Source organism: Calonectris borealis, chromosome 2 (genome assembly GCF_964195595.1).
Source record: "Calonectris borealis chromosome 2, bCalBor7.hap1.2, whole genome shotgun sequence".
NCBI classification, from domain to species: domain Eukaryota; kingdom Metazoa; phylum Chordata; class Aves; order Procellariiformes; family Procellariidae; genus Calonectris; species Calonectris borealis.
In genome coordinates, this window is record NC_134313.1 from 147418547 (window position 1) to 147827998 (window position 409452).

General features: G+C 40.4%; 7 protein-coding genes and 1 pseudogene across 12 annotated transcripts; 4 read left to right on the forward strand and 4 right to left on the reverse strand.

The window, feature by feature from the left end:
* Nucleotides 1-39564: 39564 nt before the first annotated feature.
* LOC142079511 (ATP-dependent translocase ABCB1-like) lies at nucleotides 39565-84596 on the forward strand. The gene is made up of 28 exons (XM_075143834.1): nucleotides 39565-39732; nucleotides 40540-40661; nucleotides 41452-41506; nucleotides 42810-42957; nucleotides 44299-44362; nucleotides 48337-48528; nucleotides 49278-49449; nucleotides 50464-50588; nucleotides 51360-51531; nucleotides 53196-53309; nucleotides 53896-54006; nucleotides 55458-55583; nucleotides 55762-55965; nucleotides 56370-56540; nucleotides 58936-59097; nucleotides 60641-60823; nucleotides 61622-61768; nucleotides 62091-62195; nucleotides 64150-64227; nucleotides 65669-65752; nucleotides 66728-66931; nucleotides 73070-73170; nucleotides 75015-75155; nucleotides 77680-77836; nucleotides 78291-78488; nucleotides 80705-80911; nucleotides 82462-82608; nucleotides 84015-84596. The coding sequence occupies exons 2-28, from the start codon at nucleotides 40564-40566 to the stop codon at nucleotides 84219-84221; spliced, it is 3873 nt and encodes a 1290-aa protein (XP_074999935.1). The 5' UTR covers nucleotides 39565-39732; nucleotides 40540-40563; the 3' UTR covers nucleotides 84222-84596.
* Nucleotides 84597-92932: 8336 nt separating this feature from the next.
* Nucleotides 92933-140096, forward strand: LOC142078401 (phosphatidylcholine translocator ABCB4-like; annotated as a pseudogene).
* A 2244-nt stretch (nucleotides 140097-142340) lies between these two features.
* Nucleotides 142341-165511, reverse strand: CROT (carnitine O-octanoyltransferase). Of its 2 annotated transcripts, none has more exons than XM_075143835.1 (17): nucleotides 165403-165511; nucleotides 164550-164673; nucleotides 157078-157202; nucleotides 156062-156243; nucleotides 155759-155883; nucleotides 152983-153091; nucleotides 151336-151429; nucleotides 151117-151242; nucleotides 150579-150680; nucleotides 149888-149971; nucleotides 149680-149787; nucleotides 149268-149398; nucleotides 147759-147882; nucleotides 145587-145665; nucleotides 144672-144765; nucleotides 144377-144496; nucleotides 142341-143290 (listed from the first exon to the last, which is right to left on the reverse strand). In XM_075143835.1, exons 2-17 carry the CDS (start codon nucleotides 164662-164664, stop codon nucleotides 143170-143172), a joined length of 1839 nt encoding a protein of 612 aa, XP_074999936.1. In that variant the 5' UTR covers nucleotides 164665-164673; nucleotides 165403-165511; the 3' UTR covers nucleotides 142341-143169. The 2 variants fall into 2 exon arrangements, with proteins under 2 accessions (XP_074999936.1, XP_074999937.1); XM_075143836.1 differs by lacking the exon at nucleotides 165403-165511 and adding an exon at nucleotides 164967-164985.
* A 5-nt stretch (nucleotides 165512-165516) lies between these two features.
* On the forward strand, nucleotides 165517-196428 carry OLAH (oleoyl-ACP hydrolase). Of its 3 annotated transcripts, XM_075143839.1 has the most exons (8): nucleotides 188120-188164; nucleotides 188745-188810; nucleotides 190891-191022; nucleotides 192636-192774; nucleotides 193391-193490; nucleotides 194509-194684; nucleotides 195607-195692; nucleotides 195942-196212. In XM_075143839.1, the coding sequence occupies exons 3-8, from the start codon at nucleotides 190893-190895 to the stop codon at nucleotides 196073-196075; spliced, it is 765 nt and encodes a 254-aa protein (XP_074999940.1). In that variant the 5' UTR covers nucleotides 188120-188164; nucleotides 188745-188810; nucleotides 190891-190892; the 3' UTR covers nucleotides 196076-196212. The 3 variants fall into 3 exon arrangements, with proteins under 3 accessions (XP_074999939.1, XP_074999938.1, XP_074999940.1); XM_075143838.1 differs by lacking the exons at nucleotides 188120-188164; nucleotides 188745-188810 and adding an exon at nucleotides 165517-165716 and having other exon boundaries at nucleotides 195942-196263; XM_075143837.1 differs by lacking the exons at nucleotides 188120-188164; nucleotides 188745-188810 and adding an exon at nucleotides 165566-165836 and having other exon boundaries at nucleotides 195942-196428.
* Nucleotides 187164-205140, reverse strand: ACBD7 (acyl-CoA binding domain containing 7). 3 transcript variants are annotated; one of them, XM_075143840.1, is made up of 6 exons: nucleotides 204600-205140; nucleotides 203497-203710; nucleotides 197003-197120; nucleotides 196835-196897; nucleotides 196695-196747; nucleotides 187164-187863 (listed from the first exon to the last, which is right to left on the reverse strand). In XM_075143840.1, the coding sequence occupies exons 2-6, from the start codon at nucleotides 203506-203508 to the stop codon at nucleotides 187819-187821; spliced, it is 291 nt and encodes a 96-aa protein (XP_074999941.1). In that variant the 5' UTR covers nucleotides 203509-203710; nucleotides 204600-205140; the 3' UTR covers nucleotides 187164-187818. The 3 variants fall into 3 exon arrangements, with proteins under 3 accessions (XP_074999941.1, XP_074999944.1, XP_074999942.1); XM_075143843.1 differs by lacking the exon at nucleotides 187164-187863 and adding an exon at nucleotides 203796-203986 and having other exon boundaries at nucleotides 196456-196747; nucleotides 203497-203722; nucleotides 204600-205114; XM_075143841.1 differs by lacking the exon at nucleotides 187164-187863 and having other exon boundaries at nucleotides 196456-196747.
* A 132-nt stretch (nucleotides 205141-205272) lies between these two features.
* RPP38 (ribonuclease P/MRP subunit p38) lies at nucleotides 205273-209101 on the forward strand. The gene is made up of 2 exons (XM_075143844.1): nucleotides 205273-205376; nucleotides 207676-209101. The coding sequence occupies exon 2, from the start codon at nucleotides 207707-207709 to the stop codon at nucleotides 208556-208558; it is 852 nt and encodes a 283-aa protein (XP_074999945.1). The 5' UTR covers nucleotides 205273-205376; nucleotides 207676-207706; the 3' UTR covers nucleotides 208559-209101.
* A 4089-nt stretch (nucleotides 209102-213190) lies between these two features.
* NMT2 (N-myristoyltransferase 2) lies at nucleotides 213191-244711 on the reverse strand. The gene is made up of 12 exons (XM_075143845.1): nucleotides 244441-244711; nucleotides 236331-236466; nucleotides 230668-230812; nucleotides 227053-227171; nucleotides 226863-226954; nucleotides 226640-226756; nucleotides 225800-225970; nucleotides 224532-224640; nucleotides 220679-220849; nucleotides 217862-218029; nucleotides 214050-214187; nucleotides 213191-213857 (listed from the first exon to the last, which is right to left on the reverse strand). Exons 1-12 carry the CDS (start codon nucleotides 244548-244550, stop codon nucleotides 213837-213839), a joined length of 1497 nt encoding a protein of 498 aa, XP_074999946.1. The 5' UTR covers nucleotides 244551-244711; the 3' UTR covers nucleotides 213191-213836.
* An 11710-nt stretch (nucleotides 244712-256421) lies between these two features.
* Nucleotides 256422-345326, reverse strand: FAM171A1 (family with sequence similarity 171 member A1). Its single transcript, XM_075143846.1, has 8 exons — nucleotides 344739-345326; nucleotides 292247-292474; nucleotides 286761-286853; nucleotides 281539-281697; nucleotides 276341-276517; nucleotides 262539-262655; nucleotides 259948-260062; nucleotides 256422-259295 (listed from the first exon to the last, which is right to left on the reverse strand). Exons 1-8 carry the CDS (start codon nucleotides 344830-344832, stop codon nucleotides 257594-257596), a joined length of 2685 nt encoding a protein of 894 aa, XP_074999947.1. The 5' UTR covers nucleotides 344833-345326; the 3' UTR covers nucleotides 256422-257593.
* Nucleotides 345327-409452: the final 64126 nt, after the last annotated feature.

Consider the following 409452-nt stretch of genomic DNA (forward strand, 5'->3'; position numbering starts at 1 on the left):
CCCTCTGAGCGTCTGTGAAATTGTGGGCTTCTTTCAATTGATACCAATTCTCTCTCAGCTCTCTCTGCTGTCTAGGATGCGGAACTTCTCTGGTTGTAGGCTGTGGTGGTGTTAGGCTTAGACTTAAAACTTCTCTGAACCATTAGACACTGCTTTATGGCATATATAGCCTTTAGAGGCCATACTTGTGGGAATATGTGAATGAAATGGTAATCTACTCTGCAACCGAAGTAGAGGCATTCACCCTTGCTCTAAACAGAGGTGTGATTTCTGAGCATGCTTAGAAGAGCTCTGGGTATAGGGCTTTGCCTTGGTGTTGAGTTGTACGAGAGACAAAGAATGAAATGAAGTTCAAGTCACTGGAAGATGGGATGATTCAACACTTCTGAAGAAAAGCTAACAGTAAATCAATTATGTTTTGTGGGCTGTGAAGGAGTGGATTTGGCTGGACAGTTGGGGAGATATGAAGCTGTATGGAATAACTTGTTTTCCTTCCTTTCTGGGAGGAAGTTCCCTTTCTGCTTAAGAAAATAACTTTATTTTTGTGCAACAAGGATGAATGATGATATAAATTGTGGCACAACTCTTTATTCTGTTGAGTTATGCATATGATATTCCTAAATGTGTCTGTTAAAGTCTAAGCTATTGATTCCTATTCATGAAATATAAAAATGTCTATTTATTGACATGCAAATCCCCACTGGACTATGGTTTCCTCAGCAAATATCACTTGTAGATATGAAGCTATTTCTTAGAGATGCTATCAAACAGGGAACTGTGTCCAGTTATTGACTGCCAAATATGTTACCTGAAGAGGAATTGTGTTGACATAGGAACTTTAAAAAGTAGATTTCCATATAGATGACCATGTTTTCATATGTAGAAAGATACAAAGGTACTTCTTTTTTCATCAGAAGATCTTTCATAAATTGTTTCAAGTGTTGTTACCACTTACCAAAATTCCAAGATCATAATATATTACTTGATATGCTGTATTCTCACTCCACTCAGCATGTAACTGAATAAGTTTGCACCAACCTTCATCTTCATTGAACTTCATATCAAAGGGTAAGTAAAGTGTTCTACCTTCCCTAGGGTAAAGCTTCATCTTTCTTGAGTGGATTTTTTCCCAGAAACATTATAATTCAAATTCACTATGAGGCAGTTCTTCATACTGTTTCCTGCCTCTCTTCCTTCCCTCTCCAGAAACAGCATAAAAGAAGTCGGGGAACAGGTAACCCTGAAGGAGGATATACTTTCTCTTTCTACTCTGAAAGCAAGTAATAAATTTTTCGGATGAAATGGCTCTACTAGAACAAGATTGAAGCAAGCTATTGTTCTTTACTTATTCTTTCAGACAATCAAAGGAAAATGTTGAATGCATTACTTGTTGACTCTCAGAAATAAAGAGTGTGCCTTCAGGTTTCTTTCTGCTTTTCAGAGTCTTTGTTGAGGCCCATTGTCTCTCTAGCTTCTATTAAGAGATTTATGCAGCTTGAGTAATCTTTCGATTAAGTTCAAGCTGAGGTTGAAGTAGAGTAAATCTCTGCAGATGAGCGATTTCAGCTGCAAGGTCTGTTGTTCCTGAACTTATGATACACATGCTGGATAATTGCTAATATTTTACAAAAAACGAACAGGCAAAACCAACCAACCAAACAAAAAAACCAAACAACAGGAGAACTTTTCTACATATATCAAAAGCAAAATTATCTTGCCTGTTCTTCTCCTCTGCATTGTTTCCAGAAACTGCAAACTGTTATTTTTATACTTGAAAGACATTTAAGATGAAATCAGGCTTATCTGTTGGACCAAGCTTTAGGTTCAATATTGATAGGTTTTAGTTCTCAAGTAAATAAATTTTCTCAAAGATCATTGCTTTCTTTCAGATGTAATTTATCTTCTACTACTGTCTTATCAAAGCAGGAACTGTAAAAAGTTTTGAAGACTTCAAAAGAATAATAAAAAAAAAAGGTTGAATATAATCATCTGCCTTAGACTTAAGAAAACTCAATAAATTTATCAGGAAATTTACTGTGGTAACTCTTGCATTTTTAATGCCTCTCTGTAAGAAAATAGGCTAAGGAAACATCTTATTGTCTTCACTTACCTAAGGGGAGAATAGAGGGAACAGGGGAACAGTCAGGCTCTTCTGAGGAGTGCACAGCAAATAGACAAGGGGCAATTTTCATAAGCTGCAACAAGGGATAGATACTAGGAAAAATTCTTGACAGCAAAGATGTTCAAACACTGGAACGGATTGCTCAGAGCAGCTGTAGAATGTTTGTCCCAGAGATACTGTCCTGATTTCGGCTGGGATAGAGTTAATTTTCTTCGTAGTAGCTCGGATAGTGCTGGGTTTTGGATTTAGGATGAGAATAATGTTGATAAGACACGGATGTTTTAGTTGTTGTTAAGCAGTGTTTACACTGAGTTAAGGACTTTTCAGCTTCCCATGCTTTTCCAGGTGCACAAGAAGCTGGGAGGGAGCATAGCCGGGACAGGTGACCCAAACTGGCCAAAGGAATATTCCATACCATATGATTTCATACTTAGTATATAAGGTGGGGGGAGTTGGCCAGGGGGCAGCAATTGCTGCTCAGGGACAGTCTGGGCATCAGTTGGCAGGTGGTGAGCATTGTGCATCACTTGTTTTGTTGGCAAGTTGGTTGCATTGTGCATCACTTGTTTTGTATATTCTTTTATCATCATTATTGTTATTACACCTGGAACTGACTGCCCCAGGGGTGGAAACACAGCCCTACCATTTGCCATGGACTGATTCAGACTGCACTGGAACAGGGTGAGGCTCCCGAACACCTGCAATACATTGATGACATCATCGTGTGGGGCAACACAGCAGAGGAAGTTTTTGAGAAAGGGAAGAGAATAGTCCAAATCCTTCTGAAGGCTGGTTTTGCCATAAAACAAAGTAAGGTGAAGGGACCTGCACAGGAGATCCAGTTTTTAGGAATAAAAATGGCAAGATGGACATCGTCAGATCCCAATGGATGTGATCAACAAAATAACAGCCATGTCCCCACCAACTAGCAAAAAGGAAACACAAGCTTTCTTAGGCATTGTGGGTTTTTGGAGAATGCATATTCCAAATTACAGCCTGATTGTAAGCCCTCTCTATCAAGTGACCCGGAGGAAGAACGATTTCAAATGGGGCCCTGAGCAACGACAAGCCTTTGAACAAATTAAACAGGAGATAGTCCATGCAGTAGCCCTTGGGCCAGTCCAGGCAAGACAAGATGTAAGGAATGTGCTCTACACCGCAGCCGGGGAGAATGGCCCTACCTGGAGCCTCTGACAGAAAGCACCACGGGAGACTCGAGGTCGACCCTTAGGGTTGTGGAGTCGGGGATACAGAGGATCCGAGGCCCGCTACACTCCAAGTGAGAAGGAGATATTGGCAGCCTATGAAGGGATTCGAGCTGCTTGGGAAGTGGTTGGTACTGAAGCTCAGCTCCTCCTGGCACCCCGACTGCCGGTGCTGGGCTGGATGTTCAAAGGGAGGGTTCCCTCTACACACCTTGCAACCAATGCTACGTGGAGTAAGTGGGTCGCGCTGATCACACAACGGGCTCGAATACAAAACCCCAGTCACCCAGGAATCTTGGAGGTGATCACGAACTGGCCAGAAGGCAAAGATTTTGGAATATCCCCAGAGGAGGAGGTGACGCATGCTGAGGAGGCCCCACTGTGTAACAAACTACCAGAAAATGAGAAGCAATATGCCCTGTTCACTGATAGGTCCTGTCATCTTGTGGGAAAGCATCAGAGGTGGAAAGCTGCTGCATGGAGTCCCGTACGACAAGTCGCAGGAACTGCTGAAGGAGAAGGTGAATCGAGTCAGTTTGCAGAGGTGAAAGCCATCCAGCTGCCCTTGGATGTTGCCAAATGAGAAAAATGGCCAGTACCTTATCTCTATACTGACTCATGGATGGTGGCAAATGCCCTGTGGGGGTGGTTGCAGCAATGGAAGCAGAACAACTGGCAGCGCAGAGGCAAACCCATCTGGGCTGCTGCATTGTGGCAAGATATTGCTGCCCGGGTAGAGAACCTGGTTGTAAAAGTACGTCACATAGATGCTCACGTACCCAAGAGTCGGGCCAGTGAAGAGCACCAAAACAACCAGCAGGTGGATCAGGCTGCCAAGATCGAAGTAGCTCAGGTAGATCTGGACTGGCAACATAAGGGTGAATTATTTATAGCTTGGTGGGCCCATGACACCTCAGGCCATCAAGGAAGAGACGCCACATATAGATGGGCTCGTGATCAAGGGGTGGACTTGACCATGGACACTATTGCACAGGTTATCCATGAACGTGAAACATGCGCTGCAATCAAGCAAGCCAAGCAAGTAAAGCCTCTCTGGTATGGAGGACGATGGCTGAAATATAAATATGGGGAGGCTTGGCAGAGTGTTTATATCACACTCCCACAAACCCATCAAGGCAAGCGCTATGTGCTCACCATGGTGGAAGCAACCACCGGGTGGCTGGAAACATATCCTGTGCCCCATGCCACCACCCGGAACACCATCCTGGGCCTTGAAAAGCAAGTCCTATGGCGACACGGCACCCCAGAAAGAATTGGGTCAGACAACGGGACTCATTCCCGAAACACCCTCATAGACACCTGGGCCAAAGAGCATGGCATTGAGTGGGTATATCCATCCTCTATCATGCACCAGCCTCCGGGAAAATCCAACGATACAATGGGCTGTTAAAGACTACGTTGAGAGCAATGGCTGGTGAGACATTCAAGCATTGGGACACACATTTAGCAAATGCCACCTGGTTAGTCAACACTAGGGGGATCTGCCAATCGAGCTGGCCCTGCCCTATCCAAAGCCTTACATGCTGTAGAGGGGGATAAAGTCTCTGTAGCGCACATTAAAAAAAAAAAAATACTGGAGAAGACAGTCTGGGTTATTCCTGCCTCAGGCAAAGTAAACCCATCCGTGGGATTGCTTTTGCTCAAGGACCTGAGTGCAGTTGGTTGGTGATGTGGCAGGATGGGGAATTCTGATGTGTACCCCAAGGGGATTTGATTTTGGGTGAAAATAGCCAATGAACTGAATTGTATGATGTTAATTGCTATATAATACTGTATGTCATCACTTCTATGGTTGCTATATGCCATATCAATGCTATTACAGTAAGAATCACCCAGATTAATAAAGAATTAACTTTGATGAGATCGAGCAAAGTGCAGTAGTGATGGAACCAGAACTGGCTTCAGCATGCAACAATCCAACACCATGCACCATCTCTCCTGTCCTGAAGGACTGTTATGACAGATGGAGCCCAAAGTCATGGACTAAATGAACTCAATGGACGTTTTAGAGGGATGCCCATAGACTAAGGGAATGATGTCTTTGTGTATATATCAAAAGACAGGAAAAGTGGTGGTGATTAATTGGAATGTATTGGAAAATGTGGCACCTGGGCATGATGTAGATGGTATAGAATAAGGGGTGGATACTGTCCTGGTTTTGGCTGGGCTAGAGTTAATTTTCTTCCTAGTAGCTCGGATCGTGCTGTATTTTGGATTTAGGATGAGAATAATGTTGATAAGACATTGATGTTTTAGTTGTTGTTAAGCAGTGTTTACACGAAGTTAAGGACTTTTCAGCTTCCCATGCTCTTCCAGGTGCACAAGAAGCTGGGAGGGAGCATAGCCAGGACAGGTGACCCAAACTGGCCAGAGAGGAATATTCTATACCATATGATGTCACGCTCAGTATATAGACTGGGGGGATCAGTCGGCAGGTGGCGATCGCTGCTCAGGGACAGTCTGGGCATCAGTCGGCAGGTGGCGAGCAATTGCATTGTGCATCACTTGTTTTGTATATTCTTTTATCATTTATCATTATTATTATTTTCTCTTTCTTTGCCATCCTATTAAACTGTCTTTATCTCAATCCATGAGTTTTACTTTTTTCCGATTCTCTCCCCCATCCCACCGGGCGTGTGGGGGAAGGGTGAGCAAGTGGCTGTGTGGTACTTAGTTGCCAACTGGCATTAAACCACGACAGATAGTAAAAACTTAATTGGATGAAGAATCAGAATGCCCTGATATAACTTTGAAGTTTGCCCTGCTTTGAGCAGGTAGAAAAATTACTTCTATCGGTCACTTGCAGCCTAAACTGTTTTGATTCATATCTGACAGTTGTATCATAGAATTATTCCTATAACTAATTTCATAAGAAAAAGTACTTCAGCTCTAAAGTTTCTGAATACAGAATGCATAATATGGATGCACCATATTAATGACAATGCTGTGTCTGTGTGAGTTGATGCACAGACTTCGACTGGTTCCCTCTGACAATGTTATTATCTTTAAAACATTAATAAGATGCCAATAGCTGTGTCTGTCAGAGTATACAGCTTCATTTAGAAGTCTCTGTAAAGCATGGCATGAGTCATGAGTGATTCTAAAAAAGTACACAAAAAAAACCCTCAAAACCCAAACCTACTGTGGACTAACTCCTGTTTGATTTCAACCATGTGAAGCTGGAATGCATTACTTGCAATATTCAGAAACAGTATTACTGAAGTAGGAATTTGAAGTGTCACTATATGGCCTCAAGTTGCGCCAAGGGAGGTTTAGATTGGACATTAGGAAAAATTTCTTTACTGAAAGAGTGGTCAGGCCTTGGAACAGGCTGCCCAGGGAAGTGGTTGAGTCACTATCCCTGGAAGTATTTAAAAGACGTGTAGATGTGGCGCTTAGGGATATGGTTTAGTGGACATGGTGGTGTTGAGTTGATGGTTGGACTCTATGATCTTAGAGGTCTTTTCCAACCTTAATGATTCTATTCTATGATTCTATGAATAAATACAGCAGCTGTGACTGGTATAGCAGCAATGAGGAATATTAATTAATTAAAATCAGTTTGGATTTACGGATAGCAATGCCTTATGAAAATCACTGCATCTCAAAGAAAAAAAGACTCAGAAGTGTTTCTCCAGATTTACTGGCTTTCAGTCAACAAGAAGATGCCTTTTAAACAGACTGTTTGCATAACTGCAGTGGCAAAAACTCCATTAAGGATATTCTTAATATAAAAAGCTGTAACGTGCTCCCCTTTCAAATTTGACAGAATTAATTCACTTGAATTATTTTCTGAAGGTATAAACACATTGGAAAATAAAATCTAAAAGTCAGGCTTTTTATTCCATTCTCAGTGATTTTGTGTCTCAGCACAGTTTGCAACTTTAAAACTTCACTTCTGAACAATTTAAATATTTACAGGGTTTAGTTCCGCTTGAACAAACTTACTATACAAGTTGTGTACTGAGTCTGGCAGGGATGGAGTTAATTTTCTTCATAGCAGCCAGTATGGTGCTGTTTTGGATTTCTTACCAAAACAGTGCTGGTAACACACCAATATTTTAACTATTGCTGAACAGTGTTTATACAGCGTCAAGGCTTTCTCTGTTTCTCACACTGCCCTACCAGCAAGTAGGCTGGGGGTGCACAAGAAGATGGGAGGAGACACAGCCGGGATAGCTGACCCACACTGACGAAAGGGGTATTCCACACCATATGACGTCATGCTCAGTGGTAAAAGCTCAGGGAGAGAAGCAGGAAGCGGGGACATTCGAGGTTACGGTGTTTGTCTTCCCAAGTAACTGTTATAAATGATGAAGCTCTGCTTTCCTGGAAATGGCAAAGCATCTGCCTGTCGATGTGAAGTAGTGAATGCATTCCTTATTTTGCTTTGCTTGCATGCACTGCTTTGCTTCAATTATTAAACTGTCTTTAAGTCAACCCACAATTTTTCTCACTTTTGCCCTTCCAATTTTCTCTCCCATGCCACTGGGCAGAAGTGAGTGAGTGGCTGTGTGGGGCTTAGCTGCTGGCCAGGGTTAACCCACAAGTTGACACTGTATTGTGATTTGCAGGGGAAAATGAACTTGATATCAAGATATCACATAAGACTTCCTCAGTTAGGAGCAAAATACAAACTGGTTATGGCGCATTTGGTATGAGATGTGATATATTTTACTATCGCGCTTTCAGATAGTTTTGAGTGTACTAATAGTTTGGTGCACATCTCATGGATTTCAGTCAGTTGCTTAGCTTTGTGTATATGTAGGAGGCATACATGCTTGCTGTTTTAGAAGTTTGTGTGTTGAAGGGGGTTTGGCTTTTTTGTTTTGTTGTGCTTTTTTTTTTTTTTTTTTTGGCAGCATCCTCTGCATATCTGTGTATATTTGATTTACCAATATCTTTGTACTGAAACCTGCTAGGTACCATTTGGAGTTCTAGTTGCACTTTTGCAAATCACTCTTTCCCATGTGAATTCTCAGAATCGGTAAATTTGTCAGATTATTTGTAGATCTTGCACTTCGGCATTATTGCTTATTCTTACATCTTACAGTAATTTGTACAGGATCCTTTAAAAGAAAGGTTTGAGGATGTTTTAGAAGATGGAACTCCACCTCCCTTCTTTTTTGGCATCCTGCTGATACTTAATTCTGTTGAAGGAGTGAAAGAAATTGAGGAAAGCAGAGTACCATATGCCTTTTTAGAGCATACTTGGGTGACAGTCATGAACAGAAGGAGAATAAGAACAAGACCTGAATTCTACAAAATTACATCATCATAGTAGAATTGGCCAAGAAAAAGTAGACCCTGAAATATGAAGCATGTTTGTGATTTAGGACAGGAAGGATGTAAATTTCAGCCTATGAGTTTTAAAACTTGTTGCAGCAAGGTTACTTGCCTGAAATGAGTAGGAAAGCAATATTTGAAAGCATTGTGACTTAAACACAGAAAGCTTTTGAAAGCTATGCTTGTGAACTATAAATGAGATTACTGCTTTATGTCAGGGCACATAAAATAAAGTTTAATCCGTGTTCATTTCTCCTGATTATTCTTTTTGCATATTCTAAAGTTGTTATGTTATTAAAAGGTATTACACTTTTCCTTTGTGACTTTAAATATTTACATTGCCACTTGGTGGCCTCATTTGATCAGATTATAAAAATATAAGTTAAGATCCTTTTTCTTCACAGGTGTGTAATTCAAACCTTAATATATAATCTTCCTATACACCCAGGAACAGCATATCTCCTTTTGCAACTGAATATGTGTATGCTGTGTGGATTGCTGCGGTTCTTGAGGGCCTGAATCGCTGATGTTGAGATGGTCAGACTTGAGAGCTCTTCAGTAAGGATACAACTGAAGTGGATGACTTTTCTCCCCATTCTTCCTTGCTCATCCAAGATGTTTTAATGTTCCTTGCCCCTTCCCAATCAAAACAAGCGGAGGATTTCGTCTGCTACCAACATAGTTTAACTTTTTTCTAGGACTAGAACTTGTTCTGATTTTGCCAGGCTTCTTTCTTGCTTATTCTGCAACCTTGGCTCGTATTTTCCAGATTTTATTACTTGCAGATATTTTTCTGTATCCCTTCTGTGAATCTATATCGCAAGTCTCTGTCCCTTTGTGGTTCCATATTATTCGTATAATTAGCTGTGTTACAAAATGCTTGTATGTTATTGCTGGATTTGCTGTTTTAGTGTGCTTATGTCTGAGTCCAAGGCAAGCAAATATTGATTATATTGTGCTTAGTATACTTCTACTAGTAGAAGTCATCATCCTTGGTATGCTTCCTGTCAATGATAGAAACTCAGTTCCCTATGCCTTGATTCTGAACCCACAGTGTCAAGCTCTGCTGGCTCAAGGCTAGGTACTGCCTCAGAGCAAGAAGGTAGAGTGTCACCCTACTCCAGTCTTGTCTCATGGTTTTATTACAAAATCCATGTAATCCAGGTCTTTTGTAGTTGTACAGATCCAGGTTCTTCTGTCATACACTACAAGGCATACTTCAAGCTGTAACAAAAAGACAACTGGTTAATACATAGGTAATGATTAATGGTTAAAATAACACATGATTCTTGTACCAGTACTTGACTGTCCTCTAAAAATGTCATGGTAGGATCAGGGTTTCTGCATCTGTTCCTGACCTTAGTAGCTGTTGATTCTCTAAAGTAATGTGTCTTTTCACTGCTTGGTGCCTATTCATGATTTTTTTAGCTACTTGTTCTATTTGCTGTGATTCCTTAACGTTTTTGTTATAAAGATTCTAAATTAGCCCCAGGTTGGTGGTGTCCTGGGTATTATAATTATGGTGATATGGGTGAGCATTGCAAATGTAAACCACGACAATTAGATAGTTGAGAAACATTGCACACTTATTTCTCTACACAGTGCACAGTTTTCTGGCAATTCCTACTAAAATAGATGCAGAGAAACAGTAACGTGTGTCCATATCTGGTGTCATAGATCCTAGAATCATTAACTGCTAATTGACTCCACATACAAGTAGTTACTGCTATTGTAGGAGCAATTTTCTGTTTCCATTCTGAGGGCTTCTTCAGACTGCCTGCTTCCAGCAGGACAGGCGCCAGTGGCTACAACCCATTTCTTACAGTGCCTTCCCAAATCTTTAATACACCATCAGTAATGCTATTTAGCTTCTGTGCAGTGACTGATAGATCTCTTCAGCCAATAGCAATGCAGGTTGTGCATGTGCTGTTTTACAATCATCTCTATGCATCCTGTATAGTATCCTGGTTTTCATTTCTACTAAAATCACAGTTCTATCCCATTTCAATGGCTGAACTTAGGCTATCCTATACACTGACTGTCCTATAACTTGTGTGTTGGTGATTATTGCTCACAGAATCTACTATGCTATTAGTAGTTTAACAATGTTAATACCACTTTCCACTTCCAGTACTTTTCTTTCTATAAAACTAATATTTTTGCTACTTCTATCCACATTTTGATTCCCATAACATTCAAAGATGTATTTATATATACATATATTTACTTCATGGGTTTTGAATGTTGCGTATAATATACCCCAATTTTGGTAACTTATTAGTCAAAGTTTCTATATCAATGGTGTCCAAAATTCCAGTTGCAACTTCCGCTCCCTCTAAAATGGTATCCCTAAACCCTCTTAGTATGTTGTACTTAATCATATGGAATCCATTTCAGGGTCAATGCTACAAATGTCCCTTTAATAAAAGGGGTATATCTTTTCTACCTTGGAAAAATCAAAGTAAATGCTTTGTTCACTCTATTAATTTGCTGCCACTGAGCAGCATCTTGTATTCCCAAAATTGTGAATTGTTTCTTAGCTGGAATCTTTGGTTTAAAAAGTTAAACAACAGCAACAACAAAACTCTGTGAACTAAACATGTTTGACCTTTTTTTGTTTTGTTTTGTTTCAGTTTCTATTTCGCTTCTGGCTTTCACACTTGGTTTAACCATCTCTGGTGCTTTCCACTTGTATTTCAGTTGGTGTGGTTGCTCAGGTTCTGTCACAATTGTTGTGGGTTATTTTGATTTTTATCCAAGTAAGTAGAAATAAAATAGAGTTACTCCAAGTTAGAGTTGTGTGCTGCTTCAAGCCCCTGTAATACATTCCCTTAAAATCAGAGACATTTGTTAAAATCATAAGATTATTTTTGGCATCATGGAACTGTCCTGGTTTCAGCTGGGATAGAGTTAATTTTCTTCCTAGTAGTTGATATAGTGCTATGTTTCGGATTTAGTATGAGAATAATGTTGATAACACACTGATGTTTTAGTTGTTGCTAAGTAGTGTTTACACTGGTCAAGGACTTTTCAGCTTCCCATGCTCTTCCAGGTGCACAAGAAGCTGGGAGGGAGCATAGCCAGGACAGCTGACCCAACTGACCAACAGGGTATTCCATACTATATGACGTCATGCTTAGCATATAAAGCTGGGGGAAGAAGAAGGAAGGGGGGGACATACAGAGTGATGGCGTTTGTCTTTCCAAGTAACTGTTACGTGTGATGGAGCCCTGCTTTCCTGGAGATGGCTGAACACCTGCCTGTCGATGGGAAGTAGTGAATGAATTCCTTGTTTTGCTTTGCTTGTGTGCGCGGCTTTTGCTTTACCTATTAAACTGTCTTTATCTCAACCCACGAGTTTTCTCACTTTTACTCTTCCAATTCTCTCCCCCATCACGGGCGGAGTGAGCGAGCGGCTGTGTGGTGCTTAGTTGCCAGCTGGGACTAAACTATGACAAGATGCTATTGTTTAGCCTTAACACTTGTCTCCCATAATTTTAAAGTAGTGGAGACATGTATTCAATGTTTTCATGCTCTTTGGCACAAAAGAGCTTTCCATTGCCACTAGAGGTAGGGTCTATTATCAATAAAAAGCAGGGTGCTTGCTACTCCCTTGTAACATTAACAAATATTCACAATTTTGAACCTAATGTAATTATTAGCATACAATTATTAATAAATACAATTATTAATAAAAATAAAAACATGCAAAGTTCACTCAGACAAAGCCTAACAATTAATTTATTCTTCTTCTTTTAATAGCTTTTCTGCTGACGATGATTCTGGTGAGACTTCCCATATGCCTTACTCACCGTTAAATTTTAATAGCAAAGACTATAACATAACATTCTTGCTTTTCATTAACTTATTTACCTTCCCATAATTAAAATTGAAGCTAGAACTACTTAGGCATTTTTCCATTCTGGAGTTTTACTTGAAATGCATAAGGTCCTGCTTTATTTATAATTGGAGCTAGTCCATCCCATTTACAGTTTAGACTGTAAACTTGCATGGAAAATATGAAACATTACTTTCCATCCTCCTTGCCATTCTGAAGAGTAGTGGTTTGTTCTTGTTTGTTTATCCATGCATTGAGCATTCCCTCCCAGTTGAGTTGCTTTAACAACATTAATCTGTTTCCAGTGTTTAGATAGAATCTGTATCCATTCTTTAGTTAAAACATTAGGCAGTCTTTTTTCTCCCAGACATAGCTCTAAATCACATGAACTTGTGAGAAGCTGTTGTTGCTCACAGGTCATTAAAATGACAAGGTGATGCGATATCCCAAACTTTTCTGTAATTTTTCACTGTTTTGCCTAGTGCTGTTTTTATAGTCCCACCGTGTCATTCAATTTACTTTGAACTGGGAGTTCCCAGCAATGTGGAATCTTCCTTTTCTTCCCAGGCCTCCACATACTTCCTTGATGATTTGCCCTGGAAAATATGTTCCTTGCTCCCAATCAATTTATTGGTTTAAATCCCATCTGGAAAATACAACGTTAAATGCCTGCACTATGGTAGACTTGGCTGTAGCTTTCTTTATTGGAACTACCTCAACCCGTTTTGTCAGTGGATCTAGTATTAGCAAACAATACTTAATCCCACTTTGTATGGTAGGTGGAATTAAGGTGGGACTACACATGGTCTAGTGTAGTCTGTTTGTATCCTAGCCTGTGGTTCATCAATTCTCTAATGTTTTAATGTTATTTTTCTCTTAGTGGAGGTATTCACCATAGCACAAGTTAAAGAAATTATGTACCCATCTGTCTTCATACTTGGCCAACTAGCTATCTTCTAATACTCCCTTTTGCATTCAAGCAACCCCTACATGATCTTGTTCATGCAGCTATTGAAACAAATCTACTTGAAGTGTATACAGTGCTCTCCATACAGTTTGTTACCTGGACACACTAAGCTCTCTATGCTTCACCTGTCTACTAGCTTCTACAGTAATTGCCCCTCAATTTCCTCGTTTCCATGTTGTAGAGTGGTTAGGTCTTTGATATCTTGCTTTGTATTATTTTCTTTGTTTTGTTTTCAAAATGGGTGTTTCTGCAAATGTTAAGTCTACTGGGACCACCACAACCTTGGCAAGGGCATCTGCTTGACTATTCCAATATTGCTGCTTCTGTATGTTTCCTTTTGGTGTGCTTTTACATGACCTGCATATTTTTTTCCTCTCTGCTTTTTTTAGATTATGTTCAGGATTTCCTTTCCATGATTGATAGGGTACCAGATTTCCATTCTGTGTTTGTAGGTCATCTTTCTTCCACATTGGTAGCCAAATAGTTAAAGCTTGATATATCCGGTCTGAAACTATGTAGAAAACCAGATCATTTCCTTCAGGTTCCTCTTTTAACATCGTTAACAGAGCTTGCAGCTCTGCTACTTGTGCAGAGCGAAGGCAGGCAGCTCTTTTTATTTTTCACAGGGGTTGCAGCATATCTTATTGAGGATTTTCCATCCTTTTGATAAAAACCGGACCCATCTGTGAACCACACTGAATATCCTGTGGCACCAAGTCAGCAACGGAGCTTTTATCTGGTGAGACACACATAAACAGGTAAAGGGCACTTATGTTCTGTTCCAGTGGTTAAAAGTCATATAGAACTGGTGATGAAATCTTGTTATCTTCTACAGAAAACTCTTAGTTTATAAAAGCCAATGTCCATCCAGCTAACCTAGGGTTTGATACATATCTAGTTTGTACTTTTCCACTGATTGTGTACTTTAGTGGAGTATGTGTGATCCGTACTACTGCAAAACAGCCTCTAGTGATGTATTCCCAAAGTTCATTGCTTATGCCAATGCTAAACCTGGTTTTTAATATGGGATGGAGTTCTTTCCCACTGATCTTAAGACTCTCAAAGCAAAGGCTCTAACTTGCATCTTATTTCTGTGTTCTTGAAATAGCACAGTCCCAAGGTCTAGATCAGTAGTGGCCAGCTGAACATGAAACAGCTTACAAGAATCTGGGCATCTGATGGCCAGGGTTTGAACTAGTGCAGTTTTGCTTCTTTCTGTTCTTTCTGTTCTTGTTTGTGAGATTTCTTCACTGATTTGATTAGTGGTTTGCTGATTTATGCAAATGTAAGGAAATGTAAGGATTTCTGCAATGTAAAATTTGCTCACAAAAATGTAAGCAATTCCAAATACAATTATTACTGTGGGGGCATGCACTCTCATAGTCAGTTCTACCCTTTGGTGATCCCAGCATCACCCTCCCTTCCTGACCTAAAACTTTTTCTAAATATTTCACTTCAGATTGTACCAACTGAATTTTGTCATGATTAGCTTTAAAGCTTGTGTTTTGAGTAATGCTGCTTACCTCTTGGATATATTCCTGGACTTTCAATTCAGTTTTTCCATGTACTAACACATCATCCATATATGATATGACATAACACGTTTTGATGGTAATTTCATCCACATCTGATACATTTGATCTGAAAGTCTTGAGGTACATGGATAAAACAATGTTGCTTTCCCTCATAGGTAAATGCATTTTTTTACCAGCTTTGCTCTGCTAGTGGAATTGCAAAGAAAGCATTGGCTAAGTCAATAACAAAAAATCAGTGAGATATTCTTCTTAGTGCTACAAGAATTTCAGGCCTCTTTCCACCACAAACAACCTGAGAGGTGGCTACCTTATTTAAGTGTTAAAAATCCTTTTAGGCTTTTTTCTTTGCTTTTAACCCTGGACAAAATAAGATGTTAAAATTATAGGTCTCTGTACTAGGAACTCTCTTTCCAGTAAACTTGTTGATGGTGGGTTGGAGTCTTTCCTCTGTTTCTTGTGGGTGTTGATATTGTTTTTTGGGAAGGAGGATCTGGACCTTCAATTAATACACAACTTCTATTTTTCCACATTTTAACTTACAGACATACAAAACCTGAGGAAATTCTGTTACCCAAATATCCACTGTTTTTACTTCCTCCGGATTCTTAATAACAAAGCATCAATGACTTGCAGGAATCACTCCACCCTCACCTCCCACTGGTCAGCCCCAATTCCACATCCGTAGCAAAATCTGTCAGCAAGTCTGTGCCAATAACTCCCTGCTGTTTATAACAGGGATCCTCCCATTCCTATACTCAGAAGGAACTCCTGAACTTGGCAGCTATTTAACTGCAGGCGGAGATCTTAATACAGGTGCTTGAACATCCTTTCATGCATGTAATACAAGTTTTATCATTTTTCCACTTTCTTGAGTTTCAGCTGGAACAAATGTTCATTGAAGAGTGTTTATGGACACTACGGTATCAATTAACATCATGGCACTAGTGGTAGTTAATGTTCTTTCCCTGACCATCCAGTACTAATATCATTATTGGCCATTTGCATTGGTAATTTTACCACTAGACCAGGGGTAGGTAGACAGCAGAGTGTCCCTAGTCTTTGCTATTGAGAGGCTTCACTGAGAGGGACCTGTTATGTTCTGTAGTTTTCGTTCCTCCTCCTCATCATTTTTCGTTAGCTTGACCAAACAAGCCAGCAAGGAATGTACGGATTCTATCCCATTTTCTCATCTCTTCGACTCTTTTTCTCAGATTTTACCATGTTGCTTTCCTGCAGTCCCATTGGTGTTCCCTAAAGGAAATTTTTATCATGTTCTCCAAGGGTCTTTTGCAGTTGCTGTTACCACCTCTTTTTACACACTGAGGACTCTTTTCCCTTCTCTGTTCCTTTCGATCTTTATTTTTAAATGGAGGCTGTGGGTCCTTTATGACCATATTTCTGAAAATTACAGTATGTGCAAACCTTTTGTCCGATCCACAGGACTGAGATTTCCTTGCATTCCTTCTTACCTTCATTACCATGCCCATTTGTTGAAGTGGAATTTGCAGCTCCTCCCATTGTATTTCTGCTTGATTTACAGGTCCCAGAATTACTCTTGCTGTCTTAACCCTTGTACCAATGCTACTTTAAAGGCACTATGGTTCTATTAACTCAAACAGATAATTCCCCAGATGCCAATCCCAACAATTTTTCCAGGATTCATATGATTTTACATTCTTATAGTGTTTTTCTAGGTGGAATAACCTGCTAGCCAAATCTCCTTTCAGAGCTCGGATAACTGTTCTGAGACATCTACCTACTAAATTTCTTACAGGAGATTCTTCCTGCAGTGTAGCTGATAATCATACTGCACTCTGAGGCAGTGTTTTTAAAAGCTGTGCAATCTTTACTAGTTAAGGAAAGCTAACCCTTAAGGCCCAAAAGCCCCATTTTACAAGTTTCTGAATTCTGAATACAAGCACCCTACCATGGCCTCAAGGTTTAAGCAATTACTCATGCTTGCTCTGCAGTCAGGTCAGTTGCTATTGTTATAATCTCCCAAGTTTTAGGAGTAACGTGACCAAGCAGGAGTAGCCAGTGCTGAGAGTTTTGTTTTTACTACTGTTTTTGTTTGTAACTGAGTAACTGGATCATAAAAGCCTATTTTGTTCTCACATTAACATGAATTTTCAGTATAGCTGTGGACTGAGTTTCCCATACACCCCTGTTTTATTCTGGATAGAGAAATGTCGTTATGTACAGTTGACAGTTGTGTCCTGGGTAACTGCTATTTGAAGTAAAAGGGCTCTCTGAGTGTGCAGAAATCCATCTGTACAGTATAACTTTCAGGATCTGTCTTCAAGTTCGTAAATGGTTCACTGCAAAAACTATAAGGTAAACCTAGCAATCAGAAACTGAGAACCTACTCTTAAACACAATAGACTAGTATTATATACCCAGATCAAGAGAGAGACAAAAATGTGACTGTTTTTATTATGATCTAGATCAAAGCTGATGCACAACAGAGGGTTTTGGTTATATTTGTCATTATTTCTACTCATATTTTGCTGGTATAGAAGATATATATACATATTTCTTTTTTCTGTTGTTCACCTCTTTCTTTTTCTGTATATTTATATAAATATATGTGAAGAAGAAAGGAGATTTTTGTAGGTGAACAAAGTCAATATTGCTTTCCTCTATTTCCTATCATGGTTTAACACTAATGTATGAGTCATCTGATATGGCATGACAATCAAGTCCTTATCTGTATCCATGTGATCCATTGGGAGATCAGTTTACTCAGTTTACCATTATCAGAATAAGCCACTACTATTAATATTGTGCTAGCACAAAGGATGTTTTGATCACTACCATAGTGGTGGCACAAAAAAAGGAACAGGATAATAACTTCTACCCATTCTTGGGGTTAAAATCTTTATGAGGAACATCTTACTATGAAATCTTGGAGTAAGTGTTATTCTGCCTGCCTCTCTTCACCTTCTTGTGAACCAGAGAAAATTGTCAGTGCCAGTGCCAGATTTCACTGGAACAAGGTGAACTCTGTAACAAATTAAGTGTGATCACCCAATCTAACCCCCAGTATATGAAAAGACCATATATGCACTCATGATGCTATAGACTTATCTTCATTTTTAGGCCTTACACAGGCATGTACATATACTTTCCCTGAGACACCTACCACTCTTAGATAGTTCAGTCTACTTGAAATATGAATATAGGTGGAAATCAATTAGGAAAGTAGGTGGTAATTCTGTCCTGTGAAGTGACCCATCACACCAGTATTCTGAAAGAGTATTTGTCACAGATATCCTTGGGACAAGATGAAGTACCACATTTCAAATAATTTTTGTTCTTGTAAACGTATGATTTCACATACACATTAGATTTGGACTATCCAATGGGTGTGTGAGAAATTCTTCCTGGTCCTGTCACATACAGTAATAGGCATCTTTCTTTGCTAATGTGTTGCTGAGATGTTCCATAAATAACCTAGGCAGATATGTTCTCCTCCCTCATGTGCACCGTACCATTAGTTATAGGACTTCGCCTTGTTCTGGTCGCACCTGCTTACAACTGCCAACTCAATGGACCTCTTCATGAGCTGATTGCCAACCATGTGTGATCACTGCAGAAATCATTTGTCTTCTTTAGGATGTGGGATAACCTAGGAATATATCTGTCCCCAGACACCATGGAAAATGCTATAATGTCATCTGTCCATGGAATTCCATCTGACATGGAATCACTACCAGATCATTTCCTCTAGTGGAAGAAGATAAAAGGCTTTGTTTGCATGCCACCAAGTCCCATAGATACTCACCAGAGGTAATTTAAAACAGATATTGATTTTCTAAATTCAGTTCTGCTTCATAGTATTGGCTATACAAGGAACCCCAGAGGATGTTCCCATCAAGGAATCCCTGTAGCATTTAACAAGCATACCTTGCCCACAGCAGGAACCTGTGGACCCTTAGGATATAGGCCTTAGGATGTCTAATTTCTACTGGAACAACATTCCTAGGGTGCTGGGTACAGACACCGAATACAAGGAATATAGGTCTTTTCTTACAGTAGCAGGTATCTCAGTTTGACTCAGTGCTCAAATGAGCTGATGAGAGTTGTTTCCTTGAACATTGTTCCATATTAACAAAATCACTTACTCTCAGTGAATGGTGATATGGAAAACAGGGCTGCTCTGAACACTTGATTCAGTCAGGATGAGCTGTTAATCATTCATTATTTGTTGCTCACTATAAAAAGAAATCAAGGAATTACATTTAGTGTCATGACCCTCACACAGGATCATATGTCATTGCATGCAAGCAGAATGTAAACCGGGCAGAGGTAGTGACTCAGAGTTGAGTCAGAAAGGAGGAAGTCTAGAGTGCAAAGTCTAGAGTGAGGAAATTGGAATATGAGAGATCACTGTGCTCCTTCAATTATCTCTGATGGTGCTGAAACACTGTCCTAAGCTTCGTGGGTCCCTGTGAACATTGACTTTTTGTGGAGCCACCCCTCAGTCTTTCTGGCTCTGACCTGCAGCCTTCATCTCCCATTCTGTCTGGGAAGTAGACAAGAAATCATGTTGTGATTTTACAGTCCATGCAGGGAAGGGGAGAAAGCATTGGGGAAGATCCCTGAGGCTTGCTGATTAGTTAAATACTTTGTATTGTTTCTTTCTGCTGTTTAGTGGGCAGGAAGGTCTCTGTTTACTAATATTACTCTATGAGTTTGGCCATGCTTAGCACTTCTTAAATCTCATTGATCGTATTGCTATTTAATACGGTATGTCACTTTTATACAAAGTTTATGCTTAGAAATGAGTAAGAAATAAATAAGAAAAAAAGATGAAATTTGGATTTGCAAGGCAGAAGCCTAATAAATTCAAGTTTCAGTGGGAAATATATGGGGAAATGTTGTTTTGCCCATCATATGGATAATATTTGAGAGTAGAGCAATAAACCTTGTTGGAATCAGAATACATTTTAATGATCTTATGATGTGCCAGCTTGTCAGAACTGGAGTGAGTTCTGACTGAAAAGAAAGAACAGAGAAAAATGTTATTTTTAACAGGTGAGAAATTAGTTTTAGTTTAGAATACTGGTATAAGTTTAAGTAAAATAATAATATTAATGTAGTATTTATTGTAGATATTAATGAAATTATATCAAGCACTATGATACTGTACCCTATGGTGGCTGCTTAATAAATATATAAAGTAGTTGCTGTGAAGATAAGACAGTTAAGAAATGTTTTTTAGGAGTTTTTCTAGGACTGGCACTCATTTAGGTTTTTACATAGCAGAGCTGTCAATGAAAGAATTTTTTACTGACTTGGAAAGACAACTTTTCTATCCTTTAAAAAGGATGAAATGTATAGGATAAAGTGGATCAGCAATCAAAAGCTGATATCTAAATGCTATGCAGCTGTTTGGCCAATGATGAGGCAACTTGAATTGTGCTCACTAGTGACTTGGGAGCCTGTGGCTTGTAAAAGAGTTGATCTGTTTGGTAGTGTGAGAATAGATTTATCATAATTCTTGCAGATTAGAGAACAGAGTAAGTTATGAGTTTTGGGCATTTCTGGGTCTCTGTGAAGAATACTTTTTTCTATATCAAATACAAGCCACACTCCATATTTTTTTTTTTTAAAAGAAATCAAACAAGGTATTCTAACAGAGGGAAAATTCCTTTATTCCTAAGAAACATAAGCTATTGTATATTTATCAGTAGCTGATTAACACTTTGTAAAAACATATCTTGTACCCAGGAACTGGAAGCAGAAAATGGAAAGGATACCTGGTAAACAACCAGTCCACAGGGAGACTAACAGTTGTAGTGAGTAAGCTTAGATAAATGTATCTTGCTTGGTATCAATGTAAATGTGCTTGCTTCTTCTTGATCTCTTTTTCCATCCTCTCTGCCACCAGCTTCAGCTGTTGACAGCCCCTGGACTAAAAAGGGCTTAGAACTGCAAGCAAACCAGGAGCTTGTACCTGGAAGTGTTAGGAAAGATAAGACGCTCTAATTAGCCATTGGACAGGACTTAGGAAATGAATTGTGGAAATTAAGATTAATGAACCCTTATGGAATGAGGGAAATTGGGAGTTAAGAGAAGATACAGATAAATTAACAAGACAGTAGAGCATCTAGTCTGGGTCAATAGAATGACTACAGGTAATTGCCTCTTCAGTAACTGTAGCCGTAATGTAGCTGTCCACAACAGAGAGAAATCTGATGTTCTAATCACTGAAGTCCTGCATGGTGAGAGAGTTAATTCCTCCAGTCTCTTTAGAACTATTTCTTGCAAAGTGATCACATGCAGGCACATCTTGATATCGTAACTGGAATCGTCCTGGTGGATCTACCCGGATTGTTGTCAGGGATGCATTGGCATTGTGGCATGTAAAGCAGGCAGAGCTGTGGCACGTGGCAGTATGTTTCTGGAAGCAGAAGTGGTTGGTAAGAGGAAGCATTACCCCTAGTGTCTATGGGTATGGCTATTTAAAAGGTTTGGAGGTTGTGAAGAAGTGTATATCTGCTCTGAATAGCATTGCCTGTAGAACCACATTTACCTTACAGTATACAATGATTTGTTTTACAGTAAACATTAAAAAAGAACAAACCAATTTTACTCTGGTCAAAGACTAACATGCAGAACATGGTCATAGTGCCATAATCAATCTCTTATGAGATGAACTGAATGAAGTGATTATTTTTAGTCATTTCACTACAGTAACAAAATTCAATATACAACATAAAGTAAAATAAGTAAGTATACTTCCATACTGCTACAGCACAAGAAAGTTAAATTAGTTATAGAAATTAAAAATATTTTCCTATTCTTGAAATAAACCCCAGTTTGGGGCTACTTGCCTCAAAAAAACCTGTGAAAGAGTTTGAGTTCAAAGGGTAGCAATGTCAAAGATCAATAGCACAAACTCTATGCAGAAAGGTTATAGGAACTGGGTGGGTTTTTTTTTTGTCTGGAGAGGAAAGACAACACTTCTGAAAGCAGCATTAACATTTCAAAAGTACTGCAAAGTGGAATAGAAGAAGTTGTTCTTCATATTTGCTATGGATAGGAAAGGGGTAACAGGTTGTCCTGGTTCCAGCTGGGACAGGGTTAACTTTCTTCCCAGTAGCTTGGGGGGTGTGCTGTGTTTTGGGTTCGGTGTGAAAGGAACGTTGATGGCCCATTGATGCTTTGGCTGTTGCTGGGTGATGCTTGCACCGGGAGGGGGGAGCACAGCCGGGGGGGTGGACCGAGCTGGCCAATGGGGTATTCTATACCATGTGACATCATGCTCAGTATAAAAACCAGGTGTGTGGGGGGGCTCGCCCCCCGTTCGTGACACGCGGTCGGCGGTCGGTGAGCGGTTGTGTTGTGCATTGCGTGTTTTGTGTATTCTGTTATTGTTGTTGTTCTCATTGTTATTATTACTGTTCTACTTAGTTTTATTTCAATTATTAAACTGTTTTTATCTCAACCCGGGAGCTTTCGTACTTGTGCCCTCCCGATTCTCTCCCCCATCCCACCAGGGCGGGGGGGTGATCGAGCGGCTGCGTGGTGTTTATTTTTGCTGGCTGGGGTTAAACCACGACAGTCCTTTTTTGGCGCCCAACGTGGGGCACGAAGGGTTGAGATAACGACAGATTATTTAGAGCATATTAAGGAATTTATATCTGTTAACATATTAATTTGTTCTGCACCATGCTCTTGTTTTTACTGTACCTGTTAAAAATTGGAGTTGGGTTTTGTAGTCTGTTGTGCTCTGCCGTGATTAATGATGTTTTGCCTGGGAGATTTGTTACTAAAACGCTGGCATTGGGGGTTATTTGGTATTTGGGATTCGTAATGAAGCCTTTTCTGCATTTCGGGTACCACCTCATGGAGACCATTAGCAATTATACCTTTTCCTCCGAGAGATTTTTTTATGGAGGAAATAGAGAATGGCACCCTCGCTACCTTCCTCTATGATGTCATCTCCTTTGTTAAAATAACTTGTCAGTACCTTGAACATCCCTGGGTAGTTAAGATACATCTATTGGTACTCCTTGGGAATATTGTTGCGGTTTTATCCAAGGTTAGTAAGCAATTTAAGGATGTCATCCAGAGATCTGCCCCAAGGCTGGATAGTTATGAGTGGCAGGGTGAGTGGGATAGCCTGGGCAAATGCCTAGGGCGATGGGCACCCCCAGTGTTCTGGAACTTTACCCCTGAACAAGTGCAGAACCCTGAAAAATTAGTAGAATATTTGGAAGAAGTATGCTGTCACCCTGGCCATTCTAGGGAGACGCGAATCACTACAATGTGCTGGGGCCTGGCCCACGCCTACCGAGCCCTGTTTAACACCACTCAGAACCCCCAAGGGGAAGGAAACGTCTCTGCAGCTGATGACAAAGCAACAGGCCCTGTGGCTACTCCACCCTCCAAGGCAAGCACAACGGCTCCCTCACACCCCACGCCCCCCAGGGCAGGCACGGCAGCTACTCTGCCCCCTGCGACAGAGAACCAACCCATGCCGTTATCAGTCGCCCCTATACAAAAAAGAAAATGCACAAGAAAATCAGCTCGTCTAGTAAGGGATGAAGATGAACCAGGGCCATCACGAGAACAGGAGGAGGAAGAGGCAGAACTCGTAAATGAGATGGTGACCACCCGATCCCTATCTCTGGGTGAGCTGCGAGATATGCGAAAAGACTTCAGCCGTCGTCCAGGCGAGCACATCGTCACCTGGCTGCTCCCATGCTGGGATAACGGGGCCAGTAGCCTGGAATTAGAGGGTAGGGAAGCCAAGCAGCTGGGATCCCTTTCTAGGGAAGGGGGCATTGACAAAGCAATTGGACAAGGGGCACAAGTCCTCAGCCTCTGGAGGCGACTCCTGTCAGGTGTGAAGGAAAGGTATCCCTTCAAGGAAGATGTTATATGCCACCCAGGCAAGTGGACCACCATGGAGAGAGGTATCCAATACCTGAGGGAATTAGCTGTGGTGGAAGTGATTTATGATGACCTGGACAACGAGCAGTTACCCAAAGACCCAGATGAAGTCAAATGCACCCGACTCATGTGGCGGAAGTTTGTACGGAGCGCACCAGGGTCACATGCAAACTCATTGGCAGTAATGACCTGGAGAGATGGAGAGGAACAAACAGTGGATGAATTGGCTGGCCAACTCCGGCAATATGAAGAAAGTCTCTCTTCCTCCCTACGGGCCTGTGTCTGTGCTGTGGAGAAACTGTCTCAGAAGGTCCAGCAACTCAAAGAGAATATGTCCTGCTCCCCACCTGTACGGGCCAGTGTCTCAGCCATTAGGAGCAAGCGTCCCTCTGTTCAAGAGAGGAGATATCGTGGGTACACACCCCGGGGCACCCTGTGGTTTTACCTGCGTGAGCACGGAGAGGACATGAGGAAGTGGGATGGAAAACCTACCTCAGTCCTACAGGCACGGGTACATGAGTTGCAAGGGAAAACAACCACAAAAGGGGGTTCTTCCAGGAAAACTGCTGCTCCAGTCTCCAGTGAGTTCCCCAGATAGAGTAGAAGGGCTGATTGCACTTCCGACCTTAACAAAGGGACTTCTGATTCATACTTACAAGAAGTGGATAGCGAATATGATGACCAGGACTAGAGGGGCCCTGCCTCCAGCCAGGTGGAGGAAAGGGACAACCGGGTTTACTGGACTGTGTGGATTCGATGGCCTGGCACATCAGATCCACAAGAATATAAGGCTCTCGTAGACACCGGTGCGCAGTGTGCCCTGATGCCATCAAGCTATAAAGGGGCAGAACCCATTTGTATTTCTGGAGTGACAGGGGGAGTTAACTCCCAAGAGTTAACTGCATTGGAGGCCGAAGTGAGCCTAACCGGGAATGAGTGGCAGAAGCACCCCATTGTGACTGGCCCAGGGGCTCCGTGCATCTTTGGCATAGACTACCTCAGGAGAGGGTATTTTAAGGACCCAAAAGGGTATCGGTGGGCTTTTGGTATAGCTGCCCTGGAGACGGAGGAAATTAAACAGCTGTCCACCTTGCCCGGTCTCTCAGAGAATCCTTCTGTTGTTGAAGGTCCAAGAACAACAGGTACCAATTGCTACCACAACAGTGCACCAGCGGCAATACCGCACCAACCGAGACTCCCTGATCCCCATCCATGAGCTGATTCGTCGACTGGAGAGCCAAGGAGTGATCAGTAAGACTCGCTCACCCTTTAACAGTCCCATATGGCCAGTGCGAAAGTCCAATGGAGAGTGGAGGCTAACAGTAGACTACCGTGGCCTGAACGAAGTCACGCCACCACTGAGTGCTGCCGTGCCGGACATGCTAGAACTTTAATACGAACTGGAGTCAAAGGCAGCCAAGTGGTACACCACAATTGACATTGCTAATGCCTTCTTCTCCATCCCTTTGGCGGCAGAGTGCAGGCCGCAGTTTGCTTTCACTTGGAGGGGCGTCCAGTACACCTGGAACCGACTGCCCCAGGGGTGGAAACACAGCCCTACCATTTGCCATGGACTGATCCACACCGCACTGGAACAGGGTGAGGCTCCAGAACACCTGCAATACATTGATGACATCATCGTGTGGGACAACACAGCAGAGGAAGTTTTTGAGAAAGGGGAGAGAATAGTCCAAATCCTTCTGAAGGCCGATTTTTCCATAAAATGAAGTAAGGTGAAGGGACCTGCACAGGAGATCCAGTTTTTAGGAATAAAATGGCAAGATGGACGTCGTCAGATCCCAACGGATGTGATCAATAAAATAACAGCCATGCCTCCACCAACTAACAAAAAGGAAACGCAAGCTTTCTTAGGCGTTGTGGGCTTTTGGAGAATGCATATTCCAAATTACAGTCAAATCATAAGCCCTCTCTATCACGTGACTAGGAAGAAGAACGACTTCAGATGCGGCCCTGAGCAACGACAAGCCTTTGAACAAATTAAACAGGAGATAGTTCAGGCAGTAGCCCTTGGGCCAGTCCGGGCAGGACAAGATGTGAAGAATGTGCTCTACACCGCAGCCGGGGAGAATGGCCCTACTGGAGCCTCTGGCAGAAAGCACCAGGGGAGACTCGAGGTCGACCCTTAGGGTTGTGGAGTCGGGGATACAGAGGATCCGAGGCCCGCTACACTCCAAGTGAGAAGGAGATATTGGCAGCATATGAAGGGGTTCAAGCTGCTTCGGAAGTGGTTGGCACTGAAGCACAGCTCCTCCTGGCACCCCGACTGCCGGTGCTGGGCTGGATGTTCAAAGGGAGGGTTCCCTCTACACACCTTGCAACCGATGCTACGTGGAGTAAGTGGGTCGCGCTGATCACACAACGGGCCCGAATAGGAAACCCCAGTCGCCCAGGAATCTTGGAGGTGATCACGAACTGGCCAGAAGGCAAAGATTTTGGAATATCCCCAGAGGAGGAGGTGACGCGTGCTGAAGAGGCCCCACCATATAACAAACTATGAGAAAACGAGAAGCAATATGCCCTGTTCACTGATGGGTCCTGTCGCCTTGTGGGAAAACATCGGAGATGGAAGGCTGCTGTATGGAGTCCTATATGCCAAGTTGCAGAAACTGCTGAAGGAGAAGGTGAATCGAGTCAGTTTGCAGAGGTGAAAGCCATCCAGCTGGCCTTGGACATTGCCGAACAAGAAAAATGGCCAGTACTTTATCTCTATACTGACTCATGGATGGTGGCAAATGCCCCGTGGGGGTGGCTGCAGCAGTGGAAGCAGAACAACTGGCAGCGCAGAGGCAAACCCATCTGGGCTGCCACGTTGTGGCAAGATATCGCTGCCCGAGTAGAGAACCTGACTGTAAGAGTACGTCACGTAGATGCTCACGTACCCAAGAGTCGGGCCAGTGAAGAGCACCAAAACAACCAGCAGGTGGATCAGGCTGCCAAGATCGAAGTAGCTCAGGTAGATCTGGACTGGCAACATAAGGGTGAATTATTTATAGCTTGGTGGGCCCATGACACCTCAGGCCATCAAGGAAGAGATGCAACATATGGATGGGCTCGTGATCGAGGGGTGGACTTGACCATGGACACTATTGCACAGGTTATCCACGAATGAGAAACATGCGCTGCAATCAAGCAAGCCAAGCGAGTAAAGCCTCTTTGGAATGGAGGACGATCGTTGAAGTATAAATATGGGGAGACTTGGCAGATTGATTATATCACGCTCCCACAAACCCGACAGGGCAAGCGCTATGTGCTCACCATGATAGAAGTAACTACAGGATGGCTGGAAACATATCCTGTGCCCCATGCCACCACCCGGAACACCATCCTGGGCCTTGAAAAGCAAGTCCTGTGGCGACATGGCACCCCAGAAAGAATTGAGTCAGACAACGGGACTCACTTCCAAAACGCCCTCATAGACACCTGGGCCAAAGAGCACGGCATTGAGTGGGTCTATCACATCCCCTACCACGCACCAGCCTCCGGAAAAATTGAACGATACAACGGGCTGTTAAAGACAACACTGAGAGCAATGGGTGGTGGGACATTCAAGCATTGGGACACACATTTAGCAAAGGCCACCTGGTTAGTCAACACTAGGGGATCTGTCACTCGAGCTGGCCCTGCCCAATCCAAACCCTTACGTGCTGTAGAGGGGGATAAAGTCCCTGTCGTGCATATGAGGAATATGCTGGGGAAGATGGTCTGGGTTGCTCCTGCCTCTGGCAAGGGAAAACCCATCCGTGGGGTTGCTTTTGCTCAGGGACCTGGGTGCACTTGGTGGGTGATGAGAAAGGATGGGGAAGTCCGGTGTGTACCTCAAGGGGATTTAATTTTGGGTGAAAATAGCCAATGAACTGAATTGTACGATGTTAGTTATTACATAGTACTGTATGTCATCACTTCTATGGTTACCATATGCCATATTAACAGTATTACAGTAAGAATCACTCAGATTAATGTAGGATGAACTCCGATGAAACTGAGCAAGGTGCAACAATGAACCGGATGAGCGCCCAGAACTGGCCTCCGCATGCAAGAGCCCGACACCACACACCATCTCTCCTGCCCTGCAAGACCGTTATGACAGGTGGAACCCAAAGTCATGGACTAAATAAACTCAACGGACGTTTTAGAGGGATGGCCCATGGACTAAGGGAATGATATCTCTGTGTGTGTGTATATCAAAAGGCAGGGAAAAGGAGCGGTGACTAATTGGAATGTATGGGAAAATGTGAGACCTGGGCATGATGTAGATGGTATAGAATAAGGGGTGGATATTGTCCTGGTTCCAGCTGGGACAGGGTTAACTTTCTTCCCAGTAGCTTGGGGGGTGTGCTGTGTTTTGGGTTCGGTGTGAAAGGAACGTTGATGGCCCATTGATGCTTTGGCTGTTGCTGGGTGATGCTTGCACCGGGAGGGGGGAGCACAGCCGGGGTGGTGGACTGAGCTGGCCAATGGGGTATTCTATACCATGTGACATCATGCTCAGTATAAAAACCAGGTGTGTGGGGGGGCTCACCCCCCGTTCGTGACACGCGGTCAGCCGTCGGTGAGCGGTTGTGTTGTGCATTGCGTGTTTTGTGTATTCTGTTATTGTTGTTGTTCTCACTGTTATTATTACTGTTCTACTTAGTTTTATTTCAATTATTAAACTGTTTTTGTCTCAACCCGGGAGCTTTCCTACTTGTGCCCTCCTGATTCTCTCCCCCATCCCACTGGGGGGGGGGTGATCAAGCGGCTGCGTGGTGTTTATTTTTGCTGGCTGGGGTTAAACCACGACACAGGTCTAACCCATCTCAAGGGCAATTTAGGTTAGACAGCAGAAAAACTTCCTAACAGTTCAGATAGTCTAAAAGTCTCCATCTTTGTCTTTGGAAACTACCAATGGGGTCACAGTACTCCAACGTCTGTCAAGAACAACAGATGGAATAGTTGATCTGATCTGGAGGAAGGAGGATGGGTGGGATGACATTCTGAGGTCTCTTCCACTCCTCATTTTTGTGATATGTAACGGATATGATTAACTGTAATTATAGAATAGAGAAATAAACAAAACTGTGGAACTCAGTATTAATAGGCAGAAGCTGAACAGGTTTTTTATTCTCATAATTTCCTGTTGTCCTTGTTCCGGCTGGGACAGAGTTCACTTTCTTCCCAGTAGCTTGGGGGGTGTGCTGTGTTTTGGGTTCGGTGTGAAAGGAGCGTTGATGGCCCATTGATGCTTTGGCTGTTGCTGGGTGGTGCTTGCACCGGGAGGGGGGAGCACAGCCGGGGTGGTGGACCCAGCTGGCCAATGGGGTATTCTATACCATGTGACATCATGCTCAGTATAAAAACCAGATGTGGGGGGGGACTTGCCTCCCCGGTTCGTGACATGCCTTTGGCAGTCGGCGAGCAGTTGCATTGTGCATCGCCTGCTTTGTATATTCTGTTATTGTTGTTGTTCTCATTGTTATTATTACTGTTCTACTTCGTTTTATCTCAACTATTAAACTGTTTTTATCTCAATCCGGGAGTTTTCCTACTTGTGCTCTCCCGATTCTCTCCCCCATCCCACCAGAGTGGGGGGGGGGTGTGTGTGAGCGAGCGGCTGCGTAGGGTTTATTTGCTGGCTGGGGTTAAACCACGGCAGTCCTTTTTTCTCCCCTGGTGCTTTCTGCCAGAGGCTCCAGTAGGGCCATTCTCCCCGGCTGCGGTGTAGAGCACATTCTTCACATCTTGTTCTGCCCGGACTGGCCCAAGGACTACTGCCTGGACTATCTCCTGTTTAATTTGTTCAAAGGCTTGTCGTTGCTCAGGGCCGCATCTGAAGTCGTTCTTCTTCCTGGTCACGTGATAGAGAGGGCTTATGATTTGACTGTAATTTGGAATATGCATTCTCCAAAAGCCCACAACGCCTAAGAAAGCTTGCGTTTCCTTTTTGCTAGTTGGTGGGGACATGGCTGTTATTTTATTGATCACATCCGTTGGGATCTGACGACGTCCATCTTGCCATTTTATTCCTAAAAACTGGATCTCCTGTGCAGGTCCCTTCACCTTACTTCATTTTATGGAAAAATCGGCCTTCAGAAGGATTTGGACTATTCTCTCCCCTTCTCAAAAACTTCCTCTGCTGTGTTGTCCCACACGATGATGTCATCAATGTATTGCAGGTGTTCCGGAGCCTCACCCTGTTCCAGTGCGGTGTGGATCAGTCCATGGCAAATGGTAGGGCTGTGTTTCCACCCCTGGGGCAGTCGGTTCCAGGTGTACTGGACGCCCCTCCAAGTGAAAGCAAACTGCGGCCTGCACTCTGCCGCCAAAGGGATGGAGAAGAAGGCATTAGCAATGTCAATTGTGGCGTACCACTTGGCTGCCTTTGACTCCAGTTCATATTGAAGTTCTAGCATGTCCGGCACGGCAGCACTCAGTGGCGGCGTGACTTCGTTCAGGCCACGGTAGTCTACTGTTAGCCTCCACTCTCCATTGGACTTTCGCACTGGCCATATGGGACTGTTAAAGGGTGAGCGAGTCTTGCTGATCACTCCTTGGCTCTCCAGTCGACGAATCAGCTCATGGATGGGGATCAGGGAGTCTCGGTTGGTGCGGTATTGCCGCTGGTGCACTGTTGTGGTAGCAATTGGTACCTGTTGTTCTTGGACCTTCAACAACCCCAGAACAGAAGGGTCCTCCGAGAGACCAGGCAAGGTGGACAGCTGTTTAATTTCCTCTCTCTCCAGGGCAGCTATACCAAAAGCCCACTGGTACCCTTTTGGGTCCTTAAAATACCCTCTCCTGAGGTAGTCTATGCCAAAGATGCACGGAGCCCCTGGGCCAGTCACAATGGGGTGCTTCTGCCACTCATTCCCGGTTAGGCTCACTTCGGCCTCCAATGCAGTTAACTCTTGGGAGTTAACTCCCCCTGTCACTCCAGAAATACAAATGGGTTCTGCCCCTTTATAGCTTGATGGCATCAGGGCACACTGCGCACCGGTGTCTACGAGAGCCTTATATTCTTGTGGATCTGATGTGCCAGGCCATCGAATCCACACAGTCCAGTAAACCCGGTTGTCCCTTTCCTCCACCTGGCTGGAGGCAGGGCCCCTCTAGTCCTGGTCATCATATTCGCTATCCACTTCTTGTAAGTATGAATCAGAAGTCCCTTTGTTAAGGTCGGAAGTGCAATCAGCCCTTCTACTCTATCTGGGGAACTGCTCACTGGAGACTGGAGCAGCAGTTTTCCTGGAAGAACCCCCTTTTGTGGTTGTTTTCCCTTGCAACTCATGTACCCGTGCCTGTAGGACTGAGGTAGGTTTTCCATCCCACTTCCTCATGTCCTCTCCGTGCTCACGCAGGTAAAACCACAGGGTGCCCCGGGGTGTGTACCCACGATGTCTCCTCTCTTGAACAGAGGGACGCTTGCTCCTAATGGCTGAGACACTGGCCCGTACAGGTGGGGAGCAGGACATATCCTCTTTGAGTTGCTGGACCTCCTGAGACAGTTTCTCCACAGCAGAGACACAGGCCCGTAGGGAGGAAGAGAGACTTTCTTCATATTGCCGGAGTTGGCCAGCCAATTCATCCACTGTTTGTTCCTCTCCATCTCTCCAGGTCATTACTGCCAATGAGTTTGCATGTGACCCTGGTGCGCTCCGTACAAACTTCCACCACATGGGTTGGGTGCATTTGACTTCATCTGGGTCTTTGGGTAACTGCTCGTTGTCCAGGTCATCATAAATCACTTCCACCACAGCTAATTCCCTCAGGTACTGGATACCTCTCTCCATGGTGGTCCACTTGCCTGGGTGGCATATAACATCTTCCTTGAAGGGATACCTTTCCTTCACACCTGACAGGAGTCGCCTCCAGAGGCTGAGGACTTGTGCCCCTTGTCCAATTGCTTTGTCAATGCCCCCTTCCCTAGAAAGGGATCCCAGCTGCTTGGCTTCCCTACCCTCTAATTCCAGGCTACTGGCCCCGTTATCCCAGCATGGGAGCAGCCAGGTGACGATGTGCTCGCCTGGACGACGGCTGAAGTCTTTTCGCATATCTCGCAGCTCACCCAGAGATAGGGATCGGGTGGTCACCATCTCATTTACGAGTTCTGCCTCTTCCTCCTCCTGTTCTCGTGATGGCCCTGGTTCATCTTCATCCCTTACTAGACGAGCTGATTTTCTTGTGCATTTTCTTTTTTGTATAGGGGCGACTGATAACGGCATGGGTTGGTTCTCTGTCGCAGGGGGCGGAGTAGCTGCCGTGCCTGCCCTGGGGGGCGTGGGGTGTGAGGGAGCCGTTGTGCTTGCCTTGGAGGGTGGAGTAGCCTTTGTTGCTTTGTCATCAGCTGCAGAGACGTTTCCTTCCCCTTGGGGGTTCTGAGTGGTGTTAAACAGGGCTCGGTAGGCGTGGGCCAGGCCCCAGCACATTGTAGTGATTCGCGTCTCCCTAGAATGGCCAGGGTGACAGCATACTTCTTCCAAATATTCTACTAATTTTTCAGGGTTCTGCACTTGTTCAGGGGTAAAGTTCCAGAACACTGGGGGTGCCCATCGCCCTAGGCATTTGCCCAGGCTATCCCACTCGCCCTGCCACTCATAACTACCCAGCCTTGGGGCAGATCTCTGGATGACATCCTTAAATTGCTTACTAACCTTGGATAAAACCACAACAATATTCCCAAGGAGTACCAATAGATGTATCTTAACTACCCAGGGATGTTCAAGGTACTGACAAGTTATTTTAACAAAGGAGATGACATCATAGAGGAAGGTAGCGAGGGTGCCATTCTCTATTTCCTCCATAAAAAATCTCTCGGAGGAAAAGGTATAATTGCTAATGGTTTCCATGAGGTGGTACCTGAAATGCAGAAACGGCTTCATTACAAATCCCAAATACCAAATAACCCCCAATGCCAGCATTTTAGTAACAAATCTCCCAGGCAAAACATCATTAATCACTGCAGAGCACCGCAGACTACAAAACCCAAATCCAATCTTTAACAGGTACAGTAATAACAGGAGCATGGTGCAGAACAAATTAATATGTTAACAGATATAAATTCCTTAATATGTTCTAATTAATCTGTTGTTATCTCAACCCTTTGCTGCCCCACGTTGGGCGCCAAAAAGGACCCCAGCCAGCAAATAAACCCTACGCAGCTGCTCGCTCACCCCCGCCTCCGGTGGGATGGGGAAGAGAATCGGGAGGGCACAAGTAGGAAAACTCCCGGATTGAGATAAAAACAGTTTAATAGTTGAGATAAAACGAAGTAGAACAGTAATAATAACAATGAGAACAACAACAATAACAGAATATACAAAGCAGGCGATGCACAATGCAACTGCTCGCCGACTGCCGACCGCGTGTCACAGACGGGGGGGTGACCCCCCCACCCCCACCTGGTTTTTATACTGAGCATGATGTCACATGGTATAGAATACCCCATTGGCCAGCTGGGTCCACCACCCCGGCTGTGCTCCCCCCTCCCGGTGCAAGCACCACCCAGCAACAGCCAAAGCATCAATGGGCCATCAACGCCCCTTTCATACTAAACCCAAAACAGAGCACACCCCCCAAGCTACTGGGAAGAAAGTGAACTCTGTCCCAGCTGGAACCAGGACACCTGGTGCTAGATTACTCTAGACATTTCACAAATTGTATAGAATAGAATGCAAGTATTTATAAAATCCAATTTTAAATAGTATTGTAGAAGGGAATAAGTCAATATGAATGGCTTTGGTTTCTGTATAGGATATAATATTAATACTGTTATATATTTCATATGTAATGACTTGAGTTTGTAAACTCCTTCCCCTCTTCCTCAGGAATTCAGCTGTCTGTGGTCCAAGATGCAGCTGTGTAACCCTCTCTCAGACTTGTGAGGTAATTACTAAATTCTGAGCAAGAACTGCAAAAAAGTTGATAGAGTAGACTTCCGCAAGTTAAGCAAGTTAAGAGAGGTAAAATTGCAGAGGTAAGACTCTTGAGATAGAGCTAGCCAGCAGTTCAAGGATACAAGAGGAAAAACATCATCATGAAAAGGAATATAATCCTAAGGGAAAAGCAGGGATTTGGAAGATGGCAATTCAGTCACACTGAGGATCCATTCCAGGGACAGTACAAACCAGCCTTACCCACCTCACTGAGAACTTCCTGGCCAGCAAAGACTTTTTCTGTTTCTTATTCAGGGCACTGAGCATAATAACACTCAGCTTAGTATTTCATTAGTTCAAGTTATCTTTTGTGTGTAATAACTAATCAGTAACTGCTGAATACTTTTAAGTTGTGTATATTCAGCTTACAAAGGCTCTTTGTGTATGGCAAAAGGTGTCCAATCAAAGCGATTCAGTGAAGGAAGGATAAAAGTTCATTCAAGTTCCTTGATTATTTGTGCTGTTACAATGTTACCAGGCATAACATTGCCTAGAAAAATTATCAAGAAAAAAACCTGGATGTGTCTGTAATAATATATGCTTTATTGAACTTCAATGGGGAAAAATGTTTTCCACCTGCACAAAAAGTCACTTTTAATATTGTTTTTCCATTATTTTTCATATAGCATATTAAATACAGTAAACTGTGAAATAAAGTTCTGAACACTTTTAAATCCCTAATGTTCTATATTGTATTTCTTTGAATGAATATATCTTGTTATTCCATATTCAAAAGGCATCTGTTTTTTCTAGATATGCTGAGGGTGAAAACATCTGCTCATGCTCTAGAAAGATGGTACTTTTTAACCCTGCTTTAAATAGTGTAAGAAATTTTACTAAATCTAAGACAAATGTAAATACCACATCAATTAAATACATTTTTCTGTTATAACTGTAGTAAGAATCTCATTTTAAATGCAACTATACTTCAAGCAATGATTATGAAAAATATTATCTCCTCGCACATTAATGCGTCATTCAGTCATATTTAATAACTTCAGTGATAAAAAAATACCAAGTTGTTTTCTATATATAGGAAATATCTCTCAAAGCAAGCTGTAGATTTGTCTGGATTTTCTGTTGTTGGTTAAGTATAAGCTAAAAAATTTTGAAGCTTTCAGAAACAAGCTGAAAACTGACACATCATTAATAGGAAGCTAGTGACATTACTTTAGTTTGTGGCAGTCCCCCTTACTAGAATAAACAACTAACTCCAAATCAAGTAACCAGACAATAAAAGTGAAACTTTGTAATATCATTAAAACATTCTTTTCAGAGTGGGCTTTCTTTTTAAACACAAATAGAAGCTTGATGCTTAGTCCAGGACAAATAAGATGTCTAGCAATTCCTATAGGCAGTATCTTGTGGCTGAGCATACAGCACAGTTCAAGGAACACAAAATTGTCATTTTCTATCTGTATGATAATTCTCTTCATATAGGACAATTCTCATTGATAGAACGGTGGCCAAGTTGGCAAAATTCCTGTACAAAGTAATATTATTTTCCAGCACTAATTAACAGCAAAGAGGCTGCTAAAATGGGAGAGGAGTTCCCTGAGTATCATAAATCAGAGCTTGTTCACAGTTGTTCTAACCTATGCTAGGGGTGAATGTCATTGTGGAATCATCACAGGATTCCTAGGACCCTCTCGATCATTTCGCCTACCTGGAGCTTATTGGAAAATCCAACTCTCCATCTTTAAAGGAAATAAAAGAAAAAAAAGGTTTGTGTCCTTTTCTCTGGTTATAATATATAAAGGCTTTGAAGTATTTGCTTCAGTTTCTTGTCTTGTTTGCTACTTTTATTGATAAGCATAAAAAATGGTTAGTTTTTCTTTATATTGTTCAAAAATTTTTGAAGGTATCATGCCATCATTTCACAATGTTTTGACTCTGATGTCAAAGTCGGATTAAAGTTTCTGTGTCAGTTATTTATTCTGATATCATGTGTCAACTGGTCATCCCCTTCGCTGGCCTGCATCCGATAAAAAAAATACATGGAACCAATGTGTGATTAGTGGGATGAGATTCTCTCAACACAAATTCTTTTCTGGAAACATAACTAGTTGAAACTTCATCTCAAAACATGAGAGCCCTATTTCTCAAATGCCTTTTTCTGCCATTCCAGAAGCTGACATATGATCGGTTTGTTCGTAAAATATTGAGACATTTTGACATATAGGAGAGGGTTGGATAAGTAAATTTAGATAAAAAAATGCATGGAAATGGTCTGCAATAATTAATAGTGAGTTACAATACAGAATGATCTGTGTTACCTAACTTAACTGCAGTCCAAAAATTATGTTATAATCATGCAAAATACAACTTAAACAATTTTGTGAAGAACAGAGCTGTAGTGACCAGGCTGGTGAATGGTCTGTAAGAGCAATGACTTAGAGAAGGATTTAAGTTGTCATAGTTTATTGTTACAGTACAATCTCTCATTGCAGTAGAGTGCAGAGAGATTATTCAAACCATGCATTTATATCAAGTAGGAGAAGGGAATTAATTGTGCCTCAGTCTACAGCATTACAATCTCTCCAGAATATTTCAAGGGACCTAATGGTCATCTTTCAAAAACGCAAGGAGTTCTTACGCTCAAAATTCTAAAAAAGGTGTGTGAATATAATCCAGGAGCTGTAAAACTATGTCAGGCAAAAGGAAGTTGGCTACTACCTTAATAAAGAGAGGATTGAGTAAACCTTGTGAATATTTATAAGTATTTTCACATAGAAAATATATCTGACAATGAAGGTCCTCATAGAAGTAATAATATCCAAGAGGTATCGTTCTGCCTTGAACTAAAGAATTTTCATGAAGGGAAATGGAGCATAGAAGCAGCTAGCCAATAGGTGCAATGAACTTATGAGCAATTGCAATTTTTTAAGTAAAACTAGATGTTTTTCTCATGTATAGGCTTTAATTTAGACAAGGTCAACTTTCCTGATCCTATGAGTCACTTTCCAGAAATTTCAACTGGCTAAAATCTCTTAAGACATTTACCACATAACTCAATAGAGGTAGCTCTTTAGAGCTGCAGTTGTCATTATCTTCATAGAGTCCTACTGATCCACTGTGGGATAGGGCTGAGATGGACGTGTACCAGAGTTTTGGACAATCCAGGTGCATGACCCTTATCAGCCATTTTTTACTTGCTTGTACAACAAGGGATTTGAATTGTCTAACAGTTCCCATATCAGCAGGACCCTGCTTCTTCTGATCATAGGATAAGTAAACTGGTTTGGGAATGAATTTTGAATAGTTTATGAGCCTTAAATAGCTCAAGGGTCATAGATTGGTCATCTCTGTTTAAATCATCTTCTGCGGGAAATTTTGTGACTAGTAAGTAGAAGGAGAAAAAGAAAGATTTTCTTTCTTCTTGGACTTTTGAGTGAACAGGACACTGCTTTCAAGATGTTCAGAACATCTTTACTTTGCATTAAGTAAATGTCCATTTGGTACAGACAATGTCTATAAGAGATTTCATGCTTCAGGGCTTCAGCCTACAGAATTAAAAAGAAATCTCCCTTGATGACATCAAAGATTGGTTAAAGCTGGGAAGTAAGCTATAGATTTAACCAAATAACTGATCTGAAGGAAGACAGAAAGTATTTTTCAAATACTGGTTTTATGAATCCTGCTTATATATTTAGGCAAAACTGGTTGCCAGACTTTGGATGAGAAAGTATTTCTCCTCAGATTAGACTGACAGGCAGCTATACTGTTTCTGGGTCTTTTCATACATCTTGGGTTGTGAATCAGCTAGTATGTTCACCTACATGTTTTTTATATACACTCAAGCGCAAGTAATGCGCAGTGGTGATACCTCAGATTCTTCTGTTGTTGGTTTATGACCCAAATTTAATCCCTTCAGACTGAAATTATACAATCTAACTCAAATTATCAGTTTTAACATGGAAATATCTGAATGATTTATAGCAAACGATGAGATACAAGAGATTAGAAGAAAGATTTAGTGATCTTTTTCTGGCCTCAAATTCTGTGCAACTGTGAAGTTATGTCACTGAAAAGTCAAAGTACAGAAGATATAGAGAAATAACAGAATTTTGTAGCTTAGTAAGTAAATGTAAAATACTGTACTTTCCCAATTTTCCCTCTTTTTTTAATATCAGTTTAGTTGGTTCAGCTTTCATTGTCATAAAACCAGTGTGTAAAACAGTCTTTCATTTTCTTTGCACTACTGTATGCAGGCAATAGAAACTCTGGTACAAACTGCTATTCTGATTTATTTCTATTTCACTTTCTTATCATGATTGTGCTGCAATAGCATTGAGACATTGCAATGAGATAACAGAACATTGTGACAGATCTTGTAGTTTTGTCCATTTTCCCTTTAAGGTGAAACAGTTGTGAAAGACCTGCATATACTCTTACATTTGTTTAAATTAATTGACTTTTATCTAGAGTCTCTCATTCAACTTTATTCAGTTCTCCCTGATATAATTGGACCAGTCCATCAAGATCAAGTCCAGCAAAGCATTTAGGCACACAAGTTAAAACCAGAAGTATTCCCATTAACTGCTGTGGATAAAAGTCTATACAAATATCTCAGGATTACTTTTCATAAACAGATAAGACTTATATTTACTAATCTTTTATATTTTGGTTAACTGACAATGGTAAACTACCCTTTCTATAGTAATCCTCATTCTGATAAGACTCTTTGTATTCCAAAACGTTGTAAAAATACTCAGTTTTATCAAAATTTTGAGATTACAGGCATGCGTGACTAAAAGGAACAATAATTATCTCTTCTGGTTAATTGTCAGATTAAGTAAGTTTTGTTTGAGTAAATTGGTAGGAGACCTACAGAGAAATTCATATAAATCTACTTGTCTTCTAGGACAAGGATTTTTATTTAACTTTTCATAAATTTTACTTCTGCAAAAATATTGAACATATCTAGTTTACTATATAGATTGAAATAACAGTTAAGAAGTGCAATTAATTTCTTTGAAATGTTTTAAATATTTGTTATTATTTTCATTTAAGTAATGCCTACAGATACCGATAAAAACAATGCATTCCACAATAAAATAAATGGTCATTTCAAACAGTTTAGAATCTGAACATACATTAAAAAATCAGAAGGATACTAATTGAGCAGATTTCTGCTGACCGTAGCTGTTTCCAAACCACTTCTGGACTGAGTCTAAAACTCAGCTTGCTGTTCTACAGTATCGTGATTTAACATGGCAGGCAGCCAAATATCACGCAGCCGCTCGCTCACTCACCCCCACCCGGTGGGACAGGGAGAGAATTGGAAGGGTAAGAGTGAGAAAAACTCGTGGGTTGAGATAAAGACAGTTTAATAGAACAGAAAGGGGAAAATAATAATAATAATAATAGAAAATGAGTGATGCACAATGCAAATGCTCACCACCCGCGCTGACCGATAACCAAGTAGCGATCGGTACTTCCTGGATCACGCCTACCATTCGTATACTGAGCATGACGTCACATGGTATGGAATACCCCGTTGGCTGGCTGGGCTAGCTGTCCTGGCTATGTTTCCTCCCACCTTGTGCACCTAGCTCAGTCGGTAGAGCATGGGAGCTGACTAGGAGGGCACTTAACAACAACTGAAAATATCAGTGTGTCATCAACATTCTCCTCATACTAAATCCAAAACACAGCACTAGGAAGAAATTTAACCCTATCCCAGACAAAACCAGGACATGCAGTTACTGAAATGAGAAACAATATGCACTGTAGTAAAATCCTGTTTTCTTTCAGGCTAGATGGGTCATGTTTTTCTGGATTAGACTTAGAAGAAGGGAGAAGAAGCAAAAGAGTAAAACACTCCTTTTGTGTTTTTTGGTTTCGTTCTCACTGTGTATTCAAGAATGGATTCATCCTTAAGAGTAACAGTTACTTGGAGCATTCAGCACCGTCTCTAATAAGGTAAAGAGGAATTCCTGGGAGTTTTAAGGGGCATAATTAAGCCAACAGTAGATAAGGGGAACTTTTCCTGGTGGAAGAATAGGCTATTCAGCTGGGTTTTCCCAAGTGACAATGAAATAAGCATGCGTTTAAGGACTTTGTTTGCTAAATATTCCCTTTAGGGAAAGGGAGGCAGAGTCCAAAGTGCATACTCTTTACTCTCCAAAGTAGGCAGGGCAAAGGGAGTGGGAAAAAAACAAGAGAAAGCTGTTCATCATCTCTGTTTTACGTAAGAAGAGCAAAGTCCAATCATGCTGTATGTCCTTAACCATATTAATTCTGCTCATTTCTGAACAATCTTTCAGAGGACTAGATGGAAACCAAGAACAACCTTCACAGTATGTCAATAATTTTTTTTTTTTAAATCAGAGATATTTTATAAAATTCACTGATAACTAAAATAGGGAAAATTCCAAATAATGGCATATTCTTTTAAATAAATATCTGTTTTCTCATTTATTTGGTATATCTGTGCTGAATTGCAGAAAATATAATGCTTATATCATTCAAATGAAATTAAATGAAAGACTCACAGTTATCAAACAGGTACAAATACAAAATGTAGATGTTTGTAAGCAAACTCGAAACATCTGGACTTGTTTCAACAGGTTTATACTTACCCGTTACAAGGATTCACTTGCAAAGTATGACGTTAATAACTTTTTGATTTTAATAAATATCTATATTTTTCTTTCAAACTAATTGTCATTGAGATTACTGTCCTTGGCTTAACTGTTGTGTATTTCTCGGTCAAATATTATTTTACAGAGAGCTATCTTAAATAAATTTAAAATGCGTTCTGAAGATGAAAAGAAGCAGAAACGTACTGCAGATGGAAATAGTCATGAGATCACTGCATCTAGCCAGGGTCATGAATCTGAAGACAAACAGTAAGTATTCTTAAACATTGTAAACATGTTCTATATTGAAGCTTATAAGATTACATTATCTTATTTTAGATTTCATTTTACATTTTATTTAATTTCATTTTTTATTTTATTTTACTTTATTTTATCAGGAAAGCCTAATAACAGGAAGCTTTATATCAGCTTGAGAATAGCATTGATTGACACATTCATTTGGTGCAGAAGGACCTTTTATCTCTTTCTTTTAAGGACTAAGAGTCCACAGTATTGCCTACAGTTTATTGAAAAACAATTCTAAAATATGACAGAAATGATGTTGGAATGGACATCTTGGATACAGTTATGTCATCAGCTAAAAATCTTAAAATTTTTAGTATGGCAGGGAATCAATATTTTACACATCTTGAACATTTTATTTATTCCCCATCCCCCATGTGCAAAAATTTGATTTTATAAGTAGGTTATCTTCCTCTTTCTCATTTTGAAAGCTATATACTGCTTCAGTTCACATCTTCCCTGATCAGACAGTGGAACCAGCAGCCCTTGTTGGTGTTGTTTTGCCCTTGAAAGGGGTGAACTGGGAAGAGCTTGACTTAAATTTACAGCAGTCAGGAACTGATGCTGTTTATATACCTGGAGGTTTAAATAAAAACATCTCAAGAATGCTCAATAAATCATATTAATTTCACACACAATTGTTTCCTGTAAAATTATTTCATAATTATATTTTAATTTAACTTTATTATTATTGCATTAGTATTTCTGTGAAATGTTGTCACTTTTTCAATGCACTAAAACTATCATACCTTTTAAGCAAGGAAAAGAAGAAGAAAGCAGAAAGCGCTGAGATGGTCAGCCCATTTACATTGGTAAGAATTATTCTCTCTATGTATGTGTACATATATATACATGCACGCACATTTCAAAGTGTTAAAAAATGGTTAAAATTATGTTAGAATACTGCATATATGGTTTTATCTCTAGCAAATACTTTGATATTACAGAATATTTGATATAGTATAGCAATCAAGCCGTTCTTTTTGTGGATGTAGTTTTATTAAAGAAGCTGTCTTATTACCGATATGGATTCTTAGGAGTCTTCCCTTAGTAAGTTATCATGCTAAACACACCCGTACTAGATTTTTGTTTGTGAAAGGTAGGGATTTCCATGTTCAGTCATTTCTTTCGACACGATGAAAATGGCATCCGTATACCTAAGATTATGTGTGGGTTTGTCTTCTAAATTACCTGAGTCAGGTCCTAATCACACTACTTAGCCCCATTAATCATTATTCAGTCACCTGAGCCAGCAGTAAAAGGCAACTCCATGGCACTGATAAAACTTAAAATTAAAAGTACTTTAAATTCCAGATTTTTTTTTTCTGTATATTTTTAAAAAGGCAATCTGTTAATATTTAATGAAAGTAAATCCTAGGTCCTTTTTTGGTAATATTGAAATGTTTTCTGTTTTGTAGGTTTAGTGTGCATAATGCACAGCAATGATATGGCAAATAACAGAAATAAAACTATAGCCCATGATGTTGGCCAATGCCCAATTTCTCTGCTTTCCTATACCAGCTTGCATTTGTACAATTCCATCATACCACTATAATTTACAACAGTAAACTTAGTATTTTACAATACAGAATAAAGCCAATGGTTTTGTAACAGATGAGCTCAAACTTTATTAAGTTCAACAGGAAGAGATATTTAGGATTTCAGTACATTTTGATAATGTCTACGGTACATTAGGAACAGTTTTTCTGACTGCATAATAATGAATTTACAGTAAAAGTAATTATTGCCTTATTATCACGATGCCATTAAAATTTCTTACAATTTGAACTTTAAATGGCAAAGTTAAAAAGGGCAAATTTCTTATGCCTTGATTTCATATGGCCTTTCTTACCCAGGTGCAGATATTGATGCATTAAAATAGTATACTTCTCTGGTTTTGAGAGTTTATAGTATAAAAGTGCATATATTAGAAGGATTTATTCCTGTACGTTCAAATAGTTTTGTAAACTTAATTTCTAATCAGATGAAGTTGTAGTTTTGTGATACTAGGTGTGCAATTGATAGCTTTTTCTTGACTTTCTTGACTTTGTAGACATAACATTGTGTTAGCATTCTAATACCACAGTTAGAATTCATTTCTTTTCTTACTCACAGTTTCGATATTCCAATTGGTCGGATAAATTACTAATGATACTAGGCACGCTCCTGGCAATAGCCCATGGAAGCAGTCTCCCTGTTGCTATGATAATTTTTGGTGATATGACTGATAGCTTTGTTGCTTCTGGAGGCTCAAATTTTCCAGGTAAGAATATATCTGCTATGAAGAGAACAATGGCTCATACTTGGAAAAGAGCCAGGGAGATTCAAGCATTTTGACAGGAGATATTGATGTCAGAAGCCCCAACTTGCTACTACACTATGATGCAGATTAGTAACTCTTGTGTTTGTTATAACAGAGATGCACTATGGAATTTTTTTGACTCCTAATTCTTAGTTTCTGCATTAGTAGATTTTATTTTTAATTTTTTCAAATCATCCACTACAGTGCACATTCAACAAATCATGTTTAACTGTGGCTGTGATAAATAGAAAGCAGCTGGTTTCCCATCTCCTCAGCATGAGTTCCTGTTGATTCTCTTGCACCAAATCTGACAATTATAGTTCACAAGGTGAATCAGATCAGTAAGTAGATCCAACAGAAAATTCACTACCAAAAATAAAAGTACTAATTTTCTTTTGGATTAATTTGTTGAATAGTCTCATTTGCTGAATCAGATGTACAAAACCAAACACAAAGGAGGGCAAGCATGCACTGCTGGATACTAGAGGAAGGAGTGATACTGTCACTTTGGTATCAACTCAGTTAGACTAGATTACGTTGTCCTTTGAACTCACACATTAGATGTTAAACTTGTGAACAGGTTTGTTGCCTGAAATATTATCTAATAAAATTTTATTAAACATTTTAATAAAAGTCTATGATGGTACAGAAAAAATAGAAGATGTGACTATCTTCTGTCTTGCATCCATTTTTGCTCTTATTGGGCTGCTATAAGACAGAAACATGGGCATACTGCCTTTATCAGAACAAGTAATTTATGATTTACTCCTTCCCAAGTACAATAAATTGATCAGATTTTTATGGTGCAAATGCAAAATGCTGCAGCTGTAGTCTTCTCAAAACATTTGTCACTAAGTTTTCATGTGGGGCAGTAAAATTTCAGGGCCAACACCGATATTATAGCCAATGTTTTCAAAGGGGTTGAGCTATCTACAGGTACTGATTTGATGTCAGTGTCTAGACCTGTACTTTTAATGGGTTTTGGCATTATACAAATGCCCTACGTTTTCAAAAAAGAAAAAAATCAAACTGAGCATTTAATGAATGCTCAGGAAAACCTTTTAATCTCAAGTTACACTGATGTAGTTTTGTAGTCAGTGGAGTTATGACTAACCTTATACTAGTATAATCATTGTTTCTGAACAGGTAGAAGCCTGAAATTGTCACACTCCTCTTTTCATTAAAATCAACTTCATTCAAAAGGAGATGTAGCAATTCAAAATTTGCTGAACAGCATGCAGGAAAACAAATTTGTTAAAACTTGCTCTATTAAAAGTATTTACTCTTTTCTTCCTTTCTAAGGAAACTTTTCTGCAGTGAATTCCTCTTTAGATTTTCTTGGCAAGCTGGAAGAAGATATGACAAGGTAATTAGAAATTGATATTTCCTCTTCTTTTTTTAATGTAGGTACACATTTCTAGTCAAGCCATTCTTCTCCCACAGATGTTTTGCATACTTTAAACAACATAAAAGCAATGGTTGCTTGAATAATGTTTATAACTAAAGATTTGCACGTGTTTATTGGAGACACTGGGAGGATTCTTGAACATCCCCACCCATTCCCAACAACTTCCCTGTAATCTCTTGCTCTCATCCATCCCATCCCCTTTTCAGGGGTGCTCTGTGTCCCAATGCCACCTACATTTCCTTCCTTCTTCCTTCTCTTCCTCTGAATTTATAAACAGTACTTGTTATGCTAAAAAATTGTATTGATTATCATCCATCGATTCCTTGAGATATTGTGATTAACTGATAAAAAGCAGAATTAAAATTGCCAGATAGTATCTACTTTGCTGCCAAAGCATCAAGTTCTACTAAATTATGTGGACTACAGAAAATACAGTTAGATTATATGCAACCTTAAACCTAGCATTCTATAGCTAGCAATAGCAGAAGACAATAGTCAGTAAGTGCTTCTACTATAAAGCTTCATAAAGAAAAGGTCAAATAAGCAGAAACATCAGGTGCCAATAGATGTATTTTGTTAAGGGGCTTTATTAACCACTGTCCATAGACTTGGTTTATGCAGAATGTACAATTTCTTGTACCACTTCAGCTTCTTTTCTTCAGGTTGAAGTCTGTTCCTCATTCAGTATTGAAAAATATCTGACATCTCAGGAATGCTGATGTGGTCTTTATGGTAATTGTCTTTTCTGAAGAGAAGGAGGAGATAAGGCATTCACTCTAGTACTCTTGCTGTTTCATATTGAAGTGCATTATCATTTCTGGTAACAGTGGACTGTAAACTTATAGATCATTTAGATTAAATAGCTAAGTTTCTAATTAAAAAAAACTATTTACACCAAAAAAAAAGTTATTTACCCTAAAATAAATGAGCAAGAACTAGTTAGGAAAAGGCTGTTACTTAGAAGTGAAGAACTCATATTGATGAGAATGAACTGGCAGGGAATTGGAAATTATGTTTTATAAGACAGTATGGACACACAGAGTTTCTTGCTCCTGCAACATTTCTGTCAGTCAGTCTCTGACATAAATGCAAGTAATGCATACACACTTTCAGTGCAATATACTTGTGCCCAGTGATTTGAAAGCAAATTTAAAGGCAAAATTGCAGAACAAAATAATTTGAGCATGGGTGAAGTTACCCTAACTGTTCTATGTATAGTAAATACCTGATGCCTAGTTGCACAATGTTTTTAAAGTCTATCTTACGTTTATTTTAAAGGAACTTTAAAAATAGTTGTTCTTACTACATCTGCAATTATAGAATTCCTTTTCTGAAACTCACTCTTCGTCTCCAGCATATATTTTAACAAGTCCAATAGTTTTATAATATGTCATATAAACAGCAATTCCTGTCAAAATGTAAAATTAGATCATCTGAATTTAATTGAGTGTTCTGTTATTCTTGCAAATGTAAAAAATACCCAGTTTATTTTCTCTACGGCAGTTAATTATTCTCTATATTTCTACCTGTTGAATTATCTTTTTCTAGTAACTGGTCTTATGGTTGGATTGCCTTTAAAACTGTATCAGTTGCTTATTAATTGTTATTAATTTCTCTTAATTTTGAAGATATTTGTGTTAGTGTTTCCATTTCCGCTTTGAAATGAAAGTAATGACACAGCTTTAAAATCAACATATTTTCTTTTTTTTCTATTCAAGCGTATCTAACCTATATTTTAAGAGAAGGATGTACTAGAATTACACAAGGTATTACTGACCCTTATAGCATAAAAGTAGTGTGTAAATCAATGTGTCATTTATAAGTCTTCTAGACCAACAACCAGTCAGAACTATTTTTGGTTGATGTTTTGGGGTTCTTTTAATTTCTGAACTCATATCACATCATCTCAACTAAAAACAATAGGAATTCTCCCATTGCCCTCAGTGGGCTATTGTCTAGGAGTCACTACTGCTTAAAGAACAAAGAGTAGAGGAAAAGAGACAAGCTGACACACAAAAAGCAAATGTGAATATAGATCTACAACAACATCTAAATGTTGAGAACTGTCTGTTCTCATGACCCTAGAGATTGTCTATTTGAGGGAGATCTTTTATCAACATCATGTATGCCACCTTGTCTTTTAGATGTTAACTCTGAAAGTACAAGTATGAATGAAAAGCAGCCCGAGTTTCTCTTTAGAAACCAATTGTTGAATGAGAAATGTATTACTTATTAGCAGCATAGGAATAGGTTCTCTTTTCTAAAGTTTCTAGATAGACCCTTGAGTTAGTGTGTTCACTGGTTTGAAGAAGCAGCTGTTTGTACCCACCCCTCGTTTCTCTAAGAAACCTGCATGCCAGCAGGTCAAATAATAATAAAAACTGTTTACAAGGACAAAGTTTTCACACGGGTGTGTTCAAGTACTGAACTATACATGTGGACTTGATTGTGTTTGTTACTCAAACAACAGTTTGCTTAAAACGCAACTATTTCTTAAAAGAAAAAGAACAGTTATTTTACAATGCAGTGAGCATTTACTCTCTGTTAAGTTTCAGCAGTGAATTTACAGAATGTATTTCATCAGCATGGAATCTGGCAAAGGTATCAATCCCTTTTGATACAATTTGTCATGAAACAAAGTCCAAGCATAATAAAATTCTTTGAAGTTGTAACATCATAAAGTAATTGTCTAAAGCAATTACTGCTGAATTTTGAAGCAGTGTTCTTGGTTTTAGCTGGTAGTTCCTGTGTAGAGTTTTAATGGAGCTGAAGATGATCAAGGTCAATATTCAACTAACCAGCATTCAGTTAGGCATTAACCCATTTTTATTAAACAATTTAGGTAAAGTTCATTTCATAATGAGTATACTTCCAAAGTCCCTGACTATCTTAGCCACAAAAAAGACTGGATTAGAATTTGAAAAGTTTCATCTATAAAACTATTGTCTCCTTTTTTTGAGCAGAGCATTTGCACACAGATTCCTGCTCTTGCCAAGTTTCATGCTAAAGAGTCAGTATGTATAATTTACTACGTGTCAGTGAAAGTCCTAAGAGTTTTAAAGCTTTTTGTTAATTATTTACTTTTATATAGATGGAGTAGTCTTACAATTACATGTTATGTACACGGCGAATATTTAGCCATTGGTTTTGGTCATATTTTACAAACAGGAATCAGTTCAGTTGCATTTTTCTTGTTTAGTTCTGGTTTAAGTTCACCTGTAACTGATTCTGATGTTAATTCTGAATCAAATAAAATCTGATTTGATTCTGTTTGAACAGTTTAAAACTGTGGCTCAAATTCAGTTCCAGTTTGTTCACACATGCCTTGGTTTTGATCTGACACTCTGCTCATAGCACAGAGCTGAATTCATTTAAAAGCAAAATAGCAGTTATGAATAAAGTAGAGAGCAAAAGAATTTTTGATGTAATGGCATTTGCTTGCAATAGATGTATATATAGTAATGCTGTATTCTCAAATTGGGAAATATTTACAGCATCCATGCATATATATATTTATATAGACAGGCATGTTTTAAGGTGTGTGTGAATATAGGTATATATGATTAGGTCTGTCTATGTGTTAAAACAAAAATGTTATGGAGTTTTTGGAAATGACGCATTTAAGTGAAAAGGGTATTGCATCTAAAATATAGCTCTAAAATAATCTTATGAGAAAATATATACTATATTGACAAAAAGAAAAAGTAATTCCTGTCTAATAATAGCTTCGTTTCATTTATTGCGTATCTGAAAACTGATATTAAATACTACTCATAGAAAACTTGGCAAGTTTCACAGAGAAGTGTAAACTCTCATATAAACATATAAAGTCTAATTCAGGTCTGAAACAAAAGAAGTAAGCATCAAGCTAAATACAGACTAGAGAGGTAATTAATTTCAGAGAATCTTGCCTTTTTTTTTTTTTCTTTCAGATATGCATACTACTATTCTGCAATAGCAGCTGGTGTTCTTATTGCTGCTTATACCCAAACATCATTTTGGACCCTAGCAGCAGGCCGGCAAATAAAAAAAATCAGAGAAAATTTTTTTCATGCAATTATGAGACAGGAAATTGGATGGTTTGATGTAAATGATGTGGGAGAACTTAACACTCGTCTTCTAGAGTAAGTATACTATACATTTCCCAATGTTACGTTACTTTATTTTATTAAGCATGTATGAGTTACAATTTTTTATTTTTATTTTTAAATTTAATTATTTCATTGTGAAATGGAATTTCATTGTGAAATTAAATTGAATTATTTCATTGTCAAATGAAGTTTTCAAGTTTTCTCATGGAGAGCCTCAGAGACTGAACTTCTAATACTTCTGGTACTGGACTGTCACAAGGATATCAGAAAAATTGATATTGATAAGTCCCTTGAACTCTGAGAATGACTAAAGCCCAGTCTATGAGATTACCCCCATGAAGAGAAAACATAGTTCATTTCTGTGCACGCTGAGGACTGAATAAAGTGCCGACTGACCCCAGCAGCGTGCACGGTTTTACCTGCATGACAAGCTATTCCTTTCTCTTTGCCTACATGAAAGGCTTTATCTTTTCTTTTCAGATAACCCACAGTTTCCAAATAGATCAAAAATTTGGAATTAAGAAAGTGAGAGTAACTTTGCACTGTAGGCAGAATTTCAACCTTTTCAGACAAAAACAGGTTTATAGCATTACATTTTCACAAGAAATATGAAATTTTCCTTGACCACACTATATAGTGCTTTATCTTGAAGCAAACTGTTGTTTGGAAGTAATTGAATAATAAAGTCTGTCCTTTACACAGATGCCCATGTAACAAAACTGAAAACGTTTTCTTGTGCTTTCTACATTTTCCTTCCTGTCTGGATGTAATTTGTTTTTCAGTGATGTCTCCAAGATTAATGAAGGAATAGGTGACAAAATTGGATTGCTTGTTCAAGCAGTAACAACATTTGTATCAGGATTTATTGTTGGTCTCATAAGAGGATGGAAATTAACCCTTGTAATACTAGCAGTCAGTCCTGTCCTGGGACTTTCAGCAGCTCTCTGGGCAAAGGTAGGTTAACATACCTTCAATATCAGGTTTTATATTAATGATGCATAATGAAAGAAATCTACATATCTGTAATTCTTACTGTTAGAATGTATTGCTTAGAACAATTATAGCTCTAGACAACATCTATGTGCATAAGCTCTTACTTGAACTGTATGTAAGTATCCTCATGTAGTTTGCATATTATAATTCCCATAGACTGGACAGACGTGTTTGATTTGAAGCTGTTTCTACCAATGTAGCATATCTTTATATAGAAAAGGAAGCAAGATATATGAGTAGAATCCACATCTGTAACTGTTAAACGTCATCCACATGAGTACTTGTTCTGTTGAAAGGAATAATTGCACTTCCTGAAAAAGAAGTGAATAAATTAGACCAAGCCTTGGTCTCAGACACAGAGTGTTTTTTCAGAGTTGTTAACAGCTTTGGTAAGAAATTTTAGACAAACTTAGGGGAGAGAAGTACTAAATTAACATGGGATTGGAGTGACTTCCATTTGTAGTTTGGAAACCTTCAGATTTTTGTAGTATTTTATTTCCCTTACATTTCAAAGATCATATAAAACTTCTCTGTCTTAAGTGAGTATATTGTGGAAAAGGTAAGAGTAGAGAAGCATGTGCTACATGTGTCTACTGGCTAAGAGTCTTCATGGACTGTGGCCAATTAATGTAAGCTGTAGAGCCCTCTGGCTAAGGTAGCCAGAGATGAGAATGAGGTGAGGAGATCTGCCTGGGGAGAACTGCACCAGATCAGTATGAGTAGTCATCTAATCTCCTGCACTGGGTGAAAGCAGAGTGGAAAATCCAGCCCTTAGGTGTTGAGAATGGGTAATGTTGATTTTTTTTTTATTTAATTCATAATGTACTTAAGGATTTTGATATTGAACATTCTGCACTCATAGATAATATAATCAAAAGGCTTCATATTGGAAGAAAGTAACTGTAATAAAAGCTATTACGAAGTGCTTGAGCTCATTCTGGTTTTCTTAAGTCAAAATATTTGATCCCGTATTAGGTTCTCTCTGCTTTCACTGACAAAGAACAAGCTGCATATGCAAAAGCAGGTGCTGTTGCAGAGGAAGTTCTGGCAGCAGTCCGTACTGTAATAGCTTTTGGAGGACAGGAAAAAGAAATTAAAAGGTAAGAGCAATGTTTGCTTTCATCAGCTGATTTTAAAGTACTCGTTTCAGATGGTTTGAAGTTTTCTGTATCTTTGCCATTGAAAGTCTGTCAAAACAAGTAAGTCTTGTGCTTCCTGCATTTTTAGGTAATGGGAAATTGCCTGTAACAGGCTATTTAAGTTTCACTATATGTTGAAACACAATTCTGTTTCTAGAAAATGACAAAATAAGTTGATACATTGTCTCTACTCTAGAAAGCGTACAAACTACTTTAACGTCACACTGTCAGAGCTTTAGACAAAAAAAAAAGTCCTGCCATGAGAAGAGATGATGGTATCCTTGGTAATCTGATTACTCAGTAGTTGTTGTGAAGGTACTAATAAACAGTATCTCTATTTCCCCTATACTGTAAAACATCATTCTTGTGATATATTTTAACCTTTTATCTTAAGCTAACAATTATAATCTCAAAACCTGTCATGAATGATTCAGGATCAAAGTTCACTGACCTACAGTTTATTTAAGGAACTTGAATGCCAGTCCCTGAACTGCAATGCCCTTTTTTTTCTATATACCAGGTTGACTGATGATGGCCTTTTTAGGAGTTACCTTAAAGTCTCTGTGCCTGACTACCAGGCTTACCTTTGTTCAGCCTTAGGGCTGATATATATATTTTATATATCTTGTTCTACTTTGTGAATGTTCTCTTTCTAATTCATCCACAGAGTTTTCGGTGCTGTGTGCCATGGTACAAGTCTGAGTCTATTTTGAACTTCTATCTTTCTTTCAGATACCATAAAAATTTAGAAGATGCTAAACGTATTGGAATAAAAAAGGCTATTACAGCTAATATTTCCATAGGTGCTGCTTTCTTACTGATATATGCATCATACGCACTGGCCTTCTGGTATGGAACTACCTTGGTCTTAACTGATGATTATACTATTGGCAAAGTTCTTACAGTAAGTATTAATAAGTAAATTCCCAGTAATAGTGAGAAATACTAAAGAAAATACATTAAAGTGCATATTGGGAACTTATTTGGGTTTAATAAGAATTATGTGCCAAAATTATGGCAAAATAGCATCCCTTCTTCTTAACAAAAAGATTCTCACCAAAAAAGTCTACGTGTTGTTTCTATAGTATCTCAAAATCTACATCAAGCCAAATAAAACATACATTATTTTCAACAGTTTCTACATCTTTTCTGACTTCCATAAGATCAGACTGATATAGAAACAAAAACCTGAAGTACAGTACCCCTCCTAGTTGCTATTTGTTTTCAGATTTGTGGGGCTGAATATATTTTCAGGATGCAGAAGCAAATACTTTTTTTTATTAGCTGTTGTGTGGTCTAAGTAGATAATTTTGTTGATACTTTTCTTATATTTTGCACCATAAGAGCTTGGAATCACTTCTCAGTGTTTTTAGAAATGGAGGGGGAGAAAAATATACTAGGAAATGTGTCATCACCATCTAACCAAAAGAAGAAAACCATAGCTCATAAGTCATAACTTAAATTCTTGTCTTGATGTGGCAACTATTCTAATTTTGTGTGAGATATCAAACAAATATGGGAAGAAGAATAGCTTTGTTAACCATGATGAAACCCAGCCAGGACACCATATATATGTATCTATATCTTTTTTAAAATAATGGGTTTGTTTTATTTATGAATCACTGAAGTTTGCAAAAAAATGTCTCTGATGTGTTACAGGCTCTTTTGAACCTGCCTATTTTTTTTTAAAGGCAGGCTGGCATACAGAACATCTCAGTGAGGTTCATGCCCTTGTGTGTAATTTTTTCAGTTCAAAGTATTTGCAATTTCTGTTGTCTATGTTGTAGTTCATTGGAATGGTGTTTTTATAACGTGATCGGGAGGGTATTGCTTAATTAGGTATCACATCTGTGAATGACCGCTGTTGGAGAAAAGGTGATGGTGTGATGGACCTTTGCTCTGATGTACTATGGCTGTTACTATGATCTCTGTTTCAGCAGTATGTCTTTATTAGTTTTGTTTTGATACTAGCTGAAAGCAATAAACTATGCTTTTCTGAGAAAATGATACATTTTTTTCTTTTTCTGTTTTTTTCTTGTTTGCTTGCACTCATTCTCTTTTATTCCAGCAGAGGGACCCTTTGTTACTTTGTGATGGAGAAGCTGGATTTGAATACTTCTATTTCACTGTCACTTTGAAAGCAGAATGATAGGGCTTGGCATATCTGTCTTTGTTCCATTGGAAGATATGCAATATACTTTCTGGTCTTTGGAACATCTTTTGGCAAAGAATGAATTAGTACAATAAATCCTGAGACATCAGGTGTCATTATACATTTTTTGGCATAGATTTTGCAGGTCTCAGTCACTTTTTCACTTCTTATCAATATGTTTGCAACAATCATGTTGTACAGGAACTCAGTTCTCAGGGGAATCATAAAAAGCCCTTTTCTTAATGTTATTCTCTATTTAAGAGAGACCCTTTTATTTTTTCTTTAATTCTAGATCCCTTAAACTTCTGTTAACAAGCATGGAGCCTCCTGACCCAAAGATATCTAATGTAAATAAATAAATGTAATTCTATGCTTAAATAAGAATTGATATATGTCACCATAAACATTTCTTTCAGGTCTTTTTCTCTGTATTGATTGGAGCTTTCAGTATTGGGCAGACTGCTCCAAGCATAGAGGCATTTGCTAGTGCAAGAGGAGCTGCCTATACAATCTTCAAGATCATAGACAATGTGAGTGTCTCTGTCCTCGCTCTCATTTCAAAACTGAGAGACCCTTCTTTTCAAAGTACAGGCACTATTTATGGATATGAAATTAGTAAGAATAAATAACTGTGTAAAATAAGCAGAAATATAAACATAAAAGCAGATAGAATGTGGTAATTAAGAACTCTGTTTCTGCTTAATGGTCGGTGGATTGGTTGTTTCTCACAGAAATTGATTCAGCAGAAAGCGCAAAGCTATAAATGAACCCCGTATGAAAAGCTCGTTAGAGATGATCTGTTCAGGTAAATAAACAGGCAGTAAAATGAATCTCAAATTATGGCTAGCTGTGGGTACAGTCTTAAAGACAATGTACTAAATTCACACAAAAGCTTAAATGGAGAAATTATAAATGTATTCTTGCATGAGCAGATCATCAATGTAGTAATGAGGCAGCAAAATATCATGCAATTCACATGTTTCAGAAATCTCACCTAAATTACTTTAAAATTACATTTAATATCTCTGCAGAGTAATGGTGCACTCTAGGACTTCTTTATGAAAAAAATCATTAGGAAATAAGTTGGGATTTTTTTTTTTATTTTATTTTGCACAGGAACCGCAAATTGACAGTTATTCAGAGGCAGGTTACAAACCAGACCACATTAAAGGGAACTTGGAATTCCAAAATGTTTACTTCAATTATCCATCCAGACCAGATGTTGAGGTACTGTAAATGAAACTTTATACATATGATAGTTAAACATGTGGATCATTGTTTAGGAAAAAACAGTCACATAAAATTTTGTTGAAAACATAACAATTCCAAGTTGATTCTCTAATTTATATAAAACTACCTTGCCATCACAGTGATTTTAGCTAGAATTATTTACACCTTAGCTAAACATGCTAAGTTTTCTGAAAAATTTTGTGTCTAAAGCTATAGGCAGTGTGGCTATGCAATAAAACTTAAAGATTTATTGCTATCAGAATCTGAATTTATGCATCTAACCCAAGTGTTTGTGTATAGTAATAATAATGAGATAATGGGTTTCAAAAGTACCTGCAACGCAGCTCTGTTAAGACTATATCTCAACCAGTTAAATAACGCAGATCCAGCAAGGTCTTGTTATATATGGAATAGAGATGAGAACCTGTATTTGTCTGTCTAGACAGAGAAAAAGTTTGCTTTTTAAAGCACTGTCATAAATCCAAAGTCTTAATGCAGTGGAGGTGGAAGACATTTGAATGATTTCTGAAAATATTTTCATGAAGAGTGTCTTTGCACTGTGTAACTATTTCCTTCCCTACCTTGAAGGAAAATCGCTGACCTTGATAAAGGGATCTTTCTTACTTTCAATAGGTAGAAAGGAAAGACACAGAGCTTTCTTTTTAAGCCATTTTTACTCATAAATATGTTAAATATTTCGGCTTTTTCTTCTATCAAGAAAGTGAATGAAGTGAATGTGTTTGATTTTTCTTCGTATAGAAATATAAATGAAAAGACAACTATTGATCTCAGTGGATTATTTTATAAGTTTATACAGGTATGATACAAATAGAGATTTCTCCCCCATGGTTTCAGAGGTAATAATTATGGGAAGTTAAGGCTACACCAAACATTTAGTAAGTATTTCATAAATTATGGTAAAGAGAAAAATGTTGTAAAGAAGCCCCACCAGCAATTCTAATCAAAAGGGGAAAAATTAAGGATGCTTCAAGGATACTAAAATGACTTTCCCTCCAAAACAATGTAGAGTATATTCTATCACTTTTAACTGTGACTTTTACTGCACAGTAGTTTTCCTGTAGTTTGCATGGCGCATTAAAGAAAAAGGCAAGGCAACATAATACAGAAATATTGCATCATATTGTTTTTATATTATATTTTAGTTATGGGTAGTATTCATATTATCATTATTTTGTTGTATGAACTGGTTCATGATATGGGTAATTGTGAAGTGTGTTGTATAATACATTGATATTGGACCAATTGTGACGTAAATATGAAAAAAAGTAAGCTGAAGTCATTAGTTATCCAAAATTTAAACTCACAAGTTTATAAATTTTATTTTGTACCAGATTCTGCTCTAAATATGAAACTTTAGAGTTTCTTTAAATTTACACTGACATTTTTACATACTGTTATGGTTTTGGTTACCTTTCTTACATGCACAGATACTGAAGGGCTTGAATCTCAAGGTTAGTTGTGGCCAGACAGTGGCCCTGGTTGGTGGCAGTGGCTGTGGGAAAAGTACAACTGTTCAGCTCATCCAGAGGTTCTACGATCCCAAGGAAGGCACGGTAAGATACCTCAAGTGAGATACCGGCTCTGTGTGTCACAGTTGCTGGAAGTCTAGCTCTGGTCTCACTGCCCTTGTTCCAATGACATGGTAAAGTCTCCCCTAAAAAGGCACCTGGGAGAGAGGTTCCTTGACCAAAACGCCTAGTAAACAATTTTTGTCTGCTTCCTTTTGTTTAGGTTACCATTGATGGGCAGGATATTAAGACCTTAAACATAAGATATCTGCGGGAAATTATTGGTGTGGTGAATCAGGAGCCCGTGCTCTTTGCTACTACTATTGCAGAAAATATTCGTTATGGCCGTGAGGATGTCACCATGGAAGAGATTGAAAAAGCTACCAAAGAAGCAAATGCTTATGACTTCATCATGAAGCTACCCAACGTAAGCAAACCAGCTGTCCTACTGAAATAATTTCTCCTAAACTTTCTTGTGCCAAATAGTTCCTTAGAAGGGATTCTTGTAAACAGAGGAAGCTATCCCTGGAGCTGTGAATAAGCAGAGCTGTGCAGAGCTTCCTCATAACTTTTGAGAATAATGTTAATTTTAAATCTTTAGGTCATGACTTGGTGGGCCTTTGAAGAACTATTAGAATTCCAGGGACACAAACAATTAGGCAGGTATATCCAAGTGGATCTTTATCGTGTAGTGTTTTAGAGGAAGCAGAAGGTGCTGCCAGGGGTTACTAACACTGAGGTGCCTTTTCTTTACACTGCCTTTCTTTGGTGAAAGTGTTTTGGACCGGTGTTCCAGTGTGTGTTTTGGAAACCTGTGTGGTTGTCTTGTAGAAGTTTGAAACCGTGGTTGGAGAAAGAGGGGCACAGCTGAGTGGAGGCCAGAAGCAAAGAATAGCAATTGCCCGAGCTCTGGTTCGCAATCCTAAAATTCTTCTGCTTGATGAGGCAACGTCAGCTTTGGATACTGAGAGCGAATCAGTTGTGCAGGCAGCACTGGACAAGGTCAGTAGTGTTAAAAAATGAAGCAGGTAAGCAGGAGCCTAATCTTTACTTTTTTTCCCAGACATTTTTTGAAAGAGCTGCAAGAAATAGAGATCCTTAAAACACAAATCTAAACTTGGATTTGGCAAATATTCTCTGTACGGAGAATGTTTGATATTCTGCAGGTATTACAGAGCGGAATCTTGTTTCAAGTGAGAAGATGGAATTCTATTTTCTACATTATTAAGCTTAAATCAACGTTTTCTTGGTGTAAATACCATCCCCTCAATTATCTGTCTTACTGACACGCATATGGTTGTCAGTCACCTACTTAATTAACTTGTGTTGAAGCCTGACAGACAAGATAAGCACTACCAGCATGTCATAAGTGATTGTAGCAGTGACTTGGCAGGAAGCACTCCAAGGAAACATTTGCTTCAGGAACATGAATACTTCTAGGTGCTTGTTTTTTCTTAGTGTAGAGCTGTCTCGCCAAGGGACAAGCTGATCCCTGGTGCAACTCAAGAGTCTCTATATTCATACTGGGGCTGTACCCCCAAATGGTATTCTGGATTTACTCAGTCGGATTCTGCTGGAGTGATTGTAATGCTTCTCGCTGCTGTTGGATAGAGAAAGACAGTTTGAGGAGAATTATTAATGGAAATACATTTAATAGAGAAGTTATTTATCTAGCTTTTCTTGGTCACATTATCTTATAAATTTGAATCCTCATAAACCTTTGCAGAAGACCTAGGGATTTATAGAATCATAGAATGATTTGGGTTGGAAGGGACCTTTAAAGATCATCATGTCAAACCCCTCTGCCGTGGCCAGGGACATCTTTCACTAGATCAGGTTGCTCAAAGCCCTGTCCAGCCTGACCTTGAACACTTCCAATGATGGACAATCCACAACTTCTCCGGGCAACCTGTTCCAGTGTCTCATCACCCTCATCATAAAAAATTTCTTCCTTATATCCAATCTAAATCTACCTTCTTTCAGTTTAAAACATTGTCCTGTCACTACACTTTTTACCCTGCTAAAAAGTCTCTCTCCACCTATGTTATAAGCCCCCTTTATACCATGAAAGGCCACAATAAGGTCTTCCTGGAGTCTTCTCTTCTCCAGGCTGAACAACCCCAACTCTCTCATGCTTTCTTCATAGGAGAGGTCTTTCAGCTGGCTGATAATTTTTGTGGCCCTCCTTAGGACCTGCTCTAACAGGTCCATGTCTTTCTTGTACTGGGGACTCCAGAGCTGGATGGATGCAGTACTCCACATGGGGTCTCACGAGAGCAGAGTAGAAGGGCAGAATCACCTCCCTCGATTCTTTCTATGCAGCCCAGGATACAGTTGGCTTTCCGGGCTGCAAGTAGACATTGCTGGCTCGTGTCCAATTTTTCATCCACCAGTATTCCCAACCTCTTTTCTGCAGGGTTGCTCTCAATCCATTCATCCCCAAGTCTGTATTGATACTGAGGATTGCCCTGACCCAGGTGCAGGGCCTTGCGCTTGGCCTTGTTGAACTTCGTGAGGTCCCACTCCTCAAGCTTTTCAAGGTCCTTCTGGACGCCATCCCTTCCCTCAAGCGAATGAACTGCACCACTCAGCTTGGTGTCATCCGCAAACTTGCTGAGTGTGCCCTCAATCCCATTTATCTATGGCAGCGATGAAGATATTAAACAGTATGTGTCCCAGTATGGACGCTTGGGGGACATCACTGAAGATGAACTCCATCCAGGTTCCAACAAAATTCCACTGCTTGGGATCATTACTTCAAATATTTAAACTAAAAGTTTCTTGATCATTTGAATACAGCCTGGTAATTAAAATGGCAAGCTGTGACATTTGATACATTATATGCAATAGGCTTATAAATATCCAAAGATAGGTAGTTAGTTGAAATGTATTTCACATGAAATTGTAGAGAATTTTATTTTCAGTGAAGCTACTGGAGTCGGCAATGACTTAGAGCTTAAAACACTGAAATTTTTAAATGTCAGTGTGAAATATTTTCTAATGCTTCTGAGCATAAACTCTCCTTCACAGATTTTAAATGAACAACTATGGGCTTAAATACAAAACTTCTGGCATTTTTTAAATTTTAAGGTTTGTAACAGTATAACATTCTAAAATTTTAAATATTGAGAATTTTGTTTAGATATTTGTGATCAAAATTTGATATTTTTATGATGCGCCACAGTGAAAGATTGTCTCTAATACTGATTTTCAACCTAAAGATAATATTTCTGTTTTAAGGTACTCATTGAAATCCATTTTTTAAATTTTTTTTGAAAGTTATATTTTTCTGTGAACAATTTTAATGTTTCCCTTAGGTCTTATTCAACTCTAATATGAAGATGAACAATTTTTGAATATACTTAGAAATACTCATATTAAATATTCTTATTTCTAGGCAAGGGAAGGACGCACCACAGTTGTAGTAGCTCATCGACTGTCAACAGTCCGAAATGCAGATCTTATAGCTGTGTTCGAAGGTGGAGTTATCACAGAACAAGGGAATCATTTTAAATTGCTTGAGAGAAAGGGAATCTACTACAAACTCGTTAACATGCAGGTACTTTTTTCTCACTAACTGTTGCCTCATTTTCTTTTTTGTATTCCATGCCCATAGTTATTGTATGTTATCAGAAGAAAGGGGAATTCTGCAGCATATTTTGTTAACAGCAAAAAAAAATGTACTTTGAAAGGAGAGCAGTAATTTGAGAGAGAACACCACTAGTTTTGATACCAGACCTATTTAAACCCAGGATAGTACATTTTTAATCCTCTAGGGATTTAAACTTAAAAGATTATTTTATGTTTTCCTTTTATGCAGTTAATGTAGAGCAGCTGATTACAGTAGTTTACTATTTCATTGCTTGTTCTTAGCCTATGATAAAAAGTAAAATACAGTAGCTGATACTGGAGGAATAGAGCATGCATATTTTAAGCTGTTTAGTTATAATCCTTCATACTGAATTTCTTTCTAAAGAAAAAAAATTGTGGAAGAATAGGAGAAAAAGAAAAATAATCCAGATATGCTGAGTGCAAAAATATGTACACTTTTAAAGTTATGTAGCCAGAAACAAAGACATTGGAAATTAATATAAATATCAGAATTGTATTAGTTATAGAACAAAATACTTTGGTACACCCCAATGTCCCATGCAATAGTTAGGTTATAGCTAAGCTTCACTGTAGCCTTCTGTGTCACTGGTGGTTTACTGCATAACCACCATGCCCATTAAAGAAACTGAAACTGCTATCTCAGTATGTCAGACTGAAAAGAGTAAACTAGGCCAATTAAAACATTTCTTCATAAAGTATCTATAAGAATATATTTGGTCACCTTAGATTCAAAGTAACTTTGTATTCAAGCAAATGTGGTAATGGGAAAAATTAGGAAATATAAAATGGAAAGAAGATAAAAAATAATGGAAAATAAAAAATAGAAAGAAAGCAAAAAAAGTTCTTTTTATTGGTAGCACAAAAAGCAGTAAGAAATAAAAACTTTCTGGAAAAAAAAAAACAAGTTGAAGGCAACTTTGAATCCAGGTACTATTAAATACCTCAGTGGTGGGTAGACATGTATTTATTCTGTCAGACCGGCAAAACTACCACCAAAAGTAGACTCTTTTCCAGACTGTTCAGATTTTTCAGTCAAAATCTCTTTTTGACCTGTTCCATCCTGAACTTCCTTATTAAGGAAGGATTTAAAGTCAAGGATTGTTAACTGTTCTGTACTGAAGAGTGTTCATGAATAAACGATGTATCCACTGAAAACTCTCTCAAAAAGATCCCAAGATGAGTACAAATGGTTTACAGTAAATTTAAAACTGTTAGGAGTTAATTCATAAAAAAAGAGCAGCTACTTCCACTCCCCTGCCCTCCACTTAGTATAAATATATTCTTGAGAGGTGGGATACTCTTATATATGAATCATTATTAAACATAATACAGATTTTCATATCTGCTTTATAAGATTATGTATTGTTTTCCCCATATCTCTTTTCACGGAAACAATCAAAGTTACTTTTACTTTGATCACCTCATAATTTTGAAAGTTCGAAGTAATATATGCATAGTTAATCTTAACATCATGTTCTTCCCTCTTTTAGGCAATAGAAGCTGAAGTTCCATCATCACAACAAGATGAGAATGCACTTAGTGTCAAAAAAAGTGAATCTGAACCAGAATTTGAAGAATCCTTAACAAAAGGATTGAGAAGACGATCAATTCGGAGAAGCATGAAAAAGCCAGGAGCACAAAATGATGATCCGGATGAAAAAACTAGTTCACCTGTAAGTATCTTTGCAGAGCTGTTAGTGAACTTTGATTCCTTTCAATGAAGTATGTTAATATTATAATCACTCTCCTGCTCTAGAAAGGTACAAGAAGAAGGAGGCATTGAATAGGGGTGAAAAAACCATGAGAACTTTCTGATTCTAAGTAACCTTTGCCTGATAATATTCACAACTTGTTTTGTTATACTCACCGTGAATGATTACACAAATAAAATGGGACTTTAAAAGTCTATAACAAGGATGAGTTTATTCTTGAAAATCAATTTGCTCTAAAAGAAATATACTTACATATATTTGCATACCATACCAACATATCTATACAGGTTAAACATTCATTTTTGGATCAGAAACAAAACATTTGGCCCAACATACAACCCTTACAAGAAATCTTACAACAAAACTATACAACAAATATCATTGCATTCATATTTGCAGCAAATACTTTGCCGTTATAAATTGCTTAATGAACAATTACTTGAATTAATCTAGTCATGGATTACACACAACAATATGCCCAGAATTAATAGTTCAGTCACCATTGACCAATACCAAGAGTACTGATCAATGAAAATTATATAGATAAATTAAAGTATGACAAGAGCTGTAGATATATTCTAACAGCTCTTTCTTCCTTGTATTAAAATAATAAAAAGAAATGTACAATCAGTTAATTATTCACGTTATTATAAAGTATACATTTTGACTTTCCCTTGGGTAGATTCTGGGAGTAGGAAATTGACTATTAATCTCTCTTCTTACATACATGTTTGTCCTAACAGAATTCCCATTTTTTAGGATGAAGAATTACCTCCAGCTTCATTTCTGAAAATTATGAAGCTGAACAAAACTGAATGGCCAAACTTTGTAGTTGGAACTTTATGTGCAGTTATCAATGGAGCTTTACAACCTGCATTTGCAATCATATTTTCAGAAATTATAGGGGTAAGTTTGAATAAAATATGCAAAAAACTATAAAGCCCACAAAATTGTTTTCTAATGAAACCAGGTTTTAAGAAATCACTGCATAATGAAGCTGAGGAGTGGATGAAGCACTATTACAAAAATCTAAAGAATTATATGAGATTTACAAAATCCTAAAAATCTTGCTACAACCTGAAATTTGCTTGTTATACCTATAATCATATGTAACATGATCAAATTTTATATGAATGCAAATGACTACCAAACATAGTTATTGAGAAATATGGGAGTATTTCAGATTATCAGTTGATTAAAAAATGTTTTTTTAAATATTATTTTATAGATTTTTTCAGAAACTGACGAGACCATTTTAAGAGAAAAGAGCAACTTGTATTCAGTGCTGTTTTTAGTACTTGGGATCATTTCCTTTTTTACTTTCTTTTTTCAGGTATGTTTTATTATTTTAGCTCCATTATAATTGTTCATCATGTTTTAGAAACCAGATCTGAAATATACTAAACATTTGTATCTTCTTAATACAGGTCTCCAACTCAAACCAGAACCTGCATTTGTGGCTCTAGATGTGCCTTGTACTGAATTGAATCTTTAGAGCTTCTCATGTGTTAGAGACCTTCCAACCTATTCTGACTTCTTAATTTCAGAACTTCCCCTCTTCTTCAGCAGTCAAACACATCTCAGCATGAAACTCTGGATTCTCTCTCTCTTTTTTCCATTGCCACCTAACGGCCAAACCCTCCAGCCTTTACCTTATACCACTCCCTTCTCACCCTCAAGCCCTCCTATTTGAATCTGTTAGTAATTGCAAATCCACTAATCTCCTGCCTTAGCTCTCCAATTTTTTACTCCCTAACCCTTTTCACTTCAAGTCTTGTCCTATGTGAGCCCCCCAAAGATTCCCAGGCCCAGTTCCTCAAGTAACATCCATCATGCTGATATTCAGCTCCTCCTGCTTAAATACTAATGGTTGAACAGTAATACCCCATCCCCTGCTCTCACTGATTTCTATAGCCATCTCAACTTTTAGCAAAAAATTATTTTAACTTTACCCTAATTCTTATATGTATCTTACTGCTACAACAGTGCCACAATAAAAAAAGAAAAAAGGTAGTAATCATACAGGTGCAAACTTCGGCATTTAAATATTATCATATATAGTCTGGTTTATAATTTCTGAATATGTTTGTATAGTTTTATCCATTAAATGAGCCTACACAGTGAAATAATAAAGTGCACGTGGGACAGCAGCATAAACAGTCTCTTGCAAAAACCTCCTTGTTTATTTACGGAATTGTCTTGTTGCACATGCAAGCAAGAAGGCCTTGAGTATAGAAGACTGAGTTGTAGATGGCTATGACAGGTTTGCTCAATTTATAAATGTTCAGAGAATGTTTTAAATATGAGTGGGAAGAGTTCATTGAGATGTAACACCCCCAAATTAGTGAGAATGAAAAAAATTTAAAACGTTCTTATAATCTCTTTATATAGTGCCCGTTCTCTGATGTTCTTTTGTGATTTTTTTCCCAAGTCACATATTTATGCAAATTTACTGACAGTACAGGAGCACAGCAAAGATAATGATCAAAGTTAACTGAGAAATATTTGCTGATTGGAATATGCCATAATAATTTTTCTTAGTATCACATAGTACAGTTTTATCTGTGGTTTGTATTTTAAGAGTATTCAGTTTCACAAACGTACATTCCAAACAATTAATATTTGTAATCACATAAAGGTGGTAGTGAGCTAAACAAAGCTAATTATAAACACTGATGTCATACTAAAATGCAGGAAGAGTGTATCTTCCCAAAATTTTAACCAGCATTTTCCTTTTTCTATCTTGTTAAATTGATTCATATATCTGGCTAAAAATATGTTCAATTCACTGTAAAACATCACTTATGTATAACTGCTGATAGCTATGTCAGTTTGTGTTAGGATCCCAGGGAAGAAATCTTAATTCCATTGGAGTCAATGGGAAATTTGCATTTGACTTCAATGAACCCAGATTGCCTTATGAAGTCTTTAACCTAAAACGATTGGCCTAAAAGCCACTTGTTTAGATCTGACTTAGGTCAACTCAGATAAAAATTAAGTCCAAGGGTTTATTAGCGATCTTTTCCATGAAGCATGCTGGTGAAGCAGTGCTGGGAAATATTGCTATGCTCTATATTTTTCTGAGAAACAATATTTGAATGTCTGTACTGTGAACCTACTAGAATTTATTAATATTAAAACTGTTTTTACATTTGCTTTGTGCAATCAGGACTGCAATATTTTGTACTTTGTACATTGACATTGTAGAGACAATGTATCTAAAATACTTACTGAATAAACATAAAAAGTGTAATAGTGTGCTAAGCATTGTACCTTTTCTCAAATAGGGTTTCACATTTGGCAAAGCAGGAGAAATTCTTACAATGAGGCTTCGACTCATGGCATTTAAAGCAATACTTAGACAGGTAAAGATAATAAATAATTTGATTTCCAGGGTTTTAAAAATAATCAATTGTATAGATATCATAAAATAACTGTATTCTACATTATTCTATCATACTATGGCTTGTCTACAGAGAAGATTCTTTAAATCAGTCTAGAAACAAATTTGGTTAGTTACATGTGGTTAAGCAAAGTATCCTTAGAGGGACAGTCTTAAATCAATACAAGTACAAGAGCTTTTTATGTACTCCTTGCAAGGACTTAGATTTACAGCCAAATTACTATGGCCTGACAAGTTGATGTGTGCCAGCGGTATCCCATTATGTGCTCATTTGCCTGCTTTGTTTTCTTCGTGCCCTTTCTCCCCTAAAAGAATGCAATGCAGCTTACATTGTAACTCTTACTTCAAACGTCTGATTTAAATTGTAGTATGTACAGATATGTTTTTATTTATTTATTGAAGCTCTGTTTCAAAGAGTTCCCAAATCTATAATTGTTGTTCGTTAATACAATAGTGAGATTGTAGAGTTAAATCTAAAGCCACTTTCAGAGAATTAAAATATAAATACTTCATAGGGGGTTAAGTAATTCATGTAGTTATCTAAATTGGCCTTAATCTTGCATGATTTCAGGATCAGTATTTTAGATTTTCAAATATACAATATAACATTTCTGGGGTTTTATGTCTTGCACATAAAGCTACACGTAGACACAGAATTTGATTAATGTGATCATGCCTATTTGCAATGGGGACAGAAAACTGGTGTAGTCTGAAAAACTATGATTTATAGATCAGCCTCACTAAAAACCTAATGAAAGAGCAATCTTACAATTGAGTCTTGAGGTCAAAAATGCCTGTACTACATCACCAGGTCTTCATTCATTGCATATTACACATGAAAGTTTAAATCAGATATTTGGTCATATGGTGAATAAATTATAAACAGTGTACCTGACCCCAACAGTTTACTTTGATCAGATAGTGCAGTTTGTTTTGGGGTATTTTTTGTCTCATAGCTTCCAAATAAGCCTTTTCAATCTGGGGAGAAACAAAGCAATGAATCGCGAGTTTTTACCTTGAAAATGCTTTACACTTAATTCGTCCCCAAACAGCCTTGCAATTGTGAAGGAGTGTGACTGAAGAGTCATCTCCTCCAAGGAGGTGCTGATTCAATAGTGATGAGGGACGGTAGATTTTGGTTTTGGGAATCCCCCAGGCTGCTCTCCTTCCTTCTCAGCAGTGACAGAGTACACCTCAGATCATCCACAAACATACACTTTTTTCTAAAAATATTCATTGTGCAATGAAGGAATTAGACTTAATTAAATATGCAGAACTGATGCGCTGCCACATACACAGTCTTCTGACGCTGAACTCAGTTATATAAGGTAGACCTCAGTTTCATTTTTGGGTAACATGAAATATCCAAAGACCAGCCCTAAGAAAAATGTTTCTTATTGTAGGACATGGGCTGGTTTGATAATTCTAAAAATAGCACTGGAGCATTAACTACAAGACTTGCTAATGATGCCTCACAAGTGAAAGGAGTAAGTAAAATTTTGTTTTGGAATTTTTCATATTTGGTTTAGTATGTAGTAAAGTTGCAGTTTGGATTTGACTGGTTGGATAGCAGTCTTGACTTTGACAACTAAAATTTACTATAAAACGATAGCTGGTATAGAATGCATTGATGTGTTTTGTAACAATGGTGGTAATATATGTTTACAAAATAATTTCCAAGTAAATATTTTTTAAAGTTTACTACTGTGCTGTATTGTGATCTTCATTATTAAACAAATTCATTGTGAATCTCTTTATCTAAGAAGTCTGTTTAGAGATATCTTATTTACCTAAAGATATGCATCTAAATTTGTTCAGTTTATGACCTCCTACTATTTTTTTGATCGTACAGATTCCTTATATGAAAAAAATTAGACATAGTAGCAATAGACTTCCTTTTCCTTGTTACTTTTTGGAGATTCTTTAGAAGTAATTTGTGGACTTTCAGGGGTCTGTAATATTAGGCTAAAGAGCACTGAATGAGATTATTCATGTATGCTTAAGTAAATTTTTACTGCTACATGAAGTTATGTGCTTTTTCTCTGAACTGAGGAATTCTGGAGTGTCTTTGGCTTTATAAGTTAAACATTTAATTTTCTTCTTCACTGGGCTCCGTGCAATGACTTATAAAGCTAGCTGCGTGATCTACAAAATGTGACAGATTTTAATGTTTAGCTGTAAATGTAAATATGTGATATGCTTAAAGTCTGTTCAGCTTCAAGAGCAGAATTTAGAAATTGCAGTGCAAATTTAAGTAATCAGAATATGGGGAGAGAAGTATTAAATGTGATCTAGATAATTTTTTACAAAATCATTTCAGAAACTCCCATTTTGAAAAATAGCAAAACTGAGTTAAGACTTTCTAAATAGTGTTTTGAGAATCAGGAATATTATAGGTGAAAATGCTTTCCTTATTTAAGATGCAGTTACTTTAGCAAGAAATGTCTTTTTTCTTCCTCCAGGCAACTGGTGTCAGACTGGCATTAATTGCCCAAAACATAGCTAACCTGGGGACTGGAATTATTATATCATTAATTTATGGCTGGCAGCTGACCTTGCTACTTTTAGCTGTTGTGCCAATCGTTGCACTGGCAGGAATGATTGAAATGAAGATGTTGGCTGGGCATGCAAAAAAAGATAAAGAAGAGCTGGAAGCTGCAGGAAAGGTGGGTCTAGAGAATTTTATCTATTTCTATGTAATACATAAAGTCATGTTTACCAAAGCATTATTGATGAATGTATTACTTCCAAATACAGAACATATCATAATATTTAACTTCCAGAGACAGCCGGACTTTATGTAGTTACACTAGTAGACCTACAGAGCACAACAGCTCTTCAATAATAATTGAAGACTTATGTTATTAACTGATATTTATTTTTATAATTGATAAACCCCAGCATGTGCTAAGCACTGTTCAGGCACATTCTTTTCTCTTTCCTGTTCTGATCATCTCTATTTTCCTTATTTGCAACTCTCTTCATTTTGACATTCGCTTTTTTTTCTGTCATCCCTTTTTGGCATGTCATGTCTTACGTATATTATACTGCTCTTTTTTTTTTTCTCTTTCATCTTATTAATGTTTGCAGGGATAATATGTATATATCCACTGGTTTCTGAGTCTGTTTGCCATTCCTTTATTTCTTGAGTGGAAGAGAAAGATGAGAACTGAAAAGCAAGAAGGCTAGACTCTTGTTTAAGAAATTAGATGAAGGCATTTAATGTCACTTCATTCCAAAAATCCTTTTGGGACAGAACAACTATTTCATCATTTCCCAGATACTGCTTTCTTCAAGGTAAAACTTTTCTAAAAGCCCTTCCTATGTCCTATGTTTTTAAAAGTTGTTGAGAAGAATATCATTTATCTAAGGCCATGCACATAAGGTATTAATCTTCAGATTTGGTGTTTAAATGCATGTGTCTGCATATGTGCTGGCAGTCTAATGTCCCCTTATAATTATTGGAGATGCCATAGTGTCTGGGTGGCCTCCAACTGCCATTTTAGAAGGGTGTGGGTCTACTCTATGTTCTGTGTCGTATCTGCCATGCCTTTCCTAAATGTTTTGAGTATCCTAGAGCACCTCCAATGGCGCAAGCCACCTGCATGTGGGCAACTGAATTAGAGTCCTTCCCACTCCAGTCAATGATCCTGGAGAAAGAGACTAGGCAGGCACATAGTGCCTAGGCAGCTGAATTCCCTTCTAGTTCTGTTGAATAGGTATCCATCGACTACTACACTAGTTGCTTAGACACCTAAATTCAGGTGTCTTAATCTGGATCTGAACCCTCCTTGAGTAACTCCTATTTACTAAATGGGTTTTATTTCCTTCCATCATGTCTGTAGATAAACTTGCTGAAAAACATTTTTGTCCCTCCAAGTCCACAGGAAATTCTGCGTAATGATCTTTCCATGGGCTTTTTCATACAAGCCAAAGGATGCATATCCTTTCTTTTCAACTGACTACATTTCTTCTGCTTCTTCTTTCTAATGGCTGAACATTTATTTCATATTGTTTTGTTGTAAGATACAACAGAAAAAAGATGACAATTCTTGGAATAGGCACTAGAGACTTTCTTAATGCAGCAGATTGTGAAGAATTAGCAAGGTATTACAAAAATTTATTATTTTTTTGCAAAGCTTGAGAAAATACTTCCTTTTCTTAGCAATGCCTCTCAAGGGCACCTAAGCAAACACTAGACTACAGGCATTTTATTCAATGACCAATTTTTTTAAAATCAGTTTTCTTCAGTGAAAATGGGGTTCTACCTGGAAAATGTGCTTTCTGCAGAGAGTTGCTGAACTTACATTACTAACGAAAAAAAAGACTTCCTTTGAGTATTGGTGAGACAATATAACTAAGAAGAATAAAATCTATTTCATTTCTTTTTTATCATTAACACTGTGTATTACATTCAAATCAATGAGTCAATTATGTGCAAATTTTCAAACAGTGGCACAAGCATTACTGAGGCTATAAGATAATTATATCCCTATATTTTAGAACAAAGAGAACAGTGCCACAGTTTAAAAATCTTTGGTAACAGTTCATGAAGAAAAATTCTTTCAGGTCTGTGGTTTAACTTAGATGAAAGTAGCGGGGTGTGGAGGTTATTTGCTTTTCTGTTTTAAACTGTAGACATTTGAACTGTATGGTGAATTGCCATAACTCTGGTGTCCTATAACACATAATATACAGGATCACTTTTCAGAATAGAATTTCATTCTGTTCATAGAATCAGAATCATAGAATATCTCGTGTTGGAAGGGACCCATAAGGATCATCGATTCCAACTCCCTGCTCTTCGCAGGACTACCTAAAACTAAACCATATAACTAAGACTGTCATCCAGATGCTCCTTGAACTCTGACAGGCCTGGTGTCGTGACCACTTCCCTGGGAAGCCTGTTCCAGTGACTGACCACCCTCTCAGTGAAGAACCTTTTCCTAATGTCCAATCTGAACTTCCCCTGACACAGCTTCATAATATTTCCTCATGTCCTATCACTGGTCACCAGAGAGAGGAGATCAGTATCTCCCCCTTCTGCTGCCCACCTTGAGGAAGGTATAGACTGCAATGAGGGCACCCCTCAGCCTTCTCTTCTCTGAGCTGAACAAGCCAAGTGACCTCAGCCACTCCTTTTAAGTCCTGCCCTTGAGACCATTCACCATCTTGGTCGCCCTCCTGTGGACACACTCTAATAGTTTGATGTCCTTATATTGAGGCGCCCAAAACTGCACTCAGTACTCAAGGTGGGGCCGCACCATTGCAGTGTAGAGTGGGACAATCACCTCCCTTGACCACCTAGCTATGCTGTGCTTGATGCACCCCAGGATGCCCTTTTGGCTGCCAGGTCACACTGTTGACTCATATTCAACTTGCCATCAACCCAAACCTCCAGATCTCTTTCTGTGGGGCTGCTCTCCAGCCTCTCATCCCCTGATTTGTGTGTATAACCAAGATTACCCTGTCCCAGGTGCAGAATCCGGCACTTGCTCTTGTTAAATTTCATATGGTTGGTAGTTGCCCAACTTTCTAGCCTATCCAGATCTCTTTCTAAGGCCTTTCTACCCTCGAGGGAGTTAACGCCAGCCGGCAACTAAGCACCACACAGCTGCTCGCTCACTCCGCTCCTGTGGGATGGGGGAGAGGATTGGAAGGGTAAAAGTGAGAAAACTTGTGGGTTGAGATAAAGACAGTTTCATAGGTAAAACAAAAGCTGCGCACGCAAGCAAAGCAAAATAAGGAATTCATTCACTACTTCCCATTGGCAGGCAGGTGTTCAGCCATCTCCAGGAAAGCAGGGCTCCATCATGCGTAACTTGGGAAAACAAAACACCATAACCCCGAACATCTCCCTTTCCTTCTTCTTCCCCCAGCTTTATATGCTGAGCATGACATCATATGGTGTGGAATATCCCTTTGGTCAGTTGGGGTCAGCTGTCCCAGCTGTGTCCCCTCCCAACTTCTTGTGCACCCCCACCCTACTCACTGGTGGGGTGGTGTGAGAAGCAGAAAAGGCCTTGACTCTGTGTAAGCACTGCTCAGCAGTAACAAAAACATCTCTGCATTATCAACACTGTTTTCAGCACAAATCCAAAACATAGCGCCATACTAGCTACTATGGAAAACTCTATCCCAGCCCAAACCAGCACAGTATCATCGCCAAACTTACTTAGTGTACATTCGACTCCTGCATTCAGATCATTTATAACAACATTAAAGAGCACTGGCCCTAAAATTGAGCCCTGCAGAACCTCACTAGTGACTGGTCACCAGCCTGATGTAACCCCATTTACTATAACTCTTTGAGCCTGACCCATCAGCCAGTTGTTATAGAACCATAGAATCATAGAATCATACAGGTTGGAAAAGACTTCTAAGATCATAGAGTCCAACCATCAACCCAACACCACCATGCCCACTAAACCATGTCCCTAAGCGCCACATCTACACATCTTTTAAATACTTTCAGGGATGGTGACTCAACCACTTCCCTGGGCAGCCTGTTCCAAGGCTTGACCACTCTTTCAGTAAAGAAATTTTTCCTAATGTCCAATCTAAACCTCCCTTGGCGCAACTAAATATAAAACTAAAAACTTAAACTAAAATTTGCTAAAATAAAAAAAACCGCACATCTACTGGCTTCCCTTGGTCAACTAGATGGGTCACCTTGTCATAAAAGGAAATTAAGTTAGTTAAACAGGACTCTCCTCTCGTGAACCCGTGCTGGCTATGACCGATGACTGCATTGTCTCTCAATGTTTTTCAAAAACTCCCAGAATAACCTTCTCCATAATTTTACCAGGCACTGAAGTGAGATTGACAAGCTGTAGTACAATAACTTACTAAAAGTGCTCATGCTTCTCCCTGAAGCTTCTCTCCTGCTTTTTGTGTAAGTGCTCAGTTCAGAAAGCTTTATGCAGAACAGGGGCTTTGCTGACTTCTAGGCATGAGCTGGAAACAGAGGGAGTTCAAAGAACTAGGTCCAGAGAAGCACAGTGTTCCAAAGCACTGGTTCTTAAAGAGCTTTATGGAAAATATAAGCCATGTAATACACCAAATGCGATAACAATATTATGTAAAATAAATGCATATCTATTCTATGCTTTCTAAAATTAAAACATAAAATAATGTTAAGATTGACCTTTTGTACGTTTTAGGATGTTAAAAAACATAGCCAGTCTCCTGGGAAAAAAAACCTCTCCCCAGCTTCAAATGTTTAGATGCAAAGAGTCGGGGGACTCACCACACCTGTGGGGAAAACCCAAGCATAAATAGGAATTCAGTGCTGAAAAAACACCATCACTATATAAAGCCGTCCTTTTACAACTAGATTTGCATGAATATAAATATGCAAGCAGATGCACCTGATTTTCACCTTTTTCTGGGCAGATGCCACCTAATGGTTAGCTTCAGATTTATACCTTGAATTATCTACAGCACTGTGATCTTGTACCCCATGGCCAGTTCTGTTATTAAGATGAAAAGTTCACTCATTCTTGAGTCTTTTGTCTAGATATACTTTCATTCGGTTATATTTTCCCTTGACCTTACTTTATGGTCTTTCTTAGACTAAAAGCGTAAAGTGTGAAATGTATATTTCAGCAAAATATCTTAAAGCCTTGAGGGTCTTTTGTAGACAAGGTCTACAAAAGTCTAGCTGCATTACTGTTGGCATTGTCCGTATTCATTTCCTGCTATGTATTTTCTGTACACACAGTTCTCTGAGTTATAAACAGACTTATTACTGTGCATTTGTACAGTATCTATGCTCGTAAGTGAGCTCTCCTGCTAAACACCCATCCTTAGAAATGAGACTGATTGGCAACTGAATAGAGCCTAGATATAGGTGTTTAATACTATTTGAGATGCATTAGCAAACTGAAAACATCCATCCTTATGGGATTGCCAGGTATAATACGGTACACATAGGAATCCCTGCCCTCCCAGAGCGACTGCAGTTGTGGCCAACTGGAATACCCAACATAAACCACATATTGCACCGGAGGCAATGTGTAGGTCATGGACTCAAGACCATTGTTTCAACCAGAGGTGGATAGAGGGATGCAGCACTAGTCCCGGTGTCTATAGAGATGTGATTGTTCCAGGTGTCTTCTGTTGGCCATTTCTAAACATCATCCTCTTCTACATACATATGGACTGAATTGACCATACAGGCTCCTAGCCTCACTGTGTGGTCATTGAGGAAGACTTTATGGGCACCTACATAGACTTAACAGACTACATAAAAGCCTTGAATCAGTTGCTCCCATGGAGACATGCATCTACTGCCTTCAAATGTTACTACGTACCTTTGTGTATGCAAATGACTCAAGATTAAAGAATCTGCAAGCTTAAAGAAGGCATTATTGATCACATCAAATACTTACTGCTGAGATCTAAGTTAGGTTCTAGGCACATAAGTAGCCTGGACATTCTCATTATAGCCCAAACTCAGTGGGCTGGAAGTTGAATCCTAAATTGCCATTTTTCTTATTGAATATCTTCTCCATAATTGTCACTGCTGTCTAATGGTTTTTCACTACTTATTTAGAGGACATTAAAGGGGTTTTATCAGAAAATTCTGAGCATCATCAGAAAATCTCACTGTCATAAAAAATAAAAATGTAAAATGCTTACTTTTGATATCAAAGGTCCATGATTTTAATAACAATTATAAAAAATATAAAATTATATTCCAGCAGACTCTTTTTATTAGTTTAGAATAAGGAATTTGTTTAGAATAAGGAATTGCAACATAATCTTAACTTTTGATTAAAACATTCGTGTTTCTATTGCAGATTGCCACAGAAGCCATAGAAAATATTAGAACTGTTGTTAGTTTGACCCGAGAAAGAAAATTTGAGTTGATGTATGAAGAACATTTGCATGTCCCATACAGGTATAATAAAAATAAATAAGCTAAAAAAATCTGTATTTAAATTATAGAATAAATTACAAACATTTACTTGGACTAACTGGGTTTTTTTGTTAGCATGTATGCTTTAATGTATAATTTAATTATCTCAGAATTAATGTGAATACTTTATTATTTATTAATAATACTTTATTATTTATTAATACTTTATTATTTATTAATTTTTTATTAACAAATGCAATCCCAGCCAACATTTTTTGTTTCTGATTTAATTAATTTTCTGTGATAATATTGGTATCTTCTATTGCAATGTCACTTGGTTTGGAAAAATGTTAGTTTTAAGTGAGCTTTGGAACTCATCTGATCTAACCCCCACCTGAAGTCTGTCAGATATTTATTTAAAAACTTTTTAATGTAAATTGAATATTGCATTAAGCCATTCTTGAAAGTATGAATAGGATTGAAAACATCTGAATAATTACTTATTGGTTTGTGACTGGTAAAAAAAAAAAAAGAAATATAAATCTGCCTGGACTAAATCAAAATTTAAAAGTCTTAAAGTGAAAAACTAAAAATATAGTGTTTATTAAAGTTTTATTTGTTCTAGAATTAAATGTTCCATTTGTAGACATCCATGAGAAAAGTAAAGGAAATGGCAGCATATGTACACAGATATGATGGGAGACAAGTAGGGGTGCTGCAAATACATCCACCATAATCATTGAGTGGTTAAAGCACAGTGCAGGACGAAAAAGATATTACTTTAGCTTTTTTCTCAGGCTGCTAGGTTCTGAGTCCATATCTCACAACTTGCAGGACAGTGCCTAACCATTCTCAGGATTGACATTGATGCGATTGCTCCAAGACTTTCATCTTGATGTTGTTCTAGTATAAATAAGAACTCACTGCCCTATGGGTCAATTTGTCTGGAAGAGATTGGACATGTGTTTTTCAGTTAATGTTTTAGTGCATGTTAAACCACTGATTAGGCAAAGAGTTTCTGTTTTATAAAAATTGAGTTTAGGCCTTCTGTTATACTGGATTAATGCACAAATCAGCTATGTAAAAGAAAAGTCACAACAGCCTCTTAATCAAAAAAAAGCACACTTGTGAATCTGGCTCCTGTTTGTTTTGATTTGGGTTTTTTCCAGAAGGAACCGTACAGTTGTGACTTAGTAATAGCATCAATAAAATTAAAATATTTTCTTTCTTTTTTCTGGTATCATTCATAGTTACAGAAAATCTTCTCTCTACCTTGCTTTTAGTTACAGGCATAGTTTTATCATTCAAAATCTAATTTCTGCATTATACATGCAGGCTTAATCTTATCTGAGACAAGAATTGTAACTGATTAAATTGAAAAGAAACAGATTCTCAAGTGTATTATATTGCACTGTTTAATATCTTTGTTATTTATTAACATAAAATTGCAAATAAAGAAAAAATGACACAAAAATTTGGCTCTGGCTGAAGGTGAGCTAATAGTTCTGTTCTTTTTTTTCCCTCTTATGTAATGCAGTAGTACAATTTCAAATGTGTTATTTACATCTTTCAAATGATAATCATGGACTGAACTGTGAAGTGTTTTAACACTCAAACTATGAGATGGTAAGACAATAATTGTACACAGCTAAGGTGTCACTTTTTTCTGCACCCATATTCCAAGCTGTTCTTGGAAGTAAATAAAATTCTGGAAACAAAACTTTCTCTTGGACACAGTCTAATAGGAGACAAGGGATTGTCTTGTTTAGTCATGAGTTCACTTCCCATTCATAACAGTATAATCTGAAGTCAATTAATTGGCTTTTGCATACTAGGACTTAAGTATGACTGCACATTTTTATGAAAATATGCATTCTTTCTTACAGAAATTCTGTGAAGAAGGCACATATATTTGGATTTTGTTTTGCCCTTTCACAAGCAATGATGTTCTTTACCTATGCTGGCTGTTTCCGGTTTGGTGCCTATTTAGTGGTAAATGGACACATGGAGTATAAAAATGTGTTTTTGTAAGTATCTCATTTGCAATCTTTTTCTCTCAGTCCAGACAAAGGTCTTTGTTTACTGCTAGAGATATCATGAATCCACTGGGTAAGCTATGAGAAAACAGGCAAATTCTTCTTCTGTACTTATAATGAAAGCATATTACAAAGTGGATACTCCAGGTGACTACGGAGCCTGAGCTGTTCAAATAGACCTGATTTTGGATTTCCTTTTCTGTATTTGCTTGGGACTATTATGTTTTCCAGAGGTTGAAACAGTATCCTACTTACGTTTATTCTCACCAATCTTATTGTTCATGTGAGGTCCTCTGCATATTCTACAAAAAACAGAGTTGTATCTGTTTATTGAAGAATAATAATATTGTAAAAATCTTTTTAAGAATAGGTCATCAGCGTCTTTATTATTTCTATGTCAGGTTTATTCATTGCAATTTGAAATCTGCTCTAAAATACATCTTAAATAATTGGAGAACAGGATTTCATAAGGTATATGCTGTTCACTATAAGGGAAGGATAACTAAATTATTTTAGATGACATTCTGATAAGAAGCCTTGTTCACTTAAATGAACCAATTTTTTGTGGGAAATGAAAATATGAACCATGAATGTAAGAACAATATGTAGAGTACTATACATACCCATAGTCACGTGGAGCATTTTATTTTTAATTTAGACAGGTACTGCAAATAAAATATGATTCTAATTTGCAGTATTCTAAGAAGGTAATTATACAATGAATAGTACAACTATTTGTCTCTAAGGGTACTCTATAGGTTTTTAAGGGCAGAAACTGTACAAAAACTGAAGGAATGATTTTGAAATTATAAATTATCCTTAGCTTCTTACTTTTATATTTTGGGTTTATAATCACTGTTTATCCAATCATTTGCCATAATACCTAAGAGCCCCTATCATAACCAAAGTCCCATTCTTCTAGATCAGAAGAAATAGAATTTATAATTTAAGAGGCAATAGCTCAATATAAGCCTATGGAAAAAAGTATGAAAAGAATGAGATTCTACCAGTATGGATATCAGTGACCTCAATACCTAAGAAAGGCCAATCATACCGATTTTTTGTTGGTAACCTGATTAAAGATAGTTAACACAGCTCATTTTGGCTGGAAGATGTTGGAAAGTGCCTGCATCCCACCTGCTAGCTGAACATCTCTAGCCAGCTGGGTGAGTGAACTTCCAGTGGCTCAGTTAGATTTGGAAGGGATTGTCTGACCTGAAGCTGTGTGAGCCCTTCTAGGCTGTTCAAATGCAGAACAAAACAGATTAGTTTATATAGCTCTGAAGATAAAAGAGAAAAATTAATATAAATTAATTTATTTTACTTTGCCTTAATGTCCTGGTTCCAGCTGGGACAGGGTTAACTTTCTTCCCAGTAGCTTGGGGCGTGTGCTGTGTTTTGGGTTCGGTGTGAAAGGAGCGTTGATGGCCCATTGATGCTTTGGCTGTTGCTGGGTGATGCTTGCACCGGGAGGGGGGAGCACAGCCGGGGTGGTGGACCGAGCTGGCCAATGGGGTATTCTATACCATGTGACATCATGCTCAGTATAAAAACCAGGTGTGTGGTCGGCGGTCGGCGAGCGGTTGTGTTGTGCATTGCCTGCTTTGTGTATTCTGTTATTGTTGTTGTTCTCAATGTTATTATTACTGTTCTACTTTGTTTTATTTCAATTATTAAACTGTTTTTATCTCAACCCGGGAGCTTTCGTACTTGTGCCCTCCCGATTCTCTCCCCCATCCCACCGGGGGGGGGGGGGGGTGATCGAGCGGCTGCGTGGCGTTTATTTTTGCTGGCTGGGGTTAAACCACGACACTTAAAACAGGCTAAAAGATCTCATATGTCAATTACCATCTCTCAGTGATGAGTAGTCCTATGTTGTGTGGCAGTAATTAATAGCTGAGGAAAACAGGTTCTTAAACCATTGTAATGTAGCCTGTAAAGGTACATCTACATTCACCATAAAACAATAACAACATAGTTTTCAACCTTTTTTGGTGTTGTGAACCCTTCAAATTTTTTCCAGCAAAACTGTGATAGCAAATTAAATCTTTATTGTCACCTTGTTACAGGCTTGATTTCTTATTTTCATTCATGCCTTAAAAATGAATCACTACCTCCCAGAGGTCATTGAACCGTGGAGAAGAAACCACAGCAATAGTAGAACAGGATTAGAGTAACAATTTTACCATCCATTGACCACTTTCCTTCTAGCCCCAGTTGAGACTTAATATAGTTAACCAGTATTAATAATTAAAGAAATTAGTGCTAATAAGTAATTAAAACATTGAACTTGGAATGGAGTCTTGTTTATCTCACTTCATTAAAAGAGGATAAAAACAAATTTCTGGAGCTAAATGAGTAATTAAAGCAATAATAGCTGGTTACTACTTCATTCTTTTTAAATTTAGTCCCCTTTTTTCTCCGAGTAAAAGAAAAAGTTGACTGCAGCCCTATTTCCATTGTCCGTTTCTTCATTGTCTATTTATTGATTTTTTTTCCCTGATTTCTTTTATAGAGTGTTTTCAGCTGTTGTATTTGGTGCAATGGCATTAGGACAAAGCAGCTCTTTTGCTCCAGACTATGCCAAAGCCAAGATATCAGCAGCCCACTTGTTTCTGATGTTTGAAAGAACACCCTCAATAGATAGTTACAGTGAGGAAGGAGAGAAGCCTGTAAGTAAACCATGTGCAACTGGCGATACTATTTATTGACAATGTGGACAGTACTCTTCTCACTTCCTTCAAACTGATTTTTCCTCTCTTTCTGATTACTTCCTCACCTCAATGCATTCTCGACACTTTATCCAAACACAACATGGACCAAGTTCTCTATTGTGAGTCCAGCTTTTGCCCACACTGTCTAAAGGTTATTTGTTTTGAAAATCTGGTTAAGGTACAACTTGTGTGGAATTCAACCAGCAGAATTATGAGCATTTTCAAAACAGTTCAGTGCTGCAGCTTGATTTTATAACTTCACAAAGATTCAGACCACAGAGTTAAAGTCAGCATTCCAGCAACTGCAAAACTCTATTGATTTCAGTGGGGAAAAAAAAAACTTCTGCAATTCTATTTGAATCATGTGTCAAATTGTCTTAAAGATGTAACAGTGATACCATTTCAATTATAGGAAACATTTGACGGAAGCATAACGATCAAAGATGTGGCATTTAACTACCCAAACCGACCAGAGGTCAAAATCCTCCAAGGTTTGAATCTAAAGGTAGAAAAGGGACAAACTCTGGCTCTTGTTGGTAGCAGTGGCTGTGGAAAGAGCACTGTTGTTCAGCTGCTTGAGAGATTTTATGATCCACTTGATGGAGAAATGGTAAGTATTTTTGTAAGAACATGTCAACATGTTAAGTGAGGGTGTGCTTATTTGGTTTTATGTGATGTGATAAAGTATAATAGATATTTCCAGTTTTATTTTTTAAATATTTTTAATGTTAAAGACAAGCAGTGGGTCATCAGGGTTCCTTATTTAAATGAGATGAATAATATAATGGGAAAAGTCCCATATTATAATGAATTAATCAAACAAGACCTGTGTGGTAAAAATATGCCTGATCCACAGCCTAATGATGGCTTTGAATTCAGAGCAAATTTCCTGAGGTTTTTACATTAAGAACACTTCAAAAGTTATTAAATATAAGTATCTACTTCTGTATAAGGTAGTAATAGAATTTGCCACCTGTGTTCTTTCCTAAAACAGTGAACATCATTGAAAAAAAAAAAAATTTGTCATAATTTCTACTTGTCAGAAACATCTTTCTAAGTATGCCCACTTACCAAGTGATAGATTGTAAATACTTTTAGTAATTTTGGTTTAAAAGACATCTATGGTTTCCCACACTACTTATTCAACAACTTTCCATATTTTTTTCACATAACTGTATTGTTTATTGCCATTTTCTCTTTGATGTAAGTGTGCTCAGAGATTTTGTTTGAAAAAGAACCCATACATTTTGGGTTGGATGAGGTGGATAAGAAGGATTTCAGAATTTGCCTCTGCAGAGGTACTCACAAAAGATAAAGCAATACTTAAATAAGGCCTAGATGCAACGGACAAGATTTTTCTGAGATTGGAAATGCCCATACAGGTCCAGTGTAGCAAACTGATGCGTAGAAAGAAGCAGCATAAAGTATGCTTAACCAAGTGTAACTTCATCACCAATGTTTTTGACCTTCTATCCATAAATAACCAACAATTGTTTACTGAAGGGAAAAGCACAGACCTCTGGCATAGAAACCACAAAAGCGGTGGACTGATTCATAAGCTTAGTTGCACTGTGAACTGAGTGAAAGGGGTGTATGTTCAAAAGCACTAGCCATCAGAAGAACAGCTGTTTACAACAAGTGAGCACTATGCTAGTCTGGTCAAGAGAGTAACTTTGCCTAAAAGTTGTGCTATTTGGTATGGTGGATCCAAAATACATAACTGAGTTCTCTAGCTTCATCAGTGGTTTTTCAAATCAAATAAGGAACAGGTAGCAGACCTTAGCAGCCTGCAAATCAATTGGAATTCTAAAGAAAAGAGATGGTAAATATCTATGTAGTTGAAAGCAGTTTCTCCTTTCCAGCTTTTTTTCTTTTTGCCTTTACATCTGCAGATGTAGAAATGCTGCCGCTGATTTCAGTGGATTTTGAATCAGGTGCATTATGATCTCTTTCCTTTGAAAAACAATTATATTGGCTGTGAACTGGCTGTTCTAGCACAAACTGTGGAATTAGTAGATTAAACACATCCAGTAGCCATGCTATGAAGGGGGCAGTTCTTCAATTACCCAGCTGATCATGTCACTCAACACACAGCCTGAGCACTGCACTAGGTGATTCTAGTGGAGATGTAACAGCCCTTTAAATGTCCTGGTATATTTGTGTCCAAGTTGATATGACTTGTATAATTATGAAACTGATCTATCCAGAAAAACATTTTCTGTTGTCATTTATTTAATAGACAATGAGAGCAACTCAGTAGCCAAATTTAGCAGAAGTGTGACAGAGCGGCCAATAAAGAAAACTGACTGCAAATGATATCTTAAGGAATCCAGAAGTAAATTTGTCCATTGTCAGGCATTACATCACAATTAAATTTAAGATTGGATGCTTGGTTTAGAAGTGTGTGAATGAATGAATCCAACCCTTCCTTTATTTTAATAAAATACTGCTGCCAATCTGTTTCTTCAGTGGGAATATATATGCAAAATAGAGGAAAGTTTTCCCACCGAAGAAAGAAATGAAAGAACATTACCCAAAGTTCTTTGAAGTTGCCTCAGCATATCCTATCTTCCACTGTCTTCAAAATCCTAATGAAATCTTGAAGCAAAGAAAAGGACTGAGGCAGCAAAAGGTACTAGCCTCACTCTTATATAATAGCCCTTGGAAAATTTTGGAACATAGAGGAGAAGGACATGAAGGGATTATGTGAGCTTTCAATACGGTAACTCCAAGGAAAGAGCTGCAATTGCACAACTTCTGTGTATGAATTTACAGTAAATCTCCAATACACATATAGACTGAAATTTAAAATGCTTGGTTTCTCAGCTTTTTGATGGCAAAAATGCAAAGACACTAAATATCCAGTGGCTGAGAGCTCAGATTGGTATCGTCTCACAAGAACCAATGCTGTTTGACTGCACTATTGCTGAAAACATTGCATATGGAGATAACAGTCGGGAGGTGTCACACGAGGAAATTGTTAATGCAGCAAAAGAAGCCAATATTCATTCCTTCATTGTCTCTCTGCCAGATGTAAGTTATTCCTTTTCTCTCTTACTCAGAACTGGAGGTGACCTACTGAGGCAGGGAAAAATTGTGTGCATTTATGATTCCCTGGGGTACAATAATTCCCTGAGATGCAAATAGATCTGAAACTGATTTTTAAATCTTATCTTTCTTAATTGTGTTTACCATACTTATTTTTACTCTGGGAGACGCCATTATCAGGTGGAGAGCTGAACATTTAAGATATCAGGGAAGAAAATCCACAATTATAACTAATCGAGAGCTGGAAGTGTGGGGTGGGCTTTTTTAAGTGAGTTAAACACTTCTTTTTAAGCTCCTATTTATCTCAAGCATATGTAAAAGACTCTGCTAGACTGACAAGTTTCTTATGCATTTCTTCCAGTTATACCTAGTCAAAATTTAAATTTCCAGTACTCCTACAGTTCAAGAATTACTAAGAAAGTTTTTCATATATATATATATCCAACCAACACATAATAACATAAGAATAAACATCTTGGGTCAGGTGAAAGGTCTGCCATGCACAAAATCTTGTCCCAGGCAGTAACCAGCAAGAGCTATTTACAAATAAGTATAATCACATTTCCCCTGACTTCTCATCTAACTTTGCATAATTTGTGACTCAGGAACTTCCTAAGATAGAAATCATGGCTCATTATTTAATAGTTCTGGAGGGATTTTTTTTCCTGTGGGTTTGACAAATCAATTTCTAATCTATGTCAACTTGTATCCAAAACTTCCTGAAGCAAGGAGGTTGCTAGCTTAGTTGTATGTATATATTCAGCTTAATTTCAGGCTGTTAAGCTGCTTTTTGCATTTCTTGAAAAAATACAAAGCCCAAAGCCCATGATTTTTCCAGATCATGTTTAGTTTCTAATGACTTATCAAGATCTGCTCTTTCCAAAACTTTGTAGAGAAATCTTGTGATATATAATGATGTCTCATAAAACTTTGGTGCTTTTTGCAACCAAATATATAATACTTCAAAGACTACTGTGACCTACACATGCGGAGACCTGACTGGTCTGCCTTAACTGACATAACTAAATTAAAAGCATAACTGTCCAAAACTGTAGTATAGATATAGATAAAGTGTATAAATGTCTATGTCTATATATAGTTATAGTATATAATTTGGCCTGAAACTGATACATCTTATACATTGCTTTTTTTTTTCTTCAGGATGAATAAATATGGATAGAATAACTGATTGGTTAGAATGGTAGCTTGAAGTGTTCAAGGTCAGGGTTTGATCCCCACTATTGTCATAGACTTTCACTGAGCTTTGGTATTCTATCTCCTGATTGAGAATAATGTTGCCTTCCAACCTTAGAGGAGTTTTTGCTTTGAATTTATGAAATGCTTGATGCTACAAAGAAGTTTCCTAGTGAAAGATCTACAGATACATGTCAGATAACAATTCTGGTCATCTGTTTTCGGAGAGCTCTTGGCATGGAATAGGCAGTTTATGGATGGCTGGTGTCAGGGTCAATATACTTAAATATACTTCAGAATCAATTTGCATTCATAATCTGAACTTAATATATTGTTTCTAGAAATACAATACCCGTGTAGGAGACAAGGGAACTCAGCTTTCTGGTGGTCAGAAACAACGTATTGCTATTGCCCGAGCTCTTGTACGTCAGCCCCAAATTCTGCTACTGGATGAAGCTACGTCTGCCTTAGATACAGAAAGTGAAAAGGTAACTTAGTTGTGAACCAGGAGTCTGGAATCTAAATCCATGTTTGTATTATGATTATCATTTTCACTCCCACAGATTAAAGTCCAAAGCTGGAAATACATATTTATGCTAATAATAGAAAAATATAAAGATCTTACTACTCCTCGCAAAAAAAATTTTTTTTTTTTTTTTTTTTTTTTTTTTTTACATCTGTATAGCTGTAGGCAGATTAAAGTAGCAATGAAGAAGGCATTTCTTTGCCTGGAATTCTTCAGGCTTCAATTGGAAAAGTGCTATCAAAATTGAATCAGGAGGCACAAACTCCAGAAACTGAAAAGACTGAGGATGGTGCCAGAGAGCTTTTTTCCTGGGAAATGGCCAAATCTTGCTTTCATAATTTTTCTTGCTTCTCTCATTGCTCTCCAGTCCGTGCTATATGTTCATGGCTAATATGCAAACTTTCAGTGAAAAAACTGCTAGAACACTTACTTCTTTTTTCAAGCCCAAAGCTGCAAATTCGGTATAACAGAAGTACAATCTAGCTGTATAAAATCAACAGAGATTCTACAAAAGTACTTGCTATTTATAAGGCAAATATTATAACAAATATTATAATCTGAAAAGCTCAAACCTTATGGACTAAGTTTTGATCAATTCTAGGCATAAAAGCATATGGTTTGAGGGGAAAATGCCATTAAATAATTACAGGATTCTTTGTTTTCTTAATTATGTGCCAGTTAGTTACAGAAATTTCATCTCTTATTTTATTCTGCATTAATAAACATAAGGAATAAAGAAAAGAAAGCAGAGATTCTTATTGGTATTTTTCTGCCAGTGCTAGCTTTAAGAAAAACATGAATCATGAGACTCCCTGCGAAATCATGAGAACTAGTGTGATAGTAGTTGACCCAAGATTACTGACTTAACTCCCATATATAAATAATTAGTCATGGAAGGGACCTCCGGAGGTCTCTAATCAAACCTCCTCTTCAAACAAGGGCCAATACTGAATTCAAACTAGGTTACTTAGTGCTGTGCCCAGTAGGGTCCTTGAAAATCTCCAAGAAGATTCAAACAAGCTCTTTTTTGTCCCTGTTCTAATGCTTAATTACCCTTGCAGTGAATAGTTTTCTTATATCCAGTCAGAACCTCCCCTGTTACAATTTATGAGCATTTCCTCTTGTTCTCTTAACATGCATCTCAGTAATGAGCCTGGTTCCATCTCATCCTCTTAGCTATCATGGCATCACCTGCTATGACAGTTTTGACTTCTTGCCAACACAGGCTAATTCTAAAACAGGAAACTAAAGCCACATATATTCCCTTTCTCTCACTGTCATATTACAGTTTACTTCACAGATGGCAGTTGAGGTATATCTCACGACAGCTGCCAGAATAGTTCACCTTTTGGTTTGTTCATTGCGCAGATTGTCCAGGAAGCGCTGGATAAAGCCAGAGAAGGTCGCACCTGCATCGTGATAGCTCACCGCCTCTCCACCATCCAAAATGCTGACAAGATTGCCGTGGTCCACAATGGCAAGGTTGTAGAGCAAGGGACGCATCAGCAGCTCCTGGCTGAAAAAGGCATCTACTACTCTCTGGTCAATGTTCAAAGTGGGTCATGCAACATGTAAATTAAAGGCAGTACATATCTCTGAATTGTCACTGCAGTTATTTCAATACTGCTATTTTTGTCACTGTGATTATTTCAGTGTCAATTGTCAGTCTTGATACTTTTGGTTTTCCTCCTTCCTTTCATAAGTCCTATGAAAATAAGAAATACTAAGCAAATATGTACCAGTTTCTCACTGCTATATTTCATTATTATGTGGCCAAAGCAGAGGCCTATTGCACTCATAAAAGTAGAAGCGTGCTAAGCCAAATGTAATTCATATTAGCTTGCCTTGAACTCTGTCAAAATCACACTAATCAGGCATGTCTGGTAAACAACCTGTAAACATTTTCATGCTCAATAAAAACAGTTTTTCTGGCTATTGCCAGAAACAAACCTCAAGCCTTATCCTCACTGTCGGTCCTGGCCTATTAGGCTTGTTATCAACTTGTTATGAGAACTTGCAGGTCAGCTGGAGCTTGATGCCAGATGCCTCTTGTTGTGATGTGGAGTTTTAGTCTGGGATGACGGCAAAGGTCTTGAAAATATGGGCGCAGGCTGAAAACAAATGTCCCAGAACTGTAAGTACCTCACTGATGGTCAGTTACTGATCATTCAAGAGGTGCAACGTAAAGAGCTGGGAAAAAGACTGCTTTAAATGTAACACAAAAAAGAAGCAGCAGGTAATAAAAAACCCACAACAGATGGGCAAGGCAAGGCACCTGCTGCAGCTTGGGAAAGTAGTATCTGCAAGTCTCCCAAAGTCCTAGGGGTCAGAGGTCAAGGGCTAAGAACTCTCTAAAGACTGCAATATTTTAAAAAAGGTGAAAATCTTGAATTTGGGCTTGGAGGAGGGGGAAGGAAGGACACCTTTTTCATGTTAGCTTCCTTCATTGAATAGCTCTTGAACATGATCACCCTGATGACTAAGACTCTCAAGGACTGTAACCATTGGTGCTAATTACATGGCATCAGCTCTGTGGTATTGTATATTAGTTGCTAATTTAGGATGACTGTTAAGGACTAACTGTTTTGAATATGTAGTAATAGTGATTAATAATTATTAAGAACTAACCATTAGCAATGTGTACTGTTAATGAATATCTATGCAGTAAAGTTTTGTTTTTAAGTTTAAAACTGGCCTGATTAATCAGTCTCCCACACTTCTGTCATAGCAATGCCTGATTCCCTGAGATTTATACATGTGATCTGTCCTATCTACATGTAGATATTTATACACACACAACCTAACTGATAGGCAGTTACGCTCATCAATGTACTAATAACACTTTCCAGAATGTTCATTGATGCAGTCTCATTGTATTCCTCTTGAATCACTTACCTGTTTTCTTCGGTTCCTGTCTTAGATGGAAAATTAATTTGACTAGCAAAATTGTTTCCTATTTATGTATTACTTGATACAATAAGGTTCTTGTCCATGAGTAAGGCTGTTAGTATGCACCATAGTATAAATAAATTATACTTGCAATTGTAAGAATGGAATAGATACTCTTTAACATTATACTCTGAAGATTCAAGTGAGAAAATATTTAGCTTGATTTTTTTTTTACTAAATTCTGGATTTCAGTTTTTAATTTTTAAAACTAGGCTTTTTAATTTTTGATGATACAATTTCTAATGATTGGATTAGTAATGATTGGATTGTTTCCTCAACTTATATAGTTTCAAAGATGCTTGATTTATCAGACAAATTTAGCTCTTCCTGAAAATCAGGCAAGCACTGTAAACATTTTACCACAGACATGAAAATCCGTTTTGAAAGTTTTGGTCATATAGTTTAAAATCTATTTCAGAAATTCATGTCAAATATAGAAACTTTCCAAAACAATCTATTTTTCCCTATTCTTTTCTTCCACATTTCTAAAGAAGTATTTCCCTTTGTTGAGATTTACACCTCACTTTTGGTTGAAAGGGGCTATAAGGAAAGTAAGCGCTTTCTTTTAAGGGTAATGGATCTTTGTTTCCAAATCCACCATAAGTGCTTAAATAACTATACTGCTGCTCATAATTTCTTTTTCTTTTTGGAAGACTACAACAATCTATTACTACTATTGTGCTACCGCCAGATGTCTCATCATGTAATTTTTAGTCACAAAGCCAAAAGGACAGACAGGAACACCTCCAAAAATGTGTTCTTCACCATATTCTATTCATACACTTTTACATTGTAATGCTTGACCCAAAGGAAGGATTGACTGATCTAGAACAATTCTGCTTTAAGGACCTTTATTCTACTGTGCCTTTCTATAGGGCATAAGAATCTTACTTTGTAGCTCTGCCTTTTCAGTTAGAAAAAAGAGACATGTCTGAGACATTTTGGTTCACCTTGATATCATAAGGTACATATGTGTTGTTATTCTGAAGTAATAGACCTTTTTTCCTGTCTTGTTCTTCTTTTGAAAGCCTGTAGCAGATTCAAGCAGAACTTACCTTTCTGGAGGAAATGTGTTTTTACACATTTCTTGTGCCTCTTGCCCCATTACCTTTGGAACAAGGCTTTAGCAAGATGTCAGCATTGATACCACCTTGACAATCCAAAACACTTTCCAAGCATATGTTACTGGCTGTGGGAAAAAGGAAAGAAGCACTTAAGTTCAACCGTCTGATAGCCCTCCTGCTGAAACAACTAATCAAAAGAGAGCTTTCAGAAGAAAAACAGGGTTTAGGTCTAGAAAGCCTTTCTTACTGCAGATTCTTATCAGGGTGTTGAATACTCCAGTGTCCTATTGCCCAGTATTCTCCCGCATACTTACTGTTACAAGGACAATTTACTGTTCCTTATACAACAAATACCTCACTACTAAGCCCTTTTATAATTTCTGACACAGAGCAAGAGCATAAATAAACTCCAGCATTCTCCCTCGCCTCAAAAGTTTCTGGAGTATTTCTCATCAGTGCCATAGACCATGTACCATCTCCAAAGGAAGACACTAAATCAGTTCTTGATCTCCACTAGTCTCTTCTTCAGTCATTCCCTCAAAGTTCTTCCTGAACTGTCCCACGTGTCAGAAGATGTTCAACAATCTTCCACCCTGACATTGACTCCCCATCAATCTAGCTTTAATGGAACCAGTTCTCCTTCCTTATGAATAAATCCCTTGAACCTGTTGTCTCTTTGTTGTGGTTTAACCCCAGCCGGCAGCTAAGCACCACACAGCCGCTCACTCACTACCCCTGGTGGGATGGGGGAGAGAATCAGAAGAGTAAAAGTGAAAAAACTCATGGGTTGAGGTAGAGACAGTTTAATAAGTAAAGCAGAGCTGCGCATGCAAGCAAAGCAAAACAAGGAATTCATTCACTACTTCCCATTGGCAGGCAGGTGTTCAGCCATCTCCAGGAAAGCTGGGCTCTGTCACGCATAGTGGTTACTTGGGAAGACAAAACACCATAACCCCAAATGTCCCGTCCCTCCCCCCCTTCTTCTTTCCCCAGCTTTATATGCTGAGCATGACATCATAGGGTGTGGAATTACCCATTGGTCAGTTGGGGTCAGCTGTCCCAGCTGTGTCCCCTCCCAACTTCTTGTGCACCCCCACCCTACTCACTGGTGGGTTAGGGTGAGAAGCAGAAAAGGCCTTGACTCTGTGTAAGCACTGCTCATCAGTAACAAAAACATCTCTGTATTATCTGTTTTCAGCAAAAATCCAAATGTAACCCCATACTAGCTACTATGGAAAAAATTTACTCTATCCCAGCCAAAACCAACACACTCTTTCTTGCTCCTATACTTGTTTATGAAAAAACCTTCCTGGTAACATTCATTTCTGCAAGACACTAAAGATCTCCTTGAAACATTTTTAATGAGTAATTCTTGCAATCATTCATAGTATGAATAGACACACAGTTAATCTCTTCCTCAAGATGTACTGTCTATTTGTACATTTATAACTCTTCCTGCTATTCCTCCCCCCCTCTACCTTGTAGACTTGGTCATTGAAAGGAAAGAAGAAGACAACTTGGAGAAGAGGAGAAACATGGCACACTGCCTACGAATACAGGGTAAAAACACTCAGCGATTCTTGTGCAGAAAAAGCCACACTGAAAATGTATTTATAGAGAGTCTAAATAACTGTTATCATCAAGTACCCAGTCTTTCTTCTAGAAAAATTATATAGAACAATGTAGTTTAGTCATACCTCTATTCTGTATTTCTAAGACAGGACAGTATCTTTTATTCTAGTTATTTTAATGTCGTGAACTGAAAGCAGAAAGTAAGAAACAGGACCAGCAGCCACTTAAAATCCTTTGCTGTGAATTCCATGGACTATAGAGATATCAAAAAGTAGAGAACAGGAAGGAAAAGAGCAGAACACACAAGGACAACTATCTTTAGCAATCCCTGTTATTGTAAGGTGAGTACATTTCCTTTTGTCTTTGTATGCTTATTCCTGTGTACATTTCATTCTAGCTGTATAACTAGGAGATAGTTAGCTATCTAACTAGATAGTTAACTCCAGCTCTTAACTAAGGAGATCAGTATACTACTGCTGTTGTTGTAGAGGTCTAGGACAGGACTGCATCTAACTGAAAGTGAACATTCATGCCTAAGCTCATTTCTCTAAGCAAGCCCATCTTCTGCATGGTTAACAAAGGTCTGGGCAATGAAATCTAGGGCACAGTTCATCCCATTCTAGAGTTGCTGTCACTGGCAGGCCAGATTAAAAACAACCTCGTATTGTATCTCTTCATAAAACGGTATAGACATGATTATCATAAATACCTACATTGTCAATGCCTTAGCGTAGAGAAAATGAGGTCACACCTTGAATGACTGCTGTATTAAAATAAGCATCTTAGATCCTGCATTACATAATGTTTCATAAAAGTAGACCTGTAAATACTAGCTGCAGTTCTGTATTCACCAAGACAGAGATATTTTTTACGGAAATACTAGAAATTGTATGGGTCCAGACATTTAAAGTAATTGGTATTTTAGATAACTTAAAAGTAAAGATTGTGTCTATGTATATAATGTGTTTATAACCTGCGTCTTAATAGATTCACTTTAAGTGTCCCTGGGTAGAAAGGATATCATTCATTTGCTTAGTAAAGGAAACAGATATGTTAACAAATTTTTTGAATACAGCAAACAATTGTTCTAAGATAAAAAAGCATGGTACTTACATCATCTAACAAACAGGAATAGTTTTATTTCCATGTTGCTTCTGATTTTGTTCTCAAATCACTTATGAAAATGGGATAAGTGAATAACTCCATTAATGTGGAATCTAAAAAAAAAAAATTAAGTTCAGGATATGTAAAATGTTAAAATGAAATAATTTGAGGGAGAAGGAATGCATATCTATCTGACATACCTACTTTTCAAGTGTCCTTAATTAGGTCAGCTTTGTTTAGAGCAATATATAAAAAAGAGTCAGAGCAGAACTTACTACAGGTGTAAGGTGATTAGCATTATCTACTCTCTATTTACTGCTGGGGCTCTGACAAGCTGTTTGGTTAACATTGGCTTCATACTTTTTTTTTCCTAGGCACTCTCAGCTTTCCCCAATATTAATTTCTTCTTAACTTCACTTGTACATATATCACATTTTGTACAGCTTTCATTTTGGATTAATCAATGTGTTTGTTGTACAAATTCTTCAGTCATTCCTTGACATGCACATATTTCATAGTGATGTAAAACAATACGTCATTTCCATGTTGTTCAAAAAACAAACAAACCAACAAAATTTATGCACACATTCCAAGGGGTGGGTAGAAGAAGGCAGTATGGAATTATGACATGTTTCTCCATCCACAAAGTGAATTCAGCATAGAAATTCCTAATCTAAATTAAGTTTTCCTGAGATTTTCTGTTGGGTAGCTCTACAGAAGTTTTATCTGCTAAATCAGAAACAACTCAGACATTACTGTTCATGCATGCTAGAGTTGAGAGTTACAGTTCAGGATGCTAATATTTCAAGGTTCGGCTTGTTAACAGAACATTCAATGAAGCATACAACAATCTAGTTTTATAATTTCATTTTCTGCAATTTCCTGAGGAGCTCGATAAATCATCAGAAACTCAGTTGCTCACTTGGCTCTCATCTGAAGACATTTGAAATCTTTCCTTTGAAGACATGGTTATTCCTTCTAACTCTCATTCTTCCATTATTACCTATGAGACTTTAAAGATAGAAAGAATGTATGTGCTTTCCATCTAAGAATCTTTCATCGATAAAGAATTTCTAAAATATCTTTCAAAATGTCTCTAGAATCCCTCACGAAAAAATGAAACCTAGGAGGAATTTCTGTGTCTGAACTTTCACACCAGTTTCCTTTGAGTTCATGATGCAAGGTGTGTATTTTCTTCGTTATCACCAATACTATTAATCAATGATTTTTCTTTCTGTGGCCATGTCTTTAATTTGCCACATGATGGCCTCATTTGTTCAGACAATAGCTAAGTTAATCTGCATTTTCTTTGAGAAATTTCTTTTTCTTTTCTTCCTCATGTATATCTTGTTCAATTCAATATATATACTGTTCTGTCTAAACCAAAGAGCAATATTCGTAGGAACTTTTTGTTACTTCCAGGATCCCCACTCTGTTTTCTGCCCAAGGGTATAGTATCAATTTACAGTCCTGACAGCATTGCTACCATGTCTACTAAAGTCAGAGTTCTTAAGACCTAGGCTAAGGCAGTAGACACTAACTGCTCTTCCCAGCTTGTACTACGTTAAGCAGTCCTAGTGGAGGCAATCGATGATGGTAGATAATGTTTATCTTAGCATTTAAATCAAAATGGTTTATTATTGTGAGGGTGATTGAACACTGGAACAGGTTGCTTAGGGAGTTTGTGGAGTCTACATTTAGATATTCAAAACTAGACTAGACACGGCCCTGAGTAACCTGCTCTACTTGACCCTCCTTGAGCTAGAGTTTGGACTAACATCTCCAGACATGCCTGCCAACCTCAGCCATTCTGTGATTCTGTGCAGGAAAAATCATGGCCAACCATGTGGATCCAACCAATTAAAGAGATCCACTTGTTATGGTGGCTTCCAGCATGTCAAAACCATTCAATACATCACAAGCTGTATTAGGAAGAAAATAGTCATAAAAATAATGCTTGAAAATCACTTTCTAAACTTTTGTCCAAAGAGTACGTAAAAGTATTCTGCACCTCAAAGATGACCGGAATACGACAAAAGGAATATTTAGAAATACTTCATGACTTCTGCTTTCACGCCCAGTTTTGGCTGACAGCCTGAGCCAAAGAATCAGCCTTAGGTTGTGTCTCCCCAAGGAGAGAGAAGAGTGTTTTGTCACTTTTATCAACAAGCCATCACATCTAACAGAACGTTATTTTGACAGTATGACAGCAAGCCATGCCTGGGACAGAAAGCCAGGCACTGGCAAACCTTTTGTTGTGGTTTATCCGGCAGGCAGGCAAACACCACACAGCCGCTTGCTCACTTTCCCCCCCCGGCCCCGCAGTGGGATGGGGGAGAGAATCAGGGGAAAAAAACCCAAAAAAGTAAAACTCGTGGATTGAGATAAAGACAGTTTAATAGAACAGAAAAGGAAGGGAAAATAATAGTAGTAGTAGTAGTAGTAGTAGTAGTAGTAGTAATGATGATGATGATGATGATGATGATGATGATGATGATGATAGAATATACAAAGTAAGTGATGCATAATGCAGCGGCTCACCACCCGCCAACCGATGCCCAGCCAGTTCCCGAGCAGCGGTCACTGCTCCCCGGCCAACTCCTGGCTTATATACTGAGCATGACATCTTATGGTATGGAATACTCCATTAGCCAGTTTGGGTCAGCTATCCTGGCTGTGCTCCCTCCCAGCTTCTTGTGTACCTGGCAGAAGCTGAAAAGTCCTTGACGAGTGTAAACACTGCTTAGCAACAACTAAAACATCCTTGTGTTATCATCAAAATTATTCTCAGCCTAAATCCAAAACCCAGCACTATCCCAGCTACTAGGAAGAAAATTAACTCTATCCCAGCCGAAACCAGGACACCCTTGTGTTAGGAATTGCAGATAGTTGTTTACAGGATGGACATAGGAAGCTGAAAAGTGGATGCTCAGGTACTGCCGTGGTTGCTTCTCTCTCCTCTCCCGCCTCTCCTGATGAGAGAGGGGGCTGCAGCAGCTCTCCCTTTCCCCTCTGCCACCTTCTCCTGCCACTGCATTGGTGTAAGGCCCTCAAAGGCCACCCTAAGAACTCACAATGGAAGGAAAACTTCAAGTTCCTCTAAGTTCCTAACAGCTCTCACATTGCCAAACCTCATTCTGACTGTTCAAACATTTTTTGATTTAATTTTTTTTTAAGCTTTCCATTCCTTCTCAACAAACACTGTCAAACTCTCAAAAGACAACACTGATTTTCCAGGTATGAACACAACCATCCATAAAACTTTGAGGTGAGCTAATCCAAGAAATAAGATATAGCATAGTTTAAATCCTATTATAAAACTTATGAGCATTATCTGTTACTTATTATAAGAGTAGGCCTAAAGAGTCTTTATGAGCATTTGTCATTAAGGAAAGTATATGACTTTCTGCAAATGAACTCCATCTTCTGGGCACAAGATATTCAAAAGGGACCACACTGACTCCCATTCAGTTTGATCATGGCTCATTTCAAACAGCACATCAGGGTATAGGTTTTCAGATTATTAGCTTTGCATTCTCTCAGTTAAATATTACTGGTAGTTTTTCCTGAGGTACTTTGTTTCTCAGTCAGATTAAAATGCATTCTGAGGATGAAACAAAGTCTTACAGAAATTGAAAGGATGATAATATTGCTGTATCATACCAGGATTATGGATCTGAAGGCAAATGGCAAGTATAGCAGTTGATTTCAAAATATTCCTGTGAAAGATTGGACCAGGTGATCTTTGGAGGTCCCTTCCAACCTGGGCTGTTCTATGATTGTATTCTACTAATATTTTATGTTTAACTGCATAGGCTTAAATTTTAGTGGTAAACAATACAAGAATAATCACAGTTTTCCTTTTTTGGAAAAGTCTTTGATATCCTTTATTCTCTTCAGACAATATAGACAAACACAGATACAAAAATGTATCAATATCTATATCTAAATATGGATAAATAAATATAAATATAGATAAATTGTTAACAGATAAATCCAGTTGAACCCCCCCAGGTCAGGGGAAGCCTGTCTGAGGAGCAGAAATCTTTGCTTGTACCTTGATGTTATGATTGAGAATACCTATGGGATTGTTGAAAATTTGGCTGCTTTACTCATTCTTTTGCAAAAAAGTAGTGACAGCTGTATCTATCCTCTTCTGTTAAAAGGCTGATCCAAAATACTGAGAGAACTGAAGTCAGAGTAGTTAAAGGACAGCTAAATTACATGCTTCCCCAAGTTCTCTGAAGGAAGTGTAACTTTTTTACTAGCATGGAGGACCAATTGGGGTCAGATGTCCTGCACACTCTCCTCTACCTTTTTCATGTTTCAAAAAAAGAAACGGATCATGGTGGAATATAGATTCCGTAATTTAAAGAACTGCATAATATTGTTTCCCGTGTTATGCAGTAAAAGACACCTAATCCCCATGTACCTTTATGGGGGAGAGTTTAGGATGGTTTGAATGGGATTTCCAGGCACCAGAAGCTGACCTGTGTGCACGGTAGAAGTGGAAACAGTGACTCATCCCAGTTAGGATTAATTAAGAGTTTATGAAACTATTGACTGGCACAGTGCTTTGTGTTCTTTAAAATAACTTGTGCTGATGACAGCAGGAGAAAGACGAGTATTTGATCCGACACTGAACATTTTAGAGCTGAGAGAAGCCCCATTGCAAAATAGTGGAAAGAGTTTGACATTTTACCTACACCTTTAAAACGTGCTGGATGGGCTTAGTTTTGACTGGGGAGCACGGACTCTTTGGAGGGAAAGCTCAGTTTATTCAGATAACAGCCTTCTCACACCGCCTTTCTGATGGTTTGTAGGTCAAGGACTCTTATTAAAGCTCATCTTCCTCCTTTTTCATGCTAAAAAGGAGATATTTAATTCTGATTTAGACAAAAAGTCTTAAAACTTTAACAAATTGTCCTGAATTTGTCCATGGAGGGAAGTATGGTAATTTATCATTTTAGTGTTCGTCAACTTGCAGTCTCTGGCATGTCAGAATAAAGCTTACTGCTATTACTGCTAGTTATACCGTATCAAAAAGCTGTGAAAATGTCAGGTAAAAATAAAATGTCTCATGTTTTCTCTTTGAATTTACAAAAAAAACCCCACCCACAACCAGAAACCCTATTTCCCTCTGCAAATGAGGTAGACTTTAATAACATTCTCAGAGCCTGGCATATTTTGGAAGAAGGCAAATAAATACAAAATTGTATCATATTTTAGTATCCAGTGAAAGTCTGATGCACTACTGATGCCTATTGTTATTGAAGATTACACTGCCCATTTTACTGAGCACGTTGCTTTCCAGTCATTGCTGGGAGTGTCCAAGCTAGAAAACTACGGTTTAATCCCAAAGTGGCAGCTATGAGCAGATAAGTTTATTTTATCTCTGTCTAGGCAAAGACTGATTATTGCCACTTTTCAATATAAACTGGTACCACTCATAATGGCAATGCAAGGAATACACTTTTAGTACCAAAAAACCCCAATCCCAAAACCCCAGGGTTTTCTCTATAATAGAGCCAGCTAAAGATTAGTGCTTTAACTTACATTTTTTCAAGTGGAAACCTTCAGTATGAACCTCCAAATTTTTCCAGCGGAAGCAAAACTCCTACAACATTTTAACACTGTCTGTTTGACACAGGTCATCTTCCGGCCCCGTAAGCCACATTAATAACCCAGAGGGTATCTTGTGATAGGACAGGGCACTGACCTGCAAACTCACAGTGATTTTTCTGAAATTCCACCTGTACATTCTTTCTTTCTAGTACAAGCCTTCTGACCATCACAAAGCATTGCATTCTTTCTGCCACCACCTCCACCTTCTCCAAGTTTGTTTCATTTTCCCCTCTTTGCAGACCACTTCTCATTTTAATAGCCTGGTTTCTTCCAAGTTTATTTCTGTAGGTTGAATCTTATGATGAGAAGGACTAGTCTGCCCGACTGCAGTCTAATGATCTGAAATCAAAGTACTTAGCTATGAGAGGTCTTTGACAGACAATTGGCAGTAATGTTAGATTAGCCCACACACACCTAGTTTTCCAAAGCTACTTAAAAATATGGCCAATAACTACCACTAGGCCCTAGCCTAGGCTAGAAAGGCTGGACAGACAGCTTTAATCGTCAAAGAACTTCCCACCCTCTTCTTTAAGAAAAAAAAGTGGAATGTAGATAACAGGACACTAGCAAAGTTTGCAAGAAGACTTTTGTTACATTATCAAAGTCCCACTGTAGATTTAGCTACAGCCATTCTTAATACTTTTTCATAGGAGCCGTAATTTTAAATGAGTCTTAGATCGGTAGTTCGTAACCTACAGCTAGACTTTATGGGTTTTTTCCCAAATACATTCTGTATTAACACAACACCAAACCAGAAGACTTCTTGAAAGTATTTTTGACAGTGTTCAGAGAAATGCACTGAGATTACATTAAAAGCAATTTTACATTCCTGTACTTCCTCCTTGCATGTGAACACAATTAAGAGACAGTAGTTGTATTAATAATGCATTAAGCTTGCTTTGATATTTTGAGTGCTTTTCCTACTTAAAATACGATCATAATGTTTATTATTTTTGCATATGTATCTCTACTCATGTTGCAGAGCTATACTAGAGGCACTTCACTGTTTACAGTATAGAGTACTCAGAGATCTGCAATGGGAAGGGAAAACGGAGGAGAAAGGAAAGAAAAGGCAGACACGGGAGATGGAGTAAGCTAGTTTAAAACGCTGGAGGTTTTTGCTGTCACAGCTACATCCAACAGATGCTGACATAGGTCTATTAACAGATGGGTAGGAAGGGGGCTGTAACATGGACCTGAAATGTGTTTGGAGACACAGAAAGAAAGAAAAGGAAAATCCCCAGCATAAGGGTAGCATATGCCAGAAAATTTATCTCCCACACTAGCTATACTTTCACTGCCTAACGGAATACTCTTTAAAAGGCATTGTCAGAAACAAGGAAATCTTAGTTTCCGTTTTCAAGTTATTCTTTTGCAATTGATTCTAACTTATCAGTAGCATACTAATTACCAACTAGTCTCTTCTTAGCCACTCTCCCACCCAAACTTGTATCCAGAAAACAACAGGAGAGACTCACAGCAGATTTTACAATACAATTGCATTCATTTTTAAACTGGTGATTTGGAAGCACACAGTTTTAGTTTTCTTCTTTTATACGCAGGCCACAATATTTTTGCATTTTACATAGTTAGAGCAATCATAGGTAAAGGGGACCTCAGGAGGTCATCTGGCCCAATGTCCTTCTCAAAGTCAAGCTAAACAACAAAGTTAGAGCAGGTTGCTCAGAGCCTTGTCCAGGCAAGTTTGGAAAATCTCCAGCATCTGCAGTTCTGCAGCCTCTCTAGGCACCTGCTCCAGGGCTTGACCACAATCATCTGAAGAAGTTTTCATAACATACTATAAGAATTTCTCTTGTTACGTCTTTAGTTACCTGCCCTCTTGAGGACTTCAAATGAAACTGCACATGAGCTATTTGAATTAGCTTGGAAAGGAAATAACAGGGCAACTGTTTCAGTCTCATTGATAACTGTATTAAGATTTAAGAGAGTAATTCAATTTCATGCTTAACTAGTAGCAGACTTGGGATTTATTCAGGTTTAAGTCAAGTCTGCGTCTAACAGAATCTGAGGTAGCTTTAGGGAAAGAATTTTTGTTTTGTAAGTGAAAAGTTTTCTCGAGTCTCCCAAATACCTATGGAAAACTAATGCCCCTTTACCTCCTGAAGGATAATACCAGCATTTGAAACAAAACTTCTTCCTACAGAGGAAGAAAGAGAAAACCACTATTGCACAATATAGGAGTGATGACAACTAGCATCACGCTTTCCGTATTCCCAGTGCTAGCACTGCACTCAGAGAGCTCCCATCTTCCTCCCCATTTTCTGAAAAACCTGTGGGAAACTAGTGGTGAAAATTCACATGTAGGAGAAAAGAAGAACACACATTGGTAATTCTGCTTCCCCACACAGAGGACAAGAAGCACTAAACTGCTCTGACTTACCTGAAAGACCAGGGCAACTCCATTCGGTTAACAGCAACAGCAAAACCCAAAGATGCACCCTGTGGACCCTACAGACACGCCAAAAAGCACAGCTTCCTTCATTTAAGGGATTATTTCACAGCCGTGCCTTTCAGACCATCACTATGGGCTGGGGGAGGAAAACCCATTGATCCTCTCTTATTCTTGGTTTGGGTGCCCCTGGAAACCACATCCCCAGACTGGTCTGAGCACTCGCGCCTATTTTCTGGCAGCGGGACCAGAAATGTCATGCTCAAACCGGCGTCTCCCAGGACAGCCCCAGGCTGGCACACTGACACGGGTGCCTTGTAGGAGCCAGAGGATGCTGAACCCATCCACTCCATTACGCATCCACAAATACATTTTTACTCAAGGATTCATACTTATTATGCAACAAGAAAGACATTTTTGCCCCTTTTTCTCTTTCTCTTCTTCCTCATTTGGAGCATGGGGACAGGACCAAGCTGCTCTGAGCTAACCATTCCTAGGCACTACCCTTCCAGGGCATGGGAGGTGATTTACCACCCCCCTACAAGGAGGATAAGGTATCTCACAGTTACTATGAACTGAGAGCCTGTTTAGAGGTCACTGTGGCGACATGACAGCCCATGGCATCTGCCTCCATGCAGGTCCAGTAACTGAATTTAAGAAAATTTTTGGCTTCAGCAAGCTGACTAAAACCCAGAGTGATTATTTCCCATTTGTATACTTGTGTACAATAAAATGTATGGCGAAACTCTTACTCCCCTTAGTACACAATCAAATTTAGGTTTTTTATGACCATTGTTTCATGAGAAGTATTAGTAAAGTTAAAATAGAAACAGTAGAGTAGACATCATTTTTACACAGCTTTAAATATATTGGCCTTGAAACTGCTTACAGTGGTAAAGACCCAGCAGTCCCAAGTGTGGACCTATCTAAGATACTGTAAAAGTAGAGAAACTATTATCAATATTATATTCTTAGATTTTATTTTTTTAATTTCAGTTATAGTCATAAATTTACATTCCGATTGGACGTAGTTTAAATTAAATGCAAAATTTGTTTAAACATACGTTTTTAATATTTTATTATTATTCATATTTTATGAAAGACATTATTTTATTTTTAAAACAATTGTTAAGAAGTTACTGGTTTATGTTACGATTTTACAATTTTACCAATTTTCTTATTTTACTTTTTACTGCCTCCTTCTGCACTGTTAACACTGCGTTGCCACTCAAATGCATTTTCTGTAATTAGAGAAGTTTTCAGCACAGCTCTCTTTCCACTTTCAGTTTTGATACTTCGACTGACAGGATAAACTCCTCATGGTGCTGGGCACTACCATGGCAATACTCCATGGAGCAGTTCTCCCCCTTATGATGATCATCTTTGGTGACATGACAGATAGCTTTATTACTTCAGAAAACTTTACTTATCCAGGTAAGAACTGTTGTAACTCCTAGTTGGTGTCATTGAAATATGGCTTTTATGCAATAAAAAATGAGTTTTATTTGGAAAAAATAAAGGGCAGAATAGCAGTTCACTTCAAGCTATTTATTCCCAGGGAAGCTGTTTGCTCATACGTTGTGGGCCAGATGTGTCACTGGTCCACTCGCTATGGTGAGAAGCGACAGGGCTTTAATTTGACCAGTTCTGTACTTCCTCGAACCAGTCTCCTGTGCTGTTACAAACAGTTCCCTAATTAACTGAAATGCCAGGTTTAAAGGAAACACTTTAAAGAATTATAATTGGGGTTAAGGAATTAAATAAATGGATGAATGAGAAATAATAAAAGAAACAGACAAAGGTAAAACGTGTCATGTTATGCCTTGAAATCAGAAGCTGTTCTTAAATAAAACTAAATATGTAAACTCAAATATATAATAAAGCCCCAGTTATTAAAAAAAATCAGGTGTAATAAATATATAACCCAGCACAAAATTTATTAGATATTTCAATATTTACTAACTGCCGTGTATTTTAGAAGGATATTAAAAGTGTCCCAAAGACTATGATTACAGGTCCATTTACTTGAACCAAAAAAAAAAAAAGAGGCTCCTAATACAAGTCTACTTCTGTCATTTGAACAAGAAGTCTTCTCATTTAAACATGAGTTTTCCTTCACTAAAGAAAGCTTTCTCTTCTTCCCCCTAGAGTAAAGGAGGTTCTTCCAAGGAATGCACATTTATTCCACTTGTGTGACTTAAATTCTGATCTTGAATTATAAAAAAATATAGGTCTTAGAGAAATATTTTAGGAGGTAAAAGAAGATGATCCTGTGTCACATGACTTTATTTCTCCTGAGATTAGCAAATGACTTTCAGACCAATAGAAGGATGAGCTTATCAGAAAAATTGCTTTTCTGCTGCTGAGTTTGAGCATATAAATGATCGGACTTCAAAGAGATGCACCAGAGAGTCCCTTTTGTCCAAATATCATCACCTTTCTCCTTTTCTTCTAAACCAGTGGGAGCCTTGCTTACATTACCTGAATGTGGAATTCCCTAAACTTCTCCAAAGATCTCCATGCTATTTCCCACAACTTCTCCAACACCACTCTGTTCCTTGACAGAGAGGTAGACAAGGTACAAAGGGCAAAGAGCCGAACACTACGTTCATATAGTTGCATGGTTCAGCCAAATGCTCTTCATTAAAGAGCATTATGCTTATTTTAATCACCTAAATTACCTGTCAAGCATTGATTTCAAAACGAGTTAATCGCTCCCTCTGAATATTTGGACAAGAATCACTGTTACTGGTGCACAGAGGTATAATGATATTCCTCAAAGCATCCCTAAAGGAGTCAAACTCTTAAGTGTTGCCACCTCTGTCTCATCATTTGATCTCTACTAAGCAGTATATGCACTGGAAAACTAATCTAGGTTTAAATCAAGTGTAAATATAAAGTGCAATATCTAATTCTGAAAAGTTGTTACGATCACTTCTTACTGCAGAGCCAAACCAGAACAAGGCAATTTATTCTGAAATTAAAGTGCAATATGCACAACATTCCAGAACTGCTCATTCCTGATTAGCTTCACATGTAGATGAATCCTTACACAATTTAATTACACCTTTAACTTCTGGCAACAAGAATTAAATAAAAGCGTGGCCCCTGGACAATTGGAAGGAAGCGCCTACTATCATATTCATTAATTTTCTGAACTTTACTTACTTATGAACCTACATTTGTAAAGTACTTCGGAGCACTATTAAATAAGGTGAGTTTTACAGCTCCAGTGTATTGTTTTTATAAATAGTCATAAAATCAGCACACATTCCAGAGAAAATATTGTATCTGAAATGTGGAATTCAGGCTAGTGATTTTAACTATTTTTTTAACTGTTTTTTTAACTATTTTTTTAACTGTTTATTATATTACAGGTAGAATGCTCACTTTTGGCTTCAGAAAATGCTTTGTAATGTGTTGCATAGCTCCAATTCCCTTAAACATGGTCAGAGGCTAGGTAGGGTTCTAGGTAGTTGACTGCTCTTAATCTTCATTCAGCATTGTTGGGATAGGAGTTTACAGAAGAAAATTATTATCACATGATTTAATAAAAATAATAAACAAGCTTTTCTCTAATTTTCTCTTCAGCAAATTTTTCTTTATTGAACCATATGTTAGTGAACTTTTCTATAGAATTTTTTTCTTACGCTCTGATGGGAGAGTTGGAAGAAGAAATGACCGTATCAGAACTGATGGTAATAAAGCAGCTCCAGTGCGACAGTGCTGAAAAGTTTCATTGCCTCTATTTCTTTGATGTGTGGCTGTCAACATTGTAGTAATAACCTGAGGAATAAAATGACATGCTGAATTCGGCATGCCAATGCATGAGGCACTGGATTAACTAGTAACCGTACCCACTTGGAGGATTTAATCCTTTTATCCACTTTTACTAAATAATGGTTCTGATAAGGTAATAAGAAAGTTGTTATTCACTTCATGGCTATTCTTTTCCTGTAATAGAGATCTCAAGCAATTGTCCTCTAAGGATTATTTTAATGTTTAGCCCAAGATTAATCTTGCTATAAATATTTAATGCAACTGAAGGAATTCAGGAATTTTTGTTGTGTCTTTAGGCTAACGCCATTGTATGAGTCAGGGGCACCTTGTATTTTCCCACTCTAATCCCAATCTGTGCCAGATGCCTCCAGCAAACCTACAACCTTTCTGCCAGAAGCTCAGAGGGAAGGTTACTCCTCCTTTTCTCGTGTGTCAGGATAGCTCGTTCTCCTTCCACGCCAGTTCTCATGCCTTTCTCTCAATATGTGCTCCTGCTCTTGCTCTTCCTCCTTGCCAACATCCTTCCCTCCTTGTCTTCCCCTTGCACTCTCCGGCTCCCATTTTGCCAGCAGCCCTGCCTGCCTGGCAAGCTGGCTTCTCCTTTTCCTGCCACAACCTTCCTGCTTACCGTTTTTCCTTTTCTCTACTGCTTTCCTTCCTCTCTCCGTAGGTAATCACCATAAGAGACTAAGGCACAGTCCAATGCATGAATGGCTGCCACTCATCTGGTCCTGAGGGAGGTCCTGGGAGCGGGATCTCTTGTGATTCTACAGAGATTCCCCATATCCTGCTCGTTGGCTTTCTCATTTTCATTAAAATCACAAATGTTTTGACTGATGCCTAACAAATTCCCTAAAATATTGGAACTGATCACATGCAAAACCCCAAAACTTCTTTGTGTTCTCCATAATTAAATGACACCGAATCAGTTAGCCAAGTCAACTAATTACTTACAATCTCTGAATCACATTTTTTCTATTAGTTTATAAACTTTTTAAAGGACAGTACCTAGGAGACCCTAGTAGCTGTATGAAAACTGTGGATACTGTTTTTTTCATAACTCCATCAGCTAGTGAAGTTTGGATCCAATTTTATGGAAGAAAGTGAAACGAAGATTCTTGTAACTCAGAGAACCTACTCCCTTTCTTCTTCCCCCTCAAAAGCTCATGATAACTGCTTAGACAAGCCATTTATTCACTCCATGTCCTTACTGCACAGGATCACACGTTAAAAATTTGTTGATAATAAGTGAAATTCTGAAAGACATCCCTTAAAGACAAACACCTCGTACTCTACCAGAAATAAACCAAAATGAGATGATTATGAAGTCATGCATGATGGAGTTTCCATTAAATTTCCAGGTTTTCAGTTTTCATTTAGTCTTTCCCACTACAAACACAGAGGAATAGCCACCTAAAGGTCACTCAAGCAATAATAATTATTGCCATTGGGAAGGTAAATCAAGTACTCTTTGGTACCCTTTTCTTCTATAAGGACAAAGAACAGACAGTGAAGTTGAAAGACACCAAATTTAAAACTGATAAAATAAATACTTTTTACATGCCTGACAAATCTGCAGACCTCATAGCTAAAAAATATAAATTAGGCCAAGAACTTACTATGGTCATGTATTTTTAACATTTTCTGATCGGATAAAATTGAAATAGGGCCTGAGATGCAACAATTGGTCTGATTACACTATCTCACTGACAACCTGTTTCATGTTAGTCTAATAATGTTTTTTCTAATAATGTTGTTCCTTTTTCTCTCTTTGTCTACCTATACCCTACCTCTTCTTTTGTCATCCTTTGCCCTTTTCAGGTTTTCCTTCTGTTTCCACTTTTTTAAAGTCCTAGCTCTTCTTTCTTCATGCCCCTTTCTGAAATGGAAAGAAAACCCTAGTCTTTTTGTTCAACCTCAGAGAAGGGTATTTGTTTTTTCAGTAAGTCAGTATGGCCTGCTCCTTGAAGGGAGTATGAAATCACAGGTGGCAAATTCTACTCTTGTTGCACAAACCCCACAGCGTAGGATTGTCCTGGTTTCGGCTGGGATAGGGTTAAATTTCTTCCTAGTGCTTTGTTTTGAATTTAGTATGAGGAGAATGTTGATAACACACTGATGTTTTCTGTTGTTGCTAAGTGCCCTCCTAGTCCAAGGACAGCTCCCGTGCCTACTGACTGAGCTAGGTACACGAGATGGGAGGGAACATAATCAGGACAGCCAGCCCAGCTGGCTAATGGGGTATTCCATACCATGTGACGTCATGCTCAGTATATGAAGGGTAGGCGTGATCCAGGAAGTACCGATCGCTACTTGGTTATCGGTCAGCGCGGGTGGTGAGCAATTGCATTGTGCATCACTCATTTTGTATATTTTATCATTATCATTATTATTTTCCCTTTTTTTTCCCTGTTCTATTAAACTGTCTTTATCTCAACCCACGAGTTTTTCTCACTCTTACCCTTCCGATTCTCTCCCCGTCCCGCTGGGGGTGGGGGGAGTGAGTGAGCGGCTGCGTGGTATTTGGCTGCCTGCCAGGTTAAACCACGACAAGGATAAAAATTGAGAATTATTGATACAAAAATTATGTGACTCAATTCTGGAACTGGAATTTAACATAAACATTGCGTATATTTGTCATGCAAAAAAGCTGGCAAAATCAGAGCTATATCTTTCTTAACAATTGTCATCAAACAAGTAATTCATATTGTCATATATTTTTATTTTCCAATTAATTGCTACTAACGATATTATAAAATAACCATAATTAATAGGGATTTTGAACCAAAATTAAATTCATTCCATTGTGTTTTAGTATAAACTAAATGTTTGAACAAATACATAAATTCTGCTTTTTCCCCAGTTTTGCTGCTTTTTTTAGCTTTTCTATTATGCTGGCGATGATTAAGAACAACATTCAGCTATTCATTTAATTTTAAGTTATTCATTAATGTACTAATATGTTCTCAGTTTAAATATGATATATTTTGATTAATTGCAGCCATGAATAAAACATTTTTGGCATTCATTTGTAACAAAAGTACTTAGAATAACTTTCCTTATTGCTTTTACTGTTTTTGTATGTGTGGAGCCTTATTTTATTGTAATTCCGTGAACAGTACCTAGACATTAATTTTTTTATTTTTCCCTAGGAATGTACATATTTTTTTAAAACCAAACTAACATTTCTCAAAGACAACTAAACAAAACAGTTAAATGATGATAGCATGCAATCAATTAAAATTCAATGTCTCTATCTTTACTTCGTTAAACTAAAATGGATATCTTGAAATATAACTGACTTTTGTTTTTACATCACTTAAGTATTTTTAAAATTTCTGTCTTAAATTCATTGTAGAAAGTATTTCTAAAAGTAAATATGTCATTATAAGCTTGGTTTTTTTAATCCATGCCTTCATGGATTTTGAGCCATCACTTTTTAAATTAAAAATTTTGTGTTACTTTGTGGAAGTTGTATAGTAACTTAGCAAAAGATAACAACTGAAATTTGATTCTGGAAGAACTTAAAAAATATTCATTATACTGAAGAAAGAGAAATGGCAGCTAGCCCTGTTTGGAGTAGAATTAATTCAGTTTCCAATCCTTTTGTTTCCTTTCAGATATGCATATTATTATTATTCTAGAATAGGAGCTGGTGTTCTTTTGTGCTGCCCACATTCAAGTTTCATTTTGGACACAGCAAATAAAAAGAATCAGACAAGAATTTTTTCGTGCTGTAATGAGACAGAAGATTGGATGGTTTGATGTAAATGATGTGAGCAAACTCCACACTAGACTTGTGGAGTAAATATTAAATATCAGTTAATTGCCAACTGAGTATTAATTCTAATTATTGAAAATAAGTTGTAATATTTCACTCAGAGCAATGTTATTTTATCTTATTAAACTTCTCTGCTATTATTTATCTGGATCCTGAGATGTGTATTGTAGCGAAGAGTGCACCTGTCTAAGCCATGAGCCGCCAGCTTCTCTAGGAGAATGCTGTGGGAAACAGTGTCAAAGACTTTACTGAAGTCCAGGTAGACCACATCCACAGCCTTTCCCTCATCCACTAAGCGGGTCACCTGGTCATAGAAGGAGATCAGGTTGGTCAAGCAGGACCTGCCTTCCATGAACCCTTGCTGGCTGGGCCTGATCCCATGGATGTCCCGCACCTGGCTTGTGAGCGCCCTCAAGACAAACCACTCCGTAATCTTCCCTGGTTCCAAGGTCAGGCTGGCCGGCCTGTAGTTCCCCGGATCCTCCTTCTGGCCCTTCTTGTAGATGGGTGTCACATTGGCAAGCCTCCAGTCGTCCGGGACCTCCCCTGTTAACCAGGACTGCTGGTAAATGATGGAGAGTGGCTCGGAAAGCTCTTCCGTCAGCTCCCTCAGTACCCTCGGGTGGATCCCACCCAGCCCCATAGACTTGTGAGCGTCCAGGTGGCACAGCAGGTTGTTAACTGCTTTCTCTTGGATTATGGGGGTTTATCCTGCTCGCTGACCCTGTTTTCCAGCTCAGAGTGCTGAAAACCCTGAGGATAACTGCTCTGACTATTAAAGACTGAGGCAAAGAAGGCATTAAGTACCTCTAGCCTTTTCCTCATCCTCAGTGGCAATGTTCCCCCCCGCATCCAATAAAGGATGGAGATTCTCCTTGGCTCTCCTTTTGTCATTAATATATTTGTAAAAACATTTTTTGTTGTCTCTCATGACGGTGGCCAGATTGTGTTCTAGCTGGGCTTTTGCCTTTCTAATTTTCTCTTTGCACGACCTAACGAGATCCCTGTACTCTTCTTAAGTTGCCTGCCCCTTCTTCCACAAGTGATAAACTCTCCTTTTTTCCCTGAGTCCCAGCCAGAGCTCCCCATTCAGCCAGGCCGGTCGTCTTCCCCGCCCGTTCTTCTTAGGGCACATGGGGACAGCCCGCTCCTGCGCCTTTAAGACTTCCTTCTTGAAGAACCTCCAGCCTTCCTGGACTCCTTTGCCCTTCAGGACTGTCTCCCAAGGGACTCTCTCAACCAGTGTCCTCAGCAGGCCAAAGTCTGCCCTCCAGAAGTCCATGGCAGCAGTTTTGCTGGCTCCCCTCCTTACTTTCACCAAGAATCAAGAATTCTATCATTTCATGGTCACTAAGCCCAAGCCGGCCTCCGACCACTACATCCCACCGGTCCTTCTCTGTTTGTGAACAGCAGGTCAAGCAAGACACCTCCCCTGATAGGCTCACTTACCAGCTGTGCCAGGAGGTTATCTTCCACACACTCCAGGAATCTCCTTGACTGTTTCCTCTCTGCCATGTTGTATTTCCAGCAGACGTCTGGAAAGTTGAAGTCTCCCACGAGAACAAGGGCTAGCAACTGTGAGACTTCTATCAGCCTCTTGTAGAATACTTCATCTGCCCATTCATCCTGGTTGGGTGGTCTATAACAGACTCCCAGCAGGATATCTGCCTTGTTGGCCTTCCCCCTCATCCTTACCCACAAGCACTCGACCTCATCATCACTACCATTGAGCTCTAGACAGTTGAAGCACTCCCTAACATACAGGGCTACCCCACCGCCTCTCCTTCCTCACCTGTCCCTTCTGAAGAGCTTATAGCCATCTATTGCAGCACTCCAGTCGTGAGACTCATCCAACCATGTTTCCGTGATGGTGACTAAGTCATAGCTACCCCGCTGCACAATGGCTTCCAGCTCCTCCTGTTTGCTGCCCATGCTGCGTGCATTGGTACAGATGCACTTGAGCTGGTCTATCCATTTCTGCCCCAACACTGGCGTGCCACCGCTAGGCTTTTCTCTAGTGAGCCTGGTTTTATCCCCTTCCCCCTTCAAACCTAGTTTAAAGCCCTCTCGATGAGCCCGGCCAACTCATACGCGAGAATCCTTTTCCCCCGTGAGACAGCTGAACTCCGTCCGTCGCCAGCAGGCCTGGTGCCGTGTAAACCTCCCCAAGATCAAAGAAGCCAAAATTCCATTGATGGCACCAGCCCCTGAGCCACGTGTTGATCCAATGAGTTTTCCTGTTCCGTTCAGTGTTCCTCCCTGCCACTGAGTAGTGGAAAACACCACCTGTGCTCCCGATCCTCCCACCAGTCGCCCCAGTGCCCTGAAGTCCCTTTTGATCCCTTCGGGACTTCTCTCTGCAACCTCCTCACTGCCAGCCTGTATAACCAGTAGTGGGTTGTAATCAGAGGGCCGGACCAGACCGGGGAGCTTCCTAGTAATGTCCTTAGCCCAGGCCCCAGGGAGGCAGCTGACTTCCCTGTGGGACGGGTCTGGTCGGCAAATTGGGCCCTCTGTCCCCCTCAGAAGGGAACCACCTACGACAATTACCCTCCTTTTTTTCTTAGCAGAGGCAAACATACAGCTGGTTTTACAAAAGGTTGGAAATTAATGCTTGTGATCCTGGCACCCAGTCCTGTTCTGGGATTCTCATCAGCTCTCTGGGCAAAGGTAGGCAAAAAGCATGAGTTTTCAATAAACTGGTAAGCTATGTCTTCTATAATTCCATTTGGTATTTGTAAGACCTGAAAATACAATCTGGCTATTAGTGAATTTGGACCTTGCTCACATGCATACTTGTACATGACCTCGGTTTGTGACCTTAGTGTTATACTTGTCTTTTTTTGCCACGTGCCTGTCTTCTTTACTTACAACTCTCACTAGGTTTATGAGGCCTGTAAAGATTATATTCTCTTTGGGAAAAGGACTGCACCTCTGCATGTTTTATGATGCTTTTTGAAGCTAATAAAAAAGTAGAGAAATAAAAATCAGCAGCAAAGATATAAAAAAATTCAAAATCTCTTTAGTCACTATTATAAAAACAGCCAACATATGGAAACTTTATTCTCACCTTTCAATTTCTTTTCTCTGTCCTCTTTGTCAGCTCCTGCTCTTGCTATGCAGTTAGCTCTTTGTCAGTGAATGCGGAAATTACCTGTGTAGAAGCAAAATATTTTAACTCTCCCATTCAAACAAAATCAGAACGAGCTCAAGTGTTGTTTTGATGCCTGAGAATTCTTGATTTATTTTACCAAATTTCCTATCATCTACTTCATTTTATTATAAAGAATCCACATTTGACTTCCAAGGCAGAAATTTGATGAAAGGCACCATGACAGTGTTTGCATTGCATAAAATATAATAACTAGAAAAATGCATGTTATCTGCTGCTAAAAAATGAGGTTGGATTTTCAGTTCTTCTGTACTTTCATCATTTTGGAAAACCAGAAGAGCTGACTATGATCCCTAACACTTAGAAATACTTGTACCACTGCCATCAGGCAGTTCTGGTTTGTGTCAGGACAATTAGTTGCCTGACATGCATGGGAACATTCATGCTCCCAACACATAGTAGGCTGCAGATGAAGTTATAGCAGAGTATTCATGTGCTATGAAGTATTAGGGACTGCACATTTTAAATAGGGTTGGGATTTTCATCTTAGCTGAAAAGGCAAGGCTGGCCAGTGTCACTGAAACTCAGTAGCCAGTTGGTACTCGATACCCTGATGCCCCTTTGAAAGTCCTAGCCAAAAGCAATTATATTTCTATGGGTGCAGTCTGTTTCTCTCTCAGTGGTCTGCATTCACTGCTCACATGCTGTTTTCAGTAAGTTATTGGGAGCTGAGCAAATGGCAAAGGGACAATCTGGAGCAGAGTTCACAGTGTGCCGGCTGCCCTGCTGTGTCTGCCCATGTCCTTGTGCTGTCCCCAAGGGTAATGCCCTCCTCGCCTTGGGGTCAGAGCCCACAGACGGGCCTTATCAGAGGAAACCTGATTCGCTGCAGCTTCATGCCAGAACTTACTGTCAGTTACCTGCGATGACCTCTGCTGTGCCGTTTTACTTCATTTCTGTATTTATTTATATTATTTATAGGCAAACCTATACTGTATGAGAAAACTAAAAGAACTTAATTTGGTTGTCCTAGCAAAATGCCACCTGAGAGAGTCTATGATTGATTTTTCTATAAACAGCATAGGAAAGTAAACCCATGGGAGGGAACTACTAAAACAAATGTTCAGTGATGGTACAGTAACAAATTAATATATAGGAACTATGCATACACTTTGTTGGAAAGAGATGTCCAGTCTTCAGACAGTCAAGCAGTAGAATAGCCTCCCTGCAGCAGTAGTTGAAAAGCCTACCTGGTTTTAGGATAGAGTTTTTACACTTGCTAGCAAGGGAATTAGATGACACATTTGCTTACTACAACAGCAGGACCTGATCCCAGTAACACAGGAGATCCTTCCCATTTCTGGGTCATGAGGAAAGACCTACATCACATTTAGCACGCTTATGGCAAGAAACAGCTGGCAAACAGTGCTTTAAGGATGAGTAGGAAAAAAGAGATGATGAGAGGTATGAGGGTGATGGGTAACCAAAGAAAGATGCTGGGACGAACTGGGAAGTGAGGTGTAGATACCCAAAGGACTTCTTTCAGCCACCTGAGACAGGCATGAGCGGCAGCTGGAGCATCAAGGGAGAAGCAGGTCAGGGGATGGTGTGTGTTTTCTGTGGATGACACAATTGTTATTGATATTTGAGTTTGAAAAACTCCTGCCAGTATTTGTGGTCATGCTGGTTATCTTTAGATAAAAGATCAAAAATATGGAAAGAATGATGTTCCATAGTATAATACAAATAAATACTTGTGCTTGGAGCTTTTAGTGTCGGACAGACTGCACCAAGTACAGAGGCATTTGCCAACGCAAGAGGAGCTGGTTATGCAATCTTTAGTATTATAGACAATGTGAATATCTTTGCCATGTCTGTCATCCAAAAGTGTTGAACATCTGACTTCTTTTCTGAATGAAATTAGCAACTGTGTGTACAATATCATAACATTTAAAAATTCTACCTAACACGATTTTGGATATGGGACAAGAATCTAAATAATGGAATGTGAGCCAATAAATGAGGAAGATGCAAATTTCTACCAGTTGTTGTTTTATCTGGTCGTTCAGAAGACCATGGTAAAGAAAAAGAAATTATTGCAAAGCTTGCCTGAATAAATATACTTCAATCTTCATTCTTAAAAAAAACCCAACCCAACAACTGACAGAGGATTCTAGATCTTCTGTAACTATGCTCACTTTATTGATAATATTTCTTTTCAGCTATCAATAATTTAAAGGACTGCCTTTACAGTGACTACATCTGTAGTGATTTCACAATATAACTTCTACTTTCAAGTCCTATATCAAACACTATTAAAATATTTGTACCATTTATAAATATTATATGAGTTATCTAAATACTATATATAAAATATAACTAAGCCTAGGATTGTGCTTCCAATTTTTACTGCATCAGATAACAGTTACGAAACTATGCTGAAGTGTCTGCTGACATTTTTACCTCTGAGACCACATCTACCTTGTAGTTTGGAAATGTGAGTGCAGCTGTTGTAATTATACCCATGCTAACTCAAGTAACTAGCTGAGATACCAGTAACAGCAGCACCATGCCTGACAAGGATTGGTTTGAGCTATAATATTTGCTTAGCAGACTTACGGTACATACTGGCTGGCTGGGGCTGTAAACTGGTACATACTGGATGGCTGGCAGGGGCTGTAACCTTGCTACTACAGTATCACAGTGACTACAATGTTGTTTTAAAACTAATCTTGGGTTGTCTTCACAAGCTATATTTCTGCCTTTGGATATTAGTGTATTATTCCCGATTCTAGACTGTTCTGGGAGGAATGAAACCAAGTGCATTAAAACCTAGTTCCCTGTCTGTGTTAATATGGCACAGCTGCTGTCTCCTACTGTATATTAAAGGAAGGAGTGTAATCATGAACACAATTACTGTTAGTATGCAATGGCTGGACGTGAATGTGTAGGTTACTCCTTCCTTTCGCTGATGTTTTAGATTATTTCCTCTATTCCTTAATTTACGCCATTGAAGACTTAACGCCCTGAGCATTTGTCTTGGTTACTCATCCCTGACGGCAGATCTGCCAGTGACCTGGACTGCCAGCTTCATGCATCTATGAGTAGTTGCAGCTACTTTGCAATGAGACCTGGTATGCCTCGTTATATGGTAACATTAACGTCTAAGATTTCACAGCCCTGTTTCATGCTAAAATGTCATTAGGAAACTAAACAATGTTTTTTTCCCTTTTCTTGACATGTTATTCTGCACAGGAACCTCAAATTGACAGTGCGTCCAATGCTGGCTATAAACCGAAACGTATTAAAGGAAATTTGGAATTCCAAAATGTTTACTTCAATTATCCTGCTAGGTCAAATACTAAAGTATTACACATGGAGGTGATGCAGATTCCATTTAAGATAACTTGATTGCCTTAGAGAAAAACAATTGCTGTAATTAAAAAAAAAAAGTCCTAGAAATAATGGAAAACTTTGTTTTTATCTACAACTGATAACACATTTTAGCTGGAACTGGGTAGTTAACTAAATTAAGAGCCAACCTTTTAAAATAAAATGTAACTACATGAAATTCCCACTAAAAGCTGAAAGGTTGGAGATCCTTATAAGTCACAAAAATAATGAAAAATGCTAATTGTAATAATACTCATTTTAAGCCAGTAAAAATATTATAGCAGTATATTGATCTGCCAAATTGTCCACACTGTAAGTCTGGTAAAAGTATTTCTCTGAGAAACTGGCAGCACATCTAACACCTAGTTTATTGCATTTACAATGCAAAACCTGCCCCTTTCAAGGACGAGATTGTTTTGTTTGAGAGCTCTCACTAAGGTAAGTCTTGATGCAATTAACTAGGGAAGAGGTCTGAATGATTTCTGAAAATATGTTTATTAAGGATGTCTTGGAAAATCATCTTCTTTTCCAATGTGAAGGAAGTCCACTTTCACTAATCTATAAAAGTGGATGTTTCCATTTTGTTCAGGTAGAACACGAAGACGGAGAAGAACAGGGCTTTCTTAGTCAACTTTTAAAGAAATAGACAAAGAAAATATTCCAGCTCTCCAGTTTCTAAAGAGATCAGTTGAAATCATTTAGCACTTATATTAGCTGCCATTAGAATCCATATGAAGACTATGAAGACTACTATTCTCAGTGAATTCTGCATCAGGTTTCTAAAATGTTTATCAGATTATCTAGTATTAGAGAAGATCTTTGTTTTTTTACTTCTTTCTCTATCTATTACAGAGGTCACAGTTTTAGCACTTAATCCTGGTGAGAAAGGGTGAAGGATGTTGCATAACAAAGGAAAATGAGAATGATGAGCAAGCCAGAGGATGCAAGGGAACATAATGTATTAATGGAAACACCATTGCATACTGCTAAGTTGTCTTTGCCTGACAACAGGCAGGTCTAAGAGGGTAGTGCATAACAGAAGACCTCTCTCTCCATGCCTAAACTTGTCCAGATATATGTGACACCAATGGCTGGGAATTCATCCCATGTGAAAGCTGCATGAACACTTCCCAGCAAGGGCTGCAAAACCTGCCCAAGACACAGAGCAGGTGCTTGTGTGCAATGACTGAGCCACGCTTGCTGTTGTCACAGCTATGTTTTAGCAGGGTTCAAACTACCTAGGCTTCTTCTTTAATATTAGCTTGTGGTAGGATGGAGATAAAAACCTAAATAACGCCCTCAGATAGGCCCATTCTACCTTTTAGTACTTTTTATCTTGCATGTTTATGTGTAAGAAAATACTGTGAACGTACTTTATACTTTTGCAGTAGGTGTGAAATGCCACATTTTGAAGGGATGAACAGACGGAAGAATCTCTTCATAGTGCAGTAAAACTCCATAAGCTACACATCAGCCCGTCCACAATTTCACATGTAGTTCTTCCCCTTTACTAGCTAGAGCTATTTTGCAAAATTTTATTGTAGTCTTTAGAGTTTCTTTAAATTTACACTGACATTTTTACATACTGTTATGGTTTTGGTTACCTTTCTTACATGCACAGATACTGAAGGGCTTGAATCTCAAGGTTAGTTGTGGCCAGACAGTGGCCCTGGTTGGTGGCAGTGGCTGTGGGAAAAGTACAACTGTTCAGCTCATCCAGAGGTTCTACGATCCCAAGGAAGGCACGGTAAGATACCTCAAGTGAGATACCGGCTCTGTGTGTCACAGTTGCTGGAAGTCTAGCTCTGGTCTCACTGCCCTTGTTCCAATGACATGGTAAAGTCTCCCCTAAAAAGGCACCTGGGAGAGAGGTTCCTTGACCAAAACGCCTAGTAAACAATTTTTGTCTGCTTCCTTTTGTTTAGGTTACCATTGATGGGCAGGATATTAAGACCTTAAACATAAGATATCTGCGGGAAATTATTGGTGTGGTGAATCAGGAGCCCGTGCTCTTTGCTACTACTATTGCAGAAAATATTCGTTATGGCCGTGAGGATGTCACCATGGAAGAGATTGAAAAAGCTACCAAAGAAGCAAATGCTTATGACTTCATCATGAAGCTACCCAACGTAAGCAAACCAGCTGTCCTACTGAAATAATTTCTCCTAAACTTTCTTGTGCCAAATAGTTCCTTAGAAGGGATTCTTGTAAACAGAGGAAGCTATCCCTGGAGCTGTGAATAAGCAGAGCTGTGCAGAGCTTCCTCATAACTTTTGAGAATAATGTTAATTTTAAATCTTTAGGTCATGACTTGGTGGGCCTTTGAAGAACTATTAGAATTCCAGGGACACAAACAATTAGGCAGGTATATCCAAGTGGATCTTTATCGTGTAGTGTTTTAGAGGAAGCAGAAGGTGCTGCCAGGGGTTACTAACACTGAGGTGCCTTTTCTTTACACTGCCTTTCTTTGGTGAAAGTGTTTTGGACCGGTGTTCCAGTGTGTGTTTTGGAAACCTGTGTGGTTGTCTTGTAGAAGTTTGAAACCGTGGTTGGAGAAAGAGGGGCACAGCTGAGTGGAGGCCAGAAGCAAAGAATAGCAATTGCCCGAGCTCTGGTTCGCAATCCTAAAATTCTTCTGCTTGATGAGGCAACGTCAGCTTTGGATACTGAGAGCGAATCAGTTGTGCAGGCAGCACTGGACAAGGTCAGTATTGCTTATTCGTTTAAAGAGCTGCAAGAAAGAGAGACCCCTAAAAAGTCTAAGATAAGCCTGAATTTGGCAAATACTCTCTGTTCATACAAAGATTGGGAACTCTAAATGTGGATGAATAATGAGATGCTTTAAAAAATAAATACATTAACAGTCTGTTTTGAAATTTCCCAGCACTAGCTCTATCAGGTCAAGCAGACTTCCCAGTGGTGAAGTGTTTTTGTACGTGTCCATGCAATTCGGTTAATGACATTATGGGAAGGACTGAACTGTAGCAGAGTTTCCCAAACAAGCTTTAGTCTTTGGAGCAGTGGAGAGCTTGACACGGGCTAAGAGCTAAATTTTCCCAAGCAGATTTGGGGATCTATGGCTGTGTTCTTATTAACACCCAGGAAAGTAATTCAAAACCAACTCGGGGGTGTCTTCAAGAGCAGCTGCTACAAGTTGACTGCCCTCCAGACATAACTTCTAAACCACCTAGACAATTGAAAAAAACAGCCAATCCTGTATTTCTTGTTGTCTTGTCTAAGCAAGCGTATGAACCGTTTACAAAATAGTTCCACCTATTCCTCAGGCTGAATCAATCATATTCTTTCAGTTTTCTCTTCCCTCTATTTCTCCCTCTCACTATGCATCTATGCTTATCCTCTGGGTGAACACAAATTACCTCCGTTGCATAAACATTTTCAGCAATGATCACAGTTTATCTATGGACAATATCTCCAGAAAGCATTTTGCCTTCATATGCTATTCTGTCTCAGGAGAAGCACTTTGCTCTACCCACTGTGCAGGAAGAATCAGGCAACAGAATCTATGTTCTCATCTTCAAAGATATTTTAGTCCCTAATTTTTACTTGGACGTCCAATTGCCATTAATTACAGTGAGAGTTAGAGTCTCTGTCCACTAGTCCTATTTCCTGATAATTCACATTACTCTGTGAAACTATGCTAGCTGGCACACTCAGGGATCTTTCTCCTAGCCCATGCCCTGTAAAGTGAATCCCAGAGACAGGAGGGCAGAGAACTGCTGATTGAGATACTTTTGGTGTGATTCCAACTAACTGCTGCAATATAAAACTTATACAGCTAGTTTAAACAAGTTAGTTACCCTCTCACCTCCCCCACCTATCTTTAAAATGTCATATGGTGAGATGAATCTCCCTGTTGACATTTCATGCCAGAAAGACTTGCTCAGACTAGACTAGCTCTGATTGCTGATGTTAAGCAAGACGAAGCTAAGCTGTTGTGTGCCAAGAATGCATTTATCTCCTCTTGCCTACTTTTTCTCTTCCTCGCTGTGCTGAGCATTTACCTCTACAGAAGGTTTACATCAGATCCAGAGTAGGCCACTTTTCCCTGCAGGCTTCACCAAACCTCTGCTGAATCTCTGTTTACTGTTTATGTGGATGAGGCATTCTGCTTTTTATAATGAAGGACCTTAACTTGATTTTTTTCTACATTTTGATGTGATTTTAACTTTTTAAGATCATCTCAGACATAGTGAAGCTTTCAAACAACCAAGAAAATGCATACCATTTTTTATAGAATGGTTTGAATGGCTGTCATTTCTAGTTCTCAAAATCATGTGACAATATTAAGATATCAGGTTTCACTGGAAATTCACTGAGAATATTCCACACATTACAGTTTTCTCTTTTATTTTCTAATTGTAAAACACTCATTAAGCCATTATTCTAGCAGTTCAAAATGTTAAGTGAAGATTTTTAAACTTAATTATATAAAGCTTGGATTCACTTTTTGGGTCATTAGATATTAATACCAATTTATCACAGCACATACTGTCACAATGTACCTGTAAAAACATCTTTGTTGTGTCAAACTACATACTTATAGGATTTATTTTATTATTCATGAGTAATTAAAAAGATGGAAAAACAACGTCAGTAATAGAAGTATGATTTTAAGTACAATTTTAGATACATATTTTCAGCTAAATCAAACAAGTAATTTAGAGCCAGTAAAATTGCTAAGTGATTAATTTTTAATAATTGTGAAATGCTCTGAAATAGAATTGTCACTGACATGCTTAATGGTAGATAGTCTTTTTTCAGTGGAAACTGGATACATACCCTGGGAGGATATTGAAAGGGCTGTTTCAAAAAAAGAATCTTTAGATATTTGTGTTTAGAAAGTAATGTTTGACACGAAAACAACAGAGTATCTTAATTTATGTTTTCAAATAAAATTTGTTTTGCAGTATTTGATTTCAGTTACATTTTTGCTTTATTTTACCTCAGAGGAACTGAAAAACATTGTGAATTTCAAAATTTCTCAGTTGGCAATTTTGATCTTTATTAGAACACTATTTCCAAGGAAAGTTTTTCAGTTAAAATATTTTGTTCAACTCTAATATGAAGATGGGAAATATTATATGTACCGGACAATGCTAACGTGGAGCCATCGTTACGCTGTTTCCAGGTCAGGAAAGGTTGCCCTGCACTTGTTACCGCTCACCGTTTCTCAACAGTTCAAAATGCGGATCTTATAGCTGCACTTGAAAATGGTGTCATTACAGAACACAAGACCCATAATGAATTAATAGAACAGAATGGAATTTACTACAAGCTTGTTAATATGCAGGTAGCTTTTTCACAAAGATTTTTTCATAGCTTTTATCATATTGTGTGCTATTGACCTAACTGGATTGAATTGCTCCCAAAGGTACCTCCAGCTTTGCAGTGTTTGCTCAGTAGAGAAAATTTAGCAGAAAACAAGCTTCCCTGAAGAGTGCTGAACTTCATATTAAGAAAACTTCACATAAAGTAAAATACGCAAGTGTAATTCAAAGTTGTGAATTACAGGAATTCTAAGCAAAAAAAAATTCTTTAAAAGTATGACATTAAAAATAAAGTTTGTGAGAAGGTAAAAATGAAGATTGTGGCAAAAAAGTAGTTCTGGAGCTGATCAATTCTCAGACTACTTTTCCAAATCATAGAATTATAAAATAGCTCAGGTTGGAGGGGACCTCGGTGGCTCATCTAGTCCAACCGCTGCTGAACACAAGGCAGACTCTGAGGTCATAGCAGGTTGCTCAGGACTGTGTCCTGTTGGCTTTGGAATACCTCCAAGGATGGAGACTCCACACCCTCCTCAAGTCACCTTGAGGAGGCTCCAGTGCCTCCCACCCTCATTGTGAAACTCTTTTACGCAAGTACTCTTTTACGCAAATCACCAACATCTTAGTGTCTCAGGCTCCTGAAGTTTTGTCTTTCAATATTTTTATTCACTCTCAAGCTGTCTCCTGAACTTCTCAAGCAGTTTCTCTCAGGCCTTAACTTTGAAGCAGCTGGAAGTCTTGCTCCCATTCTTCATGGCTTTTCCCTCATGTTGAAAGTCCCTCTTGTTGACTTTCTGATTCTCTTTTACTTTAAGGCCCTTTAATGTCATTTTTGCATTTTAAAGAGGCTTTCTGTGGGTCTCTTCAGTTAACTTAGTTAACTCTCCTGTACGTTTTCAGAACAGTTTAACATGACAAAAAATGAGAAAAAAAATCTCTGTGGCTAAAACTTCCCCCCCCCCCCCCATAAGCGTTAGTATATTGGCAAGCTTTTTGTTGAGTATAGAAAGGACTTAATGAAACTTCAATACTTGATTGGTCTTTGTAAAATTACTCTGTTCTTATCAATCTTCCATTTACTTAACAGGAACTGTTGTTTTTATTTAGAATTGATCATCATTTGAAAGTACAGGATAACATAGAATCATAGAATGCTTTGGGTTGGAAGGGACATTGAAGATCACCTAGTTCCAAGCGTCCTGCCATGGCAGGGACAACTTTCACTAGATCAGCTTTATCCAACTGGTCCATGAACACTTCCAGCGATGGGGCATCTACAGCTTCTCTGGGCAACCTGTTTCAGTGTCTCACCACCCTCACAGTAAAGAATTTCTTCCTAATATCTAAACTAAATCTACCCTCTTTCAGTTTAAAACCATTACCCCTCAACCTATCCCTACACTCCCTGACAAAGAGTCCTTCTTCATCTTTCCTTTAAGTACTGGAAGGCTGCTATAAGGTCTCCCCAGAGCCTTCTCTTCTCTAGGCTAAGCAACCCCAACTCTTTCAGCCTATCCTCACAGGGGAGGTGTTCCAGCCTCCTGATCATCTTCATGATCCTCCTCTGGACCCCCTTGAGCAGGTCCATGTCTTTCCTGTACTGAGGACTTCAGAGCTGAACACAGCACTCCAGGTGGGGTCTTACCATAGCAGAGCCGAGGGGGAGAATCACTTCCCTCAACCCGCTGGCCACACTCCTTTTGATGCAACTCAGGATGCAATTGGCTTTCTGGGCTGCTAGCGCACATTGCTGGCTCATATTCAGTTTTTCATCCACCAATACCCTCAAGTCCTTCTCCGCAGGGCTACTCTCAATCCACTCATCGCCCAGCCAGTATCCATGTTGGATTGCCCCAACCCAGGTGCAGGACCTTGCACTTGGCCTTGTTGAATTTCATGAGGTTCACACAGGCCCCCCTCTCTAGCCTGTCAAGGTCCTGCTGGATGGCCATAAACAATTTTTAGCATCATACTGTGTTTTATTTCAGGCATCAGGAACTGAGGATCTGTTACAGGAAGAAGGTAATGCACCAGCTGTCTCAGAGGAAGCACGGAAGGGATCAATACTGACTGGACAGAAAAGACAATCCACTCAGAAAAGCATAAAAAGGTTCAGAATACAGAATGAGGAACTTGATGTAAATGGTGTTCAGCTTGTGAGTGTCTCTGTATTCTTACTTGCATGTGTTTTCCATAACTGATGGGATGAGAAAGAAACATGATCCTACTCAAGAGGGAGAAACTTTTTAACAAAATGTGCAAAGGCAGCCTACGTGTCTGGTTAAAGACTCATAAATTGACAAAATCACACAAGAGTTCTATGGAAATAGTCTTTTCCCCTGAAGCTAAAATTAATTTTTTGTTGTGATACTTGAAATAGTTTATTTGAGTAATATTATGAAACAAAATTACTTGAGTATGGGAATAGCCTAAGTAGCAAGTTAATTCATTTAATTATAGATCAAAAACAAAACCAGGTAATTAGTCATATAACTCAAATAACACACCCTGAATAGTATTTTTGTCTAAATGTTTTGCTATCTATTGTCTAAAATGTCTGTGTTAGCAAATAAATTCCTGAAAATTAAGATATAATTATCGAGCTGGCTAATGACCTAAACTTGCAAGAGATCATGTTCAGCAATGAGTAAGGAGCAATTCTTTTAACATTCAACGCCATCAAGCTGAACCTTAGGTTCATGTTTTGACTGTTTTGGGAGGAGGAGCTCAGTCTTGTTTTCTCATGTTTTTCACAGTTTCACCACAAAACAAGAAAAAGGAAAAAATGAAAACACAGCAACACTTGCATTTACTGGAGCATTTTTTACAGCCAGTCAAGCTGTAGTATATAACATGAAAGAGAGATACTGAAAAGCCTATCTTAATTTTTTTTTAATAGTACATGAGGTGTTACCTTCCAAAGAACCGTTTGGAAAAAAATTATTATGTTGATGTTATACTTCAGCTTTTAATGCAAAGAGTAACAGGAAACATCTGTGAGGGAAGGGGAGCATGCTATGCAGTTGCAATCTTTCAGCAGTTGTCTCCAAATCAGTCCAACATGGAAAATAATCTGACAAAGGGCAGAAGATATATATTGGCAAAAAATGGAATTAAGGTCTTCCCTTCCTAAAACATTAATTTACACTAAAAACTTTAAAAAGTATTTTCAGGTGTGATAGCATTTATAACAAATCTATATTGGAAAATATAAATAATTGCATTGTAAATTTTATTACTGTGGACCAAGGTATAAAACAAGATAAACTGGAGTCACTCTGGGCAAACAATAAATAAATTTTTACTAAGGCAAATTAAATTTCGTTAAAAAAATTAAAAACACATAATGACAGTTACTCAACATCCAAAATATGCAAACACAATGCAACAACAAACAATATAAACATCCTCAAAGATCTATTTAAAAGACTTAGAGACCTTGAATACCTCAAACCTTATAAAACTTATTTGTATTATCCAAACTTAGGAGCATTATCTTTATTGCTCTACAAACTTGGTGAAACAAAAAATATATGATCTCCTTGCTTCATGAACTATGATTTTTTTACCATGTTTAAAAGTATGATGATGGCTTGAAGATACTACATCTTTAATATTCATTTATCCACTGTTGAGATAAATAATTGCATGGAGGCTTTAAATGGAAAATTATTTCCATAACAAAGCAAACTCTCCATACAACGTAAATGGTATTTTTTTTTGTTAACATATAGAAAACAAACAGTAGAAGTCTGTTTATCACTGAGTCTCAGCCTAAAAAAATAATGGGTCCGTAAAATATAACACATCATATTAAGAACAATTTCCATATTCCTCTCTCACTAACTAGTCATTGTTTAACATGCAATAATCTTCAGCCAGTGACTCCAGAAATGCTATTCTACAGTCCTAAGGCAAGCCTCAGCATTTTGCAGGTGTAAATAGCAATAATAATTTATGTAGGTTGTTCAATGACCTGTGTTACTGATTTTATCTTGCCAAAATACCAGTGAAGCCTTCATTCACAAGACGTGTAAAATCACTTCAGATCTATAAACTTCAGAGAAAAAAAAATCTTAGTTCAACAAGAAATGGACTTATCACTTTAACTGTATGTAATGCATATAGCATGCGTGTAACATTAAAAGGGGAAATTATTGCACTGTAACTTAAGTAAATTAATTTTCAAAATTTTCTCTTATAGTTTGTAGAAAAAGGAGAGGCTGTCATCAGGGAGACAAATAGCATGTATGCACTGCTGTTCTTAGGTTTTGGACTAATTTCTTCTGTCACTTTTTTTCTTCAGGTAAGTTTTTGTTACTGCAATTGTTCATGGTATTTGAGGCACTATATCTAACTGTGTTCTCAGTGCTTTAGTGTCAAGCAGTGGACAAGAAAAACGATGATGAACTTTCACTATCAGATAGGTTCAAGACATAGTAAGAGGTTTCAAATGTTCTCTGTGCCGTAAGCTGACCCCCATTTCCCCAGCAAAGGAAAGTTTTGGTGTAAGACCTACCCTACACCACAGCCTGTGTAGGAAAACCCAATACTGACAGCACTGATAGTACTGATAGTAACATTGGCAGCACAGGTTTAGATGAGGTTTTGAATCTTTTGTCTTGAGTAAATGGTTGCCTCAACGCCTGCTCTGAGCTCTGTGCAACAGTCCTGTCAGCATCTGATCTGGTTGGACTGAAACTACTCTGCATGTACTTACATGAACTCAACCCCTTGGATTTCTAAGAAAACATACCAAAAGTAACTGAGAAAGACCACATCATATGCTTAATTTAAGATTACTCACAGCTCCATACCATGAAAGTTAAATAATACTTCAAATCACCTCTTCAGTCTATGGGATGCATCCTTCTGTTTGTACAGGATCAAATAGTTTTGACCACAGTTTCTGAAACAGAGTCTAAATTCCCGTGTACACATAATTGTTTACACACAATTGTTTACCAATGCATGGAATTACGTATATTGTGGGAAAACTGCCAAGTTCATATATAAATCAGTTCACTTGTTATGTGACTTGATGCGCATCTCATTTAGAATCATAGAATCATAGAATGGTTTGGATTGGAAGGGACCTTTAAAGGTCACCTAGTCCAACCCCCCTGCCATGGGCAGGGACATCTTCAACTAGATCAGGTTGCTCAGAGCCCCACCCAGCCTGACCTTGAATGTTTCCAGGGATGGGGCATCTGCCACCTCTCTGGGCAACCTGTTCCAGTGTTTCACCACCTTCATTGTAAAAAATTTCTTCCTTATAGCTAGTCTAAATTTACCCTCTTTTAGTTTAAAACCATTCCCCCTTGTCCTGTTGCAACAGGCCCTGCTAAAAAGTTTGTCCTCATCTTTCTTATAAGCCCCCTTTAAGTACTGAAAGGCCACAATAAGATCTCCCCGAAGTTTTCTCTTCTCCAGGCTGAATAACTCCCACTCTCTCAGCCTTTCTTCATAGGAGAGGCGTTCCATCCCCCTCATCATTTTTGTGATCCTCCTCTTGACCCGCTCCAACAGGTCCATGTCTTTCTTGTGCTGAGGGCTCCAGAGCTGGACGCAGTGCTCCAGGTGGGGTCTCACCAGAGCAGAGTAGAGGGGCAGAATCACCTCCCTCGACCTGCTGGCCACGCTTCTTTTGATGCAGCCCAGGACACGATTGGCCTTCTGGACTGCAAGCGCACATTGTCGGCTCATGTCCAGCTTTTCATCCACCAGTACCCCCAAGTCCTTCTCGGCAGGGCTGCTCTCAATCCCTTCATCCCCCAGCCCGTATTGATACCAGGGGTTGCTCCGACCCAGGTGCAGGACCTTGCACTTGGCCTTGTTGAACCTCATGAGGTTCACACGGGCCCACTTCTAGAGCTTGTCTGGGTCCCTCTTTACATGCACAAATCCCTTTAGTTATTGCTCAGCTACTTGTGTTGGCCTTGCCCAATCATCTGTAGACTTCTGAAACCTTGCTACTTTTTGCCTTATGCCCCTGAGACAAGAGGGTGCCTTTTTTGAAATGACCTCCAGCCCTTGCCCTCTCTTCAGGCAGAACCAACCTCAAAATTCCTATTTCTGTGATGCCCTTGGAAAAGAAAAGAAATTGGTGGTATAGCTGTTATGGATATTTCTCCACCCAAATGTGTCTGCTTGTCTCCCTCATCTCATTCCTGCATAGTCTGACCCTTCATGGCCCTGGCCCAGGAGTGACAGATTCACCAGTAGGTCTTTGTGCACACAGAGTTGTGTTGTAGTCAGTGAGTATCTGTGCAGGTTCAGAGGCTTCCCCCAGAAAATAAGCAGTAGCACTACAATTTTTTCATTGAAAACTCTTAGAGAAATAGAGGGAAATCCCTGGTATTTGTACAGTGCCTAAAACAAGTATAGAGTCTTACTTGTGATACCACTGAGCCTGTCACTTCCAAGTGAATAGTTTCAGTTTGAGATCAGGTAATCCCCAAAAAAATACCTGCAATTAAATCATTGTTTAATGGGGCTTGAAGACTGTTATGTGGTATATACTTGTTTCGTAAAAAACAATGTCTCGTTCTGTGCTCTACCCTTATAGGTTCTAAATTTAGCTTTTAAAAACTTTGATTACCTCAGTTACAGCTAGAATATTTTTTACTTAATAATATTCTTTTTAGTTTTATATGCAGATGGTCCCTTAACTATTTATCTGAAAAAGACAAAAACTGTGATTAAGTAATAAAGAAGGTGATGTTTATTGTTTTTTTTTCTCAAACAGGGTTTCACATTTGGCAAAACTGGAGAAATTCTTACAATGAGGCTTCAATCCATGGCATTCAGAGCAATTTTGAGACAGGTAAAAGCATTATATATTTAAATTTTGGAGCTTTAGAAATGCTTGTTTGTTTACATGCCATAAATCCTCTCTGTGTTTCTTTAAGTAGTCACGCTGCAATCATATCCATAAAGATACCACACTGATTTTTTTAGCTCAGTTTAGAAACTGACTGGACTAAATCTTCATAACAGGTCCAAGGAGATATTTAAAATGGTTTTAAACCCTCTTTATTAACATAACTAATAGAGGTCATCTTAAAACCAGTGTAAGAAAGCTCAAAGGTGATGGTAGTGTTTATTTAGCTTATTTAATAAAATCAAAGCACCCATAAAATGTAGGCCGTACTCTAAGAGGCTGAATCTGAAATTCAGATCAGCCTTCATGGTCAGCTATCTCCATGTATAGGTTAGGATGCACAAATAATTACTAGTGAAGGTTATAGGACGTGGATATCTGACTAGCTGCACTCACTAAACTGGTGGCTGCTCCTGCGTAGCAGGCACAAAGCCAAAGACAGCCGTGGTACTGCTCAGGGGCAGGAACAGGGCTCTGCTGTCAGTAGAAGTACCTTCAGCAGCAGAGTTAAAACTTTTCAAAATAATCAGCCTGAAATCCAAGCACGGCAGTCTCTAGTTGCTAAGCAGTGAGGAGGATGGCAAGGATCCTATCTGTGTGCATAACCAGCCTTACCACCATCGTTTGATGGTTGGCATTAGCTTCTTCCTGGAGCTAGTGGCATGGCAAGCTGCTCAGCATCCCTACTCCGCTGCAGTGTGCATAATGTACCAGTGCAAACTGGTAAGCCCTGCCTGGGAGGCACAGCTTACACTGGTACCTGCCCTGCAGGCTTGCCAGCACTTCCAGTTCATATTTCAGCACAGCTACAACTAACTCAGGTATTTTTGCCCCTCTTTTGCTGCCATTTCTACCCTTACCAGTTGCTTTTCCTACCAAGTAATTTTTTTAAATTCACCAAGTATTTTAAGGAAATGTTGGTGTTTATAACCTTACTATCAATCCACAGCATAAATTCAAACCTCCCCTGAATTTTTATAAAATTTTACTTCTAGCTGACCCAGCGGTAGGTGTGCATGTGATCCCTGAGGTAGTAGAAAGCAGAGCAATGTGACACTAGACACATCACTCCCTTGCCTTTCACTCACTACAGACAGTGGCCTATCACAACCACGCTAGTTGATACGTCGGCAAGTCTGGGACCAAAAGGGAGGTTTCCAAACAGGCACAACCCCACCAGCCCATACAGCTGAGTGAAGTTTTCCTGGTCTCCACAGAGGGTCATTTACTCCTTGAAAAGTTCCTGGAGCCAACCTGAGCCCCATCAGCTTCCCTTTCGTTAACCACTTTCACTGGAGGCCCAGATGCCCCTTCCTTCTGGTTTATATGGGAAAGGATTATAGGTCACCTCCTTGGAAATTAAGTCCCATGAGACTGTTTTGACTAGCCCAGGAAGAGAGTGAGGTCTCTAAGACCATGCTGAATCTCAACAGATCCCTGGAGGAAGGGCTTGAAAGACCCTAAAGGTAACAGAGAGGTTTTCATGGTCTGAGGAGTCAGGTAATGTCATTATATTCACTTTTCTCACTCTGGTGTGAAAATAGTTTCCACCTGGCATAATGTTCAAGTATCAGGCACTAAGCAGCTGGACCTGGGAGGATTTTGTGTATTAGCACCAACACATGTGGTGCGTTCTCCATGTCATGTAACGCCGAAGCAGTCACCTGAGCCTACAGCCACATTGAAGCTGTTTGTTTTACATCTTTTTTTCTTACTGTATTTAAGAATACAGTACTTTACTGCACTTAAAAATAATCCCTCGTCCACAATAAAGCCCCAAGAAATGTAGCGTGTTTGTTGATGTCTAAAGGTTATGCATTTGTACACTAATGGTAGGAAATATAAAAGCTCTTACAGTAACCTTATGAACAGTTATTACACAAAAATACCATACCGTTGATAAGAATTATGTGTGTATAAAGTAATACAAATACTTAGATTGTTTCATGATAATGATCTTTTGGTTTTGATATTTGGCAAACCTGGAGGAGCGGGAGAGTGATTATTTTATTTTTACTTTCTGGGTTTAAATAAGACAAATGTTTTGCATTTAATTCAGACATTTTACTTTTCAAATAAGTGCTTTAGAGTCACTGCTCCCTCTGATCGATTAATCTGAATTGCTAAATGAGATACAAAAGTATGTGATTGACAAGATTTTTTTCCCTGAATATAGTGTCTTCCAGATGAGGAAGAGGTAGTCTTGAGTAATCTCCCAGCACTGCATATCATTTTACATATGTCTTCTCAGACACCACAGAGATTTTGCAGCAACACTCCGACTTTCTAAACAGCAGACTTACAGATTTCACAGTACTTGTAACTGATGGAGAATTAAGATGTATTTTTAGCTTTATAACAGGAGAAAGTATATTGTTTAGTTAGTAGTCTTTGCAGGTGCATGTTATACATCAGGTAATTGTCCCTAAATGGCAGATTCCTTGTAATTGCTATTTAGTGAGCATCTGATCATCAAAACCATGTTAAATTCACAAGAAAAAATTCTTGTAAAGCTACATTTAGTATGAAATAATGTGGTGGTGTTTGTGCTATTGCAAAAAAGATATACGGATCGTTAACACAACTTAGGTTTGAGTTTTGTGTTCCTGTATTTTTATTAAACTTTTTTATTAAACTTTTAGATCTATTGTATTTATGGTTATGTGTAGAAAACACCATAACATGTGTGTCATCTCGTTGTAATCTGAAGGGATTAAGTTCTCTTATGTAGCCTAATTAGGTGATATGCAGACTAAAGTTTTTAAGACTATAATAACTCTATTTCATGTTGTAGGCGATCAGCTGGTTTGATGATCCCAAAAATAGCACTGGAGCATTAATTACAAGACTTGTAATGATGCCTCACAAGTGAAAGGAGTAAGTAACAAGCACCGGCATTTTTCATATCTGGTTTAGCATGGAGTAAGTTACAGACTGGATTCGATAGGTAGAAATCCTGCACACAGAGTCATCTGGAAGCTGTTATTATTTAAGAAATTATATAATATTATTTATTAAATAATTAATTAAATAATCTTTATTTTGGTGTCACACAAAAATTTAATATCATAATAATAGATAAGATATTATATCTCTTTTCCTTTAGTTCATCCTAATGTTCAGTCCTGTTATCACTAGTATTAATGAGTCATCCAAGGAGCCGTTTATTTAAAGTTATTTATCCAACCTGATTAGACGTCTAGACAGCATTGTATTTCCATGCTCAATGTTACAAATATTAACAAAATGCTTAAATATATGCCTCAAAATGAGGATTGCTCTCATTGCAGCACCCTGTTTGTTCACATGCTTAAAATTAAAAGTGGTAAGAGAGAAAAAATGGTCATCTCGGACTCCAAGTTAGGAAATGTCATGTTTCAGGAGACCTGGCAAGTTTGAAGTCATGGTTCTGCTCATATAAAAAATATGAGATTTATGAAATGTCATTGTGTTTTCTTGGGCAAAACCTGCAAACAAGGACTATAAATCTGAGTGAATAGGTGGAAACGGAGGAGTAAGATCAGATAAGATACAGAAGACTTGAGGGAACGGTCTGTACAATATAATGTTTTTTCAGAAGATCAAACATCCAGTTCTGCAGAATATTTAGACCAAATTAAGCACTTTCAGATGTCCTCTGCTGAATGAATCTCAATTGTCTAGGTAACAAATATTTCCTGTCTAGTTTTCAAATAAAACAGAGTAATTAACAATTATTTCATTCTTTTTCCAGGCTACAGGTTCCAGACTGGTACTAACTGCCCAAAATGTAGCTAATCTTGGGACTGGGATTGTTTTGTCATTGATCCATGGCTGGCAGCTGACTTTTCTGCTTTTAGCCATTGTGCCAATTATTGCTGTAACAGGAATGATTCAAATGTAGATGCTTGCTGGACACGCAAAAAAAGATAAGAAGGAACTGGAAATCGCAGGAAAGTGGGTTCAGTGACATTTTTATCTGTTTTTATGTTGTACTACACAGTGTTGCTTAATAGGGACATTGGTGATGGATCAAGAATATACTCCTCAAAGAAGTCAAAGTCTGCATTGTTGTATTGTTCTGACAAAATGGTGATATAGCAAATACGAAGCTGAAAATTGAAAACATGAGTTATTAATTTATGTTCTCAAATAGTTTGTAGCATTCAGAGCATACTAAGCATTTTAAAAGTCTTGGGTCCCTCACACCTGTCCCGAGTCTGCGTTCGTGTTCCCTATCCTTTCCCAGCACTCTGCTTTTTTTCCTTTTCTTCATTTCTTTCCAGCTTGTTTCCTTTCAGAGCCCCTCCCTTCTACCTGTCACATATCTTCTCTTTCTCTCACCTTGCAGTTGTCTGTGGGCTTAGTATAAAAAGGCACAGTATAGAAATCACGAGTAACAAGGATGCATGAAAACATCACGGTGACAGTGTAGCTGGCAGTGCCCTGCAATCCCTTGCTCTGATTTTCATTCCTTCCCCTCTCAGCTGGGAAGGGAAGCAGGAGCCTGGGAATCTGCTTCAAAGGAAAATGTGAGTGTGGCAGCAAAGAGGGGGCGTGTCACTTCATTTCATAACTTTGAGGAGAACGGTTTTCTCATTTCCCAAGACGTGCTGTCTCAGGACAGACTGTGCTTTGTGGGGACTGGGTTTTTGACACACCCCAAGCAGCACAGCACCTGTGTGATCTTCCTTTCTGCCCTTTCCCTCTCTCCCATTACACCGTGGTCAGCTGTGCAGAGGAGTCTGGGCACAGCAAATCTGATTCTCTCTTTCCATGATCTATATTAGCAAAGTTTCTCAGAGGCGTTTCTGTGCCTCCAGGCTGATTAGAAAATGGTTTTGGGTGTTTACCCTAGCCCTTTTCACAGTAAAATAAAAACAAAGGAAATCCCTCTTGGTTTTGCCTGCCAGGCATTTTGGTGTAAATCTACATAGCAATGATTCATTGTAAGGTCAAATCACAAGGCATCCACAGAATGTTGTCCCCGACACACGTAAATGAGTATTCTCTAATAATATTTTTTCCCAGTAAAAATGTAACAAATATAGTCAAGAGAATTCAAGGGAATTAACTCATCTTTTATTTATCATGAGTTATACAACAGTTTTCAGCTGAGGCTTACAGTGCAACTTGAATTTAACAAACCAAGTCTCACAACGCTCTTTCAAAATAAGTATCCAGTGCAATCACTGTATGATCTGGCTAAAATTCTTATCTATGTCTCTTTCCAGATGATACAATGATTGCACAGGCTAGTTATCAGCCTTGGCTGATTACAGTGGCTGGGAAAAGGCAAGAGAGGGCAATGCAAGGACCAGAAGTGAAACTTGGAAACCTCTGTGAGCCCACAGGTTGGCTGTTAGAAAAACAAATAGTCCAAAACAATCTTGCTTCTAAGAAGAGCAAATTCATTAAAAGTTGTTAGTAAGACAACTGTAAAGCTTCTCAGCCTCAAAGCATATTTAAATTGGCTGTGCAGAGAAAAATCTCACTTTACCTGTCTGTAAAACTATTCTTATCAGTGATACAGACATAAAGAAAACATGATTTTTGTCTTTGTAGGGGAGCCGGTTAATATTTACATGCAGTTATGTTAGTTTTTCCATGTTATTTAACTATTTCAATATCTTATCCCTCATGTTACTTAGTCTGTTGTGTTTCTTGTTTGTAGATTGCCTAAGCATTTAGTCTATTTATTATATAGAAGTAATGATGCAGAAAGAAGCGTCTGCCAAATGCATGGGTTTAATTAACTTTTTGGAGGTTAGCTCTTATGTGTTTAGATAGGCTTTTCCTTTTTCTTACTGAGTTGAAGGCTGAGAGTCGTGTTTGCTTTCAAGCTGTTTTCTACACTTACTGTAAAGGCTGATGATTCACAAGCCTAGAGGTGTTTTGTTACACATTAAAATAAGAAGTTAAGAGAGATTTAATTTTAAAAGAATATATGTCTTGAAAAAAGAAACCTGTTCTTCTTTACATGATAGGGTAATCAAGAAAAAGTTCAAAATACTGTCACTAATTCTTCATAAAGTTTTGCCAAACAAGTAACCTTGTTGAGTGCATTTTTATGCATTGAAATATTTTAAAGTTATCTCATAGTCAAGTTGTTTACAGCTGATTATCATTATCTCATGCCAACTTCCCTGGAGACTATTTGAAAGAACAGTTACATGATTATTAGGTGGTGACCTGAATATCTGGTTTTGGCAGACTATATTAATCAAAACAATTTTTTGCAGATCCCCAGTTTCTGGCAAAATTTAAAACATATGTATTTCCATAGCAATTCAGCAAAATGTTTCACTCTCAACATATCAGGCCAACCTGAAGGAAAACAAGTCCCAGGCATCTATTTTTAGCTCCAGGTAAAAATCTACTCTTCTCTTTAAGAGGGGTTCTTCCTGGAAAACTGCCTATCGAGAAATGCCATCTTCACACATGAGAGATAAAAATGAACTACTCCCACTGAAAGGCAGTGCAAAAACAACATAGCTAAAAGAGAGTAAATGTATTTCATGAGCAACAGAATTCGTCATACACTGATATAATGGAGTTAATTGGTACAATCCATGAGCACACCATTTGGAGTGGTAGAGACACTACGGGGGGCTTCTCTGAAGGTAGTGGGATGCCACAGTGTACAAATCTTACATGGGTGACAATACGTGAAAAAGAATTGAGCTTGAGTCCCAGGTCCGAGGTGACTTTCTAGACAGTGGATAATTTTTAATTTTCTTTTCCATAAAATGAGTACATTGGAACTAAATTATGAGCTGGAATGAGTATAGTGCTCCATGAATACACTTTACAAAATCGCTTTCCAAAATGCTTTACATTTTGAGTTTTGATTTGCTGGATTCTTGACCAAGGCTAAATCAACTGTTGTTATCAAAAGATTTGCTGATGATATTAATGAACTACAAGTAAATCCCCTTAATATTTGTGGAGCATTAAGAAAATTAAGGCATGAGCTTCCACTAGTTTTCAATCAAGACTGGGTACCTAGCATCATTAATCATTTTGGAAAACTTCTACTATTTTTTCTTCTGTGGCAAAACAGGAAGATTTTCAAAGATATAAAATTAATAGGAATTAGATGCCAAGCTGCCATATGGGCCAGGAAAATCTGTCTCTACATTTTTAGGAATGGCCAGTGGCTTTGAATTTCTCCTTTAGGAGTTTTAAATGGCCAGGGGTTTTGAGTTTCTCCTTTAGGAGTTTTGAAAGACTCCTGATACTCCAAAAATGCTGAGAATGCACCCTGGGGAAGATAATCTCTTTATGGGTGAGCTCAGAATCACTAGTTGCTTTTGAAAGTGTGGACATATGTTTACCCTGCAGTTCCAAATGCATTTGCAGGTGATGTAGGCTTGTTCAGTTTATCCTGACTGGGTTCCCACAGTGACGACAGCTGCATGGCATCATCCTTGTGACAGGTTACACAAGCCCACTGGAAAATAAAATCCCATTGCTGGCCTGTGCTAAAATGTGTGCTGTCTCAACTTCACTGCTATAATCCATGCTAATTGGATATATTTAACAGCAGCATATCTACAAAAGTTGCAGACACGCTTTCAACAGTATTGTAGACATACTTCTCTTGCAGTTATTCTGTTTATCTGATTATGTTTAAAAATTCCCATATAATCTTGTTTTTCTGCTGATGAATATCTGCTCTCTGATACAGATTGCTTCACAAACCGTAGAAAATATTCAGACTGTTGTTGCTTTGACTCAGGAAAGAAAATTTGAGCTTATGTACGGACAAAGTTTGCAAGCATCATATAGGTAAAAGAATGCTTCTTTTAAAAGTTATTGAAATATTCCTTTTTAAAATAAATTAACACCAATGAACTGAATCACAATTTATCGCTGTCAGTGCATCATAGAATCTTTCATTCCAAACTCAGCTTTGACATAAAAAATATAGATTATCTTTCCATTCAAGCTAATGTTCTTGACATTTTAGGTGATGTTCTAAAGGTAATGTTCTAAATGACTTTTTTTTTTCCCAAGGTCTCCATTATGTTGTTCTTGACTGCTGTAATTCGGAAGCCTTTATTAATTCTTATAATCACAAGCCCTTTCTTCTGAGGGAATCTATTGTTTAACAAACCAAAAGTCAGTTTTTACCTGTATGTTTAGGTAAGATTCCTGTAAAAATCAGTGGGATTTTCCCAAGGAAGGAACCAGAAGGGTGGACCTGCATAGCAGTTTCTGTATTTGTTCATTCTGCTATTTTATCAAAGTACTATTGCAGATCATATGAAACCTCATGAATTGTCACTTGCTTTAGTTCAATGTAAGATAAAGCACAAAGTTTTGTTCTATTGAAGTCATTTCTGCTTTGTAGAAATTCTAAAGTTCTCAATGATTTTCCTCATGTGTCAGTTAGTTGAAACTTTGAATTGCAACTGTATTATAATTTTGAAAATAATTTTAATGAATGTATGAGGTGAAGACAATACAAATTGTATGTGCTCAAAATATTTAGAGTTAGAGCAATTTCTTCTTCTATCCCAATAATCTCATCGGGTTTTGCAGGCAGAGAGGAAACTGAAGCACACAGGAATTATGATGTCTTAGGTTAGGATTTTACAAAGAGCTAGAGATTATTTTCCTTTAAAATACTAAGGACTTGTGGATTCCTTTGAATTATAGGATACTCTTCACATTCTTCATTGCTACAAGTGAATGTACAATATGATCATGATTATATGTTTTTTCTTGTTACAGAAATTCTGTAAAGAAGGCACGTACCTTTGGATTTACTTTTGCCTTTACACAAGCTATTATGTACTTTACTTAGGCTGGGTGTTTTAGGTTTGGTACCTATCTAGTGAGAAATGCACATATGTGGTTTAAAGATGTGCTTTTGTAAGTATCTCTGTTAGGCTCTTTTTTGTCCATGTGGAAGAATATGTTTGATTTTTCTATAGGTATCACAGAGTATAGAACTGAAAAAATCAATAAATACTTCTGTCTTCCATTCTTCAGCCTTACATTCCCCTTCCTTCCTCACACTGTTACAAATCCAAAATAAGTGATGCTTTTAGACTGTGTTTAGCTACCTATGTACAATTTCCCTTGTAATCAGGGTAAAAGGAAGGCAGCAGGAAGACAGGCAAAGCAAAGCCATTCCTTGTTTTCATGGCCAACAAGGTTTCTTTAACAACAGAATCACACGGCTTAGCTGTAGGGAGCGTAGGTGGATAAGATTAAAAGGTAAGTGAAGCAAGTAATGAGTGAAACTGAGGTGAGGAAATTATGAGCCCTGTGACAAGAGTGGTGGAGAGCAGGAGAAAGGTTTGGCAAACACCTGATCTGGAAAATGCCCAGCCAGAGCTGAAAAAGCTTCTCCAAGTGTTTCCAGTGAATTATTCCCACTGACTGGCACCTTTCCAACCTTCTCTTTCCTCCCTCCCTATCTCCAGCACCTAACCAAGTCTTTTGCTTTTCTCCCTGCAGCTGAAATCCCTGTCCATATTTGTCAATAGGCACCTTGTCTCCTATGCACATCCCATGCTTGCTTTCAGCACTTGTCACACTCTTGCCTAGCAAAAAATGCTGCTGAAGCCAAAGCTGCTTCTTACCCTGATTACACCAACCCCTTCTCAAATACCAGCATTACCCTCCCTTCCCCTACGCATTCAAGTGAATCCCTTCTCCTCGTGTATCTCCTCTCCTGCTGCCCTTTGCTCATCTCAGATTTCATGCCTCTTTCTCATCTCCCATTTACCTTTTACCTTTTTCTCCTGAACTCAGGGATTTGATTGTGCCTGGAAGACTGGGCCATGCAAAGGAAATGTGGAATGGCAAATTTCTCCATAATCCTCAGACTTCTCCACAACTAATACCTTCAATTTTATAGATGAAGAAACTGAGCTGCAAGGAACTACCACATCCTACCACATCTCATACATTAAGAACAGAAACAGAAATCAACACATCCATTTCTAATAAATCCAGACAAGTGGGAAATAAAGGGAAGTTTAGAGTGCTACTCTCCTCCCTACAAACAAATTAGGGATTTTCTCAGTAAGGAAAAAAAGTCACAGAGTTTGCAGTAGACAGCTCTTACCCTACCTCAGCCTTATTAATGAGTATTTATCCAAAGCCCCTAATCTGCCCATAAAAAAGCTTTTCTTGCCTTTGCCACATCAATTTCAAGGTATTTTTCTCCTTTTTATCTTTACAGAGTTTTTCAGCTATTGTATTTAGTGCAATGGCATTAGGACAAAGCACTTCTTTCACTCCAGACTATGCCAAAGCCAAGATGTCAGTTGGCCACTTGTTCATGCTGTTTGAAAGAGTACCCTTCATAGATAGCTACTGGGAGGAAGGAAAGACACCTGTAAGTAAGCATGGTGTTATGCACAGCATACTCCTTTAATTTATTTCAAGCCTGTTTTTCTTTTTTTTCTCCCACCCACATCATATCTACTGAGAACAAGTACTGTGTGAGCCCATTCACATCTGACTCATCCAACCAAATTGGGGTTAAGCTTTGCTTTGTGTCTTCTCCTGCCAAAACCTCACCTGTCTCTTGGTGAAACATATTTAAGAGGCAGTGGAAATAGGGTTGATGCAGCAGAGATCATTTTTCAAGACTTTCTTGCATGAAGCTACCTGAGCATGGATCTTGAACATATAACTAGGCCTCTGATATTTAACCAGAAGTTTTTGAGGGGTAACTTATTTGCAAGTTGTCCGTAATAGATTGTCACTTACTTCAGTAACCAACAATGTATATGAACATATGGGTGCATGTGGCCTGTCATATAACAAAGAGGACAGAATGTTCCAGAAAACTATCACATATATATTATAAACCTTGTGTTCATTATGTGTATATATGCATATATATGCATATATATACACACACATAATAAAAGAAAATAGCTGTGAAGTCTTATGAAGTATCATACATTTAAGCTGTTATGTTGATTGGTCATTTGCATATGTCTATATTTACATTTTATATATACTCATTCATATGAACTACATTTCTTCTTATGTAGGCCTATATCCATATTACATTTTATAGTAAATTAATTAGAAAAGATCTTTAAGTAGAAGGATTGATTCTGTGCACAGATCAAAAATAGTAGATTATTTTCAGTATCTTTAAGGACAAAAATGAAAAAAAATCAGCAAAGAACATGCCAAGAATCTGAACGAGGTCCTTGCAAAGCAGACAGAAGTCAGCCACCTAGAGTTATTGTTACTTTTGAAAATGTAATCTTGTTTAACAGATGGTGTAAGAGAAGCTGTCAGAATTTGTGTTTATGGAACAGAATTTTAATTGAAATATTCCTGCAGAGTAGAACATTTAGGAGAGAATTTGTGTTTTCACAATAGCTTCTCAATACATATTAGTTCCTGGGAAAAAAAGAAGTCTGATTCTTTGGAAAAACTCCCACTGATTTCTTTTATGAATGCTCTTCATAGTCTTTTATGATCTATAATCATTAGCCTAAAAAATTGACCTAACTCTACTGTTTCAAATCAGAAAATATTTGGTGGAAACATAACATTCAACGATGTGGCATTTAACTACCCAACTCGACCAGAAGCCAAAGTGCTCCGAGGTTTGAACATGAACATAGAAAAGGGACAAACTCTGGCTCTTGTTGGTAGTAGTGGCTGCGGAAAGAGCACTGTTGTTCAGCTGCTTGAGAGATTTTATGATCCACGCACTGGAGCAAGTGTTCCACATCAAAGCGTAAGTTGCAGGTACATGATACACGCTTACTCTATTTTATTAATTAATTTATTTGCTTTTTTTCCCCCTCTTAAATAATCTCATTACGTTTGCTAGTGTAACTAACTACTCACTTTTGTAAATGTTTCTAATATAATTTTTTTGTAATATTTTTGAAAATTAAGGGCAGGAACATATGGATTTTCAATATTCTCTATGCAATCGTGGGAAAAGTAGAAGGGAAGTAAAATTTCTGAATTTCCCATGCCATTTCAAGTTACTAGAACCAGATCCAGCAGAGAGAAGTTGCTACACTGGCCTGACCAGAGCCTAATGGTATCACTGAGTTTTAGTTTAATTACAGTAAGGACGAATTTTTGGAAATTTAGCAGCAGCACTGCTTAGGGTAGCCACTGAACTTCATTGCGTCATCACCTAGCATGTAAAAACTAAGTAAAAGGAAGATGAAAAAAACCTGAAAAGCTCTTCTTGGATCTTGAAGCATCTGGAGGCTGCAGATACATGTCTCTGCATTCATAGGACAATTTTGTACTTGCCAAATAAAGTGATCTCATATTTCATCTGTTTCTTCACTTACATCTGTATTTCATCCATAGTCAGGGCTTCAATTCAGAGGATTTGGATCCTTCCTCTAAAAGTCAGAGAAAAATGTGACCACCGGACTTCCCAAACCCAGATATATGGCTCCCACTGTAGACCTGGCTTTCCGTGAAAGGCAAAACTGTCATCTGTTGCTCAAACTGAACTGCAGCCTGAAGTACAGATAGCCTCCTTGACAGATGGAGATGCTGGAGTGACCTTTTGACTTCTTCTCCCTGGAGTTTGTATTTAGTTCCTGATGCTTGTCAATGAGAGAGTGGCCTTGAACTGTGAGACACCTTTTTCTGAGACTGGAAAAAATACTTAGGCAGTGCTTAATCATTTAACTGCTTCTATTACATTCTGAGAAGACAGATTCATCTCATCAACCCACACAGAAAACAGCTGGCAAGTCAAGTTATTCCTTACAAAGGGGTCCCTAGTCTTAGATGCACACACATACAATTTTTCTTGTAAAGATAGAAACATTTAGCCTATTATTTTTTAGTTGATCATTGTACTGGGTTAGGGCTCTCTGCAATGCCAGGTGCTGTATAAACAGAACAAAAATATGATCTGGGCTCCGAGTCCAATGTCCCAGTGCACCCGCAGGCACGGGACGGTGAGTTAGAACACAGCTCATTAGTTCTGCTTTAGATAGAAGTCATGAGGATAAAGCATAAATATGGACTGATGTTTTATTTAGACAAAATAAGTCTCTGCGTAACAGAGACAGTTAAACTCGTAATTGTGGATGCTAATGTCCAGAGAAGGTACAGTGGGAGAAGAGGAGGAGTTCAAGTGCTGATATATAGAGTTTTACACATGCATCTCATCTTACATGAGCAAGTGGTGGTAGATGAATTTTTCTCACCAATGTACAAGGATGATATCCAGTTATGGGATTAGGGACTACTGTCCATTACTGTCCCCCATTACCGTCATTTGAGAGGTGAGGACATCTGACTCCCAGATCAGCATAATAGAGATGGGATAAAGCTGCTAATAAAGGAAGTGGCTGTGGAAACACTTTGTGGTATAGATCTTCTACTGGTTTCTGAAATAGGTCTTTCTGTCACCAGCATAGTACCAAATGCCTCTGGTACTGATAGCAAGATGGCAGAGAAAGTAGATCTGTATTGGCTCTTTAGTTAGGGTGATAAACAAGTGGGTGCAATACAGTGGCTTCATATGGTTGGAGTTTTTCAAGGTTCATAGAGATGTCTGGTGTTATTTTATTGATTGCAAACATAACTCATCTCCCCATCTCTTCTGCCATGCAAAAGTGCCTAAGTTAACAGACTCAGGGCATGAAATGGCCTGAGTGCTCTGTCTGCTAAAGGCCTTAATTTCGTTAAACTTAAAAAAAAAAAAAAAACACAAACAAAACCCAGCCATCTATAAAGTACTATGATTAAAATACATTATTTCTGACTTTTTAGCTCCTGGATGGCCAAAATGCAAAGACACTCAATATCCAGTGGCTGAGAGCTCAGACTAGTATTGTCTCACAAGAACCAATGCTGTCTGTCTGCACTATTGCTGAAAACATTGCATATGGAGATAACAGTCGGGAGGTGTCACGTGAGGAGATTGTCAGAGCAGCAAAAGAAGCCAATATTCATTTCTTCATTGAATCACTACCGAAGGTAATTAGGCCCTCATTTCCAACTTGCAACTGGGGGAAAAAAGTGCCTACTCATGCTTTCCTAAGTAAATATGGGTTAAAAGCATTTATACTTCCAGCAGAGAGCTAGGCGGTGACAGTAGCTGCAGACATTTGCTCAGTCCTGCTGCATCTCTGCAGGAGAAGTGTCTGTTAATAAAATAACCTGGGTGAGATGGGTACTCAGGCAAGTCATTCTAGATGGAAGAGCATGGAGAAAGGCATGCAGAAAGTGCCGAAAAAGAGGCACTTCCCTTCAGTCAAGTGAAAGTAACAGGAAAGTGCGAAGGCAGCCCAAGGAGCACTGGTCTCACCCTCCTTTTTTCGACATCTTATTAGCCAGGTATGTAAAGTCACACACACAGAGTTGGCTTGGAAAAACAGGCAGAAACCCACCATCTTGTTTCTGCTTCCTTCTCTCCCTTTCCCTATTTATACCTGTTGTTACCTCCTGGTTGCATCTGATGTGACAAGCTGAGTCTCCAGTATAGTGGATCTTTTTGCTGCAAAATAAATAGCACGTTGGGGGGGAAAAGCAGTTTCAGGTTTTCTACATTGGTTGTAAATAATTATTCTAGGAAAAGAAAATCCCAGAAGCTGACCTGCTTATGTCCCGCTGAGCAGCTGCTGGCAGGTGAATGCAAGCAAAGGCTCTTCCTACCTGCTGTCTGAACTGATCAGCTGAAGCTAACACCCGCCTGCCAGCTCGCTCTTGTGGAAAATATGGGCTAGGACAAATATTTCGCAGTCAATAAATTCCCACAGGCTTAGGAGGTTGGTGGGCTTTCCCTGCAAAGCCTCATCCCTTAGATGAGAGATGTACATTTGTTCACACAGCAGGTAACAAACGGGGGAAGCACAGAGCTGGAATCAAATTTCTTGAGTAAATTTGTGTCAGCTTTAAAATAGAGTGCGAGGCAGTTGAGATTTTGAATTTGACTGGCTTCTCATTCATCCTAAATCACTCTCAATGCCTGTCAGGCTGAGTTTTCTTCTTACAGAGAACCGGGGTGGTGAAAGAAGAGCTGGCTGCTTGATGCTAACCTGAGTCTTGGGTTCGCTCCCAGCAATGTCACAACTCTCCTCTCGCACCTGCACTCAGCTGCTCTGCACCTTGGTCCCCTACCTCAAAACAAATGACACTGCTCTTGCTCAGCACCATGGGGTTTGCTCTGCAGTTAAATACGCTCAGAAATGTGTTTCTCAGCTTGGCTACTGTATGTAGGCTCCTCTCCCACGCTTGCCCCAGTGACTGGGAAAGGGGCTGCCCCAGACTCACCACTCAGTGGAAATGCAGCTCAGATGTCACGCTCCACAGGTTTACACTAGTGCTCACTTTCTGTACCTAGAAAAACAGCACCCCTGGGAGACAAAGGAACCCAGTTCTTGTTGGTCAGAAACTACGCATTGCTATTGCCCGAGCTCTTGTACAGCAGCCCCGAATCCTGCTGTTAGGTGAAGCTACCTCTGCACTGGATACAGAAAGTGAAAAGGTACCTTGGCTTTGCAAATGGGAATGGGGGTTTGCAAGTTGGCTGGTCATGCCAACAGGAGGCTCTTTTTTTATAAAACAAACAAATAAACAAACAAACGAACCTTACCCAACCCCCGTCCCAAAAGCAATTCAGTATTATCAATTTTCAAAATAATTTTATTGCAATATTTGGCATCTTTGTGGCCATAGAGCCCAGAACATCAGGTGACATTAAAGAATTCATAACCTTCAGAGCATTAAAAAAAAAAAAGGGAGGGGGGAGGTTAAAAGTGTGTGTACTAAGTATACCATACTCAGTGCTTAGAAACTAGAATACAAAAATATCCAGCATGTTATTTGATTATACCATGATTTTATAATGAAACTATTTGGGGGATTAAGTTGTAATTTTTTAATGAGTGGGACTGAAATTTGGAGCCATTTTCCATGTTGCTGAAAGTGAGTGAGAAAGCGCATGGCTTGTCAAAGGAGCCAGACCAATCTGTTGGGGACAATTTCTAAAACTGACCAACTAAGACCTGCCTGCGCCAGTGAGGAAGGACCAGGCTGTGACCCTGGAGAAGTCTGCTTGACCTGACTTCTGGGGCAAGTGAAAATATGAACACATGCACACCAGTAAGCACTGTCTGTCCCCTGTACCCCACCCCAGATGTGCAAACAGGGATCTGAACTGGTCATCACGGGTAACAGTTTTTCACCTCCGAGGCCATAGAAACATCGCCTCTGCCATTGCTCTATCACAGATAACTTAACAGACTAGGGATGCCACAGGTGGAAACAGCTGCTCTACTTGTTTTTAATTCACCTTTTGGTTTGTTCATTGCGCAGATTGTCCAGGAAGCTTTATTCTCTGGATAAAGCCAGGGAAGGTCACACCTGCAATGCGATAGCTCACTGCCTCTCCACCATCCAAAATGCTGAGAAGATTGCCGTGGTCCAGAACAGCAAGGTCATAGAGCAAGGGACCCATCAGCAGCTCCTGGCTGAAAAAGACTTCTACTATTCTCTGGTCAATGTTCAAAGTGGGTCATGCAATGCATGATGGTGGGCAGTATCTGTTGCTGAAGTGCAGCTGTACAGTTCAGTCTTTTGTACGACACCATTAAGGATGTTTCACTACTTCTGGTTTTGCTAAAATTCTGTAAACAGTTTCCTTAAACCCCATAACTAATAAATAACTGAGGTACATTTGCTTTAAGAACCCAACCCTCTTCTTCCACCAGCACAAAAATTCATAGTTGCTCAAATTAAAGATTACACAGCAGTCATGAAAAAGCCCCATTGACTTGCCAAACTGCAAAGCGAAGGACTCTGGGTGCAGAGGGTCCCTTCTGAGGATCAGCTCTGCAGCGCCTAACATGGGTGCTCACAGTGAAGGGATGCATGTACAAAAATAGGACAGAGGCATTGGAGATGGAACAGGTTGGTCTTTTGGGGGTAGGGAAAAGCACAGTGTCCAGCCTAGGGACAGCAGCAGCAAGCTGTGACGTAGAGCACTAGTGAAAAAGGGACGAGAACTCATTCATCTGTTCAGGTTTTGGGGGTTGTGTTTGTACAGATTGATTGTAGCTACATGTTCTAACTTTGCATTCTCTCTAAACTCCAGTGAGTGATGAGGATTAAGGCAGAGAGATGTACACCAGCAAGAGGCCAAAAAGTTTTCAGAAATGCAGTCTCTGGAAAGAAAGAGAGTAGCTATTGCTTATGCATAAAGATGCCAGCACTCACAGGCAGAAGGAAGGTAGCAACGTGTTCCTCAACACAGATGGGCCCAAAGCAGCATTCCAGGTATGACTGTTTCTAAATAAACGCACATGCAACCCGGAGCAGGGGAAAAAGGAAGCCTGTTGGGACTGGCCACTGTCTCAGTCCTACCAATGCAGAAACCTGGCTCCTATTCTCAGCTTGCCAATGCACTAACGGGTGCAGCCAATTTCTGCAACCCCCTGCTTTAGTCTCAGTGTCTTCAAAGCAAATGGTGCCCGTCCTGTGACAACGGGACTGCACAGCTTAACCACCCTGACCTGAAATCAGAGCCCCTACTCTATTATGCTCCTTCTGCATTGATGACACATTTTCCCAAATCCACACAGACCAAAAAAAAAAATTTGTTTAACACTTTATGCTTTAGTCCCACATGGTCCACAGAGCATAAACTTAGAATAACTTTGAATCACAAATGCTTTACTCTTTACAACAAATTAACACCACGCTCATGAATTCATGCATCCACAGCACGTAACAAGTAGCTCTGACAATTTAATTTTGTTCTCTCTGGATACACTTGTGTCTTCAATTCCTCTAGGCAAGGCACAGACTGTCTCAGCTGAACAGGAAATTCTGCTTTTGCTGGTGATTGAATGACATTTTCTCAATGATCCACTTCCTGAAATAGTTTTCCTTTTTCCATATTTCTACAAGGATTTCTATGCTCCCAGAAATCCCCAGAGAGGCAGGGGTAGGTGTGTGGAAAATAGATGCAAATAAATGCAAAATTACATCCTTCATCAGATTTCAGGCTCTTTCAAATGAGTGTTCAAAGGAAACTGTCCTTGTCACTTGCAACCAGGTTTACTAACCCAATTCAGGGGTGAAACTGACAGTTGTAACTATCAGACAGAACTTATTAAAAAAAAAAAAATCATCAGGCAGAGCTTGATCCAAAATCCTAATCTATTTCACAGAAATCACAGCATCATAAAGACACATGCTTCACTAACCCAGAGACTTCAGAAAGTAATTTACCTCCGAGAAAGAGAGTGAGTTGTTATAATCACTCCAGAACAGGAATGGATTCTTACTCTGTATGAGTTTTGGAAGACCTCAAATCAACATTAAACAATGAATGGTTGTCAGATTTAATTGAGACAGGAGTACAAGTAGTCCAACAAAGGCAGGGACGACAAAGGCTGAAATAATGGGACTGTTTTCTGAGGCAACAAGACACAGTATAACACACCCTGGCCTGTTACTCAGAGAAGTGTCAGGCTTTGAGGAAGGAAATAAGAAGGGAACCTCTGTTCTTGCTACTATGGAAAAAAATATGCAACAGAGCTTCCAGAGGGCAAAGGGACTGGTTCAGTGTTAGCTGAGGATGCAGTTGTTTCTGTAAAACAAATAATAATCTCTGATCTCTCTCAAAACTCCAAAAACAAGAGAAAAAAGAAAAGAATGGGTATTTCAGAATCTCTATTTCAAGTCCATCTGTCCCCAAGATCATCTCTCTTTCACAAAGTTTAGTTGCTACACATTAAACAGTCCACCCATAAATCAATCAATACAAAGCTGATTTTTAGAAGCATTTTATTTCTATGACAGGAAAATACAAAGCTGCTCAAACAGAGGAATTAATCTTAAAATCCTGAGAATTGTACCAAACTGCATTCAGTGCTTACTTTTATTGTGTATCATTAGTGTAAAGCAGCAGACATTCACAGTTCACTAGAAGATGAAAACTGAGGAATTTGGAACTCATATGATGCTTTCTGTCTTTACTATTGAGAGCTCCTTTTTCAAGATACTTCAGAGTGTAGTGCTCTCATACTACAAATGTAGTGGGAACATCCCCATTCAAGGATACAACATTTATTTGGTATAATCCCGATAGCAAAAATGAAAGATAACTTATAAAGTAACATATAGGTTGATGGAGGCAGCCCTTCTATTTCATAAACCACTATGAATAGGAAGCATAATCACCTAAGAGGATAGTGTGGTTACTCCTAAGTACGCAGTTAAGTGCTCCACTGGTATAAACAATATCAGTAGACTACAAAGTATTCTACGTGTTACTACTAAGATCATAAATACAAATCTCCCATAAATTCTCCACTTCCAACACCCCATCTCTCAAATATGTTTGCATTGTTGAGGCATATTTTAATATTGCATAGTTCTACATAGATAAGGTACTACTGCTTGCATTGTTGTTGCAAAGAGCTACATTACTCTTAAATGGGTACTGTTAACCACTGTAAATCACATAAAAATAGGTAGACTTCACAGAGATCATTAAATGTCTTAACTTGAATATAACAGTAGTCTTGAGTAGCATTTCATTTATACGTACTACATATAACTCGTGAGTTTGCAAAGGCTTTTACATCATATCAACCTTACAGCTGAGCTGTAACTGTTAATTGTAGCATTTCCTGAAAACACTGGAACACAGTTCTACACAGCACTTCTGCATCAGTCTCTGGACATGATTTCCAAGAAGAACAGGTAACAACGATCCTATCAATATAGAAAACAATGAAGTTACCACCCTTAATTGTCATCGTCTAGGATAAAACTCACACAAATTGCCCTGAAATGTGAAATTATTGACATAAATTCTAAAGTGAAAATTGTCAAATAAACATACTGTCTCAACATTCAGAAAGGACTCAGATCCCTAGTGCCTTCAGTAAAATAATGTTGTCAAATCTTGAAACTAGATACTTCGATTTAAATACCCATTTCTACATACACAGTGACATAACTTTTCCACTTATATTTGAAAATACTGTGAATTATATTTCTTCTCTGCAACTAGTTTAAGGTTTAAAGTACTTTTTTTCTATTTACCTAATAAAAGGTAGATCTTTATCCAGTTCTATTTATCTTAACAGAGTCATAGATCAAAGTGTAAATGGTTTGTATTCTCAAACTGAATTAAATCTGCACACAAACCATATTTAGCTTTACGAAGTCATCCGAATTACACCTAAATCACAAAATAGCAAGTTCTCAACACATTATAATCAAAGTAGTTTATTAGATTTGACAAAGAAGCAGTAATTTTTGTCCATAAGACCAATAACCCAAAGTTGGATCTTTTCAAATCCTACCATTTTATGAGAAGCGAAGCCAAATGTTTTAGCTTCTCCTTGTTACTCAAAGCGGTCTGGTTTGTGTCAAGAGATGTGTGTGTCACTGCCAAGAATGATGGACAGTGTGCTCACCTGTACTGTCTGGTCTATCTCAGCCAATTGCTACTTTTTAAAAAACACCTTCGCATGTTACATTTAATGATTTCTAAAACAAAAGCTTATTTTAAAGTAAGTTAACTCCTTTCGTTCCTCCGTTCTTTCACCTTCCTGACTCTTTCTGCTTATTGTCAGTACCTTAGTGCTCACTTCACCTCCACCATTCATCCTTCCTCCCACACATGCTTTCCCAGAATGTTAATGCCTCTATTCTCACGTACCTCACTTCTCAACCTTTTCTGACATGTTCAGCCATGTTTCTTCTGTCTTTTCCTTTCCTCATTCTAGTTGTTAGCTGCCTTTCCCTTTGTGATAGAGAGAACCATGCCCAAAAATGAAATTACATCCTTACCTGTCATCTCTGATTGCATAAAAAAAGCCATAGCCATGATGCACCATAGGGAGTGCAGATCCACTAAACCTCGTGTAGCCAGTCAGACTAGTTGAAAGAATAAAATTCCCACCTCCTCCACTGTAAAACAACACAAAACAAAACCAGCACTTTTAAAGATAATTTAAAACAAAGTGAGTTTTACAAAAAAGTTGTTTTGTCTTAGAGATCAAGAAATCAGCACGCATAAGGCCAATGTAACAAAGTGCTCGGTATCAGGGGATACAACCTCCCCACAGCACAAGAATACGATTACCTAGCTGTGAAGGCATTGTCCACATAAAGTTCTGGCACTGGCAGTCCTTGCTCCTGTGCTATGAGTAGGAGACCCAGAAGATGACGATCAAATCCTGTCAAATAAATGCAAATACTGCATCATTAACAGCAGCATTTCCCGTTTTTCTGCTTCTTCTGGTCTGGATAGCTGGAAGCTCATATAGCAGCTGAAGGACAGATAAATGACAGAGTCTACTAAAAAACACGAATCATGTTGTAGCATACAAAAACATTTCCCAAATATTTGATCTAAGAGGCCTTCATCACTTTCAGCTTGCAACACTGAGCCCAAATGCAAATGAACTAAGTCATATAAACCCACCACAGTTCCCGTGGAAAACAAAAACCAAGAAAACTTCCACTTCAGCCAAGGAGGAGGAGTTCCACACAGTGAAACTGGCCCACTGGCAATTTCGTTGACAAGGTGAAAAGGCTTTCAGAGCCACAACTGCCTAGATAACTCACCAAGTAGGATGGAGAGAGTATGAAGGTTCATCAGGTGATTATTTCCCAGCTACTTTTTCTCATTCATAGAATAGCTTGCCCACTAACATAGGTGGGTTAGAATTTCACCCAAATCTCTCCTCTGCCTTAAAAGACCACATTTCCCACTTTCCAGCCAAGCATATATTTGATCAGAACGTATTCTGAAATAATGTTTAGCTGGGCAGAAAAAGTGCAGTAATATTCAAAGTGCATGTGTCTTTGGGGCACAAGGGAGGGTGCAAGGACTAGTTTTTAGTTCCTCTCCCCAAAATTGAAGTATAAAATGTTAAGGGGTAGTTTTTACTCAGGTTGAAAACAAGGAGACAGAGAAAATGTATTAGCATACAGCAATATTCCCTTTTCACCCACTAGAGAAAAGAAAACAAAAAATCTTTTGATCCCAGAGTACCTTTTCCATTCTCACATTCTTTCCTCATTTTATTGTGCTTTGCAAATGCCTTATGCATCAACTGTAGTCGTTGATAAGTCTGTATAAAGTAGGGGAGACAGGATTAAAAAAACAAACAAACAAACAAAAACCCCAAAAAACAATGCAGATGAGTAAGACATCAGGAATCACAGATCAGCAAGTTTTTCTCTTTCATAGTTTCTAGCAATTTTAGATAGAAGAAAATGGAGGAACTTGAAAGGTACATTAGAACCTCTCTCAAACTCTTTCTTCCAAATTCCTTTTTCAGGAGAACTTGCTCATTTGTTTCCTGTATCTCTGTTCTGTTACTTGGATCACTTTTGCACTGAACAACATTCTAAACCTCATGTTCTTTCCCAAACAAGCTGAAACAATGGAAAGTAGGCGCTGTGAAATACTCAAAACCAAAAACTTCCTAGAGTACCACTTATTTAGAAACACTCTGGCTTTTAGCAGGTGCAGCTGCATTTATATGATCACCACGCCCTGAGCTGGTCAGGCAGTTGGACTAGATGATCAATGTAGGTCCTTTCCAACTGAAATATAATATTCTATTCTATCATTTTTCATGTGGAAAAAAAAACAACAACAGATGAAAAAAAAAATCTGTGAAGCAAAAGCAGAAAACAAAACAAAAAAGACCCTAATTAAAATATACACAGATGCCAACTGCATTCCCAAGTTTTCTCTGCTGATTGAAATATTACTTCCCTGACAGTAGTTCTGCCCAACATTATGGTTTTTTTGATTTTATATTGAAACTTACACATTAAAACCAGAGACAACAGAATACAAATACATGTTTTGGTAAAGGAGGCCTAGAGAAACATCTCTAGACACCCAAGATCTTGGGTTCTAAGATCTTAGATCCTACTAGCTCTTTAACTACTTAAGAAACACCCTTTTATCCTTTTATTATTACACGAGAGGCTGCAGCAGAGAATGTGAAACAAGGGCAGTAGCCACTCAACTTTGATAAAAATCAAGCTACTAAGCTCACAAGGCACAAAAGAAAAGCTGAGACAAAAGGATTTTTTCCGAAGTACCTAACTTCAGGTATTTTCTAATACCTTAAAAGTAGACTTTTAAGCATCTTAATTTCAATACTATTGAACAGATTCAATGCTTTTTTAAGTCCCAAGAGTTCATCATAAAAAAACAGCAAAAGGAAGATATTTGGAGATGCTATTTAAAAGTACAAAGAGAAAAAGAAAAAGGCTACAGTTAGTGTTGGAAGTAACAAACCTCTGTGTGTTTTACCCATAGAAGCCTGCTAATTGGTTAGAAGATAACTGAAGAGCAGAAAAATAAAGGAATCCATATTTGCAATAGGAAAGCAGATCTGAATAATGGCCAGAAAATTGAGTTTTAAAGCACAGCACATGCCAAAAGAAGTAAGTGAAGACCAGGAAAATATGCTCTTGACTATAATTATCAATCACACATAATTCTGACAGACATATTCCTGTATGTTTCTCAGATGCATTAATAATATAGAACCTTTGAATTTCCTAAACATACGTAGCCCTTTGTCTCAAAAATCTTCTCCTTGCTTCATTTCTCAGGCTCTGAGAAATATGGAGTGAGAACAGAAAGAGCTTTCGTACAGCTCTCACTTGGCAAGAAAGGCATAAAACGCTCTGTCAGCCAAGCACCAGAGGGTAGTTGCTGGGAAAAGACAAGGTCACCAGTTCAGCTATTCAGAGACAAACTCTGGACTACATCCCCATTGCCACTAGGACACAAACAGATTTCAGTCTTGCTCTCAGACTCAGTTATTAGATTAACATTTCCTGATTTCACTTAAAAATTAAAACAACAACAGAACCACCCCACAGCAGAATACATTGGTTCCAACCCAGTTACTTTCTGAGGTGTGGGGGGGGAAAAAAAATCTCAGTGTGAATGTAACTCAAGACACATTCTTTAAACCAAAAGTAAATAGGATAGAAAACCAAAAAAGCCCATGCATGACAGCTCACCTCAGTCACAGTGACCTGAGCCAGACTGCAAGCAACCCAACATTTGAAACCTGTCTCACTGGAAACAGGCCAATTTCCATTAATGAGATAATAGAAAAATTAGTTTTAAGCAGTTCAAATGACAGGCCTTCTCAATACATTATGATTAGAGCAGGATTTCAGTATTTACACTGTCAGAAGGATCCAGCATGGACTTGCACCACTCCACTGCTTCCATAGTACACGGTCTTATGGTCTCTGTGCGGCCATGATAGAAACGCCTGGTCATGGCAGTTTCGTAACAGCAGCCTGGGCTAAAAAGAAGAATTAAGGAAGAGTATCTTATTAACTTAACAAGACTACATGCTCTCTCAACGAATAAAAAAGTCCTGCCAAGCATCTTACACATCTAACTCAGTTACAAGTATCAGTAAGCTACTAATTTTCTTTAAATTTTGTGTCTGAAAAAGAGCCACAAAGGAACTCTACAAGCTTTTATGAGACAGATGACTGAAAAAGTGCCAGTGCTATAATCATACCTTGAAAGACTGGGTTGTCACGGTTATTTTCTGCAGACTACAGACCTACCAGCCTCTAGTATAAATAAGGTGAAATTATGCAAGCGTCAGTTTCACTATGTATTTCCATTAAAGAAACCATCTACACCATCCAAAACCTCAAAAATTAAGAGACACACTTTAAATAAGCAGTGTGTCCCAATGCATTTATAAGGAAAAGGCTCAAATCCTTCTCTGTTGCATACTGATACCCATGCAGCTTTTATCTAGAGCATCCCCAGCCCTATGACAGTCTACCATTTAATATACAACTTACGTGAAACATACTTGTGTGTTTAGAACAGACTTAACAGGCTATTTTAGTCAGACAATTAATTTATTCCAATGTTCAGCAAACTGAGAACTACCGACCTTTCTTATGATGAGACAGGCATCTCCAGTGACTAAGCATCATGCTCATATGATGAAACCCTCCTTTTTCTGAAGCAAGCAATACTTGCCAGGTCAGAAATGACGTATACAAGCCATAATCAGTGCTAGTTAGCAAACAGAAATTTGGGAACACCAACACCAGGAAGAATGCTTGCCTTTTACCAATGATACAAAATGACACACCCAAAAATGTAGAGTCAGGCATTTGGAGGGTCTCTATCTATAGCTCTAATATTCTGCCCAAACCTTCACATCTAATGTTGCTAAAGAAAGTGAGACACTGAGGTTTGTGAGGTTTTTTACAGGCTTGGAAGACTAACCATTTTACTGATGGCTGTTACTTGCTACAGATAAAGCCGCCCTCTCCATCTGAGCAACTACATGACATTAAAGAATCCTGACCCATTGCGCATTTGGTGTTTGCCCAAATATTTACTTTGTACAGCCCAAATCCACGTTTTCATGGATTTTCTTCTGCCCTCCATTCCACAAAATGTACACACGTGATCCCTATGGGCACAAGGACACAATTCTGCTGAAGCCAACAGCACAAGCCCCGTGGAGTTCAACGGCACAAAATAAGGCCCTATGCAACTGTTAATTTAAAAAAACCTTACTTCTTCATTCTTATATCACCATAGCAAATTACACACTGGCACTGCAAGGCCACTGCATTATATCTCCAGATCCACCCCTTTACTCAAGAAACTAGTTTTTTATTCCTAATCTGGGTAATGAGATTTTCTTACTGTCCATGGCATTTGTAATAAGCCAGCTGAAGGGCAAGCTGCACAAATGTATCAGGATGAAGTTTCTTCTTTTTAATCAATGCTTTGCCAAAGGATGTGAAAGCATAATTCACTAGCTGCAAGTCAGATACCTGTCAAACCACAGGAGGGAAAAAAACAGAAGTCAAGAAACTGCAAATATCACAACTTGATTCACTTCGAGTAAAACACATTCAACATAAACCAACAATGTAACAAATTAAACCATGGTGTTAAGTCCCCTGATATGTCAATTCATCAATAACATATTCATCCCTGTTCTCCAGCATGGAGACAGGCCAGCTAAAAACATGCAAATAGAATGGGGCTGGGGGGTGGGGGGAGGTGGGGGGAATCATCAGTGACAATTAAGAGAAGCAGCAAGAAATTCCACCTTTTTGTAATACAATTCTTTAGCACATCCAATTTCATTTATAATTTTTTGATCCACTGTGAATACAAGTTCCTCTGGCCATGGAATATCCCTCACTTTATCTGATCCCTGGGAGGATGTGGACAGAAAGAAAGAGAGAAAACAGAAAATGTTATCCATAAGAAAAGACACACTAACTAATACACGTGAAAGTTTAAAGGATAGATACCTTCCATTTTCCCTCACTTTCAATAATCTTCTTTTCGGCATAAGATAACATGGTAATTAAAGCCATGGCATCAAAAGGAGAATGCTAGAATCATATAAGACAAGATATCACATTACTTGCATAACTGCAAGAGGATCAACTTGCTTTTTTCCCTACCCCACTCTTTTTCCTGCAGACCCACAGCTTTACTGCACAGTGTTGGACTTGTTTTTCTAATTCTAGATTACATATAGAACCACTGTAAGTCCACCCACTGTTTTGACTGCTCTGGAGCCAGACGGGGAGGCGCAATACACCACTGCTGTGGAAAAGCAGATTTCAGGCAAGATGTAGGTCCTCATGGCCATTCAATAACAAGTTTTAAAAAATCTGAGTTTAAAAAACACAGCTGTTCAAATGGCTACATAATACAAAGAGTTAATTTTAAGCCTTCTTGTGCAACGTATTTTTTGTCTTTGGAACTCCCTCATTAAATACTTTTAGAAATAAGATTATGATTTCAGATCTCACATTTCTAATTCAAGTATGGTATAATATCAAACACTGTGAAAGCAGACTGCTTTTGGAAACTTGCCAGACAAGGCTACACTAAAGACGAACACATTAAACATTTAAAATAATACTCTGAAAGAGAAAACTTAGTAAATAAATACTTGAAAGGTTTATAAGGGGGAAAAATTTTTCAACTTACATCACAGAATGCGCTACAGGTTCCATTGGAAAAGAATATGCTGTTGTAGGATTTATCTCCCCAGCGTACAGTCGGATCACCTGCAAGCCCCAGCCTTGTAATCTAAAGCAAAAGTTACACACTGTGGGTTTTAAAAAACACTGAGTACACTGTCAACCTCTGTCAGCTAAATCAAGCCTACTTAAAGATGGTGAGACCCCCCGAGAGATAGGACATTTTCACCAGTTGAAGACGAAACATGATTATAAGCCCAAGTTTTTTAACTGAAGAGTGATAACAAGTTGATTACTATATTTTTGAGGACCCTGAAGGATAGAGGGCTAAGAGATTATGAAGGTAGATTTCAGCCATTCCCACTTCCAATCTCCTAACAATTCAAACTATTTAAGTATTCCTATGGATCACAAGAAGCATTATCTGCATATTTATCTGCTTCATTTTCTCTGTTCTGAAAGAGCAAGAAGTGCTACTTCTGCATATATGCAATAGAAATTTTTATATAAAGACCAGACATGAATTATCAAAAATCCTTAGCTACCTCGGTGTAGTCCTCAGGAGTTGCATGGGGACTAGAATCATCGAGGCAGACCACAAACAAACTTCTCTGAATTTTTTCCAGAAGAGTTAAGTTCTTTGGATCAAGATCAATCAAATATTCACGTAACTAGAAAGCATAAAAAGACAAAGCTAAATGAAATGACGTATTTCCAGTGATCACAATGCTTTTCTCAGGAATCAACTGTTGAAGTACGCCCACCTCTGCCCATTTTGTCCTTTCGTTGCTTGTTAAGGCTGCCAGTCCTGGTCCATCTGGTTCACTATGGCATCTTTTCTGTATATAAGTAAGTTGCCTTTAAGAAGATTTCAAAAACTGAAGTTAACAAAAAACATATGGAGAGAAGATAAAAGCCACCCTTTTTATCTCTCTGTCTTTTGCCAAGCTGGAATTTTGGTTCCACATTCACAAGCTAATGTGAATTTTCAGGAAGCACGAATCAGCTCCCTCAGACTCTAAGGGCAGCTGAAGACCTGCTCTGTTTTCGGTCACTAATAGTTAATTCAAATTGCAGCTACTAGCCCAGTACAAACTTACATGTAAACAACCATGATCCTAAAGTGTTACTATGCACTTAATTTAAAATTAGATTTAAGACTTCAGCAGTGCAGATGAAACTTTCCCGAGCAGCAGACATCTGCAAAACTGCAGTTTTGAAGCTTTTATAGCAACCAACCAGATACAAGGGCAAAACTTCCACTCAGGATAACCCCTGAAATTTAAAGCAGAACAGTAGCTACAGTACTTCCTAAATGTAAAGACTGAACTACACAAGAATACTTCTCTTCTTACCTTTTCCTTGCATTTTCCCTTTGAAGAGCTATTAACAGAGAGCTAATTTTTAGTTTGCAAATTCAGTTTTTCACATACTGTTCTAGGTGTTAAAGCAACTTCACAAATTACAGGCATTTAATCTGGCTTGTCCTTTGTTCTGGCACTCTTGCCCATTAAACTTCACTACTGATCATTAGTTACACAGCTGTCAAAAGTGTAAGACACCCATGATGAAGTTATCAAAAAAAAGAAAAACCCACAACCAACAACCAAAGTTCAACCAACAGAGTAGAAAACCTTGTGGCCACAACTGTATTGCCAATTTGAAAAGCCAGCACCTCTGCACACTACTAGAAGATAGCAGATACAGCACGGAAAAGCTTTAAACACTGCCAATTGCACTAGCACAGAAATTTACTATTTAAAGAACCAAATTCTTTCTCTCCGTTCCTTTGCAGCAGCTCAGGAATACGAAAAGAACCACAAACGTGGCTGGTTGTCACAGGTCTGGTGCAGGGACAAGAAATGCAAGTGAAATGCTGCTGTATTGCTCTGTAGCTAGCAAACAGTCAATCAGTGTATACTGAGATTTTGGACTCTGCTGCACTCACCAACAGGAATTCCAGCCTCTCTATTCTTGAGAAAATTGACCACAAGTGTATTAGATTTGAATCAACACGACCATGGTGCTTTATCTTTGCTAATGATCAAGTAGCAAGGAGACAATTATCAATGTGGATTGGTCCTGAAAGGAATGATGTTACTTATAATCCTAATAATTCCATGTCAAGGAACTTCATACATAAATGATGTTTCCTACTGAAACACCTCCATTCAGCCCTTTTGCGTGATGTTCTATGGGTGTATTACAACAGTACATGATCATCATGCTTCATGGCACGAAGATGCCATCCACTAAACAAGAATTTACTCAAATCTGAACGCTCAGCTAAAGGAGAAGTTGTAGCCTCTCTCACACCTAATTCTTTGGGGTGAAGGGAATAGAAAAGGAAGACTCTCTTTGGTATGTAGCTTAAATAGGACAGCTCATTTGAAACAAGGTAGTTTGAAAACCTGAAAATCTCTGGAGGAGTCACCATATTGCCTTCATGTATACCATCAAAAGCAAACACTCGACCTCGACACAGGACTACTAAGTGAGATGGGCATTCACCTTCAGTCGCTGAAATGAAACAAAAAACAAAACATGAAAATCCAACCGTGGGGATAAGGTGAGTGACAAATACAGGAAAAACACTCAGCAAGTCTACAGACCCATTTTTTGTTCAAAATGAAGTAGACTTCATACAGCTAAAAACAGGAAAGAAGAAAAAAAGAGTAACTTTTGAAGTCCAATTGCATGATCTATTGCAAATTTGAAGACATTTTTAAAACTGTCAGAGAAAATATACAGAAGTACATAACTTTCACTGCTATTCAAGTCATTGCCATTACCTAGTAGCAAATGTTATTTATTTGTGTATCTTGTAGGCAGGAACTCCCTCTGCCGAAATGAGTGTTGGTTGCTGAAAGTTGATCCAGCAACATTTCTCTTTTACATGAGTTTTGTTTGAGTGTTTGCTTTTTTTTTTTAAAAGGGATGAATATAATGCAGCAAGTCTGCTGCTAAGGCAATTTGCAGATGATTGAGTCCTTCAGCTGTCAGAGTGTTTATGTGACCAGCTTCAGTTATGCAGCTAAAGATCCAAGATGCACTACCACGTCAATCAGACCTGATCTGTAAATCTGTAAAAAGGGAGCACTGACACACCAACTTGGCCACTATACAGAAACTCAGATGGTACTAGCTCACACCAGGCCAGGTACACTTGCATAGCATTGCCTTATTAAATCCGTCTATCTGGAAGTAAGATTAAATAAAGTTGGAAAAGATTCTGACAAAAAACAGATGTTAAAACCCCAAGAAACGTGGCTACATTTTTCTCCAACTGAGCCACTGTGCTACATCTCTTCTAGTCCAGTATTCCACCCTGGGAAAAAGAAGAAATGTATGCTACTTTACCCACAAGTATTTAACTGAATGGTCATCCACAGAAGTCTTAATCTTAACTATAAGACTTTTATGTCTATCTTTATGGTCCTACTTTCTAAATCAGATAATACAATTCAATACATACCTGATTACAGACATTCTAGAGTGGGGAATTTGCCATTTCATGTAAACCTCACCTTCATAGATCACAAAATTAATTTCTAATATAACAAAAATCAGAAGGGATGACATAAAATTGTTACTTTAGGTAGCATCCTCCTAATCCTAGCTGTCTAAAGCAAGGGGTAGAATTAAGTTTGGAGGTTAACATACCTCGAATTAAGTGTTTGAGATCTCACTACAATTTGTAGAGATCTACCCAATACACTCAATGACATCTGATGAGCTCTTCACCTGTTCTCATTAAGGTGTCTGCTGCAGGCTGAACCGAATAGTTCTCCAGGTTCCACTGATCAGGCTCTCTTGGCTTTTAGTGTGGTCTTTGACTCCAAGCTGACATTACCTGTCAAATTTTAGGTGCCCTACGCCCTACTCTGCAATCTGACTACTACTTCAAGTGTTCAGACCATGTCAGTTCCCTCTATAGCCAAAAGAGAGAAACATCCCTCTCCAGATGGCAATTCCTTCTGTCTATCTTAGATACCTGCATATTTTTATGGCCTAAATCCTTCTCTGGAGGTATTCATATTTCTCCATGAATCACAGAGAACCAAGACAACTAACTGGACTAAATATTTCATCCGGAGGCAGATGAATCTACGTGGAAATGGATATCATCTGCTGTGTATGACATGAAAAATGATATAAGCAAGATTGTTTAATAAAGTTCTTACAATACTTTAAGGCATAAAAGGATGACATAAATTGCATCTCCACAGGATAATAGCTTTGTTTATTAAATGTGATCAAAACAAAATATTGAATTTCCACCATTTGAATGTTTCTTCTATGTTTTGGTATTTAAACTGACTCTTCAACTGTAATGCTAAGATAAACCCCTTGAAACTGGCCTTCAACTTTGCATTTTCTCATCATATTGTGTGATATGGAGATTTCCTTATACATTTTCTATGGATCAAGGCAATACCTCCTTCTTCTTGAATTCCTGAGTCTTACAGGAATTCAAATCTCCCATGATTATCTAGAGTGACTCTGCTGAACAACTCTGGATGCATCAAAATGTGTGTGGGAGGGGTGTTATGATTTCAGTTAGTTGATTACTAATACTACAGTATTTGTTAGTGGAGGATGAATAAGAACATTACACTTTTACCCTAGCCTTTGATCCTGCACCCCAGAAAACTGAAGGGTGTTTAAGAGAATGGCTTCAAGAAGCACTGGGAGTACTTTCAAGACTGAAAATAGAAGAAGCTGACCAAGCCAAGAAACAGCACAACAATAGAAAATAAGTAAGAATTATCCCAACAGAATGTATGGGAACACACTCGAGAAACGCATTCTGTGGAAAAAGATGCAATTAGTAATGATGCTGAAATTCTGTCCGTATAATACACTGAATCCACCCACATTTATAACACATGGAATTTGTCTTTTTTCAATTCTTAATGCTGGCACACTTATTACAGGCATCAGGCTGGTAACATACAATCTGAAGCAGAGCTTTCTTTTAATCTTATTTAGAAAGGACTAAATGTTGGACCAAAAAGGGTATTTGTAGATTAGATATCTTCTTTGCTTCTTTATATAAGCACTCAACAACCAGTATCTGGTTTAGTGTTTGAGGAAGCAAGTATTTTGTTGTTAAAATGACCACTCCATTAGCCCATTACTACAAAACCATTTGCTTGTATTAACCCACAACTTGCATTTGTTTACCAGTTTTAAAATAACTGCCGATTGAGTCTCTGGTAACTCCTGGAATTTTGCAAGTGCAGAAGAGCATTCGAAATTGGTTCATGTCCAGAACAGCATTCCCAGATCTATCTATAGCCACCTTCTCTCTGTTGTAAACAAATACACCGAAATTAAACAAAAGAGATGATAATTATGCAAGTAAATCAAGGTAAGACAAACGCATCTTTTACTGCAAAGAATGCATGAACATAAACATATTTTTGCAACTAAAGTACATATAGATCATTAATATTTAGAATCAATTATTTTTTCTTAAAGTCTTACGCTCGTAATAGATCCCAGTATTTCAGGATGTGCCATATATTTACACATGCTCTTTCTATCTGAGTGCCCTCTTTGGGTGGCCAGCAGTGTTCAATATAGGGACCGGGGCCTCCGATATTAGTGTGTATTTGCGTTGATATGCGAAGATCAAGATAAGCCACATTCAGCCACCACTCCTCCAGCTGAAAATGAAAAATGTTTAGCGTCAGAATTAAGTTTTAGTCATTAATTCTTTAATAATTGCCTGATTGTTCAACTACCTGCTTTTTTTACTACTTTTTAAGTATTTTGAATAGTAGTTCCGGTATAACAGAAGGCAGGACAGTGATTCAAAACTAACTGCTGAGGGTAACGACACACCTAGCTCTTCTATTTTCAAGCTTGAAATAAAATTCAATGCTGCTTAAGACTATTAAACTGTATGATGAGGAGTTCTTCTCTGATATTCATCATCTAAAACTCTTGCAGATGTCAGTTGTGGCTGCTGCGAATATCGGACAGATTACTCCATGAAGAACGGAAGGAAAAGAGATTTGTGTGAGAGAGGATCTGGGACGGGCAGTTCATAATCTATTTTTCCTACCACCATCTGAAAATCCCAACTCCGAAGTGTGTCATGTTAAGATTTACAAAGTTCTTATGAATTCCACTTGGTAACGACCCCCCTTGTATCCCTTTCTCTGTTGAAAGACAACTTTAAAACAACTCTTCTTTTTTTTTTTTTTTTCTCTTGGCGTGGGGGGCAGTGTGGTGAGAGAGGTGATAGAAGAAGAGACTGATGGACAAGGTATTCAAAAGCTGGTAGGTAACTTAACATTTCAGTTAGTGAACTCTCTTAGCCACTCAACTTTGAAAAAAAAGATATATAAGTGAATGTGTTCATGTCCATAGGCCAAGCGGCAGATATAAGGAAGATCCTAAGATTAAAAAAAAACTAAATGGCTCTCTAAATTATATCCTGAACAACCAACTTTCCATAAGTTGAATTATGATTTCTTACATATCTAAATACATACCCAATTCCTTCTCGTTTTAGCTCTTTCCAGTAATTTCTGATGCAACTCTTTCCCAATTCCATTTTCAAACTTTTTAACTATATCCTCGGTTCTTTGATATTCTTCTTGATTTAGAAATGGCTTCACTGTAAAAAGGAAATGTTTTTACTTTAAAGACAACTGCATACTGAGATTTATATCAAGATTCAGATATCCACAGGCAAGGGAGTGGATGAAAATACTCAAAATTTATGTTTCTAAAACAAATATTTGAAGAGAAAACACCTTTTAAAAATCACAGAATCATAGAATCATACAGGTTGGAAAAGACCTCTAAGATCATCGTGTCCAACCGTCAACCCAACACACCATGTCCACTAAACCATGTCCCTTAGGGCCTCATCTACACGTCTTTTCAATACTTCCAGGGATGGTGACTCAACCACTTCCCTGGGCAGCCTGTTCCAAGGCCTGATCACTCTTTCAGTAAAGAAATTTCTCCTAATGTCCAATCTAAACCTCCCTTGGCACAACTTGAGGCCGTTTCCTCTCGTTCTATCACTGGTTACTTGGGAGAAAAGACCAATACCCATCTCGCTACAACCTCCTTTCAGGTAGTTGTAGAGCGCGATGAGGTCTCCCCTCAGCCTCCTCTTCTCCAGACTAAACAACCCCAGTTCCCTCAGGCGCTCCTCATAAGACTTGTGCTCCAGGCCCTTCACCAGCTTCGTTGCCCTCCTCTGGACACGCTCCAGCACCTCCATGTCCTTCTTGTAGTGAGGGGCCCAAAACTGAACACAGTATTCAAGGTGCGGCCTCACCAGTGCCAAGTACAGGGGCACGATCACCTCCCTACTCCTGCTGGCCACATTATTCCTAATACAGGCCAGGATGCCGTTGGCCTTCTTGGCCACCTGAGCACACTGCCGGCTCATGTTCAGCCGGCTGTCAGTCAGCACCCCCAGGTCCTTTTCCTCTGGGCAGCTTTCCAGCCACTCTTCCCCAAGCCTGTAGCGTTGCATGGGGTTGTTGTGGCCCAAGTGCAGGACCCGGCACTTGGCCTTGTTGAACCTCATACAGTTGGCCTCAGCCCATCGATCCAGCCTGTCCAGGTCCCTCTGCAGAGCCTTCCTACCCTCCAGCAGATCAACACTCCCGCCCAACTTGGTGTCATCTGCAGACTTACTGAGGGAGCACTCGATCCCCTCATCCAGATCATTGATAAAGATATTGAACAGGACCGGCCCCAGAACTGAGCCCTGGGGAACACCGCTCGTGACCGGCCGCCAACTGGATTTAACTCCGTTGACCACAACTCTCTGGGCTCGGCCGTCCAGCCAGTTTTTTACCCAGCGAAGAGTGTACCTGTCTAGGCCGTGAGCTGCCAGCTTCTCTAGGAGAATGCTGTGGGAGACAGTGTCAAAGGCTTTACTGAAGTCCAGGTAGACCACATCCACTGCCTTTCCCTCATCCACGAGGCGGGTCACCTGGTCATAGAAGGAGATCAGGTTGGTCAAACAGGACCTGCCTTCCATGAACCCATGCTGGCTGGGCCTGATCCCCTGGTTGTCCCGGACATGGCTCGTGAGCACCCTCAAAACCAACCGCTCCATGATCTTCCCCGGCACCGAGGTCAGGCTGACTGGCCTGTAGTTCCCCGGATCTTCCCTCCGGCCCTTCTTATAGATCGGCGTCACATTGGCGAGCCTCCAGTCGTCCAGGACTTCCCCAGTTAACCAGGACTGCTGGTAAATGATGGAGAGCGGCTCGGCAAGCTCCTCCGCCAGCTCCCTCAGTACCCTCGGGTGGATCCCATCTGGCCCCATAGACTTGTGAGTGTCCAGGTGGCGTAGCAGGTCATTAACTTCTTCCTCTTGAATTATGGGGGGTTTATCCTGCTCGTCGTCCCTGTCTTCCAGCTCAGGGGGCTGAGTACCCTGAGGATAACAACTCTGACTACTAAAGACTGAGGCAAAGAAGGCGTTGAGTACCTCAGCCTTATCCTCATCCTTGGTGGCAATGTACCCCCCCGCATCCAATAGAGGATGGAGATTCTCCTTGGCTCTCCTTTTGTCATTAACATACTTATAAAAGCATTTTTTGTTGTCTCTCACGACAGTGGCCAGGTTGAGTTCTGGCTGGGATTTTGCCTTTCTAATTTCCTCTCTGCACGACCTAACGAGATCCCTGTACTCTTCCTGAGTTGCCTGCCCCTTCTTCCACAAGTGATAAACTCTCCTTTTTTTCCTGAGTCCCAGCCAGAGCTCCCCGTTCAGCCAGGCCGGTCGCCTTCCCTGCCCGTACTTCTTGTGGCACATGGGGACAGCCCGCTCCTGCGCCTTTAAGACTTCCTTCTTGAAGAACGTCCAGCCTTCCTGGACCCCTTTGCCCTTCAGGACTGTCTCCCAAGGGACCCTCTCGACCAGTGTCCTGAGCAGGCCAAAGTCCGCCCTCCGGAAGTCCATGGTAGCGGTTTTGCTGGCCCCCCTCCTTACTTCACCAAGTATCGAGAATTCTACCATTTCATGGTCGCTAAGCCCAAGCCGGCCTCCGACCACCACATCTCCCACCAGCCCTTCTCTGTTCGTGAACAGCAGGTCAAGTGAGGCATCTCCCCTGGTGGGCTCGCTTACCAGCTGTGTCAGGAAGTTATCCTCCACACACTCCAGGAACCTCCTCGACTGTTTCCTCTCTGCCGTGTGGTATTTCCAGCAGACATCTGGAAAGTTGAAGTCCCCCCCGAGAACAAGGGCTAGCGACTGTGAGACTTCTGCCAGCCTCTTGTAGAATATTTCGTCTGCCTCCTCGTCCTGGCTAGGTGGTCTATAACAGACTCCCAGCAGGATATCTGCCTTGTTGGCCTTCCCCCTCATCCTTACCCACAAGCACTCGACCTCATCATCACTACCATTGAGCTCTAGACAGTCGAAGCACTCCCTAACATACAAGGCTACCCCACCGCCTCTCCTTCCTCGCCTGTCCCTTCTGAAGAGCTTAGAGCCATCCATTGCAGCACTCCAGTCGTGAGACTCATCCCACCAGGTTTCCATGATGGCGACTAAGTCATAGCTACCCCGCTGCACAATGGCTTCCAGCTCCTCCTGTTTGCCGCCCATGCTGCGTGCATTGGTACAGATGCACTTGAGCTGGGCTGCCGATTTCTCCCGCGACATTAGCGTGCAGTCCCTAGGCTCTTCTCTAGTGAGCCTGGTTTTATCCCCTTCCCCCTTCGAAACTAGTTTAAAGCCCTTTCGATGAGCCCGGCCAACTCACAAGCGAGAATCCTTTTCCCCCGGTAAATAAAATCTGTAAATAAATCACAGTGTGTTCTAATAAAACATAAATACATACTTTCAAATAAATACAGATGTTAGCAGAGGAAAGCAATTGCTGAAAACCTGAAATACCTAACAGATAACTAAATCCAATATATTTAAAACTGTAGTTCTGCAACTCCATCAGCTGCCACAGAACTCAATGAATAAATTTACAGGAACTTTGTTTGTAAATTAATACATTGAGCCATACATGTCTGCCATCCTACTGCACCAACCATAACCTACCTGCCTTTATTCTCAAAAGTCCATTCATGGTCTACAAGCACCTTTCCCATCAATTCTCATTCACCGTCCCCATGTTATGCCTACCTCTGAATGACGCTGATGGCAGTTACTACTACCCAATTTTTATATTTTAAAATACCTTTGGATTTCTCTCAGATCCCATGCCATACAGGCCAAAGTTCTCTGTACACATTTGCAAAACTAGTCATTATTTTAATCTAAAACCCTCCTTAAAGCCTTTTTACTGTGAAATCTATCATCAGTAACAGGCACTGCTGATGTCAGTTTCCATACAGGCACATCTCATTGTCTTCTTATATTCACCTTGTGTATAACGTATTTTCTGTTACCTTTATACTTAGATTGTGAAGTCAGTAGTAAACAGAAGGGCGGGGGGGGAAGTTTCTGCTCATTCAATGCCTACACAATGAGGTCTGATTCATTTTTGAGGCTGCTGGACTGAGTACTGACAGTTAATTTCTTGTCTGCCTTGCTAGTGCTAACCTTTCTCCTTACAGCTGTTAAGAAACAAGGAAGGATACTTGTTTAATTTTTAGTAATCATGTATCTGTATCATCTCTAATCTAGCATTTGTGAGTAACAAGGGAGTTTCAGCTGGGCAAGGTCTCAAATACGTACCTATCCTTGCAGAATTAAAATCTTACTTCCTCACAACTGTGTCTTGCTGCAATTACGACTGCTTGCCTGCAACCACTGCTTTTTTCTTCTTCACAGATCTAGAGATCATCTAGTCCAACACCTCATCTCAGCAGGGTCAGTTACAGCAGGCTGCTCAGGGCTGTGTTGGGTTTTGAATACCTCCAAGGATGGAGATTCTACAACCTCCCTCGTAGCAACCTGTTCCAGTGCTTAATAACCCTCACAATTTTTTTACGTTTAAAAAGAATTTCTTGTATTTCAATTTGTGCCCATCACCTCTTGTTCTGTCACTGGATACCACTGTGATGTCTGGCTCCGTCCTCTTTACTCCTCCCCATCAAGTATTTACATGCATTGCAAAGATCCCCCCTAGAGCCTTTTCTTCCCCAGGTTGAACAGTCCCAGCTCTCTCAATCTCTTCTCCTATGTCAGATAATCCAAGCCCTTAATAGCCCTCATGGCCCTTTGCCGGGCTCCCTTCAGTATGTCCATGTCTTGCTTGTACTGGGGAGCCCAGAAATGGACACAGCACTCCAGACGTGGTCTCCCCAGCACTGAACAGAGGGGAAGGATCACCTCTCTCTACCTGCTGGCAACGCTCCTTCTAACCGAGCCCTGAAGGCTGCTGGCCTGCCTTGCTGCAAGGGCATACTGCTGGCTCATGTTCAACTTCATGTCCACCAGGACCCCAGGGGCTTTTCTGCAAAGCTGCTTTCCAGCCAGTCGGCCCCAGCTTCTGCTGGTGTGTGTGGGGGTTATTCCTCCCTGGGTGCATGACTTGGCATTTCCCTTTGTTTGCTGAACTTCATAAGGCTCCTGTCAGCCTGTTCCTCCAAGCCTGTCAAGCTTCCTCTGATGGCAGTACAACCATCTGGAGCATCAGCTTTGTATCCAGCTTTGTATCATTTGCAAAAGGGTGCACTCTGTTCCATCATCCAGGTCATTAATGAAGATGTTAAACAATAGTGGACCCCTGGGGTACACCATCAGACACTGGCCTACATCTGGAATATGTGCTACTGATCACAAACCTTTGAGCCCCACAGCTGAGACAGTTTTCAGTCCACCTGACTGTCCACTACCTAGTCCATACTTCATCAGTTCATCCAGGAGGAAGTTTAAAAGAAAAAAAAAGCTTCTGATGTGCCAAAAGCCTTGTTAAAGTCAATGTAAACAATATCTAGATGCAGTCCAACACTCAGGTTTCCCAGAGTGACCTTACTACCATGCAATATTGTAAGAGAGAGTGATTATCCTCTGTTATTCAAGTTACAACATCATTACAGAGCAATATGCGCACGCACACAAGAAAGAAAATAAGCTAAATTACTGGGTTCTGGTCCCTGTTCAAGGGGTGACCAAGACTGCTAGGGGACTGGAGCACATGATGGTGAGACAAGGCTGAGAACTAAGTTTGTTCAGCTTAAGAAGAGAATGCAAAAGGAAGACCTTGCTACACTTTAGTCATCCTGAATCCAAAGCAGAGGCAGCTACTGTAAAGCCCTAAATAAGCCACCTTCTGAGACATACTCTGTCCAGCTTTTCCAGTTGACTGGCTTTAAACAGACAAGTGCTTTACCAACAGGCACACTAACTAACGTTAAGTGCCTGGGATCCTCCTCCAACTAATAACAGACAGGAGTTCCCAAGGAATGATTCACAGCATCTATGAAGGGTCATTTGGAGCTTCTGAATTGTTCTTCAGAAGCACCTCCCCTCCTTCACTCACCTTCACAGACTAAACAAATTAAGAGCTTAAGCAATGAGTATCACCGAGCTAGTGTCTAGAATTATGCCCTGCATGTTCTGGCTTTAAGTGATCTAAACAAGGGAAGACTGTGGCAGAGCAAAAGATACTGGACTAACTTTCCTCCAACCTCTAGTGAGACTAAAGGAGATCAACAATGATGATCAAAGTTATAGAATGACTTAGGCACAAGGAACAGTAAGTAGGAAGTAACTTCAGCATAGAAAGAAAAGGGACATGTGATAAGTTATTTATGAAAACACAGATCAGAATCAGAAAACAAGAGCAAACAAATTCACTGTCAGATTTTATCACTCCATGAGAGAGTTATTTATTAACTTAGAGAGCCAGCTGGGTTTAGAACTAAGTTCTAAAGGACAATTCTGTTATTGCAGGTTCACTACTATTGCAGCACAACTTGCACAAACCATGACATTTAGTTAATCTGCATTACAAAAAAAGAAAATGTTTTTTTGACACACATACCCACACAACATTTTTTCTCTAAAACCACCATTTCAACATTCTGCATCAAAATGTGATGACGTAAGGAACAACGAAGAAAACCTATTACCATCTACTGGGCCATTTCCACTACACTCAGAATAAAAGGAAACTCAGAGTGAACTTAAGGAATTCTATTTTGGGAAAGGGAAATTTTGGTGTAATATGTTTCTCCTAAGGTCAGAACTCTAGGTCTTACTCTGTTAGCATTGCTGTATTACAGGTAAGATGGTAAGACACAGAGCAGATGTTCCAGAAAAAAGCTCAATGTCTCCGAGTTCTGAAAATTATTAAAGAAACATAGGAAAGTAATCTCAAGATACCAGGTAATGTATCTTTGTCGTCCCGGACATATCAAAGCCTGATATGATAATAAAGAACTAGCCAGTTGTCTCTGCTTTATAAACAAAGCTAGACACATGTGCATTGATGTTACTTTCAAAACTTTTCTCTTATGTGATCTTCTTTAGAGAGCAAACATTTCAGGGCAGAAATTATCCAAAAATGCCCACCACTATCTTCTCCTACTATATAGTATAGTTAATAGTATTGGTGAGAAAGAAGAACATTTAAGTATGAAAAAGCTTGAAATAACTTTTTTTTTTTTTAAACAAAGATCCTAGGCAAACACAGTCATAAACAAGCAAAGTAGTCATTACGCAAAACAAAATTTGTAGATGGAGAAACATCTTTCATTAGACCACCTGATATAGCTGAAAAACAAAAACAAAACCTGAGGGGGAAAAAACCTCAAATCAAAAAGTTAACCCTCCCACATGCGCAACTCCCTTCCATACTGAAGAAAGGCAAACAGGGATAAAATGGTAACTTTTACTCAGGTTGCTCTGGGCACTTAGTTTAAGACTTAAAAAGACCTTTTGCACTCTAAACTTGTCTGGATCCCCCCTCCCAATTTTATCAGCTGATACAAGCTGTCTCTACAAATCACTTCGCAAACATCTTCAGATTAAGCTGGTTACACCAGCACACACCACGCTATTACAATATTAAGTCATTACCTGAATCAAGATATTTTCTTAAAGATTCATCAAGAGGAGGTACAGGCAGCGAAGGCAGAGAATCTTGGTACTGAAACGTTCGCTCCTCAGAGGATTCAAGCACTTGCTTTTCCATGATGCAGATCTGCAGCACAACGTTAACAGTCTATTAATGAAGTCTAAGTTTGGGACAGATGATGTACCTTCCCATACTGATTGCTTTTTTCCCCAACCATTTACACAGTAAAAGACACATATCAGGGAAGTGCCCCCTTACAAAGCCAGCACCGAGATTTCTTGTTGGCCTGAAGCCGAAAGAGGCATACACACAACAGGGAGAAACCATGACCAGGCGGCTACTGACGCCTTCTCCGGATATGCTGCGGTTAACAAACTCGAGGCCTGTTGCTTTCTTGCAGCCAGCCGACGGACACCCACCAAGCTGACGCCGGAGAATCGGGGAAGGGGAAAATCACTCGCACGGCGATCCCCGCCCGGCCCGGCTGGCCGCCGCCATCACGCTGCTCGCCGCGCCACGGGCCCCCGCAACCGCAGTAACGCCGAAAGGGAGCGGCCCCACCAACGACGGCCCGAGCCCCCGGCCGTGCCCCCCCTACCCCAGCGCTCCCCGCTTTACGGAACGGCAGCCCAGGGCGGGACAGGGCCGAGCAGGGCCCGGGGCCGCCGCCGCACCACAGCGGTGTTTACGGCCTGCGCCGGGGAGCTGCCCCGGAGAGGCCCGGGTGGACGGGGCTGGGGCCGGGCCTGGGGATACGGAGACAGTCGAGTAGAGCTAAGCCGTCCGCATGACCCTCTGCCCCACCGCCGCGCACCCCCCAGCCGAGGAAGGAGGCTGGCGGAGGTCACCGCTTACCCTGGCCTAGACGGGCCTGCAGCCGCCTCAGCCAGCTCCCTGCCTGCCTGCCTGGCTCGCTGCCTGCCTACCTTCACCTCTGCCCCACTTCCAAGCGAGCCCGGAAGCCGAGCGGGGCGGGGCGGCCGTTGGGAGGCGGCGGCCGGAGGGACCGTGTTTCTGCGGGGCGGGAGCAGAAAGAGGCCTCGCAACCCCCGGGCTCTGGACGGGCCGCGGGCCGTGGGAAGCGGTGTGAATAAAAGGACAAGGGGAGAAAGCGCGGCTAGAGCTGTGCTGAGGGCTTCCGTCAGCGTGTGTCCTCGGGCCCTGCGAGGGTAAGGGTCCTCTCCAGCTGATGTCCTGTGTGGGCTGTGCTTGTAACCTCGGCGGCATCCCCAGCAGGCCTGAGCCCAGCTGCGAGCCCTGGCTGGCCCTAGGGGGCTCCTGGCCCAGGGGTAAGTGGCCCTACTGCTTTGCGGGTGGGAAAGAGCTCAGGAGTGTCCAAGGATGTTTCTGTAGCCAGACCAGGTTTCTGTGCCACCTGTTAAAATGGTGTGTGGGAGAGAGGCTTGTGGGGTGTGACTTCCAGCTCCACAGGAGCGGGGTTAAGCACCAGCAGTGAGACTGAGTGGGATTGGGAGCAGTCCTCAAGTCCCAGAGCAAACGCTTCACCACGTGGTGAAGCACCACTTGTATTGGGAAAGACACGCGAGGCCAACCCAGTCCCACTTGCCGTGGTTAATGAGGTCTCTACCTTTGAGAGGTACCTGCCAGTACTGCCCTTTGGCACGCTGAAGGGGTGTCTCCCACCTGTGTGTATACGTGGGTGATATGCGATGGAGAGCTGTGGTGCAGCCCAGAGATTTCCCTCTCTCCCACTGTCGCAGGGGGACCTGGCTGCTCTGAAGAGCTCCCAAGCCCTGAGGAGTTCCTGCTGAAAGACTGGCAGCTCAGATAGGTCTTGAAGTAGTAATAGAAGCAGTTTGATGTCACATAGCCATCAGGGCAGGAGAGGGAGGTGTGTGTCAGGTATCTGCATCATGCAAGAGCCTCTACACAAGGTAGAAGGTTTGGACCAGGCCGAGGATGTAGCCTGATGCCTGCCATCATGGCCTCCAGGCAGAGACTCAGGACCTCTGCAGAAACCCTATTACTTGATTCCATCCCTATGAGGCTCCAGATGTCTTTGCTACTATAGGCCATATGAAGACTGCAGCCTCCTATGGCTCCCTCTTCCCTTGTGGGGGATGGTAGACTTCAGATCCCTGTGGTACTGCCTTTCGTCAAAGGTTCCCGTCACACATTGCTTTTTAATAGTAAACATTTGCTTGATCCTTCTCACTGATTCCCAGGTAGGTCCAAAGGCAGCTCAGAGATTAAAATCAAGGGCAATCACATCTTCATCTAAAAATCTAATTAATAGCCTGTGCAAAGGAACAAAGGTATAATACAATTCTTCAAGAAAAAAATGCAGTTTAACAAGGAGTTTGTAGGAATAGTTGCTATTTCTAAGTGGATTTAAAGTTTAGTCCGGGTTTCAGTTCAGCTGTAAGTCTAGCTTTGAATGAGTGGAGTAAAGTTAGCATGTGATAGAAAACACTATCAAACTTGCAATCCTACAATCTCTCGATTATTCTTGCCACTGAATATTCTTGCCACACATTTTAGATAACACCAAGACATTCTAATTCTCTGTTCAGACTGTAGAGATGGAAATAGGAAGTTTTGGTTGTGTGGGGTTTTTTGGTTTGGTTTGGTTTTTTTTTTTTGCATCATTCTTCACTATTGTACTTGCATAGGAGCACACCTAGCATAGGTGCCTTGAAAGCAAAGTAGATAAAATAAACTGCTCATCTGCTGAATTGCTATTTAATCCTACTCTTCTGCTGTTCCTAAAAAGAAAGATTATTATCTAAATCTGTACATTTTTAGAGCAGGAAGATCAAGGACAGAAGATGGCATAAAAGGGATCACCTTGTCTCCTTTCTTCACTTTCTTCATGGCCTTGGCATCAATTTTAAAATATTTTCAGTGACATAACCTGCCATGCTCAGAGCAAAATGTCAGCGTTGTTATACTGCATCACTCACAGCTTATGTGAACAGGTTCCTTGACTTCTTTCCTCTTTCCATCTGCAGGAGTGGCACCTTCTGGTTGCTTCCCTGTTGCTACATGCCTTTGCTGCCAAAATGGCTTCCCATCACCTACCTCACTATCTCTCCTTCTCTGGGCCACTTTGTTTAGTCACATTTTGCTATGTGCAGTTATATGTAAAGCAGTTACTTTGTGGTTAACACACACAAAAGATAGCCAGAATTAATGACCTACTAAATTGGTATTAGTATGTTAACCACCTAGTAGAGTCTTTGCTAGTCAGATAGAAAAGGGTCAGCTTTCCTTGCTCCCTGTGACAGGGATGCTTGATGTTGCAATCTTCCACCTCTTTTTTTCCCTTGAGATGTTATTATCTTTCCATGTTGATGTCCTCCCTCTTGATTCTTGAGCTGCTGCCTGGCCCCGTCTCAGCAGTCTTTACTTTTATCTCCAATTTTACTTTACATTTCACAGCTCTACTCTTCCTCATAGCTCTTTCTCTCAATTTAACGATTTCCTCAAAAATCTGAGCAAAGATTATGCAGCTGTGCCATAACAGAACTAGGCTGACAGCAGAAACAGTAGGAAAGGAAGGGGAGGTTATGTTGCTCCTTTTCATGTTCACCTTTGAAGCATCTACATGGCCTTTATATTTCCAGTTTTGTTGCGGTTTAACCCCAGCCGGCAACTAAGCCCCACGCAGCCGCTCGCTCACTCTGCCCGTGATGGGGGAGAGAATCGGAAGAGTAAAAGTGAGAAAACTCGTGGGTTGAGATAAAGACAGTTTAATAGGTAAAGCAAAAGCCGCACACACAAGCAAAGCAAAACAAGGAATTCATTCACTAATTCCCATCGGCAGGCAGGTGTTCAGCCATCTCCAGGAAAGCAGGGCTCTGTCATGCAAAATGGTTACTTGGGAAGACAAACGCCATCACTCAGAACGTCCCCCCCTTCCTTCTTCTTTCCCCAGCTCTATATGCTGAGCATGTTGTCATATGGTATGGAATACCCCGTTGGTCAGTTGGGGTCAGCTGTCCCAGCTGTGTCCCCTCCCAACTTCTTGTGCACCCCCAGCCTGCTTGTTGGCAGGGTGGTGTGCGAAGCAGAAAAGGCCTTGACTCTGTGTAAGCACTGCTCAGCAGTAACAAAAACATCTCTGTACTATCAACACTGTTTCCAGCTCAAATCCAAAACATAGCCCCTTACTAGCTATTGTGAAGAAAATTAACTCTATCCCAGGTAAACCAGCACATTCTCCACCCCTTATTCCATTTATGTCATGCTCAGGTACCACACCATCCCATACAACCTCATTAACCACCCCCCCTTCCCATCCTTTGGTATAATACACAGATACCATTCCCTTAGTCTATGGACCACCCCTGTAAAATGTCTGTAAAATGTCCACAAATATCCAAAAACGTCCATTGAGTTCATTTAGTCCGTGACTTTGGGCTCTGTCTGTTATGGTGGTCACTTGGGTCAGGAGGGGTGGTGTATTGCATGGAGTTATTGGGCACCAAAGCCAGCTCAGGTCAGGTCACTGCTGCACTTGCACTGCTTCTTGTAAGGCTTCTCCTCCATTGATTCAGGTGGTTCCTGCTATAGTAATTCCCATAACATTCAACTCAAGTCCTGGGTTACAACAATTTAAAGGTATTTCCATTCCAGTCTCCACCCCTGGTCCCTTTGGATCAGACCATTGGGTTTAACATTGCAATGAACTCCTCCACTTGCTCCTAGCCTGGCTAGCAACAAGAGGTTCCTGCTATAGTAATTCCCATAACATGCAACCGAAACACCGGGTTACAACAATTTAAAGGTATTTCCACTACAATCTCCACCCCTGGTCCCTTTGGACCAGACCGTCAGGTTTAACATTGCAATGAACTCCTCCTCTTGCCCCTGCTCCGGCTTGGACTTATCCAAAGACTGCAGTCCCTGAGGGCTGTACCTGCACCATCGGGAGCCTTATCTATGAGCCACAGTCTCTCCAGGCGTATACCTGCTGCGGCATAGACTCATCCACAGCCACAGTCCCTTCAAAAGTAAACCTGCTCCAACATGGCCTTACCCATGGCTGCAGTCCCTTCAGGGGTGTACATGCTCTGTCGAGGGCTTATCCATGGCCATACGCTTTGAGGTGCTCCAGCATGACCTCATCCACAGCCACTGATGCTTCAGGGTGTACCTGCTGCAGCATGGACTTATCCACAGCCACAGATGCTCTGAGGTGTACCTCCTCCAGCGTGGACTTGTCCTTGGGCCACAGTCCCTTCAGAGGTATACCTGTTGCGGCACAGACATAACCACGGCCACCGATGCTTAGAGATGTACCTGCTGTGGTGTGGACTTATTAACAGCCACAGACACTTCAGGGTGTCCTGCTGCCATGTGGACTCATCCACAGGTCACAGTTCCTTCAACTTGAGTTCACACTGGAGTTCCAGCCTGTCCGGTACAGCAGCACAGGAACAGCAGCGATGCCCTGGCCACCCGCCAGCCCAGGAGCATGGCCACAGCTGTTACCAAAATGTTCCCAGGCACAGCACAGTAAGATCATCAGCAGTACAGCAGTACAGCAAGCAGCGAAAGCAAAAAGCAGCCACTAACGAGCACTAGACTCTAATATACAGTAAGGCAAGCAAGCCCCATGGCAAGCACAGGAGCCTGCCCGTTAACAGCTAAACAGCAGTAATAGCTATAAATTTGAACTAATACATTCCAATCAAACCTGTCATTATCTCGAACCCTTCGAGCCCCATGTTGGGCACCAAAAAGGACTGTCGTGGCTTAACCCCAGCCAGCAATTGAGCACCACACAGCTGCTCGCTCACTCCCCCGGTGGCATGGGAGAGAGAGCGGAAGAGTAAAAGTGAGAAAACTCGTGGGTTGAGATAAAGACAGTTTAATACGCAAAGCAAAAGCTGCGCACGCAAGCAAAGCAAAGCAAGGAATTCATTCACTACTTCCCATCGGCAGGCAGGTGTTCAGCCATCTCCAGGAAAGCAGGGCTCCATCACGCATAATGGTTACTTGGGAAGACAAAACACCATAAACCCGAACGTCCGCCCTCTTCCTTCTTCTTTCCCCAGCTTTATATGCTGAGCATGACATCCAAAACACAGCCCCATACTAGCTACTATGAAGAAAATTAACTCCCTCCCAGCCAAAACCAGCACAAGTTTCAACACCCTGGAAGGCCCAGGTAGTAAAACTGGGAGTGTGTGTTGTGTGACTTTAATATTTATTTCAGTAACTTTGCATTAGTGATGCTGCGAGCACATCAGCTGCAAGTCTTCCACAAATAAGCTTCTCTATATATAATTTCCTAAATTTTTTTCAAGTCTAAGTAAAGGGATGGGTAGACAGCTTTCTGGAGAACAGAATTTCAGTTGGTAAAGACATATATATGTATTTTTCATCAGCAGCTTTTCAATGTTAGCAATGACATTAACCTATTCGGAGTATAGTCTGCTAAAAAGGTAGCCATGAGTGATACATTGCTGGGAAAAATATGACCAATGGAGAAAAAAGTTGAGTATACTCCATACTTTTCTCCATGACTTTATAGTGTCTAGGTATAATGACAGAAGATTACCGTAGTCTTTATTTTGCAAGAAGCAAAGACCAGTAGTTTCCTGAGCTAAGGAGCTACTGAGACATGGTTTCCTACAGAGTTTTTCCTGTGGTTTATTCATTTTGCTGTCTCCTAAATGCAAGATCACAAATGCTTTTCCCTGAGTAGGAAAACTTTTAGGGGTATGAGTCCATAGTCCTAAAAAACCTGTAATGAATATTACAATGCATGTTACAGATGTGCTTTCTCTATAACTGGACACTTCTTTTTATGACCCTGTTATTTTCCAAAAAGCCTAAGTACCTACCCTGGAAAATACATATTTTTTCACTTTTATTAATGTTGATGTGAATGATGAATGTGAATAAGCATGTGTGTGATGTAGTAATGTGTAAGGTACTGATACAGCTGCAGAAATACGAAATTCCAACTGGATCACAATGTTTAGGACACTGAGACGTGCTGGTGTCCATAGGCTGCACAAACCGCATTTCTGTTGTGAAGATAAAATCAGTAGAGAATGACATTGCCTAACTGTCCTACAGCCTGCCAGCTCTGTTATTATAGGTTTGCAGATATCAAGTTGTCGATGCCGTGACTCATTAAGGCTTCCATGTTCCCAGTCTGGTGACTCCGATGCCTGCCTGGCTGTAAGCAATCCAGCGGCTTTAATAGACTCTGGACCTACCAGTGAAGTGAATCGTTTGACTCCCAGGCTCCCTAGTACATTTCTGCATGTACTGGTGGGCTGGTGAATGGACTACCTTAAATCTAAATTCAGTGAGTAGACAGCCATCTGGTGATAGGGTTGCTTTTTGCCTGGCTTCCAGAATCTGCAGGCAAGGGGTTAACCCATGGATGCATGAATGGGATGTGCCTAGTATGTAAGATTTACAAGTGCCTAGATATCTGAGAAGCCTCTCTGGTCCTGGACTGCCCAACCGGCAAATCCCACGCCCCTGCAGTTCACAGAGACTCATTTCATATATTTCTAGACTGTGCGCTATAGAGTATTTTAGATTAGTCCTTTTTAGATTCCGCTGTACTAGAAGGATGTTGAAATACTGAAGTGAGTGTGGCAGGGGCCCCTGTGATTGTGACTGGAGTGGGTGGTGCACAAGGAGACGCTGAGAGAAATGGTTTTGTCTTAAGAGGAGAGTGCTAAATGAAGATTTTATCAATGTCTTCACCTACCTAATGGAAGAGTATGAAGAGGACAGAGCCAGACTCTTCCTGGATGTACTCAGCAAAAAGGTAGAAGACTTGCAGATACAAGGTGCAACAAGGGATTAGATAGTAGGAAAAAATCCTCACTGTGAGCATGGTCAAACACGAACAAGGTTACGGTCACCTAGGGAGGTTGTGGAGTCTCCATCTGTGGAGATACTCAAAACTCAATGAGGCAGGGCTTGGACTGTATTATTTCTAGAGGTCCCTTTCAACCTAAATTATTTTGTGATTTATCTGATTTCTCTTTTAATCTTTTATACAGCTCTTTATAGAACTAGAATTTTATTTTCAGCTTATTCTAAATGTGAGGAGAATAAAAGAATATGCACTCCCCCAGGGAATACTTTCTTAAAATTCAGTGGTTTGTTTTTTCTCACAGTGAGCCATTTCTTTGCCAATAGTTCAACAGAGAAACATTCTTCTTGACTGTGAACACTCTCAAGCAGATTTTGTCTGCCATTAATTCATCAGATCACATATATAACTTAAAATGTGTAGGTAATAAAATAAAAGCTTGTTTCTCTTGAAAACTTTACAATCCAAGAAAATCTTGATGATGCAGAGGAATTCTTATGTATCCTTTCTTCATTGTAATAGGGTCTAAGTCAGATCTTAGGTATAAGGCAAATAGATGGAAGTAGTGGAAAGATAAAGACAATTTAGAAATAATCTATTTTTTCTTAGAACTGCTGTCTTGTAAAAAAGATTAAAAAAAAAGACATTTCCCTAACCAGATATGCTTAGATTTCAAACAAATCCAGATTCAGCTGAATGTATGCCAAAGATGATTAATCATTCATGCAATAATTCTTTCTTGTGTATGGCTTATATATTTTTTTTTCTGAATTAAAATTGGATCAGCTGAATGTGTCTTTCAAACCAGTAAGACAGACTCCGCAGCTTTTTTGTTTCAGTAGGAGTTGTAAAATAATTCTTAAGGGCAAATTACTCCATTAGGTTAGCACAGATGTGTCTTTTACATCCAAACCTTGGGGCTGTATATGTAATCTCAGCATGCACCTTTCCAGCTGGTTTAAGTGGGTCAAAGCTTGCAAAAAGGTCGTGAAAGGACCCTTTCCATATCAACAGGAGCATGGTGAGACTGTATGGGATCAGCTGACTGATGTAGGTGAAAACTAACCTACAGGATAAGTATTAGTTGCCAGCTTCATAAACAATGTGCTCTTACTACATAGCTATGTAGTTGCTAGTGTTGACAAAAAGATTGGGGTAGAAATTTATGCTCTGACAAGCTGGGAAGGGCAGGATTGTCCCTTTCATCACCAGCAAGATCAAACAAAGTTGACGACAGATCTGCATCTCAGTTACAGCTTTGTCTTAGGTTACTGTCTGAACCGTACAGTTTCTCTGCTCTCATACTTGCCTTCCCCACAGATTTTGCAACAAAGTTAGATTTGACTTGTGACCACTATTGTAGCAATTGTTGCCTTACTACTTCTGTTAGCTTTGGACTTCATAAGCATCCTAACCACTGTGATTGCCAACTGGAAGTCTCTCTGGACACTGTGTGCTGAGCCTTGATACCCTCTCCAGTGCCACCTTCTGTAGATTATCCTCTGTTCAGCAAAAGAAAGTTGTATCGGACTCCCCAGCTCTGTAGGAAGAAATGCAGACTTCCTTGCCTTTATTCATACAAAGGCATTAAACATTTTGATGAGAACTTTGCAGCAAAGACAACATCAATTTTGAATACTGTTATACTCCTATTGTCATCAAATACTACTGTAGGTCATCCTGTGACTAACAAATGTGGCCCCATTACTGATTTTTGACAGGAATCTTGTATTTGTTTCCGTACCTTATTAGCATATTTCTGCTTGTATGAATGACTTGTGTTGGTCACAGTTTGAGGCCTGCTTTAGCAAATGCTTGAGCAGAGGGTCTGTATGAACAATTTGTGGACCTACCAGTACATCAGCAAAGTTTACAATCCCTCTGGTTTTGCCTTTTTAAGGAGGAGGTGTCTCCCCATTGTTCCAAGAAAGTATCAAGTATGGGCCAAAGGTGACATCAAGGATCAGACTCTGCTTTATGGCAATCTTGTTATATCTGTCCCTCACCAAATTCATGCCTACAGCATGGGCTGCTCATTAACTTGTGTAAATGCGTGTTACCAAACTCTCCTTTGGTCCTATGGGTTTGCTCTAGGAGTATGAGAGCTGGAAGGGAAGTGGGAAGTTGAGGCCTATTTGGGATGCTGGGAAAGCTGTAAGTGGTGCCATGGACCAATAACTGCTAAGGGCAACTGGTAATGATGATAACACCTGAATGAACTCAACCCTTTTACAAAGAGAAAGATATCAGATACCAAAGAAAAATATCCACAGGTCTCAGCACAAGGCCCCTCAGCATATTTGCTCTCATGATCTAGTTGTGGGTGACAATCAACTCAATCTCCTCCTGATTACAGCATCTCAAGCAAAAGCCTCTGTGTTAAGGATTCTGGTGCTAAACTACTCCACACTGAATTATTTTACCAGTATGTTGGCAAGAATATTCCTAACATTTCTTTCTGTTTTGCAAAATGACTGTTCTAGAGAAGAAACTACTTTGTTCCTCATTTCATCATATTGTCATGGTTTAACCCCAGCCAGCAACTAAACCCCAGGCAGCCGCTCGCTCACACGCCCCGCTCCGGTAGGATGGGGGAGAGAATCGAGAGGGCACAAGTAGGAAAACTCGCGGGTTGAGATAAAAACGGTTTAATAATGGAAATAAAACAAAGTAGAACAGTAATAATAACAATGATAACAACAAAAATAATAGAATATGCAAAGCAGGTGATGCACAATGCAACTGCTCACCGACCGCTGACCATGTGTCACGAACGGGGGGCGAGGTGTCATGTGTCCCCCCCAGTTTTTATACTAAGCATGACGTCACATGGTATAGAATACCCCATTGGCCAGTTGGGTCAACCGCCCCGGCTATGCTCCCCCCCCCGGCTTCCAAAGTTCCCAGTGCAAGCACCACCCAGCAACAACCAAAGCATCAATGGGCCATCAACGCTCCTCTCATGCCAAACCCAAAACACAGCACCCCCCTCAGCTGCTGGGAAGAAAGTTAACTCTGTCCCAGCTGGAACCAGGACACATATACCTATCAAAATTTCAATGCTGCGATCTGATTTGCCAATATTTAATAAACAACAGTGTATGATCAGTTAATACTTATGCAATTGTGTTCATTTAGCTGTTTGCAGAATTGCTTGTGCCTTGCTTGGTCAGTGACCTAGTAGAGGTGAGACACTTTATCTGCTTTCTGGCGGCAGCAGGGACTAAAGGATGCATCCTCGTTAACATCATTGCCTATAAAACAAAAATATTTTCTCTACAAATATTCTATATACATATACATGTTACCTAATATGCTATAGATTTGAACTCTTGCTGGTGAAGTAAAGCAGCATACAGTTACAGGCTCTTCTTCCTATTCTACTTTTCTTGGATTCCTCCTATTTCCACACGTAAGCACCTGTGCTTCTTCGGTCCCACATTTCACTTCGCTTCTGCTTTGGTGGGCTCTTGTCACTAGTCTGCCATTCCTTCCTTGAGCTCTCCTTTCCCGTTATCAGCCTTGAGGTCTACCACCCTGGGCCCTTTGTTGTCCATACAATGTTCCTAGCTTACTGAGAAGAGTTTCTTCATGCTTTTCAATAGCTATTTCTCTCTTTTCTGTGATTCAGTCTCTGGCAATTTTTTACTTGGCTCACATCAAGTATTCATGATTTCTGAAAGATTAAACAGCAGAGCTGTTAATGCAGGTTTTTTTCAGCAATTTCTGATCAATATCATTTGTTTCACCTGTTGCACAGAAATCACTCACTTTTCAGCCAACAGTGCTAAGAGTTTCTCCCTAGAAGGTCTAGCAATTGTCCATAGGTTACTTATGTGTGATGATGATGTAAAATATTCTGGGATACCTGCTTAATCACTTGGGAAACACTGTCATCAAATCCCATGGTATGGGTTTATTCCAAAGAGTGATTGCTTCTCAGCAATAATACTTGCTGCTTCCAGCAGGTATGCATGTTTTTGTATGCAGGCAAAAAAAATCATTACAGATATTCAGTGTATCACTTGTTAATTTTTGGTACTTCAGAGCTGGATGCAAGGAGCTCAATCTATCCTTGTGAGATTTGTTCCTATTCCTCAGAACTGGTGTGAGCTAATAAAAATGGATTTCTTTTTTTAGGATGAGTGTAGAATGAATACATGCTCATATTCATTTCAGCTTATGCATCTGAGGCATCTCACTGAATCATATATGTTGTATCTACATTACCAAGTACTTTTGCAAAGTAAGAACAGGTTAGTATATTGAAGGAGCCTGTTCTTAGGCTACTTACATCTCCAGTATATCCAAGTGAGATTTTTTGTTGTTTTTTTTTTTTTTACTAGTTTATTCTGGCTTCTTGGATTGGACACTCCCTCTATACATGTAGTTCAAAGTTGTGCAAAAGAAAGCCATCTCACAATCTTTCCTTCCTTGACTGCAGGTCAAGCATTGCATTCTCTTACATATTTTTGTCCATCCCACACTGTCCACTGCAACGCTCTGTAATGGATGGAATAGTAGACTTAATCTCGCAGCTGCAACTGGAGCAGCTATTCTGGAGCTCTGGAAGCTCTGCTTCCATGAAAAGATGCTCACCTTTCTGATCCAGCTGGGAGGAAAAAAGCACTGGGAATGGTTTTCCTGGAGTCCTTGCTACTGAATCTGCTCTTCCCATGGGGAGCCAATGGAGTTGAACTCAAACCGATGGGACAACATCACCCGTAGGATGCTGGATGGCCAGTAGCGAATGCAGAACTTTCAGTTTGAAAGAGACAGAGTTGAGGCTCTTGGTTGTGAGCAGGCATGGGGATTTGGTTGTGAGCAGGCATGGGGATTTCACTATCATCACACAAAAATACTTGTGTTTAAAAAAGTGGACTGTGGAGTCTTGCACCTACTGCTTGTCACTGGGTAATCAATTTGGAATGGTCAAGCCCACTGAGGCAAAGTGATGACTGAGATCTCCAAGACCATCTTCCAAACCGTCTTTCTTTGAATGGCTGGAGACTGGAGTTATTGGCAGAATCTTCCAGGCCTTTGCTCTCTATGAGATTCTGAGCTGTCCCAAGGCTTTCAATGGGATCCACATTCCAATCCAGTGACCAGCTCAGGACAAATATAACTATCATAAACTGCAAGGACTATGAGCCCCTTTATATGGAGGTTTTGATGGACAACAAGGTAGAATTTTTAACAACTTGGTAGGCTTCAGCATGTGGTCATGAAAGATGCCTGTGTCTTCTACAAGCTTCAGAAAGAGGAAGGTGATATTTTTCTTTCTGTACAGGGACAAGCTCATTCATGGCATTTGGTTAACTCTCTGCATTGTGGGGTATACTGAATATTTTCTGTACCACTGAACTATGAGGCAGTGGTGAACTGCCAATTGGCAGTGGTGAACTGCCAATTTTAACCATGTCCTTATTTCTCGTAGGGTGGAAGTGGAGTGTGCATGTGGTCATCCCACTGTAAGATCTGGATTGCTGTGGGACAAGTGTAGTGCCAGTGTTCTCTGTACTATGTGTACCTTCTGTGCAAAGGTTAGAAAGGAGCAGTTTCCCGTTATCTATGACATTTATGCTTCTCCGCCTAAGTAAGGTCTCTCTGTACTCTACTAGGTTTCCTAACATTTGCATGCTTTATTCTTGCCAGTCCTGATGCTACTTCTTCCACCATTACTTTTGGGCAAGCAAAACTCTCTCTTCCTTAACCTGCTATGTCCTTTCACGTTTCCTGCATATCTTTCGGTTTTGACTGGTGCTTCCAATGCCCACCACTTGCTGTCCAAGAGCCGAGAGCAGCAGTGGTGGGAGATAGAGGAACCTCCTGCAGAAGCTGCTGCTTCTCCAGAGTAGCAGTTCTCCAAAGTACTAGTTCTCCAAACTGCTGTCAGTTTGGCATGAAGAATTGCTGACAGATACATCATCAGCATCTGTGGAGGAAAGAAAAACAAGCCTTGTCTGGTTTTGAGCATCTGAAGATACACTGTTCTGTTGCTTATGGTCATCTTCCCACTTTTTTCCAGGACATAGTTTTGTGCATGGTAGTGGAAGTACTGGGATAAACCCTTTTTTGCCACAATTTCTGTGGCAAATAGAGTAGGTCAAGCTCTGAATGGCTGTGGTGGGTTGACCCTGGCTGGATGCCAGGGCCCCACCAAAGCCGCTCTATCACTCCTCCTCCTCAGCTGGACAGGGGAGAGAAAATATAATGAAAGGCTTGTGGGTTGAGATAAGGACAGGAAGAGATCACTCACCAATTACCATCACAGGCAAAACAGACTTGACTTGGGGAAATTAGTTTAATTTATTACCAATCAAATCAGAGTAAGGTAATGGGAAATAAAACCAAATCTTAAAACACCTTCTCCCACCCCTCCCTTCTTCCCGGGCTCCACTTCACTCCCGATTTTCTCTATCTCCTCCCCACCAGCAGCGCCGGGGACGGGGAATGGGGGTTGGGATCAGTTCATCACACATTGTCTCTGCGGCTCCTTCCTCCTCAGGGGGAGGACTCCTCACACTCTTCCCCTGCTCCAGCGTGGGGTCCCTCCCACAGGAGACAGTCCTCCACAAACTTCTCCAACATGAGTCCTTCCCACGGGCTGCAGTTATTCACAAACTGCTCCAGCGTGGGTCCCTTCCACAGGGTGCAGTCCTTCAGGAACAGACTGCTCCAGTGTGGGTCCCCCATGGGGTCACAAGTCCTGCCAGCAAACCTGCTCCAGTGTGCCCACAGGTCCTGCTGGGACCCTGCTCCAGCGCAGGCTTCCCGTGGGGTCACAGCCTCCTTCAGGTGCATCCACCTGCTCCAGCATGGGATCCTCCACAGGCTGCAGGTGGATATCTGCTCCACCGTTAACGTCCAGGGGCTGCAGGGGGACAGCCTGCCTCACCATGGTCTTCACCACGGGCTGCAGGGGAATCTCTGCTCTGGCACCTGGAGCACCTCCTCCCCCTCCTTCTTCACTGACCTGGGTGTCTGCAGAGTTGTCTCTCCCACATATTCTCACTCCTTTCTTCAGCTGCAGTTCTGCAGTTTGGTTTTTTTCCCCTTCTTAACTATGTTATCCCAGAGGCGTTACCACCATTGCTGATGGGCTCGGCCTTGGCCAGCAGCAGGTCCGTCTTGGAGCTGGCTGGCATTGGCTCTATCTGACATAGGGGAAGCTTCTAGCAGCTTCGCACAGAAGCCACCCCTGTAGCCCCCCTCCGCTACCAAAACCTTGCCATGCAAAGCCAATACAATGACATACAAGTTAACATCAAATTAGCACCACTGTTCACTCTCAGTGGCTGACTGAGTGTTGGCAGCAATGTGACTCTTCATGCTTTACAGAAATGCAGAGGCAGAAGGGAAGTGTTCGTACAACTGACTACTGTCTCATGCTATCGCTCTTTCTGTTGGCCAAGAGTGTATGGTTTCTGCAAGTTAGCTGATGTGTGATAATTTGTTATCCTGCAGAATTTGTTGATGTAGCTATGCACAAAGGGTCCAGATACTCCTACTTCCAGAAGCTGGAGTTGTAATCTGCTATGATGAGGTAGCTGCTCTATAGAAAGTGAACATGTATCTAGTGAACTTTTTTCCAAGCTCTGGGCTGTGATTTTTGTTGCCAGTAATTGTACTCTGATATCTTCTCAATCTGTGCTCGCAGCTCTGCATCTATTCCTGGTCATTTGATATATGGCACCTATTCCCCTAAGTGTGAAGCATGTATCTATTGATTTAGGCTTGTTCTTTTATCTACTGCTATCACTGCTTTGTCCCCTTAAACAAAATTCTGCCTTTAACAAGCAGTTTATCTCTTACTTCTTAGGAAAGAGCAATAGACTGTTCCTTGACATTTGGCTATCCTTGCAATACTAGTAGTTTTACTGCTATAGTGCTATGGAGTTTGCTGGCTTCTTGGAGCCTCCAAAAGCAAATGTGAGTATGTTGGTATGTTTGTTGATTAACTCCTATTCTACAGACCCAGTTGTGCTGCATAGCGGAGGGTTTGCAGCCTGCACATGTACAATTTGTAAAGGCAAGGGTAGGGTCCTGCTCAGTGCATCTATATCAGGAAATTTTATCCTCCCATAGAAGCACTTCCATGCTATTAACATGCCCAAGAACATTGAGCAATAGTTTCCTCATGCTGTTTCCTAATGATTTGTCATCAGATTGCATATTTGCTCCATACACTGATGGAATTTACTACCTTCTGGGAATACAGTCAGTTTCTTTTCTGTATGAGCTCACCTTTTTATGTCTAGAAGGGCTGTCTTAGCCAAGGCTTTGTATGATGCTACTCCTGGGCATCTTTTGAAAGCCTCTCTCTGTAACTTTAGTTGCTTCATATGTTTATTGTATATTAGACCTAATCCTTTGCTCAGATCAGGTCTGCATTCTTTTTCTCTGGCAGTCACCGTACATCATTCGTATGCTCTGCTCTTGGCTTTTCTTTAATTGCCTTCAGTTTTTCAGGGTCCAGTTGTAATCCCTCAGTGCTCAGTACATGCCTGGCATAAATGTTCATAGGCTTCTTGTGCTTTAGCTTCATTATGTCCATCCTGAAATTTTGTCCTTGACAGTTTTTAGGAGTTTCTGGATTGCTGGATTCATGGTTGTTGATTGCCTTTATCTTTCAATCTCCTCCTGCTGTAAACTTCAACTTTGAGCCTGAAAGCCTCTCCAAAATATGATTCGGTTTACTGTGGAGCACTTCAGCACCCAAACGATGTGCAGATCATTCAAACACAGTGGTATCTACTGATGGATTTGACAGAGATTTTCAGGAGTGTCACAGGTTATACCTAAAGGAAATACAAAAGGCATGTTTATTTCTGACTTCAGGTTGGTGTCTGGTTCTTGAAACATGTCATCATCTTCTCTTACTATCTGGATGGGGTCCACAGTGGCAATTCTGCCTCTCTTTTGTGCTGAGAATACCTGTGGTGGTTGTTGAACGGAAAAAATCCCTATGGTTCCTTTTATTTACAGGGAGCAGAGCACCTAAGGACCAACAAATTCATTTTCTTATTCCATAGCTTTCTCACTGACAGTTTGCATTGTCTCACTAGCTTATTATAGCACCTGATAACTTTCCTCTTATCTGGTATTGCTACCTGGAAGTGTTGCAGTCTGGTTTTGCCTCTTGTTCTACAGTAGTAGGCATTGACACTTGGATCCCTGCCTTCAACATTTTACGTGTCTTTGCTGATTGAAAGCATTTCTGTAGAGTGAGCTTTGTCCCAAAGCTGTTAATGAGTCTCCAAAACTAGAGACCAACATTGGGTTTCTAAGCTGTATGATGCATCTGAGACAATAGTATACGGAGTTTTTTGTTGTTTATCATTTCGTATGCCTCACCGTCTTCCAGTAGGAGGTTGTGGTTGGCCAGCAGTTTGCATTGCTAAGGCTGCTGCACTCTAGATCGGATGGAGACTTCTGTGGAGTGCCATAAGGTTGTGCCTAGGCAGGCAGCATCCGAGCACCCTTAGGTAGAAGTCTCAAGACTGCAATGTGGGCTGAGAGATTGAGAGTGCGAGAGAGTCTCTTTCCTGCCCAGATTTCTTTATTTGAAGGTTCATTGTTCTAATTTTGGTTCTTATAAAACCTGGCTTTTGGAACTCAGACACCATTTGGTGTTTGCTGCAAGGAGAAAGTGCAGGCACGTCTCCTCTAGGCAGCTGGGATCTTGCCACGGTACATTTCTGGGTCTGCAACTGACCACAGGGCAGGGACAGGGGGAAATTGGTATTTGTGAAGTTTTATTCTTTTTCAGAAGCACTTTTTTTGTTTGTACCAGTGAAGCAATTCTATCAGTTACTGTGATGCTTCAGATAATGATAGGTCAACACATGTTCATCTCCTCCTGAGACAGAATATCCATTTCGTTTTCTTTTATTTCGCATGGCCAGCCCTGTATACAGACTGACCATTTTTATGTAACTTCCATGCTTTATTGCTCTTTGCAAGACTGGAAAATCAGCTTTTCTACTGGATCCTAGTCCCTCCAGGCTTTCTATTTTCTCTGAGTACTTTTAAATTTTATTTTCTTTCTTGCTCAGCAGACTTTAGCAGACTGACCTCAGGGCATGTACTGTGTATTAAGTACAATAATGAAAAGGACTCTGTATTTGTTAAACCAAACTGATTCTCTATTAACAGAACTATCTTACGGCATTGCAGCTAGCTGGCTTTCTTCACACACGTACAGAGTCATTCCTGCATCAAGGTAATAGGAGCATGGTGCTGAAAGTATTCACCAAGCCATCATCACATACATGTTCTATAACCACTTTAATAACCTGAATTTCCATCTTAAAGCAGGTAGCTTTTCTGGAAAGCTGTTCCAGGATCTGATGGGTCCAGTAGTTTAAAATCTTATTCATCTTATTTATTCATGGACAATCTGTAACCATTACTTGGAATGTCCTCACTTCCCCCACCCTCGTCTTCCAGTGTATTTATTTGTAGAAAGTGATGTATTCTCTTTCATAAACTCTCTTTTCTACCCATGGCCTGCATCAGATCTGGTTTGAACTCACCTTTCCTGAAGAGGCTGACCATCAAATTCCAGGCAAGTGGACCACCATGGAGAGAGGTATCCAGTACCTGAAGGAATTAGCTGTGCTGAAGGTGATTTATGATGACCTGGACAACGAGCAGTTATCCAAAGATCCAGATGAAATCAAGCGCATGCGACCCATGTGGCGGAAGTTTGTACGGAGCGCACCAGCGTCATGTGCAAACTCATTGGCAGTAATGACCTGGAAAGACGGAGAGGAACAAACGGTGGATGAATTGACTGGCCAGCTCCGACAATACAAAGAAAGTCTCTCTTCCTCCCTACCGGCCTGTGTCTGGGCTGTGGAGAAACTGTCTGAAAAACTTGTCCTGGGAGTTCCAGCAACTCAAAGAGGATATGTCCTACTCCCCACCTGTATGGACCAGTATCTCAGCCATTAGGAGTAAGTGTCCCTCTGCTCAAGAGAGAGGATATAGTGAATACACACCACGGGCCACCCCATGGTTTTATCTGCATGACCACAGAGAGGACATGAGGAAGTGGGATGGAAAATCTACCTCGACCCTACCTCAAGGCACAGGTACGTGAATTGCAAAGAAAAACAATCACACAAGGGGGTTCTTCCAGGAAAACTGCTGCTCCAGTTTCCAGTGAGCAGTTCCCCAGACAGAGTAGAAGGGCTGATTTTACTTAATCTTAATAAAGGGACTTTTGACTCGCATTTGCAAGAAGTGAGTAGTGAATACTATGACCGGCCAGGTGGAGGAAAGGGACAACTGGGTTTACTGGACTGTGTGGATTCCATGGCCTGGCACATCAGACCCACAGGAGCATAAGGCTCTAGCGGACACCGGTGCACAGTGTACCCTAATGCCATCAAGCTATAAAGGGGTGTCCAGTACACCTGGAACCACCTGCCCCAGGGGTGGAAACACAGCCCTACCATTTGCCATGGACTGATCCAGACTGCACTGGAACAGGGTGAGGCTCCCAAACACCTGCAATATGTTGATGACATCATTGTGTGGGGTAGCACAGCAGAAGAAGATTTTGAGAAAGGGAAGAGAATAGTCCAAATCCTTTTGAAGGCCGGCTTTGCCGTAAAACAAAGTAAGGTCAAGGGACCTGCACAGGAGATCCAGTTTTTAGGAATAAAATGGCAAGATGGACGTCAGATTCCAATGGATGTGATCAACAAAATAACAGCCATGTCTCCACCAGCTAGCGAAAAGGAAACACAAGCTTTCTTGGGCACTGTGGGCTTTTGGAGAATGCATATTCCAAATTACAGCCTAATTGTAAGCCCTCTCAATCAAGTGACCCGGAGGAAGAACGATTTCAAATGGGGCCCTGAGCAACAGCAAGCCTTTGAACAAATTAAACAGGAGATAGTCCATGCAGTAGCCCTTGGGCCAGTCCGGGCAGGACAAGATGTGAAGAATGTGCTCTACACCGCAGCCGGGGAGAATGGCCCTACTGGAGCCTCTGGCAGAAAGCACCAGGGGAGACTCGAGGTCGACCCTTAGGGTTGTGGAGTCAGGGATACAGAGGATCCGAGGCCCGCTACACTCCAACTGAGAAGGAGATATTGGCAGCATATGAAGGGGTTCAAGCTGCTTTGGAAGTGGTTGGTACTGAAGCACAGCTCCTCCTGGCACCCCGACTGCCGGTGCTGGGCTGGATGTTCAAAGGGAGGGTCCCCTCTACACACCTTGCAACCGATGCTACGTGGAGTAAGTGGGTCGCGCTGATCACACAACGGGCTCGAATACAAAACCCCAGTCACCCAGGAATCTTGGAGGTGATCACGATCTGACTAGAAGGCAAAGATTTTGGAATATCCCCAGAGGAGGAGGTGACGCGTGCTGAGGAGGCCCCACCATATAACAAACTACCAGAAAACGAGAAGCAATATGCCCTGTTCACTGATGGGTCCTGTCGCCTTGTGGGAAAGCATCGGGGGTGGAAAGCTGCTGCATGGAGTCCCATACGCCAAGTTGCATAAACTGCTGAAGGAGAAGGTCAATCGAGCCAGTTTACAGAAGTGAAAGCCATCCAGCTGGCTTTGGATGTTGCCGAACGAGAAAAATGACCAGTACCTTATCTCTACACTGACTCATGGATGGTGGCAAATGCCCTGTGGGGGTGGTTGCAGCAATGGAAGCAGAACAACTGGCAGCGCAGAGGCAAACCCATCTGGGCTGCTGCATTGTGGCGAGACATTGCTGCCCGGGTAGAGAACCTGGCTGTAAAAGTACGTCATGTAGATGCTCACGTGCCCAAGAGTCAGGCCACTGAGGAACACCAAAACAACCAGCAGGTGGATCAGGCTGCTAAGATCGAAGTAGCTCAGGTAGATCTGGACTGGCAACATAAGGGTGAATTATTTATAGCTTGGTGACACTTCAGGCCATCAAGGAAGGGACGAAACATATAGGTGGGCTCATGATCAAGGGGTGGACTTGACCATGGACGCTATTGCACAGGTAATCCATGAATGTGAAACATGCGCTGCAATCAAGCAAGCCAAGCGGTTAAAGCCTCTCTGGTGTGGAGGACGATGGTTGAAATATAAATATGGGGAGGCCTGGCAGATTGATTGTATCACGCTCCCACAAACCCGACAACACAAGTGCTATGTGCTCACCATGGTGGAAGCAACCACCGAGTGGCTGGAAACATACCCTGTGCCCCATGCCACTGCCCGGAACACCATCCTGGGCCTTGAAAAGCAAGTCCTATGGCACCCCAGAAAGAACTGAGTCAGGCAACGGGACTCATTCCCGAAACACCCTCATAGACACCTGGGCCAAAGAGCATGGCATTGAGTGGGTATATCCATCCCCTATCATGCACCAGCCTCCGGGAAAATCAAATGATACAACGGGCTGCTAAAGACTACGCTGAGAGCAATGGGTGGTGGGACATTCAAACATTGGGACACACATTTAGCAAAGGCCACCTGGTTAGTCAACACCAGGGGATCTGCCAATTGAGCTGGCCCTGCCCAATCAAAATTCTTACGTACTATAGAGGGGGATAAAGACTCTGTAGTGCACATAAAAAATATGCTGGGGAAGACAGTCTGGGTTATTCCTGCCTCCTGCCTCCCCCATTCATGGGATTGCTTTTGCTCAAGGACCTGAGTGCAGTTGGTTGGTGATGTGGCAGGATGGGGAATTCTGATGTGTACCTCAAGGGGATTTGATTTTGGGTGAAAATAGCCAATGAACTGAATTGTATGATGTTAATTGCTATATAATACTGTATGCCATCACTTCTATGGTTGCTATATGCCATATCAATGCTATTACAGTAAGAATCACCCAGATTAATAAAGAATTAACTTTGATGAGATCGAGCAAAGTGCAGTAGTGATGGAACCAGAACTGGCTTCAGCATGCAACAATCCAACACCATGCACCATCTCTCCTGTCCTGAAGGACTGTTATGACAGATGGAGCCCAAAGTCATGGACTAAATGAACTCAATGGACGTTTTAGAGGGATGCCCATAGACTAAGGGAATGATGTCTTTGTGTATATATCAAAAGACAGGAAAAGTGGTGGTGATTAATTGGAATGTATTGGAAAAGACTTGGGCATGGCGTAGATGGTATAGAATAAGGGGTGGATACTGTCCTGGTTTTGGCTGGGCTAGAGTTAATTTTCTTCCTAATAGCTGGTATAGGGCTGTATTTTGGATTTAGGATGAGAATAATATTGATAAGACACTGATGTTTTAGTTGTCGTTAAGCAGTGTTTACACGAAGTTAAGGACTTTTCAGCTTCCCATGCTCTTCCAGGTGCACAAGAAGCTGGGAGGGAGCATAGCCGGGACAGGTGACCCAAACTGGCCAACGGGGTAGTCCATACCATATGACGTCATGCTCAGTATACAAGCTGGGGGGAGTTGGCTGGGAGGCAGGGATCGCTGCTTGGGGACTGGCTGGGCATCAGCCGGTGGGTGGTGAGCAATTGCATAGTGCATCACTTGCTTTGTATATTCTTTTATTATTATTACTACTATTTTACTTTACTTTATTTTGATTATTAAACTGTTCTTATCTCAACCCACGAGTTTTCTCGCTTTTACCCTTCTGATCCTCTCCCCATCCCACTGGAGCGGGGGGAGTGAGTGAGCAGCTGTGTGGTGCTTAGTTGCTGGCTGGGGTTAAACCATGACATTTGTGAAAATATTAATTTTTCATACAAAAACCAATAAATTTCTAGTCCTTTGATACCGAGAAAAAATTTAGAAGGCAAACAAAAACAATCAACACATACAATTTATAATTTTATTATTTTTAAGGAAATATCATGCTATTTGATTAATACATACCTTTAAAATTGTATTCTTAACATGTTTTATTTTCAGCCTTAGTTAGGAAATAATTGTTTCCGGTAGTATTTATTACTTTTAGGAACATTATTAGTGGGCCTGATGTTTATAACAGCTGGCTTTCATAACATAAACATCGGGTGTCAGATTTTACAGTTGACACAATTTGAGGTAGGAATAAAAAAAGCGTATTAGGTACTTATTATAAATTGTACCTTATAATCAAATACATCTGATAGCAGATACATCATGTGGAGAAGCAGTATTGGGCATAACAGTACAGGTCAGGACTAGCCAATATAATCTGCTTTAAATTGTGCACCTTCCAAACATAGGTGTGCCTCATCTTACTTCATAATAATTACAGCAGAAAAGTACTGTGAAAGAAGCCTTAGCAACAGTTTCCACTTCTGCCACCGTATGAAAGTGGCAGGTTCAGGGCGCGGGACCAGCCTTCACCGTGGAGCCCACGCCTTCCCACAGAAGTGCTGCCGACAGAAGGGTTGATTTAGGGTTCCCCAGCAAAGCAGAAATCAGAAGTGAGTAGAAGACTGCAGACCTCGTCTGGGAAAGGAGCAGTGCTTACTGACTGGCTAGGTCAACAGGCAGGCTTTTCTCTTAATACCACAGATTTTTCAGTTTCCTAGAAATGATGAAGAGGAATGTAGAAGAATGAAGAATAATGCGAAAACCACAAAGTAATCCAGCTAATGTGTCTCAAGTTAAGCATCAGAACCCATTTTGGCACTCAGGTTCCTTAGTTTTGGTCACTGTTTTTGCGTATTTTTACTTCATTTACTGCTACTGCTACTTTTGGTAGAGTAACACTAAAAAAAACAGCCAAAAAAGCGCCAATATTCCTAGTACTACAAATGCAGTTACAAAATATACTGGTGTTTTTAGGTTGCTGATAGCATCTGGTCCCCAGGAGCACAACATAGCAGGTAATACAAAATCATTGTATGTAACCACAGTGTGGTGTTCATTCACTGCTGTGTTTTCTGACTTGTAGAAATTACAACTGGCCTACTAACCAAATGCAGTGTTTTATTCAAATCGGGTGATGGTCTCCTACGTTAACATTTTCAGACCCCTACAAAACTGTCTCGCAGAGGTGTGAGCACTGTACTTTTGCATATAGTTCTTACAAAAGGCTGGCTTTTCTTGGTTACTTTATGCAGGCTTTTTCTTCAGTGAGGTTGTGGTCCTCCATATATTAGAAGTGCTACAACTTCTATACCTGTACTTTTTAAATTGCTGGGCTTGATGTGGCGCACCTTCCTTCTGTGGCTGCCAAATGCTGCATGTCATGCCTAACACATGATGCTCTGCCTCCCTTTTGGGCTGTGTGCCTCAGTCCCTGCCTTTTTTCTGGGGTATCGGCTCCTCCCCTTAAGCCTGGAAAGGACTTAAAGCAGGCGGCTGTGCCACCTGGATGCGCATCGCCTCCTCTCCTGCAAGGCTGGCTTTGCTCCCGTATCTGCTGATACCTGCAAATTCTGATTCCTGCTTCTTGCTGTGCAGCTCCGAGAAGTGGATCCACCCTCGGGCTGTCATTCCCTGGCACTGGTGGTCTTCCCGACTCTTCAGGTATTTGCATCTAAAGTAAGCTGGGTGGTGATGGAATAAACCGGTATGAATAGAAAGTGTGAAAAATTCTCAGTGACTGGTAATGTATCTTTAAATTGTTGAAGGACTTCGACTAAATGTGCTTCTTTATCGTGCTTGCCATTTTTGTATCACTTTTGGAATCAGTTTGAGAAGAGATTTTTCTTTTCTTACTTGACTGTTAAGTTAAAACACCAGCTTCACAAATGTTTGAGTTTCTGTGTCTTTTTGTGGAAGAAGTGACTGTGTAAATGGGACTAACGGTACTGATGCTAAATGAATCTACTAGAGGAATTATGTCTTCTGCAGCACTGGTTCCACTATCCTTCAGCTATCTTTAAGCTCACATCATCTGCCCATTGATTTTTGATACAAGTTTGTTTGGCTTGCAGTTCTTATAGTTTCTTCAAACTGATTCTTAACAAATGTTGACAAACTTTCTAGTTTAAACATACATGAAAATCAAGAAAATTTTAGCCACAGCAACCTCTGAGTAGATTTTCTTCTGTGTTGCTTGCATTACATAGCTTTAAAATAGGTATGAATTGCTGCCTATTCTGATCTGGTTGCATTTCTCAAACTTTTTGCGCAGGTAGAAAAGACTGCATGTAGGCATATAGGGGTAATTTATGATGAATCAGCCCTTGCATATACTGAGCTATATTCACGCCAAGAAATAATACCTGTAACAATTTTAAGCATTTTGGAAATGGAATTTTGCTGCTTGTTGTCTCCTAGTTACTAGTTTTTCAGTCTTTTTAACAAGAACATCTGAGTTTATTCTAATGGTTGCAGAAAATATTTTTTAAAATTCAGTATCACTATTGCTTCTAATTACTTTATCTTTACCAGGTATTTCTGTTGCACATGGTGCTCCCAGGTTCTTTTGACAGAACACAGCCTGATAAGCTCTAAGTTGTAGGATGTCACCTCAGCGCTTATGTCCACAAATCTAATCAGCAAGAAAAAAGGACAATAAAATTGGGAAAGAAGAATAAAAATGGTTGAGAATTGCTTTTTTCTTCAGATAGTAAGGACAGTATCTGATGCTAGAGACAATGCAGTTGGCATCTTCGATGCTATTTTTCCTTTTCAGCAAGAAGGAAGGAGTAGTCATAAATCTTGCCTCAGCTGTTACTTCTGTCAGTCAATAAAAAAAATACTAAAGCTGCTGTGATAAAGCTGAATGTGGCTCTGGTTACTCCACCATCTCAAAAAGGATATAACAAAATTAGAAAAAGTCCAGAGATGGGCAGCGATGACGGTCCTGAGTATGGAAGCGCTGCCATATGAGGGATACCTAAGCAAACCAAGCGCTTTCATTCAGGAAAAAGAGCTGACTGAGGGCAGAGAGAATATGAGAGAAGATCTCAGAAATGCTCAGTGGCAAATCCAGAGAGATGCACCATTCACTTTCTTTACCGTACTACCCTGTGGCCATCAAATGAAGTTGCAGGAGTTGGATTAAAAACGAAAAAGATCATTCTTTATGCAACAGATAGTAAAGCTGTGCAACTCATTGCAAGAGAATGTCGTAGATGCTAACCCTTCATAGGAATTTAAGGGGAGACTGGATAAATACATGAAAGAGAAATTCATAGATGTTTCCTATATATAAAGAAAACTGCATCCCTAGACATCCATTTTACCACTGCAGTAGAGACAATGTCGAAGTAGGTGGTCCTTATGTTTTCTAGGTCTTTAGACGAACCTTATATTTTTGTGCATGTTCTAAAAGCCTGTGTTTTTAAATGGTCATCCTGAAATCCGTATCAATTTATTTTGCTGCTTGTTCTTTTTGGTGAGTGACTCAAATAGGAGAAAATACTAACCGAGGGTGTTGCCCAATACTATTCCATCACCATTTATAAAAGCAGAACTGGTTTCCACTGTTGCATGAAGATTATCTCATATCTAACAGGTTGCTGTTGTAGCACAAGCAGTTCTGATGACAGAAAATATTGCAGCCCATTGTTTCAAATTAGACTTAATTCACTCTAATTTTCCTATACCTGAGGAGTCTTGTTCTAGAATGATGTGTTGTTTTCTTGGGTTTTTTTAGGAATGGAGAAGGTGGTTGCTTGTCCATACAAAAGGCCAAACGCTCTCTGTAAGCTGATTTGCTTTCCGTGGGCTGGAGGTGGAACTTCTCATCTTGCTCAATGGGGCAAACTCTTCAGCAGCTCAATTGAAGGTTAGTCATTTGTGTAGTTAAAGCAGAAGTTAAGCAAGTCTGAAACACACGGTAGCCAAATTTTTTGAATGGAATATAACGTTCTTGAGAGCACTGCAATCTTTTTCCAATGGATCTTATCCAGAAAGGAATTCCATTACGAATTACCATTTCCATTAGGGTGCTGAGTTTACTAAGTTTCTGTACCACCTTGGATCAAACTATATTTGACTAGGTTAAAAAGTTAATCCTCAGAGCTAAATTTCACAAGACTATAGTATGCTTGACTGCTTCAGAAACTATTGGTATGGTTCAGAAACAGTAATACACTGGCATATTGTTAATACGTTAAAAAAAGGCATCAGCAAGGTTAACAGTGAAGATATGAGAACTATTTTTAATGTTGAGAGACTGCACAGAATGAATTTCCATTATCCAGAGTGTTTGCATGGTTTTGCACTCCTTGTATCAAAACTGAAGTTTAAACTATGGATTTATAACAGTGAAATGATAGTTGCAGTGCGAAGTAATTCTCATTGCTCTGTCAGGCTCTATCAGCACTAAAAAGATCCATTGCTGAACTATTTGAAGAGGAACCAAGGCTGTTTTCCAGACCTTCCACAAAGAAAAAAAGATTTAGCATTTATAGAGAGCGTTGCCATTGCAATTGTACCAGTCCTCTGAATGCTTGCATGCTTTCTGTAAACAGTTGCACAAGTCACATCAAATTTTCCTTGAAATTTAAACAAAAAAGAAAAAAAAAAGCTTTTGTCCACTGGAACTACTTTCAAATTTACTACGGAGGTGGCCTAGGAGCAACTGCAGACACAGATGAATAAAATCAGGGTGCAGCATGCTCTTTCAGAGATGTTTTGTGCAGAAAGGAAGTATGGAAGATGCAAACATTTCTGTGCTGCTATCTATGGTATTAGGGAGTGGTTTATTCCATTTCTTCTAAAATACTTTGCGTCTGACCCATTACTTCCATATGAGTTTGGCAGTATGTGTATGTCAAGGAGGTATTAGAAAATGAACATTTTTTTCTGTTTTATTCATTCCTTCCTTTCTCTAAACAGTGAAAGGAAAATCCCCAATTTTGAAAGAAATATAATAAAAGCATGTAATATGTCCTTCCACATAAATATAAACTGCCATCAATTTATACTATGATTCAACATTTTACTATGTGCAGTGTTGAAGAGCCTGCAAAGAAGAAAACAGGGACTGTACAATTCTAACATAGTTTAACTTTCTAATGCTGCCCTTGAAAGGATATATTGTACACAACCCTCAAACTTACTATTATTGAAATTCATGAATTTGTGGTTGTTATTAATACTAACAGTAACAAAGTTGCTTTGAAACCTCAGCTGAGATCAGGACCTTGAGGATTTCTGACCCAAGGCATTTATCAATCAATCAGATCAATTGGAGAGGCAACATTTGTGAGTAAAGGAAAGGATGGAAACTTAATCTCTCACAGGATTAAAAGACGGTAGTAGCAATAGCAAATACACTGTATCAACTGTAAGAAGGATTAATTTAAATAATCTATATATTCTGAAGAATAGATTAAAAAACTTAATTAAAATAACTATAATTCTTTTCCCTCCTTTCCTCCACCTCTTCTGCAGTGTCCTCTGTAAGGCTTCCTGGAAGAGAATCTCGTCTTAAGGAGCCTTTTGCAAAAGACATGACAACTGTAGTTAATGAAATTACAAGTGTTTTGTTAGAAGAATTGCAAGAAAAACCATTTGCATTTTTTGGTCACAGGTAAAAATATATACATTTTTAGATACCCTGGTGAAGGAGCTTTATCTTTGAACTTAGGAGTAGATAGTTACTTGCCTTTATTTGCAAAAACTTTAGGAAAATACACTTCTGCAAAGGTCTTTTGTCAAGTCATCATAAAACATGCTGTTGATCTCAGAGACTCTGGTTATTTATTTACTACTTCAGGCACAATGTCTTCTAAAAATGGCAGTCTTGCGTTTCTTTTTTTTTTTTTAACACTAATAAATTGTAATTGTGTTTACTGTTAATATTTGTGTCAGTGCTTCCTCTATGTGAATGCAGGGGGTGAACCATTCATAAAACACATAGATTTTGAAAATCAGTTAGTCCCAAGTATTCAAAATAACTGTTCTTACTGCAAATTAAGGAGACTACTAAAAGAAAGAGATTAAAAAAAGGTCTGATTTGTAAAACTAGACTGCATAGGAATACACTTCATGTCAATTAGCTAATATCACTCTAATTTACATGTCATATATGGTTTCAGTAACTGTTCAAGATAGCCAGTTAGCACTGAAATTCAAATTATGTTTAAATTTTCCAGTTTTTACTTATGTTTTTGCTTACTTTGCTTTAATTTCTCTTTTTGCTGCAGTTTTGGATCTTATGTTTGTTTTGCAGTTGCGCTACACTTGAAAGAAAAGTATGGACTAGAGCCGATCCATCTTTTTGTATCAGGGGCACATGCCCCAAACGTAAGTTACAGAAACATTAATAATACGAAACAAAACAGTGTATTAGCTACCAAGAGTAAAAATAACATTTTACAGTATGGTATGCAGAGAGGCTTTAATACAAAGCAAGCATTGCTTCTGAATGCATGCAGAAAAATGTTTTGTTTTCTTAGAGGAAATTAATTCTGAGGCGGACAGAGAATTTCACGTTACAGAATATTCACTGCTGCTAACCTTAGCCTAGGGAGAACAGTCTCCTTAAGCTAATGCTACCTTTTTTGAATACTGTATTATTTACTATGGCCTTTGGCTTAATACTAAAAAGTAATCAAAACAAAATATAAAGTGCCACTCCCTACTCTGTAACATGTGAAGTAACTGTCTTAACCGAGGCTTTCATAGACCTCCTGCACCAGCTCTCAGTACATTTGTCCATTTCTTTCTTTCCCTCCTCATTCTTTGTTGGCTTTTTAATCTTCTGAGGTTCTGGTGGTTCTGCTAGTCTTTCTCAGGAAAACAACAGTGAAGTGGCTTTTTCCCAGTCCTCCTCTCCTCAGTCAGCATTTGCTATTTCCATTCTTCTGTTACTGGGGCTTCTTAGCAATCCTGAGTACGAGCTAGTACTTCATGGAAGCAATTATTATTCCTGCAAATTTCCATAATCGGTTGGTCTCTCCAGTCCTACATTAGTCAGATTTGTGTCCACTGCTAGGCTTTTCTTTCTCTTAAATAGATTATTTTATTAGTTGTATTTCAATAGTGAGAGTCAAAGTTTGAACAAAATTAAATTAATGGTTATTTGTCTGTGGAAGTTTCAGACCTTGAGGGTACTTGGCTCACTCATAAACTCACTTATTTTCAGCAAAGACAGTCTACTAACCCTTTCCAAGAAGCAGTGTCTGTGGATGCTAAACTAATCAGCCATTGTATTTTGGAGATAGAGAATCATTGCACTTTTTAACGAAAACAATTCTTAGTGAAAATATTATTTAAAGTATATTATATACAACACCTGATCTGTTTTGTCTGGTGCTGACAGTCTGAAGCACTTCTTCCCATCAAAAGCATACCCGCAAATGATACAGAAGATGAAGACATTCTTACACATATACAAATTCTAGGAGGAACTCCTTCTGAGCTTCTGCAAAATGAAGACTTTAAGAAACATCTGATACGTACTGTCAGAGAAGACCTTAGAGTTCTTCAGACATTTTCGTAAGTTTTACAATTCTGTATTACAGTTATATTTGTATTTTACAGTTACTTCTGTCCTATCATTTCAGGTTTTCTTTTTTCTTTCTAATTTGTTCTCATTTCTGTTATAAAAAGAATATGAAAAGTAAACATAGTTTTCTCCTTCGTGTACTTTTCCATTTATATTCTAGTATTTAACCCTAAACTTAGGGCTCAAATACATTGGTTCAACACTGCTTACTCTAGCAAGCACTACTGTTATTACAGTAGTGAACATCTCATGGTAGAATTACAGTTCTACTTAGGATCCAAAGTTAGTAGCCACTAAAAGGAATCTTCTTGCATCTTTTATTGTTTTCTGAGGTTAATAAGCTCAACTGATCATGCTTCAGGATCACTGCATTCAGCCTCCTGATCCAAGGCCCCCTAGCCTAACCAGAAGCAAAGAGTCCCTGTGTTCTAGGCACCTAGAGATCAACCGGCTTCTTCTGTCCTAACTGCTGTCCCCACTGGATGTTACTCAACAGCTCACGTAGCTGAGTGGTTAAGGTTTCTTACCCTGGCAAAGACAAGGACACTCATGGATGGGACCCATTTTGGCCATAGGAACCTGACGCTGATAAGGCCCTGAAACTTTAGAACTTGAATATAAACAGACAACACAGTCGTTTATTGTAGGTGAGAATTTTTATTGCAGGTTGAAGCTCTTTTTTTCCTAACTACTGGGTCATTCTTTCTTTAAAACTTCAGACCTAATTGCAGGAGGGTAAGGAGCTAAGAATCTTACAGATACAGTATTTCCTTCTCCTGATGTTCTGCACAATCTAATTCCTGAAGTTTGTTACGTTTTGGAGGAGAAAGAAAAAGCTATTTTGTATGTGGAAGCAAACCCCAAATATAGGTATCTTATGGAAAGTTTTATTACTACTTTTTATGTTCACAGTTTCGAGAAGGCAGAAAGGAATATCCCCTTCTCTTGTGATATTACCTGCTTTAATGGGTCTGAAGATAAACCACATGATTTAGAAGGTACTTTGCTTAAATGGTTTTCCTCTTATACTTACGCATTTTCCTATTGTATCAAATCAGTTAATGAAGAGTTTTCTGGAGTCTTTTATCTCGTTCTTAAATGAAACAAATCAACAGAGCAGTCTCAATGTATGAACCAAAACAGTTGATACGGGATTTAAAATAATTATTAAATAATAACTTTGAAATAGTTATGTAAAATGACCGCAATAGTTGACATTTCTCTGACACTTTAAATATCTTTTTCAGCCTGGCACGATCTAACAAGTGGAGATATTTCCTTTTACAAGCTTCCTGGAGGTCACTTTTATCTGCTGGAACCCTCTAATGAAATTTTCTTGACAAAACACATAACAAGATGTATAGAAAATGCTGGTCTATGAGTATTTCCCTCTATTTTAATGGCAGAAGGTGTAGATTAGTCCACAGCACTTCATAAGTCGTCATTCCTTCCGTAAAATTGCATGCAGTTATGTCTAAGAGTTGTTCTGTTCCTCCAGATCTTTATTGTAATCCTTTAAAAGGGGCAGTTTTTCTAATTTTTTGAAAATAAACATTGACTTTGGGTCTTAAAAAAGTTTTCATCTTTTCCCTCTTCTCATCTTGCATGTGCACAAACCCTTCACTTCATTCATTCACTTTGTTTGCAAAAAATGACAGCTATATTATTCTACTTTTAGAGCTCCCCTGTTTGTGTGCTCCTGTAAAAATGCTAAATATAATTTAATATTATATTAAAAATATACAAAAATCCAAAATTCTTACAGAAAGCTTAATTTATTAGGTTCAAATTTATTTAAAATAAGATACAATCTAAAAATAGAGTATGTATGTAAATATTCTCCTTTATAGTCAAACAGCTTATACCTAAAAGATTTTACTGTCAGACTACACAATAAGGAGTTAGTATTGCATTCTTCTCAACAGTTAGTTCATTAGCTACTGAAGAGTTAGTTATTAGTGGGAATTATTTTGAGTATTCTAGATCCCATATTTTTCTACCATTGCTTTTGCTTTAGAGATATAGGCATTCATGGCGTCCTCCTTTGATAAACCTGCAAAGGAAAGCAGGAGTCATTATCTTTCCTCATTTGTCACCCTATAAACATGACTACATGATGTAAATTTAATTGGTGTAACACCTTTTTTCAGGTTCCATGCCTCCCATTTGGCTTTGCCTTTCAAATCTAGCATTCCTGGACATTCTGCCAAAATAAACGCATACCTTTGATTATCATGCAGATTTAACATTTGCTTGATTTCATCAAGATATGGGAGTAAATATGAAGTATGTATAGGAATAGGAATACCAATATTAATATCTCCAACAGTAGCCTGTTTGTAGAATCCATATAGTTCCTTCAGTTCTTCATCAGTTGGTCTTGTTTTTAATTTTTTCACATCTTCTGCAGCACCATCAAAGTCAGCCTGATGAAAGAAAAGAAAGTCTTAGTTTTCCTCTCAAGGGGTGTGCTTAAAACATTAGTATCATTAGATAGTCTCAGTTACTCACTTGGGTTTAGTGGTAAGTCTAGGCATTTTGCCATGACAGAAGCTTAATAAAACTGTAAGTTATTAGAAAGGGAACTAGCCCTACTTAGCTGATAGGGTCAGCAGTGCTAAAATAAGTAAAACACTTTTTTCCAACAGTTTTACATCTAAACCACTTGGAACGATTACAGACTGTCTAGTGTCAGGATATCTACAGATGTATACAGCAGCCTATACAATGAATGTAGTGTATACGTCTTTCACAGTCACACCGGGCGTATGAAGGCATTCATTGAACTTTACATCCCAGCAGTAATCTCTAAATCCTTTTGGTCCTGACTGCATGGTGTTGACTCAAGCGGTGGAGCTTGAACATCCTGTGAGGGGTACTGCCCACTTCCCCCTTCATTTCCACTTCTCTGCTGACAGTGCAGCAGGTGACCAACAGTTGGCACAGACGTACCTCTGGGAGATGAGCAGTGCTACTGCCAGGACCACCTTCAACAGCCAACTCTCAAACACAGTGGAGCACAAGAGTGAAGTATAAATTTACTCCTTTTATCATCGTGCATCCCACATTCATATCAGCCCAAGGCTGTAGCTGTTATTCTCTCTCTATACTAGGTCTCAGGCTAGACTTTAGCATAGAGCTTGGAGCCCAGAACATTTCAGAGAGAGCTAGATTTTGTACAGTGACCACAGACCCACCAGGTCACTGCACGACTATAATACAAAACAGATACAGGCACTTTAATATGCTATATGCTGGTTTCAATAATTATTTTAGCTTTTGAGTTGGATCTGGATTTGCAGAAGCACAGTATATCCTGCAAGATGTGCTATTACACATATATTTAATAGGCACAAAACCAGCCTACAACTTTGTGCTAAAATCAGTGATGTATTCAACAGAGGTTTTAGCATGAGTGCTATGGCTCTGTTTAAATAACTGAGACCCTGGCATTACCTCAGCAGTCTGTACTGTGCTTCTGTAGACCACTTTTTCCTTTCTCTAGTTACAGGAAAGATTTTTATTTTTCTTAAATAAGAAAACCTAATGCACATTTGTCTCCTTAATTGATGCCTTTCTCCTTGGCAAGCGACTGTGCTGGGTGGACCAGGTGACAGAAATAAGCAAGTACGCATGAGAGCTGGGTTCACTACAGCATTCTGTATTTAAACAGAAAGAAATTACGAGAGAAAGGTTATTTCCGTATTTAAATTTAAGAAGGAAATCTGAAAAATAATTTAATTACAGACTGATGCTCAAGTATCTTTCTTCAAAGAAAGGCCCCTTCATGGAATCACGAAGCTACACATTCATTGATGTAAGGACACATCAGCTGGTGGCTGCGATAAGGCGGCAGTAGCAGGTGAGAGAGGGTAAGGACAGGTAGCTGAGTGCACTGCAGCACTTCTGCACAGAAACCTGGCCACCCTCCCACCAAATGAGTCACCTCTGCCTCCTGAGATGGAATTAACTTTTTTTTTTTTGGCCTGGAAATTTAGTTTGGCTAGTGAGTAAAGTTCCCAGATACAAACTTCTGAGGAATTTCTAAATTTTTGCAAAATTATCAATTGCTATTTGAAACCCACAAAGAGAAAGCACAAGTCTTCTAAGAACAAAAAGGATCACCACAGGAGGATATACATCTGTAACACCAGAGCTGAAACAAGGAGCAGCAGGCAGACAGGTGTATTTAAAAGGGATGTTTTAAAAAAAATCACGATGTATGATTAAAAGGGTGTTCTAGCAAAGGAATGCTTCCTGCAAAACAACAATTAAAAATAAATCTTGAATCTTCTTTAAACCGCAGCTATAATTTCACAGAACATTAGATGAGAAGGGCTCATGATGTTAATCCACATCTCTAGTTCTGTCAGTTTATAGCACCCTTAAAAATGCAATGGAAGGAAAGCTCTTTAGACAAAAATCCTGCAGCAATGCAGACGCTTATTAACAAATAATCTTCCAACTCGGCAAGAACCTCAGTGTTTGCATAACTGACAAGCAGAAGTTTCCAGGAGATTCCCACCAAGGCCTCCCAGAACCAAATGCCCAGTAGTGGACAGAATCATAGACTTGTTTAGGCTGGAAAAGACCTTTAAGATCATCAAGACCGACCGTTAGAGTATAGACTGTTAAAACAGTCTTTATCAGTTTTAAGTTTGAGAAATGCTGTGGTTATGTGGAGATATTTCGAATATAACAATCCTTCATTCTTTACTCAGTACAATACTGAGAATTAGCCAGATTCCAAGTGCCATTTGTCCGCTTAAAGCTCTGAAACTTGGCCATCTGATAAAGTATACAATTTGGCAGTTACCGCATTAAATTCTAAATCAAATTACTTCCAAATTACATTCTTAATATAGACTGAAAACATGTAACTATGCTTATGAAGTTTGTTCCTGTTTTAATAAAAATAATTTTCAATATTAATATAATGCAACTATACCATAAAATCGCAGAAAAAAATGAAGCTTTAAGTCTAACTTTCGGGATTTCTTTTAAGAACAACTAAACACTCTGGATTTTTTTTTTTTTTAACCAACCAAATATTTGGGAGTGCTGCAAGACAAATACAGGATTTTTCTAGAATTAAAAACCAAAAGGCCCAGAATGTGTTATACATAATTTAGATAACCAAAATCATGTGCTCCAGACTACATATAAAAGCTGAATCAATAATGCTGGAATGACCTTACAGCATCTCTTCTCAGCACTTTTTTTTGTTTCCATGTACTCTATTGTTTACTTAAAAAAAAAAACAACACAGCATTCTAGAAGGAATTAAACTGATCATGAAAACTATTTTAATTGAAGTAACTGGACTTAGTCGGCTTGGATCAGAATTAAAAATGGATTATATGGATAACAAAAGCTCTTTTGCTTCTTTGTTCTGGATAAAGAAAATGTAAGAATCTTCTTTTATAGAATTTAATGTCAGAAATATGAAACCTGATTATTTGTTTTCCTGAAAGGCTAGAAAACTGGAGTACAAGCATTCTCACCTCAGTTGGAGTAAATTGTTAAACATTTCAGTGTTTTCTGTCCCAATTCATCAAAGAGTTTAAGTAACATTTGAGGGGCTTGTTTGGCTCTGTTTTAAATACAAATTACAATCTTCACTCTGAGTTACAGCTCAACCGCGTTTAAAAAAGAAAAAGTGGTCTAGGTGATAATAAGTCCTTGAACTTTCAGGCAGAAGTTGCAGTAATACACAATTACTGCACAAATTACATACATACTGTATGAGCAGAACCTGTTCTTTGCACCGGAGTCAAATTCAGCTTTTCTGACGGCTGCAAGCTCTCAGAGTCAATACCACCTCGAGTGCTCTTGACTAGGGCTCCCAAATACAGATACAGACAGTAATAGTTGCCCACTGTTCCCCTTAGAAGCCTGACAAAGTACAAATTCCACAGGTGGTACCCTACAAACAGTCACACTGCTATAAGTAAATAAATCTTGGAAAGTCTATGGAGGGTCCCTTTTAAAAAGTAGCCATATTAGCAGCTTAATGATTTAAATTAAATAATAATAAAAGCCAACATTTCCCTAAAACCACTTCAAGCATCATTAAAGCATCTAGTTGTTACCAACTAACAAAGCCTAAGGATTTCCTCTGTTCTTTCCATAACTGTATCTTACCTCTGATCATCTTTTGCTTATTAATGGGAGGGACCCCTACCACAGGAAAAACTGGTGTGCAGTGTTTCAGACACTGTTGCATTAAAATACGAAAGAGTTTTGTACTCAGGTACCAAAACTGTAGTCTAATTACGCAAAAACACATGTCTGCATACGCACTGGCGAAAGTGTTTTTAATAGATGTATAGCATTTATCGTGGAGATGCACTCAATGAGGGGAAACAAAATCAGCAATGCAACTAACTTATCACTAATTAAAAATAGCGTCTGAAAGAAACTGGAACTGTACATCTTTGACACTTCTAAGAGCAAAGCATTTACACTCACACTGTTGGTATAGATGTATAAAAGGGATGTACATTTGCTTTCGAAAATAAGTGTGATGGCCCGCCACACTTAAGATTTCTTTTTAGGTAAAATTTTATTAAAATAAATATTTCGTTCTTAATCCAAACACCAGTAGATGTGGCATACTTGACTATACCTATCACTGACTCCTACATCACAGACATCTCTTGATATTATCCATACATGTACAAACAAAAGCAGCATTCATGCTCTGTTAACAGTAAGATTACAAAGCAGTATCAATAACAAAACATAACTGAGTTGCCACAATTGATTAAATTTCAAGAAAGTTTTATCTTCATCTTTATACTGTGGCCGCTACCACATGTGAGCCTCTGCCAGCATTGACGTACAAGGACTATTCAAGTTAGTGGAAATCCTCCATGCGCCTTGAATTGCTTTCTGATCTGAACTGCACAATAAGAATGAACTAGAAGCTTTGTTAGACTTGTACAGACAAAAGACAACTCAAAAAAAAAATTAAGAAAGAAAACCATTAAGTTAATAAGGTTCTTATCTTCATATACTTTTATTCTATTTAGATCTACAGGAAAATATCACAAGATACTGTTTTGAAAACATGCAAAGGCATATCTTACACAGCAAGAAATGTGCAGAAATGAAATTTAAATAGTCAGCACTTCTTTCTTCATCTCCCTCTAGCCAATCACTGTGCACAGACTGTTGCTTACACAACTGCTGATTAGGAGCAGCCTACAAAAATATAATTTCCTTTTCATCATGTGCCGATTCTATTCCCTTTAACTCCTCAAATTAAAAGCATAAGTATATATACAGACATAAACATACACATACACAGATGCATTAAAAATAAATGCACAAATTATCAGACTATTATCGCATACTCCCTTTTTGCAAAGAAAAAAAGCTTGAATTAATTCATTTACAGCAGAATATATTATCAGTTTGCAAAACTTATAAATCTTTTAGAGCCTCCCTGATGAAAACATTATTTTATTCATTTTGTCCTCGTTCCCATGTATGGGATTCATTGATTCAATGAATTTTTATGGATATGGATGGTAGCTGTCAACCAAAGCGACAGTCGGTAGAAAACCTCTATAATGCCTAATGCAGAATGTGTAGGACACCGTAATATTTCAACCACTGATTTTTGTGTGAAATTGTAACTGTATACAGCAATGGCATATCATACTGCACTCAGCTCTTTCTAATAGTGATTTATGGCTCATTGCTTAAACATCAGGCTAATAAATTTATTTTCTAGAGTGAATTCAAGGCAGAACAAAACAAACTGTAATTTCAGTGATCACTAATTAAACAAAGGTGGTGTTATGTTTGGGATTTGGCAATTCTGACTCACTTGAAGAAATTATTTCTCCTCTTAGCTGTAAAAGGCCACAATGAAACCTCTGTGCCATTCGACATAATTGCAGCTCAGAAGAAAATTGCTGAGCTACTGGCAATACACTCCCTGCATCTAGGTCACAGCATTGTGTTGCTCACTCTTTGCAAAACACGCACACTAACCAAGCTGAGGCAGACATTATAATGAGACTGGGATAAAAGGGCTTGCAAATCTTGAAATGAAAGGGATAATAGAAAGCCGAACGAAGAAAAACAGCCTAATCCTTCACCGTATGGGCAAGGCAAGGGAAGTATGCATAGTCTGCTACAAAGGTAGGAGGCTAAAAGCCAGCAATGAAGATAATTTCCTCAAGAACTATTTAACTCTATAGTCAGAGGGAAGCTCTCTCTAGCCAGAAGGTAGAAAGTAGAAGCTTTCCTACCAAAACAAAAGCCCATCAAAATGTACCACTCCACAGATGCACACACCCTAAAAAAATATACACAACTCCCTTAAAAATTATTCATGCTTCCCAAACGCACATATACCACTGCTTCAGCATTAGAAGTTTCTCTCCTCCTTTTATAGCTCCAAGTAACTAGCTATATCCTAAAAAAATACATATGTACCTACCTTTCAATGCATAATCCAGTCCTAGCAAACTCAGATGCACACGTAAAGAAAAATAAAAAAATTCATGCATGCTCTAATCAGGTAAGGCTCCAAAAAATTACATGACCTATGAATAGTTCAAAATAAGCAGCCTGTCTCTCACCCTCCACTTGCGAAAAGTAATGCATTATTTAACCTCCAAAGGCTTAGGCAAATTTCCCGTGCTGCAAGGTAACCTTGATTTTGAAGTAATAATCCTTATGCTGAAGAAATACCACTGTCTCCAACATGGCATTGCACAGATGGACAGTGCACCCCTCCCTCTCCTCTCCTTGCGTCTCTGTCTCACCAGATGCAGGATTGCTTACCTGGAGAGTCATGATGCTGCAAGGATGCCCAGCAAACGGCCTCGCTCCTTCTCTGGCGGGGACGCAGCACTTCTGCCTCTTGGCTCCTGTGGCGGCGGGGGCCGTGCTCCACGGAGGGCGTTGGGCTGCGTACGAGTGACCTCAGCTCACCCGCCGCAGCAAAGCCACGCCGGACCAGGACACGGGGGCTCGCTCCCGCTGCGCCTCTCGGGACCTGCAGGGACAACTGAGCAGCTACCAATGCCGGGGGCATTAAGCCCACACTAGTTTCTTCAGAAAGCCTGAGCTCGTTTCCATACCCCTGAGGATTAGGCCACCAGCCTGAGAGCAGAGATACAGCAAGATTTCCAAGCCATTTGTTTGAAAAAGGAATTTCTTGAGTGATTTGAACTGCAACCAGCCCAGTTATTGCAACTGTTCCCTCCGCAGTAGCCCCTGCCCATGCCCATGCCCATCTCTGCCTGGGACCTCGCATCCTCCAGCTCCAGCTCTGAAAAACACGCAGGTCATCCCGAGGATACCACACACGAGCAGTTATACACAAAAATACCTTGAGAATTCTGTTTTTTTCTTTGTTCTACCAAATACAGAATAAAAAAATTAATATTAAATGAATTGATACAACTAGCCTACAACTGTAACCATTAAAGGAAAAAAAAAATCCATCCCTGCTTATCTATTATATCAATTAATAAATTATTTATATTCACACCTCTATACATTTATATTCATCATTCCTTGAGCATGGTTTAATCACAATACTATATGCTTCAGCATTTTTAAATCCACTAACTTCCACAAACCCACGTAAAAAGAGCGTTTCCCCTCAACTTAAGTCCAGGTTGAATGAAGCCGGAACTTTACAAGAAAACAAACCAAGTAAATTTCAGTAAATAAAAGGAGATTTAAAAAAATTTGAAGACAACTCCCATCAACTCTCATCTCCAACACCATGAAGCGACGATGCTCTGCTCTTTCAGGTACAAGAGGCTGCGTGCAGCCATGTTGCGCACCAAGGTGAATATAGAAACTGAATGCGTTTGTAAAGATTTGCTAATGGCTCACGGCAGATGTGGGAAACACTGAACGTAACCAGTTCTTACCTGTCACCTTACTGTTAGTTACAGACTACGATGTATGCGCACAATACGTCGCATATAAACGGCAGCGAGAGCTGCCCCTATTGCTGTCAAGTCCCTACGAAGCACCTGTTGACTTGGCCATGATTTCATGAGGCGACGTACGACAAAGCAGATCTGCTACCGCCTATAAAGCAATTCATGGTAGCATTCAACATGGGGAAACGCCAGTGCTACCCCTGCGGCGGGACGCGCCAAGTGCACGCTTCTAGCATCAGCATTTTAACGCTGCCTTTAATCAGACGGCAGCGCGCCATTTCTCCATACGGTACCGACGGCAGCCCAGCGACCGGCCGCGGGAGGCCTCCCGGGGAGCCTGGCCCGCCTCGCACCGCACCCACCGGCCGGCGAGCCACCCCAGCCGGGACTCGGGAATCGGAGGCTCCGCGCTGCACCCACCGCCCGCCACTAGCCGGGCATTTCTCGGCCCGGCCGACCGAGCTATGCGCTTCGCCCCCCCACCCCCGCTCCCCTCCATCTCCGTCTTCCGCCGGGCCGCTCCCGCGCTGCTCCTCCTCAGCCCGCCCCGGACACGGCCCACAGCGCGGCGGGACCCGCCCCGCCCCGCCGCGCGGCGGCGGCTGAGGGCGGCCAGAGGCGGGCAGCGGCGCCAGGGAGAGCCCGGCGCGCCGGCGCAGAGGCGGGCTGAGGGGCGGAGCGGGGCCGCGCTGGGCGTCGACGTGCTGCGGGCGACGGCGTGTGCTGGGGGAGCGGGGCGGCTGGCGGTAGGCCGCGGCGGAGGTAGGGCTCGCTTGCCGCCGGCGGGAGTGGGGCGGTCGCGGCCCGGGCCCTGCTGCGGCCCAGCGGTCGGGCGGGGGAGGCCGGCCCGCTCCCCCAGCGGGAGGCGGGCGGGTAGAGGTGCGGCGGCCCCGGGGGGGAGGCTCCTGCGGGCCAGGCGGTGTGGCGGCGGGGCCGAGGGAGGCGGGTGGAGCCCCCTGCCTCAGGGACGTTCGGCTGGAGCCGTGTTCCAGCCGGCGTTTCCTTGTCAGGAGCGAGCTAAAGGCGTCCGCAGAGCGTTCTGGAGAGGAAGCCCTTGGAGAGGGGTTTCTGGCCGAGGGAAGCGTGGCGGCGTTTCCCCGTTTCTCCCTTTCGCAGGAAGCGAGGGGGTCGCGGCAGTGGTGCGATATGGAGGAGCTTAGTGTTTCTTTTTTTTGCCTCGTTGCTTTATTTCCTATTCCTGCATGCTTGTTTTTCTCAGTACTGCCCATTTTGAAAAGAAAAATGTAATCTTTCAATTCTGAAATCTCTCATGTTTTGCTCCTTTCCCATATACAAGTCTGTTGCTGACTTTGCTTGATACCCCTTGTAAAAGGTCATCAGGGCATCCCTAGTTGAAAGCTTTTAAAAACGATAACCTAGAGCTTTTCTTTTTTTTTTAAACCTAATCATAAGCTTCCATTTCTAACTCGGTCACATGTAAGATTTCTAGTGGTAATTTCCATTCTTTAGTTGTTTCCACTTTTTGGTTGTTGCTGCTGTGATGGTAAGCAAAAGGGATTAGATAACTGCATGGACGATAGCTCCATAAAGGACTAATAAAACAAGTCGGCAGATCTTCCATCTTACATCCCTGATGCAACCATTCTGGGGGCTTGGGAGCAGAGGGGAATGGCGGCCCTGCCCTCCTCAAACAGTTTCTCCAGTTCCCAGTGTTGGAGGCAGACAACTGAGCTGGATTGACCATCGCCTGGGTGGCCCTACAGGGCATTTCATAAGTTCTTCTGAGAGTACTGAGGGAGGGACACAGTGCTTTGTTGTATTTTGAAATACTTGCTCAGTTTTACTGTTCCCTGAAAACGACTTCTGTGGTTTTGACTTCTGTGACTCTCATTGTGGACAACAGCGTCACAGTTCGCATTGCATTGATACAACTGCGTTCGGTGCACTTCCCCTACTGGCTTCCAGATGAGGATTTAACCGAGGGAGAATCCCTCCGGATAGATGTTGCTTTATGGCAGTACATACTGTTGTGGGAATTTCAGTGAAGATGTGGTTTGTCCTTTTTTTTTATATCAAGGTAGCTTACCACCAGTACACAGAGAACTGATACGACTAGCAAAATGGTATCTTATGAATATCTAAAGGCTGCCACTCAAGACATGTACATAAATGCTATCCTGCTTGGGTAACTAGGAAATCTAGGAGAGAGTCATGTCATATTTCTTCTGATTTCAAACCTGAGCTGCTCTTATTCTGTAAGCTTGGCTGTGCAACAGTGAAGGTATTACTAGTTTAGGAAGGAGATGGTGAATAGTAAGCCAAGCAGGGGTACAGGGACTTACTGAGTTACCAGGGCCTGTAGTCAGGCCTGCCTTCATGTCTTCACTGTTACTCTGACTAGATCTATCAGAGCTAGAACAATTATACTTTCTCTGCTCCTGTTTCATTTTTCTCATCCCTGGGGGCATGATCTAGGTGACACAAGAGTAAAAGACCCCTTCTGAACTTTCTGGAGGCCTGTAGAGGATTGCGTTTCTTCACTGAAATCATAAATAGAGTCTGCAGATTTCTCTCATACTTTCTAAATGCAGACAAACACAAGACATGGATTAAAGAATGAAAGGGCAAATTAAAGTTTTAAAAATCCTAAATAAATTCAGGAACGTGGAGCTTTTTTTTTTTTTTCTCCTGTCATAATACTGCTACAATGCAGCTGCGCAATGATGAAAATTGTGTGGTCCTTCAACTTGTGGTTCTGTTTTTTTTGTTTGATTTATTTATTTATTTATTTTAATTTGTAATACATCTATCTGCTTTTGTTCAGCTTCAGAAGGGTCTCTTGTCACTGGTGTTGCCTTGCTGTCCAGGCTGCTGGCTTTTTTTATTTATTTAAAAAAAAAAAAAGGCAGCACAGCATGTGCCTTGTGGAAGATTTGTTAAGGATTAGCACTGAGCCAATGTGAGGAAGGTGATAGTTGCCAGTATCACTTTGAGATGTGATGTTTCTCTTCTGCATTCCCAAGAGAAGCTTCTGGTAATGAGGTCCACAGGAAACAGTACAGTATTTGAACTAATGTTTACCTCTTTCTTCCCTTGACAGCTAGGGTGGCAAAACACAAAAGAACCTCAGGATGTCTGTAATTCAGCGAGGGACAGCAACACTTCGTAAAGCAAAGAAAATCACTGTAAAAACGTGTCTAGATAACCCCTTTGTTTTTCAATGGAAAACCATAGATGGAGAAGATATGCATTTTATACTACAGACCTTAGAAGAAAGGATTAAACATATTGGACTTAAAAAGATTGAGACTCCAAGGAAGAAAAAACATTCCCTTACAAAAAAACGAATGGAAAGAAAGTGCGATGCTAGCACCAACAAACTCCCTAAAGAAGAGGAAATAGAAGGCCATCAACAAAAACCAGGATGGACTGACATAAGTATCAGAAGACAGCTCGCTATTGGAATTAATGAAGTCACAAAAGCATTGGAAAAAAATGAACTTCTTCTCTTGCTAGTGTGCAAGTCTGCAAAGCCTGCCATGATCACATCGCATCTTATTCAGCTGAGTGCAAGTCGAGCCACACCAGCAGGCCAGGTTCCCCGTCTCAGTGAAACAGTTGCACCACTTCTTGGCCTAACATCCATTTTAGCACTAGGCTTTAAAAAGCAGTCTGATAAATTTACCGAAGCAATAGAAGCAATAATTCCAAAGATACCAGCTTTGGAAGTGCCATGGTTTCAGTACAGAACTGAAGAATCTGTGGCTTATGCATGTACGGATTCTTCAGAAAATCAGGAACCCGAGCAGCTTGCAGAGGTGCCGGGGGATGAGCTCACAAGCAAGAAGCGGAAGCGTACAGAAAGCAATCAGCTTGATCTTTCAAATGTAATTTTGCAGCCTTTGAAAATCAAGAAACTTGTTCCAAATCCAAATAAGATAAAGAAACCACCTCGCAAAAAGAAAAAAGCATTTTCAGCATAACTGATTTTAGTTTGGTTCTTCATATTAAACTGATTTTTTTAATGCAGTATGGAGTACAGCTCTAACTGGACTATTTTGATAGGCTTCACAGTGTAAAGCACTTGAATACAAGATGAACTTTATGTTGCACTCAGTTGAGGTACTTTCTGCTTTAATAAAGAATATTGCTCAAACTTGTGTGTGAGTCCTTGGGGGTAAATATTTCATTTGCAGCTGGAGATCAGAGAGTTAAAATCACTAATGAATATGCTGAAGTAATTTAAGACATAGTAAGTACATCTTTGGAATTAATGCAAAGCATTAAACAAACTTTCTATTTTTATACAGACGAACATGCTTCAAGCAAAATGGATTTGAGTTAAGTATAATTATTCAAACAAATCAATACCAAAAGTGAAAGTTTATTTAAACAAAGGTTCGTGCTGGTATAACTCTTTTAAAGCTAGTTCAATGTTTCAAGTAAATGGCTGTAACAGCACAGGCAGACTTCCCTTTTGAACTTTGATAGTTTGCTCTGCTGAACAATAAACTTGTTTTGGTCAAGAATGTATGCAGACTTGGGTTCCATCTAATACCTGGTGTCCGATATGCTGAAGGAAAAACTATTTTCAAATACAGAACAAAACCAAATTACTGCTGCTGCATTTTGAAAAAAAAGACTTCTGTATGCAAACTATTAACACACACATCCTGTGAGAAAATGTAAACTAACCTGAACTCAATTTGGTTTCTAAATAGAGTTTAAAACTATTTCCCAGGAAGTTGAGATAAGCCGTGTACTGCTGTATGTAAAGTAGATGACAGCTATAACCACGGCAAGACTGAAAACACACCACATATAACTTTTGAGTTTCCTTTAGTTTTACTGGGGACTACGAACGGGGAATAGAATCATAGGCTCATTTAGGTTGGAAAGGACCTTTTAGGTCATCGAGTCCAACTGTTAACCTAACAGTGCCAGGTCCACCACTAAACCATGTCCCTAGGCACCATAGCTACACATCGTAAATACCTCCAGGAATGGTGACTCAACCTCTTCCCTGGGCAGCCTGTTCCAATACTTGACAGCCCTTTCGGTGGAGAAATCTTTCCTAATACCCGATATAAACCTCCCCTGGTGCAACTTGAGGCCATTGCCTCTTGTCCTAGAGGCCATTCCCTCTTGTCCCATTGCTTGTCACTTGGGAGAAGAGACCAACACCTGCCTCACTACAATCTTCTTTCAGGTAGTTGTAGAGCACGATAAGGTCTCCCCTCAGCCTCCTTTTCTAAGGCTAAACAACTCCAGTTCCCTCAGCCGCTCCTCATAGTTCTCTAGACCCTTCACCAGCTTCGTTGCCCTTCTCTGGACAAGCTCCAACACCTCCACGTCTTTCTTGTAGTGAGGGGCTCAAAACTGAACACAGTATTCGAGGTGCGGCCTCACCAGTGCCGAGTACAGGGGCACGATCACCTCTCTAGTCCTGCTGGCGACACTGTTTCTGATACAAATAGTGCTGCAATTCAGACAAAATCAACAGTCTAGGAATTTACTTGGCGCTCTATATTTTAAGCAATAGAAAGCTGTAGAAGGAAGTGTAAAATACCTTAACTGAGTTACTCTGTCATTCCTTAAAGATGGAATTTACAGGTTGTAGTTTTCAGAGATTTGCTAATCCAGCCTTTTAGTGCTATCAGCTAGCTAATCTGTGTTTTGGATTTATTTAAAAGTGACTTTAGTTCATGATACCAACTACAAAGGGAGGCAGTAGCAGTGATTCTGTAGTCATGATGCTCCCTGAAGTTTAAACAAAACAAAGACATTTAATGCTAAAATTTTTCCCCTCTCTGGCTGAGGGTGGCAAGAAGGGAGATGAAAGTTTTTTGTCTCGCTTCGCAGTCCTTCATACACGTCATATGCTTTGGCTTTTTGGATGCATAAAATTTTGAAGGCATGCTAGAACTAGTTCTCACGCTGGCTAACTGTAACATTTAAATCTTTAAACAGAGCATGAGGATTAGCTTTGGTAAAGAACAAAAGCGCAGCAATCATCTTTCAAGCACTTTGCTGTCTGCCCAGGTCTATAGCTGTCTTCAGGGACTTGTGTCCCCTCTGCAGATAGAAAGTTATTCTAGGAAAGAAATTATAGAAGATGTTTCAGAAGACTGGTGGGAAAGATGGTGGAATGAGCCTCAAGTGTGCCAAGCTTTGTGAAAACATCTACTAGGTTTTGAGGAGTCTTACCTGGTAGCTGTTCATAGCAGCTAATGCACACACAGGTTCAACTTTGGAAACAACAGAAGAGCCTCTCCTGTTGAGCTGCTGACAGTGGCACTCTCACCGATAATACCCTTTCGTTAAGTACTTGCTTAGGAAGCGCAAGTGAGTTGCCACCTTTCCACCTCCTGAGCAACTGTCCTATTGCGTGAGTGCAGGCTGGGACACCTTCAAGATTCATATCCCCTTGATGCTTAATACTTCAGCAAAGGACTTGAGGTGAAGAGCACGGCCAGCCAAAAGGTTTGAGCACTCAATAGCGACAGAGGAGACCATGCTGGATTACACAGCTGTTGGGTAACACACACAAGTTCATGAACAGGACTCTCTAGGAACTGCCCCAACACTTAGGCTCAGATGCCCGCTTCCCTTGTGCTCTCTGGCCCTAGAAGTTTTCTCTCTCAGCTACAGCGCTGCACAGCTTCCGCAGGAGCACGACTCTGCCCTCCTTCCCCTCAGTTAACATGCAGCATGAGCCAGAAAACGAGACAGAGAAGTTTACCCCTCAGATTCAGAAGACAGCACAAGAGTGGCCATGCTCCTACCTTCATGTGCAGTTACCCCAAGATTAGGGCAGAAAGCCAGGCTGCAGGAAGCCCAGGTTCAAGTCTGTCTTCTACCTGGACATTGTTGGCCTCAACACTTTTCCAAACGATAAATCCTTCCCAGTACTGGGGAGGATTTGCATTCTGATTTCAGAGAAGAGAGGAGAACAGAAAATGTCTGCCTACCATTTCTTCCACTTGCATTATTTTGAGGGGAAGGAAGGCAGAGAATATGAGCATATCTTTCACCTGGCATTCAAGACCACCCATCCGGATTAGGGAGAGCTGGGCCGTGACCATTTCTTAGCAAGGAAGTACCTTAGCCATGAGGACAGAGCTCTGCCCTGCTGTCCCACCTCACATTAGGCAGCAGCTGAGCGAGGATTGCCAAGGCTTTGCCTTTAGAGCCGAAGCAGAACGCATTGAGTCCCTTGGTGAACCTCCTCCGCATCCCAGCGGGCTCCAATGCGAATGCCCAGCCAGGAAGGCACCTTCCTGCCTTTTGGGAGTTAAGAACTTAAGTCTTCAATGGAGTTGAGATTAAATCCTTCTTGTTACCTCAGATATCACTACCATCGATTACATTTTCAGGCACTTAATTCTGCTCAGGCCTCACACAGGGAGTCCAAGCTCCCTCTGCACCATCCGTTATGACTGCTACTAGCAGACAGGTATCAGAGTGGCCAAAGTTGTAAAGCCCAACTGCACCATTAGATGTCTGAAAGATCTCCTCTGAAGCCCTTTTAAATTCGTGAGGTCCCGAGCTGGTGCACACCCAGGGGTCAGACAAACCACGTTCAATCCCTTCCTTTGTTTGAAGGAGGTCGAATGCTTTAATCACAGAGCTGTAACGCAATAAGGGAAAGTATTTATCACTGTCTCTAGGGCAGAATCCTCTCACCACAATTCAACAAGAAAAAGAAACCAAACCACAAACCATTCACACATTGGAAAAGGAGGGGGAAGAAAAACAGCACTGCTCTAAGGAGCTGGGTAGGGCTAGCAGTTGTGAAGAACAGACAAATTTATCTTCGTCTAAATTGATGTTTTCAGGTACAGAATTCAACTTTCAGCAAAATCTGCTGTCAGAATTACAGGCATGTTTAAAAGGAAAGTTTAGACATTTGCATTTCATGAGATATTCAAGACACATTCAAAAGATGCTCACGGCACAGAGGCTCCGCTACCACAATTTGGCACTTTCAGCTAGAACAGTTTCTTACTGCAGATTTTCTCGGTGCTCACGTTACTGCAGCATCCGTGAGCTAAAAGAACTGCTATCATATCTAGCTATGACACTACGCTGGAATGCATATAAAGTGCTTCAGAAGCCGCTCTGGTTGCTGAACATTCATGAGGGAATTAAAACAGTTCCCCCAGCAACAAAGATCAGCCCTCCTACAATTCAGGAAGCGCAGTACACAGACTTCCAAGGACTGAGGGTAGAGCATTTATCTTCTGCTTACCAGCCACATATATAGCAAAACTTCTTGTTCCAAAGTCAGGATAAAAACACTACCAGGAACAATCTATGAATACGTATTTACACAAGATACTTTTCATTAGAATTACAGACTTCATAGGAAATCAAAGTAGACAAAGGAATATGTGCAATTTCGCAGAAGCGTCGAAAACATTCAAACTATAAATATCCTGATAGCACTACTAAAAGTCTTAGTTTTACACACAGGCTGATGTTAGTCTACTGAGGAAAAACTAAGGTTTTGTGCCACAACTGTAAATTAAGTACAGTAATGTATTATCATTCTGGCAACATAGATAACACCTGCACTGAACAGTGCGATACTGTTAAATCAATCCACTGATCTATTGAAGATCAAAGTACAAATCTGTATTTTTATTGATTTGGCAGCGTTAACTTATGGAGAAAGAAATGCACTAGTTAAACCAGTACATTGTCATACTGCTCCAGTTACAAAAACATCCAGGACTTTCATAGAGCTACAAACGTATCGTACTTCATGATTTTCCCCCAAACGATGATATCCACGTGAAGTAAATAAGCAAAGATACTCAAGTTTGTATCCTTCATTCTGTTACACTGACAAACATACACCACCACTTAATAAATAGAAATGCAGCAGTTCATCCACATAATAGCAAATATTTTTGTACCCTAATCCACCACTGAAGTTCAGTTTGTACAAAACAGTCTTTTCTACAGAGTGGAAAAAAAATACCTTCTTCTCATCAAGGTGCAAGCTAAGCTTTGAAACTTAAATGAATGTGCTTTTATTCTTTTCATGGACAATAAAAGAGTTTCATGGACCTTCTGATCTATCTGAAAATGCACAAATTTGGTCATATATGGATGTCTTCATTGTTCAGGTTTAATGGACTATTTCAGTATCACTGACGTTGTGCTTTTACTCCTCTTGAACAATATCGTTCCAAGAGTTATGGAGATCAAATTAACCCAAACGATGACCTCAGAGTTCTAGAAACATAAGTGTCCTCATTGTAATACAAGACCAACCTAAAGGAAGAAGAAAAATACAGTATTTTAGTTCAAGTATGGCAATACATCTAAACATCATTAGTTTTCTGCACCTCAATTATAGATCTTAAATATGACCAATTAAAAAAGTTATTTTGGCCATTTTGGCCAGCGTAGATTGATGTACCATTATACTTAACAGAATTCAGAAGCTCTTTTTTTCTCTCTTACCTTTTCGGATTCCATGCCAGGACACCTCCAGTTGTACAAATAATACTGCAAATTTCCATCTCCAATCCCAAACTTGAGTTTTTCCAGGAATGTTTTGTTTTCCATTAAGTCTAGTGCATTGAACACATCAAATCCTTTCTGGCAATAGCAAAACATTTTTTAAATTTTACTTTTTAAAGTTTCAAATGACACACAAATGATACTTTGCACAGTGGCATACAATACCCAAGAGACTAGGCTAATTACATGGAAAAAAAGACAAGGGAATAATTCTTGCCTTTTAATTAGGTACACACACAAAGAAATTTTCACAATAAAAAGTGAAGTATAAGGCACAACTTTGCTTGAAGATTATCTCCAAAAGGATAGGAATTTTAAAGCCACTTTCAGGGCTGAAGGTCTGAAGAGTCCCTAAAACATTATCCATTATTTCATCCCTACAGATACGCATTTTTTACAGTCACATAGAGTGTTTTGACACACATGGCCTATTCCAGCTAAAGCTGCATAAATACAGCTTATGGTGTTTTTCAGCCATTTATCATTCTGTTAATGATAAACATTATATTTTTGTGATTTGGTCCTTTTCTGAAAAGGACAATGCCATTGTCTTTAGAGATCCAATCTTTCACATGTTACTCTCCCTCCCCTACTCATGCACCCTCTACCAACTCCACTTTTCATCAGCCTCCCAAATTCACCACTCAAAGAGCCATTTTGGTCTCAGAACAGCCACGTAGCCGAATTAGTCTCAGGATTTTGTGCAGCAACACAAACATACTCAAATCCCAACTCTTAACAAGCAACATAAAAACAAGGTCAGTTAAGCCATCGCAGTGACAATCATGTATAAATAGCTGAATTTGCTTGGGGGTCTGGATATAAAAGTCCATTTATTTGCAATTAACTGCAAGGGAGTCTGACCTAAGATCTTGGAGTCTTAACAGCACAAAGGCAGTGTGCCAGCAGGACTTTCTATACTCTGAGATAAAAATAAGTTACAAAACAATAATGCTAAGTTACTTAAGCACAAGAAGATGGTAAGGAACATTCTTTACTCAGTATAAAAACTAAATGTATTTTTTTTTCTTTTAAATAAGCACCCCATATTAGGAAAAAAGGAGGTTGAAGAAAAAGAGCATTTTAAGCTCTCCATCGGTGTAGGACTATTTAAAAGAAAGTCACAAAGCACAGACAGTGAGTTTAGTAAGGTTCCCCACTACCTTACACAAAGATCATACTGTGTGCAGATGAAGCTATGTTAAGTTAAACGTGCCATGAAAACCACACAAAAAAAGACAAATAAGGTGGCAAGGATTTGACACTTGGCATCTAAAGAAGTAAATTTTGAAATATTCCAAGTTAGTAATAGACAGTAACAGAAGTCTCAGAAGGCAGGAAGGGAAGTAGGGGAGAATAGAGACACACTGTAGGTACAGACACACTAATGAAACTCTGCAATTAAGCACTCAAAATTCAAATAAATGATAAAGTCTATAGATGTAGTTTTAATTCAGTATCTAAACATCAGCAGACTAGGTTCAGGTTAATATCTTCTGAGAGGTATAAAAAAGTTCGTGTTCAAACATACTTGCTCCATAGCTCCGCCAGACCATTAGACTCAGAAGTGAACTTCTTTCCTGTTTATAAGCTCTCTCCTGTTCTAGATCTAGAAACTTAGCGTCAACTTCAACAATAAAATACGCAAGGTTTTGGGGGAATTATCCTGCTGCAAAATCCCACTTTCTCCATGTAGAATACATGCAACCTAAGAGCATAACTCCAAATTTTGGGTTTTGCTTTGGCAGTCAGGCATTTTGTCCTATAACTGCCAAGATTTTACTAGACTTAGTTCTAAGCTAATCTTATATAGTGTAATATGAAGATAAAAATCAACATTAAACTGACATGCAAACCCTGAAAGCAATTTACTGAGTTGAACTTGTACCTCCAAAATGCATTCTTTGGGAGTAAAAGTACAGAAAGGACTGCGGTGGGTTGTCCCCAGCCAAGAGCCAAACACCCAGTCAGCGTTTCACTCCCTCCTCTCCAAACAAAAAACTGAATAGAAGTGCATTTATCATTTCTCTTCTCTTGCCTCACATCTCCTCATCTAAAAGTCCAAGTGCCAGATCTGCAAATGTAATTAGGCATCTAATGATGCAGGCAGGCCCAGCAAATACTTTGGAAATCCACAGGCGTCTAAATCCCAGTATTCTAACTATATGATGATCCATTTAAAAGAAAAGAAAAGAATCGCACGTCACATTCAGAAAGAAATGGAGACAGAGGAAGGTGCAAAGCCTTGTGGTTAGACCACATAACTGCTTCCTGATCTGTTCCATCCAGGTAAGTGAATAGTGAATGGCGAGCCACTCAGCTCCCTATGCCGCACTTCAAATGGAGACCAACGTTCATTCCTTTTTCCACTTTAAGAGTAAGTCATACTAGTATTTTTAGCCGCCTCTGAAAATTATACTAGCCACCTTCCTGTATCTTCATATATCTTAACATCTTTCGAAGTCTGTCTCTGAACTTCCTTTGGTATTATTCTGGAGCCTGAATAATGGGGTTCTATATTCCCCATGACTATCCAGGAGTTTTCCTTGCCAAATAATTATTCAACTCAATACTGTTTATCGGTCAACAAGCCTCAGCAAGCAGTTCACTTCACAGATATTAGCTCAGCTGCAATGCTGCGTGAACATGGTTGAGACAGACGAGTTGAAGACTATGTGGCTGCTTTCATACAGCCTGAAGTCTGAACAGATACAGCCTTTGCGGACCGTCACTGGTTTCATACAGGATCAACACAGAAATCCCTGCGCCACATGCAGTGCAGACGGCTCCGAACATGGTTGGCTGGAGCACAGCTAGCATTGGCTTGCGTTGAGGTAGGTATAATGCCACAAGCAGTGCAGCAGCAACACTTCAGCTGCCACTGGCAAGCTTCAAGCATGGGGAGCAGAAAACATGCCTATGCTCTGCAGCGCATTGGGAATGGTTGCTAGAATGGATACCATGGACTGGATGAAGCCTGTGCAGTGCCGTGAATTGCCAGGGCTAAACAGGTCTCTGAGAATTCATTCAGAGTGCTGGGATGTGCATCACCTGCACAGCTCCGTATCACAGATTACACTGCCATTGGTGTTTGCACTGCATTCCCATGAAATCCCCTGACGATTAAGGGCTGAGCATTAGGTTTTCATCAGACAGCACTAAACTCTTACAATTCTTATAAACTTCGTTTATAGTCTCTTCCCTTCCATTCAACTAAACCATCAGTGTAATTCCATGCATGAAAGTGTGCCTAAAAGCTACAACATGACATCATCTACAGAGCTTTACAGGCAGCAATCAGTAACAAGATAAATGATAAAGCTTGCACAAATAAACTTTTACATTTTGTAGAAATAAAAAATAGTTTAAACAAACAAAATGTATTTAAAATGTATTAACTCATCTCCAAGAGAAACTATTTTAGTGATACTTTCCATTCTTCTGGTACTTAGTGAATATGGTCATCATTGCGCTCTTGGATGTTTACACTATTCAAGCTATTGCAAACACTTGATCTTCATGCACTTGTCATTCGCTAGCATCACTCAAAGTAAAAAGGAAAAACAAGCATAGTGTTTCATATTTTAATGTATATATATTGTATATGTCTCCTCAACTGCACTCTGTGCTGTAGACAGTAAAAAAAAAAACAGAATGCAATGGTATGGATAAATTGCTGCCAGTTCTTACCTTGCCACCACTCCTAAGAATATCTTTGTGAAAGAAGCAGAAAAAAAAAAAACACAACTTACCAATTTAGCTATAATGAGTGCATCATTCATTAAGTCCAAGAGAGGGGTCTCTGTATGAATATTGTAAAAGGAATAGGCAGCTTTGAGGCTTTTATGAACAGGATGGTGCATCACTGTTGAAGGTAATGTATAGAAACTCAGGAAGTCTGTTAAAATACCATTTGAGCCCTACAAAAAAAAAAAAGTCAATTAATAAGGAGTAACCGCTTAGTTATTGGTTAGGCTAACATGGTAGTTCTACAGAAAGTAATAAATGCAGCACAGTTTTGCACATTGTAAGTATTATGGTATAACAGGTAATCTTGGCTAAGATTTGAAGAAATTGAATTCTTGCCAAGCATGAATCTATACATCAAAGTGAGACTGAAGCCTGAAATGGTCACTTCAGAAAAGGAAACAAACATTTCGATTTTTCCAGTCTATTACACCAATAACATTTTAACAACCAATTGCCAAAGCATTTCAGCTTGTTTCCCAAGCTTAGCCTGCTATAAACAAAGCTAACAAAGCACTCTTCCAAAAAAGTATAGAAATTTTTTTCCAATTGAACTTATCTTTAAAAGAATATTTTGTAAATCTGATGAAGTTCACATTGAGCAAATAATTTTCTCAACTTTCTAAAAACAGAAAAAAAAATATACTGTGCTGGTATACAAAGCGTATTTAAATCAGCTCTAGTGATTATTAATCAACAAGCACAATCCATTTGCTAGACAACAGTGCTAAATCACATTGAAATTCTAATAAGACCAATAGTCATCAAAAAAGGTACTTACACAGAAATCTAAAGTATCCTACATAAACTTTCTTAATATTTCATGCACCTAATGAAGTTTAACTATCTTCAAGAGTGTAGATTAGTAGGAAGTGGGAAATAATTATTACCTGGGTTATGACTGACATGCTGAGCACAAAAAACTACCCAGATTTTCAATCCTCCTATTCTGATTGGGTCTCCTGATATATCCAAGATGATAAGGCAAAGGAGACACACAAATGCTTGTTCTCGCTTGTTTGCTTTAGTTTTGAACAACTGGTGCCCACTGTTTTGAGCTCAATGAAGGAAGGACCTCACATGGATCCTTAAATTGATAGTACTTCTACAGTAAAAAGTAAGAGAGTTGAACCCATCACATGCAAAAAACCTATTGTCTTGGAGCAGGTACAGATTCTGTAGTAGAGATAAACTAACAACAAATAACAGAAAAGTTACTAAGTCACTCACTAAATTCAGTAAGGACAATGAAAATATTAATTCATGAATTATACAGAGTATTTTAAGGTTTGTAATGTGCACATTACAAAGATGACTTAAAAATCTGACACTAACTTCTCCAGGTCACACAAGTCTTAAAAAGATTTTAACCACTAACAAACCTACATTTTGTATAGTGAAAAACTAGTTCAAGAGACAGTGTAAAACAAGCAAGTGAAAACTGCGCTGTTAAGTTAAAATGGCACTGTCAACGGCACACTCATGCTGGTCCTGGTGCTTGTGGACTCTTCTGTAGGCTCCAACTCACCAACAAAGCCAAAAACCAACCCAGGGAGCCGGGAGGGGGTAGAGAAAGAAGGAGGGACAATACATTAAATTAGACCATGGAAGAGTCCAATGAGCACTAGACCCACTACAAAGTAAGTAGAAAGCTAAGTTTGGACAATGGCAACTGATGAACAGGACCTCTCATCTCCAGCAGCAGTAAGTTTCTGAATTCATCTGAGACTCCTGCACAAATTCAGGTTGCAGTGTGGGAACACTGAGCTTCACAACCTGCAGCTTCTGTGAGGGGCTAGTAGGTTTAAGGATGTTAGTGGTGATCATTTTCAAATAACCTTATCACTTTAAGCAAAGTAAACACTATCTAAATACAATGTCTACAACTGATTCAGCATGGACTCAAAGGGAAGAGAATATCTTTCTCCACCAGCTTTATCCCAGCTACTCCAACCATGCCTTGGAGATTTCCAATCCAAAAGCTAATCTATTCCTGCACTGCCTATTTTGCGAGAAGCATTGTGACCACAGCTTGGGGGGTGGTAGGGTGGGGACAGAAGAGTAAGTGGTAGGAACAGATGATGCTCTCCATCTCATTAGCGGACAAAGATTATAATTTTCAAGATAATTGAACACCTAGCTGACAGCAACTCATGACAGCACCAAGGGATGTTAACTTCTACTTCTCCGTTTTACATAAACTCATGCATATACATGTGTGTATCTATATATACACACACAGAGGTATAAAAATTCACACACACACACTCTTTTACTGGAAAAAAAAATATTTTACTGAAGCAGACGATCAAAAAACATAATTCCCCCAGCAGATGCCCCTAAAACTGGTTTTAAAAATAAAGAATTTTGAACTGGTGTATGGCAGAAACTTAGACACCTGAGAGAATGATACTGAATTCAAACCAAATCATTATCTAAGTCATTGTATCATTTTTCCTTTTTTTCTAGAAAAGGAAATTTGAAGACACTGCTTACTATCATGTCATATCTCTATGGAAAAAAATGGAGGAATGCAGGTGGAAGTGTTGTTTTTAAAATATGTAATGTTCTTTGCTATGATATTTCCAAGACAGTGATATTTTCAGATTTTAAAATTCCTCTTTAAAATATCCTATTATAAAAGCACTGCAGTTTATCACAACCAAACGTTTTCTCATTAACAGAATGCAATACAAAGACAAAGCTTGGAATCATGATATCAAATTCTACCTATAGCACACATTTTTCATACTGTCTGCATTTCAAAAACTTGATGGTGACATTCACATATACATTCATGAAGTAGTTAGGGCACGTTTTACCTCTACTACGTAAGTGTCAATAATATGATCCCGAGGCAGGAACCAGTGGGCTACCTCTTCCTCATCCATCACAGGAGCAAGATTAAACTGTTTCAAGTAAGTGTTGATTAATTCTTGTACTGCTTTAGTATCTTTTTGTTCCATTGGTCTCAAACCTGAAGTCTTTGTGGCCTTATTGAAAGAAAAGAAAAATAAATATTAAGACGTTGAAAGGAAAACTGCACACACAGCAAAGGCTGAAAGTAGGTTGCAGAGTCACTCCACTTGCTATAATGCATTCATTATTAGCCTACTTTACTCCAGCCACCTAATTCGTTATGCTATTTTACAAACAGCTTTCAATCAGAATTCCCTCTCTTCTAATTATTGAGACAGTCTGGGGCACTTCAATCTTTATATTTCATTATTGAAACAACTTCATTTCTCCAGAGAAAGAGATACCATTGCCAACAGGCTAGACTTCACGCATTTTGTATTATTTTTTTTTTTTTTAGGTCAATCTTTATTTCTTATCTTCTTCTAAACTACCTAGGGCCCAGACACAGAAACAAAACATAAAGCAATTTCCATATCAAAAGTTAATCTGAAGACAAGAACACTTGCGATTCAAAAACTCATGAAAATTACAGTCAAGGTATAAACCAAAGTCAGCTGATAAAGTTTAATCAGAAATTATTTAACAAAAAATTCCACCTGTTCTTAACACTTGCAAACTCCCTTGCTGACTCAACTTTCTATAGAGGCACAGCTGCTATTCTGTTAACAAGAAAGCTTCTCATAACTTACAGCTGCCTGAAATTAAAAACCTACAGTATTTTAACAAATAAAGTCATTGACTATAAACATCAGAAGAGGAAAAAATTGCTTTACAGTACTATGCAATTAATGTTTAAACAAGCAAAGGTGATTAAAGTCTTCTCCCCAGCTTTTTCTAGCTTTCCTGAATATTTCCTTTTAGGGAGGCTAAGACTTGTTCTCTTCAGAGCTCATTTATCCTGCTTCATCTGTCTGAGCTACATACTTGGGCACGTATCACATTAATCATAGCAAAGTCAATTGCAAGAGCAGCCAGGTAGAGACTTGATTACTGGAAGACTGAAATTAGTGTAGCTGATTATGCTCTGATCAAAAGGCATTATTCTGGGGGAGGTATTTATTCACATACTCTGGGAGTCAGCAGTCATGAAAAACCAAGGCACGTTTTGCCACAGCTCTGGCCTGTGTATTACATTTTAGTCTTCCTGCTTTCCGGAGCAGCCTGGGACTATGGTTTGCCTCCACAACAGCACATCATCTAGATTTTTAAATGCCCTGAATCCGTAAGGGTATTCACCTGACTCATCAACATGATGCTTCCTACGCCATATTTCATTCATAACCTCCTTATGAACGACAATATGAAAGGTTAATTTCGGCTCCCTCCAAGCCTTCATCTCTCTTCTAAAGCCATACTCTGGAGCAGGATGGGAGGAAAAGCAGCTGGGCTGGAATATCTTTATCCCCCAGCAACGCTCAGAATGGCCACCAGTAAATGATTATTTGCAGTCCCAGAAGTGAGGGAAAGTGTACAGAACTGGGCTAAAATTTGTTTCTCTGCTCCACATATCAAGCTGCACTGGGCATATATTCACGCAAGTATCCTGGCTCAGGATCTCAGTCAGTCAGGAAAAGACATACAGAGACAAACATGCTCCTGTCCTTATTCTAAACACAGCCAAAATTTACCTCTTTCAGAAAACTACTTGCTCAAGAGATTAAACACGTAGAAAAAAATCTTTTTTTTTTATGTCTATAGGTACATGCACAAACACAGCCTTCAGTGAGGGTGGTATTTATTAGTTACAGTATTCATTATTTCTGAAAACCTTTTTAATTCAGATATTATTTCTGAAAACCTTTTTAATTCAGACTGTTCAAGTGATTAGGAATGATTAATTCCTCTTAAAGGGAGATGAGCTCCCAGTAGCAATGATATTCCAAGGACGCTAAGAAAAGAGGTTAAAATGCAAGAAACAGTGTTTGGTGCTGAGGGACAGGACAGTGTGGCCTGAATGAACAGATTTGTGTGACAGTATTGTTTATGGTAACAGCCTGAAACTGAGGATAAAGATCCTCAACAGCACTTAAACCCTTTCTTAGGAAAAAAGCTAAAAAAAAACCCCAAAGCATAAGACCTAAAGAGAAAATATTAGCACAAAGATTAAGTCTTTATTTTCCATGGGAGAAGCTCCCAAGTCAAATATAAAAATAAACAAACAGCTGAGGCATATGGACTCCTACATCACTTAGTTTTAAAAGTTGATTTTCAAAGCACCTATTTTCTATTTGCACATGTCTGTACAGCATGTTTGCCTTAGCTATATTTTATGAATGAGATACGATGTATTCTTTGTTTTCCATAACTTATTTTTCTGTTGAAATCTGGGTTTTATGATAAAGAAAGATGATCAGGGTACAACTGCTGTTGTTTCTAATGATTCTCTGTAGTCACACTTTTTGTACTGTAAGTAAGATCCTCATTCTTTAAACTATTATTTTCGTGTATTGTTTCCATGAGAAACAGTACTAGAGTTGCCACCAAAACCTATACTTGAAATTGCCTACTGCACTTTTTTAAACTATTAAAAATGTCTTCAAGATTTGATGGAAGCTATATTTAGCTCTCCAAGATTAAAACCTAATTAATTTGGTTATTAATTCTCAAGCTCTGAAAACCGCTGCCCTGCACGCAAGGGAGATCCTGCATGTGCAGGCACAGGTAGCATGCAGGCAGCACAGGAAACAAGTCTCTCTGACAGCAGCAGGAGTTCAGATCAAGCCGTGGCACGTGCTTTATACAGAGGAGTGCTTAGTGTATTACTCAAATATGTAAGTAGTAAAAGAACCTGCAGCATCAAGCTAAATATAACCAACAGACACAATTCTCCAAAGTCAAATAAATCATTACAAAGTACTATGAGTGAGGAAAAAAGTATTTTTTTTTATCCAAAAGGGAGGGTTGTTTAAATAAAAAAAGATTTACTGATATGGTATAGGTAAAGGATATTCTGCAATCCCTCCAAACAGAAAGGTAGCTTTCACAAGCAAAGAAATTGTTTTCAATTGTAAAGCTTAGCCTAGCTTCTATAGGTTATTAATCAAAGCAATGAGATTTTTTAATAGTACATCTCAGACTACTTACAGTGACTTGCCCTGTCATGGAAATGCATCCTAAGACTTTTTGCCAGCCTAACTATTAGTTGCAAACATGAGAAAAAACATTTTTAACTAACCTAGCTATGCCAGAACACTTTTTTGTTTGTTTGTTTTTGCTAGACCATGCAAATAAACAGCACACAACATACTGAGGTGGCTTTTGCTGAGCCTGCTCTTTGCAGAACAACAACATTTTCTGACAGAACAGAAAAAAGCTGTGAATCAGAGAGGAATCAACAATCCCACTGTACTCAGCCAACTTTCTGATGGACTTCTCTGAAAATTTTAAGACATGAACTGTTAATTTTCTGTTCCAGTAATGTTTTATCAGATTAATCATACCGAGAATAGTCTTATGCAGCTTCAACTCAATCCCACATGTTTATGAAGTCAAGGCTTCTGTTTTTTCTTTGTTTGTTTAAGGCTTCTAGGTCAAAATTTATATTTTCTCCATATACAGATTTACATTTCCAGCAATAGTTTCTTCTGTTCAGTATAGCCCTTAAGGTCTTTTTCATCAACCAGAGATTTTTTTTTTTTTTTAATTTGCTGCACACACTGTCTTTCCACAGAAAAGCCTGTGCTGTCAGAGACAGATGGAAGGTTATTTTGGGCCTCACAATAACCGTGGGGATTCTCTAGAAGTCATACTGCTTACATCAGGAAGTCTGTAGAGCTTCATTGTTCTTTGTAGAGTCATGTTTCTACTCAAATGTGAAAATTTCACCTCCACCAGTTTTCTGGGATTCAGTGATCGATGCCAATACCTGGAAATAAAATTAATAATGAGATTAAACAGTATTTTAAGTGTCAGCTTTACTTGCATCCATTTCCCTACTTTCTCACGTTGCTCCTTCTCCTCTCCAAATTTGTTTCTAAGCAAGCCTGTACTATGTCTGTAAGAAGCTTGAGCAACAAAAGGTAAGGAAAAACTATACCCAAGCAATAGCTTTTAAAAAGGCCTGCTATCACCATATTTTGAATCTAAGCAAATGCTTTTTATTACAGAATGAGTAATGACAGGGCTAAACATTTTAGTCCTTGCCATAGCCCTGACAATCTCACCATACTTACATGGTAACATTTATCTTCTTGCACAGACAGGACCCTCTGCTCATGTCTAAGTAGTTTGTTGAAGGAGATCTCCTCTTCCCAGGAGATCACTGTGCAACAGAACATCCCTGGTTACTCTAACACAGCATGGCTTTTTTTTTTTCCATCCTTCCTTACAGAACCTTACAGGATCTTTGGTGTTGATAGGTACAAACACAATTTCAAATCAAAAAGTACCCTGTCCTCCAGAAGGATAGACAGCTGAACTAATACTGCTGGAACTGAACTTTTCCCAGTAGAAATATAATCCATTCCAAGCAAATGAAATTATACTTGATTACATACAACTCTTCTCATGTAATAGTTTTCCCATCTTTATCAAATGCTGATCAAGTCCTCTCTTCTCCAGGAAAGATGAAAGTATTTCAAAAAAGCAAATCATACAATTCCCAGAAATGCTCTGCCATCTTTGGCAAGTAACCAGGTCAACTGGGAAGTGTCCCAGCAGGGAAACAGGCCACTTGAAAAACACAGGTATACAATGTTGTCATTGCTAGCATGGCTTCCACCAGAAGGTCAACAGAAACATCTATTAGCCTATTTAAGGTAGGATAAACAAACCCAAAATTAGATTTTAGTCTGATAAGCTGTTTTATCCAAGGCACTGGGAGGGAAGACAGAAAGACAGACAGACAGACAGACACACACCAAAAAACCCACCCTGACAAACACTCAGGCCTTCAGGTTTGTCAAGGCCACAAAATTTAATTTCTTTGAATTTTACGCTTTTATTGTTTCTAGCCAATTACATAAAATGTTCTTTAAAATGACTGCTATAGGAACCGATATTATTATGAAGATCACCTAAGTTACCTGCAAGTGGCCACGGGTTTGGGGAGTACCACTCCAGCAGTGTAAACAGCCTGAAAAATTCCTTCCAGGTTTACTCTTCTGGTTATTTCCCGAATCAGTACAGGTGCTACCCGTTTAGATCTCAGTTTCTTATGGACACACAGAAAATTGATTTCTACCATTTTCTTCACACTAAAAGGATATTAAATAGCGGAAAAGTTAAGAAGAGTTCCACATTGCATATTTTCATTTGCATAATTGTAGTTTTCCATGTTGTGACAGAATAATTTGAGGTAAAAATAAAGTGACAAAGTACATCTGCAACAAACACTAATCTATGATATTGCAACTGCAATGGCAAATTGTGCAATATTCAAGCTGTGTTTGCAACACTCCTTTTTCAGAGCTCTACTGAGACTTAACCAATTGCCTTACTTTAAGATGCAGAATGGCATCCAAGCACATGCTACTCGGTATCATAATACTTTATGATTGTCAGTGTATGAAGACCTGGCCAAGGAAGTCCAGCTGACTGACTATCCTTTAAATACTTTCCGGTAGGGCCAGAAAATTCTATGTCATTATCTGTATCAACCATCAATACGAAAATTCCTTAAATATGTATTACTGGTCTTCATTGTAAGGAGCCCACAAGCTTTTTTTTTGGTGGGGGGGAGGAGGGGAGAGAGTAAAAAAAAAAAAAGAGTCTCTGCTACATACATAGGATTCTTCTGACTCTTTATGGTCAGTGAGCCTCCTCCTCTCTTTTTAAGTTCTCTATGGCAATGGATACCAGTTTAAGATTTGTTTCATGGTGTTATTCTTTTACAAATACAATACAAAAGTAATGGTGCATTTTACCTGTCATAAATACGAATACTTGCAGGGATGGCACTTATGAATCCTACCAGTTTTTTGTTTGAAGACACTCTAACCCCACAGTGCCACTGGGGTAACCAGCCCGGAGGACGTAGTGCCCTAGAATTGATGACAGAAATAATTACAAATTACTGCCTAAGAAGATGTAATAAAAACACCCTTCTTTGCACTCCAGCCAGAACAGAATGTGGAACTTGCTACTCACCACAGAAGAAATTCAGGTGAATAATCAAACCTAAACATGTTATCATCATCTTCTACGTAATTCTCATTTAACAGCGTGTATAACTCCTTCAGCTGAAAACACACACAAAAAAATCCAAAGATTTATCCACACACATCAGTCAGAATAAACTTCAATGATTTTAGATACATACAAAAATTGTTTTACTTACAACTTCAGCATTGCTAAGATCCAATGTGTCCCACATAAAACCTTGTGGCAAAGAATATGGCTCTAGGCGGACATTGTCCTTATCTGGTTCAATTGCACCATGTGAAGTTATAACTTCATCTTTTGAGGGAGAAGGAAGGGAAAAAAAAAAGAAAAAAAATAACAGTTACATTGCTAGCTTTCCTGATAGTTCCCAAAACTGCATTTAACTCACATCATATATTTTCTCATAATTATGTGATAGGAAGATGAAGCTTTTAAACAATGCTGAAAAAAAAATAGTATTATTAGCTTATAGTACTTCTCATTCTCACAGATCGCATTCAGACTAATGACTATCTTATCAGAATATCTATAGATATGCACAGAACTACTCTACCTCGACTGATACCCAATATTTCATAACACAGGACAGCAATTTATCAGCACATGCACAGCATTTAGCCAGCCATGAGATCAACGGTCTCATCATGAGAAACGTGTACTCACAGCTAATAAGCTATGGCTCGGATCCTGTTTACCACTGACTTGAACAGACCTGAACTCAACAGGATTACTCGGGAGCAGTGGCATGGCAAAGCCAGGGCATTTAAAGGATGCTGGTGAAATGTGAAACTTGTTCCTAAAATCCTACATGAAAGCATGCTTTCTTCTCCTCCCTTACTTTACAACTCCAGTCCCTAGGTATATAGCAATAAACAGAAGCTGTTCCTCTTCTATGGAGCAGCACCTGCCAAATCATAGAATCATTTAGGTTGGAAAGGACCGTTAAGATTGACTCCAGCCGTAAACCTAACACTGCCAAGTCCACCACTAAACCATGTCCCTAAGCACCGCATCTACACATCTTTGAAATACCTCCAGGGATGGTGACTCAACCTCTTCCCTGGGCAGCCTGCTCCAATGCTTGACAACCCTTTTGGTGAAGAAATTTTTCCTAATATCCAATATAAACCTCCCCTGGCGCAACATGAGGCCATTTCCTCTTGTCCTATTGCTTGTTACTTGGGAGAAGAGACCAACACCCACCTGGCTACAACCTCCTTTCAGGTAGTTGTAGAGCGCGATAAAGTCTCCCCTCAGCCTCCTTTTCTCCAGACTAAACAACCCCAGTTCCCTCAGCCACTCCTCATAGTTCTCTAGACCCTTCACCAGCTTCATTGCTCTTCTTTGGCCACACCCCAGCACCTCAAAGTCCTTCTTGTAGCGAGGGGCCCAAAACTGAACACAGTATTTGAGGTGCGGCCTCACCAGTGCCGAGTACAGGGGCACGATCACTTCCCTAGTCCTGCTGGCCACACTATTTCTGATACAGGCCAGGATGCCACTGGCCTTCTTGGCCACCTGGCCACACTGCCGGCTCATGTTCAGCCGGCTGTCAACCAGCACCCCCAGGTCCTTTTCCTCTGGGCAGCTTTCCAGCCACTCTTCCCCAAGCCTGTAGCGTTGCATGGGGTTGTTGTGGCCCAAGTGCAGGACCCGGCACTTGGCCTTGTTGAACCTCATACAGTTGGCCTCAGCCCATCGATCCAGCCTGTCCAGGTCCCTCTGCAGAGCCTTCCTACCTTCCAGCAGATCAACACTCCCGCCCAACTTGGTGTCGTCTGCAAACTTACTGAGGGAGCACTCGATCCCCTCGTCCAGATCGTTGATAAAGACATTAAACAGAACTGGCCCCAAAACTGAGCCTTGGGGAACACCACTTGTGACCGGCCACCAACTGGATTTAACTCCATTCACCACAACTCTTTGGGCCCGGCCACCCAGCCAGTTTTTTACCCAGCAAAGAGTACACCCGTCCAAGCCATGAGCAGCCAGTTTCTCCAGATGAATGCTGTGGGAAACGGTGTCAAAGGCTTTACTAAAATCTAGGTAAGACAATATCCACAGCTCTTCCCTCATCCACTAAGCGGGTCACTTTGTCATAGAAGGAGATCAGGTTAGTTAAGCAGGACCTGCCTTTCATAAACCCATGCTGACTGGGCCTGATCACCTGGTTGCCCTGTACGAGTCGCGTGATGGCACTCAAGGTGATCTGCTCCGTAACCTTCCCCAGCACCGAGGTCAGACTGACACGCCTGTAGTTCCCCGGATTCTTCTTCCGGTCCTTCTTGTAGATGGGCATCACATTTGCTAACTTCCAGTCAACTGGGACCTCCCCGGCTAGCCAGGACTGGTGATAAATGATGGAAAGCGGCTTGGTGAGCACTTCTGCCAGCTCCCTCAGTACCCTTGGGTGGATCCCATCTGGCCCCATAGGCTTATGTGTGTCTAAGTGGTGTAGCAGGTCACTAATAATTTCCCCTTGGATTATGGGGGCTTTATTCTGCTCCCCGTCCCTGTCTTCCAGCTCAGCAGACTGGGTACCCAGAGAACAACTGGTCTTACTATTAAAGACTGAGGCAAAGAAAGCATTACATAACTCAGCCTTTTCCTCATCCTTTGTCACTATGTTTCCCCCCCCATCCAATAAAGGATGGAGATTCTCCTTAGCCCTCCTTTTGTTGCTAATGTATCTATAGAAACATTTTTAATTGTCTTTTACGGCAGTAGCCAGATTAAGTTCTAGTTGGGCTTTGGCCCTTTTAATTTTCTCCCTGCATAACCTCACAACATCCTTGTAGTCCTCCTGAGTTGCCTGCCCCTTCTTCCAAAGATCATAAACTCTCCTTTTTTTCCTGAGTTCCAGCCAAAGCTCTCTGTTCAGCCAGGCCAGTATTCTTCCCCACCAGCTTGTCTTTTGGCAGATGGGGACGGCCTGCTCCTGCGCCTTTAAGATTTACTTCTTGAAGAATGTCCAGCCTTCCTTTGTCCTTCAGGACTGCCTCCCAAGGGGGAAAAGAAGTTTCAGAAAGCAATTCAGAAAAAGCAAGAGAGTCAGCAACCATCTTCTCCAACAAAGACTAGGATTGACCAACTGTGTTATCAGGGATCAGATCAGTATAAAAAGTAATCTGCCAAATTCCTTACAAAGTTAAAGGCAAGGAGAGGTCACCTCACCATCTCAATTGGTACCAAGAGCAGAGAATGGACTCTGAGAAAGCATGTCTTCAAGGTAGTGTACATTGTGGAGGAAGCACGTGAACACACAGCAGTAAAAGTATTCACACATGAGAGAAGTACCATTATCCACTTAAAGCTGCATGAAAACAGTGTAACCTGCAGCAGGAGAGTCATTATCTCTGTGATAGCAAATCTATCTAATGAACAAAAAAATTAAGAGAAAATAAATAAATAAATAAAATCAAAGTTTACTCTTTGTCACCACTTAGAGTTCTTATTTTCCCTGAAGTGGAAAAGACTTCCTACGTTCTGTTGTTCAAGAGTTCAGACCTAAAATATACAAAAGAATGCTATTTCAATAGCATTTCCCATTTTTACAGAGAACATCAGAATGAGGTTTATTAACACCGTGTTTTGTCCCTATCATTTGGGAGGGGGCAAGCACTTTCCTAGAGAATATCAAGACTTCCACATAAACTACACAAAAGATTAAGGATCTGTACTGCACACAGTCCAACTTCATACCCATTTTAGAGAACAGGCCACGCAGCTGGCACACATTCTTTTAGTGGTCAGTAAGACAGATCTTATGCCCAGGTCCAGTTAAACTTACTAAGTTTAGGTACAGGTTGTGTATCCCAAAACTGGTATTTACGTTTGGTAGCCTCATCAATATTCTTTGCTGGGCCTTGGCATGCAGAGAGCAGCTCCATCGCTCTCTGGATATCTTGAAGCTTCTGCATTGGAATGGCTGGATTCTGCACACAGAGACAAATGGAAGAGGAAGCTTATTGAGTACGTTTACTTTGAACAAGTTGTACAAACATGTTCGTTTACTTTACCGTTACATATTCTTTCATGTACTTTTCACATCATGGTTAGTATAGGTATAACCTTTGGAGGCAGGAGGGTGGAAAGTTAGGCGGGCAACAGAGAAGCAACTTCACAAAATTCTTTATAGTTTTGAGTAGCTCTTGCATTTAACCATGAAACTTCAGCGTTTTTAACACAAATACTGCAGCATTAAGGCAGGATACCAGTATCACAATAAAAAGCTTCTTATATTCCCTGCCCCCCTTCTCCCCCCCAGTAAAATACAAAGTAGATCAGCTTAGATATCTAACAATCTAAAGATACCATTGGTACACACAGAGACGTTTGAAGTTGTACTTTACATATACAATATAAAATAATATTTAAATTCACTATAGTTCAGTATTTCAGGTACACTGTATTGTTACAAATATCCACTTTTTAACCTTAGTTCTATTGTATCTGCCTTCTAGTAGCTTGCAATTATTATAGTAGGTACCTTTCTCCATTGTATCATGCAGGAGTAACCATCTTGCCACTAATGCCAACTGTGCCAACACTCACAACTAAAGATAATTTTAACTGATAGAAGCAGGCAGACATAAAACAAACCAACTTTCCACTTAAAAGTTGAAAAATCTTTATAGAAAAGTTATTTGAAAAGCATAAAACCTAAGGCTAAGCATTTCTAAACTGAGCTCTTAGACCCTGACTTTTGATCACTCTGAGTAAGTGTAACTGGAATGAGAATTTTACCTGCACAGGAAAGTACAGAGGAATAACCAGAAGTTACAGACTTCTGGTCTGTAACCAGAAGTCTGGTTACAGACTTCTAAATCTAAAGGGATTTTTCTCTCTTTCTTTTTTAATCTATTTATTTGTTTTGTTTTGTTATCTCCCAAGTGATAAGTCCTGTTCTGAGGCATATTAACAGCATGCTTGTGCTCAGGTCTTCCCAGTCTGCAGTGCAATAAATACATTTGAAGGAACAGTCTCAAATGCATTGGAAAATTTAAAGCAATTCTGCATAGAGATTTCAAGCCAGATTTTTTTTTTACTGAATATCAATGATCACTATTTCCGTATTTCACTTTCTTTCTAGGATTCATGTGTTGAAAAACCACTATAAATTACATGTAATAATGATGTAAAGCTTCATTTGGATGGCCATCTGCCTCTGGTATCCTCAGTCACAAAAGGAGTAAAACTCCCTGCCTGTAGCTCAAGCAGGCCATCATTTTCTATTTATAGTAAAAACTTGTACTCTCTAACCATTATGCAATTTCTTTCTTTAATTTAAGTATTGCAAAATTTTACTTGTGAGCATGCTTTAAACACCTGTCATCTGAGTAGTTGTGAATTAACATATTTACATGCTTTAGAGCAACACTACTGCAGCATAAAAAACCTACCCTATTTCTAGATCCGGATTACAGTGACATAAGTTATTTTTCTTAACGAAAAATCAATTTGTCTACTACACACTGGCCTGATACAAATACTTCTAATGCCACTAGATAAATTCTGAAATCTTATCAGTACATTATGATATCATACATAAATATTGACATACTGTAATTTATTTAATATGTTTATTTTCAGTCTCTCATGTTTCTTCTACATTAAGAAAAAGAAAACAGAAAATCTAAAAAAAAGATATCAGGTTCTAAAAAGATCTTACTAGCATATGTAAAGTAAAAAGTGCATGTTCTGGTACCAAATACAACATGGCTAGGGACATCAGGAGGAATCTCCTTTCCTTTCAAAACGTTCAGAGATCAGCCTGGCTAAGTAGTTTACTTTCAACCCTTTTTGTTTTCCTTTAATGGAAAGCAAGAAAAACCTACACAGAACTTCACATGAATTACAAAGAAGAGTGATTTTGTTTAATTTCAGTTTAGGGGAAATATCTCCTCACAGCACAAGACGACACTGTTGTGCAACAGGGCTGAGGTACACAATGCTTTTTTTGCCTCAATTTTGGTGACAAGATCTGACCTCAGACCTTTGATGTCCCTGAGCCCTGTAGCATAGTCTGTGAGACTCCCATTAACCACAGCAGGAGAGAAAGTTAGGGACCACTTAGCAAACTAATCATGCGCAGGTCCATAAGAACAGACCGGATGCATCTGAGGATGTGAGGGAGCTGGCTGATGTTACTGCAACTAGCATCTATCAAGTTTAGAAGGTTGTAGCAATTGGTGGAGGTTTCTTACGACTGGCAAAAGGGAAATGTCACACCCATCTTCAAGAAGGCAAGGGGGAAGATTTTGAGAACTCAGGGGTCAATACTGTTTACCGATCTGGACGTGACAAAGCGTGCTTTCTCTGCAAGTTCATAGATGATACCTAGTTGGGAAGAATGGTTGATACACTGGACCACAGAGCTGCTATTCAAAGCTACTTTGACAGGCTGGAAACAGAAACTTCATGAAGTTTGACAAAGGCAAACGCAAAGTCCTGCATTTGGGACAGAAAAAGCCCATACAATGGCAGAGGCCAGCATGGACTGGCTAGGAAGCAGCTTTGAAGAAAAGAACTTGGAGGTCCTGGTGGGCAGAGAGCTGAACATGAGCCAGCAGTCTGGTGGCCAACAAAGAAGAACAGCTGCATACTGGTTGTACCACTAAGACTGGCCGGCAAGTCTTCCCCTTTATCTGGCACCCCTGAGATCACATCTCACAGTCTTGGGTTCCCCATTACAAGGCAAACATTGACATAGTGGAGTGAGTTCAATGGCGGGCCACCAAGATGACCAGGAGGCTGAAGCATGTGACATACAAGGAGAAGATGAGAGACCTTGGTTTGTTCAGCCTTAAGAAGAAAAAGGTTAAGGGAGTAGGAGAAATCTTGTTGCTGCCTAATGTTAAGATGTAAAGAAAATTGAGCTAAGTCTTTTCAGAGGAGCACAATGATAGGACAAGAAACAATGGACACAAGTTGCAAACCAGCACAATCCATTTAGATATAAGGAATTACTATATTTTTAACCACAAGCGTTGTCACTGGAATAGGTTGCCCACAGAGGTTGTGGAGTCTCCATCCTTGGAGACCAAACAACCTGATCCAGGCCTGAGCAACCTGATCCAGTTGGATCTGCTCTAAGCAGGAGGTTGGGCAAAAGACCTCCAGACATCCTTTTCAATCTAAGTTATTCTGTGAATATGTTGTATAGGCCATTGGTGACTACAATAATGACTGATAATATTGCAGATCTCGCAAGCTTCATTTGTGTCAGTGTGGACAGCCTACATCATTGGGACTTGTAATGGGGAAAGACCAAAGTCTTGTGAGATGGGCAGTGAAGTGTCCTAAAGGTCATCGTAAGCATACAATGCTAACAAGCATTTATTGCTATGGTTACACTCATGCCAGTGTTCAAAAAGTCACAAATGAGAGAGGGAGAAGCCAAAGAGACTCACGATTCTGTTTTTCTCATCTCCAGACTGGTACACCTGTTTACAAACTCACCTGACCTCAAAATCTTTTTTGAAAATCATTTTCAATGAGTTCAGAAGCCCCACTGAGTATTACCTGATGATCCTGCATATGTCTCTTACAGGTAAGGTCTACAATGTCACTTTCCTGAAATATTTTGTAAACCTCTCTTCTTTCAATAATATATTTCACATAGCACAAGGAATACCAAATCTAAATATCACTTGAGTAGCAGAGAAAATAAATATATTTCTTCACACTGATCCAGATCAGCAGTCTAAGAATGCTTTCAAAAAATCTAAAACAGGGAAGTTGTCCAAGACAGAGAAACTCGTCTACTTATTAGTGTGTACACCCAGAACCCAGCAGAGAAGGCGAAAAAAACCAGCAAACACTGATGCATTTGCAAGTAGAGAAAAGTGGAAGCCATATAAGAATAGTGAAATGGTTTAGCTGCCTAGAGCTTGAGAGAAAGACTTAAGTAAGAGCGCTTTTTTTATGCCAATAAGAGAGAAAATTTTCTAACATTGCTAACAAACTGGCTAAACTTCTTGGGACAGTAAAATAAACATGAAGAGTGCCACCCTAAATACACAACTTAGAGCAAGGATAGGCTTCCACATTTGCAAAACACATCATGCCAGAGAAATGGTGTGCAAGACTGCAAGGTGCTGAGGACTAAAATCTTGCACGTGAAAACAAAAAAAATGAAGCATCTTCCTTTTAACACAATTAGAAACAACATATGGAACAATAAGTTTGGTCAGCAGGGAACCAAGGAACTCCCAGGATACCACAGCAATGAACTATGTCTTTGCATTAACATTAAAATTGACCTCACTCCAATTGTAAAAGAGTTTGAAGTTACTTGGTTATCGCTTGCAAATAGTCTTGTATTAGCAATTCATGCCACGTGCTTTATAGAAACACAGTATCAAAACATGTGGTGAGATCAGAAAGTACTTAAGATCTCTCTACATATTTTGAAGTGTCCCCTGTGCCAAATGTGCCCATTCAAAGCAATGGGGGTGACAAAGAGAAGATCTAAAGGGACAACACAAAATCTATCAGTATGTTAATGAGCCAGAACACAACTTTTTTCCCTAAAATTAGCTGGTAGCCCCAATGTACTTGACAAATCTTACAGGATGAATAGTACTACTGGTACAACGGTGCAACTTTCTCCACATTAATCTGATAAAGCAAATATAACTACTTCAATATGCTCGATGGTCCATAAACTTTCTTATCATCATGTTATAAACTTCAGTTCTCAGGCGCAGATTTCTCTTGAGATAAAAGCTGTATGTTAAAAAGCCACCACGTCATATTATTCACTGTTCATTCAGAACACGGTAGTCAAAAGCACATAGACAATGCTATTTTATCACAAAGCCCACAAAGATTGTACACCTCCTCACGTAATTTTGCATTCTTATTTACTGCAGCGGCCTTTCAGATAGCAAAAAGTTTCCTCAGTCTGTATCTCCATGTTAGAGATTACCACATTTTATGTAAGATGACATGCTGTTTATTTGTCCAAATGAGACTCTGGTTAGTACAGCAGGTACACCTTCCCTCCTGCTGCTCATGCTCGCCATAAGGTAGCATTATACTGTACAAGTTACTGAAACTGCACTAAGCCAAGTTAGATGGTGGCTAAACTAAAGGCAATTAATCAAACACAAAATCTATTTAAAAGCATTACCGCTGCGGATTAAGATACCCTGTGATGAAGCTGTCACTAGCCGGAGTTCTAACTGCTGGAAAAGAAAGGCAAAACACCTCCTCCTCTGCTTTTCTCACAGTGCACCACCGTGGTGGTGACAACGACTCTCCAGCTAACTTCATACAGTCTGCAAACGCCAGGTCTTACCTTGCTTCTCTCTCTATTCAGGACAGTAACCATTTGCTTAATTCGGACTTCTTAAGGCAGAACTACCAACTCGCTTTTACAAAAAGCGACACACAAATTAAAATTAAATTAGAAAGCAAGCACAAATTAAAACAGAACCAGGCTCTCACCTTTGAAGGCTGTTGAATTTTAATCTCCTGGGAGTCAGACGCAGAATCTGATTTGGTGCCTCCAGAATTTGGTTTCTCCTTTTTTCTCTTCTGCTTCTTCTTCTTCTTCTTCGCTCCCAAATCCCCTCCAGGACTTCTGCCAGAGATTCAGAGAATGTGCAATGAGAAAAATCAGTACCACCGAGCTTAAAATTAAAAAAAAAAAGTTAAATATGGAAAAAACAGCATTTTAATATGAAAAATCTAACAGCAGTTTGAATGTGAAGAAAAGGCAGGGGAAAGGAAGGAAGGGGGGAACTGAGAGCATTGATGAAAAACTTCCTGCAAGTGCTTTCTAATTTGTTTTATACCCCAGCACAACCAGGCGTTTTGACACACTAGCGTCAAATTGTGACACTATATAATAGCCAGTGCTCTTTGCCAGGCTATTACCTGGCACAAACATGAAACGACCAAATTTCAGCAGAGTTTGGAGGAACTCAGGGAAGTGCAGGAACTGAGGAAAGTAACCTCCTTGGCAATTCAGTAATTATTAGCAGCCCGCTATTTTTTTCTCCTTCATGCTCAACCATCAGGCACACGTGAATTTGAGAAGAATCCAAACCAAAACATTCTGTTTTCAGGGAATTTTGTTTCTAACTTAAGCAGTGACGAAAGCCTTGCTGAAATCTCAGTAAGAAATAACACAAAACTAACCAAATATTTGTGCTTTAAAACAGTAAGTGCAATGGGGTCAACTTTAATTTAAAAAACAAAACAAAACAAAAACAAAACAAAACCAACAAAGCATACATTGCACTTGCAGATTCTGACATATTTTGATTATTGGTAATACAACTCCTTTCTTCTTTAAGGAGATTCTAATTTGACAAATAATCAAGATATAGAATCAAGATTAATTAGAACTTGCAAAGCGTGGGAGGTGTTGGCAACTCTCAGACGGAAGGCAAATAAGGAGGCAATGAGTCAGTTAACACCGAATCCTCTTCAAGAGGTTAATCCCCCAGCAAAACCACACGTACATAATGGAGCTCAAGACAGATATTGGGTTTTGGAGGGCTTGGGTGTTTTTCACTGGAAAAGAAAAAAGTCAATGCAACGAACAATTGTTTATTTTAATTCTGAAGGGAAAAAAAATCAGATATGATACTGGCAAACTAAAAGAAAGAAAACTCAGAAGAACATAACTAGTTATTAAGATCAACATGTTTGCAAGGGCCACGTTATTCACTGTAACACGCTCCCTTTCAAGGTTACAATGCCCAGTCTTTGCATCTATACCTTGTCAGAGCTGAAGTTGGCAAGAAAACACCAAATGTCCAATTGGGAGGCCAAAAGCCTGCAATTAATCAAACATGCAACTAAACAAAGACTCATTTTTGTGAGATCATTACCGTTCTCTAGAACAGCCTGTAGCGAAAGATCAACCCCGAGAAGTCCTTAACATTCACAGTTACATTGCGTTAAGTTATGCTCCCAGAAAGAGGGGAGAGTTTTATAAATGCAGCACCCTCTGGGATCGGACCAAGGAGTTACTCAATGGCCACAGTGTAGCAGACCAAACACTCACACAGGAGAGAGTAGAGAATTTGTAGTATTTACTAGAAGTCTGCAGAAACAAAAGATGGAGTTGTAGAAGCGAGGCAGGGAGAAAATTTTCTGTTGCAGAATGAAGATACTGCCCGATCACCTAGACGATTCTGTTAACCATTTTTATACTCTCAGTTTAAAATAATTAAATTTAAGTCTATTTGAAGGCCTGCACACCAAGCTGACATTTTGTACAGAATTTAAACATAGAACAGACCCAGAGGCCTGGCAAGAGGTTATAAATATGAGAGAGTAAAAAACAAAACAAGACTAGGACCTCACCACCTCTGGCAAAACTGAGCTAAAAATACTAGGGAAAGCAATTTCACCTTTGCTAAGGTTCATTTAATGAAGCACTCTTCTACTTTCTTGAACTGTCCACAAACTTTTGCCTTTTCCTCTAACGTCTCACATAGAGCAAACAAATGATGCCACTGTGTCCTTGAGCTGGCTCCCAAGGGCTTGTGTGTTGAACAGAAGTCTACTAGGAGTTTCAGCAAACACCGTTCTTGAACAGATGCCCTCAGCAAGCACTGAGCCCCGAGTCGCACCGGTGCAGCTCACTTGCCTTCTTGCCTTTCAGCAGGAGTCGGCCCCAATTTCACCACAGGGGGATTCTGCTCACTGGGATTACCTGAGGGTCAATGTTTTATTTCGTTTGGTGAAATAATGAACGACTGTACTCAAAAAAAAAGTTTGGCAGCTATGGAGAAAAAGCAGCTTTGCCAAGCTTTACTGATGTTATCCCCAGTTAAACTGTACTTTTACCAGGATAATCTTTGTTTGTTCTTTGACCAGCTCAAGGTCTTTTTCATATAGAAATGCATACTTTTTAGCTGGGAAAGAAGGAAGACAGGACTACGTTGCTGTAAAACATACCTGGCGTTTAAAACTACTCATTTTTTTTTAAAGTCTTCCAAAATCCCAGTCCTCGGCTTATGACTTTCAGGTTTAGAGCTTTCACACTGCCTCTTGCTGATGGTATCTTTGTCTGATAGGTTATCCAGGGACCGTTCAGGGCAGTTATTCATGCACAGTCTCCTGCTTGGCTCAGTCTTCTTTTACTGTTACAGTCCACAGAACGTAAAAATAGCTTTTAAAGAGAGATCCACTCGTCGTTCAACTATTTAGGCACGCCTGCAACCCAGAGGTTTGGCAGCACACAGAAACTTCTACTGAGTAAACAGGTTTGTCCAACACAAGTTACAACCAGAGATACCAAGCAAATTAGGGCAAAAGCAAAATGAAAACATCTCAGGATTTTTAGTCCTTCTCATACTCTGCCTTGAAAAGAACCGAAAGGCTCTAAAACTGGGAGTGAGAATGGCTGGGAAGAGAGGAACTTTGTAGATCAACTTGTAGCAATTATGCTGGACAGGACAGCACAAAGGATAGGCAAAGGTAACAAGATTAAAAGCAAAGACTCCTATTAAAAGCTTTTCTCTTAATTAAACATTCTTGTGTGCTGACTGAGTTCTCCTTTGTCTGGTCAGATACACCGATATGATGACACCACGAAATGTAGCTCACTCTTAGAGGTTTGGGGGGGGGAAAAGTTTCCTACTTCCATGAAAGCTGACCTTTAAGCGTGAATCTCTTTTGCTGAACTACCCTGCTGCCGTTGAAGTGACACAACTCAAAGCGCAGATCCCACGCGGGAAGCAGGAAAAGGATATGCAACTCAGGTTGATGCTACGGCTAGCTGTCAGGTCAGGAAACATAACCTTTTCACACATCAGATCAACACATCTGCCCCAGTCCAGCCCACCACACAGGCAAAAGCTGGGTATACTAAGAAAAATTCAACGTTAAGACTTAGGGAAGATTTTGATTGTGTCAGTCTAGTAGAGACATGCTTATACCAGGAGCACTTTACTGACAGGAGGGCGAGCCTACGCGCTGAGGGTGAGGCGTACCTAAGCGTGGACGTGGTCCAAGATATTTTTAACTGCATCCACGATGATGGTTTTGTCAGTCTGATGAATAAGAAAGAAGTGAGGCTAGCACAAAAATGATATGCAAATCAAAATTCAGCTGAGGCAAAAGAAGAGTCAAAAGACCTCGTTCTGCCCCAAAAAGACTTAAGCTTGCCACAGAAACAGGCTGTGGATATGACTTTGAGACAATCACTTAGGCCCACAGTTTTATGATTTTGTCTGCAAGTTACAAATGCAAGCCCATGATCCCACCCACATACCTTTCCACTTATGTACACACATCTGGTGTTTTGCATAAATGTGAAAAAAGACTTTTGCTTCTCCCTGCATGTGTTGTTTGTTCTTTTTTTTTTTAAACTGAAAAATGGGGATACTTACTGCATTTGGGGAGGAGTGCGGCAAAGGCAGAGAAACTTACTTTGTGGAACTCTGAGCAAAACCATGAAAAGCTGAGATGGAAAAATCAGGAAGAGCATGACAGTTACCCTACTCAGGTGATCAAACTGTTTTGGCTTCCTTGGTTTTGATTTAAGATTATCTTTCCCACTGAATATTCATCAGTGTTATTTTAATTACCTTTTTGGACACTAAATTCTGCTTTAGCCGAAACAGCTTTTTGGAATATCAACATCTGTTTTAAATTACATGGAACGTTAATTTTAAGTTAGCAATTTCTCAAATTTAAAACCAAACATGTACTTTAGAGGTTTATTTTTAAGCTGCAAAGGCCTAGGCCTGTGTGGGGTTTTTGCCTTCACAGTATTTTTTCTCTCTCTGTGAGCAAGTGAGGTTGCAAAACTACATTTCTGAAGGTGTTATATAGATCTTTTTGATCACAAAAATCAGTTCTCATGTATATGGGCAAGACTCCAAAAAATTTCAAAGTAGTATTATTTATACTAGGGTTGTCCTTGGTTCATAAAGAAAATGGAGGCTTAGATGCAAAGGGCTTTCCCATTGCTCTATTAGACTACCACCACTTCAAGAGAATAAAAAGGTCCTGACCAGAAGGGCTTATGTCCTTCAAACTCCACTTACTAACAAACTACCATTACTAACAACCTCTCTGGACGAAGATTTCATTTGCATACATTTCAGTAGTTGGAAATGCAAGTTTTTTGAGATGAAAACCTAGTAGCAATGCCTTAAAACCTAATCCAACAGATAATCCTCAAAGCTCTGCGTGTTTCCTCTGCCTCCCCCTTCAAGTCTGTAAGGCTGTACTCCAAGACGTAAATCTCGCCTGCTAAAACTGAGCACTGTCTCCAGTACCTTAATTTTTTTTTTTTTTAATCTAAAAGCAGTGCTGGTTATAAAGTTGTCATTTAACAATAATCAAAGGGGCATACTACTAAAATATTCAAAGTAAATCATTTGTGAGGGTTGGAGGGAGTTGTTTAAAGGTCATACTTTTTCCTCATCTGTTTACTAAATGTTCTGTGCCCAAAGCCTTTCTGCCACTGAGCATAAGGAGCTATTTAGAATGAACTGAGAGACCTTACAAAGCCAGGCTCAGCAGGGTGGATTCAGGTGCAATAAATACATTTTTTCTACTTACACACTAACAAAGCTATTTTGTAAACAACACTTTATTATGAAACAGAACAAGTACAGCATAATGCATCTAGCAGGAGCAAGCTGCAGACACAGAATAGGAGAACAGCAATGAGTCACACAACATACATAACCCTGCATCTCAAAAACAGGAGCAGAAACAGAGGACAAAGATGTTTGCACACTTGAAAGCTATAAAATAGTATTTTCTGCTGCACTCATTCAGTGCTCAAGCACATAAAAAATAGTAAATTTAAAAAAAAAATTCAAAGTCATACATACTCACACAAACCATGTTTTTTTGTGGTCAGTATTATAAGGACCTATTTTCAAATGTCAAGAAACAGCTTGAAAGTAACTTCACTTACAAAGCAATCCAACTACAGACTGACACACAACATACTCTACCTCCTTCTAAAAAAGTGAGGGTTAAAATAGCATGAGATTAAATACTGATTGGCAGCAATGGAGACCATTCAGAATTTAGCAAGTCAGTTGACACAGTGATAGTCTCAAGTAGTAAGACTGCTCATAAATTGCTTAGGTATATAAAACCTAATCTAAAAGCTCAAAACAAACTTTAAAGCTACCTCAAAAATTAATATACTATGATAGGGAGAGAACAGGGAATAATTAGGTTCCTATTACCATGGATTAATCTCCCAGATCAAGAGTAAATCTTTGTGTTTGCTGTAATGTAAGATTTTTCTTTTCATTTGATAGAATTTGTTTGAATACTTCAGCCTGCAGACAAATAGTAGCAAATAAGATTCTCAAAGATTACAGGAAAATAAAGTAATTCAAAAGTCAATATTAGACTTCGTGCATCAGAAACGTGATAGAAAACTGATACTAATACTTAGAGGCTTCTTCTACTGGAATGATCTACCACTAATTTAATTAAACTTCACATTACTCGGAAGCATTCACTTTCTCATTCAAGGATGAATAAAGCAGCTTCTCTGAAATACTCGTTAAAATACATTTGGGATATTCAACAAAAACAAGTTTTTGGGCATACAGCTCGCAGCCACAGCAGCTGTCCCTCAGAGCTCAGCGAGACCCAAGTTGGAGTAGAGCAGCAAGCTGCGATTCAGAACACACCAAAGTGCAATTCTTTGTTCCCCGGCTGCTTCTCGCACACTGCTTCTGCACTCGCTGGCACAGCAGCCCGAGCGTGTGGCTGCAAGCTAGCCACACCGCAGAGGGCAGCTACAGCTCGGTCACGCACACAAACAGAGGAGGAAACTGGAGTAGGAATAAGGTACGAATGAATTCTAGACAGGCATCACCCAGCTATCAAACAATCTCTCCTGGAAGGTCAGGTTGGCTCCTTCGAAGAGCAATAAATAACCATTCTCTGCTCTTAGCGGTGTTACTTTTACATATTTGGGAATCATCAACTGTGGCATGTTTACACAAACAAACATAACAAAAGCCCCAAGATAATTAAACACTATTTTGTCCCTTTTAATATCCCAGATTCATATTACTATAATTATTTTAGCGTGCATGCCATGAATTCACCGACAGAGCAGCAAGCATCAAAGTTTTCCCCTTTCCTGCCTTTGAGACAAGTCAGTCCAAAGTCTCTTAGATTTCTCTTGCCACATTTAAGATGCAGAGCTGCTTGTTGCCAAGCAAATCCTAGGGGCAGGAGATGACAAATAGTGTACATCCTCAAACATCAATCACCTACAGAAATGCTCTCAACCAGATGAATCAGAACCTCATGAGGAAGATATTTGTGTAGCGGTGTATAGATTAACCTATTTCTATTTTAGGTTACTCCAGCCACTCCTAGTTGCGACAACAAAGTGTTTTCTCTGCAATCACATTTTCTAACCCCTCAAAAAAGCAAAAAAGTAAATTTAAATGAAGTCGATTTTTAAAACACGTTCCTCCCACTCCCCTGCCCTAAAAGGCCCCAGCTGCAGAACAAGCCAAACCCTTGGCACCTTGTGCTCGGACGGAGCCACGCAGCCGAACACTAGTCGGATGCAAGGGGCCGCATTTATGCCGGCTGCCTCTCCCATCAGCTCCCCAAGCAACTGGAGACAGCGCCTGATCCGCGGCGTGGGAAGACTTAAGACGCAAGATTAGAGGAGAAGGAACTACAACCAGAACAACAGCGTCTGCTCCGGCGAGCGCCTTGGTAAAACACGCGCTCTACTCTCCGCAGCCTGTGGATTTAGAGGTAATGTTTCCTTTTCGGACAATAGGTGACGTTGAGGAGGAGTGTCTGCAGGACAGACTGACACAGACGACGCCCGGACAGGTCCCCGGGCCGGGGAGGGGAGCGTGTGAGGGGGTGTGCGAGAGGGCGCCCGCCGCGAGGGCTGACCCGAGGAGCCGCTCCGCTGGAACCAACCGAAACAAGTAAGGGAGCCCGGGGGCTCTTCCCCAGAGCGCCGTGACCCACTACGGGGGGGCCTCCTCACGGCCGAAGAACCCAAGGAAAGCCCCCAAATCCTGAAAAAGCACAGACAACAAAACAGGATTTACCCTCCCTTCTAAGGCCCGCCTTTAAGGCCGGTGTCCGGCGGGGAAGCGCCAGCCCCGCCGCCACCCTCACCTCAGGCCAGGGGCCCGGCTCCCCACCTCTCCCCCTTCGCCGGAGGCCGCCCCCGGAGGAGCGAAGGGAGCCGAGCCGGGCGGCACAGCGGGGCCCTCCCACGCCCGCACGCTTGCCAACTGCGGCGGGAGGCAGCCCGGGAAGAGGGCGCGGGGTGCCGCCGGCGGGGCCCCCTCGGCCGCGGGCGGCACACGCGCAGGCGCCGCGGAGGAGCGGCGGGCCGGGCCGGGCAGCGCCATGCAGGCCGCCCGCCGACTGACAGGAGTGCGCCTCGCACACCCCTCACCTCCCCTGCCCACCCCGCCGCGGGGCCCGCTCCCGGGGGCGCAGGGAGCTCGGCCCAACCCGCCCCGCACGGCGGCCGCGGCTGCACCTCCAGCCCTACCGCGGCGGCGGACACGGGGGCTGCCTCCCCGAGCTGTGTCCGCCCGCCTGGCCCGCAGCGCGCCCCTACCCCTTGGCGTGCTCGGCCTCCTCCTCATTGTCGCCGTCTATGCCGCAGGTGTCCTGGTCATCCAGCTCCAGGCTCTGCTGGCTGGCCGCAGACTCGCTGTCCTCCGCCATCACGGGGGAAGGAGGGAGGGGAGGGGGCGGGGGAGCCTATGAAAGGAACCGGGGCGCACGGGCAGATGCAGTCCGGAGGAGCTCCCTCTAGCTGCTGTCCTCCCCCGTGCTGGTGGAGGAGGCGGAGGCCGCCGGGGCTGCTCGGCCGCTCCCCGCCGCCCCGCGGGGGACCGGGGCGGGGCCGCGCCGCGCCGCGCCGCGCCCGCGCCGCGCCGCGGGGGGCTCGGTCGCCCTGCCCTGCCTCGCCCTGCCCCTCACACCCGGCGGCGCCGCCCCCGCGCCCAACAGCGCTCTGACCCCCTCGTAGCCGGTATCCAGCCCGCGCCCTCTGCCTTGCCCGGGCCTCAGGTCCCCGCACCGGGTCGGCGCGGCCCCCGCCGCCGGGGCGCTGGCCCCCGCCGCCGGGGGAGGCCCGAGGGGGAGGCCCGAGGCGCAGGCCCCGCGGTGGCCGTCCCCGGGCCGTGGGGTCGGGGCTTGCAGGCAGGCGGGGGCCCGCCCGCTCGGTGCGGCGGCAGCTGCTGGGAGCGCGTTTTGCCAGCTCCCTGTGTTTCCTTCTCACACCATAAATACTGCGACGCCAAAGTTGCCGCTGGCAGACGCTGCCGAGGCCGCCGTGGTGATCCCCCTGCACGTCCGTGGCCACCGGCTCTCACAGGACTTGGTGTTTTGCCGAAGCCTTTTGTATTTCTAACTGGAGTCGAATGATAATGATTTGAACCGAGGTAAACAAATAAAGAGAAACTTGTATTAATTATTTGAACTCTCGTGATTTCCAGGGTCATATCAAGATTTCTGGATGAGATTCAGAATTTCTGAGTGCTTGATTAGTGCAGAACGATGTGCCAACAATGTTGGCAGTGCTGCCGAACATCACATTAAAACATAAGAATAGGATGCATCAGTTGTAATTTCTCCTTATCCCTACTGCCCTCTTGAAAGTCATTTAAGGTGAGGAAGATATTGCTTCCTCCCATTTTGATTTAAGGTGGTGTAATGTTTTGCTCTATCAGATATTGCAGGTGACATGTCAAGTAAAAGATCTTACTGGCCAAGCAGAAGACAGCTGCCCCTCCAGCTCTGCCCTCGCAGTCAAACTGTGAACCTATGTGTATTGAGCACCAGCCCTGGGCCACTCTGTGTCCTGCTACACTTGGTCCTTTACAACATGCGAGTTGCCACAGGAACTTGTAATTCAAACACGTAAGATTCTTGAAGAGTCAAAGGCAGACAATGTAATGATAAAAAATCCAAGGCCCGGGTCACCCTGTCAGCTGTACTTCGTCTATAACAATTCTCCTGAATTACCTCCCAACTTCTCTTGGTCTAACCAAGTAGTCAGTTGTATCATACAGAAAGTGCTGCCCTCGTGCTGTCAGATAATTACTGAATATTTGTTTCCTGCTGCAGGTGGACTTCTGGAAGCCTCTCCTGCTTTGTTGTGAAAGGACAGAGGGAAAGACAATTCTGAATGCATAATGGAGTATGGGTTTATCAGCTGTGTGATCTATCATGGTACACTCTGATGTCTCATGACTATGTTCAAACCTTCAGTGATTACAATCCATGCTGGACTTCCATCATCTGACAGGTATTTTCTGTCTTGACAGTTTTGAAACACTAGCTGCGGTGACTGGAAAATTCAAGGGTACTAAATCAATAAGGCTAGAAAATATTAAACCAGCACATTCTAAATAAAATAAACTGTGACATAGCACATGTATCTTTAAAAACGGCAGTTGTTCCTGAATATGGCTAAATTGTTAATTGTGGTGTTGATCTCCCACAAATGGATGAAGGGAGAGAGAAAAAAATTGTAGACAGGTGGCCTACCCTCAACTATTGCAAAACTGATGGAGTCTGTAATTAACACTTGGCCAAACATGACCTCCCAATGTCAAGCCGTCGCTGTAGTTCAGAGGGGAAATGTGCCTACCATGTTACCACAGTTTGAAATGACCTTTAGAAGTAAACCTTCAGTCAGTTGTAATGTATGGGAGAGAAATGAAATCTCAAAACAAAGGCACAATACCCAATAGTTTTCAATAACAAAAAACAATTGTGAACAGCTGCCCCATAGCCTGGAGAGAAGTTAATCCAGTGATTACCAATGATTTTTTTCCCACTTATAATAACGTGTAGGAGAAAGTGAGGAATAGTATGTCAATGACTAAACAGCTATATTGAATCACTGTGTTGGAGAAACTGTGGGTTTAACCATCTTCTGTCCTTTACCACAATTCTCCTCACTTCATTGAGACAAATGAGCATAGGAAGCCTGGATCCTGACTCTTCTTGCAGTTCACAGTGACGATAAAAGAGGCAATACGAATCTTTCCCAGCAAGCTACCACTTGCTGTCCCCTGCTAGAAGGTCTCCCTGGAAGGGGGATCAGGAGGAGTATAGCTGTGGAATGGCTGTTACTCTAGACTTCATAGCATGTGTGAAGAATATCCTTATGGATATTACAGTTTATCTCCTGAGAGGCACAACTGAGATTATACTCCAGATTCGACTGTTACAAGGCCAAATGACAACACTGAATTGTGCTTTGCGTTTCATGAATATGCGACTTTTGCTTATACCACAAGTAGAGAAGTTGACCAGAAGCGGGAGGTATGCATCTGTCCTGCACTGAGGATTTCTAATGTAGCTTTGTGTATCTGAAGTTACCAGATAGATTCCCAGAGGGTTTAAATTCACTTTACAGACACTGCTCAGCAGTTGCACTACTTCATAGATGTTGGCTATCACATGCATAGATGTTTTCCCGAAATAGAGCAGCAAGGTGAAAAAATGTACCCCTGAATTTCAGGACCCCACATGCTCAACCACAGTGAGTTAATGGAGTATGTACTATTAGGACAGTAAACAGCATGAATGGCACCTGATGTGCCCAAAAAGGCTGACTGTGGGCATCTGTACTTCCAAGACCTCTGTTGTCACAGGGAGGTATGTCCGGGAACTCCCCAAACTGCCGCATATTGAGTGATGCAGATACAGCCCACACACTCACGCTGGTCTAAGCAGGCCATCAAAAACTATCCATCAGAAATGTTTCATTTTAAACTTACCACGTAAAGAGCCTGTGTTTGTGAAGGTGTGAATTTTCTGGTTTTAATTGATTAAAAAGACCTCTTCCTAGATGTACCGGGAAGATAAAAGCCTTTTATTTTATGAAGATTAAAAAGAAGAAAGCACAGTCATTTTACACAAAAGCTAAAAAATGAATAATAAGGGAAAATAGACTTCCTAATCAGGAGATACACTTAACTTAATACTAAACAGCATATCATGAAATCAATTAAAATAATTCCAACATTTGATGAATTACTCATTGGTTGGTTGGTTATTTTCATAGGTCTCCTTAGAGCTTTAGTAGTGAGTCTAGGTTTGCTGCTAGATGTAGCCAAAATATCCAGTTGCTTACGGCAACAAATTGGAAGAAAGGAAGAAAGGTCAATAGAACACTACAGATGTAGCTCTGCCTAGCTGCTCCCACCACTGTCAGCCACCGAGTAACAGACCAGTGTACAGGGGACCCTCTACACCGCCACGAATCCCAGCTTTCTGGATCTTTCTTCATCTTAACTTCTTTTTCCAGGTTCTGTCTCTGCTTTGCGTAACAAATGCAGTCATGGGCCTGTTGTGGCTACACAAAATTAACCTACAATTCTGAGAGGCTTTGAGCCAGCTTGAGCCTAAGCATATGAGTATAGGCCTAGATCCACAAATGGACTTTGGCATTGCCACGTTTAACTTTTTCCTAGTTGGCTCCCACAGCAAAATCCAGGACTCAAAACGAAGCCCTACAAATGCTCAAATACTGTGGGCATTTCAGTGGCCAACATGAGTTCAAAAGAACCCTAGGCTACCGAGGGAGGTAACAAATACTGAGGGCTGGGAAGCCTTCACACCCATGTCTGTATGGGGGTTTGTCAGATCTTGCCTGATGGATTAGCCGCCATCAAGTGAGACTGTCTAGTACGTAGTCAAGGTTGTATCCTTCTCTTTGCTTTTCTGTGACTGAATAAAGCCAGCCAGTCACAGATACAATTTCCCTCAAGCAGCCAGGCATAATCCAGACTTGTTTACCTGCCTAGTGATACGTATTAATTACATCCCAGTGAGCTACTGATACATAGTAGCTCATACAGCATTCAGACTATTGGCATCATCTGATTAGTCTACATGTTCTGAGTATTAAACACTGCAGAAAAAAACTGCCTGAAATTTTCATGCTCCTACCTTTACACATCACATTGAAATATTCATGGCATTTATAATTTAAAATGGATTTGATATTGCAAGTAATAATAATAAACAACTTGCTCTGAGCTTTTTGTAATCATGTAAATTGGAAGCAAAACTGATCCAATTTGAAAATTAGCTAATAGTTTAGTGTTTTCTCTATTTTCCTAATAAATATTAAAAAAAGAGTTATGGAGCAAACGAATATGTTTAGACTTTGCTTCGTACAAGTGCCTACTAGTACTACCTCACAACAATTTTTTTTATTGGCTGCTCTTTATGCTGAGAACTTGAATATTGCCTTCTTCAATCCTGAATGAGATGCAAGGGTAAGAGAATACAGATTCAAAATACACTGAACAAATGCACCAAAACACATCTATATAGTTGTCACAGCTAACATCAGAATAGGTAGAAACGGTTAGGGAATGAAATGAGCTTGTGATCCCATATGTTGCGCACTTGTATCCATGTGAGATCACGTCTCTGATCTTTATGGTTTGTCCCACCCACTTTACTTCTTTTTAGCCTCCTGCTGCATACCACACTTGGTGAGCTGCAGCCTTGCCTGTCTCCCACAGCCCACTTGCTGCTGGCCTGTGTTGGCTGCAGCATTCAAACTGGGGGACAAGCACTCTCAAAACAGCCCACTCTTTCTGCTGCACTCTGACATTCAACTTTTTTTGTTGAATTCTGTTTTAAAATGCAGCTCCTATCATACCTCTTCTATGTACATCTTACCGTTTGCACTGAAGCATCTACTTCTCAATGCTGGTGCCTGCATCGGCAAGGGCCATGGGCTATACAACATTAAAAAAGGGTTAGACATTTACATGCAAAATGAAAACATACCGTAGCATTAAAAAAATGTGTATGATAAATACAAACCCTCGTGCTTAAGCGTATAAGTAATAAGGATAGGAAGACTTTTATCTTGTGGTGTTATTATCACTAGTAGAGATTTCTTCCCCAGTTTTCTGAAGCATCTGTTTTTGATGATTGTTAGAAGCAGGATACAAGACTTAGATCAAACACAGGTTCAAACTGGTTCCAGCATTGCAATTCCTCTGTTCTTAGGGTCTCTAGCCCCAAAAGGTAAAAAATAAGTAAATCATGTTTTACATTAAAAGATATTTAATAATCAGAACTGACTCTTAAATAATGATTATTACAAACACATACATATTTTGCATTTCTATGTCTAATTTTTTCTCCTTCAGACCCTTCTCAAACTATATATGTGAATGAGAATTAGCTGTGACAGATTTATTGACAAAGGTGGTGTTGACACTCATGCTGCAGGAACTCTGACCAATACTCAGCAATTACTTCTGCACATCCAATCTCCAAATCAATCCAATTTACTCCTGTCAGGTCCTAAATCAGTTCTTCCATCAGCCTTTTACAGTTCCCCTGTATCGATGTGCCTGCTGATTCCTCCTCTTTGCAGGGAGGCTGCAGGTACAGCCAAGATGCTTTCTTTCACTGATTCTGGATGGAGGAAGCGATAGATACATGAATTATTTTTCATCTCTTGACCACTTCAGTATTTTTCCAAAATGAAAGTTTTCAGAATTTTCTTTTTGTTCGTTTCTGATAGTTCTTTATCCCCAAACAAAAAGGGACTCTTTCCTGTGAGAGACGTACATCTTCTTCTGCTAGAGTGAAGAGGCTACAGCCTGACTACAACTCTCGGAGCATTTGTAACAGACTAGAACTATCGGGGTGCTCCTGCATGTCCTGTTTGCCCTAGGGTATTTAACACTGTTAGACACCCTGAAACGGTCTGGAAACCTTGAGAATATGAGTAGGATAGTTCTCAAAGTTCAGGTCCAGAGAAGGAAACCCAGAAGTCTTGCTATCCCCAAACAAATGGTCTATCAAATACTTTCGTATTCATTTAGCATAAACCACTTTTATTTGGAAAGGTGCTCTTCCAGTCTTGGGAGAGTGCAGTCTGAAGACCGGCAGACCTTGGATGAGAATAGTATTTTACGACGAACAGAATGCTCCTTGTGGTGACAACCTGCTCAGGGACAGTATATTGTTACTTTTGGGTAGATGCTGTATTTCCCACATTTCCATGACGGCCAATAGAAAATAATTTCCAATGTTCTGTAGGTTGCCCCAACTAGAAGTATTCCATTAACTTACAGATCAGATAAATGGATAATGCCAATAAAGCTTCTGCATACCTTATGGGTGATTAGAAGCAGATTAACAGCATTGTTCAGGATACACACCTACTGCATGGAGAACTACATTGAATTAAGAAGTGTCTCATGGACACAATGTCTTCCCTATGAAGAAAATGGGAAATCAGACTCTATTATAACTCTTCCATTTCTATGCAAAATTTTTGGAGATTTTACCGTTCAGAATTTTACAACTTTCTGCAAAAGAAAAGGCTCTGTCAAATATTGCAACAATTGCAGAGTAAATTAGTTAAAATATAGACATTGGACAAGTTTTAATCACAAAATTTAGACATCAAGTCTAGGCCAGTAGGCAAGTGTGAATAAATCTCATGGAAGTCAGGGGCATAGGCACAGCAGAAACTCAGCATCAAGCATGGCTTTGACCCTGCAATGTCAGACCACAAGGACAATTAAGTTAATTAATACAAGCCTTTATGAGCTCTTATGCTGGCTCTTCCAGTCAGCCTAGGTGAACGACCTTTACTTTAGCATTGCTTGGTGTTGAAATGCTGAAACTAGCATTTAAGCCAGCTTTTATATTAAATGCATTTATATACATACATGTGCACATGCCTGCATGCACATGCACACACACATACATTTATGTAGGTACACTTTGCTGATTTCAAGGAATGAAAGACCAATCCAACTCTCAAAAGAAAAATGCTCCTCATATAGGGGAACTTGGCTGTCGTGTTCTGCTTCCCTCATTGTGTTGTTTGATATAGGTTTACGAGGTGTTTAATTCAAGGTAGAGCTAATGACATAGACACAAAGAGGCAGATAGCTTGAGAAAGCTCGCTCTTACCAACACCTAAAAATAGCTTCACTGAAGTGTCATTGGAGTGTCACATTGTATGTCCCATCAATGTTGGCCTCACGGCACGGCACAAGACTGAAGGTGGAATCAGGGAGTTGGGTTTATAGATGGGGCATTCCCTGAAGACACGGGAGAGGGAAGCCAAGACCCGTAGCCTCTCTCATCTCCAGAGGTAGGGGACACCGGGAGAAAGGCCCTGCCCTAAGCATGTAGGTAAGGGTAGTACGTGGGCTGTGTTACTTTCTTTTCATGCAGATTTTCCTGAGTTTGAGATGTGGTTCCAGCCTCTTCCTTTATTGATGGAAAACTTCCAGAAGAAATGTGTAGGGAACAGAATCTACCTGAAGTGTCTTGTGGCACGTACGCCACAGCCAGAGCTGTAAACTCCAGCTTAAGAGTAGGACAATAATGGGTTTCTACCTAGGGAGAGGAGAAGCTCAGGGGCCAACACTGCTGGGAGCATGCTTGTGAAAATCTGGTGAGAGCTGGAGAGAAGACAGTCCTGAGGCTTTTTTAAACTCCCTACAACCACTACATCACCAAAACCCTTTAAAACCAATGCTTGTAACAGGAGCCCTTTGAAATAATTTCTTCCAGCTTTGATGCCCACCATCTCTTGCAGCAGGACCAGCCACTCTCATCCCACAGCAGTATTTCAAGCACCATTTCCTACCTTTATAATACAAAACTGGCAGGACCATTCTTCAGTTGGGTTTATTCAGGAGTCTGTATCTCCAGCCGTGTGAACACAAAGTCCTTCTCTCCAGAAGTACAAAAATAATAAACTGTAAACAAGTATTTCATTTGTACCTCCCTGTTGTCATCACATTTGCCTTCCCTGCGGCTGTAAGTTTCCAAGGCAGAAGAGAGATTTAATGATCAAACATACTAACTGGTACTGTTTATTCCTAAGAAAAGCACATTAATAAAACAAGTAGTACTTCAGTTAAGTGATAATAGACCAGGCGCCACATTTTGCAAGCTAATAATCTGTGGATACCAGAGGACTGCTGCTAAAAAGAACTAGATACTCTTTCTGTTATTACTGTCAAATAGAAGACAGTACCTGGTGTCAGTTTATCAGTTGGAATTACATGAGTAACATAAAAAAATGCTCCTCTAGTCTGAAAATGGCACTTGGCTGCTGCCTGCTTGTCTACCCGAAGCTCCAATTCCAAATGATTTACAGCCTGGAAATGAAAATATCAGACATGTATCATGAAAATATCATGATATCATGAAAATATCGTGCGGGTGTATATATATATCTCATGATATAGGATACATAATCATATTATATATTCTGTAAGGTTAGCACTGAACCTGCCAGCTTACATTTGTCTGTAAGAAGAGGAACAGGAAAAGAATAATAATTGAGTTGCTGTTATTTTTCTCAACTTTTGAAACAATTAGTAGTTAAAATTGTTTTAACCTTATTTTAATCTAAAAACAAGGTGCTATTCACAAGGTGAGAGAAAACAGGCACGTTTACACTTGAACACACCACACTGCCATCAGTGATGATGCATTTTGATTTGAATGGAGATGTTCTAAGCTGAATACTGCCCCAGCTAAGACGCTGGGCAAGATCTCTCAAGCTGACAGGATCTCTGCAGGCCCATGAAACAACTGATGATCTTGTGCCAGCTGCCTGCTGGTGTTATTGAAGTTATAAACTGGGCTTATATTGAAATTATAAACTGTGTTTTATACACAGTATATATGGAGAAACAGTTCACCACCAGGTGGCAGATATTCCAACTTTAAGAATTTCAAATGCTAAAGAGACCGAAATTGCCGCACTGATTAAAAAAAATTTACCTGTTACCCATACATTTTAGAAAAGCAAACTGACATTCTTCTTCTCGTTTGACCAAGTCCAAGGATGTACTGGATGGATACTACCATGCCCCATGCCCCAGGTTACAGCCTATTGATAGTTTAAGAGGTATTCTGTTATAACAAGCTTTAATCCTCCGATGAATTCTCCTTGGTTAAGAAAAAAATAATGCATTTTTTGGTTCACTAGGGACCTTCCTAGAGAAAGAGTAAATATCTAATCCAACGCTTGCTCATTTATACCTCATAGGCTAAACCCTACATGGGACATGTAATTTCTTACTAATTTCAACCATGTTGGTTTAGAATATTGACGTAAAATTGGTCCTCCAGAGCATTCACGGACAGAATGAAGGGCAGAAAAGGAAAATACTGCCAAGGTATTTCAAGAGTGCTTAATTCACTCTACTAAAGCTACTCAGTCCTTCCTGTAAGAGAGAAAAGCATCACGAGCAATTTCTAAATGGTGAGGTTTCTTTATAAGCTGTTCATCTAAGCTCAGTACCACAATTTTGTATATTTGTGTAACATGTTAAATTGCAAATGCTCTGAGGCAGGAACCATTTTTTTCCTCTATTTGTAGAGGTTTTAGCATGCTGGTACCCTGACAAAGCACTTAATTAAATAATGAAGGGTCATTATCACAATAAGTCAAGGTGCTTTACAGACAGTTTAATAAGCTTTGAGAAGCAAGTATTTCAGCAGGAACAAAGTGGGAGCTGGGGGAAAACCATGAAGTGAATGGACTCTTAATGAGTGTATCAACTCCCAACAGGCCCTATGATATAAATGGACTTCGGATAATATTAAAACCTAAGATTTAAAAGTTATCTTTACTCTTTCACTCATTATCCATTTGAAAATCCTGATTGCTGATAGATTAATTGAAGACCTGTTCCTAGTATTTTTTTTAAGTCCAATATATTTTCATTACTTTCATAAGCTTTGTCGTTACCATCTTTTGCATTTTTTCCGCATTAATACTTGCCATCAAAAAATAAACAACTGCTTTTCTAGGTTATCTTCTACATGGACTAAGATCATTGGAGCTGCTAATGCCAAGACCTATTCAAGTTATACTTTGTTCTCTATGTTTTACAACCTTTATTGGTACTTGCTTCACTGTGCAACTGCAAAACATAAACAACAACATTTCTTCATATTTTACCAAAGTATCTTCCTCAGTATGTTTTTGAAAATTAAAACACAGAACTTGTCACTGGACTGAGATTAGACAAAGTATGTACAATGGACACACTCCAATCTCAACCCATAACCTGATCTGTGTTACTCTCTTCCAATTTCATTTAACATGTGACTCAGATGTGTTGGATATACTGGATATTACATTTCATAAACTGTATATTCTGCAAAATCAAACTACTATATGGCTGGTGATATCACAGCAATTTAAAAAATGCTATTTTAAAGAAGATTTGCAAAATATCCACATTGCGTTTGTTCAAATATATTTGCTGTATTAGGACCACAAATCATCAAACCATCAAACTATGTGTTTTGAACATAAAACCAACACAATTAAAGAAACAAAACACTGCAATTTAATAGCAACAATCCCACTTTACAAGATAATAACGATGGAAACTTTGCAAAGGAATCTGAAAAAGAATGTCGTTGAAAATGACAGATTTAAGACAACAGAAAGTTGAAAATTAAGTAGCATAATAATTCTAGTATGTGGAAATTTTAACCAGAATTCTGCAGCATTCTGATTAATAAGTGACACTGTATTACCAGCACTTACTGACATCTGATAAATACTATTCCTTCAAAGTAATATTTTTCTGTTCAGTGACCTTGCACAGACTGAAAAGTAACCCAGACCCCAAAGCCAGTTCACATGTGGTCAGTAGCAAAATTCCTAAACAGAACAGGAAAGGACCTGGAACGCATGTGATGACTAAAACATAACTTTCTGCTAATATGGTGATTTCAATATTCAATGCAATCCACAAATAATATTTTAGATTTCTTTTACGACATATACCACTTCCAAACATGAATTAAAGCAAAACAGAGGCGATGTGGCTTTGTGGATGGAGAGGAGCACTGGACTGGGAACTAGGAAATCGGGATTCAGTTCCTGGCTCGAGCCCAGATTCCCAGGTAAGACATTCAGTAAGACGGAAATTACAACACTGGCCTCCTAAGAAAACCTTGAAATCTACTGACAAAAAAAGCAATGAATCTGAGTCAGGGCTTATTATTAAAAATTAAATAGGAACTATATAACACTTTCTCTAATCACTTTAGAGATTACATAATAATTAACTTTATTAAGCATGACTGCTGCTAATGCTGCGTAAAAATAATTGAATGAAACATGATAAACTGAATGTATACGAAGGATTCCACAAGAGTGGAAGTCACATACTTTCCCTTCTTTGAACCCAATTCATGAAGAAGTGAGAAGTGTGCAATAAGTGTGAGTAACCGCAGAAATGTCACAAAGGAAACCGATCCCACAGGAAGTGTGACTCTATAGAGAATTTTGGTGACACCAGGATTTCATTTCCAAAGTCTTCAGTGATACTTAGGCAAATAGTTACGTATTTATCAAGATAGGGAGGATGCTTTTCTGAAAAGGGGTCTAAATTTCAGTATTGATTGAAGTTCATGAGAACTGTTTAAGAAAGTGTTAGTAAGTCACACAAGCATAAATATGCACGGCAAAAGTGAAACCAAAGTATTTTTCTTATTAAATATTGTAAAATAATGTGATGACCACCAACGGAGGAAAAAATCCACAGAGATATTTTTTGCAGTTTATTTTCAATTATAATTTTTGGATAACCAAGCAGCTCTGTATGGAGAAAGCACAGAAGAGTCATTCTGGCACTTTTGGATAGTACATTATTTTTTTCTTTTTTCCCAAAATTTTTCTAGACACATTCAGTCCACTTGCTCGGTCTATAGTCCATTTTATATGAGCATGATTAGCTCATATGATTCCAGAGGAAACTAACAATATATACAGTCAATGAAACTATCTTCTTGGCTACTCTGGGCCCTTTAAAATGTCTTCTAAATCTATCCTGGCTAAACAGAATCCACAATATACATGATAGCTACAGAATACACTGTATTGAAATGAGAAATGCTCAGCACAAAATGGGACTCTTGGCATGCAGCTTAAAATAAAAGGTAGAAGTCCAGAAGTTTATAAAATCCCAAATGGGGTCAATTAAAAGGAGTTAGCAAAAGAAGGGACTGTTCATTGTTACTGTAAAAAAGGCACTTTGAGTAAATGGGACCAGAATTGGAGGAATCTTAGTCGACACAAAGTTCAGTTTGGTTTCATAAAAAGGCTTCAATGCTAAGGGATGCTACTCAAGTTTCCTGCAGTTTTACATTAAAATAAATTGCTGAGTAGTTTATAATAAAGGACATAAAATGTTTACAACCAACTTGTAAAATTAAGAAAAGCATAGTATAAGCAAAATATTACTAAAAGCAGCAATGCATAGCCTTTCATTGAGATAATGCACAATTTTGGACACCATGTGTCAAACTCTTGTTTTTAAGATACTTTCAGTAGCATTATCAACATAAAATTGGCCTACAAAACAAAAGCTTTACCAGCTCCCATTCATAAGGAGTTTGAGGTCATAAACCAACCAAAAAAATCTGTCAGTATTTTCAACATCCTGGATGACCAATATCAAGTATATGGAATAACAATCACACTCTTTGTTCAGCTATCTCACTGGAGGCAGCCGTTAAATCAGAGGAATGATTTTAATTCTTTTCTAACATTTACACAGTAATGCATTTAAGTTCTTTCAAATGTTGCTCACCACAGTTTGTTTTTCTCTTCTCTCTCCACAACAAAAAAATGAAAAAAAAAATCAAGCACTTCCACAGAAAGAATATTTGGCAATTTCATACTCCACTGAATGGTGGATTTTCACAATAGCTCACTTTAGATTGAAAGTCATTAGTGGTCTTTCCTCTCGTTTCTGCCAAGGACTCTTCTTATCTTCACCTTGGTCATCTTCCTCATCCTCCTCATCCTCCTCCTCATCTTGAACTGATGTTCCATGTTCAGGACTAGTTAATGGCTCTGGTTTGGTATCCACAGTTCTTGTTTCCTCCTGCAGGCTGGGCAGCTGCACACCACTTCTCTTACTAGTGCCTTCAAGTAGGCATCGTAGAGCATTGTCCTCAGGGCTACAAACTGCTGTTCCACACTCGCTGCCACTTTGGTCCATATCATCCAAATACACAAGTTGTGTGTAAGCTGTGCTATCTGAAACCTTCCGCTCTCTCTGCTGGTGCTCTTGCACTGGTGGGTGACTCTGTGGTGCAGACAGATGATCTCCTCTTCCCTTTCGGGCAGATTTTGGTTCATTCATGTCAACACCAGAGTCCAAACTGGCATCGTTACTCCCATTCCTACCAGCTCTTTGGAGATCGATGTATGAATGTCTAACATGAGCATTTGAACGTCCATCTAGAGAAACAAACCATGCTCGAGGATGAGGCAATGGCTTTCCACCTCCTAGTTCCATCAAAGCCTTTTCTGTAAGAAGTTGCACTTCGCTATTCATTTGAGCCAGGGATGCATCATTAAGTGAGGCAGGGATGGAAATAGATTCAGACATGGAAGCATTTTGTTGACTCCACTCAGCTGCACCTGCATCTTGCAAATGTTGCTGAGATATTGCTTGGGATGCTAACTGTTGGGGTTGCAGCTGTTGTGGGGGGTGTGGAAAAAGCCGTGCATGAGGGTTAGGAAGCTCAGCCTGAAGTCTTTCTATATCAATTTGCTGGTCACCTGGGACAACCAGTGGCTGGCTAACAAAAGGGTGTTCTCCTGGCAATTTCATGTAATGACCTGGGATGACCAATGCAGGCAAAACTTTTCTGTAAACACTGTCATTGACTTGGTCAACAGAGTTGCAGCAGATTAACTGACCTGGTCGAGGAAAAGATGTAGGTCTTTCAAGGTGATCAACTGAACGAGACATCATACAATCAGTAGGTCTGCAGTCCAGCAGCTCTTTTTCAGGGGCTGAAGGTGTGGGGTATATTTGTTCCTGAATATTATATTTACTTCCAGTAGCAATATGGTTCATAGATACTTGAATTTCTCTCTCTTGCTTTTCAAATAAAGGCTGAGACAGCATAGCATTGTAACTTCTCCTATACTCATCTTTGATAGGGGACTCATAGCCTTCAGCTGTTTCTGTAGATTTTCTTGGCTTTAAAGGAAAACTATCTGCTGATTTGTGGTAGTCTTTTCTTAGAGACCCGCTGGGAGTCAGGTCATCCAAGGAAATTCTGCTCTTGTCTTTCTCCTTGTCAGAGAGCAGTTCCTCTCGGGAGCTGAACTCCTGGGAAGTACTGAATGAGTGTTTGAGCATAGGTGTATGCATATCTGCTTCTCCACTAGGTGATACCATCTCCATGTGGACAGCACTGATTAATTCCTTTGCACCTGAGTTTTCAGTGTGTCCATTGCTAGCAACGGACAGCCCGCCAGGAAATTCTGACTCGCGACGTGAAAATATTAAATTTATATGGGACATAGAGGTTGCTTGATCCTTCTTAGAAGCGTCCAGTGCTGTGGAAAGTTGCAGTTTCTTATGATGCTGACGTGGTCTTAGACATTTTCTTCTATAAAAGCCGGTAACAAAAGAAGTTACACATTTATGACTGTTGTACACAGAAACAAGAACAGCAAGTGTGTCTTAATGGGAGATTTTTAAGCAGTGATTAATATTAGGGGAATTGAGCTTTTATTACATAACCTAACAATTAAAAGCTTATCCCAGCAGTGAAGCTAAAATTAAAGAATAACTTATGTCAATGGGGAAATATCTCAAGCACCAATTACAAATTGGAGCAAATGTCCGGAGGAGGCAAACAGAAAATCACTCATTAATATACACTTGCTGATAAAAGTTTAACATTCATTTTAATATACGACTAATAAAAAGATCACTTGCAAGTGCAGAACAGGTACAATGACAGAGGCCTTGGACCTACGCCTATAACCAACAGGAGGTTTTAGAACATCTTACAAGGAAAACACAGGTACAGGTGTGTGCGATTCATTCAACTACCATCCTACCAAAAGCAGGGACTGTATATGCTTCATGTAACCAGGAACACGTGAAATTTAATCTGTTTCTTTCTTCTGTAAATGCTTGCTTGCTTTTTTTCTCCCCCAGGTAAAAATTTTTCAATACAAAATCTTTTAATTTCATGAGCACAAAAAAGCTTACATTTCCAATATGAACTAAGTAACCAGGATGGTGAATCTTACCTGCAATAATACAAAAGCAGACACAGCAAGACTAGAAGTATGAGAGCCATCCCTCCTAAAATTGCCAAAAGAAACATTGTGTGATAGCTGGTAATGTCGTGTGTTACAACGGGACCTGGAAGGCCAGAAAAGAGAATTTAGACCTGTAACAACCTGCAAACAGGAAGAGGAACAGCACTTTAAACACAGAGAGGGACATCTTCCCCTGTTATCAGGGTGCTAAGTGAGCAACTCTGCCGCTCATAGCCCTGGTGCCTATTGAGCAGACCACCTCTGGTGAAGGGAGCAAGTTGTGGAGAAAGCATGTGCTGGTTTTCATGACTGCAAGTCCAAATAGATCATTCTGTGGAAAAGCAGTTAGTTTCAATGGGAGCATGCATCAGCAAATGCTGCCTTCCAGGTCCTGATGCTGACACAGTGCGCCAAAGCTCTCATCACTGGAGAAAAGCCATCACAGCATCTTCCAGCACCATACTGCATGTACCAGCACTGTGGCCAACAACTTCTCTTTAACAACATTTGTGGTGCTTTGCACTAAACAGTACATACAGTGCAGTACAGGATTCATTGGAAGATGTGTTGGTGCTCTTAAGTCTACATCAAGCCAAGCCAAGCACATTTTCAGTAGCTTTAAAAAACAGGCCACTACTGAAAGTGTTGTAACTCCAGGTTTCACTAATGCTTAGTAGATGTCCTAACACAGAAAGGAATGCACACATATGGACAGGATCTGTTCACAATTATGCATGTGTAACCCTGTTGGTTTGTAAAATCCTTACCATGATTTTGAAATAAAGGCCCAAATTTTCACCTGCAGGCAAGAAGGTACAGCACCAGCTGACAGAGTAACGTGCATGTGCTGTGAAGGACAGCAAACTTGGCCAGCATTAAGGTTCTAGATCATGAGGTTTGTAAAACCTCATCTGTGGATCTTGAGTGGTCTGTAGAGCCTCTGCTAGGAATACAAAGCTCATTTTTGTCCATTTTTTTAGATAAGAAATCAAATAGATTCAATGAGGAGATAAGATAAGCAAAAAGACATTAACCTGATTAAAAATAACATCTAGTGTATGGCATTTGGGAAATCTAAATATTTATACATTCTGTCCCACCACTACCTTTACATAATTGATTGATACTGTTGCTTCAGGACATTAAGCAAAAAGAAGAAGAGATAAATCACTTGAATTTTTCATTAAAATGTTGTTTCCATTGCAACAAAGTTTTAGGAACCCAGATCTAGCCCTCAGAAAGAAGGAGAAATAAAATACAAGTAGAAATTCTGCCATACAAGTTAAACTGCAAAGACAAATAAGCCTTCTGTTAGAGTTACAGGCACAATTTTATGACTAGTGTTAACTTCCTTGCAGTTTGGGACAGAGCTGTGCTGGGAAATGTTTGGCTCAGAGCAGTTGCTTTTTCTTAAAGTACAATTATTTTGTAAAATTCCACTAAATTCAATACAATAGTTTATTCAGATCTGCACCTGCCTCTAAACTCTGTTCAGCAATGAATCAGCTGAATATTCCAGCAGTTTCATTTAACATAACCCCAAATAAAAAGCCTGCATAAGGTATAAGACAGCAAAAACCTTCAAATGCTCTGCATATCATTAAACAACTTCATGGCATGTACAAGCAGACTTTAAAAAGTCCTCATGTTGGGGTTTGTTTTGTTGGTTAGATACAGTTTATTTAGCTTGCCCAGCCAAAGCAAGAATGTTTTCATTCCTACTGTATTTGGTTTTCATCCAGAAAACTTAATAAAGAAAATCTGTAAGAGGAGGAGTTTTTTGTTTGATTGATTGGCTCTTTTATACACAGAGGTATCTCTGATTATTGGTGGCTGAAGAACTAATACTAAGAAATCTGAGGCAGCCACAGACAGAAAAAAGGAAGAGCAAGCTGCAACATTAATAATCTCCACAGGCACAGAAGTACTTATAATGCCTAGTTCAAAGTGATTTTCTACAATTATGCCAAGAGGCTTGCAGATGGCAACCAGTCAGCTCATCTACTAATGCCACTCTGCTAATACACGTCCTAGAACTTCTACGCCAAGTTATTCGCAGTGTAAATTAATCAGTCGCCAAGATGATGCAAAGCATAAGTCAGGGCAAAACGGGCATCTTCACCGTAAAAGAAAAAAAAGTTACAATCAATCAATCCATTAGTAAACGTCTAACCCAGGATGATGTTGGTCTTAGGTGAATCCTTTTCTTTGGGAGTTTCTGTACAGAAACTTCACAGCACATATTTTTCTACCTGCTGGAAGACCAATACATTGATGTTATAACTCCCCTCATTTTCTAGCAATGGCTCTATCAGACAGTGGTGACATAAATGCATCAAAGCAGGAACACTTTAAAAAATTTCCCACTGAAAGGGCTCAGAGATTTTGAGCACAAGGCTTGCCCCTCACAATCCCCAAAAGATTTTAGCCTTTTACTTTCAGATTTCTGTTTTCTAATAATCCATTATTGATCAAGCTGTGGCATCTCAGATGAGGTCATTCTGAAAAATATAAACATTATATATGAATAGATAATTACTCAATGCTGCGAATATCAATAAAATTCAATTCCATCTTACCTGGGATAGCAGGTGACATAGCTGCAACCCAGTAGCCCAGCTGAGGTGCAATGTAAGTCCAAGTCAACTGATTTCCTTCTTGTTGTACAAGACCCAAACTACTCTTCAGCCATGTCCCTGTAAATGCAAAGGTTGTAGGAAGGTGTTACAGATATTCTCACACCTTCCTCTGCAACCAAGTGGAAAAGCAAGCAGTAACAAAAGCTATCAAGGTGCTGTAGGGGTTGTGTGCACTGCTGTGAAGTGGCAGATCGCGCCTTTTTGTCACTGGCATTTGAGAGCTCCCGCAAGCAGTCATCCCCATGGCCTTCTCGGAAGCTTTGTACACAAAAAACGTTTAAGATTAAATCAAACTAATAAATCTTCAAAAACGGTTAAAAGAAAATAATTATTGTCATATTAGATTCCCCTTTTTTGAAGAAGGATATTCCTGAAGCTGACTACATGTAGACAGCCCACTTAAAAACTGTATTTCAAGAGACATCACATCTCCCAGACCACACGTGAGTTCTGCACACCACCCTTCCATCAGCTCTGGCTGTCAACTTCTAGAAGACTGAAGAAAATACTTCCTCAAAATATTGGTTTTCCTATACAGAAAACAAGCTTATGAATGTTACTGCCAATAAACGTAGAATTAAATTGCACCATCACTTTGATTCAGCAACGTTAGTCATTCAGAATGTGTATACATCCAGGAATACTGTTTGGTAACGGATGATGAGTTTTTTAAAACATGTTTCTCAAAGGAAATGTAATAGATTTTTTAGAATTATCAAATGATCACTTCAAAATAAATAGTATTGACAATTTTAAAGCAATGTTTAAGTACACATAACTCTTAAGCAGTCCAGATTGACAATCTGCACTAGTTGAGAGCTGTTCTACTTTCAGAAGTTAAATTTTGTTGCAAGAATTTGGCTATGAAAAACTTTTACAACTGAATCAGCTGTATGCCTTTTTGTAATTCATTTAAGACCCCTGATTCTGGGGCTGTAGGAGAAAAAACTCACCTTAGTTTCTGATATATTAAATGTCCAGTATGGCTCGTAGACTGCTCCCATATTTATTCTCTTTGAAAGCAGGACAGAATTGCTGGCCTGGACACTGGGAGCAGTCGCTGGGAAGCCACCCCTGGTGCCATGCAGCATTTCCTGAAGCTGCAGCCCTGGCTCGGCATCTCCATGGGTGCTGAAACAGAGGGCATTAAGCCACCAGGGAGGTTCTTCACACGCTTTGGTGGCCACTACCAGTACAGCTGATCTGTGTACAGAGAAGGGATAAATTCCTCTGCAGTTCTTCAGCGCAGCTCTGTATTTCCGTGCAAAGAGGGGACAGAATGCTGCATTTACCTTACTCAGCTTCAAATGCTCACTTTAAAGGCAAGCTGCATCTTGTACTTGTGAGTCCCTTTCCTTTAAATAGTCTCCTGCATGTAATTCCCGAAACAGTGCTTTTCATCAGATGTCACTCAGGACTAAGCGCGAGCGTTTCTGGATGACGGTCATCTGAACACTTAGCAGCGAGTGCAGAACACACAGAAGAGATGCTGCTGTTGTTTTGGTTTTTTAATACCACTGAGATCCTGATGATTTCCTCTGTGTTCCTTAGACTATCCATCTGTGCAAATCCTGTACATATGAGAATGGCTTTTCTGAGTATTTATTTCCTCTCTACTACTGATTTTTCCTATGTAAGTACACCCATAAAGTCCACCATCTTTGGCTAATAATAAACCCATCTGAATATAGTGAAAGGTTTAGAAAAATACACGTTTGAGAGGATTTCTAGATCTAGGTGACTATTATTGCCAGATAGTGACTCTGTATTTGCAACCAAACTCAATTTGTGGGCAACAGGGGAAAGGAACTACTGACGTAATTTTCAGTTTTCCAAGTATCATTTCCAGTCTGTATAGGGTAGCACGAATCTGTTATTTCATAAAGAAAGTCACACAAGACAAGTAATTTTGATTCACAGTACCAAAAGGACCAAAATCTGTGTACCCAGATTTGCACATATGGCATCCATAACCATCGTATCAGAACACCCTGATGTAGCTATTAGTTTACCTCTTTTAGGGAAACATCACCAGGAAGAATAGAATCGAATTGTCCACAGTTATGTGTAAAGTTTCTGGAAAAACTAGCAAAAGTAGGTTCATTTTCTCCACTAAGACGGCCACTATCCCTTCAGATTTTCTACCCATGCAATTTTGGGGAAGATGTCATACTAATAGCCCTGAACCACAAAATGAAAAATAGCCCATAGGGTCAAAACCCGCTTCTACCTTGTGCCTAAAATGCCATTTGGTAAGAAAACTCCTGTAAGCTTAAACTTTGTCATTTTTTTTCTGCAGGGTTCGGACAATGAGAATATGCACCAACTATTCAAATACGCAACTATGTGAAACAAAACTTCAAGACTAAAAGAGATATAAAAGTGCTGATTAAAAAAAAAAGAACGGAAGGACCTGGGTGATGAATTCATCGTGCTTCCCATACTTCTCTTACTGTCTCTAAGCCCTTTAAATTCACACACAAGCAGAACACATACGTATATAATTTAGCAAAGTTCGTTACCTTCGTAGTCTATTTTTATAGTTACCTCCTTGAGCAGAAGCTATTATTGATTCCCTCACTAGGGGGAACTTGTGTCCAGTTTGCCTTACTCACATTACACTGCATTCTAATGAACACAATCCTCCTAATGCCTCTTTAAAAGCCTTTTGCTCAGTAATACTCTGCATGCATAATGCAGCGATCAAGAAGCTAACAGAGGCTGCACTCTTATCGCTGCGAGCAGAGCTCAGCTGTCATCCTGCCAAACAAGCAGCAGCTCAGATTGCTCATATTTTAGCAACGAAAGGAATCCCTGTATTTGCAATGGAAGCAAACAATAGAGTCTACTGCATAAGGTCAGTCAGGTTTCATGCTTGTCTTCTGCTCATTTAGGTCACCTGTTTTTGGTAACCAATGGATATACACGAGGAAATGTCTTGGTCTGTATAAACCTAGGGAAAAATGTAATTCCCTCTCTCTGTTATGGACAGTTAAGAATTTCAAAAGTGTAACAGACATATCCAATATTGGTCATCTTAAAACAAGAGTGATGAAGCTTTTGTTGACCGTACCCTACGCATTAGTATGTGATGACAGCTAGAAAAGAATTACTTTTTAAATGGCACTGTCCCAAGTTCTTTCATCAGGACACCACCAAGCGCGGGTTCCTGGGTACCAGGGACACACAATCGCATCAGCTGCCTTTTTTAATACTTCCCTGGTCCAACACTTTGGTGATAAACTCGCCTCTTATACTTCTACCATGTCTCACCAATAGTCCACTAATAAAACAGAGCATCCTTCTGCATGGTGTGATGAAGAGAATACAGAACTCCATCCTTCACAATAGCAGTGGCAAAACAGGTTTGAGTGGAAACAGTTGAAACACAAAGTCCTGTATTGTTTCTTGTGTGTCCAAATAGCTGAAAGCCAACATAGTATTACTGGAGGGAACTGATGTGCCTCCAGTACTCTGCAAGTCCATCGGGGCGTTTCCAGGTCTCTTTCCTATTTCATCCTTTATAGGTTCTAATATCCTGGTTGCTTTTCAACTATCATTAAACACCAAGCAGTGTTCTTGTAGCTCCTACATGCAATGCCTTGCTGTAATGACTAATGTCGGACCTTCTACTGAGCAAAACCCAACTGCATTGTACTTACTGGCTATGCTCCTAGCATTTCAAGCTGCCTTAAGTAAGCAAGAGTTCATTGCTGTGCAGGCTCCCGAATGAATTCCCTATCCCATCCCAGATTCTTCCTTACAGTGGGAAACAAGATGTTTTCCTGTTCTAAAAATGCAGCTAATTACCTTCTGTGTCCTCACATACTTGCTCTTGTAAGCAAGGGCAGAGACTGAGGGGCAGTGAGTAAAGAACTTCCATTTTTCTATCCTTTCCTATCCACCAACCTGCAAATGGAGTAAATGCAAGCAGCGTTCTGTGCAGGCAGGATTACAACTGCAGGAGAACTAAGCAGAAGGATTTAGGAGGGAAGAGAGATCTTACCTCCCTGCATGGCTAAGTGTTATGAAAATTTAATTCATTATTCTCCAAATATCCTGTAACATCTACTTCCTCCCCCTGCCCAAGTCCGCACAATCAACTAGCTTCACTGCTTATTAAGTTTTATACATGATGTGCAATAATTGTTAAGTAACAAGCAATACAGGATTATAAATAAAAAGCAGTACAAATAACTGGATGTAATGCAGCTGATCATTTTTGTTCAAGACTGATTGTGCAGTTCCAAAGAAAACATGTCAATGTACCTCTGGAGCAGAAACAGCAAGTTCAGTATAGTTTGTAAGCACTGCATGACTTGGGCCAATTTGCCATTAATTCTTAAAGAGTGTCTGGTGCTTCACGGAAAACTTCTATATATAGAGACATTCTTGCTTATAGATCATTTTTACATTTCTCTTCCTCTTTTTCCTCTATTACTGCTCAGTGGAGCCAACATGCTGATCCAGGATTCAAGTCAGGGGAGCTGTCTCCTGGCTCAAACTAATGGCAGGGGGAGAACTAAGAAATTTCTTAACTCTTTCCTCACCAAAATTATATTTATTGTTACTGACTTTTTGGAATAAATTTAGTGTGAATTAACAAATTCCTTCTTAAAAAGCTTATAAAGCAGCTACCCAGCACTCCTTCGGATATGTAACTTAAAAGCAAGGTAAGAGAACTACCATCATTAACACTACGAAGAATATAAAAATGAGAGTACTTTAAAAGAAATACAAATGAAAACACAATCAAATAAAGAAAGCTGAGCTCCATCTGGCTGCAAAAATACCCAAATATCAGAGACAAATTGAAGATTTCAGCAGAGCAGGAGAAATAAATTCCGTTGGAGAAGCATCTTAATACTTTGCAGTAACTTTGATTCTGATGAACACGCTTACTTATCCCAGGCAGATTTTAGGACTTGCCTATGGGGGCAAGAGGGGGTTATGATGAGTAAATTTAACAGCAAAAGGTTTGCACATTAAATCTCTGTTTCAACACACATTCTGCACTAAAAAAAGCTTTTTGTAATTTAATTTAGTTTACTTCTAAGTCAGATTAAAAAATGGCACTTTCAGCAAGGAGAGTGTCCAGATGGGCAGCTATTGCAGAAAAGCCATTGCAGAACAGCTATTCTAGACTATTTCCCTGCACAATCAGGTCACTGCACGTACAGCCAGTCTGCCCAGAAAAGAGACGTCCTATTGTCTTCAAAGACACTAACTATTCAATGTGACAGCTTGCTGGATCCAGGCAGCACGAACGGATCTGCTTTCGTAGTCTAGATGCACGATGCCTCTGAATAAGACATTACTTCCGTATTTTAAATCTAGACCTTATTATTTTAAATTAATCTGTAGTGAAATCCAGGGAATCGTACGCCTCTCCGCCTTCCACGTGTGTGACCGTGCATGCTGACAATCCCGCGCTGCTCCAGCTCACGCAAATGGCAAACTTCCTACTGGCCTAGGTGAGGGAGGACCGCGCTTGGCCCCGGCAGGACTGCCGCACCAGGCCACCTGCCCTGGAGAGACCCGTGTGGCTCCTATTAAAGTCAAGAAGAGAGGAGACAAATTCCCCCCTTAGCCCTGGGTGCTGGCTGCGAGGGGAGTTTGCACGCTGGCAGCCCAGCGCAGAACTCGGCTCTGGGGGAGGATGTATAATAATGCTCACTTCAGGTTTAACTTTCCAAGCTGACCATTTCAGAGCCTCCCTGATCATTACTGCTGCAGTGACTTCTGCTGGCTTTGATTGTGTATTCTTCCTATCACCGATCAAAACAGTTCTGGTAAATGACTGTCAGAGGAGTGTGCAGTAGCCAGCAGCTTCCCCTAAGGACAGTCATAAAGTCTAAATATTGCTAGTGTTTAAATATATGGTAGCTATGGTGGGTTTTTTCCATAAATTACTTTTACATGTGAGCTTTTGGTAGGAAACTCTTCCATTGATCAAATACTGTTTGCTTTTTATTTTGTTTCTTTCAACTGGCGATAGGATCATCCAATCCCACTCAACCAGGGAACCAAAATTGTGCTATTTACAGCGTGAATTATTTCCATCCAATAGGTTTGACAAATAAGCGGATTTAATTAGCCAGAGAGCAAATTAAGCATAATCCCATTATATGAATTTATTTTTATTCACAAGATTATCTTCCCTGGACAAAAGTGTTTTGGAAAGAAAAGAAAGATACTTTTAACTGTACTACTTAATAGCATAGATGTTTTAAATAAATACTCCTTAATGAGAAGTGCTTTTCCTTCAGGATAGATCTCTTCTGTGATGTCTGTGATGTCTTGTAAGATTGCCCTGCTTAGGCAGAGATTCACAGTTAAATGGATATACGTGTCAAAAGGAATGAGGCAGGTTATCAGACAGAGTGTGGGACAGCAAAGGATATTCAAAACATACTAACAGTGTTTCTAGAAGTAATTGATTTAGACATTTCAAATGGCAATGTTATTATGGAGAGTTAATCAAGGGCAAGTTTGTGAAAATAACTTCCTAAAGCATGTTCTGACATACATAAACTGTAGCTTTTCATTCTACCAGCTGAAAGCTGCTTATCAGATTTCTTCTTCCAACCGAAAATGACCTCTGATCTGTATCAGCATGGGAAGTTTTACGACAAAAGGATGGGTTTTTTGGTTTTACTTGTGTTCACTTTCTAAAAAGCTAAAAGCCACTGAAATTGGAAGTTGAAAAATTCTTTCTTGAATATTGGTAGAGATTACTCTCCTCCTCCCCTCCCCCCAATACACACAGGTTTAAAAATTCACAGTATTTAAGTTAATATTACAATTTTGGTTTTGGAGTTGCTAGGCAACATCAAAAAATAAACGTCCCTGCTCTGAGCTCATTATTCTTCCACTCTTACAGAATTTGTTGCACAAGCCTTCCAGGGCTAAATCCTGCTGCTGTTTTAGCAGCACCACCATTATTTGGTGTAGCGTAAGGGAAACGTTTTTAACACCATACCTCGAAGATTTTTGCAAGGAAGTCTAACGGTTCCATTTATTACAGTGTCTGAGAAGCTCTGAAGTTTTTGCCATCTCTACTCATTTTTCCCCTTAAATCACCTGCCAAGTGTTTAACAAAAGAACATGCCAGTTTTCATTATTTAATAATTTTAATTACATCTGGGCAGAAGGCAGGGCACATTGTACAGAGAACTGCTTGCATTGCTCTACTCCCCTCAGCATTTCCTTCCAGAATGCCAGAACAGAAGAGACTTATTAAAGAAAATTACTTCCATACATAATTACTGGTTAATAATTATATCTCAAAAGGAAAAGCTTAGTTATGCTTGCTGGACCACCATCCCTAGTTACCGGTGTATGTGAAAGATAATGACTTTAATATTCACTTTATCACATTATTAATCACATTCAGTCAGTTATTGACAAAATTATTAGAACAAGTAATAAATAGAAGCACAAGGCAATTCAAAACACTTTTCCTTCATTCAGCCTCACATCACGCTCATGGTTCGGTTTCTATTTTTCAAGCTGGAAGCGGAAGCAGACGCATGTTGGGATTCGATCTACCATCCCAAGGCTGCAGAGGAAGGCTGTCCCAGGTCCTCCTCAGCTTCTTCCAGCCCCACCCAGGCACTTCACACTCCTGCTCTACGCGCTCCTGCCTGTATTTCCACCAATCTCCATGTCCCCTCCAACTCAAGCACAAGCACAATAGTCTTTTCTCCACTTCCTGAATTTTGGTGGCCACCTCTTGCCACCTTCTACTGCACGGCTTCTATAGGCGGAGCTCCAGGGCCATCTACATGATACAATGTATAGTCTGTTATTAAAACCTGCTCCCAGAAGCCATACTATTTGTTTCCAGTTTTATTTCCTTGACTACAAAATAGTAGATTATTTGCATAATCACTACACCTTGGCACTAACCTGATTCCTCCAACATCCTCTTAAGTTCCACCATCATGCCAGACCATGTCTGCTTTGCCACAAATGCAACTCAGATGATATGTAAGGTGGGAGAGGATCAAACAATCCATTCACATCACTTTCACATGTGTAAGCCACAACATCCATTTTAAAAACAATATACATATTGATAAACCAGCACAACTGCCTCCTGTGATCCACTACACCTCTCCAGAGCAATCATGACAGTGAGAACATACCTCGGTGGGCTACACTGTGAAGCACTGGAGGAAGAGTTTCTTTTCCTTTCCATGCTGAGGTCTGTCTACTACTCTGCAATTATATCTGCACCTATTATGTAGACACCGTACATGGTAAAAAGCTGGGTTTGGTAGCTGCCATTTCTATGGCAACACACAAAATATGAAATTCTTTGAGAGCAGTTACTTAAAAATCTGTATTCCTCAGTGTATTTAGTCTTTAAGAATCATTTTTACCTCAGCTGTGAAGGTTAAAAGGAAGTCAAAATCAAACTGTCAAGGAACTTGTAAACTACAGAAATAAGTCTAACCATGAACTTTGTGGAGGCTTGGTTTTCTCCTTGCAAATTGCAAATAAATCTCCATATTACCAGTGAATCTGATCTACAACCAAATGTTCTGGATCTGATTATATTAAATTCAAACTTCTGGGGGCAGGGAATGTGTTTTCTGAACATGTCCATTTCTAGAAAACCCAGTAAAACCCATGGAGAAGTGCATGAAGTCCCAGGCCATGTGCGCAGTAGTCCAAATGCAGGCCATCTATCCAAGTTCAGAGGCACATACTCATACCCAGTGTCAGACCAAGCAACCGACTGCAAATGTTTTTGTTAAATGATTATTTTCTGTCTGTCATGCAGTGTATGAATGTGGTGGCAATCAGAAGTTAACCAAATTCACAACAAAAAGGAATACGTTTTATTTTTAAACTATGAAAACGTAAGTCAATCTTTTCTTTGGGCGGATAATCGTTGCTACCACTGGGAAGCTTAAATCAGAGACTTTTACAAATCATCTTATTTGCAAATAACGTGGAGTGAACAAGACAGGTAGATGTACAGTAACCTGCTTACATTTTCTGCCTGACAGTAGCTGTCGCTCTCTCCCTATAAACATTATGAAAAAAACCAAGCATCATTTTACCTCCATGAAATACAGCAAAACCATACTGCAGTCAAGTTTAAGTAGGCACCCATACCGTTTATACATAAGTATATCCTCATGACTTCTTTTGAACACAGAAAACATTATCTTCATTTTGCTGAGGAAGGAACATCAGGAAATTCTGACTCTACAAAAATCAATGGAAATTTTACCACTGAAGGCAGGACATCACCCAGAAAAAGTAAGTACCAGACTTTCAAATGTCTTTAGAAATCTATTATGGCATTAAATGCAGTCAGAAAGCTGACCAAGCACAGCAGAGTACATAAAGTATCGTGATTTATAAAGCTATAAAAAGAGTTCCCCAAGATACTCTTCTCCATATTCTGCCATTGCTTTACATTAATACATGGTTGAGATTTCAGGCACTGGGAAAACATCCTCCTCTGCGAGGAAGCCAGTAATTTAAGGACAACAAGGTCACGTCAAAGATGTACACCAAGTGTTCAGGGAGGAGGAAGAACAGAGAAACAGTACTCTGAACTTCATTTACACATAGTGCACAAGAAATAACACATTTTAAGGAGGAGGAGCAAAAGGGTGGAGGTTTAACCCCTTCACTCCAGAGTCCTTTGCCATGCAAGGTTGAAAACAGTGTTGAAAAATATTTTCTTGTTATTTGGTGGGATTAACAAACTAGCAGATGCATCGATATTGTCACTGAAGAATAAATCCCATTTCCATATTATGCACTCTGGAATACTTGGTAATATTTTGAAGTCCTTCATACAACTCTAGATGTGCATCTAGAGGTCTAGGTGCAACATAATGCCTCCATATCACACGGGATGAAAGTGAGGACTTCAAAGGAGAATGCTGGTTTTACAGTTTTGCTCATTGAATCCAATGAAAAATAGACACCTTAACATAAAGCATAAGCCATTTAAATGGGGGCTGAGGAGAATACAGCTGAGCAAGTGCTGTGTTATTCAGTCCAGCTGGCGGGAGCTGGAAATGATACAGGAGGTACAAAGTTTCATTTCTACTGGGATCTGTAGTATTCATTTCTGACTGAAGAGGACAAGGCTAGAAAGAAGTCTTGGACAGAAATTCGGTGTCCAAGAATAGAGAGATTAATTATATTGCTGTAAATCCTACTGACATCAAGGCAAATATACAGGGAGGAAGTCATGATCCCAACCATCTGTTTACGGATAAAGAAAAAAAAAGTTTTTCAGCCCCTTCAGATTTTGAGAAAAACAAGACAGCGCTTGGGGGAAAAAAAAGCCAACAACACAGAAAACCCCACTGAGCAATCCTGATTATAAAAATGAGAATCTGTATCTCTCATGTTCAAATCTTCAAGTGTGTACTATGAAATAAAACCACTCTCCCACAGCTGTGCGAAACACAAGAGAGACGGGTGTGTCAACAGCACGGAATGATTAAGTTGCATTTTAGTGTATACGTCTCCATAACATCAATGCATCTGTGCTTATTATGACCAACACTAAGAAATGCTGCAGAGAAAGGTGGTGGAGTGCATCTCCAACACCAGAACAAGGTTGGACGTATTTGTTTACCCTAAAACTTCTCCAGGGCATAGATAGTTGCTCTTCATTTTATTAATTATTCAAAAAGGTATTACTGCTTTAATTTGCTTGCCATGCATGCAAGGCAGCAAGTTTGTTTTTTAACGAAATATCTCATTTGGAACAGTGTAAAATAGATGCACCAGATTGTCTTATTTTGATGTCAGCCTGCTTCTTCTGGCTGCCTGTTTCATCAGTGTCAATGGAGCCACCCTCAGCCTTAAGCAGACTATGCTGCTTCTCCCCCTTCTCTCCCCAGTTCTCTCTCAAGGACAGAAACTGTGGTAATGAAAATACAGATTGTTTATGGTAAACATCCTAAAAAGCCATTAATTGTTTTTGGCTGCCGTAATATGCAAATAAGCATAATTTCTGTAGAAACTATGAAAATCTCTGCACCTCCCCGTCAGATGCCACTGGGTTTGTATTAGTACACCATGAGCTCAGCAAAATGTATGAGACACTAAGGATTAAAACATATTTCTAGTATTTCTGTCCCTTCTCCATTCCTTTCCCTAAAAGTGAAAAGTACTTCTGCTTTTTAGAGCAGAAACTATACTTCATGCAGCAATGATGACAACCACATGGATTCTAAACAAAAACAATGGCTTGCACGAACAAGCACCCACTGTACTGCTAATACGCTAGAGAGAAGCTCCGCATTATTGCCTGGTAATACAGTCATAGTTTTCCATCTCTGGCATTTACCCAATTTTCAGATAAAAGTGTGAAAATTTAAGCCACTGAAAATCTATTAAGGAGAGACCGCAACATAACTAGCACTGAAAAAAGCGGCTCCTGAAATGGAAGACAAAATCAGAATAATGAGGTTAGAGGACTTATCCTGACAAGGCACAGATCTAGCAGTGCAAATGGGTTACAACAACTTATTTGCCAGTTAAGGATTTCTCCAGCATGGAGCCATCCCAGTTATCATTCATCCTCCTCCCTCCACAGTCCAAGCACAACAGGGATGGGGAATGACAGGGTACCACCATGTTTGCGCTACATATGGCTAGTTTGACAGCCCTTAGGGTGCTATGTAGCCCACACAAGATAGAGTGGCTGCTCTACTTATTAAATTAGACTACTCTAATTTAAATTGGTTGGGATGTGGCCAAAATTCTGCTAGAACTGGCATGCTGCAGTCAGATCTTAAATGCATCTTTGTTCAACATTTTTGGCTGCACAGAAAGATGCTTACTTCAGCTGAAGTGTGAGCTGGAACCTAAGCGTAACGTCTTCAATACCTTCCTCTCCATAGCCTGGTGAAGCTAAGTGGTCTGACAAAAACCCTTTTTGTTTAATGGTCCTCATGCCTTTCCCTCCCAACAGCACAAGCGCTCCAGCAGTTTGTCATGAAGCAAACAAGGTAGAACTTGTCTCAAGACTGGGAGCCTCAAGCCTGCAGCACTAATTAACTAATCCGTATTGATCTATACTAATATGTACTGCACACAATAGCTTAACTAGCTCTTTATATGCAACAGTAAAAACCATATTCCACAGTAAGAGAGAGCTTTTGTGGCCCCACTGCAGGGGCATGGAAATTTGGCCATAAATGAGAAAGCTCCATAATCAAAATCAGAACCATTTACTAGCAGCAAGTAACCAGCAATGAGGCGGGCTGCAGCTATTACATAGCTGACAGGAAGGGTTGGGGATGGACTGCTTCTTGTGGGGAAAGTAAACATGAGTCAGTCTTCCACATCTTTGTTTGAACGAGGGGAAACAAAATAGTTTCTAGAATCACAAATCAAAATCAGTTTCAGGAAGAATGTAGTGAAACTTACTGCCAGGGCACCACAAGAAAACGTGACGTTTCCACAGTTAAGGGAAACTCCGAATCCATTCATCGCACTCTTATTCTACTATTCAATTTTATATCATATTCAAATTTATTCTTTATTAAATCCTACTGCTTTACTCTCTAATACAGCCAACTTCTGACAAAAGATTTAGCAGGCATGCTCTTTGAAAATACATCACCTTTTTCAGCAAACAGAGGCAGGAAGGAAGCAAAAACGTTATTTGCCCCTTCACCTCTCTCTTCCCCCTTCCCCTCCCCTTCCTCCAATATGCTGGTTTCATGCTCGTTATTCTACTTCTGGATGTGATCATAAACTGTCTCAAAATGTTTGCCTTGCAGGGACAAAACCCCACCGACCATCTACACAGATCCACACTTCTGGCTCCTTTTTCTTCCTCTCTTCCTTGCAGTCTTGGCCTTTCTCACCTTCCATTCTTCTTTTTTGACTTTTTTTTCTTAACAACCATCTAGTACATACGTCAGAGGGCACAGTGGAATAACTGAAGGGGAATCACCAGGACAAGACTTAAGCATCCCTTCATCCTTTACACTTTGAAGGTGTAAAGGTGGCCAGCACGGTATACCAACTAGCAATGAAAAAACCAAGCCAAAACAAAAATAGAGAGCCTAAACCACACATTTCTGGAAAAATTCCTATTCACAACAGCAAAAGTTGTCCTGCAACGTAAAAAAACTGAGTGCATTTTACAGCTTATGTGGATTAGTCATTCTGTCCTTTCAAAGTATTTCATGAATTTTGCTTGTTGCTTCTTTTTTTTTTTTAATCATTTACATGTACTTTCCTTCTTGATAGTATTAGTCAATCTCAAAGTGATTTACAAAAAAAGTCAGTATTATGTTTCCTATCTGACAGGCAGGAAACTGAGCTAGAGACAAGAGACAGACCAAAGGTCAGATAGCTGGCTGCTGGCAAAGATAAGGCTAGTTTTCATTTCTCCAGACTTCCAATTCAATGCCACAGCAAATACGTCGCTCTGCTTCTCAGTCTCCCGGTGAAATCAAGTTCTCTCAAGATAGTTTTTACATAAAATATTTAATAATTGCAAAATGTTACATTTACAAAAAAATTCTGTCTAGAAGTGGCACACAATGCTACTCAAGTATATTTGCAAATACCCTGTATATTACTTGATCAATAAAACTCAGGCGTCTTTCCTTTTAGACAGAAAACAGATTTCTGTACACTCCAGTGAAGACCTTACTATATTAACATGATAAATGCAGTGAGACATTAATCTCAGACAAACGAAGCCATCTAGTGAATCACAATTAGGTGTTACCTACCAAATTTTTGGTCAAACCTCCATGCTGGAACGTGTGCATTGTGCTTCAAGTTGCTGTTTGTTGGCAGAGGCACTGTTACATAGATGGGGCCATTCACGGGGATCGGAGTCCCATCGCTGTTGAGGAGATGAACACTGACTGCAGTGACAGGGGTGAGGTCGTACCTAGTGCTGTTTCCTACCGAGAGAATGAACGAACATTGTGACTGCAGAATTTCCCAGAATTTAAGATATACCCATGTGGTTCAACACTGCAGTACTGCACCAACATATTTCTCAAGGGATGGTAGTAGGAATACTCCCTGCCTTACAAAATTCACACAAGCAAGATGTATATGCTTCTCTATTTTTCATTTAATTTTGGAAAATTCTGAAGACAAGAAAACTACAGTGCAAAAATCTCCTGCATATATTTTCTCATCTTAATTCATCTTAAATAAGTATGTATGAGTACCACAGCCATAATCATGGCAAAAAAAAAATATTTCACAAGCCTTTATTACAGCCTCACATGCCCATATTATAACTAACAAACACCCAAACACGCAGTGACACTGCAAGGATGTTTAAGAATGTCAGGATATATTTCCTTTGGCCTTCCACTGAAATAAACCAAGCTAAATGGATTATTAGAATACACAGCGTTATCTTCTTATCTATGTAAGATAATAATTATTCTTTATGTTTAAACTGCGTGACAACGGACGTTACTTCATGACAACACGATTTAAAAAAGCGTTATAACCCTTCAACCATTTAACCAAATAAATCAATGACAGGGAAAAATACCATAGAGAGATATATATGTATGCATTCAGGGCAAAAAAAACCTTGGAGATCTGGAGCTCAAAGCAATAGCAGTTTAAACCAGAAGAGATGGAGCTTCCAGTTTTGCAAGGGGCTTGAGCCACCCGGGCGCACGCTGCTGCTAAGAGCGGCAGCCCTGCCGCCTCCTTGGGGCTGCTCCGGGGTCGTGCAGCCGCTCGTCCTGATTCGGGGCTCATCTGAGAGCAGGAACAGGGGTGCCTGGCTGGCGGAGAGCGAGGCGCTGCCCCCCTCTAATCCTGGTGCCTCACATCAGCACAAGCTGCCCGTAAAAGCACATTCGCACCCAAGAGCGGTGTGCCACCTGCCACGCTAGGGCACGGCGAGGGGTCCTGCAGTATCTCGGCACCAGTGTTCATCAGGATGAGTACTTTCAAGGGAACAGTGGGAAAGCATTAAGACCTTTATGATTTCCCTTAACAGTGAGCCTCAAGGAATGGCCTTTATTAAATTTGTTGTCTCTGAGTAACAGCTCACCAAAGTTAAGACATCACCAGGAAAGGGGCGGGGGGAGAGGCAAAGGGAAGGGAAAAAAGAGACAAAACTCCTCAGAATTTTAAATTCTTTGGATTTTGCAAGAGGTGCCAAACTGAAGACATGGAAAATAACCAGAAGAATTTTGCATGTGGCTTATTTAGTATAGCATCTACTCTGACGCACATTTTCCCCAGATTTCAAGGCGAGTGTCGCTGCTGCACAGCTGACAGGCCAAGGATGGATGAAAGCACACGCAAGGGGCACACGCTCTGCTTTGATCTGCTGTGAACTGAGGGGCAGAAGCATGTCTTCCAGAGGGATTAAAGTGCTGAGAAAACAGGCACTCTGAAGATGGCCATATAAAAGAGCCACAGAGCTAACTGACAGAAAAAACGGAAAAATAAGGTTTGGAAATTCAGCTGGGGTGTAGGGGAAGGTTGCCAGCCTACCCAAGCATTTGTATTACAGGCTCCAATGGTGCACAATATCATCCCCTTACAGCCTTAGAATATAAAATAGAGAGAGAGAGGAGGGAATTGGTGGGGGAAAAGTTGTTCCTGTATTCCTGATCATTCAATCCACTGCCTCTGCCATGCACCTATAACTTCCATCAGATTGATGCTTGTCCCCAAGTCACCGAACTTGGGCCACTGTTTCTCAGGCTGGGATCAGAGAAATAAATTCCTATTGCTAAGTATCATAACCTGACCTGATAACATTCTGGCATATACAAATTCCTAATGACAAAAGGTATAACTTCAGATTTTAGAAACATTTAGATTAATATCTAAGATTAAACTATGTTTCATATTTTACTTATTTTTAGATATTGAAAGTTTTTAATTTTTCTTTCATTACTGTCTTGATAAAGCATATCTGCCTAATATCTGTAAAAATGAGTTTTCAGTCCCAGAAATAGCATTCTGATGGTGAAACACTTTTTTTGCATCTTTCTTACTTAAGATGCACTGATGCTTTGCTCAGTGCTGGGCTGAACAAGATATATTAGAAGATGAATAAATTTCTGAAATCCACTGACCTCTGGCAAGAAGAAATAATCCTTCAGTTTGCCATCTTGCACAGTATGTAAATGCTCATTAAAAAGACAAATTTTTCTCTTTTCTGTTGTGAAGGTAAATTAAAATCAATGCTTATGGAACTCTCCCATGCTATAAAACTGATAAGCACATGCACAGATTAAATGGGAATGGACTTCAATAAATGTCAGCTTTCATTTATTTCTTGTCATTTTTGACATCTGGTGACCTGTGAAGAGCTCTAACAATAATCAGAGGAAAATGCACTGTGCCTTAGACTTGACTCTTCATAAAGAAACAACCAACCTACAAAACCAGCCGGAGTAATAGTTATTAGCCAGCTTGGCCCATTACTGCAGACGAAGGAAAGTTTTGCTTAGTTTGGTTAAAAGGACAAGATTTTGTGAAACCATCCTACTGCTCTCCAACTGGTGATTAATACAAACAATAAGCTAACACTATATAGGCTTGTCACTACTTGCAGCTAAATCCTTTGAATTTTTATATTTGGAACGTGCCGATTCATGTAATGAATTTTCACTGCTCCATATTACTACTTCAACACTCAGTTAGTATTTTGTGAAAACTGTTGAACTCACATAGAACAGGTTTTAGTTAAAACAACTGTAAAGTCACTCTGGATAAATACTAGCCAGAGAACTGAGCTGATTGAAACAAATAGCAGGACTCTCCAAAACTCTACAGACATGTAAATAAACTATGAAAGAACAGAAGAGTAATTGGTGAGGGAGAGAAGTGGGAGAGAGGGGCGAAGGGGTAGTGTTCAGGAACACTCCAAAATTCCCATGCAAATTAATGCTAAGTTTTTTCAGAATTCTAAAATTTGTACATATTTCTCTTTTTCTCTTGAGAACAGAAATATTCAGAAATCCCCAGCAGGTGGTGATGTCATTTTTTATTCCTTCAAAAGTTTTTCAGGTGAAATCTTCACCAAGCCGCTTGGAGATGAAGAAAGGAAGTCAATCCAAGTCTAGGATTTTAAAGTTTAATGTTTCCACAGCAGGAGAAACTTCTACTAAAAATAGAGGACATTTCAACTATACTACCGTGCATATACAGATATATTGTATTTGTAGTCTGTATTACATCATACTCAATACTACAGTGTTCAGAAAACAAGGCTCTTCTCAGTCTCTTAAACCCCATTTCTTTGCTGTCATTTTGGTCTTTTGTGACATACTTTTACTTGAAGGCTAATAAAAGTCAAATCCAGGGCCCCCATGCTCAAGTAGAAAAGTTCCCGTCATGCAAGCATATAGAAGATGAAAAAATCAAGGGATGCGTTCATCTGTTTTGTAGGAGGCTAGGAGGTAAAACAGGAGAAAGATGATGTCCTGGTTGTGTAGTTCCCATGACAGGTGATCATCTGAAATCTTGGCAAGACCTGTTTTCACTAAATAAATGCAAGGGTGGGAAAGGTGGGTTGCAGAGTATTAAGGAAAGATTTGGGAGAGGAATCCCACACACATTGTCAATAGTTTGTTCAGTCGGTTTAGAGATAAAAAGAAAGGAGATGAGGAAGTAGACAGACGAATGAGATCAAGTGCATTCCTTCGTTTTAAAAAAGATAAGAGATATTTGATCATGTCTGAGTATGAAGAGCCAGAGAAAACTTAAGGTTGAAGATGAGAATAGGGAAATGACAGAGATATAGAATGAGATAGGATGAGATGTACTCACTGGAGCAGACAGAAGGATTGGAGTAAGGTAGTAGACACATTTCTAATTGTAATAGAAAAGGAGACACTCAGATTTGTACAAAGGGAAGAGGCAGTTTATTCGGCCTTTTTTTTTTTTTTTTTTTAATGGAAAAGCTAGCAAGCTCAGTACATACCGTGTATACACATGACCCAGCATTCAAAGTCACCTAGATCAACATATCACAAGTAAATGCATCCTGAGAGACAGCAGGGAGGGACCTCCAGGGGTTATTTAGCCTGCTTCAAAGCAGGCTCAGCTATGCCTACGCCATCCTCAGAGGTGATTGTCTAATTCTGTCCAACACCCTCAAGCAATTGATTCTACAGCTTAAACTATCCTCACCATAGCAAGGTTTTCCTAATCACTAGTCTGAATCTCTCTTGCTGCAGTGCAAAGTCCACTGCTTGCTTTCTAACCCAATATGGACACAGAGAAAACATTACTCTCCTTTTCACAGCAGCATTGTGAAGATTTCTGTGCCCAACTCTTCTATTTTTCTGCAGCCTACACACCACCAATTATTTCAGTCAAGACTAATGAGAAGTGGAAGAAGAGTAACAGGCAGTTGCAGTCATAAAAATGTATTACAGCTTTGAATTTAACAGTGGTTGTGTTTCTACTATGAATTTTCACTGTTTTCCCTTTGGTGCTAAATGAATTTGCGTATTTTTGGCTGAAGCTAGATTCAAAGGTATTAACAAAGTCATTGAAACAACTCTTAGCTGAAACAACAGAGTATTAAATCCGTGACGTATAAGCATTTTATTTATTTTTAGAAAAAAATTGAACAAGAATTTACAATTCTCCAGTTAAATTTTCTTTTGTCCGTTCACATTAATCTCCATCTTTGTATGTGCACATGCAACATGTTTGGGGACTTAACTCTAAACTACAAGTGTAACAAACTTTTCTGATCTCCCAAGGCCAAGGAGTCTTCATCTTTGCTATTCAGTGGCCCCATTTAAGGGATAGCGGACCTTGGTCTCTTGCTTATTGGAACATCATTGTGGTAGGGCAGTTGAACCTATCATGTCATCCAAATTTTAAAGAATGTTTGCTGGAACAAGAAATGGAAAAAATGATAAAGTTGATCCCTGGACCAAAATGAAATCAGAGCAAAACCAAAGTAGTGGGTTACCTGTTCCATTTCCATCTAATCCCTGCAAATAAGGAAAGCTGTCCACTTCCCAGGGTGAACTGGCTGCAGTTAGATATGCTGTCAAATCACTGTAGCTAGTGTTCTCTGGTAATTTCACAGATCTTCTCTGAAAGTGAACTTGTGGCTGAGTCCGTGCACCTAAAAAAATTAAAAGTGACTTTATATCCAAGGCGGGCAGAATATTTAGATGTTCATATTTATGGAAGCACATTTACAGTTTTTTTCATTATAGCTTGAGAAGGACAGAGACATCAGAAGGCTATTACAAAAGAGGAGGAAAACCAGTATTTTTACATTTATTTTGCAGTTGCCATTATTTTTCCACAAGTACCACTGAGCAAAATTGTGAAAGCATCTAACGTCAGAAGCTTTTCTGACCACGTAATTTCCCAGGATCACCTCAAATTTCATTACATACTTCTTACAGTGAATATAACTGAAACGAAAACTGAGTTCAGAGCTAAGGCATGTGACAGCTTAGAAAAGCATCCATTTCACCATTTTTGTTTAAATTCTGTTTTTCTTGAAATAGTAAGATAAATTAAGCTTACACTCTTTAAAGTGATTTTCTAAGGGACTACAATTCTACCTGTAGTCCCAATTAACTTGTGTAATTTCCATGTTTCATTTTTACAAAGCTTTGGCCACGTTAACTATCACTAGTACTGAGATAATAGTAACTTTTTATTTAAACCACTGGATAAAAAGATTCACTTGACAAAGCCTGGGTGAGAAGAGTTTCCATATTTTCCCACGCAAAGAACGCATCTAAACAGAACCAGATTACTTGGCATGTAAGACTTCTCTCTTTTCCTCTGTCTTGTACAGTTTTAGTTGGTTTTTTCAAGATCACTAGGTGTTAATTGAAGGGTCTTTGCTGCAACATGATTTAAGACTGTGTCACGTACTATTGCATTTCATGTCTCATTTAAATCCCAGTTTATAAAGTCAATAGTCTTTTTCAGTGGATGCTCGCCATTAATACTGTTTAGCAACACACAGCAAGACTCCATCTGCAAGTTTGTGAGTGCAACATGCAAATTAATTTTTAAATCAAAAGCTATTGTATTCTCCAGAGCTCATTTTGAATACTCACAGAACACTCCCCACGCAGCACAAAATCAAGAGGCAAGCAGTTTTTTTTCTTAATTCACATTTGATTATGCAGTTCAAAGATGTCAACTCAAACCAATTTTGCTCCTTTTCCTCTGTTAGTCTCTGGCAGCGCTTTTAGATTACATGTTAACTTCACTGCGAGAAAGATTAAAGAGCTTGACTCACAACTCCTAACTTTATAACTGCCAATGTCATTAACCAGGAGACTCTCCTTGCATTATTTTCTAGCTCATAGGAGCTCTAGCTATGTGAAAACATAAAATTCCACAGAACAAACTTTGTATTGGCCAACAAAAATTGCTATGTAGGCGGGCAAGTATCTCCAAAGAGCTGATCATTGTTTAGCTGTCATTTCTTTGGTAATTCTGCAAGAAAAAGCTATAAAACCACTTTTCTTTTTTAATTTCTGAAACATTTAAGTATTTACAGCAGGCTCTCAAGACTGGCAGTATCCTTAAGTGTTTAAGACAGTCATTAAACAACACCCGTGTGAAACGGGAAGAAATCTCCCTTACCCAATTTCTAGGCTTAAATGGGAAACAACATAAAAGACTAAATAAATTGACTGCAATGAACTCGGAGAAGACCTATCTCCCGAGTGCTCTGCAATACCGTAGTAGTTTGCTGTACCTCAGGGACAGATCTGCTCAAGCACTCGGGAGCTCTGACTGCACTGCTGAGCAGGCTCCTATGGCCCGTCGGGATAAGCATCCACAGTAACAAAACAGAAAAAAACCCACAACAAAGAAACCGGTATTAGGATTATCACTAACAGTTCAATGTAGAACTGCAGGATTTTCTGCTGTCTAAATCTCCGGTTAAGATGAATTATTCAAGTTGCCAAGAACCAGTATTACATTTCTGAAGATGCGAACTAATGAGGAATTAAAAACAAAGTAACTGTTGTTGAGTCTGTAACACAGTAGTTTACGCGGAGGCTCTGGGGTTTTCTATAAAAAAATGGTTGTTTTGTAGCACTGGGAGAGCCATGAGCTGCCAAATTTCAACCAGAGAGTGAGGACTCAGAAAGCCAACCTCAGTTTCTTGAATCCTACAGGCAACACAAAGCGTTCCTACGGCTGAGCCCCAAACCTGGCAGAAAACCTGCGGATGCAAGGTTTAAGGTGGAAGAAACAGCTTCCACTGCAGATAGTGCATATACGTACAATAAATCAGTGCAGAGTAGTTAATTCACATCCTAGATTAACAAACTCCTTAATATTGATATTCACCCAAAACCTGCCACTCACCCAGAGTCTCCCCTCAGCTCCTCAGCTGGGTGTCCCAAAACCCAGCAAGAGACTTCAAAGGGGCAGAAGACCAGGAGCTACCAGCCAAAGGCTTATGAGGGAAGCAGCTACCAAGGCTTTCGCCTTCTCTCACCACCTGCTAAAAGATAATCCAATGTACTCCTTTAGCAGAGGTCATAGAGGATTTTGGGGCATATAAATATCTGGGAATAGACTTATTGAGGGAATTGGAAATGGTAAAATGGAGAGAAAAACTTGTGCTGACTAGACTCTTAAGAGTATTTTTCAACAAATCAACACTTATCACTGGGAGTGGATTATTATTATTGCTTCTATTACTGAAGATACCTAGTTTTGACCTACAAAACCCAAAGAAAACCCAAACACATTCAAGTATAAAATTGGCACGTGAGCTCCCTCCACTTGGCGAGTGCCATGAGGTAAAGGACTGCTGAGCACTGATCTTATCTTTAAACATCCTCTTGTCAACACACCGGCCATGATTCAAATGCTGTCAGCTCCAGTTTGCCAGCGCACACCTGAAGATGTAGCCACCACAAGGAGTCCCTGTGAGGCACCTCTTGTCAGGCTGAACGTGTGACATGCGGCACCACACCGGCATTTGAGCTTCAATCTATGTGAAGTAACATCCGAAGTATCATCAATTCATGCTCTGATTGCTCATATGTCAGAGGCAATAGAGGGAACCCACACAGCTCCCATTCACTGAATGCTGAAGTTCAGCTTGTCACTGTGCTGGTATTAAATAACTTAAATGACCCAGTGGCTGGCAAGCTCCATCCCTCGCAATTACTGACAGAGCACAGCAGCGGATTGTAATGCCATCATGAAAATGAAGCTGGCTGCATCAACTCAGACAAACTTTTCAACTGCATAATAAGTCGCTTGATTAATTATTCAAAAGCAAGTGGTAACTTATTGTACTAGACAGGCCTTTCTCTCCCTTTGACTAGTGCTTCAAACACCAGTGTCCCCAGTCTGTTCCTGGTATAATGAGTTCTGTTTTGTGCTCGTTTTTGCACTAAGGTAACTCCTGATCGGCTCTTTTGAAGGAGTGCGAAGTTACTGGGAAATAAATTGGAGAAGTAACAGAGAAAAACTAGGTCACAAGGATTTTGCATAGAGACTGGAGAGACCATTCAAATGCTGGTACAATGTCTAGGCCATCTTTCATTTAGGTTTCATCACAAGAGAATTCCCAAGAAAAGGAGCATGGGCTGGTCCTATAAAATAGTTTTTACTGGGCATGACTGAGAGTTCAAATCCCAACCCTTAGAATACTCCGGGTACCACTTTCTTCCTTTGTCCTCTTTCTCTGCTGAACTAGCAGAACCAGTTATCTTAATCTAATTTAAATATATTGGGAACACCCAGATCAATTCACTGAAGGGAGCAATATTATGTGGAAAATATTTTTGAGTATCACTGGGCTGTTAAATGTCCCTCTAGCCCTTTAACATCCCCCGTTTTTTTGAAGAAAGGAAGCTGTAAACATGAAAAGCGTGTTCTTTTTAAATTAATTGCATAATATCAGCACATTTGCATAAGAATAAGAGTATTTAATACACCATGCTAGTAGAATACTGTTGGTAAACAACGTTTCATGTTTTGTCTAATGGAATCCCTTGTGGTTTAACACAGTTCACCGTCCATCTAATTTACCCCATTAGATAATGTCAGCTCTCAAACTGCAGAATATACGTACGGCAGCTGTGCTGTTCTACATCTCCTTCTGAGCGTTCTATCAGCTACCTAATTTGTTTAGTGCTTTTTCAGCTCCAGTTGTACCTAGTGCTATCATTAATGAAAAGCCTATTGTGTCTAGATGGTTTCTAACCATAAAAAAAGATGTCAGGAAGGCATAATTGTATTATATTCCCTCAGATAAAACAAGGTTATCTTGGATGTTATTGAAGGTAGTATTCCCCTGTTTATTAACTATCTGGTAGACTTTAAAATAATGGTAATCATAATACATGGGAATAAGACATAGTTTATGCACAATAAGAGTGCTCACAGGAAGGACATCCCCTTGTTTTGGCTCATCAAGGTATCTTTAAAAACTTCTGTTCTTTTCTTAATAGACTTACCTCAGCTATCACATCAATTGGGCTAAGCTAGGTCAGATCCCCAGGTCAGATGAACATTTTATTCTTTACTGTGCAATTTAGAAAACACAGTGTTCATCTGACTGATACTACAGTTGCTTTAACTTCTGTGTTTGGCCTTATGAAAAGGTGATTTGAACTTTATTCTTCTAATACAGTGGGTTTCATCCTGCAGTATGTGGGATTGCAGGCAGTCTGATAAGGGGTCCACAGGAAGTACTTCAGAAAAGCAAGTTTATATAGGGTATACAACAATGCAGACATGAAAAATTTTCAATTTTTCTATGCCCTAAATTTCTAAGGAATTACAGTAGGGAGCAAGAGAAAAAAAACCAGAAAATTCTTAGACAATAAGAACACATCACAAAATGTTTACTGCAAGGATGGTTAAATGAGGCTAGATGAAAAAACATCCAACAGATAGCGAAAGAAATTTGATCTCTAGCTCTCAAATGGCACACTAAAGTCCAAACTTGTTTATTACCAAGTAACTCGAATTCCCTAGTCACAGCAGTTAGGGATGAATTTAGCTATTAATCAATTTGGTAAAACTATCCCACAGAGGAGCATTCCTTGGGGAACTCAGAAGAACTCCCCACGAGATACCAGTCTCACCCACGGGACAGAGTTCAGAAAGTATTGGGCTGTCAGGCTTTTTGTTTAGTGTCACTCGAATTTCCATTCCCACTTCCAAAACCCAGCATACCTTGAAATCCTGAGACTATCTGGACTACATCGTCATAGACCATTAGAGTAGCTGAGCGTTCAGGAAGAAGGCCGAGACTCAGTGAAGAGAACACTGTGGGAGAGAAGTGATTTAAGTGGGATATAGTTGAATTCTTGTAAACATAACCCAACAACAGCAGCACTTACTTTCTTCTACATTTTTGCAAAAGCAGGCCACCCAAACTATTAAAATCATATTGTATACGTGACAGAAACCACATGCATTTTCTAAACCAAATAATTAAATTGCGAGTAATTATTACTGAACTAAACAACATGTTCTACGCTTTGACTCCTGCAAGTCATGCATGGTAGCTCAAAGTACAGAAGAGTGCAGTGTAAAGCAGGGTTTCAGGTTATAATTCCCAGCTCCATAGAAAGACTTGTCATTACATAAAGAGGAGTGAAACACTAACTCAGTCTGACTGAATTATTTTTCTGTGAAACGGCTATATTTCTTACCTTAGGAAGATTTTAATGAAACTTAACTTTTAAATACTTTGAGATGCTTACATAAAAAGTCATACAGAAAGGCAAAGTATGATGAATAAGTCTGAGTAATTTGCTTTAAAATACAGCACGTCCTTACTGAGTCACCACCTACACTACAGAAGTGCTATATATAGCAGAACTACTGTCATTCTACCAGTGGTGCGAAAAGGGACAGATAAATGCTGTTTGCTGCAAGAAATCTGCCTGCAAGGACCTCCTTTGCCACTGGGTACTGACATTCCTTATAGGGGGCTGTGTCTGCATGCACACAGATCTTTGGAGAATGAAGAACACGATACAATTTCATGCCAAGTTCTTCAGACCCAGAAGACCCAGAAATATGTATGGAATTAGCCACCGAGCACACCTGACTCCCACACCCACGAAAACAGTAAGAAGTAGACCTGCCTGCAGTCCATGCATGGCTTTCAAAGATAGAAGGAGAGGAGGAGATTAATGCAGACTAGTAATTTTTGGTAACTGGGCAGCATCCCACATTTGCACCTGGAAAGTACTCATCCCATTCTGAAGTGAGCACAAGCTGAGGAAGACATTTCCAGAACCGATTAATAAAAGAACAGCGCAAGCTCTTCTGATTTTCTGGAGCTTCATAAATTTCCTCTAAATTAATATGTATTACTTAATCCAAGAGACCAGATAGATGTTAGTTACAAATGGGGAGACTGTACACTATTTCTGTTTTAAGAAATATATTCTCTTTCTAAAGATCAGAAATTTTAGTGTTTGGGAGAAAGACAGGAGAAAGGAGAAACTAGGAAAAACACACTGATAAGAACCACCACCTAAAAGATGGTCTTAACAACATATATGAACATTAAAAAAAAAAAAACACCCATGTTATTGCAAGTACAGCTGAGAATTTCCTTTCCAATGCTCTACATGTGAAACAGATCTACAACATAAGTAAGAAAGCCTGGTGTAAGTAGCATTAAGGCCACACAATTACAAAATTTGTTTGTCTTTACTCCAATAACTTAATTTATATGAAGAAAGCTAATATAATTTAGACACCCTGGGGAGCTCAATACAATAAACCATGCCAACATCTTCTTCCATATATGACAGACTATAATGCATATATAACCTCTAAACTTCCCTTGGGCTTTTCTGCACAATCTTTTCTCAGCATGACAAAGACAGAAAGTCATAGTTTTTAAGGCCAGAAGGATGATTGTAATGATCCAGTCTTACTCCTGTATAACTACAGCCTTCCCTGAATTAATTACTGCTTCAGATCCAATAGCTGTGCTTAAACTAGAAAACATGTTGTAGAAAAACTATCCAATTTTCTTTTAAAGGTGTCCAGTGGTAAAGAACACACCGCAACATCAATGTTCTCATAAATAATTATGAGGTTACTTAAACTATGTGCCTTTTTTACCCATCAAAATTTATTGAGGTTAGACTTTCAGCCATTTGATCTTCTTTTTATACAAGCCCACTAGACAGAAGAATTCTCTCTTACCGGTTTCCTGTTCTCTATGCGGGTACTGATGGACTATGATCAAATTACCCCATGAACTTTCTCTCTGGTGAACAAAATAAATGAAGCACTTCCAAGTCTTTCCCTGTAAGCTGTATTTTCCAATCTTTTAATCACTCCTGATATAACCCTGCAGTTTTAAACATTTTTCTTGAAGCGTGGATCCAGGACTGGACACACATTTCCCTGAGCGGCTGCACCAAGGACAAGTTCTGAAACACTACTCCGCCTTCTCAGTCTTTACCTTATTTTACAGCTAAGGATCAGATTATTCTGCTTTCTTGCAGTGCTGCACTGGGAGGTTATTTTCAACCATTCATCTACCATCACTCACATGTCTTCTGCAGAGTCACTGCTTTCCAGATGAGCTCTCCTCTCCCAGAAATACCACGAGCATCCTCTGCTCCTAGAACTACATTTCACCACAGTGAATACCATGGTTTCCTTTGACTGACCCGACCAGCTAGTCTGAACTGTGCTGCCTCAGCAACTTCCCTCTCTTCATTGCACACACTCCAAAAATGTCCTCTTAACTATGGACTACCAGTCACAAATTTTCTTCTTCCAAATTATTTACAAAGAAAAATCTATGCGTAGCTAAGAGCAGATAGATGAGCACATCTTCCATCATGAACACTTCAACAACTCAAGTGATGTTAAATTAATGAACTGTGAATAAGTGGAGTCATGGCTCTGCTGATAAATAGTTTAATGGAAAAAGAGATCTTAATCTTTTCCTCCTACCATTTATCACTATGTAAATAAATAATCCTCCTGCTTAAGTGGTAAAGAGCTAGTAATTATTTTGGTTAATACAAGAAAAGTTCATTTCTGCCAAATTATGAGAACAGAAAACCCTCGATGCTTACTCCTCAAAGCTATTAAAATAATATCACGAGTTCAGTGGCTGCACAGCTTTTCAGCATAAGATTATAACTACTGCATATTGACTGCGATGGAATAATCATGACCCTTCGGCAAGGTCCTGTTACAGTACTTTAAACATTACCACCCTATAGCTCTCAAACCTACTCCCTGCTCATGGTTATCATTTCCACATTTGAAGTAAACGTGTCCATAGTTCATTCACCACAGCACACAGGTCGGCACATTAGCTTAAACCACTGCCATGGGTGGGACGCTGCTCAGAATGGCCTATCTGCTCTGTGGGGTGACAACTACTAGTACTGTTAAAAGGCATTTTTGGGAAATGAGGATCCCGCTGTATGCGTGTGCCCAGACTGCACACTGCAGAATCAAGATTTAAATATGCTGCCTGTTCCCCATCATTCATCCCAGATTACAAAAATACAACAACAACAAAACTTCCACGGTTTTCAAAACTTCTAGACTGTGCTGGTTACAAGCATGATAGGCATTTAAATACAGAACATTTAAATACAAACAGTTCTTGGAAAGTTTTTTAAAGACTACAGGCATTTTAGTCAATACAAAAAATAACAGCCTACGTATCTTGGGCCTGAACTTTTATGTCATGTCCCTTTTAAGGAGTAATTCAAAGAACAACCCTATTAAATCTACACGGGGCGTATCAAGTTGTAACTTGTTGTTTCTTTAATCAAAGAAAGGATTAAGTTCAAGGTACAGAAAGCAAAAGAAAGTATTCAACTCCCAATTAAATCAATGGCAAACTATCTACTAGTTTCAATGGGGGAAGAGCAGAGGTGAAAGGAATCTATTTTCTGAGTTAAGCTCACATTTCAGCCGTGGAAAGAAGGATTTTGTGGAAACTGTATACGATTACTGCTCTTTAAACTTCAATGATTTACCAAAACAATAATGCCATGTTTGATTCCCTTCCCTTAAAACCAATATTTAAGAAAAAGCAACAAGCAAAAAACCTAATCAAACAAACTCCAGTCCATGGAAGAGTAGGTCGCATTCGAAAGATTTGGGTATGAGTCAGAAAGATATGAGACACAAGGCAAGAAAAGGTTATTGCATGCTTTAATCATATATGATTGTGTCCTAAGGAAGTACATGAAGTATGCCCAGGAAGTTGCATCTCATCTTATTTAAACAGAAAAAACATCAAGGAAATTTCTAAACAGAGTCACAGAACAATTACGGTTGGTAGGAACCTCTGGAGGTCACCTGCTTCAGCCAAGCCGGGGGGTGTCCAGGTGAGTTTTGAATACCTTTAAAGATGGAGATTTCACAACCCTTCTGGGCAACCTGTTCCAATCTTTGACTACTGCTGCTGTAAAGATTTATTCCCTTTTATTTATTTGAAACTCTCCCTGCTGCAACTCATTTCAGTTATTCTTTCACTATGCACCTAAGAGCCTGGCTTAGTCTTCACTATAGCTCCATTAAGTAGCTAGAAAATGTGACAGAATACGGTGGAGGAAATGTGGAAGAAGTCAGTCTATCTTACCTGAAGCAAGCGAATGCAGGTAAGTAAATGGCATGTTGAAATGCCTAAAGCATAATTCTGGGTTTGAAGAGATTCAAGTTCCTTTCCCCATCTGAAAATACATTTGCTGCTTGACCTTGTGGCAAGTCACACAGTCCCTCTGGCTACGCTGATATTAATAAATAAAATGGAGCCAAGGCATGGGATTGAACACTGCCCAGTGATCATTTATACTAGTTAAATATCAGTGCACTTAAAACCTGGCATGGCTTTGGCCTGGGCCAATTATCAAATCTGAGGTGATTTGGGTATAATACAAGCCTGGGACCATTCCCAAACTACTTGGGCCCTAATTGTGGCTGGGGATTAGAGGAAAGGCAGATGAAAACTGGGGATGTGACCTTCATCTAGATGTTACGTCTCAAGGTCTGAAAGCCACCCTCAATCTGTTCTATTTAGCAGTACAGAAATAGTCTTCACGACTCAGTTTCCCGCCCTGTACAACTAATGTAAAGTCTCCCACTTCCCATAAAATTTTGAGGCATTCTGATAAAAACTAGTATGCAAATATTATTCTTATATTTGTTTGCCTGCAGAAGAAACAAACTGTGCTAATTAAGTTAGAAAAAACCCTTACATCTGGATAACATAACTGCAGATTAAAACTGTCCTATGGACACAGCCAAGAACTGAAAGGCCAGGACGTTTTTTGTACACTACAGCCTACAGTGCAACAGTTGTTGGGAGAAAAACGAGTAAGTACATTACAGCTGCTGAAACAAAGCACTTGGAAACAGAGTTCCCATAAAGAAAAAGATCTGGAATAGAGCTGTATTTTCTGTGAAGCTGTAAGAGCACCAACAGTTGTTTGAAAACTGATGTAGCACTGTATCAACGACAGCCAGGAGGAAAGCGAATCTCTGCACAGCCCTGATGCCACAGTTTAACTGAGGAAGAAACCTTGCTTTTTTTGAAATGCACAGATGTTCTTCCTCCCACCCAGGATCGCAAGCATTAAAACACATCATACAAAACTGTGTAACTTCCTTTAGATGCAAAATCTTACCTCAGAACAAAAATAAAGATCTCTTACCAGGCAATCTTACAGGTTTCCATGGTGCAGAATTTGGCACATATGCATGTTTACTAGCAGTCACTATCAGCTGATTGCCCAACTTATACTGAAACTTGAGGAAGGCAGTGCCATCTGCTCCTGAGGTTCCAGATGCAATGGAGATCTGGTTGGTAAAAATCTCAATGAAGGCTTCAGTTACTGGCTGATGTGTGCTGGCATCGCTTACATGGACCTTCAGCGTTACTTCTGTAATGACAAACAACCACAGCAATTATCGTCCGAAAAGCTTCTGCAGGAGGCAGCAGTTAGAACACGCTAGCACACCAACGACCAAAAAGACACGGGGCTCAATGCTAACCTCTGACACTTCGGTGCCAAGTACGGCCTCCTGTCCTGGCCTGCAGTTCTCCATTTCGGGCAGTCGCTTTTTAGAGACACCACAGATTCTGCCACAAGCCAGACCGGGTCCTGAATTATTGCCCTACTGCTAACTCCAGCTGTGGAGGCATCTATATTCCACCTATGACCCACATGCGGCTGGACAGCACGTCACCAGGGGCAGGCAATATTCCTGTGATGGGCAACAAGTTAATCTCACATAATTCTAAATGTGTGTGCTATTGAACATCATGTATTAGTCACGGAGAGCACGGCATCATAACTCTCTGTAAGGTCCCTGCCTTGCTGTGCCTCTGCTCCAGCCAGCTTTCTCCACCAGCAGTGGGGAGAGGGAAAGGCTGGAAGTGGGCTGTGCTCCCTCACCCTTTCCCCAAAACATTTATCTCTTTGTGTAGCAAAGGAACAGAGGAAATCTGCTGTGACGGAAGCCCAGGAAGAAAGTAGGCATCGGAGCGGGCTGTGTAACAGTCGGAGATTCTGAAGCCCGATGGGAGAGGTTGCCCAGCTGGCACAGGACTTCCCTGGTGATGTCTAACCAAGATGGTGAAATCCCACAGGAACAGGTCCTTGTCCTCAAAGCACAGGATGACAGGTGGGGTGCAGAGTGCTAGCAGTGAGGAAGAGAGGAACGCTTCCCCCCTTGCCTCCCTGTCCACTGGCCCTTTTTCCAAAGGGGCAAAAATGTCACAGCCCCTAGTGCTATCTGCTTGTCAGCTGACACTACCGTATCACCTGTCCCCACATACAGCTGGTGGGGGTGAGGAGCAAAGATGGTTAAGGCAGTCAGGAGAATCATACATCTTGTAGACATGCAGTCAGAAGCTAACACAATGGACTACATTTTCCTTGAGTAATTTGCCATTTTTCCAGAAACTAATTACTTGTTTAAATGTTTCCAGATGTACAATATTTGTCCACTCCGGGGCACTCCTATGACTAAACCATGCATTGTGTCACCAGGCTTTTGTTACATAAAGTGGAGCGGCTTGTGCAAGACAGTCCCTCTGGAAGGCATTCCTCTATATCTACGATTATTTTTCTGCCCCTCCAATAGTTCCTCTGCCTCATACTCTACAGTAGCAGCTCTTGCCTTTCTTCAGTAACTATGACTTAAATGCAATGCTGTGTTGACAAGACCCAGCAACGGTCCAACGCCTCCACCAAGCCACTCCTTCGATTTCTTTGTTTACAGTCACCTTATTCTCCTAAATGAGTACCTACCTGCCTCCCTTCTCTTCTCTTCTCCCCCACTCTCCCCTTTCTCTCCTTCTCACCCTCACCTTTAGAAATTCTGCTGTTCTTGCATGAAGTCCTCTACCTCAGCTTACTCCATTCCCCAAAGTAATAGACGGTATTTTGCAAACTCCCTTTTTGTGTCAGGGGAACTCAGCTGCTAACAAGCAAGAGGCTCAAACTCCACATGCAACTAATTTCTTCATGTGCTGCGCAGAAAAGAGAGCATGACCTCCTTTTCATATATATTTAAAAAACAATACAATGATTTCTACATAACAGTATTGGTGATACCGTTCTGTTGCATTACTACTGTGCGTTAGGATTTTAAAAACTTATTTTGGTGTAAGTCCTGAGCCAGCAAGACATAACACCAAGAAGAACCACAAAAAATATTAACAAAATCTCTGTTATGAATTTCAATAGTGAAATGACACAACTGAGTATGCTGAGAAACATACTGTAACAGTATAAAATTTTAAAAGGCTGTCAGGATCTAATACAAAAATATCAGCACCTCTGTCCTAAGGGCATTTCAGCCAGAAAGATATCGGGCCTTTTTATAAGTGGAGACCTTCTGTCTGAATCCTACAGTACAGAAAATATAGGTATCAGGCAGCCCTGAACAAAAACCCCAGTAGAGAAATTCATCATCATCACAGCCCTCACTTTAGAACTTAGCAATGGAGGATGCCAATTTAGAGGGGATCAGCATGAAATACATTCTAGTTATTAAAGATTCTGGACTTGTTCCCAGTTTTGCATTTAGTATTCAAAGAAAGCAACGTATATTGAAAAACAGTGTCCATACGTTCTGGTGTGCATATACAGAATGCCGCCTTAGAAACCTTGCCTTGACCACCAAGCAACTTGTGAAATCTTGTGCATGTGAAAGGCAGCCACATTAATCAAAGGAGGAAGGCGTATGTATTTATGTATTTACAAACTGTACATGTATTTACAAACGTGAGGGCAAAAAGCAATATAAGTTTTTATTTTCAAAATGTGCAGGAACAATACGCTTAGATCCAAAGCCAGATAGCTGTGCTGTTAATGTTTCCCACTTTGAATTGCCTCGCAAAGAATGCTGAAGAACAGATGCGGTTAAGAATAATGGGTCATGCATTAAAGAAAAAGCAAGGAAACAGGACAAGCTGAACATTGTGGTTAGCAATTTCAGTAACATGAAAGTTTAGCCTTTTCTAAAACAACCACATGTAAGAAGGAACCAAGGAGCTCTGGAATATTAAATACTAATCAAGGAAGAGGATAAGAAAACAATAGAAGTATCAAATCTATTTAATTCCTTATAGACATCCAAAATTCTAGAATAGCAACTACTACTAAAATTGATCATGAGAAAAAGACTGATAAACAAAAATTTTCCTGTATACACAAATCCAGCTTTCTCTTCCGAAACAAGAGAGCTAGCCACGGGTATGTCCGGTAGGAAATTCCTTTACCCTTCACTCTATTGCTATATAAGGGCTTCTGTCTGCATCCTTCTCTCTTTCTGATAAGGAAGGATAAGGGTTTACCAAAATCCTGTTTCCAAATGGAAACAACAAAGGCCATCACCCAAGATGGAAGACTGATGTCCTGAAAGGCAACAGACTGGAACTGCTGTTCCAAACCACAGCTCTAGATCAGACTTGGGCTTTTTTTCTCCTCCTTTTTAATATTTAGACTTCTTTTTTCCTGAGAAGATAGAGAAAATCCTAGCAGTCTGAACAACTCTAATTCCTTTTCATGTGTTATCTTCCCTGACATACGTGTGAAATGTATACAACTTGCTTAATTCAGGGCTTTCTCCCACACAACAGCTCTTTTTTCTTCTTATCTAATGCAGCAGTGAAGTCATGAACACTAAACCTGCATTATCACAATAATTTCCACAGCAACAGAATCATTACAAGCTTTTAACTGGAGAGAACTTGTTGAAGAAAACCTCCTCTCAAACAGTGAGACTGATGAGAATAATCTATAAAGAGAGACTTCTATGAAAACTTAAAGCTATAGAGTAAGTTTCAGAATTGTTAGGAGATATTCAGGTACATCTTGAAGAACAGGAGGACTGAAGAAGGGAAAGAAGAGAACAGAGTAAGGAACAGCAAGTGATCCAAGATCAGTCTGACCTCAAATTAATAGGGAGGTCTTAGACCAAAGCATTAGGTATACTAACTGAAGCATTTAATTACAAAAAGCTGCTTAGAAGACTCATTATTAGCTAAGGAATAGAGTCTTTAAAATATCTGGCAAACTTTTTAGTTGGTACTCTCAGCAAAACAGTGGGGATAAAGCAGATACATTATTCTTGAGTTTTACAGCCTACCACAGCAAGGAGCTCGTACAGAATTAAAGACACATGGACTCAGAGAAGGAAGGACATCTGCAGTAAGTGGGGAACACGATGGAGGCAGGGAACCGAAAGCACTGCAGAAGATGAACTCCAGGAACGTGAACTGCTAAAGAGAAGCGTGCTTCATTCTTCCACAGATCTGTGATACTGTTGTGCTTTCTATTATTTACTACAGCGGGAATATTCAATTACTAAGTTCTGAAAGAGCTTTGCTCTGTGCTACTAGTGAGGTCCTGGAGGAGGGAAGGGGACATAAAGGTGCACAGTGCTGATGTTTCCTCACCGCAGAGCAAAGCGGAGATGGCTGAGGTGACAGACCCTGATGAATTCACCCAGGGCAGCTGTGATCTCTCTCACCTCCCCAGACAGGCCAGCCACATTCAGGACAGGCTATGCCTGAGCCGACAGCCCTGTCTAATGCACCTGGCTCCCAACCAGCGTGGTGTGAACGTGACTCTTTCAGACCTGGGCTGGCTGGCACGTGGTTCCCTGTCGGCTTACAGCGCAATGCAGGTGGGCACAGGCAGAGCCAGAGTAATTTGCCTGCACCACTAGCGCATGCTCTGCCATTATCTTCCTACAGGAATGTTTCACGTCCAAAGCAAGAGCTACTTATGATAACTGTTCATTTCCAGGTAAACCAGGGGCAAAGATATCCTGTCTGGATGGGCAAAAAGACTGTGTGTCCCTGTCTAAAAGTGCAGCTAGGAATGGGCCACTAGCAGACGTTAAATCGTGCAAGCCATCTGGGAAACCCTGCAACTCTGCTTCAAGAATCCCAAAGCAAAGTGGGAAAAGGAAGTTAATGGAAAGTGGGAAAACAGCAAATACAGGGTTACATTCCTCAAAGAGATCAGGATTGCTGTTTGTGTATGCTCAAGCCTAAATGTCTTTTCTTATAGTTATATTCCTTTGTCTTCTTTCAGCAATCACATCTTACTTGTTTTTCAAACAAGCACAAACCAAACTACTAGTTACAGTGAAAACAGCTGCTGAAGTGTAACTCCCTCCCAGTTTTCTAGCACTAAATTTATTGTCAGTTACATAAAAAAACCCCAGCATCTCCAAGGTTATAATTCCGGAAAGTGAAATAAAAAAAGCAAAAAAAAAAACCCCTTACATGTTAGCATTCCAATCCAGAATCCCATCTGTCTTCTTAATCTGATTTTTGAGATTTTACTAAGTCTAAACTTTCTCTGAGCAATCCTTCCTGTGCCATCTGCTTTATGACCCATACTGCCTCCTCTGAAATACAAGTAACCTTAAGACAACTATTTCTGCAGTTGCAACCCCTCTTACGACTCAAAACTGTTCTTTATATTGCTGTGAACTCCCAGTTTGGGAATGGTTCCTTCAGAACTGGTATCATCAGCGCTGCCTTCTATAACCAAACTCCTGAAAAGTGAAAAGCACTGGGTTTTTTGTTGTTGGTTTTTTTTGTTTGTGTTTTTTTTTTTGTTTTTTGGGGTTTTTTTTGGTTGTGTGTTTTTTTGTTTTTTTTTTTTCTAAATGCCAGTACTGTTACATAGAAAGAAAAATCCTGAGCGATCTGAGTGATGGCACACTGTCAGATCTCAAATACTGAAATAAACAGAGAAAAGTTATGACACAGATTGGAAGTCAAAGATCACAATCTTATTTAGATCCCAATCCTGCAATTTGGTTTCTGTGCCCACACCTCTCTGTCAGGCAGACTCCCACTGACGTCTGCTGGACAGATGATCTTTTTTGGGAACAAGCTGACACAGGCAGCCGTTATCACTTATCTTTTCCTCTGGGGGTCCCCTATCCATGGACAATGTCAGGATATTACCAAAGAAAGAGATATTTAAATTATCTAGGTTTTGATTAGAGAAAGGAAACTTCCTGCTCATTTAAAAAATGCCATTACGAACTTTATTTAAAATCATATCCTCCGCTCTGATTGAGCTTACTGGCAACATGCCTGGTTTGGAATCCTACATGCCAAATGGATAAGCCTTTCTGCCTCTTAACCTTTTGCCCATGTGCGAGGTCACTCCTCAGCCAAACAATAGGATTTTCATTTATCTAAAGGAAAACATTTTCCTAGAAAAAGGAGTGTTTCCCATTCCCTAGCCACAGATGCCAACTCAAGTATTTACATATCGTCATATCTTTCTAATGTACTGCATCGAGAAGGCTCTACTGACAGCCATGCTTCAAAACAGTAGCAGAATAAGTTCATACAAAGAAAAAGGAAACCTGTACGTAAAACCCCTCCAGAAGCACACAGACTCTGATCCTCATTGATGTCGTCACCTGAAAAGTAAGTTCGCAAGTACCACCTCAAATGGCAAACTAGGCGTGCTTGCAGAAGATTCACAGCAAAGACAATGACATCTTCTGTTCAGAACAGGCTCTCGTCCACATTACAGGTGCTACACAGCCTTCCCCTCCACCAAGGGTGACCAAGGTTGGGGTGAGCGTCTGCCGCTGATTTCCAGGCAACCCGACCACGCAGAGAGTGGGATGCGGGAGGTCTACTTCTGCTCATTGCCTGTTCAGCTATTTTCGAGATTATACCAGGGCTGCTGCAGTCCCTAGCATCAAGCAGAAAGATCCTTACTTCTGTCCACAGCACCGGTCAGAGCTCTAGTAAGGACCACACAACAGGGTTTGTGGCCCAGACTTCAAGGATTTAAAAGCAGAGGAGTTCAGAGAAGAGCCACATAAAAAATCGAGGAGACAGGGAAGCGACCTTGGGACTGGCCATCTGAAGAACCCGACCTCTCCAGTTATTGCAAGAGAAGGCTGGATCACTGTGCATAATGGGGAAACCGCAAAAACCAAGTCAGCTGAGGACCTTTAGTCTTGCTGACAGAGATACAGTATGACCCAACAGCTGTACACTGAACTTAAGCAAATTCAGGTGTCATTTCTTAGCAACAAGAGAACAGCTTATTAGATGGCAGATTCACTCATGCTGACAGACCATGGGAAGATTTCTTTTCTTTTCTTTTTTTTTTTTTTTAAATAGCTTTAATTTTAGTTCTAGGTGTTTAATTAAGGCTTACAATTAATGTGTAATTCTGGAGTTAAGAGAATCAATGTTTGATTCTAGAACATTTATGAAGCCAGCCCAAATGGTTGTCTGCGGTGCTTCTTTTTAGCACTGCAATCTGAATTTGCTAAACACTTCTGCTTTACAGGTCATGTGGAAGACTATCAGCATGGTCCTCTGCACACTCTGAGCACTTGTAGTGTGATAACTATAATTAACTCTCACACCTCTGAAGTCAAGATGGAACTTTCTCCCCCAAATGCACAACTGACTGCGATTTCTGAGTTTTTCTTTTATTCCTCTCCCTTGCTCTTCCTCAGAAACAGTAGGGATCTGATGCAACAGGACCCATATAGTCCAGTCTCTTAGCTGGTGCAGAGAAGCCCCTCTGTGATGCCCGATCAATGCATCTTGCTCACCTCATCTCAGCGGACAAGCAGGATCCAGGGTTGTGGAAAAGGCTGCTCTCGGGTGGCACATGAGGCTTTTTTGCCCTTCTCTGCAGCACAGTTTGATTCATCTGCATTTCTCATCTAATACTCCTTGCCACTGCAAGTGCCTCAGGCATTGCTGGCACTGTGTCTGGTTCCTCTAGTGCACAAGAATTTAATTTCCAGGGGACTGAAACTAAAATAATTAGACTCAATCCTCAATATTCAAATAAAGCACAGTAGTCTGTGATATGAAGGTCAGACAGGTGCCCTACTTGCCTCTTCAGGTTTAAAATCTATTAAACAAAGCATTTGGAAACTAAAATGATAAATACATTAGTTTATCCCAAAATACATTATCTTCTAGTGATAACGCACACAAGTTTTAATAAAATGTCACAAAAGGAACTCTAGTATAAGAACTAGAGCAATTTATGCCATCTCCAGTGACAACCAGGCTCCTACACAACCATGTACTCAAGGGAGAGGGAGGGGCAGTTAAAGGATAATAAAATAAAGACATTCATCACACAACTGTCCAACATCTAAAAGAGGATTTGTATATCCTGACCTGCTAGAGCCTAGAGCATTACTACCAAAATTAATTTCTTGGGAAAAAAGGTAGGAATTTGCTTTAATTAAAAAAAGTGAGAGCTGTATGCATAATGCCCAGATGAGACACTGATACCCTATTGTTAAGTGATTAAACAAGCATTTATAATTAACCTGAAACTCACACGGCTACAAAACTCATGAATAGCAATAGTTGCATTAACAGGTCTGCCTTTGATCTCTACAGGAACTGTGCATGACACAAACTAATTTCATTTCCAAACCGTGTCTTTTAGACACGGAATTATATAAAGATACTGTCATGGAGCGCAGATGGAAGTTGAGTTTCAAAGCTTCATCTTGCCACACGCATAATGCATTCTTTACAAGACATGAAAAAGTAATCCCTGCTTAAAACCCTCTTTTTTTCCTAATAGAGTCCTTTGAAACTCTCTTTGGAGATCAATATGGAATGAAAAGTTAATGCACCGATATTTTTCAGCTGCTGAGCATTAGAGTTCTCCACTGACTCAAACAAGACCACAGCTGATTTTGCAACATCAGCTCTGAGGATAACAACACATTGAGCTCAGCCGCTGCACAGCTCGCAGGGATTTTAAGCCAACTTTATACCTACTGCATCACCAGTCTAGTTTGGGGGAGGGCAGAAAGAGAAAGCTTGGATTTGCTTAGCCATGAATGGATATGTTACATTTTCTTGGAACAACTTTTTGCTAACTCTATTAATAACAGTACGCATCTGATGAAAACAATTTAAAGCAGATGTATTCTACATTTAAGTGAACCAGTGTATGTGCAATGGGCGAGGGAGGAGACAAGCGTTTGTTTTTTTTTTTTTTTTGCTTATTTCCAAGTAATTTTAATCTTAGGTTTAATGTCTACTTATTTCCAAAACCTGTTGTGAAAGCAAAGCTATACGTCACTTTGGAAGAGTGCATTTTCACTTGTTTGTCTTTTTTTTTTTTTTAAACAAACCACTGTAGCAATTCAAACAAACCCAACTCAAGTGACTCTTTACATTCCTATTGCAGTCTGCAGCGCAGACTTCCACTTTCATCTCTGTACACCAACTGACGAAAGTTAATACAGGTACAGAGGCAAATTCTTGCATTAAAATTTTATCTAGGCACTTGCACGTTCTCTTTTTTCAAATAACTAAATAGTCAATTTATATTCACTTCATTCCTTGAAGAGGTTATCCCCAGCTGGCAGACAGGAAAATTAAGCATAGGTGAAGCTACTCATGGTAACAACCTCACTCCTCTAGCCCAGCCAGCCCGAGCAGAGAGCTCTGCAGGGTGAGGAGGAGCTCAGCACTGCTGCTCAGCTACTCCAGGGCAAAACCAGAAGCATCCCTTCCCCACCCACCTCTGTGGCCCGGCTGCGGACTCCTGTCCCTTCTCTTGTGCTGCTCTGCTGCTCATCGGACCTGTCACCGTGTCGGTTCCGTTTACTAACCCAGCACAGCACCAGCCTAACAAAACAAATGGCTTGTTGCCAGGTTATCAGGTTGAACTGCTGAAGCAATGCAGCCCGCAGTGCCAAAATCAGCAGAACGGGCAGGTGTGGGGGCCAAGAGGCATGAAGTCTTCTGGCCAAGTGCAACACCGGCGGAGGAAAAGAAGGGAATTGGGACCACCCCTGCCAGTCCACAGGCAATTAGGCCAGCTCAGCTGACCACCGAACCACACCCCGAGAGTCCTCCTCAAGCAACTGCACCCCTACAGTCACTTTGGAAGGCCGCCTGTCCCTCTCCTGACTTAGACAAACTTTAGGTCAGTATTTGACAGTATGAACAGTTGCAGTAGACCTTTATTCTGCATTAGTCCCAAATCCCAAACTGAATCCCAAAACTTCCTGACTACGGTATCTCTACCACTGCATACCGGCACCGCAGCAGTAAAATCTCCTGGCTCCGTCAGGATAGGATGCTTGTGACGATGCCAGGGAAGAGCTTGATTTGGAGCAGCGAGGACTTCTGCACGGGCACTATGCAGGGTTTACAACAGCTCTTGAACACCCCAAAACCTCTACAGCCACAGCTGGCATTTCTGTCAGGGTGGAGGTTACTGTGGGTTCCTCCCGACCCTGGAAAGCATGCTTTCATTAACATCTCTACATGCCAGTTGCTGTGACTTCCGTTTCCTCCTCACTATAGCATTAGGATTAATCGCCCCTCCAACTTGTCTATATTGGAACTTTCTTATCTCCAAAAATACTTATTATATTTCCAAATTTTTGAGATTTTCCTCTATAATATAAACAATGTTTATATTTCCTCATTTGGAATAGCTAAAAAAAATTAATTAACCTGTGATCTAGGTCTTCTTCTAGATAATGAATAAAGACTTTAAATAAAGTAGGACCCACTACAGTTCCCTTCATCCTAACACTGTAAAGTATCCCAGCTTGACACACGGCCATTTGTCATTACCCTTTGTTTACTCCTTCATCCAATCTCAGTCACACAGAAGCTTTCTCATCCAAGTCAATTAATTTTTCAATTAATATTTTTGAACCAGGCTGCTGTACTGTCTATATTTCAGCTGTGATGACTGCATATATATGCAGAGCATAACAACTGACTCAGCGACCAAAACTTGCTTCAGTTTGAATTATTATAACAGCCATGGTGATCTTAATTCTTGACAGGGGATTAATTTTAGGGCTGTTAAGATTTCGTAAGAAAAAAATTTCTAATCAGACTAAAATTGTGAATTTTAGAAAATTCTTTCTATTCCCCTACCCTGGAAGTCAATTATGTAAATCAGAAGTTATTGGCTCTTCCACAAATTCACAATCATAATTGGAAAGTACAGTTACAGTTACTCTTGCAACATTCATCTTTCTTACAGACTCATTTTATATGAAAACCACAAAGTGACAATAAGCAGGGTTTTGATAGGCTGCTCATCCAACTTATATTGCTTTCCATGATTGGGAAGAGCCCTGGAGCATACCTGTGTATTTCTCGGTCACCTCGCAGCTCCCAGTGGTGCTTATCACAGTCCCACGACTACCACTGTAGCGAGGAGACAAAGGTTTTCAACCTGGAGGTCCTTGGTCCAGGCTTTGGGAATGTGCGAAAGCGACCTGGAGAAGCAAGTTTGTTTAGGTGGTATAATTGCTGCCTAGGGGGGGCCTGAAGGGGATCGCACTCCGCTAAAGGACGCCTGGGGTTCACAAATCAGAATGTTGAAAACCAACGAACCACAGCAGAAATGGCTGATCAAACAAATCGGTGAATTATCTGTTCTCTTTAGAGATAAATCTCAATGTAAAATGCTGTGACTGGCCAATAAAGGATGGAGGAAGTCTGAGGAGATGAGCAAGGGCAACGTGCCCTGAAGCTCAGGGAATAATGCAGGGTGTGACTGACGCAGCTGCTGCAAACAGGGCTGACTTCATCTCAACACAAATGGGACCCGAGGGTGGCCTCTGTTTTAGATGAACAGCTCTATCAGTTGAGTGGATCAACTGACTACATCACAGTTGAGTGGATCAAACCTTTCTCCCTCGAGTTCATTAAAAGAGAGAGAATGCCTACCAGACCAGCATGGGGAAGGGGTGTATACATGGCTCAGCAATGGGCTTGAGCTGGTTTCAACACGCATATTCCTTCCCGGTGGCTGGTGTTGCCCAGTGTCACGATGCTGAGCATATTACAGAGATCAGCAACAGGGATCACACTGGTGTTGCAATTTCACTGTTACTGCCACTGCTATATTTCCTATTTGATAAGTGCAAGTTACATTGGTATTGTGATTATGTGTCACTGTGCTGAATCAAAAATCCCATGTAAAATCCCATTAAATATCTTCAAATAAGTACATTTGATATTAAACATTATACCCTGCACGTGTGACCTACCTGAAAGAGCCCAGTCAGAAATGTTCGTATTATTTACTCGTTTGTCCATTTGACAACAGAAAGGGGTTATTGCTTACACTCTGGCTAAACCCATTTTAGATATTTATAGCTGTAAACATCACTCTGCTTAAGCTCTCTCCAACAGCACAGAATCCCTCAGATTCTTTCATTTTACCTCTTCTGTTTCTTATACTCGTGCTGCAAAACACACATCTGGTTAGAAGTAACACTATCAAGAAGGGCTGCTGGCATTCTTAGTCTGACAAATACGTCCACTTTCCCATTAACACGCAGATACGTAGAACTGAAAACATTCCAGCGGCACTCTCTGCTTCCTTGGCGCAGACATCAACATGAATATTTTGTAGGCCATTTAGTCTATACATTAAGCAAGCATTTTAAAGTATTATACGGGTTTAAACAAATAGCTGTATGTTTGGAAAGTGATCTACTGCGTACAAGCAATGCTTAAAGGGGAAGCAGGAGGAAGGAATTTCTAAATAACCAAATCATACAGACGCTAAACTTCTATACAGAAGCTGCATTAAGAGGATGTGCTGGGGAAATTTTCTGGGAAGCAAATGAAAAAGGCCAATAATCAACTTTTGGAAGGGCAAAACATGCTCTATTATGTTGTGCCTAAGAGGAATATATGGTTAGCAGATGAAGGGTTCATGTATGTTATACATACATGTACACATATATGTATGCTAAATTAAATGGAAAAGACAAGGTACAGCTAATCACACTAAAAATGACAGCATTTACTTAAAAGTTTCCTCAACACTATCAGTCCATATCACACCCATTCTAAAAAGAAGTTTACAGATACCTTCTTGAAGTTAAGATAATATGTATTTCATGCAGGGATATAATATCTTTTTTTTTTGTTTGTTTGCAATTAATTCTGTTCTCACTTACAAAGGAACTGCTAAGAAAAATATCAGTATGCAACAACAGTTAACCAATATTTTAAAGGAACCAGCCAAATAAATTTAAAACCTGTTCTACCATATTTAGTCATAAATACAATTCCAGTGAGTACTACAGAAGTCCTAACCACCTTGTAATTTGTAAAACAGAGATACCAGAATCCTCATCTTTCCTTCCGAAATCTAACAGCTTTAGGAAATCTATAAATACCAATTTTTAGCAGTATCATGCTACATATTATTTTATTTGACATCCACTTCTCTGAACTACTATACACTCAATTTTCAAGTTCAGATAATTTCAACATGTCCTGGGATATGGGAAATTAACATTCTGCAATAGAAAAATAAGGTATTCTTCCTGCTTTGCTGAGCACATGTTCTAAATCAAAATTGCTCCCCACTTTTTTTTCCCTCTTCACATTAGGCCCTGGGGAAAAAAAACCTAAACACATAACCCAACATACGTGTGTGTGCACACACACACACTCACAACCCACAGCAAGCAGTTTTACTGCTTTTCAACAACTGGTCTAATAACGCAAGTGGCCAGTTTTCCTCTTGAGGTTACAAAATTACTTAAGGGAAGAGTTGAAGGACAGGAGATTGCTATTATTGCTCAAAGCCAGCCCAATTTCCCAGGCAGCCCCGTGCTACCGTACTAGCACTACAGAGACTTCTATCCATCAGCGGGCAGAGCACAATATGCATCGTTTTAAAGAGCTTTCAAAGTAGAAAGGTTCGGAAATCTAGCAGCACTCAGCCAGTAGGAACTGGATGTCTATTCCAAGGATGCTGATGATCAGCTGAGCTGCCTTAGATGTTTACAAAGAGAAAAGGACTTTGGGTCCACTACTCTAGTAGAGTATCAGCCAATGCAATGCAGCAGAACAGTGACAGTTCCGATTCTACGTAGTTACAACAAAATTATACAGGCACATTAACATCCTCTACCCACATACATGTGGATGCAGTATAGGAGAGACAAAATAATTAAAACTAAATTTCACATTGTCTTAAATGGCAATGTAAAACAGCATATCTGCAGATTCAAGTTTCTCCCAGAAATGGCTGAGTTATGCTAATGCCAAGATGTTCAATGTGAGCAAGAAGGATTTTAACTTTAGTTTTGGACCATTCAATCAGATACTCCCATCTGAGTGGGTAGTTAACTAAAGAAAAAGGGTGGCACGTAACAATCATTAACAGTCAATGTGAATGAAACAACCTTTAATATTTGAACTTCAAGTTCATCTTTCTGGCCATTAAATGAATATTAAAATTGGGCTGAAATTATTTTGTGGTTATACTCACATGGACCACAAAAAACTTGGGATCATAAGTAGCACGCAATATGCAAGATAGTAACTCAGTTAGGTGATTCTTATGTTACCTGCAGTACCAAAGAAAGCCAAATACATTTCATATTCTTTAAACGGATATGCTTACATATAAAACATAGCTGTCTACTTTGAAGGCTACTTGTGAAATGCATTTTTGTTACTGCCATGTTAAGACTGAAGTGAGGTGGGTGGAATTTCTTAAAATCTCAGCAAATGTATTTTCTAGAGCCACTGCTCCAATTCCCTTGGTAGAAAGGACTTTCAGAAAATCAAATTCAAACCTGTGAAGCATAATGGGTGAAATTTCATGATTCACTTAGGGATACAGTGCTAAACTTGCTATCAACCCAGACAGCGGTAGGAGCAGATGGCTTTGCGGGCCATAAGCTACTTTTGCACCGTGCCTATCCTTTTCCACATTAGAGGGGTTTCCTGGCAAAACGCCCTGGGGACTGCCTGTTACACCAGCCGTAACAAAGCCTGGACTCTGAAGACATGCAGTCTTGGCCTTGATGGTTCTCTCATTCTGCTGCCCAGGCTACGTCAGAGGGCATGGGGAAAGGGTCTGCGAAAGGCAGCTGTACTCCAAGCCAGGAAGCCCCTCTGGCAGAGCAGTTGCAGAGCATCTTCCCCAGCCCAGGTTCCTGGCGCAGCATAAGAAGGTGCATGAGGCTGATGGCCTCACTCAGGAATCCCGGTCTGCGGATCCACTCTTGTGCTGAAGTCTTAAAACAATCTTGGCTTAAAACAACCACCTCTTTGGCCTGATGAGCTACTGCTGAAATAACTTGGACAAGATGACAAGACGTGTTTAATACCTTAGCTATGAATTTTCAGAGCTGTTTGTCAAACACCTTGCTTCATATTTAGGTACCTTTGCCCTGCTATCCTTCCACTCCAAAACTCCATCACTTACTGATATACATGTTTTTAAAAGGAAAAAGAGAAAGCTCTGCTAGAGGTGAATTCAATCAAGCGATTCAAATTAAAAACCTGGAAAAAAAATGCATTTACACTAGAGCAATACATCTTGTTTAAGCTTAGTTTTATTTAAATAGCAGTTATAGCCAATTATAGCAAGTATGTTTAAATAGCAGTCCTGCCACAGTTAAAAAACAAAACTAACAAAACACATATATTTTACTTTTATACTTTTACTTTTATGCTTTTTATATTTCACTCTTTGCAAAAGTTTGAGACAACCGATCTCTAATTTCACATGAGATTGTACCAACCTGCAGAGAAAAATAGGTTTCAGAAGTTCATCCTACAAAGTGCACAGAAATTTGAAATTGTTTTTTAAATTAAGACTACTCATTTTTCAGCAGCTTAACTGCAACCCTTCCTAACTCTGCTCCCAAAAGAGTCCTCTTGAAAATATGCATCCTTTTTAAATCACAGTGACAGCAGGCACGCTGGTTCCAGCAAGTGTGGCAGCTCAGTTCTGAAGTTAATAAACGTTTCTCCCATATCAATGAAATCCAGAGTTAAAAGAAGCCCACAAACTCATGTAGCACAATACTTCGAATATTTGGAACATGGTATGACCATGAAGTTCAGAGCAGCAGGAAAGCCACTTGATACACTACAGTCCTGGAGCTCCCACATCTAGGGTGAGGAAAACACAGGCTCCAGCAGACTCACAACAAAACCAGCATCTTCCTCTCATTTTGTGTGGGCAGCCCTAATTACTCTTGTATATCACTCATTTGCAATAGTTAACAGATGGGTACTTGACCTACTCCCTTTCAAGGAAAGCAATCACCTACCGGTCTATTTTGTTTCTCACTGCAGTATTTTTCAGGCTCCATACAAAGGCCCTTAAACCTACAGGTTACATCAAGAGATTCACAAATGACACCTGAAAAAGAGCAAGTCTTAAAAAAGCAAGCCACGAGGCTTACTCGAGTTATACTGGCATTTTTACAGTTACTGGAATTTTTAATGTTTTTAATAGGATCCATAAAAGCACAAAGGCTGAAAACTATTGCTGAATCATATAGGAAGTCTATTCAGATGACAGTGGGGTTGCTTCTTGGTTTGAGGTTCTTAAGAACGCAGATACTCACAGACTCATTTAGGAAAAGGAGCTCCAAACTAGGAAAATGAAAAATTGTGCAATACCAGAAGGTGAAAATGTAATGAAGATAGGGCAGCATCTAGCTTTCGCATGAGTTAAATTAAAGCCTATGGATAGATTTACTCTAACAATTTGTTAGCTTGCAGAGGATCTACACAAGGTTTCATGTTCAGTGGGACTTTCACCTCCTATTAGATAAAAAAGGATGAGTGAATGTATCCTTGTGAAGGGAAAGGCCTTTGGGCTGAGTTGGTGTGAGCAGTAAATGGACTTGAACACCACAGGCAGAGACAGCTAACACAGCTGGGAGCCCGCTTGGTTACCTGCCATGTCTGTCAGCTTGGACAGGATGGGAGGGGAGAAGACATGGGAAGAGGTGGACATTCTCCATCCACTGCAAAAAGGAAATGAGAATGAGGAGCGATGCTTATGGGAAAGTCATAGGTCTGCAGATGCTGTCCTTCCATCTCGCTGGAGTATTTTTTTTTTTTTTTTAAAAAAAAAAGGGGATTTTCTCCCTGAATATTGGAGCCTCCTTCTTTTGTAAGTCTTTATCATATTGCAGTAATTCCCATCAGTTCTAGATTTGACTGTTGCAATTTGCTCTTACTTGGACCTGCCTTAAAATTGATCCAAGAGTATGAAGAGAAGCAAGATGCAGAGAAATTTTTTCTCCTTGGTGTGGTAATGAAAGAGTAGCACCTACACAGTGCCACAGGCCTTGCTCACTGATACACCCATCGCTCCGGTTTCCTTGCCTGCCAAGTTCTTCAGGACCGAGGTGTAAGGCAGCAGAGGCAGCGCACAGCCATGTTCCCCACAGACAGCAAAGAGCAGCTGGGCTTCCTCAGCGCTCTGCTGGGGGCGTTGCCCCACCCCCATCGTTGGGCCTACACACTCCATTGACATCATCCAAAACTCACTCCTCTTCCAGAACATCCACCCCGGATACTGCCAACATCTGTTTTAGGCCAGAACACCTTGGCCTTTTGACTCCCATTTCCCCTTTCTCTTCGGGATCATTTGCTACGTTTTAGTTATTACAGCAGCTGGCTATTCAAGTTCAAGATCCTCCTACACACGTGGGGTTTGTATATGCAAAGTATCATCTCCCCCTGGATGTGGGAGTGTTGGAACAAAAAAAAAAAAAAAAAAAAAAAAGAAAAAAAAGAAAAGTTGAGTATTTCAGGCTGCTCCTTTGATTTGCACAGGACTACATTACTGCTGCATCCCCCGAGGCTTTGGTCCAAGGGCCGTACGCAGCCGAGCTGTCGCGGAGCCGGGCCGCAGAACAGGGCAGCTCAGCTCAGCAGCCGGCATACTCTCCTGCAGGCCCACCAGGTTGTTTTGGCCTCTCACCTCCCACAGATACCACCCTCACCCCGCCATCTCAGGGCTGTCAGCTAGCTGGTAGAGAAGTGAGGCGGAGAGGGGAGGAAAAACAATCCAAGGCTCTGCCTTCTCCCTCCGCAGCAGTCAAGACAGGCTGTAAGAGATAGAAACACTTTTCTACCCACACATCGTGCTCTGATGCTGCTCAGGGACCGCAGGAATATTACACCCCTCTCCCCATCCCTCCCTCCCTCCCTCCTTCCCCCCAGAGGCACAGCGTGACTCATACAAGCACTGACTTCACATCATGCAAGCATCAAAACCAGCAGTACGGTATCAGGGGTGCGGGGCAGTATATGGAACAGCGTGCCCTGAAACCACCCGAGTTGTGCAAAAACACCAACTCCAGTCTTCTGCTATGGGACCTAGGGAAATTTCTTGGCTCTTGGGTCTACATGCACTGCTTCAGCTGATCCCAGTCCTGTGCTGGGAGGAGACCTAGGAGTATTGCCATCCCCTCTGATTCCTACAACTTGCTTTCCACAAGATGACATTTTGGAATAGCTGTAAACCATCTGGGTCCCGCCCTGGCCAGAACTGCAAGGCACATGATGGACCCCTCTTTCCCCCTAAAGCTTTGGCATAGCTTGTGTGACAGCACTCAGCATCTGAGTCACTTGCTGCAGCTTGCAAGATAAAACCAGAGCAAGTTGCAATGAGAAAGGCATCTCACATGGCTCTTGCAAACACTTAAGTGAACCATAGGTTAAGCAGCTAAGTAAGTGCTAGAAGATGATCTGCACATTGCTTTATGGGGGGGGTGGGGGGGTGGTGTCAAATGGAACAGATTTGTCACTTGCAGCGATGAACAGTGGTGGAGGACACCTATATATCTTTGAAACACATCAGCAATCAGATATGAATACCTAAAGTGAAAACTAGTAAAAATAGTATGCTTAAATGCAAAATATGTGTCATAGCTGCTTTTTCTATCCCCCCTTAACTCCAAAAATCTTTGTGGTTTTTTGGATGTTAAATGCCTACAGCTGATGATTTTTAAATTTATTTTATTTTAATTTTACAATTTATTTATAAATGATTTTTTAATTTATTTTATTTTAATTTAATAATTTATTTTAGTTTAATTTTAGTTTAATTATGTCCCTCATGGCCAGTAAAATTTTTGCTACCTTTTACACAGAAATTTTCCACTAGAGTTTTATTTGAAATGCTCATTGGTGCTGCAAAGGACAACTGCAGGGCTCTTTTCACTTCCAGGTTAAGCTACTTCAGAAACCGCAAGCTTTGGCAAGTCTGGAAAATGAAGTTTTCTGAGTACTCTGTATGCACCTCCATGATTCCATATTCACACTCCTGTATCACCAGCATACCTTTGGGAAGAAGTCAAGAAACATTTGGAGTGTAAGGTTAGGCCTGTATACATCTAACAAACTAGTTCTGAATTGTTCAAATGGTTAGTACATTAAGCAAATAATTAGTTCTTAACACTAATCCAATTTTACTTTGAAGTGCCAGAGACCATACAGAATATAGAACGTGTTTACCAGGCAGTTGTTTGGTTCTACACCCTACTCACATCCAGCTGCCTGATAGCCAAAAATGAGCACCCAGAAAAGCAAACTTTTAAGGTGCAAGCACATGGACAACACCACCAAGGCCAATGGCATTAGAAGTGTGAGTAGCATTGCCTATCATACCTACGTTCTACAGACTCATAGGCTTCATTTGCAGTATTTTGGCTTTTGCTATACTGGGATTTTTGAGAGATTCAAAAGCACCACTAGTGAGGACAGCTTATTAATAAAGAGAGATGTAATTCAAGCCTTATATGCTACAATCTGAAGATTTAATCAACCCATATTTTTAAATAGAACACACACAATAAATTCATAGTTTACAAAAGAGCTTCAAAAAAACCACACAAAATAGAGTATTTAAAATTATTCTTACTTATATCTGGTCTGAAAAATCCTACATTCATCTTTACAATTCTCATCTAGTAAAAAAAGTGTCCTTTCTTCACAGAACTCATTTTTAAAAAAAATAATAAAAACCCTAAATCATCTGATGTGTCTGGAACTTAATTCCAAGAATACCACTTTAATAGTAGTTTTAATGTAGGAAAACCAGCTGTGAAGTTCACCGAGTGACCAGACCCCTCTAGTTTCCAGCCTGGGTTCTGCCCAGACTTGGAGACAGTCAGGTAGGAAGGTGACTGGCTAAGGTTTTATAAGGAATAAAGGATGACAAGCACTCCTGGGGTTTGAGGGAATAGACCACGGGCAGGCATGGGAGAAGTTTCTCAGTTCTAGGCACTCCTCATGCCAAGAAGCCTGGCTGTATTGCACATCTAGCCAACATGCTCTTTCCCACATTGCTGCTCCAGGGAAGTGTGACAGAGATGCTCAGTACGACACACAGGACCAACAGAGAACCAGGTGACTGCAGGGGAACGCATGTTTCTACTAACCTCCTTTTTTTTCAGTTTTTAATAAAAGAGATTGATAGGGGCTTGGTATTTTGTGAACTGCGTGGTGAACACATGGAAGTATTTCTTCATTATGCTGAAGGGGAGACTGCCTCCCTGGCAAGTATGTTCACAATGTCTCTTTTATTCAAAGCTAGCTCGCGAGGGCTCGCAATGGGGTGAGTGGGCTGAGGATGACAACCTCCTTGCGAGAACAAGCAGGACTCTGGTGACGCACTAATCGCTGCCTTGTTTTTTCACTGCCTCACGTGCCTGTTTCGGAAGCCAACTCTCACCCTGCTTTGCTGCCACAGCAACACGGGAACCATCATGTGGGAGTGCTGAAGACGGATTTCCTTGCATTACTGGAACCAAGAGACCCAGCAGCAGACGGTGAACCAAGAACCACTCTTCTACCACCTTGTGGGCTCACCACACTCAAGTCCTAAAGACACAGTTTGAGGCTCTTCTCCTTATTCAGCCTTAAAACAAACACACACACACACCCCTGCCCACCCTCCACTGCCACCAATGTGAAAAATCTACTAAGTTGATTTCTACATGGTAATGTTTTAGACTGGGTTCATTTTGATCAATGGTTATTGTCTGATTTGTCGGCAAGGATGCGTTGCTGACTATCTCTCTTTTTTTAATTTAATTAGGCAACAACATCAAGAGAATAATAAAGGAGTTATTCTGGGTTTATCAAAAATAGAAACAAACATTTCTTTATGCAAATCTTCTCACTGAATCAGCCTCCGCAGCACATGGAGCCCCCGGTTACACTACGGAACCAGTCAAAAGGAAACAGCATCCTGAAACCAAGGCCATACTAGACAAGAAAAATATTCTTGACTTTTATTCTCCTTTGAGGAGATTATGGCTTTCTCAGCAGAGCCTCAGGCTGACTGGAAGACCTATAAACTTACACAGCACCTCAATGGAAAACAAAGGTTGCTATTGGGGTTTGGGCTAGGAGATGCTACTGCCTCTTTTCATTCTACCAAAAAAAAAAAAAAAAAAAAAAAAGGTGGAGAGCAAAGAAAGGCCGTGCAGATCACCGAGATATCTAATTATGCTTTGCTTTTTTTACTTGTAATACATTTGCAGCTTTTTGACAAGTCTACAAGGATACAGAGTTTTTAATTTTGCATTATAAACTTTCACAGTCAATACCTTGACAGCTAGTGAAACAGATAATAGGTTGCTGAGATTTTGCAATGTAGAAAATTCAATCTGTGGGTGGTGTTTTAAAAGCAGCAGTTTCCCTTCTGAGAAGGTTACTATGGCATCTGTGGTTATAGGGAGGAGAAGGCAGCAGTTCACCACAGCAGGACACGCACTGACAGCCCACTGCTGCACACCAAGTGCTTTTGTCATGCTCTATGCCAGAGGCAGAGTAAGACTTGGCCACCACAGGAATTCAACCTATTTTATTAGCATACATCCTCATATAGTTTACAGCTATTAGTGATACTACCACATTGCCTATCTTAAAATCATATTTTCATGCAGGAGAAGGAAAGAATGTTTAAGATGAGTCATTTAATAGAAAGGAAACAATTAAATGGGAAGTTTATAATTTCCTTCAGCCTAGACAAGGTAGAATTGAAACATCTGAAAATCAGAACATCACTTAATTTCACTGCCTCAGTGTATTCTCTTAATCAGGAGATTATTTTCCTACAAAACTTTGTGGGTTTTATGCATTACACTCCTTATGCATTACATCTTTAATAGAAGTATTGGCTCAGATGCATAAAGGAGAGTGGGGACTAACTTCCTTGCAGTTAAATGAAGAAACCACAGTTTCCACTTCACATAGGCTTTGTTTCAGGGCTAGAACACTTCTTCATATGGTATTAATATAGAGCCAAGAAACCTGACCAGAAAGGCCTTAATAATACTACAATTTTAGACAAACCTTCGTTCAGCACCATTCAGTCTGGCGGTTGTTTAATTGTAAGTGGCAAGCAAAAACTTACTGTAGCTGACACTCTGAGGACTGGAAGGTGCTCAGTATTGTAGCTCAAAACCAGGAATATTTATTCACTACCATAAGAACACAGTATGTTTAAGAATTGAAATATGTCACACCTCAGAATGGACCCAGCAATGTGGTGTGCTGCTTGAATCACACCATCCATGCACAGCATGCCCACTGATAAAAAATGACCTCAGTGTAAAATCCTACAGCACCAGAGCCAGAAGCAGAACTCTGTGAAGATCCACCTCTCCCCCTTGTCAACCAGACACCATGTACCGGCAGGACGACTGTACCACAATGGTCTTCAGCTACCCTCCAGGTCTACTGAGGTTGTTCCCCATGTCTACAGCTCCTCAGGGGCTGTGGAGGTTTCATCAGAAGAAGAAAGCAACAGGACTGTTCAATGCAGGACTGCCACTTCCTGGCATTTGACTTGCCTTTCAGCTCTTTTATCTTATTCTGACTTCTTTTCTTTGCAGTGCTGCAATTATCAGATAAAGCTCTAAGAGTGTAAAAATCTTGCACTGGAGACATAATGAGGCGTTTTTATATCATCTGTTTTAGGCTGCCAGAAGCATTCAAATCCAACACCTCCAGGGAAGGTCACCATTTCCCAGTGACAATGCAAAGAATACAGCATGCTTATTTTGGTACTTCGATTTGCAAGCAAGTTAAATGCCCATACTAGCTTAAAATTGATATGGAAAAACATTCCATGTATCTACATGAAGATTTATGCAGCAAAATCACGTGGCAATTGGGAAAAAAAAAGTTTGTAGTCAAACTGTCTCTCCAAGAAGTACTTGGTAAACAAAGGGGAAAGGGAGACTGATTAACAGAGCAGTGTTCCCTTTAGCTGACTTAAATTCAGCTGCATTCATTTATTCAACAGATGTCAAAGACAGCAAACCATTATTTGTCAGTTTAGAGCAATTTCACAAAGCAATCTTTAACCCTCAGTGGTATTATCTCCCTTTGCTTTCTGACCACTACAAAGTCGCTAAAAATGTAGTTAATCAGCCTGTTATCAATACTGATACCACTATGAGGGTGAAAGCAATGCATAAAACCCACATAGTTTTCTAGGAGAATCATCTCCTAATTAAGACAATATATACTGAGGGAATGAAATTAAGTGATATTCTAGTTTTCAGATGGTCCAATCCCAGCTTTCCTAGAATCTTCATTAAGTCAATCCACAAAGATATTGATACCAAACAAGCCTGCCTACAAAATTAGGACTCCTGCATTTTATATGTGCCCCTCTTCTTTTAGTTACACCTAGAAAAGAATAGTGTTGAGATTTAGTTTAGATGTCCCATATCTTGCGACCATATGTTTTTTATCTGCTGTCCACCGTGTTTAAAAGAGAAAGCAAAGTGGATGCTGTACGATTTTATAAAAATTGTGCTGCAATAAACTATCTTATTCTAAACCATCTTGAAAGAGTGATCTTGCTGAAAGATGTCCTTTGAGAAAAAACAGTGAAAGAGTAGTATGGAAAAGACATAACACTAAAGCAGCCTGGAAACTGGTTTAAAAAGCAATCTGTTTTTCCTTCATGCTTAACAGAGAACATTATCATCATCAAGCCACTTTTTAAAATCAATTGGATTCTATTTCTCCTTGGAGTGCTTTCATTCCTGATGCCTCCTCAAGATCTTTTCAATAATGACTGCATTTGCACCTCAATTTCATTTGACATTTGAGTTAACATACACATTAAATGTTGGTTGAAAGTAGAAGTATCTTACTTAACAGTTCCTATATGTGAATATAATGGATATATCCCCTTAATTACAGCCAATTCCCCCCCTCCCAAACAAAAAAACAGCCCAACCACAAGCAGAAGCCAGAGCTGTAACACTGCATTAGTTTACCATAGTGTTGGAAACAAAGGACAGTAGTGGGCAAGCTTTCAAAATACAAATTCTTCTACTGGAGAGTCCTCCTGTTTTCAATCTGTTACAGTTAAATGCGCGTGCTCATTAAAAGCATGTTTTGCACAAACAGGGCTTAAAGAGCAATGAAATGTTCACTTTCAAGTAAAGTTAATATGGTTGCTCACAAGTCAACATGATACAAGCAAGCTAAAAGGCAATATGGTGATGCAAAAGCAACACCACTTACCTGCCAAGAATAACATAAATCAAACCCATATTGCTTAATTGTATTTTTTCCAAACACTGCATATAATCTTTCACATTTAGCCTACTTAAATTGGCTTACATCACTACCTTGTTTTTTGTGGGCCTTTTAAAAAGTTTCTTTTTTAAGGCTGTTAGCTGATTTAAGCATTATGGTAAACGACCAAAACTTCCACAATTTTGGTAAATATTTAGGAAAGTTTTTGGATGGATGCCTTCAATTAGACTTTCTTGCTGAATGTAGAAAAGGCTCACTAACCAGATTAGCCTGCGTTTATAAGCTACACAGTACATGTGACTTCAGACAGTCTACTTTTGTAGGAGGAGGGAAAAAAAAAAGCTACATGAGTGAAGAAAGAACAAATCTAAATCTTCAGAAAATGTCTTCAATGATCTGCATGAACATTTGACTGAAGGGATGTTTTTTCCTGGGTATACCACATACAAGAATACTGCAGCTCTCAACCCCTTATCCCTCGGTCTGCCTTTGTGCATTGGGTTGGGGAAAAGGACAAAAGGAAAGAATGTGCACAGTTTCCTTCTCCCGAGGACAGAAACCTCCTCTTGGCATGCACCACTGGAAAACAGCATTGATGGAATTATCACATGGAAGCAAAGCATACAGGATTTGGAGGTATAATTCAATTATTTTCCCATTTTTTAAACTGGTCACATTTTTTCTCTAAGATATTGATGACAGGTAAGTACAAACCCAATTGGCATTTTAAGCAAGTTAACTTGCAATGGACAGAACCCCATATTTGGCTGTATCAGAACTATTCTGAGTTCCTTCTGCAATAGCACACAGATGCCATCCAGGATTCCAGATCAGGCAACACACACCAGAGAAAGGAAGAACATCAAGAAAACGAACGATTAAGGCAGTCCTTTTCCCTAAAGGAAGTTTGGTTGGAAAGATCTAGAGGGTCTGCAGGTCTGTCCATTCAGCACCTGTCTTGCTCTGTAACTTTATCAATGCTATCTGAGTATGGCTATACTGTCTGGACAGGAGGAGAAAAAATCCACTAAGAATGTTAATATTCATGGGTACTTGAAGTAAAGACATTTACCCTTTTAGTAGCGTCATGATCCTATGAAGTGATTCTCCAACTTTACAGGAAGTAACACTACAAGGAGAGCTCTACATCTTGGATTCAGGAATGCCAGTTACTACTTTTTCCAAGCCCTGGCTTGCTACTGGAGGGTGAGTGAGTGTAAGTGTGTGTAGGGGTTCCCCCTGTTACAAGGGGGGAGGGAAAAGAAGGAAGGAAACCTGCTATGAATACTGATGGCATCATGACCTTCATGACGTTCCAGATGAGATTCCGACTCGGTCTAAAGATCCTTCATTTTTTCCAGATAGAAAGCTCTATTTCTCTCTCTTCTTACGTCCAACTCTAAGCTTTTTTTCCCCCCCTACTTCTTAGCAATCATTTACATTAAAACGCAGCAGAGAGTCAAGCTCTTCCTTGGTTTTACTCAAATTGTTGCTTGCCTTGTGTTGATTCTACAAAGAAAGTCTAATTTCTGTACTTTAGGCACATGTACATTACCAAGAGACGCGATGGCGCTCAGTATCACTGCAATATCTACAGCCTATCCACCAGAGCTACAAAAGAGCCAAAGACAGTTGCATGGATGGGCAGATGAACAGTCATTACAATTCACTTCAGTAACTTTCAGCTCGCAGCTTTGTCTGGTTATCAGACAGAGAAGAGTCTGAAAAAGTATCTGATGGGCTGCACCTTTGCTGAGTTACACAGATAAAAATGTATCAATAGTCCTCACATGTCTACTCTGTAGATTCATGTCCCTGTTATGAGTCATTATAGTTGTTTTAGTGACTTTAAATATCAACTTTTCCATATTCTACACGTCCTAATCATCTTGCCAGTGAATATATCTTCAGCAGGTGAGAAAGAGCAAAAAATGAACACATTTGCTGGTGTAAGGAGAAAACTGGACAACCCAGTTCCAGTCACTGAACCAGAGGAAGGTTGTAGCCGCTTGAGCCGTAAGATGTTTGAAAAGGGCTTTTTCTCAAGATAAGCAAACTATCTAATAAGAAAACTATCCCCCAGGCAGTTCTAGGAGTGTATGAAGTCAAGTTCGATGTAAGTCATTGTCAAGCGTGGTAAGTTATATCTTGACAGCAAAAGCAACATCTGCAACGGAGCATGAATTATCATAAACCTCCTCAACTAACCACTTAAAAGCAGATATCCTCTTAACTGGTCAGTCGTTCAATATTTGTCAAAATATTACCAAAAATGATGCAAAATATTAAAAGTAAACCAACTCCACTATTGAATAAACTTCTTGAAAAATAGGACTGTATTGTCCTCAACCAAACACACACTTGCCAATTATTCCCCTACTACAACGCAGGGTACAGTGTCCTTTAACTGACAACAAGCCAGGCAGAGAATTGACTAATCTATTGATTTCTGTTTGTGTGTTTGAGATGGGTTTTAGCCATACAAATTTAGGGTTATCCAGAGCCAGAGGGTAGCTACAGTCCACCTGACAGATCCTCTGTGACAGAAGTCAGTCACTGCTTTGACTAAAACCAAGCATCAAAGCTGGGAGATGCTGAACCACTAGAATGTGCCTTTGGGCAGTTTGGGTGGTTTTTTATGGTAGCAGCAAATATTACTTTACAGGGACTCCTGAATGATGTATACGGGCTGAACCTGAACCAGTGATCCTATAAACTGCATTATCTTTTGTTGGGTTCTGCAATTTACTAGAGTGACTACTGAAATAATTAAACCTATCCACCTGATTAAACCATTATATTGACACTTCCAAAGGCCATACACTCCTTTATGCTTTTAGACACAGCTTAATCTACATTCAGCCTCAAAATACACAATTATTACAATATAATTAGCAATATTTCACTGTGGTTTGGATTTAGGTAAATCAGGCTTTATGCTGACAGATACATTTTTAAAAAAAAAATTCATTGAAGAATGGAAATAGGATTTGCCACCCCAGATCAGGCCACTACTGTATCTAACGTGGTATTTGTCTTTGGCATTGGCTCGATACCGCAGATTGGCAAGGAAGTGACAAAGTCAGCCTAATTAAAAAATAATTTTAAAAAAGTTGCATAACGTACATATATGAAAGCGAAAGAGTAAAGGATAGGGGAAAGTGTATTGTCTTACATAAAATCATGTAATAAATTATGCAGTTTCCCAAGAGTTAATTCACTGTTCAAGGTTATAACTCTGCAAGCAGCCCAAGAAACAATTAAGAACAATGCCAAAGTATTCTCACAAGCACTACAAGTGAGAGCAAATTTAGAAATACAACAGATAATGGTATCATGACAGATGGGGCTCCGTCTGCCAAGAGCTTATATTTGATAAAGGAATTTTAAAAGAACTGATGGGGGGAAAAAGTTTTCCAGTGGGTGCAAGAAGAGACCTTCTTCAGATGTGGTTCCAGAAGGGACTTACCAGGGTACAGTTCCACTTAAGAGTTTTGTAGGGAAAAACTCTGTAGGCCTTCGATTCCCTGCACTTCCCCACATATATGGGCTGGTTAACAGACCCTAGTTAAAAAACTTAACTAAGAAGGGGAGGATTTGTTTTTAACCCAGATCAAGTCACTGATCTGGTGTAGTGGGTGGTGATGGTGCCAGTACAGCCGAAAGGTGGTAGGAAGACAGATGAGTGATTGGGGTCAGGAACAGTGGAGTTATACCCCGATTTTCACGTATGCAGGAATATCATTTTTCTTACTCAGTTTTACATTTTGGGAGATGAGAAGAGTTGCTCACAACATATATCCTTTAAGATGTTTCATAGTTATCAAGAACTCCCCATGAGGAAGTTATTTGAATAATCAGGAAATAATTCCCACATCCATTTTATTAGGATTAAAAAAAAAAAAAAGAAAAAAATCCTTTCCCAGGCAAAAAACTGCTCAGTTCAGACTGACTAAAAATCTACCTTTCTTGTAAATAGACATAGCAGCCACGGGATGACATTGTATGGTCTGTTGAGATCCAACAAAATTCTGAAGCAAAGGAAAAAGAGAGAACAAGAAGAAACCAGAAAAAACCAACCCATCCCCCTCAAAAAATCTAGGAAACTACTTGAGAGAACCATCCAGGAAAAGATCAACTTGCAGGCAAGCCATAGTGGACTGGAGCAGTAAGCAAGGCACAAGACAAGGTCACATAGCAGAAAAAGGACTTGTTCCTGGTATCTAGTTTTATTGCAATTTCACTTGGGATCAATTTTCAACTAACAACCAATTTTGTCAAACCAAATGTAGAAACAGAACACTCTTTGGCTGAAAAATAGTTAACACATTAAATATTATTAAAAATAGTTAAATAGTTATCTGCTTGGGCAGACTTAGCTGTGTGGGGGACTTTATGAAGAACAGTATTCCATAACCCAAAACATTCTTGCAAAATACCAGAAGTACAATTCCCACAAAGAACCACGCAGAAAAGGTGAGCTAAAATAAAATATGATTAAATTTTAAATGTGGATGTGAAATAAAGGCAAAGGAGCACGGAGAGTAGACTGAATTTCCCAGGACAAAGTACAGCATTTCAGAGGGAAAGACTGACATTAGCTATTTCTGAGATCATGGTTTTCCATAGACAGAAACTAGAGACTTCTGTTGCTCTCCTGTGAAACTCAGCAACACAATGTTCCCAAGTCAATACCTGTCCCAGAGTCCCATCTTTGGCAGTATGAATGGCAAAAAACAAATTACCATTGGAAGCTTCTTGAAACAAATCAGACCACGTCCTCTCAAAAGCAATTTGATTTGTATACTGAATGAGCTCAGCTTTATTAAAACCTTATGCATTTTGCATCAAAAACTCTAATATTTCTAAAATTCTGAATTACCTCGGTTGCTGGTTATAACATCAAACTATAGCTAAATACTGCATCAATTAGCTCTCTACACTTAGAGTAGCTCTCTGTTCTTAATCAAGTGCTGAGAATACTTGGATGGTCTATTTAAAGCTTCAACCTTTGCCACTTTATCACCCAAGTCTTTTACACTACAAATGAGCACACAAAGAAACTCACAGACTGATGTTCTGCAAGCAGGTTTGCTGAAGAAGACAGCCACCATTATATAAATTTCATTCCATCAACTCATTAAGACAACATCCGCAGTAGTTACACCTTTGCGTGATCATGGAATAGGTTTCACAGCCATTTAACTTTTCCCAAAATTAGGAGCTGCATTTACAAGTTTGGTTTGTTTTTCATATTCCTCTTGCTATCCAGTGGTGGTTTTGTATTAGTGATTAACAACCACCAAACCCACCACAAACAAGAAAGCGAATTCTTCCATATTCAACAGTCATTCAAATCAGCACTGAAATGCAGTTACAATATTTTTCCTTTCAGTCCCTTATCCACACATTAATGACTTTCCATGTGCACTGAGAATAAAACTATAATTATTTTCAACATTGTACGAGTTCTCTTGCAGTAAGAAGGGACAAAAATTACTTATGCTTTAAAAAAAAGTAATCTGTACAGAAATTATCAAGAAATACTAACACACAATCCCTAATAAACTGCAATACAAGTACAAAAGGAAGTGTAAATGTCAAGAAATTAGACAGTCACTTTTTCAACTTCCTGCATTGGTTTCAGTTTTTTTACTTAAACACTAAGTCACCTCAGGCCATTTTTAGAAAAGGATTTTTTTTGGTATTCCACCAAAAAACAAGAACGAAAAACAAAGGAAAAATATTTTAGCTGGATGTTCATTCTACTATTACATCTTTTCTGTGTTTCTATTCTTTTCACTTGTTCTTAGTAGGAATGTTTTAAATTAGAATAAAGGACATAAAGGAATCTTGTGGGTAGTCAAATCTAGGCCCCTGTCACCACAAGAATCACACATAATAAAAAAAGCTCAAGCTTTTCAAGTTTCATCTTAAAAAGGTAATTACACATCTTCCACCCCTACACAGCTGGCTGCTGTGCCAGAACCCCATTCCTCAATGGCTACTTCTTTTACCTGCATACTTTTCTCATGGCCAAACTGCCAAGTGTTACTCTTTCCTTAAACAGGTCCTTCCTATATCTGCAGAGAGCAATCATATTTCACTCTTCATTTTGCTAAATCCCTTCTTTTTTTTGTTCTTCACTAATTGACATATATCCTCTTTTGCTTTCTCAACTTAAAAGGTATTTTCAAATGTCTGAACTGATCTTTTTCAAATAAGAAACAGAACGGAAGCCAGAATTTCAGAGCAGGTGCTGCCAACGTCTTTACAACAGCACTAATATCGCCCTTTCTGCTGAGAAGAACTTGCCCAACACATTCTGCAATCACATTTGCTTTTTCCACAGCAGAATCACTTTGGCGGCTCATAAAACACTCTGTGATTGACCAATACTCTTGTATCTGTTTCCTCTTCTGTAACTAACAACTGATGAGCCTCGAACTTAGAAATTCTTGTTATTGGTCCCAAAATAACACAAATTCGTACTGTAATATAGTCGCCTCATATTGTAAAGAATGTTATAAAATTAAAGCTTTATAAATGTTATTATTAGAAGCGTGAATAAAAAACCACTGGTAAAAATATTCAGTATCTATTCACAGGTCAGTGTGTTTGGTCACACAGAAATACTTTTGCAATGCCAAATGGAAAGCAAATTCCTAACAGCTTTGTTGCTGTAGGTACAGTAAGGTTTGGGCTCCATAAGCTTAAGAGGAAGAGCACTATTATTGCATTCAATATTAACAGAAGCTTATGTGCAATGTCAACATGTTAGAAAGAAAGATCCAAAATAGCTTTTACAAGAGTCTATCTATCAAAGTTTCAGCTTTGTAGAAAACAACTGGAAAATAGTCATGAATGTTCTTTGTCACAGCCATTTTCTGACTCTTACAAATAGAAGAGCAAAAGTAGTATAAAATGACAGACAATTTCCCTAACAAAAAAAAAAACCAAACAAACCCCAAGGCATCAATTATGGAAGTCTAAACACAAATGCAATCTGGAGACATGTCGAAGCCTTTAGCAAGTTAAAAGTTAGATAGAAGACTACAAGTAAAAATTTAAGATTCAAACTTAGCTAAAAAGTGATCCTGATAAATATTATGCTTTCTCATGTTAGTGGGTTACTGCACGCACCATGAAACCATTTATTTCAAGACGATTAATGTATATGCTAAGTGGAGGACAGGAGTATGACTGGATGTGTTTATGCTGTTTAATATTAATATTATGAGGTTCATTTTGTGATTGCCATTAACAAATCAACAGCATAAAGCAAGCACATAATTTCCTCGCAATCAACTTTGCATAGAGCATTTCAACTCCATAAGAAAAGCAGAACTGTGTAACTAAGACCACAGAATGTGAAGGACAGCAAGGTAAGCAAAAGAATACCAAGATCTTGGGATAAAAAGGTTTAGGGAAGTTTATATGAGAATTAGCTTCCTATTTGTAACAACTGAAAGCAGAGCGTTGCAGTTATAAATACTGTAAATAGGTCGAACTGTGATGTTTCCATGAATACAAGTCTTAGGGATTTACAACTGACAGCAAAAGAAAGAAGTGCTGTGAAAGGTTGGTGCGGTCCCAAGAACCGCAAAGGCAGGGCGTAACCCTGAGAGAAGCCCCCTGTGCAGGCCATCCAGCAGCCAGGACACCGACCGCAGAAGTCCCAGCACCATGCCAGCACCTGAGATGGGGAGTTTCCAGCTACACCTCCTACTCTTGTGCAGAGGCAGTGACAATAATGCCTATTACGCTCAAGAGCTCAAGCACCTGCTATTATCCAAAATCTTTTCCAAAATTCTTGAAGAAAGGCAGCAGGTCATATAGATTAACCTGGGGATGGCAGGGTCTGGCCTTCAGACAACCAGCTCAATTAAGAAATCTTTTTTATCCCTCCCCCACTCCATTTCTTTGTTTTTTAGGGATAGACAGCTAAGAGTTTTGCAAGTACTGGGATGCAGTGTTAGGTCACAGAAAGCTGAAAGTCAAAAAAGAACGCAGTGATATACTCTGAAATGCTGATGCAATCTATCATATAAAGTTAATTATGCCATGAGAAAAAAAAAAGAAGTGTGATTGAGCAAGTTCATCTGTAGTTCAAAAGCTAGGTAGCAACAAACATTATACAAACAAGAAATAAAGTTTAATAATTTGTTTATTATCTCAAATCATCACACACTGATGTTTAGATGATTATTCAGGGCCTGAAGCGCCTGTTTCCTCCTTTCTGGGAAAGGATTAAAAATTGAATGTAATGGAGCTGTGCCAGGCGGCACAAACTGACATCAAGAGAATAAACACAGTCCCACGTGGCTTCACAAAGCTTGAGCTCAGGCTAGCAACAGCAACCTTTTCTGTATAGATAAATAACATTCACTTCTGATTAGCCAAAAGAAAAAGACTGCTTTTTGAATGGGATCAAATACTGTTGTAACAGCTACTCGCCATGGATACCGAAGGTGTATGAAAAGGTGTAATCACAAACATCAGTAGCAGATGAAGATGCTTACACCCAACCTGCCTAGCACCATCCCTCATCTGCATATTATTACTCCTACAGCTGAAGGCTTGCAGAGCATTACTTGAGCACACCTCATCTGTATCAGTGCAAAAGCAGCCAGGCAGTGACTCCATCCACCAATACTGCTGACAGGTTTTTGGTGAAAATCAACTGAAGTTATCCAAACAGTAGAATAGCAATCTCTCACTAACTGCTGCAACATCCAAAGCTGATTCTGCTAGATCTGGAAGGATAATACGATGATATCTTAACTGTAAAGAGGAAACAGTATAAGGAGTATGTTATAAAATTGCTTATCAAATAAGATATAGATGCCAACACATATGGCACTAAAAAACATACACGCAGGGTACTACCACAACTCCCTGTATATTAAATTCTACACAGCCAGAGCTCTGGATAGACAGATGCAGTGTGAAAACATTGTCCTTGAGACATTTTAGATCACAGGCAACTGTTAAACATCCAAAATTTCTGGCAGTCCACCTTGTATCTTTACTGTTCATGTTTTAACAACAAATGCTATGCAAGCAATACAACTCCACTCAAAATAACCTGGCATACTGGTAACTTCTTGGCTCTGGTATGGAATTAATAATTTTGAGGAAACATGCAAGGCTTGATTTCTAAGACAGATATCTTCTACTGAATGAATAATTAGTAAAAGTTTGATAATCTTTCAAACACAAAAGTCTTTCCACCCTTTATGGTCTTATCAGTAGCAGCACCTTCCAGCCAAGTTCAACTTTGAAAAAACAGCTTTGAATGTGGCATAATTATGTTAATACCATAGGTCACAGTTTGTCCTCACTTCCTGCTTTATTATAAAGATGACAGAGCCAGGCTCTTCTCAGTGGTGCCCAGTGACAGGACCAGAGGCAATGGGCACAAACTGAAACACAGAAGGTTCCCTCCGAACATCAGGAAACACTTTTTCATTGTGAGGGTGACCAAGCACTGGCACAGGTTACCCAAAGAGGTTGTGGAGTCTCCATCCATGGAGATACTCAAAAGCCATCTGGACACAATCCTGGGCCACTGGCTCTAGGTGGCCCTGCCTGAGCAGGGGGATGGACCAGATGACCTCCAGAGGTTCCTGCCAACCTCAACCATTCTGTGATTCTGTGATCCTAGCCCCACCCATTTCAACGCCTTCCTTTCCCCAATTTGATGGATGTTAACCATCCTTCCCCCCGCCCTTCAACTTGTCTCGATATTAACTTAACCAAATTAAAGTCAGAGCAATTGTACTGAGGTATGTACAAGTTGGAAAGCCAACTTTGTCTGAGACATGGATAAAATCTTTATGCCTGCAAGTTTGTCTACTGTTTTTCTATTTCACAAGCTGATCTAAAATATTATCATTCTAAGAAACAGGACCATGTGCAAGCTACATTCATTTGGATAAGACTGGAGAAGGAAAGTATGAGGGATTATCAGTTTCAGACCACCTTACCACTACAGTTCAGTTACCTAAGTTCCTGTGAACACCAACTGGATAGGAATTAATTGCTTTCTTTTCTGAACACTTGTGGCTCTGTACTGCTAACGGTTTTCAGCACCTCTGTCGGCAGTGACCCCATGTGCCCAATCTTTAGCTTGTAAAATTTCTTTTTTTTACCTTTTTTAAAAAAACAAAAACATGAGGGCATTTGTACAACCGCGACTTTCACTGAACTCAACCAGATGGATCAAGCTGTTGGGTCACTCATGAGCTATGACTTAACTATTTCAGTTGCTGTTGCAGATAAAAAGTATTGAAAAATTTGCACTGGCTAGTACAATATTACTAGTAACAGTGAAATGCTTTGAAACACCCCTCTGCCACAAATGTTGGCATCAAGCAGAACTCAGTTTTAAGATGAGGTCAATCAGATTCAAGAAGAGCTCACATGGCACCTGCTATAGAGATGACAATCCAGTCTGTTCCAGTCCCATACTCCTACACTTTCATCGGGCTCACAATTCATATCCAAAACTGCGTTCCAAACATATTTAGGTCAAACACGGAAGTTAACATATCACTGCACTTCGTTACCTCTCCCCGTCCACAAAGCGAGTTGTGGTCACATCTTGCACACCACCTGTAATTTCTGCAGTAATACGTTCGCAGATCGGATGGCAGAAGGGCCGTTTGGTATGATCCACAATATAACACTAAGGAATTTCACCTAGTCCCCACTTCTGTTCTGCATACAAGCACCAACTGCAACCATGCAGACCAAGCTACGCACTCTGAAAACAACATGCAATCATTTTGCACACCAAAAAGGAGAAATGAGACAGCCTCCCTTTACTTTCAGCTAGCAAATATTTGCCTTCCATGTTCTGCAGTTAACAATCATCCCGCTCCAGGTTGAAAGCAAAGATGACAAGGTAGACCTATTAGACCAAAGAAGTGGGGGAAAAAAAGTTAAAAAAAAACAAAAAAAATCAGTAATCCAAAAACCAAGTACAGGCTATTGCTGGTGCTTATAATAGCTTTCAGAAAGTCAAATAAACACAGATTACTAGCAAGGAAATCTGAAGTTTATGTAATACACAAAATCTTGAGACTATTACCGAAAGTTATGAAGTGCTCCAAAGACTACAAATAGCCCCCAAGGAAATAATTCTAAAATAATAATAATAAAAAATTAACCAGAAATCACAAATTGCATTTATTCTGGCATAAGACCTGTATATTTCTTGGAATTAAGTATCTGTCTTTTTATTAAAAACATCCATGTCTGTTCATGCTGGGTTTAAAACATGAACAGAAGACATTTGCTAGATTAACACCCTTGCTATCATGTTTTAACTCTTTAAAGAATCACACAATAAAAAGTTAGCATCTGATTCTCATCAGTTCACAATGCAGTCCAAATTTTTTTTCATAAAAAAATATTAACTTTATTCCTCACTCATAATATAAACCAAGACGGAAAGTAAAGAGTTAAAGCTGTTTGGCAGCTGTTACTTTAAACTCCTTTGGGTTTTATAATTTGCAGAGCATGTCAGTTCCTCCACCCTGGAACTTTTTTAAAACACCCAAGCAGAGGAATGTCACAGCACGATCATCTGCCCTCAGTACAATAGTCAGAGATACAACACAGCAGAGGACCTCCTCCTCCAAATCTGTCACTTGTAATAAATTATGGTGTAGCCAGGAGCTGACTGAGACCAGACAGAGAAATCAAAATTAAAAGAGTATGCAGAATCGGACATGACCTATATAGAAGTGATGGGTAAGGCTGAAGAGAGCTGTATGATTTTTTAGAGGGAGAAGATATGCAGAGAGGAGGGACAAGGACAGAGCCAAATGGCACTCTACAGTGAAGGGGACAAACAAGAGCACAAAACCTTGAGCACTGTTATTAAAAGGGAGCAGTTTGAGGGAGTATTCAAGCATACAACACACCAGTTTCTTGTTAAAGGTGCTCAGAAAGTAAAGACCAATGTATAGCACTAAAACCCAGCCACAGTGAAATCAGATCAGAGACGAGGTCAGCATTGCAAGACCTCAAGGGCAAGTGCCACATTGCAATCAGAGACTGTCTTTGAAGAAAATACTGAGGACAGAAGCTTTTGCACAATTGAGTAAGAAAAAGAAATGCTTATGTTTATAATTCTTCAAATAAATGCCTTTTTTCCCATTAGCTCCTCTTTTCTGCACCTATGGAGAAGGGCTATTCCGTCATACAAACATCACATATCACTATATCAAGCCCCTATATCTGGGCAATACAAACCCCCTTAAAGCAGAGAAACCCAACATGGATAAAAAAAGCTAACATTTAAAGATAGATAAACTGCTACCCCATCATTTCATAACCTTGCACTAAATGTACTTCCTCTAAAAGTATCCACTTCCATCAGCCCAAAGCTGTCAGCAAGAACTAGTGAACAGTAAACTACTCTCCGGCTCCTACTCAGTACTGCGGAACAGTAGCTCTGAAGCAGTCCTGAGCATGTCAGCCTTTGGCAAGCAAGGGCGGACGCGTTCTTCTCTTACTGGTTTAGAACAAGCAGCCAAAGTCAGTAAGATACAGATGGGCACCTTTCATGTATCCTCTTCTAATTTGTTTACCTCTTCCAACTACTTGCATTTTCATATGAACGTTTTTCCTCTGTTTCTACCTTATTTGCCTTTCCTTACTGCACAGCTTACAGCGTTAGAAGGGGTCACAAAGCAGAACTGCTATTTAGCTCACTGGCAATGGAAAAAGGAAAAAAATGCAACAACTTGACAGGTGACAGCCCAGCAGAACTCCAGCCACAAGCTGGGGCCCTCATGCACTACTGCTATTTACAGATATACAATAGCCAAGCAAGAAGTTACAGCGGTGGTAGGCAGTGCAAACCCAGCGTCTGCCTCCTGCAAGTACTGAGAGCAAAACAATGAGATACTTGTTCCAAGCTCACGCAGCAAGGCAAAAAGAACTGCACAGCAGCCACCGTTCTTCTGAACAGAAGCCAGTAAGATGATTTTGTTTTTTTCATTTCCCCCAATGAGTTCACAAAATGTTCATAAGAATCATCCTTTTATTTTAATTATTGCACAGATCCATCCGATCTGGATGCAGAGTTACTCAAAAAGCAGCAGCAGTGGGGCTGGAATGAGTGTGAAGAACAGGAGCACAGCTTGCTCACTGCTGTATGTTCTGCTACACCAACCCACACTGAAGAAGCTGCAGTTTAGGATCCTCAGTTGGCAGAAAGCCAACAGGACAGACCTCCTAAGTCTGGATGCAACGTGTCAAAAAGAATACAAAGAACTGGCCAACACCACAACAGTTAGTAGCCATGAGATACTGCCATGGCTGTCAAGCTAACCAAGCCTCCCTCAAGTAGGAAAAAAAGACACAGAAACACGCTGCTCTAGCTACAGCCCCATCTATGCACATCCCTGCGTGGTAGTAAAGGCCAGCAAAATGCCTTATTCCACCTACACATTCAGCATCTCTCTCCAGGAACCACTGTGCAACCAAATCCTTCTCAATCACTTCTGATGGAGATTAAGAATCTGGAAGAAGAACAAGACAATGGATGAGAGTATTTCAGAACGTGAAATGCAGCTGCATGTCAAGCAACTGGAAGAACAGGCTGAAACATTGCCAAGTTGTCAGGGACAACTAACCTGTGAGTAAACACCCAGGTAATACAACTTTATAATCCACAGTTGAAAACACTGGTCAGAGGCAAGTTCAAGTGAATCTGACAAAGCATGAAATGTCTCCAGAATTGCCATGAGGATGGACAGCCTTCAGAAACAAGAACCAGGAAGCAACTAAGTAAGTCCTGGCACAACTCCCTGATGAACTATTCACCTCCTTCATACCTTGGCCTGAGTGTGCTCCTTGCTCTAAGGGAACCATAGGAGCACACTGAGGAGGACACGCGTTCGTCTCTTCTGAAAGTCAAGGTGGTCATGACTGTGTGAAGAAGTTACTGGCCACTCCACCAAGGCCAATTTCTACACCACAGCTGCTGGCAACAGAAGTCCTCTTGTCAAAAATGACAAGTGTGGCAGAAGATTCAGCCACCAGACATATTCTGAAGACATGGCTCAGAGTGTTTACAAACTGTACAAAAAGACCAATGTAGAAGACACATTATGTTACCTAAATATGCATAATTTTATTTGATACTTTATGTTTCTGATAAAGAAAAACACCACTATATCAGTTCCAAACAGGCATACCGAGAGTACATCAGTAGTTAGAAACCAAGGACCTACTATGACTACCAAAGAGAAGAACCTACTAGAATTGATTTTTACTTACATAGCTTGCAGAATAAGACATTATTCTGTCACTTTTACCTGTATTAAGAATATCCACAAAATTCCCATTCTCTTGTTACAAGGTATTGTGGCTTTAATTGAATGTCTTACCTTACATTGGGGTAATATTATCTTGGAAGTATGTTTTTTTTTTCCTTTGGTCACAAAGCACCAATACAGAATCACATGGGCTCTAGCGCAAAGCACCACTGAGTTGGGAAAAAGAAATAGAAATACACAGAATTCACCGGTTCTGGGTAAATACATCTGATTCAACATCTGGTCAGTTTTTAGGGTATCTTAACTACCTCTGGAACCCTACTTATCTTAATACAGATAAGATATAAAGTAGGTCAGCTCTCCATTTTAATGCTAAGCATATTTGTGTTTTTAGAAGGGATAATTTTTAATAGTATCAAAGGCACTATCACAGCCTAAAGGCTGAATTGTCTTGAGCTACTGGAATGAGAGGAAGAATTTCTAAGTGATACAGGTTTACATAACAGATTTAAAAGTCTAATATTAAAATCCACTTTTTCTGAGAAGGTTGGAAATATGTAAGAACTCCTGATAATACTATGCAAATATCATGAAAACTGCAGGAAAAAAAAAGACCAGAAGCCAGTGATGCTTAATTAGAGGCCTCAACAGATTGTTCTAAAATCTTGAACAAGGAAGTACACCTACTCATACACTCAATTAATTCACATGCCTTCTATCTGCTAGCAAGGGTTTATTTCAAATCTATTGTCATGAACAAGAAAGAACAAACACATCTGTATACGTTTGCAAGCCAAAGCTTTGAACAAAGCAAGCAAGCAGAAAAGAAGACGCAACTTCTGGTGTTATTGAAATAGCCACAGCAATCCAAGGACAAAATTGAAGCCAAGTATCCTGGATAACACATTAATTTCATAGAATAATGACCATTTACAAAGGACAATCACTGTAAGTTGTTCAAAGTACAGAATATCATGCCATGAACACATAACTGAAAATGGTGGAAAATGCATTACAGTTTTACTACTGCGAGGTAAACTTTGATTCATACCATATGGCCTTACAAGACAAGCATGTGTGCCCGTCTGCACATGTGTGCATGAACGCTGAGGTCTCCAACCTGCAATTGTATCCATACCAGTTTTCTAGCAGAAGTAAGGAGAAGGTGGGAGGATTCCAGTAAACATTAAATTCATAGTTTTTCAGAGTCATTCAGGAAAGCTAATCATACTGACTCACTATTTTTGTCTCAGAAATCTGGTAATTAACACAAACTGAGATAAAGTGTGACGATAATACCTAGCATCAATATAATACCTAGTTATGTTTGTATTTGTTCTCCTCTTCACAAGGCTTAAAAAAAACCCTAAAACCTAACAAAAGCAATCATACTAGTATCTGAATAATTCATGACAAGGAAAGGGATCAATGCACATATCATTAAGTTCTCTTCTTCTCCTCTATTCTGTTTACTGTGGTATAAAACATACAATATTTTTATTTCCACCTCAGGCAAAGAGGTCCAGTGAATGCAATACATGGCTACCTCATAAAATCATGGGTCATCAGTCTGGGTTTAAGATAAAAAAGAAAAGCTAAACCAAATGTTATACTAGGTGCACAGAGAACTTTATTTACAAGTTCAATTAGTTACCAGCAAACTTCTCCGAAATCAACATTATCTGCGTTGCCTCACTCTTTGAAGTAAAATAATTGCTTCTTATGGTATTTTCTGCATTGTAACTACAGACAAGTACTGACTTTTTAACAGCACCTTGGATTTGAGGTGTTTTATCCTCCTGCTGCTTAAGAACATGAAATGAGATTCTCATGTTACTAGCAATATCAAGCTTGCAAGTATGTTTGAAATACAGATTTGTTTACATGACTACTTTTGAAACTGTAGGTTGTCTTCTGGCAGACTGAAATAAGTTAAAAATTAAGCTCAAGTCAATAGGGAAGGGAAGGTGAGGGAAGGAGCAAGAGGAAAAGGAAGAACCTTCTTAGTACTTGTAGCTGGAAGCCATTCAAACTTCGTTTCCTATATAGGGACTTTAACATGCCATCCTATCATCTTTGTGCTTTTTCTTTTTGCCCTTTTTTTTTTTCCTCTCCTTACTTTCATTACATATATATATTCAGAAACCAAGCTTGCCATCCATTTAGGGGACAAGTGGCTGTGTGTCCACTTACAAAAAAATACCCTCAAACTTGAACATCAGCATGGCAGGTGGGGGCTGCCTGCCTTCCCAGGAGGCCGAAAGCAAGCCAGGCTGCTGATGCACCGCGCGCCGCCCGCTGCCAGGCAGCTTTCCGGCTTTACCCTTTACGCTCATGCAAGCGTGACAGGGAAAAGCATAGAATGGCAAGAAAAGGGTGACTAAATCTGAAGATTATTTCACAAGGGTCCAGGAAGAAACTGCCATGACTGAGTATCAGTAAATTTGTTAAAAGCTCCCTAATCATTAAAGTAAAAATAGCACAAATTAAGACCCGACTCTTGTGTGGCCTTGGTTTACTTCCCAGCCCTGACTTAGGCAGAGTGCCATCTCGGTCACTGCACTTTCTCTTTACTCCTGACCTGATCTTCTGCACAATAGAAGTATCTTCCCCATCCTGTGACTAGAGAGTAAGCAACAAGTGTTTCTTCTCCAAGGAAGATACACCCTTTTATCAATACTAACTTTTATTATACACTTAAGATGCTGTAAGAATAACTTAGAGATGCAACTCAGCAAGAGAAAGCACTATTCCTTTTGGCAAACTTATGCATGTCCTTCAAAGCCTTTCGCTGTTAAAAGCTCTTCTGAATTTTAACAAGATTTGGAGTAATGAAAGCTGTACTTTACCATCTCCACAAAGACACACCAGCAAGTAACCAATGATCCGCCCTGCAACCCCCTACTCTCAGATACTATTTGTTTATAGCGAGCCCCCAGATGTGCCAAAGCTCTTTCATGATGGATTATTTAGAGTATATCCTCACTAGCTGTTAATCTGTATAACAGTAGACAGAACGGCATAAAGTAATAGTGAGGAAGTGAAATTTCTGCCCCACGTCAGCATCGTGGTCAGGAAACACGGCTGTGCATTTGCTCTTCCTCCAATTCAATATATACCTTCTTGGAAATGCTAAAATCACCGCAGTTTTGTAAGGCACAGGCATGCAGATTAAATAATACCTGGATTGAAGAAGCACCTGAGAGAGTTTGGCCATAAGAATTTCAGCTTTAGTATTTTCCACCATGCAATTAGGCTAGGGGTAAGGGAAGATGACACTTGATCATTCTGAGTGGCTAACTGATGCAAGACTTAATACTTGAATGCATCAGATATTAAAAAGCATCTTTGTTTATGTGCAATCATCCACAGTAAACAAAGATTCTCCACAGCTCTGAAGGAATCTACAGGACTATCACTTATTTATAAGAGTTTGATCTTGAGAGGCTACCTATACTCTTTTTTGATTTTTCTTCACCACAGAAGAATTTATGAAAGTATGGAGTATTCACTTAAAAGCATGCAGTAACTTGCACATGGGAATAACCACTACCTTTCTAGGACACGACCACAAAAACTGCTCTACTCTCTGTTACCTAGCCCCTCACTCCTCAAAACCCAAGGATTTTTTCTGTGCAGAAAGTTAGTTTGTGACATGACACTGCTTTGATTCCCTTTCTAATGACATCACCTGCTCAGAGGGCTCACTCAGCTCTCTCAGCAGCAATAGTAAACCATGCTTTAAAAAAAAAAAAAAAAAAAAAAAAAAGGATAATGTTACTGAAAGATTAAGTACATACTCACAGGTAAAATTATTAATTAAAACAAGATCTCCAGCAAGATTTTGAACACAGCTAAAGAGTGCCAAGTAGTTTTCACTGAGGTAGAGCTTCACAGAGCAGATAGCTACTCATATCCGATCTAAAGAAGGAAGTCCTTATCTAATCAAATGTCTGGAAAAACTAATAGTTTTCAACAAGAATTTTAGTACATCTCTTCCTTCTCTTCCTTCAACAACTGATTTTTAAAGTATTTTTACTAGTTTAATATTCCAAAGCCTGCTACAGTTATCACTCAATAGCTTGCAGCAATAAGTAAACTTGAAATTAATCCCATTAGAAACTCTCGCTCCTACTGCTTCAGGCTGCTTGAAGCAAGTGTATTTTTAACTTTCATGTAGACTGCTAACTAGAATATTTACACTAAGTTTAATGCCGTATTTCCCTCTAAAAAGTTTTAACTAGCTGTATACTAAAGAATGAAATAACTATCCTGTAAGAACAAAGGAAATTTTAACTTTTGAAGAAAACAAGCTTCTTCATATTAAAGTTTTAATAGTGGGGGAAAAAAGTAACAGTCCCCACACATAGGCAGTCTGCAAAACAACAAAAATACAGCTCTCATTTCAAACATCTGTGTTCCTGGCTCCTGTGAATCATACATCATGAACCTAGAGACTGGCCCAAACTTAAGTTATTTGCCAGGACCTTGACTACAGCACCACACGCTGAAATAAGCTGAGTTGCAAGAACACTCTGGGTACTAGCAGTAAAGCTAAAAGAGCAAGTATATTACTGTGCTTCGCTGTGTCTGTCAACATTATTACCACAAGTAGCTTTTTAAACTACTGTAATATTTGTCCAGGTCAGCATGCTACTCAGCAGGTTTCAGAACTTGCCAGGAGCACAATTCAGAAGGAAGCAAAGAGCAACTGTTGCTCCCATCTTGAGCTGATGCCACCCATTCTGCAAACACAATGCGGCGCCTGGACAAGTCTATCGCCCTGCTGCCCAGCGGCGTGTTCTCCCCCTCGTCCGCCTCACGCCCTGCAGGCCATCAGTCCTGTCTCCAGAGCTCCTGGACCCATTTATTTCCCTAGCAATGCTTGCCCAACTCAAACAGAAACAAGAATCGGCCATGAACATTCCCTAGCACTTTCCTGCTGCTCTGCAGCAAAAGCACTCCAAGCCTTTCATGATAGGAGAGGGCCAACACAGGGACAGAAGGAGGAAGGGTAGGATAAGGAGTGAAAACTTCTTCTCTCTCAGCAGACACCCTAATCTAGGAGACATCAATGCAGAAGTGCAGTAACTAATGAAAGCAAAGGCAATTATCTGGAGGAAAGTGGGAATCGCTCTGGCTGACAGACAGTTCAGAGAGGAATGACCAGACACTATCAGGTGTCATACACTAATTACGCCAAATTGTACATTCACAGCTAGCTGACAAAAGTTACCAGAATGCTATGCTAAGTGCCCAGTACTGCCCTCCACATTTCTTCAGCGTTTAGATGAGCCAAAGTGCCTCATTTTGTCTCGAGCCATTTGGGACATCCAGAGAGCAGAGAAAAAATGACTCAGGTACTAACCCACCCGTTACCCTACAACTGGGAGAAACACTCACGAGCACTACATCTCACAGTTCACTTGAGCTGAAACTGTGGATGAAGCTCTGTTTAAACTACCATGCAGGGTACAAATTGGAGTATCCGAGGCAGGGACAAAAACCTGTCCTGATGGAGACAGAGACGGTTGCAGCTGAAAGCGTCCCAAATCATCTGCCAGTACCTAGGTCCAGGTCTGCCAGTATTCACTGCTCTAGTGCAGGTTTTTTCATCTACTGTAGGCAAATTAGTTTTCAAGAAATTCTTTATGCTTTTTCTTTGAGCAATGGGGTGGTACCACATTTTCAGACATTAGCCGTCGTCTTTGAGCAGTAACTTTTAAAACAGTTAACTTGCTAAATGTTGTGCCCTACATCTTATGTTATAGTTCTACAAACAATTTAATCCTGCATCAACTGGCAGTGCTGCCATGAAGTCCTTGTTTTCCCTTATCAGCTCCTCTCAGCCCTTTCCTCTGCACCAGCAACAGCATTTGTGTAATTCCCGATGAATCCAACTGGGGAAGTCATCCAGGTGAAGACTGAACTGGTGCATACAGGAGTTTTCAGTTGGATAACTTCCTCGATCTGGTTTACCACAACGCTGCACAAATGCCAGTAAGAGAAAACAGACAAAGGTGAGAGTAACAATGCAACTTAATCCAGAATAAATCAACTCTTGGGAATACAAAGCTAATTAAAAACATGGAAAAAAAATGTAGACAAGCCCAAACAACTCTGCAAGCCTCCTTACTTGTTTCTAAACCTTTCTTTTTGTTTATTTACTCTTGGGAGTGAAACACTTAGACTCATAAGCATAATGCTACAAAGACAAATGGCTTAGAAATGTAAATAGGCAATAACTCTTGTTTGAGTCTTGAGAAATGCAAGATAACCCAGCCCAGGTAATCCAAGAGTGTGTGTTCCTTCACATGGCTTATTACATGGTATATATTCAGTAGCTCGAAGGCCAAGCCAGAGGGCAACACCACACTTACGAAATTTCCAGTTACAGTATATGAGGGAGGATTCATCTGACTAAATGGGAGTACAAACAGCATTGTCTAGGCTGCCATGCTAGTCAGTGGAGATCCACACAGCACGATTCATCTGACCAAATGTGCTTACTCCAGGTGACAGGAATGACACTCGGCTCCATTAGCTGAAAAGATTAGATCTTCATGTCTGTAAAAGGACCATGGATGACTAGCTAAGATGTAGACACTTGCAGACTGCAGACACCTGAGTTAGGTGAGATGCCTCCTACCCTGGATGACAATTGCATATCCCTCGCATGAGAAGTCTTACATTCAGATATCAAGTACAGACTGAGAGATGAGATGTTTGGATCTTAACCTTTCACTTTGCACAACTGTTCATGGTATGGTGGAGAGCAAGAGGGCTGGACAAAACTGCTGATACACTAATTTCCTCCCAGCAGCAGTCCAAATACAGCATTTGCCTTAATTTGTTGTTGCTTTATTATCAAACAAGTCTCACAACATCATTTGAGAAATACTTGTTGCTGTATTAGTATACGCCCTTGCTTATGAAGGATGAAAGACACCGTTTTTTCAGTAATGACAATCACAAAGGTGGGATGAAACAGGAGGGAGCTCCCAACACTGCTATCACCTCTGTTAATTACTGCACAAAGAAGAAAGGCCTCTTTGTTTTCTTTAACAAAGTACCTTATGCCTCTACCTATTATTTATATCAGCATTTACTGACTGTCAAGGTAAGCTCTCCTTTACTGTTAAACATTGCTATTGTATTACTCACACCTACCGCACAGTACAGTAGTTCTCAGCACTTTTTCATCTAGAGCTTAAGAAAACTGGAAGCATTTTGCACCTTATTGGATTCAGCTCCTTTGTTGTCCCCAAGCCAAAAGGATGCTGCTACTTCCTTCCCCCTGCCTTCCCCCCGCGCTCCGTCTCCTCCTTGCTAACTGCAGTTGCTGCTGTGCCTCCTCAAAGCCTGGTTCCCACAGGGCAGAGAGGCTGAGGGTGGCCCCTACAAGAGTCACCCCAAGTCCAGCAAGGCTTATGTGGGGTCCCCTCTACCGCTATGTGCTCTTGCCTCCCCCCCTGAGAAACAACCATTATAGCAGCATAGCAGAGTTTTCCGTGGTGCAGGTTCCTACCCCCAGTGACACGAGGCTTCACCTCCTGCTGCACGAGGTGTGCAGATAACGGATAACGACAGGATTTCACTCCCTAGTACGCCTCCACAGCTCACAGAACTGCAAAAACTAAGGGTAGGTACAATCAAGAGATAGCTTCGGTGTTGGATTTCCAGGGACTTTCGTGCCCTGCCTGCAGAGACTGCTTCTATTCAAAACATACTTTATATCCACAGCAGTTCTGTTTAAATACACCCAATCTCCCAAGTAGCTAGCGAGGGAGCCAAATTTACAGACTATACTATACACAAATGAATTTCCCCTTCAGATCGTCTCAAGATCTGTTCTTCAAGCTAGCAAAAAAGTGACATGGGTATATCTGAACCAGAACGTTGGCATTTTACATGAAATGAAAATGTAGCTCTATGTTGAAATATACTTAAATACTACTTTCAAGGGCTCAGACTTGCCATTGTGTCAAATATGATTCTGTCTTAATATTGTAAAGTGAAAGATTCAATGCACTTATTAAAAGCAACAAGAAATTACAGTATGTTCACATTCTTATGGCTCTGTATTAACGAATATATACGCATTTTTCCAGTTTCCAATAAAACTAAAGATGGTGTTTGTAAAAATCATGTGTATAATGCTTATTACCCATGCACAACAAGCCAGATATTACGTTAACTGAAAACTTAATGTAAACCAGCTTACAGGAAAATGTTTCTGGAATTTCTGAAGGGAAGGGGGAAAAAAAAAAGCAGCACTCGTTTCTCTTTGGTATTTCTCAAAACAAAATGTTTCAGTGTATATTATTAGCGTGTATTATATTAGTATTATTAAACTTATTTGTTCTAGTAAATACAACCCTTTACACAGGCTTCTTGCCTCCCTTATTTGTGCTCCCCGACAGATAAATGGTAAAACCACTGAGACCTGTGGGAGAGGCAGAATACCGACAGCGCGGTTCTCTCAGAGGCTGCCTTTCTTCCTATCTAAAGGCAGAACTGATACATCCTGGAGCAAAGGGAAACTAATCCTCCAAAAAATGCAGCTTGCATAAAGTAATCAGTGTATAAGGTAACAGAAATACTGAAAGTGCACACACTGATTTCAAGTTGCAGGTATCTTGGAGACATCATTTAGCCTTTGGCTGACTGGAAAAATAACTATCTCCCTAAATTATAAGCTCAAGGTACATGACACAATTGCATAGGTCAAATGTACTAGAGTAATTCCACGTAGAGATGTGTGGAAAAGAAGCATCATTCCCAACCATACTGCTATCCATCAGCCAAACTTCAAGCATGGTTGTCAAGAAATGCCATTAAAGCTGAATCAGCAAGCCGCCAGGTACTGTGCATACCTATACGGACATGACCTATGCATCGAGTTTCCTTGCCATGCATTTTCCTCTCCATTTTCTTCACACACCAAGACTGTGGAGTCATCGCCCACAGAAGACAAGAGTAAAAAACTAATTTGAAGTTTGTACTGGCAGGAGGCAGAGTGACAATTCTGCTCCTCCATGCACCAAAAGCATTGGAGATTTCTTAAGTTTTCCAACAAACTTAAAAGCACAATCCTTCTCCTTTCCCAGCACACAAATACATATACCCAGGCCTCTGTTAAATTAACAAGCATATGGTAAAATTGCATTTCATTGCTACCAGAAACCTCTCCTGTAGAGAGGGGACTGCTATTTGAAACCATCCACTTGGCCAGAAGTTGGCACAGAAAGCAGGCGTCCCTAAAAATGTCATGAACCACGTTCCAGTCTCAAGCAGTAAGAGGTGTCAGTGTGAGGTTTAAACAAAAAAAGACAAAAGAGAGGGGGGAGGGAGAAGGTTAGGTAACACATGGCAATTAACACCGTCTCAAGACACAAACAGACAAATGACCACTGGGAAAGCCAGCATGTGAATTTGCTGTCACTTGACAAGTGCATACACACATCATTTAAAGTAAGTTGAATCAGAATCACTTACTGCAAGGTATTACAAGCCAAAAGGGTGAACACAAATGTTTAGCAGAAAAAGACTGCAGTTTAAAACCCTCAGCTCATCAAGGTAACTTGTTCATCTGACCAAGAGAAATCAGTTACTAGGCATTTGCAGGCATTAGTAGTTCAAGGTAAACATGAAAAAAAAAAAAATCTAGAGCTTACCTCGATCTGATAACCGATAAAAACCAACAAATACCTCATCCTCAGTAAGATTTTTGCAGTATTATCTAGTGCTAAGCAAACAATTTGCTCCTCCACTAAAATAAAACAACATCTTTTGTACTGCTTTAGAGCAATTTAGCTTCTACTCTTATGAGTCCATTTGTGGTCTCAGTGAAATAAATGTTTGCATTTGAAGGTCATTAGTAATTTGCAGCTGATTGAGAAGAGATAGTACGGCAGTGCAAGATGAAAAAGAGAAAGACTTTATTTCTGCATCATCTAAACTTTATCATCATAGTGAAAACTGCAAGCTTGGGATAACTGGCTTAAAAAAAAAAAAGCCAGGAACTTGAGGGTCTCCTCACAGCTGTTATGCTGTCCAGAAAAGAAGCCTTGACAAAACGTGCAGCTGAAATGGTTGTGAAATTGGCTTTCACGATGTCAAGTAATGTAATGGCTGTTTGCAGGCAGGCAGGGCAATTCCAAACAGCAGCACTCAAGCATCACCCCTCCTGTCCCCCACGCACACAGAGGGAGAAGATACTGCGGATTCTGACTAAGCAGCAACAGCTAGCTGAACTTTTATTCACCATCATACTGGGGGGGGGGGGGGGGGAATCTATCTGCCTGATCTCATTCTGGTATTAAGAAGGGGGGATATCCTGAGCATATTCATCTACTAGTAGACTAGTCCTTGAACTCGGTGCTATTTATTAATAAGATGTTATTTTATTATGAATAACTTCTCTGTTTTGAACAACTATTGAACTATGAAGACCAACGAAGACACGAATTAAACCAATACCCACTGCAGCACACAAAAGTCACACTGGACTTATGCACTACAACACAGTATTTTAGGATTTCTCTTAAAAGAGCCTCCCTAGCATCTACAAATGAATCAACCTCATCATCCGCTGCAAAGCAAAGTTTACAGGTGACAAAGAAATTTAAACCCTTCTCAAATTACACTAATTTTGCTTACGTTCTCCCTGGGTTAGTGTTACCTCTTCATATAACTCTTAAATTCCTATTTGCCAAAGCTCCCTAAGTTTAAAAGGTATCTGTTCATATGAAGAAAACTCACTGTGTATTTTGTCTGTACTCATCAGACAAATCACCAATTCCCAACAGGAATGCAGCTTAAGGATTAGTTTGTTTTTTCATTTTAACTAAAATTTCTACACATTCATTCCAGCATTCAAACCAATTTAAGTTCTGGAATACTTGATAGAACAATTAAAAAACAAACAAACAAGCAAAACCACCAAAAAACCTCAAAACCATAATTTAGTCCTCACCTAAAACACTTGTCAGGTTTTAAGTATTTGAAAGAAGTTAAAGAGGTAAAGCCTTACCAATCCTAAAGTGTACCTTCATGGACTTCTAACAGCGTCACTGATGGGGCTCTAAGCATCAACACCGACAAAAATGAACAACTAATCTGTGTGGATTTTAACATTAAAGAAAATAAGTTACTGAAACTTAGAGGGTACCTCTGTGACCTTCAGAGGCCGCAACAAATCTGCATGATGAATCAAATAAGGTAACAGCATGCCAAAGTCATCCAATTTTCTAAATAGGGTGCTAAATGCAGAGCCTAATTACCAGTACTTTCCATATTCACAAATTAAATAATCAGTCTGGCCAAGCAGAATTTGAAGCTGGGTCTGTCTGAACATATGGCTGAGAGCAGCAAAAGAGAGAAGTGCTCGATGCAAAGCATCACTCCTCATCCCTTCCTTAACCAGAACACTGACTACAAATCCCACCATCAAATAGCTCCAAATCCAAGACCTATTTATTTGGTCTCTTAACACAGGCACAGAACATCTTAACTGAGTCTCATCTAATCTGTCCCACCACGAGGAGGGTTCTCCGCCCTAGTCTCTTGTAACCTGTCCAATAATAAATATTGCAGCTGAAGCAATTATTCCCTGATGGCATCCTCTGGCTTTCTCACTTCCAGCTTTATTCCAATCCCTTGGTTTTTCCCCTTGTGGCTGGGAAGAGACTAGTGAAAGTCAGTCATCTGCAAACATCCCTGAACTTTGGCAATGGCCCTTCACCTGTAGCTACAACTATCACCACAGTGCTAAAAGGGCAGGAGGGAAAAACAGTTGGTTTAGGTTTTACAACCATTTAGCACTTACTGTGCTCAGTCTACAAACAAGGAATGTGCCTAGTACTAAAACTCATGTTCACACCTGATGATTAGGAACTTATTCAAGGCTACAAGCTGGCATTGCATAAACTTTCAAAAAAAGACTCATGGTAAATAGCTGGTAACTAGTGAGCAGAATACACTTCAATATGAGATTAGCTCTACATAACCACTTACCAATGTACACGTCCAAAGAGTAAAGATTGGGCTCGTAATTAGACTTTGGAAAATGATGTTATCTATGAAAACTCAGATGCTCTTACATGGAAGATAAAATTAGACCATTCTGTTGAGACAGAAATGTTCTCTACTCACTGACATAACTGCTATTACTTAAATAATCAGCTATCAGGTCTGATGTGGATGTAGCAGCTATAGAGACAAGCCTTTCCACATAACATAAATTGAGCTTGACAATAGATGAGATCGACAGGGGAGTTGAAGGGCACTGATTTTGCCAATACCTCACCACTTTGATCGCATATATGAAAGATCTTTTCCATGTGATGCAGAAATTACAATAGATTTTGATATTACCTTGGTATCTGAAGTGGTAGCTTCAAGGGATGAACACAGTTCTGTTTTTCTGCCATGCTTATCAATAAACTTAGTATAGTCCTGAGTTTACTGGCCTTTGAGTTATTGTTATTGTTTTGTCCTTAAGAAAAGGCAGAATCTGACATTACATTTGATGTCAGATTGCCTAGCATGGTAGGTTTTGCCACAAGATACCAAAACCTTTTGAATACTCTGTATGAGAACACAGGCCCACCTAGATCTTCCTTAGTATGCCGCAAATACAATCACGAAAGAAAGAGTTCAAAAAGATTAATTTTAACGTTTTCCTGCTTGTGGCAAGCATCGCTTACTGATTCTTACCGACATGCGAGACAGGAAAGCTTAGAGGAAACAGGACATAAGCGTGGTGTACTTCCACCCCACCGCAGCGGGAAGGGTGCTGCCAGTCCACCGCCGGGAAGGCTAAGCCGGCATACGATCTCTCATCCCAGGTGACACATTTAGCCCCCTGACAACGCACGCCACGAGGCTAACACTGACCACGGGGGAGGGCGCATCTCCTCCTAGCACGCTTCCTACCCTTAGGTAGACAAGTTTTCTGCTTCCTCACGTAGCCGTAGTCCCGGCAGGCGCGATGCTGCCGCGGCATCCCTGTCGGAGCCCGGCGGGAGGAGGCCGACGGAGGGGCTGCCCTGCTGCCACCAAACGCAAGGCCGAGGGCAAGCGGGGCACGGGGGAGTGTCTCCCCCCGCCGAGGTTCCACACGGGGTTGGAGGGCAGGTGCACCTCGCCGCCGAGGGGACGCCTCACCACGGCACCTGTGAGGATCAGGGCAGAGCAGCCCACGGCAGGACCCGGCCCGGCCCAGGAGGACCAGGAGCTGCTCCAGGTGCCGGGGGGCTCGGGCCGCGGCCTCCCGGGGGGCTCGGGCACTGACCCGCTGCGGCTTCTCCTCTCGCCCGGGCAGGGCGGAGGGGGAAGACGACCCTGCCCGGCCGGGGAAGTGTCTCTCCCCGGCTGCCGAGGGGCGCAGGGGCCGCCCGGCGCCGTGACAGGCCCCCGCCCGGCCGGCGGGCAGCCCACCGCGCCGAACAAAAGGCCCAACCGAGGCCCGGAAACGTCCCGGGGCGGCGGGCCGAGCCGCGCCGCCAGCCCGGGGGGCGAACCCGCAGCCCGACGGCCCCGCACGGCCGGGGGCAGGGCCTGCGGCCGCCGGTGCCCCTCAGCCCGCCTCTCACCGCCGCGTCGGGCCCTGCAGCGGGCAGGGCGGGAGAGGAGGGAACCGGGGGAGAAGGACGCAATGCAACGGCTCCGGCGGCGCTCAGGGAGGGAGGGGGCAGCACAATGAGGCCAGCGGCAGCCCCTGCCCCTTCCGTTAACAAAAGCTCCCCAGCCGCGGGGCTTGCACCCGCCTCCGGGCTGCCTTCACCACCTCGGGCCCGGGGGGCTCTGCAGCGGGCGGCGCCCCCGCTGCGTCCCCCAGCCGGCGGGCGGGGGGAGCCAGGAGAGGTCTCGCATCACCGCCCCCCCGCCCTACCCCCCCGCCAAGCCCCCGGCCCGACCCCCCCAAGTTCGCCGCCGCCCGCACAATGCAGCCCCCCGCCGCCCCGGGGGGCACCGCACAAAGCGGGCCAGTCCCGCCGCCCTTCCCGCACCGACCTTGAGCCGCCTCGGGCGCCCCTAAGGTTTTGGTCACCGCCTTCCACACGTTGCAGCCCAGCAGGCAGAGGAGAAGCGCCGCCGACCTGCTCATTTCCACCCGCCGCCGCCAGCCGCCGCCAGGGAGGGAATCGCCGCCGGAGCCGCTGCCCGGAGGAGGAGGAGGAGGAGAAAGAGCCGCATCAGGGGCTGGCCCGCTCCGCGCCTCCCTCCATGTTGCCGTGCGCTGCCCCTCCTGCTTTCTCCGCCTGCTGCATTGTCGTCCCGCCGCTGCGCCCCGGCCTCCGCGTCCCGCGCTGTCCCTCCCGGGCGGCGGAGGCGGGGGGAAGGAGAGGCGGGAGCGCTCCGCGGCCCCGGCTGCCTGTCTAGGTTTATTTTTTAATTTGTTTCCCCCGTTTATTTTTTCCCCGGTCTCCCGGCAGGGGCAGCCCGGCTCCGCCGCCCGCTCGTTAACCCTTTGCGGCACCGCCTGCCCCGGGCGGCGGGCCCGGCGGCACAGCGCCCCCTGCCGGCCGCGCCCCGCCGCGCCCAGCCCTGCCCTCCCGGACCGCCGCGGGGCGAGGGGCCGCGGCTCCCCGGCGAGCAGCGGGGCCTGCCGGGCGGCCTTGCCGGCCCCCGCCGAGCCTCGTCACCCCGCAAGACCGGCTGCCGCCCGGGGGCCGGCGCGCGGCCCCGGCGGGCAGCCCGCCTTCCACCCCCCGCCAGGTGCTGCGGCGCTTACCTGCCGCGGGGGGCCGGGTCCCGCCCGGCCGCGCCCGCCGCCCTTTCTGCCTCTCCCTCAACAGCTGCAAAATGGCCTCCTCGGTGGTACTGTCCCCCGCCGCGGCGGCTCGCTCGCCTTCATCCGCAGCCCAGCGGGAGGGACGAGGGGGAAGACGGACGTGGTGGCTTATAATGGCACGGCTGAGACGTGTCGAGTCACAGGGTCCCCCGCGGCCCAGCTGCCGCGCACGGCCCCCCGGCCTGGTCCCCTGCTGCTGATGTATTTAAAGCGTTTTTTTTTTTAAAAAAAAAAAAAAGACAACCAAAGAACAACAGAAAATGCATCCATCTACCGGGTTTTATACAAAATTGTTTAAAAAATGCTATTGCAAACTGCACAAGAAAGGCAAAGTTTGGGGTGAAAACGCTGGCATTGAAGGCCACGAGGTCAGCCACGGCTCTGCCACGGGCTCGCAGTATCCCCGGGGACATGGCAGTGTGGTGGCCTCCCACCGCTGCACCGTACAGGGCATGACAGAAGCAGCACTGTGGGAATCGTAGCAAGGCCAGGGACGGTCTCCCTGGGGGCTTTCTCACTGGTATATTTTGCAGCATCCGTAAGAGCATCTCTTGGTGTACTTTTCTCCAGGCCAGCGGAGACAGAATACAATGCCACGGCACTCACTCCTCCCTTCCCGGGCTCTGCTGAGCATTATGCTTCCTAGGGGAGGGAGAACAGGCGCTCCTCATGTTTCCTCCAGCGCAGAGGTTGCTGCTACAGACAGCTATTATGGCAAGTCTTTACACAGCTGTGCAAAGCAAAGCCTCTGCCCCACCGGCTCACGGATTTCCCACGATCTGCTCCCGAACACTGCCAATGCTTCAGTTTGCCTGTAAGACTGAAGTTTGTGTACCTACAAATTTAATATCTCACAGAGGTGTCTTAAAGCTTCAGGTTTTATTTGTAACATCTATTTTTAAATAAAATCTGCCATAAAAATGCCACACATTATACATTTATTTTTAGAAAGCAGTACACTAGTTTACTTTGTCACTTCAGTATTTGACCAGAGTAGCTATACCACAAGCTACAGGTATGAATTTTATGAAATTCTTCTGCCCCAGAAGTGTTAAAACTAATTTTCCAGTTCCTTTTTAGAGACACTCCAATTGATTACAATACATTTCACTCTGGTTTTACCGTTAAGTTGTTCAAATACATTTTCTGAGAGTTGATAAATACGGTATACACACTGCAACTTTATTTTTTTATCCTGAGAATTTGGAGGATTTATTTGTAAAGCTTGGTCCTATAAGAAAAGTAGGTACAAAAAGGCTATTCAGTTCACAGAGGAGACCAAATAAGCAAATACAGATCATCTGATCTTACTCCTGCTTACCATAAACAAAGATTTCAATATTGTAAACTCATGTCCTGTCTAAACAGTTATCACGTACCAAGCATGGTCTGAAGAGCCCAGTGAATTTATAACAAAACTGATCAAAGTATAGGGGCTGTTAGTGACTGTGAGGCAACTCCTTCCTAAAGAAAGAAGGTTGGCCACCTGGTAAATAATCACACATTTTATAGCATCTTTTTTGAGATCCCATTTCCCTTTCTCTGGATGTCCATGGATTGAAATTAGCATAAATAAGATAAGCTTATAGCTAGAAACTTATACAAAACCTATTTCTGTCCATAAGGAAAGCTAGAGCCATCTTAGAAAGAGGAATATGCATTTTCCTGAATATCGTTGTATTATTTTCACAGAAAATACCATGGTCCTTGCAACATCAGTGGATAACACATAATAATTGGGGCTGGAAAAGAAATGAGATATTGCACTGAGAAATAGGATATTGTGCTGAATTTTGTCTAGAATTTACATTTAAGAAAGCAGAAAGCCATTTACACAGGCCCTTCCCTTAATCATCTTTTACAAAAATAGAAAATTTTGCTTTATCACTAGTAAACAAATGGTCTGTTTCAAGACTCGGTTTAGGCTGCATTTGCTCACTTGACCCACTATGCAATGGATTTACAGTTCAAGCAAAGGATGTTTCCTAATTCATTCTACAAGCTACAGGCATGTGAAAGGTTAACTTTTCGTCACTGCCTTCTTCCCTCACAGACTAAAGAATACTACTTGGAGCCACTCACTGTAGCACTTTCCCCTCTCCTGTGGCTGTGCATTGGGAACTACCACAACTCATTGGAATTACAGACTGCTTTGGTCTTCCTATGTTGTTTTGCTACCTAACTTGAGTAAGCTACTTTAAAGTTAGGAAATTCAGCTTTATTAGGTTGGTGGTTTCATAGCTTTTGGGTTTTATTTAGCCTGGGAAATATAGCTCACCTATATGGATTCCATGACTAAGAGATGTCATCATATGACATCTACCACTTCACAAAAGCCGATTAGGAATGAAGAAAGGGTAAAAGCTTTTCCAGAAGTTGTTGTTCACAAATCTCTTATTTTCAAATTGTGTATAAGTTAATATCTAGATCTTGATATTACAATATTCCATCTAACAATAACATGGCAGAGGATGAAAAGAAAACCCATATTTTTTCATCATATTCCCATAAATATTTTGACGTACCAAAGTGAGATGTGAATACCTGATCCTAAACAGGCTATGCAGATTTTAAAAACACAAGCTATATATAATATCACACACTCCCTGCATTAGCCTTCTTTATTGCAGCCCAGATATACTTATAGACTATGCCGGCCATACAGGGCTTGTCTCCTTCCTAAATAAGCTAAATTTATATATATAATTATATGATAGCATTCTTATAAATGCACCCAAGGGGGATCTTATTAATGTATATAAATACCTGAAGGGAGGGTGCAAAGAGGACAGAGCCAGGCTTTTGTCACTTGTGCCCAGTGACAGGACCAGAGGCAATGGGCACAAACTGAAACACAGGAGGTTCCCTCTGAACATCAGGAAGCACTTTTTTACTGTGAGGGTGACTGAGCACTGGCACAGGCTGCCCAGGGAGGTAGTGGGGTCTCCATCCATGGAGATACTTAAAAGCCATCTGGACACAACCCTGGGCCACTGGCTCTAGGTGGCCCTGCTTGAGCAGGGGGTTGGACCAGATGACCTCCAGAGGTGCCTTCTACCCTCAACCCTTCTGTGATTCTGTGATTTCTATTCAGAAAGAATACTTGAGCCCTAGCACTCATGGGAGTGGTGCAGTGGGAACTAGATGGCTCGACCTATTCCTACCCCAAGGCGGGAAAGGAAATTTTTCCTTTCTACAGCATTTCCTATTTGTCCAGTCCAGTCCATGCTGAGGCTACACATTGTACATTTTTACGTTGTACAAACAATGTAAATTACATTTTAAATTGTACAAAAAAACAAATTTCCAAATAGTTGACCATTCAAGTCATGCATACTAATGTACTTACAAAATGATTAGCTATTAGTGAGGCTCTCTGTACCAATCATTAGTAGTTAGACATGTTCAAAGAGTGCCTTGAAGAGTATATGGATTACTTTGAAGTTAGGCTTATAGTGAAAATTTTCAATTTTCTATGATGAGTAGTTTCGCAGACACTTTTGAATGGTATGCTGAATATGCTTAAGCAAAAATTTGGCCTAATTAGTTCTTTTCTATTCTCTCTCACAACTTCTAGTACAGTTTCTCTTGTGTTATTATTTACATGTACACAAATGTAAATTATGAAAGCAGTGCTCAGACAGCCAATGACAAATTATATAATGGATTAACAGTTAAATAGTTTCTATACAGCAAGTGAATTCAGTGAACCAAGAGGTGCAAATATTTGTAATAAAGACATCTCTAGCAAGCTGTTATCTAGCCTTCCTGGTTGGTAGTACCAGTCTGTACGTTTGAGAATGGCTTTGAAGTACTTTTACTATTTCTAGCAGAGTCCTTTTTTACCAGTCCACAAGTTACTTTACATATGGAAGATCACACCAAACTAAATCTTAAAAAAAAAAAAGTGAATGTAAAGAGTACAAAGCCCTGAAGATTATTTTGCAATGCTCCTGGTAAGCTGAGCCAGCTACTGATTATGTGGTACTCAACATTTCACATGAAAACTATAGAAGCTATTTAGTCCTGGATCTTTCAAAGAGAAAAGCAAAGTTTTATGGCCAGAACAATAATAACTTCCCATCCTTAGCAGAGATCTAGCAGTGTTTGAGTATGACTGTTGTTTTAGTTGTAGCCATGCTGAGTGTGGATACCAAAACATAATGCTATCTTTGGCATAAATATCTTTTACCCTGAAGATCTCAGATGATTTCAATATTGACATACACATGCTGTGCTATTAATATGAAAGTCAACTAGTGCCTATATGTGCTCATAAGGTAAAAAAAAGTTTGCCTAAGCAAGACCTAAGTACTTGTTTACATAGGGAAGTCAGTGTGGAACAGTTATGTGTGAAATACATCCTCATACCTGACTGCACACTAAATCCCTTGGTAGACAACTGGATGTGGACCAGCTCAAGGCTACAATAAATATGAGAGCTAAAAGTAGGTTTCACTGCCCTATTTGTATATTTAAAAAAAAAAAAATTGTGTTGTGGGAGCTACCAGAATAGGACTAGGCTGAGATTAAAAAAAAAGATCTGTAAGCATTGCCTAAAGGTAGCAGAGGAGAGGCTAGTCTTGAACTCAAAATGAAGGTTTTAGAGGCTGCGCTCCAGCAGCTGAGAAAGGACTGGGAGACAGCAGTAGATCTGAAACAGGGATGAAATGATGACTGAGGAGTCAGTGGGCTTTGGAACAGGAGAAGGAAGGATGAAGGAAGGGCTGCGTGGGGTCTGTGGAGCTTTTGGGAGCTATGGGAGATATCAGCATCTGTGAGCTTGTGCCTCTCCCTCCAGCATGATCTGCTCAGAAGATGAGTAGATCCCTGCTGTCTTCCTCGCCAGATACCTTCTCCTTCTTAGCTGAAAGAGCAGCCTCTGCTTCTGCCAAGGGAGACAACACATGAAGGTGAAGAGCAGGCTCAGGGCCGAGAGCAATGGAAGGGGAGAGCAGCACCAGGGAAGAAGCGAGAGAGTAGTGGCTGTCGCTACCAGACTCCCCTTCAAAGTGGCTACTGTCCCTCCCACCCCAGCCCTTCCCTTAGCAGGAACAGCAGCAAGTCCGGCCCTGTGCATAGCTACAAAAACCAAAGTCCACTTCTGGGAGCAGTGAGCTCTGGTTAACTCCATTGGCAGGTGAGCTGTGAGGAAACATCTGTCCCTTACTGGGGTGAATGGCAGCTCCTGTAGATTGCTGCCCTGGGAAGCTGCCTACATCAAAAACTAGTTTTCTCTGTCAACACTGTTTGTGCAAAGCCTCTTCAGAATAGCTGAGGCACAGTGTTTGTATTTCCCTGAAGACTGAAACAACTAGCTGAATGATACTCAATCTATCTTGGAAGAAAAAAAGGTCTGGACTGACCCCAAGAATTCTAGGGCAGAGGTTTAAAAAAAAAAGCTCCATATACTGCTGTTCAGCATTTGCCAGAGGGGAAAATGCAAGTTCAGAAATACTGTACAATAACCTATCACTTTTTTGAAGCAATCCATACATCTGCTGGAAAAACATTTGGTGGAAGCATATGATGAAAAAGGCTTCCAGACATTAGTCTGCCAGTCCGATGTAAAAATGCCAGTCCTGGTACCTAGATATTTCCCAGTGATAATACATGTCTTAGCAAGCCAGACATGGATACTTCAGTTTGCAGCCACTGAGTTAGGGCAGAATATATTCAAGTGTGCAGCAGCTGGAAGTCTCTGTAAAACATGGGGAGATGCTAAAATCCACACATGGGGATACGATCAAATCATTATTTTACAAACTAAGAAGTTTTATAAGAGCAGAGGACAGGCCAGAGGGGGCATATAGCTTTGTGGACAGCTTACTAACAACAAACAAGTGAGAATCCACTAGCGCTAGGCTGAAGGGCTTTCATTTAATTGAAAGACAAAACATTACGATAATCCAAAATTAGAACACTGACAAGCAAATCAAGGTCTTAGTATCTGACCACAGATGCTCTAAAACAGAACTGTAGTTATGATTCTTTTTAACCTCTGCCAGTTCCTGCTCCAGTTCTCATACAAACATACAAAACTTGCTTAATGCTGAGAGGCTAAGCATGTCCTGGTCTTAAGATTCAGCTCTTGTATACCCGAAAACGTAGCACCATGTATAATGCATCAAGTGCACACACACAGAGAGTTGTTTTCCTTACTTTTTACTGCATTAATTTCAGATTTTCAGTATTACTAATCCTAAATGTCCAATTATAAACCAGGCACCTCACCTCCTCCCATCCCCAAATAGAATTATTTTGCACATTTTGTAACTGGCAAGGGTTTTTTTTTTAACCTCCAGAGTAGTTATGTTTTCCAGCTTTTTCCTGCATTTCTGAAAGCTGAATTTAAAACAAACAACAGATATCTGAAAGTCCCAGATGAGCCCCTGACTCTGAGAGCTAAGGATTTAGTAAGAACACCAACATAACAAAATCCTCAATAAAATAAGAAAAGGTGATAACATTCATACTAACGATTGCTGTAAGGTTATCACAGACCATAATTAAGAGGAAGTTGTTATTCAGCTCAAAAATTCTTCTTTTTCCTTTTCTGTTATTTACGGCTCCAGGTAGCTGAAGGGATGACTCTATCATTCGGATATGAGCTAGGAGAACTTAAAACTTTCTCTGGAGAAGGCTTGATTTAAACTCTGCTGGACACTGCTTATGTGATTGAACTGCCACAAAGCTCTTACGATACAACAAAAAGTATGTCAGATTTACATAAACCAAGCTATCTTTGTGCTACATCAAAGGATGCAAAATAGAAGCTTTCTGAAGTATCATTTTGGTGTAATGCCTTACTAAAACCACTGTCTTCCCTAAAGCTCTTAATGGCTTTTGGCTGAATTTAAGAGCCTCCACTCTCTATTTAATCGCCTTGATGAGATACACTCAAAGCAGTTTAGATCTGAGTTCCTCACCACTGAGTCACACCGTTGCTCTCAGTTGTCTCCTCCCGTGCCACCACAGCAGTACAGCTCTTCTGGGAGTTGATGGAGATAGAAACACCCATCCAGGCACCGCTCTGTTCGGGGAGTTTGTGAGTGCCTGTGCTTCCCTGTGCCTCCTAATGACAGCTCCTTCTGTTCTCTCCCTTTGAGTCAGCGAAAATAAAATGCAAGAGAGTCTTGCTTAATGGCCTTGAGCTGTCATTAGGAAGTTTTGTACAGATTTTAGTCTTTTTGGAAAAAAAAAAAAAGAAACCACTTTATAAATCAATACAAAACTGGCAAACATGGTTCTCAGAAGCCATAATCGTAGCAAGATTTTAAAAACTGAATTTCACTAAAGTTCTCCAGTCAGTTGTGTCAATCATCTTCTTTCTGTGGCTCTGCTTCCTCCCATCTGCCTGTTACCTCTGCTCTCAGACTTCCTCTCACCCAGGACACTTCACTTATTCTCATGGTTTCAGCTACTGCCTACATTACCAAAATCTCATTTATCTTTCTATTCCAACTTTTTTGTTACTTCAACCTTTTAGTTTCAAGCACATCAGCTTTATAATTGGAAATTATAACCTTCTCCTCAAAAACCTTGTCCTTTCTTTTCTCTTATTATTTAAAACCTGCTTACTGTTACCTCCCACCCATACTTCTAAACAGCACTTCCATTTTTTCTTCTTTCTCTTTCTTCCCATCTGTTTTATCTCATACATTTATCCCAGTTTATTTTTCTAAACTTTAGTTTATCCTGAACATGCCTACTGCCACAGTCTTGTTCAAGCAGTTTTGCCTATATCTCGATTACTGCCAGTCCCTCCCCATCCGCTCCCACCTTCCTACTTCAACCCCTTTCCTTCTTTAATCTAAATTGAGGAATGGTTGTTTTAGACTGATCAGAATTCACGCCTTATCTTTCTTTGGTGTCAATACACCTGCTGATTCAAACAGACGATGCTGCATCGGTTAATTCATTGTTTCTTCATAAGAACAGGAGACTTACCATTTTTAAAGTTAAAGCTCAGGTTTTTTTCAAATGCAATTATGCAGCAGCTTAAAAATAATTCACGGTTATTGGTAATTTACAAAGACAGAGAATTATATTGTAATCCTGGAACCTCTGTAAAGTATAACCTTTCAGGGTCTACCTAAGCTTGAGTTTTAAAATATTTCAGGTATTCATTTCACCATATTATGCCACCAGTTCTTAATGGAGATAATTTTTGGAATATTTTAATTTTATCTACCTAGTTAAAAACAAAATATCGAGGCAATTATTGATATAATTTTTCTCAAATGACTGGTCTGCTGCATCTGATTGCCACACACTTCCCATCACAGTTTAGTAATCTCTTAGACAGCTACAGCTGTGCCAGCAAATGCAACTAGTTTCTTAGTTCCCAAGGGCCCAGCTTTGAATTAGCTGGTGCTAAACAGTGTCCCTCCCACCACAATTAACGTGATGCACATTGCAACGTGGTGTTTTTTTTCCTTCTGTCACTAAACTCAAGCTCATTATTGTCTTCAAGCTCACATACAGTTTGCTACCAAGTTGTTTCATGTGACACATAAGTATTAAAATCTACAATATTAATATGTGGAAACTGCTTGCTTTTTCACATATATTTATGGTTATAAATGGTTCTGATGGTTTACTTGCTATTATTCTGAGTCTTATAATTTCCAGAGCTCATTGTCTCAGGAAGCATCTTGGTCGACTTGTGCCTTTTCCTTGTCCTGCCACCTCCCATTATTTTAGAAGTAACCAAAAGCCAAACCCATCACCCTTAAGATTTTGCCATTCCCTGCAATCTTAATGCATGGAAGTAAAGATAGTCACAGTGCTGGTTTCAGGTTGCCCCTGAAAACCCTAAGCGCACCCGTTCTCTGTGCATAGCACAGAGGGAGGAAGCGATGGAAATGAGAGAGTACGTGTGAAGCAAAGGGTCAAAGGTGCAGCTGGCAGGGAAGAAAGGCAATGTCAGAAACCTGTTGGAGGAAGGTGACCAAAGGACTGATGAACAATTAAGTGTGTTTGTCAGCTAGGGGAAGAAGAGATGACACTGTTCTCTATGCCAGAGTTTAGGAGACAATTAACTTAGTCCCCGCTTTAATGCAAAGGAGATAGCAGCTCTTTCACTATGTGTTTAAAATACAAATGATAGAATTGAAAATGAAGGGTGTTCACCTGAAGACTAAACAATTAAAAGGCAATTCATTATTATATTTAAATACTCTTCCTTTTTTTGTGGTCCACTGCTTTTCTTTTCTGATTGCCCTGAGACTGAACATTTTATGTAATCTATATTCAGCCAAGAAGTTAATTACCATGCTGGCAAATATTTATACACTTGTGCCAGGACTTTTCCGGGTCAGGTTTTGCATATCTTCCCTTGTATATCCCTTACTTATTAGAAATGCACAGAACTCTGTCTGCACTGTTCTCTCCTTTTCATTTTATCTCTATATTTGTCCAGAGCATGTAGATATGGCTGAATAGTCTGTTCATTTGAACTGTGATGCTTTTCACTGTAAGTTTGCATTATATTTGATATACAGTAGATCATATCGACTGAAGCACAGATACCTGTCACTGAAGCACAAGAACCCTTCACTGACTGCTAATTAAACCTGACATCTGTGCTGTTGATTACAAATGTACCATAATTGAACATTTGCTGAAATTTTTATTAAATGACATTAAAAATATAGGATAGCGGTTATTGTCTCAGTTGCTATCTGAGAATCAGCTCTTCCCATTCTTTTGGAGGACTGTCTGTCTGAAACAGATGCCGCCACAGATTTCCAAGGGAGGGGAGCGTGAATGAGAGAAGGGAGCATCTGCAGGTGGTTTTGCCTGAATTACTCATCATCTGGAAAAGACAGAGCTTAAGTAGCGTGCAAGATAAACACAGTGAAATGTGAAATACTGAAATGATGGGCAGGACTGTATTATTTGTCTCATGAGTGAAGAAGACCAGGCATCGTAATTCATCATAAACGTAACTGGCTGGGAGGGACTCGTTTCATGATTACTTAGGAAAACATTGAGGCTCCTCAAGAGGCACAACCCTCAGGAGATGGGGGCTGAAGCGTTGTGAAATTGCTTTTGTGTCTGGCATTCTGAACCCTTTGAAGACTGATGTGGGCAGGACTGGCTCTGAGAAAGGCAAAGTGGATAGTTGCCTATGGGAGCACTCTCCTGGGAGCAACAAAACGCTGCTGTCACTGAAGCAGGGATCAGCTGCTTCTAGGAAAGGCAGCAAACTTCTGGCTTTCCCAGGCCCCTCCCCTTAGCTCTGCTCACAGCCTCTGCCTGATCTGTTGGTGTTTCCCACCATGCTGACACACCATATGCCTGCTCTGGTTATGGATTACCCAGTTTAATCTTTAATCCTGCTTCCTGAGGAATATTCACAGCCCCTCACTGAGCACTCCTACACCCCATGCTGCTCCAGTAACAGTCCTCCAGCTGAACGTATGCCTTCTGTAAAGGGAAAAAAAAAAAGTGTTATTATCAGCCCCTGCGTCCAACACAGAGAAAACTACTGAAGGCAAGACAGTTTGTGGCCATATGTTGGGAAGACAGGGTAGAGACTAATAAGAAATCTAAAAATCTGTTTTTTTCTTCCCCAGGAGGGAAAAAAACTTAGGAGACTGCTGAGCATGGGATTGTGGAATAACGTCCATAGATAAGACATCTAAGGCTATCCCCATAGTGCAGGGCTCAAGGACACAAGGACTACTCAGCTTCTCTTACGACCCCTGTACACTGCAAAAGAACAAAATGGGAGACAGGAACTGGTAAAATATATTGAGCTCGCTCATTGACAGAGATGGTATGGCCATCAAACAGAGTACAGAACCAGTGTGTCACAACAACTGAGATGCAGGCTGTTTCTGCTTTCAACTGAAAATATTATGTCAACTAAAAGACATCCATTGCAACCATTTCCAGAGCACGATGAATGTAACTTTTCTGGGGAAACCCAGAAAATGAGATGTGAACTCATTACATGTTATCTTATGATGCTGTGATTTTATCTAGCTTGAGAAAATGAAGATAAAAATGAGTGGGTTTGGCCCAAGAAAAGTAGACAGGCCCAAAACTGGATCACATACTTGCGCAGAGTGAGAGGTGCTCTGGAAGCCCTGTACTTGGCCTGGATGCGGGGACTTTATTTCAGTGTGAGAGTCACTCAGACTAGTCCCAAAAGCTATGCTGTCCAAATGTGCACTGAATTTGTCTGCCTCTGTTTCAGACTGGCTTAGCACATGCCAGCTTGCTTGTGAGATGTGCTGGCTTTGGGTTGAAGGACTCCAGTACCTCTGACTGTCAGGCACAGTGTTCTCAGGAATGATTAGACACACAAGTCCCATTAAAATTAAGGACTCAGGATGGTCAGAACCTACATAAACATTACTGGAATGTTGACTGTAGGAAACAGGAACTCTTCAAATATTAGGCTTGTGTTGGTTGTGCGTATGTGGATACACACAAACTATTGAAAATGGAAATCCAGTAGTACCAATATGGAAGTTGTACAATTCAAGCATGCTTTTCTTGTGTTTCCCCTCCAGGGGAAACACTTGTTTATGTGTTTGCAATGTCACTGTGGAATACTGTCCTTTTTCAATCTTTATGTATATATTGTTAATGTATACATAGATATATACCCTGAGACATAAATACATATATGTATGCATACAACTGGTAGGCCTATATATATATATAAGAAAAGTATTAACTGAGTAAAAGGCTTTCATTCCTTGCTCACTTTAAAGTCTGTGGAGTTAGTATAATTCTTTAAAAATTACTGTACTGTGTAAAGGCACACAAATCTTATGCATTCAGCAAAAACATCTTGACAAAAAAAAAAGCACATTGGTAAAATCTTACAGCTCATGTTCTTACTTTCCAGTCACTAAGGTGTGCTTCAGAATGGAGTCATGACATTTAGACGCAAAGCATGGCAGTGATTGGAGTCCAGGCTAATAAACCCTACTGGGATAATTAGCATGATCTCCCTGCTATTGCCATTATGAGACGTTAAACCAAGGGAGAGCACAAGGAGGAAAACAGAAGAGGAAAGGACCAGACAGACAAAGATGAAATCTAGGGACTGAGAAAGTGGAGAAGGTTGCTGCAGGGAGTTCTGGCTACAAAAATGTTGGGAACAACAGATTCATATTCTGTAACATGATCTAATGGTCCCAGCTGGCCTTAACCCTGATGGAAAGGCTTTGTTTAAGAACTATAAAAAACTTAATTTTTCATAAGGCATAAGTGTAATCTAGGAAAGAGAGAATTTGTCTGATCTGAATTATGTGGTCTTTGTTCACATTGTATTCCTTACTGAATCTAGGGAACAATATGAGAGCCCTCCTGTGGCCAGCTGAACACCTGTAAATTCCCTTGGTTGCAATCAAAGACAAGACAGCCCACTAGGTCATGTGTCTGCTTGTTCAATGGGAGTAAGTTGTTATTATCACACTATGTATTGTGTCTACAGTGACAGACGTGTGCATGGCACTCTCAACAGTAAATCAAAGGTGACTGGCCTCAAACACCTATCATCTAAGTTACTGCACAGACACAGCAAAGTGAAACACAGAGGTAACACTTGTACACAACGTAAGGCATTATTATCTATTGCTGTAAGTTGGCACAACTCCATCAACACAGACAAAAGAAGATAAGTGGATTGAAGAGGTAGCCATATGAAGTACTTTAACAAAAGGCAGTGTACCTGAAGTGGAAAGGATGGCTCTGAGCACCAGTCTGTGTCTTCATACACAATGCACAGACATTTACTCCAACACAGAACAGATGTGAAGTTCTGTGCTCTGACTGGGTATTTTTGATGGATCTCTTTGCAGAGGTGTAGATACTGCACAAACTACCCAGCAGGATTCTTTTTAGTAGTCTCCCACTTCTACACAACTTTGACTCCACCAGGCTAACCCTCATTCACATCGACTTGGTTTACAGCAGTATCAGACCAAAAGGGTTCAATAACATAAGAAAAGCTGAGAGATCACACTTTCAATATCAGTAACCTTTCCAGTAAAAATCTTCCTTCTGCTACAGAGGCAGACAAAGATTCTAGGCAGCCTCTTAAAAAAGGGAATAGCTGGTCTAAGTACATAGAGACCTTGAAAGGTTATAAAAAGAACAGCTGCTATTATAAAGAATATGAACCAAAATAATCCTTTTTAAGCTAAGAAATTTGACATCAATTTAGCCCTTTCATAACTATGAAAATGCTTTGCCATGAAATAATTTTTGATTTATATAGTCAAATTCAAGAAGACAAGTGACAGCTTAGCTCCTCCTAACAAATGTGCTCCGAGCTTAGCACAAAGAACCAAGTGTGTGTGTCTTTGCAACGTAATGCATTACATTCCTGAACTTTTTAAATGGATGTAGATGGCTGAATACCTTGGAAGAGTTGTCAAAGATCATTTATACAATATTTCTGATTATTTTTATTAGCATGAGTGAAAGTGCAGGAAAAGAAAGCAGTTTTTAATCCTTTCAGTGCAATGTTAATCAGTGTTGCCTACCCTACTGGCACCAGTTTTTCATGATTTGTATGTCAAAGGAAAATGCTGTTCAAATAACCTGTATCTATAGTTTTTCCAGCAGTAGCTCAACATTATCCAAAAAACCTAAATAGTTGCTGCCTGAAATTTTTCAGTTTCATGATTCTTTTAGACTCTTGCATTTAGCTGTCCTTGTTCTCCGTTTCAGGCATATGCAACATGTGACAAACTCTGGCTCAGTACAAGAATTTTGATGTGTGAAGTAGTTGGTAGTACAGCCAGTTGATCAGTAGATGGTGGTGGTGCACTGTCACCTGATGCAGTTGGCCAAAGACAGTACCTAGCTGTTAAACCATTTTTATTTTAGAGCAGACCAGTAACAGCTTTGGAGATGGCTGGGTTTTAATATATCAGAACATTAAGAAATGAGAAATGCTAAATATCTGCCTCTTGAATGATGGAAAAGTTGTATTTTCTTTTTATTTTTTTTTTTTCCTAGAGTTTCAGGAAACTTCTAAACTTTCTTTTCCAGCATCCTGTATTTTTATTTTGTGGGAAGAGAGTTCTTTAGCTTTTGCTGTTTTCATATACTAATCAAAATGAAGAAAGCAAGGAGAAATATTATAAAGAGTGGGGAGATACCTAATGCAATTGTCAAACTGCAGAAATCCTGCCAACATGATTATTTGCCACTTCCCCTCCCACATTGACCTCATCACAGTGGCATCTATCTGGAGATGAAGAAGGGAGTGAAGGAGCTGGTTTCAGTCTCCTCCTCCCAGGCAGGTAGGATGGAGAGGAGGAGCACTGGAGACATCCTTCACCTGTTTTATAGCAGCTGGTTCATGTGCGGGATTCTGGCGTGCCTTTTTCTCAGAGGCTTGATCTGTTTTCACTGCTGCAGGTATTTTAGAGCTTCCTCCTAGGGACATGTATGGCATTATGCATCTGGAGCCAGTGTGTTTGTCGTGATGATGGACGGTGTTGATCTTGGGGCCTCTACTGAGAGTGGAAGAAGTGACGTCTTGGTCCAGGACCACAAATGAGTGGAGTAGAGCTGCCTTTCTGAGCAGTACAGGCGCTGAAGCTTTATAGCAGGACCTCTGATGAGAGTGGCGTGCTGAAAGTGATATCTAAAATATTGTAGACTAGGGGACACACAGCAGGGGCAGATCAGATTTCCAGTTAAACATGTTTGCCACCCACTGGCCAGGCTGCAGATTTGCTTGTTGCTGCAATGGGAATCTGCAGCTTGTAGTTACAGGTATTACATAGGACGGATGATTAGGATGTAGAAAGCATAGTTTAACAGTAGAGTATATTTGAATATTTCTAGGCTTTTGTTTACAATTTTAAATGTAATGTCTCCAGAGCTGGGCAGTGACAGGACCATATTAATACCTTTAATTTGGGGTTCACATATGCCATCAAAAGCAATACTTTTTCAGTTCCTAGGTCACACTGACTAAGAAGAGGGGGAGAGAGAGGCTGCCTAAATGACAGATTACGTGCACGAACAATCAATCAAAGCTAAAAGAGCAATTTCATTTGGGCTGTGCATAAAAGCTGTTATGGCGGTAAAACCAGGCGTAAGTCAAAGTTGAACTGGTAGTTGAGAACAGGGTGAGGAAGCTGATCCAAACTATTCCTTTTCCTGAAGCATTTGGTGTCAGAAGAAGAATCTGGTGTTGGAAAAGAGAATTGAAGGGGCAAGTCCAGAGGACTTGGCTGAAAGCGTCTTCCCACGGTATTTGTTCCTATTCAGTTTTGGTTTTGGTCCAATCTTCACCCAGAAACAGAACTGCATCGTGAGGGTGGATGAGTCTTTGCCTCATCTCAAAAGCACTAGTAAAAGTTGAGCAGTGAAACAGAGAAAAATGTGCCCCAAGGCTAGCAGGCCAGAAACAAGAAATGACCTTTTCAAATTTTCCCACCATGAGTCAGATTTTTTTTTTTCCCCTTTCATCCCTCCCTACTTCACTGTAATTTTTCTATCACCTAGAAAATGTAAGAAATGCTTCTTTAAAGATGTAATATAAAGAGTCATTCCCACGCTGCCCCTATTGGATTTGAAAGCTGGTAAGAATTTATTGCTCAGCAAGTTAAACTTGATAATATGACATTTCTGAGAGCGATGACTATGTAAATGCATCCTTACACTGTCTCTGGGGTGCCACTGCAAACAAAAAACACAATCCCCACAGGGTAATGATATCACCTTTATATGACTGAATACAGAAAATGGAAAACCATAAAAATAATCTTTTACGAACAGTTTCTCCTTTATTAGGTCCTGGAAAAATGTGTATTGCTTCAAAAGGAAACAAAGCAGTGAAAGAGTGAGAAATTTAAATAATTTTTCATGGTACCTTCAAATATTAAAAAGGGAATACAATAAAATACAAAGGAATTCAGAAACTGAACTCTAATTGCCCAGACATAATTAATTTTGCACTATGAAGATGTCAGTGCAGAAACATTATCCATGTCAGAAAAAAATCAAGTCTTAAAATAAAATTAATATCTTAAAGAAAAATCATACCACAGCTTGTACTGTAAGGCTTAGTCATTAGTGAAGTTATTTAATATAGCTGCTTCATCATGCAGTATAATTAAAATGATAAGTTAACCATAGTCATGACAGTTCTTCCTTGATTAATGTATATTATTCTTATAGTCTGGTGGTTTTCAATCTTAGAGTCATGAACTCTTGGTAAATTGGGCCTAGAACCTCTGTATGGAGTCACAAGGTTTTTCATGCAAATGGAAGTTCTAATCCTACGAAGACTGAAGAAAATTTACCTGTCTAAATTTAAATATCTCCAATAACTGGATGGAGCAAATAGTCCTTTGAGGAATATGAAAGTCATGAATATTGCAGAAGGAGAATAAATACATATTTGATGTGTGTATATATATGTTTTATGTAGTCTGAATGTTAGTTATCACACCTATCCATTTAACATGAAATATATTTTTGTTGGGCAGATGCACAACAAAGGATTCAGGGACAAGCACTACCTAAAGAAAAATATAATTGTCAACACTACAATAAAAAATACCAAGCTCCCTCTGTTCCTTACCTTACCAGTACTGCACTCCCTGTTCCTGTAGATGACGACTATCTGTAAAGAAGGGCAGACAATAAAAGCCAAAATTTGGTCTTTAACTTTGACTTGAATTTAGTAATTTATTTTGTGTGGACTATTCCCTAACTAAGAATGTTTCAAAGAAAGCAACGTTGAGTATTAAAGGTAAGTTTTGTACTTTCCAAGACACGCTATGGGAACTTTCCTGTTGCCTGAAGAGCTAATGAATTTTTCAAGACAATACTTCAAAATGACCACTCAGCTGATTACCTATTTCTGCTGCTGTTGATAGACTTATAAACAGTACTGGGAAGACTTCCAGTACTGGGAAGGACTCTGTGAGGTTGCTCTTGCCATTCTTCTGCCTTAGGCTACGCTCAGTCTCTGCAGCCCATTCTCAGCCATCCTGGATGATCAGGACCGTATGTCCCAATTCACTCCCCAGGCAATCTGATTTCAATGCTTCACTGCCCTGCCTGTTCAGAAACACTTTCTAACATCTAACCTAAATCTCCCTCAGTGACATATAAGCCTCTTATTTTTTTTCCTATCCAACATGAACATGGCAAACGGATTACTTCCTTCCTCTTTGCAGCAACAACTTTTTACATGTTTGAAGCTTATTGCTGTCTCCCTCCTTAGTCGTCTCTTCTTTTGGCTGTCAGTCTTTCCAGACAGCTAATCATTCTTGCTACCCTCCTTTGGACCCCTTCCAGATCATCCACATTTTTCTCAAAGTAACTGGAGTTGCCAGACATCGCTTATAAAGTAGGATTTCCCATGTTTAAGCCTCAAATCTCACATGCCTTATTAAAAACACGTGATATATTGCCTGCTCTTGTATTTCCTCTTTATTTTAATAGGGGACATGGGTTTTGAGGTTGAAACACAGAAAAACCTGCAGATGCTTTCCGGCCCCATTCTTCAGAGCTGCCTTTGGCAGCATAGAGCCATGACTTGGATGTGGCTGTGATAGAAGTGAAAGCCAGAGTATCCCTAAAGGAGCTGGGGAGGTCTGAAGGGCAATGCACACCTGAAGCACCAGGAAGGTGTATCGGTGTTTTAAAATTCAGAACTCAGCAAATCTCATGCTGCCCCACATCAGACGTAATCCTCCTGCCAAGGACTCACCAACATAATAAAAGAAGAAATATTCCTATGTTTTGTACACAATACTTTTGTTCATACAGCTCAGGAGATGACATTTTAGGTCCATGACTTACGTTCAACTTGGGATTCTCTGTGCATTCTCCTCTGCAAAATGCTATCTGGCCAGTCATGCTCCATCCTGCATTTGTTCGGTTGCTTATACCTGATTACCTAAGTACCTTGTCTTTACTGAACTTCGTATTTTTCTTATCAGAACACTTTTTTAATTTGTCAAGATCATTCTGACTTTTAGCCCTGTACTCCATTACTCTTACTGTTTCTCCCAGCCTGGTGTCATCTGTGAATTTAATAAGCCTACTCTCCTTTCAAGCATACAAATTATTAAAAAAAAAAAAAAAAGAACCAGACCTTGAACTGTATCTGATGTATCTTTAATTTCAACAGAGAATCATCTGCTCTGTTATTTGGAGCAAGTTAGGAGCAGAACAGACTCTCCTCCACAGACACCATTTCCATGGATACGAGTTTGCTTCTTCCACTTCCAGATGTATGGAATTACTGTGTTGCTTGTAGAAGCCAGTATCAGCTCTTGTCTCTGGAAGGAAAGACTGGAGAGGTAGTTTGAGTGTCCTCAGCCCCCTCCGCTGCAGCAGAAGCACTGTTTCATAGACATGAGGGCAGATCTAGCTGGAGCAGAAGATAAGATCAACCCAAAGAAAGAACCGTCTCCTCTCAGAGCTGAGAATGCCCTAGCACTAAGACTGTCCTCTGCAAAATATCTACTACATCAAATAGGAATGGCTTGTCTGGGGCACCTTGATAATACAAGAGAGAAGTTGTAATTGCCTTTTGCAGCCTGTAAGATCTGTGACATTCAATTGCAGCAGTGTCTATCACTTCTGAAAATTTAAACCATTTTTTGCTCTTACTGGCAGACCCCAACTGCATGAGAAGTATTTCCTTCAACATCATCAAAAGGCCTGGGATCTCTCACTTTATGAACAGTTTTAGAAGAATCTTTTCATAATTTTCTATGCATATGTATGAATCTTTCCAATCTGGGGCCTATCAGAGAAATGAGACTTGGCATTTGGGAAAGATTTGAGCCTAAATCACTTGATTTTTTTCCTCAATACTGAGACTGATGACATTTCAGTGTAAAAGGAGGCTTTGCAGGTGGTGCAGCTGTCCTTTCTATTCTTGCCAAGGAGACTTTGCAGGTAGCGGCAAATTCTGCCATTCCACAAGTTGAAAAAGGTACTGGTCATCCTTATCCAGTCTGGACGTCTTGGCAGGACCAGGAATATACTTCTAGGTAATTCATTCTCAGTGCAAAGCTTCCAATGACCAAAGTGGGTGGAAGGGAGGGAAGAAAAGCAACCCAAACTAAGTTTTAAAGTTGATTTCACTCACTTATACTAGTTCCAACTTAATGTCTAACTTTTAAACCAATCGCCATTATTTGCCAGACCATTAAAAAAGAAATTCCTGTTGAAAATGGAGAGGGTGGTTTATACCATCCACCAGCCAATAGTGAGAACAGAGGTGGCTGGAAAGATATGAAATGTATAGCCTGTGCTGATAGAACATGGGCTCGCAGGATTTATACCCACTCAGGGACCACTTACAGGACTGTTTTGTGCTTGTGTGGCCAGACACGTGAACGTCATGGGGTAGTTTTTCTTTGCAATGATGCAAGGAGGTAATATTTCCCACATTTTTCTCTCAGTGTCAGCGGGAAGGTAGCTTGAAGAGCAGGAAGGCTGAGGATTGGGACCTCTAGTTTCTCTAAGGTGATATTAAAAGATTCTTTAACTCCAGACGCTTTGTATTACTAAGCTCCTTAAAGATTTATGACCTTCATGACGATCATTTTCCCCTGTGAAATTTCCCTTCTGCTTAAGTATTTACAGGAAGAAAAAGTTTTCCTTTTTTCCCCCTCAAGTCAGCAAAGCTTATCCTGTGAGGATTTCTGAATGAAAGGGGGAGATTAGTGTTTCAGGAACATACCTTAACTCACTTTAGAAGCATTTACTGGACTTCCTGCTGTGCCTCCTGTCCAGCTGGCTGGGCAGCCACTGCCCTGCCTGCCTCTGTGCATGGATCTTTGGCTTTATTTTGTGGGAAGAGATTGGGAAAGAAATCCACAAACAAGCTTTGAGATGCTTTACATCATAAAATCCCACTTGGGATGTGACTGTTTTTGACTAAAGGAGGGAACGTCACTTAATGGGATTAAGGAAATTTCCAGCTGCTTAAAGCCTCCTTTTCTCTGCCTCTCATTGATAGGGAAAAAAGTTTAATCATCGTAATTGTATTGCAGGATAATGCATCCAGTGGCTATTGACTCAGTGCCCAAGGGTGGCCTTATGGCTACCACTGCCTGAACTGTACAGAAGGGAGTCAGCTGCCCGCAGGGGTTTTTACCAAGACCTATTTCTCACCAAGACAGAGAATACTTCTTTTGGTCCTTAGATGCACCTTGACATTTGCCTGAAATTAACACCTCCTTTTTTATGAAATACTGTCCTGCTGGGGACGTTTGGAAAAAAATGCAAATCATCTTCTTTTGTTGAACATTAGCTTTTCACAGAAAATCACTTCAAACTAATTTCCTCTCCTACTTCTTTTAGTTCTGGAGTATGTTTCACTGTGATAGTGATGGATCTGCATAATGGTATCACAAAACTATTTTATTAGTACAAAATAAGCTGTAGAAAGACGGGGAAACACAGCAATCCAGCTTTAAAACAATAAAAAGCCCCACACCACTGCATAAACTACTTACATTACGTTTTTGAGATTAGTACAGTATGTTTCAGAGAGCCTTTTGACTCACCCTCCAAGTTTATCTGCCTTCATACCTTTGTTTCCCTGAAATATTTAGAGGAGGTATTAAAAAAGGGCTATTAGGCTATTTTGAGATTGAGAACTACATGATTAGTATGCTGTTATTGGGCTTTTTCAACATAAATAATCTGTAGATGTGCTTTTGGCATCTGGTTTTGTTAGTATAATTGTATCTTGCAGTAAGTTCATTGTTAGAAAAATAGCCCTGTCCATAATGGTTTCTAAAATAGAACAGGTCATAGAGAAATTATGTACTATTTTAAAAAGCAGATCAGTACTTAATTATCTGCCAATATATGTGTAGTTATTTAAGGTTATTTGCTGTTTAACACTATCATTGAAGTTTTATGAGGGGAAATGAAAGACATTCTGTGCCCTCAGGAGCTTGTGAAAGGTTGCATCAAAAGAAAAAGATGCAAGTGTTCATTAGTATGCCTTATTCCAGTCTGAGACAGAGAAAATATGTACGACGCTCTATGTACTTAGAATTTTTCTACTTTATATTTTACTGTCCAAAATCTGTTTTACCTCTTCATTTATCTATCGGAGTCTGTTGTGCAGGCCTAAATGACATCTAAATGACAGTCTGTCCTCATGGAGGAGTAGAACCAGTAATGCCGGTCATCCACCAGGATGCTAAACCCTGGTGCATGGCGTGGTTGGGCACTGGGGTCCTCACCGGATCAGCTCACTCTGCGTTTGAACAATCTCCCCATGGAGTTCTCTGGGCCCTCTCACCTCTCCTTCATGTATGTGCCTCTATATAAATACTCATAATTTCTGTGTATGTGTGTTTAATCTTTGATGTTTAATTCAATTTATGAAAAGATTAAAGAAATACAGTGGTTTTATTGAGTACGTCAGATTTTTTTTGTCTAGATGGACTTGCAGAAAACTGGATATAAATTGCGCTTTTACTTTACACATTTTTAATGGAAACTTTTATATTTTCAAAGGAAACATAAAACTTTCACAGAAACTGTTTTCAACAGAGTGAGGTATTTTCTTCTAAATAAGTTTTCAATTTTTCCTAAAGAGTCCAAAATGTTTGCCTTAGAAAGATCAAGAAAGTTGAAATTAATATTCTTTGATTTTGCTGCAAGACTTGCAAGAAGCCTCAGGGATTTTTATTAGGAGCTCTAGCACTTTAATTGCATCATTTTTACGTAAATGAAGCTCTTGTTAAATATTAAGTAAGGTTAAATCATGCTTTGCAGAGATTGCTAAGCAGTTTGACTTAAAATTGCTCTCTCCTCTTGATTACCTGATTTTCTAACGAATTCATCATTTCACTACCTCTCCAGTTGCCACAGAACTTAAACAGCTTATTGAAATGAGCCAAAATTCCCAAATAAAACAAAAACTGCAGCAAAATAGAACAGTAACGTGAGGAGAAAAGGTCCTGACAGGGTAGGTAGAAACAAAAATTTTGTGGTGTATTCTTTAGAATACATCACATCATTCACTGAGTTAATCAATGCCATATGAATCCCAAGAAAAATTAGCCAACTTCCATACTTCTTAAAAAAGAAATATATAATATTATGTTACATTTCATTAATTTCATTAATGTGTTACATTTCACTGCTGTCTCTTCACTGTTTGTTTCACCATTTTCTCTAGCTTTCACTCATAAGCCTGCTAGAGGGGCCACAGGGCTCCAAAGTACAGCTTGAATGCTGCATGAATCACTGTTGGAGACTTAGAGACTTCATCTTCATGCTGGCCTGGTTCCTTCGTGCCTATATCACTTAAGCACATTTTTAATCCAAGTATCTCCCAAATTTTTTGATACGAGACTTGGAAAAATCCCATTTTTGATCTCTCTGAAGCCCTCCACAGATTATATGCTTCCCAAAGGAGGAATTGTGTTATTTACTTCTTGCTAGTGACTCTTGGCCAACAGGAAAATATGTCTCTGAACAACTTAGGTTATGTCCATACGGACAGGTTGAAAAATTCATTAGATGTTGGACAATACCATATCCAAAATGTTCAGTTTCCATACTGCAGCAGGCTCAGGCCCAGTCTCCCTAGAATTCAAGATGAGAAAAGATGCAACAGTAGCCTTTCATGTAGAAATAACATTTGGCACACGTACAAGCCTGCTGCAGCATCCCTTGAGAGGCTAAACAAATTTAAACTTGTAAGTCTCACACAGAGCTCCTTTAAGAAGTTATTTTCTCCCCTAAATACCATGTTGAAATTCTACTTTTAGCAGGTTTAAAAATGTAAGTTACATCACATTTTCAAAACTGAAAAAGAAATCTCTGTGAATAAATAAATCTTGAGAAGTATAGCTATAGGGCAACACACACAGGCATTGCACCACTCAAAAGTTTCAAAAAATGCAAATAAGTGTTTGAGCTTAATAAACCCCACATCACCTGCAAGCCAGATTAGTAAGAGGGTACGCACTCCTGCCAAACTTGAGGGAAAGCTCATATTTTCAAGAGTCCATAACTCAGTTGTAAAATGTTAACAACTGTTTTCCAGACTTCTCTTTGGTATACAAGATTCAGCCCAGAAATCCTTCCATTTCATCAAGTATGGTTCAGGTTAAGGGAAAAAAAACCTTGAAATATATTTGCAGAGGGTTTTTTTATAACTAAAGTTCTACCAGGGTGGAACCATTGTAAGCCATAGAATACAAATAATTATTTTTATTTGTACAAATTGAATAAGCAATGTTAATTATATGAGCACCTGGTTTTGTGTAATACTTTTCACCAGTAGATTTCAAGAAGTCAGATGTCATACCCCATGTTAATTAGATGAACACCTAGTTCTGTGTAGTACTTTTTACCAACAGTTGTCAAGAAGTCAGGTTTGAGGCCCCTGATCTACAATCAAGGAAATGAAGAAACAAGTTAAGTGACATATAAGCTGATCTACTAGACGATCAACCAAGCTAGGAAAAAGACCAAGGGATCTTTAGTCCTAACTGGACTTGCTCAAGCAAGTTACAGGGGCAGTAAGAAGTATGACGCACCGTCTACACACACGAACAGTGTCTTAGAGAGTCAGGTCTGTAACACAGCCTGCTCACTTACACAGGTCCAGTTGTGGGCATAGCCATGGCTTGCTCTGGCAGAGTGTGATCAATAGCTCTACACGGCTCCAAGGAGGGTTTCATTTGCCTGTCAGAGGGACTGAGCGTCTGTCACCCATGTGGTTTGGAGCACGCCATGCTCGTATTTTTCTTTAACAGTAACAGGAGATAATTATTATACAGTTATGGTATCCTAAGAAACAGGTTTTAGATAGAGCTTTTGCAATTGTCCTAAATACCTAGATATCTGGATATTAAACCTACAGTTTTCAGTGGTACAGAAATTCAGTTCCCGCTCGTCCCCTTGAAAAACAAAGCAGGGAACAAAATCAACCAGTATTATCGTTCCCCTGAACACCTCTAATGGTAATAGCTTTGTAAAACTTTCTTGTACAATATCTATTGAGTATAAGCATTGTGCACTTCATACAGCAATGTGTCATGTGTGAAATTGTCTTTTGTTGCAATTTGTGTTTCTTAGCCTACAAAAAACTTACAAAAAAAAGAATTAAGTTCCTAAAAAAAGAAATAAATAGTAATGGTCTGATTCTTTGCTGCAATATAAAACTGGAACTTCAGTCTTCAGTCACCTTTGTGAGCTTATTCATATCCCAGCCCAGGTACGCCTGTGACAGTACCGTAGGAACATCTGTCTGTATAAGAGCATACAATTATTACCCATTATAAAGACAGCACTGGAACAGAGATATAATTAATTACAGTAAATTTAGCACCATGAATTGAAGGACTTGACTCTCATTAGCAAACAGGGGAGGGAAGCTCAGCAGGCAGATAACATCTTTTATAGACAGGGATCATATAAATGCCTATTTCACACTTATTTAATCTTGCAAAAGCACTATTAGGGAAAAAAAAAGGTGTTCCTGAAAAGCAGATGAGCTATTCGAAGGCATTCAGACACCCCCATACAGAGTCTGTGTTCAAGAGAGCCCTGAGCAGTCTGGATAGCCCGTGATCCAAGCTGGCAGACCTGCTGGGACAGGTTACAACCCTAAGTGCCCCCACGGACAGATGCACAGCAGCCCACCCCTTTGGCTGTGCATCGAGGTAAGGATGCATCGGCATTCACGCTCTGCACCACTACCGGCATGCGGTGCCTGGAGTGAAGGTGCCAGTTGGGGCAAGGAAGGGGGTGCAGGGCCACGCAGGCACCCTGCCCAGGATTTAAAACCTTCAGTAAGGCTCTGCAGTGAAAAACACTACAGTGTGTGATTATTGGCGTGTTGCTATCCTCTGGGGATACCAGCAGCCACCAGAGTGGGTATGTTCTTGTGAAGATACCTGAAAACGAGACCACTGTATTTGGGGCCAACAATATTATAACATCTTTCTCTTAATTTCCCAAGTATGCAGCAAGACTAAGCAAAAAACAAGTTACTGGGAAAACAGCAATGGCTTTGAGATGGAAGTGTAATAAACAAAAATCAGAAAAAAGCCCACCCTACCATAACTAAAAACCCAACCATCCGAAACTTCATCCATGAAAAGATCTAATTGATACATGGGCTGACCATCAACTGCTCCAGCTAGGTTGGAGGCTAGATGTTGAAGTTTCTATACTGGGAATACAGCTAGAAAATATTACAAATGCAGTCTTTACCCCGGACTCTCTCTGAACCACAGGCTGTATCAGAGGAAGCAGAGCAGGAAATATTCCTGTGGATGGAAAGGTCTGTTACATTCCTCAAAATATTGGCATGTAGTGCTGGAGCCTTTTTCCTCTAATAAGGTACAGGTGACAGGAACAGCATAGCCATGAGGCAGGTCCCCTGCACTCTCTTTGCAACACTATTGTCAGGGAAGAACTGAGAAATGTGTAACTGCTGAGCCTTTGGTCCAAGACTGAGTAATTGGTACTGAGGATACTGGTAATGTCTGGAGTAGGCAGCAGTACTCTCGTTTTCATGTAGTCATTTCTTTCATAGCCTGCAGGTGGGAAAACTTCAGTTTAAATCTTATTGAATAACATAAAATAGAAAAAAGCTACTGACTTTGTTGATTTTTTAGCATGGAAGGTATTTTTACAAAATGATTTGGAACCTCTCCTTTACCTTCACAGATAGCTATTTTTCTATTTTGCTTGTTAAAGAATATAATTTAGGTGCAAAATGTTTCAGTTAATTCCTCTCTGATACTATTAACTCTTCTTACTTAAATCTGTAATGTAAATTGGTGATAAGCACCATCAGTTGCGGAATTCTGCAATATACTCTTTAATTACTGGAAATACACCAATAGTTCTCCAAATTATTGCAAGTCATATAAGTGTCCAGGTTAGCTGCTGACCCTGTGTGGAACTGAAACTCGGGCACCGAGGATTTTGTCACAGGGTCTAAGTGTTTGTTAAAAATGACAGAAGGAAACAAGACATGGAAAAAAGATGTAAACTCAGAAAACTAAAATTTAAATCCAACACTTGATATTAATCCCCTGAGACTTTAAAACCATTGTTTCATTTGGTAGTTTTCCCAGGATATCAGTTAAAAGTCAGTATGAGTGTGCACTAACAAAGCACACATCTTTAAACGCTGCTATGTCAGTCTCAGCTCTTACCCCAGGCAATGCCAGGGTGAGCATGTTAAATGCTTGTGGCTTTAGAGATGACACTGTCCTCCTGATCTTTCAGCCATGAGCCCCTTGCACAACCAGAAGGACCACCAGCAATACCAGTTCCTGGCCTGGGAAGTGTGTTGTCCAGACCAAAACTTCTAAAAACCAATGCTGGTGATTAGAGGGAAACAGCTCTCCCATGGCGGCGTCCGTGGAACCGGCTTTCACGCTTTTCTGTATCTTCAAAGGGCTAAACAATGATCAATGTCTGACTCTACAACTATTTTCATGGATGTTGTATAATTCAGACATAATTCTCCCAAGAACCTGTCATATGGTGGTCATGGAAATGAGAAGATGTATCGAAAAGCCTGTTTCTTTATGAAGCACTTAAAATCATGTCCTGTGCCCTATAGCTGCTCCCAAATACTTCCAGGTCAAGTAAAACATATGTAGCAAAACCAAACTGGATATGCACAATCACCTGTAGTTTCTTCAGGCAAGGCCACCTCAGAGAAGCAAGAATAATAGTCTAGGAAATGTTTAAGAGACTTTTTTCCAGCCAACATACACAAATCTACAGTTACTTTTTTCCCAGGGGCCAATTTTCCTGTACCACAGCATGAACATTGTTGCTTAATTTGGCCTGAATTTTGGCACATGTTTAACACTGCTTCCCTAATGTCACTGTTCATCTGAGGCTATTAGAAAACATCACTTCTAGCTTGCTTCATCCCCTGATTACATTCACATATTCTTCATAGCACAGTTTTCCACAACAATTCAGGAGCCACCATCCTGCTAAACTATCGAGTACAATCCTTCCCATCCTAATAGTCTGAATTTCTTTCTGCAGGGTTTCACGATCCGTTTTAGCCTTTGCCAATTTTATCTAACACTGTCTCATCTGGGGAGTGTTCTAAAATCAGATTCATGCACATATAATCTAGGTTTTTTGCTTGGCTTTGCTGCAATTTCTGTCCTGTAGCAGAGATAGCATTTGTACTTCTGACAGCTCTCAGAAGTTTGTACCTTGTTTGAAAGCCATGCATTTGCAGATGGATAAAAAGTATCGCTGTATTTTAATTACAGTGTTTGCAATGCCCCTTGTGGCAATGGCAACAGCCAGTTTCATCTAATGATACTTTCCTATAAAGACATGAAATTTTTGTACCCATAGACCAACCCCTACTTATTTGAGTTAATTTCTGATAGCACCTCTGGCATACGTAGTGTTAATGTCCAGTTTTTACCCTAGTGCTGCAGGAGGTCTGTGTTAATGCAGTTTATTGGAAGCTATTTTAGACAATCTGGGTTTGCCCTTACCATTGCTGGTGAATCCCAACAACTTTGTCAAATACCAGTCCCAGATTTTCCACAGTTACGGTCATTTTGCCACTTTATATCATCCTGCTTGTTTTAAGGGACGCACTTTGAGTTCAAATCTTAAATTCATTGGCAAAGCTCTTACTACCTTCAGGAGCTCTGTATTAGGACTTAAATGCAATTAATCAGGCAGCTAATACCAAGCAAGTCTCAAGGTAAGGACAAACAGATGGGACCCCCTGGGGACAGCTGCGCAGGAAAGACTACAGCAGAGGCCACGGTGGGCTGCGGAAAGAGCTCCTGGTTGTAGGCTGTCTGCAGCTCCCGGAGCCCGGGCTTTTCATGCAGCTGCTGATACTGTCAATAGGCCAGAAAAAGGAGCAGCTGCAAGAGAGGGGGGAAGCGAGAAGGACTGTGCAGGACCTCCTGATTTGACCCCATACTTCTGTAGTGTAAATTTTTCTCCCTCTCCCTTGCCATACTTCACCCATAAAAAACTTGATTACTATGATTTCATGCAGGTGAAGTGAATTTCACTTTTAAGACTTGAGAGTTGTTTCATTTTCAAACCCTAAGGGTTTACAGTGAGGGAGTGGGAAATGAGCTCTGAGAGATCACGGATGCGATTTTACACGTGCGGGTTTTTTGGGCACTCAGGCTCAGGAGCTGGGTTTTTAACACTGCTGAAAGAACTCCAAACTGAGGATTGCGAACTGTCAGGTGAATGCCATAAAATGAAATGCAATCTTTGCAGGAGGTAGTTTGTCTGTGTTAAATCTCACATCTGCCAGTCCTTGTAAATCTAAAAAATTCAATGTTCATGTTATTTTGTGTTTAAATACAAAACATTAATTAAAAAAACCTATTTTAAAGCCTGTCGTTTATTGATTCATGTCTTACAGAATAAGCTATGAATCCTCAGCATATAGAGTGACTATAAAAGAGAAACTGTAATTTCCTATGTAGTTAAAATTTTTCCTGAGACCTTATTGCTTATCTAATATAGTTCAGTCATCTAATTATTACATTTCCAAAAGAATGTGTTGTTTCAATGACTGAGCTCTTTATTGGATATTTCTCTTGCAAAGCAATTCAGAGCTTTCCGTTCTTTTTTTTTCCCTACAACACACAACTGCATAGATTGGGCATATAATTGGACATATTTATGTTTTAGCAGATAAAAATTTGGATTTCAGTTTTTTCTTCAAGAAATGAATGATTCTTTTTATTATTTAAAATATGTTAAATATATTTGGTAGACAACTTTACAGCTGATTTAGAAAGGCCTGTAAAAACACCTGTAGCCGTTCATGACAGCATTATGCTCTGGGGACCCTGTGGGAGGCTGGGGAACAAGAAGACCCAGTTGGGCTCAAGACTGTGGGCTACTGGGACCACAGGGCTGCTCGGACGGACCTTGCTCCCAGCTGGGCCAAAGCACTGCAAGTCTGTGAATAGCTCCTTGACATAGGAGACCTACCAGCAGTATGAGAAGAGCTTGGTTTTGGTAGCTATTGTATGATCCAAGGCTAGACCAGGAGAGATGGATGTGTGGGGGATTTTGATCCCTGACTGTGCGCTCCAACATGGGCTTCAGTTTTCCTTCTTGCAAAAAACATGGTGTGTGGGAGGAAAAAGAGGACAGGTAGGACATACATCCTAGGACATCCATACCGGCTCACACTGGTAAGAGACTTACCAGTCTGGATACAGGAACTTTTTCAAATCTGTTCAGATGTTGTCTAAGGACTATAGAGCCCTGCTGTTTCTTCAAAATTCCTCATTTTCCCCTGCATCAACAAATTTCAATCAGTCCTTGAAAATACATGCTGGAGCCTTTCACCCCACGCCCTCCTGGCTGCAGCTCACAAGAGATGACCACTGCTCTCTGGCTTACCAATTCCTTATGTAGAGGGAAGCTGTCCTGAAAGCTCTCTGCTTAATAAAAACATGCCATCTATCACACATCATAAAAATGAAATAGAGGGACATCAGACAGCAAATATAAACACTCCAACAAACCTCCTGCCACTGTAAAATAATTTATGGGGTTGGAACTAGACTGGCATACTGTCCCTGATAATGTTCCCATTGGCTTACCAGCACCTATAGTTTCCTCGGCTGTTTGCAGAACAATCCCAGCTCTAGTTCCAGTTCAGTAAGTGACTTTATTTGGGCCCTGCTCTTAAGAAAGTCTCAGATGTGGCCAACTGTCCCTCACCGAGAGGAAGACTCTGTTCAGCTGTATCAGAATAGCTATAATTAAGCTCACTTTAAGCATTGTGGCTTTTTACAGAGTAGTCCCAGAAGAAAAAGTCTAACTGCCACCACCTCATTTTTTCCCTCCCGAAGTGTCTCACACAAATTACTACAAAAGGTCTAGGCAACAAAAATCCTTAGAGAAATAAGCCAAACCAGAGCAAATAAAAATAGGCTATGCCAAAATTTAACATAAAACCCAATACTCTCCTACCCCAAACCCTGTAATTTTGTGAGATCATGTATGAAACTACCAAAATTTCCATCTTTTCTCCTACAGGTGACATGCAATAGTACAGTGGGGGCCACATTTTTCTTGCCTTATGATATCTTAATAACATTCTTATGGATCTCCCATTCACAAACATTTTTGTGTTAAGAATGCTAATAATAGGTCCCTAAGAAAGCCAAGTCTATAGGAGAAAACCTGAATGGAAAGAGCAAAGAAGAGGGTCTTTCATTACCATAAAAACCTCTTCTGAGGAACAGCTCTGAGTCCAAATGAGAAAGTCTCAGGTGATAAGTAGAGGAGCGAGTTTGCATATATTGAGTCCTATGAAAGATATAGCTAGATGCGGTGCCAAAGAAATGTCTATTACTTTCTACCAGACATGGAAAATTTGATGATAAAGAAAGAAAGGGAGAAGAATGATACAAAAAGAAAGTGCTGGTGGCAGACTGGGTCACCAGCAGAAGAATACTGGTATTGCAGTCAGGGATTCAAAGTCACACAGTAGGACAACCACAAAGTATATCAAATGTTTATGCTGAATTTCTTCTATGCTGGTTTTTGAGACCATCATTGCAATAACCTTTTTACTCCCATACGGACACAAAATCCATCAAAGGACGTGAGAGCAAAAGGTCCACAGAAAGCACTTTTATACTTAAGTGAGAAGTGCTTTACACTAAGACACAACTGAAAGGTAGTTCTCATATATAGCATAACATTGGGCTTTTATGAACGCAAATCTGATGCAATGTTTGTTACAAAACCTACATCACATGAATGGGCTGCTTTTACTTGAATGCTCTTTCCTAGCTGTGCATTTCTCTTTATTTCTCTATTAAAACAAAGTGCGTGGCTGCTTGGAGAAGGCATTACTGCTGAAATGAATTGCAGTGTGCATAATACCCACTGCTGTATCATTGCACATTTTTCTAGCGCTAGCAAGAGAACGCTAGAATAAGAGTCCGAAAGGAATTTTGTTCCATTATAAACTCATAAACTTAGAAGCTCAATTAGTTCTTCACTCACTGAACTCCATTGCAAAAATAGGGCTGGATCCCGTGTGCTTTGGACAGAGGGGGAAATGCATTGGAAACATGTCATTGCAGAGTGTTTGCTGCACCAGAACAGCCTGAGGTGGGAGGTGAGAGCCACACTAGGTAAAGGATCTAGGGAGAGGGAAGTATTTTATAGAAGTCATGGAAGTTACGATCAGCAAACTAGATCCAAATCATAAAGGAGCTATCTTCTCAGTAGAACCTCCTGTAATTAAAATCACCTAAGTTCAAAAGGAAAAAAGAATGTCTTACTACATTCTTAATGAAAGCCAGGATATTTGAGTGTAGTTACCTGAAAAAAGCAGGCTGAAATTTTGAAAGCCTCTGGTGTTAAATATAAAAGTCAGCTTGCAGTGAGCCAAGACCAGACTTTCTTGCTGATAATACAGTTAAACAAAGTAATACTTATTTGATTAAGTGTGGCCCGGAATTTTTTCTGTTTGCATCTCTCAAGTCACATAAAAATACACTATAAGTTAAAAATCAGAATAATTACAGTAATGGCTTTATTTATAAAAGCTGTCACTTCTTTTGCCAGGTCATTTGGAGTGTTCTGCAGCAAAATAAACATATGTTGAAAATATAAACACACTAATATGAAAACAGCCTCTTAGCATTTAAACAAGGGCCATTTGAGAAAAACAAAAAATAAAATAAACTATCAGAAAAAGGAAGACAGAGGATAGAGGCAAAAAATGATAAATCATGCATCAAATGTGACATAACTAAAACTTCTGTAACGCAGAATGCGAGCACAGCCAGAAATGCCCTCTAAGATGCTGTCTTATGACAACGTGTAGGAGAGGGGGAAAGCAGTTACTGGGGCCAATGCAGATGCCATCCAGTGCTAAAACTCATGAGAAAGAAACACCACAAACACCTCCTTGGGGTGTTCCACCTCTGTCATTCTGAAAAGAAAGAAATGAGAAAAGATCCCTTGCAAAGTAAGCCCTGGAACCCGCTCCGCCCCCAGCCCGCTAGCCTGCTCTCCAGGGATGTGTCACTGCCGCAACACACAGAGAATGAATCTTTACAGGAGGAATCAGTCCCATCTATGCCCTATCTCCAAAGGAAGGAGTTATCTCAAGAAAGGTGTCCCCCCTGAAGGGGACTGTCATATCTCTTAGCCCCATCCTATTCTCTGTTCCTTTGCCTGCCTTAACCTGTAAGCTGCAAAGCTTCAAGACTACAAGGGATTGGGACCAGGTGGCAGCAGATCATAGTACCCTCAGCAGGTAGGAAGTACCCACAGCTCCTAAGGCTGCTGAAGCTCCTAAGAGAAGGGTGAGCTACCAACCTGCCTAGCATTGTAAACTGCATGCAGAAAACCTCCTATGACAGAGAACTTCCAGCATCATGGGTCCACCACCAGTCATGACGGTGCAGAGGAGCTATCTCTGAACTACTCCAGAAACTGCCTGAAATTTCCAGCGTCAGATGTTGGACTTAAAACAAGAACAGAAAAAAAAAAACCAACCAACTCAAACCAAACATATTTTCTCCTCTTACATAATTCTTTGTTTTTCCTCCATAACTTTAAGTCTTCAAAATTAACCACAGAAAGTTCCTATCCAGGAATAAGCCCTAAGCTCTTTCATGACACTAAACACCTCAAGCATCACTCATTGACCTTTCTTTAAAAGAGAAACAACCCTTATATGTCTCTTCAGTAGTTCTGTGAGGCCTGAGGCTCCCACCTCACAAAATATTTAAGCACTTGCTTAACTTTAAGCATTTAAACTCAGATGGGGCCCAGAGTAGTAACACAAAAATGAGTGTGCAGAGTGAAAGGTAACCCTTTGTGCAATAGATAAAACCAATGTATTGTTTTGGTACAAACTCTGGCAAAGAACAAATTTTTAAAAGGAAAGGAAAAAAGACCAATATTTTGAAATTAAATTAAATCCAAATCTGAGCTTGATTCTGTGTTCAGATACACACATAAAACTCTAATGAAGTGAATAAATGTCATTAATGTGAGTGTAACACTGAAATTAAAAGACTGTGTGGAGATCATTTAACTGCCTCAGAAGAGAAATTGAGCAAGTGCTTTCTGGCTTTGCTTGTCAACGTGAGCATTGACTAAACACAGGTGTAAAGTTATCGTCATCGCTGGTAATACCAAAGCACAATAGGGTGTTGAAAGACATGTCTGAGCTATGGATAGAAAAGCCTGATCAATGGTATTTTTATAGACGCTGTTCGAGCTCTCATTAGAAGGAACGCCGGGTACTGAGTGTACTGAGGCCTGTACTGAGCGCAGAGTTTCTGGCTTCAGAAATTTAACTCTTCATTAAAAGTTAACAGCACTCTTTTCATTGGCAAGTTCCTGAATGAAACCTTGGGTAGCCTGAGGATACTCAGAATAGTATGCAGGGTCAGAGACATCATTGTACTTTTAAAAAGCCTCGCTAGTCTGGACACACAAATCAGGTTTTCTTCCATTTATACAATGCCTGAAAGATATGCTATTTAAATTTAACACAGTAAACTATCAATAAGGAGAATTCTGGGAACATTTGGTTCTCCATATTCTTGATTGCCCTCATGATAGTTCTGCTTCAAAATAATTTCTATACCTTAATCCCTCTCCCCCTCTTAGGATCGCCTTTTTGATCTCTCTATCCCTTCTATATAACTATGGTTACCACATATGAAGTTGAGAAATAATGAATTATCACACAACCTCAGTGGGCTTTAGCCATGCGTTAGTCCTGAGGGAGGGATGGAGGGGACACAGCCTCTTCCCAGCTATGTGCCAGCTTCATCTGTCCCTGGCTCACGCTATACAAGGAAAAGCGCTCTTGGCTGTGGAGCTCCTGGTCTACAGAGAGGTACCTGACCTTGAGCTGTTTAGTTTTAAATAAAATCTCTGCTGAAGAACAGTTAGGTGGCTCCAAGAGATTGTCCTTTTCGTGGTTTGACACAAATAGTGACATGGACTATAGAAGAGTCCTCACACACAGAGATCCTAAAATCATGGGGCCAAATTTATTCTCAGTGTAGCTGTATTGGCACTAATGAAGTTACATCTGGGATGAATTTGGCCCTTAGCCTGTGAAAATGGAAACCTTATGAAAATCTATTGCTGAGTTAATGACAATGCTGAGCAGTAAGTAATTTTCCAGTAGGTTCCAATACACAGTGGTAATAAATTTCAACGAGGAAATTGTTTTCCTTCTTTATTGGCAGCCAGCCCTGTTTAATCAGACTGCGAGAAGGTGGGAAGTGTCCAGAAATCCTAGCTGCAATTTGCTCCTCGAACACAGTATTTTTTAGGGCTAGAAAATCTGACTGTGTGTGCACCTGTGATGCACCAGAAGAGCAGCGTCCCCTGACAGGTCTGCTTTGCACAGCAGCATCCTGCTTCTCCCTCTGCTGTTTCCAAAAGGCTGGGGTTGGTGGCAGAAGCAAAACTGATGTCCTGACAGAGGAGTGGAAAGGGATAGCTCCCTAACGCAGTATTACTTGAACGAGATATGGCTGGAGAACAGCTCTCAGGAGAGAAGGGTAAAAGTCTGTAAGAAGAGTGTCCCACTGAAACATCTGCCTGAGGTGGCAAAGCCTGGCAGAATACCTCACCTCAGCAAGCAGGACAGGTGAAGAAATGCCTTTTCCTGGTGCAGCTCTATTTTACCCCGCACTCAAGAGCAACAAATGCAGAACTGGCTTTGCAGAAGGTCTGCGTGGGGCACAGGTGTGTTCACTATATATTCACCTCCCTGCCCCAAATTCCAAGTTCTGGTTGGAAGGGGATGTGTTGCCATGTCAGCAGACTTTGCCACTGAAATTAATTTTGCTCTAACTGTGAGATACTAGGATTCATTGTGTTGCTGTAAAAAATACCAATGGAAGAATAAAATACTTTTTAAAAAAATGATTTAATATAATGTTCCCAAATGTTCATGAAAACAGAATTTAAAAAAGAGAATGAAAAAAAAAATCCACAGAAAAAAAGTGTTCTAATAGCCTTTGGTTTTTAACCTCTTTCCCACCACTGAAAACAGTGTCCTCTGTCTAGCATTTAGCCTTTCTTGCACCTCTGCAGAAACTTCAACGGGGTCATCGAAAAGCTGTAATATGTGCTGTTGCTTCACACTAACCATACTCACATTATTATGATACAAATGAATGTATCTGATTCACAGCAGTCATCATACCTATAAAGAACTCCAATGGCAGTAATAACTCTAAAGACCTCAAACAATATAATGAATTATAAACCATTCTAGCTTTCCTTAATCAGAGTGAACCTTTCCAGGTGTTCTTTAGCCAAATCACTTAAGCAGCGTCCAGGTTCTCTACAAACAATGTTCCATTTGCTAGTTTATAGTTTCCTGTCCTTTGCCCTCTTTAAAACGTGGGATTCAAATTTGCTACTTCTTAATCTTCAGGAATCTCTTCCTGACCCTTGTGAACTTCTAGAAAATGTCAGTGAAGGGATTGCAGATGTGCCTCTCCTAAAAACTGACAGATATACACTACCTGGACTTGAGGCTTTCTCTGCTTTTAGTGCATCTAGAATTTTTATAGCTGATACTGCTGTTCTCTCTAACACATGAGCAGACTCTCACCCTCCCTTTCCTTTCTGCAGACAGCTACAAATGAGCTGCGCAACAAATGTGCTGTTTCCTATCACCCAATATCTATTCCTCACTATCATTTTTCATTGACCCCATGATTATCCTTTGTCTGTTGTGTATATATATGATCATGTAACATTTATCACACTAACCACATATAAATTCCAGAACTGGACAGTTGTAAGAGATTATTTTATGTGGAACCAAAGTCACTTATCTGAATGATTTGCAGATGTGATCTCAGAGCTGCCTCCTAGTGCAGCGGGAGGAATGGTGACTGTGACCCACAGCCTTCCACTGCATGCTGGAGAGTGACCACTGTTCGCAGTATTAGAGTCAGCCTCGGCCTCAGCTCCTAAGGAGTACAATAACCAAGTTATGCGAAGTGGGCAAAAGGATCTTTTGATGAAGTAAACAGCAGCATCTATCTTCAATTCCTTTAGGAAAAACAAAGGAACTAATGCTTATTCTTGGATGATAATACCTACAAGTACACCGTGGGTTTGAGACCCTTTTCGATGACTCCTCAGACTATTGATGACTCCTCTGTCACTTCATATAATTTCTCCATATAATTTCTGCAGCACTTTGGAAGACCTGACAGTGCCCTAATTGCTCAATAAATGACTCCAATGATGTCAGTGGCAATGGGGTTATTGTTTCTTTGCTTTTGAAAAGGCCTGACATATTTTACTTTCCTCAACAGGTTCCTGGAATTCTACAGCCTAGGTTTCTGCACAAAATACAGTATATTTTATATTTACTGGCACCTTTTCTTCTTTATTCTCAACACTTTGCCTTCTCCATAACTATAATAACCTGCGATGTACAATGAGGATGAAGAATGCAAAAAGGGATCAATAAGCCTACTGCCACTTAAGGTATTCCTTATGTTGCTTAACAATTCACATATGCTTAAAGCTCCCTAAAATTTTGTCTTTTTTTTTAAAGGTGTCTTGAGATATAGTAGATATATTTAGTAGGCACTATAGGAACTAATTTAAAAATCATGACCGACGAGCAAAATCATTTCAGCTCATTGTGACATCCTTCTTTGTAATAACCAGCCCAAAAACATCCCCTGTAGTAGAACTACAATTTGTTATCTTCAGGAAGGAATAAACACCAAAGGCCAACATCTTTGATTTAAATACATGTAAGGAATATGTATTTATTACTATACCTTCAGCAACGGTTGTTAATTTGTGCAGTAACAAATTAGAGATTGCCAGTATGAAATGGACCAACTGATGCAGCTCATGTACAGCTAAGCAGCAGACACTAAGTAAATCACAGGGGTAATGCTATTCTCCTGAAATGACTGACATTTACAAGGAGAATTTAGCCTTTAAATGTTCAGTAGGTGTAAGGTGGGATATCATCACACCTCTTCATTTTTCCAATTTTTTTTTGCGTGGTTCTCCTTTGAGCTGCCCCTGTATTGGATTTGCATAATAATTAAAGAAGTGTTACCATCTGCTAAGTGACCTGTTTTACAGATTAAGGGAAAGTTTCTTGTATAGAGATTAAAACATAGCAAAGTGAACAGATTTTAAAAGAAGTTGTCCCCCAAGTTTCTCGTTATTTGATTTTCTGCAGCTCATCAAATTTTATATTCATGAAGTAAGCCATGACTTTTTCCATAGTAAAACAGAGACAAAACTGGTCATAGCCTATCAGATAAATGTGTTTTCCACCAGAAACGTATACCAGTGACTTCGCTTCAGGATGGCTGTTTTTCCCTGACAAACCTCACGTTAAGTTTTCAACCTCTCAGAAACCCTCTATTTATAGCGAATATTTTTAAAGCAAATATTTAAGTGAGAATATTTGATATTAACTCTCTGGATCAGCTGGACGCCCGCTAATTGCACTGCAGGGTGGGCGCACTATTATTTTAATTATTTAAAATTCCTGAGACGCTTATCGCCTCCAGACATACAGCGGCATTGAGAGCCTCTGGTCCCTGAGTGCCCTCAGGCGCGGTTATGGTGGATGTGGTGGCCCCGGTGCCACCGACCGATGGCCGTGGGACCGGGGCACCGGGGTCTCCCAGCCCGGCGGGTGGCCGCGGGAGAGGCAGCCCTTAGGGTGATCTACGGCGGAAATTTGCAAAGGTTCGTTAAGTACCTCTACACAACGACTACGTTACGAAGCTGACGGTTGAAGGCAAGTACTCCCGCGCAGGTACCCGACAGGCGAGCGGCCCGTGGGCCGGCCGGGGCGGCAGCCGGGGAAGACCGTTACTCCGCACAGAGGAGAAGCAGAGGCGCGCGCCCCGCCGAGGGGCCGCCGCGGCGCATGGTGCGAGCCCCTGGGCCGCCGGCCTCGCCGCGGCCGGCGGGGGGCGCTGCGCCACAGGCTACGGCGCCGCCGCCGCCGCCCAAGGGCCTGAGGGCGGGGAGGGCGCCACGCCCGGCCGCAGCCCCGTCCCGCCCCCAGAGACGTGGGTTCGGCCGGGCGGGGGCTGCGCGGGGGAAAGCGCCCCAGGGCAGCGCGGCTCCCTCCTCTCCCCTTGCACTGGGCGCAGCCTGTTCCCAGGGAGCTTCCGCGAGTGCGGTCCCGGCTCTCGCCTTATCCCTGCCCGAGCCCTCAGGCACTGCGTGCTCAGGGCCTCCTTGAGGGCCCGGGGCAGCCCCGCAGCCGCTGGCGGTCACCCGGTGGTTATGGAGCTCTTTGTGGTATTCCCATCCTCTGTGAACACCCGGCCTTTCCCCTTGAAGGCCCAGGCTGGAGGCATCCCCGTGACCCACGGAGGGACCCACAGGGTGCCAGCTGTGCACAGCCTTGGCCATGCCGCTGAGGGGCTGCCAAGGGCAGAGGGGCCGCCAACCACGGAGGGGCCAGGGCACCTCAGGCTCCCCCGCGGGCCCTGGGCCCACCGTGCCCTTTGGTGGCACCCACGGGGTGGCTGGGCACAGCCCAATCTGATGGCAAAATGTAGGCAAGGGCAGGGGCCCTGGACGACACGAAGGACAGCCCTTGGCCTCAGGGCAGGCATCCATTTTGTTAGTTCCGGTTTAAAGAAAAAGGCAAATTCTTTGGTCTCAATCCATTTGAAAATTAGTTTAACTTTTGTGGCTTTCTCTTTTCTCTGTGTTTTTATATCTTACTCCAAGCTTTCTGCATTTTTATTTCTACTCTCAAAGCAAATAGAAAAAGTCCTTTCTTCTGGTTTATGTGTAAGCATAAGCACCCTCTAGATATCATTCTAAATATTTTTATTTACTTTTTTTTTACTTCAGCATATTTTTTCTGTGTCTTGTTCACAGTGAAAACAAATACTTGAATATTATGACAGCTCTTCTCAACTCTGCTGCTTGACTGTCATTACACAGCACTACCCAAAACATCCTTGAGCCAGTGAAGTGGCTCAGAAGTGCTGTTTACAGCCCCTAACTGAGGAAATGTTCCTCTTCCAGCTCCGTCTCCACAGCTGATTGAAGCAACCCCGGTATAAAATGAAGGTTGGGATCATTTGTGCTGACACATCTCATTCATCCTGGCCAAACTATATTTGGTCCAGAATTAGGGAATTCTGACTTTCTGGATACTATATTCACCTCTCAGAGTTGAGAGACCCACCAGTCATGGGCAGCTGGCTACAGCTGTCAGCCTGACTTTTGGCCAAAGCTGTTGTGTAGCTTTTTATTTTAAACATAATATTTAAATTACATATATAAACATTTAATAATTCTTTTTTCCTGAAACTTCTTGAAATATCATAAGCAGGTGGAAATTAGACTATATGTTATTTGGTATTTCTAATCTTTAAGCAGTTCTTGCCGAGTCTTTACTTTCAGCTGTGCCGAGGAAGCACTGACTGGCACATCCTACCTGAGGCTGTGCTAACATAGCGGAAGACAATGTCACCTAAAGGGGAGATCTGTAAGCTTTCCGTAATTGCGATCACGTGTGTGTGGAATAAAATATCTTTATTCATATTATCTGTCTGCCTTGAATTACACTGTCAAGTGAGGACATACTATATCAGAGAAAATATTTAGAAATATCAAGTTCTGTGGTTCAATTCTGATGTTTTTCATTCTTCCACAACAGTTGTAGTATAAAATAGAGAATCGTGAGAGCTGTCCCTTGAAAGAAATCTGAAATGTCCTATAGCCACATAATGTTTTCTTTTCTACTTGTGTTTTACATCAGAACATCAAGTTATATTTGCTCTCTTTTTATGGGAAGACTGTACAGATGACTGGAGAGAGAGTAGGACTAAGCCTTGAGAGGCAAGTCAAGAGAAGGTGAGACAAAAGAATAGCCTAGAAGAGAAGAAATTTTTATTAAAAAATATTAAGATCTTTTTTTCTTTTCCTAACCTACTATTGGCATACAGTTAACCCTGCGATGCGTGATGCTCATTTATTTGATGGCCTCTCAAAGAAGTTGTATCCATTTCCCACGTTTGACTAGAGTCTTGGGGCCTTATAGAGAACAGTATGTTGAATAACAGGCCTATAACAAGGACCGAGTGCTGAGAGGCAGCGTACATTAGGTTCGGCACAGTGCCAGGCTAATGCGATGGTACAGCTTCCAGATGGGAGCTGGCTCCTCTCCTGCCAGCTCAGAGTGCAGGCAGAACGAACACGCGTCTGCCTGCACCCATCTGCCCTAAGTCCTCCCCCTTTCCCGGAAGGTAAGAAAATGCATTATCACACAGAGCATACCGATTGCCCTATGTGTCCTGGTTCACATTTGTGCAAATGGTGCGGATTTCCATATATTCCTGATTCATCTTTAAAACAACAAATCTTCTTCCGAGTTTACTAGCTGAAGCTAAGCTTCTAAAATCAACTGTCTTGCTGCTGGTATGCTAGAGTTCCCGTGCAATTTCCCTTCTCCTTTAGAGTCTGGGAACTGGTACTTCAGCTGATTTGAAGAGGCTATTTAGGAACTGAGCAACAGTGCTATGATGATATGAAGCCATTTGTTTCTTTCATGCTGGGTGCTGGGGCAATGCAGCATATGGGTTATGCCGTCTTGTGCAATGCACAACCACATATTAATTTACACAGAAACAATCCGAACTGGAATTCCAGTTCCCTACACTCCCATCTGAGAAACACAAATGAGGCCCAACAGAACAGGATTTTGCCCTCCTGACTATACCAATAACCATCCCACATCCTCTAGAGTGTTCTTTCAGAGTGCGTTTACTGGATGAAGTTTTCCCACTAAAAATTGCTGCAGGAACATTCTGTGTTCATCAAAACGTGAAACCAAGTGGCTGCTGCTTCTTGAAAAACATGAAGGCGTCGTCGTGAGCACTGCTCTAGTATTTACAGGGGAATGAAAAAAATAGCAGCCTTTTAGAGAGATTTAACACAAATCCCATGTGCAGCAGTGTTGCCTCCGGCCTAAAGCCAATATAGTTTTTGATCCTAAGCCTTGCAATCTGAAGCTATCCTGCGGTTCTGCAGTTGTGTTTGTTTTGGAAGATGCACAACAAATAACGAGAGGAAGGATATACAAGATATCACAGAGAGCTATAGGGAAAGGGGTTGCAAGTCCAAGGAGGGGGGAGCTTTGTGCATGTGGCCTCTTGAAAACCAAAAAAATGTCTGTCGATAATATTTGCTTTTTCTACACTCCCTTGGGCAAACAAAAATAAAGGGCAGAGGGAAATGATGGGGTTTTTTTAAGCTATAGCCTTTGGTTACTAAGGATCAGATACTGTTTTAATCAGTTGATCTACTGAGGAGGGGAGCAGAAAGTTTTAGCCTCAAACTCCTAGAGAAGGTTGTAGAGCAGACAGGAAATCCGCACAGTAAATGGGAATCTGCTGTGAGCTGGTTGAAATGCTGAGGTTCTGTTCTGGGGAAAAAAAAAATTAGCCATCTGAATTTGCTTTCATCTCCAGTTGGAATGAAAAGTCAAAATTCATACTCCCCCGTATACCAAGTATTCCCCGAAGTTGAATTTTGGAATACCAAAGTGGACTTATCAGAACATTTCATTTGAGTGAAGTCAGAGCATTTTGTCTTGATAAAGTCAAAGGACTTTGTTTCAGCTTTTGATTTGGAAGTGCTTTGACACAGAAAATGATGGAAGCCTGTTCTCTGGAGGATGTGTTGCTCCCTGAAAAATCTCATGGATTGTTTTTTCAGGCAAACTGGGGCAGAAGCAGCTCATTGGAATATAACTTCGCAACGATGGCCAGCTTCATAACAATGCAAAATCCACTAAAGCATTCTAGTAAGGGGCAGCTTAAAAATCCTCAGTACCTGCAAGAATACTGGAATGTATCTTTGCTCTGAAGTTCAGCGAAAAAGATAGTCTTAGATACTTGTAACAGAGGTAGAGGAGGACAGCCCCTCCATCTTACATGCACTGTGCACAGCCTGCCCAGTCTTCAGTAGGTTAGGACAGCAGTATATTAAAAACATTTTGACCAAGCAAAAATAAATGGCCTCAGTATATTTGAATTTTCTTATGTCTTCGGGAAATCAAAAACGCAGTTAAAGGCACTGTAAAATGCTGAGGGGTCCTCAGATTTTGCACACAGAGACGATGCAGATTCATGTTTTTACATGGCTGCTTGAATAGCCAGCTTATAAAGGTGAGAAAATGACTCATCTTTACTGTGGTTTCTCCCGCTTCAGGAACTGGAATACTCAGAAGGTTACCTTGGCAATCAGTTATAACCTGAGTACCTGAGAGTACTAATGGAGCTGGTAATGGCATTTTTTTATATATATTTTTTGTGCTACAGTATAATGAAATCTATTGAGAAGCTGCTATAATTTTCATTTTTAAAATGCTAACATTTTAAATGAGCATAATTAGGAAGACAAGGTCAAAGAAAAGGGTTGCTAGTAACAGGGCAGTTAATTGTGACTGGTCATTAGTTTTCAGTTGTAACTAGCAGTTGTTATCCTGAGGTCAACTTCCTGTAGAAAATGTCAGGACAGCCTTGCCAGGCAGCCAACAACCCAGGCGTTGGGGTGAAAATAGAAGTGTTACAAAAAATAATGATGGAAGTGTTACAAGTAGATTAAATGTTCATCAGTGGGAACAAGGAAAGAAAGAGCAAAAGAAAACGTTGTTGGCTTCAAGGGAATTATAAAGGAAGCAAGCTAACGAACCTGAAAGCAAGGAAGAGCAGGATTCGGACTAAGAACAAGTGAAGACAAGCATATTATCTTGGCCCAAGAAGTCCATCACTGCTGGCTTTCCTGAAAATAAAATCAGATGCAGATCCTAATATTCACTAATAATTAAAGCCATGATTAAAAAAAAAATTATGTGACTAAACGCAAGAAAAATTTCACAGGTGAGTGGGTAAGGGAGAGGGGGACTATTGGCCACGGCTGACAAAAAGCAAGTGCACAGAACAAGCCAAAATGAAGAGATGGGGACAATTAACTGCAATTGAACTCTTAATGGAACCAGATTAATTTCAGGTTCTACAAGAGAAAGACATGAAATGTGTACTCTATTATCTGATCTGATACTGACGAGGAGGGCAGTTATTTTAAGGGAGATTCATATGGTTGATAAGGAGAAAGGAAATAAGAACAAGTTTAAATTAAGACATGGGAAACCAGGGAGGAACAAAACAACAAACACTGTCAAGGAGATGGACTAGATGACCTTGCAGGTCTTGTGTATCTCATGCTTCTTTGACTCTTTATGAAGACAGCAAGGTCTCAGTAGCGGATATTTAGGATATCATGTTAATGGCCAACTTCAGCAGACTTGTGCAGCTACAAAGAGTCTGCTTTTCTGCAACCTTTTTGTAATTTTAGAATAATGAAGTTACTAAAAGGCAGCTCTGAGTTTCATCAAATCATATCTTCAAAATACTGGCAATGAGTAGAGGTGCAGCTTTTCTCCTCTTACAGTCCAAGCGTGGTATCTGAGTTGTGAATTATTGTGGTGTTTTTCCAGCTGCTTTGTACTCTGCTGAGAATAACCAGGATATTTGGCTGAGCTGATCTGCAGTCACTTCACATAGAAGCCACCCTATTCACATGCTGGCATGCGTCCAGTTTGTATTTGTGGGTCACGCTCCAGTAGTTTGCTGTAGCCTTGTACCAGGCTATATCATTGCACGCCATTTCATAGAATCATAGAATGGTTTGGGTTGGAAGGCACCTTAAAGATCACCTAGTTCCAGGAGGGCAGGGACACCCTCCACTTGACCAGGTTGCTCAAAGCCTCATCCAGCCTGGCCTTGAACACTTCCAGGGATGGGGCATCTACAACTTCTCTGGGCAACCTGTTCCAGCGTCTCACCACCCTTGCAGTAAAGAAGAAATTCCTACTATCTAAACTAAATCTACCCTCCTTCAGTTTAAAACCATTACCCCTCAACCTATCACTACAGTCCCTGAAAAAAAGCCCCTCCCCATCTTTCCTGTAGGTACTGGAAGGTACATCTTCCCTTTAAGTACTGGAAGGCTGCTATAAGGTCTCCCCAGAGCCTTCTCTTCTCTAGGCTAAACAACCCCAACTCTTTCAGCCTGTCCTCATAGGGGAGGTGTTCCAGCCTCCCGATCATCTTTGTGGCCCTCCTCTGGACCCCCTTGAGCAGGTCCATGTCTTTCTTATGCTGGGGGCCCCAGAGCTGAACACGCTACTCCAGGTGAGGTCTCACAAGAGCAGAGTAGAAGGGGAAAATCACCTCCCTCGACCTGCTGGCCACACTTTTGATGCAGCTCAGGATGCAACTGGCTTTCTGGGCTGCTAGCTCACATTGCTGGCTCATATTCAGTTTTTCATCCACCAATACCCCCAAGTTCTTCTCCACAGGGCTGCTCTCAATCCACTCATCCCCCAGCCTGTATCCTCATGTTTGGGATTGCCCCAACCCAGGTGCAAGACCTTACACCTGGCCTTACTGAACTTCATGAGGTTCGCACGGGCCCCCCTCTCTAGCCTGTTAAGGTCTCTCTGGATGGCATCCCTTCCCTCTAGAGTATCAACCGCACCACTCAGCTTGATGTCATCTGCAAACTTGCTGAGAGTGAACTAAATCTCACTGTCCATGTCCCCAACAAAGATCTTAAATAGTACTGGTCCCAATACGGACCCCTGAGGGACACCACGCGCCACTGGTCTCCACCCAGACATTGAACTGTTGACCGCAACTCTGAGTGCAACCATCCAGCCCATTCCTTATCCACCGAGTGATCCATCTGTCAAATCCATGTCTCTCCATTTTAGAGAAAAGGATGTTGTGTGGGACAGTATCAAATGCTTTGCACAACTCCAGGTAGATTTGAATTGGTCTGTCCTGGATGTCCCAGCTCTGTGGGGAAAAAGAATGAGAAAATACCAGTCTTTGCACCCAGACCCATGGAAGTGTTGGAGAATTGCTAAGGGAACGGCCAGCCAGTCACATGGAATGCCATGCAGTGTTGAATTAAATCAAAGGGTACTAAGATGATATAAACCCATATTTCCAGTGGTGCCCCAATGTTGTCTGTATTTAGATGAGTTGGACAGGATTTTTGCACTGGATACCAATATCTTGGATTTGATTCTTGCAGAAGTAGTAACTGGGTACTATCTGGTACTGGACAGATGTATATGGGAACCCAGCTGAGAACTAGTGATGCTGGGTTTAGCTAGCCTGGTAGGGTGCCCCTCATCCCCAGCCCTCACTGGCAGTCTTCTCTTTCTGAGGACACGCAAGCTGGAAGAAGCACTGCATCAGACATAATTCTCTAGTCATCAATCACAGAATTACAGGTTATAATACATGTCTGGTGCTCATCTAACTTCTTGCTTTTGGGCAGATGCAAGGTAGTTGCTTTTTGAGTTCTCCTACCCAGCTAAACAAGAATGACCACAACTGTGGAGATGGTGGTGAGGTAGTTTCTAACAGTCCGTCCACGAGTCACTTCCTTCCTAAGCACTTATTTTTTTCCTGCTTGCCCATACTGTTCTTTTTTTATTTGCAGTCATGCTCTGACTGTTAAAAAAGACAAGCAGCTGCAGGGTGGTGTAAAAGGCATGTCTGCTGGAAAACATCTTCTCCAGAGCTGCACTTTACCCTCTATTTTCCTTCTCTCCTGGGCAACCCTCTCGCTCCTATCTAGCCCCCAGCCCCTGCACAAGAAGCACCTGAGAATCCCCCTTCAGGAGTGGTAGATGGCCAGAAAGACTCTTAGTCAACTCTTTCTGGCCGTGGTATCTTTTGGGAGTTAAAGACCCTTCTTCCTCTATCCCTGTCCTACATTGTGGTCCGGCCATTTCAGCCTCCAAGAGTTACTGGGGTAGCAAATGATTTGTGTGAGCAGAACCAGATGTCAAAAGCTTTTCCACTGGAACATCCCATGTAATTTCGTTCAAGTCTGCTCTGCTCAAACAACATCTCTGTGTTCTAGGAAAATCACAGTACCTTTTCTTCAGTTTTTTTTTGTCTTTTATTTTCACGCAAAGGCCAAGGTGGCTTCAGTACAGTGGGAAATAATCACAGTCTTATTAAAATTCATGTCCAGCTCTACACGTGTGTGGATTCATCACCAGTAAATAAAATGTTTGTTCTCTCTCATCTGCATTAGCACCAGCCAGAGCAATGGGTGATTCCATCTCATGGGACATGGTCTGCCTCCATTTAGAGGGGAGATCAGCTGTTACAAATAGATTGGGTCGAAGGCTTTCAACAGCCCATATAGCCCAACGGAAGGTGTAGCTCCCAGACTCTCTGAAGTTCACTGAAGTGTAAAAGTATGCAGAGCAAACCCTGCACTTCTTGGACTATGATCTCAGAAAGCCCTGCTCTTAGTGGTATAAGGTCTATGCTAGCACCAACATGTCTTGCAGAGTGAAAGCATATGTATGACATCAGTTGACGTCAGCACTGCTGTGTGTTATTAATGATATGGCACCTGTAGTTACTGAAGCCATCCACAGCAATTCTCTGTAGTTCTAATAGCATCAACATCATCATCAGATGATCACGTACCATAGGTGTCTCTTAATGAAGGAAATCCAGGGAGTGGCTGACCACTGAAGTCCAACAGATCTGTAGTGGCAGTTTCCCGCAGAAGTCTGTCCCTATTTTAGTTTAAACAACAGGCCTTCATGTTTTGGAAGTTGTTTTTTCTGAACCCTTTGGAGAAGGAGGTTCTGCACCAATGAACTCCAGATACTGACTCCCCACAGTGTTTACTAGTCCTGAGAAAACTGAGCTTTCATTAATATTAGTGGTTTCTTTGTGGTGCATGACTTGCTGCTCAGTGTTTGTAAACTCCTCAGTCAGTGCCTCCCGGGTCTCTGAAAGGTGTGGAGCCGCTACGGCTCCCCCAGAGCAGTGGTGCTGCTGACACCCAGCTCCTCCGGTCTGTCCCTTGCTTGGACAAATCTCGGTAGAAAACTAATTGGAAATGCCAGGATCAACTCTCGGAGAATTTGTGAAAAGGGTGGAGGCTCAGGATAACCAGGCTATCTGCTGCAGGTGGTTTGTCCAGCTTTAACTTTATAAACAGTATGTGCTCTGCTTCCTACCTCTGCATGAGGGTGTGGGAGACAGTGTGTACAAACACAACTGGAAAAGCCCCTGAAACATACCGTCTTTTAATCGAGTATGTCCTAGAGAGAGAAAGAATAAACATTAGCAAACAATTCTGACTTTCCCCTAACCTTTGCAATGAAATCTTCCTATAATTTATGGTTTGATTTTTTAAAATGGCTTTTTATTGGATGAACAAGCTCATGTGTGCATAAAAGAGTTCATCAGTCAAGAACATATATACACAACTCCTAAAGACTAGGCTCCTTTTTTTTTATCCCCCACAAAAAAAGGAGGGAGTCATGAAGAATATCTTGAGTATGAGTTGGAATCCAGACAAAAGTGGAAAAAACCTGCCCTTTTTGTGTTTTATGGCACTCCACTATCCTTTTAAAGTTATGTTTTTTGTGTCAGCACTCAACAGATTTCAGGTGAGATAAAGTGTCCATTCTTTTCTCTTTTTTTTTTTTCTTCTTTTTCCCCCATAGCATCTGGGATCTTAAAACAAAAAAAAACCCTTATGATTTATCAGCCCTAATTGCCTCGCAGTGAGGTTTCAGAGAAGACATCATTAGCACACCCAGACATAACACAGATGGTCCAGTGACGACATGTCAGCAGAAGGAGTGTATTTCTCTTTTGCCTCCTCCCTCTTTCTTATTCCTTATCTAATCTCATTCCCCTCAACACATTTGTCATTTATATCGGTGTGATGTTTGTTCGTGGGAGCGAAGGGGAAGGAGCATCTCGCGGCACGGCAGGGCTGTGCTGCCGGTGGTGGCGAGCACCGCCGGGCTGGGCTGGTGGTTCAGCTGCCGGGGCAGGGAGGTCTCAGAGGTGGGGTGGCCCATGCACCCCTGTGCACTTGGAAGCCAGCTCATTTACTGCGAGGTGTCCTCTGCTGCGCGTGGCCATGGCATATCGGGACACAGAGTAGTGTATCAGGGTATTAGTAGGATTAGCAGGGACTGCCTTGGACATGCAGGCAGCCAAGTGGCTGTGTTTGTGTGTCACACCTGAGAAAACCATCCCACCAACGTCACCTGAGTAAAACATCTCAAGCGCTGTCCTGGCTTCATGCCCCAGTGATGAGGCCCTTTCCCTGAGGCTGTACATTTGCAGGCTGCCTGGGTGAAAAAGGCTCACAACAATTCAGCTTCTGCAGCACGCTTATTTAAGCAAAGTATTATTTATGAAGACTTTCCTTTAAAAAATAAATGTCCTCTGGCCTGAGGGAAAGCAATAAATGCTCTAAATTATGTTCTCAATCCAGAATTAATCTGGATGACTGGACAAGGGAGTAAAGAAGGGATGAAACAAGAGCTTAATTTATAAAGAAGCAGTTTTCCCTCCAGCTGCCTGGCAATCTGAGTTGGGGAGCACAGAACCTAGGGCACATCTGAGACTGAAAAGGTAAAGAGTAAAAATTGTGTTTATATCTGGAATTTTAAAACATTTTCTTTAAGGAAAAACTCTAAGGAACAGAAAAGATGAGAAGGATCTCAGATAGCCATCTTGATACGAAACATTTCCCAAAGAAAAACCAATGGAAGCCCTGCCAAATCAGGATCCTTTGTGCATGGTTATATATAAAGTCCTTCTCCTTTTCCCCTCAAACCTATGCTGCATGCAAGATTTATTTTATTCTTGTCATGGCAAATAATTCCATGGCTGCTTTCCATTTGAGGAGTAAAGGCCAAACTGTCTAAGTACATTTGCACCCATTTTAAGTTTCAGTATATCTGCACGCATAGTTATAACTCTTAACACATTTACAACAGAAATGTCGTACAGAGGCATCGTATCTTCCGCTATATTTTGTGTGTTTCTAACATGAGGAAGCCAGAAATGGAGTAAGCTAGACTGCTCATCAACTTCCAGCTTCCAATTTCCCTTTCCTCTTTCATTAAGAAAGCTGTGAAAGACCTTGAGAAGAGCTGAAGAGCTCACAGCTGCTGCTCTCCCACCCCAGCCAAGATGATACCCACAAAGACATGATCCCCCTCCTTCTTCCCACCCCGCATCGCTCTCCATCTGGAGAGAAGAAGGGAGGTTTTGGTAGGAGCTCTGACTTAGTGATGGCAAAGGGATGCAATTTGGGCTTCAGTGCTCCTGAGCCTTTTATAGATGAGAAATTAGTGCCTCCAAACAGGAATTCGCTTCTACAATTGACTAACAACTCCAGAATTAACTCTTTGTGGCACAGATGCTCACATGCTTTTCCTGCTCTGTCTGCACAGCACACCACTTCCCTGAATTATGCTCCTCATAAAGCACTCAGCATTGGTTTCAGAACAACGCATTTCACATCTAAGTGCATTTATTTAAAGCGGAAAAGGCACCAGGGCCCAGAGATGACTGACTTGGGCACAGGAACTTATCTTCTACCAGAGAAGAAAACACGGTTGTCTTTGTCCTTGGGACTGACTAAAACCATCACTGGCAGTGGTACACATTTTCTTAGTGTGGCTAAAACATTAATGATTTGTCCCTTCCTTGCTGGATGTCAGCTAAGCAGGGCAAGAATAGATCCTGCATTAACTGTTAGGGTTAAATGAGTCCCTCAAAAGGAGGTTGTCCTGAAACACTGGAGTAAGTCCTGTAGTTTCCTGAGTAACCCTGTATTCTGCATGGCTAATGGCTCTGGCTTCTAAGCTTGTTGCTGAAGGGCTCATTAGTGTGTTAATAGTGCAGTGGAGGTTAACAGATTTTTTTGCCAGTCAACATGCATTGATGGGGAAATCTGTTCTTGTCTATTTATATCTTAAAAATTAGACTATAAATTTATTTGATAAAAGCTGCAGTACTGACAGAAGGCAGACTTCCTTAAAACCTTTGATATTGTAGGATACTTTGATTGCAAAGTAGATTCCATCAGAATCAGCATTGCCCACATTGAGTGGATTACCAACTAAATAGACAATATGTGTCAAAATATAATTTGGAAGCAGGAGAACATTGGCAATGGAGTGTCACACTGAGCAGGTGTATTTCTAGGAGGAATCCAGTTTTGCTCTTATGTTATTTAATGTTTTTATCAATAATCCCATAGAAAACATAAGCATTACCATAATATTAACATATATAAAATATTGATGTTGATATATTGATAACAAACTCGCCATCCAAAGGAGAAGTGTAGGAAGATGTAGCAATTGTGTGCTGAAGTTAAACAAATTTGGACTGCAAATGAGACACGGACTTTCAACAGTGAGGACAGCTGAATAGCTGGCAAATGACCTAATCAGAATATCTGTCAGATGAATTTAACATAGTGTCTAATTAATTCCTGCGTAATTGGATGTTCAGGAGACGCAGATAAGCACTCAAGAATGAAGAATGGCAAAATCTGAGGCATAGTATAGTCTTTAGTTTCATGATGGACTGTCAGGCCAGTGCTTTCATAGCTGTCATGTTGGGACCAGTGGATTTGTTTCAAGAGTGAGGAGGATCTCCATGTCTCTGTCCTAGCTTTTCCACAGTGTTTTTCACCATTTTTAAACACAATTGCTCCTCCACATCCATTCTGGTGACACATATAACTACAAGGAATAGTTACTGGAGGTGGTGCAGGAACAAGTCAAGCACACATGGGAATGTTTGAAAAGCCAGTTGCTAGATGCGCTGCAGATGTTGCTCATTTGGAATACTGGTAGCTGTTCTGCTCACAATTTTTTCCAAAAATACACTAAACTCTGTCGTGAATTCTTTTCTTAACCAATACTTTCACAATGGAATAGTTTTATTCTACGTTAGGCAATTTAGAAAGGAAAGAAAAAGTCTGCAAATAGAAGCGAGAATATCTCAGACAAAAAAGAAGATCCACAATGGGGAAGGGTAGTTTCCATTCTCCACTGAATGGCATTTTAAAAAACAAGTAGAGTTCAATATTTCTTCACAGAACCTTGTCCTGAGTCTGGCATGCTTGTGGGAAAAGCAAAACAAGAACAGTATGCAGGATATTGTATATTACAAATACTTCAGGCATTATGAATGGAAAAAAAAAATACCTATCACTGTAGATGTTATTGCCTCATAGATTGCTTTTTTCTCTTCTCTGGCTTTCATTATTCCAAAATCAGTTTGTTTATAAACATTTCAAAATTGTAGGGCTGTGTGTAAAAAATTCAGAGATAATGGTTTTAGACATACCACATTAATTTAAAATAACTTTGTGACTTGTCCTTAAATAAGTATTAAGAGCTTCAAACATTGACCCTTCTTTTCAGAAACTGACTTTTTTTTAAGCGGTTAAGGATCTGGGCTAGTTTCTTCTTTTTAAAGAGGAATTTAAAAATAAAAACAGATGCAGATAAACACTTGAATTTCAGGATCAGAAATCAAGCTTTTGTTTAAAAAGTACTTAATTATAAACCACATCAATTTGAGAGGTGAGTGGTTTTGAACTGCATATCATTCACCTTCATGAAACAAAAAAAACCCCAACCCTTGAGAACTGTGGTCGGACAAATATCCTAGACATGCAAGAGATGCAGCTGGATCCTCTGTACCTATATTTCCCCAGTCTTCACATCACTAATTTACACAAAAGAAAAGTATTTTCCTTTTCCGTCTCTTCATCCCATATGTTCCTCAAAATTCAGTGTTGAGCCTGAAGGTGGAAGATGTCATCCTCCAACATAATATCTGTAACAGGTGAATGAAGCTGTGAGGCTGTGGCAGACTCGGTACTGCTGATCTCCAAGTCACCATCTACGCAATGGGTCTTTTTCTCTCCCAAACACCCCTGATGCCAGCTGACTTCAGTGGGGTCTGCAAGCACTCAGCTTGTCAGAAATACATACCAAAAAGTATCAAAATTTTGCTGCTACTGTTATGGCTGTGGCTTCTTATAATTAGCTTCAAGACAGGTAAAGTTTCTGAGGCTGAGATGCTCCTGACGATGTGCGTGAGGCTGAGCGGGTAGCACCAATGTAAATCACCACCCCTGCTCTCGGCAGGGATGCTGTTGCAGTTCCCCACTGGAATTTGCACCGGGGCTGCGCTCTGTGAACAGCAGCAGCGTGTATCTGTACTTCCCAAAAAGTGGAGAAAAATGGCTGCGTGGAAGAAACTTCCGCATTACAGACATTCCAGTTGTTCCTTTGAGCCACAGCCATAACTCCCTCCAGATGTAACCCTTCACTTCTCCCTCTTTACAAGTTTATTTTCCTTGTAAGGAAGAAAAACATGGAAAAGATTTTTGGTGGGTGTAAACCAAACTGAGAAGTACTGAATGTAAAGCATGAAGAAGGCTTTATACAACATCCGACTGCAGCCAGTGAGCTGAGTCACACACACAAAGCCATGGAAGTACTAAACCCCACCAGATGCCTCTGTCTAGGTGAAATTCATCTTCCTGCCTAACGCTGCATGGGAGGGGAGTATGCGTGTGCTGGTGCGTACACCGGAAAGGAAATCTTTGCCTCAATTTATGGCTTGAGCAAGGAGCTCTGTGGCCTCTCTAGCTCCTGCTGCAAACTCTGGGCCAGATCAAAGTCTGAAGGTGCTGCACACACCCTGCCTGGGAGGTCATAGCAAACACGTACATGCAAGGCTGTGGCAGCTCCACAGCTCTCATGTTTCTCTGTAGGTGCTCTCTGGAGCAGGGAGAAGGTAGACAGTGAAAGCACTCCATTTTCACACTTCTTAAGTGTTCTTCTGGTAGGAATATAGTGATAATTTTGGATTTCAGTTTCAGTTTGGGGCAAAGGCACATGCTTTTCTAGTCTTTGTGTGCAGAAGAACAAGGCTTCCCACTTTCCATGGCTGGAGGGTCACTGCGGCTAAACCTCTGCCTGGGCCCAACAAAACAGTAAAACACCTTTAGTTCCCCAGCCTGGGAGCCCTACCTGCACTGTGGCTAAGGGCAATGGTGAGGGCACCACAATCGGGTGTGCTATTTTGGCCTTGTGGTGAGTAATAGCATCGTGGTAAAAGCTGAAGTGCTGATCAAGGTACGCTGTCTTTTAACTGAAATCACCAGCCTCTGCTCTCCACCCGGAGGAGCTGTGGATGGACCTGCCCAAGCGCTCTCACAGCTGTGCCCTTCCCCACAGAACCAACCGAGCAGAGGGAGGAGTTGCAAGAAGGAAGTGTAATCCTTTTTTTTTTAGACGTTAGTCTACTAGATGGAGAAATCACAGCAACAGTCTCAAAATATTCAGACAGTGTTTTACCACTCCATTTTATGACACTGCTGATGTATTGTTGTACTGTGTAATGAAAGAAAAACTTTGGGTTCATTTTTTCTGAACACAGGGGTAAAGCACAGCTTGTCAAAGGACCTTCAGGCAGATATCTAGCTTGTCCTGAGGGTGCAGGTAAGTCGATGAGCCTATCATACTTCTAAATTTAAAACCAAACCCCATTGAAATGAAATAGCCGAACCAAGTCATTTCTGCTGCCATCAACACTGGGCATCACCTAGATGTCACCAAATGTGGCATCATACCATTGACTTGTTCTTCACCCAGAAGCACTCCTGAGGCTGTCAGTTCGCAGAGTAGGCCTGATGTCCAGAGCTCATCTCTGCCCTTGGGCTGCTGCTCCTTCGCCCTTTTGGTGAAACGAGCCCGAAAAGGAAGCTTTAGAAGATGTGGACACACTGAAGTTTAATTCTCTTGTCCAGGAATAGTTACCACTAAGACAATAGCATAAGAACAGAAAACATGAAAACCTTTACTCCTTGGTGACACCAAACTTCATATTTGAGAAGACCCAGGAATAGAAGTAAGGACATGGGAGCAAGCGAAGACCTTCTGCTGAGGTGTGATGGGCACTTGAATCACCACCGCAAAACATAGTGTGGAGCCTGCCGTTTTGGTAGGTGTGAGATACAGTAGTTCTCTTCCAAGGACAGTCTGAACTACTGATTCAATAATTCACTTTTGAAAGAAAAATCTGCATATACAGATGCAATAGGCAGGGATTATTCCATACTTTATGTCAACACATAGATATCCTACAGAGCATTGTTTTTCTTTCTTTTTCCCCCCCCTTCTCTTTTTCTTTGGTCTGGTTTATGTTTAGATTCTTATTAAAAACATGTGAAAGTATCACAAACATGAATTTGGCTGCCAAAAGTTAGGTCCCTAAAACCATATGTAGGTATCTAGAGTGGCTGATTTTTGGAGATGGAGGGGCTCAGAGTGTGGCAGAGCAAGGTATTGATTTAGGTGCCTACATACAAATACAGGTTGTATTGAGCAATCAAATTGGAAAAATTTTGGCCAGTATGTTCAGACAAGAAACATGAAAATGGTGAACTTCTGAGCATCTGACAATTTAAATGCTTAAATAATTAGCAGAACATGGCAAGGCTGTAAACTTTCCAAGACATTCACTGGGAATCTCAAACAAAATAGTTGGAATTCCAGGCTTCTTCAAGTTCATTTGTTATTGGCAAGGGACCACATTTAGACGACTGTTAGCAGAACTAAGGCTGATTTAAGAGAAATTTAGGACCTGGCAAGGGACCACATTTAGACTGACTGTTAGCAAACCTAAGGCTGATTTAAGAGAAACTTAGGAGCCTTAGTTCAACAGAGCAATTTGTACCACATGCTAGTTGGGGCTGCCAGCCTGTGGAGGTATCCAACCTTAACAGTGCTGCTTCTACTGCAGCTTTCTCTAGATGCTCACGCTTTACTGCACATACTCAGAAGTGTATCAGCCTGAGCACTTCATTGCCAGGGTTTTTGCAGCTGGTGCAGAATAACTTAAAGTCTGTGGGAGGCCTGAAGCCACTGAGCCTGCTCAGACTGTGCTGAACACTGACAGGCACAAGACAGGACCAAAGGAGAAAGGGACACTGCATGTATGACAGCTTCTTGGCTACTGAACTCAACCACAAAGCAGAGAAAGTGGATGCTAGTCTTCATTCAACCTGTCAGGATCTGAATAACCATTTATTTCTCAGGAGAAGAGCATAGCTGGGTGATGGACACATCTGGGAAGAGAAACGCACTTCATTCCTCCCATGGCATCAGTGCCATTGGTGCAGAAAAGGGTGCTGGACACCTGGGACCCGCAGAAGAGTGAGCGTCCTTCTGGCATTCAGTGAGAGGGGAGCATCCCGGGGTGGGGAAAATCTTTGGGCCTGTTTGTGCATTTTGTAATAAAAAAGATGCAAAATGCTCACTCCTATGAGCAGAGACCATAACTTTCCAGTTCTAGAAGATCGGTCTGATCAGTGGACCGCAGCCAGACCCTCCCACTCCCTCTCCCTGCAGCTCTATGGTCCCGCTGCACTGCGGGCTGCTGCGACCCGCAGCACAGCTGAGAGCAGAGCCGGCAAGGCAGGGCTGAGACGAGCTACCAGGCACAGGCTCTGGCCGCTCGCCTCCCCCACCTTGCACACCTTGCTCTTCTGAAGACATGGCCTCGGGACGGCGCATCCCAGTGGCACCCGGTGCCTCAGCCCTCAGCGAGGCAGGGAAAAAAGCCCAAGTTGGCGCCTGCCGTTTCCTCCTTGGCACCCGACTCGAGTGCTGCCGGATGGGCTCAAGGGAGTTGCTGGCGAGCAAACCCACAGCTGTCGCTTCCACTGGCTGTATAAGGCGTTGGAGTAACTAGGAGAGATGCTCTGGATTGCCTTGATGGGCCAGATGACTGCTATTTAGGTATTAAGATGCCCAATTTAGGCATCCAGAATAGGAAGTCTGCTTGTGGCCCTGGTGTGCTATGACCGTTGCTTATTATGCTGTTCATAATCGTGTCATTGTTTCCGTATGCTTCCTGTTTTATTATATCCATCTGCTGCTCCGTGTTTTATATTTGAAGTGCAGGCTTTCTGTGCCACAAATTTGCTCTGTGCTTAGCACATAGTACAGGCACGCCAACACCCAAATTCTGCACTTCGCCCGCAGCCCCTCGTGGAAGCACTTAACAGTTAAATGAAACGGTAGATAGTTCAGAAAAATGCTTCATTTCCACTTTGAGCACCAACATTTGAGTTGTTTGCCTGCTGGTGCCTGCTATCTATGGTAGCAAAAATTCAGGACTAGGAGGGCAAATTAAGAGATTGATTCTCCTATCAGTCTTTTTAAGCTGTAGACATCATTGTCAGTATGCTGAGAAGAAAAGACAGTTTTTACGAAAGCGTTAGATGTCTTCTTTACATCTGTGACACAAGCCAGCCAAAACAAGGAAATACAACGTTAACACACAGGCTCCACTGCCACCCTCTTCTATTCATGGTGGTTTCACAGCAGCTTTGGATGCCAATATGAAGTGATCCTGCTAGGTTTAACAAAAGGCCGTGCCCGGGCCAAGATTTTCAAGTGTTATAAAGTTTCTGACTGCTCAGCTTCAGGCAGGTCTGATTCTTCAGAGGGCACCCAGGGATTCAAAGCCCCAGTCACTTCACCTTCAACCACTACTTATTTGAGTCAACACCCCAGCCTGGATGTTGCTCAGGGACTCACATTTTCCTTCCTCAAAATCCCCTTCGATGGTCTCATTCATGGTTGTTTCTGTATCTGTACTCCCATTCTGAGCTGCGCATCCCTTCAGTTAGAGAGACAATACTCTGGTGTGCAGTAGAGCAAAGGCAAGGCTCTACATTTCCAACCTGTTGCTGAAAAGCTCCAGAGTAATTTGTTGAGAAGCTCTAGAAATTACATGTAATTCCTAGATAATTCTATGTTCAAAAGAAAAGCAAGCCCGATCCCCCTGGCATCCATGGATCCAAAGTTGAAAAGAGTAGTATTTAATATTAATAGTTCTTCCCACCTGAATTGTTCTACACAACAGCTTGGAAAACTATTATTGTATGACATTTCAGTAGCTTTATGTGTGACTGGATTGATGATAATGGAATAAGCAGACTTTTTCAGCAGGCCTGAGATGAATAAATAGCTTAAATCACAGTACCCACAACTACTTTCCTCATCAGTTTGGTTTTACTTTATTTCAGCAGTTATAACTGGTGCCCCTAATAAAGCAGGAGTAAGCAGCTAAAAAATAACCCTGAAAGGTGGGGAAAGAAAGGGAGCAGTCACATTCTTCTCCAATACAGGCACTTGATCTTGCAGTAACTGCTCCCAAGAGGCTGACGTTATTCAGCATCGATACAGCATTGTAAGTTTGCTTCAGCCTCCTCAGAAATAGGAGACCTGTTTTCCACCTGAAGTTTATTATCTGCAAGATGTATCCGGCAGTGTTCTTCAGTGGCCCCACTGCAGACGAGGACACGAGGGATGCTTTGCCCAAAATTACATGAAGTTTGTGGCCAAGCCAACGGACAGTGTCTGCCCAAGTTCAGCCCTGCGCCGAAGCACGCGGCCATCCCTTCCCTCCCATGTCACCGATGTACGCTGGCAACAGCAGCTGCCCCGGAGGAAGCTGTAGGGCCTGGGGCGGTGGTGGGGAAGCTGTTGATAAAGCTCCAGGGTACACATTACATGGGCAGCTTTGGAGATCGGGCCTGCCTTAGCAGCCAAGAGGAACAGGCAGAGCTCAGCTAGGGAAAGGTCGCTGGGAGAGGTTGTTTTGGGGGGCAGGCTGCAAAGAACAGGCTGGGATGTTGTTCTGAGACATGGGGGATGAGCCCAGAAAGAAAAACGGGGCAAGAGATGTTACATAGAGCAACAAGAGAAGACCAGAGAGAGGGTTTATCATTGAGAAGCCATATGTGTGTGTGAAACAGCAGGATATGAGTCATTTGGGGGTTGCCATCCCCGATGCGCGCCCAGGTATCTGTGACGACATGGCCATTGCAAGCTGCTCCTCATGTACCGCTCAGCAGCCCTGAGAGAAGCACAGGGTTGCTGGACCCTCTCTGAAAGGACTGGGCTCTGGCCAAGCCTCCCTGGCGAGGGGGTGGGGTGTAGCCATGGGGCGAGACCAGCCTTTGGGAGACCTGTGGTGCCCAGCTGGGACCCCATCACATCACAGGGCCAGGAAACAACTGGTAAAGTGGGGGGAGAGAGCCGGGGAGCTGCAGTGTGGGGAGGCCAGAGGGATTTACAGCTGGAAGCAGAGGGAGGAGCTGCGAGGCGGCCGGGAAGGCCACCCGCCTGCAGGAAGGAGCGAGGGCACACGGAACGAGAGAGAGGAAGAAAGTGCAGGGGGAAAGAGGGAGGCCAAGCACAGAGCCCCTCAGTCCTCCAGCAGCCAAGGAAGCCCCTCTCCATGCCAGGTCTGGGGCAATGCCATGCACTGGAGCCAATCCGCATCTTTCCGGGCACCGCTCCTCCTCGGTGGTGCTCACACCCCCCGCTGCCACCTCTCCTTCTCCTGCAGACCTGCTTAGGAGGTCCCTTTGAAGGGCTAATTGAGGGGGTGATAGTTAAAAGCTCATCAGCTCTTTCTGAGCGTGCTTGAAAAAGACAACTCACATTTTTTCCTGCACTTCATTCCCACTCTCCAGAAAAAGCGTTTTTGAGATAATAAAACCAGCTAAACATGATCTACACGAGATCAGTATATGCTTGACACAGCATACCCACAGCAGCGATGATACTGAAAAGTCCACAACATGTTTTGCAAGAAGATTTGCTCTTAAAGACATTTCAGTGAGTCAATGTATTGGAAACCTAATGGCTTCACACAGATGTTGTTTGCTTAAAATGGCTGGAGGGTCAAGTTCAGGCTTATTTTGTTGTACTAAATTACAGAACAAAGACTTGGCTGGTTGCTTAGTGAAATAATGTGTAATAGATACCACAGAACTGACTTTTTGTGTATATATGGGCATTAGAAAAGTGGGGTGGAGGCTAAACACCCCTTCCCCCAAAATCAAGCAGAATATATTCTCATCAATCATATGGGAATTACTGAAAAGTTGGAGACATGTTCATGAGACAGGAGGTATCATCAGCTTTTTAAACAAGAAGCAGATGGAAAGGAGATGGCATTGATTCTCTGCGATCCAAACCAGTTGAGTGTGGAGGAGCCAATGGAGCAGATAATATTAAACAAGCAGCACCCAACAGAGCAGAGCAAGATGCTCCAGAAATCTTCGAGGCAAAGGGAATATGTCCGAAGGACTGAGAACTGTTACGGTGTCAGCATTTTCCCTTTTGTGAGGGTAACCGTTTGCTGCGGAGTGTAGAGCATTCGCAGTCAGCCACAGCTGCGGTTGGAGCCGCCCAACCGAGAGAAGAACATGGTCCTTCCCCCTCACTCTGTGTTCCTGCCTCATCTATCTGTTAGCGAACATCTTGTTACATTAAACACCAATATCATTGTTACTAATGTCTAAGTGAATTAAAGAAATAATAAACTTTAAAAATATCAAGCAAAACCACTGGCATCTTCTCTACATCAATTAACTTTTCAATTCCATTGCTGATTTAGTTGTGCCTCCTTCATCTGAATTACTTCAGTTCACCTACTTAAAATTGTATATAAGGACTGAAGCTATCTACATATATAAAGAAGCTTCTTAATGTATGTAACAACACTTGATAAAGAAAAAAATAAATAGAAAATCCCACTTAAACTCCACTTTATGCCTCAGGTCTCCTGGGTAAGCCAGGCATAGACAGAAATTTTCCACAAAAGATTTAGTTTTTACTGGTTTGAAAAAAATGTCTTTCTATTACCTTTGGATAGCACAGTCTGTACTACTCCAGTAAAAGATGTCGTACAGCCTCAGCAAACACTGAAACAGTCACTTTGAAACAGCAGTGAAACCAGCAGCTTTTAGCAGACGCTGGAACAAATTCAAGTCTCATGTCTTTGCCATCTCCTTCCTTCTCTCAAAGTCAATGAAGTGAATACAGCCCTTCATTTAAGAATGAGAGGGATTCACAGATAACTCAATAGTCCTGTCATAGCTGTCAGAGATATTTTTTCCTTTCATTATCTAATTACTAGGGAAATGGTCTTCCTCAAACTTTACGTGAGCAATGACTCAGTTGGTCATTGTGAAAAAAAAAATCACCGTAGTAGATCATTAGTCTTGTTATCTTCTGGGGTCACAACTTCTCATCTGCTGTAGCTGAGCCTTATTTCCAATCCATCCATCTTACTAATCAACCTTCTCGTCGTTCCTGATCTACTCTGTGGTAACATCTATGTGTTTAAAGGTTTGATTTCTCCTCTAGAGCCTCCTACCCTTCCCTCTAAGTCATTTATAGTTAACATAGTATACTGCAGCCTCCTTAACTGCTTAATATTAATAATTAATAATTAAGTCCCTTGTGCTCAGCCACCTTGCGTTTATGCTTGTACTCATTATGCTTGAAGGGCAGGGCTTCTGTGGTGTCATGTTCTCCTCTAAAGAAACAAATCTTGCCTAATTTTAGGCACTAAGAAAATTCAATCTTTGTCCTTCTCCACAGGAAAGGTTCCTTCTGCTGTGAATGTCTCATCCTACTGCCTAGTTTAATGGTGCCATTCACCCATGCTCTGCCTGTTCTCATATACAGGGCATATAGCAGGGGATAGACTGCTGGATCTTTAAAAATAAAACCTTCTGGTTTTCACGTTAGTTGGCATGGGAGTGTTTATTATAACAAAGCCATAACACCCCTGGAAGTCTCAGCAGACACCCAAGGTATCTCCTGATGCCTCTTCTGTGCCTAAAAATGGAAAAGGTAGGTCCAGATCTAAGCCTGGATCTCCTGTGAGACTTCACTGTTAGTTTAAATTATTTTCTTTTTCAGCTTTTACTATGCTGACTTAACTTTTCCTAAAAGCTATTAAAATATTAAAAACCAACAAAAAAATGAGTAAGGCTATTTGAAGAGCCAAGAGCTATCATACATACTTCAAAATGTAAAATTTCTACGAAGGATATGAGATTCATGGAAACTTTTTGCAACTTCAGAGATTATTTTCTGGTGCTGCTGGTGATATATAATTAACGTGATAAATGGGCAGATTGCTCTTGCTGGGAAAATGTTAACCTTCATGACCAGGAGAGCATCAGAAGACAGATGTTGTTTGTGCTTTTGCCATACACTTGATTTGGTTGCCTTTTATTTGTCTGGCGCAGGTATAAAATGTGCCCTCCCCTCCCCAGCTTCTCTGTGAGGATTGCTTGGTATTTGATCTTCACAGTGATGATAAAAGAGGGCACACCCTGGCCCTCCTTGACAGGAGAAATGGGGTTGATGTTTTGTTAATATGACTCTGAATATGAATTTGGGTAAACTGCTGAAAAGTAAGCTAGCCCCTGCAATGCACTGACCATTTCACATAGCATCCTGAATTCTGCTCTGCTGCTGTTACCCAGAGCTTGCTTCTGGAAAAGCAATAGTGCCTGACGCAGTCCAGTTTTGGAAAGAGTTGCTGAAGTCCGCTTTACAAACCATTACTGAAACAAAGAACAATACACAACCAAATGAAATATGGTGCATCAGTTAAGTAGAGCAACATGATGAAAACAAATGAAACCATCTGAAAAGTGAGTTGAACAGTTACTTCCATTCTTCTTTTCTAAAAATCACTGTGTACAGTAGGGTAGCATCTTGAATAGTTAAGTGCCCCTCAAATACAACATACAGGCAAAACAAGAACAGGTCCTTCAATATTAAAAGCATTCTTGCTGTGTCACATCATGGGGCCCGCATAAGCTAAATTCAAGACTTTTTATTGTCAAGAGGCACTACCATTACACTACATTTTAATATGGATCTTTGCCAACAATCATAAATAAAACACTCACTCATAAACAATTCCTAAAGGCAGTGTGTCAGATGGTATTTCATTAAAAAAAAGTTTGCTACAATGTAGTGGAATACCATAGGCCATGGCCAGTTGGGACTTTAGTTCCCCTGCGTATCTCTAGGTGTTTTGTCAGTTCCCAAAAGGCTTTTCAGTTAATGTATGCCATGCCTACCTTCTTGCTAATGGATGAAAAAAGCACAGCTAAAAGGTAGAGAAAATCAGTGCCATTTTCAAGAGATGTCTAACGTGGGAAACCTGTAAAGCTGTCAGGGCAAAAAAGTTGGAGAAGACAGAAAAAATTGTGAGTGAGTTACAGAATGGTGACAAGAAAAAATTCCTGTTAACAACCTGGTGGTTAAATGAAAATTGTATTTGCTAAATACCTTTAAAGATTAAATCTGTAAGTGACAACATATTCAAATGTACTGGTCTCTGTTATATAAATTCTGAGCTTTTCGTAAAACAGAAACTGTCACTGACACTTGATACTCTTAAAAAGTGTGCTGCATGGATGAAATAACTGGACAGCCTTTCTCAAACTCGGCAAGAAGCATGTGAAATAAAAGATGAATGTCTCTGTTTACTAGACCACTGTGGTGGTCATAGCAATAAACAGTTTTAAAAGGCTTTAATATATAAAGTAACCTCCTGTTTTTTCTGCTCTCCGGACTACTCCTGTATTCTCAGCAATTAGCAGCTCACTGCATACATTTGGAAGTGTAAGGCTGAATTACTTTTACAGAAAGCTGCATTTAGTAACTCATTACAAGGCTGACATCACTGAAACAAAAGTTCAGTCATGAAGGGATGTGGCAGAGGTTATCATGCAGCACATTACTAATATACTGGTGGGAAAGATTATGTCAATTGCCTGCTAGTGTCCTCATCCAGGATGCAATCTCCCTGGGGGATAAACACTCTTGGCAAGCACTGAAACCCAGAAATCTCCTTTGCAAAGCTGTTTGCAATTTGCAGCCAAAGCTGTCCACAAACGCTGGGACCCAAGACTACAGTCCTTGACAGCACACGGCTCCAGACATTTCCATGGGGGAAGTTTAATCTACAAAGATGTAGAAATATAAAACAAAGTTTTGCTCAAAGTAACTGTTTGTCAGATCATGTGCCCCTAATTTGGTTTCCAGTGACATTACACAGCTGCAGCCAATGGATTCCAGCCAAGCCCAGCAGTCACTGAGGTTCTTTTTGGTTTAAATTTAGTATCTGAACATGTTTTGCCCATCATTAAAATGGAGAGTAATTGCTCAAAAGTGAACCATAGATGTTACAACTGCAAAGAACTTATTAGGTCACCTAGTCCCATCCTCAGAGCAATAGAGGATTGAAAACATATTGCAACAAATACTGAACAGAGCTGTGTTTGTTTTCAGTTTTTTTTCCTATTCTTTTTTTTCTTTATTGTATTAATTAATCAGTATATTAAAAAGTTTAAAAAACAACCACAAATGCCAGTGTAAACATGCTTCAGGTATATAAGTAATATAAAGTATTGCACATACAAAAGGTCCTATGTTCCGTATCTCCTTATGGTGCTATTTCATCAGAGTAAGACTTGTGCAGATGATGTGACTGTAATGAGCTAGCTGATCTTATTTCACAAGCTGCTACACACAACAATTCAATATTTACAAAAGCTAGAAGCTCACTGTCTTTTTTCATGAGGATGATTTTGCCTGGAATGTTTGGGATAGAGAGGTGTGCAAATATGGGACAGGCTTGCTTTGTGGTGGTATTTATCAGCTGATCTCTCTAATCTACAAGGGGTCAGCTCAAACTCATTTGGGGGAAGGGGTCTGTTAACGGTTTTCTGAGGGACCGGGAAGTGGTCAGGCCTCCCCATCCTCAGAAAATGGAGGTGAAGCAACTCCATTTTCTGAGGCATGTGTCTCCTCCTCTCATTAAGTCTCATGGGCACATTGCATCTGATAAGCTACAGACTCCATAAAAGTCTTCTTGCAAATTTGCCGTAGATATGAAGATGGAATATAACCTGCTCGGGTTTCCTAGCTCCTGCTTGCATTTCACAGGTCAGCCTGCGTGCAAGAAATGGTGAAACTGTAAAATCTCCTGTCAGACTGACAGAAGTGACAATGTCTCATGGCTATTCCTCTCCTGAAGTCTCAGGAAGCAGAAGGGCAGTTACCTAAAAGGAGCCAATCAGCATCAGAATGGATGAGGCCATTTGCCGATTAAGAAGCCG

Excerpts from the sequence above, each read along its gene's own strand:
- LOC142079511 (XM_075143834.1), top strand. The coding sequence starts at position 40,564 with ATGCGTTCTGAAGATGAAAAGAAGCAGAAACGTACTGCAGATGGAAAT. Across the intron at positions 53,310-53,895 it reads TCTTCAAGATCATAGACAAT|GAACCGCAAATTGACAGTTA; the intron begins GTGAGTGTCTCT and ends TATTTTGCACAG. Across the intron at positions 54,007-55,457 it reads CATCCAGACCAGATGTTGAG|ATACTGAAGGGCTTGAATCT; the intron begins GTACTGTAAATG and ends TTACATGCACAG.
- CROT (XM_075143835.1), bottom strand. The coding sequence starts at position 164,664 with ATGGAAAAGCAAGTGCTTGAATCCTCTGAGGAGCGAACGTTTCAGTAC. Across the intron at positions 144,766-145,586 it reads AGAATGTGAGAATGGAAAAG|GATTTGATCGTCATCTTCTG; the intron begins GTACTCTGGGAT and ends TTTATTTGACAG. Across the intron at positions 144,497-144,671 it reads GACAATGCCTTCACAGCTAG|TGGAGGAGGTGGGAATTTTA; the intron begins GTAATCGTATTC and ends GTTGTTTTACAG.
- OLAH (XM_075143837.1), top strand. The coding sequence starts at position 165,737 with ATGTCCTGTGTGGGCTGTGCTTGTAACCTCGGCGGCATCCCCAGCAGG. Across the intron at positions 165,837-190,890 it reads AGGGGGCTCCTGGCCCAGGG|GAATGGAGAAGGTGGTTGCT; the intron begins GTAAGTGGCCCT and ends GGGTTTTTTTAG. Across the intron at positions 193,491-194,508 it reads CAGGGGCACATGCCCCAAAC|TCTGAAGCACTTCTTCCCAT; the intron begins GTAAGTTACAGA and ends TGGTGCTGACAG.
- ACBD7 (XM_075143840.1), bottom strand. Across the intron at positions 196,748-196,834 it reads GGCATGGAACCTGAAAAAAG|GTTTATCAAAGGAGGACGCC; the intron begins GTGTTACACCAA and ends TTTCCTTTGCAG. Across the intron at positions 187,864-196,694 it reads TCTCTAAAGCAAAAGCAATG|GAAACTGAAAAATCTGTGGT; the intron begins GTAGAAAAATAT and ends CATCATTTCTAG.
- RPP38 (XM_075143844.1), top strand. The coding sequence starts at position 207,707 with ATGTCTGTAATTCAGCGAGGGACAGCAACACTTCGTAAAGCAAAGAAA.
- NMT2 (XM_075143845.1), bottom strand. The coding sequence starts at position 244,550 with ATGGCGGAGGACAGCGAGTCTGCGGCCAGCCAGCAGAGCCTGGAGCTG. Across the intron at positions 230,813-236,330 it reads AAATTCAACAGCCTTCAAAG|AATCCAGCCATTCCAATGCA; the intron begins GTGAGAGCCTGG and ends CTCTGTGTGCAG. Across the intron at positions 226,757-226,862 it reads TCACCTGAATTTCTTCTGTG|GGCACTACGTCCTCCGGGCT; the intron begins GTGAGTAGCAAG and ends CATCAATTCTAG.
- FAM171A1 (XM_075143846.1), bottom strand. The coding sequence starts at position 344,832 with ATGAGCAGGTCGGCGGCGCTTCTCCTCTGCCTGCTGGGCTGCAACGTG. Across the intron at positions 286,854-292,246 it reads GAAACCTGTAAGATTGCCTG|TGTTCTCTTCACTGAGTCTC; the intron begins GTAAGAGATCTT and ends TCTCTCCCACAG. Across the intron at positions 260,063-262,538 it reads TATGTCACCTGCTATCCCAG|GTCCCGTTGTAACACACGAC; the intron begins GTAAGATGGAAT and ends CTGGCCTTCCAG.